We start from the raw sequence: 576,716 nt of genomic DNA on the forward strand, positions 1-576,716 counted from the left end.
AGCTAGCTGTGGTGAGTTTTGATCTCAGGGAGACTCCTTGATGAGTAAATGGGCTCAAGTATAATGCCAACTAAATCTCTGGGGATGCGGTAATCAGTCCTAGCATCCTCAGCAGATGCCAATACCCCATGCGGCTGAATTTGATTGGCAAGTATAATAATAGCTGCTACATACTGGGGTGAGGGAATGCATACTCAGTGAATCTGTGTGGCCTATCTGTGGGATTCATTGTGAGACCTAGCACTGTGATGTTGGAGAGAATACAGTTTCAGGCAGAACACACACCATGTGTGAATGCAGGTGAGCTGGGGCCCACCTGATTTCCCACAGAAAGATATCAGTATCCTTAAATATCAAAGTCCTTGCACTGTAGTATAACAAACTCTGTCACAACAGATCCTGTGCGATGTTATGGGTTGCATCGGACCATCCTACACTGTTCAGGTCACTGCCATATTTAGAGTGGTTGCCATGGCTAGTTTCAGGCCTGCAACATGTACCTACGTGTATACGAGTCCGTTCCTCAGATGATGCTGAGACTGAAGTTGAAAATACCTGCTCAGCTGCTAGGTGATTATTATCATGGAAGAACCTCCCAAATGTTGCTGTAGACATAGTAAAATGTGCTCTCCTGATAAGGGTGAGAAAGATGGCTAATTACAGTCTTTAAATTCCAATTTCTAGGCCATTAAAATTAAACTGGCAGATAGACATAATCAGACGTATAAGGTTAAGAAGCAGGTTACCCATAATAAGTACCTGTCACATGTTAAGGTGCTTTATTGTATGTCTAGGCGCAAGTTCAGAGGCTCACAGAAGAACCCTGAACCCTGTTTGAATCCTGAATTTCATGGAGAAAGAAGTGCAGCCTGGAGATTGCTGAGGATGGTGCCACTTGAAGTACCATGGAAATGGTTTTGGACCTCAATTCCACATGGACATTCTTGTGGTGGTTGCTGGAACTATGGTTGCTGCTATGGCCTTAGGATTGCAATTACCGCATACAATTGTGCTCCTTTAGTGAATAGTGGACTAGTTAAACAAAACAGACTTCATATAAAAACTATAATGAACTTTCCTTTACTTTTACACTATCCGTTGTTACCCAGATGAGGATGGGTTCCCTTCTGAGTCTGGTTCCTCTCAAGGTTTCTTCCTCTTAACATCTTAGGGAGATTTTCCTTGACACTGCCACCACTGGTTTGCTCAATAGGGATAAATTCACACACTTAAAATCTGCATCATGTGTTTATATGTTTCTGTAAAACTGCCTTGAGACAATGTCCATTGTTAAAAGTGCTATACAAATAAAATGGAAATGAATGGAGAGATTAACTTTTGTGATTCAACATCCTTCAGCATGACATTACAAAACTCTCTCTAGATATCAGAATTGTGTGTTCCTGCTCTGATTTGGTTGAATTCCTTTTCTTTTACTCCTACATTTGTTATCAGTATTTCTGTGTCTTGAGTAACCTGCTGGCAGCTCAGCTTCAGCTCTCTCACTCACTGGAGATGACGCTCCTCTGCACTCTCCCTCTCCTCTTCTTGCTTCATATTTATCCTGAGCTTTGAGGGAACTGCAGAGACATGTGTGCTCTTTTTAGTTACCTCACAGCTACACACATGGGACACTGGAGTTATCAGGCATCTCCTTTCCTCTTCTTATTGAGCAATTCTTCAATAAGTCAGTACCGAGCTTTAAGTTCTATTAACCCCAGCAGCTGCTACTCAGTCACACATTCTGAGCAAAGAAATGCTAGAGTGGCTCTAAGCCATAATAACACTACAGCATAAATTTTAGACACCGTTATGACTTAAAAGTTTCGACTGAAAGTCACAGATAAGGGTGTGACAGTCAACGCACTTAAGAATTCTTGTATTGCTGCATGCATTTGTGTTGAAAAAGCATAAATAGCATTTAACATTATGTAATGGCTGCATTTATATAACTACAATTTATAATTTTCTTTATAAAAACATTACGCACATCTTTGGTCATTTCCTGTATCTGTCTGTTCTGCTCCAATACATAATGGAAGAGGGCAAAGTTCAGATCCTCTCCTATGAAGAGAAAAAGAGAGAAGAGCAAATAGTTTGGAGTCAATAGCAATATCAGCAATATGGCAAGTTTGTACACTCATTTGTCATATATAAAAATTATTTATATATATTTTTGTCTCTTGGTTAAACAGTAACCAATTCCCAAATTAAGCAGGGCATACATTGGTACAGCATACTTAAACAGTGAGGCTGTCTTTATTTCAAAGGAGATATTCATTTTAATAATGACCATAACAAGAGTTAAATAAATAACATTTATCCCAATATACCTGCTTGATCACAGAAATATCAAGATTAATGACATGACACTTTTGACAGGCCCCCAAAAGTCCACTGCATAATCAGGAATTTTGTCCTTAATGTGAATTAATTCAAGCATGTAGATCCAGGCTAAGGGCTCTGGGTAATGGTGGTTGATGGATGTATCCCTTTATCTGCAAGTTATTCTCACACTCAGCACACACTCACATGCACACACTTTTGTAACTTTTGTATTTTGTATCTTTGTGAGGTATTCCCATTGACTAACTCTATGCACAGTAAGTACGTTCTTGAATTTCTTATTTTGCTTGTTTTTCACTTCATATTCATTTTAGGACTAAGAATTAGTGACCCAGATATGTATGAGCAGTTACTGAATAGCAAGTACCAAAGAAGTAGTGCTTGCTGAACTACTAACATGGCACGTTCATGTACATAAAAATACATACGTACAACAGCATTAACCAGCTACAGAATTTGGTTGCAGTCAGGAATCTGATAATAGTTGACAGTTGTGTTTGCGCAAAAGTGACAGCATAATTAATACTAAATATAAAAATATTTTTCCCCCACACTCTCTCGGCAGTGTGACACTTCCCGTCCATGTACGAGTCGAAGAGGAGCTGTGGGTTAAGGGCTGCTGAGATTTCTGCACCAGCTCTCTTCATCAGCTGTGAGGCCCTGCAGTAGTGTGGAGCATCTCCTGTGCTCTCTGAACCTCCTGTCTCTACTGGACCCCTCCAGATCCCCCAAAATCCCAGCTGCTGCTTCGCAGAACATCACACTCCCTAATCTGCAGCACCTCCTGTTGGCTAAAAGTCAAGGAATAATGTAATGCTAAAAAGAGTCACTGAGAAAAAGATGGAAAATGGATTCAACAGCAGAAATGCAGGGCTAGAAATTCTGAGACATTAGCTTAATTCTTGATGCTTATAAAGTTCTCATAAGGGTTAGTAATGTGATTATACAATTAAATAACATCCATCCATTTCTTTAACACATATCCTACACAGGGTTGCGGGAAGGGGACTAGGGGCATAACCCTGGACAGGGTGCCAACCTATCGCCGAACACAATCGCACGTTCACACACTACAGACTATTTAGAGATGCCAATCAGCCTACAGCACACGTCTTTGGACTGGGGGAAAACTTCATCACATTACACTTTTAAACAAAAATCCACTCATAGGGAGCATCTGCAACACAAGTTCATGTTGTTACCATAGAAACAATGAATACAACAAAACAATAAAAACCATGTTTTAGAAAAAGGTCATTTTTATATTTTGTCTCCACCTTCAAGCTGACAATCTTGACAACCATTAAGAGAGCCAGCCAGGAAGACAACTGTTGCATAACACTACTTAAAGCAAGCAAATGGCAGATGTGACTCAGATAGTGAAGAAAGGAATGAAGAGATAAGACAGATGTATTCTAGCTCATCATCTAATTACCAAGCCTTTCATAAACTGGACAAAAATGTGTAGGAGTGGCAGAAAAGATTAAACTGTGCAGGACAGTCTGTATTACAGCCTTAAATGAGCTGAAATTTCAACACACTCGATGCATTTTTAACCTTCATGTCCTGTTAGCTAACCAGCAACCAATCTCATTCAGTCCAGGCTGTCTCTCTTGATTTTATAAGAACATGACTGTAAAATTTTGAAACACTGAATGCATCCTTTCTTCATATACAGTCATGGGTGAGAAAACAGTACAACCTCCTTCAATGTTATGCCTTTATTTATCAGGGCCTAGACAGCAATTGTGTGGTCCTCACCAAGTTCTATAAACAAACAAATAACCTTAGGTGGAAAAAAAAAACACAAAAAAGATTTCAACATGTTCCCAAAAAGTAAACCAACATTCAAAAACCAAGTGGGAAAACATAAGTACATCCCATAATTCAGTAACAGGCAGAAACATCTTTAGTAACAATAACTTGTAGTAAACATGTTCAGTAGGAGTTTATGAGTCTCTCACATCATTTGACGTGTTCTTTGCAACACTGCTTCAATTCATTGATGTTAATACATAAAACAATAATCAATAACCAACTTCAGCGTAGTAACATTAACTCTCTTTGCATCATTGTTATTTTCCTATAAAAAAAATGACCCGTGTTTTATTCCCTGTTAGGCTGTGTAATGTTTAATATAATGAGCAGATGTATAGTGAAGTATTGAGGTATAGCTCTGACATGCAATATAGATAGAAAACTTATTTTCACTAGGCTTTTTGGAGTTTGTTTTCCTTTCCTGCTGATGCCTGGCATAAAGTCATTTAATAAATATTCATAAAGCCTTTGCATGTATTTATTTATTTAGATGAACATTTAATTTATAAACCTTAAGGTTAGACAATTATAGATAAATCTACAACCATATCTGGATTTCTGCAAAAGCTGCTTTGTACCAATGTCCATTGATTAAACCACTACAAAAGTAAAACTGAACTGAATTGAAACTTTTTTTGTGATTGCAACAAAAATATTGTATGGTGTTTTGAGGCATAGTGGGAGAGTGGTCAGAAGAAAGCCACCTCTGAGAAAGGCCATGTTAAAAAATATGAGAGCTTTTGGAAACAATTTTTTTGGTCTGATGAGGCTAAAGTTGAGTAATTTTGTCTAAATCAATAGCATAATGTTTGGCACAAAGCAAATAGAGCCCAACATCCAAGTAACACCATAACTCCAATCAAACAAGTTGGTGGTAGCATCATGCTCTAGGGATGCTTTTCAGCAGAAGGAATTAGAAATCTTATTGCCATCACAGGCAAAATGGATGGAGCCAAATATAAGCAAACTACAGAGGAGAACCTATTCTAGTCAGCCAGATATCTGCATTTAGGGTGAAAATATACACTGATCAGCCATAGCATTAAAACCACCTGCCTAATATTGTGTAGGTCTTCCTTGTGCTTCCAAAACAACTCGTTGAGGCATGAACTCCACAAGACCTCTGAAGGTGTGCTGTGGTATCTGGCACTAAGACGTTAGCAGCAGATCCTTTAAAGTTTTTGTATGATACACCATCTCAGTATGTCAACATTATATATTGAAGTGATTCCTAGCCATTTCACTGTGAATGGATGATCATGAGAGAGCATGCGCACACATAGCTTACTGTTACTATAGTAAAGGACGTAATGTCCATGTGCGAGCATAAAACTAAACGCTGTGAGTAATTGTTCAAATTCAGAGTTATATGATATTTTAATTAATTAATTAATTATTTTGTCAGCTTGCTTCATTCACACTCAAGCCTTAAAGTGACCTCAAGATAATAATTAAACTACATCTTAATCATTTCCCCATAAACATTTTGATGAACTGTGGAGGAAATTTATGCTTGAGATACAACTATATTTAGATTACGACATTTATTTTCCAAGAAAAAGTGTCTTTCAAACATTTATGGTATCTCCCGTGCTATCTCCTTTGCATTCGGCCGATTGAGTGCACGATTGCATGGTATTTCCTGCATTTAGTCTACTGCGCATGTTCATGCAATGGGGCAGTCAAATGTGTATTGACATTTTCTTTACAGATAGACTAATCAATGAAAACTATTTTTCACAATTATAACTTAGTAGTATGTGAAAATTTGAAGACCCCCATATATCTTGTTTTAGGGGGATCAATAATTATTTGGGGGGGAGCACCTATTTGTCAATAGGTGCTTTTTTGAGAGAAAAATAGTTGCTAAAGTGGTCTGAAAAGTGAACTGAAGTAGTCTCTGTCAAAATGAGTGAGTGAATAGTGGGATGAGAGCGAGGGGCTACAGCAGGAGTCATATTTTGAGTGTATTGTATTTGTGCTCTATCACTATTTGTGCTCAATCTAAGTTATTTAGTGATTACGTATTTATTGACTTTTTGTAATTCAAGCAATTTTTAAGCATCAGTAGATAAAAAAATGTCTATTTTCAAAGTTTTCCAATACTTATCCCTTTCATGCATGAATTATGAAATCCTAATCAAGGAATTTTTTTCTGTGTGTGTTTTTACTCTATTTTTAGGCTTTTTTTTTTTATTTAGTTAATTTTATTTTTATAAACATTTTAAAAAACGTTATTGACGTGTCCACTCCAGTGGACTACATGCATTCAAATGAAGAATTAGTGTTCACTCTAGTGACTGTTATGCATAGAAACTATAGAAATATAGAAATCCTTGCAACAGCCAGAAAATGGCTTTTGAATAGCAGTCCACTGTAGTGACCACTATGCATGAAAGGGTTACATTTCAAAAAGCCAGATTCAAGCACTTCAAGCACCTTGTATGAACCCTATCCACTGTAACAAGATAATCAGTGTTATTCACTTCAACTGTCAGTGGTTAATACTGTTAAGTGGGGGGTGGTTTTGGATGTTGAATTGGGGGGAGATTTTCCTGGAGGCACTGTACTTGGAAATGAATTGATTTCTATCATATTTATAAAGAACAGACATCTCTTTATAGGCATTTATAAAGAACACATTTATTTAAAATGTTCTATTTTGTTCAATTCTGTTTGTGTTCTTATGAAAGCGTTATGCACCAAGCAAGTGGATCTACTACTTGGCACATGGAAGGAAGACAAAAAAAAAAAGTCATGAAAGTGTATGAGAGCGTGTATGTTTCATGGGACTCGCTTCTAGTACTATTCCCTACCTCCTAAGCTGCTGTGCGTCCTCAATATGTCAGAAATGATCTGTCACCCCCATTGTCCACTTAAATCACCTTGACTGACACCTTCTAGACTGGCTTATTAGGGCTTCTTGAGCACTCTTCTCCTGCTCATCCTCCTTGTTTTTCCTCTGACTTTACATCTGAGCTAAATGGTTCTAAGTGGTTTAATCGCCAAGCTCAAAGCTCCAGCACTTCTACTGAAATAGAGTTCAAATTCATCAAAGGTTTCCACATGACAGTGCTTGTAGCTTTCTTCTCTTGTGCAGTAAAGAATGGAAAATACTGTGTCTCCACACATGAACTTTGTGGATTCATTTGGAATATTACCATTGTAAAATGTAACCTCCATTCATTTGACAGGTCTGATAATGCTTGTCCAAGTGTTACATTTACACAACAGAATTAAGCCTGATTATTGTGCTAGACAGAATTCCCCACGTGGTTTAACTGAGCAGGAAATCCAGAAAGCACCAGTCTCTAGGAAGATGGTGGAAATTCATAAAATATTAATACATATACTGAGCTCTCCGTCTCCTGCTCTCCTCCACCTCTCCCCAAACCTAGTTCAGGTGCGAGGTTTTGACAGTAAGAGGACATGACAGAGTATTGCTGCACAGTTCTGCTTATAAATTCTGTGTACTAAACTCCAGAGTGGTGTGAAAAGCTAAACTTATTGCAGCTTCATCAGTGTATTTTTTGTACGCCTCATATTTAACAGTACCAGGCGTGTCAAATGCAGAATACTTCTTTTGTTTGTTAGTACTGTATGTGTAATGCGCAGTGTGCTTCATCTACTGATGTATTTACAGGACACAAAAAAGATAAAGTGTAATTAAATTTTTTTCCTTTGCCCTCTAGCACATATATGTAACATAGGTGTGTTGGATTATATAAAGAATATTGTGTGTCTGTCGTTGTTAAGTATGCACCTCACAGTAAATTTGTGTATTAACTGGAGCAAATCTAAGTGCCTAAAAGAGTGCACACAAGAAACACTATAATTTAGCAATTCAAATGCAATTTTATGTGTCACAAAGAGAGACAGAAAATGGGTCCCTAAAAGGGACACATTTGCCCTAAAAAAAGACAAAACGTGCTTATTAGAGCTGTGATTATGTTAAAACCTATTCATTTGGGCTAGAATATTTTTGGGAGACTGCAATTCATGTCCAATGTGCAGTTGTCTTCTAACTCAGCTAAAAGCTGAAATTATCAGAACTGATGTATGGGGAGACTTAGAACTGAGTCAGATAGTCAGATAAACTTGAAGTGGAATGATGTTACAGACTACATTAAGTTTTAGTTTGATGTAATACACACTTGAGAGACAGTTGAGAGAAAGAAAAAAGAAAAACTTCTTTTTTCATCTGCATGATGAAAAAGTGGGTTGTCTGTAACAAATGCACACATATTTATACAGTATCTGTGTGTGTGTGTGTGTGTGTGTGTGTCACATACAGAACTGTGAAAACGTATTTGCCCCATACTAATTTCTTCTGGTTTTGTGTACATCTCATACTAAATAGTTATATATCGTCAAACGAAATACAACATAAAACAAAGGCAGCCTGAGTAAACACAATACAGTTTTTATTGATTTTTTTTTTTCTTGAAGCAAAAAACGTTATCAAACGTTAAAAGTTATCAAAACTAATTGCTTCCTTAAACTTAAAATCTGCTTGTGCTAACTTTAGCAGCAATAACTGCAACCAACTGCTTCCGATAACTGGAGATCAGTCTTTCACTTACTTCTAGGACTCCTATGCTTTGGATCATTGTCTTGCTGCATAATCCAGTTGCCCTTAAATTTCAAATTATGGACTGAAGACCGGACATTTTCCTTTAGGATTTTCTGTTAGAGAGCAGAATTTGTGTTTCCCTCAATTACTGCAAGTTGCCCAGGCCACACCAAAGCATCCCATACCATCACACTTCCACCACCATGCTTGACCGTAGCTATGATGATCTTTTCATGGAATTCTGTGTTTGGTTTACACCAGATGTAACGAGACCCCTGTCTTCCAAACAGTTCCACTTTTAACTACTCAATCCACAGAACATTCTCCCAAAAGGTTTGAGGATCACATTGGGTTTTTTTTTTTTTTTTTTTTTTTTTTTTTGGGCAAAATTCAGACAAGCTTTAATGTTCTTCTAGGTTAGCAGTGGTTTTCACCTTGCATCTCTTCCATGGATGCCATTTTTGCCCAGTGTCTTTCTGATAGTGGAGTCATGAACAGTGACCTTTATTGATGCAATAGAGGCCTGTAGATCCTTTGATGTTGTCCTTGACTCTTTTGTGACTTGCTGGATGAGTAGTCAATGTGCTCTTGGAGGAATTTTGGAAGGTCGGCCACTTCAGGGAAGGTTCACTACTGTGCTGAGTTTTTCCATTCAGTTATACTGTGGTTCTTTGGAGTCCCAGAGCCTTTGAAATAGCTTTTTAACCCTTCCCAGTCTGATGTATTTCAATCACCTTCTTCCTCATCATATCTGGAATTTCTTTCAATTTTGGCATAGTGTGTTACTGGGTAAGACCTTTTAACAAACTTCATGCTGTTGAAAAAGTTCTATTTAAGTGTTGATTTGATTGAACAGGGTTTGCAGTAATCAGGTCTGTTGCGTCTAGTCCAGCTAAACCACATTATGAATGCAGTTTCATAGATTTGGGGAATTAGTAATTACGGGGGCAAATACATTTTCACACATGCCCAGTTCGCATTGAATATCTTTTTTTTGCTTTCATAAATAACTTTTTCACAGCTCTGTAGTCTGTGCAGGTATATGTACCTGACTTCCAAAATGAACTCTGAGGTGGTTCCACCACTCTGCTGGTTTGACAGTCTGAGCTCTGCCTTCTTCTCAGCCTTGCGCATTGACCCTGTGGTTAAGACATTGGACTACTTATCGGAAGGTCATGAGTTCAAATACCAGCACTGCCAAGCTGCCACTGCTGGACCCTTGAGCAAGGCCCTTAACCCTCAACTGCTCTGTTGTATATATGAGATAAATGTAAGTCACTCTGGATAAGGCTGTCTGCCAAATGCTGTAAATGTATTTATATTCATCCTTAACAGTGTAGCCAAAAAATATTGAAGCTGCAAATGCAATGGCTGTGTATGACACATGGTTTGAAATGTTCTTTGCTGCTGTTTATCAGTCTTTTACTGCACCAATAAAATAGACTAAATTAGTTTTTGCTTTAACTATAGAAAATATCTTTTTTTTTTTAAATTACTGAACTACCAAAAATAAACTGCTGTGCAAACCCTAGTGTGTGTGTGTGTGTGTGTGTGTGTGTGTGTGTGTGTGTGTGTGTGTGTGTGTGTGTGTGTGTGTGTGTGTGTGTGTGTGTGTGTGTGTGAGTGTGCAGTGTGTGAGCAACATTGAGCATAATAATATATATTATGTGAAAATACAATCCAAGAACATGAACCTGGGCTATGATTCATGTTCACTGGAAAAAGACCAGGTGATTTTTTTTTCTTCTAATCTGACCAGTGTCGATGAGTCTGTGCCCTTGATAGCCTCAGATTCAAGTTCTTGGCTGACAGGATTGGAACCTGATGTGGTCTTCTGCTGTTATAGACCACCACAAGGTTTGATGTTTTGTGCATGTTGAGATGCTTTTCTGCTCACCACAGTTGTAAAGAGTGACTATATGAGTTACTATACACTTTCTGGCAGCTCAAACCAATCTGGCTCAATCCTCTGACCTCTCTGATCAACAAGGTGTTTCCACCCACAGAACTGTCACTCACTCAATGTTTTTTTTTTAACTTGAGAGACTGTTGTGTGTGAAAATCGCAGGATATAAGCAGTTTCTGAAATACTCAAACCATCCCAAACCTGCTACCAACAGCCATGCCATGATCAGAGTCACAGAGATCACACTTCTTCTTCATTCTGATTTTTGATGTGAACATTACCTGAAGTTCTTGACCTGTATCTGCATGATTTTTTTGCATTGCCCTGCTGTTTTTTTTGTTTGTTTGTTTTTTGCATTGCATCACATGATTGGCTGATTAAGTAACTGCATGAATGTGTTCCAAATAAAGTGGATGATAAGTGTATGTGTGTATGTGCACCTCTCCTCTTAGTACTGAGCTGGTAATTCAGGTCAGGTTATCTGACTTTGTTCTTCTGTTGTAAAAAAAAAAAAAAATGCTCTGTTTTCTCCACATGGCTCACTTTTCTCTGGAGCTCCTGTACATCCACTGCATGATTATCTCTCTCTGAGCAAGTCTGCTCCAACACAGAGACCATCCGTGCCTTAGCATCCTCTCTGATACACACACACACACACACACACACACACACACACACACACACACACACACACACACACACACACACATACACACACACACACCAAAAATAAACCTTTAGCTGACTTTTTCTAGTGAGCCACTCTTTTTCTCAATAGCTAACTGGAAAATGGGTACTTATTAGGTGCAATTATGTATGAGAAAGAGCAAATCATATGGGAAAAGAATTTGGCTTCCCTTTAATACCTGATTTCCATATTTTTCCTGGCTTGTCCAATACTGTCATTTTCTCTTGATGGGTCTCCAGCATTACCCAAGGATTTGAATCGATCTGATACATGAAATGTGCGGATTATGACTTTACGACTTTATTACATTTATGAACTCTTTTGTGTTAAATAGTCAGTAGTAATCCTAGACTGAAATGTATACAAACTAAGACCTAACCACCTAAATATATACACCGTAATTTAACAAATTTACACTTCACAGAGCCAAAAATGTGCTGCTTTAATAATATGATGATTTTTTTCATGGGTTTAAAAAAGGTGTATTTTAAATTAAAGCTCTGATGGTTGGAGGTACAGGATGGAGGTGCATTGGGCAACATTGTTGCCTCACCACACAAGAGTTAATAACCTGTGGTCAGGACTGAACCGGGGAACCTGAACTACTGTTTTAATGTTGTTCCTGTATCCATATGGGTTTCCTCCGGATTCTCTGGTTTCCTCCCACCTCCCAAAAACATGCTAATTGGTGGATTAGCTCCACTCAGTTGGCCCTGGGTGTGAATGAATGTGTGCATGAGCATGTGTGTGTGTATGGGCAGGGTGCCTTGCAAAGGACTGGTGCCCCATGCTGAGTTTTCTTTTTTCTCCTCTCATGGTTTTGATGTCCTTTCGATGTCATTTCAATACAAGAGTGCCGAACTTTTTATTAACCGAGACGAATCACAGCATATAACAGCATTACAGTGAAATATATTCCTTGTCAACTCTTTTAACTCTTTTCAACGCAGAATCTAACTGTCTGGCATTATACAACGTTTGAACACAGAATTCTGAAAGAAAAATGCAACTCCAGTGTAAACTGCACCTACTGGAGCTCACTTGATAGATCGAAGGATTGTCATGTTGCCTTTCCATCTCCAATATTGTCCTGCTCTTCACACAGCTTGGAAAAGCAGGCACGAGAGTCACAGAATAGCTATAACTAAAATAGCTATAAGCAGATTAATACTCCATTCTTCTATTACTGAGCGCACCACACTGTTTACACAATGACATTTTAACTCTACTTGACACTTTAAAGGAGAATACATGATTCTGAATACTACACACTGTTCTCTAAGTGCACAGAAACACACACTGCCAATCTGTGCCACATCATTTAAAGGGAAATTATCATTTGCATTTGTATAATATAATTCCTATCTATACATTTATCTGTGCACATACTTACCCAGAAATAATTCTCAGTGGCACTGTATGCATGTAAAATAAGCCACGACTTAGAAAGAGCAGCTCTTAGAAAGAGGTTCTGGGGTACTAATCCGAAGGTCATGATTTTAAGCCTGAGTACCACCAAGCTGCCACTGTTGGGTTCTTGTCTTGGGTTCAGTCCTCTTACTCATCTCTGCTCACTCTCCCAGGTCACTAACAAGCTAGGATATGCAAAGAAAAGAATTTCACTGTTCTTATGTACAATGAAGACAATAAAGTCTGTCTTTCTGTTTGTAGGCTGACTGACCAGCAGTGTTTCCTGTATTTTTTCCCATGCTGAAACTGACCTAATTCAGGATATCAACTAATTACAGCTAAAGACTTTCTCTAAAAGAGCAAGACAAGGTACAATAAGAAAACATAAAACTGTCCAAAACTGAGAGCCACTGATTAGAAGCTAGGTAGTTACAAACAGCAACTCAAATGTTAATATCCCTTTAGTTTAGAAAAATAGTTTAGAAAAATGAACGAAGCAGTATTACGAAACACAGTGCACCATATGGTGATTACTCTGTGCTAAAGATAGAGAAGGATGTGAGTAGTTCCTATTGCAGCGCAACCTGTACAGGTATTAAATAAAGATAATACTACAGATATTAAATTCAACACTATAGGTATAGCTCCAGTTATAGTAACACAACGTCACATGGAAGCACATGAAACATTGCCATCTACAAAAACAAGAAATCATCATATAGTGTAGTGAGCAGTGTTTACATATGTGTGTGTGTGTGTGGGGGGGGGGGTTCTCCCTTAATTGATTCCTCCTACCAGTCAATAACACTCTTTATCTGTAATCAACACAGTTGCAGTGGCAAAACTGCTTAAAGGCAAAATGAGTCATACAGGATGTAATGGGATGGGGCGGCTGTGGCTCAGGTGGTAGAGCGGGTCGTCCACTAATCGTATGGTTGGCGGTTTGATTCCCAGCCCACATGACTCCACATGCCGAAGTGTCCTTGGGCAAGACACTGAACCCCAAGGTGCTCCCGACGGCAAGTTAGCGCCTTGCATGGCAGCTCTGCTACCGTTGGTGTGTGAATGGGTAAATGAGACACAGTGTAAAGCACTCTGGATAAAAGTGCTATATAAGTGTGCCATTTATTTTATTTTATTTATAATAGCACTATAATGTAAGTGGATTTATTAGTTTCAGCAGTGAATGTTTAGAATTGAGAGGAAACGAGGGAGAAAATGTGAGTCATAGAAAGAGAAAAAAGAACACTGATTGCCAGAAAGTAAAAAATGCCTTCAAATGCAAAGAAATGCAGAGCTTGGGTGAAATCTGTATCTTTGATATCTAAGGAATCTCTAAAAGGCTGTGGAAATGAGTAAATAGCAAGTTCAAAGGATAATACAGCACCACCTGCACAAGTTACCTGTTAGTTGTTGTATTTTCCTGGCTGGATCTGTACCAAAAGCTGAGGTTTTCCATTCTTTACCAATCTTCCTGTGCATCTTCTTTATCTGCTCAGAGCAAATATCACATGTGAATTTGACATTTAAATGTAACATGAAAAATTAACAATGGGAATTTCTTCTACCGCTTACTCCTTTTCAGGGTCACAGGGAACTTGGAGCCTATCCCAGGCAGCATTGGGCACAAGGCGGTGTACACTCTGGTCAGGGTGCCAGTCCATCGCAGGGCACAATCACATACACACTCACACACCCATTCATACACTACAGACACTTTAGACACGCCAATTAGCCTACCATGCATGTCTTTGGACTGGGGGAGGGAACCGGAGTACCCGGAGGAAACCCCCGCAGCACGGGGAGAACATGCAAACTCCGCACACACATGGCCCCAGCGGGACTCGAACCCCTGCATAATATTACTATTTAATTCATTTATAACCTTGTCCATGTTTGAAAAAAGTTCAATTCTACAAATAGATATTGGCGAAAGACCAATGTTCAATCACATTGTTTCCTCAGAAGCCAAACATCAAATCACATGCATTCTTTTTCACTTCAGATAACATTAACATGAGAGCAGAAATATAGAAAAACTCATTATTATCCAGTTTATCATATTCAAATCCCTCTTATTCACTGAAAATTCTAATACATCTACGAACAGACATACAATGATCAGCAATTACATTAAAACCACTGACAGGTGACATGAATAACACTGATTATCTCGTTACACTGGCACCTGTCAAGGGGTGGGATATATTAGGCAGCAAGTGAACAGTCAGTTCTCAAAGTTAACGTGTTAGAAGCAGAAGCAAAATGGGGAAGTTTAAGCTTCTGAGCACCTTTCACAAGGGCCAAATTGTGATGGCTAGACAACTGGGTTAGAGCATCTCCAAAACAGCAGGTCTTCTGGGGTTTTCCTGGTATGCAGTGGTTAGTACCTACCAAAAGTGGTCCAAGGAAGGACTGGCGACAGGGTCATGGGCATCCAAGGCTCAGTGATGCGCCTGGAGGTTGAAGGCTAACCCAGCTGGTCCGATCCCACAGAAGAGGTATTGTAGCACAAATTGCTGAAAAAGTTGCTATTATAGAAAGGTGTCAGAACACAGTGCATTGCAATTTGCTGCATACGTGGCTGACCCCTGTCCACCACTGAAAGCTCCAACAATGGGGCATGTGGGCAACAGAATTGGACCATGGAGCAATGAAAGAAGGTGGCCTGCTCTGATAAATCACGTTTTCTTTTACATCATGTCAACGGCCGGGTGCTTGTGCGTCACTTATATCTGTTAATAGTTACATATAAACAGATATGAAGGCAGAATGGAAACATCACTTAAAACAAGGTAGTTCCTTTTACCACTTATTTTAATACATTCAGTTATTCCCTCACCAGTCTCTCTGTTATGAAGAATTTCACCAAGTCACAGAGAAACTGCGAAGTCCTTTTGTCGTTATGAATTTCTCATGTTGCTGACACTGGAAACACCTTCCATAATAGTTAATTAAGCATCTTCTTATTGAAAGAAACTATTATTAGGTTTCCATTATGTAGATTGTACAAGATATAAGCTGTTATATTGAATAAGCTGTTATTATAAATCTAATAATAGTTGCATCAATATAAAACTGGGATTTGCCTTGCACCACTGCCAGAGGTGCTGTTATAAAAAAAAATCAACACCTTCTGACCAATTAGAATATTGTGGATATTATTTTAGCCAACAAATAAATTTTTAGTGATTCCCATAAATATCAATAGTATGTCCAATGTCTTTCATGATTTCGGTGCTAAGAAATGATTGCGTTTGCAGTGAAATTAATTAAAGAAAAATTTCTCCGGCAAGGTAATGGAGTATAGACGTTCATGTCTGTAAGCAAAGGATATTGATCTGAAATAGGATTTGCACAATAATGACAGTGTGAAAAGCACCGTCCAATTAGTGCAAAAAGTGTCTGAACTGGAGAGAAGTACTCACATGAGGCTGGAGTATTCAAAGAAGGCTGGATCGAAGCAGCCACGTGTGTCTGAAACAGCATAATGGCTAAGAAAAGAATTGGCCATCTTTGAAAACGCTATCATAGTCAAAGTTGGGGACATACACATTTGCCAAGACCTCTCAGTTATGGTGATGCTCCTCATGACTTGCAGCTATTACATGGAAAAGGTTAACTGGCTGAAACCTCTGTACTTGAATAGTCTCTGAACCACTTGATTTAATCAGTCAATATTGAGTGAAAGTGTCTGATCGATCCAGCCCCTACATTTATTTAAAATCATCTGTTTTAAATGTCTTTTCTGTAGAAGTGATTTTTCACTCTGAAACTCTTAATATGATTGAATATTGAGGGGTTTAATGACTGTCTATTCAAACTACTCTACGACGAGATTCAACAGTAACAATGCAACACAGAAATCAGACTTTAAATGTATCTGAAATAACAATTTATTTTAATATGCTAAGCATTAATGTTCTATATTGCATTTTATATTAAATATAAAAGTAAGCCGAGGAAAATGTACACAGTAAAATCCCTAGTGTTTAATTAAGACCCAGAGTGTTCATTTGTGTCCATTGGACTTATATAAACACTGTAGCGTGTAAATTCAACACTCTGGGTGTTAAATCAACACTTGGGATTTTGTTGTGTATGATATGTTTGATCATATAAGTCATATTACTAGCTATTTTAAATTAAGGAAATCACTTGCAATCTGTGGGTCAATAAAAAGCTATTTGTTATATATCTGAGTGCTGAAAAAACTCTAAAGCTATTCTAAAGCTTTATTGAAAATGTGTTAAAATAAAACAAAATTTTCCAATGTCTAAGCACCAAATATCACTCACTGTATACTCATGCACTTCGGAATTCTGCAGTAAACTGAACTCTAAAGCATACAACCTTGACTTGAATCGCTTTCATTGGCCCCACTGTATAAATTCTACACATATGCAGCATCTGTAGGTGCATACACATCCCCGTGACCTGGAACATTATTTTGTATCTAATACTGGCACAAACATTTCTCTATAATCCATCAGTGGTCTGTTTTTCTTGAGCAATGTTTTCATCCACAATCTCACTTTGATGATGCAGACAATGGTCTGGCTTAAAAGCCCTCCCTTTCCCAGCACACATCTGATCCTCTCCAGTTCTGTCTGTAGGCTCCGTCTCTCTGCCCCCAGCAAACCAATCAGCTGGCTGTAAACAGGCAACAGAAATGCACTTCCAGAAGCATAACAATATTTGTAAATGTGCTAATAATAACCCTCTAAACTAAATAATTAGTAAATTATGATGCAAAGCTGCTTAGAGTTTAGAGGTACCTGCTAGGTTTGGTCTGTAAAAGTTCCGTAATTTAATTAAAAAAGCGGAACTTTCATATATTCTAGATTCAATACACAAAGTGAAATATTTCAATCCGTTTTTGTTTTAATCTTGATTATGGCTTACAGCTGATGAAAATCAAAAATCCAGTATCTCAAAATATTAGAATAAAACTGAATTGCTGTATTGTTTAATTATTAAATGAATAGATGAAGGATAGGAGAGGATGAGCTATGTGGACTTCTGCTGATTCTGGCATGCCACAGATGTGGATTTGGGATGAAACTGATTACAAATACGTTATTCACACTGAACAGCTTCACCAACTGACCCAAACCCAATTGTAGTGTATGAAATAGCATTTCCTCAGCAAGTACCCTTAAGCTGGAGGTCTTTTTGAAAAAGGATGAGGGCAAACATTCCAAAGAGCTTTCAGAGCTGTACTGTTCTTACTTCGTTCAGGAAGCTGAGGATTCACACAAAAGCATTCAATTCGAGGTGAGACGGCTAATGGAGGTGGCTAACCTCTGTGAATTGCCGTGTGTGCCTTTCTCTTTTGGGTATTATTGTCCTCAATCAGTTGATGAACAGTTTGCTGCAGAGCCAGTAGCTTGCTCTTCTCTGAAGCAATACAGATACAGACAATATGTTTCTAAGGTCCAATTAAGGATTTTTTAATAGGAATTTAAAATATTTAAGCAAATAACTTACAAACATACATACAGAAATCAATGTTTATATTGTTATTAACCACATAAGACACTTAAGGTGGTTAGGGACTAACATTTCACTTCTAGGAGGCCAAATCCATGCAGAACTAAAGATAAGTGAAGTGGGAAGAGTCAGGGAAGGTGAATTATAAACATAGAATAGTTTCTGTGAAGCAATGGTTCCATCCATTACTGTCGAGTGTCTCCTTGTTTCTCCTGGTTTTTTTTTTTTTTTACATGACTGCACTTTCTGGAACAACCTTAAAATCATATCAAACATTTTCATAATTCAAACTGGCACTGCTTAAAGGGTAAAGCCTTTTCTTGAGATATTAATGAATTCCACAAGCCAGAGTTTGATGCCCTATTAAAGAGGGAATATTATCCACCCCTCCAAAAGCCGGAGGATTTAGTAAAGGGAAATGTGTGTCCTAATTAAGAATGCTTTGATTAAAAAGTGAGTTGAATTTACTGAAAAACAACGGATTAGGGGATTAGGGGTAATCTTGTTACACTGCATATTCTGAGCATTAATAACAACCCTAACTAGGCTCAATTCTATTTAAGTTTTTTTTTAAGCATATAACCACATATCTTTCAAAATTAGAACACAGGGAAGGATTTATTTACATGAAACACTTACACTGCATATAAGCGGATGTGTTGATCTAGCTGCCCTTACCTGCTGTTGATGCTGGAAATTCTGTCCATCCTTATTCCACATTATATTCATGACTCATACACAGTCCTGTGCACTGTGCTTGCTCTCTTCCCTTTTGCGAGATATGGCGCTTAACCTCTGATTTGTTTACGTCAAAACCGTCTCTCCAGCTGGTCACTGTGTACTTAAAGAGCGTTACAGAGATGAGACATGGACTCATGGATAAGTCAAGCATGAACAAGCCAAACGTATTAAACAAACATTCACAAACATAATTATTTTTGCCCACGCAACTATACATGCACAAACTAAATAAAGTGGATATAAAAAGTCTACCCCACCCCCCCACCCCCGATTAAAACTGCAGGTTTTTATGAAGTAAAAAATTAAACCATGTAAATTATGTCAGATCTTTTCCCACATTTCCTGTGATACAACAACCAGTTAAATTAAAAATTCAAGTGAAAAGCAAACTGAAATGTTTAGGTAAGAATTTACCAACTTTGCACATTTGGAGTTGGCCATTTTATTTCACTGTTCTTTGTAAAATGCACCAGATCTATCTATTACAAGGGATAAATCTCCTGTGTGCTGGTTTTCGATAGGATTTAGATATGGGCTCGAACTGGGCCATTCCAAGATGTTGATCTTCTTCTGAAAGCCATTCTTTTGTTGTCTTGGATTCATTTTTTTGGTCATTACTGTGCTGGAAGGTGATTTTTTCTTTATTACACTAAATGGCTAATTGATATTTGGTTTTATTAAGAGAAGTGTAATATTATAATGCACATGCTTCCAGACCACAGCAATACACCCATTTTTTTTTAAGTGAAAATCCATATGGAAAATCCATATGTACACTTATTTATCCCTTTAAATTCTAAATTATTTAATATGTTGCCTTCCAAACAACCAGACCAACCATCTCCTAGAACCCCTTGGACAGGGCATAGGCATTTAAAATAAATGTTTTCACTTCCTCCGATGTTGTGTTGAGCATGAAACTAGTAAAGTTTAATGTAAATGAATTTTTATTAAGAGGCATAAAACAGACAGCGTGATGTAGATTTGTATGCAAATGTGTTAAACATAGAGAACGCTAAACAATAGGTATTTGGTCTGATGTCAATATTTTATCCTGGGACTGTAATACTATTGAATTATTTTCAACATTCTTTGTAGTAGTATACAGTGCATCCGGAAAGTATTCACAGCGTTTCACTTTTTCCACATTTTGTTATGTTACAGCCTTATTCCAAAATGGATTAAATTCATTATTTTCCTCAAAATTCTACAAACAACCTTAATGTTTACCCAAAAACCCATAATGACAATGTGAAAGAAGTTTGTTTGCAATCTTTGCAAATTTATTAAAAATAAAAAACAAAAAAAGCACATGTACATGAGTATTGACAGCCTTTGCCATGACACTCAAAATTGAGCTCATGTGCATCCTATTTTCACTGATCATCCTTGAGATGTTTCTACAACTTGATTGGAGTCCACCTGTGGTAAATTCAGTTGATTGGACATGATTTGGAAAGGCACACACCTGTCTATATAAGGTCCCACAGTTAACAATGCATGCCAGAGCACAAACCAAGCCATGAAGTCCAAGGAATTATCTGTAGACCTCCGAGACAGGATTGTATCGAGGCACAGATCTGGGGAAGGGTACAGAAACATTTCTGCAGCATTGAAGGTCCCAGTGAGCACAGTGGCCTCCATCATCTGTAAATGGAAGAAGTTTGGAACCACCAGGACTCTTCCTAGAGCTGGCCACCCAGCCAAACTGAGCGATCGGGGGCAAAGGGCCTTAGTCAGGGAGGTGACTAAAAACCCGATGGTCACTCTAACAGAGCTCCAGCATGTCTCTGTGGAGAGAGGAGAACCTTCCAGAAGAACAACCATCTCTGCAGCACTCCCCCAATCAGGCCTGTATGGTAGAGTGGCCAGACGGAAGCCACTCCTCAGTAAAAGGCACATGACAGCCCGCCTGGAGTTTGCCAAAAGGTACCTGAAGGACTCTCAGACCAAGACCAAGACAAAGATTGAACTCTTTGGCCTGAATGGCAAGCATCATGTCTGGAGGAAACCAGGCACCAGTCATAACCTGGCCAATACCATCCCTACAGTAAAGCATGGTGGTGGCAGCATCATGCTTGTAGGGATGCTTTTCAACGGCAGGAACTGGGAGACAGTTCAGGATCGAGGGAAAGATTTCAAACAAGCTTCTTTCATGTTGTCATTATGGGGTATTTGTTGTAGAATTTTGAGGAAAATAATGAATCTAATCCATTTCGGAATAAGGCTGTAACATAACAAAATGTGGAAAAAGTGAAGCGCTGTGAATAATTTCCGGATGCACTGTACGTTTCCTGAATTGAGACTGTCCCATGCGATCAGGTAACAATTAAATTAGGTAATCCATAGATGATGACGTTGAAAGCAGAGGGTGAATTCCAGCCTGGTACATCATTCTCATCCAGAACATATTCCGGCTCTAAGGAAGACGGTGATAACAGACATGAATGAAAGGACTTATAGCAATAATTTAACAAACATCAGCTAATAAAATACATGTGCTACACATGCAACACATCTAAAACTCAACACAACCATATACTCCCAAACACACACATTCTCCTTACCTCTCTGAGACAAACATGCTCTCATATGCAAAGTATGGACAGCCTGACCAGATGTCAGTCCTGTTTTCAGGAGATCTACAGCACAGAAAAAGATACACATTTGTTGATACACTATACACATTTAGAGCTGTGTGTGTGTGTGTGTGTGTGTGTGTGTGTGTGTGTGTGTTGGGGTGTCTTTCATTGGTAAATGTGTGCTGGTGACCTACTTTCCATGATAGCTTCCAAGTTGTGTGCATTAGTCCTGGTGCTGCTGGACCACTGGTTGAGCATTACGGAGTGAACTCCAGTGAGGGTGAGCAGATAAATACACTCTAAAGGAGTCTCCAGAGCAAGGTGGGCCTTACTACAGTACACAAAGAAAGACAGCCAAGGGAGATCAGATTTTGTGTTGTGTGCTTCTTCACATGTGAAGTGGTGTAGGAAAACTTGGATGTTACTATGGCTGAATTCTGGCAAACAGCCAAAAATGATTAAAAAATCAGGTTTTCACCAACATTTTTCTGTATGAAACAGGCCATATGTAGAGAGCTCTACTTTAAGTAAAAATAAAATCTATTTCCCCAAAATGAGGAACTATTGGAAATATTTTTATTTACTATATAATCTTGTTTAGGCTTTTTAAAAAGATTATGCTGGGTAAGGAGCCAATTTAACAAGCGCTGTGGCAAACATGGTCATAGGCTTTACTAGTTCTCTATCTTATTTATTTAAATATTTATTTATTACATGTTAAACAGATATATAGCAGTTGCTTTCAGGCAATGTGGTAAGGGTGTATCAATGCCACTATCTGTATCTGTAGTGCTCCAACCATTCATATTATTATTTAGATTTAAACCTGAAGTGGGCATGGCCTAAACTGGAAGCATTTACTTACTTACTTACTTACTTATGTGTTTGTCTGTTTATTTATTTATTAATTAAAAACTTTACCCTTACCCTTCTTTACGGCAAAGAACCCCAGAGGTTGAAATGAAAACACCATCAGTATGGTCTGTGAATTGTCTGATAGTTCCTAGACCTCAACTACATCACTGCAGATTTGCATGGAATGAGTTTCTTAGTCCTGCTCATGTAGTTATTAGTTTTGTTTGTACATTCCTGCACTATTTTCTAACAAATGTATTTGGTTCTAATTCCTAAAATAAAAACAAACTAGTAGCCCAATTTAAACCACTGTGACACTGACCAGGAATTTACTAAGGATGAAGGTAACCAGATTATAAAATGCTACAACTTGATTTGAAAAAAATGTTTGAAATTTCCCAAGTAGCCAGATATATTTTAAACATTACACCCAACTTAAAAGTGAAGTGATCCATTTGTTTTATAAGCCACCATGAGTCAACAAGGTCACTGCTCCTACAACAACGATGTCCTAAAATATTAACCAGATGGCAATCATGTGTGTCTTCTCACCTTTTCTGAATATCCCATTGAGACTGATGCCACATACTAGGGCTTTTATGAACCAGGCCAAGGATGACAGCCAACTGGCATCCTGAAAATGGAAATATAAATTAATCAGCAAAAAAAAAAGAAGACTATAATCTTGGTATAGGTGACAAATTCTTTTAATCGCTGGACAATTATGAAGTATAGAATTAAATTCTCATGTTTTATACCACAGTGTTGTTGAATTTTTTAATCTGATGGGTCGGAGGTGTGCAATATTTTTGTATAACTGCACGACTCAAACAGAACGTGTCTCTTGGATGTTCCACAACATTAAATCTTAACTATAAACCATTAAAATGCAAGATGTGTCATTCATTAATAAGTTAAACATTGTATACGAGGAATAACACATTCCAGACCGAGCACTTATATGAAAATAATTCACTTCATGTGGTAACAGCACGACACTCTCCCAGCATGGATTATTTTTGTATAACCGCACAGTCTGTCATGTGTTATTCTTTACATAAGGAACATAATGATGCCATTATCTCCATCAAAAATTACAATACATTCTGGTATATTATTCTCAAAAAGTAACACCAATACCATATCTTGTACCTAGTGTGTTGATCCTTGCCTACTCAGTTATGAGAATATTATTGTTGTTACATAATACTGTTGTCCCTGGCTGTCACCCGTGTTCATAAAATTTAAATTGGAAACAAGCTCTGACTTGTATTTTTAGAAAGTGTTTTTAGTATTAATTATGATTTTATGCAAGTTTACTGAAAATCAATTGACATTAAAAGAGAGAATTAGACACTGAAAGCCGGCTGTGGCTCAGGTGGTAGAGCAGGTTGCCCACTAATTGCAGGGTTGATCGGTTTGATTCCCAGCCCACATGCTGAAGTGATACTGAACCCCAAGTTGCGCCTGATGGCAGGCTAGCGCCTTGCATGGTAGCTCTTCTGCCATTGGTGAGTGTGTGTGTGTTTGAATGAGAGACAGTGTAAAGTGCTTTGTAGAACCGCTAAGGTTAAAAGGTGCTATATAAGTGCATACCATTTACAATAAGCAACTGACCTCTGTTATATTCATGTTACCAATGAATAAAAGCTTGAAAAAAAAAAATCAGGATGAATCCTAAATGGACCCTGACAGGACATATAGGGCACAGTCTAGGGTGCGCTTTTACAGAGAGAAGGAAATACATTTCCTGAGTTATAAAATCAAGAGTGCAAAATAACTGCAAATTGCATTCAATGGGTTGTGGATGTCTTTCTTTTGAAAATACTTTTCTCCTGTGTCACAGCTCTGGGGTCAATGGTTCAATACTGAGCTGGAGTGCCTAAATCTGCATGGGTTTCCTCTGGATGGTGGCATATAAAATATTGCTTCACATCATTCCTATTACGTATTTTGTATGTGTGAGTACACTGAGTACAAATAAGATTAAGTGATATCAAAATATATGATATAATAATGTTTGCAAATAATTTTCCTTTTTTTATTTTCCTGTCTTGCTACAGTCTTCTATCTTTCCTGTAGAAAACTGTCCTTCAGTGTGCTCACTACTCTGCCACCACATCCAAAAATGATAATGGTATGGGCCAGCTCTAATTTACACTTAGCCTGCTTAACACTAATGTACTCTGATAGTTATGTTGAAAATAAATGAATAGAAAATAAGTACTGACAAAACACCTGCTTTCCATTTAACATTTGACACCCGATAAAGAGCTAGCTTGATCTTTTTGTGTTCAAGGAGAAACAGAGATGGGGATGTATTTGGGGGGCCTACCGCTCAGATTGAGATTGGCCAATCTGTCAGGAGAAATGCAGGTGAGAAAGTCTTCTCCACCATAGAAGATAAAAGAACTGCAGTTGGTCAGCAGATGCTCCAAATCTTGAGGACTGAGAGATTTGTTTTAGTTATAAACACGCAGGCTGTTTCAGAAGGGTATGTTAAGTTATGCTAAAGGAATAATACATGCACATGTGTCATAGGTCAGCTCTTACCTACAGTGCTGTTCACTTCCTATGACTCCTTCCCAGTGAGCTGTGAACTGTTGTGAGTACATGTCTAGAATCTTTCTCATGGTCTCTGCTGGACTGCTTCCTTATAGTACAGGAGAAGACAATATTTGACATCAATGCAACACAGACTACTACATACGGTATATATATAAATATACGGTATATATATTTAAATTGACATTGTTGTTAAACAGGTTTATCTGTCCCTAATTACTCACATTAATTTTTAACATTTTGTGCTTTTGAGAGGAGCAAACAAATACATAAAAGCAAAAACAGTGTGAAAATAAGAGTTACCTATCTAATGATGCAGAAAAAAACAAGATATTATAGTCCAGACCTCTGAAACAGTGGTTTTCAAAGTGGGGAACTGAATGGATTTAATAAACCTTAGTAAGTAAAAAATAAATAGGCCTACAAATAATATCAAAATGGACATAATGTTTTATTGGTGGAAAATTTAGGGATAAAAGGCTCCAAGATATAGGCAAAATATTACTACACATATTGACATACTGAGATTAATAGTTGAATAATTATGTTCAAAGGGTTTGAGAAATTTATTTTACAGGTCAACAGCAAAATGTTTGAGAATCCCTGTTCTAAAACATTAATAACTGAGTGTGTATTGTTTCTACACTAATATTTTAATTTAAAGAGACAAACATTGTAAACAAACAATTAACAGTATATAAATGGTATATAAAATGGTTCAATAAAAAAAAATCTTAAATTGTTTGTGTAACTGCCATAGTTAGCCAGTGGAAAATATAGCCCAAGAGTTTGGTGCAAGCTGAAGCTAGGGAGGGTGATGGGTAATTGACAGGCTCCACTCAGCTGGCTTTGACATAAATAATTAATCATAGTGAGAGTTCATCCAGCTTTCAGAAGTATAACAACTGCAGCACTGCAGGCATCCACATAAAAGCATTGCAGGTATGCCCATAAATCCAGCTATGTGTTGTGCAAAAGTAGTGTATGATATTTTCAATCAAGGGCAAGAAGAGGTCATAAAACTCAAACAGGAGTCAGGCTACATCCACACAAGGCTAAAATATAGCCTAGACAAGGTCGGGGAAGTGCTAGAGAGATTCAATGTCAAAGCAAAACTACTATATATTTTACTGCAGAGACGAACTCAATTCCACTCTGAGTGCTGTGTTCCAGCTATGACTAAAAGAATAAAGAGTCCCTTAAGGCTTGGACAAACTGTCCAGGTAGTGGGCTGTGATGTGTGGTTTGACAGGAGCATCACATGATAGAAATTCACTGCAGTTCCCCAGTGCCTATTAGGACTGACCATCAGGATTGAGGTAGGATGTGTTTAGAGATTATGGATTGGGGAAAAGGATTCTTGAAAGCTAGTATAAATGCAATTGTGTGGGATTTTGAAGAGCTTTGTGGCAGTTTGTCACATTTTGTGAGAGGAGGACTGTGGATTGTTTTTGTTGTTGAACTTTACCAAAAAAAAAAAAAAAATCCCAAACCAAGCCAATTTCTGAGATGGTCAAATGCAGTGAAGCTATCCGAAGCAGGACGAGGACCAATAATCATACAGGCACAAATAAATCTCAGGAAGAGGAGATTAATTCCCCGTCAGTAGGTGCTCAGCGCAACTCACAGGTCATTGTTGTGTCAAGTAATATTTATACACAGTTCAGCATTCAAATAAAGCACTAGAATCCATCCATCCATCCATCCATCGATCCATCCATCTTCTATACCGCTTATTGGTATAGAAGGGGGCACAAGGCAGGGTACACCCCGGACAGGGCGCCAATCCATCGCAGGGCACAATCACATACACATTCACAAACCCATTCATACACTATGGACACTTTGAACATTCCTGTCAGCCTATCACGCATGTCTTTGGACTGGGGGAGGAAACCGTAGTACCCGGAGGAAACCCCTGCAGCACGGGGAGAACCTGCTAACTCCGAACATACGGGAATCCAACCCCCCAACCCTTGAGGTGTGAGTCAAATGTGCTAAGTACTAGAATATCAATGTCATATTGTGAAAGTTCTAAACACATTAAAAACTGATTAGTTACATCTGTTGTCACTTATGGTGAATTGTCACAGACCAGGTCAGTGAAAATTATTTGAATAGTAGATTATGTTCAGAGGGTCCATAAAATTAATTTTACAATTTAATGGCTGCAGAACATTTTAGAATTCCTGCCCTAAAGCACATAAATAAATAAATATCTCTATCACTCAAGTTTAAGAATGAAGTGTCTGTGTTGTGTTACACCATTTACATAACTTGAAAGCTTTAGAACAATTAGACAAGAAATTCAGACCACTGATGGATTATGTTGATTTATCTGATCAAGTCACAGGCTTTTATATAATTTATTGTAACTCTTCAACTATTGACATCTGATTCCTATTTTCCTAAGCATGGATGAAGGATTTATTTTTTCTAATTTACTAATAGATAACCTTCATGATGTTTATATTTCATGTAAGTTCCTCCTAATGGTTAGAAAACCTGCCCTGAGAGACAAGCGGAGCAGACCTTGGATAAATGATAGAAATAATAGCATATTGTACAACAGCACTGCTTAATTCTAGAATCTGATTGGTCAGTGGTGGATTATTTTCTATTACAACACAGCTCTTAGAGGTTGTCTGACTGCAAGGCAAATCACACATTTATATTAATGCAATAGTTTGAATATGATGTTCCTATGGGAAAATGCATTTAATATTTATGGAAGGAGTCTCTGGTATCAGTGAAGTCACAGGGAGGTCTTTAGGACGGAGGACTTCACGCTTTTTGCTTTCTCTGTAATGTGGCAAGCTACTATTTTGTCCTATTAACTTCAAGAGAAAGAAAAAATGGGGTTCCACAATTTAGAAAAACATGAAACTTTAGAATTAACTTACTGTCATCTCCTCCATCATTGTGTGGACCAACAAGATCTGTGGACAAGTGTTAAAGAAATGCAGGAACAGAAAAAACCCTGATCTTTATGGTCACAAAATAAAGATTTTGGCTGTGCATTTTACAAATATAAATATCTTCCCCGTAAAACGTAGAAATTATAGGCTGTGCAATGGGAGAGGGGAGAAGGGTGTTAGCTGTTGTACCTAACAAATATGACAACAAAGATATTTTTCTCTCCTGACTTATACAATTACAAAACGAGGATACATTTGACCTTGTTTGAATCCACTGAAAGAGTGTGCGCAGGTAGGACCCTGCTCACTGGTGCCTACATGAAAAAAAGAAGACATTAAGCACAATTTGAGCATTTATTAGTGACATCATTTTTAATAAGAATTCAAAAACTTTAGTAAATTCAAAGGATTGGTTAAAGAATAACCTACATTAGGTCGAAAGTCTAGAGTTAAACAAAAATGTGAGAGTGGCAAAGAAAGTGTAAAATATGAAAAGGGCATCTGAAAGGAAGTTGAACCGGTCAAAGAAAAAGAAAGGCAAAATGAGCCATCGGCCCATGCTGACAGGAGAGAAAAATGGCTGGGCACCCAACCACACAGTATCATTAGGCAACTGATTGAGAGAAACTGAGTTAAAAGCAAAGGAAGGGTCAGTTAAATATCTGACGGCTGTGAGGACACATAAAAGTAATATTCCATTAATTTAGCTGACTCACCACTTTGATGGCTTTGCTTTGATTTCCTTTTCCTTTAGCTTCCTTGGCACTTTTTCTCTCCTTTTTGTTGTCACTTTCAACTGTAATCAACAGGACGCAGTCTTAGAACAGGATACGGCCATCTGACTGTGAACTTTAAATGACAGCGCTAACTTTGTCTTAAACCAATAACAATAATAAACTATCACTATTTCTCACACACCAAATGACCTTCAGCATCAGTGACTGGGTAAAGGTTTGCTGAAATGTTCTTTAAGTCTAATGCCAACATAATTTAAAAAGTAAACCACTGAATAAAAAATATACAGACATCAAAAATTTAAACCCAACGGGTTAAGGAAAAGAGGGAACGGGAAGAAAAAGAACACATTATCAACACAATGCGTTTCAATACACACTGTAATGAATCCTTTTTATGCAAAACGTTTCAAATGTCAATTTTTTTATTTTTTTTTAAAGGGAAAAAAAAGAAAAGAAAAAAGTCCAAAGTAAACAAGTTTTAAATTTATTCTTCTACTTATACTCTTCTTAGAGCTGTTGTGCTGGGGACAAAAACATTAAGCAGTATGAGTATGAGTACACACACACACCATCATTGTCATCATCATCATCAATATCAGTGACTGGTTACAAAAGAGAGATTTTTTTCTATGCACATTTCAACTGATACTATTGGATCCTTGAACAAGACCCTTAACCCTAATTTGTGTCCTGTCCACAAGGCACAATAAATAAAAGCATCTGCCAAATAAATAAATAAATAAATGTAAATGCAGTATCAGCCTTATTGTTGTAGAATGAAAGGCTTTGATGTGTTGTGCAAAATAATTTTCCCACTCTGCTAACCTAAAACCAATGGTAATAGGTTAAATAGATTAAAAATTTGTTCATTTCTTTAAGCAAATACATGCCTCTAATATATACTTTCAATGTAATTGAACTACCTGAGTTGTACCTATGTTTATGCAGCTTAACTTAATGTAAGGCATACTCCCCCTCTATGTGTTCAGTTACAAATTCCCACACAGCAGTTCATTTTAAAAATTGCAGTAACTGTTATGATATACTCAGTTATGTCTTGTTCAATTACATTACATTTCATTTACGGCATTTGGCAGACACCCTTATCCTGAAAGATTTACATTTATCTCATTTTATACAAATGAGCAGATGAGGGTTAAGGGCCTCGCTCATGGGCCCAGCAGTGGCAGCCTGGTAGTGCTGGAATTTGAACTCATGACCTACCATGCAGAAGTCAGACGCTTTTAAGCATGTACCAATACAGTATAACCAGTCTTAGAGGCTTTAAAAAATAATAATAATAAAAAATTTAAAATAAATAAATAAATAAATAAATAAAAACCTCTCACACAACTGTGATGGACTGGTATCCCATCAAGTTTACATTCCTGCCTCACACTTACTTAAGAGGAATGAATGAATTAATGCATATGAAAATGTCATTATTTTTTCAAATATGTATCATATAAAGTTAATGAAGTTAACCAATATGATTCCTGTTACTATTGAAATCACACAAGTTCAAAGTGAAATATGGTTGAGAATGACACCAAAAATGATTAACCATAAATAAATATAAATGTTCACATTTAACTGGCACCCTGTCCAGGGTGTACCCCGCCTTGTGCCTGATGCTCCCTGGGATTGGCTCCAGGTTCCCCCGTGACCCTGAAGAAGGAGTAAGCGGTAGAAGATGGATGGATGGATGGATGGATGGATGGATGTTCACATTTAATAATGTGGGCACTTCATGCTCTCTGACCAACATTACTCTCTCTAGTCTAGCACAGAATTTCTGTCCTGCTCTAAATAACCACTACAGATAAATGCCTTATGAATGTATCCATTTAATTATACTATAATGAGCAGGTCTGGTGTAGAGCTGCTCCTCTGAATTGAGGGGAACCAGCTGATGTGGTTGATGCTGCAGATCAACTCATGGCAGACCCACAACCTGCTGGAGAGATTTATGTCACAGTTGGACTGGGAATGTCTAGGAATCCAGCAGGAGGAGGGTCAGAGAAAACTTGGTTCACGTTGTTGGTTCACGTTCTCATCACATGCAGCCCTTACATTATTTGTTCCGAATGCTGAATTTCACACACTGGTCTACATTTACAGTGTCCGAATCCATGTACTAGGAAACCCAATGACCTAAGCGTCATGATGAAATCAAAAGAGAGTCTCGTTTTGACCTGAATATTACACACAATGAGCACTTTATTAGAAATAACTAATAGTTGTTGGTGCCAGATCTTCAGCTGTCCAGTTTTGGTGAACGGGTTGACTGCAGATTCCTGTTCTTGGATGACAGAAGTGGGACATGATATGGTCTTCTACTGCTATAGTTCATGTTTTTCATGGCATATGGTTTTCTATTCACCACTGCTTTAAAGAGTGGTTATTTGAGTTACTGTACCTCTCTCATAAACAAGGGGCTTCTATCTGCAGAACTCCTGCTCACTGGAAGCATTTTTCCCCTCATCATTTTGTGTAAAATCTAAAGACTGTTTTCTTTGAAAATCCCAGAAGATCAGCAGTTTCTGAAATACTCAAACCAGCCATTCTGGCACCAACAACCATGCCATGGCCACGATCAAATTTTCCCCCATTCTGTCTGATGTGAACATTAACTGAACTCTTGAACTGTATGTGCATGGTTTTATGCATTGTGCATGGTTTTATGCATTGCTGCTACCACATGATTAGCTAATTAGATAATTGCATGAGCTGAAAACAGATGTGTGTTCCCTGAGCTTCTTCAGCCTTCAGTCTACAAATCACACCCTGCTCACAGACAGCCTGGAGCTCTGTAGTAGTTATTTTATTTAGTTATGCAGTAGATTATCAGATAGACAGTGGGCCAATGTACCAAATTGGTTCCACTAATCATGCAGTACTTGTGTCTTCATAACAAATAATTTCCATTCCTGTTTGAAATCTCTTCACTCCCATTTACAGACTTCACTCCCATTTATAGAAATACATATAAATGTACTTAAAATTTGAACGAAGGCTGTGCATTAGCAATTAAAAAGGTAAACTAAAAGGGGAAAATTGTGTTGCTTGTTTTTTCCAATGCAAAATGTTTTCATTGGCTGCTTCTTTTTTATGTTTTCAGAAATTCTCAGCCATGTACATCGCAGAGTGTACATGCAAGCCTTTCTTTGCTAAAGCTAATAGCTTTTAAATTGTCAATTTACATGCAAAAGATGCACATGTATTAGAAAAGAATAATGAATTGCATAACATTTATAATATCCCCCTCATCCTACATGAACAGAAGGAAATTTAATGAAATTTAAAAAAGATTATGAGGATAGAAATCCTAGTTACTATTAGAGGATTCCTATTAGCAAAGAATTTGATTTAAGGGCATTTTGAATGAGGTACAGAAGTAGAAAGAGATTAACCAGCTTCAGACAGAAATACCTCAGGTTGCATTCAGACTTTCCTATAATATCTCCTGATTTTTTTTTTTGTATTTTTTTTTTTGCTACCAACAGCCATGACATTTAACGTTTCAGTAAGTTAGCTATAGGTCAGGAAGTTGTCAGCACAATGGCACTACACAAGTAACCACCTGCTGACCTTTTTTTTTTTTTTTCAGACTTCTACAAATATAAGGTTTGGTAAGAGGTATTTAGCAAGAAAAACATTTTGACATATATTCATCCTATTTGATTATGACATCAAAATGTATACATGGGCGACAAATTAAAGGAGAAAAAAAAAACCTAGTGACTCTGTTTTGCTGCAGGAGGCATTTTTCTGGCACGGTTTGGGTCGACATGTACTCTTATAGAGGGAAGCGTCATTACAAATCAATACAAAGTTCTTGTGCCTAATCATCTTTTTCCCATGATGAAACATTTCTATCCTGATGAGAGCTGTCTCTTCCAGGATGTCAATATCCCAGAGGGCATGGGGAGTCACCGAAAGCATGAAAATAACCTTATATCAATTCAGCTGAACACCTCTGGGAGATTTTGGACTAAAATCATCATCAAAACACCAGCTGAGGAATTATCTTGTGGAAGAATGGTGTTCTTCCCTTTAATACAGTTCCAAATATTTGTAGTATTTGTACCAAACCTCAGCATCCTTACAAAGACACTAGATGGTTTTTTTTTTGGCATATTAAGGTTAGCAAAATTTCATTTTCACACTGTTTTATCTGGGGGAAATAGCAAATATGTATTTAGTTTAGTACATTTGTTTCTGCTAGTCTACCAAAGATTTCTAATAATATTTTTTTTTAAAAAGAAGCAAAAATAGAATGTGGTCTTGGAAACAAATAACATACAACACATGCATATACAATACAGCATGTCACACAAAGCCAACTACTACATGACTACATGTGTTTGTGTGTTATCAGCAATTGTGTTGCACCCCCAATGATTATATATAATATGTTTCAGAGAACTCTTTCAGATAAACTCCATTCCAGATATTGTACCCGACATGTCTCCTATCTATCTATCTATCTATCTATCTATCTATCTATATATATATATATATATATATATATATATATATATATATATATATATATATATATATATATATATATATATATATGCACATACTACATTCTCTTTCATCTTTGAAATTAATGCTCTTTGATCATTCTTTCGTCGCACAGAATATAAACAATAATATCCATGCTGTATGTTGTGGAACACATGAAAACCACTCAAAATAAATCATTAATTCATGAATGCATAAAACCCCACTGTTCTACGTAAAAACAAGTCTTTCATTAAGGCTTTGGTTGCCTTGCTCATATCAATTATTTGAATTTATTTCATTACATCCAGTGTGTGAGAATCCGTGCCCCAAACACTGCAGAATTATTTTGAAATGCATGGAAACTTCAAAGTGCAGAAGTTCAGATACACAGAATGCCAACACCATGCAGCTCAGTGTAATGTAGTGCTTTTGGATAGCAACATCCAGCTGTTGTCTTACCTTGCTCATCTCTGTGGAGACGTGTGTGAAGGACCTGCAAGGAGAAATCCCGTGAGATGGAGCTGACTCCACTTCCTTGCAGAACAACAAGTGCTTCTAATGGTAACTCCAGCAACATAGTGTCTGCTAACACCACTACACACTCGCCATGCTCTGCAGGTAACACAAGACATACAGCCTCCCTTGAGTGTGCACAAACACACAAATATAAACAGCAGACAATCTGAATGTCTTTTGGAGAAAAGAAAGACTTTTCACATGGTTTCATAGATTATTTATGTCACTTACCCTCTCTGGTCTCAATAGTAAACTGGCAACATGGCTTGTTTAAAAAAATAAAGTCAACGACAAAAACATAGGACCACTGGACAGAAGTTAGAGTTTACTCTTTCCTTCAAGTTCAAAACACATGTCTCAGTGGTCAGGGGTGAAACCACTACTCCAAAAGTGGTGGGGCAAAATGTTATGCTGTTCATTTGTTTATAAAAACAAACAGACTAAATATTTTTGCTTTTAGTGCCCTAAGGAGCCAGAGTCTGATTATTATACAATAACAGGGCACAGCACACCTTTTAATGAATGTCAGAGTAGTTGGTTTTGAGTAGTTTTGCTCATTTTGCATTTTACACCTCAGGCAGCTAATAAAGGCAAAAAAAATTAGTTCACAAAGTTAGATAGCACTAATTCTAAAATATGTTTTACAAATGTATGATGTGTTCACTGTTTGTTACTAAAGTTACTGTTTCACTAAACATTTTTTTTCAGGCTTACTTACTTTATTTGAAGAATGTCATTTGAGGAATGTTCAAGTAATCGATTCAGAATACAGAACGTGTGCATATGTCACTTAAAATATTTAATTTGGAAGTCTAAGGAAAGTGCAAATGAAATAGTTGAGCGCCTTCAATAAATGTTTATGCAGAACACATTTTTGCAGAAAGATTTCCTGAATTCTTTACTCAAAAATATTTGCAAATAAAGCTCAATTAATCCTTTTAGAGACATGATTACTAAGAGTGAAAGACTTTTGGATGTCTGACCTCAACTTAAACACAGTAGAGTCTAGCTTTCTTGCCTTCAATTTCTGTCTGACTGTGTATGAAGTTCTTTTCTCATTGCAAATATACATGTTGAAATTCTTGCCTGTGCTAATCAACTATAAGTTACACACATAGTAGATAGAGATTAGGTTGAAATATGGATACTTTTTCCATTATGTGACAATTCAGCATTTTAAGTCTGATTTGTCAACAACACCTCGTTTTCTACCCATTTAACATATCACCTTTCCCTGAAATGCCCTTCTGATGCCATTTTACAAATGAAGATTAAAATGCCTTGCACATTAGAAGAGCCTGATACTGCAAACATAGTGTGTGAAGAGGGGATCAGTAGATACCTACAAAAAACATAAATGATTGCTCTGTCCCATGCTGGAATTAGTTAAAACAAGGTACACTAGTCTTTTAAGGTTTGCCACAGTTGGGACTGTGCCAATTGGATTTGTTTTCTGTAAGCATGTGTGCAGTTATGCTGTTTGAGCTAGTGCAGTGATTACCAGGCAAAGCTTTATCTGCAGCCTCTCGCTCTTCTTTATCTTTGGCCCGGGTTGCCTCATCGATGACTATCGATTGAGGGCACTGGCTGAGAGAGAGAGATAAGAAAGAATGGTGGGATTATCAGCAAAAAAGAAAGACTACACATGCAGAAGGAAATGAAAGTGAAAATGGGACTGTGGAAGGAGAGAGAAGGAACTGCTTTAAGGAATGTAAGGATTAGCTCAGGTCAAGCAGCTCTCACTGTAATCTGCTTATGTACACACACACTCAAGAAGCTGGCAAGGGATTGATGCAGAAGGCCCCTGTTACGTTCTTAATCGTATTTCTGTTTGCACTATGTGCCATTCGTGTGTCTATGTTGGTGGTGGGATGAGTGTCTTTTGTCTCCTCCTCCTTCTTTAGGCCCTGTCCACTGCAATGAGTCACGTTCCAGTTTGCCATTGGACGATCACAACTGCTCCTGCCTCATGCTTTGGGATTGGTTGGCTGTACATTTCCAGATTTGTACTTAAGCCTTGTCAGTCTCCATCCCCGGGGCAGATCATTGCCATTGCTTTGTGCCGCTGATATTGCTTTGTGTGTGTTGATTCCTCCTATGTATGACCTTCTGCCTGTTCTTGATTTTGTTTGTGCTCTGCCCCTTTAAGTTTTCAGTGTTTCATTTGTGTGTGTGTGTGTCCATCCATCCATCCACCCTCAACCGCTTATCCGTTATCGGGTTGCAGGGGCAGCAGCTCCAGCAGGGGACCCCAAACTTCCCTTTCCCGAGCCACATTAACCAGCACTGACTAGGGGATCCCGAGGCGTTCCCAGGCCAGTGTGGCGATATAATCTCTCCACCTGGTCCTGGGTCTTCCCCGAGGTCTCCTCCCAGCTGGACATGCCTGGAACACCTCCCTAGGGAGACACCCAGGGGGCATCCCTACCAGGTGTCTAAACCACCTCAACTGGCTCCTTTCAACGCAAAGGAGCAGCGGCTCTACTCTGAGTTCCTCTCGGATAACCGAGCTTCTCACCCGATCTCTAAGGGAGAGGCCAGCCACCCTCCTGAGAAAACCCATTTCGGCCGCTTGTACCCGCGATCTAGTTCTTTCGGTCACTACCCAACCTTCATGACCATAGGTGAGGGTAAGAACCAAGTTTGCCCGGTAGATAGAGAGCTTTGCCTTCCGGCTCAGCTCCCTTTTCATCACAACGGTGTGGTAAAGCGATTGCAATACTGCTCCCACCGCTCCAATTCTCCGGCCAATCTCCCGCCCGCATGTCCCCTCACTCGTGAACAAGACCCTGAGGTAATTGAACTCCTTCACTTGGGGTAAGTCCTCATTCCCCACCCGAAGTAGGCACTCCATCGGTTTCCTACTGAGAACCATGGCCTCAGATTTAGAGGTGCTAATCCTCATCCCAGCCGCTTCACACTCAGCTGCAAACCAATCCAGTGAGTGCTGGAGGTCACGGACCGATGACGCCATCAGGACCACATCATCTGCAAAAAGTAGCGATGAGATCATCAGGTCACCAAACTGCAACCCCTCCCCACCATGACTACGCCTCCATATCCTGTCCGTGAATATCACAAACAGGATTGGTGACAAAGCGCAGCCCTGGCGGAGACCAACCCCCACCTGGAACAAGTCCGACTTTTTGCCGAGCATCCAGACACAGCTCTCGCTTTGGGAGTACAGCGATTGGATAGCCCTAAGAAGGGAACCCCTCACCCCATTCTCCCTCAGCACCTCCCACATTAAACTCCTGGGGACCCGGTCATATGCCTTCTCCAAATCCACAAACCACATGTAGACCGGATGGGCATACTCCCAGGCCCCCTCCAAGATCCTTGCGAGAGTAAAGAGCTGGTCTGCTGTTCCACGACCAGGATGGAATCCGCATTGTTCCTCTTCAATCTGAGGTTCGACTATTTCCCGAACCCTCCTTTCCAGCACCCTGGAGTAGACTTTACCAGGGAGGCTGAGAAGTGGGATACCCCTATAGTTGGCACAGACTCTCTGGTCCCCCTTTTTGAACAGGGGAACCACCACCCCAGTCTGCCACTCCTCGGGCACTGTCCCCGACTTCCACGCAATGTTAAAGAGGCGTGTCATCCGAGACATCCCCTCCACACCCAGAGCTTTCAGCATTTCTGGATGGATCTCATCAATCCCCGAGGCTTTGCCACTGTGTAGTTGTTTGACTACCTCAGTGACCTCCACCAGGGAAATTGACGATGATCCCCCATCATCCTCCACCTCTGCCTCTACCATAGAGGGCGTGTTAGTCGGATTCAGGAGTTCCTCAAAGTGTTCCTTCCACCGTGCAATTACTTCCTCAGTTGAGATCAACAGCGTCCCATCCTTACTGTACACAGCTTGGATGGTTCCCCATTTCCCCCTCCTGAGGTGGCGGATGGTTTTCCAGAAATACCTTGGTGCTGACCGAAAGTCCACCTCCATGTCCTCTCCGAACTTCTCCCACACCCACTATGTGTGTGTATATATATATGTGTGTATATATATGTGTGTGTGTATATATATATATATATATATATATATATATATATATATATATATATATATATATATATATATATATATATATATATATACATATAGTATCTCACAAAAGTGAGTACCCTTACATTTTTGTAAATATTTGATTATATCTTTTAATGTGACAACACTGAAGAAATTACACTTTGCTACAATGTAAAGTAGTGAGTGTACAGCTTGTATAACAGTGTAAATTTGCTGTCCCCTCAAAATAATTCAACACACAGCCATTAATGTCTAAACCACTGGCAACAAAACTGAGTACACGCTCTTTGCTTTTACCCATCATGAGATGTTTCTTGTGTGACACCTTGGTAACACAAAAAAACTTTTTACAGACCATCAATTTACTAACCCAGTTGATATTAATTTGCACAGATAGGAGGTATAATTACTTGCAGATTTCAGCTGGTTTCATTGGAAATATATTTATTGAAAAAAATGTTAACACTTATTTCCCCCACTGTATATATACATATATATTCTTGTAAATCACAAACACTAATAGTCACGACTTGTAAATAGTTAATCGTAGTTAGTAGGAAGTTGGCATCATTTAAGTTAATTAATTTTCTCTTGGTTTTGGGTTAGCCAGGGAGTGAGGGAAGGCAGTGTATTTTTTGTTTTCTTTCTTTTTAGGTTAATTAGTTCCTTCATGTATAGCTAGAGGGGGAATTTTTGTCCATTATTTTCGTCTGTTTGGCTTCTGAAGTTTAAACCACTGGAAAAAAAAAAGGAGAGAGAATAGACACAAAGCAAATACAGTCCTGGTCTCGCCAACCCATCATTTCATTGTTTGTTGCGGCCCGACCTAGACAGGGTCGTAACACCCCTCATTCAATGGTTGCCTTAAATATGAATATGAGTTCAAACAGAGAAAAAGTCAAATCCAAGCCCACTTACATTCATCATCTAGGAGTTCATAATTCTAGTCCCAAGGGATCACTGCCATGGACATATTGAAGTTGTCCCTACTGCTGACACTCTTGACCAAACTGAGCAGCTAATTAGGAAGTCCTTTTTATGAGCTGGATCAGGTGTATCAGCAATAAGGAAAACTAATCTGTGCAGGGCAGTGGGGGTCTGGGATTGGTGTTTAGAACCCCTGTCATACAGTTGTGGCTTCCAGATCAACCCCAAATGATCTATACACAAATTTTGGGAAACATTGTTTCTCACAGCAGTAGATATATACAGTTACACCCTAGCAAGTGACAGCATGGGAAATAAAGGAACTATTTATTCCCCAGGTAAGTTTACAACATGGAGCCATGATTCCTTTTACAGCTGCAAATGGCATGGCAACAAGTGACATTCAAATTGAGATTTTTTTTGGTGTGCAAATTTCTTATGAAATTTGTCTCACCCATAATGAAGAACCAATAAAGGCACTTTTTTTATTACCAATCTAAAAATATATTTTTAACTAAGGTAATACAGTGTTGCATATACATCATAAAGTAGTCTAGCCTAACAGAACAAGCAATAACAATAGCAGTTGCTACACTCCCACAAGAGACATACAAGGGCTCTTGCCACTTGTCAGTGTGAACATAGGGTCAGAGAAAAGAAAGACAGAGAGAGTGTGTGTGTGTGTGTGTGTGTGTGTGTGTGTGTGTGTGTGTGTGTGTGTGTGTGTGTGTGTGTGTGTGTGTGCATACCTGAAACATGAGAAGTCAAACTGAGAGAGGACAGGATGCAGATAGTCCTCCATTCCTTTAACTATAGCTTGGAAATGCTCCCTTAACTCTCGGTCTGTGTTGTGTTTCTGTACAGAAAAAAGAGTGAATATAGGGCAGGGATAAATAAAGATGGAGAGTGCAATAAAGAAAAAACCAAGACTGTGAACAGAGAGATAATGGTTATGATAGAAATAACATCTGATGATTAGACTCATCATTCATAATAACAGCACTGATGATTCATGCAATTTTTGGTGCCATGTCCTTACATGCCATGGTGCCATGGCCTTACGCACTAATATGCTGGATATAATAATCCATGGCTAGAAGATTAACATGAATATGTTCTCATTTCATTTTCACATCACTGCTCTGTTATGGAGTGCTCCATATTCATCATCTCTCTTTATATATAAAAATTATTTTATACCACAGTGCTGATGAATTCTCAAATCTGATTGGTCAGAAGCTGTTGATTAATTTTCTATAACAGCAGCTCTGAGAGTAGTAGGGAACGTTGCACTTTCTCAGTAACATGGCAAGTTGCACTGCTTGTCTTAGTAATTTTAAGAGAAAGAAAAAAATAGAGACTAGTGAGGGGCATTCCACGACAGTAACCATAAATGTTTAAAAAGCATGATGTGACATCCATGCATAAATAAATAAAAATCACTGTAATCATTGCTGTGGTATAAGAGGAATAAAACATTTCAGGTTGTGTTCCTATTGGAAAATAATCAACTCTGGCATGGTATTTTTAACTCCATCTCATATGGGCCTGCATCACATCATGCTCTCATTTATTTCTATTATTATATGTTATACTTTAAAGCAATTAAAAATACTAATGTCCAAAATCTTCTTCTTGAATATACTCAATGTCTAAAACTTTACAAGCAACAATGGCACTTATTTTTTAAAGAAACATCTTATTTTGTCTTGTTTAAAGTAAGCTACTCCACTGAGGGACAGTGCTTCTGTGTGTGTGTGTGTGTACCAGCTGTGTGTAATCCTTAGTCTGTGCAGCATTTCTGAGCCAACAGGACTCTTTGATCATGGTTTGTGCAGCGAGCTGTCGGAAGGCTTGGGCTTGATCTCGGAGTTGGAGCAGGACAGAAGGCTGCACCTGGGCTTTGGCCACTCTGGAACACACTATCCCACCTGCAGCAGCACAAAAACTTTTCCCTTAAGGGGCAATAATAAGTCCCACTGAGCATTAGTTAGTTTAAAACACTGAGACTGAATCAGGACACTCTTCTCATCCTGGATATTCAGCTCTCATACAGTATTCTCAGTAGAACCTTGACCTGTGGCTTAGCAACACTGCAGTACATTTACATTTACAAGCCATTTACAACCTCACAGATACTGATATATACTGTAAATATGAATGAGCAGGGCATGTTAGAAAAGATGATGGATGAAGGAAAGGAGAAGACATTATTACCTGCTGTCTGCATACTCTTAACTTTCTGATTTTCAGAGGACTTTGCCTTTTCATAAAAAGCCCCATAGAGCACTGAACTGCAGGAGGAAAAAAAACCTCAGTGAATTACTGGGCTGCAAAATGTTTAAATATCAGGTGTACACTGATTCATATGTACTCATTATAAAGCAGTGGTTCTCAAGAGGGGGGATCGGAAGGGGGGCACAAATTGTTTTCAAGAAAAAAAAAAAACACAGACAGGACATCATTTGGGTACTTGGTGTATTTTATTGCTTTTCAAATAGAATGTGCGTAAATGAAAAACTCTGCGTTCTCTCTCCCTCTGTATTTTCTTTTTGTAAGGAGAGAGGCGGAGTTTAGCTGCCTTTTATCTAGCTGTCAGTGCAGACCAATGTTGCCAACTTAGCAACTTTTCAGACACCTTTAGTGGCTTTTTTTTTTTGCATAAAAAAGTGTCTAACGACAAATCTAGCGCCTTTTTGGACAAACCTTAGCAACTTTCCAAATGTCGCCAGTACTGTCCTGCAAGCGTGAGGTCTTGCTTTCCCACTGCATTCACACCTCTCTCTGCATCTGCTCTGTTCAGTGAGTGGCTGAGAGCCGGAGCAGCACATTCTGTTGATCGCACAGCAGCTGACACAGACGTGAATGTAAAAAGAAGCAAGCTCAGGTGTCCCACTCATTGATTTAACAATGTCATGGATAATGAGACGCGCCCTTCATCCCAGTTTATATAATTCGTATGCAAATGTTTTTAGAACGCAAGACGAATGGAATGCAACATGTTTTCCTGTCTGTTATATAGTTTTATAAATGTCATAAATGTCATATAGAAATCATAAAAGTTATGAAAAGTAATTTTAAAAAAGTATGAAACACAAAAGCAAAAAAACTCCTATCTATCTATCAAAATAGATTATAGATTAGGTCATATATAGATAGATTTTTTTATAGAATAGATCATCATTATACCTGGTCACCCTCAATATGGGGGGGGGGGGGGGGGGGGGGGGTTAGTTACAAAAGGTTAAGAACCTGTGTGTTAAAGCATCAGAATTAGTAAAGCACAATGGATTCTGCTATGAAACTTTGTATGCACATGTACATTTATGAAGGTATAGTCTGAGCTGTCAGCAACCTTCATAATCTCAGCATTACTAACACCACCCTCTATCAGTGAAGCCCTGAAACTGCAGGAAATGTGCTGCATGTAGACTGAAACAGCAAACCAGGCATCTCTTTCATCACAGCATGAGCAATATGAGTGCATGTATGTCTGTCTCCAGTTTCTTGGTGAAATGTGCCCACTGCTAAAAACCTCAAAATAAAAAGGACTTGATTGTGGACAGTGATGCTATGATGCATTTTTAAGGCCTCTCCAAAACCGCAATGGCACCGATCAACTAAATATATATGATTTTATTTTTCACCAGTCTGCACCTTTTGTGAACATTACAGTCAGCGATTAATGTCAATTATGTCAAGTGAAGCACCTGATAATCAAGTTACTTGTAATTACACTTGTCCACCACTAGGTTTTTGCTGCATATGCATGGTCAGGAGTGATTCTAACTACACCTGCATTCTCATGCACAAGAATAATTAGATAAAGCAAATTCTGTAAATGAAAATGTTTGTTTGCATAATCAACGCACAAAACTATGGCTGCGTCCAAATCACGTACTACCCTACTACACAGTAGGCGAAAAGCAGTACACCAGAAGGGTAGTATGTCCGAGTTCTCAGTAGGTGAGAAACAGTAGGCGAGAAATACCCAGATAGCGTACTGCTTCCAGCGTGATTTTGCAGTATGCAACCGATGGACACTACACGAGTCAAACAATCCCATAATGCAACGGGACTGGTGCGGAGGAGCTCAGGAAAAAAAATTGCGGAAGACAGCTTGTCGGCTCTTTTAAGTATTAAACCTCAGTTAAACAGGACATGTTTAACAATACCCGAATAAATTGTTAACTTGTTGAAGATTTCAACAAGAAAACAGTTGTCGCAGCATTTGAAACCTTTATGTGATCTCCATCATGCCTTAGCCGGCCAAACTAATGGCAACGAATTTACCTCAGCCTGTTAACACTAACTGCATTAAATTACTAATTCAGTTAACTTTCCTGATGTGCATTTTGCAGTTAGTGCAGTTGCTTTAATCTGGTGGTCCCTTTTAAGATTTATTTTTTTGATGACATTGAAGGTCACATGTCAATGCCAACATGGCGGATGTAGTATGCCCAGGATTGTATTCATAATACACGCACATACTGATTAGTACGGACTGTTTTAACGGCCGTGCAGTAGGTACTGCATCAAATTCACTATGTACTGTCACAGTGCTCAATTTCGGACACAGGTCATGTGTCTGCACGATTAAAAAATAAGACCACAAGGTCTGGAAAAAATAAACCTTCCACTCGAGTAGGCCTACTATATTTACCAAACGTCTTCTTCTCTAACTGTTAGTATAGCAGTCTACTATGTTTACTGATAACACACAGTTTGATCTTACCCGTCTTTAGTATGCTGCAACAGCAGGATTTTGAGATTGGGTGGCAATTCTCCCAGGAAGCTCAAGTGGTTGGGGTTTACAATCAGGTGCTGGTAGGCCTAAGATGGTCAAAACGTAGAAACAGTGTAAGCAGCTCTAATGGGATGAAAGGGATTGTGAAAACAACTCCTTTGTGCCTGGTGCCATTTGCACTGGCCAAATTGTGAATCAGTGTGTACTACCCCGGCTTCAACTGCACAGAGGTGTTAGAATACAGAATGATTTTTTTTTTAGTCTGAGGATTAAGAAGAGCAGCACCTTGGACAGTGTGTGGAGTGAGTCGTCAATGGCTGAAAGCAGGCTGTTGTGGTTGGCTTGAGAGAACTTCAGGCTTTTCTGTAGACCCAGAAGAGCAGCTACCTGAGACTGACTGCTGTCCCAACAAGCAGCACTGAGCACTCTGTACATCTCAGTACAGCACACGCAGCTCTGAACTCAGTGGATAGGCAGGACAGGCATCAACAAGTAAAATGAAAAAGTTCATTTACTTTAACATTAACATGCATACAGTGTAACCCTTCCCTTATACCCAAAACAACGTATGTATAATGAAAAATGAGCCCAGAAATATAAAGGACTAAAAATAGATGCAGACTGTGAAATGAAATGGTTCTCTGGCAAAACCATAATTAACTAAATAATTTAATCTCTTTGCATTGTGTGATGTGTGTGGCTCCTTTTATTCAACAGTAGAACACTCTTACCTGTAACAGGGCGAGGTACTGGCCTAAGGCAGCTGGGTCATTCTGGCTGTGAGACTCCAGCAGCTCCTCGCAGACATATGAGAGCAGCTCAGGCAGGTTTTGCTGCAGCCCAAGACTCAAAGCCTCAGTTAAAGTTTCATTGGCCTGCTCAAGCATCTGCTGCATTGTCTTCCTTTTGTTCTGTAAATCAACACAACTCATGAGACTGCTCATTCCTGAATAGAGGGTGTATGTGTGTGTGTGTGTGTGTGATTATATTCTTACAACGACACTAGCTACTAAAAAGTGTCAGAGACATCTAGTCATATCTAGATAGGAATTATGTACATAAAAATAAAGGTGTACATTGTAAATGCATGCAAGACACATTTAAACCAGATTTAAATCAGAATGTTCAAACTATGTCTTAAGGTCTGATATGCATTTTAGTCAGATGTCATAAAAGTGTAAATATATCCATCTTTTAAGCCACATCTGAACCACAAAACAATGTGTGTGAACAAGAGAATCTGGAGCTGGATTTCTAGCTTCATGCTGACAGCAGACTATGTAAGCAACAATGGCCTGTATTTTTTTCCACAAACAAAAAATCTCTTATTTTGTCATGCTGAAAGCATAGCTACTCATGTAATGTGGTGATGCTACAACAAGTGCTTTGTTTTATTCTTGTGTAATTAGGAACAGCTTCTGTTTGCCCTGATTAGTTAGTTATAGGCCCTAGGCTCGATTCCGAGCCACGGCAACTTGATGGATGAACGATCTGTAGGAAGATCGATCATGTGCCAGTTGGATAAGTTGGGCCAAGGTCTTCTCCGTTGTTGTCTTGATGTTGTCGAGCCATCTGGTTGCTGGTCTTCCTCTTCTTCTTGCTCCTTCGATGCGTCCCATCATACTGTCCTTCTCCAGTGAGTGATCTGTTCGTACAATGTGTCCAAAGTAGGCAAGTCGTAGTTTGGTGATCCTTGCTTCGAGAGACATGTCTGGTTTGATTTGCTCCAATATAGATTTAATTGTCCATCTGGCTGTCCTAGGTATCGACAGGATTCGTCTCCAGCACCATATTTCGAAGGCGTCGATTCTTTTCTGTTCTTGTTTCTTGACTGTCCAGCTCTCACTGCCATATGTTACAATGGAGAAGATGAGACTTTGAACGAGTCGTGTCTTTGTGGGCAAAGAAATGTCTTTCGATTTGAAAATTCTGTCCAATGATTTCATCATTGATTTTCCCATGGCCATTTTTCGTTTCACTTCTTCGAGAGTCGTTGCCTTCGTGTTGATCATTGATCCAAGTAGGCTGAAGTCGTTGATAACCTCAATTTCGTCTCCATCCAGGTCAAGGGTTTGTCGATCGTAATTTTCATTGGTCATCACCTTGGTCTTCTTGAAGTTCAACAACAGTCCCATTTCCTGGCTCTCTCTTTTAACTGTCTGCAGTAGGTTCTTCATTCCTTCTTCAGTGCCCGCTGTCAAGTATTTGAAGTATTTATCAAGTATGCCCTGATAAGTCCCAGAAAATACAAGCTTTTCATATTTATATTCTGTGCAGTGGTTAGTTTGCAAATGGTGAAACAAGTTAGTTGTCAAGCTTTCTTTAACGGCAACTGATTTACTATATAGTTTGTGGATTGCCGTCTTTTGAGCAACATCCATTTTTTCAAAGCCAAACTACCTCCATGCAAGTGAGGATGACCCACATCTAGCAATTAAATCTAACGACGAAGATTGCAAGGCTGGTGGTGTCAGTATTTTCTCTCCTGGCACTGTTTGTTCACTCATTCACTACACTCTAATAGGCTACATCACGCAGTGAAAGTGTGCACTCTCAACGTGTACGCACAGTACACTATCCTTCGTCTTGCAGTGAATGCGTAGACACTTATGGCATTTTTTTGCAAAGTGAGTGACATACTTCATAATGTCAGCTCGCACATCATTAAAATAACAATTATTATATCTATGATCTATGTATCATGGATGATACATTTCACACACCCCTAGTTCACAAACCTCCCCTTTCCCATTTCTGTGCTCACCAGCAGCTAAACACAGTGTCATGAAACTCTACACAAAGAAAGCGAACACAGTCCTGACTAATCATATAAAATAAATTTGTTTGTTTATACTGATTGAAAATGTTTAATAAGTTGAATGCCAGTGTACTGCGAGGAAGGGATAAATACACAGTAGATTTAGACTTGTTAAATCAGGTGGAATGCTAAAAACTGCAGTGAGGTAGCCCTACAAAACTGGAGTCTGACACACCTGCCTCATATCCTCTGGTATATATTGTAGTTACCATTTGGAGGGTATACCTTGATTGGCTTGTTCCGCATAGAGGTGGGGTAGAGTGGATCTCTTTGCAGTGATAACAGCCTCAAGCACTTTCCCAGCATGCCAAGCGTCTGCATTCTGGTTTCAACACAGTCCTTCATGAGAGACTGGACAACAGTCAGCTGGGTAAAGGTCAGCTGACCCACAGACTGACCCATGGTTAGCCATTCCTGCAGAAGGAACAGAAATTAATCAATAAATCTCAGATCTGAGGCACTGCATACTGAATCTTCTGCTGTACTGTCTTGTGCTTATTTCTGAACATCTGAATCGTTTATTAAAGAATGAGAAGAGAATTTTATTCAAACTTAGCAGACATTGGTAGGTTAATGGATGTGAAAAACTTGAAAAAGAACAGTTTTTGTTTGGCATATACAGCCATTATTTAATTAAGTGAAAACAGAAAAACATTTTACTGTGATGTTTATGGACAATATACAGTCATGGGAAAAAGAAAGTACACTCTCCTTCAATTCTATGTTTTTATATATCCGGGCCTAAATAATAATTGTGTGGTCCTCACTAACTTCTATAAACAAAAAATAACCTCAGGTTAAAACATAACAGATTTCAATATGAAAAAATTATTATAATAATAATAAACCAACTTTCAGAAACTTTTGGTCATTGTCCTGTTGCATGACCAAATTTCGGCCTAGCTTCAGCTGCTGGACAGACAGCCTCACATTTTTCTCAAGAATATTCTGGTATAAAGTGGAGTTCATCATTGTCTCAATTACTGCAAGTTTGCCAGGTCCTATGGCTGCAAAACAAGTCTGAATCATAACCCCGGCACCAGCATGCTTGAAAGCTAGTATGAGGTCTTTGTGATGACATGGCTATGTTTGGTTTTCACCAAACATGGCACTGTACATGATCACCAAACATTACCTTGGTGTCATGCATAGTTAGGCTCACATACACTCACTGAGCACTTTATTAGGAACACCTGTATACCTACACATTAATGCAATTATTTTAGTCAGCCAATTGTGTGGCAGCAGTGCAATGCACAAAATCATGTAGATTCAGGCCAGCAGCTTCAGGTTATGTCCACATCAACCATAAGAAAAAAAATGTAATCTCTGTGATTTTGGCGGTGGCATAATTGTTGGTGCCAGATGGGCTGGTTTGAATATTTCTAAAACTGCTGATCTCCTGGGATTTTCAGACTGGTTAAAGCTGACAGAAAAGCTACAGTAACTCAGATAACCTCTGTGATGTGATTGTGGATTCTGGTGAGGAGAAAGGTATCTCAGAATGCACAACACAGCAGAAGACCATGGCAGGTTCCACTTTTGTCAGCCAAGAAAAGAGAGCTGAGGCTGCTGTATGCACAAGCTCACCGAAACATTTAACATTTATGCAAGGGGTCTCTAGTGTCAGCACTTTATAACAGTCAGTGGTAAAGCTGTTCCTTTTTGTTTCCTGCCACATGAAAGTATAAGGAATCTTTTTGCATGTTGCAGGTTCTCAATAAGCTGTCTTTTTCTGTTATTTACTTCGAGAGAAAGTAAGGGAACATCTGTTCATAGCTGTGATAAAATGTTATATAACATTAAATATTATATATGTTTTCAAACACACAATGCCCTATCATGTTGTATTCCTTGCTTGTTAAATATTAATGTAATTATTGATTAAAATTCTTGCATTTCTACTCTAACTATGTAGGAGTAATGTGGTGGCACTTTGAGTCTGAGATGTGTTCTCTCACCCTCTGTAGAGCATTAAGGTCTGAGCTGCTCCTCATATAGTCATCCACAGCTCGCTCAGTGGAACTCATCCTGCTCTGGATTGTTGCTTGGGCCTTCTCCTCCTCACACTGCATCTCCATCATGAACAAACCAAGGTCAGACAGAGCTAACCTAAAACGCACAGACACACGCATGGCAGGCAGCCTACACCACCCACCCTGGACACAGACACACACACACACACACACACACACACACACACTATGTAAATAACATACTTACTATATGCCATCCTTTAAAATAAAAATAAAAATAAATACAGAAGGTCAAGAAGGATGTGTCCTTCCGCTATCTAAGAGATGGATAAATATGATGAAATCCCTGAAGGACCCTGGGGCTACAGCAATATTGGAAGTAATAAATGATTCAACAGATTGAGAAGATGAGAGAAAATGGGTCAGTGAAGAAATTAATGTAATCGTTTGAGAATCTAAAATTTTGTATCAAAGGAAAATCGGATAGCAGCCTCTCTCTCTGTGGTCCACTGCAAATTGTTTAACAGTCATTCCCTAACCATTCATTCTACACAATGCTCAGAAGCAGAATGCAAACACAGTGACCCAAGGCATATTTTGATCAGTGATACAGTAAAGGTCAGGTGTGGAGCTCTCTGACATCTTAGCAATATTAGTGATATTTAACTCATCTAACAGTGGCAGCAAATATTTCAACTGGACCATGCATGCTGTGTTTGCTGGGGAACCAGCACCATCTGCTGCAAGGGAGTTATGTTATCGATACTTTAACTTCACTTTCAACACTGTCAGATTTGTAGTGCATGACCAAATTGAAACTCCTGTATTTTCTGATCCTTCCAATAGCTCATCATACCTGTCTGATTGCTACCAATTTGTTTATTTAAATGATGAACTTTTTAACATATCGGCATTAAAGTATGGTGTGCCGCAATGATCGGTGTTAGGCCCCTTGCTTTTTTCTTTATACATGCTGCCCCTTGGAAATATTGTTAGAAAACACTGGATTAATTAATGCAGATGATACGCAGTTATATATTTCTATAAGACCAGATGAAATTTCCAAATTTTCCACGTTAACAGAATGTGTTAAGGACATTAAAGACTGGATGACCGGTAATTTTCTTTTACTAAATTCTGAATAAACAGAGATATTGCTAACTGGACAAAATACCTGTACACAAAAACTCTTAGAATACACAATGTGCATTTAGAAGGATGTACGGTTACTTCACCCACTACAGTTAAAGACCTGGGTGTTATATTCGACAGCAACCTGTCATTTGAAAATCATATTTCCTAGGTCACAAAAAACCCTTTTTCCACCTTAGAAATATTGCCAAGCTAAGTAACATCTTATCTGTTTCTGATGCAAAAAAAGTAGTTCATGCATTCATGAACTCAAGACTAGATTATTGCAATGCACTGCTAGGTGGTTGTCCTGCATCCTCAGTAAATAAGCTACAGTTAGTCCAAAATGCAGCTGCTAGAGCTCTTACCAGATCACGAAAGTATGAACACATTACCACAATTTTATCATCTCTACACTGGTTACCTGTTAAGTTCCGTATCTATTACAAAATACTGCTACTCGTCTATAAAGCCATAAACGGCCAAGCTCCTTTATATTTAACCAATCTTCTATTGCGTTACAATCCTTCACGCTCTTTAAGGTCGCAAAACTCTGGACTCTTGATAATACTGAGGATATCAAAGTCTACCAAAGGAGGTAAAGTTTTTTCACATTTAGCTCCTAAACTCTGCAATAGCCTTCCTGATAATATTCATGGTTCAGACACACTCTCTCAGTTTAAATCTAGATTAAAAACACATTTCTTTAACCTAGCATTCACATAACGCATCTCATAATGGTGTACACCAGTCATCTCTGATAAAACGATAACAACTGCTCATGGTTATTCTCTGCCTGAAATTCAATGAACAGCAGACTTCCTAATCCTTCTCAATTTGTTTCCTGTTCTTAGGGCATCCCAAGGTAATCTACAAAGGCTTTGGACGATACTACACATGTTGCTCTTGAGATAGCAGTGGGCCTGAACCGTACTGCTCTCTGGGCTGGATGGACCGTCCTGGTGCCCTGCATCTGAAGTTCACGTCGCTTGGAGGTCAATGACTGTTGCTGAAGATGGCCCCATATGGACAGCCTAGGGATACTTGGAAGTCATGGAGATGGCATTGGACTGCAACTGAGGCTGGCAGTTTTGGTGCGGTGTCTTTTTGCACCCAGGTCTCCATCAGTGGGCAGAGCATGGGTTCAGCAGAAGAGACTTCATGTTGAGACTGTGGTGAATCTCCTGAATACACAGCTGCACTTTTGTTTATCATGTAGCACACAGTTATAGAAGGAATTTATTTATAATTACACTATCCGTTGTTACCCAGATGAGGATAGGTTCCCTTTTGAGTCTGGTTCCTCTCAAGGTTTCTTCCTCATATCATCTCAGGGAGATTTTCCTTGCCACCATCACCTTTGGCTTGCTCAATAGGGACAAATTTATCAATTTAAAATTTAGATTGGAAACATATATTTCTGTAAAGCTGCTTTGAGATGGATTTCTCTTTTCCAAATGAAATTAAATAATATGAACAGCCAAGGAATCTAATTGCTTTAGCTGTCTTGATTTCCCAAGACAATTTTAGTGGGGGTTTTTTTCGATTTAGCATGAGCACCGACTGTAGAGGATTGCAAAATCATCTGGTTGGAATAATGTAACAAAAAGAATTATAGGATTGTTTACTTGAGGTTAGGGGTTGGCTCACACTAAGCCACATAAACACAGCTCATAAACTCTCATCACACAGACTCTCAGGACATAATAATTATTCCTGCAACAACAGAAACCTGCTGGTCAGGAGGTATAGAGTCTGTTTAAAATAATAATTAGGGCTAAAATGATAAGCAGGAATGGTTATTATTTTTAGAGTCTCTACATGACACTGACTGTCACAACCTCCTGCTTTTACTGACCCATGCTGCGATCATGCATTTGTTATTAAATACCTCCATTTATTTATGAAAGAAATATCTCAAACAAATGGCAATGTAAGCAAGGCCCTGCAATGGATGGGTGTCCCATTTATATACACACACACACCCCATGCGGATAAGCGGTACGGAAAGTGGATGGATGGATGGTTGGATATCCATGCTACACCGTATTTAAATGAAAGTATAGTTTATCTATAAAATGCGATTTGCTTAATCAGTTCATATTGCTGGAAATCGATGCGTTGTGCTGGTCAGCTGGTAAACTGCTACTAAGTGTTCCCTTCTGTATGCATAAACTATAAAATGGGTACCTCTTGAGTTGGGAGAAGCCTGAGACAATTGGAAAGTACTTCCTCCTGAAGGGATACAGCCTGCTGTGTAAGTGAGAGGGCATCAAGCAAGTACTGCTGTTTCTCTTCTTTTATGGAAGTGAGCATGGCTAGCATTCTTCATGAAATTGAAAAAAAGACAAAGCTGTTTAGTCAAGCTATATCATGTTTTCTGAATTATTTATAAAGTACATCTGTAGAGCAATTCAGATTCTACATCATTTTAATGTAACAAGTAAAATGTTTTTCAAGATGGGTTAAGGCCAGAAAAAACCCCACCCCGTTTGATGATCCCTGATCTAGAGCATATAATGCTTCATTTGAAGAACTTTATATGACCAATGAATGGATCAAACCTCAGAGTGTTTGCCTGCTCTAGGGTTGTCTCTGCAGCATGGGTCTTGTAGCTATGCTGGCGCAATGCTGCAGCACTGTCTTTCAGAGTGTCACAAACTGCATTCAGCTTCTTCACTGTCTCAGCACTAACACTGTGACCAGGACAAGTGACTCTCAGAGACCGGCGACACAGAACTGCACCTCTGTGAGAAAACATGCTCAGTGTAATGCAAGTTTTGCAGTTGCACAAAAATACATGACACTTTAAATAATAAAAGCTGCAATTTAAAAACAAAACAAAACAAAAAATGACACATACAAAACAGATACATAGACACATATTTGAACCCTTACGTGGCCTGCAATGACGCGATATAGAAGTGGAGGACTGGGGCTCGATTCGGTCTTTGCTCCAGAGCAGACTTAAAGAGTCCTATGGCTGTGTCTGTGATCTGACATACCTGTAGAGCAGAAAGAGAGCAAAAAGTACTTAAAAAACATGAATGTGATGTGGTAAACAACCATGAGATTTCAAAGCAACAACTTTGATTTTGCCCTTTTCACCATGCCCCCATACACCAGTAAAGATTCATCGAATGTAAATTGGACAACATTTTCAACTACTCTGCAGTGGTGGGACACTTCAATCTACTTGGAAACAAGGATCTGGCCAGGAAATTATTTAAATGGACCCTGTACAGTGTATTAAGAAATTCATTAATACAGTGTATTGAGTAATTTGTACTGCTGCTGGAGTGGTGTGTGGGAATGCACTATCACACTAGGAAAAATCTAAATCTGTATCTGTATCTGGATATCTGTAAACCTGCCTTGTAATAGTGTTCATTGTTAAAAGAACTACATCTATAAAATTTAATTTAATTAAACTTGTTTATGTTATGCAATTCTTCTCTGGTTTATTGTTCCAGTTTACATAACTGTTCGATTTAAAAGGTCAATATATTATGTGTGTTAACAATGCAATTTTTTTTCGATATACATTTAAGTCAAAAGAATGAAATCACTCCTAACTAGTGATTAAATTACAAGTGTACATCCACAGATTAAGTGGTCTGATTTTTTTCACCCAGCAGAGGGTGCTCCAGGTTTACTTGGATTTCTTATAAACTAAAGATGGGACAGGAATCCAAATACAGACCAGTAAATAAGTAAAAACATCCATTCATTTTCTATACTGCTTATCCTTCAGGGTCACGGGGAACCCGGATCCTATAGCAGGAGGCATGGGGAACAAGGTGGGGTACACCCTAGACAGAGTGCCAATCCATCGCAGGGTGCAATCACATACACATTCACACACACTACGAACACTTTGGACATGCCAATAAGCCTCCCAGGCTTGGCCAGGTTTAAAATTAAAGCAGGATGTGTAATTTGTTCATTTCTGATGACCTATCATCATAGCACTGCTATATATGCAGAAATGAAAAAAGTAAACCTGTGTGTAAATGTCGTCTCCATCAAGTTGTGCTGTGGTGTTCAAGAGGCTCTGAATGAGGTTGTACCAGAAGTCCTCATCCCCGCCAATTTCCTGAGCCTGCTCCAATAAAGCAAGAGCTTGGCCATGCTGCTGCTCCTGACTGGCCAAAACAGCCAACAGGTAAAAACTCTTAGCCAGTGTGGTTTGGTCTCCAAGTTCCTGGGATACACAGGAGATGTCATGCATTATAATTTACTAATATAGAGGAAACATGCAACCAGTTGGCTGCTGCTTAACTTGAACTATTGGCATAATTGTAACTCATGACACTTATGAGTGTCCTCTCACCTTGGCTACCAGGTGAGCCTCAGCTAAAAGATTTCTAGCAGGCTGGTTCAGGCCCATACTGATGCACACAGCAGCCTTGTCCATCCACAGCTCCTGTACAGGGCATCCACTCAGCCTCTTCCTGCACACATTGCCTTCAGCTACACCCCACACACTGCGAGGAGGTGTTGACTAAGGGGTCAATACATGCTAATTATTAGCTTCCATAAATATCACAGAAAGAAGGCGACAACAAAGGAAGCTGTTTGTTATTTTTAAGCTCTAATGCCCTTAACAAACTAACCTCCTGTGTCTTGTTGACTTGAGCCTCTGTTTGAGGGCCTGCTCTTTCCCTTTCAAGAGCAACTGTCTTTCGACATCTTAAAAGGCATAAAATATGGACAGTTAATATACAGGAAAATTATGACATATCACCCAAGGCTATCAACACAATCATTAAATAAATTAAGTACGGGATAATGCTCAACATACAGCCTTGAGATTAGAAAATAAAGTCACAAAGCAGAATGGTGTTTCTTTCACCAAGTGGCCAACAAATATTCAAATTAAGAAGAATAGTGAAAGAAAGCACAGAAAGAAAGAAAGAAAGAAAAAAGAAAGAAAGAAAGAAAGCACAGTGAAATTCTTTTCTTCGCATATCCCAGCTTTTATGAAGTTGCGGTGAGAGCATAGTCTGACCCCAAATTGTGTTATGGCTGCGTCTCAAAAAGCATTACATCACTTTGTTCTTGTCACTTTTCATTTTTCAAGTTTTCCCACAATGTAAGCTGTAATTAATTCATTTCTGCATACATTTGCCAATCATTTTTACTTTCCTTTAACAGCATGCTAATGAAGACAATATGTAAAAGTAAATATAGGACTAGCCTGAACCACTAATTATGCTCGCTGATTATGATCGATGATTACATAGGATCTGGAGCACTGATTTAGAGCCGTTATTCCAATTACAATAAGAGGAAATAAAACCTGTCCTTTGTTCAAAAGTCATTTTAACATGGCCAGAGTGAATGTTTAAAAATGTTCACTCTACCGTGCTGAGCCATGCTGCATGGCTTACATGTTTCTGGAGTTCAGCTCATGATCCATCCAATGACATTGTTGAAAGAACAGGACTCTCTAATTGTACACCTAGTGTACCAAACATGTAGTGTACCAAACATATAGTTAGGTGGATTAAGACTAGCCAGTAAGTACTCATTAACACTCACTAACTACAAACACTACTGTATTACTGTCAGTTCTGAGAATTGCGCACCACCCATATATTATCTGGTCTCATATGCTGGTCCTGTTTCACTGGGCAGGTTAGAAAAGAAGCTGGCAAATTGTGTATATCTACAGCTCTGACAGTTGAGATCATCAAATGGTGGCCTGTCTTTCTCTGGCTTACTTAAATTAGGTATAATCTGTAAATATAAAGGGTAACATTGAATACTGTCCCCATGAAGACCTATTGAAATTTATAACTATATACACTACCGGTCAAAAGTTTAGACACACTCATTCTTTATTTTTCTTTTTTTCCCCACATTTTAGAATAATTATAAAGTCATCAAAACTCTGGAGTAACACAAATGGAACTATGGGAATTATATTGTGAAAAGAAATTCAAAATAAATAAAAATAATTTAGTATTTAAGCATCTTCAAAGTAGACCCCCTTTTTGCCTAGAATTTCCAGAAATGTATTCTTGGAATTTTCTCAACCGCTTTCTTGAGGAATCCCCCGAGATTATTTTTAAACAGTATTAAAGGAGTTCACATCTACGCTGGACACTTATTGGCTGTTTTTGGGAATATTTCACTACAAGTCATCTGTTTAAAGAAAAAAAAAATTTTGTAAATAAAATGTTAGTTTTCTAATGAAAGAAATTAATATGTTGGCACAACATACATTTATATAATATATATAGACATATAATATATTTTTATCTACAACACAGATTTATTGATGTGATATCTGGCTCAAATAGTGTTTGTTCTGTGAAGATTTGGCCCTAAAACAACTCTATTTGATGACACTGTTGCCTACATGCTATAATTATATAGCTACAATTTAGACTTATAAGGTACCCAGTAAACTGGCAACTCAGTGTACATGTACTCTTACAACATCTGCTCATCCTCAGGAATATGAGCAAAGCTCAGTAGTGCTTCTTTGTAGGGTGATGAAGAGTCAAGCCCCAGTTCACAACAGGTCTTCACTATCCTGAAAACAAAAAGAAAAGTCTGTCAAATAGTTACACAGTGATCATACAGCAGAGAAACGCATAAAAGCAGCGAGACACTGAGGAGTGCAGAGTGAAGTGTAAGCAGGATGTTCAGCCCTCCAGAGCTGTCAGTGCACCAGTGCTGCATACCTAAGGCGGTAAAGGTCAGAATGGCTCTTGCTAAGCAAAACATCATGGGCAATGACCTCAGCCAGGTGCAAAGGAGGTAGGGTCAACAGTGTCAGAGAGATGGATTCCAGCTCTTTCACCAGAACATCTAGATAGAAGAGAGTCTGCCTCTAAAAGCACATAAACACACACTCAGAGAATGAAACATAATTCATCCTTAAGAGGTATAATAAATAAAGACAACAATATAATAAAACTATATATTTCTGGGCAAAGCTATGTACACTGCTTAGTAACACTGTTAAAAAACATTGCAGCATCCCAATTTGTTTAAAAGCTTGTGTAACCTTAGACATATTTTAATTGTTACTGTATAATATATAATACATATTGTAAACTACAATCAAGTCTTTGGAAACAATACGTTGGCTTCCCTGCTACTCCCCAATATTCACTAGGAAGAAACTGAGAACACGCAGACATAAACCTGAGTGCACAAAACAATCCATGTTCTGTTCATTTTAAATTTACACATTGTTTTATAACACTTCTGGGTCACACACTTGAACAGAAATTCCTTTTTCCTGTGAATAATTGAACTTCATTAAATTCATTTCAGCAGATTGATGGCCTGGCTTCATGTCTTTTAAATTTAAGTCGAGTAAAACAGCTTTCAATTTCACAGTCAGTGGGCATAAAGGTCGATATTACTGCTTCATCCACAAACGAGCTAACTGAAACTCACAGCAGGAGATCGATAAAAGACTTTTCTACTGTTAGGTCTCAAGGTGAAAGACTGGTCTCAAAAATAAAAGACTGGGACTGTCCACTGATTGAAATGGTGCAGAGTGTGAGTGATCCCTCAGGGAGAGAGTCACTGACCTGCACTCTGATACTGTGGCTGTTGATGGAGCAAGGGCTGCGGTCTTGTTGGAAGGCCTGCCGAAACACTTCAGGGCATTCAAACTGAGCCCATTTCTCTGGGCTTAAGTGAAAAGAAGTGTCCAAACCTGGGACCTTGGGCTTCTTCTGAACACTTGAGGGCTACACAGTAAAGGGAAGGGTTAGAAGTTTTCCAATATTATTTTAATGAATGGAAATGTGATCTATAAACTATTAAAGTCTACAAATGTTTATCATTTTGTATGCAGTTTAAGATGTTTAAAACAGGTCAAGTACAGATTCTGGAGGTACACTATAGTACACAAACCTTTGTGGAAACCTGACCATCACACCCATATGTGCTTTTTGAACATCCAGTTCCAGAGTTAGTCCTCCCTTTGCTGTTATAATAACCTCCACTATTCTGGGAAGGCTTTCCAGTAGATCTTGGAATGTGCTACAAGCACAGCTACAAGAGCATTACTGAGTGGGTGTGATGGTCAGGTGTCCACATACTTTTGGACATACAGGGTGCATGCCAAACCTCTTTAGACTTTAAGCTTTTCTCTTTTTCTTTCTCCTTTTCCTTGTCTTTTTTGGGGCTGTCTGCTAGCACAGGCTGAGACAGAACATCAGAAGTCTTTAACACATCTTTGACGGCTTCCTGAGCCATTTTCATGGACACCTGCGTTAGAGAAATAGCTTGAAACGTTAACTTCATCCAAACAGGGAATATGTACACTTCACTACAATATAGTCGTAACATCTTCAAATATGTTATGAAGTTTGCAAGTAATTAAAAATTGGTTTCATTAGTCTGGATACAAATTTTTCCATGCTTGAAAGGAATACTAACTTTTTTAAAAAAAATCTTAAACCAGAGGTTAGTTATCCTGTTTGCAGAATAAATGTAATTTAATTGTATTGTAATAAATGTAATTTAATGGATAAAAATTAATTTTAACTGTAAAATTAATTGCTTCCATATTTTTGGCCTGAAGGTACAAGCTGAATCACAAACCTGCCAGATCTTCACAACATACTGATAAGCTTGAAACAGGTACTGCTGGTACTTGGTAGATACTCTGGACTCCATGAGAGCCATTAATGTGTGTACTTGCACCAGGATATCTAGAGTGCGCACATCATTCGGCTCGGTTTGAGTCGGCGCAGACATCGGAGACTTTACACTCCGCTGAGACGGAGTGTGGACTGGGACAACTGCCTCTACCTGACCAGGGGTCTCTAACAGAAACAAAGCAGCAGTGTAGATACAAACACAAAAAATGATTATCAGCAAAATATGCTCTATAATGAGGATTAGACACACACGCCAAATATGTAGACTTTGAACCTGTTTCGGTAAGCTACATTAGTTTTGTGATAAAAACATCAAATACATACAAAAGTACATTCACAATATGTATACTGTCTGCATGTGTTATTAGTTGTATTACCCCGGATGCTGTCACTCTGACTCATATCCAAACCAGAGGAGAGAAGTATGTCTATGACCGACTGGGTTTGCAACTGTGCATCGGTCAAACTGAAATTATTACAGTACAGCCACTCTGCAAATTCCAGTAGTAAATCCACCTTATGCCACTTACTATCAGCACTCTGAAGATAGACAGCACAAATTAGTCTATACTTCTCTAAACCACAGGGAGGCTGTATATATCACATACTATATTACAACAATTTCCTAATTTCTTACCTGTAATTTACTGATTGCGTTCTCATAACAGGGAATTTTTTGCTGTGTGTCTCTGGTAGACAGAGCCACGCGATGCCACATCACAGCATAGGCAACCTCTCCACACTCTGTAAACTTGTGCATGTCCAGCTCAATGCTCTCCCCTAGCTGAGCTTTCGCCAGCACCCGCTGCTTATAGAGGGTACTGCACACACACACAAACACACACAGCAAAAATAATGCATGCAGACAAAAACACTCCTTTGTATTTGAGGTGTTAGAAGTATTATATATATCACTGTACACAGATTCACTGTGCCCTAGCCAAATAAACTCACAGTCTGTGAGGGCTGCGAGGCATCTCTCTGATGGCCTGATCCAGGACCTGCAGACCACGCCTCAAATTACCACTGTCTACATGGATTTGGAACATCACGTTGTACATGGCTGCTCTCACTGCCAGGTCATCTCCGGCTGTACCTACAGGGATGGTGTGTGAGTGTGAGAGAGGGAAAGATGGAAAGAGACAGATCAGAAGTGAATATGTATGTTTGTATATGTGTGTTTTATGTGTGGGATGAGAGAGACATATAAGAGACAGAATTTAAGTAAGCATAGTGAAACCAAAAGTTACAGCTACAGTGGATATAAAAAGTCTACACACCCCTGTTAAAATGGCACGTTTTTGTGAACCAAAAAATTGCATTAATTAATTAAGATATATCATGTCACAACTTTTCCCGCCTTTAATGTGAAATTGCAAAGTATTAAGGATGTCAGTTTACACAAATGCACATGGTCGACCGTCATTTAAATTAAAGATCAATTAATCAATTAATCATTAACCTTAATACCACAAGTTGTGCCTACTGCAGTGGTATATAGCCATGACATTCCACAGCATGACAGGCTGTGAAAATGCCACTCAAAATGCCAGCTTCCTCAACCAAATGAAAAGGATTTTTTTTTTACTCAAAATACTACGCTAGAGGGACTATAAAATGAATCGATGTGATTATGATCATTTGACAAAATGACTTGTTTAATAATCAAATAGAATGACTATACTATTCAATGTGTCACTAATGCCATCTTAGATGCACACTCTGGCAATTCATATTGCGTGCGTCCATGTGAGCAAAAAGGTTGGTTTGTTATTATACGTGTGTTATTTTCTTCCCAAATGTGCATAGGATATTGCACATGTTATGGAACATTTGTGAATATAAAAAAGCGTACTTTTACTCATGACGTGTTACAGGCCTACACCATTTAGTTATTACTTCTGCGGTCCTGCTTGTAGTTGAGACTTACATATATGTACACCTCACATGGATAACATTTCATTATTTATATATTACATGTTCAGAAGCTAAATGTACCCGTTAGATGACATGCTAATGCATATCGGGAATCCATTCTTGACGGAATGTCGTAGTCCGGCTGAATGAAATCGATCAGCTCTCGAAAACCATGTTACCATGATGCATCACCTTCGATGACACCAATAGGCACCATGTTATTTGCAATCATTTTACAGAGTCGGTCAGTTATTCCTTCTGCATTTTGAGCTCCAGTTTTTCCCCCGGCTAAAACTGAGGTTATTGTTGGTTGTGTAGTTTCATATAATGTCACGGAAGCTGCTGGATGCACCTTTTAAAATGGTATATTATGGTGCTCGTTGTTGTATTGTATTTTAAAACACAATCACAATGTTTGCAATTAACATTATCGCCATTTAAACTAAAATGATCCTAAATGTAACTACTGTGTGCTCGCTTCATTTTTCCTCATGTCTGCTGCATGTGTTTTGCGCATGAGCCCTCAAAACTACACACTTTAATGATGACCTTGCTTAATCGACCATCGATAAGTTTTAGCGATTAAATTATTAACGATTAAATTGAGCGTCGATTAATCATTAGCATGCCTGCAAAGTATACAAATAAAAATGGAAAACTACCAGAAACCTTTCTAGGGAAAAAACAAAAAAAACTTACAATAACCTAGTTGCACAAGTGTGCACACACCTAAACTAATGCTATGTTAAAATACCTTTTGATTTTATTACACCACTCAGTCTTTTTGGGTAAGAGTCCATCAGCGTGGCACCTCTTTTCTTAGCACTTTCTCACTCTTTCTTCCAAAAACATCCTAGCGCCATCAAACTGTGAGGGTATCTCCTAGGCAAAGCCCCAGTTCTGGTTGAAAAAAAGCTATAAAGCATGATGCTGCCATGAGCATGCTTCACCTTGTGTATGGTATTCTTTTTGTAATGTGCTTTTTTTTTGTGCCAAACATATCTTTTGGAATTGCACTTATCAGACCATAGCACATCTGGTCACATGGTTTGGGGTGATTTAGTTGAGTTTGTATGTTTTTGTGAGAAAGGGTTTCCATCTAGCCACCATACCCCTAGCCCAGACATGTGAAGAATACAAAAGATTGTTGTCACATGCAGAGAGTAAGCAGTACTTGTCAGATATTCCTGCAGCTACTTTAATGTTACAGTAGGTCTCTTGGCAGCCTCACTGGCAACTTTTTGTCTTGTCTTTTTGTAAATTTTGGAGGGATCTCATGTTCTTAGTTATGTCACTGTGGTGCTCCATTTTCTCCACTTGTTGTTGACGGCCTTCACGGTGTTCCATAGTATATCTTATGTTTTGTAAATTATTGTATACCCCTCTCCTGGTCGATATTGAAAAGTAAGATACCATACAGGCTTTGTATGGTCTTTGCGGACCATGGCTTCAGCAGTCAGATGAAACCAAGAAGATGTCAACTGAATCCTGTACAAACAGCTGTTTATTTGGGGTTGATCAGAATAATTTCATTGGTGACAGATAATTACTTTTGAACATGAGATTGAATGTGTTTGGTTCGTTCTGAACACATATTATTTTTCTTACTTTTTCCCTAAAATGTTTCTGATTGTTTCCCATTGAGGGTGGAAAAAATTCACAAAAACCTGCCATTATAACAGGGGTGTGTAGATTTTTTCTATCCATTTTATGCCTCACTGCAATATAACGTTATAATCAAGAAAATGTATTAACAAAAAAAGTACATTAAGTTCATTAAGTTATCAGTATGTGAGTAGACATGTGAGAGTATACTTCGCCAGGACAGCAAGAGTGACAGACAAGGGGACAAAGTAAGGACAAAATGATAGGAACAAAAGCAAAAAAGTTTTCTTGTGGCGCTCAACGACATGCTCAAAACCTCTCAGCTCCTCCCCCATTCCACCGTTGATGTAGCAACCACACTAGTACTTCCTGGATTAAACCACATGCCTGACTTCATGCTTTCAGGTCAGTGTTGGTGGTTCAGTAGTAGAATTCTTGTCTGCTGTGCAGGGGTCAGATGTGAATAGTAAAGCCTCTCAGCTCTCAGACGTACTGGCGTGGTGTAGCAACCACGCTAGTACGTCCTGGTTTAAACCACATGCCTCACTTCACATTTTCAGATCAGCATTGGTGGTTCAGTGGTAGAATTCTCGCCTGCCACGCGGGAGGCCCGGGTTCGATTCCCGGCCAATGCAGGCACATATTTTTTTCCTTGACATTTAAGACTTGATGCCACACACAGCTTTTAGTTGTTGCACAAAAGCTTACCTACATGTTTGAGCTATATTTATCACCAGTTATTCTATATCATGGTTATAAGTTGTAACTGGGGCTTACTGTTTGAGTCTGAGTCCAGTGCAGAGGTTGCAGGTCCTGTTCGTCTTTCCTTCTGAGCATCCACTACTCTATTTCTCACCTGCCAAAAGAGTTAAAGTGACTATATGCTCACCTTTATATCAATGTTATCCTATCCTATAAATTAACAGCAAATGGGCTTTTCTTTCACTCTACATATTATAAGTCTATATTCCTTCACGTACAACTCGAAATAAGAGTGTGAGTAAATGGTAAATAAAAACTAAATTATAATTAGAAAATACATTTATATACCACAGCAAAGCTGAATTCTCCAATCTGGTTGGTCGGTTGAAGTTGCTTAATTTTCTATAACAGCTATGACAGAAGTGCCGGCTACAAGTCAAATCTCAACTGTTTATAGCTGCTATAACGTCAGTGATAACAGGAACCAACTTGTCTCGCAGATGTTTCATAAAATTAAATGCAACTATAAGTGGTGTCATTTATTAATAAATGTAAAAAATAATTCTTGGCAACTATTTACTGGCAAATTATTGTGGTATAACAAGAATAAAATACTTCAGGGTAAGCTGTTGATCATTTTCCTGTAACAGCAGGCCCTGTTGTGTTTTATTTCTTAATTAACTAAATAGGCTAAAATCATGACCATGTTCAGTTCTGGTATATACTGTTTCAACATTTTACAATTTAACCGGCTATTTATTGTAGCACATTATATGGTGTCATATGGATATTTTTTTATGTTGGGATAATACCACTTTTTCAACACCGATTCATAAACCTTGAGTATCAGCCGATACCGATACCCATCCGATATAATTTTCCTCCAAATCATTTAAGCTTTAATTTGTTTTATACATTTAGTTTTTACATGATGGAGCTGAAGTGCTTACACTGGCTGGTTGAGGGTAAGTGTGGGTTAGAGCCTTCACAATAAGCTCCAGTGGTTTTTGGAGCTGCTGTCTCTGTTCAGGAGTGTCCAAGAGAGGGAGGCAGGAGTTCCAGTAATGCCTTGCTGCAGTCCTACAGAGAGGCCAGCTACCTGCCTGCTCAGCATAGCTACAGGATGATTAAATATGTTATTCTGCCCATAATTTTAATTAAATTTTAATTAAAAAAAGATTGCCTGTTTGACTGAGATAATTCTATAAAAATAACAAGTCTGTGGTTTTTTAAATACATTTGTGTGCATCAAAAAAAGACACAGCTACAGTGTAATGCTATTTTTTAAATTCCCCAAACTTAGATATATTCAGAGTATATGGTAGAGTTGATCAGCAAGATGGTATTAACAGACTGACCTGATGCTAGTCTGGAGCATGGCAAGAGCATCTGTGTATTTGGCAGGATGGCCACAAGACTTATGAAGCATGCTCAGTCCTCTCAAACATGCAGCACTGCTCAGCATCTCCTGCACTGCTCTCTCGCTGTACCTATATACATACAAACACCATTACACAAAGTCGCTCAACTGGTATACCAGGAGATTTTAGAGCACTTCATTCTTCCATCTGCTGATAAGCTTTATGGAGATGCTGATTTACTTTTCCAGCAGGACTTGGCACCTACCCTCAATGCCAAAACTAGGATGCTGATCATGGTATTACTTCCAAGTGTATCAGCTCTTATGATGCCTATGTCAGCATTGGTGGTTCAGTGGTAGAATTCTCGCCTGCCACGCGGGAGGCCCGGGTTCGATTCCCGGCCAATGCAGATACTCTCTTTTTCTCTTACTTTTAAACTTTGATCTGTATCCAAAACTATTCAAGTACATTTACACTTATTTCTCCACTTTCATAGTAAAAGTGTCTATCACTCATTAAAGGCTCATTAAAGGCTCAGGAAACCTTTTCAGGTGTTTTGAGTTAATTAGCTGATTAGAGTTCTTCTCAGGTCGACATTTCTCTATTATAAATTCTTTATTTTAATATTTTGAGATACTGGATTTTTGATTTCCATGAACTGTAAGCCATAATCATCAAAGATTAAAACAAAAAAAGGTGTGAAATATTTCACTTTATGTGTAATGCATCTAGAATATATGAAAGTGAAAAATGAACTTTTACACAATATTCAAGGTTTTTTTTAGATGCACCTGCAGTACAGAGCGTCATTTATCATTTCTAGGCATGTTCTGGTGTTTTTCATTCATCGTTTATACCACCAAACATTGCCATTTCCCCAAATGTCAGATAATTTCATATGATAGATGTAGCTCTTTAATAATGGTGTAAACTTGAGTGTCATGAGGAAAAGGATTATAGTGGTGCATCACAGTATTAAGAAGGTAAAGCTGGCAGACAGAGGAATGAAGTAAGGATGACAAGGGAGAAAAAATTGTAATTAATTAGCGCTTTTCGGTCATACAATAGATTTTGACATATTCTACTCCGTTTCCTTGTTTGCACTTTTAACTTTGTGATACGTTAGAATGTCTGGAAAGAACACGAAAACCCGTGGTAGCATTCAGACACGACGGAGGCCAAGTGTGCGCGCCGCTAGCGAGTCTCCTTCTTCCCCTGAATCCGCGTTGCCGAGTCGTGACTTTGATTTCGCCGCACTCAGGTTTGAGCTACTGGCTTTACTGAGGAAGGACATCGCCGATATTTTTGAAAAGGAGCTCCAGGAGACTTTCAGGGTTGCGCTGTCTGCTGTTCAGTTTGACCTGCAGGTCGTGAAAACACAGCTGGCTAGGGATAAAGTTGCTACCGAGGCTACCATGTCAACACTGAAAGGTACTGTTGTGGAAACGGACCACGCTCTCTCCGGTTGCACTGATGACATAGCTCACATGAAGACCACCATCAAGTCTCTCACTGCGACCGTGACTCAATTAGAGAATAAATGTGAGGATTTGGAGTCAAGGTCACGGCGCAACAACGCAAGCGCCGTGAACTGCATCACCTATACAGCTTCGTCTTTTTCGCTCTTCTTTTATTTTTTGCACTCGGCCTTCCAGCTTCCAGATAAAATGAAAAAAAAAGAATCTACTAAAGAATATTACGTAAAAGTAGGACTGCAACAAATACCAGATAAATTAGAGTGATAGACACTTTTACTATGAAAGTGGAAAAATAAGTGTAAATGTACTTGAATAGTTTTGGATACAGATCAAAGTTTAAAAGTAAGAGAAAAAGAGAGCATCTGCATTGGCCGGGAATCGAACCCGGGCCTCCCGCGTGGCAGGCGAGAATTCTACCACTGAACCACCAATGCTGACATAGGCATCATAAGAGCTGATAGACTGTAAACAACAATGCCAGTTGTCCAAATACACATTGTGTTCTGATGCCTCTGGGAGAGGCAGAGGAGACAACGCTGTGTTTCATACCCACATTAACACATTCATTCACACTAGTGTTGTCACAATCCTGGAATTTCTAACTTTGATACAATACTTTGAAAAATATCAATATTCAATACCATTTTCAATACCGCAGAGAAAAATTGCTACAAAATTGCCCATTTCAACAGCCTTTAAGTACAAAACACACTAAAGTGCAAGTAAAAACACCGCACCACTACAGAGTCACTGGAGAACTTCTGATGTGTGCATGACTCAGTGTTGTATTAGAAAGCTGCTGCAACAGGTTGCTGCTCACGCAGCACCAGAAGTGACCCTTTGCAGTTTCTAAAGAATATTACGTAAAAGTAGGACTGCAACAAATATCAGATAAATTAGAATGACAGACACTTTTACTATGAAAGTGGAAAAATAAGTGTAAATGTACTTGAAAAGTCCTGAATAGTTTTGGATACAGATCAAGGTTTAAAAGTAAGAGAAAAAGAGAGCATCTGCATTGGCCGGGAATCGAACCCAAGCCTCCCGCATGGCAGGCGAGAATTCTACCTCTACATGCAAGATATTAACAACGCACTAACAATCTTTAAGAAGAAAAATCTAGAAAGAACTACAAAGTTCTGGTGTTTCAAATAATCCAGTCATTGTCAATAATGTTGGGGACTGACCCGCTTAAGCCGCGTGAGCTGAAGCTGAAGTGAATGAACTGAAGCCCTTTACTAGTGGGTTAATTAACTCACCCAAACGCATCCCATACTAGATTTGTCACGGTATATGGTCATACCAGTTATACCAGTCATGAGTGACAATACTGGTATGAAATTTAATATCTGTCTAAAGAGATAACAAATAGAACAGCCTTCCTAACAAATAGAACAGCTTTCAATAATGTATAGTCGCCTAATGAAGAGTTTGTGACTCATGAGAAGTTAAATTAAATGAACACATTGAAAGTTATTTACCAATGCTACACAAGCAAACGCTACATTTACCAAAACTACACAAGCAGAATAACACACGCACTGACAGAAGACATCATGTTTAACTGACAGGAACAACTGTGCAAGGTCAGAGGGGCAGCACAAACGTGTGTAAAATATTAAACAGAAGTTAACGAAGTTATCTATCTAGCTGCATTTAGAAGATAAAACTGACACTGTTATTAAAATGACCAAATGCTTGAAAACTAAAAGAGGAGCCCTACTGTACATAGGCTATATTTGTTGTTTGGCATGTTAGTTTTGTACAAAGCCTATGTTTGCTGTTTGGCATGTTCTTAGAGGTTTTGTGAACAACACACATTTAATCTGATGACACTTTTTTCCAGTTTCATTTTCATATTTCATTAAAAAATAAAATCAAACTTTGAAATCATACTGCCTTGCATTATTCTGTAGACTAATGTGCACTGAAAATGACCCCATAGCACCATCTAGCGAACAAACAGTACTAATTACTGGTATGAAAATTATGATATCGTGCGAAGTCTATCCACAAGTATGAGATTAACCAGACATATACACAACATAAAAGTAATATTACAACTTGCACCTGTACAAAATGATGCAAATGCACAAGTGAACTTGAACTTAATGGTAAGCCACGTTATGAATACGTTCTTTCTGTAACAACACACTAAAACACGGACAATGAAGAACTAAAGCATATAGAATCCACGATATTTGTATTACAATAGTGTACTGATTCCTTAAAAAATTACTTTTTATTTAACCCTTTTCAAACTGTTTTTGAGTTGTTAAAACTGAGCCTTAGATTAACATGTTCTGCATATTCTTCTTCCTATCTTCTGGTAAAACAGTATTGGGGTAAAAGTACTCACAGGTTACACAGTGAGATCTTTGCCTTATGGATGGCAGTCTGATCCAGCTGAAGTGCATTCTGGGTGCAAATCATAACAAGGTCATAATCAGTGCTCCGATGGGCAAAGTCAGCAAGCTGAGACCATGCATAAAGCTCCACCACAGGATCAGACCATTTACAATCAGATGCTATTTGCACGAGCTGCCAGAGAATGAAAAACAGAAAAAGAGAAAATCAGAAATTAAGACTCTATGAGAAAAATCATAGTAAAAAAACAAAAGGAGGATTTTTGGTGTCAAAACCAGTACTAGTCATAAAAGTCATGCTATCCTTTTTTTGATACCGCATAGTAGACCTTACCATTGTAAGGCTGGGCACAGAGAACTCCATCAGTCCATGGTTACGATTACACCGAAGCATCTCCACTCCAACCAGTACACGTGACATGGCCTTCACTGCTTCATTTTTACACTGGGAGAATAAAACATGCATTCAGTGACCGTACTTAGATTATATTTATGCACAGCTGCCTTCATGTCTTTTACTATTATTTATTAGAAATAAAACATTACATTAGTTTAGTGGTTATTATAAATGTATAGTGAACTAATGCACGGATAATTTCATAGACACTCCCACATACCTTGTCATCAATGTCGAGGTTCTGTCCAATCTGCTGTTGCAACAGGCATTTGGTATTTACCCATGTGCTGAGAAGTTGCTTTCGAACCATGATTGGCACTGTCTCTTCATTCCCATTGGACAGACACAGAGCATAGTCGCACATCTACAGCACAGAAAAGACAACAATGTGTAAAGTACTTCCATTTGGCCTAATCCAAGGCTTGATATCATTACACATGGTAGCAATCATCAGACATATAGGCAAAGTTAGGTGAAGCAAAAAATACAAAAGAAACATGGGAAACAGTAAACGCAGACTTATAGACGGATTTCTAAAAGATCTGCAATGGATATACAGGTTTGTATATGTAATAGCTACAATAGGAATGTTTACAGTTACATGTATTTCTAATAGTTAATGATCTTTAGCGGAAGGTGTCAAGGAATAACTAGAATGGGCAAAAAATCAGGAAAAAATACTGAAAAGAAAAAACATCCATCCATCCATGGATCCATTCATCCAGCCACCCACCCATCCATAGATCCATCACTCCTGTTTGATATGCTTGAATGGCAGAACAGGTAAGTGCAAAAAGATTGGACACTTTTCAAGCCACTGTCTCTCATTTCCACAGCTGCTATCTGGCCTATTTGTTGTATATGCACTCAAAAGTCTAAGCTAATACAAATCAGTGCTCTTTTGGCACACGTTTTTAAAAATATGTAATTTTAACCCATCTAGGCTAATTGTTTAGGCAGAACTGCTGTTACAGTGAGGATTCTCCAAATCTGTATTGAATGATTATTGTTTATTACAGAATGCAAAAGGAAATGATAAGTAGGGATGCACCGAAATTTCGGCCGCCAAAATTTTTTGCCCCGCCCCTCAATGCTTAGCGCTCGGATTTCACTTTCAATCTAGCTGACGGTTATCACTGCGCTCCCCGGAAAAGGGCGATCATGTCAGCAGTCTGGAAATATTTCCAAGTTTCTGATAAGGACATCAAATTTGTCATCTGCAGTGTTTGTTCCACAGAAATTTCAAGAGGGTGTATGGTGCTGACCACCTGAAAACACGACATCCCGTTCAATATGCACTTTGGATAAAAGCGCTATATAAGTGTGCCATTTACCATATTTAAACTTTGTATTTATAAGATTCTAGCCTAGAGCTGCTGTGTTCATTACTAGACTGCTGTTTTTCATATCGTAATAGTTAACGTTACATTATTTGGATAAGTGGATAAAAAATCTGTTAAATTTGATTGTTACAAACTGAATCAAGTATAATATATTTAATATTGTTTTCATTTTGATGTGTTAATTTCAATAAAAGTGTGATCATTTTATTGGTTTGTAGTTTTTCATTTCAGATTCATTAAATTCATTAAAAAGTCTAATACTACCACAATTTTACAAAAACATATATATACACATTTTTTTAAAAAGGGTTTAAAAAATAATAAATAAAAAAAAACGGTTACATCCCAGAATTTTCTTTTCGGTGCATCACTAATGATAACCTATTGTAATAATGTAGATAGCGTTGCAAACATAAATGGTGACGTGTTTACATCTGTAATTTCAATATGAACTTCTTGGGTATGAAAACAGTCTCTTCCTTGTTATACATCTTCTGTGACCTGAGATGAGACTCCACCTGGAGAATTGCTTCTAGCGCTTCACAAGTCCAGCTAATTAATGTATAATTAGGTTAATCTAATCAACATTTTAATGAGAATTTAAGGGATAAGGGCATCTACCAAATTTAAATGTAGTACATTGCAGAGGTGTGTGCATGCCTAGAAAGTACTGCTGCAAGTAGGTAGATAACCAGAAGGCAGTAAACTGAAAAAAAGGACGATCTCACTGACATTAGTATTTATCTCTCCATTTCCTTCCCTATAGCAATTTTGTGTGGGATTTCAACAGTAATTATTTGAGAAAAGGTTAAATGTGAGCACAAGCCAGGTTTGAAATCACTGAGGCAATTAACCAGGATAAGACCTAATACAGGTCGCTGAAATTTAGTGAGAGGGCTCTTGTTTGAAAAAGAAGGCAATTTGCTACTGGGATAAAGGATGACCTCTTGATAACTATTTATACAATGATGCACTCACACTTGTAGTTGCAGTTGGTTTAAAATACACAATGAAGCGACATCAGGAGGAAAGCCTTAAGTCAGTGTCTGGAAACTGTTAGCTATTCATACCAACAAAATTCTTTATAAAGTAAACGGTTGTCAGTATGAGCTATGTACATTTACGAGGGGATTATATAGACTCTAGAGATAAATTCTACCACTGAATCCATTGAATGTGGGATTCATATAAGTCACATCCTTTCTAACAGGGCTTTCAATCCGCCCAGTTAAGAACGTGTGTTATCCTGTTACATTACATAGGTGTGAAGGCTGTACATTTAAATAATGTCAAATTGCTGGTAAAATCCATGGTTTTTAGTGTGGAAACACTAACAGTGTCTCACCTGCAGAGCCTTCTTGATGTCCTGCACAGCAGTTGCCTCCAGTGGAATGGCATTAGTGGAGCCTGATTTCTCCATTCTTTTCTTCACATTTTTCTTAGTCTTGTCAGCCTTAGCCTGAGGCTGCTTCTCCTCCTGACTAGTATGTCCAGATGTCCCACAGCAAGGTTGGATGATACCCTGTGCCACAGCATCACACAACAGGACAAGCAGCACCACTTCCCTATGACAACACAGTCAATCAACACAATGCAATCAGCTGACTGTATATTTTGTGAAAAAATGATTAAAAACATTAGGAAGCCTCACCCTGCATGGCCTGTCTGTTTGAGTAGCTCCACCAATTGGCTGAATGTGGGTACAAGCTTGTCTTGCCCTTTTGTGGCAAGAATGTGGTTATTATAGTTCCACAGGTACACGGCTGCATTAACCACCAGCCACGGCTCCTGCAGCTCTGCACCGAGTTCTGCTCCTCGCAGGAAATTAGCTGTAGCGTAGACTGACATCTCTTGAATCCAGTCACTGTGGAGATAGAAAGTAAAAAAGAATGAGACAGAAAACAAAGACAGAGAATAGGGAAAAGAAAGAGAAAGGAAGGAATATTGATATTGGTTTTCAAAGCTCATGCCTGCCAAGAGAGTTGTGAAAATTTTGTGTGATGTAAGCAGACCACAATAGGAACCTGATCCTGCTAAATATGCAAGTAACATCCTTCTTTGTCATGTTGAGAGGCTATTGTTTGCCAAACCGTGAGCCAGAGGCGTACTGCGACTGCCGTCCTCTTTGGCTTGAAATTGAAAATGTCATTAAACGCATGCCGTGGTGTTTGAAAGGGTGCACCAATTTCCCTTCTTAGATGTTGACTTCAGCGTGAAATAGGCTGAACACTTAACATGATGAGATAGCTATGTGAACAGAGGTGCTTGTGATGTTTAGAACACCTTAATTTTTCTTTTGCAAGCATAAATTTGGATTTCCAGTGACAGGATTCCATGCATGATAGTATATCAACTGTGATCCAATTATAATAGTATTCACACCAATGAACATGTAATCAAGACATTTTCTTGTTCATATATTTTAAAAATTTATATTTTAACTGCCATGTACGGATTTTGTTCTTTGCAATTACCAGTATTTGACATGCAACATTTTTCATGACGGGTCACAACCTTTCACAACCGGGTCCAAGTCAAACATGTTTAGATGTTATTTTCAAACGTTAACATATACCATTAAAAACAAAAGTTAATACATAACTTGTGTATATTATATTTAAGCAATACTGCATGAGCAAGAGTGCTGTTATACTAAATATCGGCACAGTTTTCAGTATAACAGCATGCTTGCATGTGTGATATTGCTTTTATACAACAGCTCTTTTAATAAGAGGTGAATATCAAGTTACTTATATTTCAGGCACAACAGCCAAATTTTTGTTTATTTTTGCTCTGTCAATGGGAACAGTTCCCAAAGAAGCCACCTGAATAGAGCACAGACTGACTGCCAGTAGTGTAGTAATGAGTGCAATGTAATGAACTACTGCTCTTATTAATTGGAATTTTTTGTAGAAAACACAGACAATCAGAATGATACAAACAGTGAAATGTGTCAATACTGTTATACTAAATATCAGCACTCTTGGAACACTCCATGACCAATCAATTTATTGGACCTGAACAAACTGTTGCATAATCAAAATTATATTACATAAAAAAAGGCCAATGAAACTTATAATATGCTGTAAGGGATTTTACTGATGTGACCTTTTGTTATTGATCCAGTCACTAAAATGTTTGAAGACCATTCTATTAACCCTCTTACCCCGTATGGCCGAAAAACCGGCTTGCCCGTCTTTGATCTATTCCCGTAAGGACGATATACCGGCTTGGTTGTCTATGCCAAATACCCGTAAGGCCGATATAGCGGATTTACAGTGTAAATGTTCTCCCCGTAAGGCCGGTGTACCGGCATTACTCTGCTATGATTCCTTACTTATTTAATTATTATTTTTTAACCCGGAAGGTTGATGATGTCATGACGTCACGACGTGATTACGTTATTATGCCGGCATTACAATGAAGATCCAAGCGTGAATATTGGTGTAATAGTAGAAGTGAACTAAAAATGCCAAAGTGAAAAGCTAATCGTGTTCCAGCTAAAGTTACACCTACAGTGAACACAGGTACATCTAAAACAGTGAAAAAAAAGAGAAAACATACACAGGCGAGAGCGAGGATTCTAGATAGTGACAGCAGTGAAAGTTCAGGCGATGTTGAAACCGAAACCGAAACTGATAGAGACGCAAACTCTCCTGATTCAGACCCTGATCCGTCTTCAGCATCAACCAGTGCGACTGACACTGCAGGGGTCTGGAGTCATAACGGGACCGTTTCTTTGCATTCGTGAAAACACTACCTGTTGGTCTGATTATCACCAGAAACTTGACTTTTGGCACTAAAATGCATTTATTTATTTATTTATTTATTATTTATTTACTTGAATTTATTCAAAGGCATTGACCACGCTGATGCTCGTATGGTACTTCTAAATGAGTATAAGGATTTTAGCGAGCATTTTTCGTCATTTCTATAGTTAAGAATTGTGCTCTAAGTGGAGTAAAAACACTGAACTGCTTCATTTTCAAAGTAACACAAACATTACACAAACATTATTATAAGTTGTTTCAAGGCCTAAAATATTAAAATTAAAATTCTAATTTTGGGGCCAATTTTGGCCTGGGAACTCAGGGTTGGCGTGATGTTTCTATGGGGAATATAGGGTTGTGGGACATAATACTGTGGGAACTAAGGGGTAAGAGGGTTAATATTGTTTGAGAAAGATGTTTAACCCTTTCATGTAATTCTATTTGTGTGTACCTGTAAAGAGTCCACTGAGGGTCATTCTCAGGTGTGGGTACTCCTCTCTTAACAGGTGGGACGGGCGAGTCATTGAGTTCTACTCCCTCAGAGCGGAGTTTGTGAATAATTGCCTAAGACACACAAAACAAAGTATTTAAGACAAGTGGCAGAGACCATATATTGTACAAGCAAGGAGCTATGAGATTGTTTATGGTGTTACGAAAAGTGGGATCAGGTATGGCAGATATGGTGGGTTCATATATGGATTGAAATCATATTAAACCATCAGTTAAAAACAGTGTTCTCTTAAAACATTCATATACAAACATAATGCACTGTAGGACTAAAATACCTTACTAAAGACATTACTAAAGTTCTACCCAAACTGTCTGTAACCTCCACTTTGGTTTTTACATTGGGCTGGTCATGAGAAACTGCAGTGACCTTTTTCTCTCAATTCTTTTCAATGTTTCAAGAGATGTGGTTGTAGGGCCAAGCCCAGGGGTCCTGGGCAGTGTTAATAATGTCACCCCAAACTTCTGTCAGCTCATTCTTTAGTTCAGACTATTACTGATTTATATTTGCAGACATTACAGGATTAACTGTTCTTGTATTTTAATGGATTGTATTTTCACAATTTCATTATTAAAAATTAATCAACATCCACCTTCCAAAGTTTATTTCCAAAATATTCAGTTTGCTTCAAAATACCTCGTATAATATCTGACAGGTAAATGTTGGTCCATTTCACTTTGCTTTAAAAATTAATTCCCACAAATTCAGTGGTTCAAATTCTGTCTCAAATTCAAAATCTCCATCTGCTGCCAGTGCACCTCACCAGCAGGTGGTGCAAGCGAAGCCATTGTTGATAAAGACTAAAGCAACAGGTAGAGTGAGGCCTTCTTGAGGAATCAAACAAAAACACTGAATATTTTTTTGCATATATACTGGCCCTGATAATCATAGCTTGTACTTACCGCCTGGTCCATTTGGACAAATAAAATTGCGTAGGCCTCTCTCTACCTGTCAACACTTTGAAGCACCAAATTTGTGCGAGCGAAATGAAATGGACTGAAATTTGCCTGTTGAATATTATAGATGGTACTTTTAAACAAACGGAATATTTTGGAAATGTACTTTGGAAGTTGAATATTGATTATTGAATTTTTAATAATGAAATTGTTTGAAATGTTTCCAACTGAAATATTCAGTTTAAATATGCAACCATATTGAATTGCAGCCCCCAATAATAATGCAAACCCTGAAAATGCAATGCATTAAAATGCAAGAACTGTTAATGCAATGTTTTTTTTTCCAATTAGTGCAATTCCACATGCTTTTTTGTTTCAAAGACATATTTCATTAATGGTGTAAAACATGAACATCACTGAGTGCATGAAGGTACATTCCCGGGTTCTGAGTGTCTGTCCTACCTCCGCACTGATGAAGTAGACCTCAGCCAGCAGACGCAGCAGCTCTCGCTCTCCACTCTCTTCCTTGTACATCTGTGTACCTGGGGTCACGAGAACACACACACATACACACAGCTCTTCTAATTCTTTTAATTGGCACCAGTTATTCATCATAGCAGGAATTCAAGCTAATTTTCCTATCCTGTCTGCAGTAACAATCAATGAATCATGCACAATCATATAATGACTGCCATTACTCAATTAGCCCTAGAGGGTGCAATATAATGGAAGTGTCAAATATTGGTCCACAAGCTTATATATTTTAAATGCTTCGCATACAGATCAATCTAGAGTGTTAATCTATTCAAATGAACCAGTGACAGAGACTACTGAGGACCCATAATGATTCCAGTAGAAAACATAATGAGACTAACGTAAATAGATGTCTTACACTCGATTTTCCATCTCCTGTCATCATAAAGTAGGCAGAAGCGGCAAGCTGCCCTGCACACATCCCACAACTCCTGTTTCCGTGCAGCCTTGACTAGGGATGCCCACAGCCTCATCCTGCCACACAGACAAGCAGAAATACAAGACAACACAATGATAAATGAGAAACTTTAGCAACACTGGAGCTAAGCAATATGATGTTCTAGTGTGGGTTGTTTTTTTCTGGAAATATCCCATGGATAACACAACACCTTGGATGGGCTGCCAGTCCATTACAGGGCATCATACATAAACATACACACACTCAGTTACACCTAGGGGCAATTTAGGGTAGCCAATCCACCCACCAGTATTTTGATTTTTGGGGATGTGGTAGGAAATCTGAGAACTCAGATGGAGCCATGTCACAGGGAGAACATGCAAAACACTAGCCAAAAACAAATTGTATCTTTTTTAGTACATTGAATATTGCCTGACTACCCTAATGTTTCTGTACACTCTGTAGATTTACTTCTTGACTATCCATGTGGCCTTTTTTTTTTTAAATGAGTCAATATAAGTGAGCATTTCATTCTTCTTCTTCTTCTTCTTATTATTATTATTATTATTATTATTATTACTACTACCTTTAGCAAAAGTTAAAACAGAAGGTGCATACAGGAAAACAGTTGGCTATTATTAGGGTGTTAATGTTAGGCATGGACTTTAATTTCAGAATTCCCACAGCGCATCTACTCACACTAAACTTGACTTTCATGTGAACTTTGCACAGAAAAATAAAAATCATTCTAGCTCTTTTTTTTTGTTCAGTTTCAGAGAGAGTAGTTTTGTTTCCGTTACGTTGTATAGTATATTATTTAAATTTACAAAGAAAGTTTATTATAGATTTAGTTTTACTGTCTGTTAACTATAATAACCTTTTTATAAACATGCATATTTGGTTAGGTAGCTAAGTTGGGTTACAATAAATTCTTTCTAGACCAAGCCATTTTTAATGGCATGTTCTCTCTCTCTCTCTCTCTCTCTCTCTCTCTCTCTCTCTCTCTCTCTCTGAGTAGAACTGGTTCTAGTGCTGGCCCTATTAATGAGCTCCTCATGGATTCCTATAAATCACACAGTGCTGTTTCACATGCCCTTACCACATAATCCTTGAAACTTTTTGCAACACTTCTGTGAGGGTCCAAGTTAAGAACACAGATCCAACTATAACTCAAATCTCACACTGACATCTGACATCTTGGGAGTAAATTTGTATGGAAACAGATAAGCTCAAGTAAGCTCCCTATACCTCTCTCGGTCATCTGTGTCTTTCTCCAGCCTGGCAAGATGGCATTCTACTTTTTGTACACAGGTCTTGTAGTGCTTGGCCTTAGCAGCAAGTTGCTCCACACTGTCCTGTAGTCTGCTACCTGGCACTGAATATCAAACATGAAAAATAAAACAAAAGTAAGAAACTGGTATCAGCGAAATTCTATAGACGCCAAACTGTATAAAAAGATGCAGAACCAAATAATCTGAAAAACACAGCCACGTAACTAATAAAGGCATACAAGTGTGCTGTTATAGGAAAATAATCAATGACAGGGTTATCAGACGCAGTTACCATGCCCCAGACTGTTTTATTCCTCTTATGTCACAGCAATTTGTTAATTAGGTTCTTACATATTAAAAATTTTAAAAATCATTCATTTACTCTATTTATAGTGACATTTAATGTCTGAAACATCCACAAAACAAGTTGGTACCTGTTTTCAATTACAGTATAAAGCTATACACAGCATGAAATCTCTCTCATGAAATGCAGCTTGTTACATAACTGAGAAAGTACAAAATGCAAGCCCTCTGTCCTGAAGACTTTTCTGTGTTGAAAAATTAAACCTTTTTGTGTTGAAAAATACTACTATTCTTGTATAAAACTGATTTTGTTTGGCTCAAAATTATGTTTATGTGCTTGCAAACTTCAGCCTACACAAGATTCACAAACACTGTGTATTATCACTGTCAGACACAGGCACAGGATGAGGAAGGATCAATCAGAGGGACATATTTGCCACAGACCGGTAAGATGTAAGGGTGAATGTGGGGGGAAAATGCCAATAGCGATATGGGTGGCGTTCCACATAAGCATTTGTAAAGTGCTTGTTAACTGCCAAGTCTACTACCACCCACAGACATTCCAATGCCAAAACATCAAAAGCTAAACATATTAAAATAATAATACCTTTAGTTGTGCTGTCTGCATCCAGGACCATCTGGAAGGTGTCAGGTGCCAAAGCAATACCAGCACTAACCAGTGTGGGGCGCCATTTCTTTGCTGGTTCATCACTCAGTCGCTCTTTTGTCTTCATATGCAAAAAAAACAACAACAACAACAAAAACCCATCCTAACATTACAATGGTGGAAATTCTAACACTGATTGCATTGCTCACTTCTTACAGTTCAGCTTATTTACACTGAAAGTCATTACACAGGTTAGCATAGCACAGGACTAATAATATCATAAAGTACAATTGTGTAGCATGCAAGTGATCAGACCTGTTGAATGAGCATGGCTGCCTGGTCCTCTGGGCGTGTGGGAGTGCTGTAAAGTTTGCTGCGCAGTTGAAGGAGGTGAAGGGAGAAGGACAGACGCTGTTGGAACTGACCGCTCTCATCCAGGTCCAGGGCTGTGTGGAGGTGCTGCATTGCAGGCTCCAACCTCTCCGCTTCCTCCTCTATCACAGCCAGCTCAGCATGGATCTGACACCGCATGTCCAGCAACATGCTAATGACAAACACACAAAGAAAAAGTCCATTTAACAAATACTGAATATGTATTTACTATTATTTTTTTTCTAGCAATTTGTAACAAGAAATAAAAGAAAACACTGACAGAACGTGGCATGACCAAGTGTAATAGAATTAAAACAGTGTATTAGGCAACAAGTCTCCTGCACATGTAAATAACAAAACATACACAAACCTATTGATGTTTTCTAGGGCTTGTGAAAGTGTGAACAGAGGGCGTTTGAGGTTCTTCCGGAGATTATGCTGGAGCAGAGGTAAGCAGCTGTTCCAGAGAGCGGCACACACACTCTGTGTCACATCAGCATCTCCCTCTTTCAGTGCCCTGAGGAGCAATGCTTCTAAACGGCTTACTACGATTAACTGGGCCTGAGAAGAAAACACGCAGCCAGGTTGAACAGTGCACAGTACATATAGACCATCAGAGTGTGTGAGCAGAGCTAATTAAGTTGATTTATAGAGATAATAAGAATTTGGATTTTCTCATTGTGTGCATGAACTGCTCTACTTACTTCAGCCCAAAATAAAACATGATCAAATTACACTCCAGTGTGCACAGTTGCGTGCATTTGAAAGCACCTGCTGAAGCTTGAATGAACTTACTACATTAAATCAAATTTAAGTGACCAAAGCTTATCAGTTCAAACCTCCACGTCTATGCAACCACACAGGAAGTTTGTTTAGGTAAAATATATTCAGTTTCCGCAAGTGTTTTTATGCTATGTATGCATGATATTAAAACTCAAAATAAAGATTTTTTTGTATGACTTTGAGTCATTCTTGCAAATTAATCTCAGTCAGCTTGATCACATAATGAAAGGAGTGCATCTGCTGGGGTGTAGGGATGAAAGAAGGATCAAGAAGAGGGAAGAGATGGCGAAGAGGAGGAATGGAAAGAGAGACATAGTGAAGAATTTCTGGTGTTATCAGTGTACTGGAACAGCCTGGAGCAGAGTGCACCAATGAAACACTTATGATTCAACTATAATTATATTTATCAATTGCTATCTAATGTCAGCCACGTATATTAGCCAAAAATGAAAATCTTTTTTTTTTTCTTTCAATGCATGACCTTTTGCAAATATGAACGCATTTTACATTGGAACATCACAGATTTTAATCACAAAGCCACCATGGATTAACACCACATGAAAAGAATGCATTAACTAAGTTACACTAAATATTTGTACAAGTAGTACAAATACTAGTACCTCCACACTGCTTTTAGTATAGTCCTCAATGTTGCCATTCTGTTTACCTAGGGCCAGCTCACACTCAACACACTCCACCATGATACGCTCCCCAACATCCTGCATTGAAAAGAAAACACATGCGGAGTATTGTTCTCTACTTCACTGTAACTGCAGGTAATGATTAACTGTTCCAAGAAATTACAAAATTTAGGGGCATTCAGTCCACTCACTGTGTCATCAATGGTCTTTAGCTCCTTTACACATTCCTCAGCTATGAACTGCTCTTTCAATTGTAGAGAGAGGAAGGCCAACTCCAAAAGGAGCTCAATCCTTTAATATAAAAAGGTATTGATCACTGTATGAGTTTAATATGTTTACATTAGTCATGTCATAGGATAACATATTTACCTGTCAGACGATGGGATGTGAGGACTGCCATCAGTGTCAGGACTAAAACTGTTAAAGGCAGGTGATTGGGTCGAGGATGAACGAGTCAGCAGGACAAAAATCTCCCTCAGTTCATCAGACTCATTTCTGCCTTCATTCACATCCATGCTGGAAACAGCAGAGATATACATTAACACTCCAGTACATTATATACTTCCACTCACTCAGAGTGTGAAATGATGCAGTAACTGCAGAGCACTCAAATAAAAATATAGCCATAAGCTGCAGTCTCCGGGGTACAAGCACCATGTGCATATCACACCACAGATAGCTAGTTCTCGCCAAGTTGCGTACAACACTAAGGCAACCATAGATGAACATACAGTTAAAATTTGGTGATAATAGCTTAATGCTAAAACCCGGATTGTTTCAAGGCATAGGCGAACTAGGTGGTCGCTTAAGGTGCCACCAGCTTGGGGGCGCCACTGAGTGCCCCGACGACCCCGAACGACTCATGCACCCACTAGAAAGAGAGTGCATTATTATTATTATTATTATTATTATTATTATTACAAATTAGTAAGTTATTTAGTTTTTTTCTACTTTTAATCAGGTAACACTTTATGATTGCATGCAATTATTTATCTGGGATCCCTGGTGATAGTGGGCGCGGTTAGGAAGAGAGATAGAGATGAATAGGGTGACGAGCATCTGTGCTTGACTGGTTTTTCATCATGGAAAGGTCAAATCCATCAGGGGTTCAGTATCGCAAAAAGAAAAAAGAGGATGAGAAAAAAAAGAAATATAAAAAGGTATGCGACTAGTAGTCTATGGACGGTAAAGACCTGCTTTGCCACCTATTAGCGCTTCATCATGACGAGCACAACACGCTCACAAATGACACGCTGTCCTAGCAAGAATTCCCCATATTTAAGCAGCTGAATATTGGCATAATAAAGATTGATTTTTAAAAAATGCTATCAGAAAGACGGTGATCAGAAATTAATGTTTAGTGTAGAGCTGCAATTATTTTCATAATCGATTAGCTGGCCAATAATTTTTTCAATTAATTGATTAATCAGATGGGGCGGGGCAAACTTTCAATGCCTTTTTTTTTGTTTATTTAAAATAAAATCCACAAACTGAGTGTTACAAATATAAACATCAGACCATAAAAATAATGCAACTCACTTTCACTGCACCTTGTGGTGTCTGTTACTCGCTGCCTTTAGACATTATTTCACGCGTTTACTTGTGATCATAATGTTTTAATTAGACATTACAGATCTTACTCACGCTACACTCTGTATCACTGCTTCTACACAGCGTGTGATCAGCAACGTGGTCTCGTTACTAACACATTGCTTCCGTTATAATAAACGACAGAATTTACACTGCAAGCGCGCAAATATAGCATATAATGACAATAAGCTTAAATTAAACTAAACCTTTTAAGCAGCTTGCACCAGTTTCCCCACCCTTTACACACAGTGGAGCATTTTGGATATAAACATAAGTTTGTGTCCCCCGTGCCGCGCGCAGACCAACTAATTGATAATGAGATTCGTTGACAAGGATTTTCATAATCGATTATTATCGATTAGTTGTTGCAGCTCTAGTTTAGTGCATATTGAAGATATAGTTACTATGACAACCAGTGTAGACCTGCCAAACAACTGCAGTCTGAACAGAAAAAAAGTCACAGTTATTGTACATGAATAATTCCAATAGGCAGTGCATGTTTTCATCCTGTGCATAATGCTAGTAATTTTATTTCTAAAATAAAAACGTATTTCCCCACATTGTGTGGTGTTAGAAGGTGTGGATGATTGTGGTTAAATGGGGCGTGGGTGTATGGAGGGTTCACCAACAGGAATCTCGCCTAGGGCACCAAAATGGCCAGAAACCGCCCTGGCTAAAACCATGAAGTGTGTGCAGCAATGTGATTCGCTGATGGCCCCAATGTTTTTGAAGTCACAACAATGCTGTACAACAACCACAGTTACTAGAATCTAACCCTGTCCCCATAGAAATCTGTAAGATGAACTGTGTTTTTGTATATGACCACTGTATTGAAGAAGAGCATTGTGACTCAAACACTAATGCATGTAATCTTTACATCCAAATACTTTACATTCAAAACATTTGGGTCAGGATGTGTGCTACACGCGGACAAATTGATCATGTAAGAGATCACAGTTGACATTACAGATTGTAACTGATTTTAAATAACTGTAAGATTGGGCATGAAATTGACATTTTGAGGAAGATACAGAACGTGGTAAAGGTTAGCATTTTCGTCAGACTTTTAGGTAGGATGTAAAAGTGTGTGTGTGTGTGTGTGGGGGGGGGGGGGGGGGGGTTAAAGCAGAGCTAAAATGTGGAAACTTAGATCATGATTTTTTAAATGCAGTTATTCCCATGTTGCCATGGCATTTATTGGTAAGGTTAGAACATGAGTAAAGGCCTCATATTTTTGTTTTACTAATGTGTGCATTTTGTCATATTTTCTTCAACCAGAGCACTTATGGCTCAATTTCAGGCAAATGTGAATTAATAAACTAAAAGGACTTTGCTGTGGTCTTTATAACAAGCACTGCACACCTAGTGAGAGCGTACACGGTTCTCAAGCACGTCTTCAACCGCTAACTGCGCGTTGACCCAGTGCGCATGCGCAAACAGCATACAAGCACAGCTTATTAATTAAATATAAACTACAATAACACAAGCCATAAAGACAATACATTCATTTATATTCTTATATATATTCTTTATGTCAACACAAAAAAATATAAATACAACTGTGGCAGAATTCTACTAAAACCAGAAGCATAACCGCATATATAACTCTACATTACCATATTGTGCATTCAGCTTAATTAAAGTCAAACAACAGTGAAAATAGCATAGTCATACTTACTTAACATGCATGCACAATATACCTACTTGAAGGTAAGTAAACTAACCAACCGCTAAATAAAAGTAACGAACTAAATAAACTTAACACTCAACGGTCCTTGAAACAATTGCTAGTTTAATACTCCTCTCACAGTTGAGCTGAGTTCGGTGCTCGTGAATGGCGCGTTCTGATTGGTCGAGCCAGTAACGCTCACTTAAAGGGACCACACTCCCTTTAAAACACAATTATCTCAGCTGAAAACAAACATGCACTCACTTGGAAACACCATACTAATACTGGGCAGAACCTCCCTTTGCGCTCAAAACAGCATAAATTTTTTTGTGACATGTTGTATTATAATGCTGGAAGTATCCCATTATGATTTCCCATTAAGATGGGAAAATTGTGGCCATGAAGGGATGCATACCATCAGGAACAATACTCAAATAGGCTGTGGCATTGAAGCAATGATTGATTGGTATTAACGGGCCTAAAGTGTGCCAAGAAAACATTCCCCACACCATTACACCACCTCCATCAGCCTGGACTGTTGACACCAGGCAGGGAGGGTCCATGAATTCATGTAGTTGGTGCTAAATTCTGACCCTATCATTTGTGTGCCTCAGTAGAAATCGGGATTCATCAGACCAGGCTACATTTTTCCAGTTTTCAGCTGTCCAGTTTTGGTGAGACTGTGCCCACTGCAGTCTCAGCTTTCTGTACATGGCTGACAGGAGTGGAACCTGAAGTGGTCTTCTGCTGTTGTAGCCCATCCACCTCAAGGTTCTACATGTTGTGCATTTTGAGGTGCCTTTCTGCTCACCACAATTACACAAGAACAGAGTGGTTATCTGAGTTACTGTAGCCTTTCTTGTCAGCTCAAACCAGTCTAACGACCTCTCTCATCAACAAGGCATTTTTATCCACAAAACTGCTGCTCACTGGATGTTTTCTCTTCGTTGCACAATTCTGAGTAAACTAAAGAGACTGTTTTGTATGAAAATCCCAGCACATCAACAGTTATAGAAATACTCACACCAGCCCGTCTAGCACTAACAATCATGCCACAGTCAAAATCACTGAGATCACATCTTTCCCTATTCTGATGTTTGATCAGAATCCATTCAGATGCATAATACAGAGATAATATCTACTTTAATACCACAGGCACATAATACACAACACTTGTTTTCATATAAAAAAAAAAGAAGAAAAAAATCCATGAATGCAGTGGAATCAATCAACTCACTTTTTAAGCTTCTGCAGTTTATAGATGGCAAGTAATTTTGGACTTGCTTTTGTTAAAATGTTGGTGACATCTATAAGATCATGCTGCACCTGTGAATCATGTCAAACAGAATACCAGCATAAAACAGTGAAAAGCAGTGATTATAAAATTTGAAACGCAGCTGGGGAACTGACAGATTGAAAAATAAGGGAACAAAAAAAGGAAATATACAGGTCTCATTTGGTAGCATATTGCTGAGACCAAGACAGCCAGGGGGGCTCAGCTGTGTGGGCAGAATGTAATAAACAGTGCAATTGACCAGAGGGGAGTGCAAATGATTTACCTGTATGGAGAAAATTCGGGGATACAGCTCAGGTGTGTGCTGCTCTATAAAATCAGAGGTGACCTTGGAAAAATCAGCAGCATCGTTCTCTTTTCCAGCATCCACCAGGCACTCCACAAGGAGTCTGAACATAAAAGCAAGAGTAATTTGAAAGGAAGCCTCAACACATGCCACTAAGATTGCTCAGCAAAAAACTAAGTAAAAAACATCTGAAGTATATATTACATCATCAGTTCAGCTCGCCAGGCACAGTCAGGATCAACTACCTCCTCCAGAGCATTGAGCACCTGGGTGAGAGAGGAGACCAGGTACCGCTGCCAGCCAGGCCGCAGAAAAACTCTCACTGTCTGAAGGTATAGAACAGAAGCATTGAAGACTAGGAAATGGTATCTGCATGAATGAGAGGGAGGGGGAAAGGGAGGTAATGAAAGAGAGAGAGAGAGAGAGAGAGAGAGAGAGAGAGAGAGAGAATTAGATGTGCAACAATAAAAACATTAACGACAGTGTTTTACACAGTAATCATAGACTCTGATAGTATTCCTATTATTTTTTAGAACCTGATAGTATTCTTATTAATCTTAGATGCTTATAATAATCTTACTCGTACACTGATAATATTCTTACACCTTAATACAGTTGCAATCAAAATTATTCAAGCCCCATTGCAAAACAGTTTTATTGTCAAAATTTACAGACTTTCAGTTGTTTTCAATGAATAAATCAAACAAAACCGATTGGAATATTTCAACACATCGAATGCTTCAAGTGGTTTCCCCAAATTCAACTGAAAATGCAACTTATAATGATTTCTCCAGCCTCAAAACTATTCAACCCCCGGAATAGAATCCCTCACAACAGCACAAATATGCAAAACAGGTGTTGTCTCAAGCACACCTGATGCGACTAAGGGCTTCATTAGTTGCACCAGATGTGCTTGAGCTGGAACACATGAAATACCAGAACTGGCTAGGGGCAAAAAATGTATGAAATACCTGGACAGGGCAGAAAAAGGAAGCTATCAATGGCTGCAACCAGATTTGTAAGAAGGCAGGTTGTGAAAAAACTCTCGAGTGACTGCAAAATATCTGCAGCAAGACTTGGTGGCAACAGGCAGTGAGGTTTCAGTGAGCACATTATGGTGTGTACTAAAAGCAGGAGGTATCAATGCCTGAACTCCAAGACGTACACCACTGCTGACCCAAAAGCACAAGAAAAGTCGGCTCAAAATCATATAAATTAGCCACAGAAGTTTTGGGATTCTGTTCTGTGGCACGATGAAACAAAACTGGAACTTTCCGGCATGGTGGATCAGCAGTATATCTGGAGGAAGAAGAATGAAGAAAGAACACTCTGTCTACATTCAAACATGGTGGTAGCTCGGTGATGCTCTGGGACTGCTTTGCATCCTCTGGCACTGGAAACCTGCAGTGTGTGGAAGGCAAAATGGATTCATTGAAGTATCAGGAAATCCTAGGAGAAAACTTCATGCTGTCTGTGAGAAAGCTGAAGCTTGGGTGTCATTGGACCTTCCAACAGGACAATGATCCCAACCATACCTCAAATTCCACCAAGGCTTGGTTGCAGAAGAAGTCCTGGAAGATTCTACAGGGCCATCACAGTCACCTGACTTGAACCCCATTGAAAATCTCTGGTGGGATTTGAAGAAGGCGATTGGAACACACAAACCCAAGAATATTACTGAAACAGTAATAGGAGGCCATTGCTCATGAGGAATGGGCTAAGATTCCCCAGGAACTCTGCTAGAAGCTATGCGTCTCATTTGCAGCAGGTCATAACAGCAAAAGGACCTTCTACTAAGTACTAAAGATGCCTGCCATGAAGGGGTTGAATAATTTTGAAACTGGAAAAGTCATTATAAGTTGTATTTTCAGTTGAATGTGGGGTACTTGAAGTATTTGATGTGTTGAACTATTTCAGTTGCTTTTGTTTGATTTGTTCATTTCAAACAGCTAAAATTCTGTACATTTTGACAATAAAACTGATTTGCAATAGGGGTTCAATAATTTTGAATGCAACTGTACATAGTATTCTTAGACCTTGGTGGTATTCTTAGACCTTGATAGTACTCTTAGACTTTGAAGGTATTCCTAGTATTCCTATACCCAGAAAATATTCTTGCTGTTCTTATACCATGATAATATTCTTAGTATTCCTACACCTTAATAGTATTATTAGACCCTGACCTATTTGTACTAGTATGAGGATATGTTATAAATGGAGATTACAAAGCACTTCTGTAAGTGGCTCTGTATTAGGGCATCTGCTGAATACTGTAATTGTAAATGTAATCTAAATTTTTAAACATGCAAGGAAAAAGGGGAATATGCTATAGTGAGCATTAGAGAGAAATGGAACAGAGAAATAAGAGATGGCAAACAAGGGATGAGAGCAAAATATTCAGGGCGTGTTGTCCCAAAAGATGGCTGAGTGAGGATCACTTTTTGGAACACTTTCTAACAGTTAAGATTATCTAAACACAGCAACGCTTTGGGGAAACTGAGCCTAGTTCAATTATTCAGTGCTGTTATGAGTGCTACTATCTGATGTCTGGTGTGCTGTCAGTACATCTCAATTTCCACCATGCTCTGACGATGGATCAAAGATGTTGTGAAAGGCAAATGAACTTCAGGCAGTAACAGCCTTGAAATGATGTGCAAAGGCCCAGGCAGCATAGTGACCAATTTCCATTGAAATCAAAGCAATTACTATGTGTGCAAAGGAGAATCAAAGTAAAAGGGCAGTTGAAGAGTCGATTAGGGAGCTAATTTAACCGCTAGGGAGCTAATGTATCTGCATCTCAATTATATTTTTTAAAAAAAAGAAAAAAAGAAAACACCTCAAGAAAAGAATCTGTGACTCATTTTATTCTCCCTTATAACACACGAGACTTGGGGCTGCCTATTTGTATTATTACAATATATGTGGTTATGGTTAAGAAACAGGTACATAGATATTGCAGACCATCAAAGTGATGTGCTAGAAAAATGGTTGTGGCATTAGAATAGATCGTATCAAACCTATTTTTGCTTAAACTGAACCTCATCCATCACAACCCACTGAAGGCTCACTCCAGATTATAACTATATCTATAATGTACTGGGATTATGTGTAGAGATATTACTCTGGTTGATTATTAGTCTTTTTAGCTTTTTTTAAGATCTAAATGTAATTTGTCTTGGCTGCTTCTACAGGGTTTGAATCAGCCTTTTTTTTTTTTTTTTACCTTTCTAAGATTAAGTCCCAAAATATACCTAACCTTGTTCCTTTTGAGCTCAGGCAGGATAGCAGTTTTATTGTGATACATTATTGGAGAAATGGCAGAAAATTATTTTCTCCCACACTTAAATAGCATATATTAGATTCCTATAGTAAGGAGTCCTGCTAACTACACAGCTTACCTTGGCTTGTCTTTGGATATCTCTATAGCCTTCAGGTAGTATGTTATAGCTCTATCCATGTCCTCCTGGAAATAGAACACAGAGAAACAAGAAAATGTTCACAAATGAAACACACAGGAATAACAGCAAAAATGTTACAGTCTATGGTGCTTAAGCACGCACTAAGAAGAACTATACCCTCATGATCTATGACGCAAATGCTCCTTATATAATGCTACCCAGAAGTGACTATAAGGCCTCTAATGAATCCAGGAAGCATGGATACTTACCACCGAGGCAATAGTGCGTGGTGAGTTCAACTGAGCCTGGCAGAAGTATGCGCGGCAAAGAAACTGATTGGGCACGGGTTTACTCTCTAAGTACATCATTAGGCAGTCCTCTGTGATCTCCTTACATCCCAGCTGAAACGGCAACACACACAAACACAACCAAATACACTGAATATACCAAATGATGAATATGTCAGCCCATTGCTGCATTAACCACACCACCTTATCAACATCTCCCTTAAGCATGTCATTTATAATAATGGAAGAGAAATATACAGTATGTACATGCTTGAAGAGCAATCAGCTTTTATTACTTTCATAGCAATAGAGTGCTGCAGTCATAAAGTATTTTTGTAACCCACCCTGGAAGTTAGCATCACCCTGGTTCCCTTGACAAAAATCCAATAAGATTTTTCCATTGGCTTGTGGATTATTGCAGAAAATAAGCCCTGTGACCAACAATCATTTATGATTCTTACACATTTTGTTCATCAAGATAATCTTCATAAACAAACACAACTTTTCTGAATTTTGAAGCCTAAATACAATCAGGAGAAGAAAAAGCTAAAGTTGGGCAATAAACTAAATACACCACGGTCGCATGACTTCAATGTCACCACCGCTAAGCATCTGACAACTCTTTCAATCTTTATTTTAAAAAAACACTACAACTGGAAAATACTATAAATTGATAAACTATAAGTTGGAAAGTTTTAGTTGGAATAGTTTGCAAGAGCACGAGTATAAACACAACAAGGATGTAGTAGATGAGTTTTCCTGTTCCTCTGTAGTCCCATTTAGCCACTTGTTAGCAACCGCCTTTTTCAAGCCACGTAAAAGCTTTAAATAATCACGAGTGGGGTATTACTGATGTATGTTATGATGTAGAATAAAAAATGAAAAAATCTTGAGTTTGTGTTAACCACAGACTTTATTACAGGCATTTAACCAAAAACCCACCGCTAAAGACTTAGCTAAAAACATCTGTCGAGCTACACATGATACTCCTGAGACGCCAGTGATCCTGACCCTTTCTGCTCTCCGGACCTGCCTGATCCATCCTGATGCCCTACTTCTGAACGGAGCCCTCTGCCATTGAGGATGACCTCAAGCAGTGCAGCCTGCAGATTGCTGAGGATGGTGCCACTTGAAGTACCATGGAACTGGTTTTGGACCTCAATTTCACATGGAAATTTTCGCTGTGGTTGCTGGGACTATGGTTGCTGCTATGGTCTAAGGACAGCAATTCCACATACAATCTTGCACTCAAGTCTACTTTAGTGAACAGTGGAGTAGTTCAACAAAACATACTTCATATAAAAACTATAATGAACTTTCCTTTACTTTCATACTATCCGTTGTTACCAAGATGATGTTGGGTTCCCTTCTAAGTCTGGTTACTCTCAAGGTTTCTTCCTCATATAATTTTAGGGAGTTTTTATTTGCCACTGTCACCACCAGTTTGCTCAATAGGGATAAATTCACACATTAAAAATCTGTATCCCGTGTTTATCCCGTGTTTCTGTAAAGCTGCTTTGAGACAACGTCCATTGTAAAATAAAAAATTGAACTGAATTAAAAACGCTTGTCCATGCCTTTATATGGAACCGGAAGTGCTAAAATGCTAACTCATATCCAGGTTTTAGGACTCATTCCTGCACCACTCTATTATTTGTGTTTTGTTTTGATATATAACATTATATTCCCTTAATATGAATAATCAGTAGGTTCCTAACAAGCTTTGTCGCATGGTAGGAAAATTGGTATAGTAAAATCACAACACATCAGAGTGACATGGAAATTTAAAAAAGGGTTGTGGCCAATCATCTTTGCCTGTGTTATCACTCCAGAGCACATCATGATCCTGTTGTCATTTTCTGCCTGGTAGGGAGTACTGCATTATTGCAGTAGAGAGCTGTTCAACCCCTCTCCGCTGCAGATTAAGATGTTTCTTTCATTTTGCAGATAAAGAGCTCCGGTGTCTTAATGAACCAGTCTTTGGTGCTTGAGATTGATTTCAAACAAATCTCTTTCAAACTGAGAGCTGCACCACACATATTCAGAGGAAGCATGTTCGTATCACACAGCAGTCATAAACAAGATGATTTTCTGTGTATGAAGAAGTGTGAAAAATTTCAAAGCTCATAAAGAGAAAAAAAAATTATGCATTACATAAAGGCTTCATAAACCACATACCAGAGCATTACTTTCTGTTATGAACATCCTGACTGACTAAACCAAATATACGTAATGACACTATTGGATAACACTACATGCAAATATTTGATTTTGCTGGCTCAATTTGACCTGCAAAGTGGATGACATTTGATATGTTCAACATACTTGAAGAACAGTTTGATGCTTTTATTTATTTAATATCTGGACTAGCTAGGTATGGAGGTTTGAGTAAGTCACACTGTTAATTCCTGTATCTTTCCCATTGATTGTTTTCAATACTTTTTATTGCAGGTTAAAGTCAGCCAATCAGTAAGTTGCTAAAGCCAGGTAACTCAGTTTGATACTCCACTTAACAGATATTTTACTAGAGCCATGGTTTGTGGAGAATTGTTTGTCATAGGGCATCCCGGCATATGCACTCATACCATATAGTCATGTAGGTAACAATTAGTGACTGTAGTCCATCTGTTAATATGCACAATTTGTTAAATTCCATCTATTCTATGCATCTGTAGAAAGAAACGATGACTAGAGAACTGCTTACCATTATTAGTTCAGTAGTGGACCATTCCCAACACAGCAGTGCCACAATATACACATACCATCCAGCTCATCTTTCTCCATGCATAATTTGTCAAAATTAATCATTATGTAATCTTTTGTTAGGCTCAGTTTCTGACCACATGGCAGCTGTTGGATGGATATATTTTGGTTGCTTGACTGTTTCTCACTCCCAACAATGACCATGAGGTATTTATAAAAAATTGCAGCAGCACTGCTTCACCTACTGCACTTATGTTTGCGTGACACATACTACCATGGCACTACCATTCTAGTGTCACTACTATGATGAGCATGGTCCATGTAATATCTCAGCAGTGGTAGACCTATTGTGGACCCTTTGCACTAGCTCACAGGATCCCAACTGTGCTCCTGGAGTACCCTGTGTCCTGCACACTTTACTGATTTTTCCCTGCACTAACACACCCATTTCAACTTAGGAAGGGCCGTTACTTAGCTGGTGAGTTGAGTCAGCTGTGTTGGGAGCAGAGAAAACACTGGGATAATCCTTGGTCTGATTTCTTAAAAATGGGGGACTGTTAAACTGTGCATAGCAATCAGTAATAATTACCTAATAGTGCACCTACACTATATGGTCAAATGTTTGTGGACACCTGACCATCACACGCTTAAGTGGTTCTTCTCCAAACTGTTGTCACAAAGTTGGAAGCAGACAATTGTCTAGAATGTGTTTGTATGCTGTAGCATTAACGTGCACCTATTATGGTTTTTCAAATATTACCTTTCATGTAGTGTGTTATAGAGCTGTTTTTGAATGTAAAAAGTCTGCACAGTTTAAAAAATCAAAGGGCGCGACAAACGGTGTTATTGACTCCAAAAGAAGGAATCGATTCTGAACAGCTGAAACGAGTCGTTAGTAATTCCAGACTTACTGCAGAAACCTACTTAGGTTTGTAACAAAGAGCCCCACCACTGGTCTCCATTGGCTGCTCGCAAAGAGATGGAGCTGGTATGGTAGTGGGAGTTTCCTTTTTGAAACACGTTGGCAGCGGTAGGCCAATCACAAGTGACTGGGGCATCTGACCATTCAGAGCAGAGTATGCTCTCTGAAAGGGGGAATTTAGAATTAATCCTTCAGAACAGATCATTTAACAAGGCAATTTTGACACTGGGAAAAAAGGAAATGCTGCAATTTAAATTATGAGCACATTAAAGTGTTTTTTGGCCTTGGATGCATGTAAATCTATTGTATGAGACCTCTAAAACAAAATTAGGCACCTTTCAAAACCATAATAGGTGCGCTGTAAGATTTCCCTTCACTGGAACAAACGAGCTCAAACATGTTCCAGCATGACAATGCCCTTGTGCACGAAGCGAGCTCCATGAAGACATGGTTTATGTAAGATTGTCGTGGAAGAACTCGAGTGTCCTGTATAGACCTCTGACCTCAACCCAGATGAATATTTTTCAGATGAACTGGAACGCCGCCTGCACCCCAAGTCTCCTCACCCAGCATCAATGCCTGGCCTCACTAATGTTCTTGTGACTGAAAGACTGAACAAAAAGCCTTCCTAGAAGAGTGGAGGTTATTATAACAGCAAAAGAGGACTATATATGTAATGGGATGTTCAAAAATATGCCACATAAGGGTCCACAAACGTTTGTCCATATAGTTTATTACTGAGGGATAAAATGTCCAATGAGTGTAGCTACAAGGTAGTACCGAATAGGGATGTTACGAGAACCGATACTTCAGTACCAAGTCGGTACCAACATTGTTAAAACATGACGGTATTTGTTTTTCTGCAGTAGCAAGAGTACCGTTGGTAATGAAGGTACCGGGTTACAATTCTTCTGGAACTGAACGGGGAAGCAAATACGTGTAAGTGTTTTAGTCGGTCGACAAAAGAAGAAGAAGAATGCCTACAAGCACACGGGAAAAAGTACAGAAGTTTAGTTCAGCCCCGACTCGTTGATAGGAAAGGTATTAAGAGTCAAATATGGAAATACTTCACATTCGAGGCGAATAAGAACAAACATATAATTGACACCCTGAAGCCGGTGTGTAACCGATGCTATCATTCATTTCAAACAAAGCGAGGAAACACCTGGAATTTGGCGAAGCACCTGAAAGACAGGTCCTATATGATATTTGTTTGAGGCAGCTGGCATTGTGGCCGTGAAAACAGCTAACGCTATGCTCCATGTAATGTTTGCGATAACCAGTTATTTGTTAACGACGCTAACGTATTGCAGTGTTATAAACTACCTCCTAATTGGCCACCATGCATTGCCATTCAGCCCGTGTCCTGACAGCTAAATGTAGCCTAATGTCACTAATTATTAATGTCACTAATTATTGAAATGTTCATGCTTTTAATAAATCTTTTTGGCCTGCCACCAATTCAGTGAATTTAAACTAATGCTTGCATTCAGAGTATAAGGGATGTGTGTCAGTGTGTTTGTGTGTATGCGTGCACGCGCATTTATCATTGTCATTGTCAGACAGTGTTTGATAACTGAAATACCCCCCCCTTACCAGTATCATCCAGAGGAGGATGTCCTCCAGAAGCATTTTTTATTTTATTTTATTTTTATACCACACCGTGGTATTGACTTTGGTATCGAATATCGTGCACTTTTGGTGGTATCGGTACCGACTACTAGATTTTTGGTGTCGTGACATCCCTAGTACCGAAAAAACGTAAACAACTGTGCTTAGAGATATTCTATTAAATTGTGAATCATTTTCATATCACCTTGCTTGACACTATATCAGAGTAGGACATTGCCTCTCATAACTGAAAGAAGCATGCGTCTTGGCACTAAAGGTGACCAAAAGAGACTAAGTAGCTCAAAGTTATCGAGGTAGTTGAAGGATATTATACATTGTACATTGCCTGTTTTGAAGCTGGTTTGATGGTTGCTTTGGATGGAGGAAGGAGGTTAGTAGGAGGTTGTGAAGTGCTTACCCTGAGAGCCTGCTCTGCACACAGCACATACAGCTCAGGGAGGAAACACCTAGTTTCTGACGGTGTACTTCCCGAGATAGCGTCTTTAATTGTGGAATAAGCTTTCCTTAGAGCTACAGTATCTGCAAGACAGGGAAATATTACATATAAAGTGTCGGATTAACTTCGCTCCATAAACAGTAAACATGCAGTCCGTAGCTTTCTAACCATATTATCGCGGTAAATGACAAACACAAATATGCTTATGTTTAAAAATATATATATTATTACCGTCTTTATCTTGTGCATGTGTCAAATATTGTCGGATTTGGAGATCCATGTTCCGTGAGAGACCTGTTACAGTTACAGTAGCGCAGCTGCTTGACGGTCAAACTAGCTTACTGGATATATTGATTAAACTATTCTACTGACCGTGTTTCAAAGCAAGCTTCGGAAAGTACGAGAACGACATTCAACACTTGTAATACAACCAACTGGAATGAATTTGGTAGTAGTAACCTACGTAGTTTATCTAAGAAAACGTTATTTTAACAAACTTAAAGTCAAGTTAAAGAGGTAACTAGCGAACTAACTGCCAGTTCGGGTTCACGTGCCTGTTACTAAGACCCGTAAGCAAGCTCAAGCTGAGTTTCACTGTTGCTAAGATACGGCCCATATCTTAGCAACGATGAAACTCCGCGTGCGCGTGCTCGGGAAATGCAGCGTAAAGTCATTTCTGCAGGTAAACTCTTGAGTCTGACTCTGCGCATCTTCGCCAAAGTTTATCTTCAATTAATCCATCGGTAATACTCTCTAATCTCATTTCAAGGTTATAGCAACGCAAGTGCAAATAAAATGCGATGGCGAGAGGCGACGTCATACGCGTATACTGCGTTGCCAGATTATTAGTTTTTAACATATCTTCATTGTATCTTTATTTAGTGGTTATTTCATCTGTTCATACTCTTTATGTGCCAAACGTTTGTGGACACCTGACAAGCAATTGTATAGGATGTCTTTGTATGCTGCAGCATTACAATTTCCGTTCGCTGAGACTGCACTAGTTAGAGTGCAGTTTTAAATGTTATTTTGAAGGCTTCTGACACAGGCGTTATCACTTTTCTGGTCCTCCTAGACATTAGTTCTGCTTTTGATACTATCTTACATAGTATACTTTCTGCTGTTGGTATGCTTCTGGCATTGCTTTATCTTGGTTCATTTCTCCCCTTTCTGGTCGTCAGCACTACATTTCCATTCGTCAATTTAAATCTACATTGTTTATATTTCTCAAGGTGTTCCTCAGGTTTCTGTACTCGGCATCCCTTAGGTGCATCACTCACCACCATCGCCTTAATTTCCATTGCCATGCTGACGACACTCAACTCCACATTAGCTCACATCATTCTGCTCGTTTCCCCTCAAATTCCTTATCTGAATGTATCGAGTACATTCATTCCTGGATGACTAGTAATTTTCTCAAACTCAATGCTGAAAAAAACAATGGGTGGATAGACCCTCCTCTACAGTCCGCAACCTTAGTAATATCTTTGACTCCACACTCTTTTTTAACTTCCACATCTCCTCTCTCACAAAAACAGCTTTTTATCATCTTCGCCATATTGCTAGACTTCGCCCTATTCTTAACACCAAAGATGCTGAAACCCTTATCCAATGCCTTCATCAGTTCTTGGCTTGATTATTGTAATGCTCTCTTTTCTGGCCTTCCAACTAAAACAATCAATATTTGCAATACATCCAGAATTCAGCCGCCAGGGTTCTCTCTCACTCTAAAAAATCATCACACATCACTCCTGTCCTGCACAGGTTACACTGGTTAGCTGTTTCATATCGTATCCAATACCAGGGTTCTCCTTATCTCTTTCAAAGCCTTACATGGCCTAGCACTCTCATACATTGATGATCTCGTTCGTCCTTACACGCCATCATGCTCTCTCAGGTCATCTAATTCTGCCCTATAATTCATTCCACATTACAAGCTGACCTTACTCTGTGGTAGGGCTTTCTTCAATTTGGAACTCTAATCCACAGTCTCTCTGTAATCTTACCTCTGTACATTTAAAAACCCACTCAAAATCTCTTTGCCCAATGTTTCTGTGACTCTTAACTGCACTGTCATGTTTTGTAAATTTTTTTGTGTTGTGTTATCTGCTTTCTAATTGTAAAGTGACCTTGAGTTTGTAGAAAGGTGCTATAAAAACAATGTATTATTATCCATCCATCTTCTATACCTATTCCTTCCTTCAGGGTCACAGGGAAACCTGGAGCCTATCCCAGGGAGCATCGGGCACAAGGCGGGGTACACCCTGGACAGGGTGCCAGTCCATCACAGGCACAATCACAGGCACAATCACATACACATTCACACACTACAGACACTTGTCTTTGGACTGGCGGAGGAAACCGGAGTACCCAGAGGAAACCCCCGCAGCACGGGGATAACATGCAAACTCCACACACAGGGCCATGGTGGGAATCGAACCCCCAACCCTGGAGGTGTGAGGTAAACATGCTAACCACTAAACCACCATGCGCCCCGTATTATTATTATTATTATTATTATTATTATTATTATTATTATTATTATTATTATTATTATTATTATTATTATTATTATTATTATTATTATTATTATTATTATTATTATATCAGTGCAATTAAACTGTGATATGCTTTTTAGGCTACACTGTTCATTCAAAAACAAACAAACAAACCAACAAAAAATCTGTACAATATGTTCAACTCCGGCCTCAATAGAAAATGATTAGTAAAATGAGTAAAAAATGGTCAGCTGCCATGCACTGCTCTAAACTAGCTGAGTGTGACTGGATAGTGACCTGCAACCTACAGCACCAAATGTACTCTTTCACACAGTGCAGTTCAGGATGGATTCTCCATGCCATGGTGCACAGATGTTTTTAAATTTAATTTAGGACAACAAAAATAACTTATTTTTAAGTAAATTATATTGTCGGTGCACCTTATATAATGAAAGAGAGAGCGCTCAGGCACTGTAGATACAGTATATGGCTTACATACTTTCAAATAGGTCTATTTATGGCAAATAGGGGAAAATCATTTCTGCTCTGAGACTATAAGAACTCACAAGAGTATTAAGTTATTTTCTTTAACTCTGTGTATCTTTGCTTGCTTGTCTCATATACCCTTGCTAATCTTCTTGAAAGCCAACATACTTCATGTTTACCTAGCAGTCTTTCTTTGGCTTTTTTCTCTGTCTGTATTGAAGAGCTTTTTACTTGATTTTCTGCTCTGCTGGAGTTTCTTGTGTGTGCAGTATTGTATTGGACCCTACTGACAGCAGGAGTACATGTTTTCAGGCAATCACTATGTCTTTTTTAAGAACCTCTATGCCCACCAGTGGAGATATAAAGTACATTACACAAGCAAGTCTGCTCAGTGACTTGGCACAGCTAGGCAATATCCATCTTATTGAATGCATACTACTGGTTTCACTCAGAACATAATTAAATCAAAGGTAACCAGAAAAAATCCAATATATGAATGCAGTTTATTAGTCCATGACTTATATTTAATTTAATAAGTCTCAAGGTAATTTTTCAAAAGTATTGCTAGGAGAGAAGTGAATGTGTAGAGAGAAAACGTGTGTTTTCAGTTCACTTTTAAAGGAGTAGTGACTGACATGGATTATTGAATGCACTTTGGTTAACTAGCTATTCCACAGTAAAGCTATTCAATAAAAAATTTAACTAGGTAACATAAAAATGACAAAAGGAGACATGTAAACACAGCATACCGTTACAGGCCCTTTTTCACATCAGATTACTTCACCAGTTATTTTACATTGCGTTTTGTTTATAGTTCTATGCTATTTGTGATAAAGTCTAAAATGTTTTCTTTTTTAGTCACATAAAAATCCTTATAGTTACACTCCCTAGCTTTGTGTGGGTAACTATAAACAGACACAGCAAGTAAAAATAACTATAGAATTAAATATATAGAACCCTGTGAGTTGCATAGTCTGCACCTCAGTGTGTGTGTGAGCTCAGTGTCTCATGTCAAAGGAAATACTTTCCAGCTTTTGGCACATTTCCACAGTATGATGCTTATTTTTCAATAAAAGTTTTTGAACATTTTCCTGAAAGCTGTTAAGCATTTGTGGGTGGCACAATGGTGTAGCATATTCACCCCATATTCTGTCTGTGTAGGTTTTCTCCAGGTTCTCCTGTTATCTTTCTCCAAAAAAACAACCCATGGTGGTAGGTATACTGACTTATCTAAATTACACCTAGGAGTAATAGCTATAATTCTGTTTCAAGCCCAGTGTTCCAAGGATTCAGCCAAATGGACTTACATTTATCTAATGTATACAACATAGCAGTTAAGGACCCAGAAGTGGAAGCTTGGTAGTGCTGGGATTTGAACTCATAACCCTCTGGGCAATAGTTCAACATCTTACCTACTGAGCTACCACCACTTTCTAGGAGAGCCTCTGGATCCAAATATGATACAAATTGTGAGAGCGTACGACAACATTCAGTGTGCCATTTGATAAAGTTTATGTAATTGATTACAACCTTGACACTTACCTTCTAAAACTGCTTAAAGTCACTAAAAGATGAAAGTAAAATCTTTACATTTGAAGTGTGAAGCATTGGAACACTGAGTGCCACTTAGATGCTGCATAAATTGAGAGCAAAAGTTTTCTGATGGAAATGAAAGCTTTGGAAGTACTGCCAGTAAAATTGCCATGCAAGCACTCGATGGCAGGTTCATTGGGCAATATATTTACAGTATCTCACAAAAGTGAGTACACCCCTCACATTTTTGTAAATATTCGATTATATCTTTTCATGTGACAACACTGAGGAAATGAAACTTTGCTACAATGTAAAGTAGTGAGTGTACAGCTTGTGTAACAGTGTAAATTTGCTGTCCCTCAAAATAACTCAACACACAGCCATTAATGTCTAAATGTCTAAACCGCTGGCAACAAAAGTGAATACACCCCTAAGTGAAAATGTCCAAATTGGACCCAAAGTGTCAATATTTTGTGTGGCCACCATTATTTTCCAGCACTGCCTTAACCCTCTTGGGCATGGAGTTCACCAGAGCTTCACAGGTTGCCACTGGAGTCCTCTTCCACTCCTCCATGACGACATCATGGAGCTGGTGGATGTTAGAGACCTTGTGCTCATCCACCTTCCATTTGAGGATGCCCCACAGATGCTCAATAGGGTTTAGGTGTGAAGACATGCTTGGCCAGTCCATCACCTTCACCCTCAGCTTCTTTAGATATAATGCTGGAATACTGCATACTGATCATGCTCCCCAGTGCCGGCAGCACTCATGCAGCCCCAGACCATGACACTCCCACAACCATGCTTGACTTTAGGCAAGACACACTTGTCTTTGTCCTCCTCATCTGGTTGCTGCCACACACGCTTGACACCATCTGAACCAAATAAGTTTATCTTGGTCTCATAATCCATGTCCTTAGTCTGCTTGTCTTCAGCAAACTATTTGCGGGCTTTCTTGTGCATAATCTTTAGAAGAGGCTTCCTTCTGGGACGACAGCCATGTAGACCAATTTGATGCAGTGTGCGGCGTATGGTCTGAGCACTGACAGGCCGACCCTCCACCCCTTCAACCTCTGCAGCAATGCTGGCAGCACTCATAAGTCTATTTCCCAAAGACAACTTCTGGATATGATGCTGAGCACGTGCACTCAACTTCCTTGGTCGACCATGGCGACGCTTGTTCTGAGTGGAACCTGTCCTGTTAAACTGCTGTATGGTCTTGGTCACCATGCTGCAGCTCAGTGTCAGGGTCTTGGCAATCTTCTTATAGCCTAGGCCATCTTTATGTAGAGCAACAATTCTTTTTTTCAGATCCTCTGAGAGTTCTTTGCCATGAGGTGCCATGTTGAACTTCCAGTGACCAGTATGATGGAGTGTGAGAGCGATGACACCAAATTTAACACACCTGCTCCCCATTCACACCTGAGACCTTGTAACACTAACCAGTCACATGACACCAGGGAGGGAAAATGACTAATTGGGCCCAATCTGGACATTTTCCCTTAGGGGTGTACTCACTTTTGTTGCCAGCGGTTTAGGCATTAATGGCTGTGTGTTGAGTTATTTTGAGGGGACAGCAAATTTACACTGTTACACAAGCTGTACACTCACTACTTTACATTGTAGCAAAGTGTCATTTCTTCAGTGTTGTCACATGAAAAGATATATTCAAATATTTACAAAAATGTGAGGGGTGTACTCACTTTTGTGAGATACTGTATAGGAATGGGACATTGGTGTAGTGACACAATGACAGAGGGCTTTGTCAACTCCGTCTTTGATTATTTTCACAAAACAGCCGGCAGTGTCATGTATTACTTATATAACTCTCTCCATCTGACTTTAGTAGACTAATTTCTTCTCAAGATACAGGGCTTTTTTGGTGGTCCGATCTTAACAGCAGCAAAAGGGTACTTTGTTATGTTGTTTCCATCAGTCTTGCAAGACACAACTATGGAAATCTGAGTTTTAAAATTAACTACATGAATCTTACCCACATTCACTTTGGCTTTGCTGTCTCCCTTTAGGGATAAGTGATCCACAGAATGTGTTTGCCACTACGTATTTTTCACACGCATGTCAACAGACAGGTTAACAAGTGCTTTTTAGGTGTCCAAGTGCAATGTAACAGCTCCCTGGCCTTATGTTTTGTTAAGGCTAGACACCACAGGCAAAGAATAGCACTTTCATACTTCTACAGTATATAGATAGCCTAGATAACTGTGGCTAACCAGCGGTCACTTTGTGTGCTGCATCTGTCTTTAAGAACACATCATGCTCTGGAAATACAAATTGTGTCAATAATTTGTCTAGATAGTGTGCATGGTGGCTTTTCCTTGCACCTTCGGGGGTGGGGGTTTGAAACCCACCTCCACCCTGTCTGCGTCTAGTTTTCTTGTTCTCCCTGTGCTCTGGGGGTTTTCTTCCCTCAGTCCAAACATGTGTTGTAGGAAGACAATTTCAAATTGTCTGTAGTGTGTGAATTGTGTTTGTGATTGTGCCCTGCGATGGGTTGGCATGCCCAGGGTGTCCCCTGCCTTGTGCTCAGAGCTCTCTGGGACAGGCAGTCCCATGACACTGTGTAGGATAAGCGGTATGGAAAATGGATGAGTTGATGGAATTTCTCTAGATAAATGAATTCTCTAGATAGATTAATTATTCAAAAAAAGTTGAAATTTTGAAAGTTGCAAAAATGCTTAGTTTGTCCCTTTACCACAAGTTTCATCTTCAGCTAATCGTACTTAACACAAATTCAAAACATCCTACTGTTTAATCTAATTTGTCTTAATCCAGGAAGCAAAAATCCCAGCACAGCAATACAGTTCATTAGTCTATTCATATTTAATTTCATGGGTAAATGAATAATAATAGTAATTCCTTTTATTTTATAGCATATTTTTCACACTTGATGTCACCTTCGGATAAAAAGGAACGGTTAACTAGAAACGTGTTCAGTAAAAATGAGCAACTGAAAGCTTTGAAAGAAAATGAGTTTTCAGGTGGGTCTTGAAAGAGGAAGAGGAGTAATAGGAATAGGGATTAAATTGAATTGTGTCTATAGCATGCTAACAGTTCTGAAAACAGTCCTGCAGGCATGTCTGGTGTTGGGGAACACCTGAACCTGTAGACATGAGTGTATGAACTGGAGTGTAAAGACAAGACTGCAGTACTTAGCAAGGAAGCAGCACCTCTTCCAACAACCCTATAATATATCTCTATAATAGCAGAGATTAGATTATACAAGCTGTTTAGCCTGTGAGTATCAATTTTCCTCAGGCTCTTTCTAAACCCATCAGTGGAATGAGCTATATCTACAGCTTGAAGTCGTTTAGGTCACCTTCTCATGTAATTCTATGATATAACAGACTACTGACTGTTACTACTACTTCTCAGTTAGACTTCACAGCCTACCATAAAATCATAGCTATCTCTGGCTTCCCTCGTTTACTTTCCAAGATAAGGAGAGCTGATGAATGGAAAATTGTCATCATCATCATCATCACCCTAATATTCCGTATTCCTGACCACAGACTCTCAGCCTGAGCAACAACTCCTCTCTGATTTCCATCTCCCTTTCATTCTCTTTCATTTTATCTGTTTCCCAACTAGGTACTGAACAATGGCCAACAGTAATATCTGACAATGCAGAGGGATGTCCAGCATTGCAAGCCAGATTTTGTAAGACGTGAAAACAGTCCCCCTTTGCTGTTATAATAACCTCCACTTTTCTGGGAAGGTTTTCCTCCAGATTTTGGAGCATGGCTCTGGAGATTTGCTCATTCAGCCACAAGAGCATTAGTGAGATCAGGCACTGATGTTGGACAAGGATACCTAGGGCGCAGTCACCGTTCCAGTTCATTTGAAAGGTGTTCAGTCGGGTTTAAGTCAGGGCACTATGCAGGCCACTCGAGTTCTTCCACACCAACCTTCCTGGAACATGTTTGGGCTATTTAGTTGCAGTAAAGGGGTCAATTCTTAATGCTACAGCCTACAAAGACATTCTAGATAATTTTCAGTTTGGGGAAGGCCCACATATGGGTGTGATGGTCAGGTGTCCACATACATTTGGCCATAGAGTGTACAATAGGTAGAGAAAAATGAAGATTAAGTTGAAAAAAATGTATACTTTGCATACTCGTGTAAGATGTATGTACCTATTACTGTACCTATATCTTCCAAAGTAGATTGTTGAATTCCATAGCCATCTATAACTGCCTCATATAGGGGTCTGTCCAGAGCCTCACTATCTATGGATAAGTATAAAAGCTAGAGGTTCTGAATGACAGAAAAGGCAAGGTTGTAATGCTAAATCTTTTTAATTGCTTTACATGTACACGATTCATCACTGTGCCCCATCCCCCCCCCCCCCCCCCCCCCCCCTTTTTCTTTTATGGGTTATCATTGGAACAAGAATGAATGGAGGGTTTTTACTGCAAGTATATTCACAAATCACTTCCTATTAAATGATGATGAAAAGTCAGTTCAGCTCTGTAGCAGAAAGATGGATTTGTGTAAGATTCGTGTAAATTGAATTTATCTATTGATCAGCTTCAGCTAATTGCCAAACATTATTCAGTGTCATGGTAGCATATTTACACACACATATCACAAACATAATCTTTCTGGTTTTTCTCCTTGTGTTTAAGTATTTCACTGTGCATACTTATAATAGCACATGAAGATGAAGTGCAGATGGTAGCAGTACAGTTTAAAACAAATAGGCAAACAAAAAAATCCAAACAATTAGTATCACACTCAAATTAATGATAAAACAGGGTATCATTTGTCTTTTTTAAAAAATATATGAGAACCTTTAGCTATTCTAGCATTTTGCAGAAGCAGAACTTGCGTTGTGCTCTGCTAACCAGCAATAAATCCTCTAATCTGCCCTTTCAAATCACACACATTAAAAAAAAAGCATTAAATCTCATTAGTCAACTTCATTGGTTGGAGTTTCCCACTTGATCACTCCATTCCCGGTAATTATGGTGCTGTAATGTAATTTGCAGCTGAAGGACCAAATCTCGATTGAGTGTGCATTCATCTGTGATGCAGTTTGACACGGGCAAGATGGATGAATCAAAACCATGTGGAAGTTATGCTACTTGCTTACAGTTTTAATGAGGAGTGCCACTGATTGATAGCCTTGTTAAATTTTTTATCACATTGAACCTGATTTTTTTCCCCCTCTGTTTCTTCTCATTCTCAGATATATTGCAGTCTGTTTGCCTCCTTCAGCCTTCAGATGCTCTGTGCATGTAAATAAATAAAGTGTGTAATACAGTGCCACTGTCTCATGAACAAACCTTTTAAAAGAAGTAGACGTGGGAAAAAAATTTCCATCAGAAACTTTGCATACTTGATTATAAAAACGTAAAAAGAGTGAAACTTTGCATGAAGAGACTTTACTCCTATGGGAATTTTATGCTGGCTCACACTGGACGTGACTGGACTGGACTAATCAGTAATGTCCATGGGAATGCATACTCATAATTTCATCATGCAGCTGGTGGTATGACTCCACATACTGTAAACATGATCTTCATTCTAACCAACACTCTAATGTGAAAGCCTTCGTGCAATCCCTGTAAGACATCTGTCTCAGACAGAGAGAACATCTGAGCATGTTTTATCTGCCAACAGATAAGCAATACACAGCAGAGAGAGTAATCGTGCAGACAGGGTTGTTAACTCAACAAGTTTAATATTCCGCAAATGCATGTGTCTCTCTTTGGGTTCCTTGATATCTTGGGTCGACCGATTATTAAATGTTTTGGTAATATTTTGTACCATATGAACGATGTACCAATGTAATAGCCTAATTGATTATGGCATAGCATAGCTACATATTTAAACAAACTTCCCAAAATTATAAACTTATATTTATGCAGATATAGATTTTTACATGACATTTTTTTTTTTTTAGATATTATGAAAAGCCATGCAGGAGTGAATTATATATTTTACTGTCCTTTTAATAGCTTGTGCTTAACCAATTAATTAATTAATTTTCGTGACTACTGATAGGAAAGGACATATAAGAAACCTATCCCTCCATCTTTAAATTTTCACAGGGGACCCTGGAGCCCATCCCAGAGGACTTTGGGCACAAGACAGGGGCAGGGACACACCTTGGACAGGGTGCCAACCCATAACAGAGCACAATTGCACACACACTCTTTCACACACTATGGACAATTTGGAAATGCCTGTCAGCTTACAATGCATGTCATTGGACCAGGGGAGGAAACCAGAGTACCCGGAGGAAACTCCTGAGACACGGAGGTCCAAGGCAAATGTGAAAACCACTAAGAAAAAAAAAAAAAAACACCACCAAAAAAAAAAAAAAGCAAAATGATGCTTCTTAACAAAGGTTGAAATTTAAAACATTCATAATTGGTAACACGTGGCAATGAGAGACTGGATGCAAGTGTATTAGGGTACCAAAAAAAGTGGCAAATGGTATTTATGAGCTGCCATTAATTTCTAGCAATATTAGCCTTGTTATATAGGTGGAAAACTAAAGAAGTAAAAGTTTTGAGAAACATTCTGATTATTTTGAGACACTAAGATATGTTTTAAATAAACTTACTCATTATTCTGACTTAGTAAATTATATAAATATGAAATAATCTTCAACTGAAGAAAATGCACTTTTGAAAATTTAATAGATGCTTTTCAGTTGTACTAATTTGCACTCCTGAAGTGACTTTAAGGCTTATTAAATCCCACTGAGGATGCAAAATTAATTGATTTGCATAAACACCACCATGTATTTTGCCCCTTAAAGTGAAAACTTCCATAATTGCAGATTCATTCATGAAAAGATGCAAATGAACAAGCTATTTTGCTGATGAGAAAGATGCAATCCTCTGTAAATGCTGTTAGTAATTCAGCTTATACGTTTTGTAAGTGTTATCAATTCTGCATGTTTTTACACATGCAAAACTTTTGGTCCTAAAAGCAATATTTTCTAGATGTATGGGCAACCAAAATAGGTTACAGTATACTATGTGTTATAAAACCCATGTTTTAGAGACAAGGGTAAAAATAAGTGGGAGGATATTGGAAGTAAAAAGAGAAACCATAATTAGCTGAATCTTCATGCCAAGAGTGTTGGTACTGACTTGAAAGCTGAAGGAGGTGTGCGGAAAGCCGACATCATTATTTAAAGATGCATGTAAAGAAGCAAAACCCTGCCATCCCTTATCTTTCCACACTAATTGGCGAAGTAAAAGAACACACCCTCTCAACAGCATCCAAAATGTGTCAAATGGAAGTTCATCTGACGGTCATATTAACATAGCATATCCTTGCTGGCTTGCTTGCTATATTCCTCACTATTTCCTTTGATTTTTGTACATGCTTGAGGCTGAAAAATGACATGACTAATAGTTTTTTCCAAACCACAGTTTCTAAAATTTATAATCAGAAATGAAACAGGTTGGTTTAATGTGTGGAAGTGATTTTTATAATATTTAAGCCATGAGCTTTATTGGATTAATATCAGCAGGCTTCCTCTCTCCACACACACACACACACACACACACACACACACACACACACACACACACACACACCACACACACACACACACACACACACACACACACACACACACACACACACACACTCTTGCTCTCTCTCTCTCTCTCTCTCTCTCTGAGTAATGGGTCAATTTGTGTATAAATCATTTTCATTTTACCTGGAGCTGTGGCAATATGAAAAATCATGTCTAGTCATGCCGATTATTATATAAATTGCCCAATTAACTATTTTTTTCAGACTATATTCGAGAAAGAATGGTTATTTGAGGAAATAGGGAGCACTGTTAGCTCAGTGGTAAAGCTGTTGGATTACTGCTCGAAAGGTCATGAGCTCAAGTCCCAGCAATACCAAGCGGCCACTGCTGGGCCCTTGAGCAAGGCCCTTAACCATAAACTACTCAGTTATATAAAAGATATAAATGTAATTTGCTCTGGATAAGGAGCTACCAAATGCCATAAATGTAAATATGGAGGGATAGAGACCTACTTCTCAATCTTTTGTTCCATCTCCATAGACTGACTTGAAGATTACCATACCTTCCAAACTGACCTTGCTCTTTTTTAGGCCACAGATGGGCCATTTCATAACTAGGAGTCATATCACTGCACACTCTCTCTATATCTCTCTTTGTCTTTAATCTTTGCTCAGTCTCTGTCAGATTATTCTCAACATGAGATCATCTCTTGCTCCTTTGGCAGGTATTCTTTACTCCTTCTGCTTTGTCCCCTGCCTCCTCATCTTCTGTCATCACCCTTTCCATTTTTCTTTGCCCTTGAACTCTATGTTCCTTGCCTCTGGCTGTGTTAAAGCATACTATTTAAGCCTAATCTCCCTGAAGTCTAGCCACAGTCTCTTGAATCCCATAAGCTTCCCATGCATTTGGCTTCCTTTGCTCTTCTAGATGCATCTTTCCTTCCTGTTCAGATAGCTGCCCTTCTCACTGCTGTAGGCTTCCCGTTCCCTCAGGCTTCTTTTTTTTTATTTTATTAAATGTCCTTATTAAAACTATGATAAATCATGTCAGAGCTTTTTCCTCAGTGTGAAATTACAACGTATAAAAATTAAGTGAAAAATAATGAGAAACATTTCAGGGAAAAATACGAAAAATAAAAAAATTTACAATACCCTAGTTGTGTAAGAGTGCACACCCCCAAATTAATTCTTTGTTGAAGCACCTTTTAACTTTATTACAATACTCAGTCTTTCAGAGTAATTGTCTATCAACATGGCACATCTTGACTTGGCAATACCCCAGAACCCATACATGTGAAAAATATGAGAGATTGTTGACACATGCACAGAGTAATCAGTACTTGTCAGATAATCCTGCAGCTTCTTTTCATGTTACTGTAGGTCTCTTGGCAGCCTCCCTGGTAAGATTTTGTTTTGTCCTTGTATAAATTTGGGAGAGACATCCCATTCTTAGTAATGTCACTGGGGTGTTCCATTTTCTCTTTTTGTTGATTATAGCCTTTACAGTAATCCATAGCACATCTAATATTTGGAAATTCTTTTATACTCCTCTCCTGGTTGATATCTTTCAACAAGTGAGATGCCATGCAATGCTTTGAAAGCTCTTTGTGGATCATGGCTTCAGCAGTCGGATGAAACCAAGAAGCTGTCAATAAAATCTTACAGAAACAGCTGATCTTTGAGGTTAATCAAAAAAAATAATTCAGTGATGACAGCTGTATGATAATTACTTTAAACATGAGATTGACTGTGATCGGTTCATTCTGAACACAGCTACATTCCTAATTATAAAAGGGTGTGCACACTTATACAACCAGGTTACTGTAACGTTATTATTGTAATTTTTTTTTTATCTTTCCCTAAAATATTTCTGATTGTTTTTGGTTTTTTAACTTAATTTTATACGTTGTAATCTCACATTGAGGGTGGAAAAAGTTCTGACAGGATTTATCTTAGTTTATATATATATATATATATATATATATATATATATATATATATATATATATATATATATATATAATACCCTTGCATTTTAACAGTGGTGTGTAGACTTTTAATATCCATTGTAAATCTTTATTCATTTATTTAATTTTTACACATTATCACGTTGCATTTTTCACATTTTCTCCTTTAATTTTTCATAAATGCCATACGTGAATCTTGCTGACTTGCTTCCTACAGTATATTCCCTGCTGTTTTTTGGGTTTTTTTTTTTTTTTACATGCTTCACGGTGAAAAATGACATAGCAAATAATTTTCCCCAAACCCAATTTTTTGACATTTACAAACGGAAATGAAACATGTTTTAAAGGTAATCTTGGTTTAAAGCATGAAACTGATTTTACAATATTTAAGCAATGACAGTGATTGATTTAATATCCTCAGGGATATTAAACAGGATATTAACAGGCATTGTGGACAATTTTGTTTGAAAACAATTAACCTGGCTACAATCAGTTGTCAGGCCCGGTTCACACATACTCCGTTTGCATTGCGTATGCGGTGCGTTTTTTTTCCGTTCCCATGTTAAAAGGTTAGAGCAGGGGTTCCCAAACTTTTCCAGGGCAAGACCCCTCAAATAGCATTAACATTTGACAGAGGCCCCCTTTTTGCTAGATGTCTTTAAAACACATTAAAATTAAAGACTTCTGAATATATCCCCCTTTTTTACATTGATGTATTGTCTGTTTAGCAATTAGAAAGTTAGGTATAGCAAATGTGATTTTAATATGTATTGTTACAAATAAAATGTTATAGTAATGCATATATATATAACAAATCATGTATTTATTTTTGACACCAAATTGTTGCGGTCCACCGGGCGCCCCCTGGCGGCCCCCACTTTGAAAACCACTGAGTTAGAGCGTTCACACTGCTCAGGATGCGGCGTGGCCAATATGTTACAGGAGCGGTGCGTTACAGGTGCGGTGTGCTACAGGAGCGGTGCGGTGATCGTCTCTGCACCAAGCCTATTTTTGCTGTGCTGCACGTGCTGAATTAAAGTGATAGCGCATAGTTCGTGGTCAAAATGAACACGGATTGTCACGAAAATTAAGGAATTTTACCATAAATACATATAATTAAAGTATACTACTGCTTTTCACTGTCAGCTTATTACTTTAAGCCCAAGGTAAAGCAAAGAAAACCAAAACACTTACCAGGAGTTGCAAAAAAAACAAAAAAAAACAAAAACAAACCCAAACCCCAATGCAGTCAAAATGATATCTAAAGTATATATTTTATATTTTAATGTGAAATACACTACACAGCATGCTATATTGTGGGTGGGGGGGGGGACACTCGCATCTCGCTGGTGATCGGAGAAAGTTGTGTATGACCCACAGGATTTCTTGTATAAAGATTTAAATGCAAAAGAAAAGACATGGGAGACAGTTTCCTCGGCTGTGTGTGGGGATGGTAAGGTTTCATTTAAAATGTTTGTGATGCTCCCCTTTCACGTAAGAGAAGTAGGCCTACCATGTTTAAATTTTTTGCCACTTGCTTGAGCAACGTAATATATAAATCTGTTTAGAAGTAATGAATGGAATATTACGTTGTTTATATTTATTGTGTTAAACATGAATATGTCTATGAAAGATTGAATTCTGATTCTTTCATAGACATATTCATGTTTATTCATATTCATATGTCTATGAAAGATTGAATTCTGAATGTGTTCCGCCGCAGATCAGTATCGCACTGCAAACGCGTCTTTGTGAAAGCACAACGGTGCGTGCTGCAATACGCACCGCATACGCACCGCATACGTACTGCACACGGAGTGTGTGTGTGTGTGTGTGTGTGTGTGTGTGTGAACCAGGCGTCAGACTTGCTGTAAATAAAGCATTGTTTAACTTGTTCAACTCTGTGCAAGGAAAACAAAATTTTGGACTCTGGACTTCTTGAACATGCTGGGGTTGCCGTAAAATTTCACTATGCAAACTATCACATAAAAATTATAATAAGACATTTTCTTTAACTATTTGGAATAGAGGTGCGGCAGCTGTTTCTGTGTGAAAGCTCTGGGGTTCCTGGTTCAATCCTGAGCTCATGTTAATCTCTGTGTGGAGTTTTGCATGTTCTCTGTGTTTGCGTTTGGTTTATGGTTTTATGGATTGCACTCCAGGTATGAGGTTATGAGAGTATGAATGTGTGTGTGTGTGTGTGTGTGTGTGTGTGTGTGTGTGTGTGTGTGTGTGCATGGTGCTTTCTGATGGACTGGCATCCCATCCAAGGTGTATTCATTTCTCCATTGTGATCCTGACCAGAAGAAAGTGATTACTAACAATGAGTGAATCAATTAATTTTTAATGAATTGTTCATTCCAATTACATACCACAGTGCTTATATTTATGAAGTCTCTTAGACTTACCAATCATGGTAAGAGTGTGATGAGGAATAAGGCTAATTCTCATATAAAGGTTTTATGATTTATACAGTTTTTACTGATTCCTACATTCCTACTACTCTTTTTAACATCACTGTCACAGGTTTATGTTACAATTTTGCACTTTAATGAACTGTAAGTCTACATATTTTATGAGATTTCATAAAATTTCATCAGAACCTGGATTCCAATCCTTGAGTTGGAGGCAGTATAAGCTGCACCTGTTTAACTTTTGTGAATATGTTATAAGTCTGGAGGGCTAGAGAATGTGAGTGTTTGAGTGATGTTTCACCGCTCAGTCGATGAGTACAGTAGAATGCAACTTCTCAGATAAGTGCTGTATAAAACCTTCAAGTTCAATTACCTTGATTTTCTACTACAACATAATTCTATACTTCTATAATTCACCTTCTAAGTGCAATCCCAATTCCAAAAAAATTGGATGTTGTGTAAAATGTAAATTAAAACAGAATGCAATGATTTGCAAATCTCATAAACCCATATGTTATTCACAATAGAACATAGAACACATATTAAGTGTTTAAACTGAGGAAATAAGAAAAAATTGTAATTTTGGCCATTTTCAATTTGATGGCTTCAACAAGTCTCAAAAAAGTTGGCATGGGGCAACACAAGGCTGAAAAAGTAAGTAATACTAAAGAAACAGCTCAAGGAACATTTAGCAACTAATTAGGTTAAATGGCAACAGGTCAGTAACATGATTGGGTATAAAAATAGTATCTTAGAGAGGCAGAGCCTTTCAGAAGTAAAGATGGGATGGAATCTGGATGGAAGCATATGTTGCTCTAAAACCTGTAGATACCTTTCAGCATTTATGCCTTTCCAGATGAGCAAGCTGCCCATTCCATAGGCACTAATGCACCTCCATACCATCAGAGATGCAGGCTTTTGAACTGAGCGCTGATAAAAAGCCGTACAGTCCCTCTCTTCTTTAGTTTAGAGGACATGGCGTCCATGGTTTCCAAAAAGAATTACAAATCTCGATTCGTCTGACCACAGAACAAAGGTTTTCCACTTTGCCTCAGTCCATTTTAAATTAACTTTGGCCCATAGAGGACAGCTGCATGTTCACATATGGCTTCTTCTTTGGATGATAGAATTTAACCAGCATTTGTGGATGGCATGGTAAACTGTGTTCACAGCCAATGAGTTCTGGAGGTGTTTCTGAGCCCATGCAGTGATTATCATTACAGAATCAAGAATGCAATATTGATTCACCCTTGTCCCTTGCACACAAATATTTATTCAGATTCTTGGAACCTTTTGATGAAATTGTGTAATGTAGATGATGAGATATTCATAGTCCTCGAAAATTTACATTGAGGAACATTACTCTGATATTGTTCCACAAATTGTAGATGCAGTTTTTCGCAGATTGGTGATTCTCTGCCCATCTTTACTTCTGAAAGACTCTGCCTCTCTACGATACTTTTTTTATACCAATCATGTTATTGACCTGTTGCCAATTAACCTCCTGCTGTTTCTTTTTAGTAACACTTACTTTGTTTTTGCTGCCCCGTCCCAACTTTTTTGAGACGTGTTGCATCCATCAAATTCAAAATTACCTTATTTTTTTCTTAAAATGGTACATTTACTCAGTGTAAACATTTGATATGGTTTCTATGTTCTATTGTGAATAACAACATATGGGTTTATGAGATTTACATTATGGCATTCTGTTTTTATTTACATTTTACACAGTGTCCCAGCTTTTGTGGAATTGGGGTTGTAGGACATTTGGAGCATAATTTATTTTAAAGTACAATGAATGTAATGTATCTGTGTAATGTATCTGTGTGTTCTCTGCTGAAGAGTCAGTCACAGCGGTAATTGTTATGAAGTGTGAATTGCTAGTCTGAAGAGGTCAGGCTAATTTGGCAGGTTTTCTTGTATAAGTGCAATCGCTGCACTTTGTTAGTGCATGACACTAAAAGTCCATGAGGTCAAGTATCTGAAATGTGAAAGCAAATCAGAATGAAAGAGTGAGACAGAGGTGCAAACTCAGCTGCCTAATCTGCAGTCATTCAGCAGGAACTCATGGATTTAGCCACGAGCACAACTCAGTGCTGGTCTGAGAATGATGACAGATAAAAAAAAAAAAGCTTGGTTATTTGTGTTGCACTGTATGTTTTTGTGCTCTCTCAGGTCCTTCTTGCTTGGTGCAAGTGTAAAATGGCTTATAAGTAAATGGGAATGGTTTTATTGTATGTACAACCCCAATTCCGAAAAAGTTGGGACAGTATGGAATATCTGCATACTCTCTCTCCCTCTCTCTCTCTCTGTCTCTCTCTCTCTCTCTCTCTGTCTCTCTTTCTCTGTCTCTGTCTCTCTCTTTCATACCCACATACAGTAATTTTACATGGCAGAGGCAGCTCTATGCATGTTCTATTTTCTCTCTCAGTAATCAAAGAACACTGCTTCTGACAACATATTAATCTGTAAAATAATCCATACATAGATAGGAAATTGCATTGTATTAAAGGGATGACATACCATCAAGTTCTTTGAAACATTAAGAATGACTGTAATACATATATTCAGAATATAAATCAGAATATAAATCAGAGAAATCATCAGTCGAAATACATACTGTTCGCACATGATACAAGTAAACAATGTCTTCTTAGGTGCTCAGAAATATATGCCAATCTTCAGGCAAAGAATAAAGCTGACCAAATAAGTAATTCAGTTAATTGATATCATTGACAGAGATGAGAGTAATTGTCTTATTCTTATGAGTTTTTCATATCCAGTCATAATCGAGTTACAGGGCACATTCACAGATGTTGTATCATATCTCCTAGTCTGGAATACAAGGTTGCATTAGGACTGCAGTAAAAGTTGTGGGAGCAGGCAGTTTTTACTTCAGTGCAGATGGGAACAGGCCATCAGATATAAATTTCACGGAAAAATGAAAGGCTGTAGTGATTAACATAGGAGCTCACTGGATGAGACAGGTTGCCCGTGTGGTTCTACATGACACATTTAGTGTTCATTTATTCAGTAAATACTTTATCATGGTCATGGTTGCTGTGGTTAAATAAATTACTTACTTGCTTATATTTTGGGAAATTTATGGTAGGTACAAACAAATATGATTACAGTGTAAGCAGGCATCATTAGTCAAACTTTCTATGGGAGAAGGCAGTATTGTTTAGAATTCCTTCAGAAGCAGGTGGAAATGAGATAAAAAATAAAAAAAAGAAGTCCTGTGTACATCTTTTCTCTAAGAGTCTTCAATGTTCTCTGCAAGTGGTTGATATGACTACAGGTTTTCATTCAAACCAAGCAAGAACCTGTTTAATCAGTTTAATCAGATAGTGGTTTTCGAATGAAGCTCCTATTTGGTTGGAATGAAAACTTGTAACCACACTGGCCTTTTGCAGATAATATTGAAGACTCCTGTCCTAGTTTTTGAAGATGCCCTACATGTCCAAAAGTATGTGGTCTCATGACCATTGCACCCATATGTGGTTCTTCCCCAAACTGTCACCAAAAATTTGTGAGCAGATAAATGTGTAGAATGTCTTTGTATACTGTAGAATGAAAATTTCCCTTCAAAGGAACTAAAGAGCTCAAACCTGTACTAGCATTACAATGCTCCTGTACACAAAGCGAGGTCAATAAAAATATGTTTTACCAAGGTTGTTGTGGAAGAAATGGAGTGGCTGGAGCCCTGACCTCAACCCCACTGAACAGCTGTGGGATGAATTGGAAGGTGAACTATATGCCAGACCTCTTCACTTGACATCAGTATCTGACCTCATTAATGTTTTTGTGGTTGAATAAGCACAAATCCCCACAGCCATGTACCAAAATCTAAAAATCCAGAAGAGCTAAAGCTGTTCAGAAAACCCTGGGGATAATGGCCATGGTTTTGTCTGTAATGGTCAGGTATCCACATATTTTATATAGTGTAGTGTATCTATACAGTACACTAGAGATATAGTGTATATAGTTTATCTTTACTGGGGGAAAAAGGTTCAATAATACATGTACTCTTGATGCAACATCTGTGACACCTCCCTTACTGGCACAGTTTCGTGCCAGTAGTGATAATTGCAGAATCATTAGCCATTTAGTCATAATTAAGCACATATGGTGTCATATTTAAGTTTTAGTGAGTCTACATACAAATAATGGTTCCTCACTGGAACCCTCATTAATAAGAAAATATAATGCTGTAGAATTTTTCATAGGGTTCACTAGAGTAAAATTGTAAAAACAGATTTTGTATTTGATCGCCTAGGTTACTTTAATATTGGCAATGGAATGTAATAAAATGATGTTTGTAAAATACTCTCTTAAATAGCATTGGCTGTCTGCTTGAGACATTTAAGATATTGTTTCACAGTATACTGTATATTGGTGCCATCTATTATGTAGTGATTCATTATATCTCTCCTGTGCCATCCTTGACCAGGCATCATTAAGTATTTCCTATATTTTCACTGTGATTTTGGGTAAAATTCTTTTTGCTGGAGGTATTTCCAGGTTTCTTTGTTCCATTTATAATTTTTTTGAAGTTCGATGAAGATAATAATTTGTAATCGTGTTGTAAATGTTATGTTTTTGTTCTTTGCATATTGTCTGTTCTCAGCGTAGGTTGGCAGTTTGTCTTTCCCATGTTGCAGTTGCTATTCTTACAATACCGTGGCTCAGATTCCAGTAGAAGCCAATTGCTCATTCAGTCTGGTCCACACTAAATCCCACATCCAGCCCACGTCTTCTACCTTCTTGTCTAAATCTTCTGGTTGGAAGCCTCCAAAAGATAATACCTGAAGCAGCAGCTTTTTGCTCACTTGCTCTAACAGTCTTTACTCCTAACCTTAGAGAAATTTGATGGTTGTTTGGTGCTATTTTTATTTGTTCCATGTACTACCAAGAAGAAGACCACGAAGGTGATGTTTTTGGAGGTGCATGATGGGTAACCTGAGAAAGCAGGTTACAGCATGTGGGTGTTGAATATTTGCCAGCTCAGGTTTCAGGCAGCAGAGAATCGATTGTGGTCATACAGATCCTGTGTCTATCTGCTCTCATTCAATGATCCCTGTTGGAGATTTGCTACCAGCTTGCAAACATATTTTGATATTCAGTGGTTAATGAAGCAGCATTAAGGACAGTTCTAGAATGAATCTTGCTAGAATATAAATGCCAGGAGCTAGCTTAATGCCTCATAACTGTTTATCACAGTGATATAACATAATATTCCCAAGCCTTAATTCTGCATTTCAGCAAAACAAGAATAAACTGGCTGCGAAAAAGCTTTAATTGTACAGAAGCTTGTCTGGCTTTCTTTGTCTTTGTTCATAGATACTAGTAGTGCTCAGAGTGGATGACATTGTAACAATCTACTACAATATATAGCATACAATTTTTTTTCACCTGTGGTTATTGTTAGTCCTCCTCTCATTGAGTTGTTACTGTACACTGGGTTTCAGTACTTCCAGTACTTAGTGTGCCGGCAGTCTTAGAAAAGAGGCTAGGAGGATTCCTTGTGTTCCTTGTGTTCAACCCCAATAGTGTAAATCCACATGCACATGAAATAGCACAAAATGTTCACCTTTTGAAAACTTTGTTAAGACTAGTTAAATTGACTTATTCCTTGCGTTTACTTTACTTGCTTGCTGTGCAGTTCCCTAGGCATTGTAGTTGGCTGCATGTCCAAATTGGCTTGGTTCCAACAACATTACTGTGTAGCTTTCTATAGGAATAAAACAGTGGTGGTGCATCATCAGCTAGCTATATTTATTCTGATGTCTTTCATGTTGATGTCTTCACTCATGTCATCTATTCATGTTCAGAGATAATGCCATGGCTCTTTTTTCTCCACCCTGCCATTCTTTTCTAACTCATTTAGGGGATGTGAGTCAGAATTTTAGCGAGTGGACAATATAGAAACATTCCATCTGGAACTGATACAGACACACTGAAGTTGGCGAGGAGAAAAGAATGAGAGAGGTGAAAGGTGTACTTTTCTATAATGGGTAGTGTTAGTGATAGTGCTATGTAAGAGATCATCAGTGCAGTCAGTGAAAAAAAGAAATAAGAATTGTCTAGCTGTGAGTTGAGCACAATTGTTTCTTTCGAGGAGTTCCATATACTTTTATTTTCCCCCAGTATATTATTAAAGCAATGTGTAGGACTAATTTTGGAAAGAAGCCAGAAGGTAAAAGCAAGAATGAACTTTTTCCAAGACATCTGTAGCTATTGAGCTGCAGTTTTTTTCAAACTACTGCTCTCAATGTCATTCAGCTGAATTACTTTGACTATCCGAATGACTTGATTATCTAGAATGAGTGTGTACTGACGATGAGTGGAATCAAGCTGGCCATCTTTCTCAGTGAGCACAGTCAATTCTGCTCTTAGTAGATTTTGAGTCGCTAAGTGATGGAGCATCACCATGAAAACTGGATTCCTGAGATTGCATGCAATGACAGTAGGGACTTTGATCAATAGATATATGTGTCCTAGTAGTCTGCCTTCCTGGATCGTTCAGTTTTGTTCAATATGTTGTATACCTGGTCCACGGTCTTTCAAAAGACCATGCAGGATATCTGCAGAACGATTTGGCCACAGCTGTACTTCAGGCTGCTTTGATTACACCAAAGCAGCTGCACCTCTTTCACTATAATCTTCTGCTCTCTAAGGCTCCATTCTCTCATCCATATTATACTATGCCTATTCTGTCAATAAACCAGCTATCCGAGGATGTTATTAGAACATTCTGCAGTAAGTACTCAACAGGTTCTCAAAAGTTTGAACTTGTAACATTCTAAAAATGGTGTACTAATTGTTTGCTTCTCAACGGTACTGGGATGTTTCTCACACAGTGGGCCTCATTTATGAATATTTACTGTGTGTAAATGTTTTCAGAGATCAAAATGATATACAAATTTACATCAGATTTACAAAGTTTCAGTAATGCCGATTTTCTTCATTCTCATGTGTGCATGTTGACGGCACAGCTGATTTACATTCAGTGATGCTCACGAAACTCCATACAAAGCACACAGATCAGACATAGACAAAATAATGACTAAACAGTGAAAGAATGCCTTCTAAACACACTGTGAGCTAAACCTTCCAGTAATGCAGCTTAGCAATTGCAGTGCATCAGCTACCACAATTATGGACTAACATTTCCTCCTTTTAGAGGGTGCCATTTCTTTTATACTAGTTGGGCAAAAGAAATAGCACACTATAAAAGAGATTGGATACAATAAAAAAAGTGATTTCAACTTGTCAGCATAATCTGTGTATAAAAGTGCAGTAACTCATGCCAATTATACAATTTGAAGCCGATCAATTGAGGCTCACTCACAGAATAATAACTTTCAGCTAATATATATATAATAAATTACTGAAATATGACTGAAACTTATTCCTAAATTATTACTAGCTTTACTATTTTTCATTATAGCAGTCTTTTTTTCCCTCCCACCTTCTACTTTGGCATTTTCTACCGTTTCCTTACAAGTAGTTCAGAATTTTGTGGTAGTAGCATCCTGGGTGTCATATTATTTGAAAGGTTCATATATTGTTCCTTCATAAGTGGTATAAAAATGCCTTCTATAACAATGCTGTTAGATCTATGAGCAACTTATATCAAACCTCTTTAGGTGACATTACAGGTTTTTATGTTGTACAAATTTTTACATGAAAGAGAATGTTTTACAAAGTAGACAAAAGTGGTCACTGTGGATAGACTGTTATAGTTGTGGCCAAAGTGTTCCATTTTTACTTAAATAGTCTACAGCAATTGTTTCCAAAATACCTCTGGCTTATATTGGTATGTTTACAGGAAAAAAAAAAAAAAAAAAAAAAAACATTACACCTATACTTTCTAAAGCCATGCTGGAAGATTTATTAAGATTTATTTCAAATCTCTTTAGTCGACATTGTCTCAAATGAGCTGCCATACTGACTTCTTAAATAAGTGAATATTATACTGGTGCTTGATAATAATTTTAAATTCAATTGCACCACCTATTCAGTTGAGGAACATCAAACGTAAGGGTTTTATACAAAGAAGAAAAATTCTGTATTCTTCTCAAAAGGTAGGATAAACATAAGTACCTCATAGAAAATGCATCAAAGGTTCATGAATAAGCTGTTAGCAAAGACAAACTGCAAGATAAAGACCATACTGTACAATTACACAGATATAGTAGTCAGAATTTATACATATATATATATATATATATATATATATATATATATATATATATATATATATATATATATAAAAATCAGGAGAAAAAGACCTGAAACTTAACATGTGAAGTACTTACAAATCTGAAATTCACATGTGACATTGTGTGTGCTTTTTGTAACGAGTGATTGTATTGTAACATCAGACAGACATTACTGTAGATGTGCCTGTATAAATACACTATTACCATGTATTAAAAAAAACTTTTTTTATTGCTTTTGCTTGTAGAGGTTTCAGGTTTGGGAAGAAAATATCTAAGAGTGAATGAGGCAATCACATCTAATGGCATTATGCGTAGTTACTCAAATCTGTTATGACAAATGTAAAAAAGGATGCATTTACCCCTGCAACCTTCTCCAAGCACAAAGACAAATGTCTCCTCATTATTGTCTTCCCACACAGAACTGCTACTGCTTTCACTGACGCCCACCACAGCATTTGGCTCGAATATTGTCACAGAATTCCCTCTACCTACATATGAAAAATAGAGATATGCATCTTCTTATCATATACACACAGATGTCTTAGAGCTGCCAGTAGCAGACTCTTAGCATGCATCTACATAGACCTGTACTCAGATTAATGACAATATAAAGCCATTTCATTAGTCATAGCATGTCATGTCATTCATAAATGACATTTCCTCCCTCAGTATTAGATGAGAGTAGACATGTTAAGAGGACCAATTTAAATGGATCACAAGAACACAGTCATGAAAATACAGTTCATACACATAGTCATATGGTACTCACATACTGAACAGAGGTGCTGAGAAAGTAGATGTAGGGCTTGCTGTGAGAGAAAAGAAAAATACTTATCTAAATACTTAAATCATATTTAACCGTTTCTGTAAACAGAAAGTACATGTTGCCCTGAAAAGGGAAAGATATAAGGGAGCAATAGGGCAGTGGTGGCTTAGTGGTTAAAGGCTTTGGTTTACTGATCAGAAGGTCAGGAGTTCAAGCCCCAGCACTACCAAGCTACCACTGTTGGGTCCTTGGGCAAGGCCCTTAACCTTCAATTTCTTCAGTTGTATAAATGTAACTCCCTCTGGATAAAGGCATCTGCTGAAAATACCATAAAATACAAATGAGATCATTGTAAAGTTTACTCTTTTACAGTATCTATGCAATTTCAGTTTTATTTTCACATGTACACATTTACATCACATAAATAAAATAATTATAAGCATTTCTTAGTATTGCAACACATATTTAACTAGTGCTGTAATATTAGCTATGTTATATATTTACTGGCCACTGGATACATCTGCTTATTCATGCAATTTTCCAATGAGTTAATCATGTAGCAGCAGCACAGATAATGTTGACATCAAACATCAGAATTGTGATCTCAATGACTTTGACCATGTCATGGTTGTTGGTGCCAGATGGTGTGAGTATTTCATAAACTGCTGATCTGCTGGGATTTTCATGCACACTCTGTGGAGTTTTCACAGCGTTGAACAGAAAAAAACATCCAGTGAGTGATTGTTCTGCAGGCAGAAATGCCTTGTTGACAAAAAAAAATCAAAGGAGAATCACAAGACTATTTCAAGCTTACAGGAATGCTATGGTAACAAAAAAAAAAAAAAAAACAGTCTAAAACTACAACGATAATGAGCAGAAAAGCATCTCAGAAGGCACAACACTTTGAACCTTGAGGTGGATGGGCTTTAACAACAGAAGACCACATTAGGTTTCACTCCTGTCAGCCAAGAACAGGAATCTGAGTCTACAGTTTGCACAGGCTCACTGAAATTTTTTGCACCATTTTGTGTAAGCTCTACAGATTGTTGTGCATGAAAATTGAAGGTGATCAGCGGTTTCTGAAATACCCAAATCGGTCTGTCTGACACCAACACCCATGTCATTGAGATCACATTTTCTCCCATGTTCTGATGTATGATGTGAACATTACTGAAGCGCTTGGCCTTTATCTATATTTGCACTGCTGCCACATTTTCCTCACAGATCTGTTGCTGTCAACACCCTTCTTTCTTTATCTGCCTTTGATCACATCTTGATATTTAGAACATTTTCTTTCCTTTGCTTTTCTTGGCCTTTAGGTGATCATCAGGATTTCATGTGGGAATTGGAGAGTTCTTCCAAGGTCAACTCTGCATGACCCCAGAAAACGTTTCTTAAAATGACCCCCTATAGGCGTGTTGATAGAAGGCAGAGCCTACAGACTGCTAAGGACTCCTCTTTTAACCCCAGTCATATGGTAGGTTTTGCTTTAGGCACCTAAAATGTTTAAACTTTTCTATGCATGTTTCTCAGTGCTTCTCAGAATGTAAAGAGTCATATGCTTAACAGATGGTTGGAGTTATAATTTATAATATAAGAATTGTAATTTAAAGGTCAGAGGTAAAGTAAAATAATTAAAGACATATGAAATCTCCACTATTCAGAAATACACATCCAGAAAAAACAAAACAAAATACATAGTTTGGATTAAAAGAGCATTTGGACTGATTGGTACACCTTATTGGAGCACCACACAGTACACTTTTGCACCTTCACAACTAAAATATTCAAACCACTTCTGCAGTGATCTACAGTCAGTCTTTGAAGGGCAACTCTGTTACATTAAAACAAAAATAATAGCTGTCACATTGTATTATCAGTACCATTAGCTAGACAGAAGATGCTGTTAGTGAAAATGCAATATAGACCTTTCTCATACATTCAGTACATTCTCATAGAATAGCTCTCTTAAAACATATATGTATTCCAAATAGGTCCATATGGGATCAGGTCATATGATCAGATTAACCAAAATAGAGCTTTATGGTCTGATTAAACCAAAATAGGACTATATCAAATATCAACAGATATTAAATGAAAACCTGACTGCCTCTGCCAGAAAGCTTAAAATGAGCAGTGATTGGATCTTCCCCAGTCACAGGAAGCCAACAAGCAAACTTCTGAACGACCAAAGAATTCAATTTTTAATTAAATGAAAGCTTTATAAACTGAGATGAAATTGTTCTGGTTGAAAAAGGTTATTTAAATTTAAGACAACTCATACGTAGAAACATGGCCATGCTGGAAAATATTCTTGTACTTTCTACCTTTCTATAAGCTTAGACACTTTCCTTTTTCTTAATAGTTTTGTGTGACATTGTTTTGAGCACAGTAAATAAATCAGAGTGAAGAGTAAGTCTGAAAGGAAATTGATTTAATCTTGCTGAGGTGTGATTGTCTGCAACAGTATGTGTCCTGAACATCAATGCAATCTTGTGCACAATTTATTGGGCGAAAGAGATATAATCTAATTTGCCATGTCCTGCTGTGTCTGCCCTGCTTTAAGGTACTGCTATAAGTGCCAAATGGAGTAAGAGAAAGTAGAGAAAAATCATTATGCATAAAAAAGATACATAATTTTATTATCTCTGACTGGCCATTGGTGCCATAAAATATAAGGATTTTACCTTTCACAAACATATAAATCTGTGCTTTTGTCATAAACACTAAATGTAGAATGTTTTCTTTCTAGACAGCTCCAAGTTTCCTCCATAATCAAGAGAAAATAGTGACATAACCATTATGCAAAAAGGAGCATAAATGGGACACTTATCAATCTAACAGTGGTGGATTTGCAGTAGTGACAAGCTGCTGATGACATCTTAATTCCTCACACAGGAGACGATGAATACTGCAGACTTAAAATTAAACAGATATTACAGGCTCCACAATAACTGTACATTTACTAGCATACACAAACACACCCATCCCTAACTGTACTATATATAATATTTAGTATACTGTATATCATAGTATCCACTCATTTGCCAGGTTATAAAGTACTGGTTATAAATCTTAGTTATACCTAAAGTTTAACAGGTTCTAAATTTTAGTTATACATGCCAAATACTGAAGGACCATGTTGTATATACACATACTCTATTGACTGCAGCACATCTATGACTATGCCCAATTTGCCCCCGAAAGCCCCCTCCAACCCCAGCCCAACACACAAACACACACATCAACTATCCATGTAAGAGTCCACTGCAGGACTCCAACTGACCAGATATTACACTGATGGTGGACCGTCTACAAAGTAGTGACACTGACATGGTAGTAGCATGGTAATGTGTGTTGTAGTGGTTGGATTGTATAATGGATCAGCATTACTGGGATTTTTAAACACCACAATGTCTGTGCAGCATCGAAAAACAGCCAAAAATTTTCAGCCAACAGAGTCCTGAGGCAATAAACTGTAATTAATAATGAGATAGCACTGCCACATAGTGTGCATGGAAAACAATGAGATATATTTTCTAACAACAGCAAGTAAATGTACACAGTGATGGTTTCAGATGCCCAATACATTCCCATACCTTTGCTATTAGTTTAATTTTAGTTCAAAGTAGTTACTGAATAATATTTTTCAAGATTAATAAATGAGTCATAAATCATGGGTGTAAGTGTTGATGATGCAGTAAGATGCTTCTATTATGTCAGTTTCACTAGTGTCCTGAGAATACTCCAACATTTCTGTAATATCTGGCTTCTATGGTGGTCTTTTTCACTGATTAAAGGAGTAGAATGGTGCTTGCAAAACAACAAATGGTCTTCCATCTGTAATTGTTTAGATACACTGTGCACCTGTTTGGTAGGTATTTCCTTCTTTGTTTTTTGCTTTTCCTCTTAGAAAGTAGCACTAATAGAGTTACTGGGCTTCTTCTCTTCCATCTTTCCATTTTCTATCGTCCAAAGATCACAATGTTATCCAGCATTGTGCTGTGTGGCTGGTAAACTATTCCCAAAACAAATAAGACAGCGGTGTTGTCAACTGAATCTTTAGCTGAAAGTGAAAGGTCAGCTCCGATATCGATTTATATAACACTCATAGTAATGTGATAACAACTTCTATACTTTTTCGTATATATTAAAAATGTGCCTGTAATGTACAATGCAAAAACGAATGAAGCTCAGGCATACTGGAAATAGCGAAGCGGTTAAAATCCTTAGCAAGCTGAGAAAAAGAGTAAAAACTGTCAGCTTAGACATGTAAGATGTTAGAACAGTAAACAAGATAAGCGGCATGTTCAGGGTTCACATTTAATGAAGCGCACAGGACTTCAAAACGTTGTGGCTTATTTAAGACATGCATCAGTATGTCTGCCTTGTGTTAACAAATGTGCTGCTGGGAAAGCCATATGGAAAATAGATAAATCTCTGTCTTTGGCTGAAGGAGATTGAGCCAGAAAAGGAAATAGAACAAACTAACATTTTGATAATATTGTGGAATACAGCTTACAATTTGGTGGATCAATTGCTTGCTCACTTGTTCATGAACCACATGACCAAAGATACTATCTACAATTATCACAATAATCTCAGTAATCTGTACATATCTATTATAATGTGCACAGTAGCAATTGCAAAATTTATAAAGATTGTGGGTCTAACTGACTGTGGTTAATTGTTATCAGCATTGTTATGAGACTGTAAGCTTTTTCTGCATCATATTCAGTGTCACGTGTGTGTGTGTGTGTGTGAGTGTTCTTAAAGTATTGCTTCTGTAACATTTTTGTGCTATACAGTGTCCTCCACTAATACACAGTTTCCTCAATTAAAATCTTTGTTAAATATATATGTGCAACAATTATTGGCACCCTTTTAGTCAACACTTTGTGCTACCTCCCTTTGCCAAGATAACAGCTTTGAGTCTTCTCCTATAATGCCTGATGAGGTTGGAGAATACATGGCAAGGGATCTGAGACCATTCCTCCATAGAGAATGTCCCCAGATCCTTCCAATTTCGAAGTCCACGCTGGTGGACTCTCCTCTTCAGTTCACCCCACAGGTTTTCTATATGGGGTTCAAGTCAGGGGACTGGGATGGCCATAGCAGGACCTTGATTTTGTGGTCAGTAAACAATTTTATTGTTGACTTTCATGTATGTTATGGATCATTGTCCTGCTGGAAGATCCAACGACAGTCCATTTTAAGCTTTCTGGCAGAGGCAGTCAGGTTTTCATTTAATATCTGTTGATATTTGGTATAGTCCATGATGCAATATATCCTAACAAAATGACCAGGTCCTCTGGCAGAAAAACAGCCCCAAAACATTAAAACACCACCACCACATTTAACCGTGGGCATGAGGTACTTTTCCATATGGCTACCTCTCTGTGTGCGCCAAAACCACCTCTGGTGTTTATTGTCAATAAGCTCTATTTTGGTTTCATCTGACCATAGAACCCGATCCCATTTGAAGTTCCACTAGTGTCTGGCAAACTAAAGATGCTTGAGTTTGTTTTTGGATGAGAGTAGAGTTTTTTTTTTCTTGAAACCCTTCCAACTAACTTCTTGTGATATAGGTGACTTTGGATTGTAGTTTTGGAGACTCTCTGACCCCAAGACGCAACTAACTTCTACAATTCTCCCACTGTGATTCTCGAACCAATTCTCTGGCCACTCGAACCATCCTCTTCACAGTGCGTTGAGACAATATAGACACACGTCCAATTCCAGGTTGAGTCATAACATTTCCAGTTGACTAGAACTTCTTAATTATTGCCCTGATGGTGTAAATGAGCATTTTCAATGCTTGTGCTATTTTCTTATAGCCACTTCCCATTTTTTGAAGCTCAACAACCCTTTGCCACACATCACAGCTATATTCCTTGGTCTTACCTATTGTTATGAATCACTAAGGGAATTTGGCCTATGTGTTACCTCATATTTATTCCCCATGTGAAACAGGAAGTCATGGTTGAACAATTTCCTGTTCCTAGTCACCCAGATGTACTAAAACATTTTGAAATATCAATGGGAATATACTTCAAATATATTTTTCTGATATGAATTCATAAGGATGCCAATAATTGTTGCACATATATATTTAACAAAGATTTTTTTGATAAACCCGTGTTGTGTTTTGCAATTTATTGATATCCATGAGAGCAGAGTATTTTTGTGAATTTCTTAAACAAATGATCAAATGTTTAAACAATAAAGAATTTTTCACAGCCTTCTCTGCTCATATTTACCAAGGGTGCCAGTACTAGTGGAGGGAAAGGAGGATACATGCAACATGTTTATACCTGAAGTCAAGCATTTTTAATTTTAGCACTTTTATAATTTTTTTTTATTATGCAAATCTTATGCCATCACATTAAAACCGCCTGCCTAATATTGTGTCGGTCCCCCTTGTGCAGTTAAAACATCTCTGACCTGTTGAGGCATGGACTCCACAAGAAGGTGTGCTGTGGTATTTGGCACAAAGACGTTAGCAGAAGATTCATGCGTGATTCATCATACCAGGCCACCTTCATGGTCCAATTCTGATGCTCACATGCCCATTGTAGGTGCTTTCAGCAGTGGACAGGGGTCAGCATGGGCACTCAGTCTGGTCTATGGCCACGCAACAAGCTGCAATACATTTATTGTACATTTATGGCATTTTTTGTCAGACGCCCTTATCTAGAGCGACTTACATTTATCTCATTTATACAACTGAGCAGTTGAGGGTTAAGAGCCTTGCTCAAGGGCCCAACAGTGGGAGCGTGGCAGTGCTGGGATTTTGAACTCGTGACCTTCCGATCAGTAGTTCAACATCTTAACCACTGAGCTACCACCTACCAATGCACTGTATTTTTGACACCTTACTATTATTGCCAGCATTAACTTTTTCACCAGTTTGTGCTATGGTAGCTCTTCTGTGAGATCGGACCAAATGGGCTGGCCTTTACTCTCCACACACATCAGTGAGCCTTGGGCATCCATGAAAATGTCTCTGGTTCACCAGTTGTCCTTCCTTGGACCACTTTTGGTAGGTACTAACCACTGCATACTGAGAACACCCCACAAGACCTACCGTTTTGGAGATGCTCGGACCCAGTCATCTAGCCATCACAATTTTTATGCTTCTAACACATCAACTTCGAGAACTGACTGCTCACTTGCTGGCTAATATATCCCACCCCTTGACAGGTGGCACTGAAATGAGACAATCAATGTTATTCACTTCACTTGTCAGTGGTTTTAATATTATGGCTGATTGGTGTATATTTTAGTACGTTTTATAAGATACAACTTTCCAAATTCTGTTAACAAATTACAGTGTTTGTGTTAACTGAAAGGAACTAATTGCTTTAATGAGCATATATATATATTTTTAAATCAAATTCTGTTTTTATTGTTGTTGCTGTTGTTTTTGTCTTATTAGGCAACATAAAAGATAAACAACATTATAACGGTAAAATTGCAGGGGCTTTTTTTTACAGGAATATAATGTTATTAAAATATAGTCCTGTAAAAATGCAGTTCTGTGGTCATTATATGCATAATGGTAAAAAATCTGCATCGCACATAACCGTATTTTCCTGCAGCCTTTGTGAGTTTTATTTCTTTTGTAGTTTTTTTTTTTTTTTTACATTGAGATAGGGAAAGGGTTAATAACTCAGGTATATGCAATATGTTACTAAGAAAATGAGTGCACACACCTAGCCTATAAACAGTATTGAGGAAGCAAAGAGGATGGTAAATAAGAGAGAGAATGAGACAAACAAAAGGCCAGCTGGGAAGCCGGCAGAGAATATGGGAAACGTGTCAGGGACAGGGACAGAGGAGATTGACGACAGGGAGGAAACAACACAATATAGGAGACTGGGAGGAGGAGGAGATGTTAAAAAGGTAGATATAAGACAGATGGAGAAAATCATCAATAGCGGAATGGGGGGACAGAGAGAGAGATTGATGAGGTTCGAATACAATATATTGGTGGCTGAGAGGATTGATTATATGGAGACAGTCTAAGCTTCTCAATGGTAGTAGGTTCAGATGATATGGTGTACAGTGTGTACACAGAGATACTGTAAATTCTCATGAGTGTCTTCAGGAGCTGAAAGTGAATTCAGATAAGAAACTCACACTTAGAAGTTAACATCACTGTAAGAAGAGATTTTCAATCATGAACCATTTAGGGTATTTCGCTCTGCTTTAAGAGCAAGGTCAGTGAACACATTCTGTAATATTTAGTGACATTCTTTTAACATTTTTGCAGCTGGCAGTAAAATGTTTGCACAGAGGAGAAACACCAGTCTACGCGATGCCCCAGGTTCTGTAGAGAAGAGAAAAAAAAAAAAATCATTGCCTGTTCATTCATAAAGCTCCCATTCTTATATAAACATTTAGGTGTTCTAGCCTATGCAACATCTGTGCATATGTTTCAGGAGCATAAGCTTAATGTGTCTGGTGTAAGATTTTATTGAAAACATTATCACATGTAGGTTATTGTCAGGCATGGGCAAGGTTTGAATGCAAATGCAGGATTTTGTTAGAAATTTAACAGGGCAGACAATTCAAAGGGCACAAACAGAATCAGAATCAAAAGACAGGCAAAGGTTTAAATAATTAGCAATCAGACTAAACTAGGCAAGGGCTAAATGGAGAAAATAAACAAATAAGGTCAAACTATGTGGTCATTTCAACATTTTTGATAAAAAGCCATTCATTAGTGCACTATGTGGGTTATTTTCTTGTTTTTTAAATTTATTTTTATAAATAAATAAATAAATAAATAAATAAATATTACCTAAAAAGACTACCCTGTGAACATCAACCTCAATAGGCTAACATGGTGTATTGTTGCTTGAGCTCTGGTTTAAACTAATTGCACTTATCCTGCCTCTTTAAAATAATATATAACACTGTACATAGTTACAGTACTGTTACATTAGCTATATAGTAAGGTTCTTTGATACAGTTTAATCTTTCATTACTGTGAATATTTTGACTTTTTTTCATTACTGTGAATATTTTTACTTTTTGTCATTACTGTGAATATTTTACTTTACCAGTAGTTTCACTAGTGGTAATCTGCAAGCAAGACCTCACAATGACCTGAGGTTTGTGTTGTGTTGTTGTAGATGTTGCATCAGTAATCTGGGCACTAGGCGTGTAACACAGTGCCATTATCTATATATGTATCTTTTTGGTACTCAAAATATTCATATCTGTTTCCCTAGTCGGATTTAAATAGGCATGGAGTATGCATGGTTTTGTTTGGTCCTGTGGGATACTGATGCACAAAAAAGAACTATATTTTCGACTATGTGTTTGTATTTGTTTAGAATGCATTATCTATTCTTTCCAAATAATATATATTCATATTCGAGTACAACCCTACCATGCACTGAGAACAAGTATAAAGGTAATGTGAAGAGTCAGGTGACTGGTCATGTAGTTCTCTGTTGTGCTGAGGATCTTGGCTCTTGGATCTAGGATGATGTGACACTGTGACATTGTCATTGTCCACACTTGAAAGAATTTCTGTTAAATTGTAAATAAAATACAAGCAGTACAATATTTATTATTATATTTGTTTTTGCAAAGAAGTGTAGCAAAGAAGAGTAAACTACTCAACACTGATGCATACAACAACTATGTATCTATTAAATCTTCTTATCTGTTCTCATGTATGGAAAATGATTATATCACTGGTATGATAAGGTATTCTGTGAAGCAGCACTATGAAAAACTGCACTTAATTATGCGTTGCACTAGGTTCTGCAGAGCTATGCATGCTGCCAAGATTATTAATGAGAGGTGTGTCTCGATCTGTGGTGCTGAAAATTAAATACCATATTTCTGCTGGTCTTGTCCATGCAGTTAAATTCTACTGTTGTGGATTGTTCATTTTACTAAATGCATCTGATATGTTAATGTGTACCGCTATACAATAATAAGAAATTATACTCAAATAGAACCATTGTTAGTACTCCAAATAAATATGCAGCATTTCAATGCATAAGGCATTAAGTTTACAAAACAAACAAATAAGCTTTTCTAAATTATACATCATTGGTTATGAATTTCTGTTACTAGTCAAATTTTTAAAAACAATAAAAGGAATTTTTTTTTTTGCATCATTTGGTGCCATTTTGGCTTTGTTTGGTGTCAAATGAAAGTTATTGTTACATACCTTGTTATTTTAATCCCAAATTAATTTAGGATAGTCTGTTAGTTTGAGCTTGGCAGACAATGTAACTTCCAAATTCCATTCACTCCACTCTCACACCTTGTGTTTTTTAAATAGATGAGTGTTCCCTGTTCTGGACCTGGAGTTCCACAATACTGAACATTTTAGCACTTTCTCATCTGTATCACACCCATTTAAAAGAAATTAATTACTGAATAGTTGAGTTGAGAATAAAGGGATCTGCTGCACATGAGAACCGAACCAACGTTGTAAAATAACAGCATGGATGATTGACATGATTTCTGTTGTGCAGCAGAAAACATAATGCTGAATACATTTTTTTTTTCTAGTAGCAGTGCAGTAACTATGGACCAAACAGTGAAACTGTAGTTATCTAATCAATTATTTTGGCGTGATTTATTCATGACACTGAATAAGCTGTTTAGAATCAGAGGGTGAGTTGCTGGAAGGCTGTCGAAGGTATCTGCAATGAACTAGGGTGAATTCATACGCTCAACCTGGTCAACCTGATGAAAGTCACTTTCTAGGTGTACAATTACTGACTGTAACCCATTTGTTTGGAGCTCCTCAATATTTGTCATCTTGGCTAAACCTCACCTATCAATGGAAAGGGACAATCAGGATTACTGCTGATTAGATATTATTTGGGTGGTAGATTATTCTCAGAACAACAATGAGGCTGACATAGTCAAATGTGTTGTGATAGGAAGAGTGTATCAAGTGCAGCAGAATTGATAAAGATATTAACCACTGGGCAGTATTGCGAGTTGAGAAATTAAGTTATTGTAGTATTTATCTGGGGAAATTTGCATCTATTCAGAGACAGGTTATGCAACTGCTTAAGTCAATTTCTGGGTGGGTAACTCATATGTATTTGGGGTACCTGTGTATATTTCATGTCTCATGGGTTGCCAGAATTTCCTTGAGGTTTTTCAATACTGTCTAAACCACTGTCTTCAAGCACAAACACAAAAGCACAAAAGCATAAAAACTAAAGCTGCTAGTCATTTAAAAAAAAAAAAAAAAAAAAAAAATCCCTGCAACAATGCTCCAGCACACACGCTACTACATCAGATATCAGTGATGTGATGAGATGAGAATGATCTACCATGTATGGAATATCAGTTATGTGGTGGTCCTGAGGTGGTGTTTTCTTATATTGCAGATGTTAGAGACTTACAAGCTGTTTGTGGCAACAAATGGACTATGGTCAGTTATTTTATAGCCTACCTACAAAGTGCACCTGAGAGAGAGAGAGAGAGAGAGAGAGAGAGAGAGAGAGAGAGAGAGAGAGAGAGAGAGAGAGAGAGAAAGGAAATAGATAGATAGATAGATATACAGATGACATGTTTTATTCATTATCTGCATCCATATATTATATGTAGCCTAACTGAGGTGGAGTTTGGTACGGTCTGGAGCAGAGCGCAGTGAGCTCAGCGAGCGCGTGCAAGTGCAGGTGCAGGTGGTGGAGGCGCGCGGATCAGCGCACGTGTTTTCGCGCTCAGTTTAACAGCATCTCAGCGAGGTGGAGGCGCGCGACGCCATTTGCTGCTTTTGCTCCGTAACAGAGGGAAAACACGGCGACGTTCTCTGGCGGCGCATCCGTATCTTTCAGAGAGAAATGCACGCTTCAAAACGTCATCACGGGTAAGTTGGAGATCGATCACTTCCCATGGCTTCACTTTGCTCTTGTTTGATCGTTTATTATTTTGGCAGCTGTTTTTTGTTTGTTTGTTTTTTATTGCCTCAACAGTCTGAGGCAGTGAGTGCGCGTGGATGTGTTGATGTTAGAACTGCTGTAACTTTGAGCGGATGATGTGTGTTATAGGTGCGGTTCTATCTTTTGTCATTTGTTAACTGTGTGCATGCACAATTACTCAAGAATTTCTTGGCCCAGTGTAAAACAATTCTAATCAATAATTAAGGATACAGTGAATGGCTATTGTTATGTTATTTTAGACATGGCAGTCTAGCTTATTTCCACAGTTACGGGTTATATAAACATGGCAGTGGGTGTCCTCGTGCGTCAATAATATTCTGCTGGAATAGAAATGGGATTTTTGTGAATTGAGTTTGAGAAACATTGAGCTGTTTTTGTCTGATTTATGACTGTGAGTGCTCAATAAAATGTCCAGACTGAAAGCTCTATGGGATTTGATTCACTGACAGGAATGAGTAAATGGGGTTATACAGGCAAATGCATGAGCCTAGTGTGTGTGTGTGTGTGTGCCCATACACTGGAGAAAAATTATTGTGTTAACCTGTCAGTGGGTTTTTGTTTTAATGTCTTCAACAAGCCAAATTCACATAAACTAACAAACAAATACACAAATAAAGGTTGTTAATAGCTGCAGTTATCTTTATCTAGCTATTTCCATTCAGGCTATTCCTTCTAGCACATAATGAAAGTTATACTGAATTTTCTTCTTATGTTTTTTTTTTGTTTTGTTTTTTTAAAAAGAAGAAGACTGTATGGTTATATATTGTTTATACTACTACTTTTCTTCTACAGATATATTTGTATCAGCTCTTAAGTATGCGTTTTTGCAAATTTGCAGAAAGCTCTCAGCCAAGCATGACATTAAACGCAGGAGTGGAAGTGAACAGGATTACCATAAATGAGGTTTTAGGAATAAACTGCTGAAGAGGAGTGAACCCATTTTTATCATCAAAACTGCAGAAGTTGGCATGTTTTTTTTGAAGTTCCGGAATTTACCAGACTTGCCCAGATCAATCTGTGCTCTGTGTGTGTGTGTGCGCGCGCGCGCGCGTGTGTCCGCACGCATCCAGGCATTTGGGAGGATGCAATTTACCCATATTTATAGGAATCTAAACATGCTCCAGTGGAAAAAAATCTGCACAAACAAAAATCTGCTTTTTGTTCATTAGGTGCTCACACACTGTGAAACCCATCAAAGAGACAAACATACAAATTAAGTAACTAGAATGTATTCCCCATGTACCTTTAGTACACTTTCTTGAAAATGACTAAACATTAGGTGATTATCTTGTAGTATATAAACCTTCAGATTGGTGCAGATAGCTAGCTAATACATCAGAAATCAGATTTCATACATACACACAACCTATGAGAAAAAAAAAACATAGTTGAAAAATGGAAAATAGTTGACAATACTAAGCTAAAAATAACTTGGCCTCATTTTCAAGCTGGATATGAACAGATTTATTTGTAAATCATTTGTATGAGCATTTACACGAAAAAAATAAGTAATTAATAAAAAATCCTTTAAATTCAGAAAAACACTTGAATCCTATTTGTGCTCCTGAGTGTTTGTAAATTTACACATACGAAGACCTTGACTTGAAGATCAGCTTCAAATCATATAATTTGCGTTGATGACTGCACTTTTAATTGTGGAATTAGGGCTGTGTGATATGAGGATACCTATTTTAGGATGTCATATCATAGAAAACTGTATATTGATAGATATTTTCCTATATCATCTATATCGCCAAAGCCACACTTTTTGGCAACACGCACAAAGGTTGGAGCTAGGAGTTAGGTTTTTTTTTCTGGCATGCAGGTGAAGTTAAAATTAGGAGGAGGAATATAATATGGTGTGGACAAAATAAGATAGAAAGAAAGACATAGAAAGGGAAAGGTGGCTTTACTTTATAGCTGTATTGCTATTTATGCCTGCGTCTTGCTCATGCAGCCTTGACTTGTGAGACAGGTTGTAATTATTACAATGTTTTACTGAAGGAATTATAGCAATCAGAATGCTATGCACATGACACAAGTCAACCGTTCAGCCCATCATGAAGCAATGATTAAATTCACCAGCAGCTTGAGAGTAGCTATTATTATGAGCATTTAGGCCATAAGCACTCAGACGAGAATCAAAAATGTGCTACACAAATAGTGCAAGAATTAGCATAATTCAGCTGGCACAAAGTAGCCATGCAACTTGCCACTGGAATAAAAAATAATCAAAAGCTCATCTGCTCACTCAATTTGATTCACACATAAACACTTTGCCCTTGAGGGGTTAGCAGTGTCCTCCAAATTCATCCAGTCACTCTACACACTTCAGTCACTTCTAAGTAAACTGGTTACAGGTGTGTATATGGAAAATGTGATATCCAATTACATATAATTTATATCTGAAATACACTCTATACACTTACCATCTACTTTATTAGGAACACCTGTACACGTGCAATTATCCAATCAGCCAATCATGTAGCCGCAGTGTAATGTATAAAATCACACAGATACAGGTCAAGAGCTTCAGTTAATGTTCACATCAGACATCAAAAGGGGAAATAAAATTGACCATGGCATTGACCTTGGATTGTTGGTGTCAACATGGGATGGTTTGAGTGTTTTCAGAAACTGCTGATCTCCTGCAATTTTCACGTATAACAGTCTCTAGACTTTACACAGAATGGTGACAAAAACCATTCTGCAGTCAGAAATGCCTTGTTGATGAGAGAGGACAGAGGAGAATGGCCAGATTAGTTCAAACTGATGGGAAGGCTCAAATAACCATTCTTTACAATCATAGTGAGCTGAAACATGCAATTATATATGTTATATATGTTTGCATATATTTTTTTTTATAACTGCTTGGTGTTTGGTAGGAGTTTTTCTCCATAATCCACATGACTTTGGTGTATTGCACAGTTTGAAAACAGCTGGCAAGCATGACCCTTTGGGACCTGGAGCTTGACTGATGCTTCAGATGTGGTCTGGATTATTAGTTGGTTCATGCATCCATTTCTCTTTCACAACTCATTCTCCAGACAGACTGAATAACATTATTTCTGGGGTTCTTTGAATTCCCTTTTCTCAATTATCTGCATAACCAAAGATATCTGTCCAGTTGCAGAAAGAATACAGGATAGTATTGTTTAAAGTCTTTGATGTTTGACGTAGTTTGTCATTTATGGTGCAGAGAATACCACATGGTTCCTCTGCACACAGTGTGGAAAAGGTGTATTTTTAATTATTGATAGATTGGTCACTGAGAACGCTTGTCTGTTTGAGGGGCTAAGCTCTTTGGTTCAACTTTTAACACTTTGATCAAGGGGACAGAGTCAGATGGAGGTCAGACCATATTCTTTACAGGATTTGGTCCAGTAGCTCTGGTTTCTGATGTGCTGATGTATTTTTAATGTGCTGATATATTTCCTCCATTTGACATTATGAAGCTGATTACAACAACTTCAGCATGTGGGAGGTGATGTAGCAGATAAAATTGCAGGGAGTTTGTGTGTAGTTTCATGTTTCCCCTGTGTACTTGTGGGTTTCTTCTGGGTTCACCAATTTTCTCCCACCTACCAACAATCCAGTTGGTGGATTGGCTATGTATGTGTGTGTGTTTGTATACATGGTGCCCTGCAATAGACAGGGGTGCCTTTCAGGGCATATTCTCAACTCGAACCTGTAGGTGAATGAATGAATGAATGAATTTCTGCTTAGTGCTTTCCTGCTAATGATAAAAGGTTTTGTTCACATGGTTGAACCAGGGTCTTTTAAGACTACATTTTTTTGTTGAAAAATTATAAAGAACTCATGACCGATCTCTGTAAATTGCTTTTAGTCATTCTCTACAGATTTTTTGGTCAATATAATCAATATAATTTCTTTATCTTTCATTCTTTGCTGGAGGTCCAATCTTAGTGGGACACCTGACACAGCTGGTTTCTTCAAAGCTCATAACTTTTATAAGCTGAGTAATGGTGTAATGGTATACGGGAAACAGTTCATTGTGTGGCTCATATACAGTATTCATTCTTATGAAGAACTTTACCTTTCGCTTTATATGAAGACCTCTAGTTTCCACCTCATCTGAAGATGTCCAGCATCCACTTAATTTAAAGACCTCTAGCTTCTGCTTCATATAATGTAATCTAGCTCACACTTAATCTGAAGAATCCTAGCTTCCATTTCATATGAACACTTCTAGATTCTGCTTCATATGAAGACTTTTAGCTTCTAATTCATCGGAAGACCGCTACCTTCCACCTCATCTAAAAACTTCTAGTTTATGTTTCATAAGAAGACTTTATGGTTCAGATTAACAAAAAACTTTTAACATCCAATTCATCTGAACACCTCTAGCTTCTGCTTTATGTAACGATGTTTAGCTCCTTCTTCATATAAAGATATATAAAGTCATATAAATACTTTTTGATTCTGCTTCATATAAAGAACTCTAGGTTCCACTTCATCTAAAGACTTTTAGCTTGACAGAAAGACTTCTAGCTTCTGCATCATATGAAGACCTCTAGCTTCCATTTTCATTGTGAAAAACTGTCCAAGACCTGCTTTCTAAGATACAATTTGAAAACGACTAACTACAGGCTAACTTTTCTGACGAATGTCAACAAATACACAAGGGAATCCCATTTATCCAAGAGTTCTTTTTTTATTATTATTATTAATTTTTTTTTTAAACTCATCTTTTATGCTGTTACTTTTTTTTAAAATTATTATTATTTTTTTATTCCAGTGACTATATCATGCTCCAAAAAAAAGCTCATGGTATTCAAAAGTTGGCACATGTGTACACATGGAAGTTTAGAAAGACAAATTGCAGGATATAAGATCCAGAAGCGTATGACCAGGAAAGTGTACAAAATATATTAGAGGTGCAGTAGCATTGTAGCGTTTGTGGAATCTCTGGCGTAAGTGCTTTTCCACAATGGATTTTCCTCTGAGCCATTGTGATGCTCTGTAATTCCCAATCTCACAGTCTGATATGATTGAACTCCATGGAGATTATAATGTGTAATGTGTGTGTGTGATATTGTATAAAGATGTCGCATTTGCAATGGACAGATTGGCAAACACTAGTAGCAAGAATTAGCCAGCAACACTGCGTGCCATAACAGATGGCAAAATCAGTGTAAATTGTGCATTTATGCACCATGACATAATTAGCTTTACACTGCAAAATTAGGTATTTTAGTGGAGCTTTTGGAGGCATGTTATAACTTAGTGGGTTGTTGTGTTCATCTTGAGAACAACCATTAAAAATGGATACAAAGCATTTACATGGACCTGCAGGGGTTGTATATAAATATGTGCCTGAATGAATAATTAAATGAATGAAATTTCGCATTGTAGCCATTTGAGCTTAATAATATAATGTGGGCATGACTCATTTATGCCTGTCTGTTGGTGAGTGAGCATTTATGTGTGTAAACTTAGTTTTGCTGTCAGGATTATAAGCATGCTGAGCACTCCATTATTCCTCAGGCTCAGTAGAATACTAGCAACACCCGCATCATGCTCCAGGGTTCGATCCTGAACTCTGATTACTATGGTGGTTCGCATGGTGTTCTCACCATGTCTGTATGGGATTCTTTGGGGTTTTCTGGATTCCTCGCACTGGCCAAAAGCATTCTGATGACTATTAATTGCCCCTAGGTTTGAATGTGTGTATGTGTGTATGGAGCCCTGCATGGACTGATTCAGGATGTATTCCCAGCTCACACCCAGTATTCCCAGGATAGGTTCCAGATCTACTGCAACCCCTACCAGGATAAAAATGTTCCTGAAGTTGAATGGATGAATAAATGAATTTAGCCTGCAGCGGACCCTCATATCCAAAGTCGCTTACAGAGCTGCTTTGACATCTCCAGAGTACAAGGTAGAAGTTGAATGCTTATTTTTCTAGGTGCTCTCTCTCTCTAGTTATAGAGAGTAGTCCAGGAGCACAAACATAGCACCAACAGGTTTATAATCAGAGCAGTATGAATTAAATGCAATCATGAGGTTAGACAGAAGGTTAAGTGAGTTGATACAATGAAATTATATGATGTTTAAGTATGCATTAACCAAGAAGGATATACTTTAGGTATTTAATATTTGCCTTTGTTATTGAAGGTTTGGGCAGACAAAAAACAAAAACAGATGCTACACTGTGTCTCACCAGGCAGTGAAATCTGCTGAGACTAGCATACAGCACACAGACATACAGACAGGTGACAAATGAAAGGAAAAAGCAACATAACATGTCATCATGAGCTTCCAGAACATATTCAGTACACCTTTGCATAGTTTCTACAAGTCTCTCTTACTGAACTGCTGGAACACCATTCGTCCAAATGATATTCTGTCAGTTGGTGTTTTAATGATGGTGTTGGAGACATTGTCTAACACACCACTCCAAAATCTGAGATCTGCTGACTGTGAAAGCCATAGCATGATTTACACATATCATTTTCACACTTACCAAATCCTTCAGTGATCTCTTGTAGCCTGTTTATGTGGGCGGGGTCATCTTGGAAGACACCATGCCCATCTGGATAGAAATGTTTCATCATAGGATGAATTGAATCTGATAGAAAAAATTGTATTGATTTGTAGTGGGACAAGTGACTTCTTTATTGCGCACCGAGGGCAATTATGAGCAATTATTTCATCTAGCTCACATTTTAGTGTTTTGGACAGACAGAGATATAGCTTATTATTTAAAACTGGAAACAAGGAGCAAGAATTTGTATAGAGGTTGAATTGTGATTATATCATCAAAATGTTCACCCTAGACATCTAGGCCTGGTGTAAAATGCAGGTCTGTGGTTAATTAGTCCTTTACCAACCAAAGTGCTGTCCATGTGATAGTAGTCAGAGGAATGTGAGTATTCAAACGACATCATGGACAAATGTATAGAAGGGATACAAATTAAAGGAATATTGGTTGCTCTGTAATGTTGCATTTTGCTTGCACCTTGCAGACCGTCATGTGCCATAATGCCAGAACAGCCTCAACGAGCCTTGGCATAATTTCTCTGGAACTGTTTTGAGCGATGAACAAGCTTCCAAAAGATATTGCCTCCATTAGTGTTGATGATGGTGGTGGTGGAGGCACACAAGTCATTTTGAGGAATTATGTTCTGAACTACTCTATTAACAAAATGCAAGCCTGCATAATCCATTTAGACAGATGGTGTTATTTATTTTATATTTATTCATCTTTGTGTGTGTTTGAGAGTAAACAATTGTTGGTTTATTTTAGTGCTGATTTAGTCCCTCTAGGTATGTGACTTCTGTCAAATGTGTTATGGGGGAGGAAAGAAAAGCTCTGGTATTTTGGGACCTGGTTTTTAGACTAAACTTCTGTTTTCTGCACACCACAGAGGGATGCACTCTTTACACTCTTTCAGGTGGGTGCAGGTTTTCACTCCAACCAAGCAAAAGCCACACCTAAACCTAATGCAAGTCAGGATTAAACAGGTGGAATCAGGTGTGGCTCCTGCTTGATTAGAATGAAAACATGCACCCACAACACCCCTCCCAGAAAAGATCGGACATCTCGACAGACAGTGTGGCCCAGTCAGCTCCCTAGTTCATGAGTCAGGACACTGAGCAGGAAGTCGGCCATTTTAAGGTCTGTCTCAATCACAAAATTCTTCCAGTTGATATACATATTATTTACAGTGCTGTATTTCTTCTGTATTTGTGTCTCGTACTAAAAAATTTTAGATCTTCAAATGAAATGCAACATAAAACAAAGGCAACCTGAGTAAACACACACATACATATATATATATATATATATATATATATATATATATATATATATATATATATATATATATATATATTTTTTTTTAAAGTTATCGAACACCCTTAAACTTAAAATCTGGTTGTGCCACCTTTAGCAGCAATAACTGCAGTCAAATGCTTCCGATAAATGGAGATCAGTCTTTCACTTACTTCTAGGACTAGTATTTACTCCTATGCTTTGGTTCATTTTCTTGCTGCATAATCCAGTTGTGCTTGAGTTTCAGTTTACAGACTGAAGACCGGACATTCTCCTTTAGGATATTCTGGTAGAGAGCAGAATTTATGTTTCCCTCAACTATTGCAAGTTGCCCAGGCCCTGAAACAGCAAAGAATCCCCACACCATCACACTTCCACCACCATGCTTGACCGCAGGTATGATGTTCTTTTTGTGGAATTCTGTGTTTGGTTTACACCAGATATAACGGGACCCCTGTCTTCCAAACAGTTCCCCTTTCGACTCATCAGTCCACAGAACATTCTCCCAAAAGGTTTGGGGATCATCAAGGTGTTTTTTTTTTGGCAAAATTCATCTGAGCCTTAATGTTCTCCTGGGTTAGCAGTGGTTTTTGCCTCGCCTCTCTTCCATGGATGCCATTTTTGCAGTGTCTTTCAGATAGTGGAGTCATGAACAGTGACCTTTATTGATGCAAGAGAGGCCTGTAGATCCATTTGATGTTGTCCTTGGCTCTTTTGTGACTTGCTGGATGAGTAGTTGCCGTGCTCTTGGAGGAATTTTGGAAGGCCTGTCACTTGTGGGAAGGTTCACTACTGTGCCAAGATTTTCCATTTGGAGATAATGGCTCTCACTGTGGTTCTTTGGAGTCTCAGAGCCTTTGAAATAGCTTTGTAACCCTTCCCTGACTCGTGTATTTCAAATCTCCTTTCTGACATTTCTTTCAGGTTTGGCATAATGTGTTACTGGGTAAGACATTTTAACCAACTTGTTGTTAAAAAGTTCTATTTAAGTGTTGATTTGATTGAACAGGGTTTGCAGTAATCAGGCCTGGTTGTGTCTAGTCCAGCTGAACCACATTACGAATGCAGTTTCATATGTTTGGGGAATTAGTAACTATGGGCCAAATACATTTTCACACAGGCCCAGTTGGAATTGGATATTGTTTTTGCTTCAATAACATTATCATTTAAACACTGTATTTTGTGTTTACATAGATTGCTTCTGTTTTATCTTAGATGTACACAAAAACAGAAAACACTTTTTCACAGCACTGCATGTTAGTGATTGTAAAAGAGTACTGTATGTAAGCAGAATTTTAAATAATTTTAGACAGAAAAAGACTGCAGCGATGTACATTTACTGCAAGTACAGTTGTGCTCATAAATTTACATACCCCTTTCAGAATCTGCAAAATGTTAATAATTAAAAAAAGAGGGATCATTAAAATTGCATTTTGTTTATTTAGTACTGCCCTGAATAAGCTATTTCACATAACAGATGTTTACATATTGTCCACAAGACACCATAATAACTGAATTTACAGAAATTAACCAGTTTAAAAGTTTAGATACGCTTGATTCTTAAGACTGTGTGTTGTTATCTGGATGATCAATGATTGTTTTTATGTTTTGTGATAGTTGTTCATGAGTCGTCAGACTGCTCACTGTTCTTCAGAAAAATCCTCCAGGTCCTGCACATTCTTTGCTTTTTCAGCATTTTCACACAGGACAACTGAGGGACTCCTACACAACAATTACAAAAGGTGCAAACACTCACTGATTCTCAAGAAGGAAACACGTTACATTAAGGGCCAGGGGGTGTAGACTTTTGAACAGGATGATTGGTGTAAACTGTTATTATTTTGTTTTATTATATTTGTTGTATATTCTGTTCTCCTGAAACCCAGAATGCTGATCTCCGGTCATATATAAAGGTGTTGGGTCCTGAGGCAGACTTCATGACTGCCAGCCATTCAGGGCTGCTGTAACAGAATAAGTGCTTCTGTGAATATGTGAGGGGGTGTATCCCCATGAGTCATCTCACTCATGCTGTTCATACAACTACTACTTGACACAACTTTCACAATAGTACACCACAGATGCGATAGTAATAATAATCCAATAATATAACTTATGAATACAGGACTTTAACTTGTTTTTTTTACAAAGTTGTATTATAAATTTTACTTAAGTAAAGAATCTTAGTACTTCTTCCACCGGTGTTACTTTTAAATAATGCGAAAACTAAGAAACTCGCTTCCTTATTCGATCACACACATTTGACCTTTTTTTTGCTGCTGGGAAAATATATACACAATATACCTTCTTAACTATTCCTTAAAACGCTTATGTTCAAGCACTTTGTGGCTTTGGAGTAAAATAATGTACACACATGTGATCTATCTATATCTATTTAATTGTGTACATACACACACAAACACAAAATAAAATGTAATACAATATTTGAGAGGAAAAAAGGCATACCATCAGTTTGTAGGGAATATGGCTGAATATGTTGATGGGATAATTCTGGATAGAACCCTCTGCTCTGGACTGGGAAATATCTGGAAAGAAGCAAATAACACCAGGGTGAATCCCCCAACACTTGCATGAACAAACTGTCATCAAGACATGCAAACAATCAATTAGTATCTAATTGTTAATCCAAAAAACTCTAATTTAGATTATCTTCATTAGAATTGCAGCATGAACACAGTACCTACTGGGCCAGAAGTACTGCTTGGTGACTCTGGTACTGGTCCTGAAGATGGTTGATCATGATCCCCTTTACTAACACTGGCTGTCTTCATCCACATTTACAGCTGAAACACAAATACATGTTTATAAATCCATGCATAATTTCACACAAAATATTTGATAACTATTCGTCAGTGAATTTTTTTACAGAAAAGCCTGAAAGCTTTAACCATATACTGAGTGCTCTGGTAGACATGAAAATGCACTGCACAGCATAACAGAGCTGTTAGACCTCATCACTATAGAGGACAAAAATTTAATGACAAGAATTATTTTCTTTTCATATCTCACACATCATTGTTTTAAACTGTAAACCTGAGTGTCACATACAGAATATGCAGTTATTTTCACCTGTTGTCATCTTGCTGTGCCTAAATTTTGTTAACCTGCTGAAAAGGGCTGGGAGCTTCACTGATCTCTGCTGCTGCTGGCAGCTTGACTCTTCCTCATCCTCTCCCTCTTTCTCTCCCTCTTTCTCTCCCTCATCCTCTCCCTCATCCTCTCCCTCTTTCTCTCCCTCTTTCTCTCATTCATCTCACAATGACTGCTATTATTGTCAGCCACAGGCAAGCTGGGCTTCTTTTTGGTCAGAAGCCACAGGATGTCTCTGCCAAACTCTGGCGTTTAAACAGAAATGCTTATTTTTAAAATTAGCTTCACTGACTAACGTTAGCGCTTTGCTGCATTTCATTCAAGTCAGAGCTCCATGTCTCCAAGTCTCTGTGCACTTCCCAGCTGCCACTAACAGTGGGAGAAATAAGTATTGGACGCGTCACCATTTTTTTCAGTAAATATATTTCCAATGAGGCTATTCACATGAAGTTTTCACCAGACATAAATATTAACCCAAGAAATCCACAAATATAAAGAATTCACAATATTAAAGTCCATAAATAAAGTTATGTGTAATAAAGTGGAATGACACAGGAAAAAAGTATTGAACACGCTAAGAAAAAGCAGTTCTCCAAGGTAAGGTAAAGCACGGATCCAGCTGAAATCCGTAAGTAATTATACCTCCTATCTGTGCAAATTAATATCAGCTGGGTTAGTAAATTGATGGTCTATAAAAAGGCTTGTCGTTACCAAGGTGTCACACAAGAAACATCTCATGATGGGTAAAAGCAAACAGCTCTCCCAAGACCTTATTGTTGCAATACATATTGATGGAATCGGATACAAACATATTTCAAAACTTTTGAATCCTCCAGTAAGCACCATCGGGGCCATTATCCGCAAGTGAAGCAACATCACTCCATCATCAACCGGCCACGCACAGTAGCTCCTCGCAAGATTTCTGACCAGGGAGTCAGAAGACTAGTCAGAAGAGTAGCCCAAGACACAAGGACCACTTGGAAAGAGCTCCAGAAACACTTGGAGGCAGCAGGTGCCATCGTGACAGTGAAAACAATAGGCAATGCACTCCACTGCTCAGAGTAAATCTGTGTAATTGAAAATGTTTTTAAATTAAGTTTGGAAAATTAGTCGGAAGCTTGGTGATGGTGACGTTGAAGTTGAGCGACGATGGTGTAGTTTGTTTATAGCGTACGGTTAGCTGTTTATTTCAGGCGATTGACATGCAACACTCTATGGAGTGCTCTGATGTAGATCAGCAATGAGTGACAGGACACAGGAACTTCAGGGACCAATCAGATTTCAGCTTGGACCAGTGCCCATCTGGCTCCACCTCTGGATCCGTGAGTGAAACAAAAAGAGTGAATTTCATAGTAAACAAGCTGTAACTAGAATAATTTTTTTTTTTTATTAATTAGAACCACAGCTAAATGACAGCTTAACCAGGTATAATTTACCTTACAGTTTACCCAATGCAGATTATTCTGAAGATTTGTACATACAATGTACATCAGAAATACTGTAGGAAAAATATACATTGTACGTTTTATCATGTTTGGGGTATTGTCACTTTTTATAATCACAAACATGAATTATCAGTCTTTACTTTTCATATAGCTCACTGTAGAATCATTTACCAAGAGTGCGATTTGTGAAGAAATGGGGGGGGGGGGGGGGTGTCTTATTTGTTTGGGGTAAAAGTATATTTTTTTGGGGGGAATCATCGTTAGACATGGAAGAAATACAGTATACTGTATCACAGGCTTAAATGTATATAAGAAATAAAACAGGTTGTGCTGTTATAGGAAAATGAAAGTTTGCACCTTTTGTAATGTGTGAAACAATGAATTTCAACATCATATAGCCACTGTTGGAAAGGGGTCAAATATGCAGAAGATGCTGGAAAACCAAACAATGTGCAGGACCTGGAGGATTTTTTCAAAGAGCAGTGGGAAGTTTGACTGCTCAGGACAAACATGAGACTCGTGAACAAACATAAAAACAGCCATTGATCATCCAGGCAACAACACACAGTATTAAGAATCAAACGTATGTAAACTTTTGAACTGGTTCATTTGGGTAAATTCAGTTATTATTATTATTAATGACTTATTAGTCTTGTGGACTACATATAAACATCTGTTATGTGAAATAGCTTATTCAGGGCCGTACTAAATAAAAAAAACAAAATGCAATTTGTATGATCCCTCTTAATTGAAAAAAACCCAACATTTTTCAGATTCTGCAAGGCATATGTAATCTACTGACTTCAACTGTAAGTGTATGATACTGAAGTGAATAATGGTATTTTATTTCATATTAACTCAATATTGGTAACCACTTAACAACATTCTATTCTATCAAGCTTATCTATCAAGACTATCAAGTTTACCTTTTTAATCATGTTATTTATTTACATAAAATAAAACACTGGATAAACAAAGAATGTACTGGGAAACTGTTTTCCTGGCAGTTGAGTGGCAGGGCATTTTGATGGGGGAGAAGAAGGTCTGTGTGGTAGAACAGAAGACATGGTTCTGAGAGAAAGCACACCCAGAAGGCCTTAGACAGCTGTGATGCCACTAGGGAGAGTTAGAAACAAACTTGAGAATCTCCAGTTTTTTCACTGGCTTATGCAGCTTTTAGGCAAAACACCATATGCACTGTGTGAAGTAGTGTAAATGTACCCTCACAGGTATAACAGTTATCCTCAAATCATCAGATCACTGCCCCACTAGTGACTCTTGTAGTTGAATAAGCACAAATCCCTACAGTCATGCTCCAAAATCTAGTGGAAAGACTTCCTATAAGAGTGGAGGCTGTTATAGCAGCAAAATTGGGACCAACACCATATTAATGCCCAACAAGCACATCTGGTTGTGATTGTCAGATGTCCACATACTTTGGGCCATATAGTGCATATACTAAAAGTCCAAAAAACGTTCCCTAGATGTACCACCCTAGTCAAAAGCTTTTGTACCTTGAATGCCAGAGAGGAACATTTTTCTGAGCGTATAGTACTTGTTAGCAAAATGTTCAATTTTATACAGTAAACATTTGCACTGAATCATCAAAAGAAACACCTGAATAGACTTTGTAAACACATTACTGATGTCGTCACCCACAATCTTGCTATTGTGTAAAGATACACTATATGGGCAAAAGTATGTGGACACATGACCGTCATGCTCATATGCTGGCCTTCCCCAAACTGTTGCGACAAAATTGGAAGCACACAACTGTCTAGAAAGTCAATTACGATTTCCCTTTACTGGAACTAAGAGGCCCAAACATTCTCCAGAATGACAATACCCCTGTTCATAAAGAGGCCCATTAAGACATGGTTTACCAAGGTTGGTGTAGAAAAAATGGGAGTGGCCTGCACTGAGCACTGACCTCAACGCCACTGAATACTTTTGGGTGAATTAGGAACACCAACATTGCCAATTCCATATTAATGAGCATGGTTTTGGAATAGTATGTTCAGTGGTCAGGTGTCCATATACTTTTGGCCATATAGTGTATGTAATAGGTTGTTAAAAGGATTGAAATAATAATAATAATAATAATAATAATAATAATAATAATAATAAACATGAATAACCATGTATTTTCTGATCATTATTCATTTCTTGTCTACTGAAATGGTATTTTTCCAATGCCTGTCACTGAAATTTTTTAGGTTGCCTACAGATGAACAGCAGCTAAGCCAGTTTGCATCAGTGAAGCCGCTGGTGAGCGGTGCTGCTTTGCCTGAAGGCACTAGCACTTGGGCAGTGCACACTGTTTGGATTTGACACTTTGGTGCTGTGCTCGGTGTTCACTCACATTCAACTTTCACCCAGTTTAGACTAACCAATAAGATGAATCCTCATATGTGACATAGCAAAGATGCGATGAAATAGTTATAATAGAGGAGCTGCTAATAAGTTTATATCTCATCATACAAAGCTTTTTAATATAACCTTAAAAGACATTACCATGACTATCAGAAAAAAAAGTTAGCATGGAGAAATGCCAGCACAGAAACAGGAATAGTTTGTCAAGTGTCATGCCAACCGTGTTTTCTCCCTTCTTCTTCAAAGGACAACCAGAGCCAAAACATTTCTTATTTGAGATTTTGATACATGTAGGAATTCATAATGCGGAATGGGCTAGCTAAATGTGTTACGATGTCAATTGTATTTTCTGTGGTATTCATGGATCTATGTCGGTGGTGGTATGGGTGTCTTCTCTCCTCCTGTTTTCAAATGTATGATTGAAATGATGATTGAAATGATGTGGCACTGCTTCAGGATCGTGGTAAAAATGTTAATCATTTGTACTGTACATCTACCTTCGTGGTGAACAGAGCATGAAATGTGGATCATCTGTAGGCGCCCTTAGTCTGACTAGCATGGAACAAAATATGGATTGGTACAAATTTGCAAGTTCCTAACCTCAGACTGACCTTTCTACTGCTCATAACAGCAGAAATCATATGTATTTCTGCTCACAATGTATGACTACCCCACATAGTATGGATTTATACCAAATCTAATGTTTAATGTTAGTGTTTCTAGTCCCCTCAGGCTGAAAAATTGTTGAAAAGCAGGTAGCCCAAAGCTCTAATGGTGTGCATAGTTTTATATGCAAAAGAAAAACCACAAAAAACCCTGAGATGCTAAAAATATGTACAGAAGTAGTTGGGGTAAAGTTGTCAGTACAGTTTGTCATATTTTCAGAAAGCAAACATAGTCCTTTATGTATGGAGACTTTTGGGACACCATTTATATCTAATACACCTGATCCAAGCACTCGCCATTTTCTAAAGAGCTGTGGTGCATTAGAATTGGAACTAAACTATGTACTTAGGTAAATTTAAACGTACCCTAACGCTAACAGACATGATGCACATAACATTTCCTTTGCTCTCTCTTCTAGATAAACTCTAGGAGACACCTGCTGTCTTCCTGAAATTGTGATCATGAGGCCTTCCTGTTTCATTCTGTTTGCCTTCATCCTCTTCAGCAGGTAAGCTATGCTGGTGATCTCCATTCGGCTGCTTCCTGCTGTTGTTTCCGAATGTGCAATGGCTCCAAATTTCTTACATTTACACTGAGCTACAAGATAATCAGTTTCTATGTCAGTATACACATAGAGATCTGACATGAGATCTGGTAACTATGACTTGTAATGGTCATGCTATCCAGTTTTACTTAGCATTCTTAGTCATTGATGAAAGCCAGTTTTACTCCATTTTAATTAGCATTCATCCTAGTCATTCATACAGTTGGGTTCACTAATCATTTATTCATGGTAGCCAGTTTTACTTACCATTCATGTTAGTCATTCATACTGGTCAGTTTTACTGCGCGTTTATGCTAGTTACTTTTACTCAGAGTACAGTGCATCCGGAAAGTATTCACAGCGCTTCACTTTTTCCACATTTTGTTATGTTACAGCTTTATTCCAATATGGATTAAATTCATTATTTTCCTCAAAATTCTACAAACAATACCCAATAATGACAATGTGAAAGAAGTTTGTTTGAAATCTTTGCAAATTTATTAAAAATAAAAAACAAAAAATGCCATGTACATAAGTATTCACAGCCTTTGCCATGACACTCAAAATTGAGCTCAGGTGCATCCTGTTTCCACTGATCATCCTTGAGATGTTTCTACAACTTGATTGGAGTCCACCTGTGGTAAATTCAGCTGATTGGACATGATTTGGAAAGGCACACATGTCTGTATAAGGTCCCACAGTTAACAATGCATGTCAGAACACAAACCAAGCCATGAAGTCCAAGGAACTGTCTGTAGACCTCCGAGACAGGATTGTATTGAGGCACAGATCTGGGGAAGGGTACAGAAACATTTCTGCAGCATTGAAGGTCCCAATGAACACAGTGGCCTCCATCATCTGTAAATGGAAGAAGTCTGGAACCAGCAGGACTCTTCCTAGAGCTGGCCTCCCTGCCAAACTGAGCGATCGGGGGAGAAGGGCCTTAGTCAGGGAGGTGACCAAAAACCGATGGTCACTCTGACAGAGCTCCAGCGTGTCTTTGTGGAGAGAGGAGAAATTTCCGGAAGAGCAACCATCTCTGCAGCACTCCACCAATCAGGCCTGTATGGTTGAGTGGCCAGACGGAAGCCACTCCTCAGTAAAAGGCACATGACAGCCCGCCTGGAGTTTGCCAAAAGGCACCTGAAGGATTCTCAGACCAAAGTTTGAATAAAGATTGAACTCTTTGGCCTGAATGGCAAGTGTCATGTCTGGAGGAAACCAAGCACCACTCATCACCTGGCAAATACCATCCCTACAGTAAAGCATGGTGGTGTCAGCATCATGCTGTGGGGATGTTTTTCAGCGGCATGAACTGAGAGACTAGTCAGGATCAAGGGAAAGATGAATGCAGCAATGTACAGAGACATCCTTGATGAAAACCTGCTCCAGTGCACTTTGGACCTCAGACTGGGGCGAAGGTTCTTCTTCCAACAGGGCAACGACCCTAAGCACACAGCCAAGATAATGAAGGAGTGGCTACAGGACAACTCTGTGAATGTCCTTGAGTGGCCCAGCCAGAGCCCAAACTTGAACCCGATTGAACATCTCTGGAGAGATCTGAAAATGGCTGTGCACCGACGCTCTCCATCCAACCTGATGGAGCTTGAGAGGTCCTGCAAAGAAGAATTGGAGAAACTGCCCAAAAAATAGGTGTGCCAATCTTGTAGCTTTATACACAAATGTAGCTTTATACACAAAAAAGAGGCTGTAATCGGTGCCAAAGGTGCTTCAACAAAGCATTGAGCAAAGGCTGTGAATTCTTATGTACGTGTGCTTTTTTTTGTTTATTATTTTTAATAAATTTCAAAGATTTCAAACAAACTTCTTTCATGTTGTCATTATGGGGAATTGTTTGTAGAATTTTGAGGAAAATAATGAATTGAATGCATTTTGGAATAAGGCTGTAACATAAGAAAATATGGAAAAAGTGAAGCGCTGTGAATACTTTCCGCATACACTGTAGGTTGTGTATTAAGCCTCCTTGTGTTCTCTGTCAGGTTAACTTTTTTTTTTTTTTAAAGCTCATTTGCAATCAGAGTGAATTATTGGTATTTTACATTTTCCTCACATGCTAGTCTATTTTACTCAGCCTTCATGTTAGTAATACATGCTAGTCAGTTTCCTTCTAGACAGTTTTTGATATTTGAGCCAGTTATGATTTATACCATTTTCACACTCATCAAACTGAATTGTGCTGTGTGGATGAGGTCGGGGTCATCCTGGAAGAGATCAGGATAGAAATATTTCATAGGATAAAGGTGATTAGTAAAAATATCTTTGTATTTATACATTTAGCTTATTATCAGTGTTCATTAGTGCCATTCACACTATTCTTTTCCCGATTAACCTGAACTGAAGAGATATCTTGGACAAGTGTATTCCTCATAATGGGCTTTTTTGTATGTGTGCTTTTGAGACAGACGCAATGGAAAAGACACCTGAAGGGACAGGAAGATGATGGTGCACAGCATGGCTTAATCTAGAGATGTGTGCAGTATGCTCCACATTATATAAGCTGCTCAAAGAGTGTGAAAATTGTCATTGACTGTGCCAGGGTTAGTGTGCAGGGAAATCCTCATCACCACATGCCGCTTGTAGCCAGCCAATGGCCTGTGGCACACACACAGGAGGACGATGGGCTAGTTTAGAGAAAGCTCAGTTGTGACTGAACCCTCTTTATGCTCTGTTAGTGACGCACACTGTGTAGCTGAACTTAGATGACTTTTTTAAAAACACATGTCCACAAATGAGTACACATATATATACACTAACACCCCCCCACACACACAGTCTCTCACACACTCACACACACACACACACACACAGTACTTTGACTCATCCTCTGATTACTAAAACTAAAGTCTTAACTAGAAATCGTTTAATCTATCTTAAAATTATTTATCTGTTGCTGCTTGGCTGCCCTTGAAAAATTGCATTAGGAGTCAACATCTGTAATGACACACTGAAACCTGACTATTTTTGTAGTGTACACATGTCTATAAATTACAATTGCTACAGAGACTAATGAAAAGTCATTATCTGTTATTCTGGACTTTTGCTGAATGAGTTAATGCAGTTGTTATGGGAAGAACTTTGTCAAACCATGATGAGATCATTTATGATAACAATCACATCAGTCCTGGTGTGAGTGAATGAAATTGTTGAAAACTCATTAGCAGTTAAAAAGAGCAGAAGACTCCATTTTAATATGATTGATATCGTTCATATTTGTTTATCAAATTAAAGAGCCAATAAAATCATCTTCTTGGTATTATTTTTTATTTTCATTATTATTATTGTCAATCAGTTCATTATTATATTCATTTGGGGTTAAAAATTATCCAGGGTAAGTTAATAGTATTTTGTAATATTTAGATGTGTTACTAATGCTGTCTCCCGATGTTTGGGAGCCAGATAAAGGGAGTGGTGATATTTGATTATAAATACAGTATTACAGTACTTTTATACAATATACAGTATAATTGATTACAATATTATGGTACTCTATAATATGAATAATTCTTTTTTGTTAATATGTTTTGTTTGTTGGATCCCACAGGACGCAGTTAAACACGTTAATTAACTTGCCTTTATAGTCTTCAATCATTCATCCTTAGTAACTGTCTGGTCAGGGTTGAAATTAGGCTATGAATTTGTTTCCATTTTAGAAAACAGAACCAAGTAAATTCTTGGTCATGTACAGACAAAATTAATAACTGTATCAGAGAGAGAGAAAAAAACAAGATCTCTAGACCAATTATGAACTAAACTGATGCAGCTGAGGTTGGGTATCTGTTTACATTATACATATATAAATACAGCTACAGAAAGCCATAGCATTACACCCCTAATAAGTTGGTGTACAGTTACATACATGCATGCTATAATCTTACTAAATATTGTGGCCTCTCTCTCTCTCTCTCTCTCTCTCTCTCTCTCTCTCTCTCTCTCTCTCACACACACACACACTCTGTAACTATCATCTCCAGGCGTTGAACATCTCCATACTTTGAGAAACTGTAGTATTTGGATCACAGTTCAAACTACTCTAGGATACTACACAAAATTCCCAAATATAGCTTGCTAACATACTGTAGCATCAGATAGGCTGCATTCTTTAGATGATGTAAAGACAAACTGATTTACCGTCCAGATAAGCAGATAAGTCAGAAAAATGTTGCAAGCTTTGACCCTCGTCCTGTCACCATTCTTGTAATTTCATATGTGTTGGGTTTGTACAAACCCATACATATTTGTAAAAGACTAGTAGCTGTTATTAATAGCAGCTGCTTAACAATCTTTACTAGATAGAGTTTTACTAAAATACAGCAGTGTACTTTTTTACTCTAGTTGTGTGCTCTGTGTGTTTTAGGTCGGATAGACAGATATATGTAAAACCACTGCAGATGGTTCCAATTGCAGTCTCCGGACCAGTCTGCCACCAACCTAAACAACCAGCCTAAGCGTTCCACCTCTCAGCAGCTCACTCCTCTGGCTAATCGCATTAAGTTTCAAGCTTTAATCCATACCTAGTGAAACTGGAAAAGCACCTACACGCATTCAAACCAAACTTAATTTCATACTCTACGGTTGGTTTCTCTGTCATCTGGAGCTTGAAGTCTTACTCCAAAAGCTTGTCATATGTGGTTCTGTGATGGTGGAACGAGCTACTGACCTACATTCAATTTGTAAAATCACATTTTCAGTGTGAAAAAATTAAAACAGTATTAATTATGTCTGATAAGAAGAAGACAGGAAAATAAACAGATTAAGGTATTATTAACAACAACATTAATAATAATAATAATAATAATAATAATAATAATAATAATAATAACCATCATCATCATTATTTCTATCAGCTTTTTCAGGATTCAGGATCTTGGGTGGTCATTTTTGTAAGTAAATGTTTTTCCTGCATTTGACTGGATTTTTTCACATTCTGTCCATTTCATTCACATTGTTGGCATATTTTTTTTCTTTTGAGTGTGTTTGGATTGCTGGTCAGCTGCTGCTGACTATAAAGTCTGTACTTCGGCAGTATGGTTGTTAATGTTCTATCATTGTTAGTTTTCTGTAAGTGCTATGTCAGTGTTCTGTCAGTGTTCTATTAGTCACTGAGCTCAGTCTGTTTAGGCCCAAACAGCATTTGCTATCAGCATTTGGATTTTGCTCTGTGATGATTTTGTATGAAATTCTAATAATGTTCCTAATATGTGGTGAATTTGTTTGATTTTGATTGATTTTCTCTTGCAATACTGTAAAAAATCATCTCTTAAAAAACGTGCTTTTAATGTTCTTTTCTCGCCTTAGGCATCACTGCACGAGTGTTACATCTATCCTGCGCAACTGGTGAAATTGCAGTTGGCGCTTGTCAGAACCATATGCAGAGCATGTACTTGCCTACTCAGCTACTAATGAACTATAATTAATGTTGGGAATCATTGATTTCATTTTTTAATCATTGACAATAAAAAAAGTTGGTTGAGCTTGAAATATGTTTTTTTAGGTCTAGAAACGATAACGGAGATGTATGATATTATACAGTATATGATAAATTCATCTTGAAAGAAGCTACAGGCCTGTGTGCAGTTTATAAACATAATTCATCACTCCTCATCCGGAACCATAGAAACAATAGTTTAGAGCTCCAAGCCAAACAAAAGACATGTCTCTGCCACTACAGAGAGTGTATAGAGACAACCCAGTATGTGTGAGTAAGTGTGACAGCTTGTCTCTGGCCTTCTGCTCAGAGACAGTGATGAACTTCTGAGTTATAATGTCTAATGTATGAAATCTTGTGAAGCCATATTCACCGGTGTTGGATAAAAGAGAAGGAAAGTTTGACCTGAGTGGTTAGATAATATTCTTTTTCCTAAAACTTTCACAATCTCTGAAAGAACAATGTTTTATTCTGTCTATCTGTCATCTGTTAAAAAAGAACAAAGCGTGGAATAAATTGAGAGTGAAAGCAGAAACAGATATATATTCTTACAGATAGATAGTTTTCACAGGTGGCCGAGAAGTTTTAAAAGGTTTCAGAATGGTGTAGCAGACTCATGTCTGATCAAAATGTTTGAAGATGTCTTCTATTACAATTAGCAATAGGGAGGCTATGAGCTGTAGTGACGTACAAGGTGGAACTATTAACCAATCATATGGACAAGCTATTTCTGCAAGATGCTCAATTAAACATAGCTAATTTTCTTATAAAACTGCACAACTTATACCGGAGACTACTATTTTCATTTTTATTATTTTGTCACTCCAAATATTGACTTTGTTTCATTTACTACTGTTTATTGCGCTTTACAGTATTTTACTGGACAGGATGCCAACCCATCGCAGGGCACAAGCGCACACACATTCACACAGTAAGGACATTTTGGAAATGCCAATCAGCCTACAACACATGTTTTTGTACTGGGGAGGAAACAAGAGTACCCGGAAGAAACCCCCGAACCACGGGGAGAACATGCATACTTTGCACACATAGGGAATCAAACCCCCAACCCCGGAGATGCACCCACTATCCATGATCCATAATTTTTTGGTTTTTATTTTATTACCTAAATAATCCATACATAACTTTCAAGGAACTGACAAAAATGGGACTACGAAAACATATAATATGAAATGCTCAGTGCTGGCAGTTTTAACTATTTAGTTATGTCATTTGGTTTGGTGGAGAACTGACACACTATTAAGGAAATATTTTGTGGTTTGCACACAAGTTGGCAAGCTAAGTGACTAACTTACCAGCAGCTATTAACTCACCTAAATGTCAAAAACCTGGTTCTCTTTTTTATATTCTTAATGTTTCTTGGTTTTATTTTAAGGCAAAATCTTTCTCTGACATTCTGAAGCGGCTTGCTCACACAGTGCTGCTGTTCCCTGCATTCATAATCAATCTTAGTATTTTGTATTAATGAGTCATACTGATGCAAAAATAATATAAGAAAAAAAGTGTGTCTGTTTTCTTACACTATTATTATTGACCTTTTTTTCTCCCTTGCTGGCCTCATGGCCTTAACCAACTACTTGGTTTACTTATGCATAAGGCCAGCCATAGTGATACACACTATGTGCTTTAGGGTGAAAAACTGAATGCTAAACTGGAACATTATGGGGTTAAGCAAGTCTATCATTTAATATGCTTTTATGTGGTGGCACTGCAAACACCCATAATCATGTAAAGATAGACTATGGCATTCATATACACAGCAAGTTTGCACCTCCATACCAGAGTTAAATCAAATATAAATGCAGTGAGTTGGAAAACTGCAGGAGACATCAGAAAGAAAATAACAGAGTGCCTCCTTAAACCAGAAACATAGAAAAACAAACTGGCTAACAATGAGGAGGCTCAGTAAAGGAAGAGCACTCTGAAAAACTTGTCATGAAATCTATATTACCCACACACACACACACACACACACACACACACACACACACACACACACACACACACACAAACACTATTCATTTACTGTAGCGTGCACAGTGGGAATTTTGATTAGCCACTTATTACAGTAGCAATGATATCAGATGTCCTGCTGTGGGATTATGCCAGAAGGAAGTCCTTTAATCAGCCTGCATGGCTTGTGTAGGGCTGAAGCCTGGATTTAGCTAAATTATTTATATACATACAAATATATGAAATGTTATAAATTATTTAATTACACTATTTTTATTTAAATGTATTATTATTATTATTATTATTATTATTATTATTATTATTATTATTATTATTGGGTGGTCAGCATCAAGTTTTTACAGTCACAGGGGGCTGTTACCATGGTAACTCATTTAACCATCTCATAGAGCATATTAAAGATTAATACATTTTCCATGAGAAACCAGTTTTTCTGCTGCTTATGCAAGATTATCTTCTATCTTCTGGAGCTTAGAGCAATTACACTAGACAACACATATTTTGCTACCTGAAAAGTTTTGGATGTATTTTATGGATTTTGGGCTGCTGAGCCTAAAAATGAGCTTGAAATTTTCCTGTCACATACCATTTTTCTGAAATTGAACATTATATTTTGAACCATAGTATTCAACATGGCACTAAAGATTAATTTTCTGTGGAAATTTTTACTGGACGGGATGCCAACCCATCGCAGGGCACAAGCGCACACACATTCACACAGTAAGGACATTTTGGAAATGCCAATCAGCCTACAACACATGTTTTTGGACTGGGGAGGAAACAAGAGTACAAGTCCTGTTTAGACTTCTTTTGTGCAAATCCTGGTGCAGTCAGTGATGAACTTGGTGAAAGTTGTCAAGACACTGTGTTAATGGAAATACGTTAGCAGTGCAACTGGAATCCAAAATGGTGGCCAATTATTTTGTTACACATTTCAGTGAGAAGCATCAGACACTAAGCCAAAATCAACAAAAACAAAATCAAAAACATTTTTAGGTCAGTGGAACTATTTCAATCTGTTAACACTACCTAGTGATTAAACACAATCATTCAAAAGTCAAACTCATTCAATAAAAGTCAAATTTGGGTTTCCCCAAATTCCTACATGATGTAAACAATCTGAAATTAGATTTGTGTTCAATTTAAAGAGCTCTGTTATCTGTCAGAAATTTCTTGCGTAGGAACACTGTAAAAAAAAAAAAAAAAAAAAAAAACGAAAAAAAAAGTGTTGTCCAGTGTTAGGGAAAGTCAAATATCAATTATGAACCTTTCTTACAGTATTAATCTGTATTTATTAGTTCACAATACTTGAGTAAAGGTATTAAATTAAAAAACTCAACAATGAATGAGTGAATCAGTGAGCTGCAATGTTTCATAAAACTGACTACAGTTTGTTTCTGTTCTGTTTAGAGAATACCAGCTCCAAACTTCTTGAAAACTTTTTACCAATAAAGCAGTGTTATCTCTCCAGCTGATACCCAGCTCAGGGAGGAAACTCAGCCCCTAACTAAGTTTTCCGTGTCCTCCCCCTGCTTGTGTTGCTCAGGGGCCAGAAGTGATGCTGTTGTGCTTTTGGTGCCATGCCACACTGATTAATGCGCTTGTTTCTAAACCTCATCCTGTGTAGCACTCAGAAAACAAGGCAATTTTCTATTAAGTTGATTTTCTGCATAGTTATCCATAATTAGACACAACATGTAAGACACATAAACAAAAGCCTTGTAATAGAAGGTGAATTATGCCTTGACTATGATTGTAATTAGATTTCAGCATACTCATGGTAATGCTTAGCTATGCGGTGAATAATAGCAGAACTGTGCTTTTAGCTCTCAATTTCTAAACATGTTCTCACGCCTTCTTTGGCTAATGTTACAATGATGTCTAATCAATTTAATGATTAAGTGGGCTAATTGGAAATTTGGGGAATTTAATTATTAACAGCCAATTGGGAATCTATCTATCTCTCTCTCTCTCTCTCTCTCTCTCTCTCTCTCTCTCTCTCTTTGTGTGTGTGTGTGTGTGTGTGTGTGTGTGTGTGTGTGTGTGTGTGTGTGTGTGTGTGTGTGTGTGTGTTCACACTCTCTCTTTTCTTCTGTTTCAACAACATGGGAACCTTCACAGTTTATCTTTACCTAGGCTTGAATAGTCTTATCTTTAACACATTGCACATTTTATTTTATTTTCTTCCACTTTGATACCATGCTAAACTAAACATATGGCAAATGAATGTTTGCCCTCTATATGTATGTGCTCATTTTATCCTCAGACTAAAGTGAGCAGTGTGAACAGTGTGTGGTTGAGCCAGCATATTCCCATCTTCCCCTTGTCTAGTAAGGCATGCAAGGTTTTTATTATTGCCTGTTTGAGCGGGCACTAGGGATAAGCAGTGGGTTGGTTTGGAGTAATTGCTTTTTCATGGAAATACCTGTTCATATTACCTTAAATACACATCCCGTACTTTGCTTTTATAAGCACAGCAATCATAAAAAAATAATAACTGTGATTATTAGTTTAAGGATCAGAGCAGGCAAATCTAGGCTGTGTGAACCTGGCTCTGTTTATTATTCCATCTGTCTCTCACTCATGCACCTGTCCTGAACATGTGTTACAGCTGTTAGCATGATTTGGTTATGAGTGAATATTTTAGTGACCAATTATAATTTTTAGTAGTTATTGTACTGTCTTGTGGTATTTGCACACATTTACCAGTGCGCTTTATGTAGAAATGTGAAGGTTCCAGTTAGTTCTGTGTTATCTCATGTAGTTAGTGTTTTTTTAAATTATTTTTTTTATTATGTAGCACCATGGTCCTGGAGGAACGTTGTTTCATTTCACTGGGTACTGTACCAGCTGTATATGGTTGAAAGGAAAATAAAGACTTGACTTGAGTTTAGGAGTGAATTCGCAGGACGATCCAATGATAATCTTGAATCTTATTGCCCAGAAGGTGTTTATACTAAATTTCCATAACAGTAATTCCAGCTGGAAGGTTTATATCAATGTGTTCATTGTCCTACATTTTTGGTTCTATAGTAAAAACTTACACAGGGACTTGTTTCGAAGATGTGCCACATAAACAGATTTTTGATGTTAAAGGTAGCACCATGTCCTGGAGAAACTATATTTCATTCCTCACTCTGTGATGAGTCTGTGATGAGAAGGAATGACAATATAGTTGACTTTGACCTGGACCGACATTTTTGTAACTGTTGATATGTTAAAGTTTTTTGTGAGGAGAAGCTTATTTAGCATTGTTGAAAGGAGTCTCCAGTGTCAGCACTTTGTAACAGGGTGTGTCTCAACCAGCCCCCTAGTTCAGTAGTCAGGCACTGATAATTATTTTTAAGTTTTTAATTTTTGGTAACATTTTACAGCGCGAGTACGTAGTCATATCGCCGGAAATTGAGTTATCAGTGTCCCAATGTGTAGTGAGCCAGGGTCATTACCAGTGCCCGAACTCATGTACACCATATACTGATTCACTACCTATGGAACTAGGGAGCTGGTTTAGACCTACCCAACATCAGAGATAACTCAAGTTTTCTTAAAGTTAAGATAAGGAAGTCTCCAGGACCGTGACCCTGTGTAGGATAAGCGTTACAGAAAATGGATGGATGGGTAGAAGTCTTCAGGGCTGAGGGTGGAGGACCTTGTGGTTTCTTTATAGCATGACAAACTGCATTTTTTTGTCTTAATAACTTCAAGAGAGAGAAGAAGAGTGGCTGGTGAGAGAATCACTGTATAAAAGGCATTGAGCAGGCCTTTTGGAATAATGTGCTTAGGACAGACGAATCAAAGATTTGTTTTTTTGGCCACAATAACAGCAGACAGGAGACAGGAGAAGCACTTCATACCAACTGTGAAGCATGGTGGTGAAAATGTTATGGTTTGGTTTTGCTTCGCTGCTTCAGAGACTGGATACCTTGCATTCATTGATTCAACTATGAATTTTGCATCATATCAAAGTGCTTGAAGATAATACGCGGCCATCTGTCGAAAAGTTGAAGTTGAACCAAAAGTGGACCTTTCAACAGGATAATGATCCTAAGCACACTAGCAAGTTCACTAAGGAATGGTTCAAAAAGAAGAAATTGAGGGTTATGGGATGGCCTATTCAAAACCCAGATTTGAATTCCATTGAAATGTTGTGGGGGATGTGAAACAGGCAATATATGCAAGAAAACCCTCAAACATCGTGCAACTGAAAGAATATTGCATGACCATAGAGTGGTCGAAAATTCCAGCAAGCTGATGTCAGAGACAATTATGCAAAATGTCTACAAGAAGTTATTTTTGCTAAAGGGAGCAATACTATCTTCAGAGACCAAGGGTATACTTACTTTTTCCACAGAAGAATATCACATCTTTTGATATTTCTGCTGAATAAATGAATGAAAAAGATTTTTCCTTGTGGTTTTGTTCAAGTATGTCATGTAATGGGGTTGGAGATACAGGCAGACAAATCCAAATCTTAGGGCAATATCAAGGTCATAAAACAAGCAAGGGATGAGGCAATCAGCAAATGGGCTAATCTAGGTGGAACAAAAATCAGAAACGCAAGGACGAAAACAGGATCAATAAACTATGAAACGAGGACCAAAGATCAAAGGCCTGGTACGGGTCTGTTGGAAAACACAGAAACACAATATTTCACCTCAAACAAAGACACACGAGGGGTTTATATATACAACGTAATCAAAGGTGGAAACGAGAACAGCTGAGACATTAGGAAGGAACCAATTACATAACATGGGCAGAGAAAGGAAAGAAAAAAAACACGTCAAAAGTAAACAGTCAATGACTGAAATTTGTGACAAAATATATCAACTTTAGTATACTATATCAAGGCCCTGTTTCAATGATGACCAAATGTTTGCTTGCCCAAATATGTGAAAAAAGGCAACAATTTCCATGGGGTGTACTCGTTTTTTCACATCAATGTAAATGCTAACAAGAATTAATTTATTTCATGGACTTTCCACAACATTAAACTAAACAATAAATTAATAAAAAGTATTTTTAAAATTAACAACAACAACAACAACAATAATAATAATATTAAAAATAATAAATATAGCTGCAAGCAGCAATGGCGGATTCCTCCTCAAGATTGCGGAACATTTAACATTTGACATGGTAGAGAAATGTATCCTGCAGATGCAATATTTCAACGCATTTGGATCAATGGTAGAGTTTAAGTTAATTTTTGCATTTTTCCACAAAAGATCGTTGTAGAAAAAAATCAGGAGTCAGTGAGAATTTTGGAGAATTGCTTCATGCTGAAACAATGCTACTTTAACATTATTTTGACTTTATTCCTGCTGCTATAACATTAATTTGATTTACTCTGTGCTGCTATAACATTAATCTCAATGAAGTGCACTTTTGCTTGATCCAGGACAAACAGTGCCATCTAGCAGACAATAAAGATAATATTCCTTTTAATGTCAGTGTTTTTGGAGATATGAGGTTGGTACCGCACATGGTAACATACTGTAGTGTCCTCTTTGTGTGTGGCACAGATCAAGTGGATAGGTTAATGTTCCATTGATTTATGGACACAAAAAATATGTGCAACAGTTGTGAATTCACCAATATGTAAATAGTTCGGCCAATTTTTATTTGATTCCTTATTGCTATAGAAAGACGTGTATCCCACACATATGTACCACAGTTCAAGTCAATTGGACCTACGGTTCATGAGGAGAAGATTTTTGCGGTTTTGGATAAATTTTCAATGTACTGGAAAATCTATCATGGCGGACATTATGGGTCCCAATAGCGTTTTTGCTCCCCATGAGAAAAAAGGCATGTATACCAATTTTCCTACATTTTGGACTTATGGGGTGGAGGGAACATCATGTAGACTTTGGCTGTGACCTGTAGGGCCACCTATGGGCTCATGTGGGCCACTTGTGGTGTGGCAGTTACTTGTGGCCTGTAGTATCAATGTGCGAAATTTCAAAACTTTTTACTGTTTTTGGCCACTTATAAGAATAAGAATACTAACCATAACCATAGGTTTCCTCCTGACTGAGGAATCCTAATCCTAATATTATTATTATTATTATTATTATTATTATTATTATTAAAATAGATTAAAAAATATATATACTAACTTTTATCATTAGGAAACTGCTGTATTATAAGAAATCAACTCTGTGGTTATTATTAACTCAGGCTTATGTCCGGCTGCATCTCACAACCTTGTTGTTGATTATTTTTCTATAACATCACACGCTTAAGCTATCTTAATTCCTTACTTATTAATGTAGATTATGGATCAGACCCAGGCTTGCTCCATCATTGTGAAACATGTATAGCTGTTATATTTGGTAACATGATTTGGTTATGAGTGAATATTTTTGTGTCAGACACTATTCTTGACCACTTGTACTTTGAGAAAAAAAAGAAAGAAAGAAAGAGAGAAATCCATAGCTGAGACGTGACATAAATTCCTCATGCATGTTCGTTACCATCTTGATTCTACATGCATGAATTTTTCATAACTGGAAATCCTCTAGAGGAGTTGATCTCTTGTGGCTTCTGATTCTGCAGGTATCTAGCTGGCTATCTTTGACGGACTAAGTAGACCGTGTCTGAGTCTTTGCTGTCCCACACAAGCTGTGCCACTGATGTTAAATCTGTGCCCACCCGCTGAGCTCAAAACAGAAAGAAATATGTCCCTTTGTAAAACATCTAACAAAACAAAAAAAAAAACAACCCAGCTTGTTTTATATTCTGTTACTTGCCATAATATTTATGTTATTTATACAGATTTATAAAGATATGTTAAGAGGTAACTATTTTCTGTAGTTTGAGGGGTTTGCTTCTATTCAGTGACGCAATAGCTGCAGAGACAGTACCATATAATTGCAGAATGGATTTATTCAGGCTTGTCTAAGAGCCACAGTCGTAATCCATAGGAGGTGTCAGAGTACCAGCAGTTGGTTTTAGCATAGGCAGATGCATAAAGCAAAACAACAACAAAAAACAAATAAAATGGATCCTCCTGATTCAAATAAAAACATTATTAGAAATAGGAGGATGTGAAGAAAAGAAAACAGGCTGCAGGAAACTGGAATCAATAAATTATATTCACACAAGATAATAATGTAATTATGAGACATGGATTAACAGTAATCAGGTGAGTCATAGTGATGTTGAAAGTTCTGAGATATAAAGTTGTCCTATTAATATCTGCTTCTAGTTTGCACTGTGCATTTTATATGTGCACTCACCAGCCGGCTCTAATAGGAACAGCTGTGCCACTGCTCATTCATGCAATTATGTGGCAGGAGTGCAATACATAAAATCATGCAGGTACAAGACAACAGCTTAATTTTGATGTTCACATCAAACTTTATGATGGGAAAAATAAAGTGATCTCAGAGACTTGGACTGTGGAGTAGCTGTTGATGCCAGACTGCCTGATTTCTGTATTTCAGAAATTGCTGATTTTCACACTCAACAGTCTCTAGAGTTTGCACAGAATTGTGTAAAAACAAACAAACAAATAAACAAGCAAGCAAGCAAACAAACAAAAAACATCTATTGAGCAGCAGTTTTGTGGAAATGCCTTGTTGATGAGGAAGGTCAGAGTAGAATGGCTAGACTGATTCAAGCTGACAGGAAGTTTACAGTAACTCATATAACCACCCTTTACAACCATGGTAAGCAAAAATCATCTCAGAATGTACATACAACATGCTGAACCTGGATGTGCTACAACAGCAGAAGGCCACATTGTCAGCCAGGAACAGGAATCTGTGACTACAGTGGGCACAGGCTCACCAAAAGCATTGGAGATTAGAAAGACATGGCCTGGTCTTTTTCCAGTCTTCAGCTGCCTAGTTTCTGTGAACCAAAATCATTCAGATCACATATTTTCCCCATTCTGATATTTATTAACTGATACATAACTCAGTGATATTAAGCTCATAGTGATATTAATGCATTAATATAATTGTCAGTCTTATTAAATGGTAAATGGCGCACTTATATAGCGCCTTTATCCAAAGCGCTTTACACTGTGTCTCATTCACCCATTCACACACACACTCACACACCAGTGGTAGCAGAGGTGCCATTCAAGGTGCTAACTTGCCATCGGGAGCAACTTGGGGTTCAGTGTCTTGCCCATGTGGGCATGTGGGCTGGGAATCGAACTGCCAACCCTACGATTAGTGGACAACCCGCTCTACCACCTGAACCACAGCTGCTCCTTCGTATATGTTCCTTCAGTGCTGTGAAAAAGTATTTTATCCTGATTTCTTCTGTTTTTGTGTATATCTCATTCTAATATTAGATCTTCAAACTAAAAATCCAACATAAAAGAAAGGCAACACACAATACAGTTTTTTTTTTTTTTTATTGAAGCAAAAAAAAGTTATCCAACACCTATCACCAATGTGAAAAACTTAATTGCCCCCTTAAACTTAAAATCTGTGCCACCTTTAGCAACAATAACTGCAACCAAATGATTCTGATCACTGGAGATCAGTCTTTCACAATGCTGTGGTGGAATTTTGGCCCACTCTTCTTTGCATAACTGCTTTAGTTCAGGCACATTAGCAGAATGGATGAATGCATTATTGCAAGTTGCCCAGGCCATGAAGCAGCAAAACACCCCAACACCATCACACTTACACCACCATGCATGACTGAAGGTATGATGTTCTGTTTGTGGAATTCCGTGTTTGGTTTACATCAGATATAACAGGACCCCTGTGTTCCAAACAGTTCCATTTTCGACTAATCAATCCAGAAAACATTCTCCAAAAAGCTTGAGGATCATCAAGGTGTGTTGCTTATTGATTGTTATTGATGCAAGAGAGGCCTGTTGTTCCTTTAATATTGTCCTTGGCTCTTTTTTGACTTCTTGGATGAGTAGTCGATGTGCTCTTGGAGGAATATTGGAAGGTCGGCCACTTCTGGGAAGGTTCACTACTGTGCCGAGTTTTTCTATTTGGAGATAATGCTCTCACTGTAGTTCTTTGGAGTCCCAGAGCCTTTGAAATTGCTTTGTAACCCTTCCCAGACTGATGTATTTCAATCACCTTCTTCCTCATCATTTCTGGAATTTCTTTCAATGTTGACAGTCTGTTACTGGGTAAGACCTTTTAACCAACTTCATGTTGTTGAAAAAGTTCTATGTAAGTGTTGATTTGATTGAACAGGGTTTGCAGTAATCAGGGCTGGTTGCGTCTAGTCCAGCTGAACCCTGTTATGAATGCAGTTTCATAGATTTGGGGAATTAGTAACTACGGGGGAAAATACATTTTCACATTGGATAACTTTTTTGCTTCAATAAATAACATTATCATTTAAAAACTGTATTTTGTTTACTCAGATTACTTTGGTTTTATCTTGTTTACTTTGTTTTAATTTCTGAAACAGTTTAGTATGCGATATACACAAAATCAGAATAAATCATGATGGGGCAAATAATTTTACAGCACTGTATTTAGATGAACATAGAGATGTATTTACATGTAGCTATATACATACATACATACATACATACATACAGTTGTGCTTGAAAGTTTGTGAACCCTTTAGAACTATATATGTGCATAAATGTGACCTGAAACATTAGATTTTACCACAAGTCCTAAAAGTAGACAAAGATAACCCAATTAAACAAATGAGACAAAAATATTATACTTGGTCATATACTTATTGTGGAATATGATCCAATATTACATATATTTGTTTAATTGGGTTCTCTTTATCTACTTTTAGGACATCATCAGAAAATATGATGATGTTTTAGGTCATATTTATATCAAGCACCACTGTACATACATACATACAATATAAAATTCTAAAACATTAGGTCTTTTTTCCAATTTAAATGAAAAAAGAGAAAGAAATTCCAGTTTTTCATTGTGGTTATAGACTTTTGAACCTCGCATAGATTTAACCATGGTGAAATGTTCTGCAATATTTTTTTTTAAATATATAAATAATGTTTCTTTTTAAACTGTATTCTGATCTAATTCAATCTCAGGTTTTGACAGATGCAGGCAGGAATGTAGCTACACAGCAGTAATTGCTAGGAAATGTCTTCATCACTGCCTGTTCAGCAGAAAAGCGTGCCTATTACAAGTTGTGGATTGCATTTGACTTTACGTAATATCATTGTTGACAAATTCAATTTCATAACTGTCATAGCTGACACCAGCCCTGCTCAATAAGCACATGCTCACTATATTTAGGTGATGTATTTATATTAACAAATTAGTTGTTTTTACCACCAGTTGTTTTCTAGACACATGAGGACCTGTATCTAAAAATGTATCTAAACTGTTTTTTAACCATGTAATAACTATGTTTATCCAATAACATTGTACAAATGAGAGCGATGCTGCGTATTATAATTTTAATTTGAAAAAATGTCTTCGTTTAGGTTTCTGGTAGTATGGATGTGATTTTATTTGGCTTAGGGGATGCTTGAATGATGTTCAGTACCTTAAATGAGTTTTATAAGAACATGAAATCTCTTTAAATCTCAAATGCTACACAAGGAGAGAAGATGAGAAAGAAAGCCATCCATCAATCATCATATTGCTCGTTTGCTTCATGTACAGCAACTACGCAGTGCTAAAGCACAGAGATACAGAGAGAGGAGCAGCAGAGGAGATAAGGACTTGATAAGGAAAGAAAGAAAGACACGAAGGAGAAGGAGGAGGAATACAAAAGGCAGGGAGCAGCTGGTGATGACATGCTCTGTGGCAGAAAAAGAGCCGGAAAGATTAGATGCATACTGGGTGTCATGGAGCACTTTTGTCAGGGTGTGGAGCAGACTGAAATTAAGAAGGCAATCTACTGTATTTGGAGAGAAGGTAGATACAGTATTCCCTGCCGGAGTGTTGGCCTCCGTTTGTATGGTACAACACAAATGTGTTTTGAGCACTCTGGTGCTTTCAAAAAAGACAGACAGATATAAATGAAAACAAGGATAATCCTATTTTTGTATTATACTTCCTTCTGTAATATGTTGATATTTTAGAAGCTCATTTTAATGTATTTATTATCAGAGACAACACAGTAAAGTGCTTTTACATTACATTGGTGTGCAAAATTTGTAGGCACATGTAAAGAAATTCTGTTTCTTTTTCCGGAAGGGGTATGGCCTTGATTAAGTCTGATTATCAAGCTTTTAAGCTGTTTGTTACACCTCACATTTTATATACTGTAGAAGTGGTATATCATGATGAATAGCCTACTTATTTTTTAAGGCTGTTGAATATATTGTTTGATAGCCAGACTTAAGTTACTAAACAGTTGTACTTAAAAATAAACCTGACAACTCAGTATATTTACGTTAAAGCCTATAAGCTAAAATTATATGCGCAAGGAAAGTTTTTTTTTTCTAACATAAGGATATTTTTTTCCCCCCAATGTGACAGTTCACTAAATCAGAAAAATTTGCATACACTCTGATGGACACTATATGGCCAAATGTATGTGGACACCTTACCAATCACACCCATATATGCCTTTTGAACATCCCATTCCAGATGATTCCAGATGTAGTCCCCCTTTTCTTTTATAATAACGTTTACTCTTTTGGGAAGGCTTTCCACTATATTTTGGAATGTGGCTGTGAAAATTTGTGCCCATTCGGCCACGAGAGCATTAGTGAGGTCAGGCACTGATATCAGGCGAGGGGGCCTGGGGGTAGTCAGTGTTCCAGTTCATCCCAAAGGTTTTCAGTGGGGTTGAGGTCAGGGTTCTGTACAGGCCACTCGAGTTTTTCCACTCCAAACTTGGCAAAACATGCCTTCATGGACCTTGCTTTCTTTTGACTTTTAGTTCCAGTGAAGGGAAATCTTAATGCTAAAGCATACAGAGGCATCCCATAGAATTCAACTTTGTGGCAACAGTTTGAGGAAGAACCCCAACATGGGTGTGATTTACAGGTGTCCACATACCTTGGGCCATATACTGCATAACTGGTGCTAGTATATCATAAACAGAGCTGATGAAAATAGATTTTTTTTGTTACAAATCAATTTAGAAATTTAATTTGACATGAAAATAGTCAATTCCCATTTGCATGAAAATGGTTATTTAAAAAAAATAAGTTATTTATACTGAAACACTGAATATGAATGTGTCCTTTGAGATTGATTTGGATACTTATTTGTCAGCAAAATTCATTACATTGCTAAAGATGAGTTTGGCATAAAGTAATTCCTGCATCTGGACACAAATGCTCTCAGTGCTCGCACTCCACTACAGAACCCAGTTTATTTTGATCATCATATTTTCTTTTCCACAGAAAGGATGCTTTAACACTTATGGCTGGTGAACAAATATTTGTTTATTTAACCTGGAATTGTTGATTATCTATGACAATGTTCCATCTTTTTGGTTTGGATAGAGTCATGTTGAGTTTTTTTCACCCTTAAGCTAAAGTTAGTGGAATCTTATGCTATCAGATCTGAGATATACTGGCACCATTACACGGCATGGTCACTAGGACTGGGTATTGTGGTTTTTATTTATTTGTTTATTTTACAATACTGGTGCCAAATTGATACTTTAAAACGTTACCAGTGCCTAAAAGGAGTCTTAAAAAATAGAGCCACAAAACAACGCTGGATAATGTTTCATTAGGTTTGGCATGTTTCCCCCTTTACACGCAATTGTAAAACATTTGTTGCACGTCACTGTGCCTGAATCCTTTTTATTCGGTACTGAAATACATGGCAATTTCTACACATGATTTAATAGTTTATTTTATTAAATATCAAAAATCTAAAAGGTGTGTTTTATAGCAGACACCTAGATGAACACTTTACAGTTGGTTTGTGACTGTAAGTCATTCCCTTCAAATGCTATTGAGGTTTAAATTATGGTATATTTTGTGTATGAGCTCATTTGGTAGTGAAATTCATGTCAAATTTACATATAATTTAATAGTTTATTAAAACTTAATAAACTATTAAGTAAATATATAAAATCTAAAAGGTATGCATCATAGCTGACTGTGTTTGGTTTATGCCAGATGTAACAGAACCCCTGTCTTCCAAACAGTTCCACTTTTAACTCATTAAGCCACAGAACATTCTCCCAAAAGGTTTGAGGATCATCAAAGTGTGTTTCGGCAGAATTCAGACAAGCATTAATGTTCTTCTGAGCACTCTTCCATGGATGCCATTTTTGCCCAGTGTCTTTCTGATAGTGGAATCATGAACAGTTTACTGATGCAAGAGAGGCCTGTAGGTCCTTTGATGTTGTTCTTGGCTCTTCTGTGACTTTCTGGATGAGTAGTTGCTAAAGTATGTTCTTGGAGGAATTTTGAAGGTCAGCCACTTCTGGGAAGGTTCACTACTGTGCTGAGTTTTTCCATTTGGAAATAATGTCACTCACTGTGGTCCTTTGGAGTCCCATAGCCTTTGATATAGCTTTGAAACCCTTCCTAGACTGATCTATTCAATCACCTTCTTCCTTATCATATCTGGAATTTCTTTCAACTTTGGCATAGTTGGTAAGACCTTTTAACCAACTTCATGCTGTTGAAAGTTCTATTTAAGTGTTGATTTGATTGAGCAGGGTTTGCAGTAATCAGGCCTGGTTGCATCTAGTCCAATTGAACCCCATTACGAATGCAGTTTCATAGATTTGGGGAATTAGTAACTACGGGGGCAAATAAATTTTTTCACAGGTTCAGTTGGTATTGGATAATGAGATATATTGAAGCAAAAAAGTTATCATTCAAAAACTGTATTTTGTGTTTAATCAGGTTGCCTTTTCTTTTAATTTCGGATTTCTGAAGATATGCTATTACACAGGATAAACCCTTTACCGATTTATCTGTAGGAACATGAGATAGTTTGTCATTATTGCATATTTCATCATGATCAAGAAGGCTGATAAGGCTGTGCAGATGCTGTCATTATGCCACTGTTGCTATTAGGATAGGTGTCATAAGATCGCTGGCTTTGCTTCAATCAAAGGGGAGTTGAGTGAGAGAGACAGGGAGCAGAAGAGAGTAGAAAACCAGCCTAAACATGAAAGTGAGGCTTATGCTTCTCACACTGCTGGTTGCAGATTAAATCCATTAAACCTTGTGAAAATCCTTAACGTTCTTCGAAAATGAGCTCCCTCAACAGCAATCAGCACCCACACTTCTGCCAGTTTGATTGTACTGGCTTACATTTTTGAGCTCTAGGATTTCCCATTGGTACATGATTTCAAACTGACCTCCATGTATCTCTGCCTGGGTTTCCTCTGTGAGCATCTCCAAGCCCAGAATGATGAAGGGCAGATGTGATGCTGCCAGCCAGAGTGTAATATATCTGTGGGGAAATGATCGCATCATTATTATTCCACGTCTTGTTTTCAGACGGACACATTTCTGTTTATGTGCGCACTGCACTCTCTCTCTCCTTCTGTCTTTTTTACCTGCTCTGCCTGTGTAAAATCAATTCAGACTGGAGCATCCGTCTTTTAATCTGTTGTATATGAGAGAAAGTGATGCAATGCTCCACACAGTTGCTCCACACGCCTGGGATATGAGTCAGAGGACACGTTTATTTTTATGCTGGACCGTTTTTAAATATTCAGTCAAGAGTCTGGTTATATTTTAATTTGCAATGGAAAATTAACTTTTCTATCCTAGTACTCTACAAACTAACTATTCTTTATGATTTATTATTTTATTTATGCCTTTTTTATTTTTATACTCCACTTTCAACATATTGAAAGGCTTTCCACACCTGTGCTTCCACAAATAAAATAATAATGACAATCCCAGGTTGCAAGGATTGTCAGTCTGGATGCTTTTAATGTCTAATGGGGTGTGTGTGTGTGTGTGTGTGTGTGTGTGTGTGTGTGTTATATTGGATAAGCCTTCCTGCAGCAATACACAGTCACAAACAGTCAGGAGATCTATTTGCCTTGTTACCCCATACAAAACCTCTGACATAAAACTACAGTGACATACAGTATATCAGAATGCGTGTGTGGCGAGAACAACTGTGTATGAGAGAGATAGAGATGAACGTAAAGTCAGGAAAAACTAGACCAAGACCTCAGCACCCTTTTTTCTCTCAGTGGGTCAAAGTATGATAACAGCTAATTCTTTAGCACTATCTCTACATGCTCCAGTGCTCAACTCTTAGAATGACAACGTCCCTTCAGCAGACTCCCTACACTGTGGAGAATGCAGAACCCTGAGTTTTCTTCAGTCCAAAACATTTGGGCAAGTGTAGGGGGTTATGATGTGGGGGCACATTATATTATTTGTTTAAATTATTTGAAATTGCCTCATACAGTCATTTTACAGAAAAAAAAGTTTATGTTGGAAAAATATGTATTAAGTTAAATGGCATACTTATATAGTGCTTTTATCCAAAGCGCTTTACACTGTGTCTCATTCACACACACACACCAATTGTAGCAGAGCTGTCATGCAAGGTGCTTACTTCCTATCAGGAGCAACTTGGGGTTCAGTGTCTTGCCCAGGGACACTTTGGTATATGGAGTCACGTGGGCCAGGAATCGAACCACAAACCCTACGATTAGTGTGCAACCTGCTCTACCACCTGAGCCACAGCCGCCCCGCCCTGATAAGTTAATAACATATCAAATTCATTAGAGAACCCAGAAGCCCTGGATTAAACCTAACACAAGACGGCCAGAGTTTTTTGCTCTGAAAGGTGTCAGTGTAGTATAATGTTTCATACAGTGCCCTTCACTAATATTGGCACCCTTGGTAAATATGAGCAAAGAAGGCTGGGAATAATTGTCTTTATTGTTTAACCTTTTGATCTTTTGTTTAAAAAAAATCACAAAAATACTCTGCTCTCATAGATATCACACAATTGCAAACAAAGCACAGGTTTATAAAAATATATTTGTTAAATATAGGTGTGCAACAATTATTGGCATGCCTTTAGTCAATACTTTGTGCTAACTCCCTTTGCCAAGATAACAGCTGTGAGTCTTCTCCTATAATGCCTGATGAGGTTGGAGAATACATGGCAAGGGATCTGAGACCATTCCTCCAGACAGAATTTCTCCAGATCCTTCAAATTTTCAAATTTCAAGGTCCATGCCGATGGGCTCTCTTCTTCAGTTCACCCCACAGGTTTTCTATGGGTTTCAAGTCAGGGGGCTGGAATGGCCACGGCAGGACCTTGAGTTTGTGTTCAGTAAACCATTTTTGTGTTGATTGTGATGTATATTTTGGATCATTGTCCTGCTGGAATCCAACCACAGCCCATTTTTAAGCTTTCTTTCAGAGGCAGTCAGATTTTCATTTAATATCTGTTGATATTTGACATTTGAGTCCATGATGCCATGTATCCTAACAAAATGTCCAGGTCCTCTGGCAGAAAAACAGCCCCAAAACATTAAAACACCACCACCATATTTAACCGTGGACATGAGGTACTTTTCCATATGGCTACCTCTCTGTGTGTGCCAAAACCACCTCTGGTGTTTATTGCCAAAAAGCTCTATTTTGGTTTCATCTGACCAGAGAACCCAATCCCATCTGAAGTTCCAGTAGTGTCTGGCAAACTGAAGACCCTTGAGTTTGTTTTTGGAAGAGAGTAGAGGTTTTTTTTCTTGAAACCCTTCCAAACAACTTGTGGTGATGTAGGTGACTTCAGATTGTAGTTTTGGAGACTTTCTGACCCCAAGATACAACTAACTTCTGCAATTCTTCAGCTGTGATCCTTGGAGATTTTTGGCTACTCGAACCATCCTCTTCACAGTGCGTTGAGACAACATAGACACACGTCCAATTGCAGGTTGATTCATAACATTTCCAGTTGACCGGAACTTCTTAATTATTGCCCTGATGGTGGGAATGGGCATTTCCTAGTCACACAGGTGTACTAAAAATGTAAAATATCAATGGGAATATACTTCAAATATATCTCATATGAATTCATAAGGGTACCAATAATTGTTGCACACCTATATTTAACAAATATATTTTTTTGAGTATTTTTGTGAATTCTTTGAACAAAGATAAAAAGTTTAAACAATAAAGATAAATTTTTCACAGCCTCCTTTGCTCATATTTACCAAGGGTGCCAATATTAGTGGAGGGCAGGGTACTGTTTCATGCGTATATAGGTTAATGTTTGTTAGTTTGATGAATACTTACAAACATCTATTTAACAATGAATATGTACAGTAGTCGATAGCAGGGGTTCCCAAACCAGGGGACTGTAATGGAAATGTCAGATTAAGATTTTAATTATATAATACTATTATATAATTCTAATTAATGCCTTAAAATTTATAAAAATGACCAGATAAGTTGTCATTAAAAGCAAATCACAAGAAGAGGAAGATTCAAGCAGAAATCAGACAACAAAAGTTCCAGCATGGGAAACATTCTGAAAGTACAGCAAGGAGTATTTAAAAACATATAAAAATGGGTGGAAAGCATGAAGCCAGCTTTCTTAAAAAGACACTTGAAAAACAAAACATCAAAACCTGGACAGAAAACTAGTTGAATGTTTCAAGGAAGGTTGCTTAGCTTAAAATAGCATTAAAATCAGATGGGTTAAAAAAACAAAACTTTTGAGCCAGTAAATGTTTCACTCAACATTTGCCTTCCTGGGGTCTCAGGTGGTACTTAAGGCAAATAATTTAGGTTGAAGGGGTTCAGCATACAGAGGGCACAATGGCTTAGAGGTTAGCACGTGCCTTGCACCTCTGGAGTTGGGGGGTTCAATTCCTGTCTCCGCCCTGTGTGTGTGGAGATTACATGTTCTCCCTATGCTTCAGGTTTTTTTCTGGGTACTCCGGTTTTCTCCTCCAGTCCAAAGACATGTGTCATAGGCTGATTAGCATTTCCAAATTGTCCATAGTGTATGAATATGTGTGTGATTGTCCAGTGCGATGGCTTGGCACCCCGTCTAGGGTGTTCGCTGCCTTGTGGCTGAGTCCCCTGAAGACAGATGGAAGGGTTCAGCTGACAAAAAAAGTTGGGAAGCCCTGGTCTAGAAGATAATGATTATGCCGAAGAATTAAAAAAAAAAAAATTCAACTATGAACTTTATTGTTGCTTATCAGAGGCATACTGCAGTCGATGGCTTAAACGGGTGTATATTAAATCATTGTATTCACTATAATTGGTTAAACAACCTTCTCAGCCATTGTATTTTATAATATAGCCTTGCACTTGGAGATTTCTCATGCAGTAAATATCAATCAGTGCCAAGCACCATATTCTATAAATACCCTATCCTGCTGTGGATGCACATTATTCTGTGCTTTGCAAAATCCTCATTACCAAACTTGGGAAATAATAATCCTTCATCATTCTGAAGTACAGCTGGAACTCTGTTAGTGAATCAAAAATGGGGTAGGTCAACACACCGATGGGAATATCCCAGTCCTGTGTAATACCTGTCCAATTATGATTCTCTTTCCCTTATACAAGCACATTGCTACTCACACACACACACTTCTAATTTAAAGTTGTGTTGGAAGATTTAATCTCCTGTTCTCTGTTAGTATGCAATTTAAGCTGTAACACTGCACTCATCATCACTCCACTGCTCCACTAATGTGGCGTAGTACAGCAGGAGCTGGAGCCCCCAGCTATCACATCAGATAAAAAGAGACCGAAAGATTTGGTTTCCTTCTCACTTTGACTTTATGTTGTCTCCCAATGTGCCGGCAGCATCCTGGAGGAGCCACTGCTGAGTGCTGAGGTGAAGGAGGGAGAAATTCTGCCTCCCACCATTCAGAAGCTGATGAAAGGATACAACAAGTACCTAAGGCCTTTCTTTGATGGTAAGCAAAGGCTGTGTTCATACACACACACACACACACACACACACACACACACACACTCACACACGCGCACACACACTAATTAAATCAACAAAAACATTTACTAAATATTTTAATTTCAACTGAGACATGAGAAATGCCGCATTTATGTCACACACGAAGCTCAGTGAAGTTGGTACAGTAAAGACCATACTGTAAACTTTGTCTGTAAACCTTTACCATTTACCAACCTTTACCAACCTTTACCAAGCTTGGTAAAGCTTGGTAAAAAGCTTTACCAAGCTTTACCATACTGTAAAGCTGTCTTTTTGTGCCTCTCTTCAAAAAGAATCTTTCATTATTATCTCTTCACCAAGGCACCACCCTGTGCCTGCTCTTCCAGCTAGTCTTCTCCTAACCACCAAAATAACATCCAACTATAATACTTTCTATCCTGATGAATTCTGCAGCTGCCTCATGAGATGCACTTTAACAGAGAAGATAGCGCGAGATTAGATGGTGTATCTTTATTTAATGTGAGAAACTGAAACACACAACTAGTATTATGTGAAAAGTAATTTTGTTTAATCTGAACTATTAGCACTGCATTACTATGTATATTTATTTATTTATTTTTGGCTTTATGTACTTCTAACTTTATGTGAAAGTTTCACAGTGAGTGGTTATATTGTTTATTCTGCCAGGAATAGTTATGAATGCTCATTCATCATCAAAATTATATTTGTTGGGAGCCATAAAAATGCAGCATATTACTTTGTTTCTCCTTTTTATTTCACATTTTTCCATAGATGGCCCTGTCACTGTGGGGATGAGTTTGGACATTGCTAGCATTGACAAGATATCAGAGATCAACATGGTAAGAGAATAATAATAATAATAATAATAATAATAATAAAAAAGAACACCCTCAATATTAAAACTGGTTGTTTTTATTATTTGATAATGTTTTGAACAAGGGAACCATATGAACATTTTGCTCCTGAGATTTTTATCCTGATATTTTTATGCTGAATGGATAAAAATGGTAGTGGCAACAGAAGGGCTTAAATGTAGATTAGAAACATTATATTTAGTAATATTAAATTGTAACAAAAATGAATAAAACAACTGACAGTATTGCAGCAGTGTTTGATGTACATAGGTTTCATGTTTTTATCACTACCTCAGGTAAAAGCCAGTAGCTTTTGGCATTTGTATTTGTTTTCCCTTTACATTTAGAAAATCTTACTAATTGAATGGCAGCCTCAAAATTAAACAGTGTCAGTGAGTGGATGTGCCTTCATCTATTTATTCATTATTAAACTGAGAAACCTGTTCACGCTTGCATACGTTTTTGTGATAGTGAGACAAAAATCCCACCAGTTTCAGCATTATAAAATGACAATCAAGTGTGTTCAAAATGGCTATTAATTTCAACCCCTACTGAGTAGGGCACAGTCATGATGACTTAATCACTTCAGATTTAAAACTTCCACATATTTACAACTATGTACATCATTTGGCAGGCACTCTTATCCAGAGAACTTACAGAGGTGCTTTGTAGTCTCCATCAAAAACATCCCGATACTAGGAATAGGCAAAGATCTATAAATATTATCAAGCTAAAACTCTGTTAAAGAACAGACAGTACAACAAACCAGCACAGCAACAAAAACAGTACAACTTGAGGTTTCCTTGATTAGTGTTGAAGTGCTTGATGAGAAAGGTCTTTAGGCATTTTGTTTGGTGAAGAGGTAGATCTTCAGTCTTTGTGCTTGGTGAAAAGGAGTAGAATTCAGAATTTTTGCTTGGTGAAAAGGAAGAGACTTTAGTGTTTGTGATTGGTGAACAGGTAGGTCTTCAGTCTGTGCACTAGGTGAAGAGGCAGGTCTTCAAACTTTTTGCTTGGTGAAGAGGTAGGTCTTCAGTCTGTGTGCTTGGTGAAGAGGTAGGTCTTCAGTCTGTCTGCTTGCTGAAGAGGTAGATCTTCAGTCTGTGTGCTTGGTGAAGAGGTAGGTCTTTCCATTGTCAAATTCACTGAAATACCAGTAATTTTAGTCTGTTATGCAGTTAATCACAGTAAAGTTGAGTCACTGATTCTCCTGTGTAGGACTACACTGCCACCATCTTCCTGCGGCAGCGCTGGACAGATGAGAGGCTGGTGTTTGAAGGTAATAAGAGCTTGAGTCTGGATGGGCGTCTGGTAGAGCTACTCTGGGTTCCTGATACCTTCATTGTGGATTCCAAGAAGTCCTTCCTGCATGATATCACAGTGGAGAACCGTCTGATCCGAATCTTTCCCAATGGAACGGTGCTTTACGCTCTCCGGTGAGGCAAAATATTTCCACTCAGCACTAAAGGATGACAATAAACCAAATCTTCCACAGAGTATCTAAATGTCAAATATTATTTATGTAAATGCATGGGCTTTCTCAATGATCAGTTATAGTCTATATGCAGAAACAGTTAACAGTCAGGTCTATACTCAAAGCCTAAAACACAGGCAAACAGGGCTAAAGTAATTAGTGTCATAATTGCAGGTTTTTCAAATACAAGAATTTGGCATAGAAAACCACAAACAAATGTATAAATATACTGCCAAGAGACAATGAACATGTTTATTGGTTTGAGAGAAATTTTGTGTACTATATCTTCATCAGGATGCCAGTGCATATACTCAGAGCTTGAACTGGTACTGAAAAGAGGAAGCACATTTCTATCGGCATTCAGTTTTACCAACTCAGTCCAAAGTTTAACCTGAAGGCAGATGGACTACAGAATAGTAGATGGACAACAGCAGAAGATCACACTGAGTTTCACTCCTATCAGTCAAGAATAGAAATTTCAGACTACAGTGGGCACAAGCTCACTGACACAGGACAATTGAAGACTTGCAAAACATTGCCTGGTCTTTTCCTAATCTTCAGCTGCCCAGTTTCAATGAGTCAATGCCCATTATGGCCCCAGATTCCTGTTTTTGGCTGACAGGAGAAAAAAACGATGTGCTGTCTTGCTATGTAGCCTATCTGCAAGGTTCGGCATGTTGTGCATTCTGAGATACTTTTCTGCTCCCCATGGTTGTAAAGAGTGGTTATTAGAATTGGCCTAGCCTACCTGTCAGCGAACCACTCTGGCCATTCCCCTCTGATCTCGCTCATCAAAATGGTGTTTCCACCTGCAGAACTTCCACTCACTGAATGGTTTATTTTCACTATTCTGTGTAAATTTTAGAGACTGCTGTAATGTGAACCTTAACTGACGCTCATGACCTGCATCTGTATTTATGCACTGAATACAGATGCACTGTTTTATGCATTGTGCTACTGCCACATGATTGGCTGATTTTGAATTGAATGAATGGGCAGGTGTATAGACATTCCTAGCGAAGTGGTCAGTGAGTATATATCCATCAGTGTTACATTCTCTGTGTGTGTGTGTGTGTGTGTGTGTGTGTGTGTGTGTGTGTGTGTGTGTGTGTGTGTGAGCTGTTTAGTATGGTAGGTTTGCTGATTTTTGCTTAGTCAGCAACAACAACAAAAAAAGTAGTATTCATATTTCCACGTAATTACATTTTGGAGCTAAGACTGCATCTACAGGAGGTAAAGTAGTATCAATTCATCCATCTGAAATCAATGTGATTTTAATTGAGAGCTAGGGTATACATGTATGTTTAGAAAAAAAAAGGATCAATGAGATTCTCCCTCCAAATAATGTGGTACTGGTATTAGACATTGATTTTAACTTATTGCACTACAACCTTTTTCATATTATTTAACTTACAGTATTTGCTATTTGCAGTACTAGTTAGATTCTACAGTAACTGCATTTCATTGCCTCTGTACTTGTACTCTGACAGTGCCAGTAAAGTTGAACCTAACTTAACCTAACATAATTTTATATATTGAAAAAACACAAGCTAAGATGTCTTACTCAGGCAAGCTGCTAATGAGGCATTAATATTTCATGTGTGTTTGTGCATTTCTCCAGGATCACCACCACTGTGGCCTGCAACATGGACCTGACTAAATACCCCATGGATAAACAGACATGCACCCTACAACTGGAAAGCTGTAAGATCAATACCCCCCTCCTCTCTCACTCACTTACCCACTCACTCTTTTCCAAGGCATTAATGAGAGCGTTGCTGTGGCAACAAGATATAGGCTCTTATTTTATTCCTCAGCTCTTGCTTGTTGCATCAGCAACATACGTCTATATAATCTATTTCATATTTCATAATGCTTGGTGTGGTTATACATCAAAAGAGAGTGACCTTGGCTGCTAAATATAGCTCTGCATATTTTTACTTAAAACATCTCCATGACCAAACATTTATGAACTCCAACTCAACCCACACCTAACCAGAAATTAGGCAACTATAATAGTAACTATAATATTTGTGTGTGTGGATTAGTATGAAGCTATCTCCGATTTACCGATCTGTAAGAGAGATACAGAGTGCAATGACAGCAGCTGAAGTAGTTGTAGGAGTCAATATGGTTACTCCTGAAACCAGTTTGCAAATTAAATATATATACAGGCATATGTGCCTGTATGTTTGTGATTGGACTTCTGTCATGGTTTCTGTTAATTGTTATATAAGCTGCAATGAGAGTGGAAGAACCAGAGAGCAGGAGAGAAAGAGGCAGAATAAAGTCCTCCCACATAATCAGTAATTCCAATGTACTGTGTCTCCCACCCACAACAACCCATCCCTTCCCCACCCCCCAAACACACACACACACTCACACAAATGAGTGCAAATTACTCTGAATACATTATTAAGGTTGCAAAACATATTTTTTATACTTTATAGTGATACCTAATAATAACAGTACCGTGTTCAGTACTTTATGCCACATATAGTGGCATAAAGTCTGAAAGACACAGACTATTAGATGTGCACAAATCACCTTTTAAAGACAACCATATTTCCAAAACATATTTCTTATCATGCTAATTTGTATCACTGGTTGTATTTTTCACACCACATCAGTCACTTTATATATGTAAATCTTGTCTGTCCATACTCTTGCATCAGAATGCACTGACCGTTGCCAAACCTTCACCATGACAAAGGGAACAATGCATGATTTTCATTTAATCTTGCCTTTAAAGAGTAGTTAAAGTTTAACCACAGTGATACAGTGGGTTGCTTATTAAGGTATGCATCCTTGCATGACATGATTAATTATCGTCCCCCTTTCAAAAGCTCTTTCACTCAAAAGTTGATATTATCTAATGTCAAGGACTTTTTTTTTCTAGGAGTGTGTAAGTAAGGAATAAAACATTACAGTGTGTGTGCTGTTATTGGAAAATAACAGAGATGGGGTGGTGGGATGCAATACCACACTTTCTACCACACCAAAGTTCATTATTTACCTATAACAGCATGTGCAGACATGTTACATTCCTCTTATATCATACAAATTTGCCAATGATTAAATTTTTTTATTAAAGAACAACACATCATACTTTTATCAGTGTAAAGGTACACATAATGCTCTGGAACTTACCCAAAACAAGTTCACTCACATTATAATATCTATATCAATTGTTTCCTTACAAGTCTCTCTTCTCTCTTCTCTGTCTCTCTCGGTTAATAATAAGACAACCTAAGATCTTCCATACTAAAGAATTCTGATGATTACAAAGTGCTGACACTAGAGACTCCTTCCACAAATGCTAAATAAACATCTTGTCACAGAAAACTTCACTAGATAAGAAACAAAAATGTATTAGAACTCATATTTTAGTATAAACCTGTCTTGGAGCGGGAACTACTGTCAGAACGGCTGTTATAGATAATTTACCAACAGCTAACATCTAAAATGCCTGCTGCTATCAGCCTATTTTGTATCAGCGAATCCATGTCAGTACAGAAAATGCTACTAAAAAAAGAAGAGTGATTTGTAAATGTACTTTGACTTGTATAAAATGTATAAAGTCAAGGTATTTGATGTTTCACCTAATCAGCTGCATAGTTTTTGAAGGTAAACATTTATTTTGAAATTGATGCATGCAACACGTTCCAAAAAAGTTGGGACAGGGGCAATTTAGGACTAATAGTGATGTGACAAGTTGAAATAAGAAGGTGATGTGAAAGAGGTGATGCAGTTGTTTAATCATAGTATATATGGAGCCTCAAAAAAGGCCTACTCCTTCAAGAGCAAGGATGGGTCGAGGCTTGCCAATCTGCCAACAGATGTGTCACTGAATAATCCAGCACTTTGAGAACAACATTCCCCAATGACAAATTGGTAGGATTTTGGGCATTTCAGCTTCTACAGTGCACAATATAATTAAAAGATTCAAGGAATCCGGTTAAATCTCAGTGCTTAAAGGGAAAGGCCGAAAACCACTTCTGAATGCACGTGATCTCCGATCCCTCAGACGTCACTGTCTTAAAAACCATCATGAGTCTGTAATGGATATCCTGACATGGGCTCGGGAATACTTTGGTAAACTTTTGTCAGACAACACCATTCGCCGCTGCATCCACAGATGCAAGTTAAGGTTTTACTGTGCAAAGTAGAAGCCATACATCAACACTGTCCAGAAGCGCCGCCGACTTCTCTGGGCTCGGTCTCATCTGAGATGGACAGTAGCACAGTGGAATCATGTTTTGTGGTCTGACGAGTTGACATTTCAAATAGTTTTTGGAAAAAAACAGTCGTCGTGTTCTCCGGGCCAAAGAGGAAAAAGGACCATCCAAGCTGTTATCAGTGTCAGATCCAAAAGCCAGTGTCTGTTATGGTATGGAGCTGTGTCAGTGCCCATGGCATGGATAACTTGCACATCTGTGAGAGTACCATTAATGTAGATATGTAGATATGTACACATTTTGGAGCAACATATACTGCCATCCAGAGCAGGACAACGCCAAACCACATTCTGCCCAGATTACAAGCGCATGGTTGCGTAAGCAAAGAGTACGGGTGCTAGCATGACCTGCCTGCAGTCCTGATCTGTCTCTGATTGAGAATGTGTGGCACATTATGAAGCACAAAATAAGGCAATTAAGGTCCCGTACAGTTGCGCAGTTGAAGAAGTGCATAATGAATGAATGGGGGGAAATTACACTTGCTAAACTTAACCAACTGGTGTCCTCAGTGCCCAAACGCTTAATAAGAGAAATTGGTGATGTTACACAGTGGTCAACAGTCGACTGTCCCAACTTTTTTGGAGTGTGTTGCAGTCATCAGATTTGAAATGTGTGTATATTTTCAAAACTAAAAAAAATTCACAAAGTAAAACATCAAATAATATGTTAATGTGTTTTCAATATAGTACAGGGGGAATTGAATTACTTCATTATGCAGAACATACTGCATTTTTCATTTTTCATTTCATTTCACTGTCTAGTTACTTCACTGCACTGAGCTACTGATAGCTAGTTCACTTCCTTTCACAAGCTAACATTGACTCTTATTCAGTACAGATTGCCTTGTTGTTGTGTGAGATTTTTCATATCAGAGGGTCTGGAGAAAGAGTGCAGAACTGATATAGACATATCACAGGCCCATAAAGAGAGAAAGTCTGAGCTGTAGTGAGATGTCATAGTACAGTGTTTGATCACTTTTTATCATAGAGCTCCCTCTTAAGGAAATACATTGATACTGCTTTCAGTGGTGCGCTACAACTCAATATAGCACAAGAATTTAATGTATCATCCTGAAATCTTCAATTATGAATACTATAACAGTTTACAGCAAGATGTATATGGTATCAATCTAATACATATGAATTTATTATAATTCTGCACCAATGTAGCTTCAATGTTTGCAGATATTTCTGTGTGGGCGCTACATTTGTACACAAATCCCATTCTTTTCAGTCTTCCTGTGTAACCTTGCTTTCTATTTCAATCAGGGGGTTATAATGTCAACGATGTGATGTTTTACTGGGTGAGAGGCAACGACTCAGTCAGTGGGTTGGATACTCTGCGTCTGGCACAGTACACAGTAGAGGATCATTACACTTCTGCCTCTGAGGCTGTGTATGAGACAGGTACACACAAACACAACACATTTGCAGTAATATAAATAAGGTTTCCTCAAATGTTCTTTTGGATGCAGTCAATAAAGTTGAAGGGGAAATTTTCTTGGTAGGTTTGATACAAAATAATACAATTTAACATTATAGTCCATGTGTCATCTTCTCTTTAGATTCACATTAGAATGGGCAGGGAATGTGAATTCTCTATATTTATTCATATTGCACATCTTAGTTTGTGGTTAGTGACCCAAACATTGCCTGAGTTTCAGAAAGAAATACTCTGTCACTAGAGAGAAAGTTCTTTTATGCCACTATTCTTAAGAAATAATCCCAAGAAAGGCCCAAGACGGAACAGCGTGGTAAGAACTGAACGGTTAAATAAGTGGAGTTGAATCAGATTTGAATGTTTTTTTTTTACTCCTTAAGCCTGCCCCCATTCCCATATAACTCCACCCCAGAACCTATAACCTACAGTGGTTCAACTAAAGTTAGCATGCTAGAGTTAGTGTCATCCATCCATCCATTTTTCTATACCACTTATCCTACAGGGTCATGGGGAACCTGGAGCCTATCCCAGGGATCATCTGGCACAAGGCGGGGTATATCCCTTCAGGGAACAATCACATGCACATTCACACACCCATTCATACACTACGGACACTTCGGACATGCATGTCTTTGGACTGGGGGAGGAAACCAGAGTACCCAGAGGAAACCCCCGCAGCATGGGGAGAACATCGCAAACTCTGCACACACAGGGCCGCGGCAGAAATCAAACTCCCAACCCTGGAGGTGTAAGGCGAACGTGCTAACCACTAACCACACTAGTTGACTTGGCTTAACTTCTATAACTTTGACTTTCAAGCATCTGAATGTTTGAGTGCATGTTAGCATTAGCAATCAACTCTAATTAGCACTGAAACTTTCAGCTGCTTGAAACCCAAGTTATAACATTATAAAGACATAAGGTTCCTACTGATTCATGATGTTCACAAGTGCCATTACTGTACACACAGCTACGCTGTGGTACTAGCATGCTAGCATGGTTAGCTAAAAGATATTACAGAAATCTAAAAGAACTAAAAGACCGTTAAGTTGCTTGAAAGTGCTGGGCACTTGTCAATTTCAGACTGAGATGGGGTGAAGTGAAGGGGCATTGGGGAGTGTCTATAAAATGACTGACAAGAGGACCATGTAAATATAAACAGGCATTCTGGACTGGAAGGCAGTTTTCCAAACGGGTTTCCTCAGCCATGTAATAGCCTGGTGCTGACGCCATGGCCTAAACCTTTTGTTCATCATGTCCTACATATTTTTTAATTTTATTTCTATTAGTACGTTTTTTTGATTAACTTTTGCACGTTTAACATCAATTTGGAAACAGTTTACTTTCAAGCTAAATGTCAAAGTGCAGTGAATGTCAATGTATATACACTCAAACATACAAGAGTTTGATGCTTATTTTATACTTTTGTTCTTTGACAGGCCTGTGATTGCTTGTGGTTATGAACTTTAAATATGTATATGAATAAATATGTCAGTATTAATATAAGAATTTCTATGTTGGCATAATTCAAGGTTTTTCCATATTTTCCATATTTCAGACAAATAAGACAAATCACTGAGAGTTATTTTAAATCAACAAGACAATATCTTTCTTCTCAGGTAATTATCCTAAACTCATATTCCATTTTGAGCTGAAGCGAAGCATTCTGTACTTCATCCTGGAAACCTACGTGCCCTCCAGTCTGCTAGTCGTGCTCTCCTGGGTGTCCTTCTGGATCAGCCAGTCATCCGTGCCTGCTCGCATATGTATAGGTACATTATCTCCATCAATTACATGCTTTACCAAATGTGTCTATGCAGTCAAACTGAAGAATGGTGATGTGAAAAAATGAAAAGAACACATAAGTTACATGCATTTGTATGAGGCAGGACATGCGTAAAAGCATGACATTTATTAAAGCCTAACCAGGAATCACTTGCATTGTCACGTTCCAGGGTTCATACCATAATCCGTAATGCAAAAACCTAAGCAGTGTCAAAATCAGGACATAATACGTGAAACAAAGGTCAGGGAACACAAGAAACTAATACTTGGACTTAACAAAGAAGACACACAAACGAGATCAGACGTAACACAGGACACATGGGCACAATCAGGAAACACAGCAATGAAAGGACATAGGCGGAGACTGAAGAGAGATAAAATCGCATTAATATAATGAAATGCACATGACCTGAATGATGCATTTTAATAGTTGAAGTTAATAATGTATTATTATGTTGATCTGAGATGTAAATTTCCTAAGAGTGTCCTGTGCTAGGCATGAATTAGGAAGAGAAAAAGGAAAAAAAGAAGGATGTCTTCGCTATTGCACCTGACCTCCCAGTCCCTGAATTAGGCTTTGAGACAACACATTTCTGAATCTGAACCACCACAAACGTCAACATAGAATTTATACTAAATGTGGTTATTAATAAAAGAATGATGTTAACCTAGCTACATGATTGCATGATAGTATTAGCCATCCAAGTGCCCTCATTGTCTTTTTCTTGTTGCTATTTATACAGTTACAACCAGTATATATTAGGTGAAATAGTGTTCTATTGCATTCAGATGACTAACATAGTTGCAAACAATACTAGATTTATAACAAAATGATGCTAAAGGATGAAATATTGAAGTATTCTCCTATTTAAACAGCTACAACCTTTCCTTTTGAAAACAAAGCATGCACAGATACGTATAATCAGACCTCTGAATCAGGTCACTGAGATTACAGCTACAAATCATAAACCCATGTGAAAAGCAGGATTAAAAGTGATCATAAAACAAATCTTCAGGTGGGTATTGATGATAACAGTCCATGAATTGAAATTCAGTAAAGACCTCTTATAAATTAGTAACAAAACTCCACTACCATTTTGCCAGTTTGTAATTCCTTGTAGAAGGTTTTGTTTCAGATTGTATTCTAATTAACTTTCATATTTTTTTTAAATGAAGCTATCTAGGGATTTGAGAAAAACTGCTCCACCTGAAACTTTAGTTTAGGAGCTCTGATCCCTTAGTTATTTTGGTAAACCACTTTCTTATCAAACAGTCATAGTCACAGCTGTTTTGTCACCTCCATGCCAGCCATGTTGTTCGTGTTTATTTTTCACCGTTAAAGGAGTAACGACAGTGTTAACGATGACCACTCTGATGATGGGTGCGAGGACATCTCTACCCAACGCTAACTGCTTCATCAAGGCAATAGACGTGTATTTGGGAATTTGTTTCAGTTTCATCTTTGGAGCACTGATAGAGTATGCTGTTGCTCACTTCTGCACACTCCAGCACCCAGAGTACAACAGTGCGTTTACGGTGAGACCACAGAATTTATTTATTTATTTATTTTTACGTTGCCTGTTATTACTACATTTTTTTAGCATCATTATTTTTTGAAATCTTTTTTTTTTTTTATCATTAAAACCCTTTTCTATGGGTATTAATCTGAGTGTTAAAATTGCCATGGCAGCAGTTTTGAGGCCAGTGTTCTCAAACTTTTTGCATTCAGGGATATCTTCCAGAGTAGTTTAATTTTAAGAACAGGGCAAATATGTACCATCATATAGAGTTGTTTTAGCCATTAAAGCTTTTGTATACCTGAATTTTCCACTCAACCAGATGCAGAGCCAAAATACTGTACTGTATATCCAGGCTTGTGGAGTAATGGAATACATGTAACGGCAGTACGTAATCAGGATACAAAAAACCCTGGTAACTGTAATCTGTTACAGTTTGTCACATAATGGAGGCTGAGACGGAAGCAAGTGCAGGTAAGGCAGTTTAATGAGAAGACAAATCCACAGGATTAGGTAGAAATCAGTAACCATAGACAGGCAAGGGTCAAATGATCATGCAAACAATCCAAACTAGGCAAGGCAGAGAATCAAAGTCAAGGGAAGAACAAAATACCAAAAAAAACAGAGCAACAACGCAAGGTAAAGGCAAGGTAAAGGCAAAGTAAAGGCAAGGTAAAGGCAAGCGACAAATCAACTGAGCATATTACTGTGCCATGGCTGTGTGTGAGACTCTCTTAAGTAGTGTAGTGGGATAGCGAACAGGTGTGTGTGTGTGTGATTAGCCCTCAGGAGAAGGTGTCTGTGTGTTCCATTGGGAGTTGTAGTTGTCATCCATGTTTGTAGTTCATAGTGCATTCTGGTAAATGGAGTTGTTGGTTTGCTGTGACGTGACACAGTTATGTCAAAAAGACAAAGTAATCACAGTACAGGTACATTTTGTAAAAAATGGTAATACTATCAGGATTACATTTTTTAAAAAATTTAAAACCAAACAAATTAATCTTTTGACAGAACACAATATAGACAGCTGCTTGATTATAGTTCTGTTTTTTTCTTGAGCAACCTCCTGGTGCATGCGCAAAAAAATTTTGTGCAACATTTATTTGGTAGAAATTAACACAAATTGTTCTCTGAAATGCTTTTGTTAGGGTGACCATACGTCCTCTTTTTCCCGGACATGTCCTCTTTTTCAGACCTTAAAAACAGCGTTTAAATTTGAGAAAATGTCTGGGATTCAGTTTTAGTTTCTTTGTGATGTGCTTATGGTCTAATACTGCAACATGTGTGCGCATATTTGCATTGCTTTATCCCCTCTCTGTAATTCCCACCTTCTCAAACACCAATTCTACTCTCAGTGAACGTGTGAAGGTGAAGTGCTGTTCGTAGAAGGTACAGTCGTAGCATCAAATATTTTATTTTATTGCATGGACATTCAAAAGAATGTAGGTATTTATATATATTTATGTGCTGCTAATAGTGCTAATACTGTGTCTTTTTCAGTGTATTAAAATCTGCATATATAGTAACACTGTTTTGAACACAATTAAGACACGAAAAAAAAATGTCCTCTTTTTGGAAAAGCAGAATATGGTCACCCTAACTTTTGTGATGTAATGTTACCCGAATCAGGAACAGTGATCTTTTATTTATTTGATTATTTATTTATTTTATTAAAACAAATCCAAACATTGAACATGTTTTTAAGATCCAAATGAAAGTATTTTAGATCATATTGCTTTACTCTTGACTTTATTTACATATGTGGCCTTGGAAGTAATCCAAAAATAATCAGATAACATTACTTTCATATTGCGATACTTGGTTTACGTTACTGATTACATTTTTTATGAAGTAATTTGTAACTGTAACAGAATACATTTTTAAAGTAACCCTCCCAACCTTATATTAGCAGCACAGTTAGATTACATGTAGTTATTTATACATGTGAAGTTATTGAGTGAATGAGTTACCTAGATTAACCCTAGATTAACCAAGTGACCAGTCACTATGGCTTACAACTATGATGACTAATAATAACCATAACAACCTTGATACTATAGTACTTGATAGTAATCTCCACCACTGTCAAGTGACTTTAAAAAAGCAATAGACTCAGGGACTGTCCTGGATACACATCACAAACCCCATTTGAAAATCATGGTTTTAAGGAATAGTGGTAGCTAATTACCTTAGTTAGTATGGAACATGCGAAATGTCGTGAGATTGTGTCATAAAATATAAAATCCAATCATATTCCAATATGCAGGTCATACTACACTAGTTTTTCAAGAGAGGGAATGGAGTGTGTTGGGTTGGTGATGTTTCTAATTTCCATATTTATAGAAACTGAATTTTATGGTGAGGGAAAAATGTGTATGTCCATTTTCTCTCACATTTTTGTTAAACTACCATTTCAAGCTATTTTTATTCAGTGTAGGATACTTTTTATTAGATACCAATAAATTTGATAGCATTGCAATTTGCAGACGATGATCATCATACTGTCTCTCTCTCTCTTTCTCTCTCTCTCTCTCTCTCTCTCGCTGCATCTCAGCACATGCAGGACTGTGAAGAAGAGATCAATGGCATTGTCACAACCATTGCCAGTGATTCCAGCCGAGCAAAGCGACGTAAAGACACTCCAACCCCTGCTCCAACATCGACTCCTAGCGGAGAGCCTGATCTCATGGCCCAAACCCCTTCTCACCTAGAGCCTATGACCCCGGAGGCCCTGGAGGATCCTCTTAACCGCTGCATCAGAATCCTGTCACTCATAAGACAGATGCTTCGCTCTGTGAACTGCTGTCATGTGGAGAATCCACATTACATAGACAACTACTCCCGTGTAACATTTCCCCTCTCGTTTGTCGTAGTTAATCTGCTCTACTGGACTTACTATCTGTACTTTTAGTAAGCCTCAGCGTGTTGATGGGAGTTATTGTGAAAGAGGGTGCACCTCATGTGTGACTGAGCATGAAGCCATCTTAGTGTCTGTATATGTCTGGGTTTTTCTTTTGGTTGTATGAAAATCTGAGTGGAAATAACAGAGTATACATAATGGTGTGAGTGTGAGTGTTTCTTATTTTGCATATTTTACATGCCTGAATGGGTGTGCAAGTGCTTCTCACAAATTAACCGTTTTGTGGATAAGGTTTGCAGTTCTTTTACAGACACTGCTGAAGGCGTAACATGCTAAAATGATGCAATAACATGTTAGAGAAAGACGCTGATTAAGATGAAGACATTGAGATGTCATCTGTCTTGATCTGCAATGCAGAGGTGCCAACACTGCTAACAAGAATGAATATAATATAATAATGTAAAAAAAAAAAAAAAAAAGAAGGATTTTTCCACTAATTCCCTATCATAATTCAGTGGACAAGGTGGCTCAATGGATTAATGATAAAACATGCACTGGCTAAACTGATATTTAACTTTAACAGCCGTCAGAAAGGTTTGGATTTATAAGCAACCAGCCAAGGGTAAATTCTTAATATAATTGTTACAAAATTAACATGCATGTCCGGTCTTCAGTCCAAACTATTGCCACATGTTGAACTTAATAATAAACCATCTGAAACTGTAATCTATTGACTGGTGATTAACTGACTTTTTTTTTGTATAGACTTTGATGATCTTTACACTTTCATTACTGACTTGAAAGGAAAATATCATACAAATCAAGCGCCTTGTCTGCTCAAAAAATTAAAAAAGGGCATTTTTTTAAATCCCATGTCTTTGGTCTGACTCCTGATAAAGCAGCTATTCATTGTTTTCCAGTATTGCTGTAGAAAGGGGTAAAAAATTCTTAACGGCTACAGCTAAACCATAGATGTTGGCACCTCTGCTAATGATTTATCATTATATATTTGAGCATCAACATTTTATAGTATTGTCTTCATGTGCCACAAACATGTAATGCATTCTTTCCTTCTTGTCCATGCATTCCCCTGTTTCCACTTATTGGTTCTGCCAGTGGAGGGCTTTGCCCTCTGAGTTAGTGAGCTAGCTGAATTGCTGGACGGTGCTGCAGGGGGCAAACTGAAGCTATTGCTCTTTTTTATTGCCTCAGTAAATTTTCTGGCCCGGGCTCCCTCCTTCTCTCACACATTATGAGGATCAACTCGCAGCGCAAGCGAGTATAAATGATTTTATATGATTTGTTATTAAATTATTCATTATGTAGTCCATTTTACAAGCAGGAACAGTGCCAATATCATGTCTGGTTCCAGAGAAACTGTACAAACAGGAGCTTGGGGCCCACCATGCTGTATCCTCAATACCCTTGACAGATGACTGGATTGCTTGGACAATTTACTAACTTTGTGTTAATAAATCACTTCTTTAGCAAACTGTGTTATTTTAGAAAATAACCATGGATTTGCGGCACAGCAAGATATATGACCCTGATACGAGCCTTGTAAAATTTGATCTAAACAATCAGATATAACTAACTAATACACGCTGCCTCATAAGGGTGAAATTGGAACAGAAAACTACAACATTCTCCCTTTTTAGCAGACAAGCAAAGAAGTGTCTGATTTTCTGAATGACAATATTCTTTTACAGTTGGATCTCCCAGCACAGGTGAATCTTTCTGTCCTAGGCAGATATTGACTCAAATGTGGCGCCCTGTCGAGAGACTCATTTAGTCCAAACTTAAGCCTTACCTGCAGGACCTTAAAAAAAGGTCATATTGATTATGAAATATGAAGCAGATAAAAGATGATGACTGACTAAGGATGTGGCAGGTGTTCATCGTTTTAAGATTAAAGAGAGCATGGGAGCCATAGTAAAATTTCAATCAACTTCTAAAGAGCTCAACATCGAGGTAGAAGCTTTCATTTGGCATTCATTTACCCCTACATTTTCCTTCCTAGATGTGTTATATTTTGTATTTATAATTGATGCATTTTTTTTCCTCCTGGCTATACACAATACATTGGAATATATAATGTTTCGCCATGTAATTTATCTTTATTAATATGATATGTCATTTTTAAACTGTACACATTTGTGAAAATTCTAACAAAAAAAAATGGTATCTACTGTAGGCCCTCCATCTTTATATAATGTAAATAATATTTGAAATTCATCTCTTCAGTATGGATTCATCGGGACGTTTTAACATGAATCTTTTATGAGGTAAACAGAATTGCACGGAAGCCCTTTTTAAAAAGATTTTCTGCAGGAGCAGTATGCTGAATAACTTTTTATTATTATTATTGGACTTATTTTCTCAAAATTACCACTTATTATCTTTACAATTCTGACTTTATTATCTAAGAATTCAGACTTACCTCAGAGTCTTGATTTATTATCTCAAAATTGTGACATCATTTTAGAATTCTGACTTATTATCTTACAATTTTGAGTTATCTGAAAATTTTGACTTACAATGTCTTTAACTCTTTATCTCAAAATTATGACTTATTCTCAAATGATGCCAATTTATCTTACTCTGTAGACTAAAAAAATCATGAATTTCTTAAAGAACATGTGTTATTGGTTAATAGGAGATTAATAATAATAGGAGATAGCCCCTGACCTTTGATCCCATCTTCAGACACTGATCATAAAATAAGATTAGATAAGATTAAAAAGGAGTCATTAATTTTGCTATTTACATAGCTCCATCATTATATATCAAAATTTTGAGACAAAAAGTAAAAACATTGAGTTAAGAATTCTCAAAGAACATGTAAAAGTTTTTTGACATACTGCTGTTGCCAAAAATAGATCTTGCCTAACCCTAGTATTATTTGAGTCATGTTTAAGTTGAAATGTATAAGCTGAAGGGCAATTCCATGTAGAATTCAAAGTTGAATATCAGTTTTATTTTTGTAGATAATTTTAATCAACATTCAGCAGAACCTCTGCAGTAGATGTTTGGAAGCATTTTAAAATGCATTTTGATCTGTGGTAAAACCTCAATCCCCTTCATTTTACTAAGGTATAAATCTAACCATAAAGCTATGTCAGTTGTCCATTTTCCCATCTCTAGATCATTTGTACAGCTGCTGCTGCATGTGCGTTCAACACAGTGTATATCCCAATGGACGTGCCTTAAGCTTTGAGATTTTACAGCTGTAATGCTGAAAAGCTGAAAATGTGCCACAGTTACAGAGAATTGTTTGTGAGTTTATTAAAAGAGAACATGGTGCACATGGTGTTCATTCTAATAGCAGAGCTGTTATTATAAATCCTTTGCTATTACAGTAGTGACATTTAGCTGGCTGGTTGCAGCAAATATTAAAATGGGGCATCCAAGATTTAATTTATATATAATAGTTACTAGAATCACAATAGAAGTTAGAAGTCGTACTGAATTTCTTGTTATAAAGTTGTATTACCTTGTGCAAAGCAAAACTGTCACTTATATAGGAGTCATTTGATAAAACAGTTGAGTGGTTTATATCTACATAATAAAATGCAGACCAGTGTCGGATTATTCAACAAAATAGCATGTGCATATTGTTTAGTAAGAAAAAAGCAATCAGCCCATAAAACAGCACAAGTGATTCTCAGTAAAGGTCTTTCTGTCTCTTTAAGCTGCTGATTTGGATTTTTATTTTTTATTTTTTTTGGAAATGTTTTATACTTTTTTCCCCTCTTCCACCATTTTATCTGTTTTAGATAGCGTCCTCAAATAAATTACATTTTTGGACTCATTCATAACATTCCTCCAGCATGTACGTAGACCAGACTATTCAAGTCTGTATGCAGGGCTCCAGCCTTTTGCACAATATACAGTAGCATTCTACTGCTTTTAAATATTTTGTGTTTTTTCAGCATGACATGCCAGCTGAGCTTACAGTATGGATGGAGTGCGTTGACCTCTGGAGATGCCACTGACTTCCTATTGTTAAATTACTGTAAAGTGTATACTTGTAACACTGAAGCATATATGATATCCTTAAAAAAGGATGTAAATACATTGTTACACTCTGCATGTTTTCTTGATGTCTCCTGAAAAAGTTGTAATCATAATAAATAATACAAGTGTAATATCCTCTTTATTTTTTGATAAACGTTTTATGGTTCAGAGCATAAATTAAAAGCCTAACATTAAGCCATTAAACTGATTCATTTATGTATAGCGTAAAAACATGATGGGGCATGCTGTTATGGGAAAATTATAATCAACAAAGGGGTGGTGTGAATAACATGTTATACTTTTATCTATTTATAGTTACATTTAACAGTTTTTGTCTTATTAGTCCCTCTCTCTTTTTCTCTTTGAAGTGAATTTAAAGAAAGAAACAAACAAGCAAAAATTCAGCTTGTCATGGTTTTAAGAAACTGCAAAGTGCAACATCCCCTGTCCTGAGCATTTCCTGTATCAGAAATTTAAAATGATAGCTTTAGCTCTGACTGTTACAAAGTGCTGACACTGGAGACTCCTTCCAAATCTCCTAATAGAAAACTTGACCATATCAACAATCACACTTTTTAAATCTGTTAATGGGGAGCATCCACCATACAAGTCCTGGCCTATGTTGTTAATATAAACACAGCAACAGTCATTAATATAAACCTGTGGTTTATCGTGTAACCACAACTACTGCCAGAGCCATGATATGATAGATAAAACAAACAAACAAACAAACAAAAAACCACTTTCTGATCAGAATCACAAACTTCAACAGTGCTGTGGTATAAAAACAATTTTGATGCCATTTTTTTGGGTCCAATTGGGAAAACTCACTGCAGATTTACATTTACATTTGCATTTATGGTATTAGGCAGATGACCTTATATAGAGTGACTTACAGAAAGACTTATGAAATCTTAATATCTTCATAGTGGTTCACTAAATCAGGAACTAGTTAATCAGGATTATCAGGATTGTATATTATGAAAAAACAAACAAACAAGACATAGATTTTTATTTTTTATAAAAAAAATTTTTTTAAATAACATGCTGTTAATTTAAATACTTCATGCAGAGGTCTGTCTTTAGTCATCGTTTAAAGACAGCCAGTGACTCTGCTGTTTGGACATCTAGGAGAACTTCATTCCACCAACAAGGTGCCAGAAAAAAAGAAGAGCCTTGAGGCATGCCTTGTACACTGAGAGATGGTGGTTTCAACCGAGCAGTGCTAGAGGATCTGACGGAGCATGGTGCAGTGCAGGGTGTGATAAGTGCTTTAAGGTGGGCTAGTGCTGGTCCAGTTTTGCCTTTGTAGGCAAGTATCAGTGTTTTAAATCTAACACGGACAGCTACAGGAAGCCAGTGGAGGGTGTGTAGCAATGGGGTGGTGCCAAATCAATACAAAGTTATTCTCATTCATCACCTTTTTCCTATGATGAAATATACAGTAAACATTTTTAATGTCTAAAAAAAAATTACCATCTAGGATTCTAAATAGTTTTTTGGTTTGTCCTTACCCTTAATGGTAACATATGATTAACCATAAAAATCCCAAATCCTAATCTTAATAAATCATATACACATACACAAATATATTATTTGTTATTGAAATTAAAAAAAAAAAAAACTGCAATAGACTAGTGTCCCTGTCTGTGATGTATTCCCGCCTCAACACCAAGTGTTCCCAGGATAGGCTCAAACCCTGACCAGGATAAAGCAGTTACTTAATATGAATAATAGACAATTATGATTGATTATTGGTGACTTTTGATCATTTATGTTGTAATAATTCTGCTCTTATCTATCTTGTTTTTGTCCCTCAAGATTGAAAACTCAGTGTGTATCTGCAGGTTATTTAAAACTGCCTCTGGCAGCTATTGCTCTGAAATGGATGTATGTTTCCCTCCAGTCTGGAAGGTCAATGATATAAGCTAATTATATACTCTGTGTGGATGCAGATGCAGAACACAACAAGGACATGACCATTACAGCCCAGCTCATGCTTGTAAACTCCATGCTACATTGGTAAATAGACTGAGAGCTCATTTCTCTGCATAAGCTATAGTGCACTGAACTCTTCACTCTCATTAACTTGTTTGTGTGTGTTTATGTACAGTAAGGCTGAGCCCCTGTGCTACATTATTCAAGGAGGTTGGGAAACTTCAATTATAGTGTATCATACACACTATGCATTAAACAATAGCTGAAATGTACACAACCACAATGTTAATGGCAATGTTTAATTAAATACAGAGAGACTGAATGACAGTTCAAAAGAGCTTATGTTCTTTATTGTGAATGTGCATTGATTTTATAATTGCACACAAGAGCCAGCAAGAGAAATAATCATTATTGAATCTGTATTATGAATGCAAAATGAAGGTAATTATTTGACCTTTATTTGATGATAAAAATCCAAATGTTAATAATCACTACATAAGCAATATAATATTTCCTTTTCAGCTTTCTGCTCGGTAATGGGATTTTAGAATATGAATTTCTATGTGTGTTCGTGCATTAACTTGTTAATAGCTTCTGACTCTGGTTCTCTTTCTGTCCTCATCTTTCTTAATCTCAGTGCCGCTTTAGACACTGTTGATCACACTGTTTTACTTACCCGTCTTGGAACTGTCTTTGGGGTCTCAGCAACTGCTTTACATTGGTTTAGATCTTATCTCTCAGATCGTAGATTGTTTGTCTCTCTGGGTGGATGCAGGTCAGAAATGGGTTCAGCTCACTGTTGTGTCCATCAGGGTTCAATCTTGGGCCCCTTACTTTTTAGAATTTACATTTTCCTCTTGGTCAGCTCTTATGATCTCTCGGTCTTAATGATCATTTCTATGCAGACGACGCACATATTTACATTCATTCTAAACCTGGTGATAACATGGCAGTCACTTTTCTTTCACATTGTATTTCTGAGATAAAAATATGGCTGGTTCATTATTTTCTCTGTTTTAACAATATTAAGACTGACGTTATGCTTATTGGCTCTCCTCACTAAGTCTACAATAAATAAACTGCAGTATGTGCAAAATTCAGCAGCTAGAATTCTGACTAGGTCCAGGACAAGTGAGCACATTACTCCTATTTTGGAATCCTTGCACTGGCTCCCTGTCAAATTTTGTTTAGATTTAAAAATTCTTATGCTTACATACATGGGGTGGCTGTGGATCAGGTGGTAGAACGGGTTTTCCACTAATCGTAGGGTCGGCGGTTTGATTCCCAGCCCACATGACTCCACATGCTGAAGTGTCCTTGGGCAAGACACTGAACCCCAAGTTGCTCCCAATGGAAACTTAGCGCCTTGCATGGCAGCTCTGCTACCACTGGTGTGTGAGTGTGTGAATGGGTGAATGAGACACAGTGTAAAGCGCTTTGGATAAAAGTGCTATATAATTGCGCCATCCACCATTTACAAGGCCTTGCATGGTTTGGCTCCCCAGTATTTGGCTGAGCTGTTAACATATTACACCCGAAAATGTGATCTCCATTCGGCCAATTTTGGTCTCTAAACTGTCCCTCAGACTTGTTTAATTACTATGAGTGATGGGGCCTTTTCTTCTTATGCTCCAAATCTGTTGAACTCACTACTGTCTGATCTTAGAGAAGCCCAGTATTTGAGTGTATTTAAATCTTTGCATAAAACTTAGTTCTTTAGGATTGCTTTTACTTGATGACTTAGTTTTTTTTTTTATTATTATTTAACTATTATTATCACTATTTGTCATGACACTGGATGCAAGTTGGGGGCAAGTGCAGATTTAACCCTTGTGTGTCAATTAAAAACATTACACATAGGTCCATAGAGGACAAAAATGATCATGTCAGAAAAACTGTCATAGAAATATTATATTTTAATATTTTTTTTCCACTTTCACCAAGCTCGATTTTTTACAAGCATCAGTTCTGATCATAATTACCAAACATTCGTTCATTTTCAGAATTTTAACTCTTAACACTGTAAATACCGGTTTCTTTACATTATGCGAACATCTTCAAACCTCAGTAACCTTCTTTGATTCATATTCATGGGGTGGGATTTGTGATTTCCAGAAAAAACATCATTTCTTTCTTTCAAACTGTTCACACATAAAATTTTCAGTACACACATACAAACCACAACTCTGATATCCATACACACACACCCACACCCACACAATTATAGCTGCATCATTTATTAAATTGGTCTGCAGCACTCTATAATACAGCAGAATCAGAAAAAAGGAAAGGCATAGATTTTCCCCATCGGCTAAACCTGAGAAAATACTACACATTTCAGGATTTGGGTTTTTTTTTTTTTTAAATTCTAAATAAAAGCCTATTAACACAGAATGCATGATTTTATGCTTTAACGTCATGGGGATTAAATATTGCAGTTTGAAAGGGTTTCAATGGGGACATTTTTGTCTTTAAGGTCCTAAGTGTAACTATTTTGTGTACCTAGTTTAAAACAGATTCATGAAAGTAAATGAGGGCACAATATTAAAATTTCAATAAAAATACACACCTTTTGCAAAATATATGCTGTTTACTTGAACACAGACAAAATGATTTAAAAAAAAAATATGAAAATACAAAAATGTCCATAAGGACACACAAGGATTAATAGAACAAAATAAATGTTCAAACACAAATGATTAAACTCATAAAACATAAACTATGGACTCTAGGCAGCAACCACCAGGAACAATGAAATGAGACAACATTAGACAAACACAAGACGAACTGTGCAGTGCAAAATGTGACTTATATAATGAAGCTGATTAACAAAAAAACGTGAATCAGGTGAAACCAGTCATGTGACGTAGCAGTGGCTGCTGGGAATTGTAGTCCCAGGCTAGTTCCCGCATATGCATTTTATTATCTTATTTAGTATTTTATTGTTAACTGTTTCTATTATTATTATTTTTATACAAGCCTATATACTATTATGTAAAGCGCCTTGAGAGGTCTTTTTTTAAAAGGTATATAAAATAAAGTTTATTATTAATAATATTATTATTATTATTGAATACACATACTGTACATCTAACTAAATCAGCATACACAATGTGTTAGGGGACATGATTCCTCATAAACACTATTTACACAGCTCAGTTCAGTCAAAATTGCAGGGGAAAAAAAGGAAAGACTCATATTTCTCATTCACAGCATGGTAAAAAATAAAAAATAAAATAAAGTACACTAAATGTGATTTTTCTTAGTCAGAGAAAATTCAAAATAAAATTGAAATTAAAACCTGATCTTGCAAATCACTGATTGTGTTTTTGGATGTTAAATAATGTTAATTATTTGTGATGTCCACAAAGTACCACTGAAAATGAACACTAAAACACGTCGTGTTTCTGCAAGGCAAATGCAATGACACAGCCATAGTGGGAAATTCATTCAGTAAACCAATTAATCCCTATAATATGATAACTCTCTCTAAGTAGACATCAGATATAACCACTAGAAGGCACTATTTAATCAGATTTTATTTCAAGGCAGCTCTTCTCAGGAGTTTGATGAGAAATATGGTTGAGGCATCCACACACTGGAAACAATATGATTGCTAGTAACTACAATATTTTAAGTATAGTGTCTTTACTGGGGTGGCAATATAGGGTAAGCAAAATCACCCATCAGATACAAAATACACACAGCTCAGCAACATTCACTTGTTGTCTAGCAAGCTAAAAGAAAAAAGTCATAGGCAACATGACATTTGGCTACATCTTATGAAGTAGCGTTACAAATTCAACATCATTAACTAACAGTAGCTCATAATGAACTGAAGAAATCAAATATTATTATATATTGTGGTTCTATGTTAGCTAGCTAAACTTGCATGCTCCTGAAGGACAACCACGGATGTCAGGTCACAGCAAAATTTCCTGCCCAACTACTTGAAAAAGACTTGAAACTAGTCCAAAATTTATAGAACTTGAAAACTTTTCTTTTTCTCAGAAGTTCACCATGGTGGCAATGAAAGTTTGATTTGCGATATGTGCAATACTCCTTTTTATCATCACCTGGTACAGACACTATCCACTCCATAATCCCCCTTTCCATCTCCCAATCTTCACAATATATCTTAGAATAGAAATGGTTCTGTTCATCATTCTGTAGATACACTGTTTGTATTTACACATTCCCTTTGTTTGTGACACTCTGTTTTCACAAATTGTGATTAGATGTAATTCCAAATTATTTGTTTTAAAATAAAATCTTGTTGGCCATAGACATCATAAGCTATCCAAAGAAACAGTACTTGTGCACTTACCTTTTCAACCTTGTTCTAAAACTAATTTGGTGTGCAAACCATGGCCTTGGCGACATTAAATTTATTGTTTTGAGATTTAGTCAGATTCCGTTATTATTTAATTAGATAGTGACAACAAGATTTGCCACATTGTTCAGTTCACATCAATAACACTGGTAACCACTAATAATACAAATAAGCACCCCTTAGCTACAGTGGGGGAAATAGGTATTGAACATTTTTTTCAGTAAATATATTTCCAATGAGGCTATTCGCATGAAATTTTCACCAGATTTTGGTATTAACACAAGAAATCCACACATATAAAGAAATCCAAACATTTAACTCCATAAATGAAGTTATGTGTAATAATGAGGAATGACACAGGAAACAGGTTTTGAACACGCTAACTGAAATTTATTTAATACTTAGCAGAGAAGGCTTTGCTTGTAATGACAGCCTCAAGACGCTTGCTGTATCAAGAAATTAATTGGCCGCAGTATTCAGGTGTGATTTTGGCCCATTCTTCTAAAAATATTGTCTTTAAATCTTGTTCAATTAGATTCAAGTCAAGTGATTGACTGGGCCATTCTAACACCTTGATTTTTTTTTTTCTTCTCTGAAACCAATTGAGAGTTTCCTTTGGTGTATGCTTTGTACTGTTGTCCTGCTGGAAGGTCCACCCACGTCTCATCTTCATCATCCTGGTGGGTAGCAGCAGATTCTTCTCAAGAATCTCCCGGTAAAGGGTTCCATTCATCGTTCCTTCAATTATATGAAGTCTGCCAGTATCATGTGATGAAAAACAGCCCCACACCATGATGCTTTTTCCTCCAAACTTCACTGTTAGTATAGTGTTTCTTCTCCAAACATGGTGTGTACTATGACAGCCAAGAAGTTCAATTTTGCTCTCGTCTGACCAGACTACACTCTCCCAGTGATTCATAGGCTTGTCCAAATGAGTTGTAGCAAACTTTAAACAAGCTTCAACATGCCTTTTCTTTAGTAATGGAGTCTTGCTGGGTGAATGTGAGCAGTGGAGTGCATTGCCTATTGTTTGCTCTGTAACAATGGTTCATGCTGCCACCAAGTGTTTCTGGAGCTCTTTCCAAGTGGTCCTTGGGTGTTGAGCTACTCTTCTGACTATTCTTCTGATTCTCTGATCAGAAATATTGCGAGGAGCTCCTGTGCGTGGCCGGTTGATGACGAAGTGCAGTTGCTTCCACTTGCAGATAATGGCCCCAATGGTGTTTACTGGAAGATTCAGAAGTTTTGAAATACATCTGTATCCAACTCCATCAATATGTTTTGCAAAATAAGGTTGCAAAGGTCTTGGGAGAGCTCTTTGCTTTTACCCATCATGAGATGTTTCTTGTGTGACACCTTGGTAACAAAAAGCCTTTTTAAAGACCATCAATTTACTAACCCAGCTGATATTAATTTGCACAGATATGAGGTATAATTACTTATGGATTTCAGCTGGTTCCTTGCTTTACCTTGCCTTGGAGAACTGCTTTTTCTTAGCATGTTCAATACTTTTTTTTGTGTGTCATTCCACTTTATTACACATAAGTTTATTTATGGACTTTAATGTCATGAATTCTTTATAATTGCAGATTTCTTGAGTTAATACTGATGTCTGGTGAAGATGTCATGTGAATAACCTCACTGGAAATATATTTATTCAAAAAAATTTAAATGAGCAGTACAATCACCTTAATGAACATGTTAGTGGTTGTTAATTGGCAAACATCAGAAAGGAGGCTGAAAAGCAAGTTTTAATATTTACACGTGGAGACCATAGTGCAGTTTAAACACACACACACACACACACACACACACACACATACATACATACATACATACATATATATATATATATATATATATATATATATATATATATATATATATATATATATATATATATATATATATATATATATATATATATATATATATATATATATATATATATATACACACACACACATATATATATATATATACACACACACACATATATATATATATATACACACACACACATATATATATATATATATATATATATATATATATATATATATATATATATATATATATATATATATATATATATATAATTTTGATCATTCATGTGGACTTATTTGTAGTCATGGATTGAACAAGCATTAGTGAATACAGATGTATTTCTGTAACATTTAAACACATTTTAAATAATACATGTTTATTAATGTTGATGTTTACTGCTTGTTGTGCTGTAAATATTACCCAGAGCTGCCAAATTACAGCTAGATTTCATCTGAATAATCTTTAACTTCTCCCACATATCTCACATCTCTCTGAAAATATCTAATGGTTTAACAAATCAATCAAGTAAAAATTATAACCCAGAGACTTTCTATTTAATAAACATTGGATGACTTTTAATGTTAGTATTCTGCCTTATAAAAGTGATAGGTGGAGATGTAATGTTGATCCAAATGTGTAAGTATTGACTGTTTATAAAACAATTTACAAACTGATTAAAATATAATAGGTAAATGAAAATAGTTACGCCAATAATATTAAGAAGACAACGAGGCAAAATGGTGTTGTTTGGCATTCCTGTTGCATTTTGAGCAATTACCCACCCATACAATTTAGTCCTTGGTGGCCAAAATGCCTGTCCTATGAACTGCTTTGAATTGATTCTGCTTTCACTTCAGATATTATAGTCATCATCTCACCATTCTAGTGGCAAACTGATTTATAGATCCATATTTATTTAATTAGACTCAGTTGAAGGAAAAAATGGCATCTAGTGCACACACACAGACACACACACAGACACACACACACACACAGAAACACACACACACACACACACACACACACACACACAGACACACACACACACACACACACACACACAAAATCAAAGGTTTCTAATACCTTATCATTTCCGTACTTACAGCTCATTCACATGGACTGGTGTAATGGATGCTCCACAAAATCTGAGAGAAATAAGCATAATTAAAAAGACATCTATTATTTAAGAAAGAAACATGTTAAATCATTGATATGGTGAAGCTTTCTATAAAAAGATATTTATTTTTTAAAACTTATGTAAGTTATTGATGTCATTTATAATATTCAGTAAGCTTTCTGCCATGGGAGAGTTTTCAGGAAAGAAGACAACTTTAAGAGAGAGAGGATAAAATAGAGGCTGGTTAGGAGATGGCTGTTTATATCTATCATAATGTAAGTGATAATAGAAACTTGTTTTGTGGATGTTTTCATAATGTTAAGTGTAACCATTAATGGATAAAAAGTACTATGTCTCTTTCTTTAATTACTTTTAAGAAATTGTATTTCTAAGCAAATTCCTGTTGTGTTAGTGGAACAAAACGCTTTGGGACATGTTGTTATAAGAAAGTAATCAACTTTGTAGTAGTAAGAGTAACTAAAGTCACAGAAAAGTGATGTATTAAACCTTTAATAGAAATTTCCTTCACCCATGAGCCCATTCTCCATGCTGCTAGCTTCATCCCACTGCTCTGATCTCTGAGCTCAGCTCTGATGTATATTTCAGCTGCACCTTCTGCCATCTCAATGTTAAAATGCAGTGCCTCTGTGACATTGACCATGATGAGGGCTCACCAGTTCAGTTTGGCTCTCTGAAAAGCTCACTTTCATCTTCAACAACTCGTTCTTGCTCCTGATCAAAACATATTCCTGTACAGCTGCAGCACAAATCCATGCTGAAGCAAAAAAGAACAAGACAGTACATATAGTACAAACACTGCACACCTGTTACATAATCTGCAAAAAACAAAAACAATCAAACCAAAAAACACTTCTAAATTTCAAACCAGGTTTGTACATCTGTGAAGCAGCTAATGGACATGGTCTGAGTTTCCCAAACACATATCAACACAAAAGTACATCACTGGAGGATAGAGCAAGCGTCATATTAATGCTGTTTCTATTACTTAAGCTCATCTTAACTTTATGATGCTTTTGGGAACATAGATCCTGGCTGGTTACTCATTCAGTTTTAAGAGGTCAAAGGTTCCCTACAAGAGGGAGTTCTTACTAAAGTATCTTTTGGGTACTGCATTGTTAAATGAGAGAAAACACACACATTCACACCTAGGGGCAACTAGCATGTTTTGGGGATGTGGGAGGGACCCAGGCACTCAGTAGGAAACCCACATGGACACAGAGAGCACATGCCCAGAAACTCCACATGACCCAAGCTCAGGATCAACCCAGGGACCCTGGAGCTATTCTTCTTTTATTCATATTTTAAACACAATATTGATTTTGCACAGGCTTGCACTCATGTTACGTAGCCTTCATGCAGTGGCATTGAGCACTGCCTCTTAAAGGTCAGCATTTCATTCAAAGTATAACAAAATGAGTACAATTCTGATGTTTCCTTAATATTCAATACTTCACTTATGAGCCCCAGAAACTCCTATTTTTAATCGCAAGTTCCAGTTGTTCAATTTAGAAAATAAATACATAAATAAAATACCAAGTTAGAACTGTCTGCTCTTCTCTCTTTCCTCCATTTAGATGCCATCTGTGGGATTAGATAGAGCTAGAGTGCCTTTGCATTGGCTACAAGGCCAGATAAGAAACTGAGGAAACTTTGGTATCTTTATATTGATTTCAAGGTCAGCTGTCAGCTGTGGGCTTATCAGAAGTATCAAAACTTTAGAGTCCAATGACTTAGAAACTGTGGACCTTGGAGAGCATACTGAACTAACTTCTAAACCATACAGTTAGAGTGTCTGTTGCTTTTTAGTGAGATTTTGCCCGGCTACTGTAAACATCTTCTGCAGACTTGGCTTTCTGTTTACTATTGGGGAATTTCTCAAACTTAAACTGAATTTGCAGATTGGGGTTAACATGAGTTATATATACTCAGCAAAAAATGAAATGTCCCTTTTTCAGGAGACTGAATTTTAAAGATAATTTTGTAAAATCCAAATAAGCTTTACAGATCTTTACTGGAAAGGGTTTAAACGAGGTTTTGATGCTTGTTCAATGAACCATAAACAATGATTGCACATGCACCTGTGGAATAGTCCTTAAGACACAAACAGTTTACAGGCGGTAGGCAATTAAGGTCACAGTTACAATAACTTAGGACACTAAAGAGACCTTTCTACTGACTCTGAAAAACACCAGAAGAAAGGTGCCTATGGTGCCTGCTCACCTGCGTGAACATGCCATAGACCTGCTGCAGGGAGGCATGAGGACTGCAGATGTGGCCAGAACAATAAACTGTAATGTCTGTAATGTAAGACGCTTAAGACAGTGCTACAGGGAGACAGGAAGGACAGCTGATCTTCCTTGCAGTGGTAAACCACATGCAAACACCCCCCCCCCCCCCCCCCCCCCGACGTGATGGAGAACTTACAAATGCCTTGGTGGAAGAGTGGTGTAACATCTCACAGCATGAACTGATCAATCTGGTACAGTCCATGAGGATGAGATGCATCGTAGTACTTAAAGCAGCTAGTGGCCAGACCACATTCTAACTGTTGGTCTGAATTCTGACTGTTGACTTTTGATATTGACACCCCCCCCCCCACACACACACACACACACCCTTATTCAGGGACTCCTTGTCCCATTTCTGTTCATCAAATGTTTGTGAAACTTGTTTATGTTCATGTCAAACTTGCTTATGTTTATGTCTCAGTTGTAGAATATTTTTATGTTAATACAAATATTTACACATTTGCTGGAAATAAAAGCAGTTCAATGTGAGAGGACGTTTCCTTTTTTGCTGAGTATAGTTTGTTGGAGTGTCACGATCTCGGTGGCAGATGGCGCTATGGCAGCCATGTGCACAGACAACTGGAGAACATGTGTGCACGTGCTTGAAGTGTACATGGACCATAGGACTTTGTTTACAACGGACATGTGCACTTGTTTTGGTTTCTGTTCTGCCCCCTCGATGTTCAGTTATTGGCGGAGGTGTGAGGGTGTTTCCAAGTGTTACTAGATGCCAGCAGTTAAAGTAATTGTGACTGGTTTTCTGTTTCCTGCCTCATTTCTAGTTCTATGTGTAAATGTTTAAATGAGATTAATGTATAATTGTGCTACGCGGTAGTGTTTCAAAGCCAAGTTCTAGCTTCACGTTTCATACCTCAATTCTAGTTCATGTTCTGACCTCATTTCCAGTATCTTGTATATAGACTTTAGTGGATAATAAAGACATTTGATCCTGCACTTACTTCGTGTTCCAGTCTCATATCGTAACATGGAGTTTTTTCTGTTTTCTACTCTGTCTTTCTTTGTTTCCAAGTATTGGGCAGCCAATATTTAGAGAGTCGTGTTCTTTAGTGGCCAAAAATGACTTGCTAATGTGTGAGTGACAAACCCTGATGACATATGAGTAATGACCCAATGATGGCTCATACTTACCACTTCACCTCGCTTAAAAATCACAGTGGAGGAACAGCAACAAACTCACACTCACTAGCCTGAACCCACCTCATTTGGACTGTATGTTTAAAACGGGGCTATTTTCAGTCCAAATCTGAAATGCAACACAAGCATTTGTCCAAATTCTAAATGCGGTTAAATATGGCAGCTTGTCTTTGGGCCACTTTTGGCCTACAATACAAATGCTGTTGCCATAACTGGCCCTTATGTTCCAAAACCCAACCACTTATGCACATTTTATGTCTCTGTTATGTGGCAAGCAAGTCATTTTCTACACATTTAACATATGTTCAAGTTATGAATTATATGCAAGCATCTATCATGATGACAAACATCATCAGTACTCATAGACAGCTGAATCACCAAGTCAGATGACTGAAGATAAAAACAGTTTTATAGGCTACAAATGCTGAGTTGATGTTCATTTTACTATCTCCTCTAAAATAACGTCTGCTTATAATAAGTCCTTGTATAAATTTTTTATGTGTATGTTTTAATATTCGGAACTCAACTGACAAACCATTAAACATTAAATATTTATATATTGAGATAAAATGATGTTAAGAGCATTGTTTAATATTTAATAGGAAGATCCTATTGTTGCATAAATCATACACACGCACACAAACGCACACACACACACACACACACACACATACACACACATACACACACACACACAAAATTCTGGTACTGCAAAAATCTAGTTTCCCGGTCTCAAAAACCACCATAGTAGCTGGACTGCAAATTGCTTGTATGTGTGAATGAGCACATCTTCTCAACAAGGTAATCATTCATTCACTCATATCCAGTAATTACTTTATCCCTAAAGTTACATTCACACATGCAGAGACCATTCATTTTCAATGAGAACTGGCAACTTCTGCCGATATGAGCAGTAGTGACCATTGGCAACTACAGATGTGTCCGTTGAAAAAGAGCATCAAAGGGAAAAGGATCCTGCGATTTCATGTGGTGTCATGCGGTATCACGCATGCTGTGGGTGCAGGAAATACAAGACCAGTAGGGGGTAGTCATGTTTCATTTGAACAAACACAGCTTGCTAGTAGATACAATAGTTCTGCCTAGACATATACTGTATCCAGCATATGTGCTTTTACCAACAAAACGGTGCTGTTTCTTGTACTGAAGCCCATGGTCTGATTGTGCTTGGCCCACGTATCTGTGATCCTCTCTCAGAACCATTTTGCAACAAGCAACAGAGTGTACATAGTCGAGCCTGAAAAAAATGGAGTGTGTGGTTGGTTAGATTTAAGAAAAATATTACTTATGGTTTACACGAAAATAGAAACCTTGATTTGTCACATATACATTACAGCAAAATTCTTTCCTTTGCATATCCCAGTTTGTTAGGAAGCTGAGGTCAGAACACAAGGTCAGCCAGCACCCCTGGAGCAGGGAGGATTAAGGGCCTTGCTCAAGGGGCCAGCAGTGGCTGCTTGGCAGTACTGGGACTTGAACCCCAGATCTTCTGATCAGTAATCCAGAGCCTTAACCAGCCTTAACCGTTCATTCTAGCAGTTAGCAATTGGCCAAACTTTATGATATGTCTCTGGACGCATACAGAGACACAATTTTAAAAAATGATGTGTGGAAAAACATACCCGAAATCATTGCATTATAATAAGCATTAAAGTGGGATTATTAAGCATTATAGTAACTAGTGCTTTTTATAGTTAATAAGTAGATACAAATTAAATAAGTAGATAATAAGATAAACTAAATGGCAGGGTGCTATTTTGTGTCCTCCCTTGCAATTTGGGGTCTCACTTTCAGCACATCAAACTGAGTCCTGTTCAGCTTGAAATACTGCTGGAACCAGACCTCATCCAGCCACATTTTCACGTTGTCTTGGGTTTGCAGTGATTTCACATTACAACCATAAAATGAATGTATCTTCTCATTATTTTGTGATAACAGTCCACACAACCCTTTTGTTCCTTTTATTGCTTGGCTTCTGTCTTGCTTTTATCCATTTTAAAGCCTTTAGCTCTTTTATAGTGTTTTATATTTTGCAACATTTTAGCTACTTTTATTGAATAGATAGATCAAAACTCATTTCCCACTTAAATTTGAAATCATCTTGACTGAGTTTTATTTAGCTATAAAAGTACCTAAAGTGTCTGCATTAGTGGTTCTCATCTTGGACATAATGACAATGTACTAATGGCATAGAGCCCCATCAAATTCATAAAGCAAAAAAAAAAAGAGTGCATGAGTAGTGCATGGTATTTTTAGTGTCTGAACACACCAGTGCTGCTCAGGCCATTTGCGAGGGAGTTAGGCAGGTGCCTTATTCCACAAGGACATCTGGTTACCAGGAAAATTTTATTTTGGTATGTGTGGTTGGTTGCACTGGTTTTCATCACTTGTGTTTCATTAGGAGCTTCCCAATTGTCTATCACTCATGCAACAAAGAGTTCTCCTGATGAATTTCTTTGCAGCTACTCATTTAAGCCTGAATGATTGGTTAACCATTCAAAGTGGTAATCAGAAATATCATAAACCTTGAACCCCACGTAGCCTGCACACTGTTCCACTTTGTCTGTGTTAAGCACATTCAAAGATATAAGACTATTTACAATTCACATTCCAGTTTGAGTAGGGAATATAATATAAAGGGAGATGCTGTTATAGGAAAATAAGCAAAGAAGTGGTGTGATACAAAGACCTGTATTATAGGTGTCATGTAAACAGGGATTGGAGACGGATGCAAGTGCAATTAAAGCTTTTAATCGAGACACAGGCAGACAAATTTAAAACGATATCATGGTCACAAAAAGGCAAGGGGTCAGGCAATCAGCAAACAGGCAAAACAAGGCTTAAATGAGAATAACAACCTACAACGAAAAAAGGATCAAAAACCATGGAGTGAGAACCACAGGACAGATGGCTCAGTAGCATACTGGTGGCAAAACACAGAAACAATACTTCACACCAGAGACACACAAGGGTTTTAAATATACAACATAATCAAGGGAATGACACAGGACAGCTAAGATACATTGGGAAATAACCAATAACAAAACAGCGGAGACAGGACAGGAACCAAAACCCGGAAGCGCGTGTGTAACACCCTCACCACCTGATGAGGGGAGATATGCAAGTTTATAAAAAACACAACACGGAGCTGCTGCTTCACCATCAGAGTCTCTGTATTGTCTCTTAAGCATTTAAAAAAGTTCATGTATTTTTGCAGGCTTTACATGGCAATGTACTTGGAGTGACAGAACATCACTTTAAGAGAAATCACAATTTAAATTAGAAAAAATAATTACTTGCATACAGCTGTTCACTAACCGCTGTTTCCACAAAATATATAATCGTAATATAATATAAATTTATAACAGATAAAATACGTATAGAACATTCTGCATAACAGCATAAACATGTGACGTTCCAAGTGTTTTTAAACTTGAATGGACTCTGAAATTGTGAACACTGTCAGCAAAAATGATTATATTATATTATATTTTACACATTTTTAATACAAAGATATTCATCAACTTATCTTCGTGAAACAATGCATTTCCTATTAAAACACAGTCAACCACAACTTATAACTCATAATTGTTGCATTATTTATCAGAAACACATTATATTTGTGAATTTATCCCATTATCACACTATTTCTCAGACCACATGGTATCATTAGCATGGAATGTAAGACTATAGCACACGCGATATACAGACTGAACTTGAATCGAAATTTTCAACTTACGATAACAATCATTTATTAAACACGTTAAATGATGACAGTTACATTTCTCCTAACTTTGACACAGTAAGAAAGCATTCTTATTACATTTATGTACATTTCATAGCCTACCTGATGAGGGGAGATATGAAAGTTTATAATACACAGGACAGGGAGCTGCTGCTTCACCAACAGCGTCTCTGTATTGTCTGAGCAGCACAGTCTAATAAGTGCATTCAAGAAATACATTCTCTTGTTTCAGTCATATAATTTATTTACTATTATTTATTTATTTTATTTTTGTAACCACCACACGTGCTTTCTCACTTCGGTAGTTCATGCTATGGGGCTCAGCGAGAGAGGAAATCCGTGACAGTAGGCTGATTGGCATCTCTAAATTGGGTGGTGTGTGTGTGTGAGTGTGAATGTGAGAGAGAGATTGTGCCCTGCAGTGGGTCGGCACACCATCCAGGGTGTACCCTGCCCAAAGTCTCCTGGGATAAGCCCCAGGCTCCTCGCGACCCTATGTAGGATAAGCAGTACAGAAAATGAATGGATGGACAAAATAAAATAAATAAATAATAGTAAATAAATTATATGACTGAAACAAGAGAATGCTAATGATGGACCTTCTAATCAAATTAAAGAAACTTAAAAGCACTATCACATAATTGCTAATAATATTTACACTGTAACCACACTGAGGATAAGAGCTTTACATATTAAGCATAACAAAATATTAACGAAAGCAAGATTTAAATTTATACCTTGAACTGCCGCTTAAAACTGTCCTTAAGAACTATTCATTCAAAATTCAAAAATCACTACAAACATACCCCTGTGGTAATCTGTGCTGGCTAGCTAAGAGTCTGTTTGGTTTAGGTGCAGTAGATTCATTCATGTGACAGTAAATATAACAAGGATATAGTGTCATCCATGCTTATGCAGTTACCACAGATTGCTTTTTTGTGTCCCCATTCCAGTGGATTTCCACAAAAATCCATGGTACTGCAGTGCAACTCTCTATACGAAAGGGCCAGTAGCTCCCCCTTTTGGAAAATCTTCAGCCTTTTAAACATGAATGAGTGAGAGTGTTAAAAGCCAATACGTGATTACATTCACATTTACAAATCATTTTTAAAAGCTTTAAAGAAAAGAGTACGATGATATACTCTACATGATTTACCACATATCTTAACCAATGTGTTTGTGGCAGTAGTGTACTCTGGGCTCTAACTACCAAATATGCATAAATACCAGTTTAAATTCCCATATAATTTTGAAACTTGCCCAATCTGGCTGTGATTTGCTAGAAAAACAGATAACCTTCCTTTCACAATGATAGTTTGGTGGATCTAGACAATATTCTATCACCAGGAATTCAAATCTATACATAAGTAATCAAGAGCTGACAACCGGATAATACCCTTACACACTTGAATGAACAAATCTTTATGATACATTCAAAGCTTTTTCCCCCAACAAGTTAATCTTATCAAGTTTATTTCAACAGGTCATCAGATGAAGGTGAAGCAAAGCATGAAAACTGAATCACTGAGAAAGAGAAGTTGTTGAAACGATTAGCAAAGAGAGGTTTTAAATTTACAGCCAAGATCTGTTCAGTTTGAGAAAGATAAAGCACCCTTATCTACAGAGAAGCCTTTATTATCAACCCAACTGAGGCAATCATCTTTTCAAATGTAGTCTAATATGTTACAGCCTGAGGAATTCATGGTCATTATATTGATTGCACTGTGTTGAAATTATAGTTCAGTGTGTTGGCAAGAAATCCTTCTTTGCGCTTCTGTTCCAGATTAATCCCAAATTCAGAGAAATACCATTGCAGATGGGAATTGTGTCACCACTGCTTCAGCCTATTCTAACATAGTGAATAGATAAGTCAGCTGGCCGTCATCCAATAAAATCACAAGTTTAAAGCTTTTGAAACAACTTGCTACAGATCTTTGTCCTCACTGATGAATCCCATGGTACATCTAATAATCTCACATTCTTTCTCGCTGGAAAACTGTGTAAAAGGGCAACAAGCCTTAAAAACCTTTAACTGTGCAATAGCTGGACATAGGCTACATACACTTTGTGCTCAACATTTCCCTTACAAACAGTATATAAACACCACATATAAGTGCATACAAACTAATAGATTTGTATGATAGAGATTTATCCATCCATCCATCCATCCATCTTCTACCGCTTACTCCTTCTTCATGGTCGCGGGGGAACCTGGAGCCTATCCCAGGGAACATCGGGCAGGGCAGGGTACACCCTGGACAGGGTGCCAGTCCATCGCAGGGCTAGAGATTTATCATTTTAGTTATATTTCGGAAGTCATTCATGACACCATTGCCCACTTTTACTGTATAATACTTATATATATATATATATATATATATATATATATATATATATATATATATATATATATATATATATATATGTGTGTGTGTGTGTGTGTGTGTGTGTGTGTGTGTATGTGTGTGTGTGTGTGTGTATAACTCATTTGACTGATCTAACACTTCAGTCATCTCATGCTTTATAGAAGAGAAAGCGCAAAAATGTGCAGTACACAGGGTCCCCGGGTTTGGAATTGAGGACTACTGCTTTACCTGACCAAGTGTTTTCCCTACAGGAAATATGGAACCGTAGCTCTGGACACAGGCCTCAGGGGATGCGTATAAGGCTGCAGAATGAGGCTCTGTGCTTTGCTTGGAAGCTTGCCAAGCCATTTCAGTCATAGTGGGAAAGGAAAGAGAAATGGAAGGAGGGTTAAAAAAACAGAACTAGGAGAAGGTGGCAGTATTTTCAAATCTAGTGGTGCCTCATAAGGCATCAGAAACAGTGTACAAAATGTAATTTGGGCCATTGAGAGAGAGGAAGAGCAGAGTGATGGATATACTTCACTCCTCTTCTGGTACAGAAAAATTTTAAACTCTCAACAGATTTCAATTCTCTTAGCTCAAAAATAACATAATTGCTTTGACTATCTTAGTAAACACAATGTTAAAGGCCTGGCCTGGGTTTGGTTTCTATGTGGTCAAAATATTGCACAAGCCCCTGAACTCAAGAAGACTCAGTACGAGGAATACATTCACTGGACATATTACCTCTCTCTCTCTATCTCCTCTCTCTCTATATGCTGCAGTTAGCTAGGGTTTTCATTTGCGTCACACCGTATGTGTATGTGCATGTGTGTGGACTAAGGTTACTCCTGAGTGTTGATTCAGCTGCAGCCTTACTCCTCGCTGCCAGTGAATTGGCAGGTTCTTACACCACTGCCTCGCCGTAACTTCAGCCTGCAATTATGACTCAGTTAACCCAGATTGAGCGACAGTGCTAATCTTGGTTTATTGACAGAATGAGTTAGAGGCCACTACAGTCCAGTCAGAGCTATCCAGCTGCAACCAGTGCTGCTCTTTAAGATATTTGAAGATATCTGGCCAAATGCCTCATTTGACACAGACTACATCGAAACCGTTACCGTCATAAACTATACATATCAGTGCATTCTAAGCAATTTAGTATATTTTAAAGATATTACTACAAAAATTGTAAGATAAGGCTCTTCACCTCTTATACACTCTCTGTCCACCTGTACATTCATCCAATTATCAAATCAGCCAATCATGTGGCAGCAATGCAATGCATAAAATCATGCAGATATAGGTCAAAAGCTTCTGTTAATGTTCAAATCATGATTGGAGTTTTACAGCGACTGCTAATCTTCTGACATTCTCATGCAATCTTTAGAGTTTATACAGAATGGTATGAAAAACATTGCCTGACCTTTTTCAAAATTTCAGTTGTCCAGATAGCCTACTGTAGCTTCAGTTACCTGTACTAGGCTGACAGGAGTGGAACCTGATATGGCCTTTTACTGTTGTAGCCCATCAACCTCAAGGTTCTACAGTGAGGGAAAAAAGTATTTGATCCCCTGCTGATTTTGTACGTTTGCCCACTGACAAAGAAATGATCAGTCTATAATTTTAATGGTAGATTTATTTGAACAGTGAGAGACAGAATAACAACAAGAAAATCCAGAAAAACGGATGTCAAAAATGTTATAAATTGATTTGCATTTTAATGAAATAAGTATTTGACCCCCTCTCAATCAGAAAGATTTCTGGCTCCCAGGTGTCTTTTATACAGGTAACGAGCTGAGATTAGGAGCACACTCTTAAAGGGAGTGCTCCTAATCTCAGCTTGTTACCTGTATAAAAGACACCTGTCCACAGAAGCAATCAGTCAAACGGATTCCAAACTCTCCACCATGGCCAAGACCAAAGAGCTCTCCAAGGATGTCAGGGACAAAATTGTAGACCTACACAAGTCTGGAATGGGGTACAAGACCATTACCAAGCAGCTTGGTGAGAAGGTGACAACAGTTGGTGCGATTATTCACAAATGGAAGAAACACAAAAGAACTGTCAATCTCCCTCGGCCTGGGGCTCTATGCAAGATCTCACCTCGTGGAGTCGCAATGATCATGAGAACAGTGAGGAATCAGCCCAGAACTACACGGGAGGATCTTGTCAATGATCTCAAGGCAGCTGGGACCATAGTCACCAAGAAAACAATTGGTAACACACTACGCTGTGAAGGACTGAAATCCTGCAGCGCCCGCAAGGTCCCCCTGCTCAAGAAAGCACATATTCATGCCCGTCTGAAGTTTGCCAATGAACACCTGAATGATTCAGAGGACACCTGGGTGAAAGTGTTGTGGTCAGATGAGACCAAAATGGAGCTCTTTGGCATCAACTCAACTCGCCATGTTTGGAGGAGGAGGAATGCTGCCTATGACCCCAAGAACACCATCCCCACCGTCAAACATGGAGGTGGAAACATTATGCTTTGGGGGTGTTTTTCTGCTAAGGGGACAGGACAACTTCACCGCATCAAAGGGACGATGGACGGGGCCATATAACTTCAAATCTTGGGTGAGAACCTCCTTCCCTCAGCCAGGGCATTGAAAATGGGTCATGGATGGATATTCCAGCATGACAATGACCCAAAACACACGGTCAAGGCAACAAAGGAGTGGCTCAAGAAGAAGCACATTAAGGTCCTGGAGTGGTCTAGCCAGTCTCCAGACCTTAATCCCATAGAAAATCTGTGGAGGGAGCTGAAGGTTCGAGCTGCCAAACGTCAGCCTCGAAACCTTAATGACTTGGAGAAGATCTGCAAAGTGGAGTGGGACAAAATCCCTCCTGAGATGTGTGCAAACCTGGTGGCAAACTACAAGAAATGTCTGACCTCTGTGATTGCCAACAAGAGTTTTGCCACCAAGTACTAAGTCATGTTTTGCAGAGGGGTCAAATACATATTTCCCTCATTAAAATGGAAATCAATTTATAACATTTTTTGACATGCGTTTTTCTGATTTTTTTGTTGTTATTCTGTCTCTCACTGTTCAAATAAATCTACCATTAAAATGATAGAATGATCATTTCTTTGTCAGTGGGCAAACGTACAAAATCAAATACTTTTTTCCCTCACTGTATGTGTTATGCACTCTGATATGCTCTTCTGTTCACCATAGTTGTAAAGAGTAGTTATTGCAGTTACCATAGCTTAACAGAGTTACCATTTTCCTCTGACCTCCCTCATCAACATGGTGTTTCCACAAGCAGAACTGCCACTCACTGAATGTTTTTTTGTTTGTTGGTTTTTTGTACTGTATAAACTCTAGAGACTATTGTGGGTAAAAAAAAAAAAAGAGATCAGTAGTTTCTGAAATACTCAAACCAGTTCATCTGGCACCAACAGCCATGGATCAGTCAAATTCCCTGAGATCACATTTACTCCATTCTGATGTTTGATGTGAATATTACCTTATAGGTAATATTCAAATACTAACTATTTTGTGTGTAAGGGAAATTGCATTAAAATGCTCATGATGTTAACAATAGTATCGAATTGCATTAATGGTTCATTTTCAGTAAACATTTTATCCTGGTCAGGGTTGTGGTGGACCTGGGGCCTCTCCTAGGAACACTGGTGAGGTAGAGATACACCATACATACACATTCACACATTCATTCACACCTAGAGCATTTTAGCATAGCTGAACCACCTACTGGCACCCTGGGGCTCTGAGGAAGTAAAGCTACCCATGTGCTACTGTGCCAGTCTGTTCTGTATGTATGCTTGATTTTAAAGGGGATTTAATTATGCAAAATTCACATTTACATGGCATTTGAACATAAATGTGTGTTGGCAGTGTGAGTACACAACCACCCTATAATGGTAAAAATCCACCAACTCCTTTTTTATATTCCCCATAAATCATAAAGTGTCTCAAAATGAGTCATTCACGTTATCTATCAAACGTGACGTCACAGCCGAACAGGCCCCGCCCATGACTGGACTCTGCCCTATTAGCATAGCTCCTCCTGAGTGAGCTGCACACAGTTCACCATATTCTATAATATCTCCATAATAAGGAACATTTAAAAATGTAGCCTGAACAAGCATTTTCCTAACTGCTAAACTACCCTAGGGGTAAGAGTTCAGATTCAAACCCCTAAATACAAATCACAAAAATTCAAATATCAAAAATACAGAGTTTACGTAAATTAGGTCAAAGGTAAAACATGCTGGATTCCCAGAGAAAAGTAAACGCTTTCTGAGTGGTAAAACTCAGCCTTTATCCAATCACAGGCTTCTGCCACACTCACATCATGATCAAGAAGAGAGGAGAAGAGAAGAGAAGAAGAGAAAACCAGAGCAGTGGAGTGGAATAAAAAAATGGAAGATGAGCCAGAAAGCGGTACCTGTAAGTGCATCTAAACTTTATGTTAGCTAGTTTTCTACACTGAAGTTAAAAACCCAATGCTTAATATATGCCCAGTGTAACTATTTATAGCTTTAACTCTGACTGTTACAAAACGTTAAAGACTCATTTTACTAAGTAAACATCTCCTCACGGAAATTTTACCATGTCAACAATTGCAAATGCTTTCCCCCCAATTTCTCCCCAATTGGTTCACCTGTCAATTCCCACTCACCAGGCACCAGATATTTTCAAAATGCTGTGTCACAGAGCAGTGAAAATACATTTGGAGGAAAGAATTCAACATTTATTGAGCAATCTATAGGATTTCACGTTGGTAAAGAATGCTAGAAATGTTGGTGTATTAGCACAAATAGCAGCACTATAACAGGCCATGGGCTGCTACAGGGAATCAGGTTTTGTTAGCACAGGTGCATCACATAGGTGGTCTTGTTCCCAGCTGGAGTGTGTATATCATGTATGCACCCTCAAACACCCCACAACACCTTTGTACTGATCTCTCTGCTGGTTTCTGTTCTCTTTTGTTATAGCATGTGATACTTCAGTGTCAAGGTTCTCCAGAACAAGCATACTCACACAGACAAACAGAGAGTTTCATGTACACGTTGATTTTGAATAGTCAGAGGGAGTGAGTCCTCACTGCTGTCTCATTGTGTAGTTTGGCTTTGTTACTGCACACACTCAAGAGTCTATTTTCCAATCCCTTCCACACCCTGACTTGATTTTATTTTCTTTTTCTCTTTTTTTCCCATCATTTAAAAGATTATAGTGTTCCTCTCTTCTGCCTTCAAGGCTTGTTCTCCCATTAGAAGCAGCTGTGTGTGTGTGTGTGTGTGTGTGTGTGTGTGTGTGTGTGTGTGTGTGTGTGACCTCAGGAGCTCTGAGGTTATTGTAGCTGTGGCAGCATTGTGGGATCCTATGTTCTAGCTCCTTGGCTGGCTCATTCCCTTTTACTGTGGCAATACAGTGGAACATTTTGAAGGTCTCTGCTTCCACACAAGTCAGTGCTGGGGTTTACAACCAATTAAAAAAGTTCTGGAAGCGCCACCAGTAGCAGCTGTGTGTGTGGTGGTGCAAAGCAGAAGGAACAGAAGGAAGGAAAGCAGTGGGACATAACAGCTGAGTTTGGAAGCATTTGGAAGAGATGATTATGAGCCTGTGGTGATAGATGATTTAGAAAACACTATTTTAGAGGTGAGAGAGACTACAATGCAGAATGAGTATAATGGCCATATCTTTCTGGCTCTGAGCTCAGGAGAAGTGTCCAAATTTGAATGAGCGAGTGTGATGTCAGATTTAGGTCAATTTGATATAAATGAAGTTATGAGAAAAGGTACGAATGCTTGCCTCATATGCAGCCTTAATCTTAACATAATTTTCCTACACAAAATTCAAGTTCAAAAAATTATGTAGTTAATATAGGCCAGAATTTACAGATCATGCTACCACTGGGGTTTTTCAAGTGTTGATCATATTTAATTTAGGCAATGAACACTTGATAGTGGAATGATAGTGGAAAATGATTTAGAAAAAGGTTGCATTAAACCAATTCTAAAATATAAAATCCCATTCTCTGGCATTGTTCCATATTGGAGCTAGGTGACTTGAATAAAATCAGACCTCCTTCACCAGATGAAGGACTCTGAACAACTCAATACTTTCAAGGAAAAAAGACTCTGAAGTTCACTCCTCAAAGTACCGATGTTGTGATAATTGAGGACAGGAAGACAGGAAACATGCTGAATAATACATTGAGCAAAATGTGCTTGTATCAATAGTGGTTTTGTCTATAGGTGGAGATATAAAGGACGAATGGGAAGAGTAAATTATGTTTGTATGAAAGCCATGATTCTGTGTGATAACTGGCTCTCACCATGTAATCTCTGAGCCTGCCCTTTTAATAGAGATGTGGGCTAAAGGTCTGCTGTTCCTGTCCCAGCTTGTAACTGTCTGACACGATATGCTGTCTCATTCCCAGAGGGTTCCCGGTCCTGGGCCAGCCTGATTCACCCCAGAGAACAACCACCAATTATATTGCTCAGTTCTGAAAGTGCTCTACAAGGGCTGATGAGAACACCATTGCTGATCTCTGGAGTCTCTCATGTCAGAAGTCCTAAGGGGATGTTTTATTTTGCTGTATGCTATATTAGGACAAAGATCTCACTGTTACATACAGTAGTAAATCACTTGACAATAACTTGTCATTCAGTTCACTGCAACGTGCTTTATATCTGTCAAAGAAGTAAGGAACATTATTCACCCCAAATGTATTATATGGACATTATTATGTAGCTTACTGGATTTGGACAGTCAGTTTCAGTCTGTTGCAGTTAAGGAATCTTGATAATACACTCTTCTCAACTCACAAGAGACAACAGTAGTGCAGTGTTCCTATCATAAGTCCAGGTCACAGGAGTAGCAGATACACAGCTGTGTGTATGTATGTGAAGGACACACTAGAATTTTCACATGAGAAAAACGATAGAGGGTGTGTACAAGCAAGTGAAGAAAAAGTGGGAGTGAAATAATTAGATGATTCGATCATATCCTGAAAGAATCTGAAGGTATGAGACAGCTTGTCATTATAAGGAAACTATATGAGTGTCTCTACTGATAAGTCAGGAAATAAAATGTTATAGAAAAATCAAATTTTTACAAATTGTTCCTTATCTGTTCTGCTATTTGGAGCTTCCTCTTGCAGGCTGGAATACTGCTGGGGCTCTTATGGGACACGCTGGGCTGGGGTTTTCCCTACACTACACAATAATTAACAGATCTGACTGTAACACATTACCAGGTTTTAAGAAACATCAAAAAATCAAAAATATCAGTGTCACAGGGCAGCTGAACATACATGGAGAAGATCATTAATCACCTTATTATGTATACTGACGCTAACTTTTAAACAGGAAGAAAGGCAAGTCATCCTTCCCAAGCAGAACAGGCTAATTATATTCTTTCAGACTCCCAGCTGAGATGACAGGATAAATGCAAATGCTGACTTCTATTAACAGATCCCTGTAGTTGACTAGTGTCATTCTGATTGAGAGGGGAGCCATTTGTAAAATACAGTAACCATAAACTGAGATCTATTAAACCATAAACATTGCCTCCCAGACAGCAAGGATGAGTCAGTTCTCATTTAGCTACAAGACAGCCTCTGTCATGGCTGTATTCAGTGAGTTTAGACCTCTCGTGTATAAAGACAAGCCTTAATGAGACCTTTGTTTGCACTAAGAAATTCGTAGTACTCCTCACGTTCACACTTGGATCAGGCCAACTACAAATCATATGTGCCATAACCATAATGTTAGACTAAAAATGCACAAATGTCAATTGATCTCTTCTTCTTCTTCTTTTACTTATAAAAAAAAGTCTGGCATACATTTTTGTGAACTTACACAATTATGTAAGATAATGAAAACACATTTTGGAGGCCAACAGTGCATAGGGGACGTGCTACACTCTCAGAAAGGATGTGTTAATATCCTACACACGTTTTGTTATTACTATTTCAACACATGCTGTGCTAAATCATCCAATAAATGTGATCAAAAAAGAAAAAAAAAAATACGAGTGACCAATACAACATGTGTTAAATTATTGCGCTCATCAGTAAATATGAACTTGCCTGAAAGTGAATGTTCGTTGCTTTGACCTTTTGATTGTGACTGCAGAGTTGGAGTCCTGAGGCGAGGAAACCAAATGACCACCGGTAAGTTCACTATTTAGCGTCAATGCTGCTGAAACTGCCTGGACGAGTTTGTGATATTTAGGCAGGGAGCTCTTGAAAATGTATTCACTGGAAAACAGTAACTCAGCAAGTGATAATTAACATTACCTATCGCGATGGCTTCAAAAGTGAATATGATGTAATGTTCCTCAATGTTGGCTTTACACTACTAGTGTCATGTGTTTATGCTGGCTGTGAAATATGGACTGAAGTTATTCTATAATTCTCTGGGTCTGCATCTTATCTGAGACTGAGGTTATATCGGGATGAGTGATGCCAACCTAGACGCTAACCTGAGTTGATAACATTACTTTAGCATACAGCTTGCGGTAATGTTAGACATTCCTATTGCCTTTTTGAAAGTTAATGATAATGTAGCATTAAAGCTGTTCACCATGATGTAATTGAAAGTGTGGGTTAATGTTAATTATATTTAACAAGTGTTTTGGACAAGGCAAGCTGTAGTAATTAGCTTCATGTTTCTTCATGTATTTGGTGAATGTTAATGCTGGTTAACAGGTGCAGACAGTCAGTGGCTAACAGAAATTAGCTAGAGATTGCACTCTCATTATAATCACAGTTTTTCATGTTTAGACACACTATCTGGGACTGAGCTTGAATGTATAAAATATGTAAAAAATAATAACTCTTTTCTCAAAGACTTTATTTATGTAAGGAATAAAACACAACAGTATGTGCTGTTATAGGAAAATAATCCATGACAGGGTGCAATGCGGCGTTACCAGCTGGAAGTTGATTGATTTTCAATAACAACACATCCCTAAGTGTTTCATTCCTCTTAGCAATTTATCAACAATAGCCATTAGTCTTCACTATCCTCTTTTTTTCTCTTTCTTGAAGACAATAATACTAAAAACGTGTTGTCATAACGTCTGTACATTCTTGTATTTTTTTAAATTATTTTTTTATTATATATTATAATAAAATATATTATTTGCGTTCATTTCTGCGATCACAAAGTCGCGAAAGCCTTGAGGGAATGGTCATATTACAGAGAAAGAGCAGAACATAACATTTTCTGACATGAAGACTTTCCTGTGGTGGAAAACCTAAATTAACAGCTTTACCCCTATCTATTACAAAGCACTGACACTGAAGACTCTTTCCATGAATCTTAAATAAATATCTCCTTACAGAAAGCTACCTGATATCAATAATGATATTTTTCATTTGTTAAATAACAGTATATGTTTTTATTAATATACTTATATTATGTGGAGAGTCTGCCATACGAGTCCCTGTGAATGAGATGTTACTATAGAAACATTAATGTAAAGTATAAGTATGAGTGCATTTGTATAAACCAGTAATGTTACGGAAAATTAATCAACACCTTCTGACTGATCAGATTAGAGAATACAACAGTGCTGTGGTACACTCTAAATTAATGTTTTAACCTTAGCAGCCTGTAAGGTAATTACCTGACCAGAGTACTTGAAACTATTTCTATTTTCACAAAATGAATTTGAAGGGGGTTGAGATTAGGCTACATGCTGCACATGAATAAAAAAACATTCTTGCAGTCTAATTATGTCACTCAAAACGACACTGTAAAAGTCTGTTAAATGTTTCTTCACTGTTGCAAGTATACATTTATTATAAGACCGTGAGCTTTTGGAGCCTTTGTATTTTGTCTAATGTTTCATTTATGGTCCTTAGATATTTTCCTGATGTTGTAGGAACAGACAGATTTGCATCCATGTGCTCTCTTGTTCTCTGCTGATGTGTGTATACTTGTCAGAGTGTGAGCCAGTGTCTCTCTGCCGTACATGTTTCTATGCTATCAGAGTTCCTCCTGCTGGAGGAAGATTAGACAGTCATTATGTCTGGGGACCAAACCTAACAAAAAGTTCTTTTATCACACAAAGACCTCTGCCTGTATGAAGTGAGATTCTGCTCATCTTTAAAGTTATTTTTAGGGTATCATTTGGTGAACAACTATCCGTGTGGAGAACCTAGAAATCATACCTGAGTGATAAGTGACTGCTTATTTCTGTTTTTATCACTGCATTTTCAATGCTCCAAGCTTCAATACGGTGCAGTAGTAGGTAAGTAACCAAATATGAATACATTAATTCAAAATGAACAGAATGTGTTCTAAAGAGATACAAATACAGACATGAATAAGAGCAGGGCTTTTTAGAAAGCTTGCCAGAAAGGATCACAGGACATTTTTATTTTCATGTGGGTGCAGTGAGTGGTCAGATATGAAATTCACAGGACAAAGAACATGATGGAACGTGCAGGGCTGCATGATAGATTTACATTGCATGATTTTAAATTAGGTTGCTTGATTGTTTATATTTTGGGAAGTAGAACAATTTAATTAATTTGGGAAAAAATCAAACAAAAATAATAGCTCTGAGCAGGATTTTAAAAGAACATCCCATGCACATGTCCAGTTGAGACCAATTATGAACTGGTAGTAGTATGGTACATTAAAAAAAAAGCTTCAGGGTTCCTGGTTCGATCCTGAGCTTGGGTTACTGACTATGTGGAGTTTCTGTGCATGTCTGTGTTTCATCCGGGTTCTCCAGTTCACAGTTTAGGAGACACCTACTCCAAGTTTAAATCCAAATACAGATATGGATATCTGGAGCAATAAACAGATATAGGTACAGATACAATTAGTGGCTTTGCATTACACCCCTAGTGCATTTATTTGTTCATAATAATTAGGGCTAAATGCACTTCACCCATTATAAATGGGCCTAAATATTTAGTGACAAGGAACTAATAAAAGGAGCTAAATAATCAATTATCACATGATTGAAATGTATCATATTATGTGAAATTTACGTTTTTTTTTTCTATTGTGCCATGTTCACACATTTTTCACATGTATAGCAGTTTTCATATATATTGCATGTAGTTTTATTTTCATGTCCATTTTTTTTTTTTTTTTAATTTATTTTTTTTTACAAACATTATGCAATTTTAAAATCTGGGGCATGTGGTTTTATTTTTCATGTATGTTTTTTCCACATAATTTATTTATTTTGATATGTTAATTTTTCAGATGTAATGTTTTATTTTCCAAATGTGATTTTCTCATACTAATAATTCTTTTTCACATGTGATCATGCGCAATTTCAAAGCATAACATTGTGAAAGGCACTTTCACATGTTTTTCGCATGCAATTACATGTGAAAATTGCCTGAGCCATATCTCCCTGTAGTTCTTGCCTGGTTTTCCATTGACACTAAGCTCGGTTGAGCCTGGCCGATACTTGGATGGGAGACCTCCTGGGGAAAACTAAGGTTGCTGTTATAATTGGTATTAGTGAGACCAGCAGGGGGTGATCACTGTGGGGTCTAATGCCCCAGTATAGTGAAGGAGACACTTTTCTTTCGGATGAAACGTTAAACCCAGGTCCTGACTCTCTGTGGCCATTAAAAATCCTATGACACTTATGGGAAAAGAGTAGGAGTATAACCCTGGTGTCCTGGTGAAATTCCCCCATTGGCCCTTCTCTATCATGGCCCCCTCATGATAATGATAATGAGTCTTTATTGGTCACATATACACTAATAATATACATAACATAATATACTAAACATATATATAATAATCCCCATCTCTGAATTGGCTACATCACACTCTCCTCTCCACTAATCGCTGGTGTGTAGTGGGCATTCTGGTGCACTATAGCTGCCGTCACATCATCCAGGTGGATGCTACACACTAGTGGTGGTTGAGGAGATACCCTCCCCCATACTATGTAAAGCGGTTTGAGTGTCTCGAAAAGCATTAAATAATAACTGTTACGTGCAATCACATACAGTATTCACTTAATAACAATGTGAAATGCATATTATTTTCCCATAAGTACCTCCCTTCAGACAAGTGATTTTAAAAAAAGTTATATATTTAATTGCATTATTTCATTCAATACCATTACCATCACTAGCATTTTATGCTTAGATGAAAAACTGTGTGCAATTAGCATTGCCCAAGTATTTGGGTCTATTGTATGTCTGCGAATATATTTTATATCTCAAAAGCTCAAATGTGTTAAATGTGTTACTTTTGCGTTGCATAGCGGTTTGTTGATGTGTGAAGTGAATCAAATCTACAAAATCACTGAAACAAAACCTAACACTTGCAACACATTATAGAATGATGAAGATTCTGGTTCTCATTAGCAAAGAGCTGATAGCTGAGTGGCCTAGATCCAACAACTTCTCCTTGTCTCCTCTCGGTGTAGTGATTCATCATTCCAGTCGATGATGTGAGCTGTATGCATCTTTCCAATTCTGCCTCAGACGGGAAGGTGGGATGATTCCCTTGTTGGACTTCCAAAGCTGGAGAGGTGAATGTACATCTGTGTAAACAACCACCCTGTGCAGCCTAAGGAACGCAAAGCCTAATGTATGCTTTTGGTCTTTGCTCCTAAAAAGAACTCTAGTGTGAAAAGCAGAGAAAGGGAAGTGGATTGAGAATGTTTGTTAGGATTTTTTCCCACAAATAGATCATTTCATTTGTTGGTTGTCATGCAGCGAAGGATGGAAAATTCACGGTAGGTTTGCAGGTCTGAGGTCACTCTGCCCTTCATGATCTCTCCCTCACTCTGTACACTCAAGGGAAGCTCTATTCGCTGTATGGCTTTTGGAGCTAAACCAGCTGTTAAAGCTTCTGCCTCTATCTATCATATTATATTAGCTCTTATAATCACATACATTCAACATTGTGTAGCTGTGGTTAACATACATAGCTACAACTATACTGCACTAGGTCCAACTCACAGGCTGAGTACTACACTAAAATGCAATTGAAATAAGTAATGTGTACAGTAAATACAGTTTTGTTGAAATAAATAGTCTTTGAGAACAGCTGTTTCATTTCAAGAAAAAAGTACTACACACTGGGTTCACAATTTCTTCGAAACTGGAAATCATACAAACAACACGTTGCAAAACAATGCACATACATGCCATTCCACCCCCACCTTAACTGCTGCATCTCAAATATAGGTCTATCTTAAATAAGAGATATTATTTATCTATTAATATTCTCAGATGCACAGCCCAGCACAGTAATCCCTAAATTATTAACAATACTCTTCACTAACACTCAAGCTGATTCAACATATTGCAATTACTCATAGAGAACATAGAATAAACCAAACTTACTGTATTATCTAAACATTTTGCATGATTCTGCTGCCATACAATCATCACTACTGTATATCTAAAAACTGAAACTGATGTATATTAATGTGAGTGTACAGTAAATAATCCTTTCAATAAATGTCATGAGATTAAGCTTGGTACTCATTATCAGAAACTCCGACACTAGATAATCACAAAACATTAATTTCCTCTGAATCACAAATAAAGTGTTAGGAAAATGTATAGATTGTTATAAGCTAAAACAAATGCAGTAATCACATACAATGACAATTGAAATTATGGTTTAAAATACGCTGCAAGAACTTCAACAAACATAGATTTTTGCTTGTATCTTTCTCATTTGTAAGTCGCTTTGGATAAAAGCGTCTGCTAAGTGAATAAATGTAAATGTAAATGTAAATGTAGATAATGCAGATAACTTACACCACAAGCTGACAGTTGTGTTTGGGTAATCATTCAGGTTTTGACTGGTCTTGCTATTGATTAGTCATAATCTTTCTATTGCAACAAATATAAAAAGCGTAACTGTAAAAAAGAGAGAGAGAGAGAGAGAGAGAGAGAGAGAGAGAGAGAGAGAGAGATGACGCACAGTTGTGTAGAATGCTGCATTGCTTCGTCTGGGTTCTCTGGTTTCCTCCTATCTCTGAAAAGTATTACAGTAAGTGGATGGGCTACTCTAAATTGATGCTAGGTGTGAAGGAGTGTGTGAAAGTGTGTGCATGGCCCTGGGATGGACTGGTGTCCCATTCAGTGTGTCCATGCCTCTGTCAGTGTTCCCATGGTAGGCTCAGGATCCACCACAACCCTGAACATTATAAAGTCTTCACTGTCCAAAAAAGGTATTTTTCAGGTTCCCCAAGGAAAAAAAGCATGCAAAAACAAAAAAAACAAAACAAAACAAAACAAAAAAACAACAACAGTGCGACTTAAGATCCCAATTATGTACAATACATTAGTGCAAATGAGCTTAAAGGTAAACAGTTTAAAGGTTAAATACAAATGCCATTGAGGGAACAATGCCAATGACAATCATTCACACCCTGAAAGGTACAGGTTAGTTTCTTTTTTCTAAGTGTATGTGTTGAACAAAAAATATTCATTTATATTTAGTAAAATAGCCATAAGACTCAGCCCATTACACATGTAAACTCTACGAGTGATTCAAAGTCTAATCTTAATCTATCTTGCTCTTTTTGGTAACGTACTAACCCGTTTGACTATTGAATGACATTTATCCATTGAATGACATTTATCCATTTATGAGCGATTTGGGATGTAGCCACACGCCTTCTTTTGGCTCACAGGGCGGATTTAAATCCCGTGGTCAGTTTGGAGCCAATAGGAATGCACGGCACTTCCGTTTATGGTCTTGGTAGGAGGGGCTAGTTACCCTGGCGAGTGCTTACTCGGGACAGAAGGCGCGTGCAGGCACCGCATCTTTCACTCCGACCACCTGTTGACTGGAGCGTGAACTTAACAAGTCTCACTAGGCTGAAATCGGATCGTTTCTCGCACAGATGTGCATCGGCGCTACATCTCTACACTGAACTCTGAGACACCGAGCAAAGTTTTTCACAAGTTTATTAATCGAGCAACGCGTTTGAAAGAAGAAGCGCGAGCAACTTTTGCCAAGTGACATCTCAAGGACATGCACGTCATTTACAGTTCATGCGCAGTGTTTTTTGGAGATGTTTCAGGAGTTGGAAAGCCAAGTGTCATCCGTTCACGGTCACCTAATCTGCATTTTATGTGATTTACGCGTGAGATGGTCCGTTACAACCTCCCAGGTTGGGGAGAAATAACTTAAAACACTGCGACGCGCGTTTTCGCCTCATAATGAAAGTAGTGAGCGTGGTTTTTGCGTTGGTCGCTTTGTGGAGGATAAGTGTGGCGAGCAGGAGACACTGTCCCGACCTCACCGTGGAGAGCTGTGAGTGTGCAGCAGAGCGCTCCAGGGCGCTGAACCGGCGCAGCGCGCGCGTCACCGTGACTTGTGATGATGCGGATTTGACGGACACGCTCGAGCCCCACACGCTGCTCAGCACCACCGCCTCACTGTGAGTCCACTGAGAGCAACATGGGAGGGTTGGGTGCATGAGTTAAAGGATGCATGGATGGATGCATGGGTTTGTGTAGGAGTGGCAGAAATATCAATCGTTTAAACCAGGGCTTCTTAAACTTTTTTACTCCTTTAAATAAACTCCTTTAACTCTCAAATAAACGACACACACCCCCTTAACCCACATCCATATATTCGAATATTTGACTAATTATTTAACTGTATATAATCATTTTCTGGATATTTACTGGAGCCACAGAGCGTTTTTACTCCTGAAATTGAAATTCACAGAAAACTTTAGGTCTAATTTGACATTATTTATAAACCTACCTGTTATTGAGGTTCAGTTCAAGGGGCCAGTTAGAGTGAGGGGAAACACGTATTCAGACACGTTTGTTTTTGTTATTTAATATACTTCCAGTGCATATTATCCACTTCAAATTAACACACAGTGCCTTTTCACTTTGTTGTTATAAATATGAACAAAAGGTATGTATTAATAAGCATAAAGAAAATATATGTTTTACAAAAATGAAACTGATAAGGAAAAAAGTATTCAGACATTATGTTTAAAATATCTGTGTGAAAAAATTGCTTACAAACAAATCAAATGTGAGATGCAAATTCTGCAAAAATGGTCTCTTCTTTCTTCTCACTGTAAATTGACTAATAACTGTAAGAACACAACACTAAATATAATAGCTTTGATTATGTTGGGTTATATTTCCACCACTGTAACAAAACTAAAAATAAAAGTAATAATGGACCCATGGCTGTTCTTCACTGGCCCTGGAGGTCCCTTACACTTTGAGAAGTACTGCTTCAAGCAATTTAAACAATGTATGACAGTGGTCTCAATATTTAGGTTTGCTAACAAGGTACAAGCAGATAGTAATAGTATTGCAAATAATAATAATAAGAAGAAAAAAACATAAATACATACAGTACATTTTAATTATAACTGTATATATTAGAGAAATGGAACTAAAATGAAACATCTATTAGAAGTATTTTATTTATTTATTTATTTTATCTCCAGGTGATAGCTTTTTACCCTGAGTAACAATGGAGTTGGTCAGTATTAAAACTGCTAATGTGTAACATATACACCTGTGTATATGTTAGAAAGATACACTGTGATGTAATTTACAAAGCTATAATGCTGTACCATGTTATAACCAATATAATATTGTTAAATTGCTCTCTTCAGTGTTCCTACAGCTGCTAGCAGTTATAAGTAGTGCATTCAATGCAGGCAGTAAGCAGCAATAGCTAAAAAAAAAAGTATTATCTCATGACTGATAGAATGATTGGAAACTTACTGCAGGAGAAAATGTAATGAAGTTTTTCTTTCTTTTTTTCTTGCATTGCATCTTTAAATCATGGTGGAATTTAGTGCATAGAAATTATAGGCGCAGAAAATAATTCATCCAATTTCCATGTCAAATAAATCTACCAATGAATTATTAAAAGGCTTGTCACTCAGCAATTAAGTTCTCTTTTCTGTTGAGTACACAATACTCTAACTGAAGCTACTTCAGTGCCTGCTGTACTGAGTGAGACACTACAGGAATATCTTGTGAGAACATCACAGGACATATTAAACTAACACCTCTAAATGGACCCCTATCAACATAAACAGAAAAGCTCTACCTCCTTGGGTACACTATTACATATGCCTTATGGCTGATCTCCTGCTTAGTCAGTAGATTTCCTGCAGAGTGGGTTATTGTGAAATTTTAATTTGTAGAAGTGATTTTCCTCAGGGTAACTACATTGGCATTATTGGACTGTGTTTTGTATTATTTATCTTATCTTTTTTGCTGTAACACAACTCAGATTAGATGATTAGTTTATCTGGAAAAATAGAATGTAATTGTTACATGAGCAGCCCTTTTTCTGATGCCAATGTTCATTCAGAATCAACATTAATATGTCAGGGGTAACAAATCCAAAATGAATTAGCTAGCCCATCAGCTGTGTGAATGCTTAATTGTGCATGATGTCTTGGTTGATGTCTGGAGTATAGCAGGCGGATGTATTTGGAAACAAGGAGCAAGCTACAGTTACAGCATTGCGCATCATACCACCAAGAAATATCTAAGTGTATATATAATCACATATATCTATATCTATATCTCTATATCTATATCATATAGATAGTACACAATCGCCTCATCCCTGGCTCTTGCGCTAGTGCATGCATTTGTATTGAGGTATACGCTCTTCGGCAAAAGAAATACAAAATGGCCAAGCCAACTAATGATTTGTTGTTTATACTATTAAAAGCTTAATATTCTACCATTTTTGGCTTGGCCCATTTTTTTTCACAGGCGTGTACTAATCAATGACAGGTGCAACAGTGAGCAGAAATTTGGATAAATGATCATTTCTAATTTCCTGTTGAACACTTGAGAATATCTGACATACATTATAAAGAACATTAAATTAAAGTGAAGCATGTACTTAAAGAAATAGTGTAATTATAGAATACATTTATTCATCTTCAGTAACTGCTTTATCCTGGTCTGGGTAAAGCTGAAGCCTATCCCAGGAATACTGGGCACGAGGCAGGAACACCCTGCATGGGAAATTATAGATGTTCAGTTTCCATAAATAACAGTGCATAATGGAGTGAAGGTGGTGCATGGGTAGTATTGCTGCCTCACAACTCCAGGGTCTTGGGTTCAATCCCAAGCTATGGTTACTGTCTGGGTGGAGCTTCATGTGTTTGCATGTGTCCTTGTGGGTTTCTTCTGAGTTCTATAGTTTCCTCCCACTGAATATACTGATATGGTTAAGATATTGATATAGTCCTGATGCATAGTGCTTTGATGTCAGTTTGTTGTAACACACTACCTGATACCTGCCTAAGCACGTTCAGTGGGGAGCCAGATATTGTTAGTGCTCTACCTATAAATGCAGACTGTAGTGGTCTTGACTGTTTTCATTCCCTCATGCTGAGGGCTTGCTCACTAATGGCCAGGGTGCACTCGTTTTAGTAGCAGATGTGTACTAATAAAAGCTTCTCATTTATCTGATTACTACAATTTCATGTGGTTTGCAAATTTAGGTTGAGTGTAAAGGAAGGCTTTAATATGAGGTGAAAGGAATTATTTTTCCCAAGAGTATAAACCAAACCTGCTGGATATGAATACCACTGCAGCTTTACAGATCAGTTTGGTGTAATGTCACTCATGTGGAGCTTTACCAGCTGTGACATATGAAAGGGTTTCAACTTGAAGATCATTTTTGTGTAGTATTCTACATAATTCTGTGCTGTACATAAATTCTAAAGCAGCACAATAAGATATTAAAATTTGTACTTGTTATCAATGCATTACAGTTCTCTCTCTTGTTCCTTCATGTAATTTGGTTTGGACAGTATGCTTAGTTTGTTTACTTCTAGTTTGTCATACAAAGGCATTAATGATCAAGAAAATAATCCACATTATTTAGTTTTAAAATGTATTTATTATTATTTTATTTAGTTTTACAGCCCTTATCGTACCTTCTACACTACTACTGATTATGTGTTATGGCTGGAGGTAGCAGATTAAATACATTAAATTAAATACATTAAATACATTAGCCTCAATGCTCATGAAATCAAGGGGTAGTTCAGCAAATGTAATTATGTTACACAATTGTCAAAGATAGGCTATGTAAATCTATTGTCTGGGCTAGAAAGTTATCAGCCACAGCTTCTAATTCATACCATTCTGATTATTTTTACACATGACCATGGGTGGTGCTGTTGTTCTTAGTTCCATAAACATAAACAAGAATTCACTTTAAGCCATTTGTTAGCAGTAAATGTGAATGCCAAAAAAAACTGACCATTATTTTTATTTTTAAAAAATTAATTTTACCAGTCCTGGTATTTAGTTTTAAACAAGTATTACCAAATGTCATTTAAAGTTATTTTACTTCAAATAAACTGTTCTGCTGTAAAGATGTAGCCTTTATGTATATATTCGTATATATTATGTATATGATCATACCAATACATATGTACTTGACTTTTGGCTGGAAATTTGATCCTATGTTTTGGTCCTAGCTGGCCAGGAAGTCTTGTTCCTGCACTAGGAAGTGTGACCTCTTATCAAACTGAAGTGGCCACCCTCGTCTCACTTTTGTTTCCCCACACTGAAAAAATAAACAGCTTCAAGAGGGAAGTGTGTGTATGGCCAGAGGTAAGCTGACTGGACTGTTCACTCCTCTGGCAGTGTACTAATGCCTCCCTTTGGCCTCCTTCATTTTCACATTTATTGCCCTTAGACCCTGGGGTGCTGCTTTATCCTTGTTAGCATGCTGGCATTATTGCTCCTCTGGGTGCATGGAACAGGATGCCCCCCTTTTATAAGAGCAACATATCAAAGAGGCAATCTCATTTGATTTATTAGTGAAGATTGAATTATTAGAATGATTATTGAAATTAAGACATTCTGGGTTACATCGAATGTTGTTGGATCTTGTTTGTATTAGGTTTATGGAGTCACAGGGATATTTACTCATTTGATGGGTTCAGTGTAAGGAGATTGGACAGGTCTAGGTCTAGGGTTAAGTCTAGTATCTTACACATTTAACAGAAGGTTCACACCTATTTCAGAACATGTGCAATTGTAATAAAACCACTATCATCTTTGGAATTTTCACAGTAAATATTCTTTAGGCAAAGTCATTTAATATCTATTGTGTCTGAGCAGTGTGCCTGTTTATACTATACCCTGTCTGACCCTGACATAATTACATTCTGCACTAGCTTCTAACATTAGCTAAGAATTCATAAGGATAGCCATATTTATTGAATCACTCTGAGCTATAATCAGTAATTACAGTAATTATATTATAGAAGCAACTTTTAATTTAGCTTTCTGTTGACTAGCATTATGAAATGACAGAACAGACCTCCCCACTTGTTTAATTTGTTTAGTGACAGGATGTGAATTCATGTGCAGCCTGCAGTGAAGATTTCACAAATACTACAGCAATGTGTTTTATATGTATTTATAGACATTAATTGAATTGATTTGGAAAATCCCTGACACATGATACATTTTCAAGCTCAAAATTAACAACAATCCCTCATTGTCAGTGTCCTTGTGCATTCATCTAAAGAAAGACAAGTATGCCAACTTTGCCCTTTTTTTAACTGAAACAGTGATTTGACATGAAAGCGTAACAATGCTGCCAGTTGTGAATGTTCATCTGGAGTGCTTATAGCACATGCATACAAGAATTGTAGAAATTGTATGGTTGTGCATCCATTTTATTGGATCACCTTCTTTGTTGTTAATTGGCTCCTGTTTATACATGTTTATCTCAGCAGAAGCTTGTGGTACTTGTGGTACTGCTGGCAGAGGAATGTGTTGGTTCTGTTTTGGACAAACAGCTGCCCAATTACAACCCCAATTCCAAAAAAAGTTGGGATGCTGTGTAAAATGTAAATAAAAACAGAATGCAATGATTTGCAAATCTCATAAACCCATACACTATATCAGGGGTTCCCAAACTTTTCCAGGGCAAGGCCCCCCAAATGGCATTAACATTTGACTGAGGCCCCCCTTTTGCAAGATGTCTTTAAAACACATTAAAAATACATTACATTACATTACATTAGGAATTGATTGTGTGTGTGTGTGGTTGTCTGAGAGTGAGAGAGAGAAAACATACTAGTGGGAGGGATGGGCACACCAAATTGTTGAGGCCCCCCGGGCGCCCCCTGGCGGCCCCCACTTTGAAAATCACTGCACTGTATGTTATTCACAATAGAGCATAGAAAACCTATCCAATGTTTAAACTGAGTAAATGTACCATTTTAAGAAACAAATAAGGTAATTTTGAATTTGATGGCTGCAACACGTCTTAAAAAAGTTGGGATAGGGCAACAAAAGTAAGTGTTACTAAAAAGAAACAGCTGGAGGTTAATTGGCAACAGGTCAGTAACATGATTGGTTATAAAAAAGAGTATCGTAGAGATAGCAGCTCTGCCACCGTTGGTGTGTAAGTGTGAGTGTGTGTGAATGGGTGAATGAGACACTGTTTCTCATTCACCCATTCACACACACACTCACACTGGAGCCTATCCAAGGGAGCATCGGGCACGAGGCGGGGTACACCCTGGACAGGGTGCCAATCCATCGCAGGACAAAGTCACATACACATTCACATTCACACACTACGGACATGCCAATCAGCCTACCATGCATGTCTTTGGACTGGGGGAGGAAACCGGAGTACCCGGAGGAAACTCCCGAAGCACTGGGGAGAACATGCAAACTCCACACACACAGGGCCACCGTGGGAATCGAACCCCCGACCCTGGAGGTGTGAGGCACACCTGGAGGTGTGAGGCGAACTAAGCCACCGTGCACCCTTGCCCAATGTTTGTTATTGTTAAAATTATTTAATTTAACATTTAATTATTATGTCTCAATGTCAACTGTATACAACAACAAACTAAAAAAACAAAACATTACAACTCACCATAACGTTCAATCAATAGGGGCCATGGGCATGTTTCCCTGCAATAATGAAGTCTCATCAAGGAGGGATGGGGACAGTAAGACTCAAAGCATGTTGCAAATATCCAGTCTGCTCTGTAACGTTATTTTGTTTTGTTTTGGCTGTCAATGCAGAAACCCCCCTTTGCTAAGGTATGCAGTAAACATTTAAGAGCCTTCAGTCTTTAGAAATGAGTCATCATATTTACAGTTAAAGGCGGCTTTCTTTTTTCCCTTTTTCTCGTCAGCAGCTGTCTCTGCATTATCACCATCACTTGGTCGTTTCTTACCTCCTCCAATAAAGAAACTTTCAAGCAATGTTTGTTTCACACTCATGTTAATATTGGCTGAGTCTGTTGCAAGAGTGGAACCAATGTTTTCTGAAATCACGCCCTCTAAGTCAATTTGGTTAGTGGCTCTTAAAGAATGCACAATAAATTATACAGTGGCGTACATAGACATTTTTCTCCAGAACGTTCTTGCGACTCGGTAGCAACTCTTCCATGGCATGGTACTGGGTCATAACCTGGGGGTTAGGGACCTCTTTGTTAAATCATTTAATTTATTCATCTTTAGTAACTGCTTTTCCTGATCAGGGCCATAGTAGATCAGTAGGAACACTGGTCATGAGGCTGTAATACACCCTATATAGTCCACCACACAACACCGTGCACATACGCATTCAAACCTAGGGCAAATATACCAATCTACCTATCACCAATCCACGAATTGGTTGATTTTTTTTTTTTTTTGAGGTAGGAGCAAACCAGAGAGCCCAGAGGAAACCTAGATGGACACAGGCGACATAGCAACATTTTGTTTGTATAATTAAATTGAAAATTGTTAAATAAAGGACATTAATTAATTAATCAGTCAATTCATTAATTCATTCATTCATCTTCAGTAACTGCTTCATCCTAGGCAGGGTTGTGGTGGAGATAGAGCCCTGGGGGAACACACTGGGCATGAGGTGGGAGTACACCATAAGATAAAATAAGATAAGATAAGATAACATAATACTTTATTTATCCCCAGATGGAGAAATTATGGGACACCAGCACATTGCAGAGCACAATGCATACACATTCATACACTCATTCACACCTAAAGGGAATGTAGTGTAGCTCGTCTGCCTACTGGCATGTTTTTTGGGAGACTGAAGGAACCCAGGGGAAACCCAAACAGACACAGGAAGAACATGCAAAGCTCTACATAGACAGGAACCTGTGCTCAGGATGGAACCGGGGACCCTGGATCTGTAAGGTGGCAATGCTATCACCTGCTCATTAGACATTCTTAGAGTATTGGTGCTCTGATAAAATTAATGCAAGCAAAAGTAACATTATCTATGCAGTTTTCAATTATCATGATTTGATTCAAGCCAGTAGGGTCCATCTGTTTTTTTTTTTTGCTTGTCTGGAGGACTGTAGTGCTGATGTTCTGGTGCCTTATCTATGCAGTGGGAAAAGGCTAAACTCTGAATTAACTGTGTGTGACATGAGGCCAAATGTAGTACAGCATTGTTACTACTGACGACAGGAGGAGTGTGAATGCTTACTGACAGCTGCTCTGGCACTAGGATCAGTTACAGCGAGAGAAAGAGAGAGAGATAGAGAGAGAGAGAGTGCCTGTACTGAGCTACTGGTTGGCACACAGATGAGGACAGGCTTCTTGTGGAAAGGATCTGTCCACGCACTAGTATTTTCCGTGCATGGACCCACACCTCACTTCCATAACTGACAGTGTGAGTGTCAGTGTGAGGCTGAGCAGCTGCCTTTTGGATTTCTAATCCTTTTTTTTTGACTGTGGCAGTCACATATCTGGAAATGATGTTTCCGTTTAAGGGAAGATGACTAACTTGGGGAATTCACTGCTTTTTATTAGTTGTGATTTGTGTTGAATTAGTTCACAGGCATGGAATGAATCTGTGGTTTTCTACTGGCACGATAAACATGCCACCAATAAGAGTGTTGAACCTTAAACAGGATCATTCAGCCTTTTTTAGTAAACCACATTAGTAAGATTAAAGGGTCTGAAAACCACAGAGTTCACCAGAGCTCCAACATTTTCAAAAGAAAATGTTTATTTGTGATCCCCTGATGTTCTTGGAGGTGTTAATGTATTCAATCAATTTTCACTGCATGAACATTTAAATATTGATCTAACCTTGATTCTGATAAGAACATTCTTTGACCATTAATTTATGACATTAATCACAGTGTTCAAGCTACAACATTACTCCTGCCAATCAGCATTAGTCCTTCCCATCTTACCATCCTAATAACGAGAACATCTGAAAGGAGCTGTTTGAAATTGAATCAATGGAATTATTGTAAAAATAGATTCTAGGATTTTTCATTCATTCATTCATCTCAATAACCACTTTATTTGTTACATCTGGGTCCACTGCCTATCCAGGAACCACCACTTTCTGTCCTGATCAGAATCCAGCCCAGACATTACAATGCTCACACTCACCTGACTTCGAGCACACCTGTTTCCTGTTTTCTCCTAGTCACTATTTAAACTGCTCATTCACACACACACACACACACTCACACACTCACACTCTGTGAGGTTTTACCACCTTTTCTGTGTGCAACTATGAGTGTTATTTTTCCATTGTTTTCCTCCCTTTGACCTTCTGCCTGTTTTTGATCATGATTCTGCCTGTTGATTTGGAATTTTAATAAAAAATATGCCTGTGCTTAAATCCCCATTACTCCAATTCAGTAAACTATTCTGCTAAAAGTTGTGGATCTGGAGCCTATCCCAGGAGTACTGGGCTGCCAGTCCATCACAGGCTACCATGCACACACACTTTCACACCTAAGGGCAATTTCGAGCAGCCATTCCACCAATCCACGTGGTTTTAGGAGGTGGGAGGAAACCGAAGAACCTTGAGGAGACATTGGAGAAACTCCACACAGACAGTAACCTGAGCTCAGGATCAAACTTGGGCTGCTGGTGCTGTGCGGTGATGTGCTGCACCATCATGCTACCTCAGATGCCAACATTCTTAACCTGTCAATCTTAGCCCATTTTTTTCTTCTCCACTACTTTCTCCTCCCATCAATCTCATTTACAGTTTTTTTTGGCTTGGCTCTCCTCAGTTGTAACATGTATCCTGTAGTTAACACACTGCTGAGGAATGAAAATTTTACAGGCAGATAGCAAGTGATCTGAAGTGCGTGAAGGCCGCGGGTTAACATGCACCTTAGATTTCCTAATAGGAAATGACAGGTCCATAGATGCCCTGAGTTAACTATTCCATTTCATCAGCAAAGTCTCTTCCTCTCTCTCTCTCCATATTCTCTCTATCTGTCTCTCCCTCTTTCTGTAATCCAAACTGACGGAATGATATGAAGTGTGGTGACATAATCTCAAGTGTTATGTCTTCAGTTCCAGAGATGATACGCTAGCCCAGGGCAAGGTCTCATGTACTCAAGTCATGGTAATCAGCACTGCCTTATCTCTCTGTGTGGATATTACCCGAGGCCAGCAGACAGTGTTATTCAGTGTTCTGTAGAATGCTGGTGAACAATAATAGCTATGGGCTTTCTCTGAGCATTTAGTCTAGGACACAGGTTTTAGCCCTGACCTGGAGTTTTCAAAGTCAAACCCTGGAGAGGGAAAGTCAAAACCTGGAGACGGTTAGCATTTTCCCTGTCTCAAACATTCGTTTATCTTCAGTCATTACTTTATCACCACTTTATGCTACTTGCTGCTCCACCATGGTGCCTTTTCCTGCCACTAACATCTATCTACCACTAACATGTCTAATTTAATTTGATAAATAACTAATGAACTACTGTAGCCCACTATGACTGGAGTTCAGATTAAAACAGTCACAATACCACAGTTGTTTTCAGGGGCAAGACCATATTTGGAGGCAAACAGTGGCCTAAACACAAGCCCATCCCAGTTGCCACCCCAACTTTGACCTCAAGTCACATCTGAGAGGTTTTATTACTTCCATGCAGTTCATAAAGATTTAATTCAGAATTATTTTTAACTAACTGACATTTAAATTATTCTTGTAGAGCTGCAAACATTTTGACCAAATCCCTTGACTACTAGAAACTGTAGAGCAGTCACGCCCTGTATTCCTGGGATAGGCTCTAGACCAACCATGACAATGACCAGGATAAAGCAGTTACTGAATGTGAGTGAGCAAGAGAGCCAATACAGGATATAATAATGTCAACGTCTGGTCATTTACACCAAGTTTGGTGCTTTCACAGCTTACTGTGTTTTCTCCCCATATTCCACCCACATCTCTAAAATATTTGTCAAATGACTATGACAGCATACATTGATCAGCCATAACATTAAAACCACCTGCCTAATATTGTGTAGGTCCCCCTTGTACTGCCAAAACATTTTTGACACACCGAGGCACAAAGGTGTGCTGTGGTATCTGGCACCAAGACTTTAACAACAGGTGCTTTAACTCCTGTAAATTGCGAGGTGGTGCCTCCATAGATCTGACTTTTTTGTCCAGCACATCCCACAGATGCTTGATCAGATTAAGATATGGGGAATTTGGAGGCCAAGACAACACCTTGAACACTTTCTCATGTTTCTCGAGCAATTTCTGAACAATTTTTGTAGTGTGGCAGGTTGCCTAGCCTTTGCTCCCCATGCGCATCAAAGAGTCTTGGGCGCCCATGACCCTGTCGCCAGTTCACTGGTTGTCATTACTTACTTGGAACACATTTGGTAGGTACTAACCACTGCATACCAGGGAACACCCCACAAGACCTGCCATTTTGGAAATGCTCTGCCCCAGTCGTCTAGCCATCACAAATTGGCCCTTGTCCAAGTCGCTCAGATCCTTACGCTTGCCCATTTTTCCTGCTTCCAGTACATCAACTTTGAGAAGTGACTGTTCACTTCCTGTCAAATATATCCCACCCCTTGACAGGTTCTATTGTAATGAGAAAATCGGTGTTATTCACATCACCTGTCAGTGGTTTTAATGTTATGGCTGATCGGTAGATGAATATCAACTAGAGTAATAACATCCATTTGAAGTCTAAATGCTCAAATTCATTATATTAATCCATATGTTGTGTTGTTTTACATATTAATTCAAGACAGATGATGATGATGTATTAGGATTGTCATGCATGGGCATAACTTTGATTTGAGAAGTGCTGGAGACAAGAATGGTGATGGGGCAAAAAACTTTTGCGTGATTGATTATAAACTAGGCCAATTTGCACAGAAACCAATTCGAAAGCATTTATGACAGAAGAAGATGCCCTTATGCAGCATTTAAATTCACACCAGATTTTAAACTCTGTTAGAAGAGTCTGATCTTGCAGACTGATCAAATCAGGCATTACTGACAAGTACAGCTGTTTTTGAATCCTCACACTTTCTGTTTACATACAGTATGTCACAATATCATGATTGCATTTTGTCATGATCATATTATTGTTTGTGATGTGAAACATAAGAAAAGACACCTGCAAAATACTCACTTGTACTGTGTTCCAGATCCAAGATTTTTACCACAGAGGAGACATATGCCACCTAATGAATATAGCTACAGTGATATATATTTTTTTTACTATTTGGATATTTTTTTTACTATTTTTTTTACTAGTTTCTGTAACCAGTTCTATAAAATATTTGTTATAAAGCGACAGGGATGTATATCAAAAAGCATTCTTAATGTATGTTATGCCAGTGTCACCATAACAAAAGTTTCAATACTGATTCCAGGTGTAGTACTATGATTATTGATGATTATGACTTTGCCACTGAATGCCCTGAATTAGAGTTTCATAGTTTTTATCAAATCAAAGCTTTTCATATGTTAAACAAATAAGTAACAAAATAATTGAAACATGGTTTTGTTTAATAGTATCAAGTTAGATTGATATACATTATCAACCAATAAGGATTATTGATGCAAGTTTCTGTTGTCTGAATGTAAATGCTATTCATTCTCAAAAGCATACACAAAATGTTAGCTATAGTAGTTACAGCTCAATGCTGTAAGTCAACAAATATCACCGTTGTGAAGCTAAAAATAGCATCCCACATGCGGAGAGTAAAGGCCCGGGGAGCGTAATGAGATATTTGCACCGTGTGCAGTGTGCATGAACTGTTAAATGACATCAATTCATAAACTGGGATTATAGTTTTTTGTGAGTTTAACACTTATCTCTGTTTTGAACACCAATATTTTATCATTCTCTTTAAAAAAACTCTTTAGTCTACATAAAATATAAGACTAGGAATTTGTGATGGCAATCTTGAGGAACTACACAAAAAAGTAGTTAATCATATCCCTAAAAAATTTTTATATTTACAAATGCTTCCTACCATTTAGCATCTCACCTGCTGATAGGTCTGGACATCATCATGCTTGTTGACCAGATGCTTAGCCAAGTTGCTTATGCATTCTGTTTTGTAGTAAAGAGATAAGGTATAACACTTTTTGTATACAGTTTTTTTTTTGTCTGTTTGCTGCATGTCTTCAGCAAGGTTAAGAAAAGTCAGACTTTTCCATAAGCTAAAATAATTTGATATTTTTTTAAAATGTGCACTTACTGCTCAGTCATATTAGCACAACCAAATTGATTCGCCAGTAGGCAAGCACTGCCAGATTAGTGTCGGCTTATTAAATGAAGCATTAAAGTACTAAAAATTATAAAATCAAATAATTTCATGCATTCGATGCCTCTGCAATATATTTTGTCCATCCATGCATCCATTTTCTATACCGCTTATCCTACAGGGCTGTGGGGAACAAGGAGCCTATCCCAGGGAGCACTGGGCACAAGGCGGGTGGATGGGGTGCCAATCCATCGCAGGGCACAATCGCATACACATTCACACACCCATTCATACACTATGGTTACGTTGGACATGCCTACCTATCAGCCTACCATGCATGTCTTTGGTATTGGGGAGGAAACCGGAGTGCCCGTAGGAAACCCCCGCAGCATGGGGAGAACATGCAAACTCCACACACACAGGGCCACGGTGGGAATCGAACCTCTAACCCAGGAGGTGTGAGGTGAACGTGCTAACCACTAAGTCCCTGTGTGCCCTGATTTATGTTGTCTTTTATCTAATTTCCAAGTGAATAACCTCAGACAAGCAACGTGTGTTGTATCAAATCCTCACCTTGTATCAAATCAAAACCTTCACTCTCAGGAAAGTTCACAGACTGCTGAGTTATTGCTACTAAGCTATCTCTGAAAGATATGTCAAAGAGTATTATCCAAAAAAGATCACACTGTATGATGCATAGACAAAACAGAAATGTTTCTTTGAGCCATTCCCACTGAAAAATAAATGTATATCATCTCACACACTTGCATACATATAACAAAACTTCATAAATCCCATTGTATCCTTCAGACAAGTTAAGAATGTGTCTGATAGTGTTCAGAGTATTCACTATCTGAGAATATAAGGAAAGGAAAATAGGGAGCCTGCCAAGCATCTGTTACTGTGCTGTTGTCTCTGCCTCCCTTTGTCTGGACATAATAAATAGTTAAGTTATTTAAGCGCTCATAAATCTGTTAGACCCCTGGCAGCCAAGGCCCTCAGAAGTGTGTTGTGCGCTCCAGCTTTCCTAAACATCGTAAAGCAGCCGGGTTAACATCCTGAGAGCGCAGCTTCTGTCTGTGGGGGTGAGCTTATGAGAGGAGGAATGTTATCAGCTCTCCAGAGAGAGGATTCATACAGGTCATCATCTGATAATGTGTTGGAAGGCATTGCCTTTTGTTTACAGGCAGCTATAATGCAAATTGATGACCTTGTAGTGGTGACATGCTCTGTTTTTATTTAATTTAATTTAATTAATTTATTTATTTATTTATTTTTAAATCTGAGCCACTGTATCAACAGTTATTGTTTGTCTTTAACTACAGGATTGCTTGGCTGTAGGATAGCTTTATTCTCACAGAACACAGTGTTATCTTGTTACAATTTTCCAAGCCAAATGCATCAAGATGTAACCATTCCACAGTGTAGACAGGCTAAAAAAAGTCCTGCAGGGCTGGTGGCTAAAATAGCCAGAATTGCCTCTTTGCATTGTCCAACCAAATGTGCCACATTCTCTCCTCCTCCAAGTCTACAGCCTCCTTAATATCCATCTGAACTATGTCTGATTCACATCCAACATCAATGTTAGCCTATTTGAAATATGTTATTCTGGTTAGCCATTCCAAGGAACCTGATATTACAGAATAACACAGGGTTTGGAGCTGAGGCTGGAAAGAACTGGGCTGTCCGCTCAGCATGTTTGTAATAGTTCAAATCTTTATTTCTACCCTACTTGGTCCGTGTGACTTGTGCCCACCAAGGGCTGAAGTTTGGGTTATTTTCATTTCTTCCACCCCTATAATAATGCAGTAGGATGGTTGAATGTCCCGAGGCTGTTTTGAGAGCACTTCTCTCAGGGTTTGGCCAGCTGTGGGCCTCTGAAAGTGGAGATAGGAAATAGGGAGTGTGTGAATTAAGTCTGAGCTTTGGCTCTGACTTTTACCCATGAAGACCAACACCAGGCAAATCTACAAAAGCTCTACAGAGGCTGCTGCATACTCTAAAACCCATATACACACGCATACACACACACACACACATTTAAAAGGGGGCCTCTTTGTACCGTCAGCTAAATACTGTATATGGGAATGTCTATGAGAGAGAGTTGTGTGTGTGTGTGTGTGTGTGTGTGTGTGTGTGTGTGTGTGTGTATTGCACACCCCTTCCTGATGGAAGCGATCAGAGAAACACAGAGTGCAATGACATAGACCATTTGCTCCGGCAGCCCCGGCGAGACAATATTTGATTTGTCCTCTGCCTCTCTGTCTCTGAAAGCTGCTTATCCTGGGATAGCATAATTGATATTGTAAATAGAAAGTTGGAAGGACATGCTGGATGTTCGGCATGTGCTGTTTACATAATGTACAATTATGTTTTGCCTGCAATTTCCTGGACGTTGTGCAGAGGCCTGGAAAAGGCATGAGGGGTCGAGAAGCAGCTGAGCTTCCTCTGGCTAAACGGAGCCATGGACACGGTGCTGCACGCAGTCACACGCTTGAGTTTGCACAAACACAGAGCCTCTGTTCCTGCCATGCTCCCTAGTCTGAGAGAGATCGAGAGATAGATAAGAGAGAGAGAGAGAAAGAGAGAGAGAGAGAGGTTACTAAACCAACTTTACACAAATTAATCCAGTCATCCATTTGATTGCTATATAATATTGTTTTACTGCTCAGCTGGAGTTACAAGAAATACATCTCTAGTACATTACATAACATATACTGTATATTCATAGAGTATAGGATCTGATCAGTACTTCTCATTACACATGTATGATAAGCAGCTGCAAACTCTTCTCACTTCTCACTCTCATACCCAAGCCTGAATTTGAGCGAAATCAATACTTTCAGTTTGTTTTTTTATTTGGTCTTGTTCAGTTTCACACTGCATAAATGAAGATTCAAGAGATTCAGTCTCCCTTCATATTATGAATATATTAAAGATACGCAAGTACTCATAAGACCTTGGGCATAGAGGCATAGAAATTACACATTACATTTATGTGATTTAAGAAGGCCAGAAAATAACTGACTAAATTGCCAAGGATGTTGTGGGAAGGGGCAGGGCACGGAAAAAACAGTTGCAAAGGTCTTTCATTCCTCGGTCTGAAATATAGAAATCAAGTGAACACTGAGAACAGAGACAGTGCTAAATACCAGATACACTGCCCTTCGACATCCTATGTTAGCTGTCCTTATGCTCTGTTCACGTAATCATGTTCACATAACACAGAACTCATATAAGCATTTACACACCTTGTTTTCCTTAGAGGAGAGGAGGTTTTCCTGAGAGTAGAGGAGGTTAATGTTTCAGTTTGAACCCCTTAACTGGTAAAAAAAAAAAAAAAAAAAAAAAAACAAGGAATTTGCTCGCGTTTGGCAGAATTGAGACCTGTCCGCCAATAAGACACAAGCATTTCCACATTTTTATCAGTAAACCCTGTCTGATTGGTCTTAGAATTATTCAGGGCTAAAGAAAAAATCTTCGGGGCTACCGCCCCAAATACCTAGGCCATATTATTCCCCTGGTACTCTCTTTCTTGTGGATAGGGAAAACAGGCAGGGGCGTTGGGGTGCTCATTGCTGCCCACAAGCTGGTGGTGCTCTAGGCGACCGCCAAATTCACCTATGCCTAGAAACAGCCCTGAGTGAACTTCAAATATTCATGCAACATTTTGGCCTGAAATTGCAGTACAGCAACAACAGCGGATAATAGCAAGTAGCTTAAGCAACAAGCTAGCCAGTTAGCTAGCTATCGTTAGTTATATGAGTGATAACTGTAATGTTGTTGATTACCTTCTCAGAACAGCGGTTAGTGTTGTCAGTATTATAGATTTAACCACGTAGTGTCTGTTTATTTACTGATCTAAACCTAATACTGCTATAAACTAATTTAACGTACAGAAGGAGCACATAACACTGTTCACAGTGTGTGCAGCCATGTTGATTTAATGTCACTCTGTAAACGGGGAAGTAACTGGTAGATGAGAAGACTACCCCAAGTTGATGAGTTTAAATTTTATGTTTAAGGGGGCATGTTCTGTGACTGTTACTGGTTAGAGATGGTGAATTACAAACTGCAGCCTTGCCTTGAATACAGCATTAGTTCACTAAATTGCCCCTAGATGTGAATGAGTCTATTAATGTGTATGTACATGGTGCCCTACAATGGACTGGTGTCCTGTCCTTGAGTCATTGTACTTCATTACTATACTTATAGGTATTACATTGGAGTATTTATACTTTACCTGACTATTATAGAAATTGAACACTTGTAGTATAATTTGAATACATGTAAATTTCCAAGAAATAAAGAAAAACCTTTTTAGACCTTCAGAATACTTGAAAGTCTCTTTTTTCTCTCATCCAGGAAAAGACCATATATCCAAATGAAAAGCAGTAAGATTTTAAACACATTTCAAATTCAATAAATACTCAATATATGCCCTTACTTAGTTTTTAACACATCTCTAAACTGTTTTTGAAAACTTTCATCATAAAAAGCTGATCTGAGCTCAATAACTGTAAACAAGCAAACAGTGCATTGGATTAGGAGTATGTTACCTGAGGAGGCTCAGAATCATTAGTTATGACCATATAGTGCTCATGATGAGGTGATGCAGGAAAACATGAGTCAAGCAATACCATTCCTTGGCCAGGATGTGTTACAAGACACCAGTGCCGGAAGGCATGTGCATGTTTTTGTGTGTGAATTTTTATTAATGCCATGGTTCTGGCAAGTAGGGTCCAGGGACTCCTGTCTTTTCTAGCAAGTTCTTTTTATACTCAAAAGCTCAAGAACTTGAGAACAAGTATGAAAATTATCTACAATGTTTTTTTTTTTTTTTTTTTTTTAAAGTGTGAACACACACCGCATGTTTTTTTGGAAGTGGAAGAAACTGGATAACCTGGGACATGAAAAAATCCACATAGACAGTAACCAGAGCTCAGGATCAAACTCAAGACCCTGGGGCTCTGAGGTGGCAATGCTATCCCCTGCAACAATGTCCTGTCCTATATTATATATAATTATCTAATATAAGGTAATAATAAAGTAATATGAAATTTGGAGTGTATTGCCTCCAAAACTGCTTGCCTAGAGAGTGCAAAGTAGAGAACATCCTAAACTATAGGTAAGTCTTACTCCTAGCAAGCATGCATGTAATGCAGTAAGCCAGCATGGCATGCAACACCACTTTTGTAATATGGGTAAACAGGGTTGGCATGTTGGCACAGCAACAATTAGTGTCTGTGTGGTTTTCTGCTGGGTTCTCTGGTTTCCTCCCACCTCCCAAAAATATGCCGATAGGTGGATTGACTATTCTAAATTGCCTAGGTGTGAATGTGATTGTGTGATTCTGGTACCTTGTGATAGCCTGTTGTTGCATGCAGGGTGTATTCCTGCCTTATGCTCAATGACCCTGGAATAGGCTCACTAGAATAGGATTCACTAGGATCATGATAAAGCAGTTGGTGAAGATGAATGAAGAAATTAAAAAATGAATGGCTCCAATAAATAAATATGATGGTACATACAGCATTTGCCTAAAGGGGCATAAAGTAGTTGAATTGCAGTTCTATAATTATAAGGTGGTCTGAACAGGGTTTGAGAACTTCTAAAGTGTGAGGAAAAGCATGCAAAAGCATAGGCATGAAGTTATCCAGCAGAAAGCCTCCAAGAGAAGATCACTGCCCTTTACAGTACTGTTGTGCAGTGGTATTACTGTACAATCTCACTCCAAGCCCTTCCATTTCCAGAATTCTTTTCCACTAAAGAGTTCTTTACCATTTAAGTTGGAACTTTATCTACTAGGTACAGAGTAAAAAGTATACCATAAAGCACATCTGGAGAGTTTATTGTTTGCTGCTTTTTCTTCTGTATGTTATTCTTAATTCTTTCTCTCTGGGGTGCTCAGGAGTGGAGGTGAACTACCTTGAACATATTTGCCCTTGTTCGCTCCCGTCTTGCTAATAGACCACATGTGGAACTGGTCTGTGTGTTTGCTCTATCGCCGGCTTACAAATGTGTTTTGTAAGAGGTGCCGTGTGGGAACTTATAATCTTTATTCAGCTCCACACTCACAATGCACGGTTAGCTGCTTCCCTAGAGCCGCACCCGACCTTGGGAAAGGTAGGAGGAGGATGAAGGAGCTAGCACTGGTGATAGTGTGTAGGGTAAAGATGGCATTCTTGTTCACATAGTGCATGTAAAGCATGCTCTTTCTCCTTCACACACACACACACACACACACACACACTGACATATACATACCCACCTACACTGTGATGCATGCTAGCATGCCTGAGTGAGCAGCACCTCAGGTGACAGGATGATATAATGTCTCACCTCTGTGATCAATATTGCTGTAGATACCAAGTCAAAAAATGCCATTGTTCGCCATGCTACCGATATAATGAGCACAAGGGCGAGAGACTAATCATGACATTTATCATACTTTAATGCCTTCTTTCTGTCTGTCCTTCAGTTTTCCTGTATATCATTCTCTCTGTGTCTCAGCAGGTAACAGCCTGTCTAAGATTTAACAAGAACTTCAGGACCTTTTGAATGTCATTCTTTTGGTCTCTCATTCTGTTGACTTTATGTTAGTGTTCCAGGCAGAAGTATACTAATGGAAGTAGGTATTAGGTTTGTTGTTCAGAGTTTGGAGCTGATATTCTGTTGCAGCACTTAACACTCAGTAACAAATCTTATGTGCCTTCCTTTAAACAAGAGAATGTGGACTAGGGTTGGACAATATGCTTATATAACATTGATCTTGTGATAAATTATGTTATAATACACTTTTCTGTGAAAATGTCACAACTAGCTCAGCTAGCTTGCATTGATTCAATGAAAGCATTTAGTAGAGTTACTTCAGTGGTAGAAGTGTTTGAATCAGTGCTAGTTGAACTTGATGTGGTGGCCTTGAGTTACAGATCAGAAAGTTGTGTATTTAAATCCCAGCCCCACCAATCTATAATGGTTGGGTCCATGAGTAAGACCCTTAAACTTCAGCTCAGTTGTATTCTGCATCATCCAAATGAGAAATTGTATGGGATTATGTGTTATTTTATACTATGTAATTATTACAGTACTTGATAGCTGCTGTATGATAGGGAAGAGCTGGCTGGTCAGTGGAATTTATCAGTCTGTACAAGATTTAGAGTTTTTTTGTGACTGTTGTGGCCAAAAATGCTTGATTTTGCTGCGGTGTTTTTTTTAAAGAGTTTTTTGTGCTTTTTTGCAGAAAACTACTTGAATTGGTGAAATTACAATTGCACAAAATTGTCTTGCAGTCTTTCACAGTGATGTTTGCTGGTAAATGAGACGTTTTAGCTATACTCATGTTCAGAGCACATGAATCGAAGAGGGCTTTGGCTGAATGCAGGTTTTGATGGCGTCACATGATGGCCCAAATCTGCTGAATTTTGATAAATACCAAGCTCCTCAGAATATTGTGGAGTTTGCTTGATTTTGCATTCATTTCTGCGATCACAAACTTGCTAAATCCTGGGGGGACTGATTTGGTAGGTGACCAAATTGGGAAGACAAATGGGGAAAATAACCCTTGTTTTTAAGTAATAATTTTTAACACCCAACATTAAATATAAGTATTATTAAACTCAGTTTTTCACAGTTTTTTTTAACAATGCAAAACTACTGTTTTGCTGGTTGCATATGTATTGTGATACAAATTGTGTATCATAAAATTGTCTAAGTATCGTGGATATAATATTTTTGTCCCTGTTGCCCACTCCACCCAAATGCTAGGTTGAGCCTTTTGGGTCATTTAATTGGGTTATTTTCTCGGTCTTGGGTAGTTTTTGGGTAGTTATGTGTATCTCAAACGCTCGGTTAGTGGCTGGGTCATTTTCACTGACAGCTGAATAAATGCACCACTTCCCCACTTCCACTTCCCCTTTCCCACATCAACCCAACTCCTTGGGTCAAATCAACTCAGCGCGGACTGTTTGAATTCAGCTCAGGTGGAGGTAGCAGTTTTCACACGGACAGACTATAAGATTTATTTCGAGAAACAAGGTTCGTATCAATATATTTATCCATAAAACCATTACTGTATACTAGAAAAAGCAACAGTCCAGTTTAAGTGACACGAAATGCACCACTGTCTTCGTTAGCTTTGGCTTACTTGTTTGTCCACTGGATCAGAAGTTGGTTACTCAGTTTTTTTGGGACATTTTAAACATATCCTTTGATCAAAATCAGATTTTTTTGTCTTAAATATATTACTTATTTAAGTCTTTTACTTCAAAGTCTATGTATAAACAGCACGGCTGGGGTGAGTGGTAGCCCAGCGTTTAAGATGTTGGACTACTGATTGGAGGGTCGGTAGTTCAAATCCCAGAACTGCTAAGCTGCCACTAATGGGCCCTTGAGCAAGGCCCTTAACCCTCAAATGCTCAGTTGTATAAATTAGAGAAATGTAAGTTGTTCTGGATAAGGACATCTGCCAAAAAAATGTAAAAAAAAAAATTTAGACACTTTAGCAGCTCTAGCAATACATTTCTGAACACCTTCTTCAGTATAAATAAAGGAGATACCATGTTGACATATTTGTTTATAATGTGGTATATTTTACATTTTCAAAGGGTAAAAATAACCCTGAAAATATTCATTCATTTATTAAATAAAATTAACTCAGAATTTTTTGTAAAAATGAAATCATCCTTTGGGTTGAAAAACAACCCACCTGTTGGGTTAAAATTAACAGCCCAACTTGATGAGTTAGTTTAGCCCAAATTGTATTCTGTCCTATATTTACCCAGCCGTTGGGCTAAAAATAACCCAACTTGGGTTGTTTTTAACCCAGTTTTTTTAGAGTGTACTGTAGACGGTCTAAATGTCTGTCACTTTCTCTCATCATTTTATAACCCAGCCTAACAAGAAGTATGAAATTTATGACAAATGAAATCTAGCTACAAAAAAAGGCAATAAATAAGTTAAAAGGCAATATACACTTGATAGGATGCCAGTCCACTGCAATATACTTTTCTGCCAGGTAAAGATTCAAAGGTACTCTATAGACCACATCCAGAGAGCATTATGTTACCATCGCAGTGTTATTCAAAAAACAGTGATTTAGTCTGTTATTTTCTCAGAAGGAGAAAGAAATTGGCCAATCCAGATGGAAAAAAAATCAAAGAGTAACACCTACAAGTGATAGAATTACCTGGTCCACATGTAAATTTAATCTCATTGGAAAAGGGTTAAAGGGGTATATTTAAGGCTAAATCAAGAAAGCAGAAACTGGCTAAAAGAAAACTACAGCCAAGTTTGTAGTCAGTTAATTGGCTCACCACTGTAACACACCACTTATTCAGTGAATTTTATTTATTTATTTATTTAACATATTTTATGTGTGTTAGTGAAAATCCATCAGTGTAACTACATTTCCCATAATGAGGTGGTTGCTACTAGTAAGTCAGGTAGCTTGTAAAAGGTAAGAGTATTTCATCAACCAAGTAACAGACACAAACTGTGTAGTTTCGCTTTCTTAACATAATGCACAGCACGTTTCGCCCTGATGGATGAGCACAGAAAATGAAATGTTCATTAATTTTTCTTTTTTTTTTAACTGCTTTTCTCTATGAAGCTAATATAACTGGAGCTTTTAAAAAAACAGTGTTTCAATACCTTTAACTACATTTTGAAAATAGCATGGTCATTCAAGTTTAAATCCAAAATTTGATCATTTGGAATCTACATCACAGATGATGATGGCCTCTTTAAAAATGATTGAAGGATTTCTTGTGTGAGGGTGAATTCATTTTTAAATACATCATGCCTAGTATATTAGCATTTACACATTAAATCTTACTTTTGTTATTATTTATTTGTTATTTTGTACTATTTACTTTGAATTTGTTTGTATAATAACTAAAGTTTAGTGTTTGAATTGAAAGCTTTTTTCTTTAAGACTGGGGTAGTATTCAGAGGGGTGTTTTTATGCAGGATGTTTTCATCTGAGGTGTCTTACATTATATTACCATAAATAGTAATAAATACTCCAATAAGCAGTGCCTCAGACATTTATAGCATGCCCAGAAATCCATATAAATATCTCTTCTAGAAGCAAAAATGGTAGTCTGAAAGATTTATCACACAGTGTGGGTGAAAAAAATGACACGGTCATGTTTTATTTATGAATTTGCATGATTTTTGCTGATGTTCATTTTCTCTTCCCCTTCAGGATCCTCAGCAATAACAAAATCTCAACAGTGAAAAATGCTTCTTTCTTCAGCTTGCACTCTCTGGAGAGACTGTGAGTACATTTAACCTTTCCATGAGCATTAATAACGTGCTACAAATGATTTTAGCACAGAAGTGTTGGCACACAGTTTGCACTATTCTGCTTGCTGATAGCTCAAACGAGTCCCATTTGTAAGAATTGATTGGTTCCAATAGCTTCCTTTTTATTTTTAGAATCTAAGGGTTTCAGCTCCATGTTTGAATCGCTGTCCCAGGATTAAACTGTCTGTTTTTTTTTTGTTTTTTGTTTTTATCTCTGTGTTGAAGTCCATTTGAGCAATGCATTTGTTACTGATGATTCCAAAATGATGTGTATTAAATCTGTGTGTCAATCAATAACATTAGGTTGCCTGCTCCGCAGGCCATGTAATATTTGCTGGCAAGCTATGGATGAATTTTTCACAAAAGATCAAGTAATGGGCAGCTAACAGATCAGGAGCATGTGTGGCCCTATTGATTACTCCCCCACCTTGATTTTAATTAAGCTCCATCACCCAGACGGACACGCTGACATTCTAAAGGGCCTTTCACAGCAGCTATTCACGTTTTACTGACAGGCCACTTTGGTGCAGATTGCCACCAACTGTGAAACCCAACAGAAATAATGAGAATAGCACATGCAAAGGGCATCGTGTGATATTTTGCTCTGGTTTGAATGCCAAACACAAACATGAAGAAATGTGAGAGACTAGTATGAGTCCAGCAAGAGAGTGTTGCAGAGCGGGGGCTAATGTGGGATAGCGCATCAATGCTTAATATTTAGTGAAACACTTGGCTCGATTATTTTTCACATTTACTTCTCAGGAATCTTTGATTTATTTATAGACATAGTAGATTTAGCCAAGCAGCAGAGTTTTCAAGCAGCAGAGAACTTCTGATAGCATTAACCAATGTCAAGAAAACTCTCCTGAGAAATTGGAAATCAAAGATCTCAGTTTCTGCCTGCTTACTGTACAATTCTTGTATGCTACTATAGTGTAATACTAACAGTGTAGTAGTGTAATAGTACACTACTTAACTGATCTATTTAACTAGATGCTAAACTGCATTTAATTATACTAGCACTTGTATTCTGTGCAATGACAGTAAAGTTCATTAAAGCAAGACACTACAGGCAGATAGGGTTCAATTCAATTCAGCTTTATTTGTATAGTACTTTTTACAATGGACATTGTCTCAAAGTAGCAAAAAAGGGTCATTTTTGAAAACAATACAATCAATCCTCGCCAGTCAATTCGTGATATTATAACAAGTGTTTTCCGTACTTTAACTTTTTAAAAATAATTATAATAATTTATGCAAATAAGTCTGATTCAATATAATCATAATCATAATCATAATCAAGTCCATCAATACCCCCCCCCCCAAAAAAAAATTGTACCATGTACCAAATGATACCGACTGATTCTGTTATAGATGCTTAGAGATTTTATTTTCTATTATGTCATATGTCTGTTGTGCTACCCTTATGTGTATCCTACCTCTTTATTGGACTTAATTACTTTGTGTTACTTTGTGAAATATGCAATAATATTAAAAACAAGTCTCAGTCATCCTCTGAATGGGTGAAGGGGTGCCCCATGATTATTATTATTATTTTTTGTTATGATGCATTGTTCAGTTTTTGCTACTAAATTATCCTTGAATAGACTAAATATGCAAATACTGTCATGTAAATAATGGAGAAGGACTGAGACTACAATTCCCAGCAGCCACTGCACCTAGTCACATGTCTTTTTTCACGTGATTCACGTTTTGGCTAATTAGCACTGGCGTATATATAATCATGTTCTGCACTGCACAGGTTGTATTGCGTTGTTTGGTATGTCTATCTGTTTCATGTTATTCTCACTCTTGGTTCATGGTTCTTTAATATTGGTAACTGGCCACGTGTTCTAGAAGTCTTGTTGTGTTTTGTTTGTATTAAATGTTCCACTCCAACTTTGCATTTGCATCTGTCTCAAAATTCATAACGCGACAAATAGTTATGCTTTAGACATATGTCATATGAAACTCTGATGCTGAACTGAAGATTATCTCTTCACCTTCAGCATAATAAAAGTGAAAATATCATGACTGAATAATATGGAATGGAAACCACGTGTTTTCTCAAAATTTCCTAATAATGATTTGCCATGATATACTTTTATGCAACAAACAAGGATACAATGTATTATAGATGATGACATACTTTCATTTTATTCCTGCTGCTCTGCCAGAGTTTGTCTGCTACTAAATTCAGCTGCTTAGGTAATTGTTTACGAGCATTATAAGATAACAGACAGTAACCAGAAAGAGAAAAAAGCACAAGTTGTTAAAAATCAAATATTTATCAAAATATGGTGTTAGTTTTTCCAGACTGTTCTGCCTGTATCACATCTGTAGTATGTATGTGATTATCATGGGCAAAACTTTTGTTATGTTTCTCTGTATAACCATTAATACAGTCCATTAGACTTCCATTATAAATGTATTTCAAATTGCAGGGTTTTCTGTTAGACATATACAAAATTATGTTCCTGGAATTGAACAGAGGCAGTAAATAAAGTAATAAATATAAAAAAAAGTTTCTACAGCAGATCTTACTGTATGTTCGTGCTGATGAACAGTTATGGATATAAAAAAGCCATTAAGGTTGTAGGCTAGTACATAATATATTATTAATGTACTAGTGCTAGTACATTAATACTCATAGAATTTGGATCATTAAGAACCTACATTAAAAACCCAGAATGCACCGTGTGTGTCTATGCAAGAACAGTGCAATATATGAAATATCATGTTGGCAGCTTTTCATGTAAGATTAATACTGTTGATTAATATTGTCATATAAAATGATACTTTTTCACTTTATTAAATTTTCACCTTTAACATTTCACCATTTTTTCCACATTCTGCAATTTTCTTATTACCATCTACCAGTGATGGAGAGTTCTCTATACCCTTTACCATCACACCTCTCATAATCAAACATTTGATGTGCAGCCAGTTTGAAGTCCATTTAAAAGACTATAGCATGGCCTTCCTGCCCCAGGCCACGATGCTGATAATAGCTGCCAGAATCTGTTACTGCAGCAGCACTGGGCGCTCGTCGTAGGGATAATGTCATTGCTAGCTGCTGCTGCATCTGTCAGCCATGTATAAGACATGCTATTTTGTGTAGAATATGAACATTATTAAGACTTTGACTGTATGGCTTGTATTGAGGTCTTCAAAAAAGAAAAATGCCAGAAAGCAGTATTTAATTGTATCAGGTTTGCTTTGTGGCACTAGACCATTAAGACAACGGTCGAAAATGTATTTTTAAAAAAAAGGGTTAATGAGTTCTCCAAACAGTTAATACAACTTTTAGTAATAGAATAGTTTAAAGAATAGTTTATCTATCTACTAACTGCTGGGTCTTACAGTGCTGATGAACTGATAAGTAAGTTTGATCATCTGAAAAATAACATGGGAACTTTCAAGTATGCATGTTTTAGTCACATTAATTAAGCCAATTATTTGTTAATTAGAGCTACATTTTTTCCACTGTGTAGGCTGGCATCACTACTGTAAATTTTTCTTATTTTCTTATTATGCTAAAAAAAACTTTTGTGCTTTCAAAATGCAGTCCCCTAATAACTAACAGATAGTTAGTGTAATTAAAGAGAACTATATTAATACTCTCATGTCACTTCATATCAACATACTTCACTACTTAACTGAAATTCACTGAAATTGAAATAATCAAATATTTAGTGAGTTTATAAGTCTATACATTCATCATCTATATGCATGTATTTATCCAGCCATGCGATCATGTAATGGCAGCACAATGCAAAAAATCATGCAGATATAGGTCTTAGCTATAGCCTTCATGTCTGTTTGAACCAATCTGGCAAATCCTTTCTGAGCTTTCTCAGCAAGGCATTTCTGCACGCTTACTGGAGGTTTTTTTTTTGTAACATTCTATGTAAACATTCAGGATATCAACAACCAGGCCATGGTCAAAGTCAATAGTCAAGTTTCCATCCACTTTTTACGGTTTTCTATTAAAAGGTTTGTGAAATTTGCTGTCTCTCGCCTATTTCCATCCAATTGGCCTTTTACCGATAAAATGGTGTCCTTGATCACGTCATCCTTAAAAACACTCCAAATTGTTGCATAAGTCTACATTGCATCATGCTTGACGCTTTGGGAACGCCCCTTGGTGGAAATGGTGACTGAATACATGTGAAATCACGCCAATCAGATTGGCCTGCCTCAGTCAAGTGGCAAAGTAGAAACATGTCACGAAGACTATATAAGGCACCCACAAACTACGTCATTCAGCTAATTTGTTTTCAGGAAGTACATGTCTGTGTACTCTATCTGATTGACTGTCCTATTGTCAGTCATATTGTTTGTCCAAAAAAAGGGAGAAACTACAGATGTGGCCTTTAAGAATGCGTGTTTTTTCACACGGTATCACGCAATTTGTCACGTATGATCACCTGGTATACTGCATGCACGGTTCTAAGAATTTAAATTAAATTGTTGTGCTTCACACAATAGCCACCAGGTGGCAGATGGAACAACATGCAGTAGCTGAATACAGTACAATAAAAAAGGAATGTGTGGTTGAATGGTTCACATAAAAATATTACACTTCTCGTCAAAACTTACAAGATTATGTAAAATATAAAATGAGAGTGATTGAGTCTTATAGTACAGGTACAATAACTATAGTATTTAAATTAAGGTGGTACTGTATGTGTTCTGTGTTAGTGCAGCAGTAACATGCAGGCTTACTATGCTAGCGACCAGTATTCAAGCCTCAGCTCATCTAACTAACAGATTACAAAACTGAGGGCACGGTTTACACAGGGATGTATTTTTTTTTCTTACCTGACACTAGGGGGGCTCCGTAAAAATTTTGTTCATGCTAGGGGAAAAATATGTTGCTATACTGTTTGCAATTTTATAATAGGTCTTATTGAGCAACTGATAATTTCTTACTGACCTATTTCACTGTCCCACCAGTTAGAACTGTGACAAAGAATTTTTTTAAGTTAGTGAAAGTACCACTAACTTTTTAAAACCTTTTTTAGAAAAGGAATGCCGTTTGTTTAATTGGGCAATCCAGGGAGTAAAATGCATATGCTTACTTGCTGTAGCTTCAGTAGCTTTGAATTCACATGCAAATGTACCGGGCGATTAATAAGCAGTTATCATCTTTAAATAATCTTATCTTTTGCCTCATCAAATTGAAGGGGAGGAGCAGAAGCATAAAACTTGGAGAGTCATATAAATTCTATCCAGGTCAAGTTATTTGTATGTATTCGCAGTCTATAACATCGCAGTGGAGGCAAAAGCATTTTACTCAAAGAGAAGCACTGCTGAGAGGTGATAATAGTTGGGGGGAAAGGGAGATCCACGCATCAATAAGTAACTGACAAAAAAGTTGCAGGATTCATCTTCTTCAAAAACACAAAGAATTTCTTTATTGCTGAACCCAATCCTACGGAAGCCCTAAGCAAACATGCATTATTATTTTTTTCTTTGCCTTTATCCTTCCTGCAGCAAGTGTCTCGCAACTTGTATACATGGTCTTAGAGAGGCAGAGTCTCTCAGAAGTAAAGATGGGCAGAGGTTCACCAATCTTTTTTGAGACGTGTTGCTGCCATCAAATTCAAAATTACCTTATTTTTCCTTTAAAGTGGTACATGTCTTCAGTTTACACATTTGATATGTTTTTTGAATTCTACTGTGAATAAAATATGGGTTTATGAGATTTGCTTTGCAAATCATTGCATTCTGTTTTTATTTACATTTTACACATCTTTATATGTTGATGCTGACAGTTGTTTGTTGTCCTCATTCTTTTATTTTTAGCTGGAAATACCCACAAATGCCTTTTCTTTCAGCAGAGGGAAAGTTTGAAATTATGGCCTTGTGCCATGCATGGAGTTTATTGATGTAAAAAAATCAGGTTGCTGGTGCTGCCATGCTTATGGAGGTCCACAAATAGAGTCTCTGGATTTTCTGTTAGTCTCTTGTTTTTGCAAACTTTTCATGCAGTTTCATTTTAAATATATTTTGGGTAGTTCAGTGGAATGGCCTCCACACTTTGGGTTCGTGTGGGCCTAGGGTTATGGGCGATTTGCACCTGTACTTGGGATTGGGTGTGGATAATTCCTGCTGCTGTTTTGGCCAAGACGTTTTCACACCTTCCTTTTCACACCTCCAACATCTGGGTTGGCTGGTCAGATAGAGCTGAACCCTCATAGAGCAACCCTCATGTTCAGTGGGGATGAATATGTGGTGGAAAGTAAAAGTAATAATATTAATAATTACTTGAGTAATAAAGTATACAATGAGAAGACTACTCAAGTTACTAGTTTTGGATCTGATTAAAATCAAGGGAAAATCCTGAATTTCAGACTACACGGAGAACTGTGTGTGTGTGTGCTGTGACACACTTGCTTCTTCCCCATCTCCAGGATGCTAAAAACTTGAGCGCTTGTTGTGTCAGACCACTGCAGTGCATTGCGAGGCTCACAACCTCATTGTATGGTATAACCTCAAAGTAATGATTAAAATTACATATATTCACTAATATTTAATAGTAATGGAGGAACAGCACCGAATGTAGTGAAGTAAAAGTACATTTCTGTGATTATAAATGAACTTGAGTAAGAGTATAAGTATGACCAGTTAACTATTAAAAGTATTTTTTTTTTCAAAACGTTACTGAAGTAAATGTAATGAACCATGTAATAATCTACCCACCTCTGAGTATCCGTGATAATCAGGATGTGTAAATCACCTTGTGATTATGCTCTTTCTGTAACAACAAATTTGATAAATGTTGCCACATGTTTAAATTAATACATAAAATGTTTGAATATTTGGATTAATCTGGTTTGATTCACACAGTACAGTACAATATAACTTAATTCAATCACGTGTAACCAATGTACGAATTAAGTAAATTCACTGAACTTTTTTCCAGTGTGATTGAACATTCTGAAACACTGAAACACAGAAGTTCTTAGATTGAACTTCTGCGTTCACTTTAAACCAGTTCTTAAATAGCTTTTAATCTAAGAAAAGAACAAAAATTTCCATTGGCTTTAAAGGAGAAAATGGAATTCATTCAGTGTTACCTTGAGGATCCTTCTACAGTGAAAAACCCCCCGCTCATTTAAAAAAAAAACATCGAACTGAGTGGAGACTCAAACCCCAGTCTCTGGTGTTCTAAGCCTGCATGCTACTGCTGCGCTACCTAAATACACACACCAGTCACTAATTAATGTAGTTATCTATACTATGTGATTCGACCATGCTCACTCTTGTAACTAGAATCTTGTTTAAATGTACGAGTACAGGTTGATGAGAAATGTAATATTTTTATGTAAACCATGCGTAATATTTTTTCTTAAATCTAACCGTCCAGACATTCTATTTATTTCAGGCTCGACAATGTTTAATGTGCTCTGCTGCTTGTTGCAAAATGGTTCTGAGAGAGGTTCACACATCCGCGGGCCAAGCACAAGTAGATCAAGGGCTTCAGTACAAGAAACAGCACAGTTTGGTTGGTAAAAGTATATATGTGTATACAGTATATGTCTAGGCAGAACTACTGTATCTACTAGCACGCCGTGTTTATTCAAATGAAACATGACTGCCCCCTACTGGTCCTGTATTTCCTGTGCCAACAGCATGTGCCTGATGCAGCGTGATACCGCATGAAATCATAGGATCCTGTTTCCTTCTACGCACATTTTTAATTGCCACATCTGTATGAGCAAAAGGGGTTTCAGAGGTTGTGTCCTGCCAGGTTGTGTTAAATGTTTGGGAGCAGAGCACGCTAGGCAAGTCCTTGAAGGGGCTGTCGGCATGCATTGTCAGAAATTCTCCCTGAAAAAACTCCAACTGGCTCACTTCTCGAGTAAAGGGAGCTGGGCATCTGTGCCTCGTGGTTCGGGACTGGCCACGGTCAAGGCAGCCTACTGGCTCAAATCATGGGGGTCTCAGATGGATCTGGAGGAAGAGCAAGAGATGGGAGAGTCCCTTTCACTTGCTCTGTTCTTCAGTTCCAAGTCTCCAGTCCCAGCAGGGGCTCACAGTGTGATTTCTCCCCTGGGACTGGTAAAACGATGAGATGGAGGAGGAAGCACAACCCGTGCTGCTCTCTGAATTCTATAAAGAGCTGCTAGAGGTTGTGACTAGGGCTGTGGTAGTCTGGCTGAGTGCTTCCTCATCAGTGGTAAAAAATCCTCCCCCGGTAAGAAGCTCCCCTTTTTTTCACGAGCTCCATGCCGAGTTGTCGAGATCATGGGAAAAACCATACTATAGTCGAGTTTTTAACCTCGCGACTGCAATTTACGCTACCATCGTGTAGGGGGGGGCTGTATGGTTACAGTGCGCTGCCGCAAGTTGAAGAGGCGCTTGCAGGCTATCTCTTTCCCGGCGTGGTAGCACACTTAGAGGGGCCAGCCTTGCCTACGAAGCCGTGCAGTGTGTCCTCACAGTTAGTGGGCAAGGCTTATGTGGCAGCAGGTCAGGCTTGTGGGGCTTTGCATGATATGGCTGTGATTCAAGCTTATCAAGCTGACCCGCTAAAAGAGCTCTATAGCAGTGAGGGTATTGGTATTGGCAGAGCTCTTCCTAGCCACTTATTTGCCTCTCTGTGCCACAAAACAGATGGTGCCATCGGCTGTTCTATGGCTGCATTGGTGGTTGTGGAGCGGCATCTGTGGCTTAATTTGTCTGGAATAAAAGAGAGCGATAAAGTGTTTTTATTGAAAGCCCATGTTTCTCCTGCTGGCTTGTCCGGAAATTCAGTAAATACTGTTGTGGACAGGTTTCTGGAAGTGAAGAAACAGTCAGAGGCATTCAGTTAATTCTTCCCTCGCCGCTTCGAGCTCCTGAGGGCTTCTGGTAGTCCTCGACCTGTGACTAACACTGATAGGGAGGAACAGAAAGCTAGTGTGGCTACCCGCCTCCTCCCACGCAGAGGCAAGGGGTCCGGGCAGTCACAATCCCAGTTCTCCAGAGGCACGAGAATGGATCTGTGAAGAAGTAGTCTCGAGGGGCTGATAAAGTGGGGTATTGGGGACTTTGAGGTTGTGCTTGCCACCAGTATTTCTGTAGGGCATCGTGTATTCACTGATCTCCCATGTTCTTATGTCCCTGTTCATCGAGCTGGGCAGGGTAACAAACCAATGATACCTTCACTTTAACTTTAAAAAAAACCCAAAACGTTTCTCTCTCCCTTCAGTCTGCCAGGGTGTGGGAATGCAGCTGAGTTTGGTTCTGCATTATCTGAAACTCTGCTCATTATATGCATGGTTTCAGTGTGCTGCACTCATTTTTATAGTTTGCACATACAGTTTGAGTATTGATTTGTCATGATAAGATATGAAAATCACATATTCTCGCATCAATATCCCCCTAGCTTAAGTCGAGTCTGTTGGGCTGTTATAACTGGAGAATATTTCTGAGGAAATATTTCTTCTCATATTTAAAAGGGAGTATTTATTATCACGGGGAAGTTGTATGTGCTATTACGCATTTCTTTCTCATTGTGATTCCAGTAGCGTAGTGGGACCCAGTGACTACCAGGATAGTGCTGTGAATTTCACAAACACTTCAAATTCACCCATGTGGATGTGTATGCTCTAAATACACTTCACTTTGTGGTGCGGATAGCGTCAGTTAGACCCTCTCACTGAGGTGTGGGGGCTACGAGACGTTTCACTTGCAGACTGGGGGTGTGGCTACTTATTGGCTGACTGTGCAGTTGCTGTTTAGGTGGTCACATGCTCATTAAGGGGCAAAAGGGATGAGGGAAGGTAGCTGGCTTAGATTGTGTTATTTAAACCAAACTCTCTTATGTGCGGTTTCTGGATGTTTTATCCAGCTTGGACACTGTTATCTAAAGTCGCTTTCCCACATCAACATTTCTCCCCTGCTCCTCAGTCGTGGCTGTTGGGGTGGTTATGAGTCTATAATATTTCTGAAGGAATATTTTTCTTATATTTAAGGGGAAATCCCTACCACAGGAAGCCATATTTTAGGACACCTGAGGGGTCCTAAAAGTAAAGGGCGGGGTTGATCTTGAGGGGTCATCCAGCCAAAGGCTTCTGGGTGGGCCTTTTGGAGTGTAGCTGAGCTTAGATTGCATTACCTGAAACTGCGCCCATCATATGTGGTGTTTCAGTATGTTATGCACCTTTTATCGTATTGTACTTTCAGTTTGTGTACTGATTGTCACGATAAGATCTAAATGTAACACACTCCCGCATAAGCCCCTACAAGGGTATAAATATCTCCTCTCATATCTACAATCACAATTCCAAAAAAGTTGGGACGCTGTGTAAAATGTAAATAAAAACAGAATGCAATTGCAAATCTCATAAACGCATATTTTATTCACAATATAACATAGAAAACATATCAAATGTTTAAACTGAGTAAATGTACCATTTTTAGAAAAAATAAGTTAATTTTGAATTTGATGGCTGCAGCATGTCTCAAAAAAGTTGGGACGGGGGCAACAAAAGGCTGGAAAAGTAATTGTTACTAAAAAGACTTACATAGCATCCCAACTATTTTGGAATTGGGGTTATAAAAGGGGTATATTGTTGAAGACGGGCATCCTACCAAGTTGGGGCTGATGCCTGGGGAATGGAGAGGTTGAGGCCATGCCTCTTTCCCAATAGCTCTGTTTTCAGAACAGGGGGTTCGTCAAAACCAGTAAAGAATGCTGCTGGTAGCTCTGCTTTGACCGACTCTGAGTATGGTTTTCAGACATTATAGCCCTGTTGAGGCAGTGCAGGCTATAAGTCTGGCTCCTGAGGGTGTACCAACTCCTAGGCATCTCTCAACCGTGGTTGGGAGAACGTTTTCAATACTAGACCTTTATCCACAAGGAAGCCTGCACTCTAACATGTGTCTATTCTTTAGTTATATAAAGATGGCCAGTAGAACCAGTAACTGAAGTGCTGGGATTCTACAGGGGCACATTCAAGCAGACTCTGACTTAGGTGGTTACACTCAAGTGGCTATGTGGCTTCCTCTAAGGCATTACCTGAGGGTATGTGAAGAAAGGAATTTCACTGTGCTATAATGTATATGTGACCAATAAAGATTCATTATCACATGTATTCAGACACTGTTTCCACCAAGGGGTTTTCCCAAAGCATCAAGTGTGACACAACATCTTGTTCCCTTCTCAGGGAACAGGGTTACATATGTAACCAAGACATTTTGGTGTATCACAAAAGAAATCTGCCCTTGAGCTGTTTCCATGCATAATTTTTTATATATCGCAAATTGTGTACCTTTTGTGTACCCACATGTCCTCAAATCTTTGTAAAATGGAGAGAGTATATAATTAATTGAAATTGGCCAGCTTATTGTCATTTTAATTTTACTAATAATCGCAATTGTACAAAATATCAGAATGGAGAATGGAGCAGTTGCTTGTCTGATAGAGCTCCAAGTAACTGCCTTTATGCAACAAAGCCCATGGGTCTGGGACAGACCACACAGTATGGCATTTTGAGAGGTAGTGGTGGAGAGTCACCTCACAGAAAGTCTCTGGCTGCAACATTTTAGAATGTCAAGGCCCATGTTTGAGATGCTGTGCCAATTAATTGGTCCTGATGTCGCGCATATCGCAGATTGCCACCAACCACCGTTTCTGACCTGAAAGCGGATTGCCATCGCCCTGTTATAGCTGGCAGCCTGTGCTGAGTACAGAGTAGTGGGGGAAACTTTCGGGGTTAGTAAAAGGACCATCCATCTATGTGTGTATGCTGTGTGCACAGCTATTAAAGAAAAATTAATGCGGCATTATATCAGGCTGCCGAATGTAGCGGAGGCCAATGAAATTGTATGCTGTAGTTCATCTAAATTCATAGTAAAACATCTTGTGCCACATGTTTGCAGTGCACTGAATGGCACGCACATCCCTGTTCTTCTGTTTCTACACAATTCTTTCGAACTGTTTGAAGTATCGAAAGTTTAAATTTAAAGTCGACACACCGTGAAATTTTATCGATAATTTGCATTTCCATCAGCTATATCAGTAAACATTTTAATGTGCTAAACCTTTTTCCACAAACACATCCTTGGATGGAAACATGAGAACACATTTTACCCATTTCTATTGTCTGATATGTCTAACTTTTTGAGATCTTGACCTGTATCTGCATAATTCTTCGCAGTGCACTGCTGCCACATGTTTCCATAATATTTGCATGAATGTACATTTGTTCCTAATAAAGTGATTGGTGTGCGTAAACCTTGACATTGATAAAGGTAGCAGTGTACTAAATGACTCATCTTCAATTACATTATCTTGGTAGTAACTAATGCTTAAACAGTTGTTTAGTCCTATATCAATTATGTGTAATCACTGTCTTATTAATAGCATGCTGAATGCCTTATTTCAAACCAAATCTCACATATAATGTTTATCTTTAGAAAAGGCACAGCCTGCTGCTGTCTGTGATTGCTTGTGAAGGAAACAGTTGCACGTAAGGACAAATGGGTTGCAGCTTTCAGCTTTTGCAGCTTGGCCTGTGACCGAGAAAAAGTCGAAAGGTCTCCGCTGGGATTTGGCTTCGACTCTGAGTCTGATAAAGGGGTTATTTACCAAGCACACATCTAGAGACATGAACATGTAACATTACCAGTCTGGAGGTCAAAGGCAGAGCTGCGATGGCAACACGAGTGTCTGAAAGTTCAATGTGCAATGCTTTGTTAAGCTGAGTTTCCAAATAACACTAATGTACTTTTTTGGGTAAATTTGAATATTAAATCTCTGGGAATATGTTCCCAACTGCAGTATTGGTATTTTAAGTCAGCTGTGTTTTTATTGTTATTATTATTATTATTATTATTATTATTATTATTATTATTAATAATAATAATAATAATAATAATAATAGTAATAATAATAATAATAATAACAATAATAATAATAATATTTATTATTTTGTGTTGTTTGAAATCAGTCTTCTCTTCAGACCTACAGGAACCTGTGTGCACCTTCAAAATGTATACATAATGTTTCATCATTCATCATTTGGAACTCTAATGTATTTTGACCATTTAGGCCCTTGAATGTAAATTCCCCCACTCATGATAAGTGAAGTGCCATCCTGACTGAGTGGGCATCGCTCTGGGACCATATCGGCATTCTTTGTTCTACATCAGCCATTCTTCTCCGTCTTTGGGAGTCAGTCAATGAGACTTCCTCCTGAAGAGTTCCCTTGTTGTTTTGGTTAGAGTGGTGTCATTTATCTCTCCCTCTTATGGACTGGGTCTCCTTGAAAAGCAATTGATTAATAGTTTGGTGAATTGTCTGGAGAGATTTCAGTGCTCTTTATGTGGGTGACAAAAATACACATGAAAAATGGCTTGTCTGGGAATTCTGGGTCTATCTGATGCATGACTGAAATGTTACTCAGAGTCGGTGCCACCTAAAATACCACTTAAGCTGTTATGTGGTTCATAGGCTAATTGATATGACCAAAACATCATGGAACAATATTTTAATACCATACCATAATACCATATTTGATGGTATTTTATTCTCCAAAGCAACTTACTTGAAAAAAGTATGACCTAAAAGCAGAAACACTCACCTAGCTAGCTCTTAAATGGTCAAAGATTGCTTATAGTCCCACCCTTTGCTGTAACACAGGATAAATGATAAATCCATTAGCTAGCCCACTGGGCAAGTAGAAACTATCTGCCTAGTACCTTGTTTTACTTACCCAGAAATTAAATGAAAAGGTTAAAAGTGGTAGCTGACATAATGTAATATTGTATGTTGAGCTAGTTATATACAGTATAGCTACAGTATATGGTTAAAAGTATGTGGACACCTGACCATCACACCCATATGTGGTTCTTCCCCAAACTGTTGGAAACAAAATTGGAAGCACAGTTGTATTGGATGTAGGGCTGCAACTAACTATCTATTATAGTTAGTTATCTATTAATCTATTATTTTGATAACAGATTAATCTGTCGATCATTTATTTGATCAATCGATTAGTTGGATTAAAAGGCCAATTTTTATTTTCTGTATTTCGAAAAAAACATGTTATTTCACATTCTGCCCAATGTTGTCCTTCAATCATTGTGCAAATTGAAGGCTATGAAAAAGGTATTAAATGTATCTATGTGGGCTATGCTGTACATTGTGCAAAGGATTTTTTTTATTTTTTAAATATCAACATTATAGTTTGAAAACAAAAAAAAAAACAACTGATTGTCAACAAATGCTAAGGTAAACAAAAGCACAACGAAAGTGTTAACTGGTAAAATTTCCCTTTACTGGAACTAAATGGCCCAAACATGCTCCAGCATGATAATGTCACAGTGCATAAAGCAGTTTCCGAGTGAAAAAACTTGAGTGTCCTGGACAGAGCCCTGACCTCAACCCCCCTGACCTCACTAATGATCTTGTGGCTGAATGAGCACAAATCCTCACAGCCACATTCCAAAATTTAGTAGAAAGCCTTCCCATAAGAGTGGAGGTTATTATAACAGCATAGAGGTGACTGAATCTGTTCAAAAAGCACATATGGGTGTGATGATCAGGTGTCCACAATCTTTTGGCCATATAATGTAATTAAGTGCAGTGATACAGACTGACTGTATGAATTCTCAGGGAGGGAATGTCTGTGTAGCCATAGTCTTCATCAGCTCCTGATAACGTTTTGATGTAGCACATTCATGTGTTTTTGCCTCTCGACAAAATGTTGGCTAATGTTTTGGCTATGACCTGCTGTGTTATTTCCTCAGTTTGCAAGTAAAACAATTGCAAGTCTAGTGTCTTCATTTTTATCGATATGTTGCTCGGTTTCATTGGTATTTCCAATTACCAGCATATTTCTGATTTCGAAAAGATAATCTGCCATCAGTGCACAGTAATTAATCTATCCATACATCCATTTCCATACTACTTATTCTATACAGGGTTGCGGGGCGCCTGTGGCCTATCCCAGGGGAACTCAGGGCACAAAGCAGGGGTCAATCACACACCCATTCACACACTATGGACAATTTAGAAATGCCAATCAGCCTACAACGCATGTCTTTGAACTGGGGGAGGAAACCGGAGTACTCTGAGGAAACCCCAAAGCACAGGGAGAACATGCAAACTCTGCACACTCATGGCAGAGGCAGGATTCGAACCCCCAACCCTGGAGGTGTAGTGGTGCAGACGGTGGGAGTAGCATGAGCTATAGCATCATTCAAGGTAATATGCATTAGGTAAATACAACTGAGAACCTTTATTTTGCAAACAAGTAGAGTAAACTAAACTAAAGATTAGCTTGTTCTTTTAATAAATAGATATAAGGTTGTCTTTGCTTAGAAATGCGTCCACCAAGATTAAAAAAAGGATGGGGACAATTTTCCACGAAATCATTGGTAATATATCACTTACATGGCAAGGTTAAGGATGTGATTTTATAGGATTGCGTATTACTGGAAAAAGTAAGGAGTGGTCTTCCCTGTTCCTCACACTCCAGCTATCTGTACATGTCTCTCAGGACAAATTCATCTCTCCTCTCCTCCTCTGACCAAGAAAAAGAGAAAGGAAAAAATAGAAACAAGCCTATCCCTTCACTTTCAGATCTTAAATCGTGGCATTTATATTTGTTTACCCTTATGGCCTGCATGAGCTCATTCTTTTAAAATGCGTTTCTGCAGATTTCCAATCATTTTAACTGTATGCAGACAGAAGGATTCCAGCTTTATTATAAAAAGCACACAGTAAATCAGAAAGTGGTAAGTGGATTCCTCAGAGTAAAAATTTATATCTACACAGATGTTTTACTTGGGAGATGTTTATAACTTTGATGTGAATATGGTCTACATAGTGTAAAAGTTCTGCTTAATTGTATGTGAAATAATACAACATCACCGGACACTCTAATAGGAACAAGTATCCAATCAGTCACTCATGTGGCAGCAGTGAAATGCATGAAATCATTCACAACCAGAGCAAGAGCTTCAGTTAATCAAACATCTCAGAATCCATCCATCCATTGTCTGTAGCACTTATCCTACACAGGGTCGCAGGGATCCTGGGGCCTATCCCAGGAGACTTGTGACACAAGGTGGGGGACACCCTGGATGGGGTGCCAACACATCACAGGGCACAGTGGCACTCACACACTCTTGAAAATTTAGAGATGGCAATCAGCCTACACTGGGGGAGGAAACCAGGGAGACTGTGCAAACTCAGAGGCAGAGGTGGAAATCGAACCCCCAACCCTTTAGGTTCGAGGCAACTGTGCCAACCACTAAGTCACAAAAAAAACAAAAAACATTGGCCTTTTCTCAAACTTACTTTAACTTGTCCAGTTATTAGAGACTCAGATTTCTGTTCTTGGCTGACAGAAGTGTAACCCGATGTGGTCTTCTACTATTGTAGCCAATCTACCTCATGGTTCAATATGCTGTGCATTCTGAGATGCTTTTCTGCTTACCGTGGTTATAAAGAGTGGTAATTTGAGTTACTGTAGCCTTCCTGTCAGCTCAAACTTTCTGTTCATTCTCCTCTGACAAATCTAATGAACAAGGTGTTTTCAACCACAGAACTGCTGCTTGCAGAATGTTTTTTTTTTTTTGTTGCACCATTCTGTGTAAACTCTAAGACTATTGTAGATACAGCAGTTTCTGAAATACTCAAAGCAGCCTGTCTGGCTCCAACAATCATGCCTCAGTCAAAGTCACTGAAAACATATGTTTCACCATTTAATTTGTTTCCTGTGAACATTTACAGAAGCTCTTGACCTATATCTGCAAGATTTTTATGCACTGCACTGCTGCCACACAAATGATTGATTGGATAATTTTATAAATGAGCAGGAGTATGTGTGTCTAGTACTCAAGATTTTTGTTTGCTTACAGCTACTGTAATTTGAAAATAACTCTTTACTATAAAATGATGTATCAGGTGATATTTTGAGTAGACTATTTAACAGAAAGTGAATAGGCAGGTAAGAATACACAATGCAAGGAGTGTGAATTGTAAGATCAGTAATCATTAAGCTGTATCTACAAATTATACAAACAACGTTGTGATAAAAATGCTTAATAATGCTAAACAAAACATACAAGAACCTTAATGCTAATCCCAAAACATCTATATTACTATAACAATAAGGTTATTATGCCATAATGTGACATTGTATATAAAGTCATTTGATTTTTTCCCTTATCTATCTGTAGGATACATTAAATAAAAACCCACAAATAAGGACTTTCCCCTTGCCACTCTTGGAGCTGACTAGTCATTCAGTTAAAATCATCATACTTGTTTTTGTGCAACAATACAACAGAAAATCTGAAATAATATACAGTACTGTGCAAAAGTCTTAAGCCCTTTTCACAACGGGACAATTTTCAGTCTGTTTAATGCCCCAGTGGCTGTCAATGAGCGTGTTCACACCGAGGCGTAAAACACGTGGAGTCAAAGCGTAAAATTTTTTTTATGTCAAGGGGTTCTTTTTTTTGACGCGCTGCATCAAAAACTGGCCGAACAATGAGATTCGTTCTTTTGTTCACATGCCTGGAGCCGCTGAAGTTACATAAAAGTGTGACTTGATGGCGATCAAGTACAAAACTGTCTTACCGACGAAGAAGAAGCAAGTGCCCACCATTTTAGTGAGAGTGCATAAGTGACACCTGAAATAAAATGCTCACTGCTAATAAATCCTTCTGCCTACACACATAAACAAGGTGTCATTTGAAAGCACCAGATTCAAAATTGCACAGTAAATACTATATAAGTGTATTTATTATGTTGTGGCTATTTTTGATGACACTGAAATGCAAGCATATAGTCTAAATGATTCCTTTAATTATTTCAGTGTTGCTTTCTACATTAAATAGCATTGTTTGTTTCTTTGTCTCTTCCCTGCAAATGATAATCTGCTGATTGATAGTCCCATTGTATTTATTTTGCACATGGCATATATATGCTTATAAGTATTCTTGACCTCTTATTCAAATAGCTAAGTGCCCCATTATTAAGCCGTTGTATTATCATATTGAGCACAAAAAGAACATTCATATTCAACACTCAATCAATTTGCAGGAACATTAACATTTTTGGGCAGAACAGTAGTTGCCTTATACCCACTCACCCCCTCCCAAAAAATTTTTGATTAAATAAATAACAATCTGGGTCTTCCCATAAGTATGTGAATGCTATTGCTGTGACTTTGATATAATTCAAACATTACTTATTTAAAAAGAATATACTTTTAAAATTAGAACTGTAAGGATTTAGCTTTAAAGAAGTATTTGTTGCAGTGGCCAAATCACCAAATACCTTACATTTCGCAAAAGTGCATACGTGCATTAACCAGTTTGTAAAAAGTGTGTGAATGGTTTAAAGACATAAATACTGGCTCTCTTCTTCTTCTCACTGATAAGCTGGTGTCAGAAATGGAAAGTTGTGCAGCACCACCTTGTGTATCAGGGTAGTTCTGCTTTTCAATAAGCGCCATCTACTGTCAGGGAGTGAATCTGCATTTTTATTCAGCGTGCCGCCCACGTTTAAAGCATGTGTGTGAACACAAAAAAAGAGGCGAAATATGGGACCTTTAACGTGCTGTGAAAAACGTCCCGGTGTAAACAGGCCCTTAGGCACCCTATTTTTTTAGCCCAAACTTTGTTACAGGCTACATTATTGTGTCAGTACAAAAACATTTCAAATTTCCAAACATTAGTTTTCCAGTACAAAATTAAATGTTAAAGAAAAGTGTTTGTATGTCAGTAAAGAATGCTGTATATTATGGGTCACGATCTCGCCGGCAGATGGCGCTGCGTCGATGACGTGCACGGTCAGCTGGAGAGCGTGTGCACGTGCTTGAAGTGCGCATAGACGATAGGACTTTGTTTACAATGGACATGTGCACTTGTTTTGCTTTTTGTCCTGTCCCCTCCCTGTTCAGTTATTGGCGGAGGCGCGAGGGTGTGTTTCCAAGTGTTACCAGCTGTCAGCAATTAAGGTAATTGTGACTGGTTATTTAAACCCCTCATGTTGCTGTGCACGTCATGCAGTATTAGAGACTGATGGGTGTAATTGTGCCACGTGATAAAGTTTCCATGTCCTGCCTAGTTTCTTGTTTCTAGTTTCATGTCATAGTTAAACGAGAGTTTCATGTCATAGTTAAACGAGAGTTTCATGTCATAGTTAAACGAGTGTTTCATGTCATAGGCAAACCAGAGTTTCATGTCATTGATAAACGACAGTTTCATGTCTTAGTTAGACGAGAGTTTCATGTCATAGTTAAACAAGAGTTTACATGTTATTGTTAAACAATAGTTGCATGCCATAGTTAAATGAATATTAGAGGTAATGAAGTTAGATGTGTAACGCGCTATGCGTTAATATTTCTATGCCCTGCTTTGATTTCGTGTGTCACGCCTCAGTTCTAGTTAATGTGTATCTGTGTAAATGTGCTAAACAGTGGCGGTTACCTGATTTGTTCTAGCTTTGTTTCATGGCCTTAGTTAAATGGTTTTCATGTATAGTTTTTTGTTTCATGCTATAGCTAAACACTAGATGAGTACAGGTGTAAAACGGGTTGATGGATTATTGTGCTACGCTGTACTGTTTTGTAGTCGTGTTCTACATTTAGTGTTTCATGCCTCAAATCTTGTTTCGGTTTTGACCCGTTTCCTGTACTAGTGACTTTACTCCTGTGCTTACTTCCTGTCTGTCTTGTTTTGTATCAGAATACCGTGCCTAAAACCATGGAAGTAGCAGGAGAACGGAAGAAACGTAGAGCCCGGAAGTCTACGCCTTCCGTCCCCGCTTTAGACTCAATGCAATTTCCACAGTGGACATTCATGGAGCTTCCAGATCCATTTGATGGGTTTTTAGGCTACCCAGAATATTTCTTTGTGGATTGCCAGTTCTATTTCTCTAGCCTATTAGACCCCAAGCCTGAGGAGAAGCTATGGCTCCAATTCATGTGGTCCCGGCTCTTTGGACCGGCCCGTCAGTGGGTGTAGCTCCTATTAGCTAAAGAAAGTAGGAGCCTTGATAGTGTAGCCAAGTTCGTGAAGGTATTCATGATGCGGTTCAGTTTTCTGGAGTCGAAGGCAGACCTAGAACATCTTTTGGGGGGGGGTAAAGCTGGCAGGCAGACCTGCCCTGCTGTTTACCTACTACTGTGCAGGCAAAGGAGGTCAACCAGGCGACCCCAGAGCTCCAGCCTGAGACCTACGGGGAGGTCTCAGCTCCGGAGCTCCAGCCTGAGGTCAACGTGGCGACCTCAGAGCTCCCCCCTGAGGTCAACATGGCGACCTCAGAGCTCCAGCTGGAGACCTACTGGGAGGTCTCAGCTTCAGAGTCCCAGCCCAGGTTAACGTGGTGATCTTGGGGTCCCAGCCCGAGGTCAACGTGGCGACCTTGGGGTTCCAGTCCGCGGTCAACCTGGCAACCTCAGGGCCCCAGGCCGAGGAATCTGTCCCGCTGTTCTGTCCCAGCGAGGAAGCTGTCCCGCTGTCCTGTCCCGCCAAGGAATCTGTCCTGCTGTCCTTTCCGGCCGAGGAAGCTGTCCCGCTGTCCTGTCCCACCGAGGAAGCTGTCCTGCATTCCTGTCCCACCGAGGAAGCTGTCCCATGTTCCAGCCCCGCAGAGGACATCCCTCTGAGCTCCAGCCCCGCAGAGGACGTCCCTTTGAGCTCCAGCCCCGCAGAGGATGTCTCTCTGAGCTCCAGCCCCGCAGAGGACGTCTATCCGAGCTCCAGCCCCGCTGAGGACGTCTCTCCGAGCTCCAGCCCCACTGAGGACGTCTCTCCGAGCTCCAGCCCCTCAGAGGACGTCGCCCAGCATTCCAGCCCCGCTGAGGACGTCACCCCGAGCTCCAGCCCTGCGGTGGATGTCGCCCCATGCCCTAGCCCCGCTGAGGGTGGTGCTCCGCCTGTAGGCTGCCCGGCGGAGGCCGCCCTGTTTCCTGATGCATCAAAGGACAGATTACACTGGGGACCAGGACCCCTGTTGGAGGGAGGTGTTCTTTGGCGCTCCTGGAGGAGTGCCTTGGGAGGGGGGTTCTGTCACGATCTCACTGGCAGATGGCGCTGCGGCCACGACGTGCACGGTCAGCAGGAGAGCACGTGCACGTGCTTGAAATGTGCATGGACGATAGGACTTTGTTTACAATGGACATGTGCACTTGTTTTGGTTTTTGTCCTGTCCCCTCCCTGTTCAGTTATTGGCGGAGGCGCGAGGGTGTGTTTCCAAGCGTTACCAGCTGTCAGAAATTAAGGTAATTGTGACTGGTTAATTAAACCCCTCATGTTGCTGTGCACGTCACGCGGTATTAGAGACTGATGGGTGTAATGGTGCCACGCAGTAAAGTTTCCATGTCCTGCCTAGTTTCTTGTTCCTAGTTTCATGTCATAGTTAAATGAGAGTTTCATGTCATAGTTAAACGAGAGTTTGATGTCATTATTAAACGAGTCTCATGCCATAGTTAAACGAGAGATTCATGTCATAGTTAAACCAGAGTTTCATGTCATAGTTAAACGATAGTTTCATGTCATAGGTAAACGAGAGTTTCATGTCATTGTTAAACAATAGTTGCATGCCATAGTTAAACAAGTATTAGAGGTAATGAAGTTAGATGTGTAACTCGTTATGCGGTAATATTTCTATGCCCTGCTTTGATTTCATGTATCACGCCTCAGTTCTAGTTAATGTGTATCTGTGTAAATGTGTTAAACGGTAGCGGTTCCCTGATTTGTTCTAGCTTCGTGCCATTGCCTTAGTTAAATAGTTTTCACGTATAGTTTTTTGTTTTATGCTATATCTAAACGCTAGATGAGTACAGTTGTAAAATGGGTTGATGGATTATTGTGCTACGCTGTAGTATTTCGTAGTCGTGTTCTACGTTTAGTGTTTCATGCCTCAAATCTTGTTTCAGTTTTGACCCCGTTTTCCCGTTTCCTGTACTAGTGACTTTAGTGTGCAAATAAAGACTTTACTCCTGTGCTTACTTCCTGTCCAAGTCTTGTTTCGTAACATTATGTAAGAGAACACTTTTCAGACAATAAACATACTGAAAGCTGCTAGGTTTTGCTGCAAAAATAAGAAGCAAGTGCAACAGTCAAAATCTCCAGAAGAACTGTGACTGGTTCTGCAAGATGGTCAATAAAACTTACCAGTTAATTTCCTTATAAAACTGCAGAAAGTGCACCTGAGACTACTTTTCATTAAACTAAATATTGACTTTGTTTCATTTATTACTGTTTATTACTGCAAGTTATAGTATGTTTTTAAATGTAGAAACATTTAATTTCTTTATTTTTGAAGGCATCTTTTCTGTACCGCATTTATTTGCATGTGCCTAAGATATTTGCACAGTACTGTATGAGTTTCTGGGATGAGAGGCAGAGGTCTGCAAGATATAATTAATTAGCAGAAGGTACCGAGAAAATGTGAACATACAATACTGACTGTAGCATTGTAATCTTTGCGAAAAATTATGAAAACTAGATATTCACTATATACATAATAACAACTAATCTAATTTATTCTGCATAATTAGAGTTTGAATAACACACCACATGAAATTGCTTCCTATAATTATTTTTGATTAAGTTGCAGCTTTTACCAACCTGAATATGCAGTTATTTAATCAAATATATTTCCATGCTAAAGAAAATGGAAAAGAAGCATAGGACCACCGCTAACCAGACTGACCATTTTCAATGCAGCAGTGACACGGATGTGTGTGGTGCTGGTATGAGCATTTCAGATGCATCAGTGTTGTTGGGATTTTAAAAAACCTTAATGATGAGAAACCAGAATTATCGATCTAACACCAGTGTAGTGGTCAAAACCTGACACAGATTAATAGCTAGGGGATGATTAACACAAATTGTGCCTGGAAAGTGATGAGATGTATACTGTTAGAAGCCATTTGATGCAGGAAGAATACACACATACTTAAGTATGTGAACCCTTTTTGGAAGCTAAGATCATTTCCTTGAGTGTAGGCTCTTACTGTACACTTACATAATGGATTAAAAAGATATGTTAAATAAAGTGGCTAGAAGGAATACACAGTGTTTAACGACCCCAACAGTACTGATCAACAGCTCTTGACATATTTTACCATGAATATGAATGTGCTGAATGAAGTTGAACAGACATTCTCATTTAACCACTTCATTTTTCAATTTCTTGTCTTCACCCCAAACCTCACAGATGTGGTCTTTCATCAGAATCAGATCTCTTTAAATAAATGCTGAAGTGAGATTTTGTAATCTTGGCATCGCTTCTACTTGTGGTTTCAGCTGACTGATTTTCTATATTTGTGCCTGCTTGTCTGCATTAATTCTCAAAAAGCATACATGACATGTCTTGGATATTTTTATTTCTAATGCTCTATGTAGAATAAAACTCACATCAGAGATGTGCTCTGAATTGCAATTGTCAGAAAATGATTATGTGCCAACTGCGTTTGGGATGAAGTGTGATGAATGGAGCATTCTACCTGTCACTGATGTTGCTCTTAGCGCTGAATTAGAGCATTTTGGCATGTTGAACGGTGCTTTTATGGGTCAGTGGCTGTTGCTTGTGATCATAAATTGTAGTGTATGTGGAGTAAGGTTCAAATCCTTAGTCTCAGTATGTACAACTGAAAGCTCTTTGTAATGTCTGGCTCATGTCTAGGAAGGAAACAGGAAGGGGAAGCAGTATTTCAGACAGTGATGTCATCACAGACACCTAAATGACATTGTTACACAGGTTTCCTCTGAGCTCAGAGTGATGGCTGAAGCGAGTGTGTATGTATAACTCTTTTTGTGAATGTGTTCCATTCTCAGCTCTGTAAATTGTTCTGAACAGCAATTCATCTCTCTTTTGTTCATTAGTGCCATGAAAACTCTTCCTGTGTGTGGGGGGATCTGATGTTATTTGATTGTTACCTCAGTTAACTGGGTTGCCTGGAACAAGCATCATTACCAGTATACCGGCAACACTACAGAATAAAAGCTTGGTTTGTTTTGAAACGGAATTGAACTCTGAATTTATTCAGAGAGAAAAGAACAATTATAAGATTTTTCTTCAGATGGTCTCCAACAAGAGTCACTTTTAATTTAGTTTTTTTGTGCAGTTGTCGGAGCTACTGTATCTAACTGTTAATTAAGCTACCAATCTGAAAAGACTCTTCACTTTACTTTGTTCTTGGATTTATCACTGTCTAAGAAATGTCCTTCCCATGACATGGCAGTTTTTAGACAGTGATCAGATTACTCCTCAACCAACCTCCAAAAACTCCTTAATTGACAATTTGTTTCTATATCCATCTGTGGAATATTTCCTGCATGACTTACTGTTGATGCATAGCTGTCATAAGTTTAGTGGATACAGTATTAGTTATAATTATAGAAGTCTTCTCCTGCTCTCTGTCATCTTCCCTAAAACCTTCAGCCTTCTACAGTGAAGATGTCTTCTTAGTGACCTCATCTGGCAGGGTCTTACAAAACTTTTCTTCAGTAGCAATACACACACACACACACACACACACACACACACACACACACACATCTATATATATATATATATATATATATATATATACATACACAGTGGGACACATACAATGGCTTTCTCCAACGACACACATACACATATTTTTCTCCAAAGCCTCTATGTGTGGAGTGTGACCATTAGGCCATAAATCTCCACATTAATGTCACAGTGGGAGCGGGTGGTGTAGCAGCTTGGCTCAATGAGCATGGATAGGGACTTACTCACACACACCTACATACACTGTGAGGGCAGAAACTAATTAGGTGCAACTGCTGGTGAAATATTAAGTGCAACTGTTAAAGTTTGTCAGGAGTGTAGCACCAGACATTGATACTGTATGGACTGCTGTGGAGAAAGTATAAATGTCAAACAGAGTTTAAGGGAAGAAGCATCGTTTCTGTTTAAATCTCATTTTGACTCTGACCAGCTGGAGAGCTTGTTCTTCCACTGCATGGGATGTTTCAGTGTTTACAGCTGGTTTACTATTTTCCCAGACTGGAAAATGCTAAATTGTTCATTAGTAACGGCTGCATAGTTACCTTAATGCTCATTTTCTGTGAAAACTAAAATTATTTTTCTACTATTTTTATATTGTTTCAGATTGTTTTAGTATTATTATATTTCAGATTATAGCACAGTTTTTTTTTTCAGTTTACAAACTCGAGTTACGGACTCACAGATTTGGGAGATTTGTGAAATTCCAGCATAGATGAAAACAATCAAAAACTAATAAATGAGGACATCCAGCTTTTTTGATATGTGTTGTCTGGAAAGTATCTTCATTTTTGCTCCATGACTGTAGCTATTGTGTTATTTACTGGGTCTAACTGACGTTCTTCACACCACTGTACAAAAAGTTGCCACTTGAAAGCATACAATTTTCTCATGGATGGTGCTCTAGTGTTTAACATGGTCTCTACAACCTTGGTTGAGAGACCAGAATCCATGAGCTGGTGCCCCTCAAGGGCCAGACCCACAGTTTCCATAGTTCAGACCGAGAGTTCCTCCAAACGTGAATCTCAGGAACTTCCTGTGACTGGGCAATATTTCTATGTGGAAATATGCACATTTTAGATCTATCGACACAAACCAATTCTTGAACTATATCTGAGGAATGATAAGTTTGAGCGTCAACATCTTGAACCTGTATGTCTGAAGAGTATGGTTCAGATTATGCAGATCTAAAATTGGCCGCATACTCTCGTCATTTTTGTGAACCAGGAAATAGTGACATGAGGTACATGTTCTATGGCCCCTTTGTCCAAGAGAGATCTTACTTACTGCACTAAGTAGTCTGTGCTGACTACTGTGGTGAGCACACCTCTGAAGCAGGGGAGGAGGTTTCTCTGAACTGGACCTAGTAACCCTTTTTTTATCGTGGACATAACCCACGGAGATACATTTGTCAGTAGTTTCCATGCTGCCAGATGGTCTTTAGTGACTTTAACTATTTCACATTTTGTTGGAGGGAAAGCATCATAAGTTAATTGCCCTGTGACAGCTCGCTGACCAGAGAACACTGAAAACTTGGGATGACATTGACTGGGGGGGCCCTACAATAATACTGCCAACTCGCCAACTGTGCCTCCCTCACATTTGTACTGGCTTGGGCAAACTCGACACAACGGGGCAGGAACTGGCTGGAAGCCACCGTTTGCTTTTTTGCCACCCGAAACCTTCCGACGATGGCATTAGCCGCGCTGCCGAACAGGTGAGAAGGTCTAACAGGGGCGTCCAGAAGGGAGACTTTATATTTAACTCTCATCCCCAAGTGGTTGAGCCACAGGTGCCTCTCCGCTGTGACCAAGCGCACGAAAAATCTGTGGCCCGGCAAAGCTCCGGCACCACCTTGGGCCCAATTCCCTCCTGACTGTCGAGCTCATTCAGCAGGTCTGCCTGGTAGGTCTGCAATACTGCCATTGTATGCAGAGACCAACAAGCAAGACTGGCTGCTGCATAGGCTTTGCCAACCAATGCCCAGGTGGTCTCACATGGCTTGGATGACAAAGCTGGTCCCCGTAATTTTGATGCCGTTGATGGAGAGAGGTAGAGGAGCCACCTCCACCTTCAGCATAGCAAAATAACCATACTGTTTATTCCTCATGATGGCCAAATAATCCGACGCTGTGGAGTTGCAAACACGACTGGTGTACAGCTTTCCCCAGAAGCACGGGGAGTGGTGCACTTCTGGGGAAAAAGGGGAAATTTATGTTGTGTGAGGGAGTTTTTGTTTTGCTGGGAAGGAAGCGCTCTTCCAGCATGCCATGAGTCTCTTCCTCTTCCCCGGGCCAGTCTAATTTTAATTTCTCAACTGATCACTTTGAGCAGCTCTTTATAGGACTGAAAGTTGCTCACCAATGATGCACTGGCTCCCATATTCATTTCTTTCATTAGAAAACTAACATTCTATTTACCAAAAAAAAAATTATTTAAATGGATGACTTGGAGAGAAATATTCTGAAAAGCAGCCAGCAAGTGTCCAGCATAGGTGGGAATTCCTTTAATACTGTTTAAAAAGAATCTAAGTAACTGGTTGAGAAAATGCCAAGAACACATTCTAGTCAAAAAGGGTATCTACTGTGAAGATGCTAAAATAGTAAATTATTTTGATTTATTTTGGATTTTTTTATCACAACGTAATTCACATAGTTCCATTTGTGTTATTCCAGAGTTTTGATGATTTTATAATTATTGTAAAATGTGGGCTTTTATACATACATATATATATATATATATATATATATATATATATATATATATATATATATATATATATATATATATATATATATATATATATGTATGTATGTATAAAAGCAGTAAAACAGAGAGTAGTGAAGAGTTTTTACAATGTTTGTTCACACAAACAACAGACATGCGGCTTTGCTGAAGATAAATAAGCTGATGAAGTGATTTACAGGTGCCATTTATAGTCAGGTGACATGCGAAATGTCACGTCACCTGACAACGGCAAGCCTATAAATTTGCCTGATTTTACACAGACTTCTGATACCGGTCGGACACGAAGGCTTTCCCACAGCACGAAGCTCACTCAACGTTGAGTTCCCTTTGAAAGTGAAATCATTGTAGGTGTGAATGACACTAGTACACACCATACACACCCATCCAACTCTGAAAATTTTTTAGGTTGTGTGCATTAACTTTGGCCAACATTTCACATTTTGGTTAATTTTGGCTAACAAACTTGGTTGTTTATGAAATTAAAATACGTGTAAGATGTGTGCAATGATATGATGTACATATACCTTTTCTCAGATAAGTTATTAAATCTCTATTGAAAATGTACCATACCTAGCATGAGTGTGTTCCTTTGTACCTGCTGCATGAACTGTTGTGCAGGAATTCTGACCTTCTGCCCTGATATGAAATCACAGTGTTATGATAAACAGGACAAAATCTAGTCTTGCATGCATGCTGATAAGGCTACATTCTACTTTGACTTTTTTTAAAGAGGCAAATGAGGGAAAAACAGTTTCACTCTAGAGCCCTACTGTCAACACAGTCTCATATCACACAGTCACAAACAACAGACTAGCTAGCTGGCTAAGGTTAGCTTTTCCCTGTACCACTGTGTTCTCTCCAGAAACACATCACATCTCCATCCAAACAAAGAAATTTGCAAGGTGAAAATCTTTAGGAAGCATTAATAAATTAATACAGTTATTGTCAATCATTCATTTTCTGATAAGGACAGATCATTCACTATGTCTTTGCACCATTATTTTTCTTTAATTAATACTATTATTAAATTAGTAAATATTATTAATTCTCTTGCCAACTCAGTGTGGTATGTAATAGATTATTTTCTCGAACACACATAGAACATGACCACAGAAGATGCAATAAGACTTTATTAATGCAATAAAATTTAGTAATGCAATAAGACTTGAAATTATTGACATTAACAATAGACTCTGTCAGTATTAAACAATAGAAAGTAACTGATTTGTAATTTGTAAATCATTACATTTAGTGAGAGCCAGCGTCCACAATTTGTATTTTCATTAGGTGAGGTATATTGTTTTAGCGGTTAAGTTCAACCTTGTGGAACATGGAGGAAATTGTCTTAGGCCCAGGTTCAAAACATTTTGGTTAAAAACTTACATTTGTCCCAAATAAAATGGTAAATGAAGATGGGTTCATCAAGGTTCTTAAATTCAAATGTAAAATAAAATACCCCTTTACAGGCCCTGGACTTTTTATCCTATGCCCCCATTTCTTCAAATACTGTATAACATTAATATAAACTTCATATGCAAGAAACCTTTCAATATGATGACTGAAGAGCTACTGTATGTGTAATAAAACAAGCATTAGAATAGAGGAGCTAAGCAAATTTTATAAGACACATTTAATACACACCCAGAATTATTGGTTAGTTTGGATAACAAGGGTGTTATCTGTCTATTTATGAAACGATAAAAAAGTGGACAAATAAGTGTTATATTCAGTCAAAGTGCACTTAAATTTTTTTAATACTCAAATTAGATCAATACTTCAGCTTTATGTGCTTTAACTTCCTTGGGGAATAGAAAGGGTTGTAGGTATATAACTTTTAAGACAAGTAATAGAGTTAAAAAAGGTCTCAAAATTAAGTAAAGATGTGTCTTTAATCTATTTCCCACAAGTGCGCACACACCCACCATCAGAAGGCTCAGCAAGCATGTGATCATGCAATTTCCCGTCTGTTTCCCGATTACTAATAAATGAGATGATTTGCAGGTTTGCATGCTGATTGGTGGATTCAATTATTGTGAATTGCCCTAAGTGTGAATGAATGTAATAATATGCCTGTGCACTGTGCCCTGCGATGGAATGTTGTCTCATCCAGGGTGTATTCCCGCCTCACAATCAGTGCTCCTAGAATAAGGTTCTGGATCCATCACAGCCTAAACCAAGATAAAATAATTACTGAAGATGAATGAAATGATAAAAGATAAGTAGTGAACTGACCAATGATGGTTAACCATAAATTTCCTCAGTTACATATCGTGACCTAAGGTTACATAAGGTTCTATCTGGGTTAATAATGAATGGTAGACAGAACCTTATAACACCAATGTATAATTACATAGGTTAGCCGTTAACTGCTGAACATACAAATACTCATGCCATACAAAGATAAGCAGTGAAAGAGCTTAATAGATGAAAGAAATGGAGGGGTGAAATGGAGCTGAATGGGTATGTTTCTTAATTGTAGACACACCCCATTAATAGAAGACAACAGTCATTTTTCAGCTTTTAATGACCCTCTCACTCAGATGCTAAATGCTTAAGTTTTTTTTTTTTTAAACTGCTGTGGATTTGCAATCAGAAATATCTTTCTCCTGTAAAAAGGTTTGACCTGAAAAGCTTCATACGGAGCCCCCCTAGTGTCAGGTAAGAAAAAAAAAATACAGCCATGTGTAATCAGTACCCTCGGTTTTGTAAACCGTACCCTCGGTTTTGTAATCCCTACCCTCGGCTTTGCAATCCGTACCTTCTGTTTTGTAATCCGAGCGCACTGTTTTTCCAATCCGTGCTCTCAGTTTTGTACTCTGTGCGCACTTCCTTCTTCACTTTTTACTATAGCGAGCAAGTGACCATAGGACTTTTCGACAGCGTACATCTGCCTGATAAATCCAATTTATCAAAGTTTAAGGGTAGATTTAATGCTATGTTGTGTTTTGAATTGGACGTTTCACAGCTTTTGTTGTGTAACGTTGTCTTTATTGTGCTTTGCACTCCAAACCCAACGATTAGCTTCCCAGGCTTTCTTGTTAGCCAAACTATCACGCACTCAGGTCATATCAAAAGGAGTTGGATTAGCAATGTTATGAACTTCTATGGAAAAAAACAAAAACAACTACAAGGGAAGTAGAGAAAATTAAGAATAAAACAACAAAAATTAATTGCACAAATAAAATGTATAAAAATGTATAAACAAAGGTAATTCCTATGATTTAAAACCTAAAAACCTACATTAAAAAAGTAAACAAACCATTTGACTCTACTGTCTTATACATCAGAATCATTGTTAGCAAAATTCATTTTCCACTTAAATACTGTGCATGTTTCCCATTTTGCTTTTATGGCCCTTTTTGAGCCAGTTCTCTAATCAGCAGGCGTCAGAATGATTGAGCACATGTGTGTCAGTTATGTCTCCTTACACCGTTGCTGCTCCCAGAGCTCCTTCAGAATCCTGTCACTCCCCTTAGACAGACGCAGGAAGTATGAGGACACAATTTTAGGAAGTTTGCTTTAGCCCCGGAGGAACACACAGAGTTCTGAAATCATTTAATGTATTTTTAGTGTACTGTGTGTGCGGAGGCTGAGAGGGCGGGCCAAAGGGAGGGGCTGATTGCTAACGTTCTGAGACTCTGATCTGATCACTGGGTAGCATTCTACATCTTTAATCCAGCGCTTTAGCTGAAAGTGAAGGCCCTGTTTTTGGAATGTGGGCTCAGAGATGACACTCAAAAAGCCCAGTGGAGGCTGATTCCTTTAGATTCGACTGTGCCTCTAAACACACAGTGTGCATAAAGAGAATGGGAGTGTAATGAGGATGAGAATGTCCTCTGTGGCTTGCATTAGTTTAACGAGCATGTGTGTGTGTGTGTGTGTGTGTGTGTGTGTGTGTGTGTGGGATTACTGACCATCTGCTTTGAAGGGCAGACCATTATGTTGAGAAGTAATTGGTCCCCTCGTGCAGCTCTAAAACCCACAGTGATGTGAGGATTAAAGTCCACACAGACATTAAAGAGAATGAATGTGTGTTTGCGTCTGCAAAGAGCTTCAACATACAATGAATTGCATAAGTATTCGATCCCCTTTAACTTCTTCTCTCAGTTGCTTCTCTGACTAATCTCCTCCTTACCAAGTCACTGACTTTTGGTGGATGGCCTCATCTAGGCAGAGTCATGCTTGTACTGTGTACAGTACAGTTTTAATAATGGATTTATAGGTTGGGCAGCACAGTGGTATAGTGGGTAACATTGCCACATCACAGCTTAAGGGTCCATGATGTTATTCTGAACTCGAGTTACTGTCTATGTTGAGTTTCACATGTTCTCCGCGTGTTCACACCGGTTTCCTCCCACTATCCAAAAACATAGAGGTAGGTGGATTGGCAATGCTATATTTTGTCAGCATGTGTGTGGATGGTGCCCTGTAATGGACTCACTGTTATCAAAGATGAATAAGTGAATGATTTAATGATGCTCCATGGTATGGTTAAAGTTTAGGATTTTTTAAATAAACAAACCCCAATTGATGATTTTTCAGAACTTTGTACCAGAATTGTTATGCTATATGTTTACATACTGTAGGTTCTCTAATTCGATCTTCCAGAAACAGGTGTATTTACAGTATACTGAAATCACATTAATTTGTGGATTCCTTCAACTGATTATATAACTTCTTGATTCAAACTGGCGCGGTTTGCCTCGCACCTTTTGGGTTGAGGGTTCGATTCCTGCCTCCACCCTATGTCACAGAGCTAGCATATTCTCCCCATGCCTCTGGGTTTTCCTCTGGTTCTTTCCCCCAGTCCAAAGACATGTGCTGTACGCTGATTGGCATCTCTGAATTGTCCGTAGTGCATGCATGTTTGTGTGTGTGATTGTGCTCTGTGATGGGTTGGCACTCCATCTAGTGTGTCCCCCACCTCGTGCCCTGAGTCCCCTGGGATAGGCTCCAGCCTCCCCCACTACCCTGTGTAGGATAACCAGTACAGAAAATGTATGGATGATTCAAACTGGTTGCATTGAAATTAATTTAGGGGTTCACAGCAACTATATTGACTATATTAAAATCCATATTTCCCCCCACTTCAACATTAAGGGTCATTTTGTGTACATTCCTAACATGCAGTCTTAATTATGTCCACTTCATTTTCAGGTTGTAAAACTACAAAATGTGGAAATGGTCCTAGGGGGTTTGGGGGACACAGTAGTTTGTTAAATAATGTTAAATAATGTGTGGCTCTTTCTCCTTCTCTCTGTAGGGACCTGAGGAGTAATTTGATTAGTACAGTGGAGCCTGGAGCATTTTGTGGATTGGCTATGCTGAAGAGGCTGTGAGTATGAAATGATAATGTGTGATGTGATAATATGAGTGTGATAGGATAATGTTTGATCTTTGATCTGTTCAACTTGATTAGAAAACAGGCTCCACTTCCCTTAGGCATGTGTATTCATACCTGTATTTCAACATCTAAATCTAAAATAATAGTTTCAAGCTAGCGTATATATATATATATATATATATATATATATATATATATATATATATATATAAAGTGAGAGTGGAGGTGAGAGTGCGCTAAATTAAAAAGGGAAGCAATGTATTATAGTGTCAGTTTGGACAAGCGTCTGGAATCTAATCGCTGCTTTTTTACTCTCTAAACAACATTGACTATTGCTGTAGATGATAGGCACAAGTCCACACTTTGGTGGATGCAGTGCATGAAGAAATGTAAAACTCTTCACTGCCTGATGTGTCTGTGATGCCAAACAAGTGTCTGTAATCAGAAAAGAGACACCCTTTGAGGCTATCACTACTGCTTAAGATCTATGTGTTCAAAGCACTTTCACATACTCACCCACAGATCTAGGCTTATTGAAATGTAAAGAGAGAGCATGCATGCTACTTGATGTATGGAAATAAGCTAAATGAAAAGATCCACATCTCACTAATAATCGCACATAATTAGAAACATGATCACACTCTTTCTCACTCAGTAAGGTTTTATTTTTCAATTGCAATGCAATTTATTGGCATATTAATCATATAACTGATACTAACTCATTCTAATACTGAGTAGGACCTTAGAACAGCTGCAGTCCTTCATGGCATGAATTCCACCAGGTGTTGGAAGCATTCCTTTGAGATTGTGATGCATGTTGACAGATAAGCATACCAAATTCTGTCCCTGCCATCTGCATATTGCAGCAGATATCAAGATTAATCAGATCAGACAATATTTTGCCAATTCTTCAACTACCCAGTTTGGGTGAGCCTGTGTGTGCTGTAGTCTCAGATTCCTGTTCTCGATCCAATGTGATCTTCTGCTGTAGTAGCCCATCTGCCTTAAGGTTTGACATGTTGTTTGCTCTGAGATGCATTTCTGCACAGCATGGTTGTAAAGAGTGGTTATTTGAGTTACCTTATACTTCCTATAAGGTCATAAGTGTCTGGCTATTCTCCTCTGACTTCTCTCATCAGCAAGGCATTTCCTGACTGTCACTCACTGTGTTTTATCCCCTAGGTGTTTTTTTTAATGTTTGATATGAACATTAGATAAATGTCTTTGTTTCGTCATGCATACAAGTCACCTGGCAAATTTACTTTAATAACACAAACAAACAAATAAACAAACCAAGTACCGTGGTCTGTTCTGCAAAACGAGGTTCAGTTTAAATCAAGTATATTGTCATTATATGCTGTATTAACACGCTTGAAGTGTAAATTCTGTCGTTTATTATAACAAAAGTGATCTGTTAGTAACGAGGCCACCTTGCTCCTCACTCGCAATGTAGATGTGGTGATAAACAGTGGGAGCAAAAGTAAGATCTGTACTGTCTAATTAAAAATGTTATGATCAAAGTAAAGGCAGTGAGTAACAGAAATGAAAAGTGCAGTGAAAGTGAGATTTTATTATTAATTTAGGACTGTAGTTTATCAGTGTTTTTTGTGCATCCATAAAAAATAATGCATATATATATATACAGTGAGGGAAAGAAGTATTTGATCCCCTGCTGATTTTGTACGTTTGCCCACTGACAAAGAAATGATCAGTCTATAATTTTAATGGTAGATTTATTTGAACAGTGAGAGACAGAATAACAACAAAAAAATCCAGAAAAACGCATGTCAAAAATTTTATAAATTGATTTGCATTTTAATGAGGGAAATAAGTATTTGACCCCTCTGCAAAACATGACTTAGTACTTGGTTTAAAAACCCTTGTTGGCAATCACAGAGGTCAGACGTTTCTTGTAGTTGGCCACCAGGTTTGCACACATCTCAGGAGGGATTTTGTCCCACTCCTCTTTGCAGATCTTCTCAAAGTCATTAAGGTTTCGAGGCTGACGTTTGGCAACTCGAACCTTCAGCTCCCTCCACAGATTTTCTATGGGATTAAGGTCTGGAGACTGCCTAGGTCACTCCAGGACCTTAATGTGCTTCTTCTTGAGCCACTCCTTTGTTGCCTTGGCCGTGTGTTTTGGGTCATTGCCATGCTGGAATGCCCATCCACGACCCATTTTCAATGCCCTGTCTGAGGGAAGGAGGTTTTCACCCAAGATTTGACGGTACATGGCCCCATCCATCGTTCCTTTGATGCGGTGAAGTTGTCCTGTCCCCTTAGCAGAAAAAAAACCCCAAAGCATAATGTTTCCACCTCCATGTTTGACGGTGGGGATGGTGTTCCAGGGGTCATAGGCAGCATTCCTCCTCCTCCAAACACGGCGAGTTGAGTTGATGCCAAAGAACTCCATTTTGGTCTCATCTGACCTCAACACTTTCACCCAGGTGTCCTCTGAATCATTCAGATGTTCATTGGCAAACTTCAGACGGGCATGTATATGTGCTTTCTTGAGCAGCGGACCTTGCGCGCGCTGCATGATTTCAGTCCTTCACGGCGTAGTGTGTTACCAATTGTTTTCTTGGTGACTATGGTCCCAGCTGCCTTGAGATCATTGACAAGATCCTCCCGTGTAGTTCTGGGCTGATTCCTCACTGTTCTCATGATCAATGCAACTCCACGAGGTGAGATCTTGCATGGAGCCCCAGGCCGAGGGAGATTGACAGTTCTTTTGTGCTTCTTCCATTTGCGAATAATCGCACCAACTGTTGTCCCCTTCTCACCAAGCTGCTTGGCAATGGACTTGTAGCCCATTCCAGACTTGTGTAGGTCTACAGTCTTGTCCCTGACATGCTTGGAGAGCTCTTTGGTCTTGGCCATGGTGGAGAGTTTGGAATCTGATTGATTGATTGCTTCTGTGGACAGGTGTCTTTTATACAGGTAACAAACTGATATTAGGAGCACTCCCTTTAAGAGTGTGCTCCTAATCTCAGCTCGTTACCTGTATAAAAGACACCTGGGAGCCAGAAATCTTTCTGATTGAGAGGGGGTCAAATACTTATTTCCCTCATTAAAATGCAAATTAATTTATAAAATTTTTGACATGCGTTTTTCTGGATTTTTTTGTTGTTATTCTGTCTCTCACTGTTCAAATACAACTACCATTAAAATTATAGACTGATCATTTCTTTGTCAGTGGGCAAACGTACAAAATCAGCAGGGGATCAAATACTTTTTTCCCTCACTGTATATATATATATATATATATATATATATATATATATATATATATATATATAGATAGATAGATAGATAGATATACACAGACACACACACACACACACACGCACACACACACACACACACACACATATATACATATATATATATATATATATATATATATATATATATATATATATATATATATATATATATATATATATACACACACACACACACACACACATATATATATATATATATATATATATATATATATATATATATATATATATATATATACACACACACATATGTATATGTAAACCGCGATCCTGTGTGTGCAGCGCTTACATGTTCTCACCGTGCTGTGGGGGTTTCCTCTGCGTACTCCCGTTTCCTCCCCCAGTACAAAAACATGAATGGTAGGCTGATTGGTGTGTCCGGAGTGTGTGAATGTGTATGTGAGTGTGCCCTGCGATGGATTGGCACCGTCCAGGGTTTTACATATATATATATATATATATATACATATATATATATATATATATATATATATATATATATATATATATATATATATATATATATATATATATAAGTTTATATTTGTACCACTCAGTTTGTGGATTTTATTTTTAATAAGCAAAAAAAGGGTATTAAGATTTTATTCAGACGATTAATCGAAAAAATAACCAGGTGATTAATCAATTATGAAAATAATCATTAATTGCAACCCTAATACATTCCCTGTACGGATAAAGAGCAGAAAATCTATTTTGACAAACCTCATGATGGAAATCTAAGGGTGCTTTAATACATATTCATCTGTTTGCAATTCCTAAAAAAAATTACATATATTCTTTTGGAATGTTTGCGATTTGGTTGGTTTATTTTTACACTGCACATAATTAAACAAACCAAATATTTTCACATTAGTCCCAAATATATACTTGAGTTTGCACTTAGGACCAGTTCTGATCTTGTGTGCGGGAGGGGCTCATCCATTCTGTAAGGCATTCAGTCTCCTCCACTGACCATAACAACCCTTTTCTTGTCATCAAGAAATCTGAAAGCGGAAGTAACATTCACATTACTCAGCATGCACCCTACCTTCAATAATATAATTATATAATAATAAAATAAAAATAATAAGGTCTGACTGCCAAGGCCCTCGTTGGTTGTTCACTATCCTTCAGAATGATGTTCCATGAAAAAAAATGACATGTCTTTGCTTAACCATAGTTTATTGTAAGGTAACTGCAGGGAATTTTATTTTGCTTTTATTCTACAACTATTCAGACAGAATGAAGGAGAAAGTGCACCTTTGTCACAATTTCTCTGCCTTTTTAAACACCTTCTCTCATTATCTCCCTTGCTTTCACTTTATCACTCTTGCATACACACTGACACACACAGATGGCAGTGAATAAATAGTAAGTGTGTGTGCTTGTTTTAATGCAGTCGTGATTACTTTTAGGCTGCTAATTGTAGAAGCGTGTGCCAGGTCCTGGCCGCTGTGCTGCACTAATGTGTGAGCCAGTGTGAGCCATAATGGTGTGTAGAGCTAATTTAAGAGCTCCCAACTGGTGATTACAGCTGAGGGCTGAGCCACTCCCTCTGCTCAGCTTCTGCGCATATCTTTAATTACATACAGAAAAGGCTCAGCACCACAGCCACTCACATACACTTAGTCATCAACAAAAAGGTCACTGCTCTTAAGCACTAAAACAGCTGGCCAGTCCAACATTCAACACACAGTGTAGGCTTTGTTCTGTGTGGTCTGTTTTATCTGAGTTACTGTATTTCTGCTGGACTGTATAATAATGTGGAGATTTATGCTGATAAGGATGTCTATGGATAAGTGGGATGATATGCCTATGTTTTGTGCCTTGGTCAGCATGCTTATTGAGTGATAGATGAGAGGTCTGAAAAGACCAGAGTGTCTAAGGGAAAATATATAGAAAATATTATATTCTTAGATACTGATAAAATCACACTACTCTCCAATGTGGCATTTTCACACTTGGTTCGAATGCACAAGTCTTCGCCATGATTGATACTGGGTTGCAGAGTGCATTATCATTGCGATTTATTCAACTATGTGAATTATGAATTCCTTTTGAACCATGGGTAGATTGCCTAATTCTGCATGCCACTTTTGGTTTAATTAACATTAAGTTAATTAAAGGAATGATGAATTATTTATGAAATTGGTATCTCTTTACATTTCAGTGTTTCAAGGCTGTCCACTTATATACAAATATAATTTAGCATTTTTCTCTGTTGTAGTCAGTTAAATGGCTCCTTTGCTCAATAAATGTGTTGTGGCCTGGTAAAACCCAAAACATTTCTGACATTTTCTACTATATATAGTTCTAATAACTATGTGTTTTCTTGAAACTGAAACATGTTTCTCTTTTGCATGTATTGCAACCACAAGTAAAGGTCAGCATTAAAAATCTGGTTACCCCCAGAGTGAAAAAGGAGAAAATTGCTCTTAAAGATTTCATTCCAACTCCACGAGCTTCTGGGACATTCTGACAGCCGGTATCTGATTACAAATGGAAAAGATTATGTATATATATGTTTTGCTAAGGCACATAGCTATCCAACAACTTCAATAAAGTGGGACATTCATCGTGGCACCTTATTCACCATGATGTATAAGAAAGCCAAGATAAGGTAAATCATTTTGGTGAAATACATTTATTGTTTCTTAAAGTTGAGGTGCCAAAGTATGACATAAGTCAGAACACACAAACACGCACACACTCACACACACACACACACACACACACACACACACACACACACACACACAAAACAGTTTTGCTCAAATTCTGATTTCTTAACAGCTAGAATTCTGCCACCGTGACAGGTTTTCCCAGACCACCACATACACTATGTGGATAAACGTTTGTGGACACCTGGCCATCACACCCATATGTGGTTCTTCACCAAACGGTTGCCACAAGTTGGAAGCACACAACTGTACACAATGTCTCTGTATGCAGTAGCATTACAGTTTCCCTTCACTGGAACTAAGTGGCCCAAACCTGTTCCAGCATGACAGTGTCACTGTGCACAAAGTGAGGTAAATGGTAAATGGTAAATGGTCCACTTATATAGCGCTTTTATCCAAAGCGATTTACACTGTGTTTCATTCACCCATTCACACACACACTCACACACCAATGGTAGCAGAGCTGCCATGCAAGGTTCTAACTTGCCATCGGGAGTAACTTGGGGTTCAGTGTCTTGCCCAAGGACACTTCGGCATGTGGAGTCATGTGGGCTGGGAATCGAACCGCCCACCATACGATTAGTGGACATCCCATACATGAAGATATGGTTTATATAAGGTTGGTGTGGAAGAACTGGAGTAGCTTGCACAGAGCCCTGACCTCAACCCCATTGAACACCTTTAGGATGAACTGAAACCCTGACTGCATCCAAAGGCCTCCTCATCCGACATGAGTGCTTGACCTCGCTAATGCTTTTGTAGCAGAATGAGCACAAACACCCACATCCATGCTCCAAAATCTAGTGGGAAACCTTCCCAGAAGAGTGGAGGTTATTATAACAGTAAAGGGGGACTAAACCTGGAATGGGATGTTCAAAAAGCACATATGGGTGTGATGGTCAGGTGTCCACAAACTTTTGGCCATACAGTGTATATTAAGAAGCCATTTCTTCTACAGGTCACAGCATGTCTTTCTCCACAGTTGTAACTTCAAACAGGAAGTAATGTGACCACCAATTTTCAACTAATAATGTTATTTGCTGTCTGTCCTGAAAGCAGACTGCTTTCAGAATTCGGGTGAAGCAAACCCCAGACCACTATATTAAAGCTGTCCAGAGATGGTTTATCTGGACAGCACACAGACTTGAAAAACAGCTTTTACACTCAACCAAGCCTACTGAACACTCAGTGCAAATAGCCTCAGTGTCAGAATTTTTTTTTAAATAGTGCCTGTAGTCATATTTGAACTGGACTATTTTTAAATGAGAATATTCTCTAATGTCATTTCGATGTGCTTTGACTGCTTTTTGAGTGGTTTGCCTAAGAATCTTTGTAATGTCCCTAAATTATTTCATTGTCCTAATACAAACATCAACGGCAGGGATGATTTAGACATGAGCAACACATCAATCTTCCTCCACAAAGTTGCAGTGATTTTCTTTTCCCCATTCCTCCAAGGGGGTGTCTTGTGGTAATAAACACATTATAAATCAGCGAGAGTTGATTAGTTTATTCATCAATTATTCCTGCTCATTTTTCAACAGCATTGAACATACTAAGCAGGAGGATTCCCAAGCAGCATGTGAAGGAGTTTTGTGTGTCTCTTTCCATTAAGTTAAGTTTCTATTGACAAGTTGTGAACAGAACACAGCGGGTAAATAATAGTACTTTCCTGGATTGAAAAATTCCTGCTTTGATATGTTTTAGCAGACTTAGATTACCACTATAGAGTTTTGCAAATGTAACTTATAATTGAGTGCATTGTTATTAATTGGTAAAGACAACAATATTAAGACTATGCAAACTTGCACATTCTGGGTTGCTTATTAGTGCTATTATGGCCACCAATCTCCATCCAACACAACAAAGGTATCTTGTGAATCCAGTCAAGAGCATGTGAGATGAGGGAGAAGAGGGCGGGGCTTCCAGGCAATTAGTTTTGGAGATCTGTCAGTCATTCCAGATCAGTATGGCAATTGGCTACTCTCTTATTTTATTAGGAGAAAAAGACTGCACTTCTGGAATATTTTTGAGTGGTAATTCATATTAGCGTGTTCAGATGTTGAAATGAAGAGATCTGATGAGAAATGGGTAAAAATTGGCTGGTCTGGTAATATATTATTTTCAGAGAAAACATCACTGAATATCATGGCAGTGTAAAATCGTGTTGAGATTATTAAATAGTTTTGTACCTGGGATCACATTTCTTTTAAACAATCATTTGATGCCTGTCATTAATGCCTGTTATTAATCTGTAATCAGCGCGTTATGGACATCTTTCAAGATACACAAGTTGGCTTCCAGAGAAATCTTTTGTGCAGCTCCACATTTGGTCAATTGATCCTTTTTTCTTTATAGATGTCCAGCTTGCTAATGTAGCTCAATGCTGAGATGAGAAATTGTTAGCTAGCTTTGCATACAGTCTACTAAGACTGCTCATTTGATGTTAAATAGTTGACTAAAGCTAAATGCGGATGATGTTACAGTATTTTCAACAGATAAATTTTGTTTAATTAATGACCTAAAAAAGCATTGAAAGTGAACTGAGTTTAGACATTGAAGAGAATTTTTGGAGTAGCTGAAGATGAGGAGTGGACGAAGCAGTACTGGTGACATTTGATTTAGGGATATGCCCTACTAGAAGTTCTATTCACCATATATACTGTGAGAAACTCTATATTGATAGATTATACAGATGATCAAACTTTCAATTAATGGCTGCCCATACACTCAAACACACCCAAGTGTGCCAATACTTTAAGTCATTTATTCATTCATTCATCTTCAGCAACTTGAGCTCATCCTGGGAACACTGGGAGCAAGGTGGGAATACCCTCTGCATGGGACTCCAGTCTATTGCACCATTCACGCACACTCATTCACACCTAGTGGCAATTTAATATAGCACCTTCACCTACTTGCATGTTTTTGAAAGTACAGAGATGTTTGAGTGTCAGCCTTAGCAACCAATGTTAAAAAAAAAAGAGTTGTGCATTTTGTTTGGCTGAAACTATCTTGGCAGTTGGTGTATGGTTAATGAGTGAAGTATATAATTGGTGTCAATCGGATGACATATGTATTGTATTTGTGCATGTATAAGAGTTGTCATACTGCAGTGGAAGCAACAGATCATTTGCTGTATATACAGGGAATTTGTAAGCCCAATCATGAATGCGATTGTAAAATCCTGATGCTGTGGTTTCTAATCTCCTCCATCCAACAATTGCACACACAAAATCTACTTTATTAAGAGCGCTCCCTTGTGGAGAATCTTCAGCCTGCTAAACATGAGTCAGTGAGTTACAAATCACATGCAATTGTCCCTGTTGATTTACAGGAGTATCTGAACTAAAAAGGCCATGTTTATAAACCACAACCCATGGCTTATCCACTGTGATGCTTTTAAATGGTTGGCATCAGGCAATTTCTGTCAATTTAAGACCTCTCTTTGTGTGTCTATATCTGCAGGGATCTATCCAACAACCGCATTGGCTGCCTTTCTGCGGACATATTTCTTGACCTTGGCAATCTCTCGAAGCTGTGAGTTATGTGCTGACTGAAATGCACAGTGTGCTGTCTGCTCCTACCATGACCTGTTTGTGCTCTGTATAAGAAAATAGACTCCCTGACAATATTGTGGTAGTGAATTATATTTGGCCTTGATTAGGCTTAATATGAATTGTATAATATGATTCTTTTTATGTGTTTCAGAAATTTATCTGGAAATATCTTCTCCACACTGCCTGAAGGGCTGTTCATGCACTTGAGTTCCCTGAGAGTTCTGTAAGATTCTTGAGTGGTACTTCTGCACACTAGAAACATCTTGATAATACTATTACAAAGAGATAAACTAATTACATTCACTTGTTACTCATTTACCTGTGTGTGTGTGTGTGTGTGCGTGTGCATGTGCATGTGATCAGACACTTCAGTACAGATTACCTGTATTGTGACTGCCAGTTGGAGTGGTTGCTGCTGTGGACCAGAGCCAGATCTGTACGAGTGGGAAACGAGACAGCGTGTGTGTATCCTTCACACCTCCATGGCCTCCAAGTCCGTGGCCTCCAAGAACACCAACTTACCTGCGGTAGTTCAGAACATGCATTGATATACAGTACAGTATGTGTTTCTGTGTTTGATGGTCTCTGTTCCAATCATGAAAGGCAACATATAGGGACATATAGCAGTTCACTAACAAACAGCTCGGTTCAACTGCAAATCTGTATCCTGGACAAGTGCATTTGATGTTTTCTCATCACATAAAGCCTGGCTTATACTTGCTTTTATCTACACATACATGTAAACAAAATGGCTGCTGCACATATCCTTTGGTTTGTTTGGAGATCAAACTTGAGCTCTACACACCTGTGTAGTGCAGTACCAAAGTAAATTGTTGGGGCAGTGTAGCACCATGTGACGTGGTGTACATAAATGAAGAAACACACTATCGTGCATCTCAGATACCTTCCTTATGTTTGATTCTAGACATTTCTTGAATACAAACACTAACTGGTTTTCCTATTGCATTTGTAAGTTTTTAAAAACCTTTATATATTAAGGTACGTTCACACATACAGCATCAAACTGACTGGAGACCATTCATTTTCAATGAGAGCTGGTGACTTCTGGCAACATGAGCAACAGCGACCATTGGCAGCTATATGAGGGCGAGTCCAGCAATGTGACAAAGTTGAGAAAAGTTTTACTTTATGCAAATTTGGAGAGACTTGGTGCAATGACTACCACTGGGAGTGAAAACAGTAGAGCACACGTGATCCATGATCCACCATGCTGCCTGCGAGTCCAAATTGTTATGTGGACCCAGACAGTCCAGCGGTTGCACTTTTGCCGCAGATATATGGCCGCAAAGCAAAGAGCACACACTGTTTCTCCTTCATCTTGTAGGCTATGATGCATATATACACTAGTGAATTTTATATACAAACACTCTCTCGCCACAATGTTTAATTTTAGTAGCAAGAAAAGTTGTTTGTTGTCAAAAATGGAATGCTAGTTGCGACACCCACTGATAAATGTTACTATAGCAATCAGTAGTAGGAACACCTGTTGGCAACTTCGCAGTACACACATTCACACACTCATTTACACAATAAGGACAATATGGAAATGCCAATCCACTCATGTCTCTGGACTTGGGGAGGAAACTGGAGTACCTGGAGAATACTATCCAAAATAACAACAAAAAATATATTTTTTAATGAAACCAGGTGTTTATCAGCTGTCTGACACTGCATTTATTATAAATGAACAAATGAGCATTCTAGTTCTAAAATTTCTTGCTTCTGTTATAATATATACTGTAGCCTCTGTATACGCTTTAGAGTACTGTATTCAGACCTGTACAGCAGGGTGTGTGTATGCTAGCGTGGTTGGAATTAGCAGCACAAATCCATTCTGTCTCTTTTCTGGCTCACTCCATCCATTACAGGATTAGGGCAGTAATGTTCAGCCTTTTGGCCTGCACACTGCCTGGCTGCTAGACCAGATCTGCTGCAGAAACCTAATGTAAAACATTATTTATGCTCCTTCCAAGTTATTCAGTCCAAGTCCTATTGTAATAGCATTTTCAAGGTCATCATAACCAGGTGCGCTTGTTGTAGTGGACTGGGATGTGCTGTGTGTGTATCATGGCTCCACAACTATTTCATTCCTTCATGTCATGTGCTGGTTTGAAACTCACTGCTTTTGAAAAACCCTTGTTTCATAAGAGCGGCATTTAACCATAACATCCTTGTTCCGAGAAACAGGAGATAAAGGTAGCTGTCTAGCTCCCCTCTATTTCTTTTTCCTCTGCAATGATAAGGAGCAACAGCCAACAAAACCACAGGTCCTTCTCTGTTCTGTCTATTCTGCATTTGCAATGGAGAAGGACTTTGTATATTAAAGCAAAAGCTGTCAAAAATAAGTGTACAAGATTATGGTAATTTCCTAATTGTAGGCAATGTATGGTCAAAGAGTAGCCTTGGCCCAGTGTAAAAACACTTAACTACACATTCACAATGTGTTTCTGAACCCTAGAGCATGAAACTAGTCAAATCCAAAACCACTGTATCATTTGCAGAGAGTGTCGTCCAAGCATTACATTAGTGTAATAGAAAATACAAGATGGAGCTTCTCACAGAGGCCAAGTGTCTCGTGGTGAGTAGGTTACAGCCAGCATGCGGGGCTGCTGGCATTAGTAGAAGCTTCATCTTTGTGTCTGATAGCATATGAGGCTCCAAATAGAATACAAGACTTATGGTGGTGAGCACACAAGGGACAGTGGCGCAATCCTCAAGTCCTCTCGGCCAGGGCAGAACAGATACTCACATCAAGGACAGACGCTCTCTCAATCCTTCTCTCAGTCTTTCCACCTCTTTATCACATTATCTCTTACTTTTCTGTGCCTGCTTGGCAGATCAATTCATTTAACATTTTATAGGTGTCTGAAGACTCCACAGAACTGACAACACACACACACACACACACACACACACACACACACATAATCTCTTCACTGCAACAGGTGGAAATTAACGCAGTACTCCAGCTTTTTTGAGCCTAATTACAATGCACCATTTGGTAGTGTATGTGTGATTATCACAGGCCATAATTTCATCATGTTTCCCTGTACTGAGAAAAGAACTGACTCAAAACTTACTTACACTGAAAGTTTAAGAACAACTTTTGAAAAAAATGTCAGACAAAATATTTAGAATATGCAGACTGAATTCTACAATCATTATAGTTTTAAAAATGTCTTAGGATAAGAGAAAACAAGAGAGAAAGTTGAATGTTTAGATTAGTGCAAAAGATTGATGTGATGAAATACAAATGAGAAGAAGGCAAACATTCAAATAAATAGCTAATAAGATTCTAATATATTGATAATATTTTAATATAACTGATTGTTCTGAACCTTACACCAATTAGTCATAACATTAAAACCACCTGCCTAATATTGTGTAGGTCCCCCTTCTGCTGCCAAAACAGCTCTGACCATAGAGACATGGACTCCACAAGACCTCTGAAGGTGTGCTGTGGAATCTGGCACCAAGACATTAGCAACAGATCCTTTAAGTCCTGTAAGTTGCGAGGTGGGGCCTCCTTGGGTCGGACTTGTTTGTTCAGCACATCCCCATGATGCTTGATCAAATTGAGATCTGGGGAGTTGGAGGTCAAGTCAACAACTTGAAAATTTTTTCTCATGTTCCTCAAACCATTCCTGAACCTTTTTTTTTGCAGTGTGGGAGGGTGCATTATCCTGCTAAAAGAGGCCACTGCCATTAGGGAACACGTTTGCCATGAAGGGGTGATCTGGGTCTTCAAAAATCTTTTAGTAGGTGGTACGTGTCACAGTAACATCCACATGAATGCCAGGTGCCAAGGTTTCCCAGCAGAACATTGCCCAGAGCATCACAGTGCCTCCACTGATTTGACTTCTTCCATAGTGCATCCTGGTGCCATCTCTGTTGGTAGGCACTAACCACTGCATACCAGAAACATCCCACAAGACCTCCTGTTTTGGATATGCTATGACCCAGTCATCTAGACATCACAATTTGGCCATTGTCACAGTAGCTCAGATCCTCATGCTTTCCCATTTTTCCTGCTTCCAACACATCAACTTCAAAAACTGACTGTTCACTTGCTGCCTAATATATCCTATCCCTTGCCAGATGCCATTATAACAAGATAGTCCATGTTTTTCACTTCACCGGTCAGTGGTTTTAATGTTTTGGCTAAAATAAAACTATATTCAGCACATCATATGTTTTGCATAAACTAAAAGAAGCCTACAGTTTTGTACTGGCAGTCGCAGTAAGCAAGAAGCAGAGATGAAAACTTCTGCATTTGTTTTCAAGACTCAGCAGAAGTGCTTGAACAGGCCACAACAATATTTAATTTTTGATCCAGAATAGTTAATTGTGTACAGAATTTGATGTAGCCACAAAATACTACATCAAGGTCATGATATCATAATCTCTTTGCACAATGTAGTTTAAGTGCTTTTCATAAGTTTTTCATACTTTCCATTTGCTGTTTTGAGTAGTCAAATTGATAACAACCTGTCAAACAGTGATGCTGAACTGTTGACCCCATACACGCAAATGTACTTGCATAAGTTGGTGATTATATCTGAAGTGATTTCAGTATTACCTCCTCACTATAAATATTTTATTACAGACAATCCTCTGGAGCTCCCTCTGCTTCAGCTGATCCCGTCTCAGAGGCAGCTAGTGTTCCGGGGTGACCGACTCCCACTGCAGTGCACCGCCTCCTACCTGGACCCCTCCATCACTCTGAGATGGAGCCATAACCACTGGCCTGTACACACACAAGAAGAGAGAGGAGTGTATGTGGAGGACAGCATTATCCATGACTGCTGCCTGATCTCCAGGTAAGAGTGAGGGATTATAGAAAGAAGGTATCAGAGTGAATACTGTGTCTGGCTTTTTGTTGTATTTTCATGATTGTAACAAAACTGCAAAAATAAGGAAGAATGTTTTGGGGTAGCAGTTATTCTGTATATTTTTCATCATCATCAGAGCACATGTATGTTATAACTTCACTTATAGACTTCATATCAATATTTTATTGGTAAAAATAATTATCTGATGGACAGAAATTACAATTAATGTGCTTTCTGTCCTCTTTTGCACTATAAAGGGTGTTCACTTACATGTGTGAGCCTCTAGAACAAGGGTCAGAATGCAGTCAGTATATGGGTACAATAGATTTCAATGTCTCGAATCAAGCACTCTAGAAAAAAAAACAATGTAGCAGAGACAGTAAATGTATGAACAAAACCCGTCCATAGTCTGATTCATAGTTCATTGGACTTCAATAGATTTTTTATTTTATTTACCCTCTTGGGTCTGAGCAGGGAACTGGTGACATAGCTTGTTTAAAAAGAGTCAGTTGGGCACTACTGAGTGGCACAACAGTAAAGTGTCAGGGATTTGTAGAGTAGATGGATTCAGGTGCAGATTTTATTTAAGTAAAGTGCAGCTAGATAACCAAACAGTGAAAACAAGAATAAGAACTAGAACAGTGAATATTAGGAAAAAACACCCAGTCAATAAATGGGACTGCAAAACACACAATGACACACAAACATGACAACAACAAAAGTTTGACAATCAGGTGTGAAACACAGGAACTTGGTGCTAACCAAGATAAAAGGAGACACAGGTGCAAGTGAAAGAAAACATGTGACATGCTGAGGCTGATGGGAGGTGTAGTTCAGTGCCTCTTTAGCGCTATCATGACAGAGCCCTCCCCTTAACATGCAGCTCTCAATGCGTGAAACACTGTCCTGGACAGTCATGCGAGAAGTCTCTATGCTGATAAGGGCCGTTAGGACGATAAAGTTTTTCGATACCCTTAGCATAGCTAGAAGGAGGCACAATGTCGTCCACAAGGTGGTGAGGTGGAACAATCTCTTCTCATAGCTAAGGGGAGGCGCAACATCCAAGGTGGAGCATGAGAACAGTGTGACAGACACTGCAAAGCCAGCAGGGGAGCGAAGTCCAAGGCGGAGCCAGCGGGTGGAGCTAAGTTATACGCAGAGCCCTTAGGGGGTTGAGTGACATCCTCCATGAGGCCAGAGGGGGGAGCAACTTTCTCTGCAAAGCAACTGGGGGAGCAATGACTTTGATGTAGCAAGGAGGCAGAGCGATGTTCTCAGCTGATCAAGGAGGCAGCGTGACGTCCTCAGTGGAGTAGGATGGCGGAGTGGAGCTGGGTGGTATAATGATGTCCTAGGCAGAGCAGGGAGACAGAGTGACGGCCATGGTGAGGCTGTATTCTATAATGGTGTCCCCCCAAAAAAAGATAACAGATTTTGAAGCTAAATGGAAAGAGAACTCAAATTTAAGCAGGTATGCTATTTGTTCAGAATCTGTGGCTTTAGTCAAAACCAAAATGAAACCAAATCGTCTTATTTATAGCCATAAACTAATCATTAATGGTTAAGAATTAAAAGCTAACTGTTGTCACCATTCAGTCATGCTTACTGGGTGTCCTGAAATTTGTAAGCAGTTAATTTTATTTAACTGGACCTCATCCTCATCTCTATGATGACAATACATTTGCCTATTTGTCTTTAATTGATTTTGTTAGATTTTCTGTTGATTCTATAAAATATGTCTGGTGTATATATGGAGTCTATTTCTTGTGCCAACTATACTTACAAAAAATTGTTTGTAAGTTATATGACAGGACTTCAAGCTTTGCATGAAGGGAAATGGTAAAATACCGGTTTCTCAGCACCACCCACACTAACGCAGTTACATTAATTTTAGACATGAAAATAGCAACTGGCTGAGAGAAGATAAATACTGGATTATACCCAAACAAATTAGGAATATACTGGCAATCATTTATGCTTATGCCTTCACAATAGTAGTATTATAAATTCTGGTGTAGTCTGGTTTATTTATGTCAATGTTAGTATGTTTAAATCAGTTCACAGCACACGGACATGTAAGTAACCTTGTGCCAACTGTGCGTCACTTTTCAATATCATTGCACTTGATAATGATCAGGAAGGACAGGATAGAAACTGAGGATGTAAATTGGCAAAGTGCCAGTAGTGTAAGTCCTTTCTGAAGCATGTTAGACATGGTTATCATGCTAGTATCTGCTACACCTTTTGCTAATAATCAACTCTTCCTTATACTTTCATTTTCTTTCACTGGTCAGTGCAACAAGCATTAAAACACACCCACACAATGCACATCTGCTCAGTTGTGTGTGTGTGTGTGTGTATGTGGTATATGTGTGTGCTTGTTAGTGTGTGAGAAAGTAGTGCAGCACCGTTGATTAGTTTAACTGCCTCTCCCTTTGGTGTGAGTTAGCCTATAAATATTGATGTAGTGCTGACAGAAATATGTTTCCTGTGTCAACACGACTGGAACGCTTTGCTCGCAGTTTTCATAGAGCATGCCGAAAGCTGCAGCCTTCATAAACCACCCAGGAGGATGCTCACTTTTACGCTGTCGTTGTTTGCCCTCGTCATTGTGAGCCTTGTGGTCCCTTTACTGTGAGTGATGATGGTTGTATGGCAATGGGAAATCTCAGTGTCAAACAGGACACAGTGACTGACTCAGTGTGATCTCCAGAGAATATGAACATCCTGATTCTTGCACTTCTTCACTGTGTTTTTCTGTGTTTATTACAGCTTATTCTCATCCAGTCTTCATACCTGGATCCTCTTTTTAGTGAAGTGAAAGGCAGTGTTGTTTGTTAGCTACTTCATTTAGATATTCTAACAGCATTGAACTAAATAGCCTGCAGAAAGGTATTTTTACACTTCACAAGAATAATTCAGTGCACACTGTTTGAATTCTGTGCTTATTTGGGGGAGGGGCTATTTTTAGAGGTTTGCTTTCATATAGAAGAATTCCTTATGAACCATGGATTGATTGTGCAATTCCATACATTGCTGTTGTGCATGCCGGTTTGGAGAACGGTAGGCACCAAGTTTTATCTGATTCTTAAAAAATAATTTCCCTTTGGTACCAACACTCAAACACTGGTCTTCAGATGCATGGTATGTCTAATTCAAACTTGTAGATTGAAGATTTTTAGCTATACAGGTTCCCATAATACTTGCATTTTTCTCTCATTCTCAGTGCAATCACTTGTACTAGGAAATTATGTAATTATAGTTGCAATCAATATTATTCAAACCCCACTGCAAATCAGGTTTAATTTCAAAATTTACAGACTTTCAGCTGTTTGCAATAAACAAATCAAACAAAAGAATTGAAATAGTTCAACACAGTGAAGTGGTTTCCCCAAATTCAACTGAAAATGCAACTTATAATGACTTCTTCAGTTTTAAAATTATTCAACCCCTTCATGGCAAGCATCTTTAGTACTTAGTAGAGTACCCTTTTGCTGTTATGACCTACTGCAAACGAGATGCATAGCCAGACACCAGCTTCTGGCAGTGTTTCTGAGGACTCTTAGCCCATTCCTCATGAGCAATGGCCTCCAGCTCAGTAATATTCTTGGGTTTGCATGCTGCAACCGCCTTCTTCAAATCCTACCAGAGATTTTCTATGGGGTTCAAGTCAGGTGACTGTGATGGCCCTGTAGAATCTTCCATGGCTTCTTCTGTAACCAAGCCTTGGTGGAATTTGAGGTATGCTTGGTTCATTGTCCTGTTGGAAGGTCCAAAGATGCCCAAGATTCAGCTTCCTCATAGACGGCATGAGGTTTTCTCATTGGATTTCCTGATACTTCAATGACTCCATCTTGCCTTCCACATTTACATTTACATTTATTCATTTAGCAGATGCTTTTATCCAAAGCGACTTAGAGATGAGAAAATACAAGCAAAGATTGTGCAGGTTTCCAGTGCCAGAGGATGCAAAGCAACCCCAGAGCATCATCAAGCCACCACCATGCTTGACTGTGGACAGAGTGTTCTTTCTTCATTTTTCTTCCTCCAGATATACTGCTGATCCATTATGCTGAAAAGTTCCAGTTTTTTTTTTCATAGTGCCACAGAACAGAATCCCAAAACTTCTGTGGCTTATTTACATGATTTTGAGCTCACTTTTCTTGTGCTTTTGGGTCAGTAGGGGTGTATGTCTTGGAGTTCAGGCATGGAAACCTTCTTCGTTTAGTACACGCCTTACTGTGCACACTGAAACCTCAGTGCCTGTTGCCTCCAAGTCTTGCTGCAAGTCTTTTGCAGTCACTCGGGGTTTTTTTACAACCTACCTTCTCAGAAATCTGGTTGCAGCTGTTGATAGCTTCCATTTTCTGCCCTGTATAAGTAGTGTACATGCCTTCCTTGCCTGTTATATGGATTAAGCGTTCTGTCTCATCTGCAGAGAGCAGATTCCACACACAATGCAGACCACACCAAAAATTTGGTTGAAGCAAGCCCCCAGACATCTGGCTTCAAGAGGACTGGGGATCGGTTCTCCAGACTGCTCAAAAACATCTAGGTCACACATGTAACCCTGTTCCCTGAGAAGGGAATGAGATTTTGCGTGAGCTTCACGCTGTGGGAAGCGCCCTCACACACAACAGGTATCTGAAGTCTATGTAAAATCACACCTGTTTATAGGCCTGTCGTGGTCAGATGACGTGGCATTTTGCACATCACATGACTATAAATTGGTACTTTATAAGCAAAGACGCAATTTAAAGGCATAACCCAGTATGATAAAACTATGCAACGTCTCGTTCCCTTTTCAGGGATCAGGGTTACATACATAACCCAGACAGTCCCTTTCAAAGGGAACTCAACATTGTGTTAGCTTCATGCTGTGGGAATGAGTATACCCACTCCGTCATACCACTCCGTCATACTGTCCAAAAAGGTCTGAGCTTGAGGGTCTCTGCAAGATCCTCGACCCAAACTCTAATACCAAATGAGTGTGTATGGTGTAGACCACCCCACCGCTACACACACATCCTGTAAGGGTAGCCCTTAGATGAAGCCTTTGAGGAGGAGACCCCCCTAGTGGAATAAGCCCCTATGCCCAGAGGCGTGGTGAGACCGGGTGCCTCATAAGCAATAGAGATTGCTTTCACTATCCAAATAGAGATGGGCTGCTTTGACACAGCATCACCTCTACTATCACTGCAAAGCAGACCAGCAGGTGCTCCTACTAACGGCACTGGCCGGAGCGGTGAACATAAGTACAAAGAGCCCTTACTGGACACAGTAGGTGCAATCCTTCTCATTACAGTGTAAGGAATGAAGAAAGCCTGCAACATCACCAGCTGGGCAGCAGAAGTAAGCACATAGGTAATAATCCGGCCTAGGATATAGGGAGGCCTTGGCTGATCCAGGGGCAAAGTCAAGGCAAGAAAGAGCAACAGAGCTGTCAGGGCCAGCAAAAAGAGCTAAATCAACTTGAGACAATAGATTCCTGCGAACGGGAATCTCCCAGAGAGTGCTGTGCAGCAGACATTATCTCAGAGAACCATATTCGAGAATTTCAGTGATAAGACTACGGCCCACATTTCTAGGCAATTTATATGCCACACTAGATGAGGGCCACTTGAGAGACCGTGAGCTGGACGGTCATTTAAGGCCATTCCCCAGCCCGTGAGGGAGGTGACTGACATTACCATCTTACAATAAAGAGACGTCCCTACAGTTTGACCTGAGGCTAGAATTCGGGGACACCTCCATGTTCTCAGAGCATGTAGGCATCGCAGTGTGACACTGATTACTCTCCCAACTTTCAGCCACCACTGAACGGTCTCCTGCAATGGGCCCAACATTATGACATTGGCTTCTGCTACCATAAGCCCCAACAGTCTCCCTAGAGACTGGGGGGATGCCCAGACCTAACTTTATCTTCCTGAGTGTTGATAAGATTGCCCTATGCATATTGGGGATAGACATGCCCTCATCGTATTCAAATACCTTATAACCCCTAGAAAAGATGTCCTCTGACTGGAGAAGCAACTTTCCCTGAGGTTCACCCTGAGCCCCAAGCTCCTTATGTGGGCGAGAACAACATCTTGATGTTTTATTGCTAGGTTCCTGGACCGCGCTAGAATTAAACAGTTGTCCAAGTAGTTTATTACATGGATGCCCTGGAGCGCAAAGGAGCCATTGCTCACTTCGTGAAGGTGCGAGTGGATAAAGCTAGACCGAAAGGATATTGATACGCATTGCCTCCAAACACGAACTTCAGAAACTTCTTGTTACTGGGCAATGGAATATGCGTCTATTTTAGATCCAGTATGTCCAAAGAGTATGGTTCAGATGACGCAGATCTAAAATTGGCCAAATACTCCACTCTTTTCTGTGGACCAGGAAATAACGGCTGTAAAAACCTCCCTCCCTCAGAGAAAGGTATATGTTCAATGGCCCCTTTGTCAAGGAGAGGTCTTCCTACTCTGTGCTGACTACTGTGGTTAGCATGCCTCTGAAACAAGAGGTCGAGCTATGAACTGGACCTGGTAACCCTTTTCCATGAAGGACAGAAACCAAAGAGACACATTCGGCAGTAGTGTTCATACTGCCAGATGGTCTTTAGTGATGTTAACTTTCCACATTTTGTTGGGGGGAAAGCATCAGAATTACGTTTCCCTGTGATATCTCGCTGAAGAGAGAAAACTGAAAACTTGGGACAACTTTGGCTAGCGGAGCCCTACAGTAATACTGGGTACTAACTTCCCTAACAACCTCTCGTCGATCTCGTCGAAGGGCGATCTCCAAAACCTGAAAGCAGAGAGGCAGATCTGGAGGAAAGAGCAAGAGATGGAGCAGCTCTGGTTCCCCCTTCAGATCCATACAGGACCCCAGGATCTGAGCCGGCTGGCTGCCTCTACAGTGGCAGCCCAAAGTCCTGAGGTTCCAAAACCAATTTTGCTTCGGCTGAGAAGCGAGAGAGCTTGTGAAGCATTCACAATGAGTGCAGCCAGCCACCTCGAGGGCTGCCACAGCACACTCCACTCCCATACACTTAAAACACAAGAATACACAAACAATGTGCCCATCCCCCTCTGTAATAAAACAAGAGCTCATTCTGTTTGCACAGGATAGTGACAGAAGAGAAAAGATGAGATATATATATATATATATATATATATATATATATATATATATATATATATATATATATGTGTGTGTGTGTGGGTGTGTGTATATATATGTATATATATGTATATATATATATATATATATATATATATATATATATATATATATATATATATATATATATATGTAAGAGAGAAAGAGAGAGAGTGTGAAGAGTTTTAGGAGTGTTCACACAGACAACCGACATGCGGCTTTGCTGAAGAGAAAGAAAGCTGATGATTTGTTATACAGGCTCCATTTTATAGTCACGCGATGTGCAAAATGCCACGTCATCTGACCATGGCAGGCCTTTAAATAGGCATGATTTTACACAGACTTCAGGTACCGGTCACGCATGAGGGCGCTTCTCACAGTGTGAAGCTCACTCAGTGTTGAGTTTCCTTTGAAAGGGAACAGCTTTGAAAGTGTGAAAACAGACAAATACAAGGGTCAGAAATGAACATCATCGAATGCCACGGAGCCGACTTTTTTTGTGTATAAGCCATATAGTAATTGTTAGATTTTGTATTTTGTACTTCATGAGCACCTTAGCAGGAGTGACTCGTGACCTGTTCCATATGTCTCCTCTTCCAGTGAATGATACGACATTTTTCCTTTTTTTTTCACAGTTTCTGTTGGCATGTGAAGGATTTCTTGTCACTCTGCTTCTGATTAAGACGTGCAATTAATCCTTGCACCACCTTTCAACACATTAACTGTGCAGGCCTTTTTTTTCCCCACATGGAGTGCATGCTGTAATGTTGCTCTTGGCAGCAGGGAGATCCCACTAGATGAGGAGGTGGGGTGTCAGGAACTGCTCTCCTTTCCACCACAGACTAGCCAGTCTGCCCAAGCTGCCAACCAAAACACTGGCCCACTTAATCACAATCCACAGCCAAGTATATACACATATATGTACATGCAAGCTGATTCCTGCTGCCATATGGTAAACTCTGAATGAACTGCTAATAAGTGTCCAAAACTCGGCCTGGTTTTCAAAATCTCAGGTTATGTCCACATTACATGCAGTACGAAAAAAAAGAATTATGCACATGCAAGGAGTGGTGTTTTTTGTCAAAATTATCAGGGCAAGCTTCTGAGTCCTGTTAGTTTAACAAGTGTTTAAAGTTAGTTCAGTATCTTAGCAGAGATTTCAGTCTCATTGCTTATACTTTTTAACAAGCCTTAAATTATGTCAGTCTTACTAAAACATACTCCAAGGCTCTAATTTAATACAAGAATTAATTGAGCATGGTTAGTGAGCAACACGTGGGTGATTCACAATGAAGTATGGTGTAAATGACATCACAAGTAGGAAGGTGGATCTCAAAGACATTCTAGCAAGAGGAAACTGAAACTCATGTTTGAAAGGCAAAGAGATTTGTCAAATTATCTTCAAAATATTATATTAATCAGGAATAAAACAGCACAGAGCATGCTGTTATAGGACAATAATACACAACAGGGTGTTGTGTCACGTAATAAGGTTAGGACAGATGCAAATGCAGATAAGAGCTTTATTAAAGAGAGGAAGGCAGACAAATCCAAATCGTGAATCAAAAGAGTGGTCCAAAAACAGTCAAAAGGTCAGGCTATTGGCAAATGGGCATAAACTAGGCAAGGTAAAAAACAAAATGAGAAACTAGATGTGAGATCAAAAACTATGAAACTAAACATGAACAAAGGCTTGGCACGGTGAATATACTCAGTACTTGGCGACATACATAGATACACAAGGGGTTTTAATAACAAACGTAATCAGGGGAGAAACACAAGACAGTTTTTTCCCAAAGCAGATTTATAGAATTATATAAATTCAGGATATAGATTTTAAATGTTAGAATTTATCCCTAATGAGCAAGCCAGAGGTGATCGTGGCAAGGAAAATCTCCCAGAGATAATATGAGGAAGAAACCTTGAGAGACTCAAAAGGAAACCCATCCTCATCTGGGTAACAATGGATAGTGTGATTATAAATAAGTAAATCCCTTCTGTAAATGTGCTAATACTACACGGTCAAATAGTGCAATTGTGTAGCCAGGAAAATTCATTACATGAAGTCTGTTTTTACATGAAGTCTGTTCCCTTCAACATTGTGTGAGCCTCATGCTGTGGGAAGCACCCTCGTTACCAGTATCTGAAGCTTGTGTGAAATCAGGCCTATTTATTGGCCTGTGGTGGTCAGGTGACATGGCAATTAAGCACATCCCATGATTATAAAACGGCACCTCTGAACCACACCGTCAGCCTTATTACCTTCAGCAAGACTGCATGTTGGTCGTTTTGTGTGAATGCTTGCAAAAAAGACTCTTCATTTCCTCTCTAATTAAAAAAAAATCTTTTTATTTTTCTGTGCCTTTAAAAAAATAAATAAATAAAAGTATGAGTGAGAGAGAATTCAGCAAATGTGTCACGCATTGCTCCAGTTTCATCACCGGGGGAATGGACACACTTTTTGTGTGAAGTTTCTGGGAGTGCATCACGCCACAGTGGCTCTTAAGAGGGCTGACTGTACGCATTGTGAGTACTGTACAGTCAGGCAGCTCTGCTCGTGGCTCGCACTCACAGAGCCGTTTGGATCTGGACCAGCCGGCTCAGATCCTGGGGATCTCGTATGGATCTGGAAGAGGAGCCGGAGATCCGGAGCACTAGTCTACCTCTTGCTCTATCTTCAGGATCCGGCTCTCCGCCAGATTTTGGAGCTTGCGTCACGATTCCTCCTACAGTTATGGAAAGCCAAAACACCCTCTCTGACTCTGAGGAGCCAGAGGGGGGTGCCATTGCACCAAAAACGCATAGCAGCTCTCAAGCATATAAAGAGCTGCTTGAATTGATTACTAGGGCAGTAGAATAACTTAATCTAGACTGGCCTGGGGAAGAAGTATGGGCTCATAGCAGGCTGGATGAGTGCTATCTCCCCAGTGAAAATAAATCTCACTCACACTGCAGAAAACCTCCCTTTTTTCCAAAAGCGCATGATGAAATAACACGCTTTTTGTGAAAACCATACACTCGCCATGTTTATAACCCTGTGACGTCAGATTATTGGATCATCATGGGGAATGAACAGCACAAGTATTTAGCTATGCCAAAGGTGGAGGAGGCACGTGCGAGCTACCTTTCTCCATTGACATCAGGAGATGTAGGGGGGGCGGTTTTGCCATCCAAGCCATGTAAGGCCACCTCAGCATTGGTTGGCAAAGCCTTTGTGGCCACTGGTCTCTCTTGTGGGTCACTGCATACAATGGCAGTGTTGCAGGCCTACCAGTCAGACCTGCTGAGTGAGCTCAACAACACAGAGGGATTTGGACCTGAGGCAGTGGCAGAGCTATCGGCCGTTCAATGGCTAGCTTGGTTGCGGCGCAGGGGCACTTATGGCTCAACATCTCAGGGATGGGGATAAAGATGCCCCTGTTGAACCTTCTGGCCTCTTTTGGCGGTGCAGTTAACAGCATCGTTGACACGAGTGGAGCCTGGGCCAGCACTAGTGCAAGGGAGGCACATAAGGCGAGCATGGCAGTCCGCCTCCCCCAAAGGCCAAGCAGATAAAGAAGGAGCGGTCCTGATGAGCCGCGGAGGGAAGTATCAGGGGACTTGAGGCTGTTCAGGTAGTTAGCCCCCAGTATTACTGTAGGGCCTCCCCTAGCTAATGTTGTTCCAAGTTTTCATTCTTCTCTGATCACCAAGCTGTCACAGGGCAACGAAAATCTGATGCTTTCCCTCCAACAGAATGTGGAAGAGTTAACATCACTAAAAGACCATCTAGCAGCATGGAAACTACTGCCAAATGTGTTTCTATAGGTTCTGTTCACCATAGAAAAGGGTTACTGGGTCTAGTTCAGACCTCAACCCCCCTGGTTCAGAGGTTTGCTCACCACAGTAGTCAGCACAGAGCAGAGCCTGACGTTAGTGCAGGAAGTAAGTTCCCTCTTGGACAAAGGGGGCATAGAACATGTACCCCATTCCCTGAAAGAGGGTGGTTTTTACAGATGTTATTTCCAGGTCCTCAAAAAGATGGGAGTATGCAGCCAATTTTAGATCTGCGTCATCTGAACCATACTCTTCGGACATACAGGTTCAAGATGCTGACGTTCAAACTTAACATTCCACAGATTCAGATCAAAGACTGGTTTGTGACAACAGTTCTAAAAAAAAAACTGTGACATAGAAATATTGGCCAGTCACAAGAAGTTCCTGAGCTTTGCATTTGGAGGTAATGCGTACCAATATCGGGTCCTTCCATTTGGTCTAGTTTTATCCATGTTCACAAAGTGCAAGGATGCTGCTAAGGCTCCGTTGTGACTCCAGGGCATCCGTGTACTAAACTACTTGGACGACTGGTTAATTCTAACTGTTATCATTCTAATTATAACTGTTAAAGTCCATTGCTTCCTGATCCAGCCATGAGAATAATTTCAGTATGTTCTTCTTTTGTCAAACGCATCCTTAAATATTATCTGTTGAAAATATATGTAATATGGAAGACATTTTACCAAGTTTTAATTTCCCCTTTGTATGAAGACTTTTGGGACACCCTGTAGAGCCTTCTTTCATGAATGTTATATAAATGCCTCCTTACAGAAAATGTCAGCATATCAATAATTATCTTTTTTCTATGATAAATAAAAACACATTTTATGTTCACATTTATTATTAGCCTTAAGTTACAGTGTCCTCAACTAATATTGGCACCCTTGGTAAATATGAGCAAAATTTGCTTATACTCTACTCTTCTGGATATCAAACAATTGCAAACAGAACTCTCCAGATTTACATTACATTTACATTTATTAGCAGACGCTTTCATCCAAAGCGACTTACAAATGAGAAAATACAAGCAAAGATCCAGATCCTTCAAACGCTGGTGGACTCTGATCTTCAGTTCACCCCACAGTTTTTCTATGGTTTTAATATCAGGAGACTAGGATGGTCAAGGCAGGACCTTGATTTTGTGATCAGCAAAGCATTTTTGTGTTGATTTTGATGCATGTTTTGGCTCATTATCCTGCTGGAAGATCCAACCATGGCCCATTTTAAGCCTTCTGGCAGAGACAGTCTACAGAGGTTTCTGGATTTTGCAAACTTCTACAGAAGGTTTATTAAAAATTTCAGTGCCATCGCCAACCCCCTCACGTCCCTGCTAAAGGGGAAACCCAAACGTCTATCATGGAATCCAACCGCCCAAACCACCTTCGACAAGCTCAAGAAAGCCTTCACTACTGCACCCATCATCAAACATCCGGACCCATCCAGACCGTTTATAGTGGAGGTGGACGCGTCAGAGACCGGGGTAGGACCCATTTTATCCCAGTGATTCGGAGAGAAGCCAACGCTCCATCCGGTGGCATTCTTCTCACGAAAGATTTCCCCCGCTGAGAGAAACTATTATGTGGAAAATCGTGAACTCTTGGCAATTAAGTTAGCGCTGGAGGAGTGGAGACACTGGTTAGAGGGTACTACACATCCCTTTGTCATCTTCACAGACCATAAGAACCTGGAGTACCTTCTCACTGCAAAGTGACTCACACCCCGCCAGGCCCGATGGGCCCTGTTCTTCACCAGGTTTCACTTCACATTATCCTCCAGACCAGGGTCCAAGAACATAAAAGCTGATGCCCTTTCTCGTCTTGACTACACAGAATGTGTCAGCGAGCATGAGGAGTATATCATCCATCCTTCATGTATTATCAATGCACTAGAGTGGGATCTGGACCAGGAAGTAGAGGAGATTCCCCAGTCACAAGTACCCGTAAATTATCCCCCGAACAAACTATTTGTACCCAAAGAGTACCGCCAAGAACTCATCATCTGGGCGCACACGGTACTCGGTACAGGGCATCCAGGGGCACAGCGCACACACCATCTCCTAAAAGAGAAGTACTGGTGGTCCAATATGGAGGGAGATATACACAAGGTGGTGGCATCCTGTTCATCTTGCGCACAGAATAAGGTACCTCGGACCCTCCCATCTGGGAGGCTCCAGCCCTTACCCATACCCGAATGCCCATGGTCACACATATCCGTAGACTTCGTAACGGATTTGCCAAGATCCCAAGGAAATACCACAGTTCTAGTCACAGTGGACCGGTTTTCCAAGTCCGTACATTTTATTCCATTACCTGCTCCCCCCACCGCCTTCGTGACAGCTGAACTTCTATTCCAGCATGTTTTTAGATATTTCGGCATTCCTGAGGAGATTGTCAGTGACGGGGCCCGCAGTTTACTTCCAGAGTGTGGTCCAGCTTCATGACTAAGATGGGAGTAACAGTGAATCTCACCTCCGGATATCACCCACAAGCCAATGGACAAGTTGAACGAATCAACCAGGAACTAGGGTGATTCCTCCGTACTTTCTGTGCCAATAATCCAGAGGATTGGAGCAAGTTTCTGCCATGGGCCGAGTACACCCAGAACTCACTACGTCATTCGGCTACCAATCTCACTCCTTTCCAGTGCGTACTAGGTTACCAACCTCCACTGTTCCCGTGGAACGCGACTCCTACCGCAGCTCCTGCCGTTGACCAATGGTTTGAACGTAGCGAGTGTGTCTGGGCTGACACCCACCGACGCCTTAAAGAGACCACAGACACATACAAGCGCAAAGCAGGTCGCCACCGCAAAGGACACCCTAATTACCAACCAGGCGATAGGGTGTGGTTGTCCACCAAGCACTTAAGACAAGCTCATAGCTGTAAAAAACTAACACCAAGATACACTGGACCATTCAAGATCCTCAAGCGAGTCAATGAAGTCACTTACCGTCTAGAACTACCACGACACAGCCGCATCTCCCCCTCATTCCACGTATCACGTCTCAAACCTGTTATCAACGGTCCATTAGCCACAGAAGTACCATCTGAAACTCCTCCGACCACTCTGGAAATTGATGGACAACCGGCTTACCGTGTCAAGAACATCCTCAAATCTAGACACAGGAGAGACAAGCAGGAGTATTTGGTCAAGTGGGAGGGTTATGGACCTGAGGAACAATGCTGGGTTCCCAAGCAGGACATACTGGATCCACAGCTTACTAAAGACTTTCACGCAACTTATCCTGATCTCCCTGGTCCACGACCCCGGGGGAGGCCAAGAAAGAACTCGGCTCCCGGAGTGAGCCTTTTGGGGGGCGGTTCTGTCACAGCTCAGTCAGATCAGAACTCAAATTCCCAAGATGCAACACTCACTTCTCATGCAAGCATGCGCTCACCATCCCTGGAGTTCTGATCAGACACACCTGGCACCAATCACACACACACACACTCTCACCGCTAGTACTTAGGGATGTCATTCACCCAGAATCTATGCGAAGTATACGTTCAGTCAACTCGTTTCTCTGCGTCACCAAGCCGTTCTAGTTAGTTTGTCTTCTCGTGATCCTCGACCCTTGTTTCCGGTTTCGACTACGCTCTCTGCCTGACCCTGTTTGTGTTGTTTGTCCGATCACTTGACCTTTGCCTGTCTTACAACTACGTTTCTTGTATTTCCCGATACAACGCTCTACACCTGATGCCCGCTCCTGCTTCCGTGCCGATTCGAGGTTCGTGACAATCATATTTAACCATGGACATGAGTTACTTTTCCATACGGCTATCTCTCTCTGTGCGCCCAAACTACCTCCTCTAACAGGTTGATTCATAAAATTTCTAGTTGGCTGGAACTTCTTAATTATTGCCCTGATGGTGGAAATGGGCATTTTCAAGGCTTGTGCTATTTTCTTATAGCCACTTCCCATTTTGTGAAGCTCAACAACATTTGCCACACATCACAGCTGTATTACTTGGTCTTACCCATTGGTATGAATGACTAAGGGAATTTGGCCTATATGTTACCTCATATGTATACCCCTGTGAAAAAGGAAGTCATTGTTGAAAAATTTCCTGTTAATAGTCAGCCAGGTGTACTAAAAAAAATTAAAATATAAATGGGAATATACTTCAAATATATCTTTCTCATATGAATTCATAGGGGTGCCAATAATTGTTGCACAGCTATATTTAACCAATATATATTTTTATAAACCCCTGCTGTATTTGTAATTGTTTGATATCCATGAGAGCAGAATATTTTGTGAATTTTTTAACAAAAGATCAAAAGGTCAAAAAAATAAAGACAATTTTCACAGCTTTCTTTGCTCATATTTACCAAGGGTGCCAATATTATTGGAGGGTACTGTAGGTAGCTCGTCTGTCATACAAGCCACTGTGAATAAGCTGTTCCTGAAGGAATGATAATGTAATATTAATATAAACCTATAATTTGAATTATATCTGAACTCTTGGCAGAGCCCTGTTATAGAAAAATAATCAACGTCTTCTGACAAGTCCAATTCGAGAATTCAACCATGCAGTAGTATAACATAAAATAAAAGTGTGTAGACATGAGCATACATTATGTTAATAGGATATCTGTGAATAAGAACGTTTTCAAAGGCTCTGCTTAAATTCTGTTGGTATCAGATGTGTGAATGTTGGGTGATTATCCAAATGAAACCAACTTTACCCTACTTTCACAGTAATAATAAGTTATTATTTTGAAAAAGATTCTGATTATGGCATGCTTTATATATTTTCTCATTATTAAAGCTTAGTTAATTATATAATTTTGTCTGAAACAGGCTTTAAGTACCTGCTTTTCAATTGTACTAATGTGCAGATGCAATCACCGCTCCTGGAGTGATTTTCAGACATTGTAAATCACATTGCAGCTCTAAACTCATTTGCATAGACAAACCAGCCTGCATTTCAGCTTTAAGTAGAAATGTCCCAAATGGCATATTCATTAAGGCAGACATGCAAAAAGGGCAAGCGGTATTTTATTAATTTGAAAGACAATCCTTTGTGGATTTTGTTATTAAATGAGCTTACACTTTTTTGGCAGCTATCTAGTTTCCATATGTTTTTACACATAGTATATCAGGACCAAAATGTCCACAAGTGACAACTAGCTGTGGAAATTTATGTAGAGTTCATTTTTAAATCTGCAGTCTCGTCTAGATTTTAGCACTTGCCATGTTGGTCAGTGTGCAGTGTGACACAAAGCACAAGCGCTGAGGATATGCACAGCTTATGACTGAGAAATTAACTAAAGAATCAGATTCATGGTGATTCCCTATGTAACAGATTATTTAATTAGAAATTTAATCAGATTTGCCTCAATTACTTTATTTTTACTTTATTTACATGTATAGTTATCAGACAGATTCTTAACGGATTTTTAGGCTGCATCTAAACATTAGAGAAGGCATTTCCTGCTACACTGCAATACAATACATACAATAGCATGCTTTTGTGCTTATGCACCCCAATTTTTTTTAATCATCATTTTGTCGTAGGTGTTTTTTCTGCCTTCTGCATTTGTGTGGCAGAAAGTTAGAGTGCCTTTAAAGAAAGTCACATGGTCTGTGATAGACTTATTTTCAGACAAAACTTTAATGCTGTCTGGAACTTTTCCTGCAGTGACAGAAACAGGTAAGAGCCAAAGTTTGTATAAGAACTGTGCTTGCTGATTTTCTTGGAACACTGTGTGACAGTGTTCCTGAGAGAATTAATGCATTTTAGAAGAAAAGGGAGGTCACTCTGAATTTTTATTTGATTTACTGCTTGTTGTAGTAATTATTTTGACATTTGAGATTTTTCTGACGTATAAAAAAAAAAATTCTGGCATAGTCCAAAATCTTGTATTAAAATCTCAGTGTGTGATTGCTGCTCTGATGCGTGTGTAAAAGAAACCAATAGGAGAATGGAATAGAATGGTGCAAAACTCACAGGACATCTACAAACATAGTAGTAGTAATCGTGAATAATAAACAAAAATGCTAATGGATGGAATAAACCATCTTTATTACAGTACCTCTAGATCACTTTTATTGCAGTATCTCTAGATACTGAAGAAAGTTTCTGTTCATGCAACTCCATTTTTACACAAGCTTGAGGATGAGGCTCAGAGGTGGGTAGAGTAGTCAAAACTTTTACTCAAGTACAAGTAAAACTACTTATAAAAATAATTACTCAAGTAACAGTAAAAGTAACAATGTTAATAATTACTTGAGTAAGAGAAATAAAGTATCCAATGAGAAGACTACTCAAGTAGCAAGCAAATCTCAAACACCCTCCAAAAAACAAACATTTTTCCAACAGTTGACTGGCTTTATTTTCACAACACGTTAACAACACAAACTTGTCAGCATCTGCATTTAAACAAGACAACAGAGAACAAAAGGACAGACTATGGAACAGAACAGAAGAGAAAGTGTGTGTGTAGACAGAGCAAGTGTTTGTCTGTCAGTATGTATGTGTGTTATTGGGGGGGATGTATGGGTGTCCTGCCTCCGTCTTTCCACTCTTCAGCCATTATGTTCCAGGACTGAGCCGCTAAACAAATGAGAAGTTGTTGTGGATGCATTCAGACCACTGCAGCGTATCGTGAGACTCATGACCTCATTATACATGATATAAACTAATTATGAAAACTACATATATTCATTAACATTTAACGGAGGAATGCCACTGAATATTGCAAAGTAAATGTACATTTTTGTGATTAAAAATTAACTTGAGTAAGAGTATAAGTAGGGCAGTGGGCAGTGGGTAGTGGGTGGGCAGTTAAACCTACTCTTAAATGTAACATTTTTTTTTTCGAAAAGTTACTCAAGTGAATGTAACAAAGTAAATGTATCATGTTACTACCCACCTCTGATGAGGACTAATAACATAAGCAGAAAATAGAAATTTTCTACTCTTACTGCTCGTAGTTTTTCTGTTCTGATCTTTATCATACAGTTAAATTGCTATTATTGTGTCTTCTGGGAAACATGTAAATATCTTATATAGCTTCTGAAGGGCTGTACAAAATGGAAAATATAAGATCTTTAAATAAAATAATAACAATTTACAAAGAAGATCCTGTTCAAAAATTTATATCCCCCTGGCTCTTAATGTATCATGTTGTCTTCTTGCGCATCAGGGAATGTTTGCACCTTTTGTAATAGTTGTGTATTAGTCCCTCAGTTGTCCTCAGTGTGGAAAGATAGATCTCAAAATCATATAGCCACTGCTGGAAAGGTTTAAAGATTTAGGAAAAGCAATGAATGTGCAGGACCTGGAGGATTTTTCTGAAGAACAGTGAGCAGTTTAACTGCTCAGGAAAAACAAGGGACTCATGAACAGTTAGTTAGTTAGTTCCGTCCGCGCAGCGGGGCGCGTCGGGCAATAAGCATTCGCCAGCGGGCTCGGTCGGAAGCGTCGATTTCCACATCTTCCCACTTGACATCGAGCGCTCGTAGATCTTCCATGAATGTTCGTCGCCATGTATTCTGCGGCAGCCCTACTCTTCTCTTCCCCCGTGGCGGCGTCCAGCGCAGCGCGATCTTTGCGTGGCGGTGGTCAGACATCCGTAGAATGTGTCCTGCAAAGCGCATTCTTCGCTCTATGACCATTTCTGCCAGACTGCGGGAGTTTGTTCTTCTTAGAATTTCTTCATTTGAAATACGATCACGGTATGATACACCGAGTATTCTTCTCAGGCATCGTTGCTGAAACACATTCAGCTTGTGGATGACTGCCCTTGAGCTCTTCCAAGTTTCAGATGCATAGATGGCGGTTGGGATGATGATGCTATTAAACAGGCGAAGTTTGCTGTTGGTGTGGATAGTTCACCTAGCCCAAATCAGTTGTAGCTGTTGGAAGACTGCAAATGCTCTGCCGATTCTGCGATTGACATCCGCGTTAGTCCCACCATCCGCAGCCACAATGCTGCCAAGGTAGGTGAACTGTTTGACTTCTTCGATCAGCTGGTTGCTCACCGTGATCCGCACCGGCATCATCCGGCCGACGGCCATGACGTTGGTCTTGTCAGTGCTGATCCGTAACCCAACTTTGGCTGCTTCGTGCTCCAGGCTAGTGGTCATCTCCTGTAAGACTTTCCCATTTTGCCCCAATAGCACAATATCGTCGGCGAATTCCAGGTCGGTCAGGCGTCCCTGGCCTGTCCACGGAATTCCAGACGCTGGCTGTGTTAGTGCTCGTCGCATGACGAAGTCCATCATCATGAGGAAAAAGAATGGTGAAAGAATGCAGCCCTGTCTGACTCCAGTCTCGATGGTGAAAAAGGCAGTATGACCTGTGTCCGTCCCGATGCAACAGCTAGAATCCTGATATAAGTTCTGGAAAATGGCGATAAACCGCTGTGGAATGCCATATAGCCGTGCGATGTTCCAAAGCGATTTCCGGTGGACGCTGTCAAACGCCTTCTTAAAGTCTATAAAGTTGACCAAGAGCGGTTTCTGATATTCGGAGCTTTGTTCAATGATGTTTCGAAGAGCAAAGATTTGTTCAGTGCACGACCGACCGCTTCTAAACCCGGCCTGTTCGTCCCGTAGAGCCTGATCGACTGCTCGCAGTATCCGTTTGAGGAGGACGAAACAAAATACCTTGCCTGGAACAGACAGAAGGGTGATGCCTCTCCAATTGTTACAGTCTGCGAGATTACCTTTCTTAGGTAATTTGACGATGACACCCTGTCTCCAGTCATTTGGGACACGTTCCATGTGCCAGCAGTCATTGAGCAGCGTAGTGAGCACCTGTACAACTTCATCACCACCCGCTTTCAGCATTTCTGCTGAGATTTGGTCAAGACCAGGTGCTTTGTTGTTTTTCAGATGACGAATCGCTGCAGCGACCTCAGCATCCATGATGTCGCTCATGTCCACTTCCAGCTCACAGGGAGGAGGAAAACTGTAAAGTCGTGCGTGGCTACGGGAGCCGGCTGGTTTAGGGTGTCTTTGAAATGTTCCACCCAACGCGCGTCCTGCTCTTCTTTGCTAACTAGCATCCTGCCGGTTGTATCCCTTATCGGCCCAGTGGAACCGCTTCGGGCCCGAGTGAAATCTCTGACCACACGAAACAGAGTCCTGCTGTCACCCTGGTCTGCAGCCAGTTGTGCTTCAGTGCCCTTCCGGTCCAGCCAGTCCTTCTTGTCTGCTCGGCAACTCCTCTTGACCCTGCGGTCGAGTTCTCGGTACGCCTGCGATGCTTCATTTGGCTCCTCTTCGGTCTTTGCTTGATCGCGCTGACGTTTCTTGACCCGTCTTTCATCGAGCAACGACCATGTCCGGTCCTGAATCCACCGTTCTCGCTGCGTTCCACGCCGTCGACCAATCGTTCTCTCTGCCGTCTCTATGGCAGCATCCTTGATCTGTGCCCATTGTTCTTCGATGCTGGCCGAGTTGTCAAGAATCTGGAATCGATTAGCGAGTTCAATGTGGAAGTGCTCGGCGTTCACGCGGTCCTTCAATTTCTCGGAGGCAAATGACCGAACGGTGTTGTGTCCGGCCACTCTTTTCAATTTTAGTCGGATTGAGGTCACAAGCAAGTGGTGATCAGATCCGACGTCGGCGCCGCGAAAAAAAAACAACCCGTACGTCACGTAAAGCCGAGCGCCACCGTCGATGGATGCATACATAGTCGATTTCATTGTGAGTGGCCCCATCTGGTGACCGCCACGTCTTTTTGTGAATCCGTTTGTGAATGAAATATGTATTCCCGATGCAAAGGTTGTTAAGATTGCATAGGGATAGGAGACACTCTCCATTATTGCTCGTTACTGCTGCTGATCCATGAGGTCCGATCACGTTTTCCCAGCCCTGCCGGTCGCTACTGAGTTGCGCATTCATGTCGCCAAGGAGGATCTTTATGTCATGGTTGGGGATAACCGCGATTGTGTCTTGCAGCTGGTCGTAGAAGGCGTCCTTCTCTTCATCATCTGCCTCATTTGTCGGTGCGTAGACTTGAATAACAGTAATTTTAGCATGGCGAGACTGAAATCGGGCGGTAATTATGCGATCACTGATCGGTTTCCATCCAACGAGTGCCTGTGCCGCGGTTTTGCTCAGGACCATCCCGACGCCGTGCACGTGATGTTCTTTGGCTCCCGAATACAGGACGATCTTCCCGTCGCTTATCATTTTTCCATTACCCGTCCACCTCATTTCGCTGACACCAAGAATGTCAAGCCGGTAATTGTCGAATTCGTGCAGAAGCTGCTCCAGTCTCCCACACTGGTACAACGTTCGCACGTTCCAGGTTCCAATTCGTGTGATCGTATTGGCGTCGAGTATCCCATTTTGCATCGGGCGCTGGACGACCTTTCGGCTTTGCTCCAGCACCGTCATCAAGGGAGAAACAGGGTCATCGCGCCGGTATTGTTTAGACCGCTGGTTTTTGCTTGTTGTTTCCGTAGCAAGATAGATTTTACGGGATCAGGGTGCTAGCCTGATGCCCGACCCTCCTCCTTTTTCACCCGGGCTTGGGACCGGCGTCGGTGGAGATACTCATGAACAACTATCACAAAACATAAAAACGTTATTCATCCAGGTAACAACACACAGTATTAAGAATCAAGGGTATGTAAACTTTTGAACTGGATCATTTGTGTAAATTCAGTTATTGTGTCTTGTGGACTATAGTAAGCATCTGTTATGTGAAATAGTGTATTCATGGCAGAAAAAAAGCTATTTTTATGATCCCTCTTTTTTTTTTCTTCAATTACTAACATTTTACAGAGGGAGTAGCCAGTGGCTTAGTGGTTAGTGCATTTGCCTTGCACCTCCAGGGTTTGATTCCTGCCGCAACTCTGTGTGTGTGGAGCTTGCATGCTCTCCCTGTGCTTTCGGGGGTTTCCTCCGGGCACTCTTGCTTCCCCAGTCCAAAGTCATGCATGGTAGGCTGATTGGCATATCCAAAAGTGTCCATAGTGTATGAATGGGTGTGTAAACGTGTGTGTGATTGTGCCCTTTGATGGACTGACACTCTGTCTAGGGTGTCCCCTGCTCTTTGCCCCATGACCCTGGGATAGGCTCCAGTTTCCCCATGACCCAGCAAGGATAAGCAGTACAGAAAATGGATGGATGGAACATTTTGCAGATTCTGCAAGGTGTTTGTAAACTTATGACCTCATCTGTACATCCGAAATGAAGAACACAGTCTGTTATCATACAATCTTTCATAGAAATTTGCCTGAGATTTTATCCGGATTTATCGGGTAAGGAGTTATAAGTAATAACCTTAAAAGACTGTTGAAACCGCACAGTCTGAAACTGGATTAAGACTTCTGCACTGTACCGTAAAGGCAAAAAAGCATGCTTTTATCTGCTGTACCTATTAATCTGTCACTGTAAATGTCACACTCTAAGACACAGACCTTTTTAGTTTAAAAGCAGTATTTTAAAAGGGCATATTTATACTTTGGCCTATTTGAGGTATTTTGTGTTAATGAGAGATATTTTGTTTGTCGTGTGTGTGTGTGTGTTTCTGTGTCTGTGTGTGCTGCAGTGAGCTGATAATGATTTCAGTTCCATAAAGCAGTAGCTAAAGATAGTTTACCTTCAGTACATTAGTAATGCTATATTCACATGCATTTATTTCAGGCATATATGGTTAAGCTGCTCATGGCATTTATTAATGCCTACCACACAAAAAAGTTTATGTTGTCTTCCTATATGTCTATTCTTCATCCCTGCTTGAGCTCTAGAAATCCAGACAGACGTGCCGTCCAGCGTGAGCTAATAACTAATGGCCGGTGCGTTGTGTAGCCTGGCGCCCATGCTGAGTAATGGCGTGAGGCTAAAGAGCCGGTAAGCGATGGCCGAGAGAGCAGCCGCAGTGTGTGAATCATACCTCATTACTCAAAGCCCTGAAAGCCTGTAGAGTTGCAGACCACATCGCCACTAATCTCTCCGTTTTTAATCATTCTAACTTGACACAGAATACAAGAATAGAGCAGAGGAAAAAGCGTTATAGGAAGACAGGACTTATAAAGATTTATTTCCTATTTTTTTCCCCTTTTCTCTTATCACTCACTTGCTTTCCCTCAAATTCTTGCCTGATTCTTTGTCTCTGTAGGTTGCCATAGAGACTGAGGTCTTAATTGGCTTGTTAGAATGTCGTTTTGGCTTATTGTGCTTAGTGCTGTCCATCTCTCCCACGTAACTAAAGCAGGAAAGGGTGTCCATGAATGAGACAGTAATCAGAAAATAGAGGAAAAGAATTAGAATTGTGTGTGTGTGTGTGTGTGAGAGAGAGAGAGAGAGAGAGAGAGAGAGAGTGTATGAGGGGTAACTACACAGTAAAATAGAAAGGGTTATGTATACACAAAGAAAGGGTTATGTATGCTCATTTATGTACAATTTGTTCTGGTGATCAGGAGTCCATCTGCTTTCTTCTTTCATGCTTCATTATAAATGAGCAGCTACCTGAGGTGATAGAAAGTCATATGCAGCTGTGAGTTGTAGCAACGTTCACCTCGTCCCCATTCTAATTAAATGCAGACCTTCAGGCTGAGACTGAATTGGTTCTCCTTCTATCTTTTCAGTAGTAGAACACTGCTAAGGTTCCCCATGGTGTGTGGAATAATTACAATATTATTTCAATTCTTTCAGACACCCAAAGCACAGAAGGTTTGGTATAGAGTTTAGACAAGAGTTTTTCAACCTAATATCTGACTACTTCATCTGTAGTGTATAGTATGTATTATTGCCACAGTTAGAAATTACAAACATTAATTTTCAATATATTTGTTAAATATAGGTGTGCAACAATTATTGACACTCTTTTAGGCAATACTTTGCGCTATCTCCCTTTGCCAAGATAACAGCTTTGAGTCTTCTCCTATAATACCTGATGAGTTTGGAGAATACATGGCAAGGGATCTGAGACCATTCCTCCATACAGGATCACTCCAGATCCTTCAAATTTTGCGGCCCATGCTGGTGGACTCTCCTCTCCTCTTCAGTTTATCCCACAATTTTTTTATGGGTTTCAAGTCATGGGACTGGGATGGCCATGGCAGGACCTTGATTGTGTGTTCAGTAAACCAGTTTTGTGTTGATTTTGATCCAACCACAGCCCATTTTAAGATTTCTGCCATTTTCAATACTTGTGCTATTTTCTTATAGCCACTTCCCATTTTGTGAAGCTCAACAACCTTTTGCCACACATCACAGCTATAATCCTTTATTATGAATGACTAAGGGAATTTGGCCTATGTGTTACCTCATAATTATACCCTCATAGTTGAGCAATTTCCTGTTCCTAGTCACCCAAGTGTGCTAATTTTTTTTTAAACATCAATGCGAATATACTTCAAATATATTTTTCTCATATGAACTCATAGGGGTGCCAATAATTGTTGCACACCTATATTTAGCAAAGGTTTTTTATAAACCTGTGTGTTGATTGCAATTGTTTGATATCCATGACAGCAGAGTATTTTTGTGAATTTTTTTAAACAAAAGATCAAAAGGTTAAACAATAAAAACAATTTGTCACAACCTTCTTTGCTCACATTTACCAAGGGTACCAATATTAGTGGAGGGCACTGTACTTGTGCTGCTGTGTCAATCTGAATTTCCCCTACAGGGGATCAAAGTACCCATTATTTTATCTTATCTTCCACCATCCATCAATCCATCTTCTACCACTTACACCTTTTCAGGGTCACGGTGAACCTGGAGCCTATCCCAGGGAACATCGGGCACAAGGCAGGTTACACCCTGGCCAGGGTGCCAGTCCATCACAGGGCACAATCACATACACACTCACACACTTTGGACACTTTAGACATGCCAATCAGCCTACCATGCATGTCTTTGGACTGGGGGAGGAAACCGGAGTACCCGGAGGAAACATCCGCAGCACAGGGAGAACATGCAAACTCCCTTATCTTATCTTATCTTATCTTATCTTATCTTATCTTATCTTATCTTTCTGAAAGCATTCCTGTCAGCTCAAACCAATCTGGCCATTCTTATCTGATCTCTATCATCAACAAGGTGTTTCCACTCACTGAACTGCCACTGCCACTCACTGGATGTTTTTTGTTTTCGCAGCATTCTGTATAAATCAATATCTAGGTAGATATGAACATTAACAATCACATGTAACTAAGACATGTCACTGTTTTTGGCAAACTCCACCCTGATCGCAACTGTCTGAGTAGTGCTTAAGTCTATAGTTATGTCTGAGGTCTGGATGGCGATGCACAATGTCAGTATAAACTTCTCACTACATACGCACTACTCACCTCTGATTACTGCATTTGGTCTCTATAAAACATTCATTTCATCTTCTTTTAGCTCCTTCATTAAAGGTTTGCTACACAAGAGTATGATGTTTGTGTCTGTCTGTGTGTATCTTATCTAGTTTCATTCATATTCCACTGTCCCTGTGTCTGTACGGAAGCTCCTTAGGCTCCTTTTGCATTCATCTTTCAGTGAACTGGAAATATCCATGTCAGTATCACTAGTCTAAAAATATCAAAATATACTGAACTTTGTTAAACCTACAACCTGTTTAGCCATTCTCACACTCACTCTCTTTATCTTTCTCTCCTTCTTTTTCCCTCTGTCTGTTTCAGAGGAAGTGCATGCCAGTCTATGGTCAGGCTGATGGAATGCTGGTTAATAAAAAGCCTTTTTTTTGATGGTTAACAGCCCCGTGAGTGCGGTTATATAAACAAATCGTTAAATATCAGCGCAAGTGCATAAATGCTCCTAATGAGGCCTTGGGGAGGCGTTGTTTGCAGACAGCTCCACAATAGAATAGCAGCAGTGAGAATTTAGGTCTCTTTGTGTGCGTGTGTATGTGTGTGTTGTACGTGAATGTATGCGTCAGCCTGAGCTGAATCCATATTTTACTCTCATTAATGTTTCCTTTTCTTTACAGAGTGGAATCCATTGTGCTTAAATTGGCCATGCTGACCCCTGCATAAGTGCAGTGTATTTAATTTTAAAGCTGGATAGTCTTGTAGTCTTTTTGGTCTGCCTCCTGCATGTCCAAAGCCAGATTGTGTCCCGCCCTGCCTTTATGCTAGTGAAAAAGAATGAGATAGGTGAAAGGACACAAGTGGTCGGTATTCAGAGGCTTATTTGGATGTGCACTTAACAGTGATGCCTCTTTCTGCATTCATATCTGCTTTGGGGAAAACAGGTGAGGGAAGAAGCACTTCAGCTGCATTGTCTGGCTTCAAAACTGTCCATCTTCATTTTTATTTCACGTAGTTTTTAATCCTATCTCTGGCGTCCAGGCACATCCATCTTAAACAAGTGTTCATTCATTCTTCAATTTGAATTAAAGAGAGAACAGTTGAAATGTTCTTGGCTCCGGGGCTATTCTATCACGGCGCGGTGCAGAGAGGCCGGAGCGGATGCAGTACACTGCGGTTATGGCAGCTGAAGAGAAAATGCCTGTTATTTTTGGCGCGTGGTTTTGAAGCAGCTGGAGCTGTGAGTGCAGTAGCATTGGTTCCATGTTGCACAACATCACCATGTGCTCCTGAACCACCAGGCACTTGCTGGCTCAAACAGTACAGAGAAATCTCCTGGTTGATCAGTCACACATGTCAGCGCTATTAATCAATGTCCTGTGGTTTGTATTGTGGTGGAGGACAGCAGGAAAGTACAATCATGTGCCATCATTAACCAGTGTCAGTAGATCTCAGGATGATTCATGAGCATGCTTTTGACATTTCCACAAAACCTACAGTATTCCCTTTCTGAGCACACGTTTGTAAGAGGAAGACAAGCAACTTTAAAATATTCATAAATCTTCTTCTGATTTTCAGTAACTTACAAGATGTATACAGCTTTTTATGTTAAGAATATGCAAGTGAATAGCTACTGAATAGCTAGTGAATAGGTCTTACACACTCTGAAATTCATAATGCTGTTTTACAGAACATTTCCATGGAAAGTGATAATGCATTCATTATTTTACTCAGAGCGCTTTTCCAGTGTGTACCAGTGTGTGTGCACTTATGCATTTGTGTATTGTATTTGTGTGTGTGTGTGTGTGTGTGTGTGTGTGTGTGTGTGTGTGTGTGTGTGTGTGTGTATGTGCTTGCATGTATGTGTGTGTGTGTTTGTGTGTTTTGGATTATTGGATAGAACAGAAGCTTGCAGAGAGGCTTTAATAATTTTTTCCTATAAAGATTTGAATTCCTTCGCTTGCTGCGACTTATTGTTTGAATGTCAACTGTCCCAAGCATGACAGCGCTTTTTTTTATTAGCATTTAAAAAGAGAAAACAACTCTTACTGACTATGTTTCCTATACAGCTCCTTCAAAGTTGCAGAATTTTTACTGTATAGAACTGAACTGAATTTTACCCCATTAACATTATTTTATTACGAAAATATGGACTAAATATAGTGTCTAGTTTTATGTTATTTAAAAAAATTAAATTTTCCGATTATGAGCATGTGAATGGTGAAAATAAAATGCAAATGTTGACTCAGCAGCGTCTAGCTGGCCTTGGAGTTGAGCTCTTCATCTAATAACACGTGCAGGTGAAGTGTTATTGAGGATATATTGATATATTTTTTACCTTGGAGAATAAAGCTATTTGCTAGTTTCAAGGATAATATTAGTTACCCTGCTGATCTCAGATGGTCTTAAGGTCTCAAGATGATTGTTAATATCTCCAGAAGATTTGTATTATGAGAAAGCCTCTTTATTTTCCAACCCAGAAAGCCTGATCTCAGTTTGATCAGTCATGTTGATTGTGTATGTAAGTCCTGCCAAAAGTGTTGCTCAGAAATCTGCTTTACTTAGCATCTGAACCATAAATGGCCAAATGCACGTTTCCAAATGTTTTGCAAATTTTAAGTGTGCTGATGTGTTTTCATTAATAAGGTGAGAATGCAACAATCAAAGCAGTAAACTAAGCATGTCATGTATATTGGGTTGGCACATCCATCCATTTTCTATACCGCTTATCCTACTGGGTCATGGGGAACCTGGAGCCTATCCCAGGGGGCATCGGGCACAAGGCAGGGTACACCCTGAATAGGGTGCCAATCCCTCACAGGGCACACTCACATATACATTCACACACCCATTCATACACTACGGACACTTTGGACATGCCAATCAGCCTACCATGCATGTATTTGGACTGGGGGGAGGAAACCGGAGTACCTAGAGGAAACCTCCACCGCTCAGGGAGAAAATGCAGACTCCGCACACACAGGGCCACGATGGGAATCGAACCCCCAACCGTGGAAGTGTGAGGTGAACGTGCTTTGCTTAAAAAAAAAAAAAAAAGTTGTTCTCAGTGTATCCGTGGGTCCTTAAAAAGTCTTAAAATGTCTTAAATTCCTTAATGTAAAAATAAGGCCTTTGTTAGCATTAAAATGTCTTAAATTCACATTTCAAAGGTCTTAAAAATGCAACCGAACCGACACCGTAAAGCAGATTTCTATTTTCGTTTTTTGAATTTTTTAAATGGTAAACCCTTGTGACCGTGTTGCACTCATAGTGTCTGCGGCTCATCAGTGTTTTAGAGTGGCTCGGTTCACAGTAACTGCCGTTCCACACCAACTTCATCTCTGTCTGTGCTGTGAGTTGAGTTGCTTATAACGTGCATTTAGAACAGCACACACCAGATCCACTTTGGTTTTACGTTAGCATAATCTCAAATATTTTTGTGGACGTTTACAGCATTTCACCTGATTGGTAATGAGAAGTGAATTTTTAAAAACTGTTGCCAACTGAACGGAGGTCTTCCTGCAGGTTTCCACCAAAATAAAAGCCACAACGTCTAACACAAAAGTGAATTAAGTCGAAATATATTACTATTGTTATATTACTATTTGTACCCCAAATAAAAATGTATTATTATTATTATTATTATTATTATTTAGTGCAATAGTAATATCACAAAATAGCAAAGGTTTATATATATATATATATATATATATATATATATATATATATATATATATATATATATATATATATATATATATAACCTTTGCTATTTTGTAATATTACTATTTTATATATATATATATATATATATATATATATATATATATATATATATATATATATATATATATATATTCTTTAGAAAAATGTATGTATATTTATAGCACTACTTGTTACATGTACCCTGACATTCAATTACAAACAAACTTAGAAAAACACTGCTGTGAGGGGGTTATTTCTAATACAGCTGCTGAGGGAGTGATGGTAAATTTGACATATTTTTCTCTTCTAACTGCTGTAATCCATCTCTCTATATTTTTTCCCTCTCTTGGAAAGTCATGGAAAGGAAATACTGGATTTTTTTTTCTTTCACTGTTGGAGCAATTGATCATGCAAAAAGCATATTTGCTACCCTCTCCTATATACCTCTATAGAAGTTTCCCCTGCTATAGTTTACTTAACTCCAGAAATTGATGTATATGCATGAACACAATCCATTATGGCTGATGTATTGTGTAGCATGATTGAAGTGAAGATCAGGTCTTAAATTATTTTGGAAATGTCTTGAATATGGTATGAAAACCACACTACAGCACCACAGTGACTCATGAGTCAACTGCACTTTACTATAAATACACTTGACTGTAGTACAATGGTTTGTTGTTGGTGTTTTCAGAATAATGTCATACTTTTATCCAGTGAAAGTGAAACTATCAGGTATGATCAGTGTTAATGTATTGAGCCCTCCTGACAGTTATGCGTGATGAAGCTGAATTAGATTGAATGCATTTGTGGACTTCCTTTCCTTTGCCTCCTTCCTCTCCCTCTTCTTCCCCCTTTCGATTTTCTCAGTGAACTAATCCTCTCCAACGTGGATGCTGATGTTTCCGGTAATTGGCAGTGCCACGTGACCAGTTCCCGTGGCAACAGCTCCATTGGCATGGAGATTGTTGTTTTGGAGACGTCTGCACTGTACTGCTCTGCAGAGAGGGTGACCGGCAACAAAGGTGACTTCAGGTGTGCGAAGGATAAGAAACACAAACCCATCGTTTTCCAATCCACAACACACATACAGTATTCATGCATACACTTTATTTTTAGCTCAAGATGCAGTATATCCATAAGATTAATCAAAAGTGTTTACAGTGGAATTCTGAGCAAGCAACAAATCTTCTGTGGAATCACAATCCAAATTCTGCATAAACCAGCAAATTACACACACCTCTCATTTTTTATGATCATTAACTATGTCTATGGTTGGCAGGGCACCACTCAGTAGTTAATGAGACGAAGCCGAATACCTAGCTCTGCCTGAATGTCTCAGCACTGCTGCTTCTACTGTGTGCTTTTTTTTTTTTTTAAATATTATTTCCTGTGCTTTAGTTGCCTAAACCTTCCATCTAGCTGCAGTCTGCTGCCACAGTTGCTGCACATTATGGATGTAAAAGAAAATTAGCTCATTTTTGTGGAGAAAAAATAGCACTGCATATTTCGCATGACAAGTAATGTTCAGCCCAGAAATTATGTTTTTTATTTGACAAACATTGCCCTTTACCATTAATCGTCTCTGGTCTCATACCATTTTTAAAGCCCAAACAGGAACATGAGTTAAAAAATTTTATGCTTATTAGAAGGCATGGACAGTGTTCATGGAGAGTGTTTAAAATTATATTTTGAAATACCATTGGACTTAGCACAAGTTCTAGTACAAGAAATATTTGCATGAGCTTGGCACCAATGCAATGATACAATTACATTTCTCAAGCACGGTTTAATATAAGTAAAATACATGTACTGTATATACACTAATGCATATACTAATTGAGTCTTTACATGATGAAAACACCTTCTAATAGGAACTAGATGAATAATTATAAGCAACTGCATAAACATCAGTACAGAAACATTTATTATATTATATTACAGTCTTTTTGGGCTTCTGCGATTCTAAACCAATACACTAGTGATCTAAAGTGCATTTAGTGTTGCAGATCTGACACTGCTCTTATGTCCCACAGGTGGCCTAAAACCCAGGCTGGTTTAATGGTCTTTCTTCACTGTGCCATAGCCTCCTACAGCTCTCACGAGAAGAGGGCATGGCGTAGGTGTGATAAGCAGGGACGGTGGGCAGAGGACGACTACAATCAGTGCCCTTACTCCAGAAATTTCACCCGCATGCTGCATGAACTTACACAGGTGGGCTAAAATGATTAAGATCATTTGTTTGTTCACACTGGGAATAACAACAGTTGGGCAGAGGCTGCATTTATTATGATAATAGGCCAGAACACCTGTTAAGTCATTCTAAGACTTGCCTAAACCTTCCCATGGTTGAAAGGATAAATTTAGCTGGGATCAGTTTCAGTTAGTTCTGTCCTGCAGATAATGTGATGTGGTATATGTATGCAAGTGTTTAGTTAATAGAACTAAAGGCCTGTTCACACCGGGACGTTTTTTTTTGTGTTCACACCCACGCGTTAAACGCGATGCTGAATGAAAGTGTAAATTCACTCAAGGATAGTAGATGGCGCTTATTGAAAATCAGAAATACCCCGGTAAACAAGGTGGCACTGCACAACTTTCCGTTTCTGGCACCCACTTATCACTGAGAAGAAGAAGGGAGCCAGTATTTACGTCTTTGCAACAAGTCGTTCACACACTTTTTGCGAACTGGCTAATTGAGATTACATAAGCACCAGCACTCACTACAGCAACTTACATATAATATTTTTGATCTAACATGTTCTACATGTTCTATCGAAATGTAAGATATTTGGTGATTTGGCCACTGCTACAAATACTTCTTTAAAGCTAAAGCCTTAAAGTTCTAATTTTAAACAATATACTCTTTTTAAGTAAGTAATGATTTGAATTTATTCAAAGTCACAAAAATAGTATTCATATACTTATGGGAAGACCCAGATATTTTTTGGGAGGGTGCTGGTGGGTATAAGGCAACTATGGTAGTGCCCAAAAATGTTAATGTTCCTGCAAATTGATGAAGTGTTTACTATGAATAGCCTTTATTGTGGTCAATATGATAATACACTGACTCAGTAATGAGGCATATAGCTATTTGAATAAGACCTCAAGAATATATATGCCAGGTGCAAAATAAATACAATGGACTATCAATCGGACTATCAAGCGGATTATCATTTGCATATTTGCAGGGAAGAGACAAATAAACATACAATGCTATTTAGAGTAGAAAGTGTAGTCTAGTGTAGGATCACTTTGAATATATGCTTGCATCTCTGTGGCATGCATCAACATTTCTTTCAATAAATATGCTTCTGATAAGACTATTCTCATGAAATTTTCAACAGACATCAGATTTAACTCAAGAAATCCAGAAATATAAAGAGTTCACAACATTCAAGCGAACCCCTAGACGTTAAAAAAAAATTGACGCTTTGACGCCACGCATTTTACGCATGGGTGTGAACACAGCCATTGACATCCATTAGGGTGTTAAACGGACCATTTTTCGCGCTGCGAAAAACATCCCAATGTGAACAGGCCTTAAAGTGCAAGGAGCGTATGAGGCCACCAGGGTCACATGGATCTCCAAATGGAATATTAATGAAATAGCCACAAAAATTTGGCAAGTATTTTCATCTCTCCTTTTCAAGTGTGCTGCACACTCAGAAGCAGTACTTGCAAACTTTACTGACTCTACACTTACAGTGCCCTCCACTAATATTGGCACCCTTAGTAAATATGAGCAAAGAAGGCTGTGAAATATTGTCTTTATTGTTTAACCTTTTGATCTTTTGTTAAATTAATTCACAAAAATTCTCTGCTCAGATGGATATCAAACAATTGCAAACAAAACACAGGTTTATCCAAAAGAAAATATCTTTTTTGAATGGGGTGCCAACAATGAATGGGTGTGCAACAAGCTTTGGCATCCCTATGAATTCATATGAGTAAAATATATTTTAATGTATATTCCCAATTATATTTTAATTTTTTTATTACACCTGGGTGACCAGGAACAGGAAATTGTTCAACCATGACTTGGCATAAATATGAGGTAACACATAGGCCAAATTCCCTGGTCATTCATAGCAATAGGTAAGACCAGGGAATATAGCTGTGATTTGTGACAAAAGGTTGTGGAGCATCAATAAATGGGAAGTGGCTATAAGAAATTAGCACAAGCATTAAAACTGCCCATTTCCACCATTAGGGCAATAATTAAGAAGTTCCAGTCAACTGGAAATGTTATGAATCAACCTAGAATTGGACGTGTATCTATCGTCTCAATGCACTGGAAAGGGGATGGTTCGAGTGGCCAAAAAATCTCCAAGGATCACAGCTGGAGAATGGCAGAAGTTGGTTGTGTCTTTGGGTTAGAGAGTCTCCAAAACTAAAATCTGAACTCACATATATCACCACAAGTTGTTTGGAAGGGTTTCAAGAAAATTCTAACTCTCATCCAAAAACAAACTCAGGCATATTCAGTTTGCCAGACACTACTGGAACTTCAAATGGGATTGGGTTCTATGGTCAGATGAAACCAAAATAGGGCTTTCTGGCAATAAACACCAGAGGTGGTTTTGGCGCCCACAGAAAGGTACCCATATGGAAAAGCACCTCATGCCCACAGTTAAATATGGTGATGGCTCTTTAATGTTTTGGGGCTGTTTTTCTGCCAGAGGACCTGGACATTTCGTTAGGATACATGGCAGCATGGACTCTATCAAATATCAACAGATATTAAATGAAAACCTAATTGCCTCTGCCAGAAAGCTTAAAATGGGCTGTGGTTGGATTCCAGCAGGACAGTGATCATAACATACATCAAAATCAACACAGAAATGGTTTACTGACCACAAACTCCTGCCAAGTCCAGCCCAGTCACCTGACTTGAAACCCATGGAAAACCTGTGGGGTGAACTGAAGAGGAAAGTCCTCCAACATGGACCTCAAAATTTGAAGGATCTAGAGAGATTCTGTATGGAGTAATAGTCTCAGGTCTCTTGCCATGTATTCTTCAACCTCATTAGGCATTATAGGAGAAGACTCAGAGCTGTCTTCTTGGCAATTCGAGGTAGCACAAGGTATTGACTAAAAGGATACAAATAATTTTTGCACACCTATATTTAATAAAGATATTTTTGATAAACCTGTTTTCTTGCAATTGTCTGATATCCATAAGAGCAGAGTATTTGTGTGATTTTTTTAAAACAAAAAATCAGAAGGTCATACAATAAAGACAATTTTTCATACCTTCTTTGCTCCTATTTACCAAGGGTGCCAATATTAGTTTAGGGCACTGTATCTCATTTTATCTCCTTCTGCAATGCATCCTGATAGTGTCATGTTTTCTCTCTTCGATGAATACCATGGTATTTGTTTTGCATTCAATTCTAGTCTTATCTGCACGCATGTCCTGTCATGGGCTTGTTGCTCAGTTGTGTTCACCTGCTCTGTGTTTAGTTCTAATTAGTTTGTCTATTCATACCCTGTTTTGTCAATGTATCATTACGAAGTCTTGCCATGCATTACTGATATTAAGCCTTTTTTCTATATGTCTAATATTTTCTAATTCTGGAATTTGTGTTTTTGTACTTCCTGATTTTGACCCTAGTTTTCAATACTTATTTCTAATTATGGATTAGCAATGTTTACTGGCCTGTGTTTTGGCCCACATTACAAACTTGGATTATGATTCTTGGATTTGCCCAAGTAAATCATATACTTGTTTACACACTTGCATCCTGCTTCTCATTACACATTACAAATAGCTACACTGGTGTATGTGTCTGGTCACGTAGCCTGTCTTATTGGTCAGTTGAAGAAGCAGATTTCATTATATGCATAGCTGATATATTTGTGTTTTATAAGATTTTTTATTGCTCCATATCACTAACTAAATAAATACTTTGACATTTAGATTTCTATGTATATAATAAACATCTTTATCAAGATCATTATAATTATTGACAGGGCCTGGGAAATGCCTAATTACCTATACTGTAGTGAAATTGTTTGTGATTTAATTGAAACAATAAAAAAATTATTTAGACTTAACTTGGCTAAACTAAATGAAATGTATTCACTGTCTTGCATAACATAACATTGTGCATCTTACAAAACTCTTAGTCCTGGGACATTTGAGTTGATATTTCACCAGATGCTGTTTCGTATTTTAAAACCCAATGGAATGCTATCATTGCAGTCTTCTCTACTCCAATTGGACAGATCTTGATTACTTTGCCAGAATTCTGACACAGGTGCTTGGAGACTGCTAGACTAGTAACACTGTCCACTGAGATAACCTACATTCAACACAAATGATTTACTTGCTCTTGTAGGGTCAGTATAATGGCCTTTTTCCCACACTGGTTTTTGTGTTATTACATTACAAAAATGCTCATTTTAAAGCTCGCAATAAGGTCACTATATTACATTCTTAAATGGTGATAGATTAGAAGAGGTGCATGTTAGTATTCTCAGGCATTAGAATATTAGATTATGTCCCTCTTAAACAAGCATATTTGACTACTTGTATAAATGATTAAAGCCTAAATGAACAAATGAACACTATGAACTAATTAGAGTGATCTTACATTTGAAGAAATAATCCTTTTCTCATTATGTACATTACGGAGGTTAAGTGTTTTCTCTATCTCTCTCCCACACACACAGATACCAGTGAACACCTCCAACGCTCTGCTCCTGGCCCAACAGCTCTCCTCCTTAACTAGCAATGCAACAATGTTTGATGACATGGTGGATGTCATCTTTGTCACACATCTTGTTGAGAGAATTACACGTCTTGTGGATCACCAAAGAGAAGTAAGGGCTTTCCCCAGCCTGCTCCAAACAATCTTTTCCATTTACTGTGATTCATCTGAGCCATTCAACATTTTAACTCATATGGAAGTTTCTGTTTTTATACATTTTGTGTCACATTAGGAAGGAATCAGTAATTTGGAAAAGATTATTAAAGACCCAGGCTTAAAGCTGCTGTTTTAATAATCTTTGCAAAATTTCTCCAGACTTTCTCTCAGGCATTCCACCAAACCTCTACCTAAATCCTCACCTTAAAAAAATGCATGCACACAGTACAATGATATGAAAAAGTGTAACAAGAGACCAGTAGTGCTTTTTGATTTATGCAGGCAGTTACACACCTGATTTCAGATCCAGCAATCTGCACTGCTTACACTAATTAAATTTGTAGCTATAACCTTGTGTGCCTCTGCGTAGTTGGATCAAAAATCTGCTCCCACAAAGGTGCTTTTGTAAGTTCCATCCAAGCAAATAGCATTCACATGTCATGTAACTGACTGGAGGAAAGCAAATATGCCTGGCTAGAGTATAACTGTACAGTTAATTATGTCATGTACATTATAATGTTACAATTTGGGGTGATAGCAAATTGTACCAGAGAATATTAAGCAAAATTACAAGCTAGTGAGTAGAAACATCTGTTTCCAGGCTTTCTCTCAGCACTGAAAAGCCACACTGATGTTTGTGTGTGTGTTGCTCATTTTGCTCGGTTCCACTCATTCCTGGCTGATTTGTTTTTTTTCTTTTTTTAAGCTACTGTAATCCTAGGCATATCTCCTGTAAATAAACCACATCATCAGCCTTATTATCTTCAGCGAAAGACCGCATGTTGGCTGTTTGTGTGAATGCTTCTAAAAACTCTTCACTTTCTCTCTCTCTCTCTCTCTCTCTCTCTCTCTCTCTCTATATATATATATATATATATATATATATATATATATATATATATCTTTACTTTTCATGCAGCCCCTTTGAAAAAAAAGAAAGGCATGAGTCAGAGAGAGTTCAGGAAGTGTGTTACTCCTTACTCCCGTTTTATTATGGGGAGGGCATGGACACTTTCTGTGTGAAGAGTATGGGAGTGGACCTCAGGACCCTGGGCCGGGCACTGTCGAGGTGGCTCAGATCCTGGGGATCCCGTATGGATCTGGAGGGGGAATCGGAGATGAGCACTGCTCTGTCTCTTGCTCTTTCCTTCCGGGTTTTGGAGCTTGCGTCATCTCACCCTCTCTGACTCAGAGGAGCCAGAAGGGGGAGCCAGTGAGAAGGAGAGCGCTACCTCACACCGCAGAAAACTCCCCTTTTTTACCGACAGTGCAGCATGAGGTGTCACACTTCTGGAGAAAGACATGTTTATAATCCTGTGATGTGGGATTATTCGGCCAGTGGGGGGGATAAACAGTACAGCTATTCGGCTATGCTGAAGGTGGAGGAGGCGCTTGCGAGCCACCTCTCTCCAGCGACAGCAGCAAAATCAGGGGGGCCAGCTTTGCCATCCAAACCATGTAAGACCACTTCAGCATTGGTTGGCGAAGCCTATGCGCAGGGGTGTAGCCATCATTTCAGATGTGTGTGTGTCGGGGGGATATTCTTTTTTTCTGACTTTTGTCTAATTGATAGGTTTTATCTCTTCTTGCTCTTAATTGGCTTAATATGCAATTTATGATTCTGTACTTGCATGTTATATTGTATATTACACTGTATTATTTAAATATTGCAAATAGTGTTTAGTGTACAATGTATTGCATATACATAGCACACAGTATATAATATATACTTGTATATTCACACTGCTTTATTCTATTCTGTTCTATTCTATTCAACAGTCCCCAGTTTTTTGCCACTTTGAGCTCATTGCGACCTCTGAGCGCTCAGCGTGGGTGTGAGCATGGGCATGACACGTGACATGAATGACCAATTGTCATGGCAACATCAGGTCATGTAAAGACATATAGACATTTACACGTATAGAAATCAAAGATATGCAAATTGGCCATGGCCAGTGAAAAAGTGCGGGGGACAAATTTACGTTTTATTAAAAGTGCATTCTATGCCCATTGTCATAAAGTTGCCATGACATTTGGATAGCAGGTCTTGCTTGTGGGTCTCAACATACAATGGCAGTGTGGCCGGCCAACAAGGCAGACCTGCTGAATTGTGAGGAAGGCACAGAAGGCGAATATGTCATCCCAAGATTTCAGTTTGTCTGGTCAGTGAGCTGTCACAGGGCAACAAAAATCTGATACTTTCTTCCAACAAAATGTGAAAGCGTTAATGTCACTAAAGACCGTCTGGCAGCATGGAAACTACTGCCAAATGTGTCTCCATGGGTTCTGTCCACCATAGTAAAGGGTACCGGGTCCAGTTCATAGCTCGATCCCCCGGAGCTGTGCTCACCACATTAGTCAGCACAATGCAGAGACCAACGTTAGCCAAGGAAGTAGATCTCTCTTGGACAAATGGACCATAGAACATGTACCCCTTCTCTGATGAAGGGAGGTTTTACAGCCGTTATTTCCTGGCCCACAGAAAAGATGGGGTATGCGGCCAATTTTAGATCCTGAACCATCCTGAATTTTAGTTAATGTTAGTGTTCAAACATATCGTTCCACAGACTCAGTTTGAGAATTGGTTTGTGACGATATATCTAAAAAAGATGCATATTCCATCCATTGCCCAGTCACAGGAATTTCCTGAGGTTCGCGTTTGGAGGCAACATGTATCAATATCAGTTCTTCCCTTTGGTCTAGCTTTATCCACTTGCACCTTCACAAAGTGCTGGCTTATTTGCGACTCCAGGTAGATGTGCTAAATTACCTGGATGACTAGTTAATTCTATAGCACGATCCAGGAAGTTGGTGATTCAACATCGAGATGTTGTTCTCACCCACATGAGGGGCTTGGGGCTCAGGTTAAACTTCAGGGAAAGTTGCTTCTCCAGTCGATCGCGACTTTTCTAGGGGTTATATGGGATTTGAATATGATGAGGGCATGTCTATCCCCAACCTGCATAGGGTCAATTCTATCAACATTGAGCAACATAATGTTGGATCTGGTCTTATGGCAGCAGCAGCCAACATCCTACCGTTGGGCCCATTGCACATGAGGCCATTCAGTGGTGGCTGAAAGTCGGGGGAGTTCATCCAAGGACAAAAAACCTGAGAGTAATCAGTGTCACGCAGAAATGCCTACACGCTCTGAGAACTTGGAGGTGTCCCCAGTTTATAGTCTAAGGTCACACTCCTGGGGCATCCCTTATCGATTTAAGATTGTAATATCAGATGCCCCCTCACGGTCTCTGGCACGGCCCTCATCTGGTGTGGCATATAAATCGCCTAGAAGTGTACTCCTACCACTGAATTCCTTCTCCTCATTTGAGAGGTCACCATGTGTTAGACAATACAGCTGTGGTCACATAAATCAACCACTAGGGAGCATTACGTTTGTGCCTCCTATTCAGGCAGGGTCAATTAAGTCTTCTCTGGTGAAGGAGAAGTTCTGTCAGTGAGTGCAATGTACATTCCAGGTAACCGGAATATGGAGGCAGGTGCTGAGGCCCAAGGATTGGATGCTTCATCCACAAGTGGGTGAGTCGATATGGCGGAGGTTTGGCCAAGGGGAAATGGACATGTTTGCCTCTGAGGAGACAACATGCTGCCTGCTGTGGTTTGCGCTCACTCCTCCCACACCAAAAAAAAAACCAAAGGTCAGGGCTGGATGCCATGATACACACGTGGCTGAGGTCACATTTGTATGCCTTTCCCTTGATTTCTTTGCACCCATAGGCTCTAGCAAGAGTTCACCAATATTGTGCTATGTCTGCTGCTAGGTTTGGCCAGCTTGAATTTGGTTCTCAGAGATAATATCTCTGATGGATGGAATTCTCATTCTCAGGGATCTGGGGTCCGAGGGTTGATTTATCACCCTCAGCCAGAACTATGGAAACTGTGAGTCTGGCCCCTAAGGGGCACTCGCTCATAGATTCTGGTTTCTCAACCAAGGTTGTAGAGACCATGATAAATGCTAGAGTACCATCCATGAGAAAATTGTATGCATTCAAGTAGCAACTTTTTTAGCATGGTGTGAGGAACACAAGGGAGACCCAGTAACTACGCAATAGTTACAGTCCTGGAGTTCTTATGGGAATGTTTCTCAGCATGGTTTTCTCCTTCTACAATTAGGGTCTATGTGGCTGCCATTTTGGCCAGCTACGCCCATATTGATGGATCCTCTTAGAGGCAACATCTTCTAACTTCGAGGTGTATGCGTGGTCTCAAACAGCTGAGGCCCATTGTGCAGACCACGCATACTTTCCTGGGACCTTCTGTGGTCTGTCAGGCACCCCATTTGAGCCCTTAGAGTCAGCTTCAGTGAAGCTTCTGACTCTAAAGGTAGCTCTTTTTGCGGGCCCTGACATCTCTGTTGCCCCTTCCTGCCTTGACTTTTTCACTGTATTAGCCAAAGCCTCTCTTGGCTAATATTCTAGGGTGGATTATTCCTAAGCACCTACGTCTGCTGCCCAGCTGATAGTGTAGCAGGCTTACTCATTACTCCCTCCTCTGTTCCTTACACTGGAACAAAGAAGATTGCACCTACTGTGTCCAGTGAGGGCTGTACTGTACTTATTTCTGTTGCTCCAGCCAGTGGCGTAAGTCGGAGCAGTTGCTGGTTTGCTTGGCAGTGACCGTAGAGGTGATGCTGCGTCAAAGCAGTGCGTCTCTATTTGGATAGTGGAAGCCATCTCTATCACTTATGAGGCACACAGTCTCTCTACGCCTCTGGGCATAGGGGCTCATTCCACTGGGGGATGGGTTGCCTCCTCAAAGGCTTTATCTAAGGGGTACCCTTACAGGAAATGTGTGCTGCGGCAGGGTGGTCTACACCGCACACATTCATTCGGTATTATAGTTTGGCCTTATGGGCCAGCTAATATATGGTTCTCAGAGATAATATATCTGCTGGACGGCACTCCCTGGGAGTTTAACGTTCGCAGGGATCTATTGTCTCAAGCCAGATAGTTAATTTAATACCCTAGATTAGAACCATGGTAACTGTGAGTCTGGCCCCTGAGGGGCACCAGCTCATAGATTCCGGTCTCTCAACTGAGGTTGTAGAGACCATGTTAAATGCTAGGAACCTCAGTGAGACCCAGTTAACTGTGCAATGGCTACAGTCTTGGAGTTCTTACAGGAACGTTTCTCAGCAAAGTTGACTCGTTATACAATTAAGATCTATGTGGCTGCCATTTTGGCCAGCCACGCCCCTATTGATGACAGGCCATACACTCAGTATGACAGAGTGGGTACATTTGTTCCCACAGTGTGAAGCTCATGCAACATTGAGTTCCCTTTGAAAGGGAACGTCTGGGTTACGTAACCCTGTTCCATGAGAAGGGAACGAGATGTTGTGTAGCTTTGTCATACTGGGGCATGCGTGTGAATTGCATTTTCGCTTCAGATAATAGAGAATGACCATATGGTTCACATTTGCTGTTTTTATAGTCATGCGATGCGCAAAATTGCCACATCACCTGACCAAGGCGGGCCTATAAATAGGCGTGATTTCACATGGACTTCAGATACCGGTCACACTTGGTGCTTCCCACACCATGAAGCTCACGCAATGTCTTGTTCCCTTCTCAGGGAACAGAGTTACATGCGTAACCCGGACGTTTCCCATGAACATGCAAAAAAATTTGGCATGCAAGGATCAACCGTGTAGAGAACTCACCTTATTGGTTAACATTTAGATTTTTAGTTGCAAGTGACAAAGCAGAAAGTTTTAGTGATAGCTATATGCATTCCAGTATAATGATCTGTAGTAAAGAATCATTTAACAACAATCATAAATATTTACACATTTCCAAAATTTCTGTATTTCTTGCTCATTTATTTGGGAAAGCACAAAGTCAGTGCACTTGCTTTAGAAATGATTTCCACTATTATACTCAGAATTACAGTAGTACACATACATCAGGGCAAAGTAATTAGTGTGTATTTACTTTAGTTTCTTTGTTTTTGAGAGTGATGTAATAAGCTATCTGCGCCTATTTTCTCATTTCACTCCCTCATTTGTGGGATGACCAAGTGAAAGAAAAGTAAGAAAAATAGTGGGGAAATGGAGAAATCTGAGGTGCAGCTTATATATTGTACTGTACTAAATTTTGAGCAATTAGCCATGGACAGATTTGCATGTTTTGTCCAATTCCTAAAACTACAGCATCTCAGTTGCTCTGATCTGTATAGCTGTTGCCGGTATCTGATCTGTATAGATACTGTATAGCTGTTGTGAGTATCTGAGCTGTATAGATGCTGTATTATTGTTATCACCTGTTGTTCTGTCTGTTTTTTGTTCATTCTCATATTCTTTATTTATTACAAAATGTAATAGTACAAGACCATTTCATGACCATGGCAAAATAACTTCAGGAAAACAATATATTTTAATACTGTTTGTCTATGGACTGTATATGTCATTACATAAACCTTGAATGTCACATCATGAACACTGATATCAGAATTGCTTTAAAGCCTCAGTGAAGGTAGCTGTTTAACAAAGCTGTTAGTGAACATAACCAATTTACAATGAATTTTCTTATCAAAGAAACTCAACTGTTTTAATGATTTGTAGTGTGTACGTTCAGTGGCTTCATTAAGCAAACTTTTAAAAGCTTTCTAAATTGTACTTGACTTCACTGTAATGAAACTTGAATTTGCTAATTCAGTTAACTTGTAATATTTTAAGACATTACTTCCATAATGAAATTATTTTAATTTCCTCTGACATTGGATATACTGTATGGCTCTGTAATGTGAATTTCCATACAATCTCTAGATTAATTTTTTTTTTTTTTGAAAAGAAGTGACCACCTTGGTTTCACTACTAAAGCACTGCACCCTGGGAGCTCATCTAGTGTCTGGTTCAGAAATCTATAGCTATGTGTGGCATTCCCAAGTGGAGGGAAATGTTTATTCCAATTTAGTAAATCCAACTATGCCACCCTGGGGGAGAACCAGGGAAATACTCCAAAATAAAGGCACACAAGTTTTACCACTCGGGGCAAGAAACATGAGAGTGAGACACGAGTATGAATATAAAAGTTATTTTATTACGACACTTAAGCATCATTAAAACTTAACATACAAATGTAAACTCTCTCCCAGGAAGCACAATAAGGATTTTTAAAACTGAGCACTTCTCCAGGCCCATGCTTGGCAGGGACAAGGCAGGCCAGCTACAGCTCAGGAGGTCATCCAAACCCACTGCAAGTCACACCAAAAATCAAACACTACCTACACCATAAAGGAGTTGTGATGGCACACTGAGCATGATGTGAAGCACACACCACCGAATAAATGCAGCTAGCCTCCCCTGTCCCACCAAGACTCACTGGCTCCTGGAGAGAAAGAAGACATTGGTTAACCCAAAATTACACAAACACTAAACAACAAACAAACAAAGACAAATATTGCAGACACCGTGGTGTGGTGGCTATAATGCCCAGGCCCACTGACACCACCACACGAAATGGAGGCAGTTGACAGCACCTAAGCAGAACCAGAATTATGGTAAACAGAAATGAAAAGTATAGCCACTATAGCACGAAGACAAGAAAGCATAGCATACACCCCATCAATAGTAAGGTGGTGGTGTGGAACAACAAACCTGAAACAGGTTTGAGGCTGGAAAACACTAATTTACCACTTAGACTCTCAGATTACATGTGGTTGCAAAACATAAGCCAAACATACATCCAAAACTAAAGTAAAGCAAAACAAATGAGATGAAGCAAAACAGATCGGGTGGAACAAAACGGCAACGGCGTCACATGTAGCGTCTTCAGCTAGGGATTTGTCTTAGAGAAGACTTAGATACTCAACTCCCCACTCTCACCTTAACACAAAGATCAGAGTGTCAACCTAAATATACCAAGTCCCAGTGTGAAAAGGAGAGGTGCACTTATCATTGGGTTGAACAAACACCAGGCACGAAGTTGAATGATTACTCACAGGTACCACAGCTGGAAATACATATACATACATATCATTCAGCCACCGGCTAAATGTTGCGATCACTGAACGTGATCTCCGGTGCCAACTCGCCACAATGCACGCACCACCAGCACCGCTCTAAGACTATAAATAAACAAATTAGACTTGAGATGTTTTCCTCATTACACCGTGAGCAGAGCCTCAATGTACCTGAACAGAAATGGGGGACCAGAAATGCCAGGGGCACAAGGAACTCTGAATCACCAAGACACCCATGCACCTACCAAAATAAGGGTCCTTAAATAGTCGGGTAGCTCCCACCCCATTGGTCTGCCGAAGCCAGACCCCAAGCAGAGCCAATTGGATAGTTAAATCGCTTACCCTCCCACACATGCAATTTACAGACATACTAAATGTTATTAACTTTGTTGTGCAGTCTTTAGAGTTACTTATGTTGTAAGTCTATGCTTGTGGTGTTTTTAGCATTCCAAAAGTAGCAAATGGCATGATTCTAAAGAGGGGAAGTCTGATTAGGCTTTGGCCTTCCTGGAGGAAACTGTAGGGTTATGGCATTCTTCTTACCTTGCACAGTGCTACAGCTTAAGGGTGTGTGTGTGTGTGTGTGTGTGTGTGTGTGTGTGTGTGTGTGTGTGTGTGTGTATATATATATATATATATATATATATATATATATATATATATATATATATATATATATGCTTACTGCCCTGGAGGACTTTATTTGCACACCCATGTGGCATTAATTATTAAACAGATTTGCAGACATGCCAGTAGGTATGTGCTAAGCTAGTATTTATGTTTTCATATGCATCAGTTGGAACATGTAGTCCTGCATCTCAATATTGATCTTTTATGAAAACATTCTCAAGCTCAAAATAAACAGCTATTCCTGCTTTTTATGATTGCAGTATACTTCAGGTGAGTATACTGTAGATTTAAATCTTATTTTCTGGAAGGCAGTTCATGTTAAAAAGCAGTGAAATATTTCCATTCATAGCCTTTTATAATGCATAAACTGCACCTATTATGCTCCTGCTATTTTATATTTAGACAAGAAAAAGCATGAATTAATTCAAGTTATGTATACTGTGTTAGCTGTCTTGTAGGACACAGTAGAACCCTAGTTGAGTTCAGAAGTCGGATATTCATTACATATGTTTGTTAAATGAGTGTGATGATTATAAACAGCCTCTGTTTTACTTATAATATTTGGGGAGTTGTTGATACTATTTATCACAAAAGGATCATTCAGTTAATGGTGGATTATTTACAGCACCTAAGTTCTAGTTAAAGAAGATGTAACAGGTGGAGTGATTGAATTTGGCTTATTGGAATAGTTGATCAAATCCAACACCTATTGTATTCTTCTGTTTCTGTCAGTCTCTGCATCAGCTAGTGCATTTTGAGTTCAACCTGCTATAAAGTTTGTTAGATTTTGACATGTAAAATCGACATGGATAAATAAATTGACAGACAGTGTGCTGTTGAGCTGGTTGTGTGTTTATTCACAGAACTGTTCACAGCATGAGTTTCTCATACATTATAGATCATACATCTGAATCATGTGTTTATCAGCACCGAATTACGACTTTGTTAAGTGAAATGATGCAAAACACTAACAAGAAACGTGTGTCAGAAAGCAGGCACAAAATTAAAAGGTAAATATAGCTTTAGATAATGATGTAAATATATATATATATATATATATATATATATATATATATATATATATATATATATATATATATAGACTGATATTTGTATACTAGGGATTTAACCATATATGAATACATTATTCAGATTGAGCAGGTACGATATGAATATGGACATGAACAGCAGGTGGAGTATTGCTGTTTTTGTTGTTGTTGTTTATTTTTTTTTAAAGAAATTTGCCAACTTTAGACTAGATATATGCAGAGGGTAAAGTAGCCAAAACTTTTACTCAAGTACAAGTAAAACTACTCGTGTGCTTCAGTGAATCACTGTGCTGTATCCTTAAAACAGCACATGAACACAACACTTTAAATGCTCCGATTCATACAATGCTGTTCAGCTTTATGTGAAGAATAGTTCCATGAATGTCTTGAAAAAGTAGTATGTACTTTCTAAACTACTCCTCACCTTATTTGTCTTTTCTTGGCAGTAAAAAACTGCCTTATGTCTGTTCCCTTTCTCTTACTAAAGACATCACCTGTGTAAAATGAAATACGAGTACAAAAAACTATTTATTACCAACCTAAATTAAACACAGATAAAATGGACATTGGTGAGTCGAGTGTTTTTGTGTGAAACACCATCTCAGTATGTCAAAATTATTGTGAAGTGATTCCTAACTAATACTAATATTAATATTCTAATTAATATTAATATTCTAATATTCTAATATTCTAATTCTAATATTCCCTCATTAGTGGAGTTTGTGACTGTTAGATGCAGACCATTTTATTTACCATGGGAATTCACCACTGTCCTTATAAATGGAGTATACATTCCCCCCAGCGCTAATGCTAAGGAGGTGCTCTTTGAACTATATGGGGCTATTAGCGAACTGCAGAAAACGCACCCTAATGAACTGTTTATAATCGTCGGAGATTTCAACCATACAAATCTCAAAACAGTGCTCCCTAAATTTCACCAACATGTGGACTTTGCAATGAGAGGGGCGAACACGCTGGAACTTGTTTATACAAACATCCCCGGGGCGTACAGGACAGAGCCCCGCCCCCACCTTGGCTACTCTCTGTTATGCTAGTCCCAGCATACAGACCGCTCATCAGTCAATCCAAACCGGGGTTGAAGCAGGTGAAAACCTGGCCAGCAGGAGCCATCTCTGCTCTTCAGGACTGTTTTGAGCACACTGACTGGGATATGTTCAGGAAGGCTGCAACTGACAGCAACTCCACCAACTTGGAGGAATACATGGTGTCAGTGACAGCTACACCAGCAAGTGCACTGTCTACAAGACCATCATCACACGCTCCAACCAAAAGCCGTGGATGACTGCGGAGGTGTAAGCACTACTGAGGACCCGAGACTCTGTCTTCAGGGCAAGTGACAAGGCAGACCTAAGAACAGCAAGGGCCAAACTGTCCCGTGCCATCAGAGAGGCAAAGCGCGCACCCGCCCAGAAAATCCACAGTCACTTCACAGGTAGCGGCGACACGCGGAGCATGTGGCAGGGCATTCAGGCAATCAGCAACTACAGGACAACATCACCCACCTGTGACAGTGATGCCTCCCTTACAGATGTGCTGACCAACTCCTACACTCGGTTTGAGGTGCAGAATGACATGGCAGCGAGGAAGACCACTCCCCCTCCCAACGACCAGGTGCTGTGTCTAACCACGGCTGATGTGAGGAAAACTCTATGCAGAGTCAACCCACGGAAGGCTGCTGGACCAGACAACATTCCTGGCAGAGTGCTCAGAGGATGTGCTCAGAGATCAGCTAGCACGCTAACAAGGCTAAGAAGCTAACAAGGCTACCACCATTGTCCCCATGCCAAAGAAGTCTCCGGTGTCGTGCTTCAATGATTACCATCCCGTTGCACTCATATCCATCATCATGAAGTGCTTCGAGAGGCTCATCATGAGGCACATCAAGACCCTGCTGTCCATCTCACTGGGCCTGCTGCAGCTCGCGTATCGCACCAACCTCTCAGCAGATGATGCCATTGCCACCACCCTACATCTGCCCCTCACCCACCTGGACAAGAATGACAAGAATGCTGTTCGGAGATTTCAGTTCAGCATTCAACACTATCATTCCTCAGCACCTGAATGGAAAGCTGAACCTACTGGGCCTGAACACCTCCATCTGCAACTGGATCCTGGACTTCTTGACTGGGAGACCTCAATCAGTCCGGATTGGGAACAACATCTCCAACACCACCACACTGAGAACGGGGGCCCCTCAGGGCTGTGTGCTCAGTCCACTAATGTTCACTCTTCTGACTCATAACTGTGCAGCAATGTAGGGCTCCAATCATATCATCAAGTTCGCCGATGACACGACTGTGGTGGGTCTCATCAGCAAGAATGACGAGTCAGCACACAGAGAGAAGGTGGACTGGTGCAAAGCCAACAACCTGTCTCTGAATGTGGACAAAACAAAAAAGATGGTTGTTGACTTCAGGAGAGCACGGAGCGACCACTCTCCGCTGAACATCGATGGCTCCTTCGTGGAGATCGTCAAGAACATCAAATTCCTTGGTGTTCACCTGACGGAGAACCTCACCTGGTCCCTCAACACCAGCTCCATAACCAAGAAAGCCCAGCAGTGTCTCTACTTTCTACAAAGGCTGAAGAAAGCCCATCTCCCACCAGACTCCTCAATTGTCAGAGACTGGACTGACACACACACACACACACACACACACACACACACACACACACACACACACACACACACACACACACACACACACACACTCTCTCTGAACTGAACATCATTCCATTCCCATTGCAAATATTTGCACATTCCTGCATTGACTCTGTTGCATTTTTGCTGTTACTTTATTATAAAAATATAGTATTTAATTTATTGTCACTATATACACTTAACCTGGCTGCTTCCACAATAACTGCTATGTCCATATTTGGTATAAGCTAATTTGCTGAATACTCAGTCATAACATGTTATGTTTCCATTTATAGCATTTTAAAATCATATTGTTACTCCTTGGCACCTATCTTCTGCACTACCTATTATATCAGACACTTCCACACTAAAACTGTGTACTGTTTGGCATTACACTGTCACTTACTGTGCCCATTGTTTTAGTAGTTACTGTACTGTCCTGTGTTTTTAGCACACATCTGCATGTGCACTTTATGTAGAATGTTTGCAGATCTTATTTAGTTCTGTGTTGTCTCATGTGGTTAGTTGTTTCATTTCACTGTGTACTGTACCAGCTGTATATGGTTGAAATGACAATAAAACCACTTGAACTTTAACTTTAAATTATATGTTTCTGTAAAGCTGCTTTGAGACAATGTCCATTCTTAAGTGCCATACAAAGAAAAATTAATCGAATTGAATTGAATACAACTATATTTAGATTATGACTATATTAGATTATGATGATTATATTGTGATTCTAATTTGCACCCTGACAGTAACGGAGGAATGCCACCAAAAGTATGGCCAGTTAAACCTACTCTTAAAAGTTCATTTTAATTTTTAAATTATACTTTATTGTGCACATTTAAAGGATAGCTCACCCAAGCTCATAGGGAGTGTTGCCAAGTTTCTGCAACATTCCCACCAAGGTTTATAGTAGATTCTGAAAACTTGGACAGACATTTTCTGATCTTTCTGCATGGTAACAAACAGAATAACTTAACCAGATCTGATGAAATGGCTATTCTTGTCAACTCAAAATAACAGTTTATTGATTTTGGAAAAGCATCATTGCTTTGAAACATAGCTAGCTCACTTACTCAGTGATATTCTCTCCTCACACCCAGTTCTCTTGTGATAGGCCAATTGTCCACCATAACCTTTCCCAGGATAAAGCGGTCACTGAACAATGGATGAATGCATGTTTTGCATAATCAACTTGGGATTTATTCATCAATTAAGTCATTCAGTCAGTCAATCACTTATGTAACATCAGCATGACTAAAAATCTCACATCAGACACAATCTTATCTATGGAATAATTTTTTTTAAATCAAATCTGATTGTATGAGGTCTTAGCCCTGTATTATATTTAATCTTCCTTATTATTAATTAGGGATGCATTGTTTATCGTGTTCTTCCCTCCAGCTAGGAGACTACGTGTCCGACATCGCAAGCAACATGATGCAGGTGGAAGAGCACTTCCTTTGGATGGCTCAGAATGAAGCTCGAGCCTGCACACGCATCGTACAGTGTGTTGAGCGCATTGCAGACCTCACCTTCAACACACACACCCAGAACATCTCAAAGGTAATGCAGTAATACAGCTTCTTGTACAAAATCAGATTTACTCTCACAGAACTTCTCAAGGGTAATAGATGAATACATTACGCCTTTGCACACTTTTACATTCACTCACAGACAGGGCATCTCATAGGCAAGGCAATAATGTTCACTCAATTTCCTAGTCATTCACAGTAAGGACAGCTCAAGAGCAATCCATAAACATAAACATGAGCACATAAAATACATCATAATAAAGATAAATGTATGCCTTTGCGTATATGTTACACACTTGCTGTCATTTGTAAAAGGTAATGCTACATATACAATTAACTTTTAACAATTAATAATGGAGTTTGTATGTGAGCTGAGTAAAGAATAAAACTCTTTGGGTCATGCTCTGATGAGAAAATAATCAACAACAGGATGGAGTGGTAGTTGCTGTTCCTACTCGAAGTTGATTATTTTCCAATTCCAGCATGTCCAGATTTTTTTCACTCCAATTCTACAGCAATTTGACAATGATAATTAAAAAAAAATAAATAAAGAACTGCACATCGTGTTTTTTCCTGCATCACTTATTCTCTATTTCACTGTTCCAGACCGCCAGAGACAGTCAGTACATGGTGGAAGGAGTCGCGTCTTGCGTTGTATGATTCAGTCACAAATGACCTTGACCGATGGCATGTCGGAAGCTATATCAGTTTCTGCCTATATCACAGTCTGTCTCTTTGTAATTCTCGCGGAGATCTTGCTTGAGTGTGCACAGGTTTTGGGTTGGCGTTTGCTCCCCGTTATGGCTGTCTCAAGACAAGAACAACAAACATATTGGATTTTCTACCACTAAGCAACACAGTTACCACTAGTGCCTGGTCAGGTATTTGGTCTGGCTGCCCAGGAGGCCCTTGAACACAAAGCATGGGCAGCAGAATCCCGATCTCAACATATTGAGCGCAGGCACTACCCTAGCCTAGGTGCACACCGGATGCCTGTTTGCCATGCAACTTTGCAGCATCATAGACAAGGGTCTTACAGTCCACTGCAGCAGGCTGCCTGACCTGACTCATCAAGAGGAGAGGCACCCCGCTCTTATTTTAGGCCACCAGCTTGCCCTATGCCTACTCACTGTCACCCTGCCAGAGATAATGGAAAGTTTCCCCACCGTCACTAGGGGTTCAGTGTCTGTGACGGGCCACTTTTCAATCTCTCAGTTACAGAGTTGGAGAAGTATTACAGACATCAAGTTGTTTCTCGAAACACTCGAGAAGGGCTATTGTTTCAGTTCCATCAAGTCCCCCAGTGAGCACCCAAGCTCACCTCACGGTGGTCCAGGACTCTTGTCAAGCCCTTGCTCTATCAGTGAAGGTATGAAAGCTGCTGGAGAAGGGTGCAATGGAGTCAGCAGACCCCTGGACCCACCCTGGTGGATTCTAATCAAAATATTTCCATGTTTGGAAGAAGGATCGGTGCTTCAGGCCAATCCTGGACCTCAGATGCTTAAACAAAAGCCTCAAGCATCTTCCTTTCTGCATGTTATGGGTGGCAGATGCCCGACATGGTATCTAATGTGTTTCACCTCAGTGGACTTGAAGGAAGCATATTTCCACATTCCTATTGCCCTGCACCAGAGATGCTTCCTTCAGTTCACATTTCAGGACAAGACATATCAGTTCAGAGTCCTACCATTTGGCCTTTCTCTTTCTCCCCAGGTCTTCACATGGTACGAGTTGGCACTGGAACCTCTTCAGTGGGAAGACATGCTGATTCTCCCGTATTTGGCTGATTGGCTGCTATGTTCCAGATCACCTCAGCAAGCTGCCAACAACACACAATGCCTATTACATCATGTTGCCACCTTGGGTCTGAAGTTAAACCTTCAGAAGAGCTGCCTCACCCCATGCCAGTCAGTGTGATTCCTGGGTATGCACTTGGACTCCAGGTCATTCTAGTGGCCCCCTGTCAGGGATGCCTTGGTTCAGCTTTCTATCCCCTCTCACAACTGGCCCACAACTCGGAAAGATCTGCTGTCACAGGTGAACATGGCCCTGTGTCATCCCTCCCCGGACAAATTGAAGCTATACATCTGGCACCTGGGGTTCAGAGGATGCTCTTCCAGTGCTCACTGGGAGTGAGGAACACTGTCATGAGTGCTAGGGCCCCTTTAACACATTGCACTTATGACAGTAAATGGAAACTGTTTCTTTTATGGTGTACAGATTGAGCTCTTACTCCAGTTGACTGTCCCATCAGCATGGTAGTGGACTTGTATTTACAGCAGCTATGTCAGCCCACTGAGATCCTGTGGGACAGGTGTCGATTGGTGCAGATAGGCTAGTGGTGGCTTTTCTTAAGGGAGCTATGCATCTATGCACGGGTGGTGTATACCCAGTGGGATTTGCAGGTGGTGTTAGACAGTTTGTGTTTAGCACCCTATGAGCCCATTGAGCAAGCAAATGTTAGGCGTGTTTCTATGAAGACTGCTTTCCTTGTGGCCATAACATCAACCAGGAGGGTCAGCGAGTTGCATGCGCTCTCTGAGTCCACAGTGTCTCAGGTGGAGGCCAGAGAATAATCAGGTTACACTTTGGCCAAACCCGGCTTTACAGCCCAAGGTATTGCCAGCTCAGTTCACAAATCAGCCTATTCAGTTGGCAGCATTTGAACAGGAGGACGAGGCCTTCCAGGCAGTCCTATGTCCAGTTTGTGCATTAAGGCAATTTGTGCTAAGGACCACCTCAAGGTGTACCACAGACTATTCATCTGTTTTGGGTGAAGAGGTTGGGGGGTGCACCTCTTCCAAGGTGCACCCTTGTCAAAGCAAAGGCTCGTTCACTCGGTAGTAGGCACTGTTGTCGAAGCATATTGCTTGACAGGCCGTACAGCTCCAACATCTATCAGATGTCATTCAGCTCGGGCAGTGGCCACTTCTTGTGCAGCCTTGCATGGCATGTCCCTCACTGAGATATGTGCAGTGGCCACATGGGTATCACTTTACATGTTCACAAGGTTTTACAGGCTTAATGTGGCTCCTTTCCTTCGGTTAGGTCCTCTGTATTACCAGACAACGCTTAGGTTGTGGTCCTCATGACTTGGCTGTATTCATATTCCACCATTTATTGACCATCTCTGGCGGTCTGGAACAGTGAAATAGAACCCTGGTTACTAGTGTAACCATGGTTCTATGAATGGTGGAAGACCACCAGAGTCTCTGATCACTCGGATTGCGAGAATGACTAGGAGACAGGCCGTCACGTAGGCGGAAACTAATATAGATTCTGACACACCAGCGGTCAAGGTCACGTGTGAATAAATCATACGAGATTCTTGAGGTGATGCGTGAGACACGACTCCTTCCATCATGTATTAACCTTCTTTGGCGATCTTCCACCATTCATAGAACCATGGCGCTATAGCAGCCATAAACAGCTTTAAAGTCATTCCCTTACCTGCCTTTCTGTTTTTGCCTCTCTCTCTTGAAGTTACAAGACAAAAAAACACTACTTGCCCTGAGGAATCTCCAAGAGCATGAATATGAACATGTGGTCTGAATTAAAACCAGCACTACTGTCATAGCTGCTGGTATAATTAACCAAAACTTTCTGACCAATCAGATATGAGAATTCAACAGTGCTATGGTATAAATATGTATAAATATTTATTGGTATAAATATAAATCATAGAGTAAAGACACTTTCCTTCATTTAACCTACTTTCATAATTGCTTGCATGTTTTCTGCCCCTGCTATCCACCCTAATCAATTTGCAGATTGTATATGTAGGTTGCAGTTTGCCCAGTGTCTAATGTGTTGTTTACTCATTGCATATTTCTATAATCAGAGAAGTCCTTGCCTCATTCAGCAAAAATGAGTGACAAACAACTAGGAAGAAACTAGGTCATCAGCCACCCTCCTTTTCTCTTCGTCTGTCTCTCTTTCACACTCTCTCTTTCCCTTTCTTTGTTTATGCAGGTCTCTGCTAACATAGCTTTGGAGGCCTTCGTGCTCAGGCCTTCAAGTGTAATGGGTTTGTTGTGTACAGTGGTGGCTAATCCAGGTCACAATACTGGCGCTGGGGTTTCTGGGGCTTCCAGATCGTTGGAGGATACTCTCCTCAATTTCAGATGTCATACAGCCAATGACACAGGATCACCCAGCGGCCAGCTCAGTCAGGTAAGAGTTAACACTCATAGCTAGCTGCTCTGTTGACATAAAAATAGAGCCAGCTGGTGAATGTCACTTTAGTAATGTTGCCACTTAAAGCCATTTGAACAAAGTCACTTCCTGCTCAAGTCAAGTTCACTGAACATGCTGTTTTCATTGAATAGATATTTCTTTCATTTTTATGCCTCCACTATCCAGTCTTTTCAGGTTGTTCATGCGACTATTGTTAGCCTGATACCTCAAGAAAATGTGGTTGAATGTTTGTTGGATTTATATGGAATTATCATTGTAACCAGCAGATGAACTGATTAGATTTTGATCCAAAGAGTGTCAAGGGCAAAGCAAGGTCAAAAGTCTGAAATAGTTTTTCTTCAATAGCTTCCTTCCTGTTTGTCATACAGAGAAGCTACTTGCATGTTTTTTTTTTGTTTGTTTGTTTGTTTGTTTTCCCTTTCCTTTTAAAAAAATTCAACCCCATTTGCCTGGCAATGGTGTAATAGCAGTAATGATAACTCTATTCTAACAAAATGAATCAATTGCTCTGACTGATATTCAGAACTAAACGTATTATGATGGTTCATACTGTACATGCTGTGCTAATTGACTGTTTGGCTGTCACTGTGAGACATTGTTGATATTTCTGTCACCTTCAGAAGTTACATATGTGAGTTGCATATTTTGGACAGTAACTCATTAATCAATGTTGCCTGTTTTTGTCATGTTGTTCAGCAACTACTGCTGAGATTTTGTCCTAAACAATGAAGCCTTATTAGGCTTGATACTGTATTTGTTCATTGGGAAGGTTTTTGAACAAAAGCAAATAAATAAATAATCATCCACAGAAGAAAATAGTTGGTGGTGTACTAATATCAATGCTTTATCAGGTTTACTTTACCTGGCCACCTGGTATGTAAAAATAGAATTAATAACAAATATAATAATTTTATTTATTAAATAAAGTTCACATTAATTCCATGGTGCAGGAACACTATGTAATGAAAAATTACATGAAAAAAATATCTAAGAATATTAGCCTTCGACATCAGTCTAATCAAATATTACCAGGTGATCCAGACCCAGATGTCTTACTGTAGAAACAGTGTGCCTTTCTCAGATGTTGTTGGTGTTGTGTTGTTAAAGTAAGATAGGGTCATTTATCACTATCTGATATCTCACACTTTATCTTAGACTGACTGAATGATGGAATTATGTTGCTAAACAACTGAGCGATTCTTTTTTCCACATATAGGATCCATTTCCAAATGTGTGATGCATAATTGTCAACCATAAGCAAAGCCAGTAATTTATTTAGGTATTCTATGTACAGTCAGGGATCAATGCACAAGTAAGGTAGCACGGTGGTGTAGTGGTTAGCACACCACCATAGCACTGTGCTACCTCACATCCGCAGTGTCCCCAACTCTCAGACTCTTTGTAGCTCTATGTAGAGGGTCTTTGAATGTGGGGTTTCTTTCCAGGTTCTGTTTCCTCCCACCTCCCAAAATGATGATAGTATATTGATTGTCTACTCAAACATTGCTTCTAAGTGTAAAGGAGCGTGTGAATGTGTGTGTGTGTGTGTGTGTGTGGTGTCCTGTCCAGGTGAATTGTCTCACTTCTCACTTAGTGTTCCTCTGATAGACTTTTGATCCACTTTAACCCTGACCAAGTGTTTACTGATAAAGAATGAATAAATTTAGAATAAATCAAACAAGCTCACTCTCTCTCTTGTTAGGCCAAAGAACACCCACATGCAGTTTTAGAAACAGTATATTCCTACTATTCCTCCCTCATGCCCAGTGTTCCTGGGATAGGCTCCAAATCCACCGCAACCCCGACTAGCATAAATAAACTACAAATGGTTTAGGCTCCTGGAATACACTTTTGATTGGCATAAGTCACATACTTGACTAAAGATTTGGACTTCATCTGTTATTTAAAAATTTTAATAGCCTCTTTGCCAATGTATTAAAATGTTTAAAAAAGCACACGCATTTGTAAGCAGCTGGCTGTACATCATGCCTAATTAAACAATCCATGGTATTATGCACCTTCAGTGCTAACATTATAGGCAGTATACACTGTGCACTTTATTAGGAATACTATACTAATACTGGGTAAGGCCTCCCTTTACACTCAAAACAGCCTCAATTCTTTGTGGCACGGATTCCACAAGATTCGTGTCCATGTGCACATGATTGCATCATGCAGTTCCTGCAGATTTTTCAGGTGCACTTTTATGCCACATTCCAAATGTGTTCTATTGGTTTCAGATCCTGTGACTGGAAAGGCCACTGAGGAACACTAAACTCATTATCACGTTCATGAAACCAGTTTGAGACTCAGATAACCAGTCTGTACAAGAAAAACATCTCAGAATGCGCAACAAGTCAAAGCTTGAGGCAGATGGGCTACAACAGCAGAAAACCATGGGTTCCACTTCTGTCAACCAAGAACAGAAAGCTGATGCTGCAGTGGCACAGGCTCACCAAAACTGGACAGTTGAAGGCGGAATAGACGTAGCCTGGTCTGATTAATGTCGATTTCTGCTCAGGCACAAAGATGGTAGGGTCAAAATTTGGCGCCCACAGCATGAATCCATGGACCCGACCTTGCTTGTGTAAATAGCCAAGGCTGGTGAAGGTGGTCTAATGGCGTAGGGAAAGTTTTCTTGGAACACTTTGGGCCCATTAATACCAATCAATCATCGTTTGAATTCCAGAGCCTATTTGAGTATTGTTGCTCACCATGTGCATGCCTTCATGGCCACAATTTACCCATCTTCTAATAGCTACCTACAACATGATAATGCACCAGGTCACAGTGTTCTCATATTGGTTTCATGAACATGACAATGAGTTCAGTGTTCTTCAGTGGCCTTCCAAGTCACCGGATGTGAATCCAGTAGAACAATTTTGGGATATGGTACAACATGAGATACACAGTATGAAAGGGCATCTGAAAAATCTGTAGGAATTGTGTGATGCAGTCATGTCCACATGGACCAGAATCTCAAAGGAATGTTTTCAACATCTTGTGGAATCCATGCGATGAAGAATTGAGGTTGTTTTGTGAGCAAATGGAGGCCCTGTGCAGTATTAGTATAGTGTTCCTAATAAAGTGCTGGGTGAGTGTATGTTTCAGAGCAATTATGCTTTTTTCAAAATCAAGAAACAAGCAGAACATATAACATATCACATTTTTCACATGTCAAAAATGATTGAGAGTAAAATTAGATAAAGAAATAAAGTCCTGTCATCCATGAGAACTAAATATATGTAACTGTGTTATGGATTTTATTTTAGTTGTGCGTAATGTTTTATTGACAGTTTATTTTCTCTTATGTTGGTATCAAATATATCCAAGCCTTAAAATCTGGCAGTGACAATTTTGTGTGTTGTGTAAGTGTAAACCTATATGTGTATGTGTTTTTGTCTGTTAGTGGTCTTAATCTGTAGTCAGGAACTGTTGAACATTCCCCCTGATGGATGCTGTGTCCTTGTGTCCCTGTCACTTTCAATCAGTACCTTCCAACCTGCTCTCCTGGGGGCCTGTCCCAAATGACAAATCCTCCTTCTCACTACCCCTACATGTGTACACTATTGTGAGACAGCTAGCCGCCTGGTGTGATGTTTTAATATTTGAAATAGGTCTGCATGTGTGTGTGTATTTATGTATTATTTACCTCTTTTAGAAGTATGTACTGATGGCATGTTATATAATTAACTAAGCAGGTGGCATTGGTGCAGACTTTCGAATGCATGTACTTATTGAGTCAGAGATGAAAACAATTCTTACACAGCAAACAGCCTGCCAGGGGAACGAAAGACTTTTCTGCAGAGTAAACAGGCCAGGTGGCACTGTGATGCAGCAGACCATGAGAAATAAGAGGCTAGCGTTGTAGACGAGGCAGAAGTGAGCTAGCGGCTAATGACTTGTAGCTGGCAGGTTGGGAATACGGAGTGAGATGAGCAAGTTAATGCTGTCATTTCACATGCATTCTGAGAGCACTGATTTGGAAGCTTTGGAAGGTTAAAGTGAGGATACAACCAGCTCCAAGCCTCCTTGTCCTCCCACCAACCTGCCGTCTGATCAGTAGCCCAGTCAAACAGCAGGGAGAGAGGGAATGAGCATGACAGAAAAAGAGTTACGGAGAAATGGAGAAAAGAGCAATAGGAGTACAGGAGAAAGCTGAATTAATAACGCCTTTCCAGTCCCCACTAATCTGGCACACGGACTTGTCTCCACAACAACATGGCAGCATGTTTGAGGCATCGTTATACAGTAGTAATCAGTCAACAGTTACAGGCTGCACATATGCACAGTATATACTATATTCATAGCATGTAAATCAGAATACATTAATGCCAATGTCAGTGATTTTATGACAGAATACTTGTTGTATTTGGTGTCCTCATTTATTGTACAAATTGTCAATAGAATGAAATTGTATTAATTCAATTTTAGACATTGTCACAAATCAGCTTTACAGGTGACAGTGGTGAGGAAAAACTCAATGAAACAACACGAGGAAGAAACCTTAAGAGGAACTGAAATGGAACCCTCCTTTCATGTATTGTTCTGAAAATGTCTGCTAAGAAGAAAACCACAATTCCCTTTCAACATTGCGTGAGCTTCATGCTGTGTGAAATTATACCTATTTATAGGCCTACCGTTGTCAGTTGACATGGCAATTAAGCACATGCCATGATTCTAAAACGGCGACTGTAAACCACGTCATCAGCCTTATTATCTTCAACGAAGACCGCATGTCGGTTGTTTGTGTGACCACTCCTAAAAACTCTTCACGTCCTCTCTATTTTTTCAGAAAAAATATATATCTTTACTTTTCTGTCCCTCACCGCTTTGCGAGTATGAGTCCTAGAGAGTTCAGGAAGTGTGTTACTCCTTCCTCCTGTTTTATTATGGAGGATGGGGGGAGTCACACATTCTGTGTGAAGTGTCTGGGAGTGAACCATGTGGCAGCAGCCCTTGAGGGGGCTGATTGCGCGCATTGTGAATGCTTCATAATTAGGCAGCTCCGCTCCAGCGATGTTTATAACCCTGCGGCGTAGGATTATTCGGCCATCATGGGGAATGAACAGTATGGGTATTTGGCTATGCTGAAGGTGAAGCAGGCGCTTGTGAGCTACCTCTCTCCATCGAAAGCAGGGAATTTAGGGGGGGCGGCTTTGCCATCCAAGCTGTATAAGGCCACTTGAGCATTGGTTGGCAAAGCCTATGTGGCAGTGGGTCTCGCTTGTGCGTCACTACAAACAATGGCAGTGTTGCAGGCCTACCAAGCAGACATGCTGAATGAGCTCAACAATGGGAAGGGAATTGGGCAGTGACGGAACTTCACTGCACCATGGATTTGTCTCTCCGGGTGACCAAGGAAACGGCCCATCATATTGACCATTCAATGGGTAGCGGCGGAGAGGCACCTATGGCTCAACCTCCCAGGAATGTGGGATAAGGATAAGGTCTCCCTGCTGGATGCCCCTGTTATCACCATCGCCATCATGTTTTGCGAGGCAAATCAGCAAACGGCAGCATTCAGCTACTTCCATCCCCTTCATGTCGAGTTTGCCTGTGTATCCATGAGTGGAGCCTGGGTCAGCACTAGTGTGTGGGAGACACAGAAGGTGAGTGTGGAGGCCCACCTCCCCCGCGGAAAGCCAGGGGGACCAGGCGGCCACAGTCAGTGTCTGCTAGTAGGCCTGATCTAAGAATGATCATCAATGCCAAGTATGCAAAGAAGGAGTGGTCCTGATGGTCTGCAGAGGGAGTATTCGGGGACATGAGGTTGTTAGGGCAGTTAGCCCCCAGTCTTACTGTAGGCCCCCCATCCAATGCCGTCCCAAGTTTTCAGTCCTCTCTGGTCAGCGAGCTGTCACAGGGCAACGGAAATCTGATGCTTTCCCTCCAACAGAATGTGGAAATGTTAATGTCACTAAAATATCATCTGGCAGCATGGAAACTACTGTCAAATGTTCTGTCTACAATTGAAAAGGCCATGGGTACTGTCTACCATTGAAAAGGGTTATCGGGTCCAGTTCAGAGCTCGACTGCCCCAGAGGTGTGCTCACCACAGTAGTCAACACAGAGCAGAGCCTGACATTAGTGCAGGATGTAAGATCCTGCTTGGACAAAGTGGCCATAGAACATGTACCCCTTTCTTTGAATGAGGGAAGTTTTTACAGCTGCTATTTCTGGGTGCAGAAAAAAGATGGGTGTATGCAGCCAATTTTAGATCTGCATCATCTGAACTGTACTCTGCAGACATACAGGTTCAAGATGTTGATGCTCAAACTTACTGTTCCACAGATTCAGTTCGAGGACTGGTTTTGCCCAGTCACAGGAAGGTCCTGAGGTTTGCACTTGGAGGCAACAAATACCAATATTGGCTTCTTCCCTTCAGTCTATCTTTATCCCCTTGCACCTTCACAAACTGCATGGATGCTGTTCTGGCTCCCTTGTGACTCGAGGGCATCCATGCACCAAACTACATAGATGACTGATTAATTCTAGCATGATCCAAGGAGTTAGTAATTCAACATTGAGATGTGGTTCTCGTCTTCCTGAGGAGCTAGAGACTCAGGTTGAACCACAAGAAAATTATGCTTTCTCCAGTGCAGAGGACAACTTTTCTAGGTGCTAAAATGGATTCTACTATAATGAAGATTATATCTATCCCCAACATGCACAGGGTCAGTCCTATCAACATTGAGCAAGATAAAGCTGGGCCTGGGCAGCCCCTCCAGTCTCTACAAGAGCAGCAGCAGCAGTCAGTTAGAAATAATGGCCGTGTTCCTAGCACTAAAATTCTTTCTTCCTCAGTTGAGAGATCACCATGTGTTGGTTGTGACAGACAATACAGCGGTGATCTCATATATCAACCACCCAGGAGGGTTAAGTTTGCACCCCCTGTTCATGCAGGCACAAGTAATTCTTCTCTGGGTGGAGGTAAAATTTTTGTCAGCAATGTACATTCAGGAGAACCAGAATGTGGAGGCAGACATCCTGTCAAGGCTGAAACCGGGGGATTGGAGGCTTTATCCACAAGTGGTGGAGTCCATATGGTGGACGTTCGGCCAAGCAGAAGTGGATGTGATTGCCTCTGAGGAGACAACACACTGCCCATTGTGATTCGCCCTCACTCATGGTCACGTCTGTATACCTTTCCCCTATCGCGCTGCTCTGTGGCACCTAATAGTACAGCTCGAATATGGTTCTCTGAGATAATATCATTGCTAGATGGCACTCCCTGGGAGATTCCCATTCGCAGGGATCTACTGTCTTAAGCCAGAGGGTTGATTTATCACCCTCAGAACTATGGAAACTGTGGGTCTGGCCCCTGAGGGGCACCAGCTCATAGATGCTGGTCTCTCAATCGAGGTTGTAGAGACCATATTGAATGCTAGAGCACCAGCCATGAGAAAATTGTGAAAATACACTCAAGTGGTGACTTTTTGTCTTGTGTGAGGAACGTCAATTAGACCCAGTAGCATTTCTCAGCAGGGTTGGCTCCTTCTACAGTTAGGGTCTACATGGCCACCATTTCAGCCAACCATGCCCCTATTGATGGAGCCTCTGTGGGGCAACATCCTTTAACATCGAGGTTTATACGTGGTGTCAGGTGGCTGAGGCTCATATGCAGACCATGCATGCCTTCCTGGGACCTTTCTGTGGTCATGGAAGGTCTGTCAGGTGCCCCATTTGAGCCCTTAGAGTCAGCTTCAGAGAAGTTGCTGACTCTAAAGATTGCTCTTCCACTGGCCCTGACATCTCTCAAGTGAGTGGGAGATCTACAAGCTCTCTCTGTTGCCCCTTTCTGCCTTGACTTTGCCCCTGGAGTAGCCAAGGCGTTCATATATCACAGGCCGGATTATATTCCTAAAGTGCCTACATCTGCTGCCCAGCCTGTAGTGTTGTAGGTTTTTTGCCCTCCTTCGTTCCTCACAGCAGAACAAGAAAAATTGCACCTAATGTGTCCAGTAAGGGCTTTCTGTACTAACGTTCACTGCTCCGGCCAGTGTCGTAAGTTGGAGCAGCTGTTGGTCTGCTTTGGCAGCGACAGTAGAGGTGATGCTGTGTCAAAGCAGTGCCTCTCTAATTGGATAGTGGAAGCAATCTCTACCACTTATGAGGTACAAGGTCTCGCTATGTCTCTGGGCATAAGTGCTCATTCCACTAGGAGGATTGCCTCCTCTAAGGTTTTATACAAAGGGGTACCCTAACAGGATGTGGGGCAGGGTGGTCTACGTCACACACATTCATTCGATATTACAGTTTGGACATGGTTTCCACCCCGGGCTCAAGTGTGTTGCAGTGACCCTCAGGCTCAGAGCTTTTTGAACAGGCTATACCCTCAGTATGATGTGGGTATACTTGTTCCCACAGCATGAAGCTCAAGCAATGTTGAGTTCCATTTGAAAATGGAATGTCTAGGTTACCCATGTTACCCTGTTCCCTGAGAAGGGAACAAGATGTTGTGTAGCTTTATCATACTGGAGCATGCCTGTGAATCGCATCTTTTCTTCAGATAATAGAGGCTGATGATGTGGTTTACAGGCAGAGTTTTATAATCACGCAACATGCAAAATGCCAAGTCACCTGACCATGGCAGGCCTATAAATAGGTGTGATTTCACACAGACTTCGGATGCTGGTCACACGTGAGGGCACTTCCCACAGTGTGAAGCTCACGCAACATATCATGCAACATTCCATCTCAGGGAACAGGGTTACATTCATAACCCAGATACTTTCTGTGGGACAGAGGGTCTGTCAACAGGATTTTAGGATAACACAATGAGACATTTATGCTTTCCTGGTTGTCAGTTCAGAAAGTTTCTCTTTCACACAAGACTTTGCAGTTGTAAGGGTTTTTTATTTTTTATTTTGTTTGTTTGTTTATTTCTTTTGTGAAAATTATTTAATGTTCTAAAAATACTACTCAAACCAATAATGCTGAAAAACTTATTTGACCTTACACTGGTAACCATTATATCTTAGCAAGTGAGACCTGAACAGTTGAAATTAGTAGAAAGATCTAAAAATAGGTTTTAATAATCTTATAACAGGAAATACTAGACAAATTTGACTATATTCAAGATATTTTAATAACTTGCTTAGATGTCATTTTTTTGGATTTCGGTATCCTAAATTCCTTGAAACCTTGTAATTATATGGCTCTGACAGTTCTGTGATTTAACATGCATTAGCCTAGCATGCATACTGTACATGTGCTTTGTGGTGGTGACTTTGGAGGGAAGAGTGAGATGTATTTTGTTTGGAATTTGAGTTTCAAATCATCTAACTTCACAGTCCATACAGGATTTTGAGGAATGTTTTTGCGATTGATGTTTGTGAGATTTGCGATGCATTGTGCGGAGTGTTTTTATGCTTTTTTTTGCAGAAAATGTCTTGAATTGGCAAAATTGCAATTGCACTAAATTGTTTTGCACAGACTTTCACAGTGATGTTTGTTGGTAAATGAGGTCTCATGCTCAATGCACATGAATCAAAGAGGGTTTTGGCTGAATACGTGTTGTGATGACCATATGATGCGTCTTGGCCCAACTATTCTGAATATTGTGGAGTTTCTTTGATTTTGTGATAATTTCTGCTATCTGACTGACTTCAGCATATTCTGCACATACTTAATGCTTAAACTTACTGTAAACATGACCATCCATTGTTAGATTGAGTAGTATGAATCTGGTTTATCTTCCTGGACTGTACAGAAGTGTAGCTGGGATTATATGAGTTAATCTATGATGTAATGTAATGTGATTATGAAACTAGTCAGAGTTTCCTCTATTAACTTTGCAGCACTGGCTATATTTACATGCAAAGACACGCTCCAAATAAATTCATTACGACCGCAGATTCAGAATGAACTGTTTATATCCACTCCAAAGGCAGCACTCATTAGAGATAATAAACACACATTTCAAGTTGGATAAACTTAGAAATGAAAGCTCACCTGCTGCCTTATACCGTGAGTAAAATCAACTTGAAGATAACCTTTGTTTCAACTCAAAAGTAGTTACAAGTATTCAAGATTCATTTCAATTCATTACTCTGTAGTGAATTGGAATGTTGAGAGTTCAAATCACAGCGCTGTCAGAGAACCACTGATGGATCCTTGAGCAGGATAATTAACATTAATCAGATTCACATAATAATCACTTGTCTATTTAATAGATTATTTAATGGATTATCTACTATTCAATTGGGTAGAAATTTTGATTTATCTGGATTGACCAACTGCCTCCTTCATTAACAGCCCACGTTTAAGTGGGTTTCTCTAAGGTATCTGGTTTCCTCCCACCTCACAAAAACATGCCATAAACAACTATTAAATTATTTATAGTCCACGGCCCACACTGTAAAAAATATAAAGTTGAGTTAACTTAAAAAAAATAAAGCAACCAGCTACAACCATTTTTGCGTTTACTCAACTTTAGTGGTTGCAGTTATGCCAACTCATTTTTTAAAAGATTACTAAAACTACTGGGTTAAGTCTAACTTTCTCAATAAGTGCATCTAAATTGTAATTATGAGTTTGTTGAAATTGAAATAGGGGGTTGAGTGCACTACCAGTCAAACTTTAAAAAATGAGTAGGCATGAGTACATAGCCTGAAGGACAGTAAACTCAAAAATGCGTTGCAGCTGATTGCCTTAATTTTTTAAGTTGGTTCAATTTCATTTGGTTTTAGAATTTAAACACAAAACACTCATAAGGTGCTGGAGCACAATAATGTTAACATTTGGTACATCCATAATCAACAAACATGATTTTGAAGTGCTGGATCAATAAACTAAGCATTATAAAAAAAAAAACAATCAAGTGAAAGAATGAACCTTTCATTAAATTCCTAGAAAACCAAACTCAAAAGTGTTCCTTTTTTTACTGAGACAGATACAGCTACTGAAAACTGGAACAACTGGAACCACAAATTAATGTGCCCAAGATTATCCAAATGGCTTGCAGCTACTTCAACATTAACAATTTGTTTTTGAATGACTGGACCCTTGCTGAGCACTGGGTTCAAGGCACTTAAACACTTTTAACACTTTTTGAATAGTTTCAAAAGTGTATTTTAATTCTTTGGGATAGTCCATGTTGAGGGCATAAATTAAGGCAAACAGGAGAGCAACAGCAGTGGGAAGGTCATGTATGTTCTCCAGCACAATTTGTTCTACAGCTAGGCACCTTATATTTGGGTTTGAGTGGTTGGATGCATCATTTTCAACGATGGTTAAGATCCCCATCTTCATCCCCTTGGCATTATTGTCCTCTGGGTCCATGTTCTGCAGTGAAAAGCAGCATAAAATCAGTCAAAAATTTAAGGAATTCTGCTGGACCACAGAGAGTTAAACATCATCTTAAACATGAGCATTGAGAAAGATGCAACTAAGATTTTTTACCTTGATAATAATAAATAAATAAACTCTGCATTTTTTTTATCATCATTTTCTCTTTTTTCTACTCTTTCCCCTGCCTCCTCTGTGTGCCTCTTGGCTTATAGAGGAGTTAGTTTATTTTAGACAAGTTTGGGATATCAGACAAAACTGGTGGGATCTAGTGAAGCAACTGGATCAATAATTAAATCTCTGGTGTGAGTGTATGCTGATAACAAACATAATCTTACCAGGCAAGCCTTCAGAAGGTTTTCAGACTTTTCCCTCATGAAAAAAGGTAGCCCTCTGAGGGCTAAAGCCTTTCTGTGGGCAAGCACACCGGAGCTCTGCAAGACATTTAAAAAAAACAAAAAACAAATAAGAGTTATATGCAACCACAAGCATGGTACTTGAGATAGAGATGGCACCACTCTCCCTTTAACCAGAGCTATGACCACATGCTAAATAACAACCTTAAAAAAAACAACATAATTCTAACATTAAGTCCTTAAGGTTCAATACTTTTTGTACTTAACTAAACATTCATACAGTAAAAGGTAAGCATTCAAGGGTAAAAATTAAATTAAACATGAGAGGTTTTAAGATGTTAACATTGTTTTAAAATGTTATTTCATTTATAATAATAATAATTTTAAAAAAAACCCAAAATAATAGTATGATTGAACGTTGGGCTCTATTTGAGATGTATAATGACACACTATTATTATTAATTTACCAACTAAAAGCAGTCCCTGGTACTGCAGCAGATTGCGCATGTGCAGTGACTTGAGGTTAAACAAAGAAATAAAAATAATACGTTTTCTCAACTTTCTTCTTTATAAGTGCACTTAAATAGTATTTATTTGTAAACTCAACATTTTGCTCAAAAATGAGTCCACTTGACTTAAAATTTTAAACTGAATTAACAATTTACAAGTTGGATTTTTTACAGTGAACTGCTAGTACAGATTTCCTATTTAGAGTGATGATATTTGAGAGATTTTCGAAAAGTATACTTTGCCACTGGCTGTGACTTTAAAAGATGACTCCTCAAGGCATAACAAAATAATATGGTTAAAACAGGTCCCACCTGACTTTTGTGTCTGGGCACATTCACACAGCAGACTCTCAGGGGAGGATGATTGGGAGTGCTGCACTGATGATGGGCTTTGTATGCATCTCAGAATAAAAGGCAGAAAAAAAGCATTTTTCAGTCTACATCAGCAAAATCAGAAGTACTCTCTGCATAAGTGTTATTTTTGATTGAGGTGTATTGAGCCATTCCTGTTAAATTGGTTATGTGTAATATTGCTTTAAGCTTAAACACATGCTGGTTCCCTTGTTAAGTATAGAATAAATTCATGGTGAGTTCTGTGCATGCTGCATGTTCTTGTTTGGGTTTGTGTGTGTGTGTGTGTGTGTGTGTGTGTGTGTGTGTGTGTGTGTGTGTGTGTGTGTGTGTATTAGTGGTGTGAGAGTTTCAGCTAAGACAGGATGACAGAAGTAAGAGAGAAGGCATATTCACTTATCTGTTTGTCTCTCTGATTGCATTTGCCAGTTTGATTGTGTGAGTGTGTGTGTGTGTGTGTGTGTGTGTGTGTGCGCGCATATGCATTCATGCACCGGATATTTGTGTTCTGCAGAGGGATATTAAAAATACATCTCCCTCCCTCTCTCTTTTGCACTCACTTTAGTGCTGAGAGGAAACGCCTATGAGTGTGCAGAGAGAATGTCAAGATGCTGAAGGCTGGGAAAGCAGACTGTTTCTCTCAGACGATCTGTGTGTGTTTGGTGTGTGTGTGTATATGAGTGAGAGAGGGAGAGAATGGAGGGGAGAGGGGGCTGAAAGAGATAGAGAAGGGCGAAACAAAGGCCACTGATGGAACCCCCTGGGTGTTCTCTCCATTTGTGTCAGACCAAAAAAAGATGTGTGCATGAGGGGTGTGTGTGTGTATGTGTCTGTTTTGGACACACTAACATTTCACTTTCTAAAAGTTTCCAGCCTTCTTTTTTATCCAGTTTTCTCCATTACACCTGATCTGACACGGACTGTGTGTCATATATCAAGGAGGTAACTCTGGACTTCAGTTCCCATTAGCCACTGCACTGTACTACAATATGTCACATGACCACCTGCACCTGAATCACGTTTCTGTTAACGAGCATTCCTATATATAGCCACTGTTTGTACTGCTTCCTTGTCTCATGGAACTGTCTTCTATGCTGTTATCCACACTGCCATGTTTAGTTTTTCCCACCGTATTTTGCCAAGTTGTCTTAGTGTATTTGTTTTGCTGTTTGTTCGTTCATTAAACTGTTTGAAAATCTGCGATTGCTTCCGCATCAACCTTGAAACGTGACACTGTGTACTATACCAGTCTGCAGATCAGTCTCTCTCTCTCTCTCTCTCTCTCTCTCTCTCTCTCTCTCTCTCTCTGGCCCTCAGGCCTGTGGTTGTCGTCATTGCCACAGCAGCTTATGAGCTGATTGTGGATATGCGGCATGTTTCTGTGAGGATGCGAGCTGATGCCACTGGCAGATATCCTGTCATGAGGCAGCAGTATGGCATAAAACTGCTGTCACAGCTGTTTCATACACACTCTCTGATTTAAAGATAACTGTGCTGCAATGTTTACTTCAGGTCATATAATTATAGTACGCATTCATCAAGATTATACATTTATTCAGTTATTTGCCTATTTTAAAGTCTTCTGTCATCGTATTTTAACTATATGACTTGCATTCATTGGGATAAAAATTCCTCTTGTATATAGATCATCACTGTTTTTCTCAGTCATCAATCTACTGGGTCAGTTTGTGGAACAAATAGGCAATTTGTCATGCTGCATTGCTCGTTCTATGAATTTGTATACTTTTTATGCTTTTTATCTATTATTGATGAAATACCGAGTGAAGCTTAAAATGCGTGTTTCAATCTTTTGGCTCTGGTAGTTAACACCACAGCTCCTCAGATAGTCTAGGTCACATGTCAAGTCTACGTCCCTCAGGCAAAAATGAACCCGCTGTCTCATTTCATTTGGCCTCTGCAAAATTTTTCACACTATATAGAATTCACAGCAGATCTGTAACATTCCAACTGCTACTATACAGTGTGCAGAGGCTCACATCTCACAGTGCTGAAATGCTGGTTAATGTCAATGTCACACTCGTGTCAAAAATGATTCAGAAACACATTGGAGGTTGGCAGTGGAGTAAGCAGAAATTAATTTTGTAGAATGAGGACATAAATGTTGATTTTTCTGATCTGTACAATTAAACTGATAAGTGTGGCACGCTCATGGGACAGTGATAGGACCGGTGCTATTTAATAATTTAAGCCACAATCAACCATCAACCATTATTGCCATATTAATAATGTTGCCATAAAATACTTTTATGACAGTTCCACTGACTGAAAATTATTAAAATAACATTAAAAGCAGGGGGAGATTACACTTTATCTTATAAATACTATTCGATGTTTCTTTTCATCTTACTGCAGTAAATCTTTGGTAGGCTACTTCATCAAGTCTTACCTCGATATTCTGTATGCTTATAGTTTATCTGGCTAGTAGCTTTCAAACAGAAATAGGCAATTGGTTAATCCCATTTCTCATCACAGCAACTGGTACCTGTTGCTGTCATGATTCTGTAGAAGCAGCAAATGCAGATTTTATTTTATAAAATGCAATACAAAACATCCCAAACTGTTGTGAGTAAAAAATGAATGGTCTTAGATTATGGCCTGTAGATTAGATTATAGAGTCTCACAAAATTCCTGCTGTCGCCGAGGCAGAATTTAAGTTTGCTTTCCCTGCTGTAGAGTAAATGTACCGCTTTACCTATTATCATCCATATGAGTTGTTATTCAGCAATAATTCTCAATCAGAAAAGTGAAATATATTTGTTAAAAGGTGGTGATGTGTTCTGGCGCTCAGTCGGAAATCATCTTGGCCAGATCAAGAGGATTATTGATATACTTCAAATTCCTTATTTATTTTTGTTTTCTAGAGCGAAATCATCACTGAGGTGGTGTTATGTTAGCTTAAGCATCACATTGAACGTTGTTCATCTGCCAGTTAATGATGCTTTCATAAGCCTGTGTTTAGAAATCTGTAACAGTCAAACACAGGCATCATAGAACATTGTTATTGAGCAGTCAGCACACTGAAAACTGTCTTGATAAGATGGTTTTGACTTCACCATGTATTTGAGAACCTGGGTCTTGGCCCAGTTATTTATTTAGTTACAAATTTGTTTGTTTATGATGCTACATCTCAGCTAGCAAGGGGCATGGTGGCTTAGTGGTTAGCACGTTTACCTCACACCTCTGGCATTGGGGATTCAAATTCTGCCCAGGTACTGCAGTCACCTGGATCAAAACTTTAGCCATCCTGATATCCAGAATTGTATCTGTTAGACTGGATACTAAAGAGTTAAACAGTTATTGATCTGGTTCTTCTTCTTTTCTTTTTTTTTCAGGCCCTCATACCTTGACCCTCAATAACAGACAGTCATGTCTTATTTGTTATCATTACCAGCATTGACAGAAATGCTGAAATTGATTTTAGCCTTATATACACACACACACACACACACACACACACACACACACACATATATATATATATATATATATATATATATATATATATATATATATATAATGTGTTGCTACACTTAAGATGACAGGCCATGTAGTCAGAATAAAACACTAGTTACATAATTGCCTACACCTCTGTAGGAGTGTAATGGATATATGTGTGACACACACACATATTTTGAGTGTATCTTTTTTTGTATTAGTAGAGGATATGTCTCCCACCATGCACATTTTGTCCTATCTATTTCTGGACATCCTGGCAGGCAGAGAACACATCTTAAAATTTTAACTGCTCAGTAATGCAATCACAGGAATATAGCTGCTCTTTCGTCAGTCAGTAGCTTTTTATTTGATGGCATAGAATGAATAAGTGTGTTGTAAACTCAAAACTCTAGGCAGACTTCCAACATGATTACTGGTTACTCCTAGGGTCTCTGTTTTTATCATTTATCTCTCTCTAGTCCTAAAGTGCTCTTTATCCTTTCGTTCCTTTTATAAACCAGCAATTTTACTTTTACCCCCCCCCCCCCCCCATTCTCTTTTAACCCCATGCTGTATCCCAGTCCTCTGTACCACTTTATCAGTGCTATCTATTTTTATCATCTACCTTTTGCATTTCTCATATACATCACACAAATCAAAGCTGACCTCCTCCCTGTCTCTATCTTTATCTCTATCTCTGTCACTATACTGTCTATTTTACTGCTTCTCTCTTGCTCTTCTGCCATGTCCTCACAGACGAGAGCAGTTGTAAAGCTGACCTAGCTTGCCTTTTTTTTTACTCTCGGTCTCTCTCTGCATTCTAACTCCATTTGCTCAAAGTCAGCATTTGTTTAGTGTATTTGTGTTCCTGCTCATGGAGATGTTCCACACAAACTCCACCTATTTCACATATTCTCTGACTATTAACTATAACCATTTACCTAGTATCTAAAAAGAAAACTACAGTAATTAAGGAGAGTTGTCACTAATTGGTAGAATAATTCTATTTAAAAGCCTAGCGTTCTGTGATTCACTGTAGTTTTAAACTAGGATTATCAGACAATCAACCATAATAATGCCATGTCTTTAGGTATTATCATGGTTGAGAGTCTATAGTTAGTACATGTTAGACTATAATACTACCATGGTTTTACTATGTAAGAAATAAAACATATCAGGGCATGTTGCTATGGGGGAAAAATCAATGACAGAGTGGTATGATGTGGCCCAAAATGAAACAGTTACTGTTACTATCCCAAAGTTGATCAGTTCTAAAATATGATCGGTGGAGATGCGTTCAAAATCACTGTAAAATCCTCAGTATACGCAAACGTGTGACCGTATAACAATAATTGATTACTGTATTGAAGTACCAGGGTTGGTTTAAACCAATAAAACCTTTAAACTTAAGGCATTATTCTGTCCGTGGAACAGCCTACCCTTGGCCTGATATGTTGCTTAGTAATTAAAGCTTGATGTTAACAGGCTACATTGTGTATATACTTTATTGTGTACTGTATGTATTATGAAATCACTCTAATGCACGCACTCTCTTGTGTTATTGCTTTAATAATAAATACAAAAAACCTAGGTGATGCCCTGATATCTTGAGTATGATGACCCATTTAACAAGTTAATGTTTATTCAAGACTGGAAAGGAATTTATGCTTTGGCTTATAGAAAAGCTGACTGGATGCTACATTTTGAAAAAAACAAAAACAGCTAGTTGCTATTGAGGGCATCATGATCTTTATGCATTTTTATGAGAAATTTGAATTAGAATGTTACCTTTTGAAATGGGTCACTTTGAACTTTGGTTAAGCTTTAATACTTTATGACCTATTAAGTCATTTTACTATGCCTCTGCATCATTTTTGCATTTTAGTATAATTTTTAAATCTACTAAATATTTTGCCTTAGTTTTATAGTTTTTATAGTTTTTAATCCTAAATTGTAATCCTGATAGTATTCCTTATTTATTTATTTATTTATTTATTTATTTTTATTTTTTTTTTACAAAATGTACCTGTAATCTGATTACTTTGTTTTTTGACATAACTGTCACAGATTACAGTTACCAGGGTTTTTTTTTGTATCCTGATTACGTAATGCCATTACTTGTATTCCGTTACTCCCCAAGCCTGCTGACAGGTGAAGTGAATAACAATGATTATTTCATTACAATGGCACCTGTCAAAGGGTGGGATATATTAGGCAGCAAATGAACAGTCAGTTCTTGAAGTTGATGTGTTGGAAGCAGAAAAAATGAGCAAGTGTATGGACCTGAACGACTTTGACAAGGGCCAAAATGTGATGGCTAGACGACTGGGTCAGAGCATCTCCAAAAAGGCAGGTCTTGTGGGGTGTTCCCGGTCCAAGGAAGGACAAACGGTGAACTGGCGACAGGTTCATGGGTGCCCAAGGCTCACTGATGCATGTGGGATATGAAGGCTAACCCATCTAGTCCAATCACATAGAAGAGCTACTGAAGCACAAATTAATGAAGAAGTTAATGCTGGCTTTGATAGAAAGGTGTCAGAACACAATGCATTGCAGCTTGCTGCTTATGGGGCTGTGTAGCCACAGACCGGTCAGTGTGCCCATGTTGACCCCTGTCCTCCACCAAAAGTGCCTACAATGGACTTGTGAGCATCAGAAATGGACCATGGAACAATGTAAGAAGGTGTCCTTGTCTGATGAATCGTGTTTTCTTTTACATGTGGATGGCCGGGTGTGTCTGTGTCGCTTATCTGGGGAAGAGATGGCACCAGATTGAAATATGGGAAGAAGGCAAGCTGTCAGAGGCAGTGTGATGCTCTGGACAATGTTCTGCTGGGAAACCTTGGGTCCTGGCATTCATGTGGATGTTACTTTGGCATGTGCCACCTACATAAAAATTGTTGCAGACCAAGTACACCACTTCATGGCAGCAGTATTCCCTAATGCCAGTGGCCTCTTTCAACAGGATAATGCACCCTGCCACACTTCACAGATTGTTCAGGATTGATTTGATGAACATGACAAAGGGTTCAATGTGTTGACTTGGCCTCCAAATCCCCCAGATTGCAATACAATCAAGCATCTATGGGATGTGTTGGACAAACAAGTCCAATCCGTGGAGGCCCCACCTTGCAGTTTACCACAGCACACCTACAGAGGTCTTGTGGAGTCCATGCCTCGATGGGTCAGAACTGTTTGGGCGGCACAAGGCGGACCTACACAATATTAGGCAGGTGGTTTTAATGTTATCACTGATCTGTGTATATATTTCCCTGTGATATTGCCATTTACATGCATGCTTACACACTAACCTTTCTTTACCTGATTTCTTTTTCGAAACCAACTGTGGATTTTATGAATATGATCCTCATAGGTGCAGTAAGCCTAATTTAAGTACTCCCATAAAGACTTACTGTCTCCCAGTGCTGCTAATGAATGCACCAGCCCCTCTCCACCCCCACACCAACTGGGCTTTAGTCTTTAATTACTTTGGGCAAGTAACCCAATTACAGCATCCACTTGCTCCAGTTTTCTTCAAAATCAGTAAATTAAAATTCCTTGACATCTGTCTTCCCTTATTCATCTCTGCTAACACTCACAGTAAGAGAAGCAGAGAGAATGAGGGGAAGCTATGCCGCTCCTAAAAAGAGGAAAGGACATTTCTTAATTGCTCTGCCATGTGTGTGCATGTAGGCCATCTGCAATCTTCAATTAAAACTCTCAGATAAACTCGATTAGAATGTCACAGCTCTCGGGCTCCCCAATACAGAATTGGGCTTTCTCAGCTATGATTTCAGTAACACATCGTTACTTTTTAACAGCCATTTTTTATAGCTGAAAATGAGCATTCCCTGTTACTGTCTTTGATTCATGCCAGGAAATGTTGGTGTATGATTTGATTGTTAATCATTGTGTCAGAATATGATGAACCCGGTGGCATGTGACTCTGAGGCACATGTGAACTGTATAATCCATTAACCCAAACCAGTTTATCTTAATGAGTTTATGGGCTTATCTTTAATGGTGCCATATGTGAGTGTGCCAAATACGCAGATGCAGGAAGATTCACACTTGGATATGAGTGACTTCAGAAAAGACAATGGCACTGTAGGAGATGGTGTAAATGTACATAAACATTTATAAATGCTTATTCCAGCAGACATCAGTCATCAGATTGCTTCTGTTCATTTTAACGTCAAGTTAACATAACATCTGAGTGACAGATTTTTCAACATGAGTGTGACCCGAGGCGAGAAACCAGGACACCTCCAAATTCTCAGAGCATGTAGGCATCGCAACGTGACACTGACTACTCTCAGAGGTTTCATCCTAGGACGAAACCCCCGACTTTTCAGCCACCACTGAAAGAGTCTCATGTGCAATAGGCCCAACATTATGACATTGGCTGCTACTGCCATAAGCCCCAACAGTCTCTCGTAGAGATGAGCAGACCCAGCTTTATGTTGCTCAATGTTGATAGGATTGACCCTACACATGTTAGGGATAGAAACGCCCTCCTCATAGTAGAATCCCATATAACTCCTAGAAAAGTGTCCTCTGCACCGGAGAAAGCATACTTTTCTTGAGGTTCAACCTGAGCCCCAAGCTTTTCATGTGGGTGAGGACAACATCTCGATATTGAATCGCCAGTTCCCTGGATCGTGTTAGAATTAACCAGTCGTCCAGGTAGTTTGGTACACAGATACCCTGGAGTTGCAAGGGAGCCAGAATGGCATCCATGCACTTTGTGAAGGTGAGAGGGGATAAAGCTAGCACGAAGGGAAGAACCTGATATTGGTATGCGTTGCCTCCAAACGTGAACCTCAGGAATTTCCTGTGACTGGGCAATATTTCTATGTGGAAATATGCATCTTTTAGATCTATTGTCACAGACCAGTCCTCAAACTAAATCTGTGGAATGATAAGTTTGAGCATCAGCATCTTGAACCTGTATGTCCGAAGAGTACGGTTCAGATGACGCAGATCTAAAATTGGCTGCTCTAAGCATCCAGGAGTGGGCGAAGAAACCTCTTCGAGGAAAAATTCCCACCCTGCCAGCACTTGCACTCGACATTGCTTTTTCAGCCCTTTCAGGACCTGGCTGACGGTCAATCCTACCACAATTCACAGGAATAACAACAGTTTATCACACATCAATGTCCACTTTTTTATCTGAAATAATCTGCAATGGTAGTGTCCTCCTTGAGCTGGTTGTCTTTGGCCCAGGCACTTTGCGTATCATAGAGGGCCACCCTTGGGGAGAGGCTTCGCTAGCACTTACACCCAGCGTATGGCTCATCACCTCTTCTTCACCTCTTGGGGCACATGTTATAGAAAAAAACATGTGCATCCTTTTTCTCCCATCTTTTTTGTCCCATCTTTTTTGCTGACCAGGAAATATTGGCTATAAAAACCTCCTTCCCTCGGGGAATGGGGTACATGTTCTATGGTCCCTTTGTCCAAGCAGGATCTTACTTCCTGCACTAACGTCTGCTCTGTGCTGACTACTGTGGTGAGAACACCTCTGAACCGGGGGTCGAGCTCTGAACTGGACCCGGTAACCCTTTTCTATGGTAGACAGATCCCATGGAGACAAATTTGACAGTAGTTTCCACTGTGCCAGATGGTCTTTTAGTCTAGTTAACTCTTCCACATTCTGTTGAAGGAAAAGAATCTGATTGTCATTGCCCTGTGACAGCACACTGACCAGAGAAGACTAAAAACAGCCTTGGCTAGTGGAGGCCTACAGTAGTATTGGTGGCTAACTGCCTTAACAATCTCATGTCCCCTGATACGTCCCTCCGTCCCACAGGACCGCTCCTTCTTTGCTCCTCCTTAGCCTTTATGATCATCTCAGATCAGGCCTATTAGCAGGCTGTGACTGTGGCCACCTGGCCCCCTGGCGCTCTGAGGGAGGAGGCAAGCCACCACACTCTCCTTCTGTGCCTCCCTTTCACTAGCGCTGGGATGTGTGTGGAGTGGAGCCTGGCGAACTCAACACGACGAGGAAGGAACAGGCTGAACGCTGCTGCATGTTGAGCTCACACAGCAGGTCTGCTTGGTAGGCCTGCAACACTTCTATTGTATGCAGTGACCCACATAGGCCTTGCCCACCAATGCCGAGGTGGCCTTACATGGCATGGATGGCAAAGCTGGCCCTCCTAAATTTCCTGCCAGCAATGGAGAGAGGTAGCTCTACTCTACTGTTGGCATAGCTAAATCGCAGTGCCGTTCATTCCCCATGATGGCCGAATAATCTGACATCACAGGTTTGAATATGGCTAGTACATGGCTAGTGTATGGTATCATGCACTTCTGGAAAAAAGGGGAGTTTTATGTGGTGTGAAGGAGATAAATATTCACTGCCTTAGTAATCACTTCAAGCAGCTCTTTATATGCTTCAGAGCTGCTCTCCATTTTTGGTGCAATGGTACCCCCTTCTGGCTCCTCGGAGTCAGAGAGGTTTTTTTTTTTTTTTTGGTTTTCTATAGCAGAAGGAGGAGTTGCGATGCGAGCTCTAAAATCCGGCGTAGAACCAGACCCGAAAGACAGAGCAAAAGATAGAGCGGCGCTCATCTCCGGCTCCTCTTCCAGATCCATGTGAGATCCCCAGGACCTACCTTAAATTACATAATATATGATGGTGTCTATGCAATAGATTAATTTTGCTCTGAAAGTCATTTTTGGATGGGCAATTTTAGCCATTCATTTTAAATAACAGTTTTATCCTGGTCTGGGTCACAGCAGATCCAGAGCCAATCCCAGTAACACACCAGTGGGCCAGTCCACTGCAGGATGTAATGCACACACATTCACACACTCATTCCACCTAGGGTAATTTAGCATAGCCAAAACTGCCTCCTTGCATATTTTTGGACCATGGGAAGGAAACCATAGACCACAGATGAAACCTATATAAACATGGGGAGAGCATGCAACACTCCACATAGACAGTAACCCAAGCCACCATGCTGCCCATTTATGGCTCATAGATAAGGCTCTGGGTTACTGGTGAGCAGGTTGGTGATTCCAGACCCAGCACTGCCAAGTTGCTCCTGTTGGGCCCTTGAACATGCCTTTAACTCTCTTCTGCTCCTGGGGCACTGTATCATTGCTGACCTTGTGCTCTGACACCAACTTCCTAAGAAGCTGGGATATGACAAGAAACTCACTGTGCTGCAATGGGTATGTGACGAATAAAGGTTTCTTCTTGTATTTCTGCCAGTTGAAAACAAAATTACACCATTAACTAAATTTTAATAATGAGAACGATAATACCTCAGATCAAGATAATACCTCAGCATCTCAGACTGATCAGAAAGTTTCTTAAAATGGGAACTAAAAATTACTGTAGCAAACTTGGTTTCACATTAGACGTTCACCGCATGTTCACACCTCCAGTGCTGACAGAATTTAAAATGAGCCTGTGAAAAGGTTTTCATTTACTGGTGCCAAAACATGCATTCTTTTATTTTGCATTCATATTATATGCTGAATAATTTTTCTGTGCATTTCACAGCCATTAATTGGCATTTTAAATTTCAGTTTGAATATTCTGCCATTATTGTAGACAACTCTTGGAGAATATTTAGAGAACTTGTCTGTCAAGAACAAATAGAACACAAACAGAAAACTCATTTGCGTATTGTTTCCTGCAAATTCTTTGCATGTGACCTAATTCATGCACTTATTCTTTGTCAATAATCCACAATACATGTACTTTTGGCACAGGCAGTTTATCATATTGCACGTGCAAGTTAACACTCATGTGAGATCTTAATAAGTCAGTAAGTATGGATAGTCTATATATACATACTATGGATAAACACTATAGGAAAGCTTGTGTCAGATTGCATTCAGAGAAACAACGTGTTGCATGTACAAGTCATCCATATGGCCTGGACACCAGCCTGTTCTTTGCAGCTTGGACCATGGCTTGTGATGGATTCATAATCTCTACACTCTCCCTGGAGACTCCCACATTCTGCACGTGTGCATACAAATGCTTCATATGTGCGCTCTCCCACATACACACACACACACACAGTGGCCTCCAGCGGGATATCAAGTTGTCAGAGACACTAGGGACATGACCTCCATGTTTTTATAATGTAGCACACAACAACCGCATTACACGCACACACACACACACACACTTGCACACACTTGCACACAGTGTCATGCAGTGCCAAGCACTCTCTCTTTAGTAGTCCATATGGACAGAACAGTGTGAATTCACCCTTAGGGTTTGGTGTTAAACTGCATGGGGACCTCTGAGCTGATCACATGCTGATATTCAGTTACATGTTTTAACCTGTCGATTGCAAGCCTTTAGTGTAGTGCTCTGTTATGGCTGATATGGGTGGAAATGGGGGTGTGACATTTAAAATCTGGCAACCCAGTAGGATTTTTTAACCCATTTTGATTCATAAATAGCTGTTACTGCCCCCTGAGACCCTCTCTGAGTGCAGATGTAGGGATAAGACTGCATTTTACTGACCCCTTCACTGTTTATAGCACTACACTTTAACATAAATAGGCTACTTGACCAAAATACTAACTAAATACAGCATACTTGATTGTTTTTTCTATAACAAGTAAGTATAATCAAACTGTGGCCTCATAGCTCCAGGGTTCGAGCTTGGTCTACTGTCTGAGTTTTGGATGTTCTCTGTGTCTGTGTGGGTTTCCTCCCACCTCTCAGAAACATTTGAGTAGGTGGATTGGAAACTCTTTGTCCTTAGGTGTTAATGAGTGTGCAAGTAGATATGTGTGAATGGATACGTGTGTGTGTGTGTGTGTGTGTGTGTTTGTGAGATGCCCTGGCATGTGTTCCTGCTTCACACCCAATGTTTCCAGAGTAGACTACAGATTCAACACAGTCCTGATCATGATAGAGCATTTATAGAAAATGAATAAATAAATGAACTCATTTCACATCAAAAGCTTTTATTGGGCATCTTTTTGTTCCACATATGCTTCTATTTCAACCAGCCCCGAGATTATGTTTACATGTCCATAAATCATGCAAATTCATTAAAGCAACCAGTTAATTTACATAATGCTCAATAGTATCAATGATATTAGGAAGACCACTTTAACCACTGATTTTGTAATTTGTTGCAGACCCTTTTTCTTTTTTCCCTTTTCAAGAAATCCCAGCACTGTTCCATTTTTGAACCTGTGCTTTTTCTGTTTCCTTCAGCTGAAATAACAGTCCACTTTCCATTAAAACTTCTAATAGTATTTCCTAAGCCGTAAGGCTTTCCTCAAACAGAGCAGAATATATCCACTGCACGAAGAGAAATAAAGGAAGGCTAAAATGTGGAGGTGCATGTCTGTGAATCATTGCTGGTTTTGTGTTGTTCTTATCTACAGGAAGTATTTACTGTATGTATTGTACTGTTGGTTTTCTTAAGCTATAGTGTGAATAAGGCAAATATTGCTACAGAAATCAGTGCTCATTGCACCATGATGCACACTGAGAGAGAAAATTTGTGTTAGGTGGAAAGATAAACTGTTTAAAATTGTGGAAAATATTGCCTGGGTGCTGTAGAAGGAATTTTTTTTTAAAGTCAAGAGTAAAGAATCCTATGTGCAGTGGGATGCAGTGTTAATTAGTGAGCAGTTTATGATCATAACATTCTTATTTTATTCACATGAACTGCAGGCCTCTTCAGAGACATTTTAAGGAAAACAAAAGAAACTATTGAACACTGCAAGTAACTCCCAAATGCTTCCAATTACAAATGCCTCTTTTACTGGATTCCAACTGGAAGTTTTCAAATGTTTTACATATTATGAATTGTGAGGTCAGTATGATGTGTCGTTAATTGTCGTCACTGTCACTGTGGAGAAAAGACATGGTTGAGTAATAAGCAGTCCAGCATTTGTACAGTATATTATAAAAGCTTTTGAATTTATATAATCAGCCGGTTAGAAGCAAGTTGTCAGTCACCATCTTCCAATCAAATCTGTAGCTGCTGCTTAACCTTTACTCCGGCTGTAATCAGCAGAGGTGGTTAGAGTCTAGTCAGCACAACAGAGCCAGTGATTTGTGAGCACTCAGCACTCGACTCGAATCCATCCCTGCTGAGTAGCACAAGAAATGGTCCTGCCTTAACGTCTACATCCTTACCATCCTTTGAGGACTGAAACCAAAAGCAGCCACCTTCTTTTCAAGTAATCACTGTTCCTGGTGATCAGATCGTTTCTGAAGAGGAGTCGAAGCTCTGACAGCATTATTCATAAGGAAAAAATGAAGGAGAATGAGAAGGAAAAAAGAGAAGAAGAATGAAAGAAAAAGCAAAGTAAGGTTTAGAATGAGAATGAAGAGCTTGCATGATGCCAGTGGGAAACAGCTGAAGCAGTAAGACCACCTGAAGCTTTGCTCCTGCTACCTGAAAGTGAAGACACGACCCTGAATAGATGATTTCAAATAAAAACCATAGCAAAAATAATGTCAGAAACCTGTAGAGCTTTTTTTCACTCTTATTCTGAGGGAAACTTTAATAATTCAGAAGCTGTGAAACAGCAACTAAATAATGAGAACATTTTGACCAGGTTTGTGGGATTTTCGGTTAACAATAGGAGAAATTAATTGTGACTACTAGAATTAAAGAATTTAAATTCTTAGGAAAAGCCATGAATTAAATCACATGGTAATGGAAAAACAGTGCTAGCCCTTTCTTATAGGACAGCAATGTCAATTGACATTAGAATCAACAACATAAAATACTTAATGCTAATACTTAATGCAACCTATTATATAGGTTGTCACGGAGGATTCAGTGCACATGAACTGGCTGAAGCGACAGTGTGTGCTTCCGGGTTGTCACTGAATTTGTTTACTTTTTGACACTTGTTTTGTTATGTTTCATGTCTCCACTTTTTGGGCAATTTTTTTCAGCAATTTCACACCTTTGGCATAAAATTAAACATTTTGGTGCATTCCTAGTTTTGTTATTGAACTAATTTGCCTTTAATATGATATTTGCCTTTATATGTGGAGGAAAAGTAAACAGAATGTTTTGAATTCATTAATGTGGAATAAAATTTATGTTTGACTTACATTAGCGAACATTAGACAGGTAAGTATTTAAAATAATTTCAACATTTTGACCTAAAAGATTAAACAGGCATACCAGGAAAAGGTTAAACATACCTACAGGCCTTTCCTGTGTTTAAAAAATGTCAGCCATATGAACAACCGATTTTGAAAAAGGATTATATTGAAAGTGTACTGTTTTAGTTTTTTATACTGTTTACTGTGCATTGCTGCAGAATGGTGTAAAAATCCACCATCCAGATGAATTTTTATCATCATATAATTTTATTATATTACTATTTTGTTATTAACATTATTACACCCTTCCCTGCTTTCCTTAAACCTGAACTGGTGGAAATGCACGTTTTCTTGTCTTTTTTAGGCTATTAGGTCTGGATGATTAAAACATTTATTGCGATTTTTTTAAATGATTAATCAAGATCAGGGAAAAATCAGTATTGCACAAGCCCAACCTATACTCATTAGGTTATTAAGAAATACACATCACCTTCTTTCTCACATACACACATACACTTTTTCATTTCCAGTTGTTTTTTAGTTCTTTCTCTATCCCCCCATGGCAGAGAGTCATTTTCAGGTTATTTTTAGAAAGGACAGAAGGGCTGAATGACAGCAAGGAGAAATAAAATGAAAATAAAATGATATATTTTATTCAGTGTTCATGTTGTAAAAGTTGAAGAAGGTTTCTACTGTAATTTTTGGAGTTTCTATTGAAATTCTGATGCTATAACTAGTCTTTTTTACCATTAAAAAACATTGCTTAATTCAGGAGCAAGTTCAGTCTTAATTAGCGTTTATTGTAAAACATTGTTAATTTAAAAGGTTATTCTCTGTTAGCTCTCATTATCTCTGTAGCTATTAAGAGTAATGGGTTTGAGTTCTTTTTCATCTGACCTCCACTGGATTTTGAATTCTTTTCAAGCATATTTCATTATATTTCCGTTTGCATGAAATGGCAGGCTGTTGGAGTTGGTGCAGAGATAGAGGATGCGAGTATAAGGCAGGGCTGTGTGTACGAATGCGCTGTAATTCCCTGTCATCATTATGCTGTCAGTTGTTGCTGCCCCGTGGTGCTCGTGCCGTTAGCAGTTAATGGTGGCAGATAAACAAACGCAATAAATGCGGCTTGGCAGCATGCTCCAACGATCCAGTGCAAATTTGTTTTCTCCCGCTGCGCCAAAATCACTGGTCCTCCCAATCTACCACAGTCCTTCTCATCAGGCGTTCAGGCTTCAACACTTAAATGACACCATCATGATCAATCTATGGATTTTTTTTTTAAAGAATCACAGCTTTGCACAGATTAGGGTGGCTTTTCTGGTAAGAGGCTTGGCTCTGAATGACCACAGACTAACTTGTTGAGCATTGATTAGCTGGCCGTGAATATATCTGTGCAGTATTTGTTTTACATGGAGTCTGGGTTTCATATTTACTGTAGCCTGCAACCTGGAATCAGATCTGTGTGGGATGCATATTGGGTTAATTCAGAGAAAGTAGTCAAAATGAGAAAGCATTCATCTTTTCTGAGATTTGTTAGCATGTTTCAGATACCAGATCACAAAATGACTGTGAGACCCTGGTGATGGAAATTGAGGACACTGAAGGCAGGCATGGGAGAGAGACCGGGATGGTGCGCTTCTTCTTCTCCTTAGTAGTAGTAATAGTAGTAATAGTAGTAGTAGTAGTATAGTTGTTGTTGTTGTTGTTGTTGTTGTTGTTGTTGTTGTTTTACAGCTGTTTTCAGTTGTACCGTGGACTGAGAAAACTGAGATATTCAAAAACAATGACGTATTTTTAGTCATGCAATGCAGTCATGTGACCCTTTCAACTCAAAACAAACAAGACGATGGACGATGTTGTACTGAAGTTGTTGTACCTGCTATTCAGTTTGATAGATTTGTTAAGATTAATGTCACTTTGTACAACCTTCAGATTGCATTTTAAATAATTTCCTTATGGAAATGATGCAAGCCAAAGCTTCCTACATTTTTATACATGCGCAGTGCAAGGACGTAAGTGTTTTCAGACATTTCAGTGTGGACAAGCAATTTTTTAAAAAACGTTTGAAAACGCCAATGTAGATGGAGAGCATTTTAAAACAATTTTAACAATTAGCATCACAAATCACATTAATGACGCTCTGATGCACTCAGTCACTTGTTACCTGCTCACACTCCACGACTCCTAACTAATCCAACAGGTAAGACTTGACGATGCCATGGTGACATACTCATAGTGTCCTCTCAAAACCCTAAAATGCCATAAGGACATTCATTTGTACGGTCCTGTATCTGGAACAAAGGACAATATCCTCACAACATTCCAAGATCAATATCTCGCGATTATACAGAAGGTTAAAATACAGAAATCCAATACAACACCTGTATGTACACTGTATCTGGTGTACTGCAGTGCTATCTGTATCTGTTTAGATACCAAAAACTCCCATACATGTTCAGAGCCTGGCTAAGAATGTTCAAGATTTCAACTGTCTCCAGCTGTCAAAACTCTCACACACCTGTGTGCACACGGCCTGAAGACTCTCTTCTCGCCCTCTCCCTCTTTCAGTATACCTGTAAGAGAAACTCTCACTTCATCTATCTCTCTATCAATGCCACACACTTTCTCCATCCATCTCTCTATCAATCTACCCGTAGCACACATCTCTCCATATTTTCTTTCTAGCAGTATACCTGCATCACTCTCGCACTCTTTCTTTCTTTCAAAAACTAAAACTCTCTCCATCTGTCTACATGTGTCAGTCTGTCTCTCTATCTATCTATCTATCTATTTATTGTCCATCTATCTAATCAACTCTACAAGTTTTTGCACTCTGTCTAATCTGTCTCACTTTCTTTCTTAAAACTGCATATCACCTTCAGATTTCAAACTGATAACTATTTTAAACTTTCAGACTTTGTCAAGCCAGCATCAAAGTTTGTTATGACGAACTTTACCTATCTAGTTGTTTATACCTCCGTGTATTTTCTAAAAAATTAGTAGCCTAACTAGTAGCCTAATTTAAACCACCTCAACCCAGACTAGGAAGTTACTAAGGACTGCTGAACATTCTTGTTAAGGTCTTTATTTAAGCTTCATATCTGCCAACTCACTTGTACCCACATGAAAACCTCCCGGCTTTTTGTTGCATTCTGCAGGATCTCAGTCCCAAACAAAGTTACTAAACATTCTGTTTCCACATAATATTATTCAGCAGACCAAAATTAGACATCCGCTATGCTATTGAAACATCCCACATTAAATTGCATTCGGGGACACTTTACATTTAATAGTCAGCAAGCCATCTAAAGGCGTCAACACCTTTTTATCACCTTTTAACCACATGCCAGCAATTTGTGGTTGGTGATGGTTGGTATATAATCGACACACTATCAGCTGTCACTATTTAGATAGAAATAAATCTACAGTATTGCGTATTTAGTGGATGAACTTGAGGCTGAGCGATTTTTGCAAACTGTAGTTAAAAAGAATGTGCAGAATAAACCAAGCAGACACCAAATCAGGAAGAAGTATGCATTATTAAAGCAAGGAAAGTAGCACACTTTTGAAGAGCAGCACTCCTAACCTATTAATATTAGGGTGATATACTAGAGTAGGCCTGTGATGCACTGTTAATAAAGACATCACACAGTAGAACAATATAGCGATTATAGCCTTAGTTTTTAAATTAAATTTATTTAGGCTTCTTTTGAAATTGTAGCATCTGCTAATTGACAGTAATTATTATTTTTACCACCACTGAGTGAAAAGCAGAAACTGAAAAGGCTCGCAGATGTTTGTCTGCTTTAATTAACAGAACTCAAGTGAAGTGTTTCAGATGATGTGAGTCACTGATCTTTAGAAGCTAAAAAAGAGTTTTGCATGTGTGTATATAAATAAATTAGATATGTCATAGTTAGGGATGGTTTAGTTTACTGCTTTCTAGTTTAAATGCTACTTTGCGTTACTTTCTCAGAGAACCATTTCCTTAAGAACACAGGAAGCAGCTGGGAATCACTCAGCGATATGAAGACTTGTCTCGAAAAATCGATATAGTCACACAAACATCTTATATTTTTCAGTATGAAATGCCAAAAGCAAAACTCCTTTGAGTCAAAATGAGATTTAACACCCTGTTTATACCTGAATGTTTTGTGCACCTTGAGTATCAATGTGTCACTGCCACAGCTGTTTGCATGTAAATAATTTTCTACTGCTGAATCAAATAAGCATGATACACACAGAGATGGGTCTTCCTTCTTTCAGAGAGACACACTCAGAGCACATCACAACTATATCAATATAAATATATTGAATGTGTTTCAGGGTGGAGGATTCCTTTAACAACAAGCCAAGCTTTGTGTGTGTGTGTGTGTGTGTGTGTGTGTGTGTGTGTGTGTGTGTGTGTGTGTGTGTGTGTGTGTGTGTGTGTGTAAGTAAAAAGATTAAAAATGCATTTGTGTACATCTGGTTTGCCTTTCTATGTCCAGGTGGCTGTGTGACAAAGACATTGTAAGAATGCATGAATGATCTCTAAGCTAAAATTGAGCTTTAATGAATCTGTCAATGGGAGGATGGAGATATTTGTGTAGCTCCCTTGTATCAATCAGACACATTCTCTCCAGGGAGATTGATCGTCTCTGGATATTTTACGAGCTCTGGGGTCGGCTGAACTTTCCCGAGCCTTGTTTGCTCTGAAAGTGGAACAGAAATGAGAGTGTCTGAGAGAGAGAGAGAAAGAAATAGAGAGAAAGAGAGTTTGGGTGTGGCATTGAGGTCCATAGAGAGGAACGTTTTGGCGTGAAGTGCTTATGAGTATGTTATGAGATGATGGGAAATGAAAGGAATGTAGTGGACTATATTGCTTAAGAATCCTGATGCGGGAAATGCTGACATTCCTGATTTAAAAGACTTTTTCATTTTACTCAAGGGGAGGCAATCTAGGTAGAGATTAAAAACTAATCTCTTCAACAAGTTTGGCTAAACACATCCAACAAAATAGATGCAGAAATGGTATCTTATGAAATATGTCTGAAGAAAGCATCAGAGAGGGTGTCTTATGAGTTTAGCTGATTGACAGACTTTTGCAGCCGCTGTCATAACTTGTCAATTAGCGGGATTGTTTGGAAAGGAGATGAGCCGTATTTCCATGGAGAAGTAAAATCCTCAACTCTATCCATATGTATTGATTACAGAGAAATTAAACGGGCTATCAACGTGTCTCTGATTATCAGGGGAACAGAGGACCAAGAAAATATCAATGAAAAGTGATTCTTGTCAGTAGAGTGAAGCACTGAATCTTTACATCATCTACATCGTATGGGGACCAGAATACGAGTTTTAGAAGCACATGGGACTCAAGATGTGTTTTGTTTGTATGTAAACGAATGTGTGAAGTGACAACATGATTTTGGGGATAGAAGGATAAACAAAATAAGGTCATTGAGATAAGCTGCAATAGTGTGATGCTTAGTGGATATGATGCGCTGCAATTACTGCCACATGAATGAAAAGCCTTTATATCAACTACTTCTGGGTTTCATGCATACTTTATCATGACACATGCATACTCTTACGGGACACTTTATTGGGAACACCTGTACACCAGCGTATTCATGGCATCATATAATCGGCCAATCATGTTGCACTAGTGCAGTGTATAAAATCATGCAGATACAGGTCAAGAACTTCAGTTAATATTCACATCAAGCATCAGAATGGGAAAAAATGTGATCTCTGTGACTTTAACCATGGCACAGTTGTTGGTGTCAAATGGGCTGGTTTGAGTGTTTTAGAAACTGGTGATCTCCTGGTATTTTCATACACAATAGTCACAATAGAGTTTAAAAACTTTGAGTGTAGAATGGTGCAATAAACACATTCTCTATTCTCAACCAAGCAGTGACAATGAGGTTTTTAAAAATCTCGGGAACACTGCAGTGTGCCCCTTCCATACAGTGAAATTTGCATTAAGAGTTGCATGATGAAATTCAACATGTTGGGCCAGCAGGTAGCATTCCTACCTCAAAGCTCTAGCAAGCACTTGCTTTCTCTGATACATGAAAAGCCACCACATATTTTCAAACTGCTGCTTTTTCAACTTGATGCACGATCACACAGAGTTATGCGAGACTACACAGAACTAAATATGACTACACAGACCAAAATGTGTGCAAACAGCGCATGACAGTACAATACTTACTAAAACAGGACAACAAGTACAGTAAAGGACCATGCAGTCCTTTACTGTACTACAGTGTAAACATAACATAACAGTTAGCAGCAAAAATGCAGGTGATCAGTATAGTATTTTGTTTACAGCAGTGGTCACCAGACCTCTTCCTTGAGATCTGTTGAACCTTCCTGCAGGTTTCATCTCCAACCAAAATCTAATACACCTCTTTTAGCTGACCAAGAACTTTGTAAGGCTTCTAAAGATTAGATGGTCAGGTGGGCATGATTATTGTTGGAGTTAAAGTCTTAAGGAAGGTAGATCTACAGGAATAGGGTTGGTGATTATTGGTTTACATTTTTTTAGCGGCAAATGGAGTGGAATGGTGTTCAGTTAATGGTAGTGGAGTGGTTTTCAGTTCACTTATGGATGTCTGCAATTATTGCATTTTTCTTTGATTGACAGGTAAAAAAAAAAAGTTATCTCTCTCACCAAGAGAGCAGGGCCAGTTTTTCCTCTTCTGTATCCTGGCTATAGCATCGCCAGGTTTCATACTCGTGAACATAGGCTTATACTTTTGCACTGCTCCTTCAATTATTCATGACTTAGTATTGATAGAACACCTTATGGTGGGCTGAGTGTACCATTCTATTCTGTCTACACTCATACACATAGTTTAAGACTCAAGGGAAGCACATGTTCCAAGCAGGATGAAATTTCCATTAATGCTGCCAGCAACTGCTGATTTGCTCTTGGTGCATGATGTTTCTTTCAGAAGACTCCTGTTGATGCAATATCCCAGAATAAGTTACTAAATTCGATGCTTAAAAGTTTTCACTAACATGCTTTGTTGAATTAGCTTGTCTGCTGATCATGTGACCCATCTCCCTGTCCCAATCTCTTTGTCCCTTTTGCTGTCTCTATCTAGAAAACTGGAAATGACTTGCAAAAACAGAAATGTTCCATGTGCTGTGTTGTTAAATGCATCACCTCTGCAAACAATGCTTCTTGTCTGGAGATGCTCAGTGCTTCAGTCTCTGGTTTGATGCCACCAGTGTTAACCCATTAATAAAGATCTGTAGGTTTAACTGGCTTTCAAGTGATTTCTTTTGCATTCCTGACGATCAAGGTACTCAAATTGCCTTGGCTCTGCAACAAATGACATTGTGGTATTTCCATAAATATTCTGTGGGATTTTGCATAGTAACTTAAGAATTTTAAAGTCAGTCCATGCAACGTGAGAGAAACAGACAGTGAAGCATATCCATGCATCCATCCATCAGCCAACAATGCATGTTTTTGGACTGGGGGAGGAAACTGGAGTATCTGGAGGAAATCCTTGATGCACAGGGTGATCGTAAACTCCACACAAACAGGGTGAAGGCAGGAATCAAATCCCCAACCCTGGAGGTGTGAGGCAAATATGCTAACCACTGATCTTCACATGCCTACCAAAAGGTGCTTATAGCAAGGACCATCCACACTCCACACCCCCTCTCTTGTAATTTCTTTCTTATCTGCTGAAGCATATTACTGAGCACATGCTTATTCCACTGGGAGAGCTCTCTCTCTCTCTCTCTCTCTCTCTGTCTTTTATCTCTCTATATACCTACCTCTGTGCTGTCTTGCTTTCTGGGTTTCTTTTTTTCCTGTTCTTCCTTTTCTTCCTCGTCTCGCTCTGCTTACCCCGTATGCTAATAACACAGTTAGGAACAAGTACTAATGGGCCCCATTGTCTTCAGTAATAATGAATGAGAGCAGTTCCAGAAGCTACATATCAAAGCTTTTCACTGTGGAGGTTACATTGGGCCAAAGTATTCAGCACCCTAAAGACTCTCTGGAAGGATTGGTATTGTTAAATGGATGTTTTCTTCTGGTTTTTTATTCATTTCTCTGTTGCATTCCATTACAGCTATTGTTTGAGCAGCAGCAGCTCGTGACCATAAATTTTGATAGGGCAAGCCGACATTAATAACAACATAGCCTCAAGCAAAAGTCTAGAAGCTGTCACACTTGACTTTTGCTATAGGCTACTACCTAGTGAATTTTAGCGTGACCCCCGTAAATGGCAGTTGAGAGTCGACAACATACAGTCATCCAGCATACAGTCTAGCAGGTCGATTTGAGTGGTTTTAGATGTAACTTTGTTCCACTCTGGTAAAATATCATTACTCAGAATTGACACGTTTCAGCAAAATTTCTACCCCAACTACATCTCAATATCGACACATAATACCTTAAACTAGTCCAATATATTGGGAATTGAAAAATGGAGACAACTATTTTGCACGTATTTCTGATATGTGGACATCATTCACTCCATAATTACCCTTTCCCTCACTCAATTTTGCAACATGTCTTACAATAGAAATAGTTCTCTTCGCCATAAACATACAATTCAGATTAGTTGCCAGAAAACAAGATTATATCTTAAATTTGTCCAATCTGGCAACTCCAGATTAACAGTCATGACTGCTACTCCAGTGAAAATGTGCATAGATGAAGCAGGAGGCAGAAAAAAAAAAATTACCATTTGCATGTCTGTTAGCACTTGTTGCAGTTCCTATTTTTCACTACTAGATGCAATAATAACTCTAATGAAGCTATTACACACCATCTAGAAATGTGAAAAAATTAATGGACATTCAGTCTATATGTGTCAAATAACATTATTAAAATTGTTGGTGACTCAAAAGAGGTAATTAGTTTTTCAGCAGAATTAAAAATGTACAGTGTTGTGAATCAGGACTTTATGAAGATTAACATTTGTTGAATGGCTGATATAAATGGCTCCTCCCCACTTTCCCCACCTGCCCCTATGGACAAGCCGCCACTGTGTGCAAGGTCATCCAGAAAACATACAAACTTTATTCGATTCCATCTTCAAAATGCCTGCACTGCACATGACAAAGAGACAATTAGAATTTTTTTTTTTTTTGTGTGTGTGTGTGTGTGTGTGTGTGTGTGCACAAAAAGCACAAAGCATTTAATAAAGCATTTAATAAATAAACATAAAAATAACATAGAACAAGGATTACAAGAAATAAGAAACATGAAACAAAAACATGCCAGGAGAATATTCACTGGAGCCATCAAGCCTTTTGTTCCTGAACACACTTCCAAGTTGAGATTATTTTTATATTACTTTTTGTACTACTTGTGTTGTTGAGGTCAATTAAACTGACAAACTAATTAGTAAATCTAATAACTTGGATAATGGTGGGTTGTGAATAGAATCACTGTAAAATAAATAAATAAATAAATAAATAAATAAATTAAAAAAAATAAAAATAATAATAATAATAATAATAATAATAATAATAATAATAATAATAATAAAAAGGCAATCTGGCAGCCTCTGGACCCCACTTTGAGAAGCACTGCACTACAAAAAAAAAATCCTTAAACACTGATATAATAAGAAACAGATCACTTAACTTTGGCTTAAAAGAGAAAGGTGGCTACAACCTGTGGACAGGAAATGCATAACTTCTTTAACCATTTTATTGTTTAATTTGTCTACACTATGATTTTAATTGTTCAGAAATAAAAATGGTGCACACTACACAATGAAATCATGTAGTGTTTAGTTATGCTACACATCAGATACAATAGTTTCCACCTTTTCAAGCTACTTGATTTAAAGGAACAACGCTTCTACCTTGTTATGACAAAAGGATTTTCAATAAATTTGCTACTACCAAACACGGTCTGTGATACACAGGTTTGAAATGAAGGTGTGAAACATGCAAGGTAGAAGCTCCTGCCAGCTTCTGGCCATATTCATTCTCATACTGTTACTGGATAATCACTGTTCAGGTGTAAAGTTAATAGGAACCTGTTTGGAAGAAAGCTTAAATCAGACTTTAGAAAATGCTAAGTTAAACGCTTTCAAAGAATAGGGAATTAATTATATGGATATTATAGTGTAATACATCAATAGTTTCACAGTGTGGTAACGTGGTTTATTCCCTGTCTATGCTAAGCTGTCCTTGTCCATGCCATTGAACTGCTTTCTCCACATACCCTGTTCACAGATGCTTGATTCTGTATGTGACACAGGAACACCCAGATCTGCATTCTGCCCCAGGCATGTGATGTTTTGTGACTTTACTGTGAGATGTAGGGAATGCTAGTTTCACTCAGCTAGAATGAAATGGAGCTTTTTGACAGTTTGACAGTAAATAAAGGTGTAAAGGTTTCCACCATATCATTACATCCCACTCTGTTTCTGGTTTAATGGCTACTTTGTGACTTGTTTTAAGTAAATTTTCTTCACTCACTTCTAAATACAAGATCCTGTAGGGTCTTGTATTGACTCTATTTCAATTAAGTCAGAGAAGGAGCTACACTTCCTGCTGTACCATCATGCTGTTTATAACTTTAGCTTATTTAAGAAAAGAAATGAAAGTAATTAACTCTTTCTACTTTTGTTACTACAACTAATAATAATAGTAATAATAATAGTTATTATAGTAGAAGTGGTGTTTTTCCTCTTTTTATTCTTTCTCTCCCTGATTTCTCTCTCATGGCTCCACTGTCTAATCCATTGGTCTGGCTCAAGAGCAACTCGTCTTAATTGTGTCAGCCTTGGCCGTGTGTAGTTTGGCATTGGCTCTTTTCAGACAGAAAATGGTTGCATTTATCTTCCTCAGTGATGACTAAATGCCTATCAGGAGTAATATATGGCATGTAATAATAGGTAAAATGAGGAATAGTTGAACACTGCTGGTAGGATCCTTGTCCTTTTTACAGGTCCTGATTCCCAGAAAAAAAAAACAATAGTGACAGTTTTTTACTAAAATGGGGGATATTTTGCTATTCCTTTTCAGTCTAGAAATAGCATAGTCTTCTCCCATAATTCTATTTAAATGTATATCTCTTGAGCTAGTGTGACTTGGTGACATTGTGCTATGCTGTGCTTGCTTTGAAAACTCAGAAAAAGTGTAAAAGTCTGTGGAACTGTAATTTTGAATAATCACTATTCAGCAAAAATTTGTGAAGAACATAATGTCATAGCAGAATCACCTTTACTGCTAAGTACTGTGGGTTTACATGTACAAGGAGTTTGTCTTGGTGTACTGGTGCTTAACAATTACAGTAAAATACAAGAAATAAAAGATAAAAACAAGAGAGAAAGTTATATAAATGAGAAGCATTAAAAAAAGCTAGGTAAACTGAGCATAATTTTTTTTTTTAAAAATCAAGATTTAGGGGAAAAAAAAATAAAGACATCATTGCAAGAACACATTAGCTGCAGAAGACTGGTCAATGCATTTGATGCTGATAAGCATACAAACAACAACTTAAGAAATGTCATCATTATTAGCTCTTTTCTGAAAGTACTTGAATATCTTGAAATTAGTATGTACTTCTTGTGGTATACATTATCCAGGCTTAGAGCTGGGCAGTTAAGGGTCAAGTTTGCTTAAAAGGCAAACAGTGTTTCTCTGTCACTTTAAACTCACAACCACAGAACCTTAACCACTGAACTCCCACTGCCCTAATACATTTTCTCAGATTTGAATCTGCAACTTGATGTGCATCAAATGTGCATATCACTACGTCACAGTATCAGAAATAAGGAATGCAGAAAATACAGGCAGGACAGCAATGTACTCATAACCAGGAACCATTCTGGTCAGATAAGAATCTCTAATAAAACATCTAAAGCACTAAAAATGTTTTATTGTAGGAAGGCACCCTCTATATAGACATGCCACTCAAAGCCATCCCCTAGAGTGAAATAAAAGTAGTAAATCATGGAACAGAGACAGAAAATAAAATACTAATGGAGAGGACAGGGTTGTCAGCAGTAGGTATATCTACTGACATTTTTCAAGCATTTCTCCTCTGTGTAGACATAGTGCACCAATGGGAATACAGCTTGGATCCATACTATGGGAAGGAAAGGAAGAATTAATCAAAGTCTGTCAAATCCAGCTCTATCAAATGGATCATAATTTACTAATTTAGGGCTATATTTGTAGTTGACCAATAGTTACGTCAGTATTTATGGAGAGAAAGTTAATCATATTCAGAGATGGCTTAAGCACCTTTTCTGTGTGCCCCATTTAGATTATATTTACCCCATTTAGATTATATTTACCCCATTTAGATTAAACTATCAACATTTAGATTGTGCCGCCACATTTGCCAGATTTTTCTTGAGTATCCAAAGCAGCATTTTGCAATAACATAGACAGCACTGCCTTTAAACACTAGTACATGGCTTCAAGCCCCCCTTAAGTCTGTAACGTATCAGGACTGGAGGTGGATGCAGGTCAATAGTCTTTATTAAACATAAAACACAAAACCAAAGTAAACGCGGTCTTCACCGGGGAACGAGAACATCCGAGGCATGGAAACAAACGATCCAACCGATACAAAAACAATAATGTTACCCTCAGGCGGGAGCTCCTCAGCTGAGACCTCTCCGTAGGCCTCAAGCTGTAGCTCTCAGGTCGCCGTGTTGACCTCAGGCGGGAGCTCCACAGCTGAGGCCTCCCCGTAGGCCTCAGGCTGGAGCTCTGCTGTCTTCGTGGTGCAATTCCCCTGCAGTGGGAAGCCCCAGATGTTCCGGCCGCTTTGCTGGCTGCGTTGCACGGTGTGGTTCTCCGGTGGCGGTGACAGGGTAAAGGGCGCGGGGGGTGGCATGGCGCGTAGCACAGCTTGCAGCTGTCTCTGTTCAGCAATCATGCGCTTGAGCCGAGCAAGGTCCTCACTGAGCTGTTGGTTGCACTCCCCGAACGACGCGGAGGGTGGCGTGGCGCATGGACCGGCTCGCTGCAGCAGTCTTTGTTGCGCGATCTGGTGAGTGAGCCCACGCCAGTGCTTCGTCCAGTATCCTTTGCTTCTCCCAGAACACTTGGTCCGACTCCGCGCTCATCTTCTACTTGATCTGCTGCTTCCGTGTTAGGCTCAGTATCCTGTAACGTATCGGGACTGGAGGCAGATGCAGTTACAGATCAATAGTCTTAATTAAACATAAAACACAAAACCAAAGTAAACGCGGTCTTCACCGGGGAACGAGAACATCCGAGGCATGGAAACAACCTATCCGACCGATACAAAAAAAAACGACAACCAATATAACTATACAATCAATAATACTGAGCACCGTGCTCAGTAACCATGGCATTTAAATCCCAAACATAATCAAACTCAAAACATAGACACCTGTGGTAAATGAAAGTCACTTCAATAAGTGCTCAGCCGAAAACGAGCGAACCAAAGTCATGTGACTCATCCGAAGACGAGCCACAGTGCCATCTGCTGGCCGTATCGTCACAAAGTCAGGGATTGTAAAATTTGGACTGAAGAAGAAAATAGTGTTTTTTTTTCTTTGCTGCCCAGTGTAATACAATGTAATATAAAACAAAGAGAAAAATTAAAAAGATTATTTTCATGATATATGACTCTATATATCTATATATTGATGATATAGCACAACTCTAGTGCCCAAATATTGCTGCATGAATAGTCCTAGCTTTAATCATTTAATTAATTGCTGATTTTTATTATTATTATTATTATTATTATTATTATTATTATTATTATTATTATTTAACAATATGACATTATTTAGTAGCTGTTAAAAATAGCACTTGATCCAGCACATCTTAGTATTTTACTTTTTACTTTAGTATATTACTTAGTATTTTACACATTAATAAAGTTACAATGCACTTAATCATGGTCATGAAATTGTTTGCACAGTATGCAGTGTATTTTATCACAGTTTTAATTTGCTATTTTGATTTTTAAAATTAATTTAAAAAAATAATGCTAATGTTTTTTGTTCATTTCAATTTTCTCTCCTATAAAGAAAATATTATATGGATAAGGTGACCTGAATTCATCTGCTACACTTATAGCCCAGTATAATTGTGCATCATTTAATCCATAAAAAAAATCACTCCTCGAGATAAACAATGTTTCAGATTAAGACATGCATTCTCATGAAATTTAAAGAGACAATACTGTTAATAGTGTCATTTATTTATTTAATATTAGCGAAATGGTATTCCATGAAGTTTTTGAGTATATTTTTATGCCCAAAACATACATTTCAGTATGTAGCTCAACTCAACAATACAGTCTATAGACATATGTTACAGATTGTAACATTACAAATTTGTAATTTAGACATATACAATTTGCACATTTATACTTATTTGCCTTTTGTTGACACTCCTGTAGTTGTAGTTAGCCTATTCCATTGGTGAGAAGGAAATGAACCATAATTCAGTGGTCATGTTCAATATTCATTTCACTAAATTATATTTAATTTGGATAAATGAACTGTTTGAAAATAATTGTGCTACAACATGAAATAATTATAATAGGCATATGAACTGCATTTAAAAAATGGAATCAGTGATTAAATGCAAATTTATTAATAAATTAAGACAACCTACACTGCCTGTGTATGGCTACAGTTTTAACATAACTAGAAACTCAATACATCTTCTAGAGCCACATACCTTACATCAATAACAACATTGTGCAATGTGAACCAGCAGGGAAAAGTAGATTTTCAGTATTTTCTGTTTATCAGTTGGATTTATGTCAGTTTTCAATCACCTGTACCTTGTAAGATCTAGTGGATTCTCCCATCCAGTGTACCACAGAAACCTTGGTCATTATATCATTTTAGCTAAAGAGCATTATAAGCTGATGAAGTGAATTATTTTTTAAGGTGTTTTACTTTATTAACTTAGAAGCTTGTGCAGCATAAATAATATTTTTCATCTTAGCATGCAAGAGACCCTTTTTACTTCAGCATTCAAACATCTCAAAATAAATTCACATTTGAATTAGTATTAGAACATCAGATCTGAGTAGCATTTATTGCTTTATTCAATTAGTGATTTTAATTTACTACTCCATGTCCTTTGTCCTTTGTTCACACAAATGTTGAGAGATTGACAGATTGAGAGAGAGAGAGAGAGAGAGAGAGAGAGAGAGAGAGAGAGAGAGAGAGAGAGAGAGAGAGAGAGAGAGAGTGAGTCCAACTGCTTAGAACAAAGACCACTTGGGTTTCATTATCATACAAATCTCATTAGTATACAGACATCATTAAATATCAGAGCAAATGATTCACAAATCAGATGTGAAGGTAAAAGCTGTACAATCTGATCTAGAGAGAGACCTAGCTTGTTGTGTATTGTATAAAATATAACTTTAATATATATATATATATATATATATATATATATATATATATATATAATATATATATAATATGTATTACTTGAAGTGTTATTCATATTAATTTAATTAAAAGTGACACATTTATGATTACAGTAAATGTATGGCGCAGATTAATTTGGGTTTATGTGTTATGTGTCAGTTCTAAAGCCTGATACCAACATTAATTCTGAGAAAATAGTTTTACTGTACAAAACAATCATAAATAAAGAGGCTCTTTAAGTATACTATATTTTATTTAATAGATGTTTTGATGGACCAGCTAGGCCAGTTATTATAGGTTTCATGTGTGATTGAAGATCATTCTTAACTTAAAGAGAGCACACTGTTGATTTATCTTTTGGGCATTATTGACTAAGGCTAGGTGTGTAGGAGTATGTGACAGTGTCTCATTGGCTTCATTAAAAGGACGTATGTTAAGATGTGAGTCAGTGGAGTCACAGTTATAAATAATGTTTCAGTGGTGATCTTTCCTCTGTAGAACTGCATCCTTATAGTCATTTAGATATGCTATTTCTTACATGGCTTTTATAGAAATGTTCCATATCTATGGCTCAGCGATGGATATGGAACAAACAGAGTTTGCAGGGATCTGGGATGAGCAAAATTCTGGATGTACAGGAGATTCAGGTGAATTAGGTATTAAAACTCAAGATTTTCTGTGGACTAAGCAAAGTTAAAAAATTTCTGCAATGTCGCACAGCAGGTACAGTTGCCATGGTTGAGGGTCCAGGGTCCCCAGTTCGATCCTGATCTTGGGTTTCTGTCTGCATAGGTTTCCTCGTTTCTGTCTACAGGATCTCTGGTTTCCTCACACCTTCCAAAAACGTGTTGCCTATGCTCAGTTGCCTGTAGGTGTAAATGAGTGTGCAAATGTGTGTGTATGCATGCTGCGCCATTCAGGGTGTATTCTCGCCTCATGTGCAGTGTTCCTGGGATTAGCTCCATATCCACCATGACCCTGACCAGGATAAAGTGGTTCTGAATCTATTGTGTAAACAGTTCCACTGATTTCAAGCCCATAGATTTTAGGTAGATTACATGCTGTTATGTTTCAGTATCTGATTTCCACCTTTCTATGATTAAAAAAGTGCTAAGGTTAACACACACTATATTTTAGACTCAATCAAAATCATAGCTGCTTATAGAAACAACAATTTTTTTTTTTTTATCTCAACACTCCTGGGAGAACGAAAAGTAGGGAAAGCTATGTTCAGCCCTGTCTTTTTTTTGTTGATTTCCTGAAGGAAACACTAAAGCTAGGTTGAAATGGTGAAGCAGCTCCACGGATCTCAGCATGTGTATAATAAATAAGCAGGCAGACTGTGCTATTAAGTGATGAATGCACCATTGCCGGAGACCGAGTTTGTCATCCTCACTCAGCATGTTCATCAGCTGGCTCTGTGACGGGAAAGACCAAAAAGTAATTAGAGAATTATTTTGCATTGGAGAAAGAAATGAGTCAGAATTAACATGGCAATGGGTGTCCATAAATACAAGCCAAGCTACCCTGTTTACTTAAAGACTTGCTCAATAGCCAATTCATTTACTCACCTAAAAGACCTTCATCTTAAGATCTGCTTGGGGATGTGGTACAATCGATATGTGTTCTTATTGAAAATTCAAAGAGTTAAGGCATTTTGAACTGACATTTGATTCAGCAAGAATACTAAGAATATCAGCATGCAAGTCAGATATGCTTGCCTTGACAGAGATACAAATACATAAATCTGCCCTCTAATGTATGTATTGATCTTTTTGTAGAGTTCTCCTCTAGAATGCTTTTAAATATAAAAATATAAATGCTTTTATATATACCAGGTTGCGCATGGTGGCTTAGTGGTTAGCACGTTCGCCTCACACCTCCAGGGTCGGGGGTTCAATTCCCACTCTTACCCTGTGTGTGCAGAGTTCGGGGGTTTCCTCCCCCAGTCCAAAGACATGCATGGTAGGCTGATTGGCATGTCCAAAGTGTCTGTAGTGTGTGAATGTGTATGGATGGATGGATGGATGGATACACCAGGTTCATTGAAAATGTAGGACAGTGGGGATCACTGAAAAGGCACAGTTGAAAAGCCAGCCTTAAAGAAATTCCCTAGCTGGTTAGTTGGTGGGGATTCGACTTTCACACTTACTTACTATGCCATTTCACAGTGTATAATAAGGAGAATGGAGAATGGATCTGTTCACCAAATGAATTTGACTGGTATAATTAGTTTCTCACAGGCTGTGTAAATGTGAACAGGTTAAACTTTACTTGGTCATAGGGATGCATGACTGCTATATACCCTCAGATGCACACAACTGACAACTGACATAAACTTACATTAATATTTTAAATGCTTGATCAAACAGATGTCAGATTGCTTTCATCAATTAAAATGATGGATATTTGTTGACATAAGATTGTGTTATGAAATTGTCTGGGGTGACAACTGTTTTCCCAGCTGACAACTTTACTCAAGGATCAGTTGGTATGTCATAATATGACATCATATATCAAAACCACACTCTAATGTAAAGAGCATTTGTTGTGATTGTGGTTTAAATTAAAGCCACAGACCTTATACTTGAAGTATAAAGTTGAAAGCAAATCATTTTGAAGTTCTCATCTTTGTTCGATTTTTCCAATTTGAACCTCAATTGGCAAACCCTGACATACTAGAAGTACACTGAGTTGCAAAGTCAGTTGTCATGATGTTGTAGCCCGGAAAGTGTCACACTGTTACGACACGGCGAAATTGGCGCGGCAGCTCACAGCGTGTAGTGCCGCCCAGGGACATGGCAGAGGAGGACTACACTTCCCAGTCATACCCACGCTCGAGTTCGCCGGAGTTCTAATTACGAACACCTGCAAACACCTAAGGTTATATAAGGGCCCCCCTAGCATTAGCCGCTTGTGAAGTAACCGCTCAGCAGCCTTGTGTGTTTGTTTTCCAAGCCAATTTTCATAGAAGTGTTTTCCTTGGTGCTCGACTTAACGCTCGTCACTCACTACGCTTTTGCCTACGCCCCTGATATATAGCTTACCTGCTCTGTCCAGATTCGATTCTCGTTTTGTGTTCATTCTCACATCATCTCTCCGCTTGCCCGTGCTTGTCTCCGTCTATGCTTCGTAACAGATTACTTCGCCGTACTATGGAGGCAGCGGGCACCCCGGTTTGGGTACGTGTCATCCTGGAACAAAACCGCGTGCTAGCGGTGTACCGGGATGAGATATCCGCGTTGCGTGCCGAAGTCTCGCAACTAAGCGTTTCCGCATCTACCAACACCACGCCCCCGGCTCTCGCGTCACCACCGCCGACCGCCCCAGCGCATGTTCAGCCAACACCAGCTGCGCACATTCCAGGGCCGGCTGTTCACACTCCTGCGCCGCCGGCACACAACCCGCTTCTGCCCACGCCAGAGAGATACACTGGGGAGCCGGAGCGATGCAAGGGCTTCATGTTACAATGTGCGCTGTTCTTCGAGAGTCACCCAGAGATGCCTGAGGTCCGTAAGTTGACCCATTTTATGGAATTACTCTCCGGAAAACAGCTCTGGCATGGGCCACGGCGGAGTGGGAGCGAGGAGGCGGTGTCAGACCCTCATTAGATGACTTCCTCGCCCAGTTCCAGCTCGCCTTTGACCATTCTCTTGATGGCTGGGAGACTGGTGCTGAGCTCATGCAACTCAAACAGGGCTCTCGTACCGCAAGAGAGTACGCACTAGAATTTCGCACTATCGCTGCCCGAAGTGGCTGGAACGAACCAGCCCTTAAGATCGCGTTTCGCCGTGGCCTCAATCCGGAGTTACTGCAAGAGTTGGCCTGTCGGGTTGAACAGCTAACTTTTGATGACCTCGTGGATCTGACTATAAGGCTGGATCATCTGCGCCATACCAACCGTCCCATACCGCACGGTTTACTGCCAGCTGAGCCGGGCGTAGCAAGCGAACCCATGCAGCTCGGAAGGGCCCGCGAGGAGGAGAGGGAGAGAAGACATAATGAGTCCCGGTGCTTCTACCGTGAGGACACCCACGCCGTCTGCCAATGCCCGCATAGGAGGCGCCAAGGGAATGGGAGGTAGACTGACAACCCACCTTGTCATGCCAGGGTGAGTCCTAAACAGTCATGTACATCTCACGTATTTTCTGTACCAGTTGTGATAGAACATTCAGGCCGTTCTTTTGTTATTTCAGCACTCATCGACTCCGGAGCAGCGGAGAACTTCATAGATGAGAAGACGGCACATGTGCTCAGCCTTCCCATACATTCTCTCCTCCGTCCTGTCACCCTGTCTGCCTTCAAGTTAGCGCCCTTCACCATGAAACTCTGGTCCTTTACCTCACGGTCTCCACCAGACACCCCGTTATACTCGGACTCCCCGGCTGGAACTGCACAACCCCCAAATTTCCTGGACTGACAAGCAACTCACCCAATGGTCCCCATATTGCTTGCATAATTGTTTGAGGGGCCCCACGATCCCTTTGGCCACCATGACTGTGGAGAGTTCCCTGTCGCCTGTCCCGGTTAAAATTCCCCCCGAGTACCATGACCTCCATGAGGTGTTCAGCAAGGAGAAGGCCAGTTGTTTCCCACCTCATAGACCCTACGACTGTGCCATTGACCTCCTTCCCGGGGCCAGCCTACCTCGGGGCCGCGTTTACCCGCTCTCCCAAGCGGAGCAGCAGGCCATGGAGGAGTACATTCAGGAGGCTCTCCGGCAGGGGTACATACGACCGTCCACATCCCCTGCATCTGCCGGGTTCTTCTTTGTGGAGAAGAAAGGAGGGGGCTTCCGACCATGCATTGATTATCGGACCCTGAACCAAGTGACCGTTAAGTACCGATATCCGCTGCCTCTCGTCCCCTCAGCCTTGGAACAGTTACGGTCTGCCACCCTCTTCACTAAGCTGGACCTCCGCAGCGCTTATAACTTAATTCGTATTAGGGAGGGGGACGAGTCGAAAACGGACTTCAGCACCACCTCTGGACATTATGAGTACCTGATCATGCCGTATGGGCTCATTAACGCCCCCTCCGTGTTCCAGAACCTGATCAACGATGCTCTGAGGGACATGCTAGGAAGGTACGTTATCGCCTACATCGACGACATTCTGGTTTATTCAACCTCCCTGGAGGAACACGCCCAGAATGTCCGGCACGTACTGCAATGCCTCCTGCAGTACCAGCTTTATGTAAAGGCCGAGAAGTGCAAATTCCTTCAGCACACGATCTCTTTCCTGGAATATATCATTAGCCCAAAGGGAGTCACCATAGACCAGCGTAAGATTCAGGCAGTCATGGAGTGGCCCACTCCGCGAACCATCAGGGAGTTGCAGCGTTTCCTTGGCTTTGCAAATTTTTACCGAAGATTCATTAGAGACTTCAGTAAAGTAGCGCAACCCCTGACGTCGCTCCTGAGAGGTAAGCCCAGGCGACTGCTGTGGACCCCAGTTGCCCAGGAGGCTCTGGAGAGACTTAAGCAGGCTTTCACCACGGCTCCCATTCTCCAAAACCCTATCCCTCCAGGCCATTTGTGGTGGAGGTCAACGCGTCGGAAGTGGGTGTGGGAGCAATTCTATCGCAAAGAGTTGGTGAGAGTCCCAAGTTATACCCCGTGGCCTTTTTTTCCAGGAAATTGTCGCCAGCAGAGCGCAACTATGATGTGGGGAACCGTGAACTTCTGGCCATCAAGCTGGCCCTAGAAGAGTGGAGATACTTGTTGGAGGGGGCGGTACACCTATTTTTTATCTTCACTGACCATAAGAACTTGGAATATCTACGAACCGCCAAACGGCTCACTCCTCGCCAAGCCCGCTGGTCCCTATTCTTCTCCAGGTTCCAGTTCACCCTGTCTTACCGACCTGGTTCAAAGAATACAAAGGCCGACGCCCTGTCTCGCATTTATGCCCCAGACCGGCCGACGGAGCAAGAGAGTTACATTATGCCTCCCTCCTGCATAGTGGGCACCCTGGAGTGGCCTCTGGAACAGAACTTAGCCCGTATCCCCAGCTCAAGAATCCCAGCAGCCTGTCCTCCCGACAAACAGTTCGTGCCTAAGCAGTACCGTCTCGAACTCATCAGCTGGGCCCACACGACTTTGGCCACGGGCCACCCGGGGGCCCGCTGCACTTACCAACTGCTGGCCGAGAAGTACTGGTGGCCCAACATGCCCAGAGAGGTTCAGCGCACCGTATCCTCGTGTTCCTGTTGCGCTCAGTCCAAGGGACCACGTGCGCTCCCAGCTGGGAAGTTGGTGCCCTTACCCATACCTGAATGGCCGTGGTCCCATCTGGCCCTCGATTTCATAACCGATTTGCCGAAGTCACAGGGGAACTCCGCGATACTGGTGGTCGTAGATCGGTTTTCGAAGTCCCTGCGCTTTATTCCATTACCAGCCATCCCATCTGCCTTCACCATGGCAGAACTCCTGTTTCAACATGTCTTTCGTTACTTTGGCAGATTGTGACTGATAGGGGGCCACAGTTCACATCGCGGGTTTGGGCCAGCTTTATGAGGAAGATGGGGGTCGCCATTAATCTCACTTCCGGGTACCACCCTCAGGCCAACGGACAGGCAGAATGGGCCAACCAGGAAGTCATACAATTTCTTAGGACCTACTGCTCTGCCAACCCAGGGGACTGGAGTCAGTACCTACCGTGGGCAGAATACGCCCAGAACTCGCTACGGCATTCCGCCACCCAGCTCACCCCGTTCCGGTGTGTCTTGGGTTACCAACCACCATTATTCCCCTGGAACGCGTCTCACACGGACTCGCCAGCAGTGGATGAGTGGTTCCTCTGAAGTGAACAGGTCTGGGAGCGTGCCCATCAACAGCTGGTGCAGGTGTCCCACATCGCTAAACAAAAGGCCTGGGGACAGGGTGTGGCTCTCCACAAGAGATTTGAGACCCCTCATGGGCACAAAACTTCAAACGAAATATATCGGGCCCTTCCTAATTCTGAGGCAAATTAATGAGGTCACGTATCATCTGGACCTTCCGAGACACAGTCGCATCGCCCCGTTTTTCCACGTCTCACTTCTCCAACCTGTGATCTCGGGCACCTTGGCCACAGCGATGCCGGAGGATTCCCCACTGGAACCATTGGAGATAGAAGGCCGCCCAGCCTACCGCGTCCGCGACATTCTAGACTCCAGACGGAGGAGGGGAGGACTTCAGTATCTGGTAGACTGGGAGGGTCATGGACCAGAGGAACAGTGCTGGGTCCCAGCCCGAGACATTCTGGACGCAGGCCTGCGTAAGGACTTCCATGCGGCTCATCCAGACAAACCGGCCCCCCGGAGGGGGGAGGGGGGCCTCGGGGAACTTCGGCTCCTGGAGTGAGCTCTTTTGGGGGGCTCTGTTACAACACGGCCAAATCGGCGCGGCAGCTCACAACGTGTAGTGCCACCCAGGGACATGGCGGAGGAGGACTACACTTCCCAGTCATACCCGCGCTCAAGTTCGCCGGAGTTCTAATTACGGACACCTGCAAACACCTAAGGTTATATAAGGGCCTCCCTAGCATTAGCCGCTTGCGAAGTAACCGCTCAGCAGCCTCGTCTCTGTTTGTTTACCAAGCCGATTTTCATAGAAGTGTTTTCCCTGGTGCGCGACTTAACGCTCGTCTCTCACTACGCTTTTGCCTACACAACCTTATACATAGCTTACCTGGTCTGTCCCGATTCGATTCTCGTTTTGTGTTCATGCTCACGTCTTCTCTCCGCTCACCCGCGCTTGTCTCCGTCTACGCTTCGTAACACATACAACATTATGTGAAGAATAATCTATGTCCAGAGGTGGGTAGTAACGCACTACATTTACTTCGTTACATTTACTTGAAAAACTTTTTGAAAAAAAATTTAGTTTTAAGATTAGGTTCAACTGGCCATAATTATACTCTTAGTTTGGTTAATTTTGAATGACAGAAATGTACTTTTACTTCACTACATTCTGTCAGGGTGTGAATTACGGGGGGGTTTGGGGGCTTGATCCCCCTGAAGGATGTCAAAACAAGATGTAGGGGGGGTCTTGAAGTTTTCACATACTACTAAGTTTTAATTTTGAAAAATAGTTCACGTTGTTCAGTCTATCTGAAAAGAAAATGTCAATATAAACTTGACCATCACTAAAATGGGTCATACTATTGTCACTGCATGAGCGCATGCAGTAAACTAAATGCAGGAAATACCACGCAGTCTTGCACTCAATGACCAAATGCAATGGAGATAGCAGGAGATACAGTAAGTGTTTAGTTAAGTTAGTGTTTAGATCTCAGGCATAAATTTCCTGCACAGTTTATCAAAATGAAATGCTTATGGTGAAATGATTAAGATGAAGTTTACTTGTTGTCTTGAGGTCACTTTAAGTTTTGAGTGTAAATGAAGCAAGCTGATAAAATACTGTAAATTAAAATAGCATACAACTCTTAATTTAAACAAATAATTTCCAATGTAAATTATTCTATATATGTCTTGCACATGGAAGTTTTTTTTTTACTACAGTAACAGTAAGCTATGTGTGCACATGCATTCTCTCATGATCATCCACTCAGCGGTGAAATTGTTAGGAATCAGTTCAATAAAATTTTGACATAGTGAGATGGCATTTCATACAAAAACTCATGACTCACGAATGTCTATTTTTATCCATGTATAGTTTAGGTTGGTAATAAATTGAAACTTAATGCAGTGACCTTTTCACATATAAATAAAAGAGGCTTTATTCACACTCAGATTTCTTTTAACACTGGTGATGTTATGAGTAAGAGAAAGGGAACAGACATAAGGCAGTTTGTTACTGGCAAGAAAATACAAGTAAGTTGATAAGGAGTTCATAAAGTACGTACTACTTTTTTAAGGCATTCATGGAAGTATTGGACACATAAAGCTGATGAACCTATCAAAATAATGACCCACATACAATACCATGCTTGCTTAAATTTTCTGACTCATTTCGCACACTGTTTTTTTTTTTACATAGTGTGAATGTTCCTTCAAACTAAACCTATAATCTCCCATCCCAAGCACATTGTGTGTTAATGTTGTAGCTGATATTGTGATGTTGCATTTGCACTTTGTCTATCCTGATCTATCCTGATATATCCTGATCTATAAGATATTTATGGCAGATGACACTTAATCTATTGTAACCTTGTAACCATACCTACACTCTACAAATTATTCTAAGTTATTATTCAGATATTTTGTGGAGTGTTCACAGACTGGCAACCAGAGTTTAGCATGTTAGCATTTAATGCTAGCATTTAAAATTAATTATGGATTAAATGTATTGCTGCTTTAATAAAGCAGTGACAGTTGTTTTAGGTTTTGCAACAATATCTTGTTGGCTGTATTGGTTGTGTGTACCATATATAAACACTAGCTGATCACACCTCCAGAAGCCACAGGCTCTGGGTTATTGATCAGAAGGTCAAGCCCCAGCAATGCCAATGTATCAGAGCTGACCCTGTGGTCTGATCCCAGCTTCCTAACAATCTGGAATATGTGAAGACAAGAATTTCACTGTGTGTAATGTATATGGGACAAAATAAAGGTTGCCTCTAAAATGACTAACTTATATTTGAAGCACACTCCTTTCCCCCCAGATGGTACATGTAATGCCATTGCTGTGACCCTGCTAGTCCAGGAAATATTGTTGCCTGGAAATATATGCTAATAAAGCCTGTAGTACATGAGAAGAAAAAGTAGTAGGTCAACATATACTTGTGTTAGATTGCAGAACTCCAGCATATACAGTGGGGGAAATAAGAATTGAATGTCAACTTTTTTTTTCAGTAAATATATAAACAATGAGGCTATTCACATTATATTTTCACCAGACATTAATATTAACTCAAGAAATTTGGAAATATAAAGAATTCACAACATTAAAGTCCATAAATAATGTTTATAATATCTATAAACATGCAGTTGTATCCTCTAAAACCAACAGTTCTCAAACATTTTACAGTCAGGGAGCCCTTTAACTGTAAAATAAGTGTTTCAAGAACATAATCCAAGCATTCAAATATTAGGCCCACTGACAGAACACATTCGGTCCAACATGAAATTATTTATAGACTACTTGTTTTTGAGTTCTTGAGGTTTGGATTAAACTCATTCATTTCAAGTGCAACTTGAAATCACATTTAAAGGTTTTGTTCCAGTTCTACTGAAAGACACCTCACCTAGCTCTACATTATAACCTATAGCTGCTTAAAGAAAAACATTACTGCCCATTAAAAAATATATATATTCTAAGTTTACAATGGGAATTGATGATCATTTTATCACGTTGATTATTAGCATCATCCACATCAGTCTCTGTCTGATCACCTGAGGTAAAAGTCGCTCAGGTGACTGAGGTAAAAGAACTTGAAGCTCATCATCATCTTTGTCCATTCTTACATAATAATAATAATGATGATGAGGATACTGATAATAATAATAATAGTAATGATGATGATGATACTGATGATGATGATGATGATAATAATAATAATGGACAAACGGCCTAGGACAAGTTAAAAAAAAGTATGTTTTTCAGAAAATTCAAAATGGTGGAAAAGTTTCCATGACGGAAAATTACGTCATAGGGTGCAATCGAATCGTCTTGAGCCAAGAATCAGAGGGAAAAAATGGAATGGAAAAGAATTTTGTTTCTCTGACTCACATTTCAAAAGTTATTATCATAAACGTGAGTGCTCATTTGGACAGTCAGTGGTGATAGAGAGATTGAGGTTTTGTTTGTTTGTTTTTTTAATTATCAAACTGTCCTCTATCTGTGTGCCAAATTTTATATCTTTCCCACAAGTGGTTCTATGGGCTGCCATAGACTCGAGAGTAGAAGCAGAATATTAATAAGAAGAAAACTAACGAAAACAATAAGGTTCTTTGCCCCTTAAAGACTTGACCCCTAATAACAGGAAAACTAACAACAACAATAATAATAATAATAATAATAATAATAATAATAATAATAATAATAATGAAAAATTGCTGATTCATACAGTATATTCTGTTAACTTTATATCTTGTCTCTTATTAAGGTCTTTTTTTTCATTTTAAAACTTTTTTCCTATGTTATACTTTGACACCCTGAATCCATCATAAAATTCAAATGATTCTGTTTCACTATGGCATGTTACTATTCAAAAAACCTGATCAACTTGTAATTAAACCACATTTAGTTTGCAAAGTTTCAATGCATCTTTAGGCATCTTTCTGACTGTTTTTACTGCTGTGTTTATTAAACAAGGCCCTTACACAACACGACTTTTGAAGGCAGAAAGCCAAGGCAAGGTTACAAAGTAGCATAAATAAAAGAATTCCTTGTCATTTTCTCAAAGTGGTTGTCAAACTATATTATTGGCAGAAAAAAACCCTGAATTTTGGTAAGATTTTTTAGCTGTTTTCCTGAATTCATCTCTGACTTTTTTTGGGGGGGTTTTTGCAGACTGCCTCACAAATATAATAGCTTGGGTAGTGGTGGGTTGGTATTTTCTACCACTGAGACAAAGAAAAAAAATGAAAAACAGAGATCTCCTGGCTATGCCTCATGGACCCCAGTGCTTCAGTACTCGTCAACAACAATGTTAATGTTCAAAAGTGACAGGGGTATTGATTTATTTATTTTCTTCTATGTATATTTATATTTTTAGAATACTAGTGCAAAATGTTCTGTATAGCCCCATTACACCTCTATAATATGTCTAAGAGTGTGTGTGTGTGTGTGTGTGTGTGTGTGTGTGTGTGTGTGTGTGTGTGTGAAGAGTATGCGTGTGGCTGTATATCTGTGAGTGAGAGTGTTCAGCCTCATTTCTCCTTGCTGCTGGCTGCTGTGAGGCTGCAGCTGGAATCTGTCAGTGTCCTGGATCATCACACATTGTGATGAGAAAGCCCAGTTCCCATTCAAAGCTCATCTGGGATCATGTGTCTGCTCTGTGCTGTATTACTTAAATTGCTTTTTGCATATCAGTATGACAGCTGACATGTTTACATTCACACTGTGTATGTTTGTGGGGAGAGGGGATTAGGTGTAGACTATAACACCAGGAATACAGATACAGTGGAATGAATATGGAATCCTATTACTTTTCTATACCATCACGCTGAAATATACATTTTAGTATATTTCTAATACTTTCTCACCTTTTGACTTCAGTCTGATTTACTTTAACTGCAACATAGATGTTCTTCATGATCTTCCACTTAAAATCTGCAGTTATGGCAGTTTCCATTCTGGGCTTTTATTTCCAAGCTATACACAGTGTTACAATCATCTTTATAGCCACCCGGCTTCATTTCAGCAGAAGAGCTGCATGCTGACATACTGTTTAACCCTCTTGCTTCATCAAGTGTCTCCTTCCTTTTTAACTATAGACTCATTCTAAGAACTATAGATTAAAGCGCGTCACTTAAACTTACATAGTTGTGTGTTGGTATGGGAAAAACCTTCAGGTGCCTCCATTGCCTGAGCGCTGAGCTCAAAGTGTTAGAAGTCACCCTGGATGAGATTGCATAGATTTGATTTGTAAATAATTTTGCAAACTTCAGGGTGTCCCAGAAGTCTCCATATATATTCAATTCAATTTAGTTTTATTTGTATAGCGCTTTTTACAATTGACACAATATATACATTTCCAATCTAAATTTTAAATAAAAATTAAAACAAATTTGTCCCTAATGAGTAAGCCAGAGGCGATGGCGATAGCAAGGAAAAACTCCCTGAGATAATATGAGGAAGAAACCTTGAGAGGAACCAGACTCAAAAGGGAACCCATCCTCATCTGGGTAACAATGGTTACTGAAATTATAAATAAATTCCTTCTATAACTGTGTGCTGCATGATAAAACAAAGTGCAGCTGTGTAATCAGGAGATTCACCACAGTCTCAACATGAAGTCTGTTCTGCTGAACTCTTGCACTGCCCACTAATGGAGATCTGGGCGCAAAAAGACACCACATCAAAACTGCCTGCATCAGTCCAGTGCCATCTCCATTGCTTCCAAGTGTCCCTAGGCTGTCCATATGGGGCCATCTTCAGCAACAGTGACTGGCCTCCAAGCGACGTGAACTCCAGAAGCAGGGCACCAGGATGATCCAGTCCAGCCCAGAGAGCAGAACTGTTTAGGCCCACTGCTGTCCCAAGAGCAACACACGTAGAGCGTTGGTATCATCTGGAATCTTCGTAGAGAGCTGGAGCTGGCACATGCACTGATTACCCCAGGATAGGAACAGGAAACAAATGGAGAAGGATTAGCATGGCAGCTGTTCATTGAATTTCAGGCAGAGATACCCATGTTCATTTGTTATCATTTTATCAGAGATGACTGCATAACAAGGTTATGATATATGTTATTGTGAATGTTAGGTTAAAGAAGCTTTAAGTAATCTAATTAATTTAGATTTTAACTGAGAGAGTGACATAGGGGAATGACATAGGGGACTATGTTTGCCAGCACCATGTCAGTTTGTTTACCAGCCACTTTGTAAGTGGATGTTGGTTCGCAACACTTCTAGTCTTTTTGAATTTGTTAATAAGTTTGGCAACAGTGTTGGGTGAGATGTGCTTGCCATGTTTCCTGTTAAAGTCCATTGCAACCTTGCAACAGCTTCGAGATCCAGCCATGATATTTACATTTATGAAATGTGGCAGACACCCTTATCCAGAGAGACTTACAGAAGTTGCTTACAGTCATTTACAAAGACCTTACAGTACTTTGAAGTCTCTGTCAATAAATACATCCTGATACTGGTTCACTAGGTCATGGATTAAAGGGACAGTTCACCCAAAAATGAAAATTCTGTCATGAATTACTTACCCTCATGTTGTTCCAAACCAATAAGACTTTCGTTCATCTTCGGAACACAAATGAAGTCTTTTTAATAAAACCTGGGAGATTTCTGTCCCTCCATTTACAGTCCAAGTAACCAAAACATTCAAGTTCCAAAAAGTTCATAAAGACATTGTAAAAGCAATCCATGTGACTTCTGTAGTTTAATCCAAATTTTATGAAGCCATACGAATGCTTTGTGTGCGCAAAAAATTAGGCTTTTATTCACAACATATCTTCACTTCCGCTTAGATCTCTGACATCCATTCACAAGAGAACCCCGATGCATGCTTTTTGTGTTGACATGAGAGCGGACAAGTCCTCCTGTATATTCTCCACTCTGCTGTATATACCGGGAAGCACTGCATTGTTTACAAAAGAGGAGGAGGGACACTGTACACAAACTGAATCACATAGAACAATCTTTTTAACAAAGATGTCTGCAGATTTCGATATAAAGGAGGAGGTTCTCGTGCTTCAGAGATCTATATGGAAGTGAAGATATTGTTTTAAATAGCTTTAAAACAGATTAAAGTAACAATGACCTGCATACTGCTATCGCTCTACCTTTGTAATGCTTACTGCAATATTTAAAGAACAGTGGTTAACTAACCAGTGAAAAAAAGAAGAAATCAATAGCGAATGTACTACTACCTGTACTACTACCTCCTTATCAACTACAGTCCCGGCTCTGTATATCTCTGAGCTCTTCAAGTGTACTAAACTACAGAACGAACAGTACTTTGTCCCAGTTTTCAGCTGAGGGATTGCTCCGCTCTATTCAGACTTCTGAGGCCCTTTTTCAAGTACAAGTAAATTGTCAAGTCATATAGCTCTGTTGCCATGGAGATGTTGGAAGTGGAGATGGAGATGCCATGCCTTCTTCAGTGCTGCATCGCAAACTTACAAAGGCACAAGGAGAACAATGGGCAGCTTGGAGGTTATCATTATCTAATGCACTGTTATGGAGTGATGGGAGGTCTCTGTGTGTGTGTGTCTGTGTGTGTGTGTGTGTGTGTGTGTGTGTGTGTGTGTGTGTGTGTGTATGTGTGTGTGTGTGTGTGTGCACTTTTTTATGCATTTTTATACATTAAGGTGTTTCCAGAGTATAATTATAGTGATATCAGGGAAGATGAAAATACTGACAAATATTTAAAACAAATGTATTAAAATGGTGATAACTTAAAAAAGTGTAAATGGTACTGATACTACAGTATCATTACATAGAGATAATACAATAATACACCACACAACAAAACATTACACAAAGAAGTTCCTATTAAATCATGTTACAGCAGTCAGGCTGCAGTGGGTTTCCTGAAATGTTCGTAATGCTAAGTACTTAATTATCTCATTCATAAGAACATTCTTTAATTATTTAAGTGTTTCCCCAAACCCTACACAACTAACATATTAACTAACTCACTAAATAAACTCGTTCATAAATTAACAAGTAACCTGACTCATTTGTTATTTACTAAGTACTGCGTTCTACCTCAAAAAGACAGAGGTCACTTTGAAAAATACGCACACTTAGAAAAATAAATTATTCACAGTTAACTGTCTAATTAAGAGTTCTTATAGCCTCTGAAAAAGATTCTACATGGAACCCTTTCTGAGAGAGAAACCTTGTTGTAGGGTTTATGAAAGGGAAAACCAAAGAACCTTTAAGGGTTTTAAATTTTAAGAGTGCACCTACAACTTGAATAAGGTAGAAAAAATAAGAAGATTTTTTAAATAATCTTGTGGAACATCCTTGAAATGTGTAGGATTTTGTATAAACCATCTCTCGCTGGATGTTTTATCTATGCTACAGGATCTGGTGTAAAGAAGTAAGCTGGGACACAGCAAAACATTACAGCACTCTGTGTATGACATTTTGTTAGTTTTTCCCCCAACGAATATATAGCTAATTGAAACGCAGCAGCAACATATATGAAAAATAAAAAGAAGCCAGTATGATTGGTGTGAATAATGACTATGACATTGAATATCCCTCCTACCCAGACTAAAATAAATCCTACTTTCTTGTTTTAGATTTGTTGAAGTGTTCAAAAATGCCTCTTTTGTGACCATATCTACAACTTAAACAAGGAACAAAAAACAACAACAAAAAAAACATACTTTCTATGGTAAAGACTCCTTTAAGACTCCTTTAAATAACTAGTTGATCATCTATATCACATTAACTTTGAGGATTTTAGAGAAGATCTCTAACATGCTGTTCTTTTCCAGGCAATTATGAGTGTAGTTAAATACAGGTTTGAAATTAATGGTTGCTAAGTCATTGCACCATAGGAACCACAATAGGTTTTTGACAAAGCAAGCTGAGAAAAACACCTTCATACACACTTCAATCAGACATTAAAAGCTTATTTAATAGCATGTTTTATTTTAGTTTTAATAAACATAAAAAAAAAAAATCCACAAGCTTTATTATTCAATTGGTGCTGAGTAATTAAGTGGTTATGCTTTTAGACCTGAAGCTTCAAATTGTTTTTGTTTTGTTGTAGGCAGCAAATCTCAAATGGCAGTGCTAGCACATTGTTTCATTACACCGGTGTGATGCCTTTATTTCCAATAATATACTGTTTGAATCGGGTATTCAGAACATCTAAGCCCTATTAATTATCTGGGGAACGGCTATTGAACCTGACAGCTGGATCAAAAAGACATACAACATATTCAATGCTGTTCTCAATTATTCTTGCCAATAAAGAGCGCAGTGGGTCTGCAATAATACGCCCTCTCCCTGAACTGCCTCAGAGTCTCTTCTGTCTGTGTTTCTGTCTTTTTTCTCTTGCTTTTCCCCCTGTTTTTCTTTAGATAATAACATTAAATAAGCTTGCATTCAGGGGCAAGTTGCCTTTAAGCAAAGTTTAAGCTATGTTTCTAAACATAGCACAATTAAATGTTTAAAAAATAGGCTCCAGGTTTCCCCGTGACCCTGAAGGAATGATAAGCGGTATAGAAGATGGATGGATGGAATAATATGTTGAAAAGTGTTAAGATATTTTAACAGCTGATATTCTAGATTTCAGATTTAATGTCTATCATAGAAGAAAAAACAGAATGGAGTTTGTTAGATTAAATACTTCTAGTAGGCATACGAGTGAGAAGTATAGAAAAGCTATAACAACTCACATATAACAGAGAACATATTCTTGCTGTGGAGAGATCAGACCATCCATGGACCCAGATGATGCTGAAACTGACAGACTTTTTGTTTATCTTGAGACCACAATGTTTGGAGGTACTACAGATAGTGGCAGTTTAAAAATGTAAGACATGAAAAATGCAGCACCTGCAATTTAACAGACAATAAATGATTTTATTTACTCATTATTTGCTAGTTTATCCATCTATGGAATAATAGATACAAATATTAGGCCTCATTTATCAGTCTTTTAGTAAAGTTCTGTGTAAATGTTTGCGAAAGCTAATCAGAACTACCATAGTTTAGCAAAAGCTATTTTTCTTTATACTTGCATGCATATGTTGATCACATTTTCGAGACAGCTCATTTGCATTTAGTGACACACACAAAGCTCCATCAAAGTTCAAGTGAACAGACAGCCGTGAGCACGAAATGATGAGAGTAAAAGCAGAAATGCAGTAGTGGATGTTAGTTTGACTCAATTCTATGCCAATAAAATATTTAGTAATGCACTCAGCAAAAAAAGAAACGTCCCTTTTTCAGGAAACTTTTAAAGATCATTTTGTAAAATCCAAATAAAATTTACAGATCTTTATTGGAAAGGGTTTAAACAATGTTTTTCATGCTTGTTCAATGAAACATAAATTATTGCACATGCCCCTGTGGAACAATCCTTAAGACACTAACAGTTTACAGGCGGTAGGCAATTAAGGTCACAGTTACAATAACTTAGGACACTAAAGAGACCTTTCTACTAACACCAGAAGAAGGATACCTAGGGTTCCTGCTCACCTGCGTGAACATGCCATAGACCTGCTGCAGGGAGGCATGAGGACTGCAGATGTGGCCAGAGCAATAAACTGCAACGTCTGTAATGTAAGATGGTTAAGACAGTGCTACAGGGAGACAGGAAGAACAGCTGATCGTCCTTGCAGTGGAAAATTACATGTAATCAACCATCCCCCCAGAAATGATGAAGAACATGCAAATGCCTTGGTGTAAGAGTGAGGTAACATCTCACAACAAGAACTGGCAAAGTCCATGAGGATGAGATGCATTGTAGTACTTAAAGCAGCTGGAGGACACCAGATACTGACTGTTACTTTTAATATTGACCCCCTCTTTTGTTCAGGAACTGTGTTCATCAAATGTCTGTAAAATTTGTTCATGTTATGTCTCAGTTGTTGAATGTTTTTATGTTAATCCAAATATTTACAAATAATAACACAATATACTAATAATATCATATATTTTTAAATATTTTATTGGTATATATAATACTAATAATAACAAATGAGCCCTAAATCATCAGCTGAGGCATCTGTTGATGGCGTACAGCTATGCACCGACAGATCACATAATTTCTTTTGCTATAATTGAATAATTTGATTTATTGGGTTTGTGTTGGCTGACTTTCTTTATTCTTCATATTCTTTACTTAATGCCAATAATATAAAATAACCAGGATTCACCAAATGTTCTAAAGACAATTTTTCATAGCCTTATATATATATATATATATATATATATATATATATATATATATATATATATATATACACACACACACACACACACACACATTGATAGAAGTAGTGCTAATCTTCTGCCCAGTCTCATCTCAGACTGCCTCAGACTGGAAACTATTGAGTCATCACCACTTGGATTAATAAAACATATCATGTATGGGTTTGCATTTATACCCTGTATGACAAGCTTTAAATAAATCATGTCTTGATGAGCTTCTGTAAGGTAAAAGCAGATGTTATACTTGTGCACTCAAGGTGCCTTCAAACCCTTTAAATCTTAAGCACATTGTGAATGAAATACTGGTGTATGTATAAATACATACTGTCATTCACACATTTATACACACATACACACCACATCACTGCCGTAGATGCAAATGAATGAATTCTCAAGTGTTAGACAATGGACAATGAAATAGCTAATAAACCTGGCTAATAATGGACTGTTCCCACTTATGGAAAAGTCCGTAAAAAAATGATAAGAAAATTTTAATAAATGAAGCGAAGCTTAAGCACCATGTTATTCTTAGTCATTTTAGTATAATCCGGTGGGCAGGTATACTGTGGAGGCTTTTTTAAAAGGACATCAATGTAATATAACTGCATTCAGGCTCCATTTACTGTCCCACCCAGGAAAGATGCTACTCCTGTCTCACCAATTAATATTTAATGTTTAATACAGACTTTATCACTGTGTGGCTTCAAATAGCTGTGGATTTCCTGCAACAAAATTACAGCCATCAGTCAGGAAGGTTATAAAGAGGTGTTTTGTGGTGCATTTCTACAAGCGTTCAGAACAGTGTACAAGGAGGCAGTCAATGAGGCAAGTACTTTCTGAATCATCAGAAGCATGGGGTTTCATTAATAATTTCAGCTCCCTTGAAATGTGCTTCATTTTTAATGTGAGAACCTGTGAAATGTGTCGACTGGCCAAAGTATACTTTTTGAAATAATAGGTTTAACCTACAATGCATGTCTTTGGACTTGGGGAGGAAACCAGAATACCTGGAGCAAACCCCCAAACCACTGGGAGAGCATGCAAACTCTGTGCACAGAATGGGGAGGTGGGATTCAAACCCCCAATCCCAGATATGCAAGGCAAACATGCTAACCACTGAGCCACCGTGCCACCCAGTAGCTGTTTTTTTGCCTTAATATTTTCTTATTGTTGCTTCTCACACATCTGAACAATACTACTAACTAGCTAGCTAGCTAATGTTACCCCTGAATTCTCTTCAATCACATGCCATTATTGCTGCCTGTAATTACCTGATTTTGAATTGTCGATGAGGAGGATTACAAAATACAGTGCAAAAGTAGACACATGGTGTCATGTGGCCAATTAGTCTAAGTACTAAAAAAAAACATTATGTTGGATTTGAATGGGAGAACTTATTAAAAACATGCAAAATCATTTTTTTCTTAATATAAAACAAAACAAGTATTTTCTGTATACTGATGCTCAGACCTCGGAAAGACATTTAATCAACAGTAAATGTATTTAACTATAATTGACAGATTATTATTTTGTGCTACATAATGTGGACACAGACCAGACTACATAATGGACACACACTTATGTTAATTTTGTAACAATTGTATAAGTTTATACACTCATGGTTGCTTATAAATCCAAAGATTCCTACAGATTGCAGTTAAATATCAGTTCAACCAGTTTATATCTTGTCATTTATGCATCCATTGTCATATGCTATGCTTTGTGTGGTAATATTTAGTGTTTTCTAGAATTTTCTTCTGAGCATGTATCAATTACAGCTGCAACAACTAATTGTTAAAATCGGTAACAATTGATTAAGGAAATCGTTATCAACGAATCTCATTATCGATTAGTTGGTCTCTGCGTGGCACGGGGTACATTTACTCATTACGTAAGATTGGAGAGTAAATACTAAAGTTGTGTCTCAAATGACGTACTATATACTTACACTATGGACTTTGTACCGTCTAATGTATGAATTTTAGAAGGATAATATCGTCTCAATTGGAACAGTGGCGGGGTTTTTTTTAATAATCGGAAGTATAAGCTGTTTCCCAGTAAGTGGTACATAACGTATTACGCACGTAATGTGATGCCGCTAGCTTTAGCAGACATCCAGAGTCAATGAAAATGACTTTCTTTAGTTTACTGTTTATGTCAGCATTACCTTTTATACCCAGCATGACCTCAGTCACCATTTGAGGAAGAAAGTGTGCGACCCAAGTCCTCCAAGGCAGGGCATAATTATATTAAATTCTGTGAAGAAGACTGTAACCTGCAAACTTTATAAAGTGGAGCTTGTGTAGCACGGATACACGACAGTGATACATGAACACAGACTTATGTTTATATCCAAAATGCTCTACAGTGTGCAAGGGTTTGGGGAAACTGGTGCAAGTTGCTTAAAAGTTTAATTTAAGTTTATTGTCATTATATGTTGTATTTGCACGCTTGCAGTGTAAATTCTGTCATTTATTATAACGGTAGTGATCTATTAGTAACGAGGCCGCGTTGCTCCTCACTCGCAATGTAGACGCGCTGATACAGAGTTCCAGCGCAAGTAAGATCTTTAATGTCTAATTAAAACACTATGATCAAAAGTAAACAGAAGTAAAATCATATACCTAAAGGCAGTGAGTAACAGAAACTACAAGGTGCAGTGAAAGTTAGTATTTATTATTAATTTAGGACTATATATAGATATGTAATTTATATTATATATAAGGATTTATGCATAATCGTTTATGGATGCACAAAAAGCACTGAATTAAACTACAGTCCTAAATTAATAATATATACCCTGGTGTGTGTGTGTGTGTGTGTGTGTGTTTGTGTGTGTGTGTGTGTGTGTGTTGGGTTTTTTTCAGTCTTATATAATTGGACAAACAATTGTGTAAAGTTTTAGTCTGACATTTATATTTGTAACACTCAGTTTGTGGATTTTATTTAAAATAAATGAAAAAAAAATGGTACTGAAAGTCCCCCCCGTCCCCCCCACCCTTAATCGATTAATCAAAAAAATAAGTGGCCAACTAATCGATTATGAAAATAATCATTAGTTGCAGTCCTAGTATCAATATTTGTAGACATGAAGGAATTATGTCTTATTCGCAAAACTTAAAGTTTAAATGTATGTAAATAAGTACTTCATCTTGTTTGATATAAGATATAAGAGGTTTGATATTGAATTTACTATACCCTATGTCTGAGTGACAGCTATGTGTATTTACATATTTCTTTTGCACTTGTGGGATTTTAAATTACACCAAGAGTACTGAATACTATGAGCAGACACAGAAAGGGAAGAAGAAATGTTGTACAGCAAACAGTTCATAATAAAAATTCAGAACAGAAGACATACACAGCGGTGAAGTTACACTGCAAGACAGTAAAGGTCAGGTAAATGCTACGATGGTGATTTGGTTGGACAGAGTTTTATCTTGGAAATGTGCACAGTATGGAAGGATGAAAGCACTCAGTGTGTTAATTTAACTGCTGGCTAAGCATAGTAAAGTCAAAGCTCATTGCTCTCATGTATACAATGAAATTTTAACTTCAACAGTAAGTGCTGCACAACCACAAACCTCACAACCAATCCAATATTATATGTAAAACAATAAATAATGGCACTACAATAGGCAACAGAAAACACAGCGGTAGTTTATACAGCAAACTTTCATATTCATGGTAGACCATCATCATACAAGTTGACCTAACAAGTGCAGTTAAGTAAAAGGAAAATGTACAGTATTTAGCTAGTATTATTATGTAGGTTGCGAAATCCTGTACTGCTTGTATGATTGTTCTTTAGTAGATATAATGTAAGTGGTTGTGTACACCAAACAAATATGTGACGGATAATTTTGGTTTGGTAAATCTTAGTTGCTTGCTAGCCAAAATGCTTATGTCAGTGTGTAAGAAGTGATGATTTATGATGATTTTTAGCATCATGATAAAAAAGTGGTGGTAGTGTAGTAGTGGTGGTAAAAGTAGTAGTAGTAGTAGAAGTAGTAGTATATGGTACAATCTTAGAAGTAAATTTACCAAGCTGTACTTTTTCTTGTTGCTTGGGTGGTTCCCAGGAATGTAATCTGGTCTGGGCATCCAGGGCTGTAGCCCCAAAGATTTTTTCTTTAGTCCTGCATAATTCTCTACACAGCAAAATCACCAGTTTTGATTTAACACCCACGGTGTTGAATTCACACCCTACAGTGTTTATATGAGTCCACTGGACTCATATAAACACTCTGGGTGTTAATTCAACACTAGGGATTTTACTGTGTACTTGGAGCGGTTTGTGACTATGTAACTGAACGTCAGTAAAAGAAGACAACGGTGTTGTAATTTTATATCTTCAGTGAATGGAGGCGAGACCAATTAAACAGGGTTTACAGGAAAATATGTGGAAATTGACACGTATTGGCTGACAGCTCTCAATTCTGCCAAATGCAGAAAAATGGATATACAGCGATTTTTTTTAAACCAGTAAATGGTTTGAAACTGAAACACTAATGTCCTCTCATGCTGAGCAGGAAAACAAGGTGTGTAAATGTCTATATGAGTTCATGAACATGTATATGTTACGTGAACATGATAAGAGCAGCGTATAAAGACAGATAACACACTATGCAGGGCATTGTAGCAACTAAACCCATATAATGATAGCTAAGTTGTGCCTTCCCTTGGCTAGCAACACCAAACTAGCCTAGTCTCATGTTAGCCAGCCAAAATGTTTGACATTTTATCGGCCTAGTAGTCCTGCAAACAGTGATAACACCCAAGGCAAGTTTTATGATAAATCCAACTTTTTGTCCAATTTTCACATTTTTAAGCAATTAGCCCTCACATACAAGACAAAAAATATGCATGCAAACAATCTATTGAGAAGTATGTTGTATAAAGTTTTTTTTGATGGAGAAGAATCTGGGCTCAGCCCCGGATGATAAACAGTTCAGCTAACGCCCCTGGTGGTTCCATCTTTTGTACCTTTAGTACGTTTCTTTCACCTAGAAACATGAATATTGCTGTAGCTTACAAGCTTTACTCTAAGAGAAAATTCAAGGTACACAACCAGCTCCTTCCAAAAAAAAGATATATACAAAAATGTAACCTTGATGGTACCACCCTAGCGTCAAGCTAAAGTGCAGTTTGGTACCTGCATTTCTGAGAGTGTATTCAGTGCTTTCTATCACTGTCTTTTGGCTTGAGTGAAAGCCTACTGCTAATGTGAATGCAGCATTAGGTAAAGCCAGGCTTGTTGTGTCTTTAAACGAATGTGGTGTTGTACTATGTATGTCGCTCCATCCAAGGGTGAAAGAATACAGATCTTGGCTTTTTTTTAAAGGTTGAAATACCATAATACTGAATTACTTACATATTTGTGTCTTTTTAATGACATGTAGGCTGCATTAACAGTCAGTTCAAATCCCAAATCAGTAAATATCCCGTTATTGACAATGACACCCAAGACACAATTAATCGAAAGTAATACACAAGTTATGCTGACACGAGAAGATTTTAGAAGACTTAGCTTTATGTGTGTAGCTTAACAATGTGGGTAAAAACCATTTCCGCCGCTGCAGCGGGGAGCTCTGTGTGGACTCAATTTACTGATCCGATTCTTTTGAATTTGAATCGAATCCAGGGCTCTCCAGAATAATATACTGGCTCTTTCCATGACAATTCGATAGAAATTAAAAAAGGCAACTGCTCACTGTAACGTACTTTAAATTCATAGCTTGTAAATCGACTCGCACGAGTTACTTAAAAAAAAGTCGTTCGAAAAGGAACCGAATCATCCTCAAATTGCTCATGATTACAACTCAGCCATGATGGGTATCCTCACCTTAAAACTTGAGGGGGGAACTGTCTGTCATTTCACAAGCCGCCCAGTTTAGTCATATGGGTCTTTTAGCACCTGTGTAAGTCGTTGTGGCGCATGCTGCTGTGTAATATCCGTTTCCCCCCTTGTGTCATTTCGTTCACAGAACGCAGTGGCTGTCGCCTCTATTCATTTACCGCTGGCTGGCTCTGTGCGCGCCTCCGCCTTGCGATCTGTTGATAACACGACCTGCAGGCTGCAGCTGATTGTATTTCGCAATGGAAAACTCTTTCCATGCACGGGCAACTCGTCAAGCTTGGCAGACGACGGCAAGCGGAGGAGCGTGGCGACTCCGGTCGCTTTCGTTAAATTAGGTAAGGAGGGAACATTTATGGCCATAGCTGTTGCACGGCGCCTTTAGTTCATGTGCGAAGGACGTAATTGGTTAATAGGTTGGAAATACGCCACCGGCCTGGACCGGACTGATTTTTACAGCTCATTTAAATATCATTCTGGGTGTTTATGTTATGGGATAGAAATTAAATGAAAAATAGTAACCAGTTGTCTCACATGTAAGCATGCTTTAAATGATGCGGCATGTTAATGCTCACATCAATTAACACACTATTAGTTGTTTAATTAAGCAAAGTGCGACAAAGTATTAAAGATGAAGGCTCAAGGCAGAAGATTATTTGTAGCATTTTACTCTTTTCTGTCATATAAACTGGCGTTGGAGAGATAGATAGATAGATAGAGAGAGAGAGAGAGAGAGAGAGAGAGAGAGAGAGAGAGTTAGTGCGCATTTGCGCGCGCTCAGAATACAATAATGTAGCACCTAAGGTGTCAAAGCAACGTGTTGCTTTATTTATTTATTTATTTATTTATTTGCTTATTTATTTAATTTTGTAGATGGCTGCGGTCTCGATAGCTCCATTCAGCCCGTCATTATCACCCTGAGACACTTGGCTATAGGTGCAGATCCCACCGCAGCCTACTGGGATTTCGACCTGCTGGATGGCCACGGAGGCTGGCGGGCGGAGGGCTGCCACATAACGGGCTCGGCGGGCAACACCACTACTATATATTGCACACAGCATAAAAACTTCGCTGTGCTCATGGTAAGCCGTTGCATCTCGCCTGTTTGTCCATATGATGGTTACAAGTGTCCAAATGCACGTGTAGTAATACAGACTCAGGTTAGTTTTACAAATAAACAAGTAAATGAATGAATCTTTTGGATGAATCTTTAAAAAAAAAAAAAAAAAAAAAAACTCTACGTCATGTGTACATCATAAGCACGTCACTGTTGCTGAAACTCTCATTGATATTCAAAGATGATGATATTCTCTTGAAAAAAAAAGTCACCTAAAAGCGCATCCCCTTAAAGATTGACGCCCTCGCAAATGATCATGGAACTGTGACAAACTTCCCCGCCGCCCACTTTCCTCTCTGGTGTTTCTCGGCCGTCCAGGTCGAAGCGGCTGCTCAGAAGAAAAAAAAAATGCTGGAGCGCTCCGTGGCTTGGTGTTCCGCCTGCCGCGTGCGCAACGCGGAGCGCTAATTGGCTGCAGCCGCGCCGCGCCGCCCCGTAATAACGCTGGTGTCCGTGAAGAGCAGCAGCTGTAGCAGCGTCGCCTCCATGCCGCTCTCCGGCTGCACTTGCGCTCTCACTCGGCTATACCGGACTGCGGATGCGGACGCTCCATATACAATCGCTTTCATGACTATAATACCAACGGCAGCGCAATGGCATCATCATCGTCATCGTCTTCTTCATCATCAGTATCATCATCATCACCGCGTCTCCCGGTCGCTCCGTAGTGCCGTCGCGCCTCGTCCGCTTTGGGACGAGCACAAGCCCGCCGGATGTTCACCGACGACTGGGATTCGATAGACTGGGAGGTCGGTCACTGCTGTGATTTGTGATGAACGTGTCAGGGAATATCGTGAGCACTTTCTGTGACTGTTCCTTTGGAGAAATGGGCTGATGTGGAGAGACAAAGCGCTTGGCGTGTGCGTGTGCATGTGCGTGGCATACAAAGCTGTTGGCAGATGTGAGTTTGGTTTAGTTGCCGCTCTGGGCTCCGGCAGTGTGTGTTTGTATGTTTAATCTCCACAGAGAGAGAGAGAGCGAGCGAGAGAGAGAGAGAGAGAGAGAGAGAGAGAGAGAGATGCAGGGTCTTGTTGTATGGCTGTCATTACCTGAGCAAAAGTGATCCTGTGAGGCGATTTACGAAATGGAAGTGAAGCACTGGTGATTTTTGGGACTTATGGGATAAAGGGATTTTTTTTATATATATATCGCGCGCCTCTCTCTCTCTCTCTCCCCCCCCCCCCCCCCCCTCTCTCTCTCTAACCTAATGTTCTTTATTCGTGTGCGTCTGTTTGTGCGTGTCCGTGCGCGCGTGTGAGTAAGAGAGAAAGAGAGAGAGTGCACACCCGCGCGTGTGTGTGTGTAGGATAGTGCGCTTGCTAATGCAGTCACCACACCCGCAGTCCTTCCTCTGCGCAGTGCCCGAGAAAAAAGACCCCTTTAAACGGATTTGCGACATCACACTGTTTTTTATTTAGTATTGTGGTAAATGTGGGGAGGTTTTATTTTATTTATTTATTTTTTTGTTGTTGTATCTGCAATGAACTGCCGAACCTGTTGCTCAGCTCAGCTCAGCATCATATCATCCGTATTTACAATGGCGATTTTTTATCGTGTCCAGATGATCAGCGCTTAGATGTCGTTCTATTCTGGTCTTTAGCTTGGTAAAAGTGATAAATCTTATATTCCAGTGCTTTGTGTGAATAGCGTTTAGCCTTACTCTCAGATGTTGAAGATAATTTACATATGCTGGGTCAAGAAATCAAACGCTACATCATATTTCTTTAATAATTAGCTCTAGACCTGAGCTATTCTTTTCTTTAAATTAGAACTTTTTTTTTTATTCTGTGCTGCCTTTTTATGAAATATGATCGACTATGACAGACATCCATTATTCTTACATATCCAAGCAGCTATTACATTATATAAGTTCTATGTCATGTCATTGTTTTAAACAATAATTAATCATCTCTGGATGTATGGTAATAAAATAAATGCTGTACAGCACATTTTCCTGGCTGAAAGTGATACTTCTATTTTATTAATCTCTCATAATGTTTAACCTTCAACATGCGTGGCACACATATATAAATGCTACTTGACGATAAAGGCAGCACCTTGCGACATAGTCTAATTTAAAACATACAGTTCCACACACTGTAAGAGAGACGGCTAAATAGAAGGTCTGTCAAACTCTAGTCCTGGATGTGGGCGTGTGTGGAGGCCGATGAGGACAGTAAGCCTTGTCGATGGTCAAGAGCAGAGGCTGATCTTGTGCTGTCTATTTTACAATTGGCTATGTCCTTCACCTTGACTACCCCCTCCTCTCGCATGCAGGCCACAAAATCCACGTGTTAGCCATGCAGCCCCATCTGCTGATTACAGCTGATAGGAAATTGCTTATTGATTTAGAAATTCTAGTACCAGCAGGCAGTATTGGCAAGTGTAATCTGATGGAGGAGGTAGATATCTGTGGGCGAGAGTTAGCTGAATTTTGCATTTGACCATTATTTTGCTCCAGTTCAGGTTACTAAGGAGTTTGTGTTATTCTCAAGGCTTTTTTTTATTTTTTATTATTCGCTTGATGAGTCACACACTATTGTGTTTGAGGGTGTCTATAATGATTTTCACTCTGCTTTTGCTCAAGTGCTATTTCATAAAGATTGAAATGATAAAGCTGTTCTTTTTTTTTTTTTAAATAATGTATTACCTTATGTATATAATTATATTGACTTTCATTTTTACTACACAGTCACCATTTAAAGTAGATATTTGCACCAGGATATGATTTAGCTTAAGGGGGGAGGGTATATACTTTATGGCAGTCTAATGTCAGTCCACCGGTTAGGTACTTATTCAGCACCATGGACAACTACAGCAGCTACTCTCCAGCCAAACTAACTCACTCTCATCCAAAACAAACAGGTAAAGCAGTTAAAACGAGCGAGAACAATTTTGTTGGCAAGGACTCCTACTATTCCCCATCCTCACCACATTTAACTTTCCATATGAGTTTGCTCATGCCAATTTATAATGAGGAGAGCACGCTGGCTTGAATGTGTTTTCCTGGCAATGCAGCGGTAATGCTGAGGTGAAGCAAAAGGCTGAGTCACTCTTCTCGAGAATTGTCACTCTCCATCACCATGACAAGCCCTCAGTCTTACTCCTGCTTATTTGTTTCAGCATCTTGTACAAGCAGTACAAGAGCTGTGCTTTTACAGCAGCAGCGATCAACTCTGCTCTCAGAGGGCCCAGGTCCAGCAGTTTGCTAATTTTCTTGCTCAGAAACACCTGGTAATTAACTAGTAAATGAAATCATGTGTGTTTAAGTAGGAGAACCCTGGTTCTCCCAGACCAGAATTATACAGTTAGGGTTTACAAGTAGTCTATATGATTTTATCTGGAAATGGTGAGACATTTGCAGCCCAGCTGGGTAGTTTGGAAGTGGCTTTGATTGAGCTCTGGGTGTAGATCATTCCAGGGTTCGAATCCCCACCTCCTTCCTGGGTGCATGGAGTTTGCATGTTCATATTGAATGTTCTCCCCCTAAACAGGTACTCTGGTTTCCTCCCCCAGTCCAAAGACGTGCTGTAGGCTGATTGGTATTTCCAATTGTCCGTAGTGTGTGAATGTGTGTGTGTGTGTGTGATCGTGCCCTGTGATGGGTTGGCACCCCATCCAGGGTGTCTCCCGCCTTGTTCCCTGAGTTCCGTGGTATAGGCTCCAACTCTGTGTAGGATAAGCGTTAAGGAAAATGGATGGATGGATGGATGGATGGGTGAAGCCTTAATTCATATAGACAAAACTGAAAGAAATTAATCAAGAAACAAAAGCAGACTAGAAAATACATGTGTGGATTATGTTTTAGCATTTATATAAAACTATATAAAATATAAGATCATGTCCAAGTGTTTTTGAATAGCAAAGGTGTGTGTTTTTTTCTGTCCGAGACTGTACATCAGGGTCAGCACTTTATGATTCCTTTAGTATACAAATGCACCAATTATTCAATTAAAGAACTAATGAGTTTATAAAGATACACATCTGTGCCTCTGAATCACATTAAAAAATTACACGTTGCCACTAAACCACATTGCCTACAGTATATTTTATTATGAGATTAATGTGTGCGCAATTCTGAATATCGATTTGCAATTTTCATTTTTTTTTACTACTATTTATTTTACTCTACTACAAGCTATAATTCACAATGATACAGATCATGATTTTAATGCTAGAACTACAAATCTAGTTAAAGCATTACATTAAAAAAAAAAAAAAACTGTCAACATACATAGATGAAATTGATGAACAAGGAAACTGTCAGTGGAATTTGCTTGTTTTATAACCAGAACTGACTGTTAGTCAACTCTGATGAATTAAGACCATTTTAGCAGCAGAGACAGCATAGATTCAACAGGTGGATCATAATGTGATCTATCAAAAGACACAGATTCCACCTTCACTCGTATGTTTGTTTCTGTTTTATTCCTCTCTCTGCACCTGGTATTGGTTTTTGAATCTGCACCTGTTCTGTGTTAGATAATTAAGCAATATCGCATGAGCAAGAGTGTAGTTGTACTGAATATCAGTGCAGCTGTGATCGGGCTGCAGATAATCACAGCTGTGCCAGGATTCAATATAACCACACAATTGTGGATGCGATATTGCTTTTATACAACAGTTTTTAAAATAAGAAATTAATATAGAACAACCGGCAACATTTATTTATTTATGCTCCGCAAACAAAAATAGATGACGAAATTGTCTTTGTATATTTCATCTTCTTCTGATGAGGTTTCATATTTTCTTTCAGAAGTTTTATTAATGAAACATGTATCATTTGCCAAGTCCACTGATGATGTCACTAAGTCTACTGTAGTAACGGTTTCAGTGGGACTGTTGCTAGAATTGGAATTTTAAATGGCGAACAGAGACAAGAATGATACAAACGGTGGAACATCCCAGTACGGTTATACAAAATATAAGCGTACTTGGAACACCGCTCATCCAATCAAATTAGTGGACTGGATGTAACTGTTGTACAACACTGATTATCGATGTATACCTGGCTGTTTGTCAGTGTTTGTCGATGTATACCTGGCTGTTTCTTTGTTTCCTTGTCAAGTCTCTTCAAACGTTACTGTGCATTTCTAAGCCTTGTTTCCTTTGTGCCTTGTTACATAGGTTTATGGTTTCGGGTTTTACAGGTCCAATTATAATCTGTTTCCCCTATTTTACGATTATGGATAACTCTAGTTTATTGTTATCTTCAGAATTTATATTTTTTTGCACTTGTGTCCCACCTCCAACTGCATGTTACATTTACAAATGTCCTAATTGTTTATTACAGACATAATCAAAAATCACTACAGGATATGTGTATGACAATATAATAGTACACTGCTATAACATGTATAATCTGCCGTAGCTATACACAACGTTAAAGACATCCAAAAAGATAGTAGTGCTATGCAGTTTTACAAACATGGCCATCTATTTTTTAACATACCAGGCACAAATTGGTAGAGAGAAACTGCAATTTCTAAATTCCTACATAAACTGAAGGTGTAGAGCAGTCCTCATAGCATGCCTGTCTACAAAAAACATCTAGACTTTTTCCTAACTGAATAACGGAGTGCTTGCACTGCTGTTGCGGTGATATATTAATTTAATTCTCTCTGAAAACAAGTTGTAAGCAGAAGGTGTTCTTTAATACTTGGGTTGTGTTATATTGTAAATTTTTCATATTGTTCTACTGCTAATGGAGATATTACAGTATGATTTTAAAGGTTTGATATCCCGTCACACTCTGTAACATGTATGAAGATGTATGAAAGAAATCTTGCATTGTAACCCTCAGTAGAATATGTGTAGTTAATGCAGTATTTAATGAAAATGATGATCTTTTGCAGTCATGCTCCAGAAGCTTTTACTGTAGTGTGTGAGCTTGTTTGTGCTGGCCTCAGGGATAATGAAGAATGAAAACGCTATAAAATCTCGGAGCTTGCAGGGAGGATTCCTGAATAGCTTAACACTTGTTACCTCTGGCCACAGACTTTGTTTCTCTCTCTCTCTCTCTCTCTCTCTCTCTCTCTCTCTCTTTCTCTTTTGGCTAAACCCATTAAAGATCAAATCATATTTAGAAATTTTATAGGCATTAGGCACTGCCATTGCTTCTGAGGCAACACTAAACTATAAACCTGAGCGCTAATACATAAGTACACTTTTGGAAACCCCCTGTTGTTCATTTCTATATAAAAACGTTTAAGCGTTCCCTCATAGGAACATTTGGAGAACTCTTGGATGGAGAACATTTCTACATTTGACCTATGCAGTGTGTCCCATAAGTCTAGCATCATTGGAGAACAATAAAAAAAGGCAAAACACAAGCTTTTATTTACAGAACTTGATCAATATGCCCACTATTTTCCTTAATACACAAATTCCTGTGAGCAGAAATATTTGGATTCACTCATCCTTTTTCAGATCATGATTTGTAAACATGTAAAAATATACATTAACCATGTGATTCTGGATTTATGGGAAATTCTGTATAATGTTAAGAAGGTAATTAACATTTCAAGAGCTTGAAATTATAAGACTCTTTTGTTTTTTTGGCAGAAAATGAGTTAAGGTTTTAAATGTTATTTACATGCCACTTAGTAGACTGTGTGTTTGAGGTTTTACACAAAACTACAGAGTGTTCCAAAAGTCTCCATACATCGCGGACTATGTATGCCAGCACCATATCGGTTGTGCCTTCGTCACTGGATGTTCGTGGATGTCCACTTCTCAGTTGGTCCGCAACGCATCCAGTCTTTTTGAATTTGTTAATTAGTTTGGTAACAGTGTCAGGTGTGATGTGCTTGCCACGTTTCCTGAAAAAATGTCCATCGCAACCTTGTGACAGCTTCCTGATCCATGAGAATTATTTCAATACGTTCTTCTTCTGTCCAAGCATTCTTAATGGCCATCTGAAAAGTACATATATTATAACCTAAGTATGAAACATTTTGAAAGACAATTTGACTAAAAACTGTTAATTTCCCCCATGAATGGAAACTTTTGGGACATACTGTATTGCTTATATATATATTTGAAAAATTATACAGAATTGTAAGATAAAACTTGTGTCAAATAGAATAATTGCAAAGTTCTGACTTGCATAAATTTCCATTTGTTTAGAAGTTAATTAAGTGAAAACCTGCACTAACTAATGTTTTTCATGATTAAGCAATATCACATGAACAAGAGTGCTGTTTTATCTACCGAACACAGAAAAGCAGAGTGATCCAAACATTAAAATGTACCAGTGCTGTTCTACTAAATATCAGCACTCTTGGAATGCCACTTGCCCAAATCAAATTGATCTAGTGGACTGGACTAACGGTTCTATAATGATCATTAATATAAACTAATGCCTTAATCTTCTGAATTCAGAATGTTTCATTCCAATGTGAGGAGTCCTGCTAATCTGGGTTTAGTTGATTACCATTATTTAGTAACATGCTGTAGTTTAATACATGCTAATTGCTTTGGACTTATTTTTAGACATAGATGAAATAACCACTGGCCAATGCAGGTGTTATTATTATAATACCACAGTCCTGTTGAATTCTCAATTCTGACTAGTCAGACGGTGACTTTTGAGAACAGCAGCTCTGATATTAGTTCTGGCTATGAGGATTGTATAAAGTGTACTCACATGGATTAAATGTGTAGTTGACATGGTGAAGCTTTTAGTGAGAAGATGTTTTCTTAGCATTCTTAGAAGGAGTCTCCAGTGTCAATGCTTTATTACAGACAGAGGTAAAGCTGTAACATTAGGTTTTACAAGTCTCTGAGACATTTGTGGTTTTGCAGATTGGCGGTTTCTGGGTAACATGACAAGCTGTGATTATTTCTCTTATTAACTTCAAGAGAGAGCAAACGAGAGGCTGGTGAGAGGACAACACTTCATGGCTGCTATAACATAAGTGATAATATGAACTAACTTGTTTTGTGGACGTTCTACTAAGGCTGGGCAATATATCGATATCATGATAAATTAGTACATGATTCACTTTTCTGAGATATCCTTGGTATGGTGATGTATTTTTGAATGTTTTTAATAATTACAAATTAAATGGTACTGAATGGATGGCATAAATTTTGCCTAGTTTAAAAAAAAACCCATAATCTTCTGTCTTTGTAGGCATTAAAGGAAAGTACCATCAAAGTCAATTTAACATTTTTTTGCAAACCATTTGTTAGCTACAATATCTCACAAAAGTGAGTACACCCCTCACATTTTTGTAAATATTTGATATCTGAAATATAGATATCTTTTCATGTGACAACACTGAAGAAATGACACTTTGCTACAATGTAAAGTAGTGAGTGTACAGCTTGTGTAACAGTGTAAATTTGCTGTCCCCTCAAAATAACTCAACACACAGCCATTAATGTCTAAACCGCTGGCAACAAAAGTGAGTACACCCCTAAGTGAAAATGTCCAAATTGGGCCCAAAGTGTCAAAATTTTGTGTGACCACCATTATTTTCCAGCACTGCCTTAACCCTCTTGGGCATGGAGTTCACCAGAGCTTCACAGGTTGACACTGGAGTCCTCTTCCACTCCTCCATGACGACATCACAGAGCTGGTGGATGTTAGAGACATTGTGCTCCTCCACCTTCCGTTTGAGGATGTCCCACAGATGCTCAATAGGGTTTAATCCATCACCTTCACCCTCAGCTTCTTTAGTAAGGCAGTGGTCGTCTTGGAGGTGTGTTTGGGGTCATTATCATGCTGGAATACTGCCCTGCGGCCCAGTTTCCGATCATGCTCTGCTTCAGTATGTCACAGTACATATTGGCAATCATGGTTTCCTCAATGAACTGTAGCTCCCCAGTGCCGGCAGCACTCATGCAGCCCCAGATCATGACACTCCCACCACCATGCTTGACTGTAGGCAAGACACACTTGTCTTTGTACTCCTCACCTGGTTGCCGCCAAACATGCTTGACACCATCTGAACCAAATAAGATTATCTTGGTCTCATAATCCACGTTGTTAATCTGCTTGTCTTCAGCAAACTGTTTGCGGACTTTCTTGTGCATCATCTTTAGAAGAGGCTTCCTTCTGGGACGACAGCCATGCAGACCAATTTGATGCAGTGTGCGGCGTATGGTCTGAGCACTGACAGGCTGACCCCCCACCCCTTCAACCTCTGCAGCAATGCTGGCAGCACTCATACATCTATTCATTGAGGGAACCATGAATGCCAACATGTACTGTGACATACTGAAGCAGAGCATGATCAGTATGCAGTATTCCAGCATGATAACGACCCCAAACACACCTCCAAGACGACCATTGCCTTGCTAAAGAAGCTGAGGGTGAAGGTGATGGACTGGCCAAGCATGTCTCCAGACCTAAACCCTATTGAGCATCTGTGGGGCATCCTCAAATGGAAGGTGGAGGAGCACAAGGTCTCTAACATCCACCAGCTCCGTGATATCGTTATGGAGGAGTGGAAGAGGACTCCAGTGGCAACCTGTGAAGCTCTGGTGAACTCCATGTCCAAGAGGGTTAAGGCAGCGCTGGAAAATAATAGTGGCACAAAATATTGACACTTTGGGCCCAATTTGGACATTTTCACTTAGGAGTGTACTCACTTTTGTTGCCAGCGGTTTAGACATTAATGGCTGTGTGCTGAGTTATTTTGAGGGGACAGCAAATTTACACTGTTACACAAACTGTACACTCACTACTTTACATTGTAGCAAAGTGTCATTTCTTCAGTGCTGTCGCATGAAAAGATATAATCAAATATTTATAAAAATGTGAGGCGTGTACTCACTTTTGTGAGATACTGTAAATTGTATATTGTGATACACATCGCGTATTCGTAGAAATGCCCTCAAGTAAGGTGATATGATATACCTTTTCGCCCAACCCTATGTTCTACAACAGTGAACGTAACTACAAACAAATAAAAAGGAAGAGTCATTCCTTAATGAATAAAAATTGCAATGTTTGGAAAATTGCTGTGCAATATGACGAGTAAAAGACTTTGGGATGTGCAACCTTTTCCACTCTATGTCAGGCTTCACTCCACTGTTGATTATTTTCCTTTCAAAAGTATGCCCCATAGTGTTTATTCCTTATTTAATTTATCAAAGTGTTTGAAACAAAAAAGTGTTAGTTAGGGAACATTAATGTAAAGTGTTACAGTTTGTCTTGTTAAAAATAATCAAAGGGCAACATATGGCTCTGAGACATGCTTCCCTCAGTTTTAATGTTTCTGAATATTTTGCATACAATAAAAACAGGACCTAATTAGTTTAATTTAGTTCCCCCTGGACTGTTTGGAGGACAGGTCAAATCATTGATATGCGCTAATATCTAGCTCAGTGAACAAATTTATGATTTACTTTGGATATTCAGGACTGCTCACAAGACATGGAAGTATGCCAATTTAATACCAGTTTTCCAATTTAATACCATTTTAAACATTCGTTCTTACTCCTTTGCTTGATTTTATTTAAACAATGCTGAGTGTACACACATACAAACACAACAACACACACCCTCACACTTCACCTTGCTTTAGTTAGCACATACAGTATTAGTTATTAGATGGGTTTTTTCTTCACATAATGTATTCGAACTGATTTGCTCGTCCTATTTTGCTTAAAATTGCACTGCTTTAACCTATTATTATTTAAATGCATAATGCTCCTCTGGTAAATGGTTTACATATTAACATACCGATGCCTCTTTCTAAAGTGTTTGTGTGTGTGTGTGTGTGTGTGTGTGTGTGTGTGTGTGTGTGTGTATGTGTGTGTGTGAGAGACAGAGAGGAGAAAGAGGCTTTGTGGGTATATTTCTGCAGCTACTCTTATCTTTTAATAGGTGTCATCCATCAGAGGGATGCAATTATAAACCCTGTATTAGAAAGCTAATGACGGATTTTCCAGCAGGCACAAACCCATGTAAGAAAGGAAATTCTGTTTTCCTTCCTCGCCTTGTATAGGTGTTCTTGCTAAAATAGAAGTCAAATGTTCCTGTCTGTTCTAGCAGTTATAGTACAGCCGGTAGGACAATTGCGTTTTTTTTTTCTTGGTTTCTCCCTGAACACTTTAGAGTTTTTTTGGTGTGGTGTTTGGAAGCTTAGGGTGAGGGCTAAGCACATGCTAATATTTGTAGTAACATGGTTACACACTTGCAGCTTTGTAACAATAGGCTTGAATTTGTATAAAAAGCTATAATGTTTAGGTTGTGGGCATGGCTACAGTTCATATTTTTTCCAAACCACTCATCCATTTATATGAAATACAAAATCAACCACATCGTCCTCAATGGGTCGAATGCATATTTTATAGGACATCAGACTCTATGGAATTCAGCACTTGTAATGCTACCAGGAACATTTAAAAATTTTGTCATTATTGTCATCCCCACTGTGGATGATGTTTGCTATAGGAAGTGAATTCTGCTTTAGAAAGTAGCTGTGTTTCTGACCCCCCCCCCAAGCTAATTAGCAAACAATTTCACATGCACGGCATCCCACTGTTGAAATGCTGCCCATAGAGAACAGGTGTATATAAATAGCTAATAATTTCTAATGCAGTATTCTGATAATACAGTGCATCCGGAAAGTATTCACAGTGCTTCACTTTTTCCACATTTTGTTATGTTACAGCCTTATTCCAAAATGGATTAAATTCAGTGTTTTCCTCAAAATTCTACAAACAATACCCCATAATGACAACGTGAAAGAAGTTTGTTTCAAATCTTTGCAAATTTATTAAAAATAAAAAACAAAAAAGCACATGTACATAAGTATTCACAGCCTTTGCTTGATACTTTGTTGAAGCACCTTTGGCACCAATTACAGCTTCAAGTTTTTTTGAGTATGATGCTACAAGCTTGGCACACCTATTTTTGGGCCGTTTCTCCCATTCTTCTTTGTAGGACCTCTCAACCTCCATCAGGTTGGATGGGGAACATCGGTGCACAGCCATTTTGAGATCTCTCCAGAGATGTTCAATCGGTTTCAAGTTTGGGCTCTGGATGGGCCACTCAAGAACATTCACAGAGTTGTCCTGTAGCCACTCCTTTGTTATCTTGGCTGTGTGCTTAGGGTCGTTGTCCTGTTGGAAGATGAACCTTCACCCCAATCTGAGGTCCAGAGCGCTCTGGAGCAGGTTTTCATCAAGGATGTCTCTGTACATTGCTGCATTCATCTTTCCCTTGATCCTGACTAGTCTCCCAGTTCATGCCACTGAAAAACATCCCCACAGCATGATGCTTCCACCACCATGCTTCACTGTAGGGATGGTATTGGCCAGATGATGACTGGTGCCTGGTTTCCTCCAGACATGACGCTTGCCATTCAGGCCAAAGAGTTCAATCTTTGTTTCATCAGACCAGAGAATTTTGTTTCTCATGGTCTGAGAGTTTTTCAGGTGCCTTTTGGCAAAGTCCAGGTGGGCTGTGGCTTCCGTCTGGCCATTCTACCATACAGGCCTGATTGGTAGAGTGCTGCAGAGATGATTGTTCTTCTGGAAGGTTCTCCTCTCTCCACAGAGACACGCTGGAGCTCTGTCAGAATGACCATGGGGATTTTGGTCACCTCCCTGACTAAAGCCCTTCTCCCCCAGTTTGGCCAGGCGGCCAGCTCCAAGAAGAGTCCTGGTGGTTCCAGACTTCTTCCATTTAAGGATGATGGAGGCCACTGTGCTCACTGGGATCTTCAATGCTGCAGAAATGTTTCTGTACCCTTCCCGAGATCTGTGCCTCGATACAATCCTGTCTTGGAGGTCTACAGACAGTTCCTTGGACCTCATGACTTGGTTTGTGCTCTGACATGCATTAACTGTGGGACCTTATATAGACAGGTGTGTGCCTTTGTAAATCATGTCCAATCAACTGAATTTACCACAGGTAGACTCCAATCAAGCTGTAGAAACATTGCAAGGATGTAGCTTGTACCTTTTCTTATGATTTCTTGTATATGAATCAAACAAAATCCAAGTGCACCACTCTCATTAATTCAAATTCATATGCATTTCTCCATAAGTCAGGCTACTTTAGTGTTATAAAGTATCTGGGTGATGGCCTTAGAATGACAATTTTTTTGGTTTAAGTGAGTTAAGTTGATTGCTGAATGTGATGGTGTGTTTATTGTATGTTAAAATGTTGACGCAAGTAAATATAGTTTGTGATGTGTTGTTGACGGTATGTTTTTGTGTGATGATAACTTTGGTTAAATATGCAAGCCGCATGCTAGGACACAGTGATGACTTGCATTGTGCAGGATGAATCAGATGAATAGCCGAATTTCGAACGTTCCTTTGTTCATAAATGCCTCCTTAGAGAAAATGATGTTTAAAGTTGACTCAGGCATGACAAAAGAATCAGATTTCAAAATGAAATCTTCTGTCAAAATGATGCGATGTGACTTGTTATATGCCTTAAAATAACCAAATACTGAAGGAAACTGCTATGTTGCTATGACAAAAATGTGCCAACCACAATTACCTGCTTCAGACAAAACACATTACTGATCATGATGGCAGAAGCCAGCAGGATCAGCCGTCTTTTATGCTCAATTGCTACCTAACTGATCTACAATACTGTGCAGAAGAAATGCTATAAAGCAAAGATGCCTTTTTTTAATTGTACTTAAGATACAAAAAAGATGCAATTTTTTAATTGTACTTAAAAAATTACTAGTAAAAGCAGTAATCAGCAATAAAGTAAAGTCACTATTAAGTGTAACAGCCCTTTGCTGTTTAAAAACGCATAAGTCATCTCTGAGCATCTTCACTGTAAATCCGGATAAGTTGGATTTACTTAAAAATTTTGAGAAAAGTGGTTGCCTTAAAAAAAATTAGTAATGTATACTTGATAACTAAAGTGAACTTAACTTAAACATTCCAGCCCTTCCAACAATTGTTATAAAGTTTAATACACTAAATGCTAAGTTAATTTAACTTAAAATATTTTGTAGTAATTACCTATAAGCTGAAAATTTTCTTAAATTCTTAAAAAATTTTTTTTTTACTACTCACAAACAGCACCTTGATGGAAAAAAAGTAACAATAAAAATGAACAACGAAAAAATGTCTGCCGAACTCATCTGACAGGGGTTCTCTCCATGGAAAATAGAAACAATAAAACTGGCTAAAACATACTTTCTAACTACTCACCAACAGCTCCTCAAATTCAGTTGCAACCACGAGAAAATGGTGTCGCCTGACTCCACAAGAGCTAACCAATGGGGAGGTGTGGTCAGGACAAAAACTTAATAATTTTAATCCATTTAACTTAAAGTTATTTACATATTCAAATATGTCTACAAATTAGTAGAATCTGCTTACATTTTTAGAGTAATACACTCAAACGTAAATAATTTAAGTATGATGTGATTTAAATTGTTTAATTAGATATTAAATCAGTGTTGATGAATCTACCACAGTTCTTCTGGAGACTCTAACTGTCACAGCTGCTTCGCCTTTTGCAGATAAAACCAGACAGACTTCATTATGATTATTGTCCAAAAGTGGTGTATTACTATTATTATTATTATTATTATTATTATTATTATTATTATTATATTAATTTTGAGATTATGTGGAACGTGTACCATACAAGTCCCTGTGTATGAGCCGTTACTGTAGAAACAATAACTTATTAGAACTTTTGCATTAATATAAACATATTGTTTAAGTTACAGCCATGCTGTGCACACCTTCTGGCCAATCAGATTTGAGAATTCAACCATGCTGTGATATAATATGGATTAAAGTATCTTTGGAGAAAATAGAATGAATATTCATTTGAAAATGTATTAAAGCCTAGTTCAGATAACTATGTGTAGGTGGAGTTGGAAAACAGTTAAATCCGATGTCAGCTTGCAGTTGGCAAGAGGTAACTCAGGTTAAAGGCTGAGGGTGATGGGATGTGGTAGGATGTGGGTGATGGGAAATGGAGTCAGGATCAGCTGCTCCTGCTGGTTGCGTTGCTGTGGTGGATTCTGTTAATCAGAGTTAAAGTCCCTGTGAAGTGCCTTGAAATGTGCAGTGTTATTCAATGTGTTGATGTAATTTCAATTGAAACAGGAAGTCAGGGCGATACATATCGAGTGGCTCCTAACCTTTTTAAAATAGCCAGTAGCATTTAGCTTACCTCACAACCTGGGCTAAGCTGTACTTGGCAATTACATGGACGTGAGCCCGAGCAATGCGTTGGATTCACTTTTGGCAGATCTTACAGCTGGAAAACTGAATAAAACATGCGAGTTCAAACAGCCAAAGACATATTTAGGACCTATGCTTGCTGATATGATTTCTTTCACTCAACAGCGGCAACTTCAGCAAGGTGATTTTTATAATGTTGGGGCCGGGACACTTCAGATTCTAAAGAGGGTTTGATTGGACAGAAAATCTGAAGAGAAGTGCAGAATGATGTCATCAAAATTGTTGATCCATATTGGTGGTAGAGAGAGACTGTACATTTTGCATGCATATATCTTCTACAGGTGAATTGTGTCATTGTTTTGGAGCACACTAGTTATAGATAACCTTAAGGCTGACATATTTGTACTAAAGGCCACAGAACTTTAATTTTGATTTCACAGGGACTTTAATGGCTGAATCTATCGCTGATATAACACAGATAAGTTGTATGCAAACGTGTGTTCTGTGAGACTGGGTTGAGGATACATATGACGTTACCTCAGAAAGTAGCGTTATGTGCAAACATAATTTGTTTGTGACCTTAGAAAGCAACATCTGTTATGTTTCGAACACACTGTGTGTATCTGTGTGTGTTTATAGAAACCCTGGAGAAGAAGTCACCAGGTGCTGTGAAGGAGCAGGAGCCTGTTGTTTTCTTAACGTATATCCATTATTTGTAGGCTACACCTTGTTCTTTGCTCTGGGGGCCTGAGTCCGACTCCCATACTAAACACGCTGCAGTCTGTTAAAGCAAGACTGTCACTTAATGCTTCAAGTCAGAAATAGATTTGAGCTTTGCCCCTTAGCTTGTTGACTACTGACTTAAAAGGAACTCTTGTAGATCACTAGCTTTTAGATGCTCAATGTTCTCTCTCATCTGTGCTATTCCATGTTTCTTTGTATCGCTGTTTGTGTGTGTGTGTGTGTGTGTGTGAGAGAGAGAGAGAGAGAGAGAGAGAGAGAGAGAGAGAGAGAGAGAGCGAGAGAAAAAGAGAGAGAGCGAGAGAGAGCGTCTACAGGTGATCTTAAACTGGTACTTGCAGATAGCTAGCTTGTAATTACAGCAGGAATATTGAGGTGACTTTGCCCTTCACCTTCTCCACTGCCAGATAAGCATTCTGGGAAAGTGAGTCTCTTGTAATTTCAGAAAGGGTGTGATAAGTGTAGGTGGCTGCCACCAACAATACTTCTCTAATGAGCTTTCGTGCAGAGTTTTATCATCCTGCAGAGTTAAAAAATTTCACTCTAATTTTTTATGATGCCATTTTGTTTGTGGAAACAGCATTCATGTATTCATTCATTTGTTAATTTATTCATTCCTTTATTTGTTTTTGTATTTCTTTATTGACCTTTTTGTTTGTTTATTTATTTATACTTGACCTTGCTTTGTTCAGTAGCAGCACGATCAGTTGTCCTTGCTGGGCCGGTCTCTTTGTTCTTCTGTTTAACAATGCTTTTTCCTTTTGTGTGAACTCTAACATTGCCTCAGGGTGGAAAACTTAGGTGCTATGCACCTGAATACAGCAACCCTCATTAACCTGACTGTATGCGTATATGTTTGTGTGTGTTTCTTGATGGATGAGAATTGTGATGTTTTGTGGAGTGCAAATTGTTTCTGCGTCTGTGCATTGCATGTGAATCTACAACCTCTGCATCTCAGAGCGAGTAATGTGGCATGCTTAGTGAGCGAAGAGGACAGACAATAAGCTGGAAGAAAATATTTGGGTCAGGCAGTTCTCTCTGCTTTAGACAGCGCTTTGAGCAAATGTTGACCATGCCACAGGCCACAGTAACTCTGTTTTCCTTCTGAACATTATAGTCAAAATGTGGAATTGCCCAGGATGTGATTTCAAGCAAGTCTAGAATGATAGGCCCATGTATTTAGGCCATATTTTGTTCATTATATATCGATGTTATAGTTATGTAAGGAAAAATATGACTGACTGTGAGGTTGTATGAAAATAATCCACACCTGGAATGATGTGGACTTCTTCAAGATAAACAATCGGTCCCTCACCAGCATCTCTCTCTCTCTCTCTCTCTCTCTCTCTCTCTATATATATATATATATATATATATATATATATATTGCCCTCAACTAATATTGGCACCCTTGGTAAATTTGAGATGAGCAAAGAAAGCTGTGAAAAATGGTCTTTATTGTTTAACCTTTTGATCTTTTATTTAAAAAATTTGCAAACATACTCTGCTCTCATGAATATCAAACAATTACAAACAAAAAATATATTTGTTAAATATAGGTGTGCAACAATTATTGACACCCTTTTAGTCAATGCATTGTGCTACCTCCCTTTCCCAAGATAACAGCTCTGAGTCTTCTCCTCTAATGCCTGGTGGGGAGAAAAACAGCCCCAAATCATTAAAGAGCCACCGCCATATTTAACCGTGCAGGGTGTCGACGGGTCCTTAAAAATACTTAAAATGTCTTCAATTCCTTAATGTAAAAGGAAGGCCTTAATTAGAATTAAAATGTCTTAAATTCACATTTCAAAGGTCTTAAAAATGCAACCGAACCGGCACCATAAGGAAGATTTTGATTATATTTTCGATCGTTGCTTTTTGAGATGCTAAACCCGTGTCACTGTTGCACTCAGAGTGTGTGTGGCTCATCAGTGTTTTAGAGCGACTCGGTTCACAGTAAATGCCTCTCCACACCGACTTCATTTCTGTTTGTGCTGTCAGTTTGAGTCACTTAATTAATGTGCATTTAGAACAATACAGGCCAGATTCACTTTGGTTTTACATTAGAGTAATCTCAAACATTTTTGTGGGCAGAGGCTTACAGAATTTCACCTGATTGGCAATGAGAAGTGAATAAAAAAAAATATAATAAACTGTTGCCAAATAAATTGACTTTTTACTGTGGTTTTCCACCAAAATACAAACCACAAGGTCTAAAACATAAAAGTGAATTAAGTCAGAAATATATTACTATTGTTATATAACTATTTGTTCCTCTATGTAATAATAATAACAATAATAATAATGATAATAATAATAATAATAATAATAATAATTGTTAGTATTATTATTATTAATATTATTACTTTTATTATTATTGCTATTATTATTATTAGTAGTAGTATTACTATTATTATTATTATTAATAATAACAACAACAATAATCATAGTAATAATAATGTTGTTATTGTTGTTATTATTGTTATTATTATTATCATTATTCAGTGCAACAGTAATATTACAATATTTCTCTTGGAAAGTCATGGAAAGAAAATACTGGATTTTTTTTTTCTTTTTCTGTTGGAGCAAATGGTAATGCATCAAAGATATTCGCAATGGTCTCTCATATACCTCTATAGAAGTTTACCCTGCTACAGTTTATTAAACCCAGAAATGGATGTACAGTGCCCTCCACTAATATTGGCACCCTTGATAAATATGAGCACAGAAGGCTTTGAAAAATTGGCTTTAACAATTGCAAACAAAACACAGGTTTATCAAAAAAATATATATTTGTTAAATATAGAGGTGCAAAAATTATTGGCACCCTTTTAGTCAATACTTTGTGCTACCTGAGAATACATGGCAAAGGATCTGAGGCCATTCCTCCATACAGAATCTCTCCAGATCCTTCAAATTTCAAGGTCCACGCTGGTGGAATCTCCTCTTCAGGTCACCCCACAACTTTTCTATGGGTTTCAAGTCAGGGGATTGGGATGACCATGGCAGGAAATTGATTTTGTATACATGGCAAAGGATCTGAGACCATTCCTCCATACAGAATCTCTCCAGATCCTTCAAATTTCAAGGTCCACGCTGGTGGAATCTCCTCTTCAGATCACCCCACAACTTTTCTATGGGTTTCAAGTCAGGGGATTGGGATGACCATGCCAGGAAATTGATTTTGTGGTCAGTAAACCATTTTTGTGTTGATTTTGATGTAAGTTTTAGAATATTGTCCTGCTGGAAGATCCAACCATGGCCCATTTGAAGCTTTTTGGCAGAGGCAGTTGGGTTTTCATTTAATATCTGTTAATATTTGATAGAGTCCATGATGCTATGTATCCTAACAAAATGTCCAGGTCCTCTGACAGAAAAACAGCTCCAAAACATTAAAGAGCCACCACCATATTTCACCGTGGGCTTGAGGTACATTTTCCATATGGCTACCTCTCTGTGTGCACCAAAACCACCTCTGGTGGGTATTGCCAAAAAGCACTATTTTGGTTTCATCTGACCATAGAACCCGATCCCATTTGAAGTTCCAGTAGTGTCTGGCAAACTGAAGATGCTTGAGTTTGTTTTTGGATGGAAGTAGAGGCTTTTTTCTTGAAACCCTTCCAAACAACTTGTTGTGAATTAGGTGACTTCGGATTGTAGTTTTGGAGACTTTTTGACCCCAGGACACAACTAACTTCTGCAATTCTTCAGCTGTGATCCTTGGAAATTTTTTTGTCCACGTCCAATTCCAGGTTGATTCATAACATTTCCAGTTGACTAGAACTTCTTAATTACTGCCCTGATGGTGGAAATGGGCACTTTCAATGCTATTTCTATTTTCTTATAGCCAATTCCCATTTTGTGAAGTTCAACAACCTTTTGCCACACATCACAGCTGTATTCCTTGGTTTTACCCATTGTTATGAATGACTAAGGGAATTTGGCCTATATGTTACCTCATATTTATACACCTGTGAAACAGGAAGTTTTTTGATAAACCGGTGTTGTGTTTGTAATTGTTTGATATCCATGAGAGCAGAGTGTTTTTGTGAATTTTTTTTAACAAAAGATCAAAAGACAATTTTTCACAGCCTTCTTTGCTCATATTTACCAAGGGTGCTAATATTAGTGGAGGGAACTGTATCTGTTACGAAACAGGACTCAGACAGGAAGTAACCGCAGGAGTAAAGTCTTTATTTACCACTAAAGTCAATGTACAAGGAGGCAGGAAACAAGGTCTAAACATATAACTAGAACTGAAGCAAAGAACATGAAACTTAAACAGGGTGTGGAAACTCTACCACATTTAACTAACTTAAATATTTATTCTTTAACCAGAAATGATGCATGCAACTATCATTTAACAATGACATAACACTCGTTTAACTATGACATGAAACACTCGTTTAACTATGGCAGGAAACACTCGTTTAACTCTAGCATGAAACACTCATTTAACTATGGCAGGAAACACTCATTTAACTATGGCATAAACACTCGTTTAACTCTAGCATGAAACACTCGTTTAACTCTAGCATGAAACACTTGTTTAACTTTGGCATGAAACACTCCTTTAACTAGGGCATCAAACACTCGTTTAACTATGGCATGAACATTCATTTAACTAAGGCATGAAACACTCTTAACTATGGCAGGAAACACTCGTTTAACTCTGGCATGAAATAAGGAACAGGAAACTAGACAAAGCATGGAACCATTACCGCCTGGCACCAATATTCATTCCGTCTTTCCTCTATTAGTCTCTAATACCACCCACCGTGCGCAGCAACGTGAGGGGTTTAAATAACCAGTCACAATTACCTTAATTGCTGACAGCTGGTAATACTTCAAAGCACACCCTCGCACCTCTGCCAATAACTGAACAGGGCGGGGAGAGAACAGAAACCAAAATAAGTGCACATGTGCATTGTAAACAAAGTCTTAGCGTCCATGTGCACTTCAAGCATGTGTATGCGCTCTCCAGCTGACTGTGAACGTCTTCGCCGTAGCGCCATCTGTCGGCGAGATCGTGACAGTATCTATAAATCTATCTATCTATCTATCTATCTATATATATATATATATATATATATATATATATATATATATATATATATATAGATATAGATATAGATATATATATATACACACACACACACACACACACACACTCAGCAAAAAAGAATTGTTCTCTCACGTTCAACTGCTTTTTTTTCCAGCAAATTTCTTAACATGTGTAAATATGTGTATTAACATAAAAACATTCAACAACTGAGACAGAAACTGAACAAGTTTCACTGACATTTGACGAACAGAAATGGAATAATGAGTCCCTGAACAAAGGAGGGTCAATATCAAAAGTAACAGTCAGTATCTGGTGGTCACCAGCTGCTTTAAGTACTACAGTGCATCTCATCCTCATGGACTTCACCAGATTTGTCAGTTCTTGCTGTGAGATGTTACTCCACTCTTCCACAAAGGCATTTGCAAGTTATTGATTACGTCTGGGGGGATACATGGTTACATGTAATTTTCCACTACACGGACGATGAAAAACATTGTTTAAACCCTTTCCAATAAAGATCTGTAAAGCTTATTTTGATTTTGAAAATTATCTTTAAAATACTGTCTCCTGAAAAAGGGATGCTTAATTTAGCCCTTGCGGTGTGATTTACTAAATCTGAAAGTCACCTCGGGAACGACGATTGCATGTGCAATTTAATACAACAGAAAAGCAGGCATTATATTATTGGACGTCAGTGTCCACCAGTTGTACGATTAAACTATACTGTTTTAAAACAGTAACTATTAACCTAATAACTAGGTTTTACTAATGAGATGGTTTAGCAGGTTATACTTTAGTATCTCAAGCTGATCAGACTTTCTTAAAATGATGACTAAATATCATACAGACCTACTTGCCACATGTTCACACCTCCCATTCCCTTTAGATTCTGTGAAAACTTGGTACATCTCTCAGCCTTAAATTGGCATTATACTGGATATACAGTTATGTGTGTGGCAAGTTTTAGTTTTAATTTTAACTCTTTGTGGAGTCGCTTGCAGAACCTGCTGCTGCTATTAATAACAAATAGCACATACAAAAACCTCATGCACATATTGATTTCTACCACTATGTCCAAGTGACATAAAAAAAGTACTTCATAAATTACTTACAAAACAGCCACTTTTTTTGCACAGGCAACACAGAGAAACACAAATTACTACATGTTAATTGAGATTATCATAAATCAGGGCTTATTTGTTTTTGCTATGTTAAATTTAGCTGTGATTAACTGGCTGTATTGTTTACTGTTCAATCTATGTAATTACTGTTCAATTCATCTATTTGTGTATTTTGTTAATATATTTAATTTATTTATTGTGGCATGACTTCATAGCATTTTACAGTTTAAATTTCAGATGAGTGTAAGTTTGAGTTAAGTTTGTTAAATACACCTTAATTTTTGTGCTGTTGTGTAAAATATTGACATAAAAACAACAGGAAAGATTATTTAATTACAGTTATTTGTATGACACATAATCGTCAGACAAAATGTAACAATTGTGACAGGTGTAATTATACTTGCATATTTAAATCTCAAGCTTGGTTGTGGATTAAGTAAATACATAAAAGTTTAGAAATAAAATAAAGTATTGTAATTTAGCATAGAATGTCTAGGATTTAAAGTTATCCATAATTTTTTTCCTAGTTAGTTTTACATTGAAACTAAGCATGGTATGCGCTGGAAGGTTTCAGGGCAAATGAAAAAAATATGATAATTCTGCTGTAACACATAAACATAAACTGTTTGAGAAGCTCACGCAGATAAACATACTTATGCAAATTTGACTCAATGCCTTTTTAATGTCAAGCCAAGTTAAACAACGTCTGTAAAGATTTGTAAAGGGATCCATATAGTGTATCCATCTCAGAAACACACTGACATGGTATTCTCTCATTTCTTTTAAATCTTTTAAACTCTTAGTGTAAGACAGACACAATCTCTAATACAACACCCATCTCTGTTAAACATTAAATATATTCAGTGTTCAGCAAAAAAGGAAATCTTAGCAAGTGAAAATATCTTGAATATAGTCAAATTTGTCTGGTATTTCCTATTGTAGAATTACAATAAACTAAATATGTGATTATTAAACCTATTTGTAGACATTTTTATCACTAATTCCAAGCTTAATATTGTCTTGTTCTATTGGCAGGTAATTTTTCTAATTTTAGAAACGTAAAGAAGCAAAACCTAATGCAAGAAAGAAGCAAAATTATCTGCCGGAATCAGGCTGAATAAACTTATACAGTATATTTGGTTTTTAATAATCTCATAATAAGAAATATTACATAAATTTGCTCATATGAAAGATAGTTTCACTTGCTAAGACTGCATTTGTTGCAGTGTGGAATTGGCATGTGTTCTGTAAAAGTGCTTATCTGTGTACCGTCCTGCCCATTAACCACCCACTTGCTGCCCTAACCCTGCCCTTCCCCACCTCCCTAACACTCCATGTTCTGATAAAACACAGTGCAAGACTGCAAGTAGTCCTTACAACAGGCAATCAAATGCCCCTCTCATCCCCTCATATCCTATAAGGTGCCAAACAGGTCAGGGCCACATCCCTCGTGTTACATAGTAAATGCTCCATGTGCATTTTTCTGACCTAGACTTACAGTGACAGCATGTAAATTCGCCTATGACTCACCTTCCACATTTTAATCTCTACAGAGTTGAGGCTGTGTGATGTTTTAGCTGAAATCCTGCTTCTTTCAGCCAGTAATCCCCGCTGGCTGAATGAGCGATGTGCTGGACTATCAAACGTGAAATTTAATCTGTGTGCTGAGATTAGCATGCCGAGAGCAGACCCACCCTAAATCTGCGTAATAAGAGTTAGCCATGGAAATAACTGTAGAACGGCAAGAAGAGGCCACTTAGAGGTAAATGGCGCAGCTAGTAGAGCTGTCAGCATGCGAGATGGGACCGGCTGAGATCGTGTCATGCACTCCATAATTAAAGAGGGAAGAGGAGATTGCATTGCCTCGCCTGGAGGGTGACAGACAGAAAAAAAGACAGAAAGGGACAGATCAGTGATCTAGACCCAATGTCTGACAAGCGCGCATGCACACACGCGCACACACACACACACACACACACACACACACACACACACACACACACACCTTTCAATACATACCTTTCAATAAAAGATGGAAAAAATATTCAAAATGTTGTGTGATTATACCATTATTATCTCTATTTATGAAAGTGGACATACAAAATTGCTTTGTATGGCAAGAAGATATTTTATTTTTCCAATTCCAACTTTTTCACCAATTCCACTGTTTTCTTCTTAAAATGACGAAAATAATATTAAATTAATTAAATGAATATTAATCCAATTGAGACATGTTAAGTCTTAAATGTTGTAAGGAATTGCCATGACAAAGTCTAACTCAACCACACTGACGAGAGTTTGTTTGCAGGAGCAGTGTATGAAATTAACAAGGCTACTGCTATCAACACTTCTTTTTCTAGAATAATTTGTCTTTGATGAATAATAGAAAAACAACACTAGTAAGGTTAAATGTGATGTACCACCAGCATTGGTATTACCACCAAATAGCAAATTTAACACCTTAAGATTTAAAGGTGTTCTATACTTATTGAAGATGTACATTTTAGGCAATATGACAATTTTTACACAATGTTATCTATAATCAGTATATTCTCACATCCAAATCTACTACCAATTCAGGAGCCACCACCAGATATTAGCTCACTGTCACTCACTTGCCTACTGAACTCAACCTGTTTTCTAGTAACACTAATTCACTTCTGTGTATTTATAACAGCTCATTTACCACCTACATTTGCAAGGCTTTGCCATTCCAGTGGGCATTTCTGAGTGTTGTATTCTCTGTTCATTATTCCAGGTTATTTTTTTTTTAATTATTTTTTTTTTGCTTCTGTCCAGGAGAATAACCTGGCCAGGGCATTCGGGGCTGGATATGCCCGAAGTTTTTTTCTTTACCCCAGAATAATTCTACACTTGGAGCAGTTGGTTATTATGTAACTGGCCGTCAGTAAAAGAAGACAACAGTGATGTAATTTTGTATCTTCAATGAACCGAGGCAAGAACGCTCAGGCAGGGTTTACAGGAAAATATGTGGAAATACTCGTGTCTTATTGGCTGACAGGTCTCAATTCTGCCAAACACTAGCTCACAGGCAAGACAACGACCCTAAGCACACAAATCGTTCTACCAAAGAATGGTTAAAGAAGAATAAAGTTAATGTTAATTAAGTTAAGTTCTGACCTTAATCCAAAAGAAATGTTGTGGAATGACATGAAGAAAGCAGTTCATGTGAGGAAACCCACCAACATCCCAGAGTAGAAGCTGTACTGTACTGAAGAATGGGTTAAAATTCCTCCAAGCCAATGTGCAGGACCGGAAACATTTAGTTGCAGTTATTGCTGCACAAGGGGGTCACACCAGATACTGAAGGCAAAGGTTCACATACTTTTGCCACTCACGGATATGTAATATTGGATCATTTTCCTTAATAAACAAATGACCAAGTATAATAATTTTGCCTCATTTGTTTAATTGGGTTCTCTGAGTCTACTTTTAGGACTTGTGTGAAAATCTGATAATGTTTTAGGTCATATTTATGCAGAAATATAGAAAATTCTATACTTTCAAGCACCTCTGTATGTCTGGAAAAACCAGGTGCTGCTCATCAACTGGCTATTACCATCCCTGTGGTGAAGCATGATGGTGCCAGCATCATGCTATTGGGTGCTTCACAGGGACAGGGAAACTGGTCAGAGGAAAAAATAAATGCATCCAAATACAGAGAGGTTTTTGAAAAAAAACAAAAAAAAAAACTGTTCTAGAGTGCACACATCCTCAGACTCTGGTGAAGGTTTACCTTTCAGCATTACAACAAACTCTAGCATGCATCCAAGACATCGGTGTCTTGAGAGACTTTCCTGTGGTGGAGACAAAACCCTGACTGGTAAAAGCACTGACAAACTACTTTGCAGACCACTTGTCAACAATACTGTGGTATAAAATAACATTTTCACTACTGTTTACAGCTATGTAGCAGCTGTGTATTTAAGGAAGGGATGTTTCCAATTAATTTACACATAATGTAGAGCTAATGCTCTTTGCTCTTCAGTAATCTCTTTGTTGAGGATGTGAATCTGAGTTTCTGTGTGAATTAGAATAATGTGTCCCTAAGAGTGTGTGTGTGTGTGTGTGTGTGTGTGTGTGTGTGTGTGTGTGTGTGTGTGTGTGTGTGTGTGTGTGTGTGGACAGAATTATGCAAAACATAATTCAATATGCTGTGCTGCTTTCAAATTGAATACAGTTTTAAACCATCACAGATTAACATTTAGTGATTATTGTAACTGAGGCATTATTCCCTGCAGAGAATTAAAGTCCCTAGCCAGGAGTGAAAGTCCCAGGTAATGAAAGATCTTTGTGTACCTTTACTCCTTAATTATGTTTCAGGTCTTTTCTGGTGTTATGATGCTGTTTTTCAAGGTCATTCCACCTGTTTTTGGTTCTCTCATTGCTGTTTCAGCATGAGCTATATTTTAAATGTGCCATCCTTAGGTTCTAGAGGTTATTGGTAAACCTGAGAGCAATGATTAGAACATGCTAGCTGTATGTGTCATCAGTTATTATTTCTGGTTATTTGAGGGTTTTGTGCTTAGTCCCTATATTTTGGTTGTAAGATTGTGAGTGTCTCTGTAGTGATAGATAACATTTTATTCTTATGGGATGTGGTGAGGGGGCACAGTGGCTTAGTGGTTAGCACATATGCCTCCAGGATTGGGGGTTTGAATCCCACCTCCGCCCTGTGTGTGTGGATAAGTGTAGGATAAGCGGTACTGAAAATGGAGGGATGGATGGGGTGTGGTGTGTGTGGTGTCCCCCATATGTTTTTTTCTGTTTCAGAGAAGGTTTTAAATGAATTGGCCTGTGCTGATGTGTAATACTGTATTATAGGTTGCTGCAGGATCTCCATCAGCATCTGCATCTGAATTTCTGAAAAAATGCTTTGTGAAAATGTCTGTTGTTACAAAGACTATATAAATGAAATTGATTTATGTGGCTGTGTGTGGGGAAAACTATCAGCCTGCTCTATGTTTGTATTTGGTCTAAATTCAGATATTGTGATCTCTGACTTATGAACACAAGTAGCCTTTTAATATTCGAAACATGAAAAAAATTAGGGCAAATAGCTTTTGTGTAGATGTGGCTATAATAAAAATTTGTGTGTGTGCGTATATGTGTGTGTGTGGTGCCTGCTTTTCTAAGAGATATATGTGTAGCTGTGCCATTTAAATTTTTTTTTATTATTATTTGAGGTTTGATTTGCTAACTCTTCAGTTCCAGATAAGTCACTGCTCAATAAGGATGATACAGCCTTTGAGTGCTTGGGCTACCAGCCAAAAGATTTTCATCTCTTGGCCAGCTAGTGCCACATGTGTGTGTGTGTGTGCAGGCGTGTGTGTGTTGGGGGGGGTGGCTATAAATCCATTTCTCAGTGTCTTTTTTGTGTGCGAGTCCCCTGCCTTGTTGGTGGGGATAAATATTTACAACTCCCACTATTCCATTATTTTCTCTGCCCTTGTCCTTTCTCTCCCATTCCATCTCTCTCTCTCTCTCTCTCTCTCTCTCTCTCTCTCTCTCTCCCACTCTCTCGCTCTCTTTCTCAGACCCTCACTTGTCATTTTTTTTTTCTGGTCAACTCCCTTCAGGTTTTGCGTTCTGCACTTTAAGAGTCAGCTAAGGCTACATAGGCTTAGCGAGGGTTGGATCAAACAGTGTGAATAATGAGCCTGTGGAACCTCAACAGCAGCAGTAGCCTTGATTTCAGCATCCGACCTGCTTGTATTAGCATGGATTGCAGGGATTAGCGAAGCAGCTAGGCTAATGCTTTTGCAGCACTGCATTGTTAATGTACTGACAGGGTCTAGTAGCTGTTGCCAAGCTTGTGTGCTCAGGTTTAAAGGATTTAGAGTTACAGCTAATCTAAAGCTGAGAGGTTCTAGCTGCTTGTCTATAGGCTAGAGTGGCGAAAGGTTAGGCTAATATACTGATAGGCTTTAACGACTTATTGAGAGCTCAGCTGGAATGATCAGGAGGTTAACAGAGAACAAGGTAATGAAGTCTGGGATTATACCATGATACCACGTAATAATTAGTATGATTTCTAATTGACTGGATCAGTTCTCCATCACTAAAGAGATATAAAATGGATGATTAAAAAAAAATTCAGATACAGCAATATATTCACTGATCCGAGCTGTACTCATCTCAAACCTGTTTTACACTGTGTGATTTCTTTTAAGATTATTACCTGTCACACTGTACAAGATGATCCCAGTAATATCTTGGCTGAATTCTAACAGATTATTACCATTACTAACGGAAATTACTACGTCCTACCTTGTACTGCCCTGTTATTGGTAGTTTTTAGACAAGCATCATAGAGCTCTGAGAGTTTAATAAAACATTCTGTCACTACCAGAACATCATCATTGGCTGTCTTGGCTGCCATGGGTGAGCATGTCACATTATGCATTCTTAGACAGCCAAAAAATTTTTTTTTCACGATGTGACAGCAAAATCATGCCAAAAACGGTACAGTGTAAACTCAGCTTTATGCTAGCTGGCTTATCTAAGCAAAGGTCTTGTGTCAACCAGAAACATGAAGCTACATTAACTTGTTTTCACAAAACATTAAACTGTACATATTAGTTGTTTTAGAGAATGGAAAACCCTTAAGGTCTTTTGGTAGTCCCTCAGAAGGAACCCTTCTGTGTCCATGTATAATATTCTATCCTATGTCTATGCGGTCTGTGTATTAAAACAGTGTTTTAGAACAAGGTCCAATTAGAACCCCTTTTGGAAGCTGATAACCTTCCATTATCAAAATATCCTTTAAAAAATTGTAAAGAACCCTGTTTTTTCTAAAAGCCCAATAAGAAGTCAATGGGATTTGATTTATGTTGTAACTGTAAAGATGTTTGTAATTGTTAAATGGGTTTAATGGAGGTATTTTCACACTCATTGGTAATGTACAGATGAATTTAATACAAATTATAAAACCCTGCAAACACAGTGCAAACTGTACACTATATGGCCTAAAGTTTGTGGATACCTGGCCATCATACCCATATGTGCTTTTTAGACATCCTATTCCAGATACAAAGGTCCCCCTTTGCTATTATAATTACCTATGAAATAATAAGCCTTCTGGGAAGGATTTCCACTAGATTTTGGAGTGTAGCTGTGAAAATTTGTCCATTCAGCCACAAGAGCATTAGTGGGGTCCAACATAGATGTCTGGTGATGAGGCCTGTGGTGTAGTCAGCATTACAGTTCATCCCAAAGGTATTTGATGGGTTGAGGTCTGGGCTCTGTGCAGGCCACTGAAGTTTCTCCCACTAACCTTGGTAAACCATGTCACAGTATACATATACACACACACACACACACACACACACACACACACACACACACACACACACACACACACACACACACACACATTAGGGTAACTTTAAAATTAACCAGCCTAGTCTTAAACTTTGACTTAAAAGAGACCTCTCTAAGTTGAGCCACTTCTCAGATGAAATGTGATGCTACAAGCTCAAGGTCCACCTAGACATTTGATAAATAATCATACAAAAATATTTTGCTCTGTTCTGTTTACTAGAATTTACTACGATTCTGCAGGGGCTGCCAATCATATTAGAAAAGAAATGTCTTAAAAACAATAATGCATCTCACACTAGTCTATGGGTCTGACATGATAAATGGAGGCCATTTCTTACTATAATAGATTTATTAGCATTTAAAAGAAGAGTGTGATTTGTTAGGCATCATTTGCCTTATAAAGAACCTCCAAATAAAGATTCATATTGAGAGAATAGAATAGTCAGTCAGCTTCAAACCAGCTTTACAGAAATGCCCTTCAAAAATTCCTAATAATAAAAACAAAGCACCATATTTGTAGAAAGTAAATGCCTAATTTGTGGCCAAGCATTATAGAAGACTTAAACTACAGCAATGTTTAATTCATGAATATGATTGATCAGGGGTTGTCAATTAATATTTCTGTAACTCTGTAATGCTGTTGTACTTAATAGTAAATTGTTGTAACAAACTCCATAAACAGATGTTTAAAAAAGCATGTTCTTTAAAAAATATAGAACTATAATCATTGATATGGTAAGTCTACATTTATTTAGTCCATCCATCTATTAATTTTCCATACCGCTTATCCTACACAGTGTAAGGATAATGGAGTACCAGGTCACAATTGCACACACATTCACACACCCATTCACACACTACAGACAATTTGGAAATGCCAATCAGCCTACAGCACATGTTTGGACTGGGCGAGGAAACCAGAGTACCCGGAAGAAACCCCCAAAGCACAGGGAGAACATGCAAACTGCGCACATAGGGGGAAGCGGAATTCGAACTCCCAACCCTGGAGGTGCGAGGTAACCGTGTTCTCCCAAGGGAGTTTGTGCTTTCTGGTTTCTCAGTAATATGACAAGCTGCATTTTTTTTAACTATGTCATATTAACTTCAAAAAAGAGATGATAAACATAGGCTAGAAAGGGAACAACTGTTATAGCTGCTACAAAATACTGATAATATGATAACAGCAAACTACTTGTCTTATGGACATTCCACAACATTAAATGTAACTATAAATGGTTAAAAATCATGACTTGTCACTCAATGAATTAAAATTGTATTTGTTGACAAAGTGCTGTTGTTTAACAGGAATAAAGCACTTTGGTATGTGCATCACACAACCCAATCATTAACTATTTTACCATAGCAACACACTCTACATGTTTTATTCCTCACTTCTCTAATGAAGCCTCCTCTAATAGAACTTGCATATTTTTTAAGGAAATTGGCCTGTGCTGATGCATAATATTGTACCATGGTAATATGGTATGCTACAGGATCTTCATCTGAAAAAATAAATCGATATCCTATCAATCTACCATCAACCAAAAGACATCAGAGTTACTTGATGTTTCTGCTTTATTCTTTTCTATGGTATGGATCTGGAACCCTTCAAGATATAGTGCTCTTGAGCAACATAGTGGAAGTGGACAGCTGTTTGTATATGATATTGTTATAGCATTGAACACACAGTGAGAACCTTAACCAGCTCCACACTGAGTAAAAATTGTGCAACATGACTGAGTTTGCAGGTGTGGAAAATGTTAATACAAAAGTTCACAGTGTTCTGGGTTATTATACACTCGATCGTTCAAATCTTATTAAACTAAAAATGTGAGCTGTGAATGACTTGCCTGGATGGGTGTCAGTACTAAGTATGCACTTTGCTGGTTTTGGACGTGCTTGGAAATCATACAGACATATTTTGTGACAGACATGTTGCAGTGAGCATTCTTCTGCAGTATGCCACTTTACTTGGACAGACTGTGGTCTGGCTATTTTTAAAAGTCTCCTTTGTTATGAGATCTGCTCTGTCTGGAAGCCAATTCACCAAATGTCAGCAAGGCTGATTTGTCAGCTCAAGTCAAAACAGAGGCGAATGGCCAGACTGGTTTGAACTGACAGCTAACTCAAATGAGCACTCTTTACAACCGTGGTGAGTGAAAAAGCATCTCAAAATGCACAACACTTTGAGGTGGATGGACTACAACAGCAGAAGACCACACTAGGTTCCACAACAGCAGGCACAGGCTCACCAAAACTGGAGCTGAAGAATGGAAAATCATTGCTGTCTTATTCCATTCTTCTGCTGTCCAGTTTTGGGGAACTTATGCCCACCTGAGCTCAGATTAATGTTTGTGTGGAGTTTTGCATCTTCTCCCCATGTCCGTTTGGGTTTCTTTCGGGTTTTTCAGTTTCTTCTCACCTCCCCAAAAAAATTCTGCTAATTGGATTGGCTATTTTAAATTGACACTATGAGTGAATGAGTGTGTATATGGTGTTCTGTGATGAACCTTCATCCCATTCAGGATGTGTTCCTGCCACAAGTGATCCAGGGATCCACTGCTACCCTGAACAGGATAAAGAAGTTAATAAAGATGAATAAAGATTTGTTCATTCACACTTCCATTGGTATTGCGACAATGAAAACCAAGCTTTTTTATTGAAAGATAGATGGAAGGTCGAAGAAAATAATTCTGGGAATTCATTTGTAATAATAATAATAATAATAATAATAATAGTTTATATATATATATATATATATATATATATATATATATAATATATAAAACAATATTTTTATATATATATATAAAACAAGCAATATGCTATTACAATCAAGGAGACGGCAAATAAGTCATGTTAAAACTCAAAAAAATTTTACTCTACTGCCTCTCTGTGTCTCAGGTAATATGCATATGAGTAATCAGTCACTTGTTCTTTACATTGTGCTGCAGGTGTTTTTATTGCTGTTATCAGATAAACAGGATTGAGCAAGTGCCATTGCTCATACATTCTGTTCTTATTGGCGCTGATTTGCTTTGCTGTCATGGTTACTCAGCTTCTCTCTGCCTGCTGCTTGATTCCCAGCTGTCCTTGATGATGTCACTGCCAAAACAGTTCAATACTGGTACTGATTGTCTCTTTCTGCTTCCTTGCAGGATCTGAAGAAGGTGCTGTCGTTCCCACCATACCCGGGGGACTTCCTGCACCCGGTCGTGTATGCCTGCACTGCTGTCATGCTGCTCTGCCTTTTTGCTTCCATCATCACTTACATAGTGCACCACAGGTAGGTCAGTTCCATCCGCTCTCATTAGAGTCTAATTTTCCAAGTCATTGGGGCGCTATAAAGATGCACATGGTCCTCTTTTATTCTCAGCGTCAGTCCAGTTCAATTCCAGACAACATTAGTTAAGCCAATTGTAGCTAAACATACGGAATTTTATGTCTAACTTTTGAACATATTTGAGATTTTTTATCATGATAAGCGAAAACAAAAATAAGGCAGACAGTCAGGGTATTACAGTATGGTCAGTATGTACACACTGGCAAAGAAATGAGTAATTGTTAAATGTAGTGTGGTTAGGACCATATCAGCAGATGTTTTTAGATGATATCCAATCAAACTATCTCCTCTCATTCTGAGTGTGCACTGGTGACCCAGAGACGTGATTTCATATAAATAATTTAGTGGTAGAAATAACCAACAGAACTTACAGTAAATGTGTGGATGTGAGTAAATGTGACACACATGTGAGTACTTCAAGGCTATGAACCTGACTTTAGGTTTAATTAGACCATTTTGTGCATTAAACAGAAATGGTGTACAAGCCTAGATGTGCAGTTTAAGCAACACATATTTGATAGTAGTGTCTGCCTTTTTCCTAATGTGTACACATTTAAGATCACCCAAAAAGTGGGGAAATGGTTGGAAAAATGCAAAGTATAGCTGATAACATTTTCTGTTAAATTTGATAAACTTTGGACAACTAATGGTAGCCAGTTTTGTGCATGGTTTTGGGAGGCAGACAAAACCACTAGGTATTATGTTTTCAGCTTGTACGTTTGTCTGTCCATCTGTCCATCCATCAAACTGAGATTCTCATTAGCACTATATCTCTATATCTCTATACCTCAACAACAAGTGGTTGAAATGTTTGTAGAACTTATATGGCATTAACATTGTAACCAGCAGATGAATTGATTACATTTTGGAATTGATCCAAATAGGGTCAAAATCACAGCAAGGACTTGGATGTTTGAAATGTTTTTTTTTTATTAATAGCTCATTAATCATTCCTGTTTGAAGTATATTGTAAGGGTATTTCAAGCATACAAATTAGTAACAGTAGACTAGGCTTGTTGGCTGGTGAGGCACCACAGAGTTCTACTTCTTGTTTTCATTCATAATAGTGTTAATTCTGTCAGTTATTTTTTTTTATATTTCTTAATCTAGTCCTGTGTCAAATGTCCCTGATCATTTTTTTTTATAAAATTTAGTCAACCTCATCCTGTTTTTTTTAATTTTTTTTATTTGTCAAGTTTTACTTGACTAAAAGTCTGGGCATTTTAGTCTTATCTTAGTTAAAGAAAACAGTAAGTATTTTAGTCTAGTTTCAGTCAATGAAAGCTGTTGACATTTTAGTCACTGAAAACTGTAGACATTTTTAGACATAAGATTATTATTGTTTAACATTTCAGTTTGTCTAGTTTGTCTAGCCAAAACAAATGTTAACTTGAAAGCTACGCCCCACTGTGCTTGCTTAGTCCTGATATGCTGCACGAAACACAGGAAAGGAAACTGCCTCTCATGCTATCCAATAAACAGAATATTTAGATTTTAAAAATAGTCTATAATATTTTACCTCCCCTTATTTTTCGACAAAAATAAAGAGATTTTGGTAAAGTTAAAATTTTTTAAACTACATTTTAGTCTCATCTTTTGGTCGACAGTATTGCATGTTAGTGTTTAATGATGTCAGTGTTGTCTCGTCATCATCGTCTCTGAAAAAAAGGTCATCAACAAATATTTTCCGTCAGTTTTCATTAAAGAAATGAACACTAATTCATAGATATTTTTATTTATTTATGACAACGTGTAATATCGTGAGAACATTTAAACCTGAGTTAAATAAATATTCAGGTGCTTTAACAACACAATAAACAAGATTTCTGTGACATTGCCAATTTTTCAAGGGTTACAGAAGTCACAGAGAAAAAAGTTAATATAGTTTAATTAGCACTTTTATATGAAGTAGCTAACTTACCCTGTACCCAGACATATTTTCATTAAAATATACAATTAGTAAATAAATCATATCAGACATATTAATGGCCTCACACTATTTACTTGTTCTTTATTTAATAACAACTTCATTTAATAACACATTATATTTGTTACTGAATGTGCCTTTCTTCTATAGTCCTGAGCATTTTTGATGACTCTGTGGTTGAAGGTTTTTAAACCTCAGTTTGTTCCTCACGCAGACTGCATTTAGTAGGAGAACATCTCTGTCCTAAGTCTCAATGTTAATAAATTGAACATTAATTTCAGACTCATTGTGAGTACATTATGTGACCACAGCACGTTTTGCACTTTTTCTCTGCATATACTATATTGTGCGCCTATTAGCATGTAACTTTGATGTAATTAATCTCAAAGCTTTTGCTGTTGGTATATGCAATTGTGTGTTTAGTCACGTGTTCATATGTGTGTGTGTATGTATCTGTTTCCACATCCAACAGAACTGTAAGGTTCATTCACAATTCTGACTGTCCAGCAAAGCTTTTTTATCAGCTTGAAAAACACATTTAAACTGAAGTGAACTGTCTTGATTTGTTGATCTCACCATCTCAGTACACCTCTTGCCTCAGCTTTCATCTTTTTCCTCATCCTTTCTCTTCAGTTGTTTTCTTTAAACTGGTACTGGGCCATTTGCTATGAGTCAGGCCCGTCTAACAGACTGCCTTAGTCATTGAGATGGGAGCTGTGTTACTGTGTCTACACACTCATCAACACCCACAGACCTCTGAAGTGTACATACTGATCCACAAAATTTTTTTTTTTTACTGATCCACAAAGCCAGCCTTTCTTTAACTCAGATTAGATAGTATTATTCTACACCCCTATGTCACCTTCTTTCTTTTTTTAGTGCAATTCTGTGCTGCTCTTTGGATGATGATAATGAATGTACTTAATCTTGCAGTCCTGACTGCTGTCCTATCATTACCATAGACATCCAGACACATTACTACCCATTCCTACATACACACAAACATACGCATACTTTCTCGTGAGGATGGCAGTTTAATACTGAATGGCCCACTGAAGCTTTTACAGTCTCGACTGCTCTCTCCTGCCTAAGCATTGCAGATTTATAGACAGAGAGAGACTATGTAGTGTGTATAGGGCAATATTTTGGGAGATTCGTTGCCATCTCCAGAAGCATAGCAGAGAGTATCAAAACCCTTAATGCATTTCATTATCATATAGCCCATCATATAGCAACATAACGCAGATACAGGTCAAGTGCTCACTTGTTCACAAATGTTCACTTCAAACATAAGAATGTGGAAAACATCTCAGTGACCTTGACTGTGTCATAGTCATTGGTGCCAGACAGTCTAGTTTGAATATTTCAGAATCTGATGATCCAGTGTTTATACAGAATGGTGCACAAAAGTGAGCTTGCAGTTCGGTCTACGGAAACACCTTGTTCATGAGAAAGGTCAGAGAAGAATGACCAGGATGTATACAGTAAATGAAAATAACCACACTTTATACAACCATGATGAGCAGAAAAGCATCTGAGATTGCTCAACATGACAAAACCTGAAGCGGATGGGCTCAAAACAGCAGAAAACCACATTAGGTTCCACAACTGTCAGCCAAGAACAAGAATCTGATACTACAGTAGGCACAGGAAACTTTTCCCTGAAACTGGAAAAAGACAGCTTAGTGGTTAGCACGTTTGCCTCCCACTTCCATGGTTGGGGGTTCAATTCCCACCATGTGGACCCTGTGTGTGGAGTTTGCATGTTCTCCCCTGCAGGGGTTTCCTCTGAGTACTCCAGTTTCCTCCCCAAGTCCAAAGACATGCATGGTAGGCTGATTGGCATGTCCAAAGTGTCTGTAGTGTATGAATGGGTATGTGAATGTGTATGTGATTGTGCCCTGCTATGGATTGGCACCCTGTCCAGGGTGTACCCTGCCTTGTGCCCCATGCTCCCTAGGATATGCTCCAGATTCCCCGCAACCCAGTACGATAAGCAGTATAGAAAATGGATGGGTGGGTGGATGGATGGCTGGAAAAAGACCAGCGGATGCTTTTCCGCTCATAATGGTTGTAAAGTTTATATTATTTGAGTTATTATAGACTTCCTGTCAGCTCAAATTAGTCTGGTTATTTTCCTCTGACCTCTGTCATCAACAATTTTTTTTCTTTGCAACATTTTATAATATTATACAATTCCATAATAATGGACAATAGTCTAAATAAAGTAGACGGTGAGTATATATGTCTGACCCATGAGAAATAGTCAGTGATGCTGCTCCACTAAAATAGATGTTTATTATTAATCATTAGAAGAAGAAGAAGAAGAAGAAGAATCCTTTATTCATCACATATACATTGCAGCACAGTGAAAATCTTTCTTCGCATATCCCAGCTTGTTAGGAAGTTGGGGTCAGAGCACAGGTTCAGCCATGATACCTTTAGCAAAAAAGGGTTAAGGGCTTTGCTCAGTGGCCCAATAGTGGCAGCTTGGTCGTGCTGGGGCTTGAACCCCCAACCTTCTGATCAGTAACCCAGAGACCGTTGAGTCATCACACCATTAAGCCCCAGTTAAAAACAGAAACAAAGCTTCTCTGTGCTTCAGCATGAGAAATATACACATTATATGTTTTGTTGTTGCAGTGCTAAAAGCAGCAGAACGATTTTGAACTAACTGCAGCAGGGTCTTACAGGATGATCCCCAGCCCATACACAGCACTCCATTTGATTGGGTTTTCCAGCTAGAGAACTTCTTGATTAAGGCTTTAAAGTGTAAAACGCAGCCCACACACTACTGTGTTATATGTTCTTTCTGTAACAGTACAATCCGGATCAGCCGGAAAGGATGGCACATGCTCCTGAACTTCTGTTTCCACACAGCTCTGACGTTCGCTGTGTTCGCCGGAGGCATCAACCGCATCAAATACCCAATTTTCTGCCAAGCGGTGAGTCCATGGCCTTTTCATAATCACACACTCTTTAAACCCTTTCATGCTCTCTCTCTCTCTCTCTCTCTCTCTCTCTCTCTCTCTCTTCCTCAAGCAACACTGCCTACTGAAATGTTATTTTTGTGCATACTGCTGTGCACAGACTTCTTAATGTATACAGGTCTTTTCAACTGTGTGTGCTGCGAGTGTTACTAACAATGGCTACATGCTTGATGACCTCTTCCTCATTGGAGCTTTTTGCATTATTTATCACCATCCCACTGGAGCTTTTTAAAGATTGTTTTGTGTGTATGTATCTTACCTCCAGGGTACCATTCATCTATGCAGTGTACTGAGCAAAGTATATATTGACTGTATTCACCTATATTAATAGAACACATTTCTGAAGAGTAGCTCATTCTGTAACAGTAAATTGTGACCTATAATATACAAGAAAGCTATAGCCCTGCCTTCCAGACCCTAGAGAGGTGGTTGTTCAAAGACTAATGTGTTGTTATATTAAGTCAGAGGCATGGTCTGCAAAAACACTTAGGCACAATGCAGTCCCTAAGATCGTTTCTGTTGTAAGACTCCTGCAAAAGTAATCAAGTTGAACCAATGGTCACTGGTAAACTCAGCTGAAATTGAGGCTACATTTTTCTGAATACAGTGACTCATGCAGCATTCCTTTCATGCTCACTGAATGACTTCTCAGTGCTGAAGAGTAGAGCATGAGAACTAATGCATACTGTGTCAACGAAGTGAAAATGGAAGCTATAAAAGAATAAAGGCTATCTGAAGAAATCACTTGTTAAGTAGCTTTTAGAATAAACTACAGTCATGCTGCTTATTATAGCCATAAATGCCTCTTGACAATATTATTCAATAGGAAATGCCAGAAATCTGCTAAATATAGCTCAAAGTTTATTCATGATACAGATTTGCTTTCAGCTCTCATGCTTTGAAATGCTTTGATCTATGATCCCGATTTAGTCACACACAAATTTAGCACCTACTGGTAATGTCGGATCTTACACAAGTTAAAAAGTCAACCAAGGCATATTTTCAAGACCAATTTTCTTCAACACTTCATACTACCTGACTGACATGGCGGTTACTCAAATGAGACATCAGGGTAAAAAAAAGAAAAAAAGAACAGTATTAATGAATATGCAAACTGTAAACATCCCCAATCCTTTTCACCAGTGATCTTAAGGGCTTCTTGTGCTTGTCCAGGAAATGGCTAACGTGGAATGAAGCCTCGGTAGCTTTTGTTCTCTCTATGAATTTTGTTAAAACTGATTGCTGGGCTTTTGAAACTCTTATATTTCTCTGCTGGGTGGGAATGAATCCTTTCATTTTTATGGTTAGTTTTGTGATGGTGCTGCAAATGACCCCTTTTCAACAATGCTAAAGATAGCAAGCAGTATGGCAATATGGTGACACGTCAAGTAGTTTTTTCTTTCTTTCACCAACATACAAGCAAATTTCTTTTACCATTCAGCATGAAAATGATATATTTTTGCCTTCTCTCATTGCCTGGCCATGGTTTCCTGAACAGAGTTTGTTCATTGACAGTACACATGCAGGAAACAGTTATCTGTAAGTGCTATAAGTCTTAAGTGCACAATCCATCTATAAGTGCGCCATTTATCTGCAAAGGTAACCTAATTTCACAACTGGAACTGTCCAGAATTAATGTTTTTGGGGGGCTTCTCCTTGCCCATACAGTTGTACACCACCAATTAAATTTGTGGTGGTTAATATCTAGCCAATCAGCAAAGATTTTTGCCATTTCATGGTTTTTTTTCTTCCATTTTTTATGTAAAAAAATGCAATCATTGATGGTACATGAACGGTTGCGATCTACTAAAAATGCCTCAGCGATTGACCAGTAGATTGTAAACAACAAGCTGATGATCACTGCTTTCCACCCTGCCCATTCCCTTTGTAAAGCAGTGTTGCATGACCTTTAATTGCATACTGCATAATGATAGGCTCATATATTTTATGATACAATAACACTTGCCTGTTACATGGTCAATAATACCTCAGATTTTACATTGAGATTTTCAGGTTAAAAATAACATGGCAAAACTGCTGCACTGACAGATTCTTTTTGACCAGTCAGCTCACTTAATGATGAAAGGATGTAATCATAAAAAATGTTTTGTAAAGTCTAGGATGACTTTAAAATAATGTCATAATGGCAATGGCAGCTGGCGGTGATATTAGATGGGAGGGCTAAAATATATACAGAGCATTATATCCCCAGGTCACATTAATAATATTAATAATAAGAGGAAGAAGAAGAAGAATCATCATCATCTTCTATAAGTTGCTCTGGAAATGGTCATTTGTTGTAAATGTGAATAATATTGGGACAAATTATTACACACACACACACACACACACTCACTGTCCATCCATCTTTTGTACTGCTTATCCTACACAGGGGAGCCTGGAGCCTATCGAAGGGGACTCGGGGAACAAGGCGGGGAACACCCAACCCATCTCAGGGCACAATCGCAGGGCATGTCTCAGGGAACACCCATTCACACACTATGGACAATTTAGAGATGCAGTTGGCCACCAACACATGTCTTTGGAATGGGGGAGGAAACCTGAGTACCCGGAGGAAGCTCCTGAGGCACGGAGAGAACATTCAAACTCCACACACAAAATTCGGAGGCGGGAATCAAACCCCCAGCCCTGGAGGTGTGAGATAAACGTGATAACAACTAAGCCCCTCAGATGTCCTCACTGACCCCTAGTCTTTACACACACACACACACACACACACACACACACACACACACACACACACACAAAAAAAAAAAAAAAAAAAAAAGAAAAAGAAAAAGAAAAGAAACAGATGAACACACATGAGAACTTCGCTGTACTGAGAGCATGAGTACTTCTCAAAACCAGCATCTTACAGACAGACTAGATATGAATCCCTTTTGGAAGTGAATCCCTTGCAGAATATTCTCTGTTACTGGTTCAAGTTTATGACCTACATATGATTTTGTTAAACATTTGAACTCATACACAGTAATAGTCATGAATCATGGGGCTGAACTTTAAATCTACACCTCAGTGCATATTTTATGGAATTGCGGCTGGCCTGATTGAGATGCTGCCAGAATTTTATTGATCTGCTTTGTATTTGAATGTGTAAGGGCAGAGTTCCAGTTCTGCCCCGCAGGCATGTTTAGCGCTATTTCTGTGGAGGTCTAAAATGCTTTTCACAAATCAATTTCTCTCTCTCTCTCTCTCTCTCTCTCTCTCTCTCTCTCTCTCTCTCTCTCCCCCTTCAAATAGCATAGTTATAATAGTTAGTGTCTGTATTTCAACTGGAGCCAGAATTTCACTGCCATTTTTCCTTTCTTTGACTACTTTTGTGTGTTGTGCCTTCATACTGTGGAGCTCTCAGAAGAGCCAGCTTCTTCTTTACTGTCTTCTTTTTAAGGTGTCAAATGGTTAGTAGAGTTTACAGTGCATGGTGCACAGGGGGGAATTTCTCATAGTTGTTCTTAATAACATTAACTGTAACCTTTGATTATAGGGTCATTTGGGCTGTAATGCATATTTAAAAAATTTTCTTAAGTGAGGAACATTGAAAATGGGACACATTGCAGTCAGTGGATAAACTGTATTAAATAAATAAATAAATAAATAAACAGGTCAAGGTATTGTGTGATAACAATTGTGTAATAACTAAATAGCCAAAAGTTTGTGAACACCTGACCATCACACCCATATATGCTTTTTTGAATATCCTATTATAGATTTAGTCCTCCCTTTGCTATCTGGGAAGGCTTTCCACTAGATTTTGGAGCATGGCTGTGGGGATTTGCTCATTCAACCACAAGAGCATTGACAAGGTCAGGCACTGATGTCGGGTACAGCCAGTGTTGCAGTTCATCTCAAAGATGTTCAATGGGTTAAGGTCAGGGCTCTGTGCAAGTGACTTGAATTCCTCCACTCCAACCTTGGCATTTTTAATGTCTTTATGAACCTTACTTTGTGAAAGGAAATTGTCATGCTACAGCATACAAATACACCCTATACAATTGTGTGCTTCCAACTTTGTGGCTACAGATTGTGGAACACCTCTGGTCACATGTCCACGTACGTTTGTCCATATAGTGTAGCTTGTGATAGTAATACTGCATAGCAATAATACAGATAACAAACTCAAATTACTCACAGTGAAGGCCTCATGACTGCTTGGGCTTTGTGTGTTTGTAAGCCCACATACATACATACAGCTGCATTTTGTAAGGCAGTTCAGTTGTTCTTCAGTTGTCATTTTAATTATAACCTTTCATGGTTGGTTCCCATGGCCATCGGGGCATGCTATTCACTCTATAATTTTACATTGACTATGGCAGGGCAGGGAAACGGTGGGGATACTATTCCAGCTTTCCCCTCTCCAAGGTAAAGAAGAGAACATGAGAGCACTTTCAGCAGGTCTGCAACAACTTTACAACACAACTGTGATTTTGTCATGGGTACTGAATGCATCACCAGTATCAGAAGCATCAAAGAATTAGTGTAGACTTAAGTAACATAGATCTCATTTTGACCCAGGAGTGACAGGAGGCTGAGCTTTTTGTTTCAAATTATAGACAGTTGAACTAATCTTTGGGGAAGGCACATTCTCAGAAAAAGTATTTTTAGTGCTTTGCTGATAGTATGTACTATTGCTTGTAATGGAATTCTCATATGACCCTGATCAGTAGCTGGAAGATTGTTCAACAGTTGTATTTCAGTGGTTAAAGTTCTGTCCTAGTGACTAGAATGTTGTGAGTTCAAATCTTACAACTACTAGATTGCTGCTAGAGCAAGATTTTTAGCCCTTAACTAGGATTGGATTTTGCCTCACTTATATACTCATATATCATTTTGAATAAATCTGTCTGCACAGTGAATAAAAAAGGTGATGTTTATGTTTAAGAGAGCTGATCTGGGCAGCTACTGGGTAACATATTTAATGATTTGTGTATAAATGGCTTTGGTCAATTGATTCATTAAATATATTAAATCCAAAGTCATTTTTTTCTCTTTCACATCATAGTTCATGAATAAACTAATGTGATTAGCTCTATTTATGTTAATATGGAATAAAAGCAGTCATTTAACTATGTATCCAGTCTGTGACAAATGGTCCTGAAAATAACAGTGTGAGTGGAATGAAAAATGTCCTCTTATTTATAGGGAGGAGTGAGATATTGCAGACTATCATAACTTTGGATTATTTGGATGGTTACTTTTTAAGGATTCAACAGAGCATTTTTTAAAATTTGTTTGTGTTGTTTCATAGGTTGGAGTAATACTTCATTACTCGTCTTTGTCCACTATGCTATGGCTGGGCTTCACAGCTCGGAACATCTACAAACAGGTGATCAAGAAACCCCCCAAGCCTCAGGATGGAGATGTGCTTCCTCACCCACCCAGATCACCCATGCTGAGGTTAGACACACACATACACATTCATCGAGTCTCTGTCTCTCTTCATTATTCTCTGTGTTCAACTCTTTTGTGCAGTTTTATGTGATTATGTTCAGACTGATATTGGTGCATGTTCAATGAATGAAGCTCTGCTTTGAAGATTAAAAAGCACAATTGGATTTTGATTGAAATTCATTCAGAATCAAGCTGGTTCAGCTGCACTGAAAAGCAATAGACTTGTTTGTCCCTTTAATGTTATGTACCAGGGATGTTGTTTTTAACCTTCTCATTGACCTGCTATTGATGTTATGCTAATATGCTACAAGGAATTTCTGTTGGGCTTGCATAGAGATAGATTTTTTGCTTGCATATTGGCCACCCAGGGAGATAATGTGCAGAATTAGAGACTGCGGTGTTCATTACAAGCATTATAGATACAAATATGAATACCAACAATATTCGGTGTCTAGTTCCCCATCAAGCTATATTAAACACAGTATTTATTATATTATAAATATACAGTATACAGTACAAATGTAATAGTAGTAGTGCAAATATATTTTATGCCATGACATCAGGATGATGTAGTGCAGTGGAATAGTGCAGTATTAGCAGCCTGGCATGGGAACATAGTCAGTTCAGTATAGTGGATCAAGCAGCATTGCCACTGAGTTTATATCTACATGTATGTGTGTGGGGGAACAGGTGTTCGGTCCAGCTGTGTGCTGAAATAGTGTTTTGAATTGATAGGTGAGTGTGAAGGTTAACCTAAGACATAATACTTACTTCTATTACATGAATTCTTAGGAAGTTAAAATGCAGTCTTTTTGTCATGGTTAATGTGGTAGCATCATTATCATCATTTCAATCAACTTTGTTTCTCCAGTCTTGTCAGTTTGAAAGATTTTGAAGTTTTTGCCCTTGTCTACTTCCGTCTAAGTACAAGGATCATTTTAAAACGCAAGCAGCTGGCAGTTAATAAAAAATCCTGCATATGAAAGGGCTTGGATGTTAGAAGTGAAATTTTGCTGAGGGTTACCTGGTGACCTTTCAAGCTCCTGCTGAGGATATTAGGAATATGAGAATAATTGCGGTATTTTGTGCTTTACTCTTTGACTTTCACAAGGGTGTTGTAACCAATTTAACTGAATACCAATCACACTTCAATCTATGTCTAAGAATAGGCATAACTGAAGTAATTTTTGGTCCCTACCTGTTTATTTGTATTGGTAATTACTGAAAAAGCAATCACTAGTTCTACATATTCAGCAAAAACCTATATTCACTGACTTCCTTCATGTCAGCATCTGCAGCTGGCTCAGCAAATTGACATGTTTATCTATGTTAATGTTCCCCAGCGAGAAAGAGAGTGTGTGTGTGCGTGCGTGTGTGCGTGCGTGCGTGCGTGTGTTCATCGCCTGAGCAAAAACAAACATGTATATTTATGTGGGCATACAAAGAGATTTCTGTACACTGAAATTTTGAAAACAGTGGTTTTATAGAAATATGCAAAGGATTTGATAAATATGCAAGGGAAAAAATATGTTGTTTGTATAGCAAATGAGAAACTTATGCTAGGGTACCTTCAGAAAGGGAAACGTATGAATTTTGGGTTAATGTCCTGGACAATTTTCATTCTCCTGGGCAGTTATTGGTCTCTAGGGTCCCCTTGGTCTTTATATACTCAGAACCTCTAAAATGATCCCTGCTTTTATTTAGACAAACTGTTGGAGCCATTGGATTCTTAATTTCAATATCTGATTATAGCATGGTTTATTCAGTGTATTAGAGAATATTCTAAAGTGCAGCCACATTTCTAGCTTTCTCATAACTAACTAACTCAATTAATATGATATATTAATTCTATGACTTCATGAACTTATATTCCTGGTCCTTTTGTTCCAGCTTGTCTAAGCACTTCCCTTGCCAGAAATTCCACAGCCTTCCGACAGCCCACAGTTGGTCATAGTTAAAGATTTATGTTTATTGCTCATGCTAATTAGTTATCATAATCACCTGTTCCAAGTTTCTAGATTTTTTGTATTTAAACACCTGTTTCAGACTTGTTCTTTGCAAAACCCTGTTTCTTTTAGAGCTACAGGATGAGCCATACGTTTGGTTTGTGCTTGATATCTTCTGTTTTGACTCCTGCTTTGCTTCTCTGGTGTTTGATAATGGATTACCATGTTGCTGTCATTGGACTTTGGAACTGTTTTTCCCGATGAATATTGAATTTGTTATTTATTTATTTATTTCAATAAAAATCCTTCAGATTTCCATCCTAGTGTGTAGTGTCCTATTAAAAGGATCCAACAGAGTTCACCTCTCTTTAGGCAGTCAACCCACAGTTTTCCCTAATGAGTCGGCTCATTTGGTAGCCTACTTTGTCTTTGCTGATGGGAAATGGTCTTTGCTATTTGGCAAACGGCAGGTTCTAACCTCACAGACTGACGACTGGACACTAACTTGTTTTTAACCATTTTTAAACTAACATGTTTTTAACCATACAAATAATAAAGAGGAATGACTGACCCTACAAAAGGAGATCAAATTGACAGCAATATTCAACGTGGAATTTCATACCCTGATGGCAGCAATCTGGTTGAACAATCAAACACTACTCTTTTCAAGCATGGACTCAACCCCACTCTGCAATCTGGGCTGAGGTGTAAAGACTCAATGGGTCCAGAGCAAAGCTAGGCATGTTATCCTCAAAGGACCAGAGTGACAGTAGGCTTTTCCTTCCAACTAAGTAGAAATGCACCCAATTCTACTTGTACAATCATTTGGTGTCAGTATTGAAACAGTGGTATCAGGTGTGCTTGTACTAATGCTGGATCATTGTGGATAGATTGCACCAGTCTAAAGGAAATAATTCAGCTTGGCATTGGAATGGACATTCTCCTGTGGACTATGAGAAAACCAAGCCTAGCTGTCGCTTCTGTGGCTCAACCAAAGAAGAAATATAACCCAAGTTCACCTTTAGAATCAATAGAATTAGATTGTCTGCATCACTGATAATCTGTAGTAACTGGATTTGAGCTCAACCTTCCTCAAACATCTGGGAACATAAACCACACCACATAACTCATCACTGTCACGTGGGTCAGTTCCATCACTGAGGGTACGGAAATCCTTCAGTTTGGATGTGGTTTCAGGATTACCGTGACCAATCTAATTTAAACACATTTTCTTGGGAAAAACAGTTAGAGAGCCACAATGTTGAAAGGACCTATAAACTATAATTTCCCCTATATGTTAAAATTAAGGAGTGTGTCAGTGTACCAGAAAGATAGTATTGTAAGACAAAGAGATTAGAAATAATTGTATATCATTATAATGTTGTACTATGATGGTATGGATGATGTCAGAAACATATTCCAGTGCACACCTCCCTTCAAATATACTACAAGATTTTAAAACACACAAAGTTGCACAATATATCAGGTATAACAGCTTTGTTGGGATTTCTATATTATTGCTGGCCACTTTACTGGACACAGATATAGTATTTTAGTTGTCCACTTTTTAGGTGTACAGGTAGAGATTATCTCTCTTGTTTCATGCACAATTTATGTAAATCATTTTCAATCTCTTTATTAAATATGCATTTCTGTCCACAGGACTACTGTTCTCTTGATATTTTTGGCTTGTGGATTATTTTCAACTCAGTGCCACTGAGGTACTCAAAAATCCCAGCAGCACTTCACCATCTAATATACTAGATTTATTTGTATTGTGGTTAGGAGTGCTTATATTATGATATGCTGGGGGAAAAAAAACATGATATTGGTGTCTACTGTTATACTACTATGAGTTCTTCATGCTGTCAAAGTTCTATTCATGATCTTGCAGAAGCCTGTAGTAAAAAGGCAATACCATGATATTATTACCATAATATCTGCTACCTCTACCTCTCCACCACCCTAGAGTAGCCCAGAGAAGCATGTTATTTTAATAAGGTGGACAAGTACAGTACCTAAAATGTAATATAGATACATGAGAACATTGAATGGAACAAAAGATTTCACTCAAGCAGAGGAAATTATGAGTAATAGATGATTTGTATGGGTTAAAAAATACCCCATCTTTCTTCCAGGATTTAATCAGGGTTTTCTTGACTACCTTGACAACTTGTGAAAGGTTACAGTATATTGATGATATACTGGTTGATTCCTCTGAATACTCCTTAACAGGCTTATCTCCTTTGTGCATCTATTTATGAAAGCCTTCTTCCTGTGATATTGGATATAGGCAATTGTGCAATGCCTATTTTTCATTAAGCTAGACACCTATTTCTGTTGTTGACAGATGGCCATATGTTCTGTTCTATATTTCTTACCACAAAATACCTAGAAAACTAAATGTTAGATGCTTCATCCAACATCTATGATTCCCCACAATCCAAGGAAAATCCTGTAGCTGTTCTACCCTCTCTGTGCATTGGGCTCCCATTGCATTGGGCATTAACCTAATTCAACATGCTCTCTAAACAGATCCTACACCAACATAGTGTATGCCTAGCAAGACATAGTGTATGTACCAGTTTTGCATGCCCACACTTTCTTCAGTGAAAACACCTTGACCCCGGTTGTGGCTATTCTGGCATATGCCAAAACACAAGTTATGATGGTAACTGATCTCATTCTTTTCTGTCTGTACCCAATCTAAGTCACACAATCAGTTTCTTGTGACACCAAACCATTGAGGTTTTGGTCTCAGACTGCAATATACTTTATTACTGATCTTTCAATCCCTATGTGGCAGCGGAATCTCAAAGGACTCCCAATAGCTCTAGAGACTGTGAAACTTTTAATGCACCATATGTTTCACAACATTGGTATCCCAGAGGAAATGGGACACGGTCTCACTGTAAACTTGTCATGTCTGAATAGGCTTTTTCACTATAATGTGAATGTTTACTTATCTTCTGGACACTTCTGGATACCACCCTCGATTTAATGGACAAACGGAACATTTGAACTGGAGAAATGGGACATTCTCGTGAAGTGCAAATTAACATGATTGGTATAAATTCCTCCCCTCAGTTACACACAAAATTTGCAATTAAACTTCATCAGACCTAGCCTTTGAACCACATGCTATAGGATATTAACATGTCTTGTTTCCATGCCCCAGTGAGTCACTGGATATTCCAGTAATTGATGACACAGACTTGTGGCTTAACAAAGTTATCCTGTGCCACAATACCAGCTAGGTTGTGTTGTCTGGTTATCTAGATGTGACATTTTACATCCCTAATAAAAAAAAAAAAAGTTTCATTCAACCATAAAAAATCATAAGGCAAATAAACCATATCTCTTCCTATTAATAATTTCCTCTTGTTGCTTCTTTAATACAGAGCGAATTCCACAACTCACATTTTCCTGCTCAAGCATGTGATTCAGATTTCAGTCAACCAAGAAGGTCAGCAACCCAATTGACCTTTGTGGACTTTGTGGCCTCACATAGTTAGTCAATGATCTTAGGGGGTCCCAGCCCCAGAAACATTATATTATTTGGTCATAGTTCCATTTTTAAGTTTATTTATTGCACTAATGTTTTTTTAACGTGTTTTCTTACAATTCTATTTAACACTAACTGAGCATAATAAATCAATTACATTTTCATTTAAGATTATGGGTATGATAATGTGTAGCGATATACATATGGACACATTGATGTTTACATGAGCCCAAACAAATTTTTTTTTTTTTTGTATGTACCGTTAGTGTCTAAGTTTCACCTCACAAGTATCATAATACATGCCTGGGTGTGTGTGTGTATGTGTGTATGTGTGTGTGTGTACAGTGGCGCATCTAAAAGCAGATAATATTCTGACCGTGGTGCTGGGCTGATCCTTTGTGATTGACTCTAATGCGAGCTGTCACAAGACCCAGCCACTGAGGCCCAGCAGCTGGAGACAAATCAATTTCCTTCACCTCTATTGCACTTGTACACATACACACACACACACACACACACACACACACACACACACACACACACACACTACATACACACACCACAAACACACCACTCAGAAACCACTCACACACATACTCTTAAATGGAAACCCTTTGACAGAGTAGCTTATTGGCCAGCCCACAATATCAGCCTTATCAGAGCACCCTATTCCAATGTCATAGTCTTCCTCCAGTGCACTGTTCTTTATGTAACTGTAATCTGTGGTAAGAATTTTAGCATCCGCATGGCACTTCAGAAAGTCATCATTTTGGAGGTAAAACATCATGGTTTTTAGGTTTTACTCATTATAATCTACTTATTGTTTATTGTTTGTTTACCTTTTAGAGACTCTATTCAGCATGCTTCAAACAACAGAGGATCCTTTTACCCTTGTCATCAGATTAGGGATGTAACTGTATATGAATATATAATATGAGTTAAACAGATAAGTTGTTCTAAATAGATACAAATACAGATATGATTAAGAGGCACACTTATCACATGGGACACAACAAAATTGTCAAACTAGTGGAATGTTTAACATAAATTGAGACCAATTATGAACAAGTGATGTAGCTGAGTTTGAGCCAGAATTCACAGGCCATGCTGAGAGTGCTGGCAATTCAACCTCTAGGTTTTTCCCCTAATGTTTTCCTGTGTGACCTGGAGCGTAGTGATATTGCTCAGATTTAAGAAAAATAAATAAGTTCTAGTTTAGGCTATACCAACTTTGGGTTTAAATCCAAAAACAGGTACAGAGACTGATATTAAACAGTTTAAACAGTTACAGATACAGAGAGTGTCATTGTGTTACACCCCTACAACAGATGTATGTTAATCAGAGACTAGCCTGAAGCATACTTTCTCCTAATCGAGTGTCTCTGTAGTACATGACAGTATGTTTTTGTGTGTGTGTGTATGTGTGTGTGCCATATATTACTGAAATTATATCTATTAATATCAGTTAATTGTTGTGCTTGATCTTTAAATCTGACTGCTACCATTGTAGCAGAATTCACACAATTCACTTTAAATCTTTTTGTCCCCTTTTAAATACAGTAAAATATGACTGAAAATAAATGCCTGTAAAATTGAGGACCAAGGGAAGAACCTTACAAATAATTTTTTCATGTTAGCATACACACACAAATTCAGCCATAAAAGTATGTGAGTGATGAGTGTTCATGATGAGGTAAAAGCCTCTGAAGAAAAAGCCTCTGTCAAGTATGACATGACTGCTAATGAGAACCCCTCAAGTACTCACCTTAATTGAATTTCACAAGCTTTAGAGAGAGCGAGATGGAGAGACAGAGAGAGAGAGAGAGACAGACAGACAGACAGAAAGACTGAGACTGTGTGTCAGAAAGAGAGAGTGTCAGAGAGTGAGAAAATGAGTTGGCGAAGCATGAAAGGGCTTCTACACACACACAAAAAAAAAACGATTGAGGAAAACATTTTGGACCATTTAATGTAGACTAATGTTGTGATAAGAAGTTGTACCCATTCATATTTAATCTCCTAATAAAAATATGTGAATGGAAGTTGAATACAAATCCCTGAAAAGTATTCTTCAAGTCTTATTTGTCACATACAGGGAGCTATACGCTGTATATTCACTGTAGCTAAATGCTTAACAATGACTTCAAGATCTGTGCTTACACACAGAAAGTCATGCAAGGTATAGTCTGTTGTATGATCTCTAATTCGCTTTCACTGCACTGCTATTTGTTTCAGCTATTGCTTTATTGCTGCCTGGTATGTCAATCTGCAGAATATCATCTCATCCTGTGACACATGACTCTGCATTTGTGTCTCTGCAGGTTTTATTTAATCGGCGGAGGAATTCCCTTCATTATCTGTGGCATCACAGCTGCCATCAACATAGAAAATTATGGCAGCGGAGAACAAACTCTGTAGTAAGTAAATTATTTCTTTGGGGGTGACATTCGAAACAGTGTAGTGCATATTAGTGCATAAGAATTTTTTTCTTAGAAAGGTCTCTGGTGCAGCCAATACTATAATATATTTTGCTCTATAAATATCTTGAGTTGCTGTGTTCCTCTTCACTCTGCCTAAAAAAATGCAATTACTGATGTGCTTTGGAGGTTTTTTATGCTATATGTGATGTAGCATAGTGGCTAGTTGTACTACTTTTGTATTGCAGCTGCTGGATGGCATGGGAGCCTAGTCTCGGAGCTTTCTATGGACCTGTGGCATTCATCGTTTTGGTGACATGTGTCTACTTCCTGTGCACCTTCATCCATTTGCGTAAACACCCAGAGAGGAAATATGAGCTAAAGGTGCTGTCTGAGGAGCAGCAGAGACTCTCTGCTGCTGACGTGCCCCACTGCCACCATCAAGGTGAACCTGGCATGCCAGGAGGTGATGGGACCCGCTGTCATGCCGGCTGTCCGGGCCTGATCAACCCATCTTTACTCGCCAACGAGCACTCATTCAAGGCCCAGCTAAGGAGCGCTGCATTTACATTGTTTTTGTTCTTAGCCACATGGACATTTGGGGCTCTGGCTGTGTCTCAGGCTCATTTCCTGGACATGATATTCAGCTGTCTGTATGGAGCATTCTCGGTCACTCTGGGTCTTTTTGTGCTGATTCACCACTGCGCTAAGCGTGACGATGTCTGGCATTGCTGGTGCGCCTGTTGCCCTGGTCACCAAGCTAATAACTGCCAAGGGCATGGGCACACCCATGGGCGCCCTAAGGTAAACATTAATGGGGATGTACACAGGCATGGGCATGGGCACGATCACTGCCACTTGGACTCGCCCTGCACAGGAAAATCTGTCCTTAGCCACACACACTCACATGGCCTATGTAAGCTCAGTAACCTGCAGGCGCAGAACCACGTAACCTGCTTGACCCCTGTGAGCCCTGTGACCCCTTGTTGCTCCGCTCTCCACACAGAGAAGCTGCTGGAAGAGAGGCCCATTCACCTGCACAGCTGCCTGAAACCAGGCAGGACTAAAGGAATGCAGCGGGCATCGCCAGTTGGAGAGAGAGAGCTGGCTTTCCATCTTCCAGCCAGTGTAGATGCAGGCAGTGGACACAGCTCACCCACTGACAGCCTGCACAGCACCTGCCAACGCCAGGGTCACATCTGCCATCTGGCCCAAGAGGAGCACCAGGGGTGGCACCATGCATGCTCTCACCATGACACTCCAATGTGCCATACTGCACTTTGCCACCGGCACACCTGCTGTACCAAGGCAGAGATCCTGCCTTCGCCCCTGTGCCACACTGAGAGCAGGGAACCGGGAACCCTGCTCTGCAGCTGTGGGAAGATGGCCGAGGATGAGCTTGCAGTGCCGTGTCATGGCCATGTAGAGATACACCCTCGCAGACAGTCCTTCCCACAGTGTGTCCCAAACCAGAACGGGCTTCTCAAAGGAAGTGGACATGAGGGACATCTGTACCCATCTGACAGCACAGGGAATATACGCACTGGACCCTGGAAGAATGAAACTACTGTGTAGTTCAAGGGCTCGATGCGCATTCTGAGTTAACCACCTTCTCTAGGATATAAAAAAACGAAGCAGACGTTCTAAAGATTCATATCTGTTTTGGTTTTAATTGGATCTAAATCATTCCTTTCAGGGTTGTTTTCTTTTATTGTTTATTGTATAAAAACATCACTCCAGAATGGCTACACAGACCTGACTTGTCGGGAAAAAGGAAACATTATTTGACACTTGCTGCCAGATTGGGGTCATGCTCTATATCCGGATTTTACCTTTTACCACAAAGCTAATTTTATCACTACAGGATAACAAACATTATCTGAGTGTGACTTTGCGTGAGTGGGTTTTGTGTGTGCAAGTGCATTTGAATGTACTTTGTGTATGTCCTTCTGCAAATGAAATCAATTCAGTGTTTGGTGAAAATTCTTTCATAAGATACCGGATTATACTCTAATGAGATCTAAGTTATTAAATAAAATGTTATTGACAGTACCAAAACTGTACAACACAACTGAAGTGAAAAGAACTTCCATAAGTTCTTGGAATAAGTTCCAAGGGTCCAAGTACAACATGAATACATCACCAGCAATTTTAACTCATCTGTGTTTTCATGTCACTTTAACAATCATGCTTACTGTATACTGTGAACAACAGCTAAAACTTAGTACAATAGAAAACAAACAAACAAAAAAAATAGACCTAGTTCTGTCTGAGTTCTTTTTGGCCTCTATATTGTGTAGACTAAAAAAGAGAGAGAGAGAGACTCTGTTTTACTGCAGATCTGTAATGATTAATCTGTTTCTATGGTGAATTTCCTATCATTGAGGTGTGTGTACAACAATCCTCTCTAGGTGCTAGAAGACCAACTAACACAATTACATAATAACCATGGCCCATCAATCAGCTGGAGCAACCAAACTAACCACTGCTGAGAAATGAAACAGAAAAATTCATTTATGTACACTCACCATCCACTTTAGTAGGAACACCTGTACTAGCACATTTATGCAATTATCCAATCAGTCAATCATGTGGCAACAAAGTGATAAATAAAATTATTCAGATACAGGTCAAGAGCAGTTAAAGCTCACATCAAAGATCAGAATGTGATCTAAGTGACTTTGACTGTGGTTTGGTTTTTGGTTCCAGACAAACTAAGTTGAGTATTTAAGAAACTTGCTCATTTCCAGGGTTTTTCATGCACAACAGTCTATAGAGTTTACACATAATGGTGAGAGAAACAAAAAACATCCATTTAGTAGTAGTAGTAGTAGTTCTGGAGCTAGAAATGCCTCCAGAGGTCAGAGGACAATGGCCAGACTGATTCGAGCTGACAGGAAGGCTACAGTAACTCAAATAACCATAGTTGTGTCCCAAATGATGTACTATACACTATGCACTTACACTATGCTCTACATACATTACCATCTAGTGTGTGGATTTTAAAAGGGTAGTGTCGTCTCCAATGGAACACTTTTTTTTTTTTACTAACTGGATGTATAAGCTGTTTCCCAGTCGATGGCAATGATGTCAAACGCACGTAATGCGACGCTGTCAATATGACGTTGATGTCAGTGGTACCTTTTATGCCCAACATCACCTTTTTTCATTCTGAGCAAATTTGAGCCAGAGTCAGTGCCTGATAGCCCCTCCCCTCTTTTGCTACCTAAGCAAAGCTGCGACCGTCGAGTGCATAAAGTGTCCAACAGTCCACACATTGTTTTTCGGTTGAATAAGTGCATAGTCTGAGTAGTTCAAGTATACTTCTTCTTGTTGGAATTTTCAGTGTGAAGACACTACTCACACTATTTCTACTACAAAATGGCATAGAATAGTGTGTACATATGTGTTTTAGGATGCACCTCATCTTTATAGCTGTGGGGAACAGGAAAGCCTCTCAGAATGCTGGGCTTTTTCAAATTTTCAACTGTCCAGTTTCAGTGAGCCTGTACCCACTGTAACCTTGGATTTTTGATCTTGTATGGAAGGAATGGAATTTGATGTGGTCTTCTGCTATTGTAGTCGATCCACCTCAAGGTTCAACATGTTGTGCATTCTGAGATGCTTTCCTGCAGAGTGGTTATTTCAGTTACCATAGCTTTCCTGTCATGTGACCAGTCTGGCCATTCTCCTCTGATCTCTCTCATCAAAAAGGAGTTACTGCCTGTAGAACTGCCACTCACTGGATGTTTAATTTTTTTTGCACCATTCTGTGTAAACGCTAGAGACTGCGTGAAAATCCCAGCAATTTTTGAAATACTCATTCCAGCTGTAGCAACAACCATGCTGTGGTCACAGTCACTGAGATCACATTTTCCCCATATCCTGATATTTGCTTTGATCAATACCTGCAGCTCTCGACGTGTACATGCATGATTTTATGTATTGCGCTGCTACCACATGATTCGCAGATTAGATAATTACATGAATGAGCAGGTTTATAGGTGTTCCTAATAAAGTAGTCAGAGGATATATAACAAGCCGTTACAGTATTGATTAAGAACACTGATTATCTTTCTGCCCAGTTTTTAAATGCAACTTATTTTCTGGCCATTCTAGACTGCCATGCAGTATGTGGTGCTTAGTGTGCTCACACACTAAATTCGCTCAACATTTCTCATAAAAGTAAGATCTTTATTTCAATATCAGCACTTGATTTCAGGTCTGAACCCTTATTTCTTTACAGTATGAAAAAAGTTGGACTGGGTGATGACCTCCAGCAAAGCTTTGCCTCAGCCATTTCTTGTATTGCTGGCTGTCACTCTTGTACACTAATCACCAGTAGTTCAAAATTTGGATCTGTTCAACAAACATTAATAAGTATGCACTAAATAAGTCATTTTCAACAATCTGAGGTATCCTTTTTATTTTATCTATATTTTGGCTATTGCTCAGTATCTGAGTTTTGGTATGTTATTGATTAGGGATGTTTAAATGCATCTCTGTCACAGATGGTTTGTGAACTTGCAAATTCACTGTGATATGAGAGAGAAGGCTGTTGTGGTATGAATGATGAGTGACAATACTGTGTTTGTAAAGCTACTCCTAGCTGTTTTCCTCTCTGTTAAATTTAAGGTCAAACAAGTGTGAATACTTGTTTAACTCATTTTGCCTTTTTATATAGAAAATCCAACAAAAAGACAATCCAAGACAAATTTCACAATTTACCCAGATAGTTCAAAGGCAAAAATTGCTCACAGCAGGAGTCTAACTGCTCCTCTTGAGGAAGATGGGGTTTTAGACTCAGGAACTTATCAGCTATGTTCAAGGAAATGTTCAGTGTAAGCTACTTCATTCGATTTTGCACATCTTTGCATTTCGTTATGAAAAAGAAATGTCCTCTTGCTCAGACTATGTTTTATGAGCTACTACTTCCCTTCATCTTTTAACAGAAAAATGGTTCAACACATGACCAACTTGGTGTAATGTATGGGTCAGTCTTGTGCAATGCAAGTTGTTCACATCACCTTGATTGAAAAAGAGAAAATAGTTTTGCCCATCCTGTGGAAATCTGGATGCCAAATCTGTTGTCTCCTGTTTGTTCTACTACACCTTTGTATTTTCTCAGCTTCTAAATAAAACAGGATAAACAACACATTATAGCCGTTGCAATCATTAGTAACCTTCCTCCCATTCATTTCAGACTGCTTCTAAAATTAGTAGTGGAAAATTACTAGTAGTTGGACATCTGAATGGCATGTGTCATTTTCCCATCAATGTGTCAAAGTGGAAAAGAGGAAATCTGGCATAACTAAGCTGTCTTTACTCATATCCCGATTACTGTGATGAGCTTTGCTCTTCAGAGACTAGCTGCCCTGCTGTCTATGCGAGTCTGTGTTGAACTATCTGTACCATATTGGAGCACATTACTAAGACTGCTGGAGGTGTATGTATGTTCACAAGCATGTGTGTATTTAGGATTCTGTGTGTGTGCGTGTGTGTGTGTGTGTGTGTGTGTGTGTGTGTGTGTGTTTCAGAATATGCCAGTGATACTGTAAGCAAAGCCAACAACCCCATCACCTTTTTTTCTACATTCCCCATGTACTTCAATAAATGTATTTTTTCACCACTGAATACATGTAGCCGATTTGCTTTGTGTGGCAAGGATATGTATATGGAGATGTCTTTAGTCAGTCCATGAGGTTTAACACATTATAGCATTAGAGATTTAGCATGAAATGCAATGAAATGCCAAAAGAATAGATTTAATTTAATAATTGTGCATTCAGATTCCAATACCTGCCAAGAACCAAACATTCCCATACCAAAAAAATGAGTGCAACCATTTCTGTGAAAGGAAGCACACTGATAACCCTAACTCTCATAGACAGACTACATATCATTACTTTGTGTTTCTGAAGTAGTGAGCTGTGTAATTAGTTCATACTTAATTAAACTACCTAAACAGCCTAACTACTCAGAATATGCAAGTTGAAACTGTCATGTAAACTAAAAATTCTGGAACACAAAGAAAAGGAACAGACAGTAAAGATATAATAGGTGACATAGTGTATGAAGGATGGATCACCACCCAAATTATATCTGCTCCACAATTTGTGCACCACAACATATGGGCTACTGTCAGTAGTCACCTACACAGTTCATTGGTAAGGTAGGTATACTTTATAAAGTGGCCCATGATTGTAGCTATAAGGTAGGTGTACCTCAAATCTAGCATCAGTATATACTATATACTCTATAAAAACCTCTATGGTATTTAAGTAACATTGTTCCAAAGAAACTGTTCAGACGATGATAAGAACTGGGTCTGGAAATTTGCCTGAAAATATTGTGCTGATGGTTAATGGTCACAGTGGTGTGATTGTGTGTATGCGTAGATGTACAGTGCCCTGCACTAATATTGGCACCATTGGTAAATATGAGCAAAAAAGGCTGTAAAAAATTGTCTTTATTGTGTAACCTTTTGATATTATGTTTTAAAAAATCACAAAAATACTCTGCTCTCAAACAGTCTAAAACAATTGCAAACACAACACAGGTTTATCAACAAAAAAAAATTACAAAAATATTTTGTTAAATATAGGTGTGCAACAATTATTGGCACCCCTATGAATTCATGTGAGAAAAATATATTTGAAGTATATTTACATTGATATTTTTTTAGTACACCTGGGTGACTGGAACAGGAAATTTTTCAAAAATAAGAAAATAGCAAAAGCATCGACAATGCCCATTTCCACCATCAGGGCAATAATTAAGAAGTTCCAGTCAACTGGAAATTTTATGAATCAACCTGGAATTGGACGTGTGTCTATGTTGTCTCAACGCACTGTGGATGGTTCAAGTGGCCAAAAACTCTACAAGGTTCAAAGCTAGAGAATTGCAGAAGTTAGTTGCGTCTTGGGGTCAGAAAGTCTCCAAAACTACAATCCGAAATCGGCTACATCACCACAAGTTGTTTGGAAGGGTTTCAAGAAAAAAGCCTCTACTCTCATCCAAAAACAACCTCAAGCATCTTCAGTTTGCCAGACACTACTGGAACTTCAAATGGGATCAGGTTCTATGGTCAGATGAAACCAAAATAGAGCTTTTTGGCAATAAACACCAGAGGTGATTTTGGCACACACAGAAAGCTTAAAATAGGCCAAGGTTGGATCTTCTAGCAGAAGATCCAAGAAACTTACATCAAACTCAACACAAAAAAGCTTTACTGACCACAAAATTAAGGTCCTGCCATGGCCATCCCATTCCCATACTTGAAACCCAAAGAAAACCTGTGGGGTGAACTGAAGAGGAGAGTCCACCAGCGTGGACCTTGAAATTTGAAGGATCTGGAGAGATTCTGTATGGAGGAATTGTCTTAGATCCATGTATTCTCCATTCCATCTGGGGCTGCATGAGTGCTGCCAGCACTGGGGAGCTACAGTTCATTGAGGGAACCATGAATGCCAACATGTATTGTGACATACTGAAGCAGAGCATGATCAGTATGTAGTATTCCAGCATGATAACGACCCCAAACACACCTCCAAGACGACCACTGCCTTGCTAAAGAAGCTGAGGGTGAAGGTGATGGACTGGCCAAGCATGTCTCCAGACCTAAACCCTATTGAGCATCTGTGGGGCATCCTCAAATGGAAGGTGGAGGAGCACAAGGTCTCTAACATCCACCAGCTCCGTGATGTCGTCATGGAGGAGTGGAAGAGGACTCCAGTGGCAACCTGTGAATCTCTGGTGAACTCCATGCCCAAGAGGATTAAGGCAGTGCTGGAAAATAATGGTGGACACACAAAATATTGACACTTTGGGCCCAATTTGGACATTTTCACTTAGGGGTGTACTCACTTTTGTTGCCAGCGGTTTAGACATTAATGGCTGTGTGTTGAGTTATTTTGAGGGGACAGCAAATTTACACTGTTACACAAGCTGTACACTCACTACTTTACATTGTAGCAAATTGTCATTTCTTCAGTGTTGTTACATGAAAAGATATAATCAAATATTTACAAAAATGTGAGGGGTGTACTCACTTTTGTGACATACTGTATATATGTTTTCGATAAACGTGTTTTGTTTGAAATTGTTTGATATCTATGAGAGCAGAGTATTTTTGTGAATTTTTAAACAAAATATCAAAAGGTTAAACAATAAAGACAATCACAGCCTTCTTTGCTCATATTTTCCAAGCGTGCCAATATTAGTGCAGGGCACTGTAAGCTACCTGAGATCCAAGTAAAAATTCATCTTCATGTCGTGTTCATGCAGGATTTCATTTTTTTTTTTTTGCCTTTTATCACAGTTCACCCCATATGCTCATTACACAGGGTATAACATAATGCCATTATAGAATAATACACTCTACACTCACTGAACACTTTAATAGGAACACCTGTACAATTACTCATTCATGCAATTATCTAATTAAGCCAATCATGAGACATCAGTGCAATGCATAAAATCATGCAGATATGGGCCAGCAGCTTCGGGTAATGTTCACATCAACAATCAGAATAGGGAAAAATGTGATCTCAGTGATTTTGACTGTTGGTTTGATTGTTGGTAACAGATGGTCTAGTATGATTATTTCAATAACCGCTGATCTCCTGCTGAAGACCATGTTGGTTTCCACTTCTGTCAGCCAAGAACACAAAGCTGAGGCTGCAGTGGGCACAAGCTCACCAAAACTGGACGGTTGAAGATTGGAAAAACGAGAGGGAAATGTTTTCTTGGCACACTTTGGGCCAGTTAAAACCAAACAATCATCGCTTGAATGCCACAGCCTATTTCAGTATTGTTGCTGACCATGTGCATCCCTTCATGGCCACAATTTACCTTCATCTTCTAATGGCTACTTCCAGCATGATAATGCACCATGTGACAAAGCAAAAGTCTCTCAAACTGTTTTATGAAAAGGACAGTGAGTTCAGTGTTCTTCAGTGGCCTTCACAGTCACTGAATGTGAACAAGAGGTCAAATGGGAGATTCAAAGCATGAAAGTACACCTGAAAAATCTGCAGGAATTGCATGATGCACTCATGTCAACATGGACCAGAATCCAAAAGGAATATTTCCAACATCTTGTGGAATCCATGCCTCAAAGAACTGAGGCTGTTTTGAGAGCAAAGGGAGGCTGAGGTGTTTTTGTTGTTGCCATAATAAACTAAACAGCCACGTCTTCCATAAAGTGGTAACATTTATGATTTGAAGAATATAGAGTCTTCACTCTAAATAACCATTTCTGCCAGTATAGGAATAAGTTTTCCAACAGATAGTTGGAAACAGGCAGTGTGGAACCTGTTTTAAATGTGGATTATTGACTTTCACATACAAATATTTTAAATAAAAAAAATTGCAATAATATTAAAACAAAACTGAATCTGGCATTCAGTATTTACGAAGACACTTATGTAAGCAGTCAGATTACTTAAATCTGCTTTGCATTCAGAACAGATGATGTTGCATTATGTATAAAGGCAGAATGTAATTGACAGACACTGATGTTTTCACATTGCAACATGTGGGTAAAGGACATTAATTCAGCCTAGATCCAACCAGGTGTTCAAGCGGGACTTCGCAAATGGTGATTTAGTTGTAATTAACATTGTAATTATGTCCTTAACATGAGCACATCCCCCCTAACAACCCACCCACCCACACATACACACACACACACAGGTGGAAAAGTACAGTGAGCACTATGAGGTACGCTGAATATGAAAGCTAAAACTATACAGTGTGATCTGACTGCATTGCTAAGAAATGTGACGGATAAAGGCAGAGAGATTATCAGGCCATTCATGCACATTCAGCAGGTGACAACCACATTGAACACAAAGGGGCAATTGAGAGAAGAAGATGTGACATAGGACATGCTGAGGACTTAGAAGGCCTTTTAAAAGATAATGAATGGTGTGTTGATTTTTAATGCAACCACTTAAGTTTTTTTTCTTCAAAAATACTACCGCTAAGGTTCTTTAATGAACTATTTATAGTAATACATAATTTACTAATTTCAGATTGCATCCAAATTTGTATAAATTCTTAACCTCCTGGCAAGGACAAGTATTTTGGGGTAATATATACTCTTACTCTCCAGAAGTTCTGATACCATCAATCTTCACACAGCCGCTGTACTACTAGCTGCAAAACAGCCCCAAAGCATCAAAGAGTGACCACCCTTCATGAAAATAGGCAACCTAGGCTCTATATACCACATCTATAGTGTATCTGCAATTCCCATGAATAAAAATCTCAACAGAGATACAGAGAAAGTTTGACAAGAAAGCTGTTGATTACAAACTCTTATAATTGAAGCCAATTGTTGTTTGGAAAATCAGCAGCTGCCCACAACAAATTTCCTTTTTTTTTCTCAATAATGGAAAATACCAAAATTCTTGTATGTTGTCTTGCATGTGCTAGGTGTGTGATAAATAGCCTTTACCTTAAAAAAAGAGGAATACTTCTTCAGACATAAACAGATGCTGTATAATAAACAACATATTATGATACAAAATTTCCACCCAAAGTACTAGAGAAGCAATTAACACTTCCTGTAGAAAAAGGCTTTTTAATTATTTTTGATTTTTCTCAGCAACATATGTTTAAATTTATTGTCACGTGTAAATAAAATTGAAAATAAATACAATAAAATGGGAGTATTTAAATATTTATATTACTCTAGCTCCAAAAACTCTAGCAATGCCTGTGCTCCTTTCCTGTTTCTCTGGAGCGGACACATGAGGTTGCACACTTGTAAAAATCCTTTTGACATTCGCCATCATTGGAAAGCCAATAAGCTTTTAACCTAAACCATAGTTAACATAAAAGATGGTTACAGATAGTTGTTAACAAGTCAGGTAATGTATTTAAAAATATCAAGGAAGTGTTGAAAATTTGCCATGAAATGAATGACTACTGTAGACAACATTGAAATGTTAAAATATAATTTTACAATCATTTTTGCTCTTGAACATTGCTGGTAATTCTAGAGTTGACTGTATGCATATATCTATGACATGAATAACTATTCCAACAGTCTATAGTGCTACACATTTACCTCTCTGGTACAGTATAGGACATTTGAACAGTGACCTTCCTGTTTTTTGTGCTCTTGAAAGTTTGTGTTTTGTCTTTGTTTTTTTGTTTGTACTGGCCAATCTATCATATCTAATCACGGATTATAGACAGCTCAGATATAGCATAACACTTCTCATACAAGCTACCTTTAATTAGGCTATTGTTCCTGTCATGCTTAGATTATGTGTAAACATATTTATACAGTAAGATCATGGCTATGATTAGAATCAATTCACTATTCCCTTTAACTATATGACTGTTTTAAAAGTAAATAGCGCTTCAGATTAGTGCATTTCTTCATAAATTTTAAAATCTTACCATGTCTGTTTATTTCCCTAGTGTATTTTATGGCTAGCACTGTTTCCATGACATTGCAATGTGCATTCTATGTTTTGGTGTGGTGCTGCCACCAAGTGGCAATGTTCTACACACTTTTTGCTTACATTTGGGTAATAATAAATCAAATTTAAAAAGTGCATTAATGAAAAATGACATTATTATAATTATGGTTGTTAGGGAGAATATCATGAATATGATGTAGCTGATGTGTAACACAAAGACACTTTAAAATCTGTATTCCACAGTCATGGAACAGGTGTGACCTGCGACTGCTTTGCTCAAGGACACACTGATTGCAGTGGGATGTTATGGGCTCGGATCAACCACATGACATGACCAAATGCTTTGATCTCTTTGACCTTTTCCAGGATGGAGCATTTAGCCTTTTTTTTTTCTTTAAGAAAATAAATCACAAGCAGAACTATGGCAGGTGCCAGAGTGCAATAAAATGACTCTATAAACTGTGTTTGTCTTCATCAGTGTTTGGATTGTTTAAACACACTGTCATTAAACTATGAGCAAATTGGAGACATGTCGACCAACAAATCTGAAGCTGCTTCTTGAACCTAATGAATTCAATGCTCGGTCCTGCTGATGCTTTTACATGGCTGATGTTCTACAAGGTCAGCAGAATATGAACGTGGCACCCTGGTTGCTTTACCCAAGGCCAGCATGTCACATTGCTGCCTAGGTATGATCTGGCTTAACGTTATTGCTTTAATTCTGTTAAAGATTAGCTGTCTGGCATAATTCAGTGCTTACATGTGGAGCACTTCTAATGGCTTACAGATACCACAATTAGTTTTAGTCCCCCCCGCAGATGTATTTATCTTCAATTTGATTTAGTTCATTGACATTGTTGTTTGTAGCTTAACTACCTGAAGCCTTGACTATTTTGAAATCTAAACAAACAGCAAGTTTGCTGTTTTAACCCCCTCATCATACTATCTGAAGAAAGTTAATTAATCAGTATTGACTGTGTAATGCATTAAAGCAATTGACATTCTAAATAATATGCATACGACACGTAATACAATAAATTGAAAGAAGACAGCAACAAAGCAGCTAATGTGTTGTTTCTTAGTGGTATTGTGCTTTAGATGCCTGGAGTGTTAGGAAGATCAAATCAATAAACCCATGTTAGATGACACCATCTGTATAGTGCAAATAGTCCTCAACATACAGTGCCCTCCACTAATATTGGCACCCTTGGTAAATATGAGCAAAGAAGGCTGTGAAAGTTGTCTTTATTGTTTAACCTTTGGTCTTTTGATTTAAAAAAAAATCACAGAAATACTCTGCTCTCATGGACATCAAACAATTGCAAACAAAACACAGGTTTATAAAAATAAAAAAAAACATTGTGTGCAACAGTTATTGTCACCCTCTTATTCAATACTTTGTGCTACCACCCTTTGCCAATATAACAGCTCTGAGTCATCTCCTATAATGCCTGATGAGGTTGGAGAATACATGGCAAGGGATCGGAGACCATTCCTCCATACAGAATCTCTCCAGATCCTTCAAATTTCGAGATCCATGCTGGTGGACTCTCCTCTTCAGTTCACCCCACAGGTTTTCTATGGGTTTCATATCAGGGGACTGGAATGGCCATGGCAGGACCTTGATTTTGTGATAAGTAATCCATTTTTTTAAATGTAAGTTTTGGATCACGGTCCTCCTGGAATCCAACCATGGCCCATTTTAAGCTTTCTGGCAAAGGCAGTCAGGTTTTCATTTAAGTCCGTGATGCCATGTATCCTAACAAAATGTCCAGGTCCTCTGGCAGAAAAACAGCCCGAAAACATTAAAGTGCCACCACCATATTTAACCGTGGGCATTTAACCGTGGGCTTTTCCATATGGCTACCTCGTTATGTGCATTAAAACCACCTCTGGTGTTTATTGCCAAAAAGCTCTATTTTGGTTTCATCTGACCATAGAACCCGATTCCATTTGAAGTTCCAGTAGTGTCTGGCAAACTAAAGATGCTTGAGTTTGTTTTTGGATGAGAGTAGAGACTTTATTCTTGAAACCCTGCCAAACAACTTGTGCTGATGTAGATGACTTCAGTTGTGGTTTTGGAGATTTTTTCTGACCCCAAGATGCAACTAACTTCTGCAATTCTCCAGCTGTGAATCTTGGAGCTTTTTGGCCACTCGAACCATCCTCTTCACAGTCCATTGAGACAATATAGGCACACGTCCAATTCCAGGTTGATTCACAACATTTCCAGTTGACTGGAACTTCTTAATTATTCCCCAGATGGTGGAAATGGGCATTTTCAATGCTTGTGCTATTTTCTTATAACCGCTTCCTTTTTTGTGAAGCTCAACAACCTTTTGCCACACATCACAGCTATATTCCTTGGTCTTACCCGTTGTTATGAATGACTAAGGCAAATTAGCCTATGTGTTACCTCATATTAATACCCCTGTGAAACAGGTAGTCATGGTTGAACAATTTCCTGTTCCTAGTTACCCAAGTGTACTAAAAAAATTAAAATATCAATGGGAATATACTTGAAATATATTTTCGACATATGAATTCACAGGGGTGCCCATAATCGTTCCACACCTATATTTAACAAAGTTTTTTGTGGATAAAACTGTCTTTTGTTTGAGTATTTTTGTGAATTATTTTAACAAAAGATCAAAAGGTTAAACAATAAAGACAATTTTTCACAACCTTCTTTGCTCATATCTACTAAAGGTGCCAATATTAGTGGAGGGCACTGTAGTTCATATCATTACCCAGTCTTCAGTCTACTGTAGAGGTGAACATTTAATGCTGACTATAGGCCTATGTTTTCATATTACACTTGGTCATACAACACTTGCCATTATAAATCACTTGCTTAACTCTGGGTCAACTACACCATAGTGACAATGATAAATGAAGACTTTCAAAAGCAAATCATTGTCATAAGAGAATAATAAATAAGAAATAAATAAGAAATAATCTTAATCATAAGATATCTTCACCTAACAAGAACATGAAAACTGCATCTTTTTTAATGAAACCTACCATATAGACACAATTTGTCACCCCCACTACTCTATCCGTTTATGGTAAGGCACTGCTTTAGGAGCAACTGGAAAAATCATTATAAGTTGGATTATCAGTTGAATTTGAGGAAACCACATGAAGCATTCGTTGTGTTGAACTATTTCAATTGCTTTTGTTTGATTTGTTAATTGCAAACAGCTGAAAGTCTGTAAATTTTGACAATAAACCTGATTTGAAATGGGGGTTGAATAATTTTGATTGCAACTGTATATGAACATACTTCTTGGGTCAGAATGACAGCCTTGCTGGGGTCTGATAGCAATGAGGCCCTGAGAACCCACAAAGTTTGGGGCCAACAGCAGAAGTAGAACTGTTTATATCCCAGTACTGTTGTCATCAAGACACACTGATTTGATGTAGTCACTCTCCAATGAGCAATATTTGGCCAAGACCTGTGGAACCATTTAGTGGTGTGGGAACTGTTTAGGGCGGGGGATGCTTAGGGTTGATTTAGGGGAGGTTTAATCTGAAACAGAGCATGAAAAATAGGTAATGTGAAAACTGTCATGCAGACTATGAGGTGAACAATGATTCTAAACCTGAGACTACCTGTAGGAGGTGGTCTGAGTTGAGTTGCACTGAAACTGTGCAGAGATTCCTGTGAATGAGAACGCAACTCATACCCGTTTCTGCAATTTTTCAACAATCGCACTCAGATTTGGACCACAGCAAACATGCCCAGTGTGAAAACCACCTTACACACATTTGGCAAAGGAGACTGCGCTAACTACAATCAGTGCCATGCATAGCCAGGTCGGGAAAACAGCCCCATATCCTGGCTTAAGTGTTCCACTTGTAGAAGTGAGGTGTTGATTAGCTCTCAAACAGAGCAATAAACATCTGCAGATTGAAGGGAACACATTTTAAGTGTGTGCCACATACACTGTGAAATTATAAGTTCTTTATAGAAGGTCATCAGTGTATCTACAGTACATTCAGTGCATAGGCAGTGTACATCTGGATGTGTTGTTTTGTCTCCCAAGACATCCATCCACACAATACAGCAATCAATGACGGGCATGTGGTCCAAGACAACCTGAGCCATTGTACTCCCTAGAGGTGTGTCACTGAGCCGAGTCGAGGTTGAGCTGCCGGTCCCAACCCTACTTTAAAACAGTCTGAATTCTAGCACTGTTTCAAAAGAATGCATCTGGTGCTGTCAGCTGTATATCACTGTTCAACCACACTTTTTGACAGTGGCTCTTACAGCTAGTTTAGAGCCTGCCAATTACATGTGTGAGCTGGCAGAGGCAAATCCAGACTTGTTTTCAGAGTTGCATATGATGGTTCAGCTGCTAGGGTCATTATCACCCAAGGGAAGGGAAGGAAGATTGGATGAAGGACATGAAAGACATGAGCTTCCACTTGAGCTCCTGAATCATGAATTTCAAATGAGACCTGGGTGCCCCAGGTCATCCATATGTCTAGAAATTGACTCAGACTCTCTGCTTCTGTACCTATCAATTATTGCTGTACATGGGAATTTGTGACTAGCAAGCTCTTTAAGTTGTTGCATTTGCATCAAATTTGACTCTGAATCAGTGTCCAAACCCAGTAGTCGGGTGTGTCATGACAGCACTAACATCGCGACACAGTAAGCACAAGTGTCCAAACCACTAAACACTGCATCTTTCAGATAGTCCATGCCGAGGCAGAAAGCACATAGATTGTGACTGTCTTCACTTCCAGAGAATTCAGAAACTGCAGGAGTGATAGTGTATCACTGGGTGTTTTGTGAGGTTCATTATATGGAGAAAAAATGATTCCAGCCTCAAAGCTGCATATTAGTGGAAACCCAGATAACTCATTAGACTATACTGAGAACAATGTGTGTTATAGTGAGGCAAAGCCACCCAAACAGGGTAGCAGTATGCAGCCACTGACCCACTATTCAATGAGAAATCAGAGAATGTAGAAAAGCACTGAGGGAGAATACAGTAGGGAGAATGATGGTTGAACAGAGGGAAAGCAAGACCAGTTCCAGAGAATATGAGTAATATGAGTAGCAGGCTCAGTAATTAATTGTGTATAGTATAGAGAGGGAAACACTCTTTATCATGTTAATATAGATTAGCACCAGGCTAGTCAGTAGGAGTGTGGAAGACACTGAGCAGATAATGCTGTGGGAGAGCTCGGCCCAGCAGGAACAATAAAAAGTGAATGGATTTAAAACTGACTGTGTAATAAAGTCTTGTGTTTAAATGCAGTTTTACAAAGTATATAATTGAACATAAAGCTTGATCAGGATTACTAGCTAAATATGACTTTTAAGAGGAATTAATGTCTTACAGATACAGAGTTTTTGCATTTTTTAAAAATTTGTACTGAAAGTATTTGGATTCATCTTTAATGAGATTATCAACCCACTGTCTGGTAGCATGGCCTGAAGGGATTTTTGTTTATTGTTTCTTCTCTTCATATTTCTTAGTTACCCCTGTCTCACTCTCCCAAATAAAATGCTACCAGACAGACTGTCATCATCTTGCAACATCTTGTTCAATTGGCATGTTCTACATTGAACCCCACTACATTGCAGTCACAAAGGGAGTGTGGGAGAAAGACAAGCTAACTAAGCACTATGGCAGCCATGCCCTCAGACCGTCCTGTTAGCTTCCTGTCGTAATCCCCTGTGTCCTGTGCCATATCAAACTACTTGACACGGCAAACTAAGAGAAAAACTGTGTTGTCAAAGTGAGTCAGTGTTCAAAGAAGTGTTACTGTAGAAGACAATTACATAGCTTAATACAAAATACAATAAAATACCTTGTCTTTACATCAGTCTAGAATTATTTGCCAATGTTGTAAAAATATTTTTTTATATATAATTTGTCTAGATAATTGATCCCAGGTGTGAGATCAGCTATGAAATATCATATCTGTTTCAATAGAATCATTTTGCTTATTTTAGTGCACAGTGATCATTTGCATAATTAGTCACTTGTGTGTGTCATAAAAAGACACCTCAAGGTCAGCCATCACCAGACGGCTAATTAGAACCCATTACTATACCTGTGCCGTCCTGCTAGGAACGACATTTACATCTAATGTTACATCCGAATTATCCCAAAAAATCATTTACTAAGGGCAAATGTTAATTCAAAGAATACATCAGCATGAGATATCTAACACACTCAAGCTCTAAGAGCAGTCTGACATTTTTAGAGCCCTCTGCTGCCTGTGAGGCAAACTGCAATAAAAACACTGACAAGCTTTCCTCACCCATAATAACTGACCCTACTTCCATTACTGATACTACTTATGCCTCGTGGGTTGCTTTTTACAAGAAAGAGAGCTGGGAAAACCAGTTCAAGCTGATGTCAGGGCTGATTTCCAGACTGAAATGTCCACTCGGAATCATAACCTTTCTAAGATATTGTTCACTCACTTTCAGTAACTGCTTTATCCTGGTGAGGGTTGCAGAGGATCCAGAACCTATTCCAGGAATACTGGGAGTGAAGTGGAAAAACACCTTGATTGGGAAGCCAGTCCATGCATACATTCATTCACTCACTCACACCTAGGGGCAATTCATCATATCCAATGCACCTACTAGCACGTTTATGGGAGGTGATAGGAAACCCGTGAACCCTGAGGAAACCCACATGCACACAGGGAGAATATGCACAGAAATTCCAGCAACATGAATTCAGGTTCCCTGGAGCTGTGAGGCAGTGACGCTATATGTTGCACCACCATTCTAAGGCAGGTTTAAAATTATATGGGTATTATTTGAAATTGCAACCTGTACCATTATGTGGATGAGCAAGACACCAATTACACCAATCTCCTTCTATTTTTCTTGATTACAGGGTTGTTGGTTTTTTGTTTTGTTTTGTTGTTTTTTTTCTTCAAAAATGGGTGCCATCTTCGTTATGATGCTTAAATTAAATAATAAGTTCGTTGTCACACGAGTTAATCCTGGCTTTGGACATAAAAACCTTAAATTGTTGTTTTCAAAGTCCTATTTAGAAGTGGTACATTTTATTAATGCACCAAATCTCTGGCGTTTCTATGCTTACAGACAAACCTTGGACACTATGTACACAAACTATTGCTGTATAAATAATAGCATCTGGGTTGTAGGCGATGCGGTCCCTGATCCCATTTAATTACAGCTCTGCTGTGCTTTTGTGCCACTTGCAACTACTGCGCTACAAATCTCACATCACACAACCCATAGAATAGGTCATACTTACATAAGTGTTGTGTTTTTTCGTTCTTTTTTTTCAACATGTGCAGCATACACAATGGCTTGCGGTCCATGACGTCAGCTACTTGCTTCGTCTGCGTCATGTCTGAGGAACATCAATAATTTATCGGTCATTTCCAAAGTCAGCGCCGCTCACGATGAGCCTCACAGCGCCTGCGCGGGCCCAGACAAGGTTGCCAGATCGGGCTAAAATCTCTGTAGGCCCTGTCTTGGTAAATGGTAAATGGCGCTCTTACATAGCGCTTTTATCCAAAGCGCTTTACACTGTGTCTCATTCACCCATTCACACACACACTCACACACCAATGGTAGCAGTGCCAATGGTACCACTTGGGGAGGAAACCAGAGTACCCGGAAAGCCCTGCAGCATGGGGAGAACATGCAAACTCCACACACACAGGGCTGTGGCAGGAATCGAACCCCCAGCTCTGGTGGTGTGAGGCGAACGTGCTAACCACTAAGATGCTAAATGCTAATGCTAATTAACATATGCTGAAAATTTTTATATCAATGTTAAAACACGGTGGCTTAGTGGTTCGCCTCACACCTCCAGGGTCCGGGGTTCGTTTCCCACCAGGGCCGTGTGCGTGTGGAGTTTGCATGTTCTCCCCGTGCTGCGGGGGTTCCCTCCGGGTACTCCGGTTTCCTCCCCCAGTCCAATGACATGCATGGTAGGCTAATTGGCGTGTCTAAAGTGTCCATAGTGTATGAATGGGTGTATGAGTGTGTATGTGATTGTGCCCTGCGATGGACTGGCACCCTGTCCAGGGTGTACCCCGCCTTGTGCCCGATGCATCCTGGGACAGGCTCCAGGTTCCCCCGCGATCCTGAAAAGGAGTAAGCGGTCGTAGATGGATGGATGGATGGATGTTAAAACACTGAAATGAAGGCCCCATTCATATATTTTGCCTAGGGTCCCCAAATCACTAAATCCTCCCCTGATAGATGGAACTTGGTGGATGTTTAATGGTAATGTGTTTCAGATCAGATAAAAAACAAACAAACAAAAAAAAAAACAAAGGAAACTTCTCAACTCAGTTGGTGTATGTGTGATAAACATCAATCTGGCATGCCGGTTTCCGCGTGCGTTCGCTGTGTGGAGGCGCGCGGCGCCGCTCGTTTCCATGACAGCAGAGTTAGCAAACTGCCCTGTTGCCGTGAGCTCATTATTAACAGCCGCAGCGAGTCGGGACAAACGCCACTGGTTATTCCTGTTATTTATTCTGTTTTTGGCTTAAAACACATACAGGGCTACTCTGACAGGCTCTACGGTGCCAGAGCTGTGTCCTGTTTCCGTTGCGGGAGGGCTGCTGAAAAAAAAAAAAAAAAAACAACTACCAGGAGTCACGCAGCACCAGCACCAACCTTTTTTCCCCTGAGAGAATTGTTTCAGTGTTGTCCAACATGATTTAACTGCTAATAAAAGCAAAGCGGACGATGGAGACGTTTGGAGGCGGTGTAGCTGCTCTGGGAGGTGAAGAAGACGCAGAGGAGGAAGAGAGGGGTAAAGTTGAGGCTTTGCCCCCGCTGCTGGAAGATGAGGTGAGACATGTTTACAGGAACACTAAATAAAATAGCCTACGTGAAGTACATACCTGTCTTACTTAATGATGTGAAGAGAATAACAATTTCACCTGTACTTGAAGGAGGGGGATTAGACATGGGGTACACTATTAGAAACAAGAAAACGGTCCAATCTAGAACCATATGTGGCTCTTTGGTTTGTCCCGCTGTGGAAAGCTAACGGTTTTATAGTGAATCCTTCAACACAGTGGTTTCATATTATGCAGGGTTCCAGGTAGATGTTAAGAGAACCATTAACTATATAATTATTATACTCAATTTAGCTAAATTCCCTACATGGCATTATTTTCATTGAAATTGACAGTACCATGGCAAATACCATTACAAGCCCTCAGCTGTTAAACATTACAACCATTACTATTATTGATCCTTAATGGTATCCACTAGACATAACATGTCACCAATAGAAGGCAAGACATTACCAGTAGAGACCATTACAGTTTCTACTAAAAACCAATACAATTCCCATTATAACCATATATGTTATATATATATATATATATATGTATACATACATGTACATATATATATATATATATATATATATATATATATATATATATATATATATCCTTCAATCCTTCAATACAGTATTTCTTTATACCGTCATATTTCAGGTCAAACTCCGTTAGTAAGCGTAGGGAACCGCTTATCTATCCAAATAACCTTTAAGTTTTTTTCCCCCCTCAACTATTTTTTCTTCTGTAAGAAGTGGGGGCTTGAGAACTTGAGAACAACTCTAAAGGCAATCAATACTTAAATATGTCTTAGATCATTTGCAGAGCATATGATTTATTTTTGTTGCATTGACACTTCCTTAAACTGTGTGGGTTATAATGCCTAATACTTACTAAATTTGGTTTAAAAAATATCTCTACATGGAATTATCCCTGCAGCCCTGAATGATCTCTGTGTTAACTTGAATAGGTATAATGTACAAACATCAGAGATGGAAATGGTAGACTAATCTGCAGGCTAGAAGAGGTAGGGCTTAAGCCCTGCAGTCTTGAATTAGCACCTTTGAACGACCTCTTGCAGTGTTTGTGTATAGGACGTAAATACTGTTAACACTGTAAACGAAGAAAACACGTCTAAATAAATAAAAAACGCAAATAACTGACATTTTGGGGTTGTGGATCTGCATTAGATTGCTATTTATATCAAGAAGCATGAGCGGCGGGAGCTTATCTTCTAACGCAGAAGCATCCGCGCTGTTTTGTGGTGTTAATATGCCATATCTCTAACTATGACTCATGTGTTATCAGCAATGTGCAAAATGACTTGGATCTTATTCTATAGAGCACTCCAGTAATGGACCAGTGTCCCTGATACTAATGTTTGGGTTGAACCAAGAATCCTATCAGCTCACAAACATTTTAATTTTTAGTATGAGGCTTTCACTCACTAATATTTGTTATACAGTGTTAGAGAAGTAAGGCTTCAGAGGAGTAGTAGAAGATGTCCCACAAACAGTTCTGCCATTTTAACTAGGGTAAACCACATTTAAACATGTTTGTTTGTGTTTAACAACATTTTAATCATTCGGTATGTGCACTCTTACTGTTTATCATATAAAGACTGGTAATGAAAAAAATCTGTCATACAATGTAGGCGAAGCTTTCAGTCTCATTCCTTCTAAAGTTCTGGTCAAATAGAAATGTCAGGCACATAAATACTGTCTGAAGAAAATGTTAAGCCATCAACAAGTATCTAAGAATGTAAGCACATAATAATAACCTGTCCACATAAGGATATTTTGCTTCAAGTACCACAGAAAACAAAAAGCACAGCTGTTATTCAAACATGAAGAATCGATATGATGAGCATCTCTTTAAAGGAATAGATAAAGGAATAGTCAATAAATAAATAAATAAAATTTACACTTTTCCACTTAATGTAAAAGTCTATCAACCACAACATGTTTGATATATGACTTTACCTATTTTATCTTTTTGACTGGAGATATGAGGATAATGCCAGTTTTTTAAAACAGGTATACCCTTAGATGATGGGATGATGGATATGGCTGGAAAGATCTCATCTCATACCTGTACAAAACTTAAGCATGCAAAATCCGAAGGAAAGGCAAACTTATCTAGGCCGAAATGTGTAATTATCAGAGAGGGAAAGAGAGAGAGAGAGAGGCTGTGCTTCTCTGCACTGTTCTCGTGGGAGTTTGCCTATTTATGGGGTACACTTGTGCTGTAGCACTTTCTTGCACTGTCTTATACTGCAGCTTTCTGGGTCTGGCCTGTTTACTCCCAGTGCTAACTGGGTAAGAGTGTGTTTTTCACTTTGAAGATGCTCCAGTGGATGCATGTCCTTTGGAAGAGCTTTGTGGACTTTTTTTTGAATGTTGACATTCTGCTAATTTTTAATGTAATCACACAAAACAACTCTTGAGACTTCTGTATTTTGTAATGAACAGTAGTTTCCAGTCAAACTTGATGGAACAATGAATGTCTGTGAAAAAAACAACCGCTCTTTCACAGTACATTACATCATCACAGCAAGACATTTTGTGTATTTGGAAAAAAATCTATTTGAGGAACTAGAGATTTAGAACAAAGGTTTCTACTCAGTTAAAGTTGTATGATGTGAGATTCAACAGAAACAAGGCTTTGAATCAAAGTGTTTCTCAGTTTAGTTCTGCTTTTCCTGTATTTAGAGACAATACCTGTTCCCTTTCAAAGGAAACTCAACGTTGCATAAGGTTCACGCTGTAGGAAGTTCCCTCACATGTGACCAGCATCTGAAGCTTGTGTAACATCATGCCTGTTTATAGACCTTGATCAGGTGACGTGGCAATTAAATGCGTCCTGTGATATAAAATCCCATCTGTGAACCACGCTGTTAGCCTTATTATCTTCAGCGAGACTGCAGGTCTGTCATTTGTGTAACGCTTGCAAAAGAATTTTCATTTCCTCTTTATCTTTTCAAATAAAAAAAGAAAGAAAAATCTCTTTACCATTCTGTACTTAAAAAAAAGAAAGAAAGAAAGAAAGAAAGAAAAAAGAGAAAAGTATGAGTGAGAGAGAATTCAGGAAATGTGTCAAGGTGGTTTTGCGGGGAGGGGATGGACACATTTTCTGTTTTCCGGGTCCGGCTCGCCATCAGATTTGGAGCTTGCATCGCGACTCCCCCATTATGGAAGAGCCGGAAGGGGTGTCATCGTACCTAAAACGGAGAGAAGCATATTAGAGCTGCAACAACTAATCGTTAAAAATCGATAATAATCGATTATGAAAATCGTTGTCAACGATTATCGATTTGTTGGTCTGCGCGCGGCACGGGGGAGACTTACTCATTACGTTACTTCTGTTCAGAAAACGCTTCGGAGAGTAAATACTAAAGTTGTGTCCCAAATGAAGTACTGTAGACTTACACTATGCACTCTGCACTACCATCTAGTGTGTGGATTTTAGAAAGGTAATATCATCTCAAATATAACACTAGCGTTTTTTTTTTTACTAACCGGAAGTATAAGCCGCTTCCTAGGCGACTGCCCATGACGTCATACGCGTGCTAGCATTAGCAGACACCCGAGTCACCGATAATGACTTTATTCAGTTTACTTTTTGTCAGCGTTACCTTTTATTCCCAATATGACCTCGGTCACCAACAGACGAAGGCGAAATCGTCATGTGACTGAGGAAGAAAGTCAGAAAGGCAGGGGAGCATTTTATATTAAACACCGCGGAGATCAAACAGTGCTGCACGAGCGCAAAGTTACGTTTATCCAAAATGCTCCACTGTGTGCAAGGGGCAGGGGAAAGTAGTGCGAGTTGCTTAAAAGGTTTAGTTTAATTCAAGTGTATTGTCATTATATGCTGTATTTGCACGCTTGCAATGTAAATTCTGTTGTTTATTATAAAGCAAGTGATGTGTTAGTAACGAGGCCGCGTTGCTGATCACGCTCTGTGCATACGCGCAATAGGAGCGCGAGTCCGATCTGTAATGTATAATTAAAACACTGATCAAAAGTAAACACAAGTAGAATAAAATGTCTAAAGGCAGCGAGTAACAGAAACCACAAGGTGCAGTGAAAGTGAGTTTTTATTATTAATTTAGGACTGTAGTTAAATTTATATTTATTTATATTGTGTATATAAGTATTTATTCATTATTTTTTATGGATGCACAAAAAGCACAGAATTAAACTACAGTCCTAAATTAATAATATATATTCTGGTGTGTCTGTGTGTATTGGGTTCTTTTCTGTTTTGTACAAAGAGTTGTGTAAAGTTTAGTCTGAATTTATATTTGTAACACTGTTTGTGGGTTTTATTTTAAATAAACAAAAAAAATGGTACTGAAAGTTTGCCCCACCCCAACCGATTAATCGATTAATCGAAAAATAATTGTTGCACCCCTAAAGCATATAAAGATGTTTGTATGTTCTGTTTTCATTAACTGACAAAACTGTGTTATAACTGTTGCTTTTTCATTTTGAAGTGCTTTGTTGATTTCTGAGAAAAAAATTATTGAAACTGAAAGTAACAAGGAAAGGTCAAGGGGAATGAATGCTGAATGCGCTGTATATGAGTTACACAACTAGGTCCGATTTAGAGATGACATCATACGTCTTATGGTCTTGAATGCTGTCTTTCACATCTAGAAATAATCCAGCTGAACTCTCATCACTAAGGGCAGCAGTCTGAATAATACTCCATTTATATCCTAGAACCAGCAACCACACTGACATTAGAGTGATTTAATACACAGTAAATGCTTGAGATGAGCAGGCTCAATGTCTTAGAAATACTGTCAACAGAGAAGGTCAAAAGTGGTTAAACAGGATGACTGACAGTAATGAAAAGAAACACATTTTATATATAATCCAAATGGAGAGAGGTTTAAGGTGTTAGGCTTTAGCCCAACTTTGAAAAATGTCTGGTCTTTAAGAATCCTGCTTATAAAAATATGAAAAGCAGTGTTAAACTCTCATAAAGCTCAATAAGTTGCCCAACAATAAATGATTTTAATTAATAAATAATCATGTAACATCTTTCATAATAATGTAATTCTCTCTCCTCAGGAGAATGTGTCTTTGGCAGATATACTGTGTCTGAGAGACAGCTGTCTGTCTGAACAGGAGGTGTGGGCAGTGTGTGCAGAATGTGTGCGCTCACTGCAGAGCATTTCCTGCTCTCCTCTTTTTTACACTCTCTGTATTACACCAGACACTCTGGCCTTCAACGCTCATGGAAACGTGTGCTTCATGGAACAGCTCAGTGGTCAGTAATCTTCACCTTCACCTCTCTGTGTGTATGTAACTAACTCTCTGTAATTAATTTCACTGTCAGCAGTTTTGTTTGGTTGTAAAGGGCCTAGTTTTGATGAACTAGACTTAGGAGGTGTCTTCTAAATTGTTTTCCTTGCAATTTATTCTCTACAAAGCCAAGAGGCTGTTCTATAATGTTTGAAAGAACAATACAATTTACATGAGTTGCAGTTTTAAAGTGTACACTATTAAAGGTTATATATTAATCATTCTGTCTTGAATTGCTGCTTGAGTTGAGCTGGAAGCAACTGTGTTTGTGATAAAATGTGCAAGTGTCCACCCAGTCCAGATAAACAGGGTCTTCAGGAAGATTTGACGATCAGAACCTAGATGTTAGGGTTAAAACTAAATCTGAATCTCTAAGGTCAGGATTATCCATGTAGTATTGAGTATTGAACTTGCCACTTGTCTAAAAATATAATGGTCATGGAATGTATTCTACATTTCCAGCCATCCAATGCTGGCTCTAATATAAAATAAGTTTTAGTAATTGCTTGTCAGTTAAACTCGTGTTCTATAAAGCTTATATTTTACTGATAAGCAAGATCAGGAACTAAAATTGGCCATGTATAAAAGTTCAGTTAAATTTCTTTAGCTGAAAATGATCCTGTAGTGGAAACATGGCTTATGAATGAACAAATTGTGCAGCCATAGGACAAAGCACTCAAAGAGTGAGCAGAGCCACAGATGTCCTACTTCCTAATTCACATCCTAATATATGCCCTAATTATTGGTCACATTTGGACAGTGACACTATTGTTTTATTACTCTATCATACTGGATATGAAGTGCAACAAATACTATAAGGTTACAGTGCAGATGGTTAGGTTATTCACATCTATATTGGGTGAATCATATTGGAACCAAAACCTTGTTTTACATGGTTCATTTCCTAGAATTCAAAAGGTTTTGTCCATAAAAATCCATAAAAATACACTATTTTGCCAAATACATTATGATTGTTCATCTTTGTTGCAGGCAGGGCCGAAGTGAGACTGTTTTTCAGCCCGGGAATGTTATCTGAGCAGCCCACACACTCAATTGGGATGTCCACAGTGACACACTTTTGACTTTTGACTATTTATTTTCAAATATATTTCACAGTAGGCACCCGTACAAATTAAATAAATATATGCAAAAAATGTACAGGCCTAATAAAACACTATAGCTAATTTCAAATGAATACATTATCAAAAATATATTTTGACTTTTCTGGCTTTAATTTTTGTGCATAAACAGGCACTCTTACTTTATTTGCATTATATTTCCTTTCAACTGAGCTGTTTGACATTTACTACTCTTTGAATAGACATACACAGTAGGCCACTAGTAATACAAATATGAATAGGGCTTCTCCAAGATAAAAATATGAAATATCTTTCACACTTAGATGGCCACATAACAAATCAGTCATTCATAAATATCGCAGATATACTGTGAAAATTCCTTGATGCTAAAATTACATTACTAAGCACTAAACTGAAATTAGATTGAAGATGAAGGAAAGGTGGGCTACTTAGATATTGTAGCTTGTCAAGCTGTAAGCTTCTCATGATTCAAAGAGTAGGGTGTCTACTGTGACTTTTTCGCTGTAGGTAATTTGCATTTATCTAATTTGCACAGGCATGATTGCTAGACAGTCCTTGCTAGATTAGCGTGTATTATGCAATACTACACTGTATGCGCCATATATATCTGTCTCAGAAGCTGCATCACTATCATCTTGGCTTGTTGCTGTTGCAAACAAGTCTGTAAATTTGACACATTTAATCTGACACATTCTTTAATCTGGCCTTTTCCACTCCTCCTTTTCTTTTTTTGCTGTCAATATTGATTAAAGGCTAAGAGGGATCTCTGGTTTAACTGTAAATTTGTACATTTTGTCATTTGTCCTGTGTGTGTGTGTGTGTGTGTGTGTCTGTGTGTGTGTGTGTGTGTTTGAGTATGTGTCTCAGAGAAGCCTATACTGCAACAAGTAGTTATAAGTTATAATGATAACATGACATTTATTGCATCATCAACCCACAGCCCACTGGGTATTCTCTCGGTTCTTCCAATTAACCAGTCTGGCACTGGGCGAAGGATATACAACTAGAACCTCATCTTACTAGAAATCAAACCCTCCATTTTCCTTTGATGTAATTGTATTCTGTGGCCAGTGAAAACTCCCTGCTGTTTGCATTCTGTATATCATTCATAGTTGAGAATATGTAATTCAGTGCACAAAGGATAGCGAGCAGAAAGGACTCTGACCTATAAAACTCCTCCAACTCTGCAGAACAGTCTGGAGGAGGCTGGGGACCCTCAGCATCTTTGGCCTACTTAGAAGAGGCGATTCTGTGGCAAGATCCACAGCATCCTGTGCTTGTGTCTTAGAAAATAACACTGTGTACCTGGATTACTACTTGAAGGAAATTAACCCTCCTGTTCTACTTAGAACTACTTAGCAATGGTGTATAGTTTGACAGGTCCCATCAACCCAGGTTATTTTACAGTAATGGAATTGTGAAATGTATTTTGAAAGCACCCTTAACCTTAATTTTCATGGACCTTGTTTTACATACAGAGGTGCTTGAAAGTTTGTGAATCCTTTAGTATTTTCTATCTGTCTGCATAAATATGACCTAAAACTTCATTAGATTTTCACACAAGTCCTAAAAGTTGACAAAGAGAACCAAATTAAACAAATGCGACAAGAATATTATACTTGATCATTTATTTATTGAAGAAAATTATCCAATATTACATATCTGTGAGTGACAAAAGTATGTGAACCTCTTGGACTAAATCAAAGGGATGACAATCAGGTGTGAGTGAGTGAGTGCCTTGTTTTATTTAAAGAAGAGGGAGCTATCAAAGTCTGATCTTCACATCACATGTTTGTGGAAGTGTTTCATGCCATGGAGAAAGGAGATTTCTGAGGACCTCAGAAAAAGGGTTGTTGATGCTCATCAGGCTGAAAAAGATTACAAAACCATCTCTAAAGAGTTTGGACTCCACCAATCCACAATCAGACAGATTGTTTACTAGTGGAGGAAATACAAGACCATTGTTACCCTCCTCAGGAGTGGTTGACCAAAAAAGACAACTCCAAGAGCAAGATGTGTAATAGTCTGTGAGGTCACAAAGGAACCCAGGGTAAATTCTAAGCAACTAAAGGCCTCTCACACTGGCTAATGTTAATGTTCATGAGTCCACCATCAGGAGAACATTGACCAACAATGGTGTACATGGCAGGCTTGCAAGGAGAAAGTCACTGCTCTCCAAAAAGAACATTGCTGTCCATCTGCAGTTCAAAGATCATGTAGGCAAGCCAGAAGGCTATTGGGAAAATGTTTTGTGGACACATAAGACCAAAATATAACCTTTTTGGTTTAAATGAGAAGTGTTATGTTTGGAGAAATGAAAACATGGCATTCCAGCATAAGGACCTTATCCCATCTGTGAATTATAATTATATCATGGTTTGGGCCTGTTTTGCTGCATCTGGGCCAATACCGTTTGCCATCATTGATGGAACAATAAATTCTGAATTATATAAGCGAATACTAAAGGAAAATGTCAGGACATCTGTTTGTGATCGGAATCTCAAGAGAAAGTGAGTCATGCACCAAGACAGTGATCCTAAGCATACAAGTCTACCAAAGAATGGTTTAAGAAGACTAAAGTTAATGTTCTGGAACGGCCAAGTCAAAGTCCTGACCTTAATCCAATAGAAATGTTGTGGAAGGACCTGAAGCAACAGTTCATGTGAGGAAACCCAACAACATCCCAGAGTTTAAGCTGTTTTGTACTGAGGGATGGGCTAAAATTCCTCCAACCCGATGTGCTGGACTGACGTTTAGTTGCAGTTATTACTGTACAAGGGGGTCACACCAGATACTGAAAGCAAAGGTTCATATACTTTTACCAGTCACAGATTTGTAATATTGGATAATTTTCCTCAATAAATAAATGACCACGTATAAAATTTTAGTCTCATTTGTTTAATTGGGTTCTCTTTATCTACTTTGGACTTGTATGAAAATCTGATGATTATTTAGTTCATATTTATGCAGAAATATAGAAAATTCTAAAGAGTTCACAAACTTTCAAGCACCACTGTAGATAGGAGAGCAAAATATGAAAGTCATCTGTAATTTACATGGACTTAAAACTTTTTGTTTTTATCTCACCGTATTACTTTCAGGTGAAAGTGTCTGGATGATTTCTGTTAAATTATTTTAATACCTTTTTTTTTGCACATGACTGTTATTCATTAATAACACTGTTTAACTAATATTCATTAGATAAATTAAGGCAGTTTTTTGCTAGAAAAATGTTTGTTTTATTTTTTATTTTTTTTTATTTTTTGTTTTAATTTTCGCAAAAATTAAAAATGGTTGATTTTTCTCACCATTTTCTCTCAGATGACCCTGAAGGCTCCTTTGTACCTCCAGAGTTTGACAAGACTGGGAACACATTTGAGGTGAACTGTGTATATCCTAACATTGATACTAAACTGTTGTGGGTTTGCATTCTGGTTTAACAAGAGCATTATGACTAGGGGAATTAGCTAGGATTGCCTCACAAACTATTTATGTATCTCTACATTGTCATTACATTATACTGTACACACTTTTGATATTTGACTATGGATGCATGGCATTTGGTGTTTGGCATGCAGCCAGTGCCATATACAACAACTTATTGGTGTAACAAAAAGACAAGAACCACACACAAGACATTGTTGAGTAAATTATCTACAATGGGGTCCAAATGTCTGAGACCACATGAAAATCTGGGATTTTTTATATTAAAAACTAGAAAGAAACCAGATATAAACAGAAAATACTAAAACTTAAACAAAAAAGTAAATGTGCAATATTTGCACAATTTCTTGATCACTATTTAAATGTAAGACAATTTGTGATATTGACCATGTTAGCTCCTTAGTACAGGAGGTCAGATTTTCCATGAGCCCCCATGTAAATATTTTTAAGATTTTACTTTTCACACAAGTTGTTGAGGTTATAATATCATCTGTAATGAAAACCTTTGTGTTAAATTGAAAAAGCATTTTCCCTAGTGGTCTCAGACTTTTGGACCCTGCTGTAGGAACTCATTTGTTACGTCTGTTATGGATTGTGAACACAGTCTGCCCTCCTTTATACAACAATGCAAATATCTGTTTTATTCAGACCTTTTCACATAGCAATATTGCTTCAAAAGAGTGGTCCTCTTGACATGGATACATGCGATCGTGAAATTGTGAAATCGTGTATGATGTACTGGTTGAGCAGAGGATGTAGATAAGGGATCATTTGTTAGCCTAGATGAGAGAGTGCATGACCTGCCACAGATGATAGATACTGCCTGGTCTGGCTGCAGGCAGGAAAATGGATGACACTATTGACTTTCATCTGTATTTGTCTGTCCTCACTACTTAATGGCTTTAGGAATAGCAGGATGACATAACCAAAACAGAATTGTGTGTGGGTGGTCCAGTTTCATGCAGGCATGACTAAGTTTCACACTTTTGAATTTGGAACTGATATCAGTATCTGGACAATAACAGTGATTAATTGGACAAAAATAATGATTTCAAGGTAAATTATTTTAAACAAGAAACCTGTTTCTGCAGGTAATGGTAAGAGGTCAGTAGCACTATCATTATTATTACTTGGCACAACCTGCTTTTCTATAACTGATGACAACACTTGGACAAAGAGCTCTGTACAGTTCCTTTTTCCTTCTTTTTAGATTTTGTTGCTGTCATCTTTTCATTAACCTCTTTTTCTTTTCCTCGTTTTTAGGGTCATGTTTTCTCCCTTGGCTCCACACTTTCAGCTGCTCTGGGTTATGATATAGAACCTGAGACAGAAGCGGTGTTGGGGGTCGATACCTGCAGGTTGCTTGAACAAATGCAAGAGGAAAAGCCAGGAGACCGGCCTTGCCCACAGGTTTGGAAAGTTGACAACTGTTTTCACATTTCACATGGTATTTTGCTATTCACTTTTTCAAATATTTTGTTATTGTATTGGAAATAAATTATTTATCCTTAACGGCATAATACATCAGGTATAATACTGCACCCATTTGCACAAGTTGAACTTTTGAACATAGCCTAATACAGATGTATATTGTGAATATGTTAGATATTATGAATGACTAAAATATAAACAGCTGCACCAAACAACATAGTTTCAACATGGATGACCCTAACTCTAAACTTCCTTATTTTGTGCCACTTAGATATACCCAGTAGTGCAGCATCCACTATAAAAATCTGTTAACACTTTTAGTTTTCCCTTTTTTTGTAGGTTTTTAAACCTTTTTAGTCTATTGCCCACTTTGTAGATAGAAAATGTCACTGTGGCCTTCTGCACCTACCCCCATTCAGACATTTCAAATAACTCATTGAGTAGGAGCATGATGGCTATGAATCGTCTTTCACTGGCTTTCATTTAACTATGAAAATGTTTAATAACATCTATTATTTTTTCCCCCCAAATTGGTCTTTAAAATTCCCACCCACAAGCTAACTCTCCCCTATCATATAACAAATACTAACCAGGGAGGGTGAGGCAAACATGCACTTCCTCTAATGCACATGACCTCCACATCTTTTGCAAAGTAACACACACGGAGGAAAGAAAGATCTGCACCCTTCCACATACATGGAAACTTTAATATGGCACCCTTGGTGCCCCTCAGTGCCACTCTGTTTGAAAACCCACTTTTCGGTATATTCATTTACTGATGAGTTAGCCATTAGAAGTTATTGTGCACCTTAAAAGTGTTCCTGGGATCTACCCAGAATCCAATAGATCCATAAACAGGACAAAGCAGTTACTAAAGATGAATGAGTCAATCTTACAGCACTAGTTTATAATTGACTACTCTCAATGTATGATTTAGTGTAGACGTCACATTGTAGCTTATATTTCAAATGGTGAAGCTGGTTTATGTGCTGGTTTAAGCAGAACCTTAAGAGTAAACAGGAGAATAATCCTATGATGAATGCAAAAGTAACAGGAAACAGGCAATCACTGTATCTCATATTATATGCACTTAGACGAAAAAAACATCATAGCATATTTCCCTGTTCAAGCACTTTCTGATGTTTCACCTGCAGTGCTCTCAAATGAGAGAGCTTTACTGTGAACAGAAAATATTTCTGTTAATGGTGTGCTGAAAGACAGCAATGTTTTTCATATGACCTTGGGATCAAGCACTTTTCAGCACAAATCACACTGTAATGCTTTCTATATACCATATAGCCAGATCTTGTCTATTCAGATTTCTTTCAAAAAGAACAAAGCCACTTGAACATATTTATATCTCACATGCCATTACCCATGAAGCAATGAAAGGCAAAATAGAGCAGAATTCTTTTTCTTAGATGATCTAGTGAAACTGTAAATCTGTGTAAGATACAGATGCCTGAAAGAGATATACAGATATGTAAGACATAAGTGCATATTTAAAACTTGTTTATTAGGATTCTTTCTAGGCAAGGATCAAAACCAAAAAATAACTAATAGAATACAAGAGAAACCACTAGAGAAATAGACCAGAAAGGCACTATGGAAACACAAAAGCTTTTAAATGGACAAACCAGACAGGCGTAAGTAAATAAACTAGAGAACAACAGATCAGACTGAATAACTGCCATGACAACGGGGGTAATGAGAACAGGAAACATTAGCCATATAAAGAAAGTGGGGTGGAAAAAGGGAGCAACGGTGCACAGAGGATGAGGGGTAAATTGGGACAAAATCAGGGCGAATATGACAGTGTGTTAAACCTGGTTATTGAAAAGTCTTGCAATTATTCTTGTGCAATTTCAGAGAAATAATATATAGAAAAGTAACAAAAAGCTATTTATTGCAAAGACTAGCAAACCTTTCAAAATCTTGTTCTAATTTTTCTCCCTGTTTGATGAGAATCTAGTTGCCTTATATCCTGTGTACATGGATCTCAAATGAATTTTCAAATGGATCACTTGGATCTCTCCGTCTCAACTATAATGTTTTTGCTTTATTAATTCAATATGGTATGCACCGTTGTGCCATACGTCTTAGTGTTAAATTGTCTTTTGTCACAGGTCATCCTATCTCTAGCAGAAGCCAAAATCACAGACACTACATCCAGAGCAGTGTGTCGAAAGCTCTCAGCCATCGGAAGAAGAGTGCTGTCCATAGAATCGGTTGCACCTTTCCAAGGTTTTACTGTCCTCTTCTCTCATACTGTAAAGCTTCTACTGTTGCTATTGTCTTAACAGTGAAATCAATTTTTTTATTTCATTCATAGATGAATGGGACAAATCATATCACTTTATGGCATATAAAGGCTCATGGACAAGCTCGGTTGAGAATCATACATATGACCAGCGCATGTCAAGACATTATTCTTCAGATTCTCATGAAGATGATGAACATCTGGTTAAACAAAGGCGAAGAGTCTGCAATGGTTCATTCCGTTCTGGAAGCGTGGATGGATATCACGGAGGTCCAATGTCTCTCCGAGATGTGAACTCATACCCATCTCAGAATGGCTCCCCTGTTCTTAAGATGAACCAAGAGGTGAGGTGGAGGAGATCACGGAGTGCCCTGAACCGCTCCTGCTCCATTCCTGACTCCAACAACCCCCCTGTGTTCTCATCTCCATCACACACAAACCTGAGCATGATGGTAGCAGACTTGTCAGAGATTGGAGGAGAAGAGAGTATGATGATGCAATGGGAGGACCATATGCTGAAGGAAACACACAAAATGTCTGCACAGGATGAAGATGCAGGTGGAACAGAGGAGGTTCTCAGCCACTCTATAGAAACTGTAAATAGAATAAGTAATGGCACCCCTACTCATGTCAGCATAGATGCAGCTCCAGATTACACAGGTCAAAGTGAAGTTGTAAGGGACGAAGCCCCTGTGCTCTCCACATGTGTAGAGGAGGAGATAAAGAATAGTAATCTGTGCTGTTCTAACCATATGGCCAAAAGCATGCTGTGCCTCAATGCAGAATCTCAGGATGAGGTAAGATGTAGCTTCAGAGTCTGTATTTTATAAAGAGACTATTCTTTCCTCTCCTTTGTGGTTTGTCAGATTAAGTGCTGAGCATTTTATTATTGCACGTTTGGATAAATGCTGCTTTGGCTTTTATTTGCAGTGGGTCTCTCTGCGGGAACTGCTGTCACACTGTACACAGCCACTGTCTGTGAATGAGTTGTGGGCCCTGTGTTACACCTGCCTGTCCACACTGCAAACCTACACTGATTTCCCAGGTCAGTCCTATACAGGGAAAAGATGTACAGTGCCTCCTGGAATTAAAGGCCCAACCAAGTAATGTTGAGCATGAAAACATTTCACTTACACTTATTCGCTTTCAGAGCCTATGCCAGGAACACTCGGCATGAAGCATTGCTACACCCTGGTTGGGACAGTAGTTCATCACAGGGCACAACAGACAACATATTCATACCTATCAGTTATTTATCTTAACCAATCTACTTATATGAATTAGCTTGTAATTTGACATGTAATTTAACATGAATATTTGAGAGGTGGAAGGAAATTGGAGAAACCAAGGAAACCCATGTGGACATAACATGGGGTCCTGGACTTGAAATGGCAATGCTAACCACTGCACAACAATGCCTCCCCAGCATAAAAATATTATTGTGGAATATTATTTCCACATTTCCAATTATTGCTGGCAACTTGATTATTGTAATGCATAGAACTATTTCTAATAAAGTGTGGCATGGTGGTCCACTTCTCCCTATGCCACTGTGGGTTTCCTCAGGGTTCTTCAGTTTTCTCTGGGACATCCCCCAAAAAGTACTAGTGGGTGGAGTAGGTGCTCTAAACCCAAGGTGTGAAGTGTCTCAGAATTGCTGCACTAATAATCATCTCACTGTTAAACAAAATATCAGCTGGTTTCAGTGCCATAAATATTTATATCTTAATACATGAAGCTGCATACATTCCATAGCTGGCCTATGCTATTTATAGAAGAGTAACAGAGCTAGTTTGTTGAAGCTGTGACAAATATTGTCTAACTAGGGCAGTCTAATCGAAAGGTGACAAGCTATTAAGCATTTCTTTGTGTGGAATAATTCATTAAGGTTTAGGATAAATTATCGTGGTATCACATTATACTGTGGCAATTATTCACAGAATTTCTTGCAGAACTGAAAAGAACACCAGAAAGTAGCAAACCGTGTGAGTTTATGTGAAATGCTTTTTTAAAAAAATTTTTTTAATGTGTTTTGAAAGCTTACCTGTGCCTGGACTCTGTGTATGTGGGCTGTGATGGAGAGTTGCTGTTCCTTATGCCTAAAAACACAGGTACTTCTGTTCACAACACACTGATGAACACTGCGCATGCAAATATACTTGGATGGATGAAATAATGAAAAGTTAATTACATTTATATTTGAATTTGATATGTGAATTGCAAATAATTTACAATTACAGAGACTACTCCAGTCATTATATTCATTATGTTCTGTTGAAAATTAGTAATGTGTCCACTTCAGACAGGATCAACCAATCTGCACTTTGAGATGTCATATGTGTATTCAAAGCAAAACCACATCACATTGCTGGAGAATTGGTGCATCACTCACAAAAGCTGAAAAGGGTCTTGAAATTAAGTAGTTATGTCAAGTACAAGGTTCATCAAAATGTACAGCTGTACCCATAAAAGTAATATAAAACTGAGGGACAAAAACATGTACTTAAATGAATCAGCACCGTGGTTATCCATTCTCAACACAAAAATTGGGTGTGTTGTATTTGGGAAACAAAATCAAAGGATGCATTTGACTTATAGTGACTACAGTGCCAACTACCAAACATAATAATGGTTTCCTATTGGTATGGATAGGTCATTTTAATGATAATTGCTTTACATGATTGTGTAATGACCAATAAAATGCTAAGGAATATTGAAGCTCAGATAGCAGTGTTTCCCACAGGTTGAAAATTTACTTTTGGTGGTGGTTGGCGCGGCGTGTGACGGTGTGGGTTCAGTAATAAACTAATCAAACAAAGGTTTGTGAATAAACTATTTATTGCAAATGAATAACTACTCACGATAAATAACTATTTATATGTCAACATAAATAACTATTAAGACAGAAATAACTACAAATTAAAATACATTTTCCATTTTCATAATATATTAAAGAATAAAACACAGACTGATTCTTGATGAACATTTCAAAATAAATAACTTTCAAAATAAATAGCTGTTAAGCACGGCAGCTTAGTGGTTAGCACGTTTGCCTTACACCTCCAGGGTCTGGGGTTCAATTCCCGCCGGGGCCGTGTGTGTGGAGTTTGCTTGTTCTCCCCATGCTGCGGGTGTTTCCTCCGGGTACTCTGGTTTCCTCCCCCAGTCCAAAGACCTGCATGGTAGGCTGATTGGTGTGTCTAAAGTGTCCGTAGTGTATGAATGTGTATGTGAGTGTGCCCTGCGATGGACTGGCACCCTGTTCAGGGTGTACCCCGCCTGGGATAGGCTCCAGGTTCCCCTGCGACCCTGAAGAAGGAGTAAGCGGTAGAAGATAGTTGGATGGATGGATGGATGGATAAATAGCTATTTACATTATGGAATACATTTTCAAATGTGCCTATTGCACAGTTGGCATTGCTTGCTGGAACATTTAATCTTCCTTGGCTTGGAAAACACTTTTCGAATGCCTATCTGTAGGGGTATGCTTCAGGAGCAGGTCCATTGATGCACCCACATCAAATAAAAAAAATTCTAATTTGTAAAATATTATGCGTGTTATCAATATTTAGTTGGATGATGGATGTTACAATTATAAACAAATTGTCTGCTCCATGACTGTCTGTAGCAGCAGTCACAGCAGAGTTTAGCAATCAGACTGATTAGAGCTGTACAACCCTGCCATGAGTACCATAACATTACTAGGACACAGGGAAGACATTTCTCTTTGTTTGATAACGTTAAAAGTAAAGTCAGGCTTGTTGTCGGCTTCCCGACTCATTTTAAAAAGATGAGAGAGTGAGCTGACAGCACGGAGTGAGAGAGAGAGTGAGAGCAGCGGTGGATGAGCGAGCTAGATAGTGAATAAAGAGCGTGAGCAGTGGTAGCGAGAAAGCCGGTGGATGGGAGAAATAAATTATTATTTTCTGATTGTTAACCCTGAGGGAAGGTGCTGCAATGCCCGATTTGGTGTGAATATGACCCATTGCTGCCTAACTGTACATGGCCGTGAGTGCAAACACTCACAAATGTCCACTATTACTGGTACGACCGGTGTTGTCATAAGTTTATTAACTGGTGGGAACATTTCCTCATCGTGGCATCCCTATTAACATTACCCATGGTGCTCTTTGGCCCTCTTCATCTTCCTGGCGCTTTCTTTTTCGCTGGAAATATGATTCAATGCCATTGACAATGGGCTTCATGGCTGGTGAAAGAAGTGTCAGTCAATGTGGTTATGTTTGTCCAGTTTTCCATGATGTCACGTACACAAAAATTGGTACTAGTATGATCTTGATAACGTTACCTAACGTTACTAAGCTGTTGTCTTAACCTATCGAGTGTTCAGTTTGGTGTCGAGGCTAGCTCTACCATTACTAGACAGATAGCTAGCACAGTGGTTTTCAAAGTGGGGGCCGCCAGGGGGCGCCCGTGGGGCCTCAACAACTTGGGGTGAAAAATAAATAAATACATGATTTTCTCTTTCTCACTCTCAGACAACCACACACACACACACAATCAATTTCTAATCTAATGTAATGTAAAGATGCAAGATGTAATTATTAATAAAAAAAATTTAAAAAGGGGGACATATTCAGAAGTCTGTATTTTTAATGTGTTTTAAAGACATCTTGCAAAAGGGGGGCCTCGGTCAAATGTTAATGCCATTTGGGCGGCCTTGCCCTGGAAAAGTTTGGGAACCCCTGAGCTAGCAGACCAACTAACGTTATTGTACGTTATTGTAAGTTAAATTATGTGTAGCGTTAACGTTTATTGTTTTAACATTTAACACATTAAATACGAAAAAGTTAGACTTAGGAAAAAAGTTAACTTACTGCACCTCAGTAAAAGTTGCTGCTGTTAGACTCCTGTTGAATTTTGACTTACCAGCTGAATCACTGTGAACTCTGTCATACACACCTGACATGCGCATTGTCTTAAGAAGGGGTGGGGGAGGGGGGTTAAAGATCTGCTGGTTTATATTCATGATGAACTGACAATTGCACAACTTGATTGAAAAGAAAAACTGGAATTTGGATTCTGTCTACCTGGGCGAGTCTTAATCTAACTGGGCGGGTCGCCCAAGTAGAGCCTATGTATGGGAAACATAGGATGGACACCATATTGCACAATCTTTTGCTCATGATGTTACCGTGTTCCAACAAATTGCAAGGATGAAATTAGTGCCTGTAATAGGACATCATGGTAAAAAATAGACTCATAAATGTGTATTAGTTATTCAAGATTGGAGCTCTAGTGGTTTGTATGTGACAACATTGAAACCATTTATATCCTTGAACCCCCCTCCCATTTAAACACACCGTATCATACCAAACCATTCCATACCATGCCATCTGGGAAAAGCACTACCAATTTTTTTTTCTAGTTCTTAGTTCTACTATATTTGTCATTAAGTGTTTTGGAAAGAGTGTGTATAATGGAAATTGATCGCTAGGTATAATGTCTGAGAATGTTGTGAAAATGAACAAAGAGCTTTGAGTATTAGGACAGTGTGTTTTTTTTAAGGCTCATGTTCAGTGCTGCAGGCCTACTGCCTTTTTTGTCATCATTTGTAGGATCCAACGATGTCTTTTATGTAGCTCCTGAATTCCAGGAACATGGTATTTTAACAGAAAAGGTGAGTTGAGTCGTAACCCTATTTTTATTGTGAATTGTCAACTAATGCTTTTTTTTTTGTTAGATATTTAAATGCTTGAGCTTACAAGGAAAATGTGTTTTTGTTCCTTCCTAGGCCTGCATATATGGAGTGGCAGCTATTTTGTGGGCCACAGCTAAATTTCATTTGTCCCCTAATCAGAAGCTAGCAATGCCAAGGAAACTCAAGAGGCTCCTGCTTGAGATGGCCAAAAAAACTCCTATTGAAAGGCCATCAATTGTTATGGCAAAAAAGGTAAAACAGATAAAGAGAAATTTAATAGCCAAGTTAATTGCATGTGTTGAATATTTTTGTTCATATGTTCGTATGTAAACCTCAGCATGACTGTCACGAATCGTGACGGAGCAGAGATAGGACGGATGCAAGTGCTGGATGAACAGTTGTTTATTAGAAAGAGAGACAGGCAGACAAATCCAAAACGTGATCCAAACGTAATCCACAAACATGCAAGAGGTCAGGCGATTGGCAAACAGGCATACACAGGGCAAGGCAGGAATCTAGGTCGATAAACAAAACAAGAAACGAACTATAACGAGGGACTGGAAGCGGATAATCCAGCGTGAACGAATTCTAAACATGGACCGTGACTATGAATACGCTACGAACTAAACTAACTCTAAAGTATTAATCTTCCGCGTTGTGTGCTGGGAGGCGCGCGGTATATATGCGGACATGATCAGCGTCTAAACTGCTAGCAGCTGAGAGCAATTCAGACCCACGTGAAATCCCAGCCAATGACAGAACAGGGAGGAGACATGACAGAAACAAACAAAACACACGTGTCCAGATGTCATTACAGTCAACAACGGAAAAGCAGGTGCTCACGCATTCGCGCTTAGAGCACGCTGCTTCAAGGGGGAATCGTGACAGAACCCCCCCCCAAAGGCACTCCTCCCAGATTGCCATGAGTCATCCCACTTCATTGGTGGCCCCGGCCCCCTGGGCTGAATGTCCCAAGCAGAGCCAGGAAACTGCACGGTTTTCTTGGCGGCGTAGGGAGGCGGAGCGACGTCCTCGGCTGAACAGGGAGGCGGAGGTTCTGAGGTCACCAGGTGAACCTTGGGCATGGGCGGAGCTTGGGTGGCCGTGTCAGCAGACTGGGGCGAGAGCAGACCTTGGTCATTAGGCTTAGATATTAGCAGAGCTTGGTCAACTGGATCAGCAGGCTTGAACGTGACCTCAGGGACGTGAGGCTTGACTTGGACCTCAGGGACGTGAGGCTTGACTTGGACCTCAGGGACGTGAGGCTTGACTTGGACCTCAGGGACGTGAGGCTTGACTTGGACTTGGATTTCAGGGACTTGAGGCTTGACTTGGACTTGGATTTCAGGGACTTGAGGCTTGACTTGGACTTGGATTTCAGGGACTTGAGGCTTGACTTGGACTTGGATTTCAGGGACTTGAGGCTTGACTTGGACTTGGATTTCAGGGACTTGAGGCTTGACTTGGACTTGGATTTCAGGGACTTGAGGCTTGACTTGGACTTGGATTTCAGGGACTTGAGGCTTGACTTGGATTTCAGGGACTTGAGGCTTGACTTGGATTTCAGGGACTGGAGACTTGACCTGGATCTCAGTTCAGCTCTGCATGAAGTTGCTTGTAGTAGTAGGTAAACGGCAGGGCAGGTTCACCTGCCAGACTTACCCCCCTGAGAAGTTGTTCTAGCTCGTCCTTCGCCTCCAGACTCCCGATTCGCACCATGAGTTCCCCTACAAACTGTTCTACACCGTCCAGGTTCCTACAGTGCTTATCCAGTTTGAGCTGCACCCATTGACGGGCCGGTCCAAAGAACCGGGACCACATGAATCGGAGCCATTGCTTCTCCTCTGGCTTAGGGTCTAACAGGCTGGCGAAATAGTATTGACAGTCTACCAGAAAATATTCAGGGGCACCGAAAAATCCGTCAAATGGATCAGGAAGCTCCATAAATGTCCATTGTGGGAAGTGGACGGAGTCCATAGCGGGGACGGTTGGCGTCGACTTCCGGGTTCTGCGTCTCCTCCGTTCTCCTGCTGCATCCATGTTTTGGCGGAAGATTCTGTCACGAATCGTGACGGAGCAGAGATAGGACGGATGCAAGTGCTGGATGAACAGTTGTTTATTAGAAAGAGAGACAGGCAGACAAATCCAAAACGTAATCCACAAACATGCAAGAGGTTAGGCGATTGGCAAACAGGCATACACGGGGCAAGGCAGGAATCTAGGTCGATAAACAAAACAAAACAAAACAAGAAACGAACTATGATGAGGGACTGGAAGCGGATAATCCAGCGTGAACTAACTCTAAACATGGACCGTGACTATGAATACGCTACGACCTAAACTAACTCTAAAGTATTAATCTTCCGCGTTGTGTGCTGGGAGGCGCGCGGTATATATGCGGACATGATCAGCGTCTAAACCGCTAGCAGCTGAGAGCAATTCAGACCCACGTGAAATCCCAGCCAATGACAGAACAGGGAGGAGACATGACAGAAACATAAACAAAACACACGTGTCCAGATGTCATTACAGTCAACAACGGAAAAGCAGGTGCTCGCGCATTCGCGCTTAGAGCACGCTGCTTCAAGGGGGAATCGTGACAATTATATTAATTGAAAGAGTTTTATATAATTATATCCTCATATAGTCAACAGTAAGAAAATTATAGATACAATTATTTAAATACAAAAATTTCTCTCATGCTGCATCAGAGTTGCCATGATTATCTGACCCTTCAGGGGACTGATGTTGAGACTGTGTGGACACAGCTAATCAACAGACTTCACAAGGTATGCATTAACATGTAGGATTATCAAATACCTTAAAATATCAGATTAAGGGAAACATGAAATCTTATTGGATTTCTCTTTACAGCTGTAGTCAGTGCATTTTAATCCTGCATTATTCCTTAAATCATTTATCAACCAATTAAGTACACCTGTAAGCTAAGTAAACTACAAACTGGAGATTTTATTCAAATCATGGTATACATTGATACCAGCTTTTTAGAACAACACAAAATACAATACAATAATTTGAATGCCTCAAAACTTCATCCCTAAAGAGCACTGACTGCAGCTTTTGTGGCATTACTCCTTATATGTGGCAAGTAGGACTCCCTTTAGGCAGCTTGTAAAAAAAATAATAAAAAAAAAATAAAAAAATTTGATACTTGTTAAAAGTGTTATTATCATGAGCTGCTAGTTCATGCAATGTAGTATTTTTCCACTCCAATGAGAGGCTTCTTGGTGTGTACAATTTAATGTTAATACAGTATGAACAATCATAGATTATCACAGAACTATAGATTATAGTAAATATAGTATAGTAATATAGGGAATGTTCCTAATTTTCACGATTTAATCAGTGTGTAAACTGGTATTCAAACTTGCATTTCCTGTGTAATTTCAGGCATCCAATAGGTTTAATGAAGAAGAAAGCTTCCTAGATGTGGGCTCATTCAAAAGCACAGCTACACCTGAGAGGAAAACTGGTACATTTGTAATCTGAATCTTTCTTTACTGAGTACGGCTCATTACATTCTGTATTAGTACATCACGAGTGGCTAATCCTACTACAGGAAATTTAAATCCATCTGATGTGCAAAAACTGACCAAATTACTTGTTAAAGGTTGGACCCCTTCAGGAATGTAGATCTTATAGATTATACCATTCAGTGTATAAATCTTTCACTATACAGTATTGATATGTTTAATAAAACTTTTTATCCATGATTTTTAACTTAATTTAAAAAAATATATTTATTTATATCTATGTGCCATTTTTTGTGTTGCTGTTTGCAGGTTTCATCCCTCTGGGCCATGATGTCAGGTTGGCCCCTGTAGCTGGTCCTCTTCCCCAGAGCAACTCTCTCTCCATGACGGCAAGACTGCCTGAGGCTTTCACTTCTTTAGCAACCCACTTTACTCCTATAGTAGTGGCACAGGAGGATGTCAGGGAAGAGGAATCGTCTATCCCTCAGCCAAGGATAGGCAGGTAGGCCATTGTTTATTACGGTATGGTGTGAAGGAAATGAATAAGCTCGATTCAGTGACTTCAAACTAATTAGTTCTCAACCCCTAAAAGAGTTATCACATACTAACTAACAGAAAAAGCTTTTGTAGTCCATAGTGAGGGTTTGTATGGTCATGAAAAACCGAAAAAGTCATGGAATTTTAAAATACCAATGGAGAAGTTTTGGAAAATTAAATAAAACCAGGAAGTTTTGGAAAAGTCATGGAAAATTGCTTCACATATACCTGTAAAATAGAATATGAGTTTAACTGTTAATATTGGTTAAAGGGTACTTAATGTTTGGGCAGTCACGTCATGTAGCGTTACGTTTTCTGTATCATTTACTTACCCTTATGTCATTCCAAACACAAATAATGTTCATTTTCATAACATAAAAGTAGATATTTTTCCACACTATTACAGCTCTATTCCATCAAAAGGCAGACCATAGTGATCATAATTAGCTTTGAAGGTGCAACATAAAAACTATACTCCCAAGTGGTCATACTAGAGCTTTGTGTCGTATGGACTGCTTTTATAGTATAGCTGTGTAAACATTCTTCAATACACATGGACCTCACTGTAGCTATTTTGATTTTGGTTTAATTTTATTTAAGATATGCTGTGGTAAATTTTGGCATGGATTGTTATTTTTATTTTACATGTATACATGGACGTTTCAGGGAATGTATGGTCATGAAAATTTGCCTCGAAAGTCATGGAAAAGTCATGGAAATTTATTGGTAAAAATGTGTTTGAACCCTGATAGTATAATTTTGCATTTTGAAGTCTGTTAATATTTATGTGAGTTTTCTATATCTGATTATTTAACTCTGTTCTATTCACTGTGTTAAAGCATCCCCAGTGAAATTGGTATTGGAAATGAGGACCTGACATCTGAAACACCACAACTTCAACAAAACTGGACACAGGGAGAGCAAGAGGAAGACCTTTGCTCATCCTTGTCCAGTAGCACAACTGTTCTTACCTGTTCTTCACCTCACTCCAACCTCCAAACAGCCTGTCCAGAGTCAAACAGCCAGTCTCTGCCAGCCTATCCCAACGTCTCATGTTCTACTGGCGTTTACAACAACTTCCTCCTACAGCAGGACCCTCAGAGTGGTCGCCTGACACTGTTTCCTGTTCACATAGCTGTTTCTCAGCCAATCACAGGCCTAGATCTTAGCGTGCCTTTGAGGGCAGATTCAGAGACTGACTCAGGAACCCAAAACACTGAGCATGATGTGCATCATGTTACCAAGAATGGAGAACCTGATCACCATTTCACATCCTCTTACCACAAGAACAGCAAAGGCAACATGCCAAATAATAGAGCTCACTTGAATAACCCTGAGCCGCCCCAACATACCAGGGTATTGAGTACTATACGACAGAGACAGCCTGTCCTGCAGCAGGTCATTGGTCTTATCCGAGAGGAATTTGCCTTTGACTGTTATCTGGAAAATGGAGCAGAGGAGCTGGTAATGGGTAATTGAATTATGTTACTTTGATTAAGTCAGCCATTTCTGCATATAAATGCTGAGAACTTTCCCGTTAGATAATAGACCTAATATTTCAGGATGTAGTGCTCTCTTGTGCATTGCTGTGGAAATTAGATTAGGGATTCTCAAGCATAATACCTTTTTATTGCTTTAAAGGAAAATTGGCTAACATTTCTCAATTATATTATGCTGATTAAGCATCCATTTAATTAAGCTGTAATTATATCATGAATTATACTATATCTACACTATGACCAAAAAAGGGCTGTATACAGTTAATTGGATCTAGTGCATATTTTCTCATTATGCTTTTTTATTTATCTATATTTATTTGTTTGTTTGTTTAAAATGGGAATTTACATGATTTTCTTGTAACTCCTGCTGTGTATATTGGTAATTTTTATGTGCTCTATTTGTAGGAGAGTACATCCTTTCTTTAACAAGCCTCCACTTTGAGACCTTCTGTAGAGCAATAGTGGAGAAGTTCAGTGATCTCCACTGGGACAAAGACCTACTAGGCTTGCTGCACTGTCTCGTCAATCATGACTCCTCTTTCCGGTAAGTAGCATGTAACGTAGTGCCAGGCTTCAGGAAACCTCTTTTTAACTTAACCATTTGCACATTTAGCCTTTAAGGACTGTACTGGAATATCTGTATTTGACACCGATAACTATGAAAGAACTATTATTTTATTATTGCCAACTTATTTAGGTCAGCAACCAGCAGCACAAACTGGAAATCTGGAAATCTACTAAATCAGTCAGCTTGGTGGTGCTCTATGAATTTTAATTTACTTATAATGCAACTCACAATATGCACTTAAGATACCGACCCTCCGCTACCCCATTCTACACATCATTAGCATTCATACTAGAAGCATTTCAAAAAGCCCTTTGCCCAGTCCTTCTCCAGGCTGATGGGTCCCTATGGTAACAAAAGAGCCTGGGCTTGGGACTGACAAAAAGACACTTGAGCTTCTTTCAAGTCTTGGAGGGGTCTGGAGGAGCCAGATGTATGCATAGAGGAAGCCAGATGTGTAAACAGAGGAGAGAAAATCATGCAGATGATGCCACTCCTTTCTAGAATTTGTTTCCAGAGAGGTCACATGAGGAAGAAGAGTTGCATGGAGGGTGTGTAGCATGGAGGATAGAGGATAGTCATACACAATAGGCCCTTTCTGCTGGATAAATCACATGACACTCAGTCCCTTCTCTGTGTAGATTTGGAGGGCTGGGATGATGACATGATGAAGGGAGAGAGACAGAGAGCGAGAAAGTCACAGTTCTGTTTCTCACTGAAACTGTGAATGTTGTAAATAGTTTTCCAGGGATTTAGGAAGGATGCCAGGAGAATTCTTGAGTGGCAGTTTACTTGCTTTCCGACTGACTACTATCCAACTGGTATGTGTTGCTGTTGTGACTTGTGGTCAGTTGTCTTGAATCGGTTGTTATTCTTTTTTGCTTAATTTAAATTGAATCCTAATTTATAACCACAATTGCATTAATAATCACATATAGTCATATATATTCAGGTTATTATTTGTGGTAGAAATGCTTAGGTTTGTCATTTAGTGGTTAGAAGCGTGTAATTTTTTTCAGAAAAATGTGTTAAGCCATGCTCTGCTTTACATAACTGATTACACTGTTCTATAGTCTGTGCCAGATGCTCTGTATTTTACTGAGTTTTTGTTGACATTTACAATTATATTTATTTATTTGGCAGGCAAATGTATCCAAATCTACATACAAGTAAATCTTCCATGCACCTAGAGGGTCAAGGTCCTGAAAAGTTATTTTAAAGTTATCCACTTCACTAAACTGTGCTTTTCTGTATTCAGTAACAATTATCTTAACTGTTGAAAGTTAAATAATTGTTACTCAATATATCTGACAGTGTTCCAAATGATCCAGAACATCACCAAAAAAAATGATTGAACTAAAGAATACTATATACACTTGTCAAAGTCTTACTGATACTATCCTGATATTTGGTAATACAACAGTAATGTAGAAAATAGTTGAAAAAGATATAGCATTAGAGAATGTAGCTATTGACAAATATTGTACACTTACACATTCAGATAGAGAGAGCTGAAACTACTGCAACATCAGTGTTTAAGTGCTCTAAGAAAAGCTAAGGTATTTCTTTTAATGTTGTAAAATAACCATGCACTATTCGATAGTAGAATTTAGCAATCCAAATGGAGTGACTCCATAAAAGTTATTTTTTAGTTACTTTTTAGGTTAGCTTCAACTTGATGTGAGCACCTGTATAAAACCAGTGAAAAAACGCAAAAGTCCAGACATGGTTCAACATTTTGGATCTGTACAATATTCTGATCTTCCTGAAGTTATACCTTAGTTATTGACTGCCAGTTTAAGGTTTCTAGAAGATCTTGATAGGAAATAGTGACAACAAGCCTAAAGAGTAATTAATGGAAATTCACCAACCTATATGAAGCTCTGCTATTTAACAGTGCATGGGCAATGACAACATTAAATAAACACCTTAAAGCTCAGCTTTACTTAAAGCACTTAGACATTGACGTTTCTTCTGTCCATCTGAAACTGTATGTGTTTTTGTCTTTATAGATATATTATTGTCACAGATTATCCATTGTGACACGCAGTGCTGTTCTAAGCCTTGTCACATACATGTGGGGCTTTTTTTCTGGTCTTTGTTTGTTTTTGCTTGCCTGTTCTCTAATCCCTACTAAAGACTTTGATGATTAGTCTTGGATTAGCCTTAATAAACACTATGTTGAGCATATGTACTTATGTGCTCCCTCTTCACATTTACATTTATGGCATTTGGCAGATGCCCTTATCCAGAGCAACTTACATTTACGTATCTCATTTTATACAACTGAGCAGTTGAGGCCCTTGCTCAAGGGCCCAGCAGTGGCAGGCTGGTAGTGCTTGGATCTGAACTCATGACTTTCCGATCAGGAGTCCACTGCCTTAACCACATTACAGTAATCTTCTGCCACATGTTTTTAACAGGTAGATGTATTCTATAGTCCCAATTACCCGGTGTTAATCAGAAGAGTCTAGTTCCTCTCAGGGGTTTTTCCTCATGCCATCTCAGAAGCTTTTCATTAGGGATCTAAATTCACATACATTCTGTGTGTAAGACTGAGGCATTCTTTATAGGAAAGAATAGGTATGGCAATGGTTTGAGTAGTTGCAAGACTGGGTGTCTGATTCTAGTGAGGTAATTTGCATGGCCAAGAATAGGTATTTGGAGTATGCCAGTTGTACCTGATTGAACCTTCTGTAAGATCTTTTTGAAAAGTAGTCATGGTAAAAGAACTGAAGACCTTCCATAAGCTCTTGTGTATCTAGAGGTGTCAACTTCCCCCCGACCAAGGGGCCAGCCTTGAAGCAAGATTTCTGGAGATACTTCAGGCTATTCTGTTTGATGGAAGAACATACCAAAACCATCAATTGTTTTGGAAAGGAATACCAGTCTTTAGCTTTCTGCTGTGAGGGGTTGAGTGGTGGTTTCTTGAGTGAATTGTTACATTGGCCTGCTTGAATTTGGTGGTGAATTTGACTTGAATTTATCTGGGGCACATGGCCTGCAGGAGATGTGAAAATCAAAACATGTGTTTCATTTCCTTTCTCTTTACTTGTTTTTCTTTCTCTCAGCGCATCTGTTGAAGATCCTTCATCAGAGCTGGAGGAAAGGGCATTGACACCACTCCCAGATGCCAAGAGGTGTGAGGGAGAGGAGGGAGGGAACACTGAACACGGCCACAATGCAAACAAGTGCCATGCTCCAGAAGAGAGAGAGCATAAAGCAACTAGACAACAAAATCATGGAGAGACTAAGGACAAACAAGGACACATAAGAACAGAAGACAGAACAGCAGAAATCAGGAACGTGCAGAAAGAGACTCAGCCAGTCACATTTAAGAAGCATCATCTTAATGACAACACAGGTAGGTGTGGCCAACAGTGACATCTGTCAGGGCAAAAAGCTTCCATAGGGTCAGTTGAGTATATGCTTTATTTAGAGAGAGAGAGTGGATGTATTTGCATCATTGTAATTTGGATTGACTGTAGAGTGAAGCTGTGAATGCAGCAATGCTCTATTGGATGAACTTATAATGGGTGAAATGTATTCACCACTGCCAGGCGCACACACAGAGAGCCTCAATGATCCATCTTACTGAAAGTTGCTCTGGAAACATGAGGAAAGTGAACTTTCCTCCTCTTTCTCTTCCTCCCCTTTTTCATGTTTTTGTAAACACACTTCCATTATGTTTTATTTACCATTTGCTTATCATTAGTAGTATCACCTAGATAACAAGATAACTGGATAATACAGACTGGATAATACAGTATTTGGTAACCCAAATGCTGCAGTACTGTACATCATACCACAGTGCTGTTGAATCTGATTGATCAGAAGGTGCCGATTAATTTTATTTGACAGCAGTTCTAACAATTGTGCTGGCTGCAAGGCAAATCACAGGTTTATATTAATGTTTTTTGTCTAATACGTTATCATTTCTATAGTAACAGCTCATTCACAGGGACAAGTATGGCGGACGCTCCATGTAATCTAAGAGTAATAATAAACACAATTAAAAACACTTGCTGCAAATTTAGAAAATAATCAGTTTCAGGGCGTCACACAACCCTGTCATGTTTTATTTCTCACTTTAAAAATATGCATGTTTTCTATTCTTTCTGTTCTGTCATACACACTTCAGCACACTTATCCTGGTTATTTTGGCTCTTTGTCCTAGTGTTGAGTGGACTCAGTATGGACCTGGAGAGCAGCAGCTCTCCAGTAGATGGAGCTGAAGTATGTGTGTCTACTGATGAGTCTCTGTGCCAGCACTCTGAACTGGAGGAGAGTACAGAGACCCAGCTTTCCATGGACTGCTCAGATGCAGAAATGGATGATTCTGATTCAGTGATCTCGGATAGGACAGTGTCCTCCTACTCAGGCTTTCAGGGCCCTCTGTCCCGTCCTGCGTGGGCCCTGGCTCTGTACGGAGAAGTCTTTTTCAGCCAAGAAGTGGTGGAGTATGCTTACAAACTGGGCAGCCACACTGACTCACCAAGCTTGGAAGATAAATCACAGGTAGGAGCTACAGCTGCACATTTATGTGATTGAGGGGAATGTGACTCTCTAACTTAATATCATGTTGTGGTTCAATGTAAAATTTTGCTTGCTGGCTTTGTCTTCTGTCCTGAATGTGCCCTAATCTTTATTTTCAATGTTTGCTTAATGCTAACTGTACTAAAAGGAGCCACCATTCTTAGACCAAGAATTTTACCAGGTATGTTTTATTTCATGAAAAAATAAAAGTAAAAAATGGTTTGCTCCAATAAAATCCACCCCTTACGTCACACATATCATGACCATAGTACTGTAAGGTTCTGCCCTTCATACATCATTCTGATAATACTAAGGCCACAATATGTTCATTAAATTATTTATTTTTATTTTATTTTGAGTGCTAGTATTGCAAATTTGGTTGCCAGGCAAGGTTGCCAGGCATTTACATGCTGCCTTTGCTGTGGACATACAGTATATTTGTAATATACATAATATGATGTGTATGCTTAAATTGTTACTAAGAGAGCTGAGTGCTTTGATTATTATGAAGAGAGCTTTGAATGGCTCACCGGTCAGACAGTAAGAACTCTACGGGAGGACAGAAGCTACAAGTGAACTCCACACACACCTCCTGCTTCAAAGCGCTAGCCATCAATGATGTTACCATAGTGAAGGATGCAGACACACCAAAGCACTGAACACTGAATTAGAACTCCTGACCCAGTAGCATACCGGTACCCGCAAACACATCATGCTTCATGTCCTGTCTTTTAGGATCACTGTGGATCTTTTAATGCAAGCACTATTTCTTACCCAACTCTCTTCTCATATCTCTGCTTAGCCTTATGGACTGAATAGTTCTCTTTGGTGTGTTATTTCCTACAGGAACTTCAGCAACAGCTGATGATCGAGAGCAGAAATTTAAAGAAGACCAGAAATTTTTACCACAAACTAATTCAGCAAGAGAGGAAAAATAAAGGTGTTTCATAAAAATAAATGTATCATAGAAAAAAGGGCAACAATACTGTTGTTATATATATTGTAAACATGATGCTTGTGTGTGTTTTTGTTACAGGTTCTGAAGCAAAGGTGATGCTCTCCAAACTGAGAGCCCAGTTTGATGAACTAAGAACTAAAATAGAGTTCCTTGACTCTGTAAGGCAATATCTCCAGGTAGGTCCTTACAGATTTCTTTTCACATTTTTCCATTGATAAAACACAAAACCATCCAATTAATAATTCATATAGAGTATAGAAACCATTTTGAAAGAACAATTATGACAAAAACCCTGGTACTACAGGGTGTTCCAAAAGTCTCCATACATAGAGGAACAGCTTCCTGATTCAGCCATGAGAATGATTTCAATATGTTCTTCTTTTGTCAAAGATGCTATCTGAAAAAATATAAACTATGTTTGAGAAATGTTGGAAAACACTTTTATAAAAAGTGTTAATTTCCCCCTATGTATAGGGACTTTTGGGACCCCCTGTAGCGGGGGATCAGATGCTGCTTTACATTTCTTATATTCATGGAAAAATACTTTTTTTTTTATGTCCCTAGGATATTTCACAACCCTGGAAGACACATAAAATGTAAACTTTAGAAAGTTCTCTATAATGGAGGGTCATTACCACCCCTATGATTATTAGTTCCAAAGTGTTTTATTCCTCTTGAACCACATCAGTTTGACTCCAGTTGCAATTTTTTATTTATTAAAGAGCTACCGGCCATTCTTTTAAGATATACAGTTACATTTAAGCTTGTAAGCACTTACTAACAGTTGTTCCTTCACCAAGGTCGCAAAGACCTCTGTCGTAAAGACTCTCTTGTGGCCGAACACTCACTTCTCATTACAAAGCAATGACACTGGAGACTCCTTCCATGAAAGTTAAATAAACAACCCTTAAAAGACAACTTCACCATATCAATGATTATATGTTCTATGTAATATAACATGTTCAATAACATGTTTTTAATCTGTTTATTATTAGCCTTAGATTAAATCCCTTTGAATGAGTTACTATAGAAGCGATAAGAGTATTAGAACGAGTACATTAATATAAATCTGTGATTTGAATTAGCTGGAACTGCTATTTTTATATTTTAATATAGCTGGAACTTTTAGCACAGCCATGCTTTTATAGAAAATGTAATCAACACCTTCTGACCAATCAGATTCGAGAATTCAACAGCACTGTCGCATAAGAATATTAAAAGCACTTTACAGTTTATTAAATATGGCAAAATGGTTGGAAACTCAGATAATATAAACATCTAAATATTTTGGAGCTAAACATTTTTGTTTGTTCGTTTTTGAAAGAGCAAGACCTTCTATAACACCTGATTTGTTATGTAGCCTAAATTTCCAGTTAACAGTATCACCATGTTGCATCAACCTGGATTCACTCTGTTTTACACCTTAACCATACCAACTTAACCACACCGAGAAATTGTTGGTGTGAGTAAAATTCTGCTGTGATACAACTAATGGCTACCAATTTTATTACAAAAATGTATGTCTATAACTTTCTGGTAAGCTGCTTATAGTCATTTTTCATTTCAAGAAATAATACATATTACTGACAAATGTGGTGCTGGGGTACTCTGACATTTAAGTCAGGATGTTACCTTGCCTTTTCTCACCAGTACATTTTTGGATGAATTTATCAAGTCCAGTAGTACAACTACTTGTGTACAATTACTTGTATAATGGTGAATAACCAAGCCATAAGTTGACTTAATTGATTTATTTATGAATGTGCGCCCCCAGAGAATGCAGTGCAGTCCAGTTCACACATTAACCCTTCTGATGATTGATGTCTTTGTGCTTGTCAGGTGTTGTATGTAGATCAGTGGGGTTTGCCCCTCTCTCTGCTGCCCTCTTTGGCTTCTTCTGGCTCTTCCACAGAAGGCCTCAGAGCCAGTGATGATCCAGCTATATTGAGCCTGATGTGTGAACAGCACAGAACAAGAGGTTGCTGTCCCCTACTGGCTGGAACACCCAAAGGCCTGATGACCTATTTATATGCCAGGTAGGATAGAAAATAATTGAGCTAGTTGTGAGTTTGTAGTGTTATATTGTTATTTTTCTATTGTTTTATTACATCATTCAAAACCTTTAACCACAGATGTTTCTTGTATTATAAATAACTGTATCAACATTCAGTACATTTTATTTCCCTTTTCCTGTATACATTTATTCATTTTTTTTTTTTACATTGTCTGCGTCACCCTTTGTGTTATGTCTTTTAGCAGCATTTACCATATGTTATTTTTATGTTCATAGTATCTTGTCTTATCAGGTGATATTCACCTTAAAACAACATCACATTAGAGCTGCAGGCAAACATATGCATTATGCTAATTTCTGTGACCTAAAACTTGCTTCACCCTAATATAATTGCTTTGTCTGTATCTGCACTTTGGGGAGCTGTTGAAATAGAAGAGGTCAGTAAGTCCTGGATGTTCAGACACATTGACAATATTAATATTAAAATCAAGCAAGTCCAGTCAAGGAAATCATTATCATGTACATTTTTGCAGGGAGGTCTAATAATTAATTTTGACACTTTTCTAGTGTAAAACATTATGTTCATTTTAGTTTATATAAATGATATTTCCTTGATATGGTCACTCATAGCATTACATTGCTTCAGTCCTCTGTCTCCTAATGTTACACTGTACACTGATAGTGGACTACAGGAAGTTGCAGGGTGGAGTACACACCCCCATACACATCACCAGCGCTGTCATGGAAAGAGTCAGTAACTTCAAGTTTCTCGGTGTACACATCACACTGAGACTATCATTAGGTCTGCCTGTCAGAGAGGCTCGATTTCGTGTGGAAGCTCAAGAAGTTTGGACTGGTTCCTTAACATCCTTACCAACTTCTACCACTGTACCATGGAGAGCATCCTGACTGGTTGCATCACTATATGGTATGGTAGTTGCTCCACCCACAAACGTAAGGCTCTCCAGAAAGCAGTGAGAACAGCAGAACTCATCACAGGCAACAGACTCCCAGTTATACAGGACATCAGCTGGATACAGTGCCTGAAGAAAGCTCACAAAATCAGCTTTTTTTTCCAGATTGATAGCTGAATAATGGTATAGAGGTGTCCAGTCATGGTCAGTTTCTACCTGTAGGCTGTCAGGTTCCTATATAGCCTGTAGGCCAGTTTGTTCCTGTTCCCAGTGTCAGAGTCATTTTACATATCCATTGTACTTTTTCTGTTAACAGTTGGTCACTTTATAACTTACTATAGCACAGTGCACACTTGTCTTGTGTACACCAATAAAAAATTCTCTCTCTTGTCCCATTTTTTCTATTGGTATTTTGATATGTTATTCATGTTGTACAAAAATTTGTCGATCCCAGACCATCACATTCATATGTGGTTCTTCCCCAAACTGTTGACACAAAGTTGGAAGCACACAATAGTCTAGAATGTCTTTGCATGCTGTAAAATTTAGATTTCCCTACACCAAACCTGTTCCAGCATGACAATGCCCCTGTGCACAAACTGAGGTTCATAAAGACATGGTTTGCCAAGGTTGGTGTGGAAAAACTTGAGAAGCCTGCACATAACCCTGACATCAACCCCACTGAACACTTTTGGGATGAATTGCAAGACTGACTGCATCCCAGACCTCTTCATCCAACATCAGTGCCCAAACCTCACTAATATTCTTGTGGCTGAATGGCCAAATCCCCACAGCCATGTTCCAAAATCTACTGGAAAGCCATCCCAGAAGGGTCGAGGTTATTCCACACTTCATTTGGAGTGGTATGTTCAAAAGCACATGGGTGTGATGGTCAGGTGTCCACATACTTTTAGCCATATAGAATACTTATTTTATTCTATTTTGACCATTTGTTGAAGCTTGTGTGTGTTTGTGTGTTTTGTATATTCCATGACACATAAGCAATTTACCTGAGCCTAACAATAAGCATTTCATTGTACATGTCTTGACATGCTCTGCATATTTTAAATGAACTTGACAGCAGTATTAATGCTACATTCGACTAACCTTGGAAGTGGGAAGTAGGAATTATGCCATTTTCAGCCTCCACGCTTTCGAGCTCAAAGCCACAGATTCCTCCATGTTCATTTTTGTTTAAGCAACAAGCTAGCCACCTAACTTACTGTAATGAATGAGTGATGTATATTTACCTCCTCAAAACAGCTAAATGTATAGTCAGTACTATAGATTTAACAAGCTAATATGTCTGTATGTTGCTTGATCTAAAGCAAATACTTGTATATACAACATAACTCATTTAAAGGTAAGAGGTGCTACTTTGTTTACTGTTCATACTGTGAGCAGCCATGTTGATTTGATGTCACTTGCTGAACTTGGGGTTGAGGAGACCGTCCTGAGTTCCTGAGTAGGAATTCCGAGTTAAGGATGCATTTTCTTTGGTTTTTCCTAGTCAGAGGTTGGAAATTATGAGTTATGACCTTTAGTCAAGTGCAGCATAAGTGGTACCAGGTCAGAAATGACATTTTCTTTACTCCTTTGACAGAAATGCTCTTGTGGAAGGATACATCCAGCACTTTCTCTATACCTACCGCTATTTCTGTACTCCTGAGGAATTCCTCCAGTTTCTAATGGACAAATTTAACAGCTCTGTAGTGTAAGCATCCTGACATATCAGCACCATTCACTTTGAGACCTGTTATTTAATAGCTAATTACTAATTTTCACTGTCATGCTGTGTGTTATAAAATATGCATACAGAGCAAACAAGGACTTCTCTACTGACAGTGCTAAGGTTTACCATCGCACTCTGGACCTGTTAGAGTGTTGGATAGAAGACAGCCGATCAGTGGATTTTACCTCCAACTCCTGCCTTCAACCAACCCTCAACAAGTTCCTCACATCTGAGGTAATTAATGGATTCATGAGTGCAGGTCAATCATTTGTTTAATGCTGAAACACAACAACCTTTCATGGACTTCATGATGTTTGTTAGTTTTTTGTCTGTAGCCTAAAGTAAATACAAAGTTGTCTGAGAATTACCAATGCAACTGCTGTTGTGTTGTGGCTGCAGGTGACACCAGTGGACAGTCGTGGAGAGAGTCTACTCACAATGCTACAAAAAAGTCCCAAAAAGAGGCGGACCTGTGGGGTGTCAATTCGTGGGGAGAGTCCAATCAGCGGTTGGGATGACCTTGATGTCCAATCGGTTCAGTCCTTTTGCAGGAGATCTTCTGTTGATGATGCAGCAAGGAAGGTCAGCATGATGGATCTGGCCTCATTTTCCTTCTTTTAAAAGACTTTGGAAAGTTTAGAATAGTGCTGTCTTATAAATTTTAATTTTTAATCTAATTAGATATAGTAATAAGGGTTTTTTTTCTTACAGTGGTGCTTGAAAGTTTGTGAACCTTTTACGATTTTCTATATTTCTGCATACAGTGCTGTAAAAAAGTATTTGATTTCTTTTGTTTTTGTGTATATCTCATACTAAATAATTTTATATCTTCAAACCAAAGGCAACCTGTGTAAACACATAATACAAAAAAATTTATCCAACACCTATCACCCATATGAAAAACTAATTACCCCCTTACATTTAAAATCTGTTTGTGCCACCTGTAGCAGCAATAACTGCAACCAAATGCTTCTGATAACTGGAGATCAGGCTTTCACTTACTTATTAGGACTAGAATTTACTAGTATTATACTAGGATTATGCAGCAAGACAATGATCCAAAGCATAGGGCTTTGGATGATTGTCTTGCTGCATAATCCACTTGTGCTTGAGTTTCAACTTACAGACTGAAGATCCAGCATTCTCCTTTAGGATTTTCTGGTAGAGAGCAGAATTAATTTTCCCCTCAATTATTGCAAGTTGCCCAGGCTCTGAAGCAGCAAAGCATCCCCACACCATCACACTTCCACCACCATGCTTGAATGTAGGAATGATGTTCGTTTTGTGGAATTCTTTGTTTGGTTTACACCAGATGTAATGGGACCCCTGTCTTCCACTTTCAGTGGAAGTTCCACTTTCGACTCATCAGTCCACAGAACATTCTCCCAAAAGGGTTGAGGATCATCAAGGTGTGTTTTGCCAAAATTCAGATGAGCCTTAATGTTCTTCTGGGTTAGCAGTGGTTTTCACCTCGCCACTCTTCCATGGATGCCATTTTTGCCCAGTGTCTTTCTGATAGTGGAGTGATGAACAGTGACCTTTATTGATGCAAAAGAGACCTGTAAGTCTTTTGTAGGTCCTTTGATTTCTGTTGATTTGATTGAAAATGGTTTGCAGTAATCAGGCCTGGTTGCATTTAGTCCAGCTGAACCACATTTTGAACGCCGTTTCATAGATTTGGGGAATTAGTAACTATGGGTGCAAATACATTTTTACACAGGTGCAGTTGGTATTGGATAATTTTTTTGCTTCAATAAATAACATTATCGTTTAAAAACTGTATTTTGTGTTTACTCAGGTTGCCTTTGTTTTATCTTAGATTTAGTTTACATTTCTGAAACAATTTAGTATGATATATATATATATATATGCAAAAACAGAAGAATTCACGATACTTCTTACAAATACTTTGTCACAACTCTGTAAATACAACCTAAAATATCATGAGATTTTCACACAAATCCTAAAAGTAGATAAAGAGAACCCAATTAAACAAATAAGGCAAAAGTATTATACTATATCAATTAATCCAATAGAAATGTTGTCGAAGAACCTGAAGAAAGCAGTTCATGTGAGGAAAGCCACCACCATCCAGAGTTGAAGCTGTTCTGTACTGAGGAATGGGCTAAAATGCCTATAAGCCATTGTGCAGGACTGATCAGCAGTTACAGGAAACATTTAGTTGCAGTTATTGCTGCACAGGGAGGTCACACCAGATACTGAAAGCAAAGTTTCACATACTTTTGCCACTCACAGATATGTAATATTGGAACATTTTCTTAAGTATAATATTTTTGTCTCATTTGATTAATTGTATTCTCTTTATGGATTTATTTAAGGATTTGTGTGAAAATCTGCTGTGTCATATTTATGGAGATATATAGAAATGCTAAAGGGTTCACAAACTATCAAGCGCCACTGTATATGATTCCTCATTTGCTTTTTTCCTCATTTTATGCCTATGTTTTATGTGTATTTTGTGTATTATCTTTACTCCCAATATTTGTCTTTTTATTACTAGCACTACATCTGTAAAGTGTGGTTTTTCTACTAGTTAAAATTGCTAGTTATTTCCACTCCTGTGTTTGTGTGCATTATACACAGAGTTTTCAGTGGCGTGTTTCTCGCGTGGTGGAGCCCCAGGTGAGCCAACCAAAGGAGAAGGTGTACTCAATCGCTTCAGCACTGCCCCGACCCTGCTACAGTTCCCTGCTGAGCCAGCTGACCAATGTGTCTGTGAGGAATGAGGAGAGAGTGGCATTCAGCCACACAGAGCACAGTCCCCTGAACACAGCACAACAGCTCACACTGCTCCAACAGGTACCAAGAGAGCAGGGAGCACTCTTTTTCACTCACTTGGCTTTGGTATTACTCTGTTGCTCCTGGTTACAAGCATTTCAATGCCTAGTGTACCCACTGTAATTGTGCAAATGGCAAATAAATGACACGGTTGACTTGGTTGTGCTCTTGGAGTTAGAGCAGCTTTAGAGGGCCTTTTAGCTATGCACAAACTAATGGAACTTTTGGTATCAGAAAACTGGAAATTGACTTTTTTCATTAGCCATGGGTCCAGTACCAAAGGTTCCAATAGGAAATAATGGTACACTGGGCCAAAGCTGGCAATACTTTTTCTGTGTGTGTGTGTGTGTGTGTGTGTGTGTGTGTGTGTGTGTGTGTGTGTGTGTGTGTGTGTGTGTGTGTGACAAATGGCAACGGTCAATAAAAGGAAAATGTAAAAAAAAAAAAAAATGGAGCAGAATGTTGCACAAGGATGCAGGTAATTGAATTTCGAATTTAAGTAACCATGTTATACAAATCATGCATCAGTGAAACCAAACCCTACTTACGATATAGGCCATTAATCATCTTCAGACACAGTAACTAATGACTGAAAATACATTTGAACTTTTACAAACTTAACTTCCCACAGCATTTGGCTACATACATGGGAGTCATTTTTATCAGTTTCTGTGTAAACTCAGTGACTGTGGTTTGCCTTTCTAGGGCAGTATGGGTCTTTTGTACCTGACAGAGTATATAATTTGGACACTAGGCATTGAGAAGCATTATCGGAATTTAGTGCACTAGATGTTCTCCACTGTAGTTTTGGACATAAAAACAAAATGTACACAGCCTTTTCCAAGTGGGATATTGCTGTTCTTTCTTTTCCCCTGTTATTGATGATGCACTTGCAAACCTCAACCACTAGAGGGAGACAAGATATCTCTCCTAATTTCTTTATTGTTTCAAGTTATCAAGTGTGTCTTGATTCAACAGTGTATGTGCCTGGATCCCCATCTGTTTTGTCTCTAATGTAGGAAATCTTCCAAGGCTGTCACCCTGTGCATTTTCTCAACTCCAGAGCACAGGGAGTGAAAGAAAAAGCAGTCAGCATCTCCAAGTGAGTCTGCACAGGCTATATTTCACACAGATGATTATATAGTGGAATCTTTCAAGATGAAAAGCCCAATGTGTTTTGTAAAATACTTCATAAAATACAGAGTCCCTGCTGATTTCACCAGTTCTGTGAATAGTCCTGAGGAAACTACTGGCCCATAACAGATTAAGGTTTGATACTGTAGCCGAAAACAATTACAGGCCAAGCCTGTTACTTTTAGTCACTATTTGCACGTTACTGTAGCTAGGAATCTGATGGTGGCAACATGCAGACAACCATGTCCTCTTGACATTCATTGATTGTGTTCTGATTTTCTAACCTGATTGCCGGACATTCCATTTGGAAGTTATCCATCTGTCATTAACACACCTCTGTTGTACAATGACCCTTATTTGTACCTTCTCAAAATCAATAGTGTCATGTTCAGGAACTACAACTGTAACAAGGAACAAAAAACACAACACAACAATCTGGCTTCATGAGGTTCGAAAGAGCTGTTCATGATTAGGGCAAGAAGGTAAAGAAAAAAGGCCAATGCAGGCACATAAGCTGTTACTGGCACTCCTACTGTATGTGGAGAAATGTGTGAGTGTTGGATAAGAGCCAGCAGTGACATGTGGATACGCAGTGAAGTGTGATGTAAAAATCCTGATCTAAGCGTTCCCATTTTGGCTGCATGGTTGTGTATTGGATATGAAGATGTTTATTCCCTCTATTACATTTGAAATTGGTTAATCCTTTACTTTAAGATTCTCTTAACTGGCATTATTTAACATATTAGTTAACAAAGAGCATTAATACACCATAAGTAACATTAAAAAAATAAGATAGATAGATAGACTGATTGATTGATGGATGGATCAATTTATTAATCGCACATGGAAATTTAAATAACTAACACTTATTATTTGATTTACATACCGACTTATTCGTTTTATTAATAAACCAAAGAAGACATATAATCAACATCTGCATTAAGCAGTGTTTATACCGTCCATAAATAAAATGAAGCCCAAATTGAGCAATATGAACACCTTAATGAGCTTGTTTGCATGTTTTTCTGAATCACAAGTTCCAAGATTAAACCTGGCGACAGGTTTATGTAAGTTATCCACATTTAGATACATGCTGTAATATTTATTTATTTATTTATTGCTAATTTATGTGGATTTAGTCATGGTTTGAATAGATTAGTGAATGTACATGTTGTAGCTCTTTAAGCTTCAAACAAATGTGAGTAACATGTGTTAATGTGTTAACTTTGCGGGAGGTGGTAGCTCAGCTGTTAAGTCATTGGCCTTCAGATCAGAAGATTGAGAGTTCATATTCCAGCACTGCCATGCTACCAGTTGGGCCCTTGAGCAAGGCCGTTAACCCTCAACTGCTCAGTTGTATAAAAATGAGATAATTGTAAGTTGTGCTGGATATGGGTGTCTGCCAAATGCTGTAATGTAATGTTGCAACTTAGTTACCATCATTTATGGTTTACTAATACCAAAGTTCATGGTTTGATGATGCTTCCAGTACTTAATTATGCATTTTAAAATTTGAAAAATTTGGAAGCCATTTTTTGTGTTTAAAAATGCTTGCATTAACAAAAAGAATGGATTATGTCATCAAAGAATAAGTTTGAAAATAACATTTTATTATATCATTCCTGAAAATAAAACATATGTAATTTGATTGTAAGCTAAGTGTTAGTTTCTATACGTCATGGTTTAAATTTTTTAGAGCATACTAACAGTTATTTGGTATTCTCTAACACATATTTGAATGTTAAAGATGCATTACTAATATTATGCTTGATCATCTGTATTGGCCAGATGTTTATCATCTGATCCCCCTCCACTAGAGGGCAGTAGTTTGTTTGTGGGTGATGAGCCAGGGCGTGATGGGCCTCTACAGCACCTCTTGAGATATGCAGAAAGCATCAGTAACTGGGTCTCAGCTGAGATTGTTATCACAGACTCAGTAAAGGTAATACTCTAATGATCTATTAATTAGTATGCTTAGTTTGTGTACCTGTGTTTAGATCTAAAAGTATTAAATTGTATATTCACTTTTATTACCTCAGCTTACTAACAATCCAGGGTGTGCTCAGAAAAAAGTGTTACTCTACTTGTGTATGTGACTAAAATATTCTACCTTCATGTTTTTCAGTGCATAGTACAAAATCTTAAATGGTGAATGTATTTTAAGAAAGGGTTAACCCAGATGCTGTGCTCAAAAAGGAGGTGGTTGTTTTTCTTTCAGCTAATCCAGTCTCCATCTCAACCCTGTTGTTTGTCTTTCCTTGGGAACTGAGCTGAATTAATTTTTTAGCCATCATCTGCTGTTCTCTGTCTTCTTTTAGGTTCAGACAGCCTTACTTGCCAAGTTTCTCACTATTGCTAAGCATTGTTATGAAGCAAGGAACTTTGCTACAGCCATGCAGATTCTTGGAGGACTGGAGAACGTGATTGTCCGACAATTACCGGTAAAATTGGACAAAAATAACAGTCATTTTCTTTCTTTCAGGCTAAAATATTAACTGGTCTGCAATTATATAGCGCTTTACACTGTGTCTCATTCACCCCTTCACTCACACACCAATGGTAGCAGAGCTGCAATGCAAGGCGCTAACTTGCCATCAGTAGCAACTTGGGGTTCAGTGTCTTGCCCAAGGACACTTCGGTATGTGGAGTCACGTGGGCCAGGAATCGAACCGCTAACCCTACGATTAGTGGACAGCCCTCTCTACCACCTGATCCACAGCCACCTATATTATGTTTGCAATATGAATACACTATAGTATTTTATCTCCATATTCAGATACTCTAACTGTAAATTCCATATATTTAATTTATTGTACATGTTTGCTACACATACTATTTACATGTACGGAATAATCTCATAACAACAAATAAAACTTTCAGGTTTCAGAAATAATTAGTTTACATGCACTTAGTAATGGGAAAAAACTCTAGATCTATATGTCAATCAATATTTGTATTTATTTTAATAGTGTCAGTACAAGTAGCAAATTGGTTCATTTGTGGCTTGGAGGTAAACTATTTTATCGAGCAAGTAGTGAAGCAGCTTTTAGAATTATACCACATTGTTTATTTTTAATCCATCATATTATTGCATGTCTATTAGCTGGAAGCACAGTTGACTGAAGATTATAAACTGCTAATGAGTCAACATAATTGCACATAATTCTTCCTTCGAGCTGTCTCTGAGATGGACAATTTTTTTCCTCGTTCCACACATGCACAGATGTTGAAAAAAATTAATAACCTTATTATTGGGTTAAAATACTGGAGTCTTTTTGGATTCCTTAAAATCCAGTAATGACTGTAATCCAATTTAAGACACTGTAACATACTTTTACATGTGCTGGTTATCAAAAAATCTGGTAACTGCTTAAATCAGATAATGATTGGTTTAACAGTCCACATGTAAATATAGTTGCTGAAAGACTGCATAATAGGGCAATTTACATTCTCAGTGACATCTTTGAATGGTTTTATGGCTTCCTAATTTTCACTCAGCTTGGTTCAACCTGGTTATTTTTATTAAACTATATTAATGTTTGGGACTATTTGGCACTTGCAGGCTTGGAAGCAGCTGTCAGCAAAGATGTCGGATGTTCTTGAGGAGATCAGGGCAGTTCAGGTAAGAGAGAGCTTTGAGTTTTGATCTATAGCATAGTAATATCAATGCGGACCGCAGAATCTCTCACCATCTTCAAAAGACAGCTAAAGACCCACCTCTTCTATGAACACCTAAACAACTCATAATAATAAAAAAAAAATTAATAAAAAAAAATACATAAATAAAAAAATTAACCAAAATGCACTTACACCTCTACTCTGCACTTTGCTTCTTCTGGAATTCAATTAATAGATCTTGTATGGTAGCACTTCTTGTATTGTTCTCTGCTTGATATCGCTTTGCTTGTATCTTTCTCATTTGTAAGTCGCTTTGGATAAAAGCGTCTGCTAAGTGAATAAATGTAAATGTAATATACGGTATGTTTGCTGAAACAGTAAGATCTGGATCAGGCTAACTCTCTGCGACAATCAGGGCTGATCTGCTTTGTGTCTTTGTTGCAGGTGTTTTTGAAGAGTGACAGTTTATGTCTGATGGAGGGAGAGAGGGGAAGGAGGCAGCCCACGCTACCAGATGCACACATCCTGGCCATGCACATACAACAGCTGGAAATCGGCGCCTTCACTTTGACTAACAAAGCATACAAGTGGACCAAGTTAAGGTCAGAAAATGTGGCATTATTCAACTGTACAGATGTCTTTTATAGAGACGCATTTATCAAGATCAAGAATAATGAGTGCTAATGTGTGTGTGCAATGGGATTAGCTCCCTGTGAAAAAATCAGGCATGTTACAGGTGATTTACAAAGAATAATTGTGTGAATTACATCATGTGCAATGTAGGCATGTAGGAGTTTTATTTATTGAAATGTCCTTGATACATGATACTAAACTGATCATGATACTTTCTTCTCTGTGAAAGGTGGTGCAATACATCAAATATGCAAGATAAAGAGTGCATCATGTTTTCATTGGACTTGTTTGAATTTTTTTACATGCTCTATTTAAATGCTATCAGTAGCTCAGGTGCGAACAGGTCATGGAAATCCAGTACGAATCAAGCTTTGCTGCAGTAATGTTTAGTCATCTTTTAATCTTTTCATTTTGAGTTACTAAATTATATGCAAACATAATACCAGCTTTTCAGTTGTACTAATTTGCACACAGAATCACCAAGACTGGACGTTCAGGCTTAGTAATGCTGTGAGCTCATAACTCTGGCCTCTAGGAAAAACAAAAGAAAATGCCCCCTCCTACTTGGAAAGGTATCCTCAAACCCTGAGTTCAGCATATGATATCATGTCAACATGGCCACTCAAACTGTAACAGTAAATAAAATGTCACTTCACTACTTTAAATCAGTTTATAGTAGAACTTATTTTAGATAAATCAAATAGACACATTTGTTAAATCTTAAATGCTGACCATATACCATAATATGCTTCATAAACTCATGATCACTAATATTGGCTGGTTAGATTGTTGCTAACAAAACCCACATTCATGTTCCTTCTCACTTTGTAGCTCAAATGTGCACAATTCAAAGTTATTTAGTGATACAAGTTCCAGTAGCAGTTCCATTGATGTGCAACTGAAGCTACACTTGTCACTGTCACTACACACATCCCAAAATATTCTCAAATTAAACCATAATACACACACACACACACACACACACACACACAAACACACACACACACATTGGTAGACATCTGTGGGGATCAGAGGTCATGGAGATTCTGAGCGAGTGGTAATGACACAGCTGGTGACTGCACATGTCTCCGTGTCCAGTCGGGTTCACACGTCCTGAGTGTTCACAAGATTGTGTACACCAAGCTTGAGGGGTGTGTGCAGCCAGATGGTACATCAGTCGTGACGGCCTGCTTGGGGTGATGGGTTTGTGCCAGGTACCTGAGGGGTTGGGTGTTGTTGGCAGATGCCAGGGTCTGAGTGGCTGTACTGAGAGTTAGACACACAGCTGGTTGTTATACACCCAGAGCTGTCTGATGGAATCAGGACACACACTTTTCCCAAGCCAAGGGGAAGTTCAGCTAAAGGCCTGCTGAACTGGCCTCCACTGACTGTCATGTGTTATTGCAATCTTACTTATTTGTGTTTGGTGTAAAGTTTGCACTTATTCCTTCACGGCACAGCATGGCTCATACAAATTAACTCACATTTGACATTGTTTCCACCACAAACAAACCATGCTGTGCCTAGCTACCTGTGTTGAATTTGCTTATCCTTCTTTCCCAGGTACCATGCAAGCCAGGGACATATAGTTGGAGTTAAAAATATATTCAGCAAAAAAAAAGAGAAACATCCTCTCACATTCAGCTGCTTTTATTTCCAGGAAATGTCTTAACATGTGTAAATATTTGTATTAACATAAAAGCATTCAACAACTGATACATAAACTGAACAAGTTTCACAGACATTTGTAACAGAAATGGAATAATGAGTCCCTGAACAAAGGGGGGTCAATATCAAAAGTAACAGTCAGTATCTGGTGTCCTCCAGCTGCTTTAAGTACTACAGTGCATCTCATCCTCATGGACTGCACCAGATTTGTCAGTTCTAGGTGTGAGATGATACTCCACTCTTCCACAAAGGCATTTGTAAGTTCTCCATCAGGGGGACACACGGTTACATGTGGTTTGCCACTGCAAGGACAATCAGATGTCCTTGCTGTCTCCCTGTAGCACTGTCTTAGGCATCTTCCATTACAGACATTTCAGTTTATTGCTCTGGCCACATCTGCAGCCCTCATGCCTCCCTGCAGCAGGCCTATGGCATGTTCACACAGGTAAATGTTTCTTCCTGATGTCATCTCAATCGTCTCACTGTCACCTCTGACTTCCTCATTAGGGCTCTAAATCAGCATCTGGATTTCTGTAAAGCTGCTTTTTTGCTAAATCAGTCCCTATAGGATTTTGCAATTTTGCGATCACAGAAATTAACAGAAAAAATCAAGGAAACTCCTCAATATTGGCAGGAACTTGCAATTTTTTCAGAATTACAGCAGATTTTCCACAGATTTGTACCAAGATGCGTCATGTGATGTCATCACAATGAGCATTCAGCCAAAGCCCCCTTCAATTCACATGCATCTGTATACATGAGTATAGCTAAAATTCTAATTTACTAACAAACATCACTTCGAAAGTCTCAAAAAACTCAGAAAATTGCATCGCCAAATTTGAAAAAGCCACAGCAAAATTAAGCATTTTTGGGTGCAACAATCACAAAAAAACTTAGTGAAATCCTGTATGGACTGATAAGTGCTATACAATTAAAATTAAGTTTAATTTAACTCACCCTCTCATTTTCTCTATCCCTTTTCAATCTCTTTCTCTGCAGGACTATAGCACGTGTGGTAAGTCAGGTCCATGCTTTCCAAGAGCACAAGTATACATACACTCCTGATCTAGAACTACAGGCGTATCTTCAGGCCCGAATCAACCGTCTGGGCACTTGTGACGTGTCACTGCTTGCTGCTGACAATGAGGCCAACTTTAACCAGCCTGCTGCAGAGCGGCACACACGCCGCATTCAGGACACATTGCGCAGGGTCAAAGCCTCCTTCCAGTGACCCAGAGCGAGATCGGACATAGAAGCACAGAGGGGCAGAGATGAGAGAGAAGATAAGACATCTCTCACATACTCTGTGCAGAAGTTAATACACATGGTTTTTAATGACTAGACACTGGGGGGAAACTTTGGAATCAAGTACAAGTCTATGGATATTAGAGGGATGGGAGCTCTGAGAATCTCCATTCAGGTGCTGTAATCTCTACAGCTCTAGGGAGCCTCAGTTTTTTTTTTATTCTTTTTTTTTTAATGCGGTCAAAGTTAATCCATCTTTTGTGTATTTTCCTCTAACCCTAGGTTAGTGAACCAATTCAATATTTTCTTAATGAAATATCAGTTTTTCCCAACCTTATCAATATCCACCACTTCTGAAACATATTTGTGCTCAACACAACCAATTGTTTTATCACACTTCCCTGTACTGTGAAGCGAAAGGCGTTTGGGGAAGTTAACATGACTTAGAATTTTACTATAAGTGCATTTTGAGGAAACAGGATTTTCATTCTGCAGATGTAGTGGATGGAAAAGTTTTGAAAAATGCTTAAACAATTCTTTATATTCTAAACAAAATCCCATTGAAAAATGTACCAAATATTCATACTGCAGTACCAGGAGTTGAAATATCTGTAATAAACAGCCATGGCTTAATTCCATTAACTTAAATGTTAAGGACTGCACACATACAAAGTAGTTCAGTTCAAGCAGAGCATAGTAGCTATGCTCAGATGTAAAATTGTAAAATTATAAGAAGGTTATTTCAAGTAGGTTTATTCTCATTTAGCCGTACAGAGCTAAAATATTTGTACTGGTTATATTTTTCTGCATATTACAGATTGTAGTGTATTTTCTATATCTGTCGAGCAATGGCATAATTAAGCTTTCTATATCAGCATATGTGGCTTATTATTATTATTATTATTATTATTATTATTATTATTATTAGGCGGGTTGGCCTGCGTTTCCCTCTGTGTGTGCGTGCGTGTATGTGTGTGTGTCTGTGTGTGCGTGCGTGCGTGTGTGCGTTTGTGTGTGTGTCCACCCCAGGTGAGGAAACAGGCGCTCCTGGAGGTCGATGCTTCTCTGTAGTCGCCACTTCAAAGCGTTTCAGATAAACACACTTAATTGGGAGGCGAAGAGCTCCGACCTCTCTAAGCACAGATCTGAGATAAAGGAAGCAACCAGCATGCTGTTATCATCCCCACTAGAGCTAAACGATCCCTTTAGGAGCACATTGTTAGCCAGCGGCGGTTTGGGCGCTCAATGGGATTAAACTACTCTGAGAGACTCAACACATACAGTGAGCTATAACCTGATGAGTGGGATTAACATTGCAGTCACATTGTCTGTGTGTCAGTGCATTTCACATCCGATCTCTTACTAATATGTCTTACTGTTGGAGTGTATGTTTAATTAAATGAATCGCTATAAACTTAAATACAAATAAACTTGCAGTAAGAGTATGGAGATCTGTGTTTCTCTTTGAATCCCGACATAATTATGAAGCATGATCAGCACAGCAGAGGTTTTTGTATCGCTTTAGGATTTGTCTGCATTGCTATATTGAAGAGTGTATTGTTTGGCCAGTTTGCATGTGAAATGCAGCTCCATCAACTCTGACTACGGCTACTGTAATCCGTTTGATGTTCCCTGTCCAAACGGTGGCGGCGCCAGCGGCTCTCCAGGGGACCAGAGACGTGTTACTGCAAAGCCATTTGAACTTTATTGTCATTTCTACTGTCTTCTTCACAAAAAGAATGTGTGCTCAGGAAAACGAGAAACTCAATTCCGAGAGTGTCTGCATAGATTGACTAGCATTAGATAGATGCATGACTGTCATTTGCATTTACATTTCTTCGTTCCATTGACACTTTCATTCAAGCCGACTTTTGAGACATTTGAGACTCTTAACACAACGGGATTAAAGATTCAACACTGGTTCTCTGACAATCCTATGGCCACAGCACTGCCCTTTAGCAGTATTTCATAAAGTTAAACATATCTGCTGATATTAAGTCTATGGGTCTATGGATTGTTTACCATCTCTGTAGGTGTATTATAATAGCATGAAGTAAAATACGCGAGATTTACAAATATGTATATAACGTCTTAAGTCTTTCACAACAACATATGTGCATGTTATCATGTTAATCACAGCATGCAAAATCTTTGTCTGCCCCGGCTATAACTTCACTTTAAATTGAAGTTTTAATTTAATATTTATATAATCAGTAAAATACTATATATATATATATATATATATATATATATATATATATATATATATATATATATATATATATATATGTCATTAATGTGTCATTTGCAAACACATATGGTTCATCATTCTAAGTTTTCTATAGGCTACGTTTAATTCATATTTATAGGCTAATATTGATGGATATTACTGTTAATTAGAAATCTACTCCTATGGGTTATATGACTTATTCTCAGCCAGCTGTTGGATTAGTGTAAAGGACAAGCAGACAGCTGATATCTCCAGAGATGTTCTCACAGACTCAGTGGCGCCAGGTTTTCACACAATCACAGGATATGTAAAGGCTTCAATAACGACCCATTAGCTCTAATGACTGCGAGTCGAGCAGGCGTTAACACAGATACATGCATATGCTAATACGGACTGGTGTCGGGGGGTATATATATATATACACACTGAGGTTTCCCACTCTAAGTCGTCGCAACACTCTTGGGACTGGATACACGTGGACTACCTCGAGCTGAAACATGGTGAAAAACTTTTCCGTGGACTGGCTTGCCCAGAGCTATCATGACTACAAACAGGATCAAGAACCAGTGGAGACTTCTCAGGCTCTTGTAAAGCGACATGTGCCATGTCTGGTCCAACCGCGGCCTCCGACTTCTTACGACAAGGTTTACATTCAGCCCAAATTGAAATGTAGCCGCATTGAGGAGAACACAAGCGCAGAGGAACAGAAGGAGAAGGAAGGCATTGTGTTTAAGCACTCAGCTCAGAGAAGCTGCACCTCACCAAGCTGTAAGTATCTCCACTATCTTCTTTACTGCGTAAGTAACTGAAAACGTATTCTGAGGTGCAAATCAATAACCAGGTGTGCTTTTGTTTTATTCAGCTTCAGAGAACAGCGGTTACTCTTCAGGTTATGAAAGCGAGGCCGCTGCCTCAGAGTGTCCCTCCATTGAAGACGGAAGTGAGGGGGAGAGAGATGGAGGCGTCCAGCGCAGAGTCAGAACCAAATTCACTCCAGAGCAAATTGAGAAGTTGGAGAAAATCTTCAGCAAACACAAATACCTGGATGCGAATGAGAGGGTTAAAACCGCACTGAAACTCAACCTATCAGAAACTCAGGTAAGACGGAGTCTTCAGTTATTTTGTTCCTCACTGAAACTCCATGATCTAATATAGTTGAAGCTATATGTCCATGTCTCTAACCACATTCTTAATTTATCTGATGCAGGTTCGGACTTGGTTTCAGAATCGCAGGATGAAACTGAAGCGTGAGGTTCAGGAGTTGAGGGCTGAATACACGTTTCCCATCGTGCCCCACGTCCTCTTCTCAGCTGTTCCTTCGCTTCCCTTCCACTTCGGCGGACAGCGCATGACTTTCCCCACAGCTCCTCACGGGCCGAACCCGCACGTGATCCCAGCCCTCCCTGTTCATCACCGCGCCATCCCGCACCAGCAGATCATTCCTCAGCACAGCCACCACATGATCCCCATGCGTCATTACTACTAGTCTTTACAAAATGACCGAGAATATGTGGACACTAATATTTTTTTTTTTACGTTGACATGTGCAATATACATGATGTACAGTGGTGTATAGAGAATTATTAAGAAATTGTGTAAAGAATTTTATGGGAAAAGTTTATTTATTGAGAAGAATTAAAATATATTTGATTTCAGAATGGCTGCCCTTGTCAATTTGTAACACCAATTACAATAACACTAATTAAAGCTAGTAATGTTAGAAGTTAATGTCTGTTGCATTGATACATTGTAGACTTCACTCTGAGAAAAGGGGTTCTAATCCTCAAAGGTGTACAACAGGTACATCTTTTTGTACCTTTAAGGTGTATGTTTTAGTTAAAAAGCTACCGTGTTAACCTAAAAAGGCTTTACCTTAAAAGCTACTTACGTTTCAGTTATGTACTTTAAATCATGTAAAAGGTCGAATACCACCTTACCCTTTTCAATGGTAAAAAGATATGAGGGGACCACTCTAGAGACAAGGAAAGGTACAGTTTATTACCTATCTGAATAAAACAACATATTTAAAATTATCCCAACAGAGGCATATAATGTTGTTCAACACTTTAGTGCATCATTTAAGCAGTGTTCCGCTTTATATGTTACTATAAATTAAGATGTTAGTCATATCAGTCGCAGGCCCTTATCAGCAGCGATCATTCTCTTTTGACTTGATTATATTGCTTCTGGGCTTTGGTGCCTAGAAAGAGGATCTTTGAGATAGGTGATAATCTCACTTATCAACCACTTCAAAGAGCACGACACTTGATTAGTAAGCCGTACCCTGATGCATCATTCAGTCTAACGTTTCACTTGTTGAGATGTAATTATTCACGTTAGTGTACAGTGATTTTGAAATAGGTTTAAACTAAAACTACTAATATATGCTTGTGTGACTGTGGTATACATATTAATTTATTATGTTGTCTATGCCAGTTTATTTTTAATTTGTCAGCACACTGAATGGTTAGATATACAATACGTATACATATACAAAACACACAAAAATATATGATTAAAGGTACCATAAGAACACATTATACACGGATTAATAAGATAGAATTGGTGAGCTATAGTGCTAAAAAAAAATCCAAGAATATAAACAACGTATAAATAACAAACTAGGTGCATCTTGTAACTCTGACATCACGAAGTTCCTTTCAGTTAGGTTAGCAAGACATTAGAGTTTGTGTAAAACTATTCATGTGGGAGGATATTGGTAAGTGTCGTGTACAGTCATTAGGCTTTATTTAAATTGAGTGCGCGATATGCAGCAGTGTGTGTGTGCGTGTGTGTGTGTGTGTGTGTGTGTGTGAGAGAGAGAGAGAGAGAGAGAGCAAATCCGAGCTGATCCCACACTGCGCTTTCATATGCAGCTCACCTAATTCTGTTTGTCTCTGTAGCCGAACTTCAAAAGCGGGCTAACGAGTAGATCATGGCCTACAATTAGTCCTAATTAAGCCGACCATTGATGAGTTTACACTCTTGACAAAAGCCTAAGGGACTGGCTCCATGAAGTCTGGAGTCGTGTGTGCTATTCAAGGCCCGATCCCTAGAAGATACTTGATTCCCATTCAGCATTTGATCACTCAGTAATGTAATTATAAATGGATAAAAAGTGGTAGATATAGCTGATTTGGGGGGGGGGGGGGGGCGACAAAGTGACCTGCTTAAAGTGACGATCAAAATCACAGAATATTCATTTATTCGAGAACTATAAAGAGAGAAGTTAGGTTTACATCAGCGTTAAACTCAATGTGATGATGTGAATCAATTGCGCTTTCACAATACACCAAATATAATCTACACTAATCCACTTGGAATTGTATCAAGATGCACCAGTCGCAACGACTTTCTAGGATTATCAAAAGCACATTACATAGCCTAGTCTTGCTAGAAAAATAATAATAATAAAAAAAAACTCCTAACGTGTTTTGGGTGAAGGAAATCAAGGTCTATGTTAAGACGTTTCCACATTTCGGAGTGATCAGTTAAGCAGCAGGCCTGGGGGAACTGGTGGAATAGTGCTGTAGTTATAAGGCGCCAGAACCTAATTCAGATTCTCCTGTCAGTAGACATCAAACGGCACTCTCTCACCTTTGCTTTGCTTTGGTGTTTCACTATCAAGTCCGCTTTGGCGGTAGAACAATAAAGCTAAAAACTGAGCCCGAGACAGACAACTGGGCTCTTCAGCAATACAATAGTCTTTATGCAAGTGATAACATGCAACAGATGATCCATTAGGCATACTTGGTTTGCCATAACTTAGCTACATTTTAGAATGTAAAAACATGCATAAATACAAACATGCATAAATACAATAATAACATACACAAATACATGCATGTACTGTATATACAGTATATACATACATACATGTATATTGTATATTGTATTGTATATGTATATTTTCTGTATATACAGAAAATATACACACAAACATGCATACATACATGCATACATACACACATAACTTACAATTTCAGAAATATAGGTACCAAACTGCACTTTTCCTTGTTGCTATGTGGTACCACAATAACTTTTTGTATGCATATTTCACCTTTAAAAATATTTCAGCTACATAATTGGACATTTGCACATATTTGGACTATTAATTTATAGCTTTGATCTAAAATTTTCTAGGTATAAAGGTACAAAAGTAAAAATGTGTACCAACAAGGAAAACTACTGTTTTTAGCTTTATTTCTGAGAGTTTAAGTCCAGGTTTTTATACCCTGAGGTTTTTTTTTGTGTGTGTGTGTGCGCTGTTTATTTATTTATTTATTTATTTATTTATTTATTTATTTATTTTAGAGCTGGACGATATGGCAGTATAACACTGGAATTGTTATACTCTCATGATATATAGTCAGTACTTCTTTAACGCTTATTTTTCCTAATTTTGTTGCTTATTCGATATTTTGCGAATATTAAAAATCACTGCACATTCATTGTTTAATGCACCGTTGTTTGTGTGTTTTCCCATATCGACTTAGATGCTATTATATATATATATATATATATATATATATATATATATATATATATATATATACATATATATATATATATATATATATGTATATATATATATATATATATATATATATATATATATATATATATATATATATATATATATATATATATATATATATATATATATATATATATATATATATATATATATATATATATATATATATATATATATATATATATATAAAAGAAGGTCCAGTCATAATTATCTGAACTGGCTGTATAAGTGGAGTGTGATACTCCACGTAGGTTAAATTTTAATTTACATTCAATTTTGAATTTTACATTTTCTGTACAATGTTTGTGAAGATAAACAAAAATTGTTATATATACTATGCCCTTAAACATAGATAGATTAGGAGGATTTTCTGAAGAACTGGCTTATTTCCTTCGATTGAGTTTTCTGTCCTTAGTGATTATATCAATTTGCTCTCAACATCAATGATTATTCACTGTTCGAGCCTGTTGATAAGCGCTTCAGTACTCAGACACAGTGGCGCCAGGGTATAACAAGTCTACCCGGCGTGTTAAAAACAGCACTTGCGACATCTATTAACTGCCATTACAACGCCCATCAAACACTTATCGTTTCGTCGAGATCCCTTTGCTTATGCAAATACAATTGTAGCACCTCCTACATATAGTCCTATTCCTGGCACTATAGGCCACTATTACTGATTAAATACAAACATTTATTTTACTCCACTGTCTGTCAAGAGGAACTACAATATGGCCAAGAACTTTTCGGTGGCATGGCTATCGCAGAGCTCTCAGCCCGACTGCCGCTCCTGTTCAGAGGCCTCTCTGGTGCCCAACCCGGCGGCACCCGCGCTCCAAGCCATACACACGTCTCACACAGGGGGCCTAGTTTCTGATGACAATGTCAAGGATGTCACCAAGATCCCATCCTCACCAACCAGTAAGCATAGCAATAGTAATACTAAAGTCAATGGTCATCCATGTTTTTCAGAAAATAAGCCTATGCGTGTTTTTGGTTTTGTCCTTAACGTTTTCTTCCTGTTTCAGATAGCTGTGGTTACACTTCCGGTTCGGAGAGTGAGGTCGATGATGACAGCGAGGCAGAATTAAGACCAAACTGTCGGGTCAGAACAAAATTTACATCCTATCAGATTATACGGCTGGAGAAAACCTTTCACAAGCACAAATACCTCGGAGCAAACCAAAGGAGGAAAATAGCAAAAAAGCTGCATCTTTCTGAAACTCAGGTAAGGCCTAGGTACTTCCAGATACCAGTTTATTGTGTAGTACATGTACCTTGTATCTACACTCATTGGCCTTTTTATACAGTTTCTGAACACTGTAGGCTGGATATCACTGGTTGTAGGACTGTTCTCAACCCAGTAGTTGATACTGAGTTGTTTAAAAGGAGAAGAAGAAGAAGAAGAAGAAGAAGAAGAAGAAGAAGGAAGTCCGCCATTGCTTCAGCCAGTGTCACTGCTGTGTTGAGAATAGTCCATCAAAATAACATTTGAACAGCGGTTATCCTATGGTATTGTAGTCCCTTTCACTTTCCGTTAATGTAGGAGATAGAGGGTCACTGACCTTGTATTAAGCACCAATACTTACACATATGGTAGGTGCCCTTGATAAAATCAGTGAGTGTTTAGATCATTTGTCTCAAGGTTTTTCCACACGTAACTCGTTCTGACATTAATTCTCTATCTCTTTCTTTAACTTTAGGTGAAAACCTGGTTTCAGAACAGAAGGATGAAGCTGAAGCGTGAGGCACAGCACACCCGGGTGGAATATTACGCCCCGGCACTGCTCGCGCCCCTGCTTTTGCCACCGCCTCCCTTTCAGCACCACGCGCTTGCTGGACAGCGACTCGCGCTCCCGCCTGTTTCCGCTTTCCCGCACTACACACTGCAACTCAACCGCACAGTGTCTCTGCACGAGCACACAACAACCCGAGCCATGATTCACCCGACACTCCTCTCCACCTGTTACTATTGTCCAAACACTCACTTAAAGGACTTCAGATATCTCACACCATTAACATAATGTAGATGATTTTTGTTTGTTTGTTTGTTTTTTAATATAGTAGGCTATCAACAGTGTATAGCTTCGATTATTGTAGAACAATCTGCTTCAAATTACATTAACTTGGCATTCGACAGTCTATGATGCTAAGCTAATAATTTACAATATAGATATGAATATGTCCCAATATTTTGGTCCTTAAAGATAATCATGTATATTAATAAGCACTGCATATGTAAATAAATAAGATGCTTCTTCACTTGAAAATAAAAAGCAATTTTAACATTTTTACAAGTTTTTATTGGTTGTCTGTAAATTAATCCTAAACTTGGTATGGTATTTAAGAAAGGCTAGGTCAAGGCAATTTAAGTTGTGGGCATCAAGGTCGTGTGATATAAATCATTCAATTTACATTAAAGGCTCTGGAATAAGTGCTGAACAGCATAATTATATGAATATGCCAACAGGGAAGATCCAAATAACGATCACCATAAAGGGTTTATTCATCTTGGACTTACTACATTATAATAAATGCCAAAACATCACATATAGTAATTACTGTATGCTCTATTTGACCAGAGGTGCTAGCAGAAATGGATGGAGACAGTAGATAGTACATCAACTCTTTCTTTACTGACTTTCGTCCATGTTTAAAACACCCTAACAATCATTCAGTAAACACGAACTGACATAGAGTCATGCATAATCAAATTTCGGTCTTACATGAGCATGCAGTATGCATTTTGGGATAGGATGCATTTCAGTGGATAGAAATATCACAGTTTTTGCACTCTAAGTTAAAAAGTTGTACAATGAGTTACAGTTTTAACTCTGCAGATTTGATCAGCTCAGGTCCCCCAGCATGTGAGACTTCTTTTTGGTGTGGAATAGTCTAGGAACTGGCACGCCTGTCCGTCTCCGCACGTTTTCGCACCTTGCACTTCTCTGTTTGTGTGCTCCTGTGGGTAAATAAATACACTCAGCCGGACATTCAGCCGCGTGACGCCGATCCTGCGCCGTTTGCATCCTCAAAGACACTTCAAAGCAGCTGTAACGGCCACATCATTGCGATCCATTGAGCTCCGTTGTGTTTCAGTAGCCGAGATTCACACCCGCTGGACAGGGGCTGAATTGTGGCGCCATAAAGTCTGCCTACCGCGTGTTAGCGCGCGCCTCAGCCACTCACCTGTATCTGCTACACTGTCTACCAACGAGAGCACGCGCTACGGCCACACCACCATCTCACAGAATGGAAGGAAGTTATCCGGCTCGGGTCTGGGATGCAACGTGTCAGAGACAAAGATCAGTTTCCCCAAAATACATTTTGTTTTGTAAAACAGCAGCCTATTAGTGTTGCCACGTTGCATTTCCAAAGCGCAAAAAAAAGCCGTAGCTGAAACATTCAGATAAAATATGTAGGCTAAATATTCTTGATTAGAATGCAAGTATGCTCCAATACCTCTCCTAAAATCAAACCGTTTTAATAATTACAGTTATGCTATTTCAACAGATAAAATCTTTTTCATTCGATGGTAAGCAGAGACTACAAAAAACATTAGGCATACTACACTCAGTATTAGGCCTACATCAATACTAGGCTAAATAAAGTCTCCTCCACATGGCCTACTTGTCACTTGATTCAATGAGTTTTCTCAATTCATTGAGGTAAATCCATAAACTTGCCGCAGCCCAGTTGGTATTCATTCATTTGTAAATTTTCAGTAACCACTTTATCATTCAGGCTAAAAGTAGATCTGGTTCCACTCCTGTCAATACTGGGTACAAGGTGTGAGAATTCAGTCCAGATGGGATGCCAGGGGGCTCCAACATGGCAGCAAGCTAGACAGATGCACAACTTAGTGCTCCTACTACAAACAACCATATTTCCAGATGTATAACTTTAAAAGACATTTATCTTTCTAAGAAGTCTCTGAGCTCGACCGTGGTCACAGAGAGTATAGTTATAGTATGGTGATTTCTCCATGCGTACTGAAGTTACTTTTGGAGTTCCACAGGGTTCTGTTTTAGGCCCACTGCTCTTTACTTTATATATGCTACCCCTAGGTCAAATTATTCGTAAACATGGAATTAGCTTCCACTGTTATGCTGTTGATACACAGTTGTATGTTTCAGCGAAGCCAGAGGACAGACAGAAGCTTAGTAAAGTTGAGGATTGTGTAAAGGACATTAGACGTTGGATGTTAACTAATTTCCTTCTACTTAATTCTGATCAAACAGAAATACTTTTATTAGGCCCACATGTAGCTAGAAGTAATCTTTCTGATCACATGGTTACTCTGGATGGTCTTTCTGTTTCATCATGTACAGCAGTTAAAGACCTTGGAGTGATTATTGACTCCAGCCTATCATTTGATGCTCATGTAGATAATATAACTAGGATAGCTTTCTTTCATCTCAGAAATATTTCTAAAATAAGAAACATATTGTCACTACATGATGCGGAAATACTAGTTCATGCATTCGTCACCTCTAGATTAGATTACTGTAATGCCTTACTGTCTGGATGTTCCAGTAGGAATATAAATAAACTCCAGTTAGTCCAGAATGCAGCCGCTAGAGTCCTAACTAGAACTAGAAGATACGACCATATCACACCGATATTATCAATACTGCATTGGCTCCCAGTAAAATCTCGCATTAACTATAAAATACTTTTATTAACCTATAAAGTACTAAACGGTCTTGCGCCACAATATCTAAGCAACCTTTTGGTTTTATATGATCCGCCACGCCTACTTAGATCAAAAGATGCAGGCTATTTGACGGTACCTCGAATAGTAAAGGCTACAGCAGGGGGGAGAGCTTTCGCTTATAGAGCCCCACAGTTATGGAACAGTCTTCCTATTAGTGTTCGGGACTCAGACACAGTCTCAGTGTTTAAGTCTAGGCTTAAAACGTATTTGCTTAGTCAAGCCTACCCTGACTAGATTCTGTTCTACTACTTCGCAGTCATAATAATCTTTTTTCTCCCTCTCTCCTTTCGCCGAGCCGCACACGAATTTATGGAGATACTAGAGATCCAGATCCTTTCTGCCTCTGGATGGAGCTCAAATCTTCTCTAATTCCAGACTGCTGGGACTACGGGTGCTCCTAAGGCCATACAGACTTCATATAAATCCATAATGAACTTTTTCACATTATCTGTTGTTACCCAGATGAGGATGGGTTCCCTTCTGAGTCGGGTTCCTCTCAAGGTTTCTTCCTCTTAAAACATCTTAGGGAGTTTTTCTTGCCACCATCGCCACTCAGTGGTTTGCTCAGTTGGGATAAATTCACACCTTTAATATCTGTATACCATGTTGATATTTCTATAAAGCTGCTTTGAGACAATGTCTATTGTAAAAAGCGCTATACAAATAAAATTGAATTGAATTGAATTGAGTTTCATCTGGGCAAATCTCAGAATCACAAAAAAAACAAGCAAAAAAAAAACAGATAAAATTGAGGAAACTCTGGATGGTAGCGAAGCTAACGCTAAGCTAACAGAAGCTGTTAATGTGAGCAATGAGGAGGAAAACACAGTGATGAAGGCTCTTGCAGACATGAAAAACATTCTCACTTCCAAATTTGAAGGCTTAAATGCTTGAATTTTAAATTCTATTCTATAGATAAAAAGGACATCTCTGAATTTGTGGCAGACTATCAGAAGCTGAGCACCCAAGTAGTGAAACTGAGGATAATGTTCAAAAGTTACAGAAAACCGTACACGTTCTGGAAAATTATGGATGGGATACCAGTACATCACAAGGCACCACGTTCACACACATTTGACAGTGTGAGGAAACTGGAGAACCCAGAGGAAAACCTACACCAACACAGAAAGAACTCTGTGAAACTCCACACAGGCAGCAACCCGAGCTCAGGATCAAATCCAGTACTAGTATTACTAGCTTAGCTATTAAGCACAAGTCTTGTATGTCTGGAAGTGCTGTAAACTGGTTGTGCTGAAAATATTATTTAACACAGCATTTAATAATAATGTTTATTATGTAGATGGTCAGAAACCCACCTTTATTTTATTCCTAGCCAGGTTAGCCTAGAATTCAATACGTGTCTCTGAACTTAAATATGACAGAGAGGGAGAGAGCGAGAGAGAGCGAGAGCAAGAGAGAGAGAGAGAGAGAGCAAGAGAAAGAGAGAGGGCAAGAAAGAGTGAGAGCAAGAGAGAGAGAGAGAGAGAGAGCGAGAGAGAGAGAGAGAGAGAGAGAGAGAGAACTGCAAACACTTTACCAAATGTGTCAGTGTATAATTAAGTAAGGAAGGCTAAGATAATAGGCAATAATGAAGCTTACATCTTGTGCATCATACTGTCTAGGCATTCATTCTCCTCAACCAACCATGCAGATAAAAAAAAGGTCTGGTACCAATTGAAAGGCATGAGAAAACACAGTGCCATGTTTGCTCTACCACTGAGCTTTAGTGCATGTTGAATTACTAATCAAGTCATTTGTTTTTCCCTTTTGTGTAAATACAATAGGTTTCCTACTCAGCTGATATGAATCTTTGTTTCGTGTGTGTGTGTGTGTGTGTGTGTGTGTGTGTGTGTGTGTGTGTGTGACCACAGGGAGGCACTGTGCGCTTTTAAAACTCACATTAATGGATTTTTATCTGCCCTATTCACAATGCTGGAATCCACATGATATGGGGTGTGAAGCATGGCCACTTAAGGCATCGGTTTCACACAATGGAAGAACTAACGTCCACCAAGTCTCTGGATGATTGCTGCTGATCTGAGAAACTGGAAGTTTATGTGAAAACATGCTAATAATGTGTTGAGTGCAGTGTGCTAATTAAAGCAGACTGGAGACAGACACAGTTGAAATGGACACATGGGTGTCCACTGGAAAGACTTTGGAAAGAATAGTCTCATGGACATTGTCATGACTACTTTACCAGTTAATTGCACTCTCTCTTATTGCTATACACTCTTCTATGCTAATAAGGTGTTTACAGTAATGAGTAAATAGTTATCAAGTGTCACTGAATCATTTTACTGAATCTTATGTACAGAAGCAGTCTTTATTTGTTCACATTGTCTATATTTAACCAGTACATGTAACTGTGATTTTATAATATACCAATAATTTATAGCTATTTACAGGTATTGAGTTCATTACATTTTTACAAACCCTTTTAAGTGTGCATTTCCATCTCTTCTACAGATGATCTACTCGAGCATCTAGTGTTTTTATGCTTAGTCTTTTTAAACACTGAAAAAGAAACCCTGTTGCCTGTGTCTCTTTTTGCACTACCCATGCCACTTTACACACGCCATCGATCATGGCAACCTGCTCCATATTTGATGAGGACGGCCGTGGTGTAAATATTTCTCTTTTCTCATACTAGCTCAGTAATGAGCACTTCAGGGACAGTAGAGCAGTGAGTGGGCACTCGTTGGGTTTGATTCAATATAATGATACTCCAGGCCTGTACCTCTTGGTACATGCACCACATATGCATTTATTGTGTGTCTACAGCTCTACTTTAATTTTGTTGTACACAGAAACACCTCTTCACAAACACAGAGAGAGAGAGAGAGAGAGAGAGAGAGAGAGAGAGAGAGAGAGAGAGAGAGAGAGAGAGAGTAAGATATTTATGTACTGTATAAGCGACTGCTGGTTTATATGATATTTAATTGGAAACATTTTAACCTTGCTAGAACACATCTTAGAATGAACAATTTATTGTGTATTGCTATTGAAAATTCACTTTATTTTGTGTACATTCAATTTTGCGATGAATCATGATTAATAAAACTATTTAAGCTATTCAGCATTATTAGTCAATCAACCTGTCAAACCCAGTACCATAATTCTAGTGTATATAAATAATTGAATTGTTAACAGAGAAAAACAAAAGGATTTTGTTTTACTTAATGAAAGTAAAAAGATACCTTTCATGCAAGGGTTATCTAGGGCATGAAAAATTTTAAGACAGACACATTCAGGAATTATTTTCAATTCAGTTTCTTTATTAAATTACAGGCAGGCAGCACATTGCTTACTTGGTTTCAATTCTCACTCTGCACTTCACAAGATCACACCATCACTGTTTCTTCACAGCATCCCATGTAGCAAATAAAAACAATCATGCTGCTAAGAGCTATATACTCCTGTGGGTAGAATGGCAGATCTAAATGAAAGCATTTAAGAAAACATGTTTACCTAACCCTTTCTATGTAGATGTGGTTTTGAAGAAAACTCCAGTGGAACACCTCTGCAGCCCCATTTTCCCATGCCCTATGCCTCTTTAATGCTATGTCTCAAAGAGGTATATGCATAGGAAAAAGGAACAACGAGCATGGAAACAAGGCGGCAACTCAGCCAATGTCACCCTGAAGAGACGGAGACACAAAATAAAAGATAAAGTTAAAGTTATTCATAAGCACAAGTTCAAATCCATATAGGATTAACATCATTGAGAGGACTTTAATCTTTTTGATTAAATCAGAAAATGATTTATTCCCAGAGACATGCCTAAGTTCCATATTGCTAATTTAACAAACAAAAATTCAATCACTTGGCAATTACACAGAGATTAACATGAAATCCTTGCTATTAATTTAAAAAAAAATATCTAAACCTAGCATCATTAACTTCGCACAGTACAGGAGCACTTTTTGTCTCTAACGCAAGTTATTGGTAAAAACATCAACAAGTCAGAAAGACAAGCAGAGCTTACCCATTCCAGTGCCAGGGCGGTCTCCTCCTAGGAAACTCTCTCCCTTAGGAATTTATTCCTTCCCAGAGACCTTGAAGATGTTTAAAGAAGAAAGAGTAACTTTTATTACTGGCTCTCCTCTTCCTCCTCCTCCTCCTCCTCCTCCACCTCCTCCTCCTCCTCCTCCTCCTCCTCCTCCTCCTTCTCCTTCTGGGCCTCCACAAGCACCTGCAATCACTAGAGCTGGATACACACTCCACTCAAAACAATTCCCTGTAAACAACGTCTGTTGCATGCACGCCGATGCCATAGTGCATTGGTTGGTGCTGGCACCAACTCCTGTGCATGCTGAAGGCTCATTTCCCGAGCAGATGATGTACTATCTAAGGTGTGGACGTCAGTGTTGTAGAGAACGGGAGATAGGAGGCTGAGGGTTTGGGACACCGTGTTCTGTGTTGCCTGCAAAGTATGTTATCTCTCAGGGTCTCACACTCTCCCAGACAAGAGACAATCCATGCCCCCATGCTTCAGCAAGCTCAAGGTCTCAGGCAAGGCCTCTTAGATCAGGATGAACGCACACACACACACACACACACACACACACACACACACACACACACACACACACACACACCAAACGTTCAGGCATGTCAAGGTTACCAGTGAGACAGAGAGAGAAATAACTCAATTGAACACTTTCATCTTCTATTTTCTTTCAGTCGCAGGTTCTATATGTTTATAGGCATGTTAATAAATTTTTCATTAGGCTTACATGAAGAATTAAGATTTACAGCCTCTCCTGAAGAGCTATAGTTATTCAGGAGTGGAGGTCAAGAACAGATCAAGTCGTAAAACATACATAGTTTAATTTAAAAATTCTCAAATGAATTTGATCTACTACACTATGCGGCCAAAAGTATGTGGACACCCCTCTAAATTATTAAGTCTAAGTGTTTCAGCCACACCCATTGCTAACAGATGCATAAGCTCAAGCACATAGCCATGCAATCTCCATAGACAACCATTGGCAGTAGAATAATGTAGTGGTTTGTACAGAAGAGCTCAGTGACTTTAAACGTGGCACTGTCATAAGATGCCACCTTTATCACAAGTCAGTTTATGAAACTTCTGCCCTGCTTGATCTGTCTCAATCAACTATAGGTGCTATTACTGTGAAATGGAAACATCTAGGAGCAACAACAGCTCAGTCACAAAGCAGTAGACCATAGCAAACTGCCATAGCAAACCATAGCAAACTGTAGCAAACTCACAGAGCATGCGCCAATGAGTATTGAAATGCGTAGCACGTACAATTCTCCTATCCTGTCTTGCATCACTCCAAACTGCCTCTGGAAGCAACATCAAAACAAGAACTGTGCACTGAAAGCTTCATGAAATGGGTTTCCATGGCCGTGAAGCTGCACACAAGCCAAAGACCACTGTGCACCATGCCAAGTGGCAGCTGGAGAGCTGTACAGCACACCATCACTGGACTCTGGAGCAGTGGAAACATGTTCTCTGGAGTGATGAATCATGCTTCACTATCTGGCAGTATGATGGATGAATATGGGTTTGATGAACGCTACATAGCGTAACGCAATAGTCCAATAGTAAAATTTGGTGGAAAAAGGATAATATTCTGGGCTGTTTTTGAGAGTTTTGGGGCCCTTAGTTCCAGTGAAGGGTAATGTTAATGCTACAGCATACAAAGCCTATTTAGACAACTGTGTGCTTACAACTTTGTGGCAACAGTTTGGGGAAGGTCTTTTCCTATTCTAGCAGGACTGGGCCCATGTGCACAAAGTAAAGTCCATAAAGACATGGTTTGATGGTCTGCACAGAACCTGGACCTCAATCCCACTGAACACCTTCAGAATGAATTGGAACATCAAATGCGAGTAAGGCCTTCTCATCCATCATCAATGCCCAATGTCACAAATGCTCTTTAGACTGAATTGGCACAAATTCCCACAGACACACTTCGAAAATTAATGGAAAGCCTGTTAAAGCTGGGAAAAAGGGGGATGGGGGGTTGGGGTCTACATGACTTTGGAATGGAATGTCCAAGAATGTCATATAGCTGATGATCACGTATCCACATACTTTTGGCCATATAGAGTATATGTAGGTGGTATGAAATGTGCGCTTGATTATTTTTTCCTTTTAGACCATCAGGAAAGATACCTCATCTCTCTATTTTTTACTATACACATAGTAAAGATGCCGTGTACATCTAAATTAAAATGAGTTTTTTCCCCCCCTGAAAACTATTAACCAATACACCACTGAATAACTTCAAGCTTCTTACTTCTTTCATTAAACATGTAAACCTGATTTGAAAAGAATTTGTGGGAGGGAAAGCTATTAAACTGAGAAAAAATGGAAAGCCATAAATTACTCTGGGAAGCAAGTACACTATTGCAGTAGTTTGGTTATTACCACATGAGCTCACCTTCACTTGAGTGCTGAAAAAAATTTAGCTTTTCACTTGCTTGGTTTGCTTTGATTTAATTTCAGGCATCATATTAAGTATTTGCCACCAACCCCCCCCCCCGCACATTCATAACTGTGAGCATTGAATGGCATCCAAATTTAAATAACTTCACTGCCAACACATTTTTGAATGTGGTATTGTGGCACCCTAGCTTCCACTTAAATGTCTGTTTATTGGAAGCTAAAGTGCCAATGTAGATCTTATTTTTTTGCATTATTTTTTATCTTGCTGTTCCCCTTTTCATGCAAATAGCTTGTATTGTAAAAGTAGTAATAGTTGAAGGGGAACCTGCAAAACCTATAAAAATGTAGAGTGTACAACATTCACTGCTCAGATACAGTATTCAACCGTTTATCCTCCTTTAATATAGAAGGAATAACACACAACAGATTGTGTGGATGTACAAAAGTAATTCACACCAGGGTGGTGTGATACAGCCTGACACAAAACAAAGTGAATTATTTTCATAGAACAGCATGGTCTGAAGTGTGTTATTCCATTTAGCGTAACACAACACAACAATTTGCCAATTTTTAAATATATTAAAGAATGGCACATTACACATTTTAACATGTTATAGTTAGATTTAATGTTGTGTGAGTCAGAGAGAAAAAAAATGCAGCTTGTCATTTCATAGAGAAATCAGAAAGTATAAACTCCTCTGTCCTGAAGCTTTCCCAAGCTGGCAAACTTTGCAAAGCATTGTAACTGTTACAAAATGCTGATTCCTTTCATAAATGTCAAATAAATCTTCCTTAACAAAAAAAAAAAACTTCACTACATCAACAATTATATATATATTTTAAAACAACACATTACTGAAAAATCACTTTATGTCTAGTCAGATTATCTAGAGCATGTTCCATACAAGTCGCTGTGCATGAGCTTTTATAAACACTAACATATAAGAATGAGTGCATTAATCTAAATCTGTTGTTTAGGTTACATCTGAAACTACTATCTGAGCCATGCTGTTACAGAAAAATCAAAAATACCTTCCGACCAATCATATTTGAGAATTCAACCGCCTATATAGCTGGGTGACATGATAGCACAGCTATCTACGCAAACAGCTTACTGTTTGCGTAGAGTTTCACATGCTCTCCCCATGTCTAAATGGGTTTCCTCTGGGTTCTTTAGCTTCCTCCCATATCCAAAAACATGCGGGTAGGTGGAATGGCTACGTTGAATTGCCTCTACGTGTGAATGAATGTGTTAATGTGTGTGCATGGTGCATTCCGTCGAACTGGCGTCCCATCCAGGGTGTGTTCCTGCCTCACACCCAGTGTTCCTGGAATTGGCTGCAGATCCAGTGCAACTCTGCCCAGAATAAAGTGTTTATAATGGTCATTGTATCCTAGCACACATTTACACTACTGGCAGTTTTGGCATTGTGTTGTGTGGTACTGTTTTGTATAGTGTTGTACAGCATTTATACAGCATATTGTGTACTACACTTTTATGCTCCAACTCTGCAATACTGTCTCTTAATTTATGTGACACTGTACCAAACTATATATCCTAGTAAATTTTGCACTTATAGTGATTTATAGAACCCAAGCACTAAAATTTTAAACTCCATGACCTATCGGTGTGTCCAGATTTACATTCCTCGCTCTTGTAACTGCATGTTCTACTTCATGTTTCATTGTAGGTAATGAACAATTCATAATAGTTACTTAAAAATCCATCCCATTGCTTTAGGATTCATAAGCAAATAAGAAGAAAGGATCGGACAGTGATTCAAGAGTAATAAACTAGGATTTTTACCAACTGACAAGAGACCCCTCTTATAATCCCTCTTTTCTGCTGACATTAAATAAAAGAGAGTCACACCTAAAGACTTACACACTCCATCACACTGACACTGTGACAGAGAGAGACAAAATTAAATAGGAAGGTCAAAGCAGGTGTTTGTCTTCCGTAGCGCTACAAACACAAGTTACAAAGCAGTCATTCTAACTGAACGATGCAATCTTACAAGTGGAAAACTTGCAAAAGAACCAGGTATAACATAGAATTCAATTGCCATTCAGCATCTAAGGCAATACATTGCAAGTAAATGTGGTCATTTTTGAAAACAATAGATACAATAGTTTCTTAAGGCACAGAAATTAAATGTCCTTAAATGTTCAGTGACCTCACTCTAATTGAGCATGATTTTCACTTACTGAAGACAAAACTGATGGTAGAAAGACCGACAAACAAGCAGCAACTGAAGGTGGCTGTAGTAAAGTCCTTACAAAGCATCTCAAGGGAGTAAACTCAGCAGTTGACGGGTTCCAGATTTTAAGAAGTCATTGACTGCAAAGGAGTTACATACAAGTGTTGAAACTAATATTTATGATTAGTTTTTCCAATTACTTTTGAGCCTGTGTAAATGGAGGAACTACATGTAATTCCTATACAGTTAATGCAATGGTTGTTAAATTAAAGCTGAAAGTCTACACTTCAATCACACCATGATTGCTCCATTTCTAATCAAATGGGTTGGTGTACAGAGGCAAAAATAAATTATTATTTTTTTTGCCATGGTCCAAATACTTATGAACTTTGTGTATCTTTTACAGGTAATTGATGATATTGTTAGAAACTTTTGTATATTTGAGTTTAAGAATGCTTTGACATACATTTATTTGATTACACTGAATAAAATGTGGCTTAGTGGTGGTTTAGTGATTAGCATGTTTGTGTCACACCTCCAGGGGTGGGGGTTTGATTCCTGCCCTTGCCCTGTGTGTGCAGACTTTGCATGTGCTCCCCATGTGTTGTACATGTGACATGTGTTGTAGGCTGATTGGCATCTCTAAATTGTCTGTAGTGTGTTTGAGTGTGTGTGCAATTGTGCGTTGTGATGGATTGGCACCCTGTCCAGGGTGTCCTCCGCCCGCCTTGTGCCTCAAGTCCCCTGGGATAGGCTCCAGGCTCCCTGCGACCCTGTGTAGGATAAGCAGTACAGAATATCTTCTGAAGAGAAAAGTGATTTGTTGGAATATTTTTTTTATTTCATTGTTTAATCAAGCAAACACGATGCGCTGTTATAAAAAGTATATTCTTTTTTGTATATTCATTTTGCAGTATAAAATCATACAGCCAACATATCTCCACCATTTATCAACAATTTCCGTGATATCTAGTCTAAAAGTCAAAAAACGTATAGGAATTAACTTAAAAATAGAGGTGTTTGGATCTGAATTTTGAGAAAATGGTTTTAAAATACAATACCCTTGTTCATCAAAGTTGTAAAAAATGCATTCTGTTTATTTAAATTATTTTAGCATTCATATATGAAATAAAGATTGCATTTGTTCAGGCTCACCTTTATATATATATATATATATATATATATATATATATATATATATATATATATATAGTTGAAATCTGAGCAATTAAAGTTCTAAAATGAATAAAGTAGAAGTTGGAAAATGGTTCTACCTGACTATGGCCTAAGACAGCATAATTTAAAAAAGAAAGAAAAGAATACACTTCAATACCTGTCAGTTTGCAGCAACCTTGGACCCATTGGAACCGTGAATGCTTTCCTTTTATTGGCTCCTACATAATCTCCTACATAAATTAAAGTGTGCAGTATGCATATGAAATGCACTGGACCACTGGGCGGGGGGAGCTTATAGCCATAAAAGTTTAAGCTGATTATTTAATTGTGCTCAAATCAGTGCCAGTGTTGGGTAAGTTACTCAAAAAAATAATCCACTACAGATTACTAATTATTACTTTAAATTTGTAATTTGATTACATTACTGATTACTCCATGTAAAAAGTAATCAGATTACTAATTACTTTACTTTCAAGTTACTTTCAAAACTTATCAAACCTACAAAAACACACTACAAAGTGAAACTCATACAGGTTAAATCAAAATTATTCAACCACCATTGCAAATCAGTTTTACTGTCAAAATTTATAGACTTTCAGCTGTTTGCAATGAACAAATCAAACAAAAGCAATTGAAATAGTTCAACACAGCGAATGCTTCAAGTGGTTTAACCAAAATCAATTGAAAATGCAATTTATAATGATTTCTTGAATTTCAAAATTATTCAACCCCCTGAATAGAATCCCTCACAACAGCATAAATGTGAAAAACAGGTGTTGTCTCAAGTACACCTGATGCAACCAATCAAGAGCTTCATTAGTTGCATCATGTGTGCTTGAGCTGGAACACATGAAATCTCTGAACTGGCTAGGAGCAGAAAATGGGTGAAATACCTGGGCGAGGCAGAAAAAGGAAACTATGAACAGCTGCAATGAGATTTCTGAGAAGGCAGGTTGTGAAAAACCCTCGAGTGAATGCAAAAGACCTGCAGCAAGAATTGGTGGCAACAGGCACTGAGGCTTCAGTGAGCACAGTAAGGCGCATACTAAATGCAGAAGGTTTCCATGCCAGAACTCCAAGACGTACACCACTACTGACCCAAAAGCACAAGAAAATCGCTCAAAATCATATAAATGAGCCACAGAAATTTTGGGATTCTGTTCTATGGAGCAATAAAACAAAACTGGAACTTTTCGGCATGATGGATCAGCAGTATGTCTGGAGGAAGAAGAACACTCTGTCCAGATTCAAACATGGTGGTGGCTCGGTGATGCTCTGGGGCTGCTTTGCATCCTCTGGCACTGGAAACCTGCAGCTTGTGGAAGGCAAGATGGATTCATTGAAGTATCAGGAAATCCTAGGAGAAAAGGTCATGCCATCTGTGAGGAAGCTGAAGCTTGGGTGTCATTGGACCTTCCAACAGGACAATGATCCAAAGCATACCTCAAATTCCACCTAGGCTTAGTTGCAGAGGAAGTCCTGGAAGATTCTACAGGGCCATCACAGTCACCTGACTTGAACTCTCATAGAAAATCTCTGGCGGGATTTGAAGAAGGCGGTTGCAACACACAAACCCAATTACTGAACTGGAGGCCATTGCTCATGAGGAATGGGCTAAGATTCCCCAGGAACGCTGCCAGAAGCTATGCATCTTGTTTACAGCAGGTCATAATAGCAAAAGGGTGCTCTACTAAGTACTAAAGATGCTTGCCATGAAGTGGTTGAATAATTTTAATTGCAACTGTAGTTCTTTCAGTAATTTTAGCGCACATCAATGTATGACATGATCAGAAAAGGTTGGCTTTATCATCAAACTTGCCTCAGGTGTTGTCACTGTTTGTAGGACTACCAAACTGATAAAATATAAACCTTTTCTAACTAGGCTAGTTTGGTGTCACTAACCAAGGGGAGGCACAACTAAGCTATCATTGTATGGGTTTAGCTGCTACAGTGCCCAGTAATGTACATTATCTTTTCTTATACATTATCTTTCCTCATATCATGTTTACGTGAACTGGAACTTATATAGACATTTACACACCTTGTTTTCCTGCTCAGCATCAGAGGATGTTACTGTTTCAGTTTCAACCTCTTTACTGGTTAAAAAAATAGATGTATATCCATTTTTCCTCACACTGACTGTGTGAGCGAGCATTTGGCAGAATTGAGAGCTGTCAGCTAATAAGACACAAGTATTTCGACTTATTTTCCTGTAAACCCTGTCAGACTGTTCTCGCCTCCGTTCACTGAAGCTATAAAATTACAACACACTGTCTTCTTTTACTGACGTTCAGTTATGTAGTGACAAACAGCTCCAATTGGAGAATTATTTGGGGTTAAAGGAAAAATCTTTGGGGCAAAACATGATTTATTATAAAAATGCAAATTACTTAATATTGTTTCCTTAACAATAAATTTGTAACACAAGTAACATAATTTTCTTGACATGAGTGATTGTAATCAAATTACATATTTAAAATGTAATGCGTTACATTACTGCATTATCAGAAAAAGTCATTAGAATATAGTAACATGTTACTTTGTAACACATTATACCCAACTCTGATCAGTCCTCATTTTGATGTTGTAAGATCATGAATCATATATTATTCTGTGCATGCAATCTGCACTCATTTCAATGCAACTTTGATGAAAAAAGTGCCAAATTTAATTAATGATGTAATAAAACATTTCTGTTTAGATTTACACTACTCTATTATTACAGTGTGAGAAAAGTCAACACAGATGTCACTTTTATCTAAAAATCTGAAAAAAGTGATATAAAATTGTAAAAAATGTATGTGTAATATGTCACCTTTACTCAAAAATGCTGTCCCTACTAAATGGGAACACATACAGCTCTATTATGCACTAGAAATATTAGCTTTTATTAGCCTTACTACTTAACAATTTTTAAGATGCCTATTGCAGTCAGGCCTTTATTAATCTTCAAAAAAAAATTTTTTTGAGTAATATTCGATTTTCAATGACCCCAAACACACCTCAAAGCATGGAAAGAGATATTTGGAAAGGAAAAAGTCCTTGCTATAATGAAATGGCCTGCCCAGTCACCCGACCTTAACGTAATCTTACTGCTCTGGGAGGAGTTGGATCGAAAGGTTTGAGAGAGTTGTCCACCCAGCTTTACAAACTCTGAGGAATGGCTAAAAATACTATTTAGAGAACGAAAGTGTGTAGAACACTTAGAGCTTATAAGAAAGTTTTTTCTATGTATATATGTAAGTATATAATACAAATGAGTAGTGTAATTGTTTTTTAGTTATGGTCACACATTTACATGTGGAATATTGTTTTCTTTCAAATACGTCTAGTTAGTCTATATTATCATGTTTTTGCAAACTGACAAAGAAAATGCTCATTATTTAATATAACATTTTGAATGTCTGGATGTCCACAAGCTTTTGTTAAGCCATGCGTCTTTGACCTATAATGTCATTTTATAAATGTTGACTTATAATGTGACTGAGAATAGCGCAAGTTTTCTCATTACTCTCCAAACACTCTGTCTCTCAGCTGACTGCCTCTGTGAGAGAGCTGTAATGAAATTCCCAGTCTAATCAGAGTTTGGGGGCTCAGTGGAGACTTTAATTGGGGCAAAATTCTTAACATGCAGCATTTCTGGCATGAGTTTCTCAGAGTTTCAGGCTGAGAAATATGCAGTGTAAAGCAGAAAACACTACAAAGGCTGTCTACTTGTCTAGGACAACAGACAAACACACACTCACACACATCCTGAAAAACTACCAAGGTTAATAACATAGAAAGAAATTTGTGAATGTGATAAAATATTAAAAAGATTTTAAATATCAGACTAGACATTTTATGACAGTAAATATTTGGCAAAATTAAAATTAGGGCACAGCATTAAGACATTCAGTAGACATATAAGTGATCTAAGTAAACACAACCCTTTTTAACAACCCTCAACACCACTAGCACTAATGAAAAGCTGTATTTCTTTCCACTAGAGTTATTTATCAGCGTTATTGCCGTAGCAAATTTGAAACATGATTCAGCCTTGAGGCATAATCGACCCTGAGGGCCATTACTGTGTTGTGTCTAGTGCAGTTTACTGCAGCTTTTGAGAAAGGAAATTGCTCTGTGTTCCCATGCATGAGCTTGTGTCTATCAAGCTACTTCTGTGATTCTGGAGAAGGAAAAACAAGATCCATAAAGCTTATCTACCATGGCCGTAACACCGTAACTATACACATTCTGACAAAACCTGGATCTTTAAGCCATAACAAGGAGTGTCTGAGAGATAATGTGCATGGACGTCAATAATAGGAATAGTTCTACAGTATAGAGGTGTGTAATTTTAATGCTGATGTAGGCCTATTTACAGGAACATAATAAGGATCCTGGCTGCTGACAAAAAATGATGACCAACCAATGATTAAACAGAATGTTTTGTGCAAAATACCAATTTTAGAGCTGTCAAATGATTTCATACTCAATGTCACACTTACAATGTGCCATGTCAGGAAGTCTACCGAGGTTGCACAAGTGTCTTGTTGATGGGCGTGAACATGAGTTTAGTCCTGAAACCAGGCTCTTTTCCCACTTACAGTGCCATAGTATGTGATCCACTCTGGCATACTTTGCTCAGCTTCATCTCAGGAGTACAGCAAATGGATTAGCTTGCCTTGGATTGATCATTGTGTGGTCACTCCTTCAGGTTTATTGCTGCAACGTACAGTGGGGGGAATAAGTATTGAACGCATCAAAAAAAAAATTCAGTAAATATATTTCCAATGAGGCTATTCACATGAAATTTTCATCAGACTTTGCTATTAACTCAAGAAATCCACACATATAAAAAAAAATCCAAACATTAACGTCTATAAATTAAGTTATGTGTAATAAAGTTGAATGACACAGGAAAAAAGTACTGAACAGGCTAACTGAAATTTGTTTAATACTTAGTGGAGAAGCCTTTGATTGTAATGACAGCTTCAAGACGCTTCCTGTTTGAAGAAATTCAGTAGTTGCAGTATTCAGGTGTGATTTTGGCCCATTCTTCTAAACACATTGTCTTTAAATCTTGTTCAATTACATTCAAGTCAGGTGATTGACTGGGCCATTTTAACGACTTGATTTTTTTCCTCTGAAACCAATTGAGAGTATCCTTTGCTGAATGCTTTTGATCGTTGTCCTGCTAGAAGGTCCACCCACGTCTCATCTTTATCATACTGGTGGATGGCAGCAGATTCTTCTCAAGAATCTCCCAGTAAAAGGCTCCATTCATCGCTCCTTCAATTATATGAAGTCTGCCAGTACCATGTGATGAAAAACAGCCCCACACCATGATGCTTCCACCTCCAAACTTCAGTGTTGATATAGTGTTTTTAGGGTGATGTGCAGTGCCATTTCGTCTCCAATCATGGTGTGTAGTATGACAGCCAAAAAGTTTTATTGCTCTTGTGTGACCAGACTATACGCTCCTTTTATTTCATAGGCTTGTCCAAGTGAGTTGTAGCAAACTTTAAATGAGCTTTGACATGCCTTTTCTATAGTAATTGAGGCTTGTGGGGTGAACGTGCATAGAGGCCATGGCAGTGGAGTGCATTGCCTATTGTTTTCTCTGTCACTATGGCACCTGCAGCCTACAAGTGTTTCTGGAGCTCTTTCCGAGTGGCCCTTGGCTCCTGGGCTACTCTTCTGACTATTCTTCTGACTCCCCGGTCAGAAATCTTGCGAGGAGCTCCTGTGTGTGGCCAGTTGATGATGGAGTGATGTTGCTTCCACTTGCGGATAATGGCCCCAATGGTGCATACTGGAAGATTCAGATGTTTTGAAATATGTTTGTTTCTGATTCCATCAATATTTTTCACAACAATACGGTTCCGAAGGTTGTGGGAGAGCTTTTTTCTTTTACCTATCATGAGATGAATGAAAAGCCTTTTTATAGACCATCAATTTACCCAACTAACCCAGCTGATATTAATTTGCACAGAGAGGGGGTATAATTACTTTCTAACTACTTATGGAATTCAGCTGGTTCCTTGCCTTATTTTACCTTGGAGAACTGCTTTTCCATAGCGTGTGCAATACTTTTTTCCTGTGTCATTCCACTTTATTACACATAACTTTATTTATGGACTTTAATGTTGTGAATTCTTAATATTTGTGGGTTTCTTGAGTTAATACTGATGTTTAGTGAAAATATCAAGTGAATAACCTCATTGGAAATATATTTACTGAAAAAAATGATGACGCGTTCAATACTCATTTCCACTGTATGGCTATTTCCCCAGTCAACACACAATTTCATGTATAACCACATCATCATGAAGGAATACATGCCCATTTTGTGCTAATTAATTACAAAAATCATTTAAAACAGCATTTAGGTTATTATCAAGTTATTAATAGAAGTACCAATTGAGAGAAGTTTCAATTAATTAGACTTAACATCTGGTTGGTATTATTTAATTGGTAATAAGATCCCCCCCCCCCCCCCCCCCCCCCGAATAACAGTGACTACGTTTACATGGACAGCAGTAATATAATTATTGACCTTAATCTGAGTAAGATAATAATCTGATTAAGGTGTTTACATGAGTCGCTTTTAGAATACTCCTGTCATGTTCCCGTTTTACATGTTTTAGAACATAATTAGATTAACAGCCCGCGTCATTACATCACCGCGCGTCCCTTCAGAATTTCACGTATCAACATACAGTTTGTCTTCGTTATGTCTACGTCTACGGTACGTATACAGTTTTGGGTGTTTTTATTTTTTTATTTTTTACGAACGCTTTAAGTGCAATTAATTATTTGTCATGCTATACGTGCTAATAGACAACTGCTTGAAGCGGTGGGTGTGTCCCAAATTGTGTAGTTACTGTCTATATAGTAGCCGAGATACATGTATTTTTCCCCACTACAGGCCTATAGTAGGAAAGTATGCGATTTGGGACACAGCCAAACTCTCTTGTTCGCCGTAAAACGTAAAACTGCCGTGTGTGATCGTGTCCTGTCGCAAAATGCGGTGAAAACTCCCACACGACGTTCATAATGTGATTAAGGTGTTTACATGTCACTACTACACATCCATAATGCGACTAAAACAGGAGTACTCCGCCTGTCTTAATTAGATTATTGCTTACTTCGATTATGACCTTAATTAGATTAAGGTAAGTAAAAATAGCTGTTTACATGGTAGTTTCTTAATTAGAGTATGGTCTTAATTGGATTAAGAGTGGATAATTGTTGTCCATGTAAACGCAGCTAGTGTGAGTAGCGCTTTCTCTTATTTTTACCTGCAACTGAAGTCTAAAAGCAAAAAGCAAATTTTTAAAAACATTTATTGTTTGGGGCATTGGGAATAAGAAGACAATATAAACACTATTATAATATGCAAATCCACAACAATGAAAGGCAAAATAGCTAGAAAGATAGGCTATGCCTCATCTCACCAGATTAGTTTTGCAGCCATGTGCATAGATGTAACAAATTTAGCATTTCTATCACACAAAGAGGAATAAAGAACATAACACATTGTCAACAACAGATTGTGACAGCGTGTTATTTTATTTTATTCCTCTTCCTGGAATAAAGATAAGCATTAAGATCCATGTGATGCCTGTGTGAAGTAAAAGTGATACAATCTGTAGAGTATGAACCATAAGGTAGTGAATATACTTGATAAGATATGATCTATAATCATCACTATATAATTACACTGAACATTGAATGTTCTTTTTTTTCTTTGAGGTCCTGATCCCAAATGTCTGTGCACAGGCCGGGGTATTAGTAATCAGTGTTATAGCTGTCACTGCTACACATCTGTTATGGCTGACATGAGTGATAAATCAATGATTTTATCCTATTGTGCACAGTGACTTGTCATGAGCACATGTCATAATAAGATGAACTTTTCTCAAACTATGAAAAATAAATCTGGAATAAAAATAATGGTACGCAAAAATACTCTGCTCTCATGGATATCAAACAACTGCAAACACAACACATGTTTATCAAAAAAACACATTGTTAAATATAGGTGTGCAACAATTATTGGCACTCCTATGAATTCATGAGGAAAATATATTTGAAGTATATTCCCATTTATATTTTATTGTTTTTTCAGTACACCTGGGTGACTAGGAACAGGAAATTGTTTAACCATGACTTCTTCTTTCACAAGGGTATTAATATGAGGTATCACATAGGCTAAATTCATTTAGTCATTCATAATAATGGGTAAGACCAAGAAATATAGCTGTTATGTGTGGCAAAAGGTTGTTGAGCTTCACAAAATGGGAAGTGCCTATAAGAAAATAGCAAAAGCATTGACAAAGCCCATTTCCAACATCAGGGCAATAATTAAGAAGTTCCAGGCAACTGGAAATGTTATGAATCAACCTGGAAGAGGATGTGTGTCTATACTGTCTCAAAGTACTGTGAAGAGGATGGTTCAAGTGGCCAAAAAATATCCAAGAATCAAAGCTGGAGAACATCAGAAGTTATATTTACAGCAGCACCTACATGACCACAAATTGTTTGGAAGGGTTTCAAGAAAAAAGTCTATACTCTCATCCAAGAAAAACCTCAAGGGTCTTCAGTCTGCCAGACACTACTGGAACCTCAAATGGGATCAGGTCCTATGGTCAGATGAAACCAAAATAGAGCTTTTTGGCAATAAACATCAGAGGTAGTTTTGGAAAAGTACCTCATGCCCATGGTTAAATATGGTTGTGGCGCTTTAATGTTTTGGGGCTGTTTTTCTGCCAGAGGACCTGGACATTTTGTTAGGATACATGGCATCATGGACTCTATCAAATATCAACAGATATTAAATGAAAACCTGACTACCTCTACCAGAAAGCTTAAAATGGGCTGAGGTTGGATCTTCCAGCAGGATAATGATCCAAAACTTACATCAAAATCAACACAAAAATGGTTTACTGACGAGAAACTCACGGCCACGGCCATCCCAGTCCCCTAACTTGAACCCCATAGAAAACCTCTGGGATGAACTGAAGAGGAGAGTCCACGAGCATGGATCTTGAAATTTCAAGGATCTGGAGAGATTCTGCATGGAGGAATGGTCTCAGATCCCTTGCCATGTATTCTCCAACCTCATCAGGCATAACAGGAGAAGACTCAGAGCTTTTAATCTTGGCAAAAGGAGGTAGCAAAAAGTATTGACTAAAAGAATGCCAATAATTGTTGCACATTTATATTTAACAAAGTTTTATGTATATATATATATATATATATATATATATATATATATATATATATATATATATATATATATATATATATATATATATAAACCTGTATTTTGTTTGCAATTGTTTGATTTTCATGAGAGAAGAGTATTTTTGTGAATTTTTTTTAAACAAAAGATCAAAAGGTTAAACAATAAAGACAATTTTTCACAGCCTTCTTTGCTCAAATTTACCAAGGGTGCCAATATTAGTGGACGGCACTGTATGTATGTGAAATGTTCTATGGGATTCTTTATATTTATACCAGAGAACTGTTGAATACTCAGATCTGATTTGGTCAGAAGGTGTTGATTAGGTTTTTTTTAGCAGCAGTTCCGTCAGTAGTCCTGGCTGCAAAGCAAAGCACAGGCTTATATTAATGCACACGTTCAAAACAAGTTATCAGTTCTATAGTAATAACTTACACAGGGACTTGTATTGCAGAGGCTCCACATGATCGGATTAAAAATGTGTGTAATTGTTGATATGGTGAGGTTTTCTGTGAGGAGAGGGCTTTGCAGTTTTTCCATAGTATGACAGTTTTTGTCTTCTAAACTTCAACATAGGAAATAAATAAATGTTGGTGAGGAAACACAAATAATAATAGGAACTTGTTTTGTGGATGTTCCGCAACATTAAGCATAACTATAAATGCATAAGTACTATGCGTTGTTCTTTAATAAATAAAAATTGTAATTGTTGTCAAATTGCTGTAGTATAAAAACACTCAGGACATGCTGTTATTGGAAAATAATAAACTTTTGAATAGTAACAGTAGCTTCACTTTGCATCAGGCCACATCATACGGCACCCCTAAAAGGACATGGTGATGGAAAAAATATGAGATGGGAGGAACATTTTAATTTCAATGCTTTTGCGTTTACTAACAAAACTTTTGTGTTCTCTCGCAATTTTTTGCGTCCTCTAACAAAGATATTTGCAATGCCTTAGACTTTTTTGTGTTGTCTCATAGAGATATTTGCGTTGCCTTGCATTTTTTTCACTGTTTCGCCAAAAGTTTTGCATTCCCCGTGAATATTTTGCATCCCTGTGCCTACTTTTTGAGAACTTATCCTTTGAGTGAGAAAGGTCGGCATGGGCATTGGCCAGTCATCTCCACATTTTTCAGATCAATGCAACAGAATGCAGACCACTCAAATGATGCTGTGAACAGTGCTGTGTAGAGCTCGCACTGTGCAGAAGTCTCTCGTAAGAACACACATTTCGCAAGAGAACACAACAGGTTTTTTACTCAAGGACACAAAAGTGCAAAGGTTTTGCTAGCAAACACAAAAGCATTGAAATATACATTTTCCTCCCATCTCATATTTTTCCCATCACATCCCGTTATGGCCTCCGTACCATCACACCACCTGATCGTTGATTACTTTCTCATAACAGCATGCTCTATCATGTTTAATACTTACATATTGCAGCAGGACAACTTTCTCTAAAAACACTGTCCATGTCCTGATCCAAGAGCTGATGTACAGAATTACACTCATGTTGCTTCAGCACACGTCTAGCTGCCTGAAACACTTTTCTTTTTGACCCAGCTAGTGTGTGGAGGTGACATCATATATCTGTGGTGTGTGGTGTGTGCAAAAGTCAGACAGATGGAGGTGAGGAATCCCTTTTCTCCACTCATGACAGCCAACCGGCATTAGCCATGGGGGGTCTGACAGAATGGGGCCAAAGGGATGGCTGGGATGCGTGTATGTAGTGATATACAGGGCAAGTAGTTGGAGTGACACAGGTCTGACAAAGTGTAAGAAATACCTTGTAGTACTATTGGTAAATTTTCAAGAACTATATTTTGGCATATCGCAGTAAATCCTTAGCCCAATTAGAATATTGCAAGTGTCACTCATTGTCAAGATTTATGATGTCCCAAAAAAAGGAAGACATACTGTAGTGTTGGGAAACCTGTGCACTGCTGTTGCTCTCGTCTACAGTCACCTACAGAAATACTGAAGCATGAAAAATGTGCAAAATAATATATATGATATGAATACCCATGCAGGTAGGCAGACTGGCTAAGTGAAAGGTGTGAATGAGTGTGTGTTTTCTGCCCAGAGTTCATAGGATAGGCTCTGGATCCACACTGACCCTGATCAGGAAAAAGCTGCTAGTGAAGATGAATGAATTAATTTAATCTAGTTTTGGTACACATGTTAAAAAGCCCATCATAATCTTATTTTTATGATGCATTTTCCAACAAAAAAAGAATGCATCATCAGCATCAATCCAGCACCTTCGAAAAATCTGTAAACAGTGGCTCGTTCATTCATTCATTCATTCATTCATCTTCAGTAACCGATTTATCCCTGTTAGAGTCTTTGTGGTTTAGATTAATTTTTTTTTTTTTTTTTACTTTTCTATTTGACTATGTCGACTTTTTATACCATACCAAATGGACAGGATTCGTCAGAAGTTCTGCAAGACTGATCAAGAGTGGTTGTAGAAGTGCGCAGGATCTGGATTAAAAAACACTCCCACACACATGTCTTTTTAGAGACCTTTGTAGAGGCTCTTGAATCAATCCTTTATGGACTCTTCAAGGTTCTTTACATTCCTCTGTATACCCATATGGCTGTTGTCTTCAATTCAGACCAAAGGTTTATTTATTTATTTATTTATTTATTTTTTAAGCATTTCAAATCCTGAGACTGACCAATTGAAAAACATGTATTTTGTGCTCCCAGGAAAAATCTGTGCAAATCTGAGTGTTTGGTTAACGTCATGACCTTTTTGAATGCTCTATCTATGGCCAAATCTTAACCTTCTGGTATTGACAAACCACCTCCTGATATTTATTAATTCATAATGCCATTTATGAAGTTAAAGCATACAAATAAATGTGCAGACTCAAACAGTAACAGCAAACTCCAGAGATGAATTCATAAAATGCATGAACGTACTGTACATCCAGTCATAAATGGTCACAGCACATTCCATAAATAAATGCAAAGTAATTCGTATCTGTAGCAAAACTCCTTCAGGCTACGTGCCTCAATTGTACTGCATAAAATAAGACAGTATGTATTTGTGTATTGCATTATATTTGGAAAATGTGCTTAAATTTATGTTTTATTCGATGCATTTTTAAATGTTTTTGCTAATGATATGAATCACTTTGCATTTATTTATGGAATGAGTTGTGACTATTTGATTTGTAGGTGTATTTGTGCATGCACTGTATGCTTCTGTTTGTGAAAGACTTAGATACTGCCAATCTTCACAAGACTCTCTGGACCACTAGGCACAAAATAACCCCAAATATTCAAAGATCCACCAACATATTTTGCAGTGTGTATGGTCGCTTCACTTTGTATACAGTCCCTTTTTACCCTAAACATGCTGCTAGACAAAAGTTTGGCTTTAGCCTCATCTGATCACAACACAAGTCCAATTGTAGATCTAATTAGGTTTAGCAAAGTTCATGTGCTGCATTTTGTGGATTGCTCTCAGGCTTCTTTCCTGCAAACAGCTTGGTGATTAGGGATTAGTGGATTTTTAAAAATTCTCATCTCTTTCTGGAGATTGCGAGTCAAAATCCTGACGATGCCACAGCCATCCATTGCCAGAGGCCAAGGGAGCAAAATTGACTGTGCTCTCTCTCCCCCCCTGTCAATCACTGCAACACTAAACAATCATGGGCATCTGTGACTTCATGTATGCGGAAGAGGGTAGATAGACAGTGCTTTCCGCCGAGTACATCACGCTGTCCTGTGATGCAGCATTTCATTTATTAAAAAATGTGGTTGGCTAGCTTCACTTGTCTTGGAGGAAGCATGGGCTAACCTTCACCCTCCCTAGTTGGTAGCTGTCATATAGTAAGGGAGAACTCACTGGTGGGTGGTAACTGGCAGGTGATCAAAATGGGGAGAAAATAAGGAGAAAATGTGAAACAGAAGATGAAAATGTTTTTTTGTGTCCCTTGGCAGTGATGGAGGCAGTGTGTACATGCATCCAGCTTCTGGAATTTTTGTTTGTCCTAATTGTGCCTAAGTGTATTTTACTGTATGTGTTACATGACCCAAGTTGTTAGTGTGATTGTTTGAAGGAATATGTGTAGTGTCTATTTTATACATTAATTTTGCCTATAATTCTATAATATAATATAATATACATTTTCCATATCTTTTATCCTACACAGGGTCATGGGGGAGCCCGGAGCCTATCCCAGGTAATTTGGGGAAGAATGCTGAGGTCACCCTGGATGGGGTGCCAACCCATCAAAGGGCACAATCACACAAATTCACACACTATGGATAATTTGGAAATGCCAATTAGCCTATAACACATGTCTTTGGACTGGGGAAGGAAACTGGAGTACCCAAAGGAAACCCCGAAGCACGAGGAGAATATGTAAGCCCCGCACACACAGGAGAGAAGCAGAATTCAAACCCCCAACCGCGGAACTGCGAGGCAAACATGCTTACCCCTAAGCCACCATGATATGATATAATATAACATAATATAATATAATATAAAATAAAATGATATGAAATGATATATATATGATATGATATATGTGATATGATATATAATGTTGACATCCTATTTATCTTCAGGAAAAATAGGCAAGGTCTTTGGCAGTGTTGTAATGTCACATCTAAAAAAAAAAAAAAGGAGGTATAAAAGTAGAAGTCAAGCTTCATGAGCCTACATGATGACTTACTTCTGAACTGTTTGATATCCCCAATCTACAAAATGTTTTGGGACATACTGCGATAAGGCTGAGGTGCTAAAGGCTGAGATTAAGGCTAAAAAGGCTAATTGAAACATCAGTCCTACTGAGTATCTGTTCCATCAGGCAGTAACAGTTCTGAAACCTCTTATATTTCGATACATATATCTTATGTACAGCCAAGGCTCTTTAAGCACTCAATAACTGAGGTGTTTTATTGAATTCTGTTGGGTGGATAGGTGCTTTTCAATCCGTTTTCATTTATTTGACATTGTCTGCCCTACACATATGAAATTGCCTTGGCCGTTCTGGAAATAACAGCATTACCTTGTCCAATCTTCTTACCTAAAGACACATTTCTGTCTTTGCGTTTTCATTTTGCCTGAAATAACATTGTTGTTGCTTCTCAAGCACCCTTCTTGTTGGAAATTCTTTCCTTTGCTATCCTTGTGTAATAGAATTAGCTAGTGTTATCAATTATAATCAAGCAATGCGCAATGCCTTTCCATTTTTGTGTGTTAATTTTGGAGCTGTCAATAATGTGATTTAAAACTGTGTTGTTTTCTTCTTCATTCATGTGATTCACTCTAGCTATTGAGATAAGATTTTCCCTACAGCCATAACTTTCCCCCACTCATACAACACAATGACTAGACTCGTCGGGGCCTGTCAAAGATGTTTCAATTTGGGCCTCTTCCCTCTAGGGCACCGCTGAATTAACACTTCAGCGGCAGAAGGATTCAATTCAGGCTTCCCCCTGAGCCCAAGCCTAAGGACTCCCTCTACACATACTATCATAATGCACACTTCCATTTCTTCCCCTCGCTTGCTCTCTCTCTCGCTCTCTCTCTCCCACACACACATATTCTCAATCTCAATTTCTATCCCGCTCTCCTCAACATCACAATGAGTTGCATATTTAGCATAACAATTACGTTGTTATTGTTGTATTACAGGTTTGGTGTCAGAATGCAGAGAGTGGGATTTCTCATGCGTGGGTTGATAAATGGAGACATGTATGTATTTAGAATTTAGAAAAGAGGATGTGCCACTGTGTGAATGACTGAAGGAACAATAAAGTAGTGTTTATCGTTGTAAGATTTTTGACAATTAGCATTGTATGAACACCTACTGCTATTGGTATTACAGAGACTCTGCAGGATAATGCATGTGTGCAGCATGAAAAATGACTTCTACTGAGTTTGATGGTAGGAGGGAGGGAGGGGGATTGTTTTTGAGCTAATGGGATATCACAGGGTCAGTACAAAGAGCATGTACTCTTCAAAAGTTAACCTAAAAGTTACTTCTGTAACTGGGTTAATATATAACACAATGGGTTCATGCTTAAGTAATTAAATACTTTGTGTATTGAAACATCTAATAAATAAATATTTAATTATCATCTAAACACTGCAAAATTAAAGCAATGACAACGACAAACTTCTAAATAAAATTTCTCTCAGCAGAGAGTCTTTGTGACTGGACTTATTCAGTCATGAAGATGTTTCAGCACTGATGACCACATTCTGCAGTTCTATGTGATGAAAAAATTCCCACCATTTGATAACTGTGTGTGAGACACATCTGTGGAGTAAATGTCAGGACGGCATTATAGGTAGGTGATGTGCTGCTCCAAACCTTCCCCTCTCTTCAGAGATCATTTGACTTTTCAGAATACACTATATGGCCAAAGGTATGTGGACAGCTGACCATCAAACCCATAAATGGGTCTTATCAAAATTGTTGCCACAAAGTTGTTTGACAGTGACAAAGTGACAAAGTGACAAAGTGACAGTGCTGTAACTGATAAGTACTATTTATTCCTATGCAGTAGAAAAAACAAGATAAGGATACAGGGTACTTGATAGTTAAAAGTGACTAGTGTGTGATGGGGTTGGGTGCATAAATTCTGAGGTCAGTGAGAAGCAGGATGTGATTGGTCAGATGACCACATATTTTTGGCAATATAGTGAATGTACATCACTGTCCTCACTTGTTCTTTAGTTGTAGATCAACACCTAGCTCCTGACCTGACCGGACACATTTGACAGCTAACATTAGCTACATATGTCTTCTCAAACATCTCAGCAGCATTAGCACTGAGCTTTGGGATTCCTGATTGGAAAGCTTGCATTTTAATTCCTAAAATTAACCTGCTATGGATAGCTTTGGTACTTAAAGACAAGGTTCTAAAATCTGATGCTAGTTAGCTAAGGATGAATACCAAACAAGTAAATTCAGGTGAAGTTGCTAGCTAACAATAAATGACACAATCAACACTCTTTGGTATAAAAAGTCAGAAAACAAGTAATCTGACAAGCTAACCAGAATAATGTTAGCAAGCTGATGGCGCTAGCTCAATTTACCCTACATCATATTCTCATTTCAGATAATGCTAGCTAATCCACATGTACATTTTGGGATTAACTAATGCCACATGTTATATCCAAATATACAAAGAATCAAGTGAGTAATAATGTACTCTGCAGATTTTCCCTCAACCTCACGCCTTGCTCCTTGCTTGTCAGTTGAGAAATCTCAACGGCTTTGTGTGATGTTGCGGCAGCAAAACTGACCCAAATGCTAAATTAAACTAAATGCTGGATTCTAATGGTGACCCAGATGGTATGTTGTGTTAACATCCCTAAATTTGGATTAACACAATATTAATGATCTACTCAAACAGAGTGTAAGTATCATGCAGTAAGTGAAGTGGAAGAATTACTGTTGATTTAAACATTTAAGAGGTACAACATAGAGTAATAATGTGTTAAATGCTTCTGTTTAGCATGATCTAATTTGCATAGTCCTGATCCATGCATGAGCATTAAGTTTGTAATGTAATTACATTTAGTGTTAAGTGTACTTACTGCACCTCCTGTTCCACACAACGCATAGCTCACCATGTATTTAGCACAACATCATGCAGCCTTGATCTCAGCTAACGGCACATAATTCAGCAATTAGAGATCAAAAGCTAATGAATGAAATATTTAAGGATCCTACAGATAGGGCTTGTTTCCCCACAGATACAGTATAACCTGCTTCCTTTGTTTGTTCGCAAGTGCAACTTTTGTGAATTAAGCGCAGATCTGAAGTTTTTGTTTTATTTTATTGTTTTTCAGCTCACTTCTGGGTTGAAATGAGATTTACCCCCTTACACAACAAATGCACATGTTCTTTCATTGGTTTTTTTGCTTTCCCTGTATATTAATATCTTATTTATGGCCAGTATGATGGTATAAGGGCTGCAGTAATACAATAATATAGAGTGTCTGAGAATTGTGAGAAAAGTGACTGTATCTTTACAACTTTTGGTCCTAAATGTAAAATTTATTAACACAGAATTACCAGTCAAGGAAATTTAGACATACAAAACACAGAAATGTTCTTTTTAAAGTAAGAAAGTTACAAACATTCTATAAGAGCACATTGGTCATGCGCAACATATCCACATGAAGGCTTTCAATATCAACTGTGATTCTTTCTTCAGATAGTTAATGTATGTCATCTGAAAGAATTCGTTGGACCTGTATACTAGATATTGTTTCAATAAACCACTCAACACACTTTGTGTTAACCTATGAATGAAGGCGAAGTGAGGAATGAAGATGATACAAAAATTAAGATGAGAAAAAAAGATGCTTCTCTGTAAATGGGACATTTTAAGGATTTCTACACCTCCTGGTTGACTTTTTAAATTGGATAAAAGTTACAAAGATACATTCTGTACACCATGTATTTGTGTTTATGTTTCAATTCTTGAATTTCAAGATTACTTGTTTAGAGTTAGCATTCCCATTATGGATGTAATAGATGTGGCATTCTCTTTTCACCTTAAAGCCCTTTCTTGTCTATAAATTACTTGTAGAAAATCCTTGATATACACAAATACCTACCCATCTTCATGTCTAGACTTCCCTCTCTTTTGACACTACATCAGTTTCTGCCTACACTTCACATTTCTTTTTAATTAAATATAATTTTTTATTATTTTTTTTTTTTGTTTTATTTTGCTTTTAGTTATATTGAATTGCCTTTGTATATGAAACGTGCTATGCAAATACATAAACTTGTCGTGTGCAATTTGTTTCTTGGTTATGTGCACACAAGAGCCATGATATATATTAATTTTATATCCGCTTCCCAATCTCCATTTTTCTAGCTCTTTCTCTCAGTGCAGTAGGACAGAGAGTCCCATCCTCCTCTCCCACCCATTGCACCCTGTTCCCTACCTCCCTCGCTGATAACAGCTTTAATCAAAGTGCTTCTCTTAGTGCTGGGAAAAGCCTGGGGGAGTAAGAGAGAGTGCAAATAGAGGGTAGTGAGGGGGGAGAGAGAGAGAGAGAGAGAGAGAGAGAGAGAGAGAGAGAGAGAGAGAGAGAGAGAGAGAGAGAGAGATTTGGCATGGCCTTCTACAGAGAACAGAGAGACCTGAGATATTCAAGTGAAGAGAGAATGAAGGTCAGAGAGGTTGGTGCCATGCAAAAGGGAATGAAAAGATGGATGAGGAGAGGTCTCAAACTGCTCATGTGTTGGACTCAATTGTTTTAGAATAAGTTGGTGTTGCTGTGTTTCATTAGCACAGTGGTAAAGTAACAGAAGTGCATTGTGGTCCACACTATAACTTAAACAAACAAACAAACAAAAAACGAATTTCATTTGATTAAACCAACACATTTCTGTCAAAGCAAATGACCATTTATTACAGCTATACAGTTCCATTACAGTTCTATGAAAAATGACATCTGAAAATAAATATAAACAGATTCAAATGAGGTCCAATATCTGCTCAAAGACAAGTGTCAACTCATAATATTCGAATAAACTATTCTGCCATAGATATGTGCTATAAACATGGAGCACAGTGACCCTGCCCTACACAAGGTCTTACAGAGTGTGTGTGTGTGTGTGTGAGAGAGAGAGAGAGAGAGAGAGAGAGAGAGAGAGAAATGGGGGGGGGGGTAAGTTTGGATGCTTAATTCATTAATTCATAGTGCAAACCTTAATTATGTCCACTGTGACTGACACACACACACACACACACACACACACACACACACACACACACACACACACACACCCCTCCAAGGTATCAAGGTATCATAACCTTGTTCTATCTCTAGTTAAAAATGTGAGGACTTTCAAGGTCGTTATCCACATTAAAGTGAAGGTAATGAACTGTCACTCAAATGTCTCTGCATTGACGTGGTGTGCTCACCGAGGGGCCGGTGGCTATCCTGCTTTAGAAACACTGAACTAGGATGACAGATAAGAGAAGCATGAAGACAACTGGGATGATGTATCCTGACATACAATGGTACTGGATGCACTGACATTACTATGGCATTACAAATTAGTAATAAATTTAAACAAAAAGTTTTCAAAAATATTTTAAGTATGAACAGGACAAGAAAGAGCTCCAGATATAACATCCAATCACATTTCATTTCAATTGAAACAGTTTTCATTGTGTATCACTACAGTGCTTTTTTCTTATCAGAAGTTTCAGCAAATCTTTGCGAGGAACAAAAAGCCTCCCGTTTTGTTTAGTCCTTCATTAAATATTACTTTGATGTTCAGTGACTGCGTGAGACTTTAGCAAAACGTATTTTTCACAATCAGCGTGCAATTTGTGACATAGGCCCTGCTCATTTAGTCTCGCTCCACTCCACTAAGCAAGCGCTGAAAGGAACAATATTCATGCCGTCTCTGTTTCATTTTAACTGACTTTTTAACAAGGGATTGTAGCCACAGCCCAGATAGCAGATGGAAAGCTGGGGAGGCTTTCAGTGTTTTATCACTGTGTTTGTGGGAAAAGCAGTAGACCACAGAGACCAGTTCATTAAACCTGCTACTGTGTGTTTAGTGCATGTGAGGATAAGCTGAGAGAAAGAAAGAGAGAGAGAGAGAGAGAAAGTGTGTTTATGTTGGGGGTGGGTGGGGGGGGTGAAGAAAAGACAGGGAGAGAGACTCAGACTACAGATGCATACTGAAACAAAGGGAGTACAGGATGTACCGGAAACTTGTGGAGGATAAATATAATCAGACCCCTAGCACAGGCTTTACAGAGGGCTCATCGATTCTCTGCAAGAGAAATCACACACATTTCAGACCCAAGTGTAGACAGATATTCCAGGCTGCCAGTGCACAAACAGAGAGAGGAGTGGGGTGTGGTGGGGGGTGACAGGTTTCAGGATGAATCGAAGGCTTAACCCATGGCAGATACCACAGACAGCATTTTGTTCCATAGTAGTCTAAATATCGTATTCAAATCAATATTTCTAACTTCATATGGAGTTGGCTTTTGCCTGTTGATTAAATAAGTAAATAAATAAATAAAAACACAGAACCAATAACAAAAACCAATATCATGAACTATTATCAAAC

General features: G+C 38.7%; 5 protein-coding genes, 1 long non-coding RNA gene and 3 other non-coding genes across 16 annotated transcripts; 6 read left to right on the forward strand and 3 right to left on the reverse strand.

Moving 5' to 3' along the window:
* Positions 1 to 19,904: 19,904 nt before the first annotated feature.
* On the reverse strand, positions 19,905 to 93,966 carry LOC108262816 (cilia- and flagella-associated protein 46). Of its 2 annotated transcripts, XM_017463162.3 has the most exons (58): positions 93,631 to 93,966; positions 93,361 to 93,482; positions 87,689 to 87,820; positions 87,420 to 87,484; positions 84,226 to 84,390; positions 84,001 to 84,124; positions 83,679 to 83,767; positions 79,552 to 79,698; positions 79,374 to 79,473; positions 79,162 to 79,260; positions 78,129 to 78,319; positions 77,702 to 77,930; positions 77,387 to 77,507; positions 76,454 to 76,580; positions 75,167 to 75,282; positions 74,737 to 74,816; positions 73,322 to 73,434; positions 70,752 to 70,964; positions 70,446 to 70,665; positions 67,978 to 68,121; positions 67,695 to 67,805; positions 67,354 to 67,535; positions 63,514 to 63,645; positions 63,106 to 63,271; positions 62,231 to 62,309; positions 58,886 to 59,027; positions 58,569 to 58,752; positions 58,309 to 58,471; positions 57,873 to 58,096; positions 57,396 to 57,536; positions 56,852 to 57,013; positions 55,991 to 56,139; positions 55,741 to 55,839; positions 53,912 to 53,987; positions 53,629 to 53,799; positions 53,299 to 53,499; positions 52,194 to 52,300; positions 51,860 to 52,042; positions 51,486 to 51,621; positions 48,150 to 48,347; positions 46,414 to 46,602; positions 44,102 to 44,281; positions 43,656 to 43,826; positions 43,359 to 43,456; positions 40,841 to 40,917; positions 40,391 to 40,554; positions 39,373 to 39,479; positions 35,165 to 35,250; positions 33,607 to 33,759; positions 28,612 to 28,691; positions 28,149 to 28,209; positions 27,881 to 27,916; positions 24,966 to 25,065; positions 24,748 to 24,860; positions 22,965 to 23,046; positions 21,752 to 21,888; positions 21,543 to 21,617; positions 19,905 to 21,394 (listed from the first exon to the last, which is right to left on the reverse strand). In XM_017463162.3, exons 1-58 carry the CDS (start codon positions 93,677 to 93,679, stop codon positions 21,294 to 21,296), a joined length of 7,662 nt encoding a protein of 2,553 aa, XP_017318651.1. In that variant the 5' UTR covers positions 93,680 to 93,966; the 3' UTR covers positions 19,905 to 21,293. The 2 variants fall into 2 exon arrangements, with proteins under 2 accessions (XP_017318651.1, XP_047010028.1); XM_047154072.2 differs by lacking the exons at positions 83,679 to 83,767; positions 84,001 to 84,124; positions 84,226 to 84,390; ... (2 more) ...; positions 93,361 to 93,482; positions 93,631 to 93,966 and adding an exon at positions 82,451 to 82,643.
* On the forward strand, positions 62,018 to 62,088 carry trnag-gcc (transfer RNA glycine (anticodon GCC)). Its single transcript has one exon. It is a non-coding gene; the product is annotated as a tRNA-Gly (tRNA).
* Positions 63,855 to 63,925, forward strand: trnag-gcc (transfer RNA glycine (anticodon GCC)). Its single transcript has one exon. It is a non-coding gene; the product is annotated as a tRNA-Gly (tRNA).
* Positions 65,358 to 65,428, reverse strand: trnag-gcc (transfer RNA glycine (anticodon GCC)). The gene has a single exon. It is a non-coding gene; the product is annotated as a tRNA-Gly (tRNA).
* A 36,207-nt stretch (positions 93,967 to 130,173) lies between the features above and the next one.
* Positions 130,174 to 191,173, forward strand: LOC108262825 (gamma-aminobutyric acid receptor subunit pi). 2 transcript variants are annotated; one of them, XR_001812018.3, is made up of 10 exons: positions 130,174 to 130,672; positions 146,554 to 146,643; positions 172,782 to 172,894; positions 173,683 to 173,750; positions 174,984 to 175,201; positions 176,861 to 176,943; positions 180,746 to 180,883; positions 182,537 to 182,689; positions 184,157 to 184,238; positions 186,774 to 186,862. XR_001812018.3 is itself a non-coding variant. In XM_017463173.3 (10 exons), the coding sequence occupies exons 2-10, from the start codon at positions 146,597 to 146,599 to the stop codon at positions 187,128 to 187,130; spliced, it is 1,371 nt and encodes a 456-aa protein (XP_017318662.1). In that variant the 5' UTR covers positions 130,174 to 130,672; positions 146,554 to 146,596; the 3' UTR covers positions 187,131 to 191,173. The 2 variants fall into 2 exon arrangements, 1 of the variants encoding a protein (XP_017318662.1); XM_017463173.3 differs by having other exon boundaries at positions 184,045 to 184,238; positions 186,774 to 191,173.
* Positions 191,174 to 224,609: 33,436 nt separating this feature from the next.
* LOC108263736 (adhesion G protein-coupled receptor A1) lies at positions 224,610 to 474,490 on the forward strand. Of its 3 annotated transcripts, XM_047154070.2 has the most exons (20): positions 225,134 to 225,260; positions 229,323 to 229,458; positions 248,549 to 248,620; positions 281,169 to 281,240; positions 290,686 to 290,757; positions 290,929 to 291,000; positions 291,141 to 291,304; positions 295,405 to 295,618; positions 325,397 to 325,561; positions 326,563 to 326,740; positions 331,205 to 331,354; positions 345,133 to 345,294; positions 349,236 to 349,436; positions 416,370 to 416,577; positions 417,113 to 417,321; positions 449,918 to 450,045; positions 454,851 to 454,974; positions 460,286 to 460,434; positions 468,201 to 468,296; positions 468,545 to 474,474. In XM_047154070.2, exons 4-20 carry the CDS (start codon positions 281,227 to 281,229, stop codon positions 469,869 to 469,871), a joined length of 3,633 nt encoding a protein of 1,210 aa, XP_047010026.2. In that variant the 5' UTR covers positions 225,134 to 225,260; positions 229,323 to 229,458; positions 248,549 to 248,620; positions 281,169 to 281,226; the 3' UTR covers positions 469,872 to 474,474. The 3 variants fall into 3 exon arrangements, with proteins under 3 accessions (XP_017320302.2, XP_047010026.2, XP_053535767.1); XM_017464813.3 differs by lacking the exon at positions 229,323 to 229,458 and having other exon boundaries at positions 224,610 to 225,260; positions 468,545 to 474,473; XM_053679792.1 differs by lacking the exons at positions 225,134 to 225,260; positions 229,323 to 229,458; positions 248,549 to 248,620; ... (3 more) ...; positions 291,141 to 291,304; positions 295,405 to 295,618 and having other exon boundaries at positions 325,448 to 325,551; positions 468,545 to 474,490.
* Positions 474,491 to 488,096: 13,606 nt separating this feature from the next.
* On the forward strand, positions 488,097 to 536,551 carry LOC108263859 (kinase non-catalytic C-lobe domain-containing protein 1). Of its 4 annotated transcripts, none has more exons than XM_053679795.1 (30): positions 488,097 to 488,552; positions 493,633 to 493,831; positions 498,288 to 498,346; positions 499,674 to 499,820; positions 501,968 to 502,085; positions 502,174 to 502,898; positions 503,032 to 503,146; positions 504,141 to 504,212; positions 507,678 to 507,739; positions 507,854 to 508,012; positions 510,472 to 510,549; positions 511,172 to 511,253; positions 511,564 to 511,756; positions 512,631 to 513,262; positions 513,696 to 513,834; positions 516,927 to 517,219; positions 518,033 to 518,373; positions 519,238 to 519,331; positions 519,428 to 519,525; positions 521,189 to 521,385; positions 523,881 to 523,991; positions 524,096 to 524,243; positions 524,409 to 524,591; positions 526,614 to 526,829; positions 527,828 to 527,910; positions 529,731 to 529,884; positions 530,261 to 530,383; positions 531,505 to 531,564; positions 532,005 to 532,162; positions 532,423 to 534,854. In XM_053679795.1, exons 1-30 carry the CDS (start codon positions 488,448 to 488,450, stop codon positions 532,574 to 532,576), a joined length of 5,298 nt encoding a protein of 1,765 aa, XP_053535770.1. In that variant the 5' UTR covers positions 488,097 to 488,447; the 3' UTR covers positions 532,577 to 534,854. The 4 variants fall into 4 exon arrangements, with proteins under 4 accessions (XP_053535770.1, XP_053535768.1, XP_017320547.1 ...); XM_053679793.1 differs by lacking the exon at positions 532,423 to 534,854 and adding an exon at positions 534,861 to 536,551 and having other exon boundaries at positions 488,098 to 488,552; positions 510,499 to 510,549; XM_017465058.3 differs by lacking the exon at positions 532,423 to 534,854 and adding an exon at positions 534,861 to 536,551 and having other exon boundaries at positions 488,099 to 488,552.
* Positions 536,552 to 537,453: 902 nt separating this feature from the next.
* Positions 537,454 to 538,962, forward strand: LOC108262947 (homeobox protein vent1). Its single transcript, XM_017463292.3, has 3 exons — positions 537,454 to 538,104; positions 538,199 to 538,434; positions 538,544 to 538,962. The coding sequence occupies exons 1-3, from the start codon at positions 537,834 to 537,836 to the stop codon at positions 538,820 to 538,822; spliced, it is 786 nt and encodes a 261-aa protein (XP_017318781.1). The 5' UTR covers positions 537,454 to 537,833; the 3' UTR covers positions 538,823 to 538,962.
* A 10,885-nt stretch (positions 538,963 to 549,847) lies between these two features.
* LOC108262940 (uncharacterized) lies at positions 549,848 to 550,688 on the reverse strand. The gene is made up of 2 exons (XR_001812047.3): positions 550,579 to 550,688; positions 549,848 to 550,231 (listed from the first exon to the last, which is right to left on the reverse strand). It is a non-coding gene; the product is annotated as an uncharacterized LOC108262940 (long non-coding RNA).
* Between the last annotated feature and the right edge of the window lie 26,028 nt (positions 550,689 to 576,716).

This window comes from Ictalurus punctatus, chromosome 3 (assembly GCF_001660625.3).
Source record: "Ictalurus punctatus breed USDA103 chromosome 3, Coco_2.0, whole genome shotgun sequence".
NCBI lineage: Eukaryota > Metazoa > Chordata > Actinopteri > Siluriformes > Ictaluridae > Ictalurus > Ictalurus punctatus.

Bases quoted from the DNA above. Each gene is read 5' to 3' on its own strand.
- LOC108262816 (XM_017463162.3), bottom strand. From the start codon at position 93,679: ATGGATCTCCAAATCCGACAATATTTGACACATGCACAAGATAAAGAC. The intron at 79,261-79,373 runs GTGAGTGGACTG...TTTTCAATGCAG, and splicing joins TAAAGACCATTGATGACACA to GATGTTGGGGAGCGTATCAT. The intron at 76,581-77,386 runs GTATTATTATTT...TTTGATATTCAG, and splicing joins TGCAGACAGCACAACTAAAG to TGCCAGGTAGCAGACTACAG.
- LOC108262947 (XM_017463292.3), top strand. From the start codon at position 537,834: ATGGTGAAAAACTTTTCCGTGGACTGGCTTGCCCAGAGCTATCATGAC. The intron at 538,105-538,198 runs GTAAGTATCTCC...TGTTTTATTCAG, and splicing joins AAGCTGCACCTCACCAAGCT to CTTCAGAGAACAGCGGTTAC. The intron at 538,435-538,543 runs GTAAGACGGAGT...TATCTGATGCAG, and splicing joins TCAACCTATCAGAAACTCAG to GTTCGGACTTGGTTTCAGAA.
- LOC108263859 (XM_017465058.3), top strand. From the start codon at position 488,448: ATGGAGACGTTTGGAGGCGGTGTAGCTGCTCTGGGAGGTGAAGAAGAC. The intron at 526,830-527,827 runs GTACCAAGAGAG...TCTCTAATGTAG, and splicing joins AGCTCACACTGCTCCAACAG to GAAATCTTCCAAGGCTGTCA. The intron at 530,384-531,504 runs GTAAAATTGGAC...TGGCACTTGCAG, and splicing joins TGATTGTCCGACAATTACCG to GCTTGGAAGCAGCTGTCAGC.
- LOC108262825 (XM_017463173.3), top strand. From the start codon at position 146,597: ATGAGGCCTTCCTGTTTCATTCTGTTTGCCTTCATCCTCTTCAGCAG. The intron at 172,895-173,682 runs GTAAGCAAAGGC...ATTTTTCCATAG, and splicing joins CCTAAGGCCTTTCTTTGATG to ATGGCCCTGTCACTGTGGGG. The intron at 184,239-186,773 runs GTGAGACCACAG...GCTGCATCTCAG, and splicing joins AGTACAACAGTGCGTTTACG to CACATGCAGGACTGTGAAGA.
- LOC108263736 (XM_017464813.3), top strand. From the start codon at position 225,040: ATGAAAGTAGTGAGCGTGGTTTTTGCGTTGGTCGCTTTGTGGAGGATA. The intron at 281,241-290,685 runs GTGAGTATGAAA...CTATATCTGCAG, and splicing joins TTGGCTATGCTGAAGAGGCT to GGATCTATCCAACAACCGCA. The intron at 291,305-295,404 runs GTAGTTCAGAAC...ATTTTATTACAG, and splicing joins AGAACACCAACTTACCTGCG to ACAATCCTCTGGAGCTCCCT.